The sequence below is a fragment of the Pseudorca crassidens genome, chromosome 6 (assembly GCF_039906515.1).
Source record: "Pseudorca crassidens isolate mPseCra1 chromosome 6, mPseCra1.hap1, whole genome shotgun sequence".
NCBI lineage: Eukaryota > Metazoa > Chordata > Mammalia > Artiodactyla > Delphinidae > Pseudorca > Pseudorca crassidens.
The window spans coordinates 53,266,002-53,803,308 of NC_090301.1; the positions used below are offsets into that span (position 1 = coordinate 53,266,002).

General features: G+C 37.7%; 1 protein-coding gene and 2 long non-coding RNA genes across 16 annotated transcripts; all 3 read left to right on the forward strand.

Moving 5' to 3' along the window:
* The first annotated feature begins 7,158 nt into the window (after nt 1–7,158).
* On the forward strand, nt 7,159–398,202 carry ZNF385B (zinc finger protein 385B). Of its 14 annotated transcripts, XM_067741341.1 has the most exons (12): nt 7,159–7,277; nt 86,358–86,509; nt 87,209–87,526; nt 314,217–314,362; nt 334,768–334,806; nt 338,574–338,684; nt 366,227–366,389; nt 393,375–393,620; nt 394,394–394,572; nt 395,150–395,251; nt 396,450–396,506; nt 396,679–398,202. In XM_067741341.1, the coding sequence occupies exons 3-12, from the start codon at nt 87,211–87,213 to the stop codon at nt 396,895–396,897; spliced, it is 1,578 nt and encodes a 525-aa protein (XP_067597442.1). In that variant the 5' UTR covers nt 7,159–7,277; nt 86,358–86,509; nt 87,209–87,210; the 3' UTR covers nt 396,898–398,202. The 14 variants fall into 14 exon arrangements, with proteins under 14 accessions (XP_067597442.1, XP_067597447.1, XP_067597448.1 ...); XM_067741347.1 differs by lacking the exon at nt 396,450–396,506 and having other exon boundaries at nt 7,162–7,277; nt 398,009–398,202; XM_067741342.1 differs by lacking the exon at nt 334,768–334,806 and having other exon boundaries at nt 7,162–7,277.
* Nucleotides 398,203–456,944: 58,742 nt separating this feature from the next.
* Nucleotides 456,945–463,797, forward strand: LOC137225823 (uncharacterized). The gene is made up of 3 exons (XR_010944042.1): nt 456,945–457,143; nt 458,015–458,155; nt 462,421–463,797. It is a non-coding gene; the product is annotated as an uncharacterized lncRNA (long non-coding RNA).
* A 778-nt stretch (nt 463,798–464,575) lies between these two features.
* LOC137225824 (uncharacterized) lies at nt 464,576–490,538 on the forward strand. The gene is made up of 3 exons (XR_010944043.1): nt 464,576–464,950; nt 478,378–478,484; nt 490,397–490,538. It is a non-coding gene; the product is annotated as an uncharacterized lncRNA (long non-coding RNA).
* The last annotated feature ends 46,769 nt before the right edge of the window (nt 490,539–537,307 follow it).

Genomic DNA, 537,307 nt, shown 5'->3' on the forward strand with positions numbered 1-537,307 from the left:
AAGAAATGATAAGGCTGCATATTTAAGTGAATCCGTGTCAGTAAGTTGCTGCCAGAGCGTACCGTCTATGTACAGAAAAATATTCTGTAATAGACATCCTAGTTTATTCTTATGAGAGTTTTAAAATATTACCACCTTTAGGGGTGTTAGGGTAGTTTCTGGATTGAGATAAACAGTTGGATCTGAGATAATCAATCTTGTGTGGTTTGCAGTAGTAAGCATTATGCTCTTGACATAATAAAAAAGGAATATCCCAGGTATATGAATATTGTACATGTCACCAAAACAAGGTTACGAAGAAAGACAATGGAATATATGTCTTCAACATGGTTCTTCAAGTTGAATAGTTTACAGATTTTGTCATTCATTAGAGAGTTGTAATTTTACCCAATGCTATTTGTATTTGGAGTACTCTTTGTTATCAAATTTTTATGTAAGTTCTGAGAGTGATAGGGCTTGGCATAAATAGTGTTACCTTTTTTTTAGACCACAATTAAACATCCTGTACATGTTTACATGCCTGGAAGGTCATATTGATTCTTTGTCCTTCATCCCCTCACTTCTTTGCACTAATATTAAGCCAAATGGTTTGATCTTCTTATTCAAATCATTCCTTTAGCTGAACAATTATGATGTTTTCACCTTGGTTTCCTTCCTTTTTTTAAAAAAAAAATCAATTTTATTTTCCTTCCTTTAAAAAAAAATTCACCTTATGTTCCATGTAGAAATAGCAATAGCAATAGCAACCATAGGCCATAGGCTGCTTTACTTTGTGTGGTAGTGTTTCAGCACTTTATGTACACTATATCACTTAACAACAAGGTGGGCACTATCATCATTCCCATTTTACAGATGATGAACCTCATACTTCAGAACTCCAGGAACTTTTCTAGGTCATAAGACTCGTGCCTGACAAAACATGATCTTGAACCCAGGCCTCACTGACTCTAGAATCCACCTACTTCCTGACAACCGTAATGCAAGAGCAGAAAGGAAATTTAAACATCATCTAGTTCCAATTATTCTTTTCACAGATGAAGAAATAGGTCAAGAGAGGTTACATGCCTCACCCTAGGTCACACAACTAGCAAATGGAAAGAGGCAATTTCAATTGGTGTCCATTTTCAAGGAGGTTATGCAAGCATATTCCATTCCATCTAATTGGTTTGGACCAGGCATCCTCTCTGGACCACTCCACTGTAACAGGGAGTATGGGCACACTGTACAGAATTGTTCACAATGGCTGCTCCCTCACGCCCCTCTTGCTGGGGGTTAAGAGGAATCTTTGTAACCGGGTAGACACTGCAAAAGCTCTTCACTGTATGGGGCTGTTATCTTCCAAGCTGAAAGGCCATTTCTAACCAGATTCTCTCAAAGCCAGGAAGCAAGTCCCTGCTAGGGAATTTTCCATGTTATTAGGACCCCTTCTCCCTTCAAAGTAGATCAAATCCAGGGTAAAACCAGTCCGCCTTCGCTGTTCTTCACTCAGTCCACTCTCCAGGCCCTGCCTCTATGTTGAAGATAGATTGAGTTTGACAGATGGAAAACCAGCAGCAGTCCCGAGACTGGCTGCCAAATGGGACAGAGGAGGAGATGATCTGATGGGCTGTGGCATTAAACTGAAAGGGTAGAACATGGATGCACAGATGAAGGCAATGAATGGTGACCCTCCTGAGGAAAGAGCAGTATTTTTCATCACTGAACAAACCATGTTGAAGGTTTGGAAAAGGGGGAAGGCAGCTACTGGGCAAGGTACTGCTTTCTATATCATGGTTTAACTTGTAGAAGGGTGCTTCAACATAGATGGGTGTCCCAATTGGACTTGTTTTTAATAGTATATTTTTCTGACCACAAAACTAATCTAAACTTATTCAAGAAAAGTATGAAGAAAGAAGCTGTGATTCACTGAGACACACATGCAGGTGGAATGGTGATTCACTGTGACGCAGTTGTGTTTTACTCTAGATGTGCATGTCTTCCCCCTTTCCAGAACTCTGTGCTCTCTTTGCCTCAGGGGAGAGTGGTATAGCCGAGATGAAAGCAGAAGTTGCCCATACTAGAAGAGAGACTGGCTCTGGTGTTCTAGAGTCTCTTGGAAGGGACTAGATCATATAAGGGGAGACCGGTAGGGACCTTTGGGAAAGATAAGCTGGAAAATATGAAAGAATAGACAAGGAGAGTTGATTTCCTAAGGTTGGTGGATCCAATGTTCTGTGTTCTGGAGCACCCCGGACTTTGTGGGGGAATGTGACTATAGGGATGCTAGGTATTTCCCCTACCAGCCTTGGTAAGGAATCCTACAGTACATGAAGCAGGCCCCTCAGCACCAGAGTACATGATATTTCTTTCAAAAATGCAAATTTGAGCATGTTTCCCAGGAAAAGGGCCCTTCATTGACTTCCTATCTGTAGGAGATACAGAAAAGCATTCCAAGCAGATGAAATAGCATGTACAAAACTATGAAGTTCGTGGCACATGTACTCTGTACGGGTGACTTTCTTCATCTGGATCACAAGGTTGTCGAGCAGCTGGAAGGATGGGTAAGGACTGCTCATGGGTGGCCTTGACTGCCACCTGGTGGAATCTCTGCAGACCAATGATTTTCAAACATCTTTTAGGAGTATACATAATTTCTTAAAAATTAATTAATTATTAATTTACTTTTGGCTGCGCTGGGTCTTCGTTGCTGAGTGCAGGCTTTCTCTAGTTGCGGCGAGCGGGGTCTACTCGTTGCGGTGCACGAGCTTCTCATTTCGGTGGCTTCTCTCGTTGCCGAGCATGGGCTCTAGGCACGCAGGCTCAGTAGTTGTGGCTCGTGGGCTCTAGAGCGCAGGCTCAGTAGCTGTGGCGTGTGGGCTTTGTTGCTCCGTGGCATGTGGGATCTTCCCGGACCAGGGCCCGAACCCATTTCCCCTGCACTGGCAGGCGGATTCTTAACCACTGCGCCACCAGGGAAGTCACCATAATTTTTAGAATAAAATCTTACACAGAAACCCAGTGGACCCTCATGCCATGCCCTTCCCCACATAGCCTTGAACTCTTGACGTTTCTCTGTGTGACCATGACTGTGGATAATAGGGAACCCATTATCTGATCAGATTTGAGATTTAAAAGGATGACCACAGTGGTGGTATGAAGATACATTGAGGGGTGGAGATGGAGAATGTCAGACTGGATACAAAGAGACCAATGTAGTGAGAAGAAATTGGTGAACACAAATTGGTAATGGAAAAATAAGTTCATTTTTATATGAATTTCAGTTTTTATTGTGAGCCTCATTTGATTTGATGGTAGAAATTTAGTTTTAATTCAGGGTCACTCTCCTCTGAATTAGATCAAATTTCAGGGGGGTGTTTTGTATACATGGTAAAAACCACTGCTTATTCAAAGCTTAATTATGGAGAGAGCAGGGCCTTTAAAAATTTAACACATTTAATTACTATAGTAATTATGTATGGCATGTACTATTATTACCCCCAGATTAGACCCAGAAAATGGAGTGACTTGCCATAGTCAAATAGCTCTTAATGCTTAGAGCTAGGATTTAAACCCAGATAGCCTGCCTCCTAGTATGTGCCAGTATCTTCATCCTTAACCAATGCAGTATGATGTGGAGGCATCTATGGGGAGTGTACCATTTTGTCCTTGGGCGTGATCAGTCCTCTCTGGCATTTTTCACCATTGCATTTGTTTTTCTTCATCCCATCTGGTTCTAGGACATTGTCCATGCAGGTGGCTCTGGATCCTCCAGAATGATTCATTCAGCTGTTCACAACCTATACTACACTTGTAAGAAACTCTTTGAGGCTGTCTGGGACTCCGTCTACCTAGGGCAGTTGTTCTCAACTGTGATTTTGCCCCCCGGGACATTTGGCAGTGCCTAGAAATGTTTTTGGTTGTCCCAAGAGGTGAGGGTGAAGATTACATTACTGGAATCTAGTGGGTAGAGGCCAGGGTCGCTGATAAACATCCTACACTGCACAGGACTGTCCCCACAACAAAGAATTATTGGGCCCAAAACGCTAATAGTGCCAAGGTTGAGAAACTCCAGCATAGACATGAAATTACGTTTCAGCCATTTTATTTACAAAGTCTTGCTTTATTCCCAGGGCTCCATCTTCCCAGGAAGGCAGAGATTCCCTTGGCTCTTAGCTCCACCAAACCTTCTGGGTTTTTTGTTACCTTTCCCTCCATCAGGGCTCAATGTAGGGCTGTTAAGTGGGATGGGAACTGGGCCCCCTTTTCAGGTACCCACTTAAGTCAAAACTCTCTGCTTACCTTTTGATTGCTTCCGTCTCCCTTCCTTCCATCTAGTCTGAATGTAAAAATTTTGCTCTTACTCATCATATTCCTCCAAATCTGTTGCCCATGAGTTCCCCTAACATTTGAAACAAACTGTAAGAATTGATTACCTTTTTCTCTGCTTTATGCTATGTAATCTCTGTCCTGGGGACAATAAATACAGAATAGTCAGCAGACTGAATGAAGTTTTACAGAAATGCAAAGAAAACCTTAGTTTATCCATGTCAGCATTTTGCAGTCTATATTCTGAGGTGTGACATTGTCCCTGGAGAGTCACAAGATTTTTTATGGAAAGGAAGAAGTGATGCATGTGGTCCCCTTCTCTAGGAATTCACAAGTGGTATAAAGAAACAATTTAAATTTGTTTATCCTAGGACTTCCACAAAGTATTTGACCAGAAAGCTTTTCTTTTTCATGGAATCCCTAAGGATGGCTTGTACGTATTTTGAGAAATGCTAGTCTATGTGATAAATGTGGCCTTTACCAAAACGTGGGCAGAGATAAGAGGATAGGTTCTAGGGATGTTAAAAGTTAGGCTCAACAGGACTTGATGAATGATTGGTCCCAGGAGGTAAAGAAGCAAGAGAAATCAGTGAGAGAATGTAGAAACTTCAAAATTAAAGGCACAAATTTTGTATCATTGTTTATATATCACAAAGTATTAGGCACCAGGGCTTTTAAAAAATATAAAACACAAACTGACAATACTGGATTTATCTCTCTCCTGGATTGTTGTAATGGCTTTCTAAATGGTCTCCTAGCTTTCATTCACTGCTTCTTCTAATCTTAACACCACAAAGTGACCAAAGAAATCTTTCTAAACAAAGGTATAATCATGGCATTGCTCTGATCAGAGAACTTCTGTGACTCAGTTTTGTACAGAGACACCCCAGACTCCTTTGCATAGCGTTCAGAGGCCCTTGGTAAAATCTTCCTGCATATGGATTTAACTTGAGATGGCAAGAAATGAGCAGCTCTTACTCAAGAGATCTTGCCTTGCACAGCCAGTGCTTATGTGCTGTGTGCTTTTAGGGACTCTGGGGGATAAGACAAGCTGTGCTGGGGGCCTTGCATCTGCTCCTGCCTCCGGCGGATGCCTTGACTCTGTATGTATTATAAATACATTGTAATTTAATCTAATCTTAGAATGGGAGAGTGTGTGGTCTGTCTCTGCCTATGTGGGGGTCTTCTGTTCCTCCAGATCCTGTCTCACCCTTGTCCACTTGGTTCTCTTCTCTGGGAGGCTGACCTGTATGGACTGAATCAGTGGAATCCCTTGACCTCTGTCTTGTAGTTGGGTTTGGTTAATGGAAAATGCTGACAGGAGGTAGGAGGGAGGGAGGAGAGTGACATCAGAGTACATATTCCCTGGATCCCTCCCTGCAAGGGTACCGCAGGCTGGCTGTGCCCTGTGCTGGTCACTGCTTCTCTCAAGGTGACCTCCCCCATGGTCTTTCCTCCTCTCCATGTTGGGGTAACTGCCATCTCTCTGGTGGTGGTAACACCACTTCTGCTTGAACTCCTGGCTCCTGCATCTCCTTGTGGTTCCTCTGTACCCTGATTATATGCTTGTAAATAGTCTCTTAAAAATAAACCCTCCTCAAATACTTTCCCAAACTGAATGTTGCATTTCTTTTCCATTGGGACCCTAGCTGCTATAGTTGGCCATCTGAAACGCTTAGATTTTTGAATGTCTGTGAATGGTAAATATTTACATGATAAAGAGTTGAATTAAACAGAGACACATCATAAAATGTCCATTTTTGAGATCTACCTCATATCATTTCAAATGGTACCATAAAATTATAAAATGGAATATTAAATTTAAAAGTAACTTTGAGTAAGGATAGTATTCATTTTCTAGTCAAGAAAGACCATTTCTCTTGTGATCCATTGTCTGGAAAAATTTCCATGTCATTGGTTAATGATTTTCCATGAAAATTAACAGACAAGAGCTCTGAGTTGGCTTGGGTGGTGGGAAAGACTCCATCTGCACACAGTTCTGTCTGGTGAAGTCCTTGGGGTTAGGTGTGTTGGAAGGTTAATGGGAGTGGCAGACATAGGAATCATTAGATGGCTCAGTGACTACAGCTTTTGCAACTGGTCTTTAATGAGCCCCCAAAGAATTTTCAAGTAAAAGAAGCTCTTAAATGACTATAGCTAAGCAGTTATCTTCTAGAATCAGGGGAGAATCTTCTTCAGGAGAGGAATTCTCCCTGAAGAATCCAGGTAGAAATGCCATTTTTAGATAGTCTTCCTCCTCCAGATGGTTTATATATAGTATCTTGTGTTCTTTAAATTAGGAGAGAATATATAGCACTGAAGCTGAAAGGACTTCAGTGTGAAATTTGCAAGGAACAGCAAAATGCCATTTTTTCTGTTTGCAATAATAACTGATATTTAGCTCTTAGTCTATTTCTTATTGGTTAATATTCTTTTTCTTTGAAGCAAAAACATATATACATAAATATGTATGTGTGTGTATATATATATATGTTTTATATATATATACACACACACACACACACACACACACACACACACATACACTTTAAAGGTAGGTTTATATAAGTTAATTTCACCTTCCATGATTCTGGCCATGAAAAAAATTTCAAATTACTGATTCTTTGTTAGGGAAGAGTGTATAGTGCTCAAATATGACAGACTAGGGATGTCATGAGGCTTCCAGTATTCTTGTTCACTATTTTTTGCTTGTAGATCTAGCCATACAGATATTTATACATCTATCTATATATAGCTTAACATCCCATAAAAGCATGTGCTTTCCTTTTCCTGAGGAATCTTCTTTTGGAAATGGCAATGCAATAAGCATTTCCTGTGGAATTGCAGAGGGGATGGAACCCTATGAATTATAACAGCGATGCTGGGGTGAGGTGTAGCAAAGGATAATTACCCCACTTTCCACGTGATCAGAAGTGAGGTACTCCATGTGCATGAAGACTTTGGTATGAGAGGTAAAAAAGATAAATCTATTGTCCAGGCAGGATTTGCTGTGAAGTTTTTCTTGTTTTGTACATACTGAAATACCAGTGTTGTTGTAGTCAGTGGTTCATGCGGGGACATAAGGTTAGAAAAGATCCAAGCAATCTTTTGAATATGTTGTCCAAGCTATGTTTTGTTTTGTTTTGTTTTTCTGTGCCTCCTATACTTGATCACAGAGAGAAATGTGTATCATGTTATTTAGAAAGAGGATTTAAAAACAGGCACAGCTTTGGAACCTTGATCTGTATAACTCACTAATTCCCACCTCGTGGGAAACATTCTTTTCTACCCTGGGACTTGAACAGGAAATATTGGAGATTTATATTTTTAAGCAATTAGTAAATAAACTGTGGGTATATTTAACATTTAATATTTTAGTTTCTTTAGCTGTAATTCTGAAGTAGACTTAAAGTTGATAAAATCCTAATCATAATGCAAGACTCTGAAAAAGCACCCTACTTTTTAGATTATTAAAGTACAGTAATGATAGAAAGTTAGCACCTTTCTTCTTTTAAAACTGTAACCTAGTATTTATACCTGACTGTGCTGTCTCAGTGTGTTAGATCTCAAGCCTTATTTTATAACCATAAAGATATTTAAAAGTAGGAAAATAGTTTTGATATTTATTATAGTGTCTAAGTAAGATAGTGAGTTTTTTTCTAATATGAAAGCTCTTTGTTGTGAGGAATGCAAATGTAAAATACATAAACTTGAATACCCTCAAAATACCTTTTAGATGAAACAGTGTATTTGGAGGAGGGAAAACCACTGTGAGTCATCTGTCTCTTCAGGTTCTGCTCTCAGAACAGTTACTGATTTGTTTAGTGACCTTGGCCATCGTGGTCTAACTCCATTTTCATTTTCCCTCTTGACAAATGGATTTTCTTTCTACTAACCTGCTTTCCTGGACATACTTTGGAGGAAAGATGTTGTGTAAATACCTATCTCAAGAGTGAACTTCAATCTGAAATGAGAACACTATTCACTGGTATTTTTTTAACCTTGTAATCCTTACCAAAAAAAAAAAAAATTAAAATCTAAGTATATTTTAAGGAAGTACTCTGGATAAATGACTGAAGTTCATTACCATATAAGAATTATATTCAATATAGATTCTTTTAAATATGAAAATGTGGCTTAGCAAGTTGGCGGGTTGAAAATCCTTGCTTTATTAGTTAGCAAATGATTCTGGGTTTTATCATATTTATTGTCAATCTCAGTTTTTGGATGCCTAGGAATTCAAAATTATATGCTCAGCTGACCCTTTAATAAATGCTCTCATTCTGTCTTACATGATTTATAGCCTGGCAGCTCACATGTAAAAATGATGTATGATTTAATGAAGTGGAAAGGCAGAATAGGTTCCCACCTTCGATTGTTTAATGCTTTCCTCCGGCTGGTGACTGGAATGCTAGGGGCAAACAAAGCAGAGTTGCATCCCCTGTTCATTTATCGCCACAAGGACAGGAAGATCCAGTTTGCTATGATATGTGATTGTTTGCAAATATACTTCTGTTTCATTAGAAAACACGAGAGCATTGATTCAGGTATCTTGGAATAGTCTAAAGAGAAACATGAGAGAGGCTATCGACTCAAACTCCCTTATTTTGCATTTTTATTTTATTGCTCTAAATGTAAATATTCAGGGAAAGCAATACAGCATTTAATCCACAGGGTTGTGCAGTGTTTTAGCACCATCAGTCCATAAGTGTTTATGGAGTACATTAGGTACCGATTGAGGCACTGGGTTGGCAGTGGCCAAGAGAGCCGAGGCCCCTTCATGGGAGGATGGATAACAAACTAATAAACAAATGCATAAATATGATGATTTCTGATTTGTGCCACGGAGTGAGTGCATGAAGAACAACTTTAAACAAGATGCTCTCAGAGAGTGTGCAGGGAGTGAGGGGTCACTCTAGAGCTGCTGGTGTCACGAAGGACACTCCAGCCACGACCTACATGATGTGAAGTTTGCAATGTACAAGCATCTGGAGGCAGAGCTTCCCGAGCAGAGCGCACAGAGAACACAAGTTCAAGGAGGAGGGAGCTTGAAGGTCATGAGGAATAAAAAAGGAAAGTAGGGATGAGAAATACGTATATGGGCAGGAGAGGTAGTAGTTGAGAACTGAAGGGGGCAAATAGTGCAGGGCCTTGCAGGCCACAGTAAGGAAGGATCTGTGTTCCAGCAAGTGCCACACTCCAAAGGCTTTTCCTGAGGTTCTCCCAGCCCCCTTACCCACCAGCACGGGCACTGTGGTGCACCTGTTTAATTTCTACATACCCCGTGAGGTCGTGGCCCTACCTGAATAACAGGGAGTATAGAGTTCTGGGGCCAAAACATGTATAAAAGTGTCCCATTAATTACCTCAAGGGTTCCCACCCTCCCCCAACAATTTTTCATTTAGAAAAATTACAAATATACAGAAAGTTGCAAAACTCCTCCTGTAGAGTCACCAATTGGCAATAATTTCCCACCTTTGCTTTATCTCCTTTCTCTCTATGTATACACCTGGTTTTGTTTTGTTTTGCTAAAGCATTTCAATGTTAGTTGCAGACGTTATGATTTTCACCGTGAACTTAAATACTTCCGCATCTATCTGATCATGGCCAGGAAATTTAACAGTATAATACTTTTATCTACTATGCAGCCTATATTGAAAATTTCCAGATTGCTCCAATCATGGCTTTTATGGCTGATTTTTTGGTAGTCATATTTCTTTTGTCTCCTCTAATTCAGAACAGTCCCTGTAGCCGCCTTTTTTTTTTTTCACGGTATTGATATTTTTGAAGAGTATGAGCCAGTTCTTCAGAATCTCTCTCAATTTGGATTTTTCTAATGTTTCCTCATAATTAGATTTAGGTTAAATATATTTGTCAAGAATGCTCCATAGGTGTGTATCAGGTGGCTCATTATGTTGGTTTGTCCTAATGTTGATGACCTTAAACTCGATCACTGGTAAAGGTGTATCTGCCAGATTTCCCCATTGTAAAGGTATCTTTTCCCCTTTGCAATCGATAAATAGTCTGTGGGGAGATACTTTGAGACTCGTGAATATCTTGTTTCCTAATAGCCTTTCATCTAATTATATTAGTAACTACAGATGCATCTTTCCAGAACCTGTTATTACTATGGTGGTTGTGAAGACGATGACTTTCTATTTCTCTTGTTACTTCTATAGTCATTAGTTGGCTTACTTCTGTAAGTAAGCCAACTAATGGCTTACTTTTCCTCCTCCTACCCCCTTTTAAAAAATCAGTATGGACTCAAGGATTTTTAAAAAAAATTTATTATGCTATAATCCATTCCTGTCATTGTACATCTTGATGCTGTAATTGTCCCAAATTTGACTAGTGAGAGCTCCTTCAAGCTGTAATTTTTGATCAGTTTTTGAGCACTTCCTTTTTCTCCAGCATAGTAAGAGGTTTCAGGCTTACTTTATACTTTTTCTTCCCTAGACCAAGAAAAAGTGATTTCTCCCAAATGTCCTGGTTTATTTTGGTGGAGAATGGTATTTAGAAACCAACATCTTGGAACTAGATGTTTATTGCTACCAGGGTAGCATTGCTTTCAGAGTGAGGGTGTCTTTGCTTCTAGAACCATTCAGTCGACAGGGCTAATAAATACACACACACACACACACACACACACACACACACACACACACAGAATCATAAGTTCTTACTAATACCTTTAATTCCAGTCCAACATGACAGCATTTCTTCTCCTTTTCCCATTCTGTATCTGTATCTCCTTTCTCCCACAGAGAAAACTCTGGTTCCCAACAACATCAATATGTCAATATTTACTAATACGTGGTTGCAGTACCCACTCCGCCAATTTTAGAATTGCTACACCAATCCCAGTACCAACAATAAACTCATTAGGTTCAAGACCACTCCACTCTTCTTTTGTCCTTAGAATATATTTCATTGAGGAAGTAAAGTCATGTACTACATTCAAAAGTTACCTCCTTTCTTCTGTATCATTATGTTGTCTGTTTGACATACAATTAGGTTTATTTGTTTCTGTTTGAATCAAATTTAGTTTACTCCATCCTTTCTTATTCAAATTTAACTTATTAATGTGTAAAACATTAACATGGTTTAAAAGTCAAAACTGTATAAAAAGATATATTCAGTACCTCCAAGCTTTAAAAACACCATTAGTCATCTTTAACTTTAAGCTTTAATGAGATAGCAGGGTAGGTACTAACCATTAGTAAATAAGGCAGCTTCATCAACATGGCATAATGGGTATCAGTACACTCGTAGAACTTTAAAGGACCATGAAAATAATAATTCTTCTTCTTGTTTTGATTCTAGCATTAATACTTTCCCCTCTAATTGCTAATCTTTTAACTTTATACCTGAGAATTTTATACTATTTTTTAGCAGGATACTGTGTGTGTGTGTGTGAGAGAGAGAAAATACTGTGTGTTTTCATTGTTTTTTTAGGTAGTCATCTTCTATAGATCAGTGCTTTTCATTTGAAACTGAAATAGTTTCAAAGAAAAAGAAAAAGATCATTCTATTTACATGATTTTCCTTTGTATTCTCCTGAGATAGTCAAAATATGGGCACATTTGGGGAAACAAAAGACTGAAAAAGTGAAAAGGGTAGACAAATGTTCAGTTGCATCTAAATATATGAAAATTGCACAAAGCATCTAACTGTTTAATATATATGTACATACATGTACATATACATATATGTTTCAATGTGTCCAGGGTGATATACTTAGCGAAATGTGAAATAATGAGTTGTATAGACTTCAGAGAAGCCATATAATAACTTAGAAAAACTTTTTATATAACATTGTTATTTTGGGCCCAAACCAGAGAAATTTCGGCTGAATAAAATGTGTCTTATTAACAGTAATGTCAGCAAAATCACTTCTGCTCTTGGCATGGTTCGTTTACTCATGCAGCAAAAATTAACTGCAGTTACGTCTTGAATATTTTTTCTAAGCACATCTGTAATTCGTAGACGCTTTGACTATTAGTGTAGAATATGGTGATTATCATAAAATGTATACTTGACAATTTAGGCTAGCAACTTAAATGTTAGTATACAGAACATGTAGACCCTGGCATCTTGCAGAGTGGTGTGGATTTGGATTAGCAATCTTTCAGAAGTAGAGTGGTGGGTTGCTTGGTGTCTGGCTTTGTTTTTCTGATTTGCTAGGCTAAGGTCGAATGGGTAATAAAGGCAGGATGCCCTAAAATAGTGTGATTTCCTTTCCTAAAAATTAATCAATTTTTTAAAGCCCACAAAACTTCCTCTTACTTATCCAAATTCCACTTTTGAAAGGTTTTTGTATATTAACATTTTAAAGATGCATATACTGACCCTGGAAGGGTTAAGCTCCTTTCAGCCATTTATACTGTAGTCTGATTCATTTTAATCTGTTTGCTTCCCTTCTAAATCCTAGAGGAGCTGCAGGGAGACTGCATTTTTAAAGGAAGAGGTGAATATTTTGTAGCACATAGGGAACTTCAAGGGACATCCTGGGAGGAATGCCCGGTGAGGTGTGGAAGGGAAGGGGGAGGGAGTAGGCAGTGGAGGGTGGAGGTCGTTGATTGGAGGAGGGAGATTCCTCTGTAAACATAGCACAGGCCAGATTTTTTGGTTTTTTTTTTTTTTTCAGTTTTGCACAGGGCCCTGGTTATCCAGAATCCCTTGAGACACCAACTGGAACTCATCTTCTTAATACTGACACAGTATAATTAATCTGACTATTCTGTTCCTCTGAGACTTGTCTGTGGCAAGAGTCTCTGCCGCAGGACCTCAGACCCACCACTGGATGCCTCAGACCTATAAGGCAGTCTTGCCTAAATGGAAATGAAACTCCACACTCTATCATAATTTCTTCATGCCTTATAACTGAGTTGTTTTCCTCCATCAGAAGAATTAATCATTTTCAAGGTCACACATGCACCAATCAGAGAACTAGAAGGCACCCAGAGATTTTATCAGTTTATTTAAGTCCAGTTCCCAAGAGACAGATGTGCTGGGCACAGGAGTGGCAGGGCTTGGACCACAACACGGGTCTCCTCCCTCCTGACCCAGGGCTTGCCCCCTTGGCCCGCACGCCTATTACTTGCTGTAACTGAACTGACCTCTCTTTTTCTCTTGGAAGGAACATTTGAGCAAATTTCTGGGCCATGAAAGCATTGCTCTCTGCTTGCAAGGAAGGCTACTTGGAGAAAAGTAGAGATTATAGTTTCATTTTATGCAAGTATAGTAAAGTATATGTAGGTCACAGATAGATTTTTTTTTTAAAAAAACATAATTTAGATAAGCCCATTTTTTACCCTGCTTTTTTTTTTTTTCCAAATGACCTAATCTGATAAATTTGCAATCCTAGGGACACGTTCATGTAATTTTATTGGATCTTCCCTTTGCAGTAAAATGTAAAGTAGCACCACTGTGGTTAAGAGTGCATAGTGGGGTGTATACCTGCTCACCATTTACTAGCTATGTGAATTGGGAAAGTTCCTATTTCCTCGTTTGAAAAGCAAGGGTAACAGTACATATCTCATAAGGTTATGAGAGAATTAAATTAGAAAATGCGTAAAATCTATAGCATAGTGCCTGGCACTCTGTAAATGCACAGTAACTGATCCACCACCACCACCATCATCATCATCATCATCATCATCATCATCATTATTGTTATTATTATTATTATTACTATTGATACTGCCTGGAAAAGAAAGTCTGTATAGACCAGGCATCTTAAGTTCAGGATTCAAGTGCAATTTCTTTTGTTTTCTATTTCATCATATTATAGTATATTTTCAGATATTTTAACTGCATTAAAGTTCCAATCAGTTCATTTAATTTTTTCTATTAACAGACTATTTTTTAGAGTAGTTTTAGGCTTACAGAAAAATTAAGGAGAAAGTACAGAGTTCCCTATACATCCTCTGTTTCACCCCTTAATTTCCCCATTCTTAACATCTTGCATTGGTGTGGTATACTGCTTAAAATTGACGAACCAATGTCGATACATTATTATTAACTGAAGTCCATAGTTTACTTTAAGGTTGACTCTTTATGCTGTACTATTCTATGGGTTTTGCCAAATGCATATTGTTATCCACCTTTACCATATCATACATAATAGTTTCACCGACCTAAAACTCTGCTCTACCACTTTATTTCTCTCTGCCTCCCCTTCCCAACCACTGAAAGCCAATGATCTTTTACTGTCTCCATAGTTTTGCCTTTTCTAGAATGTCATATAGTTGGAATCATAGAGTATGTGGCCTTTTCAGACTGCCTTTTTTCACTTAACAATATTCATTTAAAATTCTTCCATGTCTTTTTGTGGCTTAATATCTCATTTCTCTTTATTGCTGAATAATATTCCATTGTATGGCTATACCACAGCTTCTTTATCCATTCACCAATTGAAAGACATATTATTTGCTTCCAAGTTTTGGCAGTTATGAATAAAGCTGCTGTGATCATTTGTGTGCACGTTTTGGGGTGAACATAAGTTTTCAGCTTATGTGGGCAAACACCTAGGAGCACGGTTGCTGGATCATATGGTAAGCGTATGTTTAGCTTTGTAAGAAACTGCCTGTGTTTTAAAGCAGCTGCACCATTTTATATTCCTACCAGCAGTGAATGAGAGTTCCTGTTGCTCCACATCCTCAGCAGCGTTTGGTGTTGTCAGCGTTCCAGATTTTGGCCATTCTAATAGGTGTGTAGTGGTATCTTGTTGTTTTAATTTGCAATTCCCTGATGACATACTGTGGAGCATCATTTCATATGCTTATTTACCATCTGTATACCTTCTTGGTTGAGGTGTCTATTCAGATCTTTTCCCCTTTTTTAATTGGGTTGTTTCTTTTCTTATTGTTGAGTTTTGAGAGAGTTCTTTGCACATTTTAGATACAAGTTCTTTATCAGATATGTTTTGCAAATATTTTCTGCCAGTCTGTGACTTGCTTTTTATTCTCTTCACAGTGTTTTCACAGAACAGAAGTTTTTTTCATTTCAATGAAGTTCTACGTATCAATTTTTTTTTTCATGGATCATGCTTTTGGTGCTGCATCTAAAAACTAACTGCCAAATCCAAGATCACTGAGATTTTCTCCTATGTTATCTTCTAGAAGTCTCATAGTTTTGTGTTTTAGTTATGTCTATGATCCATTTTGAGTTAATTTTTGTGAAAGGGTGGTATCTAGATTTATTTTTTCCATGTGGATTTCCAGTTGTTAGTTCATTAAATTTTTCTCTGGTAAGTGAAGTAACATTATTCCTGAGAAAGATATTTTAATCACTGAAGACCTGAAAGAATATTTAATTCCTTTTCAGTGAATGAAGTCTCTTCACCTATCTGGAGAAATATTATCAGCAATATAGAATTGTTTATCAATGAAGCGTTTTGATATCTGGTCTCTTATATTTTAGGATGATTTGGAAGGACTGTGGAATGGTGCATATGGTTTAGAGCTGGTTGTATTTCTTAACTAAAACCTAGTTATTCAGTAGAATGTTTTGTATAGTTACTGTTCAAGTGCTTCCACTCTTTTACAACTTCTTTTTATAAAAAAAATCTATCCTTTGAGTTACTGGTTTGGGGGATTATTGAAATGCTTACCTCCCTCCCTTCCACCTTCCCTCCCTCCCTCCCTCCATCCCTCCCTCCCTGTCTCCCTTCCTTCCTTCCTTCCTCCCTCCCTGTCTCTCTGTCCTTCCCTTCCTCCCTCCATCCCCCTCCTTTCCTCTTTCTTTCTTTCCTTTTAAATCACTGTACTTGGCTAACAAGTCTTAACATCTGCTGACGTTATTGATCCTAGGAATAAAAACGTGAGATGATCGCTGGGAGAAATTCCAGGCACGGAGCCCAGACAATCCATAAACCCCATATATTTCAAATTATGCGAGTCTTGTGAAATATTTTCAGAAATACAGTTGCCAGTGATTTGGTTATGTAGGCCTGTTTAAAGGAAAGGTTTTAAAGTTCTTCTTGAAGCGACTTGTAGTTTTCAAACTCAAACTTCATGAAAACCAAGAGCCATTTCTTCTCCAAATGTTTCCTTTTAGGTTCTCTTGGTACATTCTTTTTAGCATTAATGTAGCCACTCACAGTATGATGGTTTGTTTAATGTTGAAGCAAATGATCTGAAATATAAAATTGAATAAAGGGTTTATTCTTTTTAAAATTTTGCTTAATCAAACTGCAAAGCAGAAATAGGTTCATGTTGTACTTTCAATAAAGAGTTTCCAGAAAGAAGGCCATTTTCCTAAATTATATGTGATCCGGTGGACTCATGGTGAAAGAATTAATAATCAATTTAATAAACAGTGTTTACATTTTGGTCCAGCTGTTCTTTATAGGATGTATTTTTACCCCTTTTGTTCTCTTGTGATTTCCTACATATTCCTATCTTAAATTTGCTCTGTTTGAAAGTATCAATGTTACAAACAATAAGTAAAGAAGGCAGACCTGGCAATTCCACAAGAATGTATACCTGTGTCCCCAATACACAGGGTGTTTATAGCAGCATAATTTGTAATAGAGGCAACTGGAGAGTACTCAAATGTCAATTTATAGTAGACTAGGTAAATAAACTGTGATGTATTTGTATAATAGAATACCATTGGTAAATGGAAATGAATGGTTTATAAATACACACAACAAAATGGACAAAACTCACAAAAGAAAAAATATTGCATAATTTCACTTTTAGGAAGTTTAAAAACAGGCCAATCTAACAGGCTGTTAGTAAATTGAAGGCAGCTTGAAGCATTTATCAGTCCCTTATAGTATACTGTATCATTTTATCACCTTAATTATATGTCTCTCTGTTAGGTTTTAATAGCAATAAAGGTAGGATGAGTTTCCAGTTTGTCTTGTCTACTGTAGTACACAGAGCATGGTGGGAACTTAAGTGTTGAATGGATGAAGGATTTGAATGTTTTGAATTGATGCATAAACCAGAAGTCAACTAAATTTGTCGTTGATATGTGCCTTCTGAATTTTTAGCTTCAAATTTACCTTTCTTATTACATTGTTTATAGATACAAGAGCAGTTAATATTTATTTATTTAAAGAAGATATTGGGGATAGGAGTTTATTAATTAATTAATTTATTTTTGCTGTGTTGGGTCTTCGTTTCTGTGCGAGGGCTTCCTCTAGGTGTGGCAAGCGGGGGACACTCTTCATCGCGGTGCGCGGGCCTCTCACTATCGCGGCCTCTCCTGTTGCGGAGCACGGGCTCCAGACGCGCAGGCTCAGCAGCTGTGGCTCACGGGCCCAGTTGCTCTGCGGCATGTGGGATCCTCCCAGACCAGGGCTCGAACCCGTGTCCCCTGCATTAGCAGGCAGATTCTCAACCGCTGCGCCACCGGGGAAGCCCAATATTTATTTTTAGCATATATTTTGTGGGTAGGTGCTAGGCAGTGAGAGGAATCTAGGCAGGGATTTTATTCTCGATAATTTATAAAGCGAACTAAAAAAACAAAACAAAACCACCAGCTTATTTTAGATACAGATCTGTTGTTTGCATTGTGGAGAAATATTTTGCATCTGACCCCCTGCTTTAAGGAAGAGTGCTGCATATTTTAAAGGTACCTCTCAGGAACATTTTTGCTTTTCAGCAGAGCTTTCAGTAGAACTCATTGCTTCATAGAGATGGATGGGGCTGGGGAAAGGATGTCTGAGCATTTTAGCAGGAGTGAAATCAGTCATCAAGTTAGAGTTGAAATGCCATCTTTTCGTTGTTGTTAACAAGCTTGTTTTCCACATCCATCCCTGAAGAAAATCCATATGCACATCAAAGTCCTTGCTTGTTTTGTTGTTTTATTTGTGGTTTCACAGAGTTGCATTAAGAAACAGTGTGCTATCCGTCTTTGTGGAAACACTCTTTCCCTTCCTAATGCCTTTGGAAAAATTTCTCCCGTATTCATTCAAACATTGAACTCTATTCCTGTAAGACAGTTCCAAACTCCAAACTGTCATATGTGAAGGTTGGTAGCTACCTTTTGGATAGCTGTTTTTTGTACTTCAATTACGTCTTTATCTACCTACCCTCTTCTAACTTTAGACTCTCATTTCCAGGTCATGTGACTCACAGAGACAATGTAAAATTTAGAAAGGAACATCCCCCAAATTTAGTCTCACTGAAGCCTGCACAGTTGAGGGAAGAGATGGCATCAGGATATTGACAGTGAATTCTAGGATCCTGGGAGGAAGGGGATGGCAGTGAAAGAGAAGAAAGTTGGGCTGGCAGATGGTGAAAGCCATTAGTTAAGGAGGGGAGGGAGTGTTGCCTTCAACCACACTTCCCCCCCCCCCCCCCCCCCCCCGCTTCCCTGCACTTCCTTGAAAATGGCACTGAATCTTAAAAGGCTCATGGGGAAGCAGGACTTGATTACAGTGTAATGAAATGGCAAAAGGCAGAAAGGCTCATTTCAGAATGGTTTGGTGAGTCATCTTGTAGGGACTTTTGCTTTAAAACATCATTGCTGATTAACTGGTAAAGTATAGCTAACTAATCTGAGCCTCAAGATAAACTCTCAAGTGATTTAGAAAAGAGGAGATGAGATGCTTTTTAAGCTTTCCTTATTGTTTTAGAATAGTGGGGGTAGTTTATTTTGTTAATCTGTGTTCTTTAGAAGGAAAAGAATTGTGCTTTTGTAATAACATATGTTAGACTATCAAAAAAGTGCTTTAACTACAGCTCAAAGCTTCCAAATACTTATATTTTGACTAATTTAGACTAGTGAATTTAAAATTTATTTTAATTTCTGTCACTTCAAAATTTTAAAAAAAAGAGGAAAAAAATGAATAGATAGCCATCAGAGACTGGATGGGCTTTGCTTTTGTAAATGGTGGATTAGGATTTGTCTGTCCTATAAAGGACACACAGCATTTAGATTAGACATAATCTGATTGTATTGCAATACAAAGGCCATTCAAGTCAGCTCAGTGTCCAGGGTCTGTAAACACCATATGACCACTGATTGGTCCAGGGAAGAGTATTAACAGAAAGTTAATGATGAGTTTTAATCCAGATCCCTACAGCACAACAGTTGTGGCTTCAAATGAGTTTCCTTTCAGACTTTAACCATGATGCTGGTGCTATATTTCTTACATGATAAATTGAACTCCTCTTTTTTTTTTTTAAACTCACACAAAGAGTATGCCTACTTAACTTTATTATTATTTGATTAGGTAGTTCTCTTGTCCCAAATTTCTTTTAGAATATAATATAGATGTTTGACATTTATTTAAAATTAACCTGACTATATAATTTATTGTCTAGAGCAGGACTCTCTGGAGGGTAAAAGTGGGTATTATTAATAGTTACCCAGGGAAAAGGCGTAAACCAGGAATCTTCTGGGTATAAACCAGCACGGATGACCACCCTACTTAAAAGTCATATTTTTAACTTTTATTTTTATCCTCCAATAAAATTATAAAATCACAATTAAAATAATAGAGAACTAAATGTCCTTTCCAAATGTGATTCAAAATGTATGGTTCGTTAGAAGTGAAAAAAACAAAAATAAAAGCAATAATGAAAAGCAAAATATAGGTCTGTGGTCACAGTCAGTTCTCTAAATGTCTTTTGCTTAAATTTGATCCATAAATTATATTTTCTTCTCACCTTGTGATTCCCAAATGTATTAAGTTAGTTTAGCAAGCAGGTATTCAGCATTTATTCTCTGTATGTTTGTGTTTCACTAATATCATTATTCCTATTGCACCTACTGCTTAGAGACGGCCATACTATTCTGTGTGGGATATTATAAGGAATAGAAAGTGCAAAAGAATAACAACTTGATAAATATTAAGGATTTAATTTTATAGTCAACATTTGTTGGTTGACTCCCAGGTATCCCATCTCTCTTCCAAATACAGTGCCCCAAATTTCCTAACCATGAAGTTTGGGTAACATAGACCTCTACTTCAGCTCCAGAAGGGCTCTGATTGGCACAAACAATCAGTGTTTCCCATCCCTTTAGCCTTATTATTATTATTAGTGGCAGTCACATAGTCCAGACATGTGCAATTGGACTGGATACTGGCATTTTAATTGAGCTACAGGGGAAACAGACTGACTTTCCTACTGGAAGTAATTGAAGCTGTAGCTTTATGAAGTACTGCAGATCATCTGAAGATCAGATCAAGCCTTAGGGTGAATACAACACCCTAAAGTGTTGATATAAACATAGTATTGGTGACATTGTTCAACTGCTGAATCAAGCCAAACTCTGTCACTGGAGTTCTTGGTTACATGAAACTAGAACTTTTCCTGCTTTTTACAAAGTAACTCTTGTTGCAGTAACTTTTATTAATAGCTTTTATTGCTTAAGATTTGAGTTGGAGTTTCACTTACTTGCAACCAAAGACTTCCTAACTAACACTAGATTTAAAAATAATTGCAAACCATTTAATTTGCAAATATTTCAGGACCATTATTTGAAAAGAGGAATGGCATGCTATTTCTATGATTGATATAGGAAGGTCTTCGCGTCTGGGTATTGGGTTAGGGAAGTAGAGACAGGATGAAGAATAAAAAATGCAAGGAAAACTGCCCAAGTCAGGATGCTTCTGTACAAAGAGAAACAATGGGACCAGAGAGAAAGGAGTGTAAGAAAAATGTTATAGACACACTTGATAGTGAACCAAATTTTGACAAAAAGCTAAGAAGTAGTTAAAAATGAACTCAGCGGGCTTCCCTGGTGGCGCAGTGGTTGAGAGTCCACCTGCCAATGCAGGGGACACGGGTTCGTGCCCCAGTCCAGGAAGATCCCACATGCCGCGGAGCGGCTGGGCCCGTGAGCCATGGCCGCTGAGCCTGCGCTTCCAGAGCCTGTGCTCCACAACGGGAGAGGCCACAACAGTGAGGCCCTAGTAACGCAAAAAAAAAAAAAAAAAAAAAATGAACGCAGCTTTGTGGCCTTGGGTAGCCTAGACAAGATAGCCAGATATAAAAGGAAATTTGTCTAGTCATAGCACGTACCCTCATCTTTTTATCTATAATTAAAATTCACCTATTTATGAGACTTGCACTGCAGCTGTGTAGTGGAGCATTGCAATTGTATCCAGTATTTTATGGTAACTGAAGAATTTGATTTGTGTGGGACAAGATCCAGGCAGAAGAATGGGTCTTACTCTTGTTACCTCAACTACTTTATCTCTCTTATGGAATCAAGGTTAGTAAATGGAATACTTCTTTGGCTAGGACTTTATGACCAGTGCAAAGTTATCTTTTGACTCGATGTGAATTTTGAGCTCTTGAACACTAGATTATTTTTATTGCTTTTTTTTTTTCCTTCCCAAATGGAGAGAATCCATCTGTAGAGGAAATTTTCCATATACAGGCTAGAACCTGCTTTTTTCGCTCGCAACTTCCAACGTTATGTAACCACTAGCAGAACTTTAGAAACTTCATGGTCCTTTTTTTCAGAATTTTTTTTACCAAAAACCCAAGACTGGTATCACACTTTATAGGTAATGGACGGCTTACTCCCATAAGCCTAGAATTCCTGTTTTGATGTGTTCATTTTTGTGTGCAAGAGAATAATTCTTGAGAATGGAAAAGGTATTCCAATGAACTGATTTTTAAAGACTTAATGATTTGGGGTCTTTGGCCTTTCACTTCAGAAGAAGGTGTCTAGCACTCCTTTCTATCTTTATAGCCATATGGTATTCACATGCCAGCTTCAGTTACAGATTAAAGTTCAAAAATCTAGGAGATTTGGGTTCAGTAGGTAGAAAGACATTCAGAACACAAATATCCTTCATGGCTTAAGAATGGCATCTTCCGTGAGTGCAGGACTCCACCAAGGTCCGTGTTACTGCTGCTGCTAATTAGAATTACACTGAATCAGACAGAATATTGAGATTTCCATCATTATTATCTTTATGCTATTTTTGAACTTTAACGTACTTTGACAAAAGAAATTGGTTTTACATGTTAGTCTGTTGCCTTTATTGAAAAGCTAGTTTTGAATAAAGTGATGTACTAAGCTTCATTAATTGAGTAACTGTAAACCATGGAATGGCCTCACACTTGGAAAATATATGGTTAATAGGAGTGGCAGGCAATCCTCTTTGAAGAGGGGACATAAGAAATGTGGAGGAGGACAAAAGCCTAATAACCTATCCTTCCCCACTGTCCTTCGTGAATCCCTGTGCTCAGTAGACTTTTATTAAACTCATTACCTCAGTATAATATGCATTTTAGAAATCCATTGTGTAGGAAATTTTCTTTCATGGAAACCCAGAATATTAATTACTTAATAAGAATCTTATAGGCTTCTTTGGAGGGGACCATTTTCCTCAAAAAGTGGAACTTAATATGTGTGATGCTGTTCCTTTTTTATAGGAAACCTTGTATTATTCAGCAGAACATAGTGAATTTTAAGCATATGTTTTCAGTGATGAATTATCTCAGCTTCATCTCTTTGGACATGATAGAGGCACTTTTTCTCCTTGCAGCCTATTTTGTCACTCCAGTCAGATTAATGAATTATGAACTATAGCATTTCATTAGGATAGTAAGAATTAAGAGAAGATGTTTTCCTTGGGGACTTCCGCTTGGAATATATCATTAATCATATTCTATGAGAACTATAGTCAACGCTGAACTGAGAAGGCTAGTTTATCTGACACGTACCAAGGGGGAAATCAAGTTGTCATTTAGCCTATCTCAAGTAAAGTACGTCTTAATAAAATTCCTAGATAAGGAATGACATCTTAAAATTGCTTCTTATTTTGATCTGTGTCAGAGGTCTGAAAAATCAATCGTATGTGAAACTGTGAAGTGTTCTCACAAAAAGTAGAAGTCCTTTAACAAGAGTATTGTTTTTAGTGTGGTTTTTAAGTCAAGGGGTATCGGATGTAAAAGTAACTGACCACTGAATTAGAGCCTTTACTTATTTTCTCAGCAACCCCTACCCTGTTCCCACCCTCCTGAATGCCTCATTCTTCCTTTGTTGGAGGAAACCCAAATGTCTAGCAGGATATTTTAAATGACTAACATGAACATTTCTAATATTAAGTGGCATTAAAGAATTTTAATCATGAGGATCTTATTAATTACCCCATATGGCTCAGTCTGTGGTCATTACTTAAAAAGTGGTGCAGATAGATGAAAAGAGAAGGAGTGAGTGCCTGAGGAAGAGAGAATGCTATGCTCTGACAATCTGGAGTTGGGTCCACTCACCAGTTACAGTGCCATGCAGGAACTTCCTGTAAAGATGAACAGTCTTTCATTCAATAAGTACTTTGAGTAAAAAAAGTAAAAAAAAAAAAAGAAAAAAAAAAAGTTAAATTTGTAGAGAACATTTGCTCAAATTTCCATTTGAAATCTTCTGTTTGTTTTGATAGATTGAACTGAAGTGCACAAATAGGAAATTTTGCAGTTATTTCTAGTATATGGAAAAGAGACATAGAGTAATAAATTGGGACTTATCTGTGGCTAACCATGTCATTAAGGTTTTAATATCTTAGATAAAGCACCCCCCTCAATTCACAAAACTCTTTTCCAGACTTACAATATTCATAGGAAAAAGCAAACATTCCCCCCAGATCCCCAGATCAAAGAGAAAATAAAAAACACGACTACAAACTTTAAGAAAGTAATCAAAAAAGAAAATTGCATATCAGAGTTATGCTTTGAGCCAAAAATGTATTTATAGATAATTGTATAACCCTAAGAGATTTTATTGTTTAAAAGAAAAATTTAAAAATAAATGAATGAAACATTCAACTCTAGATATCTGAGAGAGGGGAAAAAATCCTGAAACAGAAAAACAACAAACTGAAATTAAGCAGTAAGAATAAATTAATAATAAAGACAAAATGTAGGATTTAATATTAGAAAACAGAGACACAGTAGAATTGATGAATCTAAGACTGGTTTAAAATCAAACAATGAAATAAACATTTGGTCAATGGAATAAGAAAGGAGTTAGAAAAATGCAAATACATTTAAGAATAAGAAAGGGACAATGGCTACAGTCAGAAGAGATTAAAAATTATGCCAATACCCTGTGTAACTTGAAAATCTTGATAAAATTTTCTGTATGCTAATTCTCATTATAAAACCAAAGCTACATAGTAAGCTGGAAAATAGACTTTAAGTAACTTTTATAGAAAAATATCAAACTTTTATAAAATAGCTCTTATAGCTCAGGAAAATACATCAGTGGAAAATTTTCAGTGATGTATAAACATACCTACACACACACACACACACACACACATTCACATACATATTCATGTATACACACTCGCAGGGTGTTTGAAAAGTCTGGAAACATGAGATAAACTTATTTTCAATGATATGCTAGTTACATTTTCAAAAAATATTCTCAGTACATTTTTCTTTAACCTCTAGACACCTTTTCAGGATAGGTACCTGAAGCAATATGTCTAATTGTTAGTTTGAAAAAAGTACAATTAATATACCACAGAGTATCCAGATGTCTGTAAACACAGGCAAAAATAGTGTATTAATAGAATCTCAGAAATTCTGGCTGCTGTTGACAAAAGCATTCCTATTTTCCATTTCTCCCAGGAAGAAGAGGCCAAAATTATTTTTTGAGAAAAGTCTGAGCATCTTACATTCCCCCCTTCCAGGAGGAAAATTAAAGAACCTTTGGATTTTATCTTCTGAGGGAGCATTAAATTAGATTGCCTGGGAGAGAGTGAGGTTTCAAGATGTGAAAGAGGCCAAAGGGTCCCACCTAGAGTTATGGGTTACAAAGCAGAGAGTTGCAGGGGCCCACCCTTACTCCCATGGGGGATCCTAGGAGGTGATGGGACCTCTGGGTGATGGATGGATGATGTGATGGAGGGGAAGTGATATCACAAGGGAGACCACCATGTTCTAGGCACTTAGAGATTCCAGGGCCTACACTGGCATGGAGGGGGTGGAGCCACCTACCTTTGACCTGTCCTTGGGGTTTAGACAGCAGCATCTCAATGGTGACCACACAGACTGAAAGCCATAGCCTATCCTTAAGTTTGCTGAGTTTCTTGGTGCTTTTGTAAGACCAGGGCAGGAAGGAGTGTGAAATAACAAATACTGTTAGTAAACACATACTCAGAGCTAGGCTTTATTTGTTTGAGAAAAATAAAGCACGGTGACATTAGATGACAGTAGATAGTGGAGCAAATTGTGTGTGTGTGTGTGTGTGTGTGTGTGTGTGTTTATAAATGTGCATATATTTATGCACGCACATCTATGAGATGCTGGCAGAAAACACACTGAAATATTAACTGAGTTCTAAAAACAAAGCCTGCCTTTGTTACCTTCCATCTGATGAAGAAGCTTTTGGAACTGAAACCTTGAGAAAGAGCAGCTCCCCTAGATGAGTTTGATGTTCTTCCAGGTTTATCTTGGGATTTGTAAGATCTGATGAGCATTAGGGCCAGTGTTGAAGATGAAACATTTCCATCCTTTCCATTGACCGGTGTGTGGTATGTCCCCTTCCATTTAGCCCTGGAGAGCAAGGCAGAGTGAACTGACCTGAAGTGTGTTGTGGGAATCAAAATTCAGTTATAATCTAGCATACTCTGTCAGTGCTTCATGGTACCTAGTTTTAAACGTTGAAATGTTTCTGGCAAGGGTGTATTTTATGTTTATGTATAATGCTGACATACTAGCAAGGGATTTAATTGTGACCATTCAGAGATAATTTATCTGTTAAACCCTAACTGAAAATAAAATGATGTTTAATCAAGAGACAATCAATTGTAATACTAATTTAAAGAGCCATTAAGTAAAGGAAAAATTAATTCATTATATCAGGTTATTTTAAACTGAAAGAAAAATAACACTGTTAACTTATAAGTGGTAATGTTTAAATTGACTGAATTTTTCATGTCTTTCTGCTAAATTGTTTTAGGACATTTTTCACACCTAATTTCTATTGAGTTTAATTTAGACATTTGGAGGGAGGTACCTGCCCTTACGTAAGAAAGGAAAATTGTAATAAAACTATCTGTGCTTTCACGATTTTTTAGAAAACGTTTGTATTACACAGTATGTAGGGAAATGAAAAGATTCTAGTTCTTCCTACCTGTTACACCCACGTGCACACACACACACACTCACACACACACACACACACCCACACACACTCACCCTCATTCATTCTGCCACACCCTTATATAATCCTCTCTGTCCCTCCCATATGCATTTGCTTCCTCAAGCACAAACACGCAGTCATGCTCAGGCAAGTAAACATACAGACTTTTTCTTTCTCTTGCTCTTGTGGACACAAATACACACTCTTTTTCGCTCAAGCCAGAACACACACACACACACACACACACACACACACAGAGTAATGCCTGTACATGTACAGTTAAGCTCTCATTCTCTCTCTCTCTCTCCACTGTTTAATAGCTAATGTCTGACTTTTCTGTCTTCAGTTTATGTTATCTTGATCTTTGACTTAGAGGTGGGTGACTCAGACCAATTATTTCACATGATTAAATTTGGAGTGAGACTGATGATTTTGATATTGGCTCATTTTTATTATTTGCATGTAGTTTAAGAGAAGGCACTTCATGAACTTATTCTGCTTTCATATGCAAAAGTGAATGTCGAGGAGATCATGTAAGTAGATGAGAAAAGTGCCTTTCATACATATCTCTCGAGTCAACAGGGTCAGATGAGAAGTTGGCGAAGACTATATCATGAGATTCAAGAAACAACTTTTTATTTTGCTGTATAAATATTCTTTCTCTGTCACTTTGTGCAACTTTTCATTCCTTGCTTTCATTGATCATGGTAATTGACCAATTAAGAAATAATGTGCAACAAAATAGGAATAAAATTTAGTATTTTGATAGAAGACTGAATAAAAAGGTTGGCAGTTCACTTGCCATTATGAGATTGAGAACTTTCTGTTTGTGAATCTATAAGGACAGATATGTGTCATTCTTATCTTTCAACAGAGCTGGAAATGCCCACTGTTACTCACAGTGAAAGCCTCATTTTTGTATGTAAAAGATTGGAAAGCACCATCTGGGACACATCGTATGTTCATGTTTCTCCAAGAGAATCTGGAAATTATACTTCTGAGATTTTGTTGCTAATGAAAAAGAGGAAGGGAAAAAAAAATCTTACATAAATAACACCTGGTCCATTGGTGCATGTCTCATAAAAATTACAATGAAATAAGAGAATGGAAATTAGAGTATAATATCTTATATCTAGAAGGTATCATTAATATTTGTGAAATTTCGTATTTTAAAATTGTGAGCTTTTATTTAGATGTATATTTTGTTTGGTCACTTTCTTGGTATTGCTAGTTGGATAAGAAACATTTGGGAAAATGTGCCTAGGACAGACATTGAACTTATATTGGGGAAGCTCTTAACCTTAGTATAGCCTTTAGAGAATTTATTCATCTCCCATATGGAAACCTAAGCAGAAGGAAGAGCCTCTTACTCTCTGCTTCTTTCCTTCTCCAGTCAGACTAGAAAACTCTCCTTGACCACGCCCAAAACTCCCTTTTTAAAAAAGATACTCCAGATTGCTTTCTGTTATTTACAACTAAGAACCCTGAGTTACATAGAAATTTTCAGAGCGAAATACTTAATTTCCTATTCTAGCACCCAGTAAAGTAACCTGGTACATAGTTGGTATTGAAAAATATTTTATTCACTACTTCATCTAAATATTCAGGTATTTATGAGCAACTATTACATAACAGATCTTGGGACTATCGCAGTAAATAAAACAGAAACATATTTGGCTCTGACGCTTATATTTGGGTGTGAAAATGGACAAATACATGAAGAACATATATTTTAGGTGGTGATATGTGCTTTGGAAAAGGACATTGAAGTAAATAAAGCAGTATAAGGGGGTGGGTTGCTAGGTTTTAATTTTTTTAATTTATTTTTATCATCTGTATTGGAGTATAATTGCTTTACAATGGTGTGTTAGTTTCTGCTTTATAACAAAGTGAATCAGCTATACATATACATATATCCCCATATCTCCTCCCTCTTGGTCAACCTCCCAACCTCCCTATGCCACTGCTCTAGGTGGTCACAAAGCACCGAGCTGATCTCCCTGTGCTATGTGGCTGCTTCCCACTAGCTATCTACTTTACTTTTGGTAGTGTATATATATCCATACCACTCTCTTACTTCATCCCAGCTTACCCTTCCCCCTCCCTGTATCCTCAAGTCCATTCTCTACATCTGTGCCTTTGTTCCTGTCCTGCCCCTAGGTTCATCAGACCCATTTTTATGTTACATTCCATATATATGTGTTAGCATACAGTATTTGTTTTTCTCTTTTTGACTTACTTCACTCTGTATGACAGACTCTAACTCCAACCACCTCACTACAAATAACTCAATTTCATTTCTTTTTATGGCTGAGTAATATTCCATTGTATATATGTGCCACATCTATATCCATTCATCTGTTGATGGACACTTAGGTTGCTTCCATGTCCTGGCTATTGTAAATAGAACTGCAATGAACATTGTGGTACATGACTCCTTTTGAATCATGGTTTTCTCAGGGTATATGCCCAGTACTGGGATTGCTGGATCATATGGTAGTTCTATTGGTAGTTTTTTAGGAACCTCCATACTGTTCTCCATAGTGGCTGTATCAATTTACATTCCCACCAACAGTGCAAGAGGGCTCCCTTTTCTCCACACCCTCTCCAGCATTTATTGTTTCTAGATTTTTTGATGATGGCCATTCTGACCATGGTAAGGTGATACCTCATTGTGGTTTTGATTTACATTTCTCTAATGATTGGTGATGTTGAACATCTTTTCATGTGTTTGTTGGCAGTCTCTATATCTTCTTTGGAGAAATGTCTATTTAGGTCTTCGGCCCATTTTTGGATTGGGTTGTTTGGGTTTTTTTGATACTGAACTGCATGAACTGCTTGTATCTTTTGGAGATTAATCCTTTGTCATTTGCTTCATTTGCAAATATTTTCTCCCATTCTGAGGGTTGTCTTTTCATCTTGTTTATGGTTTCCTTTGTTGTGCAAAAGATTTTAAGTTTCAATACGTACCATTTATTTTTTTTAATTTCCATTTCTCTAGGAGGTGGGTCAAAAAAGATCTTGCTGTGATTTATGTCATAGAGTGTTCTGCCTATGTTTTCCTCTAAGAGTTTCATAGTGTCTGGCCTTACATTTAGGTCTTTAATCCATTTTGAGTTTATTTTTGTGTATGGTATTAGGGCGTGTTCTAATTTCATTCTTTTACATGTAGCTGTCCCGTTTTCCCAGCAACACTTATTGAAGAGGCTGTCTTTTCTCCATTGTATATTCTTGCCTCCTTTATAGAAAATAAGGTGACCATATGGGCGTGTGTTTAACTCTGGGCTTTCTATCCTGTTCCACTGATCTATATTTATGTTTTTATGCCAGTACCATACTGTCTTGATTACTGTAGCTTTGTAGTATAGCCTGAAGTCCAGGAACCTGATTCCTCCAGTTCCATTTTTCTTTCTCGAGATTGCTTTGGCTATACGGGGTCTTTTGTGTTTCCATACAAATTGTGAAATTTTTTGTTCTAGTTCTGTGAAAAATGCCATTGGTAATTTGATAGGGATTGCACTGAATCTGTAGATTGCTTTGGGTAGTATAGTCATTTTCACAGTGTTGATTCTTCCAATCCAAGAACGTGGTATATCTCTCCATCTCTTTGTATCATCTTTAATTTCTTTCATCAGTGTCTTATAGTTTTCTGCATAAAAGTCTTTTGTCTCCTTAGGTAGGTTTATTCCTAGGTATTTTATTCTTTTTGTTGCAGTGGGAAATGGGAGTTTTTCCCTGATTTGTCTTTCAGATTTTTCATCACTAGTGTGTAGGAATGCAAGAGATTTCTGTGCAATAGTTTTGTATCATACTACTTTACCATATTAATTGATTAGCTCTAGTAGTTTTCTGGTAGCATCTTTAGGATTCTCTATGTATAGGACCATGTCATCTGCAAACAGTGACAGCTTTACTTCTTCTTTTCGGATTTGGATTCCTTTTATTTCTTTTTCTTCTCTAATTGCTGTGACTAAAACTTCCAAAACTATGTTGAATAACTGTGGTGAGAGTGGACAACCTTGTCTTCTTCCTGGTCTTTGAGGAAATGGTTTCAGTTTTTCACCATTGAGAACGACGTTGGCTGTGGGTTTGTCATATATGGCCTCTATTATGTTGAGGTAGCTCCCTCTATGCCTACTTTCCAGAGGGTTTTTTATCATAAATGGATGTTGAATTTTGTCAAAAGCTTTTCCTGCATCTATTGAGATGATCATATGGTGTTTCTCCTTCAATTTGTTAATATAGTGTATCACATTGATTGATTTGCGCTTATTGAAGAATCCTTGCATTCCTGGGATAAACCCCACTTTATCATGGTGTATGATCCTTTTAGTGTGCTGTTGGATTCTGTTTGCTAGTATTTTGTTGAGGATTTTTGCATCTATGTTCATCACTGATACTGGCCTTTAGTTTTCTTTCTTTGTGACATCTTTGTCTGCTTTTGGTATCAGGGTGATGGTGGCCTCGTAGAATGAGTTTGTGAGCGTTCCTCCCTCTGCTATATTTTGGAAGAGTTTGAGAAGGGTAGGTGTTAGCTCTTCTCTAAATGTTTGATAAAATTTGCCTGTGAAGCCATCTGGTCCTGGGCTTTTGTTTTTTGGAAGATTTTTAATCACAGTCTCAATTTCAGTACTTGTGATTGGTCTGTTTATATTTTCTATTTCTTCCTGGTTCAGTCTCAGAATGTTGTGCATTTCTAAGAATTTGTCCATTTCTTCCAGGTTGTCCATTTTATTGGCATATAGTTGCTTGTAGTAACCTCTCTTGATCCTTTGTATTTCTGCAGTGTCCGTTGTTACTTCTCCTTTTTCATTTCTAATTCTATTGATTTGAGTCTTCTCCCTTATTTTCTTGATGAGTCTGGCTAATGGTTTATCAATTTTGTTTATCTTCCTAAAGAACCAGCTTTTAGTTTTGTTGATCTTTGCTATCATTTCCTCCATTTCTTTTTCATTTATTTCTGATCTGATCTTTATGATTTCTTTCCTTCTGCTAACTTTGGGGTTTTTTGTTCTTCTTTCTCTAATTGTTTTAGGTGTAAGGTTAGGTTGATTATTTGAGATGTTTCTTGAGGTAGGATTATATTCCTATATATACTTCACTCTGAGAATTGCTTTTGCTGCATCCCATAGGTTTTGGGTCGTCGTGTTTTCATTGTCATTTGTTTCTAGGTATTTTTGATTTCCTCTTTGATTTCTTCATTGATCTCTTGGTTATTTAATAGTGTATTGTTTAGCCTCCGTGTGTTTGTATTTTTTACATATTTTTTTCCCGTAATTGATATCTAGTCTCAGAGTGTTGTGGTCAGAAAAGATACTTGATACGATTTCAGTTTTCTTTAGTTTACCATTGCTTGGTATGTGACACAGGATATGATCTATCCTGGAAGATATTCCATGAGCACTTGAGAAGAAAGTGTATTCTGTTGTTTTTGGATGGAGTGTCCTATAAATATCAATTAAGTCCACCTTGTTTAATGTATCATTTAAAGCTTGTGTTTCCTTATTTATTTTCATTTTGGAAGATCTGTCAATTGGTGAAAGTGGGGTGTTAACGTCCCCTACTATGATTGTGTTACTGTTGATTTCCCCTTTTATGGCTGTTAGCATTTGCCTTATGTATTGAGGTTCTCCTATGTTGGGTGCATAAATATTTACAATTGTTATAGTTTCTTTTTGGATTGATCCCTTGTTCATTATGTAGTATCCTTCTTTGTCTCTTGTAATAGTCTTTATTTTAAAGTCTATTTTGTCTGATATGAGAATTGCTACTCCAGCTTTCTTTTGATTTCCATTTGCATGGAATATCTTTTTCCATGCCCTCACTTTCAGTTTTTATGTGTCCCTAGGTCTGAAGTGGGTCTCTTGTAGACAGCATGTATATGGGTTTTGTTTTTGTATCCATTCAGCCAGTCTGTGTCTTTTGGTTGGAGCATTTAATCCATTTACATTTATGGTCATTATCAATATGTATGATCCTATTTTCATTTTCTTAATTGTTTTGGGTTTGTTATTTTAGGTGTTTTCCTTCTGTTGTGTTTCCTGCCAAGAGAAGTTCCTTTAGCATTTGTTGTAAACCTGGTTTGGTGGTGCTGAATTCTCTTAGCTTTTGATTGTCTGTAAAGGTTTTGATTTCTCCATCAAATCTGAATGAGATCCTCTCTGGGTAGAGTAATCTTGGTTGTTGGTTTTTCCCTTTCATCACTTTAAATATGTCCTGCTACTCCCTTCTGGCTTGCAGAGTTTCTGCTGAAAGATCAGCTGTTAACCTTATGGGGACTCCCTTGTATGTTTTTCTCTGGCTGCTTTTAATATTTTTTCTTTGTATTTAATTTTTGATAGTTTGATTAGCGTGTTTCTCCTTGGATTTATCCTGTATGGGACTCTCTGTGCTTCCTGGACTTGATTAACTATTTCCTTTCCCATATTAGGGAAGTTTTCAACTATAATCTCTTCAAGTATTTTCTCAGTCCCTTTCTTCTCCTCTTCTTCTTCTGGGATCCCTATAATTTGAATGTTGGTGCGTTTAATGTTGTCCCAGAAGTCTTTGAGACTGTCCTCAATTCATTTCTTTCTTTTTTCTTTATTCTGCTCTGCAGTAGTTATTTCCACTATTTTACCTTCCAGGTCACTTATCCGTTCTTCTGCCTCAGTAATTCTGCTCTTGATTCCTTCTAGAGAATTTTTCATTTCATTCATTGTGTTGTTCATCATTGTTTGTTTACTCTTTGTTTCTTGTAGGTCCTTGTGAAACATTTCTTATATTTTCTCCATTCTGTTTCCAAGATTTTGCATCATTTTCAGTATCATTACTCTGAATTCTTTTTCTGGTATATTGCCTGTTTCCTCTTCAGTTGTTTGGTTTGGTGGGTTTTTACCTTGCTCCTTCATCTGCCGTGTATTTCTCTGTCTTCTCATTTTGCTTAACTTACTGTGTTTGTGGTCTCCTTTTCACAGACTGTAGGTTCATAGTTCACGTTGTTTTTGGTGTCTGCCCCCAGTGGCTAAGGTTGGTTCAGTGGGTTGTGTGGGCTTCCTGGTGGAGTGGACTGGTGCCTGTGTTCTGGTGGATGAGGCTGAATCTTGTTTTTCTGCTGGGCAGGACTGTATCTTGTGGTGTTTTGGGTTGTCTGTGAACTTATTATGATTTTAGGCAACCTCTCTGCTAATAGGTGGTGTTGTGTTCCTGTCTTGCTAGTTGTTTGGCATAGGGTGTCCAGCACTGTAGCTTGCTGGTCATTGAGTGGAGCTGGGTCTTAACGTTGAGGTGGAGATCTCTGGGAGAGCTTTCACCGTTTGATGTTATGTGGAGCCGGGAGGTCTCTGGTGGACCAGTGTCCTGAACTCGGCTCTCCCACCTCAGAGGCACAGGCCTGACACCTGGCCAGAGCACCAAGACCCTTTCAGCCATATGGCCAGGTATGTGGGCAGTTTCTTGCCTTTGGGGAAATTTGGGGTCTTCTGCCAGCGTTCAGAAGGTGTTCTGTAAGAGTTGTTCCACATGGAGGTGTATTTCTGATGTATTTGTGCAGAGGAAAGTGATCTGCATGTCTTACTCCTCTGCCATCTTGAAGTTCTGCCTAGGTTTTTATATAGGGCAATCATGGAAGACCTCTCTGAGGAGGTCTTCCTTCTCACAAGTTAATGTGGAAGGACTCCTGGGAAAATCTAGGGAAAAGTGCTTCAAATAGACAGCAGGTACAAATGCTCTGTGGCTGAAAAGTAGAAAGATACTTTGTATGTTGAGTGAGGGGGAGAAACCTGGAAGATTCAAGGTCTGTAGACATTACAGGGGGCTGGACCATTGGGCTTTACGTCCTTCATGAGGACTTTAGTTTTTACTGTAAATGAAATGGAAAGGCATTAGAGAATTTTAGGCAGAGGAGTGGTATGATCTGATTTGTTTTTTAAAGACTTACTCTGGTTACTGTGGGGAGAACAGACTGAGGAGGATACGAGATGAGAGAGAATGTTCCTTGGGGAACCACGGCATTCCAGGTGAGAGACTGTGACTTGAACTAGAAGGGAGGTGGTGAGAAGTGATCATATCCTGGGATGATTTGAAAAAGAAGTAAATAGGATTTATAGGTGTATGATAGAAGGGCAAAAAAAGAGATGGAGACCCATTAATGATGACTCCTAAGTTTTTAGCCTGAACAACCAGATGAATGGAATTTGCATTTAGTTAAATGGGCAGGTAATTTAGGGATGAGGAGTAATTTGGAATTTTCTTATGGACAATTTGATAGAGGTCTGTGTAGAGTAAGCAGTTCTCTATGAGTTTGAAGTTCAGGTGAAAGACTGAGACTGCTGGTGTGTGTGTGTGTGTGTGTGTGTGTGTGTGTGTGTGTGTGTGTGTGTGTGTGTGTGTGTGTGTGTGTGTGTGTGTGTGTGTGTAATTTAATATACAGGTGAGTTGTCAGTGTATGAAATGTGCCTAAAGCCAAGAGCCTGGATGAGATCACCCTGTGGATGACTGAATATAGGGAAGAGGCGCAAAGTCTGAGCCTTGTAGCACTTTAACATTTTCAAAGAAGTCTACGAAAGGTTAACCCATACAGTAGAAATTACAAGGTAGTGTGGTGTCCTACAAGCAAATGAGTTACAATTTTCAAGAATGAGGGATTCCTAAATGTGTCATAAACTGATAAAACATCAGATAGCCTGAGGACTGTGAACTGAACACTGCATTTGCAAATGTTCAGGGTATTAGTGACTTGGTTGATCGAGGGCCTGAGTAATATTAAATGTATAACAAATCAGAATCAATCAGTGAAGATGTGGCATAGATATGTAAATAGATTTGTTCTCTGATGAACAAGATATAACTAAATGATTTCAGGATCTCAACATGTATTTAGGTATTTACAGAAATGCCAGGACAGTTCTTTTCACTATTTTTAATTAGCTCCCACTCCCCTTCTGCTTTCATAACCTTTATCATTCTTCTCAAGTTCCCTAACTACCCTCCACCCATTTCAGTCTCAGCTTGTGAGCTTGCTTGACTTAGGTAGTCAAAGTGAACCTTGTGAGCTCCCTGAATGTTCTGTCCCCATTCCCTGCTTATAAATCTATCTATATTTGCCCCTATCTGGTACTTCCTCCTCATGAACATCAAAGCAAAGATGTTCCTCCTTGGCAGTTCTCGCCACCTGATCTCTTGATGCCCCTTCCCATCAGGATCCTTATAGCATCCATTCCCTTCTTTCTTTTTTAAAAATTTTTATTTATTTTTTATTTTTGGCTGCAGTGGGTGTTCATTGCTGTGCGCGGGCTTTCTCTAGTTGCGGCAAGCTGAGGCTACTCTTTGTTGCGGTGCGCGGGCTTCTCATTGCAGTGGCTTCCCTTGTTGTGGAGCACAGGCTCTAGGCACGCGGGCTTCAGTAGTTGCGGCACACAGGCTCAGTAGTTTTGGCTTGTGGGCTCTAGAGCGCAGGCTTAGTAATTTTGGTGCATGGGCTTAGTTGCTCCATGGCATGTGGGAATTTTCCGGACCCGGAACCTAGGCTCGAACCTGTGTCCCCTGCGTTGGCAGGTGGATGCTTAACCACTGCGCCACCAGGGAAGCCCCATTTCCTTCTTTTAAGCCTTCATTCTCTCCCTTTCTCTATTACTTCTTACAGCTCATAAATGTTTCTTCATACTTTTTCCATCTCAAAATCACAGGCCATTCTCAAGTTTATTTTTCCACCTAGCTTGATAAAAACAGTAGGGACATGTTGTAAAGTATTTTGGAAATAAGGAAATGAAGAGAATAATAATCACTGGTAATCCCACTTCTCAGAAATGATCATTATGTGAGTTTATATTCAGTATTTTTCTACATGTATTTTTGCTGATTAGGATCCAACTAAATATATACTTTTAAAATCTTCCTTTTTATTAGCCTAATGTTGTATTTTAAGATTTTCCACATGACATTAACCAGTTTGGGAGACAATTATTTTAAATAGCTAGAGTATTCAATATTATGGTTATGCTATGATTTATATATTCATTATTTTATTGGATTTTTACCTAGTCTCTATTTTTGATATAAATAAAATGAGGGTGACTATCTTTGTATATAAATCTTTTACTACATTTCAGATTATATTCTAGGCTAGAGAATAAAGAAACTGCAGCATCAAAGGATATACTCTGTTTTATGACTCTTGTTAGATATTGCCAAATTATTAAAAAAAATGATTCTGCACATTTATATGCCTACTGGGAAGTGTGAGTGCCTCTGTCCTGAGGACTTTTGAGGAACTATTACTTTATGAAACAATCTTTGCTAATGGGTAGTTTAATAAATGTTATCTCATTAAAAATTTTTTTTAATTAATTGATTTTTGGCTGTGTTGGGTCTTTGTTGCTGCATGCGGGCTTTCTCTAGTTGCAGCAAGCAGGGGTTTCTTTTCGTTGTAGTGCACAGGCTTCTCATTGCGGTGGCTTCTCTTGTTGAGGAGCAGGGGCTCTAGGCGCGTAGGCTTCAGTAGTTGTGGCACATGGGCTTCAATTATTGTGGCTCGTGGGCTCTGGAGCTCAGGCACAGTAGTTGTGGTGCATTGATTTAGTTGCTCTGTGGCATGTGGGATCTTCCCGGGCCAGGGATCAAACCCCTGTCTCCTGCATTAGCAGGCAGATTCCTAACCACTGTGCCACCAGGGAAGTCCCAATAAATGTTATCTCATTTCTGAAACTTTCACTTCTATAGAGGTGAAAATCACTTTTTAATGTTTACATTAGTGATTATTTTTCTTCTTTTATGAACTTTTCATTCATATTCTTTGCCCGTTTTCCATGCCCAACATAGGAGTTTGGGTAGTTTTTTTGTTGACTTGTATGGTTTATCGTATTAATGCAATCAACCATCTGTCTCTCATATTTGCTGCAGTATTTTTTTCTAGTTTGTTGCCTTTTACTTTTATGCTTTTATTGATTCAAAAATTTTAGGCAGGCAAATGGCCAATTTAAATAAATAACAGAAGGTAAGCGCCAAAACAGACCCAAGTAGATATAAAAATTTAACATATGTTCAAGGTATTTTTTGTAAGGGCAGTTTATTTATTTGGCTGTGTCAGGTCATTAGTTGCAGCATGCAGGGTCTTTGTTGAGGCGTGTGGGATCTTTCGTTGTGGTGTGGACTCTTCATTGTGGCGAGTAGGCTTATCTCTAGTTGTGGCATGCGGGTTTTCTCTCTCTAATTGAGGCGTACAGGCTCCAGGGTGTGTGGGCTCTGTAGTTGTGGCGTGCGGGCTCCAGAGCATGTGGGCTCTGTAGTTTGCGGCATGTGGTTTGCAGCACACAGGCTCTGTCATTGAGGTGTGCGGGCTCAGTAGTTGTGGCACACAGGCTTAGTTGCCCTGCGGCATGTGGGATCTTAGTTCCCCAACCAGTGATTGAACCCACATCTCCTGCATTGAAAGGTGGATTCTTAACCACTGGACCACGAGGGAAGTCCCTGTTTATGGTATTTAATTCACAGGGAACAAATGTCTAAATTCAGGGGCAAACATTATTAGAATTTTTTCTCATACTTCATACCAAAATAAATTTCATGTAGACTAAAGATTGAAATATGAAAAACACAAAGCAAAACATAAGATCATGTGAAAGTATGTAATTGGATATTTATATAATCATGAAGTAGTGATGATCTTTCGAAGCATGACAATTAAGGTAGAAACCATTAGGGTAAATATTTTAAAATGTGACTAATTTGAAACCTTTGACAGAGAGAAAAAAAGATAAAATACAAATGACAATCAGGTAAAATTATATATACATATATCATATATATATAATATTTATATATATCATATATGGAAACTATTAATTTTGTAGTTATTTTTGGAGAGCTCTGTTAACAAATCAATCAAAAAAAGAAATCCCAAGTAGGACGCTGATCAAAGAATATGAAGGGATAACTTTAAAAAGAAGAAATACTGATAAACAATGACTGATACATTTAAAAAATCCAACCTCACTAGTTTTCAAAGAAAGTAAAATAAATGTATAGAGATAATATTTGGCAATATATAAATTTGCTTTGCTTCCCAGCACTTTTAGAATATGAGTGATCCTCTGGGACAGAGTCACCCATTAAAGAGTTTTAAAATTATTAAAAATAGAAGAAAATGAGACTTCCAAAATTGACGTTCAAAGCCAGGTAGTTGAAAGAGGAAAGTTTTTGTCTTTAATTCCAAAAGATTCCTTGTAATGGAGTAGGATGTACTGAAATCATTGGAAATGATGATGGTGACAATAAACATCAATATTTATTGACATGGAAAGGTCTGTTTAGTACAAAAATGGAAAACTTTAAATTACAAAGCAGCTATGATCCCACGTATGTAGTAATAAAAAAGAAAATCTCGTATCAAGTATCTTTTCTGACCACAATGCTCTGATACTAGATATCAATTCCAGGAAAAAATCTGTAAAAAATACAAACACATGGAGGCTAAACAATACACTACTAAATAACCAGGAGATCACTAAGAAATCAAAGAGGAAATCAAAAATACCTAGAAACAAATGACAATGAAAACACGACGACCCAAAACCTATGGGATGCAGCAAAAGCAGTTCTCAGAGGGAAGTTTATAGCAACATAATCCTACCTCAAGAAACAAGAAACATCTCAAATAATCAACCTAACCTTACACCTAAAACAATTAGAGAAAGAAGAACAAAAAACCCCAAAGTTAGCAGAAGGAAAGAAATCATAAAGATCAGATCAGAGATAAATGAAAAAGAAATGAAGGAAATGATAGCAAAGATCAACAAAACTAAAAGCTGGTTCTTTAGGAAGATAAACAAAATTGATAAACCATTAGCCAGACTCATCAAGAAAATAAGGGAGAAGACTCAAATCAGTAGAATTAGAAATGAAAAAGGAGAAGTAACAACTGACACTGCAGAAATACAAAGGATCAAGAGAGGTTACTACAAGCAACTATATGCCAATAAAATGGACAACCTGGAAGAAATGGACAAATTCTTAGAAATGCACAAGCTTCCGACGCTGAACCAAGAAAGAATAGAAAATATAAACAGGCCAATCGCAGGCACTGAAATTGAGACTGTGATTAAAAATCTTCCAACAAACAAAAGCCCAGGACCAGATGGCTTCACAGGCAAATTCTATCAAACATTTAGAGAAGAGCTAACACCTACCCTTCTCAAACTCTTCCAAAATATAGCAGAGGGAGGAACGCTCACAAACTCATTCTACGAGGCCACCATCACCCTGATACCAAAAGCAGACAAAGATGTCACAAAGAAAGAAAACTAAAGGCCAGTATCAGTGATGAACATAGATGCAAAAATCCTCAACAAAATACTAGCAAACAGAATCCAACAGCACACTAAAAGGATCATACACCATGATAAAGTGGGGTTTATCCCAGGAATGCAAGGATTCTTCAATAAGCGCAAATCAATCAATGTGATACACTATATTAACAAATTGAAGGAGAAACACCATATGATCATCTCAATAGATGCAGAAAAAGCTTTTGACAAAGTTCAACACCCATTTATGATAAAAACCCTCCAGAAAGTAGGCATAGAGGGAGCTACCTCAACATAATAGAGGCCAAATATGACAAACCCACAGCCAGCATCGTTCTCAATGGTGAAAAACTGAAACCATTTCCTCTAAGATCAGGAACAAGACAAGGTTGTCCACTCTCACCACTGTTATTCAACATAGTTTTGGAAGTTTTAGTCACAGCAATCATAGAAGAAAAAGAAATAAAAGGAATCCAAATCCGAAAAGAAGAAGTAAAGCTGTCACTGTTTGCAGATGACATGATCCTATACATAGAGAATCCTAAAGATGATACCAGAAAACTACTAGAGCTAATCAGTGAATTTGGTAAAGTTGCAGGATACAAAATTAATGCACAGAAATCTCTTGCATTCCTATACACTAGTGATGAAAAATCTGAAAGAGAAATCAAGAAACACTCCCATTTCCCATTGCAAGAAAAAGAATAAAATACCTAGGAATAAACCTACCTAAGGAGACAAAAGACTTGTATGCAGAAAACTATAAGACACTGATGAAAGAAATTAAGGATGATACAAACAGATGGAGAGATATACCACATTCTTGGATTGGAAGAATCAACAGTGTGAAAATGACTATACTACCCAAAGCAATCTACAGATTCAATGCAATCCCTATCATACTACCAATGGCATTTTTCACAGAACTAGAACAAAAAATTTCGCAATATTTATGGAAACACAAAAGACCCTGAATAGCCAAAGCAATCTCGAGAAAGAAAAACGGAGCTAGAGGAATCAGGCTCCTGGACTTCAGGCTATACTACAAAGCTACAGTAATCAAGACAGTATGGTACTGGCACAAAAACAGAAATATAGATCAATGGAATAGGATAGAAAGCCCAGAGATAAACCCATGCCCATATGGTCACCGTATATTTGATAAAGGAGGCAAGAATATACAATAGAGAAAAGACAGCCTCTTCAATAAGTGGTGCTGGGAGAACTGGACAGCTACATGTAAAAGAATGAAATTAGAACACTCCCTAACACCATACACAAAAATAAACTCAAAATGGATTAAAGACCTAAATGTAAGGCCAGACACTATGAAACTCTTAGAGGAAAACATAGGCAGAACACTCTATGACATAAATCACAGCAAGATCTTTTTTGACCCACCTCCTAGAGAAATGGAAATAAAAATAAACAAATGGGACCTAATGAAACATAAAAGCTTTTGCTCAGCAAAGGAAAACATAAACAAGACGAAAAGACAACCCTCAGAATGGGAGAAAATATTTGCAAATGAATCAACAAAGGATTGATCTCCAGAATTTACAAGCAGCTCATGCAGCTTAATATCAAAAAAAATCAAACAACCCAATCCAAAAATGGGCCGCAGACCTAAGTAGACATTTCTCCAAAGAAGATATACAGATTGCCAACCAACACATGAAAGGATGCTCAACATCCCTAATCATTAGAGAAATGCAATCAAAACTACAGTGAGGTATCACCTCACACCAGTTAGAATGCCCATCATCAAAAAATCTACAAACAATAAATGCTGGAGAGGGTGTGGAGAAAAGGGAGCCCTCTTGCTCTGTTGGTGGGAATGTAAATTGATACAGCCACTCTGGAGAACAGTATGGAGGTTCCTTAAAAAACTACCAATAGAACTACCATATGACCCAGCAATCCCAGTACTGGGCATATACCCTGAGAAAACCATGATTCAAAAGGAGTCATGTACCAAAATATTCATTGCAGCTCTATTTACAATAGCCAGGACATGGAAGCAACCTAAGTGTCCATTGACAGATGAATGGATAAAGAAGATTTGGCACATATATACAATGGAATATTACTCAGCCATAAAAGGAACCGAAATTGAGTTATTTGTAGTGAGGTGGTTGGAGTTAGAGTCTGTCATACAGAGTGAAGTAAGTCAGAAAGGGAAAAATAAATACCGTATGCTAACACATATATATGGAATCTAAAAAAAAAAAAAAAGTTCTGAAGACCTAGGGGCAGGACACAGTAAAGACGCAGACATAGAGAATGGACTTGTGGACACGGGGCGGGTGAAGGGTAAGCTGGGACGAAGTGAGAGAGTGGCATAGACATATATACACTACCAAATGTAAAATAGATAGCTAGTGGGAAGCAGCCACATAGCACAGGGAGATCAGGACGGTGCTTTATGACCACCTAGAGAGGTGGGATAAGGAGGGAGGGAGGGAGACACAAGAGGGAGGGGATATGGGGATATATGTATATGTATAGCTGATTCACTTGTTATAAACTAACACACCATTGTTAAGTGATTATACTCCAATAAAGATGTTTTAAAAAATCTCATATTAAAGTATAAAATCTCACTAAAAAATATCCTCTAAAATGTAACAGAATTTTCCCTAGATGGTGAGGAAAACCAATGAACTTTCGTGTTCGTCTTTTTCATGCATTTTTGTTTCTGAGTTTCCCACATATTACTTTTACGATTATAAAATAAAGGTATTTACATTTTGAAAAAATCTGCTTTTCTTGTTTTTAGTCATTTTTCTCTATACTTAAAGTTTCTTCTTTAAATAGTGACCTTTTTTTGAAGTGTAGTTTTTTTTTTGTCTTCTTTTCTGGAATTTATTTAATATATGGGTTGAGGTGAGTATATAAATCCCCCTAAGTAGCTGTATCTGTCCTGTGGTATATTTTGCCAGGTGAGGATAAAGGCATTGCTGATATTTTCGTAAACATTTTGCCACTAATTCTATTTTCCTGTTAATTGTAATATATATCTTACTTTGTTGTTTTATGTAAAACTATAGTGTTATTGTTAGAGTAGAAGCAATTTATTTTGTTAAATTTCTAAAGGGTGGCAGGATCCATGATAGTTAAGGATGTAGAATCAGAGCAATAGTTGCTCCTGTAAAGCAATACACTTCTCAGAAAAGGACTTTGATGAAATACATGTAAATCACCTCTTTTGTTATTTATTTTTGGAATGGTCTCTGTTATGCCACATTTCATTCGTTTTTGTATTTTATTTTATTATTTATTTATTTATTTTTTTTTTGTGGTATGTGGGCCTCTCACTGTTGTGGCCTCTCCCGTTGTGGAGCACAGGCTCCGGACGCGCAGGCTCAGTGGCCATGGTTCACGGGCCCAGCCGCTCCGCGGCTTGTGGGATCTTCCAGGACCGGGGCACGAACCTGTGTCCCCTGCATCGGCAGGTGGACTCTCAACCACTGCGCCACCAGGGAAGCCCCCGTTCTTGTATTTTTATTATGAGGTACTTTAAATGTAGAAACAAGTATACAAACTAGCTTACCACCCTGCACCTGCCACCAGTTTTATTAAATCAACATATTTGCCTTAGTTTTTTCAAAGCCAGCACTACATTACAGGTGTAGTTGAAATTCCTGTGTGCCCTTGCCTCATCCCTTTCTCCCCAGATGTAACCATGCCTTGGAATTTAATGTGTATCAATCATCTCCATTCATGATTGTGTACTTTACTAAACACTCATGTATCATTCAACAATATATATAATATTTTTTCATGTTGTTTACCTTTATATAAATGGCAGTCCACTGCATTATTCTTCAGCTTACTTTTACATTTAATATTATTATTTTAGCACTTTCTATTATGAAGCTAGTAGCTCCAATTTGTTCATAGCAACTGCTGAATAGTATTCCATTTTATGGCTATCCCAAATTTTATGGATAGAGATATATCTATCTCTCTCTATATATATATTCACTATTACAAACATGATTGAAATGAACATTTCTCTACTTATTTCCTTGGCAAATATTTTCTCTACCATATGTATCTAGAAGTGAAACTGCTACATCATAGAGAATACATATCTTGCATTTTAGTAGATATTAGCAAATGCCCCTTACAGTGTTTGCACCGATTTGTAAGCCTTCTAGAAGATTATGTTGCTATTGCGCCATATCCTCATAGTGCTTATTGTTGCCAGACTTTTCAACGTTTGCCAATCTGCATATAGTGTGAAATGGTATGTTGCAAGTGTGTATTTCCCTGATGAGTAGTGAGATTGAGCATGTTTTCATATGTCATATATTTAGGGGCAATAATAACATTGTTAAAAGCTGGATGTTGGAGCCAGATATCTTGGATTTGGATCCTAACTCTTCTGGGAGATCTTGGGCTTCTTACTGTTTTGTGGCTCGTTGGCAAAATAGAGATAATGATCATACCTACCTTATGGGGATGCTCTGAGTTGATATGTGAGAATCTCTCACAGCTGTGTCCAGCCTAAATCAAGATGATGATCTTGTTGTTATACAGCATCAAGCAGACATGCTAAGTACAATTCAGAGAACTCGATTACATAAAATATCTGATTACATAATTGAAAGATTAATGGTTCTAATCAGCTTGATCTGGGAAGATTGGGATGGAAAAATGCTGGAGGTTGGGAAACCTAGCCTTTTCTTCTCCATCTCCCTGATTCACTCATGTTACCCTCTTCCTATTCAGAAGATAACTTTAGCTCAGGGTTCAGATGGAGATGAGGAACCAATTACCAAACATGTAATATCCTATTTTTTTAAATTGATGGGTATGTTATCTTGGAGTTTTATCGAATTACGTTGTTGACCATTTGTATTTCCCTTATGCAAGCTGGTTTATCCTCTTGCCCATTTTGTGTCGGGTTATTTGCTTCTTATGATTGATTAGTAGGAGTTCTTTATATATTTTGAACACTAATCCTGACAGATTTCTTTTCCCAGTCCCTGGTTTGTCCGTCAGCTTTAAGGTATTTTTTATTTGTTCATTTACAAGGAATTTTAGAGGTTTAGTGTGGTCAAATTGAACAGTTATTTCCTTAATGGTTTGTGCTTTTTTATATCTATTTTAAGGGTTTTTTTCCCCCATAAACAAAGCTGTTAAAGACATGCTCCTATATTTTCTTTTAAATGTTATCAAGTTTTTATGTTTTATAACAAAATTCTCTCTGAAATTAATTTTTATGCCTAGCGTAAATTGGAAAGCTAATTGTCAAGCACTGTTTACTGTCTATTTTCAGTGGTCTCTTTGTTTAGCCATGACCTAAAGTGATACTCTCTTGGTTACTATATATATATATATATATATATATATATATTTTTTTTTTTTTTTTGTGGTACGCGGGCCTCTCACTGTTGTGGCCTCTCGCGTTGTGGAGCACAGGCTCCGGACGCGCAGGCTCAGCGGCCATGGCTTACGGGCCCAGCCGCTCCGTGGCATGTGGGATCTTCCCGGACCGGGGCACGAACCCGTGTCCCCTGCATAGGCAGGCGGACTCTCAACCACTGCGCCACCAGGGAAGCCCTACTATATATTTATAACAGTAGTAATAGGAGGAGGAGGATCCGGAAGGAGAGCAGGAGGAACAGCAACATCAGCTCACCAGTATTACCATTCTGTTGCTTTCCATGTATTGTCTCATTGAATCCTTAACAGAGCCCCATGCTGTAGGTGGCTCTCATGATCTCCAGTTTATCAGTAAGGAAACTGAGGCATAGACAGGTTAAGTGACTTGACACAAAAATGTGTAGGTGGGATTCAAACCCAGATTGTGAAGCTGAAATTAAAACCCAGGCCACCAGCTTCAGAGTCCATATTTATAATCACTCTCTTGCTCAGACTCCAAAAAGTTGCACTGGCTCATAAAACAAGTTCCCTCTCCTTGTTCTTCTTAAAAAATAAACAAGCAACATGTTGGCTGACTTTAGCCTCTTTTTCTACTTCCTTTGTTTTTATTTTCTTTTTCTTTCAATTATCAGAAGAATGGGGTATATAAACAGGTTTCTAAGTAGAAATTATAATATTTAACCATCTGATCATTGTTTTGGGGTAACGTCTTAGCCTTTCTATAACTTACTTCAAATCTACAAAGGGTTAGAGATTCCCAAAATGACAGGCTAGGGGAAACTTCTGAATTTACACCTTTGTTCTAGCTACTGGAAATTCTGTTATTTTTTTGGAATTTATTCTGAAAAATATTGTTTTCCTTAAGTCCATAGTTACTAGTCTTAAGACTCTCAGTAGAGGAGACAGACATAAAAATAAATAATTACAATACAATTTGTTAAATTACTGAATAGAATTATGAGAGCTTAACCAAAGAAATATTTACTCTGTCCAGGAGTTTCATGAATGATATTTTGGTATTGCTGTAATAAACAACCTGTATTATTGCTGTAATAAAACAACCAAAACATAGTGGCTGAAAACCATTTTATCATCATTTCAAGACACTAAAATTTATTATTTTATTATTTCTTATGTTTCTCTGGGCTGACTAAGCTCAGCTGGGTACACGACGATGCCTAGGGCTGCAGTTTTCTGGGGCTCTAACCGGTACGCCTTTGTCCCCCCTCTGTAACATCTCCATTTGGCATAGGCTTCTCATAGCATGGTGGCAGCGTTCCAAGAGCAGGAGGTGAAGGCCTGGGTTTGAGAGCTCCAGAATGTACTTCCATCACATTCTGGATTCCAAGCCAGTCCTAAGGCCAGCGCAGATTCAAAAGTAGGGCATTGAATCGCCCACCCTTGATGTGAGAAGTTGCTTAAGCATACAAGGACAGAGGAATTGTTGGAGGCCCCCTCTGGAGACTATCAACCAGAGAGGGTCTTGCTCAGAAAATGAAATTTATGCTGAACTTTAAGTGATGAGGAAACTTTCACCAGAGAGAATTAGAGGAAGAAGATCCAGGTAGAGGCTAAGAATAGAGACATGAAAGAGTATAATATGTATGTATAACATTTTTGTGCTGTGGAGTTTATAAGGGATAAAATTGATAAGGTATGTTAGAAGTAATAAGAAAACAGTAACTAAAATTCATCAAGAGTTTACTGTGTGCCAGGCACATCTTGAGGCTCTTCGGGTGAATTATTTCATTTATCTTCTTGACATCCCTATGAAGTCAGGACCACTATTACCTCAATTTTCTAGACAAGGAAACTGAGGTACAGATAGGTTAAGTAGCTTGCACATGGTCACACACTCCGTAAACATCAGAGCTAAATTTGAACACAGGTAGTGTCTTTAGAGATAACCTTCTCAACCACCACACCATTCAGGCTCCTGTAGATTATAAAAACATGTGTGTGACAAATTATATGTTGCCTCCCTTAGATTGTGTATATCATATTAAAGGAACTAGACTCTAAGTAAGAAACTGGAGTGATCTCACTGGTATTCAAATTGCTGTATTTCTAACACTGCTCCAGATGTCTCAGGAGCAGCTGAGTCTAGGAGTCCCTCAGATGTTGATAGTGGCTTCATGGTTTCAGGAGGTCTAGGTCAAGCAGAGAGGTCTTCTTTCATCTTTCGGTAATGCCAAAGGTAGTCTTGGTGGGAAAGCTGAGCCCAGCAAAGACAGTGGTGACAAACTTGATGGTCATATCCTCCCTGTGAATTCTTTGAATGGAATACACATGGAGAAGGAAGAAGTTGGAAACAGAAAAAGACCCAATGACAGAGAGAAGTAGAAGTGGCAATAAGTAGAGTAGGGAAAAGCAGACTCATGATGGTTACCTCGTTTTCATTGCTCTTTTGAATCCCAAATGACCTTCCAGTCTTGAACTCATTTCTTTCTCTACAAGCTTGAGCTGAATGGTTCTTGGGTTTCTGTGCTGTTCAATTGTATGGTGGAAAACACCTGTCTTTTTAATTACTAAATACAGCCTATAGTCAATCCCTATTATGTGACATAACCTGAGTGAACCTCTATTCTTATAATCAAAAGAGCCCAACTGACATGGATATTTAGCTGTTATCAGATGCTCTGTTATGTTTTTTGAGGATACAAAAGCATAACAAGGTTGCATCAGGACTGTCCTCCTTTATACAGTAGGTAGCCCAAACCTTTGCACTCAGGAAATGCTAAAAAGTTGATACTTGTTGATCGATTTTTCTGTCCATTGGTATTTTGAATATGTTCATTGGTCATGGTGATCTACAAATTATCATGTACAGTTTATAAAACTCATAAGATTTATGCTTCCCCCTCTAAACTGTTCCATTCATTAGAACAAAGCATTTGTCTAAACACTATTTGAGTTTTAAAAGTAATTTAATGTAAACAGCTGATGTTTATACTAAGAAATTCTTTTTTTTATATTTAAGGGAGATCTTTGTTCAGGTATCAGGCAGACATATACATGTGCTGGTAGAAATGTTCTCAGCAGTTTATCACTTGCTGTAGGTGGAAAGACTAACCACCTTGAAAGTACATTGATAGCATGTTGAATATTTTTTTCTATTTTTTTGTTAAGTAAGATAAAACATTATTTCGAAAATGTTCATGTTTACTAAATATGTATCACCTTAGCAGACAAATGTCCTATGTCACAAAGATGAATCTTTTGAGCCGTTGACAACATAGATCCTGATTAACAACACAGACTCTGGAGCCAGATGCCCTGGATTTAAATCCTAGGCAAATCATGCATGGCTTTGGACAAGTTACTTAAACTCTTGGGACCTCAGTTTCTTCATCTGTAACATGAGAATGAGAAAAATGCCTCTCTCACAAGAGTATTCTAATAATTGAATAAGTTAATACATGCAAAGTATTTATAACAGTACCAGCACATAGTCACGGCTATATACTGCTTAGCTGTTGTGTTGATGTTGTTTTATTATTTACTGTTAGTTTCTAAGGCTAAAAAAGGCATTTCCGTTTTACCTCTCCTTTACCAGTAAGTTGATCTTTCAAACGTTTTGGGTAGCAGTAAATGAAAACAGAATCACAATCCTTCTAATAAGCAGTGTGGTATGGTAGAGAACACTCTTCCTGGCCTCTTTCCCTGGGACCAGTCGTTTCACCTACTAGAAACGTTTTTCAGATATGTAAGTTGTAAGCCGGGTTGTTTGAATGGATATCATTCAGCTTCAAAACGGCTCTATACCATTCTAAAGTATCAGAGGTGACATGATGGCAGAACACACTATAGTACACTTGTACAAATACTTGAGGACTGATTTTCTGAGCTTTAAACCGTGCTAACAATTCATCAACACATCTCCAGAAAGGTAAATCCTCCCAAGACATACGGGGACTGTTTTAAGATTGGTTTCATGATTCTGATTGGGACAGTTTTAATTTTCTCATTGGCCACTTCAAAACAAGGAAAGAAATGTAAGGTAAATTATTATCTAAAATAAGCCCTTCAGTTAAAATGTACAAAGCAGAATGCCAATTTGAAACGGGAAGGAATTAATGTAGTAAATTTAACTAGAGACATTAACAGAAGGGGCTTGGGGAGAGGTGAAGTTAAGGAATGTAGCAAAAAAATGGACGAGTTAAAATGACGAATTACATAAAGAAACATTCCCAACAGGATGCATAAGGAAGGGTGTGAAGAGAGCTGCATATTTTAGAGATTGGAATAAGCAGTGCACATTTGGAGGGTCTCAGAGTATATAAAGAGATCTGCTTAGCCTGGCAGCCAGCTGCTCACCTCTCATGAAAGAAAAGAAGAAATGTGCTTAAGCTGAAGTATAAGCGATTTTGGTTTGACTTTCTAAACAATAAAGATTGTTAAACATTGATCTAAATTGTGTTATCTCAACCCTGGTAGTACTGAAAAATGGCTTAACTGCTAATCAGCCAGAGACGTTCCTGTGCAAAGACAAAGTATGGATCCATGACCTCTTATTAACTGTGGTGTGGTTTGCTTTATGGTTTAGTATTTCAGAGAAATTTCTTGCTTGAAGTATGCAGTTTTCTCTTGGACTACTGCACTCTTTCCTTTTGTGTCTCTCACGCGCTCGATACTTTTGTGCATCACGGCTTGCATACGTTGGCTTCTCTACAGCGCTGTGACCTTGCTGTGGACGCGTTAGAAGGCTTCCTTTCGGATAAACAGCACACGTGCCTCTTAAGCACATTCTGAGAGTGGCACGGGTAATCAATTCGTTTCACTTTTTTATCCCACAGACTGCTGTATGCTAGGCTATTGTTATGTGCTAAGCCCTGGAGATTCACAGTTGAAGGAGGCATTATTTCTATCCTGTTGGGATCTACTGTGTAGTGGGTTGAAGGCAGACATGACTACAATTAAAATGCGAGAAGTGACATAAAAGAAACAAGACACAGCATCTTAGCACAGAGAAAGGAGTTCAGAGCTTAGTCTTGGGAAGATGGGTATATCAACAAATACGTCCGTCCATCACCTTGCAGGGAGCACCTTGAGGGGAAGTCACTAGGGGTATTTGTCACTGGGAAATGCGACGGACCAGCCTTGACCCACCGGGATCAGATGACCGCTCCTTGATGAGGGCTGTGCTGGCAGCTGTTTTCTAGCGGTTACTCCATAACCATGGGGGAGAACGTCCAAATTTGGGGAGAGAAGTACCTGTGTCTGTCATGTTACCTCCTGAGGATATTTTGAGATTAAATTGGATGGTAAATGCAAAAGCACCTAGCAAGAAATAGGCACTTAAGAAATGTGCATTTAAAAGAAAGGGAGGTTTTCTTCACCAAGAAAAGCCAACCCCTTGTCAGCAGTTTGGGGGGAAATAGAGGGGGCAGATTTCTGGACTAATACAGGCTTTGGAGAGGTAACAACCAAATGTATTGTGTAGACTTTATTTGATCCTAATTTGAACATAGCAGCTCTAAGATGAATATTTTGAAGCAATAGGAAAATGTTGATTATGAACTAGGTAACAGATAAAATCAGGAGCCACTGGCAATTTTGCTGTGGTGGAAATGACATTGCAGTTATGTGAGAAAATAGCCATCCTTTTTGGAGATGTATGCTGAAGTGTGCCTAAAGTCTGAGATTTGCTTTGAAAGGATTCCACAAAGAAATGAAGGGAAAATGATGTAAATGTGACAGGTTCTTGATATTGTTAAATCTGGGTGATGGATATGTGGCGGCTCATTGACCTATTATCGTTGCTTTTGTGTGTGTTCGGAAATTTCCATAACTAACTCCTCTGCCCTCCCTCCCCCAGCCAGCTGTTCCTGACTGGATTGGTGGCTTAGACATATAACGGTTGGCAGCATGCAGGATTTAAGTGAAAAGAGGAAAGTAATGTGTAACTGCAAAGTTGAGAGCTAAAAAAATATATATATGATATTGTTTTAAAAAATATTTTCACGTTAACTTAGGCATAACCCTTCAATGAGCACCCCCTAAGGCAGATTTCTGTTTGAACGCAGAGAGGCAGATTTCTCCAGCTTCAGTTATAAACAGGAACCATGTTCAGAGTTCATTGACAAGAATGAAAGATTTCAGTGGGTATGATTTGTAATGACCAAAAAAGGCAACTACGAACATAGTTGATTTTTTTTTTTTTTTTTTTTTTTTTTTTTTGCGGTTCGCGGGCCTCTCACTGCTGCGGCCTCTCCCGTTGCGGAGCACAGGCTCCGGATGCCCATGAGCGGCCATGGCTCATGGGCCTAGCCGCTCCGCGGCATGTGGGATCCTCCCGGACCGGGGCACGAACCCGTGTCCCCTGCATTGGGCAGGCGGACTCTCAACCACTGCGCCACCAGGGAAGCCCCATAGTTGATTTTTAATGCAGTGTCATAAATCTCCTATTTATTCCTGTTGCTTTATCATTTGCTAAATAACATTCAAAATGTTACATAGTATAATATTCTTTCTTTAATGAAAACAAGTTTTAAAGGTTTTAAGAGAAAAAGTTACTCATTTTAGTGTTTTATTTTCCCTTAACATAAAATATAGATATATTTCCTCTCCAACTTAGATTATGTAAAAGCTTTGAAGATGAATTTTCAGAAATGAATTTCTATCTGAACTTGTATTTCCTATCCTGAATAATCAGACTTGGAATTAACAATCACTTGAGATTAACAGATTTACTTTTAAAAAAATGTTTTCTCTACTTTCAGAGTTTTAGCTGTTGGGTATCAGATTAAAATTCTGAAGGATGTTCGATTCATCTCAGAATTGAATGTGAAATCCAAAGACAGATATTTATAACTGAGTTCTGTTCAGGCAAAAAGTCAGTTTTCAGACTGCAGCTTGGATGATTATAAAGCTCTCATTCACAGTTGGATGTTGCTGTCATTTTAAACAAACAAATTAGAGCTTTAAGATTGAATTTTAGTAAACCAGCCATTTAATTCCCTGTTTATTATGCTTTTACATTGGCAGAGTGCTGTGAGTTTTATATGTTGCATTCAAATAATTATTTCTTTCTCACAACAACATTCCAGCATTGGTAGTCCTATCTCTATTTGACTGATGAGAAAAGTGAAGTTCTAAGAGGTGAAGTGCCTAGTCATCCAGCTAGTTAGCAGCTTAGATAAGATTTCTATTCATTTTTTCCTGATTCCAAAATCTTCCATTATAAAACTCCTGTTGTAAATGTCTACAAACAAGAACCTGGTAAAAAGAAAAATAACTTACATGCATTCTAGAGCTCTTTATAAATATTTCAAGATTTTAATTAATGGGATATTTGCTCTGACAAATGCCTAAAGAGGGGAAGAGAATCCGTATACTAATTTTCAGCAGATTTTCCTATGAAGAAATACAATACTAACTGTAACAGAAACAGCCAACTTTTAAGAGAAATAGTTTTATAATTATTCCCTTTTAATATTGACACCTTAGTGAGGGTATAAGGTATGCTTTTAAGACTAATCATGCTTTTAAGACTAATCATGTTTTTAAACATGAAGCAGGATGCCTTTTTCATTAGACTACTTTGCTGAATCTCATGTGTGTGACAGTAATGTCTGATAATCATTACATTATTTTAGGCAGCATAAGCACTTATTTCAATCTCATAACTGAGGAAAATTATAAGATAAAATTCAGGAACTATTGAGTGAAATAAAGATGGATAAATGTATACACAGTATACTACCATCATCATTCTTCTAAGAAGGACATATATTTACTTATATTAAAAATAGAATGGAAAAACTATTAAATATAAAATAGTCTTAGAGGGGAAAAAGGGGACAAGTATATAATTTTAAATTCCCTGAATATACCTTTTATATACATATGATTTTGGAGCAATGTAAATACTTTAAATAATTATAAAACAAAATTAAATGTAAAAAACAATCCCTAGAAGTCAAAAGCAAAGCGAAACAAATACCCTGTGTAACAATTTTGTGGCATAACCACATAGAAAAGAACTTCTTAAAACTTTAAACTGCAGTGATTGCACTATATATACCTATGGGTATATACCCTAAGAACAAAATACAAGCAGAAATAATTTATTTACTGTGAATGTATTATTGAAGGTAGTAAACATATGGTGATCCTGAGGCTAGCACTGTGAGATAGAACAGATGAATAATTATATTGGTGTTGTTGAGAATTGGAATTTTGGACATTGGAGGAAAAATAAAGATGAAGATTAGTGAAAATGAATGGAGTTAATAGAAACCTTGTAGTCCTGAGTTTGAATTACTATATCAGTATGAACCTGTAATGTTTTGTTTTGTTTTTTTTAAAGTATTTTCTGTCTCTGTCCACTGAAAAGGTTTATAAACAGTGACTTATTTCACAGTCACTAATTGCAGTGATCTCCCTTAGCCACCAGATTGTGGTATCTAAATACTATTTTCCCTTGAAAGGAACTTGGGTCCTTGGAGAAATAGTTGATTCTCCAACCTAGAAAATAATAAAAGACTACTGGATTTGTGTCAAAAGGACTCAGGGGTCAACTTGAACAGGTTCTTGCAACCAAAGATAGAATAATTTCATCACCAATTAAAGTAATATCTGTTATGAATTGAAATACATCAGCTATATTAAAATGCACATATTAATGATACTTAAAAAGTAGAACTCTCAGTGGCCACCTATGCAGGATGTTAGTGAACCAACTCAGTATTCTGAAAAAAAGAATTAGAAAATCTGAATAGACTGGCTACTAGTAATGAAATTAAATTAATAATAAAAAAACTCCCAAAACCCAAAAGTCCAAGACCAGATGGCTTCACAGGTGAATTCTACCAAGCATTTAAAGAAGAGATAATGTGTCCTTCTCAAAGTACTCTAAAAAATTTAAAAGGAAGAAAAATTCCAAACTCATTCTATGAGGCCAGTGTTACCTTGATACCAAAACCAGACAAAGGCACTGCAAAAACAAAGAAAATTTCAGGACAATATTCTTGATGAACATAGATGCAAAAATCCTCAGTAACATATTAGCAAACTGAATTCAACAATACATTAAAAGGATCATACAGTATGATCAAGTAGAATTTATTCCAGGGATGCAAGATACTTCAATATTCACAAATCAGTCAGTGTGATATACCACATTAACAAAATGGAGGATAAAAATCAAATGACCATCTCAATAGATACAAAAAAAGCTTTTACAAAATTCAACACCCATTTATGATAAAAACTCTCAACAAAGTGGGTACAGAGAGAACGTACCTCAACATAATAAAGGCCATGTATGATGTACTCACAGCCAACATCATACTCAATGATGAAAAGCTGAAAACATTTCCTCTAAGATCAGGAATAAGGCAAGAATGCTCACTCTTGCCATTTTTATTCAACATGGTATAGGAAGTCCTAGCCATAGCAATTAGACAGGAAAAAGGAATAAAAGACATCCAACTTGGAAAAAAAAAAGAAAAACCTTCTATTTGCAGATACTATATATAGAAAACCCTAAAGTCTCCACCAAAAAACTGTTAGACTTAATAAATGAATTCAGTTTATTTGCAGGATACAAAATTAATATACAGAAAATTGTGTTTCTATACACTAATAACAAACTATCAGAAAGAGAAATTAAGAAAGCAATCCCATTTAAAGTTGCATCAAAAAGAATAAAATACCTAGGAATAAATTTAACCAAGGAGGTGAAAGACCTGTCCTCTGAAAACTATAAGGCATTGATGAAAGAAATTAAAAATGACACATATAAATGGAAAGATAGTCCATGCTCATGGATTGGAAAAATTAGTATTGTTAAAAATACCCATACTGGGCTTTTCTGGTGGCGCAGTGGTTGAGAGTCTGCCTGCCGATGTAGGGGACACGGGTTCGTGCCCCAGTCTGGGAAGATCCCACATGCCGTGGAGCAACTAGGCCCGTGAGCCATGGCCGCTGAGCCTGCGCGTTCGGAGCCTGTGCTCCGCAATGGGAGAGGCCACAACAGTGAGAGGCCCGCATACCACAAAAAAAAAAAACAAGAAAAAAACCCATACTACCCAAAGCAGTCTACAGATTCAATGTAATCACTAACAAAATACCAATAGCATTTTTCACAGAACTGTAACAAATAATCCTATCATGTGTATGGAAACAAAAAAGACCCAAATAGGCAAAGCAGTCTTGAGAAAGAAATAAAAAACTGTAGGCATAATGTTCCCTAACTTCAAACTATACTACAAAACTACAGTAATCAAAATAGTATGGTACTGGCACAAAAACAGACACATAGATCAGTGGAACAGGATAGAGAGCCCAGAAATAAACCGACACACATATGGTCAATTACTCTATGACAAAGGAGGCAAGAATACACAATGGGGAAATTACAGTCTCTTCAATAAATGATATTGGGAAAACTGGACAACTACGTGCAAAAGAATGAATCTGGACCACTGGAATACACCATATACAAAAATAAATTCAAAATGGATTAAGACTTGAACATAAGACCTGAAACCATGAAACTCCTAGAAGAAAGCATAGGCAATCAACTCTTTGACATTGGTCTTAGCAATATTTTTTAGATCTGTCTCTTCAGGCAAAGGAAAAAAAAGCAAAAATAAACAAATAGGATTAAATCAAACTAAAAAGCTTTTGCACAGTGTGGGAAACCAGCAACAAAATGAAGAAGCAACCTACTGAGTGGGAGAAGATATTTGCAAATCATAAATCCAATGAGGAGTTAATATCCATAATATATAAAGAACTCATACAGCTAATATATAAAAAAATCTAATTAAAGCTGGGCAGAGGACCTGAACAGACATTTCTCCAAAGAACACATACATAGCCAACAGCACATGAAAAGATGCTCAACATCACTAATCATCAGGGAAATGCAAATCAAAATCACAATGTGATATCACCTAATACCTGTCAGAATGGCTATTATCAAAAACACAAAAGATAACAAGTGTTGGGGCTTCCCTGGTGGCGCAGTGGTTAAGAGTCCACCTGTCAATGCAGGGGACACGGGTTCGAGCCCTGGTCCAGGAAGATCCCACATGCTGCAGAGCAACTAAGCCCATGCACCACAACTACTGAGCCTGCACTCTGGAGCCCGTGAGCCACAACTACTGAGCCCGCATGCCCTAGAGCCCATGCACTTCAACAAGAGAAGCCATCGCAGTGAGAAGCCCGCACACCACAGCGAAGAGTAGTCCCCACTCGACTAAGGGGACTAGAGAAAGCCCGCACACAGCAATGAAGACCCAACACACCAAAAACAAACAAATAAATAAATTTAAAAATAAAATAAAAGGAATAAATATTAAAAATAATAATAACAAGTGTTGGTGAAGATATGGAGAAAAAGAAACATGCATTCTCTTGGTGGGAATGTAAATTGGTGCAGCACTATGGAAAACAGTATGGAAGTTCCTCAAAAACTGAAAAATAGAACTACCATATGATTCAATTCTACTTCTGTATATTTACCTGAAGAAAATGAAAACATTAATTCAAAACAATATATGCACCCCTATGTTCATTGCAACATTATTTATAATAGCCAAGATATGGAAACAATCAAATGTCCATCAATAGATGAATGGATAAAGGGGATGTGGTATGTATGTATGTATATATGTATATGTGTATATGTGTGTTATATATACACACACATATACCATATACACATCCCCACAACGGAGTTAGCCATAAAAAACAGATGAAATCTTGCCACACAGTTGGACCTAGAGTATATTATGCTAAGTGAAATAAGTCAGAGAAAGACAAATAATGTGTGATTTCACTTACATGTGGAATCTAGAAACAAAACAAACAAAACAAAACAAAAAAGAAATAGATTTAAAGATACAGAGAACAAACTGGTGGTTGCCAAAGAGTGTGGGTGGGAGGTGGGGGATGGCTGAAATAGATGAAGAGGATTAAGAGGCACAGACTTCGGGTTATAAAGTAAATAAATCATGAGATATAATATACATAGTAGTGAATGCAGTTAATATTATCATAAATTTAAATGGTGACAGATGGGAACCAGATTTATCGTGGTGATCATCTCATAATGCATATACATGTTGGGTCACTGAGTTGCATACCTGAAACTAATATAACATTGTATGTCAATTATCCTTCAATGAAAACAAACAGAAAAAGTCACTATAGGAATGCAATTGGGAAAGTCTAGCCTGTGCAGAGGCCTAAAGTACCAACAACCTCAGTTCTTCAGCAAATAAGTTGCAAGAAAAAAAAAAGATGCAGAGGGGAATCACATACTAAAGTAGTCTTAAAAGACATATCAATCAATTGCAGCATATGGACCTTATTCAGATCCTGATTCAACAAACAAACTGTTAGCGGAAAAAAAAAACATGCATATGACAGTTGGGGAACTCTGAATGTTGGCTGGATATTTGATGATATTAAGGAATTATGATTAAAAGTGTGATAACATTATTGTGGTTATTTTTTTAATCCACATTTTTTAGAGACATACTGAAATATTTATGGATGAAATATTGTTTCAGGGAATTGCTTTAAAATAATCTGTGGGGAGAAGTGGCAGGGAGTATGGGTGAAATACAAGATAATTGTCAAAACTGAGGATGAACTATAACATTCTCTCTACTTTTGTGTATGCTTTAAGTTTTTTATAATAAGATAAAAAAAGGAATGTCACTTAAGAGCAATCTCAGGGATCATATTGTGGAAATAAGTAGTCATTCCTGTGAAATAATTATTATATTAAAAAGGGCCTCAGGTTAGGGATTTTTTCCACCCCATTCCCAAAAATGTACATGTATTCACATGATAAGATTTACTTAGTATTTATTAAATATCAAGTTATGTGACAGACAGTTGTTCTAGTCTCTTTACATATATATTTTTTCTTCATATTTACCAGAATCTTATGAGGAAGTTCTGCTGTCTTCATTTTTCAGATCATGCTGAGAGATCAAATATTTTGAACCAAGACAGCTAGTAGAGGATAGAGCCAGGCTTGCAATGCAGCTCTTTGGCTTTCAATATCGGCACGCTCCCCTGCTCTGTTCAGTCTGAGCAGATAACAGGAGTGGAGATATTGAATGACAGTGTCTGCTGTTATATACCTATTTTTCCATTTTCTTGATCAGCATTTTTTAGCCAATTTCAAATCTTTTGTATTTTGGCTAAATAAGAGACTCCAAAAGTAGTCAGCCTGCTCCAAGGCAACACTAGCCACTATTTGAATCTTTAATTAATAAATTAATCTTTGATTAATTAATCTGTAACTAATTTAATTAGTGAGGCAATCTGTTCCCCTTGTCCACAGGATGGGAACAAGCACAATTTTGTTTTAATATTCTTCTTAATCAGTATTTCCAAGGCAGTTTTCCCTGGTGTGGGATATTTGAACGGCATGCTGCTGGTATGAAGGGGAAGGATGGTGTGTCCTAAGGTGAGACCCCCTTATCATGCATGTGCACAAAGGAGCGGGGAAACCTATGGCAGAGAAGACATGGCATTTTCAGTGCTAAGAGATGAAAATAGACCTTGGATAAAACTCTGGTGTTCAGCCAGGGGGATGGCTCCCTCATCTAGGGTCCAGGGGAGCTTCTAAACTCTTAAAAGGTGAATGCTTAAGTCATCTGTGTACTGTCAGAAGGTTTTGCATAAGTAATCTCCAGGTGAGTAAATTAAAAACCTTAAGTGAATAAAATGCTTTGTAATGACCCTTTCCATTTCTTGGAGCAATTATAATTTGTGATAATTGAAGCTTTATTGGTAAAGTATCAGCCCAGCAGGATGACTAAAGTAAGTTTTTATGCATCAAGCAGGTTAATGACTAACTCCAAACATAAAACTATAGAGATTTGGGAATCCTTGATTGAGCTAGGCATCTTTTATCTCCCACTTCGTTGAAATGGAGGCAACTTAGACATTATTCCTGAAATTAATAATACATATAAAGTATATAATGAAGCAATCCTTTAAGGAAGGTTAAAAAAAATACTAGGAAGTTCAATTCCTAGTTGACCAATGATCATTTAGAAATTTGCAACAAATTTCCCCAAGATTGGTATAAGAGTACATGCCCTTCAAACTTAAAATTAGTTCTTTTTTCCCCTTTTCAATGGGTGGATTTACCTATACCCCCAGGAGGGATAACTAAGTTAAACCCTCCATAGTTTCTGTCTCATGGGGAAAAGAGGAAGATAAATCAGCATGGTCTATAGCAGTCTGTTCTTTGGTTTAAATCTAAAAATTACCTTTATGCCTGGAGATGCTTCTGACTTGTTCTATATAGTTGTTGAATAGCTTCCTGATATATGGAAGGTCATAGATATTTTCAGTTAAATTAGGAATTGCTGCATACATTAAATATGGTTATTTTTAACCAGAAGTTATTGTTAGCTCTTTTGATATTAATTACTTATAAAATTTGTGTGTCACTTACTAAGCTCTGTCAATCCAAGTCACTATCAACACTGCTCTAGCATTTCAAAACATTATGTAATAACAACCTAAATTAGGAAAAAAACTGACGTTGGTTGACTCATACAGTATAAAAAATTATAAAAGAATGAAAACTGGGATTTCCTTTTAGATCTTTAAATATATCTAAACTTTTTTGTTAGTTACACTTTATAATCTTGAGAGAGAAGCTGTAGTTTTATCTTTATACAAGATTTATATTCTCCCTTTGTAAGAATACTCTATATAAGATTTAGCACACACACCAGAGTGCAACCATAGATGATGAAGATACACCAACACCTTGTAAAACTCGCCACCACAGTTAACCACAACATTCTCATCTACCCCCACTCCTTTTCTCCCTGCAGGAGCTAATCTCACCTCCCACATAATAAAAATGATGGAAACCATCTGGGGTGAGGTCCCTCCTGTACCTCCAACTCTTTCTAGCAATTCTCTGTATCCATATCTTCCTTCCAAGGCCTTTTCTTCCCTCTATAGCTTTCTCATCCACTATATTCTACATCCCATCTCTACCTCCTTCTTCTGGGAACTCACTGCCATAGTTACCCCTGTCTTTTTTAATTATAGGTTTTTTGTATTCTATCTTCAAAGTCATTCAAGTCTCTTCTCTCTACAAAACAGATTTCAGTTGCTCCCCATGGCCTCTTCCTTTCTTAGACAGAATCCTTTGATGTGAGATCTATAACTATCCCCTCCTGTTCTTTATCCTCTCATTCATTTTCTTTTTTAAAACCCTTTCCACACGTAGTCTTTCCATTACAAGATTTCATGACTTCAGCTCTTGTCTAGGCTGATTAGAACCCGGCTCTATCTTTAGCCTTCCCTTCTCTCTGGGTTTTATGCCAAATTTCTTCTCCTTTACAATCAAATCACATCCTGCCTAGCAGTGTTCCCATCTCATCTAAGACAACTCTTGAGGTCGTATTGAGCCTTCTTTCCTCTATTCTGATTGCAGATTGAGAGTATCTTGGCCTAAAATTATGGACAAGGTGTGTTGGGTTTTTTTTTCCCTCCATATGATTCTAAGTTTCTTAAGACCATGTCTCATACTTCTCTCCTCCACCCTTACTCCCAACAGATCTAGAGAAATAGCAGGAGTCTAATGCTTATTAAATATTAGAAGTGTATTCTTTTGGAGAGAAAAACTCACTTCAATGGCAGGTGAATGCCAGCATTTCAGAGCTATTGACCTACGAATATGCAGCTATTTTATTAGCATTCTCTTCAATAAATGCTCATTGAACCTTTTCATGGTATATAACACTTTATTAGGTAATAGAGTTTCTGTAATAACGTTTTACAATATTCAAACACCTCCAGAAATTGAAAATCTGTTTACAAATCGAGCCATGGCCTAGATACATTTCTAGACCAAACAACACAGGTATGGGTGCATAAATAAGTATCCTCTGTATTAACTGTGTAAACACAAGTGAAGGTTGGGTGGGCATAATGGTGAGATGTCAATTAGGGGAATGTATTGAATTAACCAGAGTGATTTCCCTGGGGTAGAGGATTTCAAGTAGGTTCTGACTTACAATTATAAAAACTGAAGACTGGCCCAGTAAGAACAGCTTGAGTTCAGGATCAGAGACAGAAGGCACAGAAAGGCAGAATGGGGATAAATCCAGAGATGTAGGCTTAAACTAGAAAATAGGTTCAATCCAAGATTTTGTTCTTCCCTCATCAAACTAAGTTATTTTCATATCTATAAATATATTATGTGATTTGCTCATATAATAGCTAGCATTGACATAATGGTTATACTTCTCATTTTGAGTTTTAAAATGCAAAGTAAAACCATCGCATGTGCAAAACATTCCTTTTTTCTTACCTCCTGAATTGTTCTGCCTCCCCCCCGCCACTCAAACATTTCTGCCACCTTTTCTTTTCACCTGTGCACACCAGTAACATCCATCCCACTTGCCTGCCATCGCAGTTGTTGACCACCAACACTTGAGCTGTAGCTGGATTCCTTGATACAGTTCAGTGTCACCGGATTATTGGTTATTGGTGGAGGAGGAGGGGTGGGATTACGAGAAAATGTGTTCCAGATACAGTGCCCAGTTTCTGCTAAAATGGGAGTCCCCCATCAATGTTTCTCAACATGTGGTCCCTAGAACACCTGCATCAGAATCACTTAAAAATGCAGATTCTGGGAGATGGGCCTTATTTAATTCACGTCTATGGGAATCAGCCTGAGAATCTACATTTTAAGCAAATTTCCCAGATGAGCCTTATGCATACTGAAATTTGAAACTTCCTGGGATATGTTTTCATCTTCCTCTCTTCTTCCCTCTATTTCTCTTTTTTCTTTCTCTTTTATTTTTCTTAACCCCCACCCTCACCATCTCATTTAACAAGACAATGTGCATGAGGCATAAAAAATTTCAGATGCTGACTGCATTATGTCCCTTGTCAGGCTATTTTCACCTTTCAGGGTTTCATTTTTCTCTTATGTAAAAAGAAAATTGCCTACTTCTCCAGTCACTGCTTAGAATAAATTAGTAAAATGCCATTAACCACTTAGGAAAGGCATACACACAAATAATAACTGTAATAGAAATAATTCGAGTTGTTGTAGGGGTCCCTGTTTATTAAGAACAAGATGCAGTAATGTTGGTATATGGCTTATAACAGAAGGTAAGTTAGTCTAGGGCCAGGACTAAGGTAAAGTGAAGAAATCACTTGCCTTGGGTGCTGGCTTTAAGGGGATGCCAAAAATTCAGTAATCAAGATAAATATTTCATTTTAGAATTTCAAAAAAATCAGAGTCGATTTTAAAAATCAGCAACTAACAAAATACCAAAATTTTAAATAAAGACAAGATCAGTGTCATGATATTTCCTTTTGTGTCTGTGTCCAATATGGCTTTTTGTCATAGCACTGTTACCTAAAATGTTGCATTAAAATATTGTTTGTTTGTTTGTTTGTTTGATGTGGACCATTTTTAAAGTCTTTATTGAATTTGTTACAATATTGCTTCTATTTTGTGTTTTGGTTTTTTGGCCCCAAGGCATGTGGGATCTTAGCTCCCTGACCAGGGATCGAACCTGCACCCCCTGCATTGGAAGGTGAAGTCTTAAACACTGGACCGCCAGGGAAGTCCCTAAAATAATGTTTATGTTGATTACTCAGATTTTTTTATGCCCCCTTAAACTCCACATCTGATGCAGGTGCCTCACTCCACCTCACTGTAGTCCTGGCCCTGGCTTATTTCCAAGCTGAATCATTTCAGTGTTTGATTAATTAAAACAGAACAGTCCATTGTTATCCACTTTCTGCCAGAATCTCCACTTAAACTTTTAAGTTACATTTGTACAAATACTCTATTTTTGATATAAGTATTGGGAAATGTCCACATTTTGAAAACGTCCATATGGATGTCAGGGATTCAGATAAGTCTCAGAAACATCATTTTGAAAGTAACAGTGTCACCTAAAGATTCTATGAGGTAGAAGAAGAAGTAACAAGTTTGTAAATCTAGTGTTTGAGGCTCATTTCCCGTTGTTCTCCACATGAACTGGAAAACTAGGAGTCAACAAAAAAGGAAAAACGCTCAAATAGATCAGAATCAGCCTGGCAAAACAAGGGATCGTGGAGGGAGATTTTTGTATAATTAAATGTCAGTTTGCATGTTGAAATATTGCCTGCTGCCTCCCACTCAATCGCCAAGTGAGATGAGAAGGAATAGTCTCTCTGCAAACCCAGAACTGATAGGAGCACTTGTTGGCTTCTCCGTGAAGGATGAGCTGTAGACCGGAAGGATCAGAGCACATCATTTTCCCCAAGGCAATACAGTTTTGCCAATAAATTCAGCTGGACATTATACTTTCCCCTTTTAAGAAAAATAAATAACAATAGCCAAAATGAAGTTGTACAAACTTTTGAATTTAAAAGAGGAAGGAATTTTAGAGGTCATCTAGTTCATTCTCCTCCCTTTACAGAAGAGGAATTTGATGCCCAGGCAGATGAGTGGTTTCTCAAGGTCACTCAACTATCAAGTGACTGACAGAGCTGTCACTTTCTTCCACATGATGCTGAGAGCGATTGTTAGGTTGAGAAACGGGGGAATGGTGCAATAGGAAGTGGTGCTGGTCTCCTGTTCCTTGTAGGCAAATGGCTTAGAAGGCTTTAGATCTGATGTCATGGGACTGGGAAGTGGGGAGACATCCTTGTATAAATGCTCAGGACCAGGTGAACACATAAGTTTCTTAATATTCCAAGAAATTCTTTCTTTCTTTCTTCCCCATTCTACCAATTATACAAATGCCAAATTTACTGAATCAGAGTCTACAGGGGTAGAGCTTGGACATAGGGATTTTAAAACAAACTCCCTGGGTGTTTTTGACGTTTGATTAAACATAGCGGCATTAGAGATTCATTTCTTTTTGACAGATATATCTTTATCAGCCAATAGCAACTTAGGGAGAATTAATTCAAGGGTAGGCTTGAATGGATATGTAGAATGAAGCATAAGAGTCCTAGAAAAACAGTTTATGAAAAGGCAAAAGAGGGGAATTCTTCAAAAGCAAATACTGCCTCTTTTCAATTTTGTTCAGTCAGTGTAAGAATGGGAGGAGCTTAGATCCATAATTAGCAACCCTACAAGGAATTTTCTTTCTCTGCTCATAATCAGACTGAGCTTTTGAATGCCCCACTTGGAGCTACTTGAGAATCTTATTTATATGAGGCTGTTGTCATGGCACATAATACTACATTATTCATCATCACGGAGTGGTTTCAAGACAAAAATTGTTTTTTTCTTTTTTCTAACCTCAGATGCAGAGAGTTGAGTTAATCACACTCCTCAGGTCATAGCATGTTAACATTTATTACTGGTTCCTAAGAGGCTCCTTTCTGGTATTTATTTCCTTTTATTCCCATTTCCCCTCTTCCGATCACCAAATAGGCATACATTCTTGTGTGTTTGGCATGAGTCCTTCTAAAACTATTCCACCATACTGTGAATGTGTTTTCTGCCTTAGTATATCTTACATTCCTCAACTGGGTCATTGAGGTGAGAGGAGAGAGAAAGAAGAAAGAGCTTGATAGATGCTTCAGTGCATCTTTCAAAAGACAGACATTTGTGGGGATTATTGGATGGTGCCTTTCAAAATGCTTATGTTCCTTCCTTAATTTTACTTGTTTGTGTAATACCATATGAATTTCACTTGTTGATGTGAACATAGTGCTCCAAGAATTCAAACGAGCAAACCTCATCTAGCCCAGGTACTTGGTTCCTATTCTGCATTGCCCCACATTGCCAGCTACTTACAAATCAAAAATGCCTTGTACTCAGGTATGTATTTGAAAACATGAAATTGTTCTACAGCCCAATGTAGTCACCAGGAAATAAAAGTTTGAGTGGCTGAACAAATTGTATGCCGGCCATTCTTTTCCTAAGTCTTTTCTGAGTGTAAATCAGAGTGATTTTAACAACTTTATAACTTTGAAATTAAGAACCCATCTAAAAATAGTTGGGGGAATGTACTTCATTGACATTTTATAGAGTTAAAATTAGCAGTTACTCTTAGGGACAACAAATAAATTTGGCTTTCACTATTTTTCTAGTTTTATCTTAGACTAGAATTAAGTCAAAGCCACCATTTCTTTCAGGGGGAAAGTGAATATAAAGACTTTAAATGTCATCAAATGTAACATCAGAAGCAGTGGAGATATTTGGCAAAGAAACATTGTAAAAAATCAATTTTAAAAGGGCGAAAGACCATGTAAAAGAAAATCAATATGGAAAGAACAGGTAGTCAGAAGTGGCAATAAATGAAAAGTTCAAGTAAAATCAACTTTCTTGCCGTCAGACTCTTATTCTGCACATCCCTCTTCTGGGTCATCTTTACCTGCCTTCTTATTTCATATCAATTCCAACTAGCAGTGGGGTGATGATGTAATGAACCTGGAGGTTCCTATTCCATTTGAAACCTGGAGAGTTGGTCTTGCCCCCAAGAACATCAGGACACTGATTTTCAACAAGACATTTTCTCCTTTTCACTTCTGAGCAGTTTCTGGTTTTGACTCTCACAATCAAAATCTGACACCCTCAATTGCTCTGATATTTGAGTCTTTGTGGCCTGTTCTTCTCATCATCGTCTTTTACATACCTGACCTTCTTCTCAGTAATTGGGTCATCTTCTGCCTGTAGTACGTTTGGGCTTAATTTTTCCAGCAGGGCTTGCAGGGTCGTTTCCTGGCAACCATATCGCACCCACCAAAGCTGTCAGCTTTGAATCTTGACCTGGTGTTCTAAATTCTTAAGGGAGCCTTGGGATTGCTATTTTCTTCTCATGTTACTCTTAAGTCTGTTATGCTTTCTGTGTGTTTTGACCCAATACAACACAATCCCTTGTCTAAATCTATTTTTGTTCCCTATTAGTGGCAGTAGCTTGTAATAGAGTAACTACAAGGGCAAGATAAGAACCTGCCAAAGGACCAGATAAAATTACTCAGAGTAGGTACTGGCTTCAGTCTCACTGATGTCTCCCTAATAACTATTACGTGTGTGTTTGTGTGTGTGTGTGTGTGTGTGTGTGTGTGTGTGTGTGTACCCATACAGCATTGCATTTTCAATTATTCCAGGCGAAGTTTTAAAATATTATAACAGAAGAAAAGAATGAAAATCACATTATTGTCAAAAGTTATACCTTCTGATGTGATAAAACACTCATCAGGTCTGGAATCTTTATAGGAAAGCTTATATTCTCTGTATTTTTGAATACTCACAGTTGTTAAAACTTTGCATCTGCTACACAATTAATACAACTTCTTTGACTTTTGAAAGAACAAATGACAATACCTAAGCTTTGTTCCAGTGAATTAATTATAGCACCATTCCTTATCTGACAGTCATTCAAGGTTTCACAGCAGTTCATCTTTTAGCTTTCAAAACAGTCATTGGGACAAATGTCTAGTATCCAGATTTTGTAGTTGACAAGAGAGAAGTTGACTGGAAAAGTTGGATGGAGGTTTACTGGATGTGTATTCTGCTCCTCCAGAGTCAGAGAGCAGGAGGGAAGCTAGCTAGCTCTGTCCTTGTGCCTCTCGTAAGATTATACGGCAGTGGTCTCCAAAACAGTCAACGAGTTGAAGAGGAGGATGGTTTATCCCCAAGGTCTTTGGGAAGGAATGTTTTACTGGTGTCTAAAAAGAACCTTTCTTGCTTTACCTCCTTCTTTTCCTTGACGTTCAATGTAACCACCTAATAGTGGTCACAGCCATTGACACAACTGTCTCATATGCCCTTAACCACATTAAGAGAGATTGTACTGGTTTTTAGACTTCTATTCTTTCTTCTTTTTGTGTGTGTCATGTTTAAAACCATAACGGCAATTACAAAATTATTTTTAAAAATTAAGAACATCTATAACATAGTCCTGGGAAGGATTTTCCTAAGCTAAAGGCAGTGATCATAAATGAAAAAGTGGATAGATTTGATGACATGAAAAATAAAAACTTAAGTACATTTGAAAACTATCACAGACAAAATGAAAAGGTAAGTTAAGTGGAAAATATTTGCATTATATTAGAGAGAGTTAATATGTTTAATATATAAAAATATCCTTTTATATTTATATATAAAAATATAAAAAATATATATATATTTATTTTATATATTTATATATATATATAAATATAAATATATTTTATATTTTATAAATATATTTTATATATTTATATTTATATATATATATATATAAATATATAAAAATATCCTTTTATATTTATATATAAAAATATATAAAAATATAAAAATTTATATTAAATATTAAAATATTTAATATAAATAAGAGAGATAAACTTCAATTGAAAAAAGAAAAAAGCAAAGGTCATGAATAGGAGATTCATAAATAAAAGCTATAATACATGGTCAGTTTGCATATGAAAAACTGCCCAGTTATGCTAGTAATCACATAAGTGCATTTGAAAACGTGCTGTGCTTGTCAGATGGACTAAGAGTTCTTTAAACAGCTTTCTCAGTTGTTGAGGGTGCAGGGAAATAGACGTTCTCATACGCTGCTGAGGGAAGTCTGAATTGGTATAGCTTATTTAGAGGTCAAATTGTCAATACGTATCAAAAGTGGACCTGTGAACCCTACTTTCCAGAATTTATCGTAAGGGAATAATCATGGATATGCATAAAGACACATATGAAAAAAATCTTTTCCAGGAATGTTTAAAATAGTAAAAAAAAGTGAAAAAACACTGTCCTAGGGGAAATGAAATGGTTTTAGTGTTCCTTGATCGTCTGGAATCTGAAAGTGTTTGGAAGAAATGGCTACAAAGGCCTTAGAGGTACCTAAGATTCCCTGGTCTTTCTCTTTTCCTCATATCAAAGGAATGAGACTCCAGTTTGGCTAAATTACCTCTGTAGGGAGAATATTTTTATGTCATTAGGACTAATGTTAAAGATAAATATTTAATGCATAGAAAGATGTTCATGATACGATATAAATTGTGTATACAGTAATATGGTCACATTTTTAAAAATCTAGAAAAGTATACTCTACATTAAAATTAAAAGCTCTGGTGGTGGGTTTGAGGGTGGGACATTAATTCTCTTTCTTTTTATGTTATTTCTCAAATATTCTATATTGATCACATTACTTTTAAAAACATTCGTTGAAGTAAATATACATCTCAAAACATATTATAAACCGACAGATCAATGAATTTCTGCAAACTGACCACACCTGTGTAACTAGCACCCAGCTGAAGGCATAGAACATTATCAGTCCATTTTGTACTCACTTTAAGTCGTTACCCTCCCTCCTCACCACTACTACTACCTCCCAAGGTGATGACTACCCTGACTTCTAAAAACATGGGTTAGTTCTACATGGTTTTGTACTTCATATAGGTAGATGAAATCATACAAGTTACAATCTTTTGATCTGGCTTCTTTTGCTCACTCTTATATTGAGATACATCCATATTGTTCCATGTCGTTGTAAATCATTAATTCTTATTGCAGTGTATTATTCCTTTGTAGGAATTAATATATTACAATGTATTTACCCATTTTACTGTTCGTGAGCATTTGTATACTTTCTAAGTTTGGGTCTATTATGAATAGTGCTTCTATGGACATTCTAGTGAATATTGTACATTTGGTGAACATATCTGTGTATTTCTGTTGGATATATACTTACGAGTGGAATTGCTGGGTCTTAGGCTGTGCATATCCCCAGCTTTAGTTGATATTACCAGTTTTCCTAAGTAGTTGTACTAATTTTTTTTTTTTTTTTTTTTTTTTTGCGGTATGCGGTCCTCTCACTGTTGTGGCCTCTCCCGTTGCGGAGCACAGGCTCCGGACGCGCAGGCTCAGCGGCCATGGCTCATGGGCCCTGCCACTCCGCGGCATGTGGGATCTTCCTGGGGCATGAACCCGTGTCCCCTGCATCGGCAGGTGGACTCTCAACCACTGCGCCACCAGGGAAGCCCCAATTGCACTAATTTATACTTCACCAGCCATGAATAAGTTTTTGTTGCTCCACTTCCTCGTCAAGCACATTGTATTTTCTGTCCTTTTCATCTTAACCATTCTGTTAGAGGTAGTGGTACTACACTGTGGTTTTAATTTGCTTCTAACACTTCTAATGAATAATAAGGTTGAGTTCCTTTTTACATGTTCATTTGCCATTTGGATATTGTCTATTGTGACTTTAAGGTTTTTTGTTAATTTTTCTTTTGGATTCTGTCTGTCTTACTGATTTGAAGAAGTTTTCATATATATTCAGGATACGAGTCATTATTGCATATATGTATTGCAAATATATCTTCGCACTCTGTGAATTGCCTTCTAAATCTCTTAATGATGTCTTTTGATGAAAACATTTTAAATTTTAATATATTTCAACTTATAATATATTTCACGTTATGGTTAATACATTTTTTGGCTTTGCCAGCTCCAAAGTCATGACAATGTTCTTTTATCTTTTCTTTTGAAAGCTTTATTATTTTTTCTGTACCATTTAGATTTGCAATCCTTCTAGAATTGATAAATAGTGTGAGGTGTAGGTATAGAGATACTGTTTTTCCAATATGGATAAAAATCAACCCATTCCATTTATTAAAATGACTGTTCTCTCACTACTACCTTATTGTCTATCATCTTTGAAATGAATCAGGTGAATATACATATATATTCACCCTTCTGTTCCATTAGTTATTTTTTTTCTTGGGCCATAACCAGACTGTCTTAATTATTAGAACCTCGTAATAGGCTACAATATGTAGTGTTAAGTCCTCCAGCTTTATTGTTCTTCAGAATTGCCTTGGCCATTCTTGGCTCTTTGAACTTTCATATACATTTTAGAATCATGCTCTCAGTTTCCAAAACATAATCTTGCTGGTATTTTGTTAAAATTCCACTGAATCTACAGATTAGTTGGAGAGAATAAACACATTAGTTTTGTGATAAGAAAATGCAAAGTAATTTAAAAAATACGAAAACACTAATAGTTCAAGATTTTTTTATCAATTTTGTTTTCCAAAAAGAAGGCATATCTTTTAAAGTTTCAATTATAGATGTATTCAAGGCCTGTATACTTTAGATGTATTCTAGCAGATATAAAAGTAACAGTATAATCTAGTCTGCCCATATATAAGTGCTTCAGTGAAATACTAAAATTGCAAGGTCTGTTTCTTCATGTAAAAAATGTGGAGAAAGTACATTTGAACAGAAGTACATTTGAACAGAAGTACAGTTGAACAGAAGTACAGTTGAACAACCTAAGATGAATTTTTGCTTTCTTGGGTTTGGCTCATCTTTAAAGGCCTCATGTCATAAGCATAGGGTGACTATATGCTCCATTTTCCCCAGGGAAGTTTCATTTTACATCTATTGACTGGGCATCTTCCTGTCCAACTTAGTGTTTATACATCTATTGACTGGGCATCTTCCTGTCCAACTTAGCATTTATCCTGGGCAAAAATGTCCTGATTTGGCTGATTCATCATGTGGTCAGCCAATATAAGTTTGTTATTTTTCTACAAATGTCATGCCAATACATTGCCTGCCTAAGAAACAGTTTTCTTTGGGAATACGTTATCCTAAATTAAAATTTCTCAAGTATTTTTAAATGTTACTTTTAGGAAAATTATCCTTACATATACTTGATTTTCCAAATATGTATTATCCACAAAGTTCCCAGGAAAAGTTAGGAAGAATACCCTATTGTGATACTTAGAATAAAAAGCTTTCTCAGCTGGAAGAAAAGGGATTTAAGGAAGTTGCCTACCGCCAAGGATGAAGTCTAAATGAGGTCGTGGCACGTTCAGTTCAGTTCCAGTAGGTGTTGGGAACAAAGGGAAGACTGCTGCAAGGAAGCTGGATGAAGGTGTGTAAGCCAACATACAAGAGGAAGTAGAGGCAGCATGAGGTCATTTAGGGAAATACTTCAAAGTAAAGAATGAGAGCTAGGCTAGGTCTGGAAAATTGGATATAGGGCTGTAGCTTCCTGGATGTGATGGCAGTCAAAGAGCTCCATCCTGCCAGTCCTCTGGGACAACCATGCCTTGAAGATAAAAGGGAATCATCCATGACCTGAGTAGAAGGTTCTGGGGCAGGCAGCCTGGCCTTGCGTGTCTATTTTGGGGGTTGCAGACTAACGGGGCCCCAGAAATGCTGGTGCTTGCTCACAGGAATGGAGTAATCAAATGCTCTTTCCATACCTAGTGGTGTCAGGGTAACATGTGTTGATAGCTGTGCAGCAGACCTCCAGACTAGGTCAGAGACTACTTTCAAACAGCTCCAATCTTTAGAGCAGTGGTTCTCAACCCTGGTTGCTGGTTAGAATCACCAGTTCAATCTGAATCAGTAAGGATGGGACCCTGGCATCAATATTTTTAAAAACTGCACAGGTACATTTTTAAAATTTTGAGGTATAATTGACATACAACGTTATATTAGTTTTGGGTGTACAACATAATTATTTGATGTTTGTATATATTATGAAATGATTGCCACAATAAGTCTAATTAATATCCATTGCCATATGTAGTAACAAAATTTTTTTCTTATGATGAGAACTTTTAAGATTTACTCACTTAGCAACTTTAAAATATGCAATGTAGTATTATTAACTATAGTTGCCATGCTGTATATTTCATCCCCATGACTTATTTATTTTATAACTGGGAGTTTGTATCTTTTGACCCCCTTCACACATGGGCCCACCCTGCACCCCCTGCCTCTGGTAACAACCAATCTGTTCCTGTATCTATAAGCTTGGTGTTTTTTTAAAAAAACTTACATATAAGTGAGATCATACAGTATTTGTCTTTCTCTCTCTGACTTCTTTCAATTAGCCTTTAAGGTTCATCCATGTTGTTGCAAATTGCGAGAGTTCATTCTTTTTTATGGGTGAATAATATTCCAGTATGTATACATACCACACTTTTTTAATCCATTTATCTGTCGATGGACACTTAGGTTGTTTCCATATCTTGGCTATTATAAATAATACTGCAATGAATATGGGGTACATATATCTTTTCAAGTTAGTGTTTTTGTTTTCTTCAGATAAATAACTAGAAGTGGACTGGCTGGATCATATGGTAGTTCTATTTTTCCATAGTGCACCAATTTACATTCCCACCAACAGTCCACAAGGGTTCCCTTTTCTCCACATCCTTGTCAACACTTATTATTTTTTGTCCTTTTGGTAATAGCCATCCTAACAGGTGTGAGGTGATACCTCATTGTGTTTTTGACTTGCACTTCGCTGATGCTTAATGATGTTGAGCATCTTTCATGTACCTGTTGACTATCTGTATATGTTCTTCAGAAAAATCTCTATTCAGATGCTCTGCCTATTTTTTAATCGTATTGTTTGTTTGTTTGTTTGTTTTTTGCTGTTAAGTTGTATGAGTTCTTTATATATTTTGTATATTAGCATGTCGTCAGATAAATGATTTGTGAATATTTTCTCCCATTCAGTCAGTTGCCTTTTCATTTTTGTTCATGGTTTCTTTCACTGTGCAGAAGGTTTTTAGTTTGATGTAGTCCCACTTGTTTATTTTTGCTATTGTTGCCTTTGCTTTTGGTGTCAAACTTAAAAGATTATCACTAAGATTTATGTCAAGGAGCTTACTGACTGTTTTTTCTTCCAGGAGTTTTATGGTTTCAGATCTTACATTCAAGTTTTTATTTCATTTTGAGTTAATTTTTGTGCATGATGTAAGATAGTGGTCCAAGTTCATTCTTTTGCATGTGGCCACCCAGTCCTCTCAGCACCATTTATTGAAGAGACTGTGTTTTCTCGATTGTATATTCTTGCTTCCTTTCTCATAAATTAATGGACTATATATGCATGGGTTAATTTCTGGGCTGTCTGTTCTATTCCATTGATCTATGTGTATGTCTTTATGACAGTACAATTCTCTTTTGATTACTATAGCTCTGTAGTATAATTTGAAATCAGGCAGTGTGATGTTCCAGCTGTATTCTTCTTCTCAAGATTGCTTTGGCTCTTTGGGATCTTTTGTGGTTCCATACAAACTGTAGAATGGTTTGTTCTATTTCTGTGAAAAATATCATTGGCATTTTGATAGGGATTTCATTGAATCTATAGATTGCTTTGGGTAGTATGGACAATTTTAACAATATTAATTCTTTTAATCCATGAGCATGCAATATCTTTCTAATTATGTGTGCCTTCACTATATTGATGAAATTTCTTTCATCAATGTCATACAATTTTCAGAAGACAGGTCTTTCACCTTTTTGGTTAAATTTATCCTTAGGTATTTTATTCCTTTTGATACAATTGTAAATGAGATTGTTTTCTTAATTTCTTTCTGATAGTTTGCTACTAGGGTAGAGAAATGCACAGATTTCTGTATGTTGATTTTGTATCCTGCAACTTTACCAAATTTATTTATTCTAACAATTCTTTTTAGATTCTTTAGGATTTCCTATATATAGTATCATGTCATCTGCAAATAGATGGTTTTACTTTTTTGTTTCCAATTTGGACTCCTTTTTTATCTTTTTCTTTCCTAATTGCTCTGGCTAGCACTTCCAATACTGTGTTGACTAAAAGTGGTGAAAGTGGGCATCTTTCTTTTGTTCTGATCTTAGAGGAAAAGCTTTCAGCTTTTCACCATTGAATATGATGTGAGCTGTGAACTTGTCATATATGGCCTTTATTATGTTGTTGTATGTTCCCTCTATGCCTACTTTGTTGAGAGTTTTTATCATAAATGTATGTTCAGTTTTGTCAAATGCTTTTCCTGTGTCTACTGAAATAATTATTCAATATATTATTTTTATCATCCTTCATTTTGTTAATATGGTGTATCACGTTGATTTATTCGCAGATGTGGAACCATACTTACATCTCTGGAATAAATCCCAGTTTTATCATGGTGTATGATCCTTTGAATGTATTGTTGAATTCGGTTTGCTATTAGTTTGTTGAGGATTTCTGCATCTATCATAATCAGGGATATTGGCCTATAATTTTCATTTTTTATAGTGTCTTTGTCTGGTTTTGGTGTCAGGGTAATGCTGGCCTCATAAGATGAGTTTGGAAGTATTCCCTTCTCTTCTGTTTTCTATCAGAGTTTGAGAAGGATTGATTTTAATTCTTCTTTGAATGAGTGAATTCATTAGTTGAAGCCATATGGCCCTGGACTTTTGTTTGTAGAGAATTTTAAAATTACTGATTTAATCTTTTTAAGAGTAATCAGTCTGTTCAGATTTTCTATTTCTTCATGATTCAGTCTTGTAAGGTTGTATGTTTCTGGGAATTTATCCATTTATTCTAGGTTATCTAGTTTCTTGGCATATAATTGTTTATAGTAGTCTCTTATGATTCTTTATATTTCTGTGGTATTGGTTGTAACATCTCCTCTTCCTTTTTTGGTTTTGTCTGTGTTCCCTCTCTTTTTTTTCTTGGTGAGTATAGTTAAAGTTTTGTCAATTTTATTTACCTTTTCAAAGAACCAGCTCTGGTTTCATTGATCTTTTCTGTTGTCTTCTTAGTCTCTTATATTTATTTCTGCTCTTTCCCTGTAGTATTTTTGGGCTTCATTTTTTCTTCTTTTTCTGGTTCCTTGAGGCATGGAGTTAGGTTGTTTATTTGAGATTTTTTCTTGTTTCTTGAGGTAGGCATTTATCACTATGAACGTCCATCTTAGAACTACTTTTGCTGCATCCCATTAATTTTGGTCTGTTGTATTTCCATTTTTGTTTATCTCATGGTATTTTTTAAATTTTGCTTTTGATTTCTTCATTATCCTATTGGTTGTTCAGTAGCATGTTGTTTAATCTCCACATATTTGTGAATTTTCCACTTATCTTCATGTAGTTTATTTCTAGTTTTACAATCTTTTGGTTGGAAAAGATGCTTGATACAATTTCAGTCTTCTCAAATTTGTTAAGTCTTGTTTTGTGGCCTGACTTATCTATCCTGGTGATTCATGTGCAGTTGAGAAGAATGTGTATTCTGTTGCTTTTGGATAGAATTTTCTGTATATATCTGTTAAATCTATCTGATCTACCATGTCATTTAAAACCTATATTTTCTTACTGATTTTCTGTCTCGATGATATATCCATTGATGTAGGTGGGGTATTAAAGTCCCTTACTATTATTGTATTGCTGTCTATTTCTTTCTTTTGGTCTGTTAATATTTGCTTTATATATTTAGGTGCTTCTATCCTGGTGCATAAATATTTACAAATGTTATATCTTCTGTTGGATTGACCCTTTTATCAGTATAAATGACCTTCTTTGTCTCTTATTACAGTCTTTGTCTTAAAGTTTATTTTGTCTGATATAGGTATAGCTACCCCAGATTTCTTGATTTCTATTTGCATGGAATATCTTTCCTTTCATGCCTGCACTTCCAATCTGTGTATATCCTTACATCTGAAGTGAGTCTCTTGTAGGCAGCAGGTAGATGGATCATTTCTTTTTTTTTTTTTAATCCACTTAGCCACTCTGTCTCTTTGGGTTGGAGCATTTAGTCCACTTACCTTTAAAGTAACTATTGATAGGTATGCACTTACTGCCATTTTGTTAATTGTTTTCTGGCTGTTTTTTAGTCCTCTGTTCCATTTTTCTTCTCTTGCTCTCTCCTTTGAGGTTTGGTGACTTTCTTTCTTGGTATGCTAAGATTCCTTTCTCATTATCTTTTGTGTATCTACTGTAGGTTTTTGCTTGGTGGTTACCATGAGGCTTTCATATAACAACTTATATTTTTAACAGTCTATTTGAAGTTATTAACAAGTTAAGTTTGAATGCATTCTAAAGCCCTACAGTTTTACTCTCCCCACCACATTTTATGTTTTTGTTTTACATTTTACATTTTTTTTATTTTGTGTATCCCTTAACTAATTATTGTAGTTATAATTTTTTTTTACTACTTTTGTCTTTTAACCTTCATACTAGCTTTGTAAGTGATTAATTCACTACTTTTACTATATATTAACCATTACTAGTGAGATTTATACTTTCATATGTTTTCTTGCTACTTATTAGCACCCTTTTGTTTTTTCAGCTTAAAGAAGTCTTTTTGGCATTTCTTGTAAGGCCGGTTTGGTGGTGATAACTCCTTTTAGCTTTTGCTTGTCTGGAAAATTCTTTATCTCTCCTTTAATTCTGAAAGATAACTTTGCCAGGTAGAATATGCTTTGTTGGAAATTTTTTTCTTTTGACACTTTGAATATATCATGCCACTCCCCTCTGGCCTGTAAGTTTCTGCTGAAAAATCTGCTGGTAATCTTATGGGGGTTCTCTTGTACGTAACAAGTTGTTTTTCTCTTGCTGCTTTTAAGAATCTCTCCTTGTCTTTAACTTTTGACATTTTAATTATAATATATCTTGGTGTATGTTTCTTTGGCTTCATATTATTTGGAATCTCTGGGCTTCCTGAATCTGGATGTCTGTTTCTTCCCCCAGGTAGGGAAGTTTTCAGCCATTATTTCTTCAAATAAGTTTTCTGCCCCTTTCTCTCTCACTAGTCCACTTGATGTTGTCCCATAAGTCCCTTAAGCTGTCTTAACTTTTTTCATTCTCTTTTCTTTTTGCTGCTCTAATTGGGTGGGTGTCTCTGCCCTGTCTTCGAGTTCTCTGATCTTTTCTTCTGCTTTATCTGGTCTGCTGTTGAGCCCCTCTAGTGTGTTTTTCAGTTTAGTTATTGTGTTCTTTAGTTCTGTGACTTCCGTTTGGAACTCCCTTATATTTTCTGTTTCTTTGTTGAAGTTCTCAGTGTGTTCATTCAATGAGCCTTTTTATGATCATTACTTTGAATTCTTTTTTTTTTTAACATCTTTATTGGAGTATAATTGCTTTACAATGGTGTGTTAGTTTCTGCTTTATAACAAAGTGAATCAGCTATACATATACATATATCCCCGTATCTCCTCCTTCTTGTGTCTCCCTCCCACCCTCCCTTTCCCACCCCTCTAGGTGGTCACAAAGCACCGAGCTGATCTCCCTGTGCTATGTGGCTGCTTCCCACTAGCTATCTATTTTACATTTGATAGTGTATTACCTGGGATGAAGTGAGAGAGTGGCATATATACTTCGAATTCTTGATCAGAAAAATTACTTATCTCTCTTTCATTAGTTTTTTTTTTCCTGAGGTTTATCTTGTTCTTCCTTTGGAACATATTCCTCTGTTTCTTTATTTTACTTGACTGTCTGTGTTGGTTCCTATGCCTTGGATGAAACAGCCACTTCTCCCAATTTTAAGGGTTGAACTTTCTTGTTCAACCATGTCGTAGGTATTTGTTGTCTCTCAAATTTTGTGATTATCCAAGTGGCCTATTTTATTTTTAATTGCTCGTAGTAGTTGAGGATGTGCTAAGACCAGTCAGGGTCCCAAAGGGGAGGATCTCAGTCAGCACCTTGATTCAGGCTGATTGGAAGCCAGATCCTCAGGCAACAGCTTTTAAAGAATGCAAATACAGGCATACCTCATTTTATTGCACTCTGCTTTATTGTGTCTCATAGGTACTGAGTTTCATACAAGTTGAAGGTTTGCGGCAACCCTGCATCAAGCAAGACTATTGGCATCATTTTTCCAACAGCATTTGCTCGTTTTGTGTCTCTGTTTCACATTTTGGTAGTTCTCATAGTATTTCAAACTTTTTCATTAGTATTATATTTGTTATGGTGATCTGTGATCAGTGACATTTGATGTTACTATTGTAATATTCGCTTTATTATGGTGGTCTGGAATCAAACCTGCAATATCTCCAAGGTATGCCTGTATATACGGTCCTGTGGTACCACAAGTGTAAGCCCTGATGACCCCAGAGCCAGGTGATGTGGAAGTGTCCTCTGGGCAGCAGTTGCAAAAATCAGGTCTCCAGATGAGTGTATAAACTCCTTTCTGGGAGATACTGGTGAACTGTAGCAAGCCAGAGGGAGTGCACAAAGATGGTGTCTCCTGGCCTACATTCCCTGAGACCACCTCTGTAGCCTCTAGATGTGTGCCAAACCTGCTGCCTGTCTGTAAGGCTGAAGTTCCAGGACTAACAGGTAGGCCTCTTTTATAGAAAGGCTAGTCATGTGTTTCAGTCTGTTGTCAGTGTGGTGCCCTGGGAGCGGTACCCTGCCAAGAACTACCAATAGTCTCTCCAATTGTTATAGTCCAGTGCGACCCAGGGGCACAAGCTTCCCTGACCACCAGAATCAGGTGATCGAGGGATATCCCTTGAGTGGCATTTGTATAAACCAGGGCATCAGATGTAAAAACTGGGGTACCAGATGCATATAAGAGCTCCCTTGAGAGATGCTGGTGCTCTGGAGCACAGCAGAGGGAGAGTGCAAAGTTAGTCCCTGCGCTCCAGGGTCTCAGGAAGGGTTTACTTATAGTCAGCCCTTAGATGTATGTTTAATTAGAAGACTACCCCTCAGGATGCAGCTATGATGACAAGCTAATAGGCTTCTTTTCAGAGAGTATGAGCTCCTGGATCTATTGCCTCTTGCTGTGCCCTGGGGGTGGTAGCTGTTTAAGAACTCTTTCTCCATTCATTACAGTCCTGGGGGACCCACATGTATAAACCCTGCTGGCCATCAGGGCCAGGCAACGTAAACGAGATCCCTAACAGTAGCCACAATAACCAGGGCACCAGAGAAGGGTACAAACTCCTTTCTGTACAATACCAGTGAGCTGGGGCGAGGCTGAGGGAGATTACATGCACCAGTCTCTGTTCTCCGAGAGCCCCTTCTTAGGCTTCTATAAGTGTGCCAAACCAGAAGCCTGCCCCTCAGGCCAAAGCTCCTGCAAGTAAATAGGCCTGTTTCTCAGAAAGACTGGGGAGTGTGTTTCTGTCTGCCTTTTGTGCAGTACCCTGGAAGGGGTTGTCTGCCAAGAACTGTCTCTCTGATTGTTAGAGACCCATAGGACCTAGGAACGCAAGGCCTCCCTTGGCCACCAGAGCTAGGAGATCAAGGGGAGGCCCTTGGGTGGCAGCTGCAAAACTAGGTCACCAGACATAAAAACCTGGTCACCAGATGTGTGTAGAAGCTCTCCCCTGGGAGATACTGGTGCTTAGGAAGGAGAGCTCAAAGATGGTACCCACTGACTGGAACTAGGCCGAGGGGGACTGTGAAGATGGCACTGACTGAAAAAAGGGAAAAAAGAAGAGCAAGAAAAAGAAAAGAGAAAAAGAAAAAAAGAAGGAAAAGAGAAAAGGGAAATAAAAAGAAAAAAAAAAGATGGCATTTGCTGGCTTTAGCAAGGCAGAGGAAGCAGGAACATGGTGACCATCAGCCTCCATCCCCAGGGAATATCCCAGCAGGCTCATTTAATCCATCACCAAGTCCTGTTGATTTTTTTTTTTTTTTGTCAACGTTTTTGAATCTAGTCACTTTTTCGCTCTGGGGTCATCATCACCATCCGGGCCCATCAACCGTTTTCTCTTGCTTGGGTAACTATAATAGTTTCTGAATTTGTCCATATTCATGTGGCCACCTCCCTACTCTACACCACATCTTTCATCTACTCTGAAGGCCAAGTAATCTTTTCACAAGTCAAATCTGTTTGTACCAGTCTTCTAGTTTAAAATACTTCTGCACCTTCCCTAGACCAACACCTCAGCTTGGTGTGCAAGGACCTTCGTTACCTGGCCCCAGCTTAGCTCTCCAGCCTTATTTTATGTTTCATTCCACCTTGCTCTTTCTGCTCTAGATGCACTGGGCTGCTTTCAGTTTGTCCCACCTGCCATCTTTCCTCCTGCTTCTGGACCTTTGCACATGCAATCTCCTTTACCTGGAATGTTCTTCCATTTACTCCTATTCATCCTTTAGTTCTTAGTTCAAACATCACCTTCTCTCAGACTGCATGGACCAGGGCAGCCCCATATGAATGATGTTCATAGCACTGTTTCTCTTAGAACTCTTGCTACAGTTACACTTGATCCATACCAGAGGTGGAAAAATTGACTTCTCATTAATCAATTTGTAGGTAAATATAATCAGTCTAAGAGCTCAGCTTCTAATATACATTTGAACTCTTAGCAAATGTCTGTTGTCTAACCAAAGTTCTTTGAAAACAGTATGTGCATTTAAAAAGACTAGAAATAAACAACAAAACATGGTTACCTTGAATGATAGGAACGTGGAGGACTTTCCCCCATCTTTTTCTGCTCCTTGTATTTTCCAAAATTTCTAGAATGATATAAGTTACTTTTAAATGAATGAAAAATGCAATAAATGTAAAACTGTGTCCAGATGGTATATATAGAGATTATGACTAGAAATAAAGCTACAGTGTGTAACGTGGTCTCTTTAGTTTTACCCTATATTTTCTCACGTGGCAAAAGCCAGAAAATACCATTCGTGTTTGTAAGCTTTTTAAGATGACCTGAGAGTTCATTGAATTGAGGATGTTACTTCCTTGATCAACAGATGTGACTCGTGTGGAGCCATCTCTTGAATTGCTTGGGTTCCCTTCCATGCCTGGAAGGTGCGTTGGCAGTCATCTCAAGGAGCCAGGACAGCTCCTTCCAGCTTCACACACAGATTCAGCTGTTGAGCTTCTGGAGGGGCTCCAGGACCTGCTCAGGAATGTGTTCAAGCTTGCACACCTACCCTGGCAATGCCGTGGGAGGAATGGGACTGCAACATCTGCCTTTGCCCAAGTGTTCATGATTTGAAGTTCCCTCTCCTGTGTTCTGCTGCTGTCTCAGGCCAGGCAGAGGGTGAATGGAATCTAGGCTTCCTTGTTATAAAGACTGTATAGCCAAGTCAGTAAGCATTTCTCTCTCTAGGGCTCAAGGTGTACCATATATACCTTTCGCTGCATCACCAAAAACCAAGTGTTAAAATCTGTATTTGCCTTAGGCTAAGGCCCAGTACCATCATTCAGAATGACTTTTGAGATATGGAAACAGAAAATTGTATCATATTATGAGTTTAGGTATTATTTAATTATTATCTCCTTGAGGTAGTAATTTATTTATTTATTTTTTTGCTTTTCTGTTCACTTCTTTTTTTAAATCTATTTATTTATTAATATTTTATTTTTGGCTGTGTTGGGTCTTCGTTGCTGTGCATAGGTTTTCTCTAGTTGTGATGAGCGGTGGCTGTTCTTCGTCGTGGTGCGCAGGCTTCCCATTGCAGTGGCTTCTCTTGCTGCAGAGCACGGGATGTAGGCATGCAGGCTCAATAGTTGTGGCTTGCGAGCTCTAGAGTGCAGGCTCAGTAGTTGTGGTGCACGGACTTAATTGCTCCACAGCACGTGGGATCTTCTCCGACCAGGGCTCGAACCCATGTCTCCTGCATTGGCAGGCGGATTTTTAACCACTGTGCCACCAGGGAAGTCCGAGGTAGTAATTTTAAGGTAACAAAGCTGGCCTTTTGCTTTTGCTTCATCCTCAGAAGATGAGAAAAATTCCCAAGTAGAATTTTTCCCAAAATGGTTCATGCCTTAATGGAATTAAACAAATAAAAACTAAATATAGTGCTTAAAGGTTAATTAGTTTGATATCATGAAAGCAACTACACCACATAATTCTACAAAGATTAGAATTATGATATAATCTAATTTCTATCATTATTTGACTCATTATTTATCTGATTATAAACATTTGTACCTCAAAATAAGTATATATTCTCTCTATAGTTAACAGAGCTAGTGCTTGATTTAGTTGTCAATCAATTTCTTTATTTAAGTGACTGAAAAACATTTTAATAATTGTTCTTTATATAAAATTAACAGTTTCATAATTAACATTAATTATTGCAACATTTTATTCTTGCAATAAGAAACCTACATTTTTGCTTCTGATAGAATCTCAGTGTACTAGGCATAGAAGGATATTTTCAATTCTGGTTTCCTCTGAAATGTGAATATGTATATTTGGAATTGATATTCTGACACTAAGAATAAAATACATTCCTTGTTCTCATTATTGACATTGTCATGCTATTTGTATGTAATGCTAACTTGGACCACTCAGAAGATCAAGGGTGCCAGAAAAGACATTGATCTACATAGACATACAATTATTGGGTCTTCTGAAGGCCAAGACCAATTTAACTAGCAGTTTTTGGCTGCAGCCGTACTTCAGTTGAATTAATTATAACAACTATTTCATTTTACCAAAGGTTTATGGAGCATCTTCTAAGTGCTAGGCGTACAGTAATGAATGAGAATAAAATAACCTTGTTTTATTTACCTTTAGGTAGCTCAAATGCCCCAGCCTATTTACCCTTTACATTAGCTAATTCAAAATAGTTCAAATCTCTACTTGATATAAGAATTCCATTATTTTACCAGCTTGCCTTTCTTGTATGCTGTTTTGAATCCCTGAGATATCCCAAGCCAGTTGTTAATTAACATCTTAACCAGCTGCCTGGTTCTAGACCACTGCATCATTCTCTTGCCAGCCACTGACATCCTTAAGTCCCTTGCTGCTGCTCTCCCATGGATGGCTTTAACCCCAGGTGCCATTCCAGACTCTCACACTATTCCTCCAAACAGGAAGATCAACTGTGATGTTTGCATGATTTCACTGATGGCTTCAGGATTTAAAAAAAAAAACGAAAAGGAAATACAGATAGAGAACTTCACAGTTGTTCCTGGATATAGAGGTTCTTGGAGGTCACAGACCAAAGGCCTCCATAGGCATTCTCTATTGTTCAGCCTTCTTTGCCCAGACTCAGGCCTGTCTCTGTTCCAGGGATCAGTTTACCTCCCCACGAAGGGAATGCCTGGAACAAGTCTCTCATACCTGCATACAGGTCCCCTGTCCCCCAGGCCCAGAGGCAGTCACAGGTTCATGCCTCTTTGTCTACTTCCTGCCCCCATCAATCTTGTGGTAAGACTCACAGTGGAACAATATTTTCCTTTTGTGGTAATCCTACACCCATCCACAGAGGTGTGGTCTTTCCCTAAAATAATTCATGACAAGAACAGTACTTTTCCCAAAGATGAATTTATTAAACTGAAATGACCCCAAGTATGGGGCTGAAACAGTATAGTGCAGTTTGAGCTTCAGGGATCCCAGACCGTTCTTCTTTCTAAGGTAAGATGTGCTCACATTCTTCCTGTGGCTTCCAGTCTCTACCTCTGAATCAGCTGCCTTTTATTTAAATTATTATAAAAGACAATTGGATAACTGTGCAGTCAGGGCCAGTTTTAGAGAAAGTTGTTAAGTATAAAATTTCCTGACGTGTTGCATCCTGGTCATTTAAAAATCACTCCTTTAGGGACTTCCCTGGTGGTCCAGTGGGTAAGGCTCTGCGTTCCCAATGCAGGGGGCCTGGGTCCGATCTCTGGACAGGGAACTAGATCCCACATGCATGCTGCAAGCAAGAGTTCGCATGCTGCAACTAAAAGTCTGCATACTGCACCTAAGGAGTCCGCACGCTGCAACTAATAAGTCTGCGTGCTGCAACTAAAAGATCCCACATGCCACAACTAAAGATCCTGCATGCCACGGGGATGCCGCACGCCACAACTAAGACCTGGCACAGCCAAAATAAATAAATATTTTTTAAGAAAATCACTCCTTTAGATAGTCATTGACTATCCTATCATGTCTTTTCCCCCAAAGCAGCAACTCAAGGGACAACTTTCTTATTCCTTGACCTGTAGCAAAATATCTTATTTTCTCATGGATGTTAAATGCGTGGCCATCTAACCTGATAAAATAATACAAAAAGGACATAGGATACTTGGTCTGGTTGTCTGAACTTCTCTTACCTTCAGATAAGCCTGCATGGCTATCATGGAAGAGTGCTGCCCACTTCTCTGTTTAAAATTGGATACCTCTGAAGGTCCTTCTGCCCTATGTAAGTAAAACATGTAATTTGAGATAGTCTGATAAAAACACTTTAAAATAGAAAGTGAGATTTTTCTCTTCTTCCACTTAAACTCACTGTTACCTTCCCCTTAGCCAGAAAATTGACATTATAAATGTTATCATCACCACGCATATTATTAGCCTAGAAATTATATCATCTGAGGTCAAAATTGGATGCTGAGACTCTGATATCTTGCTTCTCTACCACCTCTAGGTCCTTTACCCAAGACCTCTGGGACTAAATATATTCTGGTTGCAAGTGGCTGCTAACAGGAGCTGAACTTACTTTTCTCCTAAGAGGGAGGAAGTGTGGTGAAACCAGCACTAGGACTAATAAATTGGGACTTGAGGGACAGAATGCACACCCCACTCCCAGGCATTGCATTCTCCCTAGAGTGGCCCATGAGCATGGTGTTGGATGTTTGGGGGATCATCTGTGAGAATAACTCTGGGAGAAAGTAAAATAGGGATAAAAGTTATGAAGGGTGCTGGTATTCTGCAGAGGTTACAGCAGAATTCTAGAACAGCCATTCATTTCATTTTAAAAGTTTCTTTCTTACTACTAAATATATATATATTTAAATAAATCTAAAGCACAATTTATTTCTAGGACAAATGGCAATCAGAAAGGCACAGGTAAGCTGGCTTTATCTTTTTTTTTTAGATGTTGGGGGTAGGAGTTTATTAATTAATTTATTTATTTTTGCTGTGTTGGGTCTTCGTTTCTGCGCGAGGGCTTTCTCTAGTTGTGGCAAGCGGGGACCACTCTTCATCACGGTGCGCGGGCCTCTCACTATCGCGGCCTCTCTTGTTGCGGAGCACAGGTTCCAGACACGCAGGCTCAGTAGTTGTGGCTCACGGGCCTAGTTGCTCCGTGGCATGTGGGATCCTCCCAGACCGGGGCTCGAACCTGTGTCCCCTGCATTAGCAGGCAGATTCTCAACCACTGCACCACCAGGGAAGCCCAATCTTTTATAAGATAATACAAAGAAGTCATTTTTTAGATTTCAAACTTAAAAGGAAGCATTATGATGTATGTCCTGTTTCTGTGAAATGCCATGTGTTAATTAGCAACACGGGCAAGTCCACCTAACTCCAAAGAAGCTAAATTTTCAGATGGAAGTGTCATCATTACTCAGTTAAGTCAAGGATTTTGGTTGCTTGAGTTGAAATATAACAGTTAGATTTCAATGATTCAGTGAGATGATGCAAGGTCAAAAATTAGTTACTGGTTTTCCTTATGTTTTACAATGGATTAGTTTTATAAACAAGGCTAATATATTAATGACGAGTTTATTTTCCAAATCCTTTATCTCTTTTTTATTATTTAGTTCAGTAATTCTTATGATAAATTTTAATATTTTAAGAGAGTACACAAAGTAATATGTTTGAACATAACTTTTATATGGCACTGATATTTTCTAAAGTTTTATGAGAAAAATGGCTTTGTGACACTGTAGTAATTTGGATTTAGGGACTACAGCAAAAATATTGATATATGTGCAGTTCAAATCACATTTCAATTATAACAGAATTATTTTCTGCAACTCGGCTCTAGGAATTGCTTAAACCTGATTTATGTGTAGTCTGAATAGATTTTAATGAAGAAAATGGCCTTTGTGGAGAGGTGAAAGGAATAAATTCATTCAGAAAATTTTGTGGAATTGAGTTCTTTAAATTGGTGGCATCAGGGTAAAGTATTTATGGAACAAATAGGTTTAACATATCAAAATTAGTACCATTTTAACAATGCTCTGAAGGTGATTCTTTAGCCTATGGTATAGTGCATAATGACACTTTGCAATAGAGTGTGTGGGTGTAAATGAGTTCTTGGCATACCATATACATAGAATCAATATCTTTATGATCATACTCTGTACTATAACTTATTTTCTGAATTTTAAACATTCAACTGGTGAACTCTCCAGATATGGATTAGTCTTCAGTTTCTCCTTCCCTTCCATAGAGCTCCAAGCCAACTTGGATCAACAGAACTGCTCAAAGCCAGTATCTTTGAGTTTTTCCCCCAGGCAGAATCCATCACAAGCAAGGATCCTTTCTTTATCTGAACTCTTCATCCCTCATGGCACAGTACTGTGCACCTCAGCCAGATCTTTTTCATGCATACCCCTTTTCTCTTAGCTTTTGCCCAATTGTTCTCTGAATATTGTTCTCCTTTTTCTTCTGTGAGAGTATCTTTTTCTTTATTCGAGTTGAGAACTGAAAACATTGTAATAATCACACTGATAAGTATAAAAATGCTAGTAACATTGGTATTAACTAAAATGAAAAAATTATAAATGTTAAAGTGGAACTGAGCAAAATAAAAAGCCAAGGCCATCTTCATTACCCAAGATTCTTCAGGTACTGAAAATGCTCCTTTAAAATCTTTACTTAGGCTATAATTTATCACTATACCCTTATCTAACTCAATGAAAATCAGCACTTAAAAGTAAACAAAATTTTATCTTAGTCTGTTTTACTCTTTTTCTATTTCAATTACTAGATTACCATATATTGTGTTTCTCTTATTTTGTGTTTCAGATGTTCTGCATTTCAACCTCATCAGAGATTAAATTGATGTTTATGGGCTAATCTGGACAGCTTAAAACAGTTTGTTTCACTACATCTGTAAGAAAATATGTTCAAATTCCCACTGGCTGACTTATAAAGAGGCTTTTGGAATACAACCCAATGTAAGTTGCAGACATAATGTGTTTTTGTCTTTGTTATTCACCTCCTCCCCAAGTTAGGGCATGTATCTGTTGGCAGGTGTGCAGATGTGTGTGTATTATGTATACTTTGATGTCTACACATACCCTTTTTCATAGTATGGATTCGTAGCATCCTTTATTCCTTCCTTCAATAGATATTTGAATGCCTATTATGTAAAATTTGCAGTTCTAGGCCCAAAGGATACCCAGAAATGAGGTTACTGCCCCCACAGAGCTCACAGTCTATTGGGGAAACAGACATAAATCAACTAATTGTACAAATACATATGACGTTCACATGGTGAGAGGTGTTCTGAAGAGAGGTCACATAGTATGATGTGAGCATGTAAACAGGGATCTGCCTTATCTCCAGGGTCAGATAGGTTTCCACGAGAGGGTAATGCTCCAGCTAAGATCTCAGGGGTGAGCAGGAGTTTAAAGGGCAAAAGAATTGAGAGGTGATGGGAGGAGGGGCAAGGGTAGAGTGGAAAATGCTCCAGACAGAGGAAACACATGTTCAAAGATCATATTTGCTCAGTTAAGTGCTTTTGATAATTTTTTCCAAGCGTGATCACTGAGTATGTAGGAGATTTTAACTTAAACCATACCATGAAATTAATCATAATCATACCAGAAAATAAGAAGGCCTATATTTCATAAGCATGTGTACTTTCTTTTTAGGTATGAAGTATTCCTTAAGCCCTGACAACTACCCTGAAGATGGAATTATGAATATGGCAACTTTTCTACGGGGCTTTGAAGATAAGGGAATAAAGAACGACAGACCTGAGGACCAGCTGAGTAAAGAGAAAAAGAAAATTCTGTTCTCCTTCTGTGAGGTGTGCAACATCCAGCTAAACTCTGCAGCCCAGGCCCAAGTCCATTACAATGGCAAATCTCACCGCAAACGAGTCAAGCAGCTGAGTGATGGACAGCCTCCGCCCCCAGCCCAGGGCTCCGGGCCACCACTGGCCAGCCCCAGCACTTACACCAGCACAGGTAGGTGGGAGGGCCTGGGGGCCCATTTCTTGCTGGGAGACGTGCTTCTGTTCTAGAAAATGAAGGATTTAGAGCAAGGCTTATCTTTCCCCTTAAAACTACTACCACAATGTATATTCTTTTCCCTACAGGTAAAATCCAAGAGCTGTCTGTTACTTCTTAGGATACATTTTTTTATTGTTTTAATATATATTATACTAGACACAAATATATATAAACATAAAATGTGTCTATCAGCCCATTGACATAGTTCTGTATCTCTATAGTTTGTGAACAGTCCTTATTATATTTTGAAACGTGTTTAAAATGGATCAGTGATATCAATTTTTTTCTCCTCTCTGCAGAATTAGGCTTTCTTTGGCTTTCTTGCTCTGCTTTCCGTTGAGTAGCGTACAATTAGGTGGTATATAAAAAGCTTCAGTTTTATTTATAACATCCATGATGCAGGAAAGGAGCATTAATCTTGTGCACTAGACGTGTTATATTCAGCGTGCCGGTGGTGTTCTAACAATAGGAACAGCCGTTGCCAAAACCAGCAAGGCTTACCTCTGAGCTCCAGCACCACCGCAAGCACTTTCCCTGCCTCATGCCTCTCACCCTTTCCTGTGGGCTGGATAGAGGCAGAAGCTTGGAGATTCATTCTTGCATCTGCCCTGAATTCTAAACAGTCTTGCAAACCCTGTATCTTATCCTTGGGCAATGCTGCCTCCTTCATATTGCTGGCCTTTGGTCTGTTAGTTGTGACACAACTAAAGAAAAATGTGAAATGTACTGTTTTCCATGGTGAAGATTTCTACAAAAAGTAGGCCTCCTCTGCAGGTTTACTTGGGAGGCCAGGAGAAGCCTCCTCCTAAATATGAGGAAAAGCTCCAAATTCCTCTCTAGCAAGTGTTTGCTTTGGTAATGAACCTTCAACTTGAAGTGAGATGACGCGGTGCAGCCCTTTGTTGGAATTTCGCTTGGTGCTGTTGCATAGTTTTTGATTTCGTTAAGTTATGCCATTATCCATATTAAGCTCCGGTAAAAATGGCTTGTATGTGTTTGCTGTAAATTAATAATTTTTCTCTTTCAAGCTAAACCTAATTACTTTTTACCCAGTATATAATTTAATTTTATTAAATTATTTTCCTCAGTCAGTACTTACCATGCTGTGAAAGAACTTAAAGGAACTTATAGGGTATAAGATACACACTTATTACAATAGAGAAAGATAACTTTTCTGTTTTGTATTTACTTGTTATGATGATAATTGTTATCATCATATATTCATTTGTTATTCACAAATGCATTAATGTATGTGTATTTACATATTAAAAATATAGTTGGTGTTAGAGTAAAAACTGATGACAATCTTATATCTAAATCAGAGAGCAAATAGCCCTGAGTAAAGGTTTGAATTACATTTGTTAGAATCCAAATATCTACGTTTAAATTGAGGTTAACCTGTGGTTTCTAAAAGAGGTAATGTTAGTAGCTAACATTAACTGAACATTTTCTATGGGACATATTTTGGTCCTAAGAGCTTTATAGGAATTTTCTCATTTAATCTTCTCATGAACCCTGAGGTAGGTACTAAGATTATTACTAATTTACAGATTAGGAACAGAGGCACAGAGATAAAATTTGTACAGCTTCATACAGCATGGAAATGGCAGATCAGCGTTCCAACCATGCAATAAACTCAGGTTAAATTCAAACCAATATGCTGTAATATATTTGTGGTCACAAATGGTTTTTATCATGGCAAACTACCTTTCTCTGATGGGTTTTGAAAACAGACATGTAAAGCTGCAATTCATGAATTTCTCCATTTTTCTCCCATACTAATGAAATTAGCTAGCTGATATAAAATACATTTAGCTAAGACATACACAGAATATTATGGATATATTCTATAAATAAAACATAGCTCATCAACTAGTATAACACAATATATTAATATGTAGGAAAATGGGTAAGAAAATGAGACAGCTTTTCAAGTTTTATATTAGGCACAAAGGACAGTCTTCATATGCTGATAATATAGTCAGTGATTCATTCTCAGAAGATTTGGGTTTAACATATGATGAAGGCAAGTCACTTAACTTCTGAAACTGGTTAGCATAATCCTCCCATCTGAAAGAAAAAGTAGGTATAACAATGTTCCCTCTTTGAAATAGAAATTGGACATAGATGTATGTACAAAGATGATTATGACATGATTTATAATTCCAAAATATTAGCTGTATCCTGAATGTCCAATAGGAGAAAAGTTAAATACGTTATAGTACATTTATAAGATGAATGATAGAAACCATAGTCATTAAAAATTGTATTTCTGAAGAATACCTAATGAAAGGTAAAACTGCCTGTGGGATCATGCTAAGCGAAACAGCAGGAACTAGAGTGGAATATACCTTAGTCCTGTTATGTGTGCATGTGCACATTATCTACTGTCTAGAGTCTCAACTCGATGAGGAGTCAGCCTGACATGATTTTATTTGTTTCCAGTCACTTTCCTCAGTTTTGATCAATCAAATATCTATTTCCTACTGGGTAGCAGCTCCCTTAAACACCTTCTCAGACCATAACTTTTCACATTTGTATATTCAGAGGGACTCTTTAATTTAGAAGATAGTTCTACTTATAAAAACATCCATTTCATAGCCAAATTAAGATTTGGCTAGTTGGACTGACATTTAGAGTGGAAGGTGGGGCACAGTCGGCTCTCCCGCCACCCCTCCCTCTGCCTGCCCTTCTGCCCGGGTGGTGGGAAACCATGGAGGGATGGAGGGGTGGAGGTGTCCTTACTTTACAGCCTTGACAAAGTTGTAATGCTATTCTTGGTAGGTAATTACTATTCTGGTTGTCTCTGTGGGTCACAGATGCTCTTATCAGACCTTATGGATGAAGAGCTCCCCTCAAATGGTCCCTTAGACATTGGGAGTCCCTGAGATTTAGCTGCATCTTCCTCTTCTCTCATCTGCGTACCAACTCTTGGGGCTTGAGATCATGTGCAGAATCCATCTGACAACTAACATTTCTCTTGAAAACCTAGAGCTGCTAGGGCCCAGGCAGGTAGAGGTACAGTAGGTGGAGGTAGGGGGCTTCTCTCCACATTTCTCTTGCCTGCTCAGGTAGCACAGAGGAGGCTGGCAAGTCAACTGACAAAGCAGGTACTTAATCAGGGAACAAAATGCCTATCCACTTTTTTGCCCATCACTTGGCTTTAGGGACTTATCCCCCCTTCCCCCAAAAAAGATATATTAGAGTCCTAATCCCCAGTACTTCAGAATGTGACCTTATTTGGAGATAGAGTCTTACAGAGGAAATTAAATTAAAATGAGGCCATTAGGGTTGACTCTAATCCAATATGACTGGTGTCCTTATAAAAAGGGGAAATCTAGACATAGAGACAGATGCACACATAGGGAAGATGATGTGAAAACACAGGGAGAAGATAATTGTCTTCAAGCTGAGGAGAGAGCCCTGGAACTGATCATTCCCTTAGAACCCTCAGAAAGAACCCACTGTACAGTACCTTGATTTTGGACTTCTAGCCTCCAGAACTGTGAGATGATAAATTTTTATTGTTAAGCCACCCAGTTTGTGGTACTTTGTTACAATAGCCCTAGCAGATTAATACAGGGAGAAAAATAGTAGCACATCTCCTCCCCAAAGGAGAAAAGATATGGTAGTAGACATAACCTTCCAAGAACTTCATTTCAGAGGGAACTTCCCCTCCTCTCTGTCAGTCTTATTGTGGTTTTGGGGTTGGCAGGGTAGGAGTGGTGTCCACAGGGTGGTGGTTGAGACTTGAGCCATTTTTCTGAATAAGAGGTGATTGACCCCCAAACATGGTAGTTCTTTCACTAAATTTAGAATTTAGTATGTTCCTTATGGAAGAACAGGAAGATTCTTAGAGTTTACCTAAAACTATTTTAGAACACTCTGGGCTACAGAAGGAAGAATCAGAGGGGAAGCAAAGAGAGCTTAAATAGCTTAAATAGGGATCCTTCACACGCAGATGAAGTTTTGTAAGATACAAAGGAATTTATCATTAGTAGTTTACTTTTAAAGATTGGCTAAAGGAAGCTTTTCAAATAGAGAGGAAATGCTAAAAGAATGAAGCATAGAACAAACTGTATCAGTAAGAGTTCTCCAGAGAAACAGAAGCAATATGTATATATATATATACACACACATACACACACACACACATACATACATATATATGTGTGTGTGTGGTGTATATATACATATATAATAAGAATATTTATTAAAGGAATTTGTTCATATGATCATGGAGACTGACAAGTCCTAAGATCTGCAGTCAGAAAGCTAGAGACCCAGGGGAGCTGATGGTGTAGTTTCAGTCTAAAGACTGGCAGGCTTGAGACCCAGGAAAAGCTGATGTTTCAGTTTAAGTTGGAAGGCAGGAAAAAATTGATAGCCCATGTCGAAGGCAGTTAGGCAGGAGGAATTCCCTCTTATTCAGGGGAAGGCCAGTCTTTTGTCCTATTCAGGCCTGCAACTGACTGGATGAGGCCCATCCATATTAGAGAGAGGAATTTGTTTTACTGAGTTTATAGATTCAGATGTGAAATTCAACATAAATCGCAGCAATATCGTTTTGAATCCGTCTTCTAGAGTAATGGAAATAAAAATAAACAAATGGGACCTAATGAAACTTAAATGCTTTTGCACAGCAAAGGAAATAGTAAACAAAATGAAGAGATAACCTACAGAATGGGTTGCAAACAATGGGCTTAATTTCCAAAATATATAAACAGCTCATACAGCTCAATATCAAAAAAACAAACAACCCAATCAAAAAATGGGCAGAAGACCTAAATAGACATTTCTCCAAAGAAGACATACAGACGGCCAACAGACACATGAAAAGATGCTTAACATCTCTAATTATTAGAGAAATGCAAATCAAAACTACAATGAAGGTATTATCTCACGCCAGTCAGAATGGCCATCATCAAAAAGTCTATAAATAATAAATGCTGGAGAGGGTGTGGAGAAAAAGGAACCCTCCTACACTGTTGGTGGGGATGTAAATTGGTGCAGCCACTATGGAAAACAGTATGGATGTTCCTTAAAAAAAATAAAAATAGGGCTACCATATGATCCTGCAATCCTCCTCATGGGCATATATCCGGAGAAAACCATAATTTGAAAAGATACATGCACCTCAATATTCATTGCAGCATTGTTTACAATAGCCAAGACATGGAAGCAACCTAAAAGTTTTACATATACAGCACATCGATATATATATATATATATATATATATATATATATATATATATATATATATATATATTCAGTTATATACATAACTGAATCACCATGCTGTATACCTGACACTTACATGATACTGTAAATCAACTATACTTCAATAAAAAATTTTTAAAAATTGTGTTCAGTACAGCCTTAATTTGAACGTAATTGATTCTTTAAAAATATTATATAGCCCCAATTTTCTTGTGTTTAAGTTCTCCAACATTTTGAAATACCTTTTCCTTTATTTTTTAGACAAAACAAAGTTTGGAGAACCACTTCCACATTTATTCGTAATTCTAGGTCTTTCTGTAAGTTCCCAAAGAGAATCCATTGGACAGATCTTACTTTAATTCCATGTTCTTTTTGAATTTGGGGAATTTTTTTTTTCTCAACTGCTCCCTATGTTCTCTTTTCTCTGCCTAATATTAAGGCAAATGTGGGCTTCTTAATGACCCCCAAAAGCTTATCAACTTTGTAGATTTGTGGGTAGTGTATTTTACTGAAGGTTTGAAATCGTGATGGAACTGTGTAGATATACCATTATTAAATCATTTTCATAAGAGTATGTAACAGATCAATAAGAATTTATATAGTTATATATGCATACATATATGTGTGTGTATGTTCATTCTAAGGACACTCTTGTAATGAAAATTTCTCATTTGTTAACTTTTCCCAGCACATCTCCTAGGCCCTCCTTATTACCATGACTGTGATTTTCCTGTCATCCTGGTAAACACTGACTGTGCAGTGCTGCAAGGAAGTACATTCTGTCATGTAAGATTGTTCATATAATTCTTGTTCAAAATGTTTCAGTGTTCCTCATTTCTTTCAGAATAAAATCTACACACACACAAATGTGAAATTTATCCAAAAACAAACTCAGAGAAACACCCAGAATAGTGTTTGACCAAATATCGGGGCATCCTATGACCCAGTCAAGTTGATACGTAAAATTAATCCACACACAATCCTTTTCCTCATAAGTTTTATAAAACATATTTGATGATTGAAATGAAATTTAACCATATGATACTCAAGATAATAATGATTAAAAGTGGAAGTTAAAGGGACCTAAATGGAAGTAAGTTTTCTGTACTTCATTTGAAGTAGCTAAATGATGATACCAGTAGATTACCATAAGTATATATATTGTAATACCCATATCAACCACTCTGAAAACTATAGAAAGCAATACAATCAAAGAGAATATAAATAAATCAAGATGGAGTCCTAAAAAATGTTCAGGTAACCCATGTGATGACAAGAAAAGAGAAACAGAGAAATGAGAACCAGAGGAAACAAATAGAAAATTGGCTCTTTGAAAAAGATAAATGAAATTTACAAGCCTCTAGTAAGACTGACGAAGATGAAAAAGAAAGAAGACACAGATGGAATAGATGATATTACTACAGAATTTGCAACAATTAAAAATATAATAGGGCTTCCCTGGTGGCGCAGTGGTTGAGAGTCTGCCTGCCGACGCAGGGGACACAGGTTCGTGCCCCGGTCCGGGAAGATCCCACATGCCATGGAGCGGCTGGGCCTGTGAGCCATGGCCGCTGAGCCTGCGCGTCCGGAGCCTGTGCTCTGCAACGGGAGAGGCCACAACAGTGAGAGGCCCGTGTACCGCAAAAAAAAAAAAAAAAAAAAAAAAAAAAAAAAATATATATATATATATATATATATATAAAATAAGTAAATACTATAAAAAACTTATGTTCAGAAATTTGATAACTTAGAAAAATGAACCAGTTCTTCAGAAACCATAAACTACCAAATGCAACCAAGATAAAGCAATCTATAATGATCATACAAGTTGAATTCATAATTACAAAGCACCCCAAAAGAAATTTCTAGATCTACATGGTTTTACTGGAAAACTGTACCAAGCATTTAAAGAACATCAATTTTACACAATTTCTTTCAGAAAATAGAAGAGGAGGAAACACTTCCCAATTTTTTTTATGAGGTCAGTGTTACCCTGATACCAAAAGCAGACAAATAAAAAAAAGAAAGCTACAGACTAATATCTCTCATGAACTTAGACTGAAAAATTCTCAACAAAATATCAACAAACTGAATCCACCAATGTGTAAAAATAATTATACACCATGATCAAGTGGGATTTATTCCAGATTTGCAAGACTGGTTCAACATTTGAAAACCAATAAATATAAAATACCATGTCAACAGCTAAAGAAGAAAATCATATGATCATATCAGTTGTTGCCATAAAAACATTTGAGAAAACCCAATACTCATTTTTGATAAAAACTCTCAGCAAGTTTGAAATGGAGGGGAATTGCCTCAATTTAATAAAGAACATCTACAAAACAGTCTATAGCTAACATCACTTTTAAAGACTGCTTTTCCCTGAGATCAAGAGCAAGGTAAGTTTGTCCATTCTCACCTCTTTTATTCTTTTACTACAGAATTTGCAGCAATTAAAAATATAATAGGGCTTCCCTGGTGGCTCAGTGGTTGAGAGTCCGCCATAATAAGGCAAGAATAAATAAATAAAAGACATACAGATTGTAAAAGAAGAAATAAAATCTTTCTTTGCAGATGACATGATGGTCCATATATAAATCCCAAAGAATCTATGAAACTTTACAGGATAGAGAACTCACAAAAACCAGTTGCATATCTTTATACATCACTAAAAGTGAACACATGGAAACTTAAACTTAAAAGCACAATATCATTTATAATCACCCCTCAAAAATGAAATACTTAGATACATACTGTAAAAAACATGTACAGAATCTGTGTGCTGAAAATCACAAAATGTTAAGAAAAGAAATCAAAGAAGACATAAATGAATAGAGAGATATACCATATTCATGAATTGGAAAACTCAACATAGTTAAAATGTCAGTTCTCCGTAAATTGATCTATAGGTTTCATGAGATTCCTTCAAAACCCTAGCAAGATTTATTATATACATAGACAAGCTTAATCTAAAATTATATAGAAAAACACAGGCCCTACAGCTAAAACAATCTTGACAAAGAAGAAATAAAGTAGGAAAAATCTCTACCCAATATCAAGGCTTACTATGTAGCTGAAGTAATCAAAGCTGTTGGGTTTTTTTTTGTTTTTTTTTAAATTTTTTTTTTTTTTTTGCGGTACGTGGGCCTCTCATTGCTGTGGCCTCTCCCCTTGCGGAGCGCAGGCTCTGGATGCGCAGGCTCAGCGGCCATGGCTCACGGGCCCAGCCGCTCCGTGGCATGTGGGATCCTCCCGGACCGGGGCACGAACCCGTGTCCCCTGCATCAGCAGGCGGACTCTCAACCACTGAGCCACCAGGGAAGCCCAGGGTTTTGTTTTTTGTTTGTTTTTTTGTGGCGGTATAGACACATAGATCAATGGAAAAAACTACAGAATCCAGAACTGTAGATTCACGCAAATATGCTCAATTGACTCTTGACAATTCAAAATCAATTCAGTGAAAGAAAAATAGTCTTTTCAACAAATGGTGCTGGAGCAATTGCACATCTATAAACAAAACAATAGCAAAAATAAAAACAACCCTCCCCCCCAAAAAAAAACTTTGACCTAAATTTTATACCATATACAAAAATTAACCAAACTGGATCATGTATTTAAATGTAAAACATAAAAATATAAAACTTTTAGGGAAAAAATGAAAGAAAATCTCTGGGACCTAGGGCTAGGCAAAGAGTTCTGACTTGACACCAAAAGCATGATCCATAAAAGGAAATCTGATAAATTAGACTTCATTCAAAATTAAGAACTTTTGCTTTGTAAAATACCATGGGAAAAGAATGAAAATATAAGCTACAGATGGTAGAAAATATTTACAAACCACATATCAAACAAAGGATCTAGAGTACATAAAGAACTATCAAAACTCAACAGTAAAAAAAAAAAAAAAAAACAATCAAACAATCCAATTAGAAAATGGGCAAAAGATAGGAAGAAAAATTTCACTGAAGAGAATGTACAGATGAGAAATAAGTGCCTGAAAATATGTTCAGCATCATTAGTCATCAGGGAAATGCAAAATAAAACCACAATGAGGTTTTACAATATACCTGTCAGAATGGCTAAAAGAAGAAATAGTGACAACACTAAACATGACAAGGCTGAAGAGTAAATGGATCACTCGTACATTACTAATGGAAATGTAACATGGTACAGCCCCTTCTAGAAAACAGTTTAGAGGTTTCTTGTAAGACAAAACATGAAATCACCATTCGACCCAGAAATTGTACTCTTGGGAATGTATTCCAGAGAAATGAAAATATACGTTCTCACAAAAACCTGTATATGAATTTCATAGCAGCATTATTTGTAATAGCCAAAAACAATGAACAACTCTATATTAGTTTTCTGAGGCTGCTATAACAAATTAACACAAACTTGGCAGCCTAAAACAATAGAAATTCATCCTCTTTAAGTTCTGGGGTCTATAAGTCTGAAATTTGCAGGGCCATACTCCCTCCATGGGCAATACATAGGGAGAATCCATTTCTTGTCTCTTGCATCTCTGCCTCTGTCTTCACATCACTTTCTCTTCTGTGTGTCTGTGTCTTCTTTTCTGTCTGTTTCAAACCTCCCTCTGCTTTTCTCTTATAAGGTTACTTGCAGTTAGATTTAGGAACCCCTGGATAATGCAAGATTATCTCTTCATCTCAAAATTCTTAACTCAATCACATCTGTAAAGATCCTTTTTCCAAATAAGGTAACATTCAAAGATTCCAGGATTTGACCTGCATATTTTTGGGGGGTGAATTGTTAACATGTGGTACATCCATACCATGGAATAGTACTCCATAATAAAAAGGAATGAACTATTGATACTCGCAACAACTTGGATGAATCTCTACGGAATTATGCTAAGTGAAAAAAATCAATCCCACAAAGTTACATACTGTGAATCCATTTGTACAACATTTTTGAAATGACAAAATTTTAGAAATGGAGGAGAGATTAGTTGTTCTTGGGGGTTAAGGCTGGGGACAGGTGTCAGGAGGGAAGTGGGTGTGATTATAAAAGGTCAACATGAGGGATCCTGTGGTGGTGGATTCACGACCCACACAGGTGACAAACATACACATACACACGCACATATACACATGAATACAAGTAAAACTGGGGAAATCTGCATAGGATTGGTAGATTGTATCCATGTCAACATCCTGGTTGTGATACTATCTTATAATTGTACAAAATGTTACCATCAGTGGAAGATGGACAGTGTTCAATGGAACTCCCTGTATTATTTCATACAACTGCAGGTGAATATCTAATTATCTCAATAAAAATTTCAGTTAAAAATTCATAATAAAGGTACCACCTAAAACACCTGTATTCTGGTAGCATTATCAGATGTGATAACACAAATTTGGGGGTTTTGCTTTTTAAAAATTATCAAGTGCCTACAGAGATTAGAAAAATACAATCTCTTAAGTGTCGAGAGAGGACAGATATATAAATAAATGAATGACAATGATATGCTAAGAACAATGATGATCTACATATAAAGTAAATGTGGCACAGAGAAAGGGATGGTCAACTTTATGAAGATCAGAGAAGGCTTCCTAGAGGAGGTGATATTTGCAGTGAATTTTAAAAAATGAGTTTCAAGTTATTCAAGGAAAAGCAACATTCCAGGTAGAGGGGACAGCAATGTAAATGCATGTTGGGATAAACTATAAATAGTTTATTCTTATTGGAATGAGTATGAGTGGGGGCAAAGGAGGAACATTTGGCAAACTATAAAGAAAGGAGCTGGAAGAGGGAGAAGAGTCATCCTTGTCCCATGGGATCAGAGGCATAGGAAAAACACAGCTGCTCAAACACACATGTAAAAAACAATCAGCGACAGCTGTGATTCAGAGCACTCCTGAGTTCTCTTTATATCCTACTCTGGTTTTCATCAACCAGGAGCCTCCCCAACAAGTCCAGACATCCTAGCTTAGGTACCGTTTGCCCAGGTTACCTCCCAATTGCACAGAGATTACTTTCCATAACCCACACACAGCTTCCCAATTCCGGACAAAATGGACCACATTCATTTTCTCTCTAGAGTGGCTAGTGACCCTCATCCTGCCCTCTGCTGTCAAAGGCTGAGACCTATTCTTTATCCTGAGTGCCCATCGCTATAATATTTCTCCACCATCCCTGTTCCAATCACCATTCTCATTCTCTGAGATGGATCTGAACTTAAGAAATTTAGAGAAATTGGATGCATTAATGACTGATAATTTAACCCAGTGGTTCTCAAAATTTGGCGTGCATCAGAATCACCTGGAGGGTGGGTTGAAATGCAAAGTGCTGGGCTCCATTTTCATAGTTTCTGATTCAGTAGTTTCTGATTCAGTAGGGGGTGAAGCCTGAGAAGTTGCATTTCTAACAAGTTCCCAGATGATGTGGAAGCTCCTGGTCCAAAAATCACACTTTGACAACACTAACCGAACGGAGGAGGATTTATACCCAGAAAAGGAGCTTCTTTATTTATTTTAGCATCAAGGTTTTTTTTTTTTAATTAATTAATTTTATTTATTTATTTTTGGCTGCTTTGGGTCTTCATTGCTGTGCGTGGGCTTTCTCTGGTTGCAGCGAGCGGGGGCTACTCTTCATTGCGGTGTGCGGGCTTCTCATCGCGGTGGCTTCTCTTGTTGTGGAGCACAGGCTCTAGACGCGTGGGCTTCAGTAATTGCAGCACACAGGCTCAGCAGTTGTGGCTCATGGGCTTAGTTGCTCCGCGGCATGTGGGATCTTCCCGGACCAGGGCTCGAACCCGTGTCCCCTGCATTGGCAGGTGGATTCTTAACCACTGCACCACCAGGGAAGTCCCAGGAGCTTCTTACTTTAAATAAATTTGTAATTGGGAAATGGTCAGGGAAGGGAAAGGTGACCTCATGCTCCTGTCTTCCTCTGGGGCATCCATTGACCCATGGAAAAAGAGGGATGATGTCATGGAAATAGAATGATATAGCCACCCAGCCCCATCAACCAATCCCCACCCCTCCTGAGAGCTTTCTAAGCAACTCTGCACCTCCTGCAGTATCATAAAAACAGTGAAGGTAGACTGAAAGGCTGTGGTTATGTGAGTGAATGTGGCCTTACCTTGTGCCAGGTATGGCGCTGTGGAGGTTATCTCATTTGAAGCCTCTCAACAGATTTGTGAGGAAGGTATTATTATTATAATGGACAATGTGAATGAGGAATAAAGAGGTTAGGTAGTAGCCGAAAGAGGCAAGGCTAGGATTTGGAACATGGCAGCCTAGTTCTGCAGCCTGATTCCTCACCATGGTGTTATTGCCTCCCATCTATAGACATCAGCTGGGAGGGACAGAATTTGCCTGGTGTGTGCTTATAGGTTACTTCTGCACAGAGAATGTACCTGATGTGCAAGTTGAATCAGAAAACCGGGGCCTTCAGTTCTCTCTGGCTGTAGCATGTTTATGTGGTAAGTCTGGCTTTTACTGTTCAGAGGACTTCCCCACATCTCATTCAGTGATACATGATTCTCCCCCTTCCAATCAGAAGCAGGTAAATCACCAGATAAAGTAATAAACGTTAACTTGACATTTTGTTCTCCTTGTGTCCTTAGGAAAGGTATGTATCTGTCATGGAGAATCAAACTGCCCCAAGGATTATAGGGGGGAGGATTGATTTTATTCTGGGGCTTTAAGGATCCATATTTTCTCAGAATGGTAAGGGGTTCTCTCTTAGGGGGTGACCTGTGATCCTGCCTTTGGCAATGGATGGTACATGTGAGATCAGGCCAAGAGCATGGAGGTTCTGTTGAATTGTGGCAAGAGAGACACATCTGCACTTGATCTGAGGTGCACTGGAGATGGAGGTTATCATGAAAAGATTGAAATAATGGCTTTAGGTCTCAAAACTCAACAGGATGTGTATGACTGTCCTCACATTATAGATAAAGACACCAAGAGTAAGAGAGATTTGGAGCCCTTTCCTAAGGCCATACAAAAAAATTCAAAGTCTAAGATCCATCTCTCTCTATATATTACCTCTCATAATTTTTTACAACAAATTCTTCACAAAGTAAAAATGAAAAGAATTCAGGATTTTCCCCTTATTTTCAGTGTTTGATTTTTTCCATTTGTATACTAAAATGCCCATTTTCTCTCCCACCTTCAATTTATTCCAAATTTCTAATCTCATTTAAAGTTAATCTTTTAAGATTAAACAGGAGTTAATCAAGCAAAGAGAATGGAGAAAAGTGATTCAAAGGGAGTAAAGGGAATGTTTAAAATCTTAAACTGAGAAAAAGCTTGACATGTCCAAAGAGCTGAGATGTGCCTGAAACTGAGTGAGAGGATTAGAAAGACCGGAGAATTTGCGAAGGTTGGCAGAAGCCTTTAGACTTTTTTTTTTTACATTTTTAAATTTGAATCATGATTCTGTGGGTCAGAGACTGGGGCTGGTGTCAGCTAGGTGGTTCTCGTCCGGGACTCACTGGAGGTCAGTCTCGCAGCTGCAGGCAGCTGGCACCTCATCTGGGTTGGATGGTCTCAGGCGGCCTCATGCACACAGCATCTAACAGTTGATGCTGGCTGAAGCCTGGGTCATTCTCGCCAGTAGACTCTCCTGCTGGACAAGGTTAGATAGGCTTCAATCACACAGGGGTCACAGAGCAGCATTGCTGGACAGCAAGAGCAGAAGCTGCAGCCACTGTGTTCTTTTGGTCAGAGCTGGTCACAAGACCACGACAAATTCAACTGGTAGAAAAATAGACTCTGCCTCTTGGTGTGAGACGTGGCATCTTTCATTTGGCCTTAGGGATTCTGAACTGAATTTGAGTAGATTTTAAGTTGAGGACACTGTGGGGACAGAGGGGAGAAAGTAAGGATGGGTTTTGCGACGGGAAGTGGACGTAATGGTTTGGACGTGGGAATGGAGGGCAGGATCTGAAAATGGGTTGTCAGCTGGAGCATTTTATACTGTGTAATTTTCTTTGCTGCCATATTCTGTGCTTCTCTTTGATGCCTCCAGGATCTTCAGCTGGTTTTTTCCCCTTCCTTTCTAATGTTCTCTAATTCTCATTCCAATTTTACATTCAAGAAACAGCTTCTAGGGTCAGGGCATTGTGATAGGTATTAAGACTATTAAAAAATGTATGTGGGTTATTAAAATACATAAGCCAGATTTCTTACACTGCGTCTCATATATATTTAAAATGTAAAATTTATCCTCAAAAGCATTTTCTCAGACATTTTTGAACTTTGGAAATTAAGCTTGAAACTGCAACACTATAGATCTACCACAAGATGGTGCCACAGGTATACTGAAAATAAGATACTCGCCTTATTCCTAATCCCACCACATTTGCTGGAATTTATTAATGAGTATGGAAAGCAAAGAAATACAAAGAGGTGAGAATATGTGTGGGCAGGAACATGTTCATTTGACAGACTTTTTTTGAGCATCTTCTATGCCTTAGATAGAATATATAGGGGAGGTATCAGGGTGTTTGTGTGTATGTGTGAGAGAGAGGGAGAGGGAGAGAGAGAGAGAGAGAGGAGAGAGGGAGAGGAGAGAGGGGGAGGAGAGAGGGAGAGGAGAGAGGGAGAGGAGAGAGGGAGAGGAGAGAGGGAGAGGGAGAGAGGGAGAGAGAGAGAGGGAGAGAGAGAGAGGAGAGAGGAAAGAGGGAGAGGAGAGAGGGAGGGAGGGAGAGAGAGAGAGAGAGGAGAGAGGAGAGAGGGAGAGAGAGAGAGAGAGAGAGAGGAGAGAGAGAGGGAGAGGGAGAGGGAGAAGGAGAGAGAAAGAGAGAGAGAGGAGAGAGGGAGAGGGAGAGAGAGAGAGGAAGGGGTAGGGGAGATTTTTCTCCAGTTTTCAGGAATTAAACATACAACTTAAATACCTTAATGTTTCCCCTTGTCTGGAAAAAATTATAGTCCATTTTAAGAGATATTAAATACAAACACAAAGGGTTAATGATGCAAACTTAAGTTTGTGTGATAGATGCAGAGATAGGGCTAGAATTCATCAATATAATATCTTTTACTTTTGCTGTAGAAACATATGGTTTAAAATACTTTCTTTTGCTTCATTTCTGTTGAGTCAGTGTGCCACTTATAACTTAACCAAGAAATCTTTTGCAAACTATAAGGACCATGGTGAAAGTATAACAAATCATCGATGTATCAGTGAGTATCAGTGAGTTTCTACCAGTAAGTGCACTAGGTAGATAAAGCATTTCAGTGTGGAGGCAGGTGGGTTAGGTTATTTACAATGCACTTATTTCCCTAGACCTCTTATAAGTCCATAAAAATCTTTTCATGGAAGAATTATTATGTAGCTCATTTATTAGATAGAGCCCATAGAACTGCCTATAGTTTTCCAAGAAGACTCAGAGGGGAAAAGGTCTTGTTCAAAATATACCAGATGAGATCATTGAAAATAGAGCATTTGATTTCCTTGGTATAATCCCAGATCCTTTTGAGAGAACACAGGAATTACCTCTTGGAATAATTCAGACCCAATGATGACACAGTAGGAGGAATATATATCTACTTTTCCAACTCTTTGTCTTATCCAGTATTGATCACTGTAAGTTTCTAAGCATTTTGCAAAATCCTAATTTTATTCTTCTAAACAAGAATAGAGTTAGTGCCCCTTATCTGTACTCCCCAGGTAAATTCAACTGAGATTTATATTGCAGGGCTTATTGAGGTTGAAATTCCTTATGAATGAGAAAGAATACAGCAATATGGAAATAGGATGAAGCCTCAAGTTATAACTCCAACCCTCCAAAATGCTTTGAGATAGAGCCTAGCCATTATGGATGGTGTCAGAAATCTAGAACTACCCCTAAGGTCACCTGAAAAAGTCCTTACAGAACAGCTCTGTATTCTGTACATGTGGTTTAAAAGCGTTAAAGAAGGGTGTTGATTATATAAGCCCAGAGCTCTAAGGAATTGATATATAAAGGAGTTTGAATGGAACTTTTTCAGAAACAAAGAATTAAAAGGAGTGCTTGGCCCTATTTTAGTGAAGAGCAGATAGTCTTTTGCTTTAAGAATACTTTGGACTATGAACTTTTACATGTATCGTATTTATTAACAGACAAATGTTATGTTACATCAAGTCTTGGTTTTTAGCTCTTAACCACTTAAGATTTTAAAATTTAAGATTTAAAAATTTAAAGACAATCATGTTAAGTGTTTGGGTGGCTGAGTGATTTGAATCATCAAAGGCACACTTAAAATATAGGTGTCTTAGAATAGAAGCGTTACCTATTTTAAGCTTATCTAAGGGAGAAAGGCTTTCAGTAGCTGGCTCAACAGAAACTTAACATTATTGAGTTCAGATTCTCACCGTGGGATGAGTGTGTTGTCACTGATTGACCACCTTTTTTCATACAGGAGTTCTACTTTCATACTCGGCAGCATCCCAGCCATGGAGGTTGCTGGGCATTGTTCCAAGTTAGGCATCCTCGTACAGTGTTACAACTGACCACGGGATGGGTGTTCATCCTTGGCACTTACGGTTTTTCTGGATCTGGTTCTTAGGCAAAGCTGCGAAACATGTTTGCTTTTCTCCTGATCACATGAGGAGTTTGGAGGAACTGGGTGGTCTGGTTATTGTATTTTTTTAGGGGCTGAGTATGATGGCATTTGCATCACGTTGGCCCACTTCATTTCAAGAGGCTGCCTCTGGTGAGCCTTCCTTGCAACTCAGAGATCTTGGCCTGCAGATTCTGGAAGTTTATCTTTTCTTACGTGGACATGATGTAAAAGGTATAAAGAGATGTTAATTTTATTCCCGGGGAGTTCCTGACTCTAGATAATCAGTTACTTTTAGAAGTTGCAAGAATTTCATCAAACCACCAGGGCACTATTTTGGTTGCTAAAGAAAAAGTTCACCAGATTATGTTGTACTGTCAAATGAATAAATGCACTTTCCTTCTTCACATGGAACGTGACTTTGTGATCATATGCTATGAACTAACATTAGAGCCACGTATTCCGTTCTTCTTTGTACAGCGAATAGGAAGACCATTGTTCTCACAAACACCCCTAGGACTCCTCCTCACTGCAAGTCTGGGTCCCAAAAGGCACTCAAGAAATGCTCTTATTTGGGGGGAGCGTACCTACAGTTTTTAAATTTCTTTAATGAAGGTTGTATATATTTAAGGTGTTCAACATGATGATTGGATATACATTTACATAGTGAAATGATTACCCCAGTCAAGCTAATTAATATATCCATCTCCTCATATAATCACTTCTTTTGTGTGTGGTGATTGAAATCTACTTTCTTAGCAAATTTCTGGTACATTTGACCCTCGAACAACATAGGTCTGAACTGCACGAGTCCACTTACACACAGGTTCTTTTCAATAGTAAATACTACAGTACTAGACAACCTGTTGTTGGTTGGGTCTGCGGATACAGAGGAACTGTGGATATGAGGAGCCTCGGATATAAATGAGCTGCAGATAAGGAGGACCGACTATAACTTATATTTGGATTTTCCACTGTGCGGAGGGTCAGCGCCCCAACCCTGGCATTGTTCAAGGGTCAGTTGTATTCAGTACAGTATTATTAACTCTAGTCATCATACTGTATGTTAGATCTCTAGATTTATCCTTCCTACGTAACTGCAACTTTTTTTTTTTTGAGAAGATCTCTTAGAAGATGTGAATATTCTGTAGGTCTGAAGTCTTAAGTCCAGTATCAGTACTTTTCTGTGTTAATGCTCTTCAATGTACTTCATATAAAAAAGTATTTATTTGGGAAATATAGGAAAACTCCAGGTAAATACAACATAATAGTCACGTGTCTTAAGAATATACTTTTAAAATGGGTTTTAATGTTATTCAGTTTGAATATTGATGGTAAATCGTATTACTTTCTTTTTCTATAAGTGATTTTAAAGAACTCATACACCAAATAGTATATAAAAATAAAATATGGACCTTTACTTCAAAAGATGAAGCTCATTTTTTTTTCTTTGTTTCTGACATTCTCACATGTGATGTTTAAAAACCATTGTGGATGTTTTGCTTTGGGATACAATGAGAAGAGGGTGAGATAACCCAATGTTTTATGCCTCATTCTGAAGACACATTTTTCTTTTAAAATATCCTTTTGAAAATTATAAAGTAGGTTGCTAAAAGAAATATTTATGTCAAGTGCCTTTCACATTCCTGGGTATAAAGTAGGTGATCAGTGAGTGGTTGATATTTTCATCATTATGTTTTGTTATGTCTTGACACAATAATTCTGGATGCCTTCTTCTTACCTTCCATTGCCACGCCCTAGTTTTGTCATCTTGCATTATAGCTGCATCTCTGCTGTACTTTATGTCTCAGTTTTAATAGCACCTTCTTGTGGTTTTTCTGCCTATCCTGTTAAAGCAATGCTCATCTCCAGATCTCTTGCCAAGCCAGAGAACACTTGCCAAGGTAAGGTATTATTTTCCAATCCATAACCTTACAACAGTTTAGGTAAACATTTCTGCAGGTCTATAGTCTCTTACCTGTAATTTCCAAAATCCAAGAAGCTCTGAAAATCAGAAGGTTTTGTAATTTATATTGATGGCAAAACCTGACCTGAACTGATGTGTGTGAGGTTAATAATAGTCTTTATCCCATCTAGTCTGAATATGCACGTATTTTGCTGCAGAACTGTTAATATGTCTGATTATAGGCTTTTGCCCTAGACTTTACTTGAGGCATTATATAATTCACAGTATACGCAGAGTATTATCTTTCTAAAATCTGAAAGCATGTGAATTCTGAAATGCATCTGGCACTAGGGGTTTTAGATAAGGGATTAAGGACCTATAATCAAATATTATAGTTTCATTTTAAAGTTTTATCTTATTACTAGGAAGCTGCATGTATAATAATAATAAGAGTTTTAGGCACACAATCTCTCACAGACTATTTTCTCAGACAAGGAAAGTACAGAAAAAGAGAGAGAGAAGACATGGAGCAATTTCTGAATGAGTGATACCAATGTCATTTCTCAAAATGCATTCAAATTGTTTCCTAGGAGCTTCCTGAGGCACTAAATGAATGGAATTCAGGCAGCAAAAGTAACCACAAAGGTTGCGTACATTCTCCTATGACGTGACACACACACACACACACACACACACACACGCTTGTGTGCATCTCCACTCATATATGTCTATAACTATCTTCAAGGAAGGGAATCCAACTAGTGTCCTGTAAGGAGTCGGTTCCACACTGAGGGGCATCAGGAGAATACCCACGGGAGTGCCATGTTTCCTGTTACTCCAAAATGCTGTGTTACGTACATGCGTTGTGGCATAGTTCTTATTTTTACACAGATGTTTTAGATTGTAGATACCACTAAATGTATCCACACCTAAGAGCTACTAGTATTACTAAAACTGTACACGGTCATTTATAGAAGATCCTCAAATCAGGAATTGCATTTATTGGATCCTGATTAGCTCTGCCTTTAGAGTCTCAGTGAGAACCTAAAACCTAAAAAAAAATACGAGTAGAACCTTAAATATGTGCTTTGTCAATGCTGCCTGCTGGGAATTTCTCCCAGTTATTTTTGTGATTTTTTGATAAATGTTTTATGTCCCCGTTGCTTTGCACTTTTCACGCACGTGTCGAAGCTCTATATTTTGTGATCTCAAATCATGGCTGCTACTTCCTGGGATTTAGCTACCTTGTGCCTTTTAAAGACATCTCAACTGGCTCATGAATCTTATATTTTGGTATAAAAGAGGAAGGATGGTGAAAGGTAAAGGTATAAATTTGGGGGTGGCTGGGGTGGGGGTGTATGGATTTATTGAGCTGTAGATTTTTTAAAAAATATTAAGCAGTGAAAGACTATGTGGTTAAAAATATCCTCTACCTTGTCCGTCTATTTTCTTGTTACACAAAATAAATACATTTAAATTTTTATTATTTAGGAATTCATCTTAGAGTAAAATTGATAGTATTCTGCCCTGGTGCTAGCATAGCCCTGCACATTTTTACTATCATTATTATTTTAATTTAGGGACAGGCGCTCACGGGTTAACAGATATTTAACTTGCTCTTTAATGGACATCTGTGTCAAATATATGGAATTTTTTTGTTACAATTGTAATAGCCTCTAGTGATTTCATTTGTCTATAGAAAAGTCCCAGGGACCTATAGCTATTTTGGTTTTTGTAGCTTTTTTGATAGGTCCTTATAACATAGACTACTGATTTCTTCTCTGTATTCTGCTCATTGTTGAAAAGCCAGAGCTATTTTTAACATTTACACAATTTCAATAGACGATTCTTCATTCCACAAGGTTTGGTGCTAAATCTGTGGAGCCTTTCATAATCATATCCTTCTTGTGGTTTGCTTGAATTTGATCACAGTGGCTGATTTCATGCATTGATAATGAAGGCTTAGGTTGCCTGTTTCTCGGCGTAAATCCACCTCAGACTTGTAGGTTGACAGTGCTTCTGGTTTCAGCACGCATGGAGATATAGAATTGAAATTGCTCTGCTTTCTTTACAAATGACTCAGAGTGTGCTTGTCCTTCCCTAAAATGTTGCCAGCGTGTAAAGGATTTTCAATGAGCAGTGCAACAAGCCAGCATCTGGGAAGGTTTGGAGCTGCACTGACATAGCGTGGTACTGTCACACAGATAATCAGGGCTGGAGCCAATTCTCCGTAGCCCCGTGCATTACACTGGTCACATCCTGGAAGTTTTGTTTATCCAACTTGGTTGCTTTTGAAGCCGGTGAAAGCCCTGCCAGGATGTGGAGTGGACTTCCTAGCAGAGGTGAGCATTTTTATTCTAAAACTTGGACGCCGGGATCTGGGGTGTCAGGAGCAGATTCTTTCGAATGCTGTGTTGAATCCTGTGGAGTTATCAATTGTGTTTATCATGTTGTACTGACAGATCTGAAGGGGCAACAGTGAAGAGCAAAATCTATGATTCTTTAATTTTGGGGGGAAGTAACTCCTTAAACTGATGTAATAACATTCTTTTCATTCTGTGCTAGCTGTTTGCCGAGGACATCTTACCAGTAGGTGACTTCCTTTGCATTTTAAACATTCAGAACAAGTCAGTGATATTATGTTATTTGCTATCATTACTAAAAGTAGGCAGTTAGCAGTGTTATTATGTGCTTCAGGTATATAAAAAAAGGCTATGAACTAAATGTACTTTGTAGAATCTCTGATGTGAAAAATATATAGCAGGAAACAACTGATGTTTATGAGATAAGAAAGTAAGTGAAATAGATTACATATTGGAGTTGATACCTTGTTAAGCTTGACATTATTAATAATTAAAAGTTATGACCTGTCATGCACTGGACAGCCTACAGTAATTGATTTCCAGAGATGGTATCCTAAACGAGAGGAGGATAAAATTAGAAGCATTTCTTCATATGGCATGTTTTAATTAGATGTGACGTTTAAATGTAGTAGATTTTATCCTTTAAATATAAATAAAATACTGACACTCATCTGGGGAGTTAAACGACTAGATCATCATGCCCAGACAGGTCTGATGTGGCTTTATAAGCATAGAGTATTTGAAAGCCAGCCTGATAAGGGCAGACTCAAAGTTAGCTTCCAAGTAGATGGAGTCCTCTTGCTTAGGCTCTTCTAAACTCTAATTCCTACGTGATGAGAAGCTGTTTCTAAAGAAGAAAGGACTGTGAGAGTTATGATGTATTCGATAACAGTATGCTTATTAAGTGCCTGTTTGGTATGTTAGGTCTGCAGAGAAGTCTATTTTTATTTGATTGGAAGCTAGCGTGGCACATGGGGTATGTATATATATGTGTGTGCAGTGTGTGTGTGCGTATATGTGTTTTCCTGCTAAATTTATTTGAGGCAGCTGTTTTATAGCTTTCAGCTCTAAAGTTATAGATAAGTGTGTATTTGTTTGACAGAAGATTCGAGAACCCCGCTTACTGCCAGTACATGTAAAGCTTGGCTAAGCAGACGCATCAGGAGCAAACCATTTGCGTTCGCCAATCTGTCTCAGCAAGTCCCAGGGCCACTATCTTGCTAGAAGCCACTGTGTGCTTTTGAAAGCATGAAATTAGTTTTATACTAAGCACATGGTTTCTCATTTAGCAGCTCTTTTTATGGTAATGGTCAATTTATGGTTCACTACCATGATTTCGGTGTTCTGTCAAAGCTGATAGCTTCTGCTAAGGTGTCTCTATGAGATAAATTTTTAAAAAGCAGAGGGAGGGGGAGGACCTAATTAGACCCTCAAGAAGAGACTCTTAGCTCCAACCCAGTCTACCTTCCTGAATGCACTGTCGTTTCTCTAAAGTTCCTTTATGCTGTTTGATCCAGGACCAACAGATTTAAAGTTGCTAACATTTACCACTTTGGATCTTACTTGACATCTGACATCAAAATAACTGTGTTCCAAAATGTAAAGTATTTGTTCATCTTTTTGCAATGCATTTGTAGAAAACCACTCTATTAGTGCTGACCATATTGTGTCATTCATCATTAGGCTTATCTGCTTGTTTGTTAATGCATCCTAGAGCACGGTGGGAGAGAGTGTAAGGCTTTTATATATTGTATAGTTGATATAAAGCACCCATACTTCATTATACATATATGTGCTATGAGGAAGTTTAGTTAAGGAATAAAATTAAATAGTCTGAAGATACATTAAAACATTTAAAAAATGTCTCCTTTCGTACAACTGCCTCATCTTGAAAAGTAAAAGTTCTCAAATGCTAAAATTATAGAAATATTAAAAATAGTTTTTGTTTCCACAGTGATAATAGATGAAATGTATATGCAAATGTGGTGAGAATGTTTTACTTAGCCTTTTCTTTCCATCAGAAAATAACCCTTGTTGAAAGTTTTGCCAGCCATAATGCATTTTGAAGTAGAGGTGATCAAAATTAACTCCCAAGACATTTAATGAAATATTTATTCTTATGTTTATTCTTTGCATGGCAGAAATAAATGTATACATGTAGATTAGGGAGCACGTTGAAATGGTACTATTATACTTTCTCTTTCATATGGCTTTGACGGGGGAACTGAAAACACTTGTGAAATCTTGAATTTCATGATTTTTTTTCTTGTTAATCCTTGGATCGTCGCCTAGGTTAAGCAATTTTGCATGATTAAGGATTCAAGATAAAATGTTGTTTATTGAAATGCAGGGATATATTATGTGCCATTATAATTAGAAGATTTTCTGTTTTTAGATGAAGCATAATTTTAAACAACTTATTTTTCTTCTGTCCCTTTGGGAATGTCATGTCACAAGTCATCATCAGTTGGTTAGGGGTATTTCATTTTAGATTTTGACTTACAAATAAGTATCTCATATTTCTTACTTCCCCAAAACCCATGAAACAAATTGGGTTTGTGAGTTGAGAATTAGAAGGTTAGAAGGGCATTGAGATGTTTTCTCTTTGAAATTCCTGATGATATAATGTGTTTAGTAAATGAAAACTTTAAAAAAGTTTTAGAATGTCAGAATTCTCTTAGAATAGTGAAACTTGTCATATTAAATAGATCATGGAAAATTCACTAGAGGAAATGAAGGATAATTTAGCATAGCTGCCTGAAGTCTTAGTAGCAATTTCTCTTTCACAAGAAGTAGGATTTAGAAAGTTTTCCTGAGGATGTGAGATTCTCATGAATCTCAGTGATGTACCTGCATCTGTTCACTTTTATATCAAGAGATAACAATCTATAGTTTCCTTCAGCAGATTTTAAAAATGATTAGTTATGAAATAGAGCAGATATAGTAAGCCTGCTTTAGTTGAGAAACATGATTACAAAAATCAAAGTACTCTTCAAGTTCATTGAGCTTTCCCATTGCATGCATTCAGTAATTAGTTTGGACTATCTATATACTCTGTTGTTTATTTTGAGGTATGTTGCTGTGGTGATGAATACTTTTTAATATAAGTATGTCCCATTAAATATTTGGGACATTCTTGCACTAAAAATTATTCGTTGTTTAGCTGAAATTCAAATTTGAGTTAGTGTCCTGTATTTAATATGTGAACCCTACCTAGTTTCTATATAAGAAATTGAGTCTCGAATTATTACCTAGAAAATCGGGTCTACCAAAGCTAAAATGGAGGCTTCACTTTTCTGTAAAAGCAGTCGATTTTTACTGTTCGAGTTTATGCCAGGAAACTCCTATGATAAGAATGTTTCCATTTGAGAAACTTAAAATGGTATAAGAAATAGGATTGATAGAGCAGAAATCATGAGTAAGGATATGAGAGCCTCCTCGTAATTACTGAGATAAAATAATAAAGGCAGCACATTAAATAATAGCTGTCAGTAACATTTTAAATAAATCATGAGAATTGTACAATTAATTTCCGATTGTTACCACCCCTTGCCAACTAGAACATTTTCAGGATTTTTCTCCCTCAGTAGGTTTGAGATGCTTATAAATTAATTTTGTTTTGTTGTAGTTAAGATGCATAATGAGAAGTCCCTCCCTCAATGCTGCCTCCCCGCTCCATCTGGATTTTATTCAATATTCATTACCCTTTTGATTTTAGGACTCATGTCTTTTGACTGCCATTTCCTAGGTTTCTCAGGGAGGCAGAGTAACTTGCAAACTTGACTTAGAAGGACGCTTGGATTATTCAGTGTAACACAGCTGAGTAAAGCAGAATGGAGATTACATTTATTGTGGACCTACTATATACCTCATAAAGTATCAAAATATTTATAGACAGGTCTTTATTGAATTCTTATTAAAACTTTATAATATATTAACATAATACCCATAATACCCATACAGATGCTAAGCTATTTATCAAAAACCCTGTTCCCAGCCCAGAGTTACTCTATCTTGTCTCTGAATGTCTCTCTTACACAGGAGAATAAAGGCTCATCTTCCTTCATCTCACCTAATGTTATCTTGTAAAATTCTCTTCGCTCACTTAGCGAAGCTCCATTACCTTTCTTCTCTCTTTTCACTTCTTAATACCTCCCTCCCCGCCACCACTGTTTTTGTAAATATCCCCAACAGGAGTGACTAGACATCAGTATATAATCTGATTCTCAAAATGAGAGAAAACATGTAGAACTGAGTCACATATACTGTAACAGAATTTTGTGTTAGGCTGCCTTGCAGATGATTAGTCAGCAGGGTAGAGGTAATGTTTGGAGTCATTTCTTCAAGATACCCTTTTTGTACCCAGTCTAAAATGCCACCTCAGTTCTCCCTGTGTCAGTCACGTGACATGTCAGACCAGGAAACCTATTTTGAGCCCAAACGGATCAGTTGAGTGTGAGAGCAGTTAACCCAAGTTTTGGAAATGGGTTAACTCTGCTAGCCCAATAAAGAACTGTTTAGTAAATCATATCTTCTTTCAGTTAAATGGTAACTCCCTTGCCCCCATGATCTAGTTAATTTCTCAATGTCTGTTGTCCTAGGACAAACGACAATTTACTTCCAGTTTTTTCATGTGTATTCATGGTATACCGCTACTTCAATCTGATTATTTTGGATCTCAGAAGATATACTTTTTTGCTTCCCATCATCAATCTGTTTTCTATTTTTGCCTAGTCATAAATGTTACTGTATTATGCATTACTTCTAATTGTTTCAAATAATATTGGTGGCCTATTTCTGGTATCTAAATTGTACTCTGGGAAAAGATTCTGATTCCTCCTTACCTTAAATATCACTCTAGTCTCCATATCAACTCCAATGTCCTCCTACTTATATCAGTCCTATCTGTCTGCGTGGTCTGTTTGTTATGGCAAAATACCAATGTGAATCCATAATCTAACTTTCTTCACTAAATATCTTCAAAAAACATTTTTTTCTTTGAAATTGTTCTCATTTTTAGAAGAGGCACTGGTGGGTGAGTAAAAGTTGCTAGTAGTTTGACAGACTCCAATTCTCTTAATTTCCTAAAGGGTGATATTATTCAATAGCTATATTTTCTTTGCAAATGGCAATTGAGTAATAAATAGATGCCTCCCGCAGGGAATGACTATTCTATCAGAGTGAGGAGACTTCTGTCTTATTCCATCCAGGGAGTCTGCAACGCCACTGGGGCATTTAGCTGAACATGTTTTTGCTGACATTTCAAAATTGGTGTGTGAATTTCACTTGGAGATCTATGGTAATTCTAGTTCTATTTTTTTTCTCTGATTCATTCTTTGGTAGTGTTGATTTTTTAGAATATGATAGAGGAAGTGGCTTTATATCCAGAAACCTTCTGTTTCTTCCAGGAAGTCAAGGTGGTATTTCTTTACTCAAGTTTTTTTTTGGGGGGGAGGGGTGCGGGTACTGGAAAGGGAAGCCTGAATTTTGAGCAATTTCAAAATATTCGGGAGGAAGCAAATTTAGAAATGAACCTACAGGGACTAATTTTTCTGGTATTTGTCTACATTTTATGTATTTTTATTATTGTATAATGGGTAATACTGCATTCATAATAAGTTAGTTAACTCTTGCTTAACTGGAACTTTTAGATTTTGTATACTTTAGGTACACAAAAATTTTTATGTAGATTAAGGGAAACAAGCAGTGGATGTCACTCTGTGTACACAGTAGTTAGAAATCCTATAATGGGTTATGAGTCATGCTTTAAGGAGAAAATACGGATGCCTTGGAAATGATTTCTAACACTCGTTTCTTGCTTCAGAACCTTTATATGTATATACTTATTTAATCCGTATAACAGCCCTATAAGTAAGTACTATTATACCTGTTTACAAGTAGGGAAACTGAAGTTTGGAGAGGTTAGGTAACCTGCCCAAAGTCATGCAGGTAACTCAGCTGAGATCTGAATCCAGGCAGTTGGGCTCCGGAATCCATGCTTTTAACCACTGCCCTAGATTAGCTTTCTGTAGGACATTTAACAAAATCTTTCTTGATATTATTTTGTGAACAAAAGAGAAAACTGTTGACTGAGTGATAGTGTACTTTAGTGGATTTGTAACTGGTTGAATGCCTATACCCAAGCGTACCTGACCAATATTAACCTAAAGTGAAGCTCCAGGACTCTGCAATGACTTGGTGAAAACATTGATGACCTGGTCTTTAAATTTATAGATGACATAAAGCTGAGATAATAAATACATAGGTAAATAATACAATTATAAATCTTGATACCGAGGCCACGTCCTATACCAAATAAATCAGAATCTCTAAATGCAACCCAGAAATCAATATTTTTAAAGCTCGCAAGGTGATTCTAATATGCCGCCCCAGTTAGAACCATTGTTTTAAAAAGATGGACAAACTCCAACATGGTCAGTTTCAACTACAGTACATGGAAGAGGGAGCGAGAAAAGATGTAGGAGATATAAACTCATGTATGGGTCAAAACCATGATATGATTTATCCCTCACAATCTTAAATGGTATCTTAGGTGGGATTAGAAGAACTAGAATATCTGTAACAATGAAGTTTGTTCAACCGTCAGAGCATGGCTGGAGCTGGAGAAATGCAGAGAGCTTAGGTGCTTTCATTTGAGAGTGACCACCATGGCCAAGGTGCACTGAATACTTTATCAAGGAGAAGAGATCATTAGAGGATTTATTATATTAGAACATTTGAATGATAGTTTTTTAATAAAGCTTTCAGGTAAAATTAAGATGAGTGAATGGCTTTCCAGGAAGGAGGATTTTCACTTGAACTTCCCAGTAGAGCTGTCTGAATATGAAGGGATTCCTTTTGGGGACGTAGTGTACATCCTTCATTGGTGGTATTGAAGCAAAAGGCAGAATGTGACTTAGGTGTGTGATAAATGAGGATAAGGATGGCATGGATGGTTAACGTAGATGATCTTCCAGCTTCCGACTGTATAATTCAATGAGCGTGTTAAATTAATAAGGTGATATAAGTGACCATTTGTTCATTACATTAGTTCTGCATCTAGGAGAAGCAGAAGAGCACAGTGATTATGGGAGGAGTTCCTGTGAGGTTCAAAGCCTAGCTCCATCACAACTTAGTTGCATGACCACAGGCAAATTGTTTCACTTTCCAAATCTCAGTTTCCTCATCTGTAAAACAAGAATAATAATAGACTCCACTGCATAGATTTGTTGTAAAGATTGAGAATAATGTATATAAAGTTCTTTGCATGGCAAGTTGAGGAAAAATGGAGGAATATGATATAATCGGAAGTTATCAAGGAAAAGCTTAAACGTTGCTAGTGATGACTTTATGGTTTGGCATGTGGTAACTACTCAATAAATGTAGCCCATTATTATTTACAAATTATTCTTTCTGCTATTATAGCTGTCTTCTAGTAAAAATTAGGGTCTGAGAGATAAAACCTAAAACAGGAAAGTATTGGTGGAAGACATGGGCTGGAGCAGAGGAGACCCAAATGGAATGACACAGCATGGAAGGCTTTGGGTAGGTGGAGGCCACATAAAGAATTGGGTCTGGGAGGGAAAGGAAGGGAGATTGTGAAAGGGGATGGGAGAACTTTACTGCTTATAACTCTTCATCCATTTCCACCTATTATTTCATTTGATCCTTACCATAACCCTGAGAGGTAGATAGCGAAAGTAGTATTTGCTCATTGTACTGATAATAAATCAGCATCAACAAAAGGGTAAGTGACTTGCTAAAGAGAACAGAACTGAAAGTCAAACTTAGACCTTTGAACTCTTCACTCCACAGCTTCTGTACATCACACCAGCTTCTTCTGCCTAGTTCTGTGCGCAGCCCAGCTTGGATGTTTACATTTTAGCGAGGACTCACCAGTTGACTACAACCAATGCAATGAAGTTTGGAAATTAAGGGAATGCGATCAGTGAGTTGAATTTAGTCCAAGGATAAAGTTTTAAAGCTTTCCTGTTGGTTGGAAGACAGCTTCTAAAGGTTAAAATGATAATTAAAAGCTCAAGTAGAGGCCTTACCAGTCAATGATGTTAACATTATTATCACATTTTATAGGATCTGAATACTTAAAGGGCTTTCTGTGTACTATAATTAACTATCCTTAACACACCTCATACTAAAGGGCAAGCTTCTTTAGCATGGTATAACAATCCAACAGTTAATAGGAATCACCGTATGTTAAACATTTAATGGTTCAGTGAGTTGGGGGAGGAGGAAGGGTAGGAAACTAAAGTTTGTGCTGTGATTTCAGAAGAGCTAAACAGTATCTGCAAAGTGGAGAGAGAAAAGATGTGCTGTGAATTATATTTTAGGCAAAGTTGTAAGTCCCCAAAACAAGTATCAAACAAAACAGAGAGTTTTATAAATTATTCTACATATTCTTTTTTCAATAGATTATAAGCATAGATGAGCCAGTTAAAATAATTTTTCAACTAATCAGAACCTTTAATTATTAGCTGTAATTGCCACAATTATGCTTCTTGCTGACCGAGGTATTCTGTTTACTTTTCTCATCACATTTGAATATGTTTATAAAATGTAAAAATAAATTAAATAAGGTATTGATACATTTCAGGAAAAAGCTCTTTACCTAGAGTTAAGCATTTCTACATCCAAACGGTATGCATATTCTATTATTGTACTTATCACAATGCATATTAATTATCATTTTAATAACTTTCTCCTCTACTAGATTGCCTTGAGGGTAGGAACTGTGTCCTAATTTGCTTAAGTATGTGACTGTCAATGCAACACTTGGCACATAGTAAATAATATACTTTAAACATTGACTAAAGGATAGGACACTTGAATACAGGATCTGTGAATTCTTGTGAAGAACTCTATAAATTACTTGATATTGCTGCTCATAAAAATATTCATTCTTTAATTAAAATTACAGTGAGATACTCTTTTTCTTACCTCTCAGATGGGTAAGGTCAAACTTTATAATATCACAATGAGTTAGCAGGTTATGTGGGCAGGGGAGCACTCTCACATGTTGGTGGATGAGGTGTAAATTGGTTCGTGTATTTGCAGGGCAATGGGGCAATAACTACCAAAACTTGAAATATGCATATCTTTTGACCTAGTCTTTCCACTACCCCAGATCTGGTCAACATATATGCTTGCGTATGCATACAAAGATACATAGAGCAATACGTTTTCTTGCATGTATCTATATACAAATGCATGCAGGATTTTATTGTAACATTATTTGTAATAAGAAAATATAAAAAAAAATACCCAGCAGTAGGTGATAATAATTATGGTTCATCCATGTTGTGTGATGTTGTCTTAGCCTGGGTACCATAGAGACTGGCTAGCTTATAAAGAACAGAGATCTGTTTCTCACCGTTTTAGAGTTGGGAAGTCTGAGAACAGGGTGCCAACAAGGTCGGGTGAGGGCCCTCTTCCAGATCCCAGACTTCTCGTTGTGTCCTCACATGGCGAAAGGGTGAGATCTCTACGGGGTCTCTTTTATAAGAACATGAATCCCATTCACGAGGGCTCTACCCTCATGACCTAAGCACCTCCCAAAGGCCCCACCTTCTAATACCATCACATTGGGCATTAGGATTTCAACATGTGAATTTTGGGAGCACGCAAACATTCAAACCTTAGCAGATATTATGCAGTGATTTAAAATAAAGTACATCTACCTACTATATAGCATAGGGAACTATATCTAATTCTCCTGGGATAAAACATAATGGAAAAGAATATAAAAAAAAGAATGTATTGGGACTTCCCTGGTGGTCCAGTGGTAAGGAATCCGCCTTGCAATGCAGGGGACACAGGTTCGATGCCTGGTCGGGGAACTAAAATCCCACATGCTGCAAGGCAACTAAGCTCGCGCACTTCGACTAGAGAGCCCACTCAACCTGGAGACTGCACACCACAACTATAGAGAGAAAACCCACATGCCACAACTAGAGAGAAGCCTGCGCACCACAATGAAGAGCCTGCGCGCCGCAGTGAAAGATCCTGCATGCCTCAACGAAGATCCCGAGTGCCGCAACTAAGACCCGACGCAGCCAAAAATAAATAAATAAATACTAAATAAATCTTAAAAAAAAATAATGTGTATAACTGAGTCACTTTGCTATACAGCAGAAATTAGCATAACATTGTAAATCAACTATACTTCAATTTAAAAAAATTAAAATACAGTACATCTATAAGAATTGATATGGAATAATGTACAAATATAAGTAAAACAATATGTTTGTGTAAAAGACATCTGTGTTGTGTGTTTATATGTGTGTGTACATATATATACATGCAGAGAGTGGGGGGAGAGAGAGGGAGGGGGAAGGAGGGAGGGAGGAACGAAAGGAGGAGTAGGAGAAGAAGAGGAAAAAGAGAAAAAGACGAGGTAAATGATTTCATAGGGGGACTGAGGACTGAATTCAAAGTAGAATTACTTTTGTATGGTTTGAAGTAGACTTTGATTTAACTATTATACCCTTTTGTACATTTGAATTTTTAAACATATACATAGTTTACTTTTGAGAATAAGAGATCTATTCATATAAAAGATGAAAGCAGTGGAGGCAAAATGGAAGGAATGTGATGCGATCAAAAGTTATCACAGGGACTTCCCTGGTGGTGCAGTGGTTGAGAGTCCGCCTGCCGACGCAGGGGACATGGGTTCGTGCCCCAGTCCGGGAAGATCCCACATGCCGCGGAGCGGCTGGGCCCGTGAGCCATAGCCGCTGGGCCTGCGCGTCCGCAGCCTGTGCTCCGCAACGAGAGAGGCCGCAGCAGTGAGAGGCCCGCGTACCGCAAAAAAAAAAAAAAAAAAAAAGTTATCACAGTAAAAGCTTTTAGGGTTGCCAGATGATGACTTCATGGTTTCCAGCCACAGTTAATGGATGGGAAAAGATGTAAAGCAGAAGCCATTTCACCAGGTAACTGGATGATGATCCAGTCTGTTGCCCTTTGTCCTCCTGAGTGTCTGCTCCCTACAAGTTCAAGGTGAAAAGCTGGTGTTTGGTCAAGTCCTGAGGAGGAGTTGCATTGACCCTCTATGACCATTCCCAGTGTCCTGCCTTTGGCTGACTGACGTTGTGTTTTTCCTTCCAGAACTTGCTAGAAATACGCTTCTCAAGTATTCAAGCTCGAACAAACCACCTGAGTGTCCTTCCCGTAAGATCCTTCCACTCATCTACCTCCTGAGTGTTCATATACAACACCAGGGCCTTAGGGGATTTCAGCTTTGTGAAATGAAAACTTCCAAAATACCCCAATGCAAGGCACACTACCGTATTAAAAGGAATGGAAGAGAGACCAAGAACACTTTTAAAATAATAGTAAGGCATGCCTGAAATCCACAAACATGACAGTATTCAATGCTGCACTGAGCTCACCCTGTTGTTTAATGGGTTGGTTTTTTAATGTCATACATTTGGTTCTCTGTTTGAGAAACTCATAACTCTGGGTGATCTTACCTTTGGGGTTGAATACAAAGTCATGATAAAATGATGGGCAGTTTATTATGAATTCCCTTGCTTCTAGGGGTTTAATGCTGTATTTGAATATTAATTTAACATTCCCACCTAGCTAATAAGAGTCAGGGTCAGGGTTTGAACGTGTGGCTGCCGGATGCCAAATCAGAAACCCTTAACAGTCCCTTCACAGTCAACTCATTTGTGGTAGCTGTTTAAAGACTCCCCATTACCTGCACAGTAGACCACAAACCCCATTAACGAGTGATTCTTAAAGCTTTAGAAAAACAAACTGAAGAGCTTTTAAAAACACCCCCATGCCAATGATTCTGATTTAATTGATCAGGACAGAGCCTGGGGATTAGTACTATTTAAAAGCTCCCCAACTGATTCAAAGGTGCAACTGGGAGCCTTGCACACCTGGCCCTCTACAGCTAGTTTGCCTGCTTTGCCAAAACGCTGCTTCCTGACAGCTCTTCACAGCCACCCTACCGTCCAGAGCAGACCACCATTAGGCACTAATATTTACACAAAGAGATAATGCCTACTGAGGAAAGAAACTTATTTGGATTACGATCTCTCTCTCTCTCTCTCTCTCTCTTATTTTCTCTCCTCGTGAAAATGTTCAGCCTTTTGTAGTTTCAGTATTATCATTCCTATGCTGATCCTTGGACACTTCTTTAAACTTATTAAAAACTGTCTAGTGTGGAAAGTTTGTAAGGCATCTTTCCATGCTCTGTTTCTGCTGTAATTTTTATGAGAAGGAGAAAGATGAATATTTATACAATATTAGCATAGGTCAACAGGGATTGTGTCCAGTTAGTTCAGCCAATTAGAGCACGGACCTAGTGAGACTAATACCATAGCTTTCCTGTTGTCTAGTTGGCTACCTCTTTTGTGCAAAACGGGAACAGTATTAGCCAGGTCTGAACATTACAGCTTGAAAGCCAACGTATGCATGTTTTCTTGAAGAAATGGATGTATTTTGGTTTCCTAAATGTGTATTTCTAAAAACTTAATTTATTTTAAATAATGATTTCCATGATGAAGTCTGAGTTACATTTTTACAGTAAAAAGAAAAAATGTTCGCGTAGACTGAGTTATAAATATTGGTGCCCTAGGACATGTTGGTCATTGTGGAAAACCATGGTGTGGCAGGGATTCTTTCAAACTTAATTACACATTTGAATTTATGTTGCTTTTCTTTTATCTTGTTACCATCCTGTTTCTTTCTCTTTGTAGCATAAGATTGTTTCTATTACTTCACACCAAACCTCCTGTCTATAAGTTACTTTCCTAACCATTCATTTATTCATTCAGATGTTTATTCAATAGTATTTATTAAGCATAAATTTTGTTCTAAATTCTCTTATCAGTATAGGAGCTGTACCCAATTGACAAGTGAACTGTGGATTTGTAAGTTAATTAGCAGCTTTGAAGCACTTCTGTATTAGATTCAATATTTTAAATTAGGTCTATGCTTGCAAGTCAGCTAAGCACTGAGGGGGTGGAGGAGGGGGGAGGAGAATGTCAGAAGAATAATGCACAATTTCCACAGGAGGAAGCAAAATTTAAACTAGTAATAGAAAGTAAAGAAAAGAGACAGGAAAGTAGGGCCGCAAAAGTCAAGGTGTATACTGAAATGTTTCTATTATGGTAAGATCAGTTTTTAACTCCTTTTCCAGCATTAAATTGCATGGAAGAAAGTCCTCTTGGGGACTAGGAGAGTAAAGGAAGAGGCTGTTTAAAGTTCTTTATAGGTGATGGTTATGTGATACATCATCAAAATGGAACCCTTTTAAGAGTTATTAATGATTAAGCCAGGACCCAGGCATAAACTTGGGTTGCCTCATACTGGGATGTGTGGTCACTCTCATTAAGGGTGTGGCCAAACTTAGAATTTTCCCAGTGCACCTGTTAAATAGATGGAACAAGAATCCAGATAGAGTTAGATTTAACAATTTAGAATTAACAATTGAAGCAGTCTTAGCCTTGGAACACTTCACTATTCAATCGCCTGCCTTCCTGATTGCCAATAGTTATGTGACCCTTGGAATATTTGGGAAGTTGGTGAAAACGAGTTTTCATATAAGCACAATGCAACTTGGAAAACAAGAATGAAGTTGGGTAAGGAGCTGTACTAGTTAATAAGATATTTCTTAACTTGAAAATGCAAGGCTTATCCTCTTGATTTTTATTCAGATTTTATCCCTATATTCTTGAAAAACGCTGAAAGGTTGACAACTGTTTACATATTTCATTTTTTAAGACCATTTTGCACTCTTAAGAATATTTTCCCATGGACTCTCCAACTAGATTGGGTCCACCTCTAGCTGTCTCAAACTGCCGTTAACCACCAGGAAAGTTCTGTCAATTGTCAGTGATGTCTGCTTGATTAATTCAGTTCTAACTGTGTTGTCTTTTTACCTGTGTCTTTCAGCATATCTTAGAAAATTAAATGTTTCCTTTTGGGATTTTCAGCAAACTTGAACTAAAAAGAAAGTTAATCCCCCCTCCTTTTTTTTTGTAGAGAATCTTCTCATTAGTTTTCTTGAATCCAGTTTTGACTCCAGTGTATATATATTATATGAACTAAAATTTTTTTTGAAGTCATGTTTTAACTCCACTATGTTTTTAGAATTTAGCTATTCTCTGATACTTTAAAGTATTAACTACTTGAATATTTTTAGAAGACGTTAAGTGTTAGATTTAAGAAAAATTTAAAAACTATTTGTGCTGCCCTTGTTTGAGTAATTTTCAATAGTTTTCGAACTTGATCTTTTATCAAGAATTCATAAGTGGGCTTTAAAATTATAAATACATAAAATGACATGCCGGTTTTTGAAGAGTGCATCTCAGCTGATTTCTATCACTCATGCATTGTTAGCGTTGATTTTTTTTCCATCTCAAAGTCTTCCCAACTGAGTTTACAGATGTCATCTTTTGCAGTTTGCTAACCAGTAATGAGAATGTCTGATGACATCATTTTGGGGGGAAGAAAGTGCAACATATTGAGACCAGATAATGGTAGACTTAAAACAAAAGTTATTTTTAAAAATATTTACACATATAATAATGCTATTTTGTGTTGGGCCAAAAAATGATTAACTCTAAGAAAGATAAATTTTTGGTCTTAAAAAAAATTCACAAAGGTGGCTCTTTCACACTGACTGCTCCCTTCCATATGAAAGAGGTCATCAGGTGGTGGAAAGAAAACCAGATGAGAGTTGAGTTTTCCAGATTCTCATCTTGATGCTGCCACCATTTGACTATGAGACCTTGAGTAAGTCACATAACCCTCTGCGCTCCAAAGTCCTCCTCTCCAAAATGAGAGATTCAGGCTACATTTTTAGAACCCTTTAACAACTTAAGCTGGAAAAGTCTAGGGATCTTTTTCATGTGACTTCATTTCATAGCTGCTTTTTTACCCTTCACATAGGTTTCTGAAGATTGACTACATTCGTAGTTTAAAAAAAAAGAGAAGAAAATGTGTAATGTGTTTTGAGTTTCTCCAGAATTAGCTGCTCTAAGAACATGAAGGATTAAATGAGAGATTATTAGCGAGGGAACTATGCTTCGAGAGTTTAATCAGGTGCATTTTGTTCAGGCAAATTTCTCACTGATTTTTGTCTGAAAGAGTTAAACATGACAAAAGAGCATTTGCTCTCTGAGAAAAGGGGATGAACTGCCTTTGTTTTAAGATCCACGGCATTTATTGTGATTGTGAAGCCTTTCAGAAATATCTTGAAGTGCCTATATTGTTTGTCATCATCAATATGCAGACATTTTACTACTAAATATCCTTTTATAGACTTCACAAAAAATGCCCCAGTGATGTGATCAGTCATCCAGTGAAAACCTGCTGCCTCTAAGCTAGACTAAGCATCTGCTCACAAGTAAGATTTCCTCAATGTTCAAAATAAATCTTTTCAGTCACTTTATGGTAGCTCTGATGTGCTCCATATGGCTTAAATACGTAAATTTAGGTGTGACATGATATCTTTCCATGGTGGTTATTCAAAACAATTTTTATTGGGACATGTTCACTGGTTACATTTTTAATCATATAATTCCCAATTTAACCTTGTTTTGCATATAATTCTAAATTTATAAAAATAAAAAGTGTGTGCAGAAAGACTATATGATGATAGTCTACTTAGGTGGATTATAAATATTTTTGGGTGGTGAGTATGGTTAATCCTTAAAAGGCCAGAAGTAATCATTTATAACTGTAGCAATCATATATTTTCAGATATTATTTTCCCAATTATAGAGGACCTTTCCCAAGGGTTTCATTATAAGATGGTTCACTCTGTAGGATCCTAATATTGCTTAGCTAATACAACTCTCCTTGAAAGTTCTGTGGACCAGAAAATAAATCACTTGTATTTCACATTGTTTGGAGTGTTACTTTTTGGAAGGATAAAAGTGATGAATATATTAAGTAGGATAATTCAAGTTAGGATCTATTTTAATAGATTTTGAATTTATAAAAATAAAGTTATAGAAATTAAAGGATTATGTGATAAATTATTTTTCTTTTGCACTCACCATCTTGCAAGGCCGCTGTGATCTATTTTTAATGTTGAGTATTTGTTCATTTCATTTGAACTGATCACTATACTCTGGGTGTTCCTTGAAACACAGACATGAAACTCTGTGGCCATCAGAGGATTAATATTTCAAGACAGAATGGCATGCTCATTTAAATCACACATTGTGGGTACTTGGGCTGAAGTGATGTGGGTTCTGGTCCTCATTTTGCATTAATTGGCTCAATGTCCAGTCAGTGTCCGGTTGACTTATTCAGTCTCTCTGTGGTCTTAATTTTTTCGTCTTAAAGTAATAAAAATGGTATCTGCTTTACAAAACTTACAGAGATACTATACATATTACGTAAGATGATGTCTATGAAAGATGTTTGTAAAGCACAAATTAGTATTATTATTAATATTATTTGTTCTTCCTTCTCATCATAATTGCAAGTCACTTACTAAGCGAACAGAAATAGCCCATAATTGTCTGGCTACTTTTGTGTTATTGATGTTGAACTTTGCCATCGTGAAATGATATAGCAAGTCTAGAATAGGAGCAGTAAAGTATGACATAATAAAAGTAACCCACTACCACCAAAATTTATTGCGGTCCTACCATGTGCCAACCTCTATGCTAAGTGCTTTATATATAAAATTACATCTAATGTTTGAAAAAGTGCTGCAATATAAGTACTAACACTCCTGTATTCTAGTGAGCCACAGAGCACCAAAGAGTAACTGCCCTTAAATCACACAGCTAGTAAGTGGAAGTGTTGGGAATGTGATTCCAGGCTTGTCTAACTGTATTGTTAAAACAGTGCCTTGAATGGGAAAGGTGGGGATAGAAGGAAACACAGAAAGGATATGGAGTAGTGTAAGGCGTGTTTTAAGAAGATGAAAAGAGGCATGAAGTAGTGTCCTACCTCTGAGAACCCAAATAATGGTAACTAACTTATTAGGGCAATGAATAGACAAAAGGGGCTTCCCTGGTGGCGCAGCGGTTGAGAGTCCGCCTGCCGATGCAGGGGACACGGGTTCGTGCCCCGGTCCGGGAAGATCCCATATGCCACGGAGCGGCTGGGCCCGTGGGCCATGGCCGCTGAGCCTGCGCATCTGGAGCCTGTGCTCCGCAACGGGAGAGGCCACAACAGTGAGAGGCCCGCGTACAGCAAAAAAAAAAAAAAAAAAAAAAATAGACAAAAGATTTCAATGGAGGAAAAGACATAGAATACCCTAAGGTGACCTTCAATACCATTTCTTTTTTTAACTGTTATTTCATATTTGTTGTAAAGGAAGCTGAAAAGGTTGCAGTGGAGAGAGGGTTTGAAATGACCACAACCTTATCCACAAGAATATAACAGTGGGAACTACAACTTAATTCAAGGGAGATGAGTAGACATTATGGCTATAAGATTTCATTTTAAGAACCCTGTACATCTTTTCCTGTAGGTAGTATGCTGTAGCCTAGATTAGCCTTTCATTTTTCAAACATTTGTACATAGATAATGGCTTATACATTTAGGAGAATCTAGGGTTCTTTGTCTGAAACATCTCATCGAATTGGAACATAGTCATTGCTATCAAAATTTTTTTTAGCCTTTTCAAACAATGTGCATAGTAATTTCTTGTGAAATTTCTGTGCTCCCAGTTGTCACTTTTGCACCATTTCTTGTCAATTTCACACTGTAGAGCAGTGTGAAACTGACAGAGGTAGAGAAATAGAGAACATTATGACTACATACCAAAAATACATTGTGTAAAAATCCAACACCTTAATTTATAGCATCCAGGAAAAAAAAAGGTCTAAAATCATCTTCTTACATAAGTATATCTCAAAGGAAAATGGAAAAACATATATACTTACATACATATACATATATATACATAGACACACACATTCACATATGTAGTGGGTAATTTTAAGGTAATTGAATCTTTTGTTATGGACTATATAAAGTATGCTCTAGGGAAATGTAGTTAAAACAGTCTTTCATTTATGACTAACCTTTTCACTGAAAATCGACAACTCTAATTTCACTTGACATTTCTAAATACTTAGGTGTTTAGAAATTAGATTATTTGATTGAACAGTAAGCCCTGAACCTTTAATCACAGAAGCCTTTTTTCTTACTATACCAAAGTTTTAAAATATGTCTGTGTAGTCGTGATCTGATAGGTAAAATTAAATATTCATTCTATAAATTTAATTAATGTTGCATAGTTTCCTATATACAGTAGTGATATTAATTCATTGTGATGCTCATTTGTTTACATGTATTGTGAAAATTTCCTCAAATTATATGTGTATATGCCTACCAATAATGACATAAATTTAGAATTCATTTTCAAAATATATATTGACCATTAAATAAGCTTATTTTATAGTAAATGTATGAATGGTTTAGATTATGAAAATCTTATGTTAAGAATTTTCTGTAAAAATTATTCATTTATATGCACAAGCACTGTTCTGTGTGTCAAGGATGATAGATACCTTCCCTTCCTCCCAAACTTCCCAGCTACAGTGTAAAGAGGAGTTATTTATTTACTAGAATTTGGTTTAAAGGGTCAAAATAATTATTGGTCTTTAAAAAAGAGCCTCCTCTTCAGTATTTCTGTTATGAAAAGCATTACATTAGCCTCATCTGCTAGTCTTAAACTGAAATATGTTTGAATAATGTTCACTAAATGTGATTTCTAACATTATAAACAGTATGCTGAATCAATTTATATGAATGACTTTCTAGTCTATAAACTCTTACAAATTATTTTCTTACATGTTTGTTAACTGTTTGCAAGGCTTATTTCTTAATGGGGCAAATTATAGAGTGATTCTCTGTGGTAGGTATGTCAATGAAATAATCTACATATATAAATATTTTTGAGTGCCAATTCATTCGAACCTTCAAAAAATTTATACAGTACTGTAGAATTTGCTCCTGATAACCACATTATTGTATATCCTTTATTCAGTTTTCTGATAACTTTAAATTGCATTTTTAATTTTCCCTGCGACAAGATTATACTAACGATATATTACTTTTTACGTGATGTATAAGAGGTGACATTTGTGAGTCCTTGATTTTACTACTTTATTGTTTTGGTCCAAATTGATAACCAAGCAAAGAAACTTAGCTTAATTAATAAATTAAGGTCATAGAGTATTTATAATTGTAAAATATAAAATATTTTCAAAATATATGTAAAAAAACATAGATGTAGTTTTTTTTTTAAAACATCTTTATTGGAGTATAATTGCTTTACAATGTTATGTTAGTTCCTGCTGTATAACAAGTGAATCAGCTATACATATACATATATCCCCATATCTCCTCCCTCTTGCGTCTCTCTCCCACCCTCCCTACCCACCCCTCTAGGTGGTCACAAAGCACCAAGCTGATCTCCCTGTGGTATGTTGGATGGACCTAGAGTCTGTCATAGAGAGTGAAGTAAGATAGATGTAGTTTTGAAAAAATAAACTCCTGTATACCTATCACCTACTTCAAAAACAAAACCCTATCTCAGATGCCCCCTACTTTTTTCTTACTGCCCAGAGGTAATTCTTTTCTGGAATTGTGTGTTAATTATTACCTTGCTTTTCTTTATAGTTTACCACTAAATATGTATATGTCTTCAGAAGATGCTTAGTTTTTATCTGTTGTTACATAATCTTCCACTAACATAGTTTTTGAAGTTCATATTGTTTTGATATGTAACTGTAGTTCATTCAGTTTCAGTGTTGTTTTATATTCTTTTATATTGCATACTTCAATTTGTTTATCCATTCAACTGATGGTACACATTTTGATTATCATCTTTCTCTCTCAGTTTGACTAGAAGCAGTACTGTTTTGAACATTCACGTATATACACATATACAGATTTCTCTAGGTTATATATTATCTTCTGTAGTGTGTGTCCTCTCCAGGACGTAGAATTTAGGTTATAAGAGATTTGCATGTTCAACTTAAAATGGTCATTTTTATCTTTGTTCATGCCGAAGCCCCACAATAGTACCAGATGCATAGTAAATAGTCAACTAATATATATTGAATAAATGAATGAATGCCAAAGTAATTCCCTAAATTGAGGTATCAATTTACACTCCAACCAAGAGCAGATGAGCATTCTATTGTGTCACATCCTTGACAGCACTTGAGACTGACTTTTTAAAATTGTTGACAATCTGGTGGTTATGAAATGCTATCTCATTGGGGATTTAATTTGCCTATCCCTGATAACTAATGAGGTTGAACATCTATTCATGTTTATTGGCCATTTCTGTTTCCTCTTCTGTGAAATACCTATTCATATTCAGTGACCATTTTTAAGTTATTAATTTAAATAATTATTTGTTGTAGTTATTCATGTGGTATGGATACTGATTCCTTTTCATTTTCTATGTTGCAGATATAGGTTCAGTTTATAGCTTGAGTTTTCACTGGTTTTGTCTCTTGAGAAAATTAATCCTTAACTTTAATATAATCAAATGTTTCTGTTGCCTTTATGATTTGTGCTTTTTATATTGTTTAAGTCTTTCCCTACCCCAAGGTCATATAGATCCTAAACATATTAATCTTCTACAAATGCAGGTTTGGCTTTAAATCTTTCATCTACCTGGAATTGTTTTTATACAGTCAATTTTATGCTGTTTTCCTTCTTCTATATAGCTGACCAATTGTTTCAGAGTCCTTAGTGAATATTTTCTTCTCCCCACTGGTTTTCAATATCCATTGTGTTAAAAATCAAGTTTCTATATATGTCCAAGTTAGTTTCTGGACTCTGTATTCTCTCTGTCCTTACCCCCATCCTATACTGTCTTCAAATCTACAGACTTCTAAAACGTCTTTATAGCTGGTTGTACCAGACATCCCTCCTTGTTTTCCTTCTTCAGGAATTATATCTATCTTGGCCATTTGCTCTTCTATACAAATGTTAAGCATAATCTTAATGGGATCTGGGAAGCAATGCCTGGACTGCTGTAAGAACTTCTACTGAAGATGTATTTGATGCTATCGTGTGGACATGCTGTATTTCCTCTGCCGTATCTTTCTAAGTAAACCTGGTGGTATTAAAACCTTTTATGTTCTGTAAGTGTGAACATCAGTCTGAACCCAAGCTGGTTATACAGAGTTGACACTGCAATCCACATATTTATCAATAGCTTAGCTCATCACTTCTTCTTAAAGCTCGGATGTCAGTAAGCTAGTATTTCCTTGTACTTCATCTACCATTATGACCTCTGGGGAAAAGGCAATACCACATGCTGCCTTAAGGAGAAGGATGTGATATATTTATAATGGGTATGTAATGAAAAAGAAAGAGGAAAGGCTGCCTCTTTTATTTGGGTACATTAAGGGCTGGAAGAGATAGGAAAAGTTAGAAGAGGTAAGAGGTTAATGAATATAATGGTTACCTCTCTCTCATCTTGATTGACTCATGGAATGGGAGTGGTAGTGTTAAAATATGTAAGTGGCAAAGCCAAAACAAGGGGCCTTTATCTTTGATTCCCTTTGAAACTTGGGGTCACATCATGGGTGGGGACAGGAAGAGGAGACCCACTGGACTAGGCTGTATATAGGCAATATGTAGAAACCCAAGAAAGTGGTAGTGGTGGCGTGGTGTGGTTAGAAGTGAGGGTCATGCAGCCAGGAGTTCCTGGGAGTTCGTGGTAAGCTGGTTAGTGCGGAGGATTCCTGAAGAATATTAGATCAGTTAAAAAAAAAAAAACACTGCATTTTTTTTTAACCACATTAAGTTGCAAAGTGTAAGTAAATTTGAACCTTCCTACATCATCTCCTAGTTGTGTTATTGTGTGATTCTATGATTGATTACCTTTAAAATGAAAACAGCAATTTGTAAAGAAACAGTATACCAAAACAGTATTTAAGAGCTAGACATCCATAATCCTCAGTGGTTATTTTGATGCTTTAGTGTGTAATGAAAGGTAAAAGTACACTTAAAAATAGCTCAAAGTACAGATGTTAGAATTGTTCTATAATGAAAGAAATATGTATTTATCTTTTCATCATAAAGTGAGGAAAACACTTTTAAGACCTACTATTCAAAACAGGTGAAGCTAAAATTCTCATTATTTTAGAGTTAACATGCTATGGATAAATAAAATTTTAGATAAATGCATTCCACATTAAATAACATTACCCTTTGTGTTATTAAAGATTGTTCTTTAGAAAAGCGTGGACTTCCTATCATATTCTACTTAAAATATTGCTATAATAATGAAGTCTCATTAATTCAGCCTTTACAAATTAAGACATGAATGTCACTGGCTCAGCATAGCATAAACATTAGGCTACCTATCAAGAAACCTATTTGCCAAGTAATTTAATAGCAAAAATAAGTCTTCAGATGACAGTATTAATCTGTGTAATGAAAAGTTGCTTTCAATGTTGCTTTGATACATTTATGCAAATGTATAATGTATCAAAGTTGCTTTGATACATTTATGCAAATAATAACAACTCATGATAAATTAGACATTTTAAAAATATATTCAGTGAAGTTCCTTTTGGGAACAGTATGTTAACTGGAAGTTCTGAATATTTGTGAAAGTTTATTATTTAATGTAATCAAAGATTTGGTAGTACTGGTTTCACTTGGACATTCCCTTAGTCTGAATTAGTCTTGACCATGGTTTTATATTAAGTATCTGAGAAAATTTTTTTCATAAACATCATATGTTTCCATACATTAAATGACTAAAATCTCACATTTTGCTTGTTTCTTTTTTGGGTATGTGAACCATTTGAAAATTAATGGGGAAATGTAAGTGACTTGAAGTAAATTAGTAAATGAGCTTTCGTGAAAATACTTAATCAAGTAAAGGACCGTACAGTAACTAATCAATTCTGATTTACCATCTCTTGCTGGATCAGATTTCACAATCAGAGAGGCCTAGTTCAGTTCCGTTGGACTAATAGCTATTGAGCAGCCCCATGATCGGCCACCAAGCTGGGGCCTGGGCCTATGGAGATGAAACAGGTCCTCTTGAGACACTGACCCACCATCAGAGGGGGAGACATTAGTCTGAACCTCATGTGGAGTGCTAAGATAATGGTCTATACTAGAGTCCATGACACCACAGATAAAGGACTTAGGTGCGTTTAATTTAACAGAATAGTTAGATTATAAAGGTTTTTATGTTTGATTAGTTTTGTTTCTAAAGCATAATATGAGCCAGAATCGAGTAACTATTGCCTTAGGTTTCATGGAAAGTGACAGCTTGGTTAGGATTGGGCCTCACCCTCTGGATTAAATTTTCCATAGATTATTTTTCCTCTAAGGTTTATCATAATGATTTTAGAGTACATAGCCATTGTTTGCTTTTTCTAATTACAGAAGGAACACATGCTCAGTCTTGAAAAACACAAAATAGTAAATAAAATTTCCTGTAATTCTATTCAGATCTAGCTGTTGTCAACATTCTGATGCATATCATGTGTCTTCTCCAGTATTAGAGGGGGTAGATCTCAGCCCCTTTATCTACATCTGTACTAGAGGACTTACTTTTCTTTTCCTTATTGATTTGCAAGAATTCTTTATATATTACCTTTATTCTGTCAGACGTATTTAAAATATAATCTTGCACCATGTCATCCGCATTGTGATTTTATATTTCTGTCATATATTTTTATTTTAATAAATGTTTTGATGTTTCAATTTCATATGAGATATAAGAAATGGAATTCCATTTTTTCATTTATGGAATTCTGTATCTGGTGTTACATTTTACCACTCCATGACCACATAAATATTTCCATATATTTTCTTCTAGTCGCTACTTTTTACATTTAAGTCACAGGGAATTTAATTTTACTTTAGCTATGAGTTTGGTTTCTCTTTTTCCCCTTACTTAATCACCTCAGCACCATTGTTCAAGTAATCTTTGGTTTTCTCACTGATCTTAAATGCCTCCTCTATCTTTATATGATCGATTCTATTTGGGGGCCTCCAAACATTTTTCTTTGATCTTTGGTCTGATACTGGTATTATGCATTTAAAAATGATGATATTTTCATGTCACTTTTTGTTGGATTAGATAATACAAATACCCTATAAAAGTGACTTGGAGTTAATAATGTTTGTATTTTAAGTCTACCAGACCTATTTTAGCATAAATTATCCTTTGTTTTGTCTTTTTTAAAACTTATTAGTTTAACACAATTACTAGTTTTTGTTTGTGTGTTTAACTTTTCTCCCTTTCCTGTGTACATGGTATTTTCATATTGATTATGTTGTCCGATCTGAGAAATTCTCAAAATGATGGAGATGTTTATGAATTTATTTGTTATTAAAATTTATATTTTGTATAGTTGCTACATAAAAATTGAAGCAAAACACTCTAATGTAGCAAAGGAAAGGATGTATCACTCAAGTCTGTTTGGGTTGTAAGTGCTAGGGATTCAACTCAGTTAAAATAAGAAGGGAATTTATTGTCTAACAACAGAGAGGAGTTAGGCAGGGTGCACAGCTGGCTCAGGAGGCTCAAATACTGTTGTTAGCCTCCATCTCCCAGTAATGCTTTTAAATGCTGGCTTTATTCTCAAACAGGATCTTTGGCCCACACCCCTTTTCTGTTTAGCATCCTCAGTAGAAAGAAGATTTCTCTCCCTAAACAACCATATATCAATCCTAGGAAATTCTTATTGGCCTTTCTTGGGTTACATGATATTTCCTGGGTTCCATTGGCCTTTCGTGGGTTACATAAAAATCTGAGTAGCCAACCTGGATTAGATCTCCCTCTCTGTGGGGATAGACAGGCATGAATGACATCCCCTGTGACTTGACCTGGAATGGGGAACTTCCCTAAGTGATCTTAAAACACTCCAGTGGGGATGGAAAAATATATAGAGTCATAGGTAAGGTAGATTTACTATGAACCCAGTGAAACCTCAGCTTCAGAGCCTTTTATGTGCATGGGCCCCTTCCAAAACTCTGGGACAGCCTTTCAATATGGTCACATGAGCATATATTTTGTGGATATTTTAACCACAGTCAGTTAAGAGCACTGTCTCCTTCATCTCCAACTTCCCCTCCATCACATTTTCCCTTATGACATGTGGCACTGGAGTGGCCACAGCATGTTTGGGATGTAGGGAAGGGGAAGTTGAGTTGGGAATACTTTAGTTTCAGTTTAGGGAGATATATTTATGTGGTTCTTAGTCACTTCCTTGCATTATTAATTTAAATAAATTCAATAAATTAGCTATCCTGGTGTAGCAATGACTTCTAGGAATATTCATATTGCATACTGGGCCAAATCACTTGGTGAAGCAATATTACACTATGAATATATCTTATAGCAACAAATTATATGTAAAATAGAAGAGAAAGTTTTAAATGTATAAAGCCAGAAGGTGGTTGGTAGAAAAGTCTTTTAGTCATCTGTAGTGCAGAATTTTAAATGGAGGATTTGGTTCTCACTATATATGTATATATTACACACATATGTATATATTCAATAATGCAGTCTATGTGATTTTAAACGTATTATGCAACTTATAAACTATTAATTATAAAAAACTCAATCGTGCTAGCGGAAAGACATATTTTCATCTATAGAAAATACTTTATAATCATTGTCATATGATGTAATCAGTGAATAAATACAGCCCAAAAATGTAGTTTAGAAGTATTACAAATGTGGGTCAGGTGGTTAATTAATATAAATACATTTCTCTTGGATATTGGTAAAATTTGTCATCTTTTCAAAATTTGGTTTTTTTGTTGTAATTTCTTTTCACAGTCTAAATACTTATTTCCATAGTTAATTTTGTATTTGTAATTTTATATTCCTTTTCTTAAAGAGAATCTCCAACTTTGTGCAAGTTTCTGTCTCCATAAAACTTGGATGCCAACCATAGCTATAATACTCCCCCACAGAGGGTGTGATTTGAAATTATGCAGCATTTAAAAAACACAACAGATATGATGTCCCATGCTCTTCCCTTTCCTAACTCTCATAATTATTTTTGTAAGATAATGAGAGTTAGGAAATGACTCAGTAAAAGTTGAAGCAGACAACCTTTTCATGTCACGGTAGATAACATAATTCCTTTCAAATTTATGTCCATTACGCCATTTCCCTATCCATTCTCCCTCTCTCTGTCTCTCTTTCTCTCTCTCAACACCCACCCCAACCCCATCCATCTAATCCATCTATTTCTTTATCTTGGCAGAACAAGATAGAAGTGTTGTTCTTAGGCAATGGATAATATGTAAAGAAATCTCAAGAAAATTGGTAATTATTCCGTCAAAGTTTTAAACTTTGTAAATATTTCTTTAACTCCATTCACTTTCATGGAAGACAAAAATGGAAACTTTCTTGCTTTGAGGAAATAGGTGAAAGGTCACTTGGAAATAATCTTTTCTTATTTTATATGAACATTCCTTCTTTTAGTCTATTTTTTTAATATTAATTTTGAGAGCCTAAAATTTTAAACAGTTTGGACCTATTACTATGGCTGCATAGCAACTTAGTAGCTTAATATACAGTAGTCATTTTAGTTCCTAGTCATTTTAGTTCTATCTCAGCGTTTTTCTGGGTCAGTAATTCGGGAAAAGCTCAGCTGGGCACTTTGGCCTCATGGAATCTCATGTGGTTGCAGTTAGGCAGTAGCTGGAGCTGGAGCAACTGGATACGGGCTGAGCATCTCTCTGTGTCTGTCAGTGTAGTCTCAGCGCTTCTCTACATGGTCTCTCCACGAGGGCTAGTTGGGCTGCCTCACTGCATGGCAGCCTTAGGGGAATCTCTCTGTTTAGTGGTTTAGGGTGCAAGTATAAGTGGTTTAGTTTCTATCTCAGCTGCATCACCTTTTGTGACCTAGCCTTGGAAAGAAATTCATTGTCACTTCAGCTACATTCTGTTCGTTAAAAGCAAGTCACAAACTCACCCAGAATCAAAAGGAAAGGAATTAGACTGTAGCTTTTGAGGAGGGAATGGGAAGTTCCTAGAAGAGCATGTGGAAGAGGAGGTAAAGGCATCTTTGGAATATATGGTTTGCTGTACATTTTTTATGTAAATCAGATACATAATTTGTAGGCAGTATTCTTTTAAAGGTTTTATTTATTTATTTATTTTATAAATTTATTTATGTTATTTATTTATTTTTGGCTGCATTGGGTCTTCGTTGTTTTGCACCGGCTATCTCTAGTTACAGCGAGCAGGGGCTACTCTTGTTGCCATGCGTGGGCTTCTCATTGCGGTGGCTTCTCTTGCTGCAGAGCACGGGCTCTAGGCACATGGGCTTCAGTAGTTGTGGTGCACGGGCTTAGTTGCTCCGCGGTATGTGGGATCTTCCCAGACCAGGGCTCGAACCCGTGTCCCCTGCATTGGCAGGCGGATTCTCAACCACTGCGCCACCAGGGAAGCCTGGCAATATTTTGAATATAATCTAACTCCAGGATTTTTAATGCTCCTATTTTCTCAACAAAATATTGAGACTGTCTAGATTACTTTGCAATAGAACTATATTATGACATAAAATGGAAAAAAGATCAAGGATTACATGTAGTTTTATAAGCATGTGAGATTTATTGAAGATATATTTCTTCATAACTGAGATTTTTCAAATGGGAAAATATGACTTACTCAATTATTAAGACCATTATTCAAGCCAAAATGATACTTTCAGAATGCCTATCCTCAAACCTAAACCTTCTCTGTCGGTATGTTGTCACTAGAACACTGACTGGTACAGTTCTTTAGATTAATTCTGTAGTGATAAAATAGTGACTGATCCCTCCAAATATAACCCCTGAAAAGCAAGAAGATAAGTGTGCATTCACTGAACTTTTAACAAAGTCATGTGTCTATTAGGATTGATGGAGTGGGGTGTTAGACAAAATTTCTGCATTGGTTCTTAGGCCTTGCATTTCATCATATAGCCTAGAGCACAAAATTCAACAATATTGAAAAGCAGATAAAAAATGGGCACAAATTACTTAAATGTGCATACCACTCCAACATTTTGAGTAAAGGCAAGACAAAAGCAAAACAATAATAATTAACTTATTATTTACCCATCATAAATTAAAAGGGAATTTTGTATATATCAACATCAATTTTGTATTTTATCATGCAGGACAAAGAGATCTTGTTTCTGTGTTCTAGCTTTTATGATGTGTAACTAATAGACTCTGAACTAAATTGTTTTAGAAATGTATTCCCTAGGTGCAGGGAGTACATTAGTGTGCATTCTTAACTCAAGGAACCAGCTATAAATGTGATTTTGGTCCTAATGTGTTCTTAGAAATTCCCTCTGTCTAAAGCCATCTACAGTCCTCACATGAACACTCTTCTAAATCTTATGATTGAGAAGAAATCTATAGGTTTGTGGTTGTTTACTCTGCATATGACATCTTAGAATTAAATAATTAGACTAAAGAAGAGTAAACCTGGAAAAGTAGAGCTGGACGTCAGAGGGGGAGTAGGGATTCTGGGATTATCAGTGGTTAGAAGTGACATATGAATTTGGAAATTTTCAACCACAGTGGTGGGACATGGCCAAGCTGATGGAGGGGATCTGTTGATTCACGAGAAGTGCAAGGAGTTGGCATGAGGTGTTATCACGTCAAAGTGATCCTTATTCTTCTGAGTGAGGTTATTTGTCTCAATGGTTTGCATATGTGTACGTGTTAATTACATCAGCGGTGATAACTGATAACTTGGGTGTGCATGGTTTGGGGCAGTAGGGTAAGTAGGAGCATTGTAACAGGTGATGGAGGTGAGAACTGCCAGCAATTGTTCTACATTCATAGCTCTGTTTTTTGTAAGTGCAAAAGGCTTTAAGGTTTGTGGGGACCATGAATGTTGTTCTACACTTCAATAGTCCTAGGGGTAATACTCCTGGCTGTTGCCCTAACCCTTTAATAGCCACAGATTTTGACCCTCACAGCCTTGCCTTGTTGCATACCACAATGCTTACCCTAAATCTTCTCTACCTAACTTCCTCCTTTGTTAAAGAGGCATTATCGTGCGGTTGAGAATAAAATAGACTGCTGGGTTCAAATCCCAGATCCACCATCTACTTATTGGATATCCTTAAGTCATATAAAGGCCCTTTACCTCAGTATCCTTATATATAAAATTGGAATACTTTTTATATGTAGCTAATATGCAAAATGTAAAATAGTGGTTACTTCATGAAGTTGTCAGGGAATTAACTGAGATAATGTTACCCAAGTAACACACATTTGCACATGTGCTTAATAAATGTTAATTATGATCACTGTTATTATTATTATTGTTACTCAGCCCCTCACTTTCTCCCTGGCCCCTCCACCCCCTCCTTCTTTGCCTTAGACTTTCTAAGTTGAATCTTCAGCAGGTTTGTTTGACTGCCATGGCTCCATGCAGGACAAAGTAAACTGACTTGCCATTTCACTTGACTTTCCATATTTATGTGTTTATCACTCTATTCCTGTTGCTTAAAACCTTTCCTGGCATGACAAATATTTATCAAGGTGTGTTATTTTATGATGCCTGTTTTGGAGGCTAGATTGTCAAGAAAATTAATATGTCCTAACCTTACCTAAGGCAGGTAGGAGGGACTAGAATTTTAAAGGATTCTTATACTGTGAGTGGGCCAAAGTAAAAAATTATGAATCAATTAAGAAACAGAGACACACAGCTCAGCCTTTTAGTAACCCTTAGAGGTCATCTAGTCCCATCTCTCACCCAAGTGGAGGCATTCCTTTTATAATATTAATTTATTCAGTCAGACAGTAATTCTGTGTCAAGCTCTGTGTGTTAGGCCCTGAATTACATGGTAAGTAAAACAAATTTGGACCGTGCCCTCATAGAGCTTACAGTGAAATGGGTAAAAATCAATATTAATTAAATAATCACATAAATATGTACATTTCACTGTGGAGGAAACAAGGAAATATGAGAATAAATAACAGGGAGAATAGTTCTAACTGGGGGTCGGAGTTGGGGGGCAGTTATGGTGATCAGAGAAGAAGTTAGTTGAATTTGAAGATTAAATAGGAGTTAACTGGTTGAAGAAGGAAATGAGCATTTCAAGCAAAGGCAGAGAGTGTGGTGATGCATTTGAAGAACTAAAAGGAGCCCATTGTGTCTGGAGCCAAGAGAAAAAGGGACAGGAATTAGAAATGATGTTGAAGAGGTAGATATAGTTAAGGAACTACTTCCGTTTCTTCCAACCCGGTCATTCTGTTTCCCACTTCTGAAAATGCAATGGATTAGAAGGAAGGCAAGAAGAGTTTATAGGGAGACCATTAGGAATATGATGTTTCTCAAATGTTAATGTTTATATAAAACACCTGGGGGGGTCTTATTAAAATGCAACCTCTGACTCATTATGTCTGGGATGGGGCCTGAGAGTACATTTCGAATAAACTCCCAGTGATGCTGGTGCTTCTTGTTCAGAAATCTCACTTCGAGTAGTGAGGGCCTAGATAAAAAAAAGAAAAAATATATATATGTCTAATCACTGTATATATATATATATATATATATATATATATATATATATATATATATATATATATGTATAGCTAATCACTATAAAGACATTGGAGGAGTATCAGGTTGGAGAAAAAGATTGTGACTTTTGTTTTGGCACTTTGAAGCTAAAGTGCTTTTGAAACTTCCAAGTGGAGAAGTCACTTAGCAGTGGGTCTAGAGCTCAGAGAAGAGATCTGGACTGGAGATATAAATGTGAGTCATTAGCACATAGATCATAAATTAAACTCTGGGTCAGGATCTCCTAGGGAGAGGATGTAGAGTAAAAAAATAAGGAGCCATGGGGGAGAGCCTTGAAAAACATGAACATTCACTAAGTCGTTTGATATGTGTATCTCCTAGCACCATTAGCATATTTTTCATGAAATATTTCAAATGTTTAAAATAATATAGAATAATATAACAAGCCCCCCATGTACCTACCACACAGCTTTTTTGTATATTAATATTCACCATGTTGCTTCATATATTCAAGAAATACATTACAGGTGACACCTTTTGTAAGACCTCTCCCTAGAGGCAAACACGATCTTGAATTTGTTGTTTATTATTTTTATGTATATTTTTATCCTTGAGATATGTATGTATCTCCATCTATTCACGCAACCATAAAAACATATAGTATTGTTTTGCATGTTGTCAAATTTTATAAATGGTATTCGTTATGGATTGAAGATTTTTGTCCCTTCCACCTCCCACCCCAAATTTATGCTGAAGCTCTAACCCATAATGTGATGGCAGTAGAAGGTGGGGCCTTTGGGAAGGTATTTATGTTTAGATGAGATCATGAGGGTGGAGCCCCTATGATGGAATTAGTATCCTTTTAAGAAGACTAAGAGAGATCAGAGTTCTCTCTCAATGCACATGCAAAGAAGAGGTCATGCACACAGCAAGATGACAGCCAATTGCAAGCCAGGAAGAGGACAGTCACCAAGAACTGAATCTGCCAGCACCTTGATCTTGGGCTTCCCAGCCTCCAGAATTGTCAGAAATAAATGTCTGTTGTCTAAGCCTCTCACTCTTTGGTATTATGTATAGTCAGCCTGATCTGTCTGAGACACCAGGAAGTGAGGTGCTGCTGTAACAAATACCAAAAAATGTGGAAACAGCTTTGAAACTGGGTAATGGATAGAGGCTGGAAGAGTTTGCAGGTGTATGCTAGGAAAAGCAGAGGTTGCTGTGAAGGGACTGCAAAAGGCGATTCTGGTAAGAGCTCAGAAAGAAAGGAGAGCTGGAGACATCTTCTTAGAAAATACATAAATAACCATGAACAGAATGTTGGTAGAAAAGTCGATGATAAAGTCTGACTTCAGTGAAGTCTCAGATGGAAACCAGGAATATGTTATTGGACAACAGAGAAAAGGTGATACTTGTTATACAGTGGCAAAGAACTTGTCTGAATTGTGTTAGTATTCTAGTATTTTGTGGACAGAGAACTTGAAAGTGATGCAATCGGAAATTTAGCTGAGGAGATTTCTAAGAAAAGTGTTGAAGGAGCGGGTTGATTCCCCCTGACTGCTGGGGGAAGAGAGAAATGTATTGAAGAAGAAACTGTTAAGCAAAAAGGAATCAGAACTTAAATATTTGGAAGATTCTCAACTTGTCCATATTGCAAAAAATGAGAAAGTGTGTTTGGAATAGAACACCAAGGATGTGGCTGAGTGACCCTTTAATAAGGAGATGAGTGTGGGTGTGAAACGTGGGCCTAATCAGTCTTTTCAACAGCAACTCCAGGAATAGAAAATCAATTATAACAGCAAAGACACTGCCAGTTTGAACTAAAAGGGGCAGAGAAAGCAGGATGAGTATAATGAAGGCTGTCAAACTTCTTAGCTCCTATGGGACCAAACCATAGAGCTCTTCGGCTGTGAACATGCACTGCTCTTCAAGACAAGGGAAAAATGACCCCAAAGGCAATTCAGAGATCATCAGGGCTCCCTCCTCAGTTTCAAAGGGGAAGCCATCACCAAGGTTACAGCAGGCCAGTCAGGGGCCACTCGGCAGAGCCTCCAGGGAGCACAGTCCCCACCAGCCAGAGCCATGGGGAGCCATGGGGGCAGTGTACCTCCCACCACAGTGGGTCCTGAAAGCAGAACTGCTGCCCCAGTAAGTCCGAAAGGCAGAGCATCAAACCAAAGAGGATTATTCTTGAGCCTTAAGATGTTATGGTATTTACCTTGCTAGGTTTTGGACTTACTTGGGACCCATCACCACTTCTTTCTCCCTCTTGGAATGGGAATGTCTATCGTATGCCTGTCCCATCACTGCATTTCGGAAGCACATTACTTGTCTGGTTCCACAGGTTCACAGCTGGAGTGGAAATTTGCCGTGGGGGTGGATCATCCCTCCAGTCTCACCCATACCTGATTTAGATGATATTTAGATGAGGCTTTAGACTTTAGTGTAGATGCTGGAACTAGTTAAGACTTCTGGTTCTATTGGAGTGGAATGACTGTATTCTGCATGCAAGAAGGACATGTATTTCAGGGGTCCAGGGTGGAATGTTATGGACTGAATGTGTCCCCTCAAAATTCGTATGTTGAAGCCCTTAATTCATGATGTGATAGTATTTGGTGGTGAGGCCTTTGGGAGGCATTAAGACAGTATTATATTTTACTTCTGCAAATTGTTTTTATCAATCAGTATTTTATCTCTGAGGTGTAACCACGTTTGATACCTGTAACAACAGTTATTATTTGCCGTGTAGTATTTCATATGAGGAGCATATGAACTTTGAAGAAAGAGTAGGAAGTAATAGTCTGAAAGTAGAATTGAGAAGCAAGGAGGATGGTGACCCATTCCCAACCCTGAGAGGATAAGCACCCCTGAGAGTGTTCTGGGGAACGATGTCTTCAGAAGAAAGCTAAATTTCATCTGGGGACAAAAGCTGGAAGAAGCCTTTAGGACAAAAATTGAGGGTTAGCAGGGAGATTCCCCCCCCCTTCCCTCCCTTCCTTCCTCCCTCCCTCCCTCCCTCCCTCCCTTCCTTCCTTCCTTCCTTCCTTCCTTCCTTCCTTCCTTCCTTCCTTCCTTCCTTTTTTAACCATAGAATGGGAATTCTGGAATGAAAAATACATTGATGGAACAGTTGTAGAGCGAGGTAAATAAACTCTATAGGTTTAGGTCAGAGAAGAGGGGAATACAGTAGTACGTGGATGAGAGTGAAGGAATGAATAGGTGGCAGGAGGTCTTACCTTTGGAGGGTGAACAAGGTTTAAGTGGCCATAAGGATTTTAAAGAATTGGCATCAGGTGTCATCTGGTAGGCAGAGAGGAATGGGAAGCTTCTCTGAAAATATTGTATTCAGTAATGCCTGGAGTGATGACGCCGTGTGGGTATCCCAGCCAGGTGAGCAAGCAGGCCATGGTATTAGTTAATGCCCAGTATTCCAACCAACTGTTACAAATCAACCACAGGCCTTGGTGGATAAGAAATTTCAGGCTTCCTCAGAGTACCTTTGGACCCTGGCATCTACTCATTAGTCAATGACTCTACCAAGCGCACGGCTGCTCAAGCCAGAACCTGGCGGTCACCTGCATTCTACCTTCTGCATTTCTCTCCATTCTAGCCTCACGTTCCCCCTGGATATGCTGCCATCCAGTCTAGTAGGCTCTCTCCTCCAGTCTGGTCCCCCAGAGTTGTTTCCTTTTTCACCCTCCAAAATTTTTTTAAAAAGCTATTTTTTTCTTATGAAAAAGCCATATATGCTCACTGTAACATTAGTTCAGATAACATAGAAGGCAAAATAAAGCATGTAAAATTATCTCAAATCCTACAGCCTAGATATTACTACTATTAACATTTTGCTATCTCTTCACAGACTTTCTCTACATACTTTTTTTTTTTTTAGTTTAGCGAGACCATATAATATGTGTTCTCTTAAAATATATTATTTTCTAACAATATATCATGGAACTCTTTCTATCAATAAATTCCTATCTAAATCATTTTTTAGTGCACACTTAGTATTCTGTTTTATGGATTTACATGATTTATTATCCAATTCCATATTGTTGGATAGGGTTTCCATTTATTTGTTACTATGTATAACAATATAAGGAACACCCTTACATGAATGGCTTTCATAAAACAAAAATCGGATCATGTCATAATTTTGTGCTCGAAATTCTTGTGTGGCCCTCCAGCCTGTGACCTTCAGGATTAAATCTAAATGCTTAGCATGACAAAAGAGGTCATTTGTAATCTGGTTTAGGCCTGCTTCCCCTCCATCCTGATTTCTCAATACAGCCCTGCCTGGGTGTCCCAAAATGCCTCCATTACAGTGTATTATCAATGTGTATTGACTTGTTCATCTTCCCAGCTGTTCCATAAACTCCTTGAGGCACTGTGTGCTTTATCTTCCGAGAAGAGTTAATGTAGGCACTCAATACTTGTCTGTTTGCCTGAAAGGCTGAATGACTAGCACACATGCTTGTGTATTTCCTTTCTTATTTCTCATTCCTTTTCATGGTAAGTATTTTCATGAGTATACTCTTTTCTTGGTCACAGTTTGTATTTTCTATTGATGTTGAATTCATTCATTCGTCCATTCATTCCATTTCACAAAAGCTGATTGAGCACCTACTATATGCCAGTTACCCTTATAGGTGCTGGGAAGTAGTGAACAAAACCTCCTGGACTTTACATTCTAATGAGGAGATAGACAATACATAAGGTAAATAAGTCACATATATGCTGTGTTAGAGAGTGATAAGTGCCAATAAGAAAAATAAAGTAGGGAAGGGGTTTTTGAAGTGTGTGTATATTGTGGAGGGTGGGGATGGGTGTTGATATCTTAGTTAGGTGGGAGGGAAAACCTTTCTTAAGAAGGGAGGGAGTTAGTCATGCTGTTTCTAGGGGAAGAGCATTCTATGCTGAGGAAAGATCAAGTGCAAAGGCCCTGAGGCAGAAACATACCAGACATGTTTGAGGAGGAGCAAGGAGGCCAGTGGCTCCTGTCAGGAAGAACTAGAGGGAGGACAGATGAGGTCAGAGTGGGGATAGCAAACCAGATGGCCATGGCATTGTCCGAACTTTGGAATTTTCCCTGAATGAAAAGAGAAGCCATGGGGTGGGGAGAAGGGGGGTGCTCTCATATGATTTGTCTTAACAGAATCTTCCTGGCTACTGTGTTGAAAACAGGCTGAGGGTGAACAGTTAGGTGGCTACTGCAATAATTCAGACAAGAAATTATTGTTTGGACAGGATGGTGGCAGTGAGAGTGACAGTAAATAATTGAATTGTGTATTTCTCCTGAACATGGTTTGCTCATGGCCAAGATATGGGATGTGAGAGAAGGAGCAAAATCACAATAACACCAAGGTTTTCAATCTTTTAAAACATAAAAACAATAAAAATTCTGTTTACCCAGCGAATACTTAATTTTGCCCCATTGGCCTAATTTCAGACTCACACTTAACTCAGCTATATTTAATTGAAATTGTCTCAGAGAGAGTTCTCTCTATGTGAACATTTTTGTGTTTGTTTACATGGTGTCACTATAAATTAGGGAGACTCATTTGTGTATGTGTGTCATAGAGGAACCAGTCTCATTATTTAATAAGCATATAACATACAACACCCAAATTCAGTTTTAATATTGGTCATAAAATTCCTTGGACCATGGTGCTCCAGTAATAAAATTTCCCTGAATTTTGCAAGTGCATTTGCTTAGCACCTGGATCACTCTTCAGTAAATGAGTCCAGATGACTCTAAATGAGTTAATAAATAAAGCAAGCCTGCCTTTTACCCACAGATTTTCTAAGTGCCATGTTAATAGCTATAAATGGAAATAAAGTACTTACAATAAACCAATTATTTTCCATTTTGATTAAATTATTCAAAAGTCACATAGTGTTATAAATCTTAAAATATAGAGTAATATCAATAGATTTGCACTAGCATAAATTTTTAAATAATGTGAATATGATATATTTAAGGATTAATGACAAAAATTATCTTAATACAGGGAGTGTCACTTTTTTTTAATGAAAATGTAAAAAGTCTCTTAAAACAGCAGACTGGTCTCTTTGAGACTGTTAGACACCCTGGAATTTGATCCTTTCTGCTCTCATTTATGAACAGAGAATTCATCTCTGGGAGGCTGATGATGAAAAACTCCATATTTATTTGGAGCCGTGTCTGTTCCTTTCCACGAGATACTTTTATAGTGATACGTGGAAGAGCAAAAAATGCACCCATTTTCTAGGTGATAGAATGCCTACCTTGTATGTTTCCAGGGTATTCTCCAATTTTGACTTTCAACCTTGAGAAGTCATTTAGGTAGGACCTTGACTACCAACTATACAAGTTAAGCGACCCTTTTATAAAATTCAGCAGTGAATTGCTTATAAAATGTACACTAAAAAATTAAGATGCCAGTTACTGAATTGAAATGTCCAAGGTGCCCAGCAAAGCCCAGTGCCCTGAGATGGCAGAAATCTCAGGCATGTCTAACAAATGCCAGAGCTTTGAGATAAACACTAATGTACTGCCATTTACCTCTCTAAAATCTTTTTATGAACAGGTAGAACTAGAAAATGAAAATGAGTTCCATGTGGAAAAATGATATTGACATCTAAAATTGATGGTTAAGAACATGATCTGGCATCTCTAGTGACCTTGCGTAAGGTCTGGGTGCTTTGGCTAAGTTTCTTAAGCTCTCTTTTACTTTCTTTGCAAAGTGTATCAAATGGGGATAATAATTGTTGCTACCTGATAAAGTTGCTGTGAGGATTAAATGAACAGTTTAATGTAAAACTCTTAGGACAGTTCCTAGCTTATTATAAACTCTTAAAAAATGTTGGCTGTTATTATTATCTAAGCATATAATGGAATTCTTGAGTTGACATATATTGGTAAATTGCATATTAAGAGACTACATTAGAACGAGGAAAGAAAATAATTCCAGGGGAATCTTTACCCTGGCTATTCTTGTGTACTGTTTTATTTTCATCAGTGAGTGAGTAAAATTCCTGCCAACAGCCAGGTGGGGAGGATTTCTAAACTGCATGTAAGATTTTTAGTGTTTGAGCCATAAGATCTTGTATCAATATTAATAACAATCAAAAGGGAAGAAGTTGGCCAATGCTGAAATCATTTTTAGTTGGTTCTGAAAAATGAGGTAAACATGATGCAGTATCAGATGATGCCAAGAGGAGCATTCACGATCACCATGAAAACTGGGCCACACTGTCTGCTTTCCCAGTCCCACCATCCTTCAAACTGAATTTATTCGGCATCCCACAAAAATTGATTGTCTTACTTTGCTATCATGCTCTGCTATCTACCGTTATCATCACTGAGGGTTTCTGGATTTTGTAGGCACAGATATATAATCTGAAATCAAGAGCTCACACTGGAAAAGAGCAGAATTTGCATGGGGGCAGGGGGTCCATGGCACATGGCATATTGATGTGGCAGTTTGCATCTGAGAGTAAAGATGAAAAAGCTAGGGTGAATGAATATAGTAACCTCACGGTTGTCATGTGGGTATACAAATGTAACATACTATTTGATATCCATGTTTCCCATATGTATTCTGAATCTTTTGTTAAAAGCAGGAATTACTAATTCATGTGAGAACTTATTATTCTGTAACGCTTGTAGTATTTCCATTGATATTTTTAAATAGTTGCATAGCCTAAATCCAGAATATATGAATCTTCTATTACATCAACAAATGTGTCTGCAATGGCATGTGTCACTAATGCCAGCAATATTCCAACAGAGGACAGTGTTCAGTCATTGTTTCTAAAGCGTGAAACAGAATCTAGAGCTTTTTAATTAAGGGTTTCTGCTTAAGAGTGTAATTCCAACTTACAAATGTGTGTTTTTGAAAAACATGTTATTTAAGATTGTCTCCTCCATGGAGGGGTGGGGGAAATAAGAGTTTACTGGATACTGAGTTTCAGTTTGGGAAGATAAAAAGTTCTGGAGATGGACGGTACTGATGGTTGTATAACAGTGTGAATGTACTCAATGCCACTGAACTATACATTTAAAAATGGCTAAAATGGTAACTTTTATGTATTTTTACCACAATTAAAAGTTTTTAGAATTATCTTTTCCAAAACGAAAGGGCTTTCCAGCATATCTATAATGTTATGATAACATTATTTTCCTTAAAGCAACTCTAATAAAACAAATACGAATATGCAAGTAAAAATACATTAAGAAAACATCAATTTCAATATGGTAAAACATTTAAATAAACTGGTTTTGAGGTGGAGAAGAAAAATATTAAAACATTAGCTGCAGAGATCATAAGGATGATCTCTTGATTTTATTCTTATCTTGATGACCTTGTAGTTTAGTGGAATGGTTTCTAGCTTCACTGAAAAGTTTAGAGATGACTTTTTATTGACTTCAGTCAAAGAAAGAGAAGATTATTCAATAAAGACCATAAACATTAAACTTCTGGTATTTGGAAGTTGTATTAGATTGAATTTCAGGTATTATGTGCAGAATAAAGTGCTTTTATTATGATCACTCCTCTTTTCAACTCTCTATATTTCCAGTTTAATGGCATAATAATGGTATGACTGGGATTTACCAGCCAGAGTTATAAATATGTAACATTCATTTCTAGGTAATATATTAATTACACTATTATTTTATGAAGAAGTAGTTGCCCTTGATCTAAAAATGGATATTTGATTTGAATAAATAATTCTGGAATTTATGTGTTACTCTAAGTTATCCTATCCTCCCAGATGGTGAATTGCTTTTGTGAGATGCCAAAGTTAGATAAATAATAATTACCTTCCAGAATCTTCAATATATACGATGGTTATTTTAAAACCCAGCTTAAAACCTTTGTGACCTAAATACTTTAATTTTTACCATACCTATTGCCTTAGCTGCGATTCATTAAAAAATAGCTGTATATCCTGATAACTATGTTTCTTTATTGAAATATTGACAGAAAACTCTTCATATATATAAATAGTCATCTAGTTAGCAAGTTCTTTTTAATGATTCCATTTCTTATAGAATTCAGCTGTACAATTCATACACTTACAAATATTGTTTCAACTTACTGAAAAAGGAAAAGAGCGCATAGATTCTTGTGATTAGCATCACCTTAAGACCATAGCACTGGTAGGGATCTTACATTGTAAACTCCAGCTGAACTGTAGAGAAGCCAATAGCTTAACTCACAACCATTGTTAGATGGACATAGGTAGTGAGGTGAACATGACTTTCACCCCACAAAACCAGTTGTGCAAAAAAATGGCATACACATTTGTTTTTGTAAGCAAAATTAAATCTCATTCCAAGATGGTAGCACGTTTAACCTCAGTTAATTGGGCACTCCCCTACCCCCAAGGTCATTTGACGGTACCAGGTTCTTACACTGACTGGAACAGTGGGGGATGGGAATGCTCCTTTGGTCTTTGGTTCCCACTGGTCCTTGCTGTGGCCTTCTTGTCTGTGTCTGTGCTAAGCTTGACTGTTGTTCTTTTTTTTTTTTAATTTTTATTTTATATTGGAGTATAGTTGATTAACAATGTTGTATTAGTTTCAGGTGTACAGCAAAGTGATTCAGTTATACATATACATGTATCTATTCTTTTTCAAATTCTTTCCCATTTAGGTTATTACAGAGTATTGATCAGAGTTCCCTGTGCTATACTGTAGGTCCATGTTGGTTATCTATTTTAAATATAGCAGTGTGTACGTGTGAATCCCAAACTCCCTGTCTATCCCTCCCTCCACATCTCCACCCCCCCCACCGCCAGTAACCATAAGTTCATTCTCTAAGTCTGTGAGTCTGTTTCTGTTTTGTAAATAAGTTCATTTGTATCATTTTTTTTTAGATTGTGCATATAAGCGATATCATATGATATTTGTCTTTCTCTGTCTGACTTACTTCACTTAGTATGATAATCTCCAGGTCCGTCCATGTTGCTGTAAATGGTATTATTTCATTCTTTTTAGTGGCTGAGTAATATTCCATTGTATATATGTCCATATCTTCTTTATCCATTCATCTGTTGATGGACATTTAGGTTACTTCCATGTGTTGGCTATTGTAAATAGTGCTGCAATGAAAATTGGGGAGCACGTATCCTTTCAAATCATGTTTTTCTCCAGACATATGTCCAGGAGTGGAATTGCTAGATCATACGGTAGCTTTATTCTTAGTTTTTTAAGGAACCTCCATACTGTTCTCCATAGTGGCTGTACCAGTTTACATTCCCACCAAGACTGTAGCATGGTTCCCTTTTCTCCACACCCTCTCCAGCATTTATTATTTGTAGACTTTTTGATGATGGCCATTCTGACTGTTGTGAGGTGATATCTCATTGTAGTTCTGATTTGCATTTCTCTAATAATTAGTAACGTTGAGCATCTTTTCATGTGCCTCTTGGGCATCTGTATGTAGATCAGTTGGAACTGGATGTTGTTCTTTGACTATTGCTGCCCACATTTCCTTCTTTGCAGGGCTGGATTAGGACCTGTAGATTGTCCCAGCACTGAGAAAATTATAATTCCTAATAAAAGTCATACTACACTTTCAAAGCCCAGTATGTGGATGTTGAGTTCGATTGGATTTCGGGAATTATATGCACAATTTGTATACTGAGATGAAAACAGCTTCTTTCTATAGTTTTTTAATGCAAAGGTCTTGAAAGTTTCATTGTAGGTGAACTTATTTGGAGGGAGGGCCCTGCCTTTGTGGGTGCCCTAAACACATGCTTAATCTGTTAGATGGTACAGTGCTGCCAATTCAGGCTTACTGAAAAGTAGTTCAGAGACAACTGTGCATAAGAATATCCCTAAATGAGTCAATTTTTTTCTTCCTATCTGAAAATTCTTCCTAACCACTTTATTAGGACATATTTTTTGACTTGTGTTTTCAAACAGTGTCAGTGTAAGTGTAAAACTGATCAAACTTTTTCACCAGTCCTTTCCTGGAAAGTGAGTTGGTTAGATGCTCTGGTGAGATTAGAGGTAGGTGACCAACTTCAAAATCATGAAGATTTACTCTTATGTTTTCTTTTAGTAGTTTCTTTTTAAGTTTTGCCCATGTATCTATTAATCATAGTTCCTTGCGCTCTCCAAATATCCCTAGTTGGATGATAAATTGTATTGTCACCCAAGTTAGAGGTGAAGTCAATGAAATAGAGTAAAGCTCCCTGACCTATAAGGATTTCATAACTCTGGTTGTGATCTCAGTAGCATCATTCTCTAACACAGTTAACCAACGCAGATTATCCACATACAAAAGCAAGAATCATATGGCCCTAAGGAAACAGAGCGAAAGCAGTTTTTTAAAAAAAGATAGAATGAGTCAAATGGTAAGAAGATAAACCAAAGCTCACAATTCTCTTCTTTCAGAAGTCTACAACTGCTGTACTTTAAAAACCCGGAAGTCCAATTTCTTTTCCATTCCTAACATGGTTTATTCAATTCCTGCTGTGGAAACAGTGTGGCTATATGCCATCATGCTCAGTAGGGTGTGTCTTAACTTTAAAATATCAATTCGTGGACAATTTTGTATTTTCTCTTAAAGAATTTAAATACATATTTTACAAGTGAATTTCATAACTTACTGGAATTGGTGACTAGTATTTGCACAGCCACTTCAGCGATATAAATCCAGGGTTTAAAAAAAAAAAGTGTTATTGCAGCTAAGCTGAGGGCTATTCCACTTTCTCTATGGCCCAGCAATGGCCTTGTCATCTTTTTACCCATTCTAACGATACCACTTTAATTATCCTGATAGTAATGAACTTTAGACTTGATAAGAGATCTGCATGGCTATGAGCTGCTTATGAGGTCAGCTTAGCTATGAGTTCACAATGGTTCATAGTAAACTCTTGTGTAGAATTTAATTATAATAATGCTGAATTTGGACCTTAAGAAATATTTTCTTGTTCATCTCTCTGAACAATTGGATATTCCTTTGAGTTTCAACCCTTGAGTGTAGTACTAAAACAGATAAACTTCTATATTTGAATGTAAACAAGTCTGTTAATCATTGTTTTGATATTTTTAGCCTTCAAATATCTTTGGGCCACTGATACTCCTTTTTTGATATTGCTCTTATAAGAAAAAATGTAATACATTTTAACTTTCAACTCCACAAACTTGAGTTATTTGAGGATTCAGCATATAGAAGGATTCTTTTTCTGCCTTTTGGTATCTTATTACCCAAAGACTAATATTACAGTCAGACAAACACCCGGTTTTTCTACATTTGTTTTGGCTTTGTCCCTTGAAGCTGAAGAAGGTATAACAACCAAATGCCTGTTTACCAAGACAAGCAGTTGCTTTGTTGGTTCTGTCAGTCTTTTTGTACCTTGTGATTATTTCAGAAAAAGTATTTGGAGTGGTGTTACATGTTTATCAGTCCCAAGAATAGCTCTGTGGAGCACAACACAAATGTAAAAAAAAAAAAAAAAAAATGCCAGTGGAACTCTGGATTGTTTTTATTAGTTATAGCTCTGAGGACTTTGAAGTTGTAAAGTGCTTTTAAATTATTCATTAAGCATCTCTGTATCAGAAATAATTCATTATTGCATTACTCTCTCCATTTTCAAAATGAGTCCATTTGTTTGGTCATTTCAGACAGCCAGTAAAGGATGGAAGTTCATAATTCATTTGCTCCTATTGCTCGTGTATTTAGGGAACGGTGTTATAGTTATCAAGACATGGAGGGGGTGTTTCTCCCCCCAGCCCTACTGCAGTCATTCAGCGTCCTAGCTGATGCTGAAGAGTGACTTGCAAAAGGAGTGTGGGGTGGGCGGGATGAGAATCACTGCAGAGGTGAGCCTCTCTTCTTTATGGCAGTTTGTGTCATCCTGTGGGTGTACCTTGGCAGAAACAAGGTTAGGAACCATTGCTCTTGGGTTAGTCTAATAAATATAGATCAAATTATCCTCTTCAGATCTCCTGGGAAAATACGGAAAACTAGCACCTGACTAGAAGTGTTCTAATCCAGTGCTTCTCGAACTTAAAAAGGCAAATTCTGGTTCAATACTCTCAGGCAGAGTCCAAGAGTGTATTTACTAACAAGTTCACAGGAAATGGGATGCTGCTGGTGCAGGGACAACACTGAGTGGCCAGGGCCTCAGTGGTCCAGGCTTGCAGTGGGCCCCTCAGGGGACTGGAGTTGGAAGGTGAAAGAACAGGGCCTATCATGGGACAAGGCAAGCAGTTGCTCCTGTGGACAGAAGGCGCAGGGAGGAAGCTGCAGCGAGCACCCAGGGACAGGCGCTGAAGATGCAGCACTGATACAGCAGCAACCCTGGGACAGGTGCTGAAGATGCAACACTGATACAGCAGCATCCGTGGGACAGGCGCTGAAGATGCAGCACTGATACAGCAGCATCCGTGGGACAGGCGCTGAAGATGCAGCACTGATACAGCAGCATCCGTGGGACAGGCGCTGAAGATGCAGCACTGATACAGCAGCATCCGTGGGACAGGCGCTGAAGATGCAGCACTGATACAGCAGCATCCGTGGGACAGGCGCTGAAGATGCAGCACTGATACAGCAGCATCCCTGGGACAGGCGCTGAAGGTGCAACACTGATACAGCAGCATCCCTGGGACAGGCGCTGAAGATGCAGCACTGATACAGCAGCATCCGTGGGACAGGCGCTGAAGATGCAGCACTGATACAGCAGCATCCGTGGGACAGGCGCTGAAGATGCAGCACTGATACAGCAGCATCCCTGGGACAGGCGCTGAAGATGCAGCACTGATACAGCAGCATCCCTGGGACAGGCGCTGAAGGTGCAACACTGATACAGCAGCATCCCTGGGACAGGCGCTGAAGATGCAACACTGATACAGCAGCATCCGTGGGACAGGCGCTGAAGATGCAACATTGATACAGCAGCATCCCTGGGACAGGCGCTGAAGATGCAACATTGATACAGTAGCATCCCTGGAAAACTCTTCAGAGATGAAAGCAGACTTATTTTAATTGAGAGAAGGTCTCTCAGAAGGTTGCTAATGCTTGCCCAGGTGGACAAGAAAGATTATTTACACAGTGGCATGAAAGACAACTTCAGCAAAACTTTTTGGATGGGATGTAGGAGAGAAATTGGTTCATCAAAATGCAGTAATGCATGTGAAAATACTTTGTGAAATGTACAATGGTACTCAGATGTAGGGCATTTGGCATTGATACTTAGTTAAGTCAACCAACATGGAGCTGGGGGTCCGATAAAGATTATTACCAAGGGGTAGTGAGGAAAGAAGAGATTGTTGCAGTCATGTCAGAGAATGGACAGCCAGTTTTAAAGTTAATGAACGGAGGAAAGGGAGTAGATGTATGTGATGACAAGATCGTTTGCTTAGGGAAGAATTGACATCTGGGAGTTGAAAGGGACCTTAAATGTCCCTTGGACCAGCTTCCTCATTTAATATAGGAGCAAACGTAGGTCCAAAAACAGAGGTGCACAAAAGTCACTCAGCAAGCAGAGTAGTGACCCCTTTGGGGCTGCAAGACTTAGCCTATAAAAAGACAGGATGCCCAGTTAAATTTGAATTTCAGATCAACAAAAATAATTTTTAGTATAAATATGTCCAAGGAGCACAATATTTGTGACATACTTATAATAAAAAAATTTGTTGTTGATCTGATATTCAAATTTAATTGGACATCCTGTATTTTATCTGGAAACACTAAATTTGTTGAAAATTCAGTACTTTTTGGTAAACAGAGATATAGGAAAGATGAGGAAAATATACTAGCCTTGTATTTAGAGCATAAGCTCCATCAGGGTGTGCGTTTCTGTGTATTTTATTTCCTGGAGATTCCCCAGAATCTAGGTCAGTTGAATGAGTGAATAAAGGTATGGGAATGTTCAAGGTATTGTGGCTTGTAGGATGCTTAACATACAAAAGAACAGAACTCAGATTAAGATATTCTCTGTGGCTGATATTTCACTTTTTCAGCAGGGTAGATCTTGGGCAAACTTCTCAAGAATGTTCACTATGGCAAATATGGTACAAAAGAAAGATAAGATTGTGAAAATGAATTTTTGAGTCATATTAGGGTTTGAAAGTTATTTATCACTAGTTTATTAGAATCTTCAAGAGTAATTCTGAGGACTTTGATTAATAACTTAAAGTGCAGCACATAGCACAAACTGATCTGATTTGGAAAATATTTCTGAAAAAATAAATACTTCAGAGCTCATTTTTCACCAAAGGGAAATATGACAGAGGTACTGATTGCTGGATCCTGGCCACAGTGTCTCTGCCATCAAGGTGGATGCAGGTGGAGCTGAGCAGAGTATCTTCATCTAGATCTAAATCAGGGCTGAGAGAACTGATTGGGTTCACCCAGATATAAGCATCTTTGAAAACAACCACAATCTTGTTAGATTTCTTAAATTGAGACTTGTGGTAGAAAAGGAATTGACGAAAGTATAAGAAAACAAGTACAAGAGTCATTGGTTAAGAATTTCCTCTGAGTGAGCATGCATCCAGCAGGATTCATTCCATCTCATAAGAATCCTGTGAAGAAGGTATTATTACCTCCATTTTTCAGATGAGAACATTGAGGCAGAGAAAAATGAAGTATTTAACTTAACACACAGAAAATGGTGAAAAGGGGTTTGAACCTAAGTCTCTCTCTATGGTGCAATAATGTATATCAACTCATTCTAAGAATAACAGAATTCTGCAAAATATAATATTTCCTTATTTTACAAAACAATCATCATTGAAAATAATTACAAATAGATCCTATTATCATGACTGTAGCTTTATTAACATGAAGTTAATTTTGCAGTTATTATCTTACCTGGGTCTGTCAGGTAGTGTCTGGGCAGGGAGCAGGTGGTACTCTTGTCAGGAAATTGAGGAGAGTTTAATGAAGGGAATATTTTCAAACGTACGGACAGGGTTAAGAGAACAAATGGGAGTCCGTGATGGGCCAGGAAGTAGCAACAGCTGGGATCAGTTATTGTCCCGGGACCCTGAGGCAGCATTGAAGGCAGCAGTTACCAGAAGTAGCTACAGGAAGGGGACAACCGACAGGTAAGGAGCTGCTGTCTTCCAGGAAGGATACAGCCAATTTGTTGCCACTAGAGAGGAGCAAAACCAAACACAGTCTAAGGTAAAAACAGACAAAGCAGCAAACCCCTGCCCTCCCTCTCTTCTCGCAGTCCAGTCTCTTGCTGGTGGCCAGCGCTAACTAAACTCCACCAGAAGCCCGAGGACAAGAGGGCCACTGATCTAGTCTACAGTCTTCCAGGACACAGAGCAGGGTGGAGAACGGAGCATGTTGGCTCTGGAAGGGCAGATGGAAAATATCCATTGCACAGCACTTTACTGCCATGGTTACATAGCTCAATAATCTTACTTCCCCTTCTCCTGCACTCTGGTTTTCCATATCCCTTCCTTTTCTCTCCCAGTTCTCTCTCCTGCAGTTGCCCCCTCCGTGCACTGCTCTGCACTGGGGCCACTAGTGCTACTTCCTGCACTTAGGTCATTTATCCTGGCGCTATAGGTCCAGTGTCTGTGAAGCACCTGTTTCTTCCCAGCACCATCTCCAGGTGCACTGAGGGACACGTATTCTGAGGCACATCTCACTAACAGCCCCCTCCCTGGTCACCTGATCCCTTGGTTTTCTGATTTTACTTGTGAGGCCTTTCTTCCTTGTCAACCACTGGCAAACGAGTTATCTGCCTCTGGTTGCTCCAGGATATTAAGAGTTCTAAAGGTATTTCCCTCAAATGGCCACCCTCCTAGGAAATCAAGTAGCCCCTGTCTCCACGCAGCGTCTGATTTCCTCTTGCGTTTCTACCCTTAGGAGCAGTGGAAATTTCTCAGTCCCTAGTATTTATTACCCAACAGAAGCCACAACTCACCAGGCACAGCCTCAGAGCACTGGCACTCAAAGGACATAGTCCAACAATGGGAGAGTTTTCTTTTTCTTTCTTTTTAATTAAGGCTTTTACTTCCTTTCCTTGAATATTCAGAAGAGGATACATAAAACAAAACAGTATTTCAGGAAATTCTTTTCCCCCTTCATCTCCTTCCCCACCATCTCTCAGCTCCTCGAGTATCTTTCTTCTAAATCTTCCCCAAGCCCCTCCACCAACTCTAACCCATGTATCTTCCCTCTTTCTTTCATTTCTAGACCACAAAAGTCCCAGAGAACTTGCCTGGCAACAGAACCCTGCTCTGAGGCAGAGAAGGGAAAGGAACTGAGCTGGTAGAGGCAGAGCCCTTGTTAGAAGACAGAGGATGAGAGAGGCATCAGGCATTCGTGCCTGAATAATTTCTCCTCCACAGCGCTAGGATCATGATGGAGTGAGAATAGCAGCCCTGAAGATGTGTCAAAAGGCTTTTAAACTTTTAACAACTTGATACTAACGGCATATGGATTACAGTCTCACAACCAAAGTCACTTTCCATGTGTAATTTTTGCAATGGCTGCCATCCATGGAGTGCTTGCTCTGTACCAGGCGTTTTACCAGGGATTTTAACATATTTTATCTCTAATGTTCACACCAAATCTGTAAGGGAGTTGATACCAGCCCCGTTTTACAAACGAAGAAGCTGAAATGCAGAGCCATGATTTGAGCTAACAATGACTCTAAAGTATGTGATTTTTCATTAATAATAGCACGAATATAGTAGCTTCCAGCAGTTGGACAAATGCTTTCGTCAGTCCTCATGCTATCGTGCATGCAGCATTTTTAATCTTCACATGCACCCAATGATGTACTAGTGTTAACACCACTCTATGGATGAGGACACTGAGGGTCAGAGAGACATAGGCACCTTATTGGCCACACAGCTAGTACCCATCAGTCATAACTTGAACACAGGTTCATCGGACTTCAGGTGTGTTCTCTACATCACTGGTCTATATTCTCATGATGCCTGCTTTATAATATTATATACCAGGAACATATACTATATTAATATCGTAGCTTCTTACTTAGCAAATTTCTGGATAATTAGGTGGAGAGAGGGGGTGGTATTTCTAAGAGGCAAGAAAGAATCCACTTGGCAGGACTTCCTGAGATAAGGCTTGAGAAGCATTACAGTGCAGTCAGCGAAGACTGGGATGGAGCAGTGCAGTCCATGCCAGTCATTTTGAAATAGAGAAATTCGGGGTTCATGAGGTGAATCAAGAGAACACAAATAGCGACTGATCCTATGAAACAGGAACCGAGGGACAAATTACAGTATTCACATGTCTTAAGTCAATGTTTACTAGTTAGCCCATTCCTTTAAAGGTAATCCAGTAATAGTCATCTTTCCCTGGGGGAGTCCCAATAGTTTGGATTCTTTCCTTTGTGATTGGTTCCCATTTAGTACAGGACTCAACTCAAGCACTCATGGATATTCTTGATAGCTCTTAATTATGCCAAATTATATTGGAGTGGGAAGTGAGGGAAGTGTACTGTATCTAGTTAAAAATATGACTGTGCTAGTTTTGTGTTTATTCATCTGCAATGAATAAAATATGGAGATGTTTTGATAAAACTATACAAATTTTGGCTTGACTAGTCAATTGTCTCATGAGAATTGGCAACAACAACAAAAATAGTTGTGAAGTAATTTTCAGAAGCCCACAGATGAACTGTTCCATAGACTTCAGGTAATTTTTTTAAGTTGTATATTTTCAAACAAAATTTCAGTTTTGTTAGAAGAAAACCATTCAGGTTTTGGCAGATTAAGATCATTTTTAATGTTAAAATATAAATATTTGTCTGGTGACTTCTGACATGATTTCATGGAGTGGTTTTTTTCTTTCCCGATTTTAGGGGAGGGTAAGTTGAGGGTACTATCCTTTTGGGATCAAGGAAAGTTGTCCTAAATCATACACTCAAAACATTGTCCTCTCTACCAGCCTATTGTTCACATACTTTACCTTCTACTTCTCCTACAGCCGAACTTTACAGGTGAAGAAGTTGAGACTCAGAGACACAAGTCTGTAAAAGGGCACTTAATAGGACCCAAATCTTGAGCCTTCCTTTCCCCAAGTCAGTTGCTAATGTAAATCCTGCTCTTTCCAGGGTAATGTTTCTTCAGTGTTATTTTTCTTGAATTTTTATCACATCTGAGGTGCTGTGCCAATACTCAATACAGAGGCCATGCAGTACCCCGGAAGTTCACAGAATGGGGCAATTTTTTTTTTTTGAAAATTGACCCTAAGACCACACCTTACTGGTGCTGTGGCTTCTGGTGAAAAATTCAGATCCCTGGGTCCCAGTGGGGGCCTATGGAATCTGAATCTCTGAGCCAGAGCCATTGAAGAGAATACCAACGTGAACAGAACTGATGGTAACACAATGAGATGAGGGAACAGTAGTGCCGAATGGGAGGAGAAGGGAATGTCAGGAAGAGGCACTCTCTGCCCCCTTTCTGATTATTAGAAGGCAGCTAGGCACTGCGTCCTGTTGGCCTTTGATGACAAATAAAGTAGCGCATACATACGATGATCCTGCGTGCAGTTCATCCTGGTTATCTACGTTTGGTTTGTAATCTACCAGATCTGTTTCTTGATACATATAGATTGCTATTCAAAAACGTGTGATGTTAACATCCAGAAGATGGATGAAGTTTAAGCTGTATAGGCTAATCCTAGCACTTTAAATTGACTCATTTGTAGGTAGTAAAAGATTGTGCTGTCCATACAGTCAGGATGATTGCAGTTTCTTCTCTCGAATTATATAGTCCATGAATGGGTATTGATTTCCATTTCTCCTTTTGCAAGATTATAATAAGGAGGGCAATGATGCTGATACCAAGAAATTCAATGCAATGAACTTTTTATTATTAGAGATAAAAATTAATCCTCAATTCCTTTGGCCTTTTAATTGCTAACTGTGGAGTCAGTCAAATGTGGAGGCTGAAGAAGCACCAAGGGATAATGTAATCACAACTCTTCAAACAATTGTATCTGTCTGGAGAATGAAGACTGATGATCTGGAAAATAGATCTCATTGTTTCAGTAGTAGAATTATGGGCCTTGCCAGTGGCTATTAAGAGAGATTCTCTGGGAAACTCTTTTCCAAAAGGAAAAAAAGAGATACTTGTTAGATGCAGAAAATTTAATTCAGCCACTTTTCATTAAGCAAGGCCCAAAACTCTTGTAATTCCCAAGTTCATAGTTGACAAGAGGCCCCAGAGCAGTAATTATCCATTTTTCAAGTTTCCTGATAGAAAGCTCTTCAATTAGACATAGACAAGGAGGAAATTATGGTAAAAAGAAGGGTATTTTGTCCTTTCTAAAGAGCACTAGGAAAAAAGAAACTATATAACAATGTTAAGAGATAATTATATTAAATGAGTTAAGCACTTTGAATTGCCTTAAAAGATGTTAAATTACTTTCAGTATTACCATTTCACTTACAGTGCTTAAATTTTTAATTCAGAAAATAAACTTGCATTCAGTATTCCTTTATGTTTTCTAAATTCTCAGGGAGGATAGGTTGCCTTGGGCATCCTTGGACATCCCTTGGAAAAATAGGTTATTCTGTGTTTTTTGTTCAAAGTGCCAATGAATGTCTGAAATGTGATTCAGTCTACTTGTCATGCTGTTAGGAAGATTGATTAGTTGTCTCACTTGTCGATTCTTATGTTATTCGACAAGCATTGTTTGCATGGCCGTAATTTTTTTCTACCTTCCTCATTCATATATGAGGCAGATGTAGCTATAAATGATTGACTTAGTATAAGGCTATAGGAAGTCATGGATTCATATAAGTAAGAGGAAATGCCTCCCTCTTTGTTCAGCCACATAATGGTAGCACATGAATATTTTATTTTACCATTTTAAAGTGGAAGAAGCTTAGAAGGTGAGTCCAAGTGACCTCATCCTCTCATTTGTTTATGACATAGTGTTTCTTGTGATTTTCTGCTAAGCAGAGAGTGAAGATGTAACTGTTTACCTCAACAGAGTAAATGGAAGCAGCTCTACAACCATGTTCCACAAACACACTGAACTCTGAGTATGTATCTGTCCAGGGCTTATTTCTAGTCTAAGCACAAAGGTGATACTACAGAGCATACAATTAGAATGGTTAGAAATGGTCACTGGCATTTTGCATAATTTTGATCTGCTAATGGAGACCCCTGCTAGCAGACGGTGAAAGTGAATGGCTTGAAAACCAGATTATATGTGCTTATTATTATTATTATTAGAAGGTTGTAAGGTCCCTCATGAAATGTGAAAAACTTTTCTTTCTAAATTCTATAACCTTTCTTATTTTAAAATTAAAAATGGGAAATGTCATATGAGAATGGCACTAAAAGATGAAGAAGTTGGGGAATCAGGGAAAATTGGAAACAGATAAAACACTTAGGCTCTAAACATGGTTTGTTCAGGATGTTCAAGATAAAGTGGCCACATTAAAAAAAAGAAATGAACATTAATATTCTTTAGTGGTAAAGTAATAAATGTGTGTATGTGGTTTTTTTGTAACCCATGTCAAAAACATAGAAATGAAAAGATAAGAAAAAGTAAGCTGGAACAACTGTCTCACCACACTTCTTCTACCCTTCACAGGGAGTCACCATTAGCCACTGAAGCTTCCCATCTTAATTCTGTGTGTGGTTGTGTGGGGCATTTTTTTAAAACAAAAATGGGATGCTTTTGTACTTACTATTTGGAAGGTACTTTTGGTCCCACTTAGTTATTTGTCATTATTTGTTTTACATTTTAAGTCGTTAAAAGACATTCAGAAAGAGAGAATGAGAGAGAAGGCAGCTGAGATTCTGCATTCAGGGCTGCTTCTCCACCAGCCAGTTGCTCTCTACCCCTGTAGGGATGACTTTCCTTCCTGATCAGGGGCCCGTAGACTCAAGTACATGAGCTCTGATCTCAGCTATGAACTTCAGAGACCCAAAGTATTGATTCAACCTCATGGGACAATGGAGTTAATAATATGGAAATAAAAATAGGTAATAGGATTGGGGACCTCTACCAAATGTTGTTATATTTTCTTCTTGGGTTGATGAGGAATAAAAACTCAGTGAAATCACCACAAACCTTAAGGGCTAAGAAGGAGATTATAGGCCTGTTCCATAATCCATCTAAATTCCAGTAGATAGGTTTGTTCAGACCCAGAGTTAAACCACAATGAGAAAGCAAAAAGGCTTCAGGATGTGCTAAATGAACAAGGAAACCATTGCTAGGATTTGGAATCAGAACATAAGGGATCGGAAGCAAGGGATAAAAGAGATCAGTTTCAAAAAAAATAAAAGGATATATTTTTTTGGAGTTACAACAAGAAAAGTAGGAAATAGAAAGAAACCAGGAGAAGGACACAAAGATCCAACAGGTTAAATCAGGTTAGCACCATACATGGAAATAGAGGGGGGAAAATCATCAAATAAAGTGGAGCAGACATTCAGAAATTCTGTTCTGAACCTGCTTAAATGGAGTGAAGTTACAAGAGAGGAGAGAGGTTAGGAAAGTGGAACTTATAATAACTAAAATCAGGTCCTGCTAATATAGAAAAATTATGTCAGAAATGTTTCTGCTGTCATTGAAGTATTAAAAGTTCCAGGAGCCTTACCATAATGTATTATTCCTTTCTTCGACCTTGTCACATGTGCATCTGTGTCCTGATAGTGTCACAGGTGAAAGGTGACTGGTTGAGGTTGGGGTTTGAATATTACTGATTTGCCCTGCCAAATAGCACTTCACAACAATTCCTCATTTACAATGTTATTTTTAATGGCTCCAAAGTGTCCCATTTTATTAATATGCCATGGGTAATTTAATATTCTTTTATTATTTGACATTTATACTACAGTACATTTTTCACCATTATGAATTATGCTGCAGCAAATATCCTCATAGGTAAATCTTTGTGTGTCATTAGTTGTTTTCTTTGAATAATTGCTGTAAATTGAGTTACAGGGCCTTAGGGAATGCCCATTTTAGGCTGTTGATACCATTTGCCAAACTTTCTTCCATAAAGTTTGTATCAATGTACACCACCAGAAAGAATGGACCAGCAACCATTTCCCACATTCAAGGGTGAGACTCCTAACACATCGTCAGTTTTATAAACCTCCCGATTGTGTTTTTTTCTAATAGTGTATATGATGTCAATTTAGTCATATGAACTCTTTTTCCTGGAACCCATTGTGATCAGCGGTATGCAATTTTAAAATACCGCTGGAAGTTAGAGCAGTATCCTGTAGTGATCAAAGAATATTTAAGCTATACAGATCATACTCATTGTTCTATTAGCAAAATATTCTAATCTATTTCTCTAACCACCGTCTAAAATATTTCTCTCTTTGTCTTTCATTCTTCTAGTTGTATAACCACTGGATAGGAAACTAATAGTTCTTCCTATCCTTTCGACTAGAAAAATCAAGTAGAGAACTTTAGAACATAAAGTCCCTGAACAGATCAGTAGTATTACTCTAGTTTAGATTTTTTTAAAATTAATTAATTAATTTTTGGCTGTGTTGGGTCTTTGTTGCTGCACACGGGCTTTCTCTAGTTGCGGCGAGCAGGGGCTACTCTTCGTTGCGGTGTGCAGTCTTCTCATCGCGGCGGCTTGTCTTTGTTGAGGAGCATGGGCTCTAGGCACGTGGGTTTCAGTAGCTGTGGCTCGCAGGCTCTAGAGTGAAGGCTCATTAGTTGTGGCGCACGGGCTTAGTTGCTCTGTGACATGTGGGATCTTCTGGGACCAGGGCTCAAACCCATGTCCCCTGCATTGGCAGGTGGATTCTTAACCATTCTGCCACCAGGGAAGTCCCTATAGTTTAGTTTTAAAAGAGTATCCAAAACAGAATCTTACCTGCATTTGAAATTTCTGTATTTAAGAAGGTATGACATATATTTCATATACATTAATTGATGTGGGAAAAATATAAATAAGTGGGAAATGTTATCCTTCTGTTATTGGCCTCATTAAATGCATTTATTTTTTTTAAAAAAGGGGTTTGGGAGAAAATAGCAATGGCAGTTTTGAAGACTTAAAATGAGTCTAGTGAGAATCAAATAAAAAATACAGTTATTTGAATCATAGATTATTTATTTTAGTTATATATTATTTTAAATGACTACATGTACAGTAGAAAGAACAACAATCTAGTGATCAAGAACTCTCATACTGAACTCTGCCATTTTCTAGACATATGAACTAGCAGAACAAAATCTAACCACTTCTGAGTCCCAGTTATCCATCAATTAAAAAAGAAACCTTCACTGCTTCTTAGCTCTCACAGGGTTGTGATGATTGTTGAGATGGTGGACGTGAAAATGTGTGCACTGCTATATGCTGGTAACATTTCTTAGTGCTTTTAATAATTATAGCGCTGTATCTTCTCTCAGGACCTCAAGACCTTAGGTTTTAATATTTAACACTCTAAAGTTAAAAACAGAATAAGTGAAGGGAGCAAAGAAAGAAAATTGACAGAAGATGAATATTTCAAATAAAAGTATATTGAAGTATAACATAGCTCAGAAGAGTTCACAAAGTATTTACCTTAATGAATTATAACAGTCAATACACTTAAGTAACTACTACCCAGGTCAGGAAATAGAACATTATCAGCACCCAGAAGGCCCCCTTGTGCCCAGTCTTGAACCAATAACCGCCACCCTCCTTCCCAAAGATAACTGCCATCTGACTTCTAATAATGTAATTCAGTGATGCCTGTATTTTAATTTTATAAATGGAATCATAAAATATGTATTTCTTTATATCAGGGTCCTTTTGAGTTGTATATGGTTGTAGTTGAGTCGTCTTTGTTACTGAATAGTATTCTACATTCCAAATATACAAAATTTATCTATTGAGAAACATTTGAGTTGTTTCCAGTTTGAAGCTATTACAAATAATACTACTATAAAGAAAAAAAGTCTCTATTAGATAGATATATTATCTCCACACATATGTACACATGCATATGTACATACATACATATATTCATACACATACACATAGCCTAGGAGTAGAATTACTTGATCAAAAGGTCTGCATATGTTCAGCAATACAAGGTTTCCTCAAAAGTTTTTCCAAATTGGAAAATTCGTAGTGTGTGAGAATGCTAGTTTTTCCACATCCTCACCAACATTTGGTACTGCTAGACTTTTATACGTGTGTACTGTGTTAGTCACCATGCTGTATATTAGATTCTGAGAACTTATTCATCTTATTACTGAAGGTTTGTATCCTTTGATACAATATCTTTTGAAATCTTTGACCAATATCTCCCCATATTTCCCACTCCCCAGCCCCTGGTAATCACTATTCTATTCTCTGGTTCTATGAGATTGACTTTTTTAGATTCCACATATAAGTGAGATCATGTATTAGTATTTGCATTCTCTGTCTGGCTTTTTTCACTTGGCATAATGTCCTCCAGGTTCTTCCATGTTGTCACAAATGGGAGGATTTCCTTCTTTTTGTTGATGAATGATTGTGTGTGTGTGTGTGTGTGTGTGTGTGTGTGTGTGTATACACCACATTTTCTTTATCCATCCATCCATTGATGGACACTTAAGTTGTTTCCATATCTTTGCTATTGTGAATAATGCTGAAATAAACATGGGAGTACAAATGTCTCTTTGATATACTGATTTTAGGGACTTCCCTTGTGGTCCAGTGGTTAAGGCTCCACACTTCCACTGCAGGGGGCGTGGGTTCGATCCCTTGTCAGGGAACTAAGATCCTGCATCCCGCAGGCCACACGGGGCAGCCAAAAAAAAAAAATACTGATTTTACTGATTTCATTTCCTTTGGTTATATACCCAGAAGTGGGATTGCTAAATCATATGGTAAGTTTTATTTTTAATTTTTTCAGAAACCACTATACCGTTTTCCATAATGATTGTACCCGTTTACCTTCCCACCAACAGTGTACAAGGGTTCCCGTTTCTCCACATCCTTACGAATACTTATCTCTTATCTTTTTGATAATAGCCATTCTAACAGGTGTTAGGTAATATCTCTTTGTGGTTTCGATTTGCATCTCCCTGATGATTAATGCTACTGAGCTTCTTTTCATGTACCTGTTGGCTATTTGTGTGTTTTCTTTGGAAAAATATCTATTCAGCTCCTTTGCCCATGTTTAAATTAGGTTATTTATTTCTTTGCTATTGAGTTGTATAAGTTCCTTATATATTTTGGATATTAACCTCTTATCAGTTATATTGTTTGCACATATTTTCTCCCATTCTGTAGGTTACCTTTTCATTTTGTTGATTGTTTCCTTTGCTGTGTAGTAGCTTTTCATTTTGATATAGTCCCACTTATCATTTTTGCTTTTGTTTTCTATGCTTTTGATGTCATCCAGAAAATCATTGTCAAGACCAGCATCAAGTAGCTTTTCCCCTATGTATTCTTCCTGGAGTTTTATGGTTTCAAGTCTTATGTTTAAATCTTTAATTCATTTTGAATTGATTTTCGTATATGGTGTAAACATCCAATTTCATTCTTTTGCATGTGTGTATATTTAGTTTTCCCAATACCATTTATTAAAGAGACTATTCTTTCTCCATTGTGTATTCATGATACCTCTGTCATAGATTATTTGACTATATATGTGTAGGTTTATTTCTGGGCTTTATATTCTGTTCCATTGGTCTATGTGTCTCTTTTTATGCTAGTACCATACTGTTTTGATTATAGATAAGTTTTTTTCAAGCTAAGGAACTTTCATCTATTTATAATTTACTAAGTTTTTTGTCAAGTACGGATGTTTTATTTTTTCAAATGCTTTTCAGCACTTACTGAGATGGTTGCATGATTTTTCTCCTTCTGTTTAAGTGGTAATAATTGGATTGATTTTGGAATGCTTAACCAACCTTGCATTCCTAAAATAAACACAACTTCATTATCAAAAGTAAATGGAATAGATCTGAAATTATTCCAAAGTAAAAATCTTATTTTTTAAAAAGGAAAAGAAATGAGAAAGAAAGTGGAGCCATTTCTTATCAGCCAGGGTTAATTGTAGTCAAAATTCACTTTAAAATCATAAGTTTTAACAACTTAGGACAAAATGGAGAGAAATCAGGAATCAGGTTTAGATTGACAGGGTGTCCAAAAGCATAAATAATATATATACATAGTTAAAACTGGCAAGACTCAGAAGTTCAAAATCAGTTCATAAGCCATAATTAAGAAAGCTAGATGCATAAGGGAGTGTAGGAACTAATTTTGTTTCAAGCAAGTACAAGAAGATACTCCTAATCTGGCAAATTGTGTAAGAAGATTAAGTTCCTTAATCTCTGATAGCACCTATGAGAAAGTCCCTCCTAACTTGAGCCTGGCTCACAGATGTAACTTTCAGTTGGCTTTTTGCTTTTCTTCAGACACAAGTTTCAGATGGTAATCATTTCAGATGGTAATCATTTCAGATGGTATCTGAAACACAAGTTTCAGATACCAACAGTTTCAGATGGTAATCATTATGAGCTTGTAGCAAAATTCTACGTCTTCTTCAATTTAATTTCTTATTAGCAGTTGTTGTCATTATTGTTATTAGTGGTGGTGGTAGTAGTAGTAGTAGCAGTAGTATTTTAGCAAAGAAGAACAGCAGAATGGCTTGAAGATATTCTTATCCTCTAGGCTAATGGAGAGTTATTGTGTCAAGTTGAGCCACTTCCAACCGCCAAGGATTTCCACCCCGTTTTGCTTTCCAAGGTGCTGTTCAGAAATGATTAACCAGTAGGAACTTAAATTGATTCTATATTGTGCCATTAATGCCCACAGGTGTGAAAATGCAAAAGTTTTTATTAAATATATTTTGAGGAAAAAAGTTATTAATATGTTGCTTTTAATCATTTGATGAATTGTCCTTTGTCTCTCTCTCTTTTATTGCAGTATAGTTGATTTACAATATTGTGTTAGTTTAAGGTATACAACAAAGGTATTCAACCATATATATATATATATTTTAGATTATTTTCTATTATAGGTTATTATAAGATATTGAATATAGTTCCCTGTGCTATTCAGTAAATCCTTGTTGCTTATCTATTTTGTGTATTGTAGTTTGTATCTGTTAATCCCATAGTCCTAATTTATGCATCTTCACCTCTCTTTCCCCTTTGGTAACCGTAATTTTGTTTTCTGTGTCTGTGAGTCTGTTTCTATTTTGTATATAGATTCATTTGTGTTATTTTTTAGATTCCACATATAAGTGATATCATATAATATTTGTCTTTCTCTGTCTGACTTACTTCACTGAATATAATATTCTCTAGGTCCACCCATTTGTTGCTGCAAGTGGCATTATTTCATTCTTTTTTATGGCTGAATAATATTCCATTGTGTGTGTGTGTATGTGTGTGTATGTGTGTGTGTGTGTGTGTGTGTGTGTGTGTGTATCACATCTTCTTAAGCCTGTCATCTGTTGGTGGGCACGTGGGTTGTTTCCACGTCTTGACTATTGCAAATAGAGCTGCTGTGAGCATTGAGGTATGTGTACCTTTTCAAATTAGAGTTTTCATATTTTCCATATGTATGCCCAGGAATGGAATTGCTGGATCATGTAGTACCTGGTTTTAGGTTTTTAAGGAACCTCCATACTGTTCTCCATAGTGGCTGTACCAGTTTACATTCCCACCAACAGTGTAGGAGAGTTCCTTTTTCTCCACACCCTCTCCAGCATTTACTATTTGTAGACCTTTTGATGATATCCATTCCGACCTGTGTGAGGCAGTACTTCACTGTGGTTTTGATTTGCATTCTCTAGTAATTAGCAATGTTGAGCATCTTTTCATGTGCCTGTTGGCCATCTGTATGTCTCCTTTGGAGAAATGTCTAGTTAGGTCTTCTGCCCATTTTTTGATTGGGTTGTTTGTTTTTTTGATACTGAGCTGTCTGAACTGTTTGTATATTTTGGAAATTAAGCCCTTGTTGGTCACATTGTTTGCAAAAATATTCTCCCAGTCTGTAGGTTGTCTTTTTGTTTTGTTGATGGTTTCCTTTGCTGTGCAAAAGCTTACGAGTTTGATTAGGTCCCATTTGTTTATTTTTGCTTTTATTTCTTTTGCTTTGAAAGACTGATCTAAGAAAATTTTACTATGATATATGTCAGAGCCTGTTTTGCCTATGTTCTCTTCTAGTTTTATGGTGTCATGTCTCATATTTAAGTCTTTAAAACATTTTGAGTTTATTTTTATATATGGCATGAGAGAGTGTTCTAATTTCATTGATTTACATGTAGCTTTCCAACTTTCCCAACACCACTTGTTAAAGAGACTGTCTTTATTATATATTCTTGCCTTCTTTGTCATAGATTAATTGACTGTAGGTGGGTGGGTTTATTTCTGGGCTCTCTATTCTATTCCATTGATCCATATGTCTGTTTTTTTCAGCCAATACCACACTATTTTGATTACTATAGCTTTGTATTATGGTCTGAAGTCTTGAAGGGTTATGCCTCCAGCTTTGTTCTTTTTTCTCAGGATTGCTTTGGCAATTCTGGGTCTTTTGTGGCTCTCTATAAATTATTTGTTCTAGTTCTGTGAAAAATGTCATGGGTATATGATAGGGATTGCATTAAATCTGTAGATTGCTTTGGGTAGTATGGTCATGTTAACAATATTAATTCTTTCAATCCAAGTGCATGGGATATCTTTCTATTTCTTTGAATCACCTTCAGTTTCCTTTATCAGTGTTTTATAGTTTTCAGCGTATAGGTCTTTCACCTCCTTGGTTAAGTTTACTCCTAGGTATTTTTTTAATGTGATTTTAAATGTTTTTTTTTTTTACTTTCTCTTTCTGATATTTCATTGTTAGTGTAAGAAATGCAACGGATTTCTATATATTAATCTTGTATCCTGCTAACTTGTTGAATTCATTTATTAGTTCTAATAGTTTTTGTGTGGAGTCTTTAGGGTTTTCTATATATAGTATCATGTCATCTGTAAGTAGTGACAGTTTTACCTCTTCCTTTCCAATTTGGATACCTTTTATTTCTTTTTCTTTTCTGATTGCTTTGGCTAGGACTTCCAATACTATGCTGAATAGAAGTTCAGAGTGGGTATCCTTGTCTTCTTCCTGAATTTAACAGAAAGTCTTTCAGCTTTTCACCATTGAGTATTATATTGGCTGTGGGTTTGTTGTAAGCGGCTTTTATTATGTTGAGGTATGTTCCCTCTATACACACTTTGGTGAGATGAATGGATGTTGAATTTTGTCAAATGACTTTTCTGCATCTCTTGAGATGATCATGTGGTTTTTGTCTTTCCTTTGTTAATGTGTGTTATCACAGTGATTGATTTGCATATGCTGAACCATACTTGTAACCCTCGAATGAATCTAACTTGATCATGGTGTATGATCCTTTTTATGTATTGCTGGATTCAGTGTGCTAAAATTTTGTTGAGAATCTTTGCATCTATATTCATCAAAGATATTGGCCTGTAATTTTCTTTTTTGGTAGTGTCTTTGTCTGATTTTGGTATCAGGGTGATGGTGGCTTCATAGAATGAATTTGGGAGTGTTCCCTCCTCTTCAGTTTTTTGGAACAGGTATAAGTTATTTGTATGTTTGATAGAATTCCCCAGTGAAGCTGTCGGTACTGAACTTTTGTTTGCAGGAAGGTTTTTTTGGCTTTTTTTTTTTTTTTTTTTTTACAAATTCTATTTCACTTTTAGTTATCAGTCTGTTCAAATCATCTGTTTCTTCTTGATTCAGTTTTGGCAGCCTGAATGTTTCTAGAAACTTGTCCATTTCTTCTAGGTTGTCCAATTTGTTGGCATGTAACTGTTCATAGTATTCTCTTATGATTTTTTGTATTTCTGCGGTATCAGTTGTTATTTCTTCTCTTTCATTTCTTATTTTGTTTATTTGGGTCCTCCTCTTTATTTCTTGGTGAGTCTTGGCTCAATTTTGTTTATCTTTTCAAAAAAACAGTTCTTGGTTTTATTGATCTTTTCTATTGTTTTTTATCTCTATTTTAATTATTTCCTCTCTGGTCTTTATTTCCTTCCTTCTTCTTTTTCTAATTCTTTTAGGTGGTAGGTTAGATTGTGTGAGATTTTCTTGTTTCTTGTGGAAGGTCTGTATCACTATGAACTTCCCTCTTAGAACTGATTTTGCTGCATCCCACAGATTTTGAAAGGTTGTGTTTTCATTTTCATTTGTCTCAATGTATTTTCTGATTTCTTATTTGATTTCATCGTTGACTTATTGGCTTTTTAGTGGCATGTTGTTTAGTCTCCATGTGTTTGTTCTTTTCCCATTTTTCTTTCTGTGGTTGAGTTCTAGTTTCATACCAGTGTGGTAAAAAAAAAAGTCCTCTCTCTTTTTGTTCCTCTCTCTCCCTTTCTCCTTTTCTGTCTCTCCCTCCTTTCCTGTTCTTCCTTTAATTCCATATCTTCCCTCTTCTTTATATTTAACTAGTAGCAGATAGATATGTGGGCATCTATTGAATCTTTCAAAGTATTGAGAATAGAAAGAGATAGAAAGCACAATTTCTAACCTTAAAGAATTTATCCTATAGTCATGGGGGCATAGGGTAAATTAAAATTAGTAACTTTTTATACACAATATTATTAAAGCTCAAGATCAGGTGGAAATGTGTAGACAAGTCCTAGTTTAATACAGAGAGAAATTTCTGTAAGAATGGGCAGTTGGAAGCATTCCTTAAAAACACATACCCTGAACTACATTAAGACAGAGAATACAGCTGGCCAGAAAAGAAAGGTTTTGAAAGCATTGTATTAGTTTGAATTAAAGCCATGTTTAGTGACAGAAAGACAAAATAGCAGTGGTTTAAGAAAAATAGAAATGTATTTCTTGTTCACTTAAACATAGCTTGTAGGTCATCCATGTCTGGTATAGTATTCCATGGTGTCAGGGAACCAGGCTCCTCCTTTCTTTTACTCTAACATCCTCAGCACACAGCTTGCACCTCGATGTCCTGTGTGGCTTCTTGGGCACCAGTCATTATACCTGTATCCCAGGCAGCAGGAAGAGAGAAGCACGGTGGCTTCCTCTCCCATTAATAAAATACCTGGAAATCTCACTTGGCCTGAATTTTGTCACATGGCCACACCTAGCTGCAAGAGAGGCTGGGGAAGGTAGATGTTTTTCCATGTAGCCATGTACCTAGCTAAGATTTGTTTATAGTCATAGGGATGGGAATGTAGCATGAAGAGGGTAGCACAAGTGTGAGGAGAGAGAGTGACTCAAGCAGATACTTTTTGTATCTCATGTGTCTAACACAGGAAAAGAACCTGGCCACGAGAGGAGGGCATTATATGTATTTCTGTTAAAAGAAAAATCTAACATTATTTAGTTTGACTTTAACTGTGAAGCAGCTGATTTCTTTTTTATTCTTGAGTCATGGCCCCTTGACAGAAAAAAAAAAATCATCATCCTTGTTGTAGGACATTAATTCTGAACCCTTTCCATGTTTGCTATTCTAGTAGTATGCATCCGCTTGGATGATAGTAGAATGCAACAATTGAGAGTACTTTACTAGAAGGAATATATCTTGAACTAAAATTTCAGAAAATGAAGGAATTTTTTAAAATCTCTAACTGCATTTTAGAAGATCCTCTGATATGGAGTGAAAAAGAAAAAGAAATACCTTGAGTAAGTCCATCTGGTTTTTGTTTGTTTGAGTAGAAGAGAGATTAAACAGATAAGTTAAGGTACCAAGGCACTATCTTAACCTTTCCCCATTTTCAGTAGTAGGCTTGTCTCAGCCTTTCTCCAGTTCAACTTTTATCCAAGTCACAGGATAGGCAATTAGTAGATCTTCTGTTCAAATAAAAATGTTTGTTTGCTTTTCTAATTTACCGTTGTGACACTAGAACTCTGAGAGAAAGCATTTTAACTTTCCTAGTAACGTAAAAAAGCCTCATAAAGCTTCTCACAAAACTTTGTAAGTAAAGATATATTCCTCATGAATGCCTACACAGTGATATTTGTGTTGCCAATAATTTTATCTAGAATCATTCCTTTAACTCCATTTCCTATTTTGGGGGAGAAGTTTGCAAAGGACATGTTTTTAATAGGCTGTAATCACACAGACAACAGGGATCTCGGCAAGTAGCTATTAACAGTATAGACAGAAACTTGGAGTGTGATGGTTTTAGACTTCCTGAGCTTCTTGATGCTATTTTAATGCACTAAGAGTATAACCTAAATTTAGATCCTGCTGACTGTTACCAGAGTGAAGGGCATGCCTCTTTTGTAGACAATGCTAGATTTAGGCGCTGTGTATTTCTGCCACGCTGGGAATGCAGTTTACAGCTCTCATCCCTTCTAAACATTTTAGTAACTATACATGTGTATTTAATGACTGCTTTGACTTGCACCTGTTTATTTAAATTTTGTTGTCCCTAAAGCAGTTACTGACATTTATTTTGTTTTTCTTGTGGTCATTGCATTTTATTTCGATAAATCTGGCATTGAACTTAAAGTTAATATCTGACATGAAGTCCATGTTGCCTCCTAAGTATTTCTTTAGTCCATGGTGTCTCAGCCTGGGCACTATTGGCATTTTGGGTCAGACAATTCTCTGTCATGGGGGCCTATCCTGTACATCCTAGGATGTTTAGCAGCATCCGTGACCTCTACACATTACATGCTGGTAGTACCTCCCTCCACCCCAGTTGTGACGTTACAAAACAGCCCCTGTGGAGCAAAATCATCCCCAGTTGAGGACCACTGCTGTTCATCTCCTTCACTGCTGGAAGAATGTCTACTCAGATCCTCTGCCCATTTTCTAACTGGGTTGTTTATTTTGTTGTTGTTGAGTTGTATGAGTTTTCTATATTTTGGATATTAACGCCTTATTGGATATATGATTTGCAAATATGTTCTCCCATTCAGTAGGTTGCCTTTTCCTTCTGATGGTGTTTTCCTTTGCTGTGTTAGTTTGATGTGGTCCCGTTTAATTTTGCTTTTGTTTCCCTTGCCTTTGGAGTCAGATCCACAAAAACATTGCTAAGACCAATGTCAATTATAATTCTATATTTAAAAAGATAAAGAGATGCTTCCTTTAAAAAAAGGAAAGAATTTCCCATTCCTCCCTCCCTTCCTTCTTTCCTCTTTTTCCTTTTCTCTTCTTCCCTCCCTCTGTTCCTCTCTTCCTTTATTTCTTCCTTCATCCTTCCATCTGTCTATATAAGATAATTGATCATTTAAATAAAATTGCACATCTACTCTTAGAAGGAAAAGGGACTTTATAGTCACATAGCTTCCTTCATTATACAAGCAATATTCAATTGACAGGAGACACCAAAGCTATTCTTTTCTTAAACCTTGGATTTTCTTAATGATTCTAACAACTAATTAAATGAAATTAAATACAACCAACATTTATTAATCGCCTAGTATGTACCTGAAACTGTGCTATGCAAACACAAATATGTTGAAACACAATGCCTTTAAGACTCTGCCATAAGGAAACAGAGGGAATAGATATCATAGACATATGGGTGGTCTTCAAAACTAATAATTTTAACTTTAATACAAACTTTACTTTCGTACATAACACTTAGGTGTTTCAGATCTTCCGGAAATAGGCCTTTTATGCACTGAACAGGTTTTTTATATATAGGTAGTCAAGGAGGATTTGTACTGTCATCTGAGGAAGCTACTTATGTATGTGCAAGTTCTGGTGAAGAGTGGTTGGCCCTTGAGGAAGGAGGATGCCAGAAAACAGAAACCCTCCCCCTACTTCATGACATACATGCCTGTATTTGGCCTTCAAATATTTGACTTAGAACATGTTTTCAGGAACTTATTAATAAATGCATATTAAAAATAAATTAAGTATGTGCTTATAAAGGGCTATTGAATTATCCATGATGCAGGCTAATCAGAGAAATTTAGGAGAAATAATACTTTAGAGCTGACCTTAAAAAGACATGGCGATAGTTTATCATATCGGGTGGAAGGAAGAGCATGAGAAAAGGCAAGGATGCTTAACAGCTCTTGGTGTGTTCAGGGAACTTTAAGTAGCTAACTTTAAGTAACTATCTCAAATACACATAGTTTACTTACTGGAAGGCCCTTTATAAGACAGTGGTAGCTAACCTTCACTGAGCATTTGCCATGTGCCAGACACTGTTGTAAGTGCTTTATGTAATAACTTAATTCTGTCAACAATCCTTTGAGGCGAGAACTATTATTATCCCCTTTTACAGAAGGTCAGACTTTTTAAGTAATTTTCCTAGGGTCATAGAGTTACAGATGGGTGAGCCAGGACTCAAATCCAGGCATTCCGACCCCAGAGCCCACACTCTTAACCCCTATGTTCTGTTGCTCAAAATGAAGGTTGGATTTACTCTGGAGGAGTAATCAAAAGTTCTCATTCCTGAGAAAGCTGAATAAATTAAGAAAGTTTGTTTTCTCCCCTCGTTCTTGTTCAATTTGTCAAATTAAATATTGCCCATCTCCAAGAAAAATGTGTGATTAAATGGACGTCTTTTCACTGGTGTGTTTGACCACCTTGCAATAGGTGATTATTAAGTTTTCAGGAATTTGGCAAGCCAGTTATTAAATATTGCATTGTTAAAAATTGATTATAGGGACTTACCTCGTGGCGCAGTGGTTAAGAATCCACCTGCCAATGCAGGGGACATGGGTTCTAGCCCTGGTCCTCAGTCTGGGAAGATCCCACATGCCGTGGAACAACTAAGCCCGTGCACTACAACTACTGAGCCTGAGGTCTAGAGCCCACGAGCCACAACTACTGAGCCCGCATGCCACAACTACTGAAACCCACGTGCCTAGAGCCCATATTCTGCAACAAAGAGAAGCCACTGCCATGAGAAGCCCGTGCACTGCAGCAAAGAGTAGCCCCCGCTTGCTGCAACTAGAGAAAGCCCACGTGCAGCAACGAAGACCCAACGCAGCCAAAAGTAAATAAATAAATAAATTTATTTTTAAAAAATTATAGAAATGTACATTAAGTGAACTATATTTAAAACAAAGGTAATAAATATTCAAAATTCACTACTTTCTAAGTTTTTAACTACATTTTACTATTATCTGTGCTCTTGAGGGTTTTTATGTCTATGTGCGTATATGAAGGCAAAGCTGTATAACGGTGTGCTACTATTTCTTCCCAGCTCCACATTCAGTAATGCCCATCACATTGATAGCTTGAAATTGGCAATGGTGGTGGTGTTCACACCATGATTTGGTAAACACTACAAATCAAGGCTTCTTCCCCAGAGAGCTGCTTGTTTAACATTTACCACACAAGCCCCTTTCTCCTTTCTTTAAAAACATTTTGCCTTAAGTTGATTCTGAGGAGGGTTCTGTATTACACAGAGAGTTTAAATTGTATAGCAAAGACCTCTGGTGTTGAAATTATATTAGTGTTGCAATACTTAATAAAGGGAGTTTGAAAATGTTCATCAGTTTCTCACTGGCACACTTTATTATTTCAGAAATTTGAGAGTACATCTTAGTTCTAATAACCACAGAAAGAAACACCATCCTTGTGTTTCATGATCTCCAGTGAACTAAGGATTTTTGGCTTAAGAAACTGAAATTTGTCACTCCAGAGTAAAAATTTATTTTCTCCCTCAATTTGCTGAAGGTTGGAGCTACTGTAATGTACAGGAAAAAGTCAAGACACCTGGATTCTGCTCCTGTCTCAACCACTACATAGCTAGGTGACTGGGGCTTAGCGGTCTTGCTTCTCTGAATTTGGAATCACCTAGGCACTTTTTAAAATACACTGATGACAGATCCCACCCAGACCTATTATATCAGAATCTCTAGTGTGGAGCCTAGGTGGTGGTATACTTGGAGATGCTCTTGAGATAGTTTTAATGTACAATTAATTTGAAAACTTGTCAAAATATTTACAGAGAGGGCAAACTGCCTATGATTAAGGGTTCCAGCTGCAGGGCCAGAACTACTTTAAATTCCCACTCTTCAACATCCTACCTGTGTAACCTCAGATATGTTACTTTCTGTCTCCATGCTTTAGTTTCATCATGTATAAAATTAGGCTAGTATTATATTAGTAAATACAGGTAAACATTTAGAAAAGGATCTGGTACTGCAGGGATGGTTGCTGATATTATTACTACTAAGGACACACTCTTAGTAGTTTTATATGTCATCTCTGTGATTGGTAACATATAACCATTAATGTACTTGAAAGCTGTATCTTGATGTTATTTCTCCTATACTTTTTGTCTTTTCTACTCTTCTCTAGCTTTTAATCATATCAATATTTCCCCTCCTTTTATTTTGTTCTCCTTTTTTTTTAACATCTTTATTAGAGTATAATTGCTTTACAATGGTGTGTTAGTTTCTGCTTTATAACAAAGTGAATCAGCTATACACATACATATATCCCCATATCTCCTCCCTCTTGCGTCTCCCTCCCACCCTCCCTATCCCACCCCACTAGGTGGTCACAAAGCACCGAGCTAATCTCCCTGTGCTATGTGGCTGCTTCCCACTAGCTATCTATTTTACATTTGGTAGTGTATATATGTCCAGGCAACTCTCTCACTACGTCCCAGCTTACCCTTCCCCCTCCCCATGTCCTCAAGTCCATTCTCTATGTCTGCATCTTTATTCTTGTCCTGCGCCTAGGTTCTTCAGAACCACTTTTTTTTTTAGATTCCATATATATGTGTTAGCATACGGTATTTGTTTTTCTCTTTCTGCCTTACTTCGCTCTGTATGACAGACTTGAGGTCCATCCACCTCACTACAAATAACTCAATTTCATTTCTTTTTATGGCTGAGTAATATTCTACTGTGTATATGTGCCACATCTTCTTTATCCATTCACCTGTTGATGGACACTTAGGTTGCTTCCATGTCCTGGCTATTGTAAATAGAGCTGCAGTGAACACTGGTACATGACTTTTTTTGAATTATGGTTTCCTCAGGGTATATGCCCAGTAGTGGGATTGCTGGGTCATATGGTAGTTCTATTTTTAGTTTTTTAAGGACCCTCCATACTGTTCTCCATAGTGGCTATATCAATTTGCATTCCCACCAGCAGTGCAAGAGGGTTCTCTTTTCTCCACACCCTCTCCAGCATTTATTGTTTGTAGATTTTTTGATGATGGCCATTCTGACCAGTGTGAGTTGATACTTCATTGTAGTTTTGATTTGTATTTCTCTAATGATTAGTGATGTTGAGCATCCTTTCATGTGTTTGTTGACAATCTGTGTATCTTCTTTGGAGAAACATCTATTTAGGTTTTCTGCCCATTTTTGGATTAGGTTGTTTGTTTTTTGATATTGAGCTGCATGAGCTGCTTGTAAATTTTGGAAATTAATCCTTTGTCAGTTGCTTCATTTGCAAATATTTTCTCCCATTCTGAGGGTTGTCTTTTCATCTTGTTTATGGTTTCCTTTGCTGTGCAAAAGCTTTTAAGTTTCATTAGGTCTCATTTGTTTATTTTTGTTTTTCTTTCCATTACTCTAGGAGGTGGGTCAAAAAGGACCTTGCTGTGATTTATGTCATAGAGTGTTCTGCCTATGTTTTCCTCTAAGATTTTGATAGTGTCTGGCCTTACATTTAGGTCTGGCCTTACATTTAGATCCATTTTGAGTTTATTTTTGTGCATGGTGTTAGGGAGTGTTCTAATTTCATTCTTTTACCTGTAGCTGTCCCGTTTTCCCAGCACCACTTATTGAGGAGGCTGTCTTTCTCCATTGTATATTCTTGCATCCTTTATCAAATATAAGGTGACCACATGTGCATGGGCTTATCTCTGGGCTTTCTATTCTGTTCCGTTGATCTGTATTTCTGTTTTTGTGCCAGTACCATACTGTCTTGATTATTGTAGCTTTGTAGTATAGTCTGAAGTCTTGGAGCCTGATTCCTCCAGCTCCGTTTTTCTTTCTCAAGATTGCTTTGGCTATTCAGGGTCTTTTGTGTTTCCATACAAATTGTGCAACTTTTTGTTCTAGTTCTGTGAAAAATGCCATTGGTAGTTTGATAGGGATTGCATTGAATGTGTCGATTGCTTTGGATAGGAGAATCATTTTCACAATATTGATTCTTCCAATCCAAGAACATGATATATCTCTCCATCTGTTTGTATCGTCCTTAATTTCTTTCATCAGTGTCTTATAGTTGTCTCCTTAGGTAGGTTTATTCCTAGGTATTTTATTCATTTTGTTGCAGTGGTAAATGGGAGTGTTTCCTTAATTTCTCTTTCAGATTTTTCATCATTAGTGTATAGGAATGCAGGAGATTTCTGTGCATTAATTTTGTACAATATTTCCCCTTTTAACTGTCCAAAAGTTTTCATTTTCCCTGAATTTGGCAAACCCCAAACAAAGTAAAATGCTTCAGATGGCTCAAAGCTATAGCTGAACAATAGCTACTTCATCATTTTAATAAATCTTTTGAATTAAAGCACTTGCATTGGCTGAGAATGATGTTTTCTTTACATTATGAAGAATAATTTTTTTTCTAGCTTATGAGTTGGGAACTGTAAGTTTTGTAGACCTTGTTCCCAACAGGAGCAAAACAAATACAGAAGAAGAAGAAAAGACCTGTGTTTGCTATTGGAACTGTGTGATAAAGATGAACAAGTAGTGAAAAATACTTGGATTAAATCTTTGAAAGTAAAACAAAGGAGAAAATATGTTTTCTCATCCATTTAGTTTGAGGAGAATCAATGACTAATTAGATGGGGAATAAAGGAAAAAGTCCTCCTGAATAGGCTACTTTAGGAGCAAAATTCACTTGGAAAAATATCCAGAAAGCAGCACTTTGGTAAAAGTATCAGAACCATGGCAAACCAGAAGACTACTCTTACTGTGGTTTTCTTGGGTGCCTGTTTTCCAGTGCCTTTGATAGAGAACAGGAAAGAGGTGAGGTAAGTATTTATTGATATTATGAGCATCATCAAAAACTATTTGGAAGTTGAAAATTGGAAAAGCTTAATTCAGTACTATGGTCTTTGGTAACCCTCATATAATTTTATATTTAGAAGGTTGTAGAAATTATTAAATACTACCATGTCATTAAAAATTAATGATATAGTAACCAGTGCCCCAAATTGACTTATGGTTAGGGTGATCCTTCAGAGATGTAAGAGGAATTGAGTCTGTCATATGTGACTGACTTTTGCTCTTTTCCTTTTGTGGTAAAAACTAAGTGTAGGTGCATGAAAGGCTATTTCTCTCGGCCAGGGTTTATTTGTTTGCAGGCGAGACTCAGGGTAACTTAAGAAAGAGGAGATTTGTTGTAGGCTACAACAGCCAATCTCAGGAAATGCAAAGCCAATGATTGGAGCAAGATGGGGCTCGTGGAAACTGGTGTCAACTGGAAACCACTAGGAACCGTCTTTTCTCTCAGAGGAATTCTCTACCTCTCACAGTCTTCTGCCTTTTCAGCCCCGTATGCTCTCTTCTCTCTTTAGTCACCTGTCCTTCTTCCTCATAAACTTAGGCTTGAAGATGACCCCCAGTGAACCTGGTCTTCCCACACTTATGTTACCAGTTTCTCATCTAATCAACTCCTGAAGGATTGATTGTCATGTTTTGAACCACACCACCTAGAATGTTTCTGATGAGTAGGTGTCCCTGAATCAGCTATCTATACCTGGTCCTGGCCCCATCAGCTGTGGCTGGAATAGGATAGAGTCATGTGATACAAAGGGGGTTCACGTTATGCAGAAGAGGCTGGGCCCTGGCAAGCCCTGGAAGCATGCTTTGTATTCTGCCTTAATTACAAAATGGGGTTATCTAAGGCTTTTCCTGCTAAAAGTTGCAATATATGTGCAGCACATGATTTCTGCAGAATCCTACTGAATAAAATCAGAAGTCAGAATTCTTCCTGAGTTACCCTGTAGTTGCAGGCGAATACAAGATCATTTGATATTATATAGATGTTTCTCTAAATCATTCACTTGAATCATAATATGATAACTGCTGACTGTTAATGGAGGTACCTAAGATTAAGTTGAGAAAGAAATAGCAAATCATTATCTCTGAATCTCAGAATTTTTCTCTTTTCGGGGGACTCAGAGATAAAAAATTGAAATATTACCAGTTATATTATGCCATTATATCCCAAATATGTTACATTGATATAATAAAAAACATAATACAAATCTTATTATGCACGTTGTCCATGGAAAGACACATAACATAAAGATCTGCTGGTTTTGTTTTTAATATGGATAAATCTTTAATACAGGTAAATCTTCAAGAAAACAACCATGATAGATGAAACCAGGTGGAAAAAAAACAAAACACAGGCATTTTTATCAGACATTGGAGCCTCCTCATAAATTGTATAGATTAGCCCTTTTGGCGAGAGAAGTACATGAGCAAATGAAAAGAGCTTTGTGATCAGAATCAGTAAACTTTAGTCTAATGTAAGTTCCCTGAGCAGGGCTCCTGTAGCCTCTGCACTCAGAGCAGTGCCTGGCGCAGAATGGTACTCAATAAAGATTTGGAGAATGAATAAATATTCTTATGATTTTTCCCTCCACCAGCTATATGACAGTAAGCAGGATAATTTGTCCTTCTGGATCTCAGTTTCTTCATTAATAAAATGAGATGGTTTTAGAGTCATTTTCAGTATTGAGAGTCTATGATTATATGACATGTATTCAAAAATTCAAAACATTTGTTAAATCTTTTCTTAAAAGTGCATTTTATTTTGTTTTTTTCCTGATGAAACTACTTTTATTTTTGGTACTTTTTTTTTTAATTGAAGTATAGTTGATTTACAGTGTTGTGTTGATTTCTATTGTACAGCAAAGTGACTCAGTTATACATATGTGTACATTCTTTTTAAAATTCTTTTCCATTATGGTTTATCCCAGGACACTGAATATTGTTTCCTGTGCCATACAGTAGGACCTTGTGGTCCATCCAGTCTATATGTAACAGTTTGCATCTACTAACCCCAAACTCCCAGTCTACCACCCCCAACTTCGTCTCCCTTGGCAACCAGAAGTCTGTTCCCTATGTCTTTGAGTCTGTTTCTGCTTCATAGATAGGTTCATTTGTGTCATATTTTGGATTCCACATATAAGTGATATGCTGTAGTATTTGTCTTTCTCTTTCTGACTTACTTCACTTAGTATGATAATTTCTAGTTTCATCCATGTTGCTGCAAATGGCATTATTTCATTCTTTTTTATGACTGAGTAGTATTTCATTGTATATATGTACTACATCTTCTTTATCCATTCATCTGTTGATGAACATTTAGGTTGTTCCCATGTGTTGGCTATTGTAAATAGTGCTGCTATGAACATAGGGGTGCATGTATCTTTTTGAATTATAGTTTTGTCCAATTATATGCCCAGGAGTGAGGTTGCTGGATCATATGGTAACTCCGTTTTTAGTTTTCTGAGGAACCTCCATACCGTTTTCATTTTAAAGCAAGTAGACTCAGCCCCTGGATAAAGCAAAATTTATCTTTTTCTCATTAGTATGGTTTACAGTTTATATATGTAAGTTATCTTGGAAAAGTATATTACTAATAAAAATTTAACAATGTAGGTCAGATGTGGGGAAGCTCTACCCATATGCCTCTAAAACTATATTTCAGCCGTTTTAGATGTCAATGAACTCACCTTTTATAGAATGTTTTAAATGTTTTTCAGTCTTGTTTTCAAACATCTACTGTAAGCAGCTCTTGAAAGAAAGCAAAACACATTGGTGATATTTATTTGTTTGTTTATTTATTTATTTATATTTTATGTTCATGGAGAGCAAACCTTTAAATCCCTTTGGGTTTCATCTCCTGAAGTTAGACGTACCTAAATATTTTTGCTTGCAGAACATCATCTCACTTCAGAATTTTCCAACTTGTCCAAAGTTTTATGGTCTTGTCTATCTCTTTCCAAATATATGCCGTAGACACACTAGTAAAAGCACATTCCTCCCAGCTGGCGATCACTCACATGGGATCAACAGTCACAGAACATTTTGCTGCCCTAGGCAAACTCTGCCTCTGAGAGGACAGGCTGCCTCTGCATAAAAATAAGCAAGGTAGAGTGGGTGCCTATTAGGCAGGTAGAGATTTCTTTTTTTAATGAAAAGAAAAAGTTATAACATTTCTGATTTAACCCTATTGAAAAACTTGGCACATCTCAGTATCCAGCTTAAGAAAATCTACATGGTATTATTTGAACGTCTGCTATCTAATGTGGGAGGGGAGCAGGTGCTCTGTCTGGTAGCATCATTGATGACATGGTAATTCTTTTGATGTGTCCAGTTGTGCAGAGATCTGATATGTCTGAACCATGTTAACTATATGTCACTATGTTGTCATGGACATCTTCTGATGACATTGATAGAGGATAAATAGTTTAATGAGGGCCATGTTATTTAAGGGCATATAAATTATTTCTTTCATATAAGTTAAATACTTGGGTAAAAATGGCAATGATACCATAGTGGTTAAAAAGATTTAATGCTTTGGAAGAAATCATGCATGTTAAGCCTATCCGTGGGCTGGATTCCCACCATCACCTCTCTGCAGGCTCTTGATACTCATCTATATGGATGCAGATACTACAGACGAAGAGATTGAATCACTGAGGAGCTCTGGGAATTGATGGCTGAAGCTCCTTATAAATATTGTATTACCATTATCCTCATTCCCTTTTATCCTGTTTATTTCACACCACTTACTATACATTTGCACTGTGACAGTGATCAAGGTAAGCCTCTGGCATGTGTTTATTAGTCCCACGCTTGCCCTTACTCCTGTCAAATCCGAGGATCATTAGGGCCCAAAAGAAACTTGAGAACTTAACTAGTTCTCAACATTTACCTACTATAAGTTTTTTTAAGTGAGATTGTCTAGGTTAGCTAGTTCTCCCTCCCTGTTTTTGGAAATCATATAAATTTTCTTTTAAATAGCCAAATACCCCCAATGCAGTTTTTAATATGAGGGATTTTTTTTCAGTTTAGTACAAAAAATGTAACAATACAGAAAAGAGTAGACAATAAAGTAAAATTTTCAATAAACCTGCAGTGTTTAACATATTTTCTGGTATTTTCTTCTAAACATGTTTCTGTAGCTATGCACATATACAAACATTCACGTACATCTAGAATATGCTTTTTTATTTACATATGTGACCTCTATCGTATATCCAGTTCTACAGTTTCTCCCACTTGTTATATAGTGACGTATGTCACTTAACATTTTTTGTAATATTTCATAATATGAACATTTTCCTATGTTACTGAATGTATTTTGTAATATTTCACACTATCAACACACCCATTCCTCTGCTATTGAGCATTTAGGATGTTTCTATGTGTTTGTGATTACATATAATGTCATGAACATCTTCACTAATACAACAGTTGTAATCATTTCTTCTTATTCTTTATTGCTCTTTTTTGAGTCCATTCTGGATCCTCACACTCAGAACTCATATAACTCCCTAAATGTTCACTCTATTCAAATAAGTACCAGCCTAGTTAGTAGTAATGGTCTTTAAAAGCTCTACAGAGAGCTGTACCTGTAGAAAATTGCAAAGCTGATTAGGCTACAGTTTTGACTCAGTTAAGCATAATCTCACCAGAAATAATAGTAGTTAATACCTTTAGGTGGTCTTAAGTAAAAACTGAGCACTAAATATTAAAAATGAACGCTACTAAAGAATTTTACATGTATTTTAGATACTAAATATAAGAACTCTTGAATTAATACATAAGATGTGCTAAAACTTAATATTCAGCATGATAGAAAATTCTGAAATAATGGTGTAGTTCAAAGTAAAATGATTGTTCTCAGATACTTTCATTCTCCCCTAAAGGAAAGTAAAAATCTCTTCTGAAGAAAAAAATATCAAAGAGAAACAAAAGGACTATTGCTTTTTTGAAACACTTTTACTTAAAAATGTTTTATAAAAGAAGAAATATTTTACATTCTCTGGACATCATTAGATTAAAAACTTTAGTTCAACCCTGCTGTCTGAATTCACTTGTCCTTGTAGGGAGGGAGCTTGGAGGGAGCACCGGATTGGAAGATTTATGACCTTGGGCAATTTACTTATTCTCTCTTAGTATCTTCATCTGTGCAACGGTTGTTATAAGAATTGAATGTAAAACACCTAAAAGAGTGCCTGACACATAACTGGCTTTAGGTAAATGCTAGTTCCATTTGTTCCCACTCTTAAATGGTAATGACTGATTATTTCAGGAGATGGATTTTTAAAACAGTTTCTCTCCTTGGAAGAAATTCATCGACTAAAACTGAACTAGCAGGTGAATTATTGCCATTTTTCCATAAAATTATAAACTTATAGACAATTTGAGATGATTAATAATACACCAAACAGAAATGAAAAGTTAAAACTCTGAAGTTAAGCAATTCTGATGTCCCCAAGGGTTACCCTAATTTCCTTATGTATAGTGAGTTGGTCAAAAATAATTAAAACAATCACTTAAATTTGTACAGCAATTTATTGTTTCAAATATTGTCATAGTTGGTTTGATCCTCACACAGCCAATTTCACAGAAGCTCATGGAAAGTAAGTGATTGGCCCAAGGCCAAACTAAATTAATTAATACTAAAGATAGAATAAAAGATAACATGTTATTTCTATCTCTCAGTCCTATTAACCATCAAGTAAGGAGAGAAGAGGAAAATCAAAACTTAAAATGATAGATTATCTAAAAGTTAATGGAAGGGAAAACGTCTTATCAAAAACTGTGCTCTTAAATGGTTTTTCATATTAAAAAACAAAAATTGAAAATAAATGAGGCATGTATGCATCTTAAAAACCAGAAAAAGTATATCAAAATTAATCAGAAGGGGGTTTCCCTGGTGGCGCAGTGGTTGAGAGTCCGCCTGCCGATGCAGGGGACACGGGTTCATGCCCCGGTCCGGGAAGATCCCACATGCTGCAGACCAGCTGGGCCTGTGAGACATGGCCGCTGAGCCTGCACGTCTGGAGCCTGTGCTCCGCAACGGGAGAGACCACAACAGTGAGAGGCCCGCGTACCGCAAAAAAAAAAAAATAATAATTAATCAGAAGAAGTTAGGAAGCAGATGTTAATAAAGACAAAAGCAAGTATTAGTGGAGTAGAAAACACAGAGAGTAAAGCAAGTATGAGAAAAAACAAAACAGCTACTTAAAACCTACTTAAATATACAAATGCAGGACCACCCTAATCAGGAACCTTAAAGAAAGAAACCTTAGAAACCTAAGAAACCTTAAAGAAAGAACAAATATAAAACATCTGAGTTGTAACTAACTTTCCAAAAATAGCTACTCCTACTGCTATTGCAACTTCTTAGAGAAAGAGAGTGAGTGGTGGTCAGTCTCCAATACCTTTTATGAAGTTAACGTAGACTTAACATCAAGGACCTGGTATCAATGCTGTGTTGTTTCCTAGGGCTGTTGGAATAAAGTACTACAAACTGGGTGGCTTTAACGACAAAAATTTATCATCTCACAGTCCTGGAGGCTAGAATTCTGAATCCAAGGTGTCAGAAGCGTTAGTTCCTTCTGAGAGCTCTGAGGAAAGGATCTGTTTCAGGTCTCTCTCCTTGGCTGGTGGATGGCCATCTTTTCCCTGTGTCTCTACACATTGTCTCCGTCTGTACCTATCCACATCCAAATTTCTATCTTTATAAAGACACCAGTCATAATGGATGAGGGCCCATCCTAATGACCTCATTTTAACTTGATTACCTCTGTAAAGACCTTATCTCCAAATAAGATCACGTTCCGAAATACTGGGCATTAGTATCTTCAATATATGAATGGGGAGGGGGAGGAGACACAATTCAAACCATCACAAGTGCCCTTTTTCTTGGATTAATCAGTCATTTGCTTTTATAAGTTTTTTCCTAATAAAACTTTGAAAGAGGCCACACCATTTTATGAAAGCTTTTAAACATTACATAATTTTAGAGCTAAGATGGACCATAGAAATCTAACAGTACCTTTATTCTGTTACTCAGGAAACAGACTCAGTGATGTTGGGCAGCTTTCCAGCTGGTCAATTACATCCTGGTTATCTTACCATTTCTTTCAAATCCTTCACACCACTGGAGGGTTATATGGGTACTCCACCATATAACCCCTGGGGTCAGGGGTTGGCGTCTCTGATGTAGAGATATAGTGCTTCTGTGTCCTTCCTAGTATCACGCCCTCCTGTCAAGCATTACTTGCTTTGGGTCTGGTCAGATGAGCATGCACCTTTGCCTCTGGCTTTTTCTCTTCTGCTTTCACTAAGGGCCACTGGAATATGTATGCATTTTGGTGTTTTAGTTTTTAAAACTTCCTATGGGGATAAACTGTCACAGAGGTGTCCCTGTATAGCTTTACTCATTTAGGCAGTATCAGTGGTTTATTGTAATTGATTTGGAGTCAAAGGTAGTTTTTTTTTCAGAAATATATTATTACCACTAACATTTGGGAGTCCTCCAGTGGTGTCATTCTTATTAAATTGCTATTTACTTGGAGGTGAAATGGTCAGTTGTTCTCAAACCAAAGCAGTTTGAGTCAATAGATCTCTGGTAGTCCCAAATATATGTATTTCTAGCAGGCATCCTTGTGATTCTTTGGGCTTTTCCATACCACACTTGGAACAACAACAGCAAAAACCTGCTTTAAATCAACTCATTGATCATTAATTTTTAAATAGCTGCTAACAGGGGTGATTGTTTTATTTCCCAATAATATGTTTTGTCAAACCTAAGATTTTCTTAATTTTGAGTCACATCATTACTTCATCACTAAGACAGAAACAAAATACTGTCAATAAACTATGACTCAGAGCCTTAAAGAGAGTCCCTCTGGACCTGTGAATTATTCACACCAACTCATCACTTTGAAATTCCTACTCAGAGGAATTTTGCAATTTCTTCTACCTTCAGTTGCATTACTGGGCCTGTGATAAGCAAAACTTTTACAGGTACCATAGTTACTTACACTTATGCTTACTTTTCTTCTATCCTCTAATGGAATAGAATGCTGCTTTCTAAGAAAGTCTGAAATTGCTGTCATTTCTCCAGTAATTAACATTTGCTTCACTAATAAATACATATGTCACACCTGTTTGTATTTCATCTTTGTATGCAATGACTTATTTTTAAAATCAAATCATAGTGGGGTTTTTTAAAGCATAGATTCAAACAAAAACATTTTTAAATAGCAAACTCAACATATGATATCATTCAAAAATGATATCACTCAACTGAAGAGACAATATGAACAGCTATGACCAAGTCCATGCAGACACTGACACTGACCATTACAGTTGTGAGTGCTGCATTTTGCATAGTTATTATAAGGTGTGATTAATTATAGATACATCCTGATTCAGAGCTGTGAAAATGTGGGGGAAAAGACCTTAGAATCTATGTAATATGGTAATAAACAATTTACAGTGGAAATGTTCTCATGCTAGATGCTAGGATAACATAATGAACTAGAGCAACGGTTTTCAAAGTGTGGTCCCAGGACAGAAGCATCAACATCACCTGGGAATTTGTTCTAATGTAAATTCTCAGGCTCTACCCTAGACAGACTGAATCAGAAACTCTAGGGGTCGGACCCAGCAGTCTGTTGTTGTTGTTTTTTTGCGGTACGCGGGCCTCTCACTGTTGTGGCCTCTCCCGTTGCGGAGCACAGGCTCCAGACGTGCAGGCTCAGCGGCCATGGCTCACGGGCCCAGCCGCTCCGCGGCATGTGGGACCTTCCCGGACCGGGGCACGAACCCGTGTCCCCTGCATCGGCAGGCGGACTCTCAACCACCGCGCCACCGGGGAAGCCCCAGCAGTCTGTTTTAACAAACCCTTGGGGGGATTCTGATGTCGCTCAGGTGTGACAACCATTAGGTTAAAGCGAATGGAGAGTCAAGGGCAGGGAGAGAGGCCTCCTTCCACATTTATAGAGAAGTGTTTATTAATATAAACATACACACACACATACCCCTGTACTTATTGAAACTTGGTTTACCCAATATGAAAATTTATGCATGTAATCCGTCAGATCACTACATCCAAATATATATATTTAATATACAAAAGGCCTACATTTTACAATGGCCAAAAACCCCCAGACTTTGGTATGTTTTATCATTATCATCCTTGGCCAACTGTCTCCCTTTGTTCTCTTCCTTCCTAGATTTATTTCTCAGGCTTTCTCTCACTTTTCTTATTTTTAACTTTTAACCTACTTTAACCAAAATAAGAGTAGCTAATCATGTAAAAGTTGAATCCCCAGATTATCTTTAATAGGAAAATACAGAAACATGAATGAATACCTGTAAAACTTCACTGCTCAAGTATCTGGACCCTGGGAAGGTATATATAGTTTAATTGGTGTCCACTGTCATTATATGTAAAAGGTAATATCCGCTGCAGGATGATTTAAAAACAGTTGCAAAAATATGTGATATTTGGATATGCATTTGATTTTCTACTTTAGAAAACATAGTCTCAGAAATCACATTCAACTTACTGGCTTTAGTGCTGGCTGGCATGTTGTGTGTTCTTCCTTTGAGCTCAGACAGATTTTTCTCTTTTTAAATTGTTAATTCATATCCAGTAGAAAAATAGAAATGAGATATTCCTTTGTTAAATGTTCACTGCAATATCCTTATTGCTTTAAAACTGTAAGGTTTGTTCTCTCAGGAGAAACCTATTTCAGAAATAATTATCTCTGTATTGGAGTCAAACAAACAATCCTTTGTGAAACCGAAATCTCATTGGAGCCTCAAGCTCATAACACCAAATAATAAACATATTTGCATTCTCTGATCCTTAATGATGAGTGATATAATTTTAACGTACAGTCTTCCCTAAAAACACATATATTATACAGAGTTTATTTTGCAGAAGAATTTCTTTTTAGTTTAGAGCTAAATGTTATTTTAAATTCTTAGAGGAAAAAGAAACATTGGGGGGAAAAGCAGGTAGTTAGATTTTTAAAATATGATTTTGTAAGCTTATTTGCATGCGTTTTTACTTTTTTTATTTGTGAATTTAGTAGAAAATGCTACTTGGAATTTTAAAGAAACAGCATGATAAATTCAGAATTCACATCTCCAACTCCAGTGAAGTAACCTACTTTTCCATAATTTTTTTTGGCTTTCTGGGCTGAGAAGGCAGCATCAACCGACAGTCACTGTATTGTTTGTTAGTTTCAACCAAGGTCCACAGTGAGTGAGTGGAGTCAGTCCAGTACTCCAGCAGACTTAGGATAGAAGGAAGAGTCTGTAAAGGCTCATACTCTCTCTGTAATAAAACGTGCAGCAGGTTAACATACTTCTCACCTCTTGATACCTTTGTTCATACAGAGATTACAGACTGGCTGAATTGACTATTGCTAACAAACATGCTTCTAGGTAAGTAACATAACTTCCAAATGGTGGATTTGTTCTAAAGTGATAGGGAATACATCTGGAGGTATACTTGGCTTTAGCTGTAATTTTCCAGATTTGTATAGATTTCATACAGTGCTGGGCAAATGCCATGATTACTTATTATTATTTGTCCTCCTAGGATTTGGGGTGATGAGGTTTAGCAATTTAGAATAATGTTGAAAATGTGTCTCTAAGTTAAGGAAGCTGTTATGACTAGCATACCTGAATGTTTTTCCTTCCATTAAGATGAGCGCAACATTTTGGGGTTTAATCAGTAGTTGTTATAGACAACAGAGTCTTCGTGAACCTAGTGCTAACATGACTTCTGTTTTTAAAATGTTGGACTTCCATATGTTGTTAAAATGCTATGATCAGTCTTCTAGAAAGGGCCGGTTCTACATGATTATTTTATTAATATTTAAAATATATGGAAATGCCTAGGTTGTCAGCTATAAAATTAGTTTTAAGTAGTAGAACATTGAAAAGGTAAAGTGTTTGTATGCTGCATCTCTTTAGTAATGTTCACTATTATATCTTATACAATATATTTTTAAATGTAGCATTTGCATGCATTAGTCTTGAGAGAAATCTGACAAAACCTGTCAAAGATCTGATATAGGAAGTTTTCTCAGAGGAGCATAATTAAATAAGAATTTGATTGGAGGCTACATAAACATTTAAAAAATGTTTCATTGATAAAATGCTTTATTGTCAAGTTAATATTGTGAAACACTGGCTGAACTTTATGGCTTGGGTTATTTACTTGGAAAACAAACATCTTCCTCATAGAATATGTCAGTAAGTATACAATGAGTAGAGGAATTTTCCAGTTAATAAAGGCTAAACAAACATCTGAAATCTCCAGAAAATTAAGTGAAGACGTCTTTTATTGCAGTGGTTATACTTTGACCAGTTGCACACATTACTTCACATGTGAGAACAACTTCAGCCTTTATTTTGGAGCTACTCACAATGTCCTATACAGGGATATTTGATAGTCCATTTGGGACACAGTAAGCATAATCATGTTAGTAGTTTAAAGATAAATTATATTTCTCCTTTGTTGTCAGTGTGTTTAAATTATTTAAATATTAGGTCAGTTTGCACAGAAAAAGCTTAAAATTGATGATGTATTTTTTAGGTCAACTTTTGTTGTACTTTCAAGCCTATTTATTACTCTACTTGGTAACAGTGTACTTTTATGAAAAAAAAATACTGGTCTAGGAATTAGGAGACCCAAGTCTGCGTTCTGGCTCCTCAGCGTTGCCCCTAATCATTGGGTATCCTCCTCCATAAACTGATTTCTTAGAGCTTTACTTTTTTTTGTTGTTTTTGCGATTCCACTTCTACCTTCTTAATTTTCACTATCCTGTCATGTTGGAGGCGCTATATACAAGTATAAAATACACTGGAAATTTTAAACAAGGGCCATCCCTTCACATGGGAGCTCCCTTCAGACCATAAGGTCCAATGCCATGAATAGGGAATGAGTGATGTAGACAATTTAGGACAGTAGTCCCAACCTCTGGAAAGTGCACCTATGCTTCTGTGAAGTAGCCGCCATTTTGTTTACCATTTACCAAGGTCTTCATACACAAGTATATGTTTTACAACCCTCAAAGTCAGAAAATTCTGACCAACACCACCTTGAAGACATTTATGTAAAAAAACCAAAGTGGTCCTTCATTTGAAATCATCTACACAGTAGCTTCTCACGTGCAAAATCTTAAAATATGTTATATACCATATTCATTACCTCTCCACTTGTCCAAGAGTCCCCCATTTGATTGGAAATAAAGTTTGCAGATGTGAGTCTTTCTGTCATTTCACTGAGATAATTTCACTGTGGCTAAAGTGGCAAAGCATGAGCTTCAGATGACAGGAGTTTGAATTCCTCTTTCTTCCTTTACTTGGTAAGTGGTTTCAGGGAAAACATCCATCCTTTCTGAATTCATTTCCTCTGTAAATGACAATATAATTTTTTATCTCACAGGATTGCTGTAAGAATTAAATAGGTAATATTTATAAAGTGTCAAGTATAGTACTTTAACCTTTAAGTTGGTGACCAATAAATGGTAGACAATTATTATTGTTGTCTTATTAAATTATCATCTATTGATTTCTATTTAGATTCACCATACTTTCTAGGATTGCTGAAACTGTATAGGTTTTATAAAGCTACTTATTCCAGTGTTCCAGCAAGATGAGTGAATTATTTTCCTGTGTGAATTTAGAGTCAACCAGAACTAACTCTAAATTATAGTTGTGAGCTATAATTACTTCAATGGTTAAGACTATTTTGGCCTCTGGGAGTGAAAAGTTATATTTGACAGTGCATGTGAAAGAAGTATTTGTGAATTCATTTCTGTCTTCTATTCATACCTGTGTTAAAATGAGCCATGGTGTCGAGCAGTTTCTTTGGAACATTACATAAACTTTCTTGTTCCTGGCCACATAGCAACTGGGAATATGCAAACAGGCCTGAAAGGAACCAAACAAAATTCTTCTCAGGCAGGAAACCTAATATTTACACATTAATCAGTAAGGTGATGGTCACTAAGGTGGCTTATGACTAAGATTTCTTGTTTATCTCGAATGGAAGTTAGCATCTCTTCTTTTTTTTTTTTTTTTTTTTTTTTTTTTTTTTTTTGCGGTACGTGGGCCTCTCACTGCTGCGGCCTCTTCCGTTGCGGAGCACAGGCTCTGGACGCGCAGGCTCAGCGGCCGTGGCTCACGGGCCCAGCCGCTCCGCGGCATGCGGGATCTTCCCGGACCGGGGCACGAACCCGTGTCCCCTGCATCGGCAGGCGGACTCCCAACCACTGTGCCACCAGGGAAGCCCAGCATCTCTTCTTAAAGCACTTCATGTTAGCATGTTCAGCAGGACTAGACTGAAGCTCAGTTGTGACACAGGCTTTCTGGCGCCAGAGGCTCTCTGTCCTCCCGTCCCCCGCTCCGGTAGGGAGGGCCCTCACATTTTCCTTTCCCCTATCAAACTGGCTTTCCACTCTTCTTTTCACACGAAGATACAAATGGCTCAACATATTCTATGAAATTTGCATTTTAACTCACTGTAAAACTTTAAGCTAAAAATTTAAAACCCTAACCCCATGCAATGTTAAATAATAGCTAGTGGGTTGGAAGGTTTGGGATAAACAAAGAGGTACATCCTCTAGATTAAGCATTCTCATTGCCCACCAAGGGGCAAAAATTCATTCTAGGGGCAAAAAAAAAAAAAAAATCGTACTCCTTTTATGCACAGATATAGTATATAAACAGACATGGTATATCTGTGGTATTAAAATTTCATGGGGCATCGCATTAAAGACACAATTGTAAAGAAGACCCACTAAGCAGGGCAATAATGAAAAAAAAAGTTGAGAAGCACTGCTCTAGATGAGGATCTCAAAAGACTCTATAAGCCTATAGAGTGTGAATTTTACTGAATTGTTTCTCTTTTTTTTTTCACATCTATTGGAGTATAATTTCTTTACAATGTTGTGTTAGTTTCTGCTGTACAACAAAGTGAATCAGCCATATGTATACCTGTGTCCCCATATCCCCTCCCTCTTGAGCCTCCCTCCCACCCTCCCTATCCCACCCCTCTAGGTTGTCACAAAGCACCGAGCTGATCTCCCTGTGCTATGCCGCAGCTTCCCACTAGCTATTTTACATTTGGTAGTGTATATATGTCCATGCTACTTTCTCACTTCGTCCCAGCTTCCCCTTCCCCCGCCCCATGTCCTCAAGTCTGTTTTCTACATCTGCGTCTTTATTCCTGCCCTGCCACTAGGTTCATCAGTACTGTTTTTTTTAGATTCCATATATATGTGTTAGCATATGGTATTTATTTTTCTCTTTCTGACTTACTTCACTCTGTATGACAGACTCTAGGTCCATCCATCTCACCACAAATAACTCAATTTCATTTCTTTTTATGGCTGAGTAACACTCCATTGTCTATGTGTGCCACGTCTTCTTTATGCATTCATCTGTCGATGGACATTTAGGTTGCTTCCATGTCCTGGCTATTGTAAATAGTGCTGCAATCAACATTGTGGTACATGACCTTTTGAATTATGGTTTTCTCGGGGTATATACCCAGTAGTGGGATTGCTGGTTCATATGGTAGTTCTATTTTTAGTTTTTTAAGCAACCTCCATACTGTTCTCCATCGTGGCTGTATCAATCTACATTCCCACCAACAGGGCAGGAGGGTTCCCTTTTCTCCACACCTTCTCCAGCATTTATTGTTTGTAGATTTTTTGATGATGGCCATTCTGACGGGTGTGAGATGATAACCTCATTGTGGTTTTGATTTGCATTTCTCTAATGATTAGTGATGTTTAGCTTAATTTATTTTAGTATGAAGTAGCTTACGTCTGGCATAGTACTTATATTTGAAACTAGTATTTATGTTCTAATAAGACAAATATGGTCATTTGTTGTACCTTTTACTCTTTTTAATTATAAAAGAAAATGAGGAAAAGACTTAAGAACAAAATGTGCTTGGATTTGAATTCCAGCTCCATCTCTTCTTTGTTCTGTGACCCTTGGCAAATCGCTTAACCTCTTTAAGCCTCGGTTTCTTTGTCTTTAGCTAACTTGGGGATCATAATTGTCCACCTTGTGGAATTCCAGTATCATGAGGATTAATCAGATTAATGTACATAAAACACTCTGCACATTGTCTAGTATATGATAAATGTATGCCAATTAGTAGCTATAATTTTATGTGTTGTGCCTTTTTATGTCAATCACTGTCTTTTAAAATTATTATAGAAAAAGAGATTTAAATTTGGGAGATAGGAGTATTACTGTCCATAAAATATAGCAGTCTCTCTGGGACAAATGTTAATACTATCCATAAAAAGAAAGATAAACTTCTGGTTTTCCTTTAAACCAGTGACCGCACCTATTGACATAAATCAAAAACAGAATAAAATCTAAATTAAACTTTTTTCTGTTTGACTCAGAGGCAGTCCTTTGCTAAATTAAACGTTAACATCTCTAGATGCTAATATAGTCTATTAAATGTAGAATGATTCACTGTTCTGGGTGTTCTGTTGAAATATGTTTTCTTTAAACACTACGTTGGACTTAGCTGTAAAGTCATTGTTTTATTTCCACTAGTTCCAGTAGAATTCAGTATCATTTGGAATTCATGTCTGTTTGTGATATCATTTTTACCCAGAATATTATCATTCCCTTTTTCTGTATGGTATTTGCTTTTAGGTGTTCATTAACATGTATGGAATTATAGGACAGAAAATTTAGTTGAAAGGAAATCAGCAAGTGAGAATCAAACTTGAGAATTCATGTGGAGTTGAGTGAATTTCAGTATTGATACAACTCAGTGGAAGATTTCTGTTTCCTTTAAAGGAAGATCTACGATCCATTCCCTCTCCTTTCTCTCTTCTCTCTCCTCTCCCTCTTCTCTCTCTCTGAAATGATTGTTCTGCTTTTGTGATCTGTTAAAACTCTAACCTGCTGGCCTTATTCCCAGGTTATCTTGCTTTCTTTTACTTTGCAAGATTAATACTCACCTCTACAGATGAACATCCGATGGGGAAGGAGGAGGGCTCTCATTGTGTGGATTGTGATGTGGTAAAATAGGCTATATGTGCAACTCGGAAATGCATCCTACAGCCCTCCTTGCCTTTTCAGATTAACTTCTTTTAAGGTAATTTATCTTGTCAATAATGTTTCCAATTTTCTGTAATAAAAGTCCTCTAATACAGAGCAATCATGTAGCAGTGTTCTCCATTCCAGGCTCCTGCTTTGTAATTCTTGGCTATGACAGCAGAAAACAGGAGTTTGAGGGCCAGAGAATGCTATAGGTAGGCATCATGTTTATCTGGCAGAAATAGTCCACTAGCAGTGGAATTCAGAAAGCACTGAGGATGCAATTATCTAAGACTCTTCCTAGCTTTCCAGGGAGCTAGAGAACAGAATTCCACAAGGTAGAAAGTATCACATTTCAAAAGCATATGAGAAATCAAAGAGCCTCATTTAAAATATATTGGCTCAGATTTTGTTTCTATATGCTTTAAAAATCATACTCCCAAGAGGATTTTGGAAGAAGTTTTGACTTTAAAAAGCCATTAGGCTTCAAAGTTGGATTAAGAATGCATATGTAACAGCCTGGAAGTTCTGGTGCATAATAGGTATTCTCTAATCCATATATAATAGAATTGTCTTAAGAGTACTTACTGGGCTTCTCTGGTGGCGCAGTGGTTGAGAATCTGCCTGCCAATGCAGGGGACATGGGTTCAAGCCCTGGTCTGGGAGGATCCCACATGCCGTGGAGCAACTAAGCCCCTGCACCACAACTACTGAGCATGCGCATCTGGAGCCTGTGCTCCGCAACAAGAGAGGCCGTGACAGTGAGAGGCCCGCGCACCGCAATGAGGAGTGACCCCCCGCTTGCCGCAACTAGAGAAAGCCCTTGCACAGAAATGAAGACCCAATACAGCCAAAAAATAAAATAAATAAATAAAATTTAAAAAGAGTACTTACTGCCACTCCAGTGGAAGAATCTGAGAGTTTTCAAGATAGGAAGAGGCAAATGTTTCAGCAGAAATGGTGAGATTTGTAATATAGCCCCTTTGAGGACTGAACAGTGAAATTCCCCAAATCTGGAATTCTAACAGTGTCATCCCCAAGAAGTTAGAATAATCTTCACATACTTGGAAGCACTGCATCATGAGGAATTAATATGGCTTTTTCATCATCTCTGTTTTAGGTAAGAGAGCCAAAGTGACTTAATCAAGATGTTTCATCCAGGAAAGTTGGAATTAGAACCCAATCCAAGTATTTTTCCCATTCATTTACTATGCTTCCCTATGCTTACTATCCATTTACTATGTTCTGGGTAGGGTGGGTAAGAGCCCTGCCCCAAGGCTTCAATCCACCCAGGGTGGGAGGTCGTGAAATGCCCCCTACTCCATCCCTTAAGTCACCAAATCCAAGGTGGTCCTCTGTAGTCTGCTTGAAATTTAGGTGAACCAGATCCATGACATCTCTCTGTTAAAACTGTCTTTGCCTCCTCTCATTCATGTTCATTTCTCTGTTTCTTTCTATGGAAATATTTCAGAATAACTCGGAGAAGCATCACCAATTATTTTCCATCCCTTCAGAAAGATTAAAGTGGCCTCAACCGATGTGGGGAAGTCACAGGCCAGTCTGGATTTGTTCACTAGCAGGGCTGTTGTTCAAACGAGAGAATGTGTGCCACTGCTGGTAACATGTTGTCTTTTGAGCCTTTTAGGGAACTTTTGTGTGGGGGGAGGAGATAGCGACAATTTGGTTTGATAATTGACTTGTGCCTAATGTATTTGATCTAAGTCTCACACAAAGGAAGAAGAAGGACCTGACTCTATTCCATAGTGTATCAGTCACGAAGTTCTGATTGAACACTGAAAGCATAATCAACTGGGATTTTCAAAGAGAATTTAACAAAGGACCTGTTTGCAGAGGGGTGGTAAGGTTCAGGGGAGTCCACAGTAGATGTCAAGTTTCCTGTTGACCAACTGTAAGTGTCTCCATTCCTGAAGGAGAAGGGGAGGTGATGGAGGTGTCTAAGTTTGGTGGGCTAAATCGGAGACTGCTCAGCGGGAGTGGTTAGCATAGAAAGATGCCACTGCCAGAAAGAAGGCAAGGAAGGAGACTGAAAGAAATACTCAGATGTCTCTCATTTTCCGACACAGAATGGGCAACAAGTAGAGAAAGGCTCTGGGAGCACAGAAGAACCGGCACACATGGTCTCCTGAACTCATTTCAAAACATCTTCCCCGTCTAGTATTTAATTTGAACAATAATTGATGTGAATGTTCCTTTAGTGCATCACATTCCTCTGTGCTTTCTTGAATGTTCTGGACATTGATTGGCTTTTAAATTTTTATTTTAACTTGGGATCCTTAATGCAAATGTTAATAGTTGTGCTGTGCACAGGGTCTAGTGAAGGACTGAGATCTGTTTGCCCCTAAAAGAAATGTTCCCAACTTGTCATGCTTTTGCATTTCTGATCATTCTGTTTTATGGCCTACTGGTATTCGATAGTGTCAGGTGGCATGTACCACAGCAGTCCATGTTCATAGCAGCTGTAGCTACTGTTTCTGAGTTCCATTATTTTCATTCTTCTGTGCATTTAGAAAAGAGATAACCATTACTGTAATCATTCACCCAACACATTTTTATTGAGCATCTATTATGCTCAGTAAAGGCCCTGAGGATATTGAGATAAGCAAAGCAGAAAAGATTCCTGCCCTTAAGGAGTTTATGCCTCAATTATTTTTCTAAACTAACTCTTGAGACCGTAGGGACTCTCTTAAGAATCTTTAATCTTCTGATGCTTTTGGGGGTGGGGGGTTGGAGACACACTTTCTGGTGCTTTGCTGAATTCTGAATTGTTAATTTTACCAAATAAATAAGTGAGGTATTTATGGTACCCTATTTAGTGGCGTTATTCATTCATCCCAAAAATAATTTCTGAGCATCTACTATATGCTAGTATATTATGTAGTGATTGAGAAATTAAGAAAATATCTTAGTGTTCAGAGTATTGCTCATCTAGTTGGGAAGCAAATATGCAAATAACTACAAATGGAAGGGTGTCAAGGGCTATGGGACTAGCAAATGATTCCACTGTTTTGGATGAGGGTGTCTCTGAGAGGTGCCTTAATAACCGTAATGCCCAGCTTCCCGGCTGCTCAGGCGAGCCGTTTAAAGCCTCACTGTTAGTAACGTGTGCTTTTATTTAATAGGAGTCCCTTAAGCACTCACTTGTAAAAGCAGCATTTCTCAGAATCCATGGGCACAAACTGTTCAACTCTGAAACACACATGAAACAGCTCCAAGCACAGTGTTAACATTGTTTTGGGATAAACCACATGACTCTGAATTAGGAGGCTCAGTAGAAAGTATGGTTTTAGAGACCATTGAACACATATTTATATGAATAGCTATACCTATACTCTGGAAAAATACTCACTGAAATAAAATGAAACCTCATAATTGTAAAAAGGTTGTCCTAATAATGGTTGGCTTTATTTTTATATTTTACCAGTTCTAACTATGGACTCTCCAGCTATGTAGGTCACAACCCTTGTCATGTTTCCAAATCTACACCTTAAAATGCTTGGTCTCGGCCAAGGTTAGCTGATCCTCTAGCATGTTGAAAAGGAATCTCAGAATCCTATTTTTAATCTAACTGAGCCTAAAACTTTTTTCTGGCAGTACAGTTTTGGCATGCCCAGTGAGGCTCTTCTATGTTTCTAAACGATTGAAAGAAGCACTCCTATGAAATGTATTTTTCATTACTTCCTGACTCTCTTTTCCCTGATTTTTTTAAAAGTATCCCTGATAAAGTGAAGGGACACTAATATTAACCACTTTCCATGAGGAGGACAATCTTCTTTAGGTTCCCCACAATATTCACAGGCGTGGGTCACACCTCATCTCCTACTCTAACACCAGCCCATCCACGTGGTACCTTGCTGATGCTCTAGCACGTAGAGACCTTGGATGCCTTCTACAGAGCACCATTCACATCCTCCTCTATCAACTTGTAGATTTAGAGATCTTATTTGGAGTTCTCATAAAAAATAGTCTCAGGGACTGTCTTACTGAAATTTTAGTTTTGTTTTTGTATTTATTTATTTGTGATGAAAGAGGTTGAGTGGTTTATGTGCTGTATAATGTAGTGTGTCCATGAGTTTGGGAAGGAGTATAAACTTATTTTTGTACTATATGTTAGCTTCATTTTAAAATATTACACTCAGTGTGCTTTTGTTTAGCCTCTGGACACATTTTTAGGCAAAGTATCTATAAAAGGAAAGCAATATGTCCAATTATTAATCTAAAAAAGTACAACAAATAGCTTATTTTCCCTGTGTTTCTAGGCTTTTCGGACTTTTGTTAGTGTATTTGTTGAGTAGCTTTTTTTTTTAAGATTAGCCATTGCATTGCCTTACATTTAGTTAGAAGCCCTTCACCTAAAAACACATTATTGAACATATTGTTTCAAAATATAACTTACATGGTATTTAAAAATAAGTTTATCCCCACAAATATTGAATCATGTTGTACACCTGAAACTAATATAATATTGTATGTCAATTATATCTCAATAAAATAATAATAAAAAATAACTTTATCCCATGTTAGTTACCTAACTTTGCAGACAACCTGTATAATTTGACTCTTTTGCCAAATTTTCCTCACATGGTAAAAAAAAATCTTGGGATAAAATGTGTATTCTGAAGATATTAAAGTCAGAATTATTTAAACAAGTCTGTGTCTTTCTCCTATATTATGCAGCTAAATCACCATGTGTACTCGTATTTTCATCCTTGAGTAATGTCAGTGGCAAAGGGGAATCAATAAGCATTGTTTCCAAATGTTGGCCATTTTGATGCTGAAGATAGCTATTATGCTGCTATTTTGCCTTAATCAATTCTCACTTGTATCAGGGTATGATTGTATGAATTGTCTAGTGGATTTAATGCCGCTTAACTCTCTAGTAAGACAGGGAAAGGTTTAGCCATCAGTCAGCCAAGTCTTGTGCTGTGACACATCAATTCAAAGAAAATTCATAATGTTATAGAGATAACCATAAAAGACTTTTGTGTCTTGGTTTCTCACCTCCCTACCTTATTGATTTATTTTTCTTCTACTTCTGATAAAGGCAATGAAATACCCACCATATGGAATAAATGTGAGTTACTGATAGAACCAAAAGACTGAAAAAGGCACAACGTCACTCTCAAAATGGCAGCTTGTTACAGGATTCCTCTTTCAACGATAAAATCCCATAGCCTGTGCACGAAGCTCAAGCATGAAGGATATCATGTTATCCTTTAATATCTGTTACTTGGGCTTTCATTTGTTGTCAAGCATCTCTTATCTTGAATAACGTATGTCACCTGTCATATATGCCTATTCTTTGTGAGTGCCCCTGAATATGCAGACCCAAGCAATGATTCTCTGTAGACCAGTGTCCTAAACGTGGGGTTTTGGATTAATGAAATGAAATGTGAATCAGAATTTATCTCCTTTTCTAATACTTCAAACACATTTCTTTCTTCCAAGACATATTATATACACATAATCTTTACAAGTAAGATCTCTCACTCTACTTCTTTAGTCTTCTAGAATCTTCATAGAGAGGAACTGTAACAGTAAACACAGGTCTCCTATACCTCAAAAAATGATGAAATCATATGTTAGTGAAATGGCTATGTATATGAGTTACTGCCTCATGCATTTGTTCAACAATATGCTAATTATTGCCTACTGTGTACCAGGCTCTGTGCTATGCACTGAGTCTCCAGTGGTGATATTTCTTTTCTCTTAGCCTAGCAAAGTGGAAAGAAAGGATACTGGTATTTGGAAATGCAAACAGATATTATGATTCGAATTATGTTTTAAAATTTATTTTGTACTGATTTTATTTTATTAAGCTAAACATTAAATTTTTTTAAATCAAAGTAAAACAAAACATGGCAAAACTTAAGAATATGGAAAAGTATGTAATAAAAGGTAAAATTTTTCTTTCCTCTCCCCCAAACCCCTAATCCTCATTGCTCCAAACAAACTTTGCTAATGGATTTTGTGCTTTGTTTCAGAGTAAAACAAAGCAAAAAACTAAAAACACACAAACATATATACATTTGTATATGCATATATGTTTGCATGCACACAAATAGTAACATCTGATATATTCTGTACCTTAATATTTTTTGCTTAGTACTATATCTAGAAAGTCTTGTGGTTTTTCCATAGAAGAACTTACATATTTACCTTTCTCTTTTTAAGGACATTTAAAACTTTTTTAAACAAAATCAAATTTACAGAAAATTTGCAATGTAGTACCAAGAACATTTTTTTTTTTCTGAATTACCCTATTGCCCTGGAGTATCTTATGATTTATTTTCTATAAACCAGTCAACCTTCTACACTACAATATAGTCTTCAGAACTGGGAAACTAAAATACATACATTCCTATGTCTCCTCCTCAGATACCATTCAGATTTTGGCAGCTGTCCTAATGATGTGCTTTATAGTTAAGGAATTCATTTCAACATCACTCACTTTATTTAGTTGCCATGTCTATTTAGTCTCCTTTAGTCTGGAATAGTTGCTCATCATTTTTTTGTTCTTTTAATTTTCATGATCTTGACTCTTTTGAAGATTACAGGCCAGTTTGGATTTTCTAATGTTTCTTTTTGATAAACTTCAGGTTATAGATCTTGCACAGGAGTATCATGAAATCAGTGCTATTTTCCTCTCATTGTGTCCTATCAGGTCTCAGATGATTTTAATTTCTCCCATTAGTGATGGTGTTCTTGATAAAGTTGGTGTTTGCCAGGCTTTCCTACCATAGGGTACTTTTACCCTTTCCAACTAATAAGCCTTTTGTGAGGAGGTGCTTTGAAACCATAAAAAGTCCATTTCTCATCAGATTCTCCATGTATTTTTATTTATCCATATGGGTCACGGTTTCCTATTTTATCCAGTGAGTTACAACCCCTTACAATCATTTATTTTGATGTACAAACTATCCCAGATCAGGCAAGAGGTGCTCTTTCAAGCTGACTCCTGTGTCCTTTTGACTCAGCAGACTTGTCATTTTTTTTAACACCTCCTTGCTCTCTGGCACAGTAGGACATTTTGGGCTTATCTTGTATTTTTCTTACTCTAGCCCTGATTTTAGTCCTTTCTCAAGGAATTCTGGTCCTTTTTAGTGGAGAATGGTATTTAGAAAGCAAGATCTGGGTGTGAGATGTGCTCATTGCCTTTGGGGATGTTGCTGCTATCCAGCCCTCTCCGTGGACAATGCTAAGGACCATATATATATATGTACATAAACACACACACACGTACATTTACGTTTATTTCCATATCTCCCTTTCCCTATTTATAACTCACTTCTCCAGTGAGAAATTGGCTCTCATTATTCTTAACATATTTACATATCTGATCAATTCCTCTGTGTGTAATCCCATTGCTGCTAACATACAGATGCCTTCCTCACCCCACCTGGGCTCTGACACACCACAAGGGGCTGCCAGCCAACCCACCCCTACTCTTCCTCCCCATGTGAAAGTTTTCCTCACCCCGCCCATTCCCCAAGACCCCATTGCAGGCTGGGGTTCATGCACCAGTGTAGACACCATCGTCACCCCACTCAGGGTGCAACACTTGGTGCTGGGCTGCTCCCACATGGGGACACCTTCATTACCTTACTGGGGCTGTGACTCCCCATGCTGGATAATCCTCTGCCACAGATGCCTTGCTCACCTGTTCTGTTCTGACACCCTATTCTGAGTTGCCAAAGTTCCCCCAATCCCACTCTGATGCAGACTCCTTGCTCTGCCCCTTCTAATAACATTAGAAAAAATTATTCAAGAAATAATAAAAGGCAGAGCAAATTTAAAAATATCATTATCTGCCAATATTTAAGCTCAACTAACTGTAGAGGAAGAATAAAAAAACGTGATTCCCTAAATGTTTTAGTTAATATTATAGACTATCTCACCACTCTTTTCTGAGTCTATCCTTGCCCCTTCCCACCATGTCTGTGATTACTAATGCTCTTATTCCATATTTTGGCTATATAATGTAAGTAGTCCTCACTCAGTGTACCTGGATATCCTCTTCTGGTTGCCTCAATCCCTGGATCTCCTCAGTCACATGTTTTTTTTTGTCTCTGATATAGCTGATATTGAAGGAAACCTCACTTCAGTACCACAGGCACTAAAGCAGATTTTAGCCCTCTTTGATCACCTCTTACTGATTTATTTATTTATTTACTTTTTGTTGTTCTTGTTGAGTTTTATGTGTTGTTTGTATATTTTGGAAGTTAAGCCCTTGTCAGTCGCATCATCTGCAAACATTTTCTCATATTCTATATTTTGTCTCTTCAGATTTTGGGGTTTTTTTTGAATTTTATTTTATTTATTTTTTTATACAGCAGGTTCTTATTAGTCTTCCATTTTATACACATCAGTGTATACATGTCAATCCCAATCGCCCAATTCATCACACCACCACCACCAACAACAACCCCCCGGCCACTTTCCCCCCTTGGTGTCCATACGTTTGTTCTCTACATCTGGTCTCAATTTCTGCTCTGCAAACCACTTCATCTGTACCATGTTTCTAGGTTCCACATATATGCATTAATATATGATATTTGTTTTTCTCTATCTGACTTTATGACAGTCTCTAGATCCATCCACGTCTCTACAAGTGACCATATTTTGTGCATTTTATGGCTTAGTAATATTCCATTGCATATATGTACCACATCTGCTTTATCCATTCATCTGTCGATGGGCATTTAGGTTGCTTCCAAGACCTGGCTATTGTCAATAGTGCTGCAGTGAATATTGGGATGTGTGTGTCTTTTTGAATTATGGTTTTCTCTGGGTATATGCCCAGTAGTGGGATTGCTACATCGTATGGTAGTTCTATTTTTGGTTTTTTAAGGAACCTCCATACAGTTCTCCATAGTGGCTGTATCAAATTACATTCCCACCAACAGTGCAAGAGGGTTCCCCTTTCTCCACACCCTCTCCAGCATTTGTTGTTTGTAGATATTCTGATGATACCCATTCTAACTGGCATGAGGTGATACCTCATTGTAGTTTTGATTTACATTTCTCTACTAATTAGTGATGTTGAACAACTTTTCATGTGCTTCTTGGCCATCTGTATGTCTTATTTGGAGAAATGCCTATTTAGGTCTTCTGCCCATTTTTGGATTGGGTTGTTTGTTTTTTTAATATTGAGCTGTTTATATATTTTGGAGATTAATCCTTTGTCCGTTGATTCATTTGCAAATATTTTCTCCCATTCTAAGGGTTGTCTTTTCATCTTGTTTATGGTTTCCTTTGCTGTGCAAAAGCCTTGGAGGTTCTTTAGGTCCCATTTGCTTATTTTTGTTTTTATTTCCATTACTCTAGGAGGTGGATCAAAAAAAATCTTGCTGTGATTTATGTCAAAGAGTGTTCTTCCTATGTTTTCCTCTAAGAGTTTTATAGTGTCCGGTCTTATATTTAGGTCTCTAATCCATTTTGAGTTTATTTTTGTGTATGGTGTTAGGGAGTGTTCTAATTTCATTCTTTTACATGTAGCTGTTTAGTTTTCACAGCACCACTTATTGAAGAGACTGTCTTTTCTCCATTATATATCCTTGCCTCCTTTATCATAGATTAGTTGACCATAGGTGCGTAGGTTTATCTCTGGGCTTTCTATCTTGTTCCATTGATCTATATTTCTGTTTTTGTGCCAGTACCATAGTCTCTTGATTACTGTAGTTTTGTAGTATAATCTGAAGTCAGGGAGTCTGTTTCCTCCAGCTCCGCTTTTTTCCCTCAAGACTGCTTTGGCTATTTGGGGACTTTTGTGTCTCCATACAAATTTTAAGATTTTTTTGTTCTAGTTCTGTTAAAAATGCCATTGGTAATTTGATAGGGATTGCACTGAATCTGTAGATTGCTTTGGGTAGTATAGTCATTTTCACAGTATTGATTCTTCCAATCCAAGAACATGGTATATCTTTCCATCTGTTGGTATCATCTTTAATTTCTTTCATCAGTGTCTTATAGTTTTCTGCATACAGGTCTTTGGTCTCCCTAGGTAGGTTTATTCCCAGGTATTTTATTCTTTTTCTTGCAATGGTAAATGGTAGTGTTTCCTTAATTTCTCTTTCAGATTTTTCATCATTAGTATATAAGAATGCAAGAGATTTCTGTGCATTAATTTTGTATCCTGCAACTTTACCAGATTCATTGATTAGCTCTAGTAGTTTTCTGGTAGCATCTTTAGGATTCTCTATGTATAGTATCGTGTTATCTGCAAACAGTGACAGTTCTACTTCTTCTTTTCCAATTTGTATTCCTTTTATTTCTTTTTCTTCTCTGATTGCCGTGGCTAAGACTTCCAAAACTATGTTGAATAATAGTGGTAAGGGTGGACATCCTTGTCTTGTTCCTGATCTTAGAGGAAATGCTTTCAGTTATTCACCATTGAGAATGATGTTTGCTGTGGGTTTGTCATATGTGGCCTTTATTATGTTGAAGTAGGTTCCCTCTATGCCCACTTTCTGAAGAGTTTTTACCATAAATCAGTGTTGAATTTTGTCAAAAGCTTTTTCTGGGGCTTCCCTGGTGGCGCAGTGGTTGAGTGTCCGCCTGCTGATGCAGGGGACACAGGTTCATGCCCCGGTCTGGGAGGATCCTGCATGCCGCGGAGCAGCTGGGCCCGTGAGCCATGGCCACTGAGCCTGCGCATCCGGAGCCTCTGCTCCACAGCGGGAGAGGCCGCAATGGTGAGAGGCCCGTTTACCGCAAAAAAAAAAAAAAAAAAAAAAGCTTTTTCTGCATCTATTGAGATGATCATATGGTTTTTCTTCTTCAATTTGTTAATATGGTGTATCACATTGATTGATATATTGAAGAATCCTTGCACCCCTGGAATAAATCCCACTTGATCATGGTGTATGATCCTTTCCATGTGTTGATGGATTCTGTTTGCTAGTATTTTGTTGAGGATTTTTGCATCTTTAGTCATCAGTGATATTGGTCTGTAATTTTCTTTTTTTGGACTATCTTTTTCTGGTTTTGATATCAGGGTGATGGTGGCCTCATAGAATGAGTTTGGGAGTGTTCCTTCCTCTGCAATTTTTTGGAAGAGTTTGAGAAGGATGGGAGTTAGCTCTTCTCTAAGTGTTAGATAGAATTCACCTGTGAAGCCATCTGGTTCTGGACTTTTGTTTGTTGGAAGATTTTTAATCACAGTTTCAATTTCATTACTTGTGATTGGTCTGTCTGTTCATATTTTCTATTTCTTCCTGGTTGAGTCTTGGAAGGTTATACCTTTCTAAGAATTTGTCCATTTCTTCCAGGTTGTCCATTTCATTGGCATAGAGTTGCTAGTAGTAGTCTTTTAGGGTGCTTTGTATTTCTGCAATGTCTGTTGTAACTTCTTTTTCATTTCTAATTTTATTGATTTGAGTCCTCTCCCTCTTTTTCTTGATGAGTCTGGCTAATGGTTTATCAATTTTGTTTATCTTCTCAAAGAACCAACTTTTAGTTTTATTGATCTTTGCTATTGTTTTCTTTGTTGCTATTTAATTTATTTCTGCTCTGATCTTTATGATATCTTTCCTTCTGCTAACTTTCGGTTTTGTTTGTTCTTCTTTCTCTAGCTTCTTTAGATGTAAGGTTAGATTGTTTATTTGAGATTTTTCTTGTTTCTTGAGGTAGGCTTGTATAGTTATAAACTTCCCTCTTAGAACTGCTTTTGCTGCATCCCATAGGTTTTGGATCATCATGTTTTCATTGTCATTTGTCTCTAGATATTTTTTTATTTCCTCTTTGATTTCTTCAGTGGTCTCTTGGTTATTTAGTAACGTATTGTTTAGCCTCCATGTGTCTGTGTTTTTTACATTTTTTTTCCCTGTAATTGATTTCTAATTTCACAGCATTGTGGTCAGAAAAGATGCTTGATATGATTTCAATTTTCTTAAACTTACTGAGGCTTGTTTTGTGACCCAGGATGTAATCTATCCTGGGGAATGTTCCGTTCGAACTTGAGGAGAAAGTGTAATCTGCTATTTTTGGATGGAATGTCCTATAAATATCAATTAAATCTATCTGGGCTATTGTGTCATTTAAAGCTTGTGTTTCCTTAGTAATTTTTTGTTTGGATGATTTGTCGATTGGTGTAAGTGAGGTGTTAAAGTCCCCCACTATTATTGTGTTACTCTTGATTTATAGCTGTTAGCAGTTGCCTTATTTATTGAGGTGCTCTTATGTCGGGTACATATATATTTATAATTGTTATATCTTCTTCTTGGATTGATCCCTTGATCATTATGTAGTGTCCGTCCTTATCTCTTGTAACATTCTTTATTTTTTATTTTTATTTGCAGTACGTGGGCCTCTCACTGTTGTGGCCCCTCCCGTTGCGCAGCACAGGCTCCGGACGTGCAGGCCCAGCGGCCATGGCTCACGGGCCTAGCTGCTCCGCGGCATGTGGGATCTTCCCGGACCGGGGCACGAACCCATGTCCCCTGCATCGGCAGGTGGACTCTCAACCACTGCGCCACCAGGGAAGCCCAACATTCTTTATTTTAAAGTCTATTTTATCTGTTATGAGGATTGCTACTCCAGCTTTCTTTTGATTTCCATTGGCATGGAATATCTTTTTCCATCCCCACACTTTCAGTCTGTATGTGTCCCTAGGTCTGAAGTGGGTCTCTTTTAGACAGCATATATATGGTTCTTGTTTTTGTATCCATTCAGCAAGCCTGTGTCTTTTGGTTGGAGCATTTAATCCATTCCCTTTTAAGTTAGTTATCGATATGTGTGTTCCTATGACCATTTTCTTACTTGTTTTGGGTTTGTTTTTGTTGGCCCTTTTCTTCTCTCGTGTCTCCCACTTAGAGAAGTTCCCTTAGCATTTGTTGTAGAGCTGGTTTGGTGGTGCTGAATTCTCTTAGCTTTTGCTCTCTGTAAAGCTTTTGATTTCTCCATCAAATCTGAATGAGATCCTTGCCGGGTAGAGTAATCTTGGTTGTAGTTTCTTCCCTTTCATCACTTTAAGTATATCATGCCACTCCTTTCTGGCTTGTAGAGTTTCTGCTGAGAAATCAGCTTTTAACCTTATGGGAGTTCCCTTGTATGTTATTTGTCATTTTTCCCTTGCTGATTTCAATAATTTTTCTTTGTCTTTAAATTTTGCCAATTTGATTGCTATGTGTCTCAGCTTGTTTCTCCTTGGGTTTATCCTGTATGGGACTCTCTGCACTTCCTGGACTTGGGTGGCTATTTCCTTTCCATGTTAGGGAAGTTTTTGACTATAATCTCTTCAGATATTTTCTCTGGTCCTTTCTCTCTTCTCCTTCTGGGAACCCTATAATGCAAATGTTGTTGCATTTAATGTTGTCCCAGAGGTCTCTTAGACTGTCTTCATTTCTTTTCATTCTTCTTTCTTTATTCTGTTCTGCAGCAGTGAATTCCACCATTCTGTCTTCCAGGTCACTTATCCATTCTTTTGCATCAGTCATTCTGCTATTGATTCCTTCTAGTGTATTTTTCATTTCTGTTACTGTATTGTTCATCTCTGTTTGTTTGTTCTTTAATTCTTCTAGGTCTTTGTTAAACATTTCTTGCATCTTCTTGATCTTTGCCTCCATTCTTTTTCCGAGGTCCTGGATCATCTTCACTATCATTATTCTGAATTCTTTTTCTGGAAGGTTGCCTATCTCCACTTTATTTAGTTGTTTTTCTGGAGTTTTATCTTGTTCCTTCATCTGGTACATAGCCCTCTGCCTTTTCATCTTGTCTTTCTTTCTGTGAATGCAGTATTTGTTCCACAGGCTGCAGGATTGTGGTTCTTCTCGACCTTTTGCTGATTTAGAGCTCTGTGATTTCCTGGGTCAAATTTAAGATTTAGCAACATGCTATGCAGGCCTGGGGCCAGGGGTTCCTTTAGACAGCTCTCAGAACCCCCGGCTAGGATCTTCAGGATTAATGGATCTTTAGGGCTCAGGGAACTTGAGGGGTCTAGGCTAGTATAGGAACAGATTCAGCCACATTAGGGTTTCTTAGGCTCTTTTGTTCTAATTAGGGAACCTAGTCACTTTTCTCTGGTGAATGTTCCAGACTGTAGTAGTTGACAGCTGTTTAGTGTTCTGTTCGCATGTAGAAGAAAGTGTGATATAGGAAGTTGGTAATTCTGGACCCTAAGGTGAGTTTGGGTCAGCCTGACATGGAGGGCAAGTAGTCTGTTATTGTCTAAAAGTCAAAGCTGTGACATCTGACACTGAAGAAGAAAAACAAAACAAAACAAAATAAAACACAAAAACAAAAAAACACCCAGTAACAGCAACAACAAATAAACAAAAACAAGCTTGTGTGAAATTTTAATCCCTAAAAGTTTTCTCCTAGATTACAGCTTTGCTTGTCTCTATGATTATATGTTAAAATAATATGTTAAATAGTATTTTTTTTTTTTTTTTTGCATTACGCGGGCCTCTCACTGTTGTGGCCTCTCCCGTTGCGGAGCACAGGCTCCAGACACGCAGGCTCAGCGGCCATGGCTCACGGGCCAAGCCGCTCCACGGCATGTGGGATCTTTCCAGACCGGGGCACGAACCCGTGTCCCCTGCTTCGGCAGGCGGACTCTCAACCACTGCGCCACCAGGGAAGCCCTGGTGTTTAAAGCTTAAATGTCCCCTGGGCCCCTAACCAGGGTCACTGTACCATCCGTTTTTATTGATAAGCTCCCAGCAGTGCTTGTCAATAGCTGATCTTCTGAGTGCTTATCAACAACAGCAGACGCTAATGACGATATTCTGACACAGCTTCCTCAAAGTAAATGACGTCACCCTTAGAACAAAACAACTTTATTCTTAGATTGAAAAAAACAAGTGGATTTGAAATCACAGCAAACCAGTACACAACAGATGGTGCCTGTGAAACCCTTAGCATTTTGCCTGATACATAGACCTCAGTCAATATCAGTTGTTACTATTATTAAGTACATCAAAATACATAAAAGACAGTGAGATGTGTTAATGTTTCCGCAGATTGTAAGAGGGTCATTTGGTAGTATGGCTTACTGGTATCACCAGTTCAAGAATTAGGACTAAAAACTGTTTAGGAGCCAGCCCTTAAAAGTTTAGAATTTCTCAGTTTTCCCATAGAAAGATTGGGTGTCACAATACATGTCTCCTGGAAGTAACAGAAGTTATTCCAGCTGCCATGCTGAGCCACATTAAAATTGGAGGGTTCTTCCATTTATCTTGTAGATTTAATAAAGTGGTAATCTGGAATGCAACCATAGCGTTGTTATGTTTTTCACAAACTTCTCAACCATTAAAATTATGACATCTCATTCTCTGACAGGAGTTATACAGAAAGATGACACTGTTTCAGATGAAACCACCCTCTTGCCAATAAGTAATGATGAGGAGTTAAAGTATATTTTTTACATTTTTAAAAGTTTATAACAAACTTTAAAAAATTCTGTGGTCTCTGCATGATGTAACAGCGTATACAGAAGTGGGACTTTAAGTCAGGAAGTTTAGATAGTGAGGTTCTAAATTACCATTTCAAACACACTATGGTAGGAAAGATGCCAAAAGGGATGAGTTTTAGGAAAATAAGACAGGAGATGTAGATGATGATGGAGTCCATGAGTAATGAGTGGATTTGCTTGATCAGATGATGGGCTTGGACTTTTTCATGGTTTATTTTAGTCTAATGTTCCAGTCCTATCACCCATAATACAGGAAATGATAGGAATACGAAGTCGCCAAAATTATCTTTGGATAATTTGGCATCTTGATTTGAATTTTCATTCTGAAAGTAAATCTTCCACCAGGAATTGTTTGGACTAGAAATCTCTCTTAAAATAAGTTTTAAAAGATTTGAGACTTATAGGAAATAGGATAAAAGTCAGCTTTCCTGGTAGATCCCTTTTTGGTAAATATGGGGCCTTGATAACTTAGATGCAGAGCTTCCTCCCCACAGAGGCTGCATGTATGCGTTTTGTGGTCTGACAATGAGCTATGTGATCTTGAAATGATACAACCTAACTGGTAGGATTATTCTGAGGTATAAAGGAGAGAACTGGGTATAAGTCTTGGCCCAAGGCCTGCAGATAGCAATCACTCAATAAAAGTTAACAGCTATCATTACCTTCATCAAGTGTTGGCAGCACTAACAAATAGAGCTTCACAATATCTCGGACAGTGGTGAAAGAATGGCTTATATCTGCTTTCCTACACAGATGGTCCCTGACTTAAAACGCTTCAATTTATAATTTTTCAACTTTATGATGGTGCAAAACCGATAGGCATTCAGTAGAAACTGTACACTGGATTTTGATCTTTTCCCAGGCTAGCGATATGTGGTACAATATTCTCTTGTGATGCTGGGCATCAGCAAGCCCCAGCTCCCAGTCAGTCACACAATCCTGAGGGTAAACCACCGATACACCTAAAACCATTCTGTACCCATTTGACCATTCTGTTTTTCACTTTCAGTACAATATTCAACAAATTACATGAGATATTCGATTCTTTTATAATATAGGCTTTTTGTTAGATGATTTTACCCAACTGTAAGCTAATGTAAATGTTCTGACCAGGTTTCAGGTAGGCTAGGCCAGGCTATGATATTTGGTAGGTGAGGTGTGTTGAATGCATTTTCAACATACGGTATTTTCAACTTAGGAAGGGTTTATTGGGACATAACCTGTTCGTAAGTCAAGGAAGATCTATAATTAGAAGGAGAACTGGAAGCAAACTCTAGGACTTTGGCTTCCATATTATTTTCACAGGACTAACATTTCCCAAATGTGACTGAGCGTGAGTATCCTCAGGGGAACTATGTGGGGGTTTGTTTTATTTACAAATGTAGAATCTTTTCAAAGAATCAAATTAAGTACACAAGTTGAGAGTGGTACTAAGGATTTTGAATTTTATATATATAAAGCTAACATTTATTGAGTGTCTTCTGTGAGCTAACATTGCTTGTGCTATGAGATTTTTTTCTTTTTCTTTTATCTCGTGAGTGTTGCACTTTTTATTTTTTAATTTTTTTAAATTTTATTTACAATTTAAAAAATTTAATTTGATTTACAATGTTGTGTTAAGTTCTGCCATATAGCAAAGTGACTCAGTTATACATATATATTCTTTTTCATACTCTTTTCCATTATGGTTTATCACAGGATACTGAATATAGTTCCCTGTGCTATATAGTAGGACCCTGTTGTTTATCCATCCTATGTACTATACTAGTTTGCATCTGCTAATCTCAAACTCCCAATCCTTCCTTCCCCACACACCCCCACTCCCGGCAACCACAGGTCTGTTCTCTATGTCTGTGAGTCTGTTTCTGTTTAGTAGATAGATTCATTTGTGTCGTATTTTAGATTCCACATATCAATGATATCATATGGTATTTGTCTTTCTCTTTCTGACTTACTTCGCTTACTATGATAATCTCTAGGTCCATCCATGTTGCTACAAATGGCATTATTTCATTCTCTTTTATGGCTGAGTAATATTCCTTTGTATATATACCACTTCTTCTTTAACCATTCATCTCTCAATGGACATTTAGGTGGCTTCCATGTCTGGGCTATTGTAAATAGTACTGCTATGAACATATGGGTGCATGTATCTTTTTGAATTATAGTTTTATCTGGGTATATTCCCAGGAGTGGGATTGCTGGATCATATGGCAACTCTATTTTTAGTTTTTTGGGGAACCTCTGTACTGTTTTCCATAATGGTTGCATCTATTTACATTCACACCAACAGTGTAAGAGGGTTCCCTTTTCTCCACACCCTCTCTAACACTTATTATTTGTAGACTTTTTAATTATGGCATTTTGACCAGTGTGAGGTGGTATCTCGTTGTAGTTTTGATTTTCGTTTCTCTAATAACTAGCAATGATGAGCATCTTTTCATGTGCCTGTTGGCCATCTGTATGTCTTCTTTGGAGAGGTGTCTATTTACGTCTTCTGCCCATTTTTCAAATGCATTGTTTGTTTTTTTGTTATTGAGTTGTATGAGCTGTTTGTGTATTTTTGAAATTAAGCCCTTGTCAATCACATCATTTGCAAATATTTCCTCCCAGTCTTTTCGTTTTGTTTATGATTTCCTTTGCTGTGTAGAAGCTTGTAAGTTTGATTAGGTCCCATTTATTTTTGCTTTTTTTTTTTCTATTGCCTTGGGAGACTGACCTAAGAAAACATTGGTATGATTTATGTCAGAGAATGTTTTCCCTATATTCTTTTCTAGGAGTTTTATGATGTTGTGTCTTTTATTTCTTAATTAACATACAATAAAATGGACCTTTATTGTTCTAGGAGTTTTAACACATATATAGATTCATGTAACTACCACCACAATCATGATTCAAACATTTCCATTACCCTAAAATTTTTTTTTCTACTGCACCCTTGTAGTCAAACCCTCTCTCTATCCCTAATCCCTGGCAACCAGTGAGCTGTTCTCCATCACTGTAATTTCCCCTTTTCTAGAGTGTTTTAAAGGGAATTATACAGTATCTAACCTTTTGAAACTGGCCTCTTTCACTCAGAATAAAGTCTTTGAAATTTATTCTTATAGTTGCATACATCAGTAGTTCAATCGTTCGTTCCTTTTTACTGCTGAGTAGAATTCCATTCCATTTAATACTATGCCAGAATTTGACAAGTGGTCGTTTTTTAAATGTTAGTAGCACCATGGTATGTGAAATCATATCAGTGAGGTTTTCATGCTATGTGATAAGAAATGTATTGATCTGTCTGTAATTTCAGTGGGTCTTTTAACTATGAAAGATTCGGTAACATCCTGCATTGGTCATTTGAAGAATATTTGTTTCCTGAGATGTGTAGATCCTCCAAATGTAGATACATTTCCTTGTACAATACAAAAAAATCACATTTGTTACTATCATTATCAATCTCATCAGAAAAGTCTTTAAATATTAGAAAGCTGTCAAGCTCATGTTAGTAAGTACTAGTTTTCCAAAAATCTTAATTTTTTTACTTGAAACCTTGAATTTTATAATTGGCAAAAAAGCATTCTGTCAATTTTCCTTGAAGGGATATATTCACTTCATTTGTTATTAAGAAAATGTCTGCCAAAGGGCCAAGTCTAAATAACCATAGTTTGTCTGCCAGTCACTCTTTCAAATAAAAATGGTGTTCCATGAAAACAGTGGCTAGTTCAGCTCGCAACTCAATCACCCAGGGGCTTCGTTATATGCAAGCATGCTTTATGTGTACTTCCCATTTTGTCACACAGACTCTTCAAAAGATATTTACTGAAGGGTTGAAATTTAAAGAAATTAACCAATTTTTACTGCTTTATCAAGGACATTCTTAAGACAATTTTTTTTCTTTTTCTTTCTTTTTTTTTTTAAACTGTGAGTGTATGGTGGTGAAGATAAGAACTAGTAGTAGGGTTTGGTGCCACTGCCTTTACTCATTAGCAAATTTACACACTATTCGTTTTGTACCATCTGTACAAATGTCAACAAAGTGAAAAAGGCAGGATAAAAAGAGAAGTCTTAGTGTTATTATGAAAATAGTTCTGACCTCACAGACCTCTCAAGTGTATCCTGGGACCCATACCACCTATAGACCACACTTGGAGAATTGCCAGTTAAATTATACTTCATATTGGTTCAAAGAAGAATAACGAAGGTCATTATGGAATACAGGTCCTATGAGGAAAAAAGAAGAGGGATAGGGTTGTGTAGGCACAAGAAGACATGGGTGAAGGGGAAGAACCTTATTAACTTTTAGAAGGGAGGATAGTGGGTCTCATACCCTAGAGATCTTCAAAAGAGAATCCTATTTACTGTCCTAAACCATTTCACATATCTGAAGGTAGAAGACCAGATCAAATGACTTTCTGCTGTTCCTCCAAGTTAAATATTATGATTTTGTGGTCCCAAAGAATGTGTAGCTTATAATATCGCTAAGTATACTTGTCTTTGTTTTAAACAATTTTTTTCAGACTGAAGTTTTTCATACCTCTGAAAACTCAATTTCATTCTAAATCAGTCTTCAGGTTATTATGGTTTCTTAGAGAGCCCCTTGCAAGAGGCTGTTCTTAATAACTTGCAGGTTAGAATTCAATCAGATTCTTTGGGACGGTCAGTGGTGCTCAGGGAGCTGGATGTTGCTCACACACATGCCCGAGGTGAGTGGGGGCAGATAGTCATTGACAGCTCTGCCTTCTTCTCACCGACGTTAAGAGCATCTCAGGCCAGGAGGGCCTCTGAGCACTGTCCATTCTACATGTGGCTCCTGGGATGAAAGGGCTTGGCGTTCATTTGGCTCACCAACTACAAGGGTTAGACAGGCTTTGCTCTGGTTGGCAAGATTTCTCTACAGGGACAAGCAGGCTGTAAATTGATTCTTTGACCCCTCTCCACCTTTGAATCTGGGGACTATATGATAAAGTTAAAAGTATCAGAAATAAATTCTGAATATTTAGAGACCATAGAAGTTCAATTTTGCTATGTGCATGTGTAACAGAGTGCATTTAGGGGAGAACATCTAAATTATATTTTATACTTAAAAAATAGTAGTTTCCAAGAGTCCATTTCTGCTTTGAGAGAAGCCCTATGATTTGTCCCTTGATGTGATAAGCCAAGGAGCAGTTGCAAACAAAAGTTACCTTTCATTAAGAGAATAAAAACTTCTGGACATCATTAAGGCCTCAGAAATTAAACTGTAAATGTGCCTTGGTACATATAAAGTGATGTAGAGAAGTGTGTACTCTTACAGTTGTCTTGTCTCTGGAAAAATATAACTAACTGCATAGAGAAGATTGAAAAAGAGGCAATTAAGGTGAGTGAGGTGACATGGAAGTGACAATAGCTAGACTGATTTAAAAGATTATTATCATTTCTTCAGGTTGGAAAATCAAAGGAATATGATTAAAGACTGTAAAATTTTATAGCGTGTGGATAGGACCTAACACACTTGTTGCTCAAATTCCTGAAAATTACCACAAAGGGAAACCTTTGGAGTTCTAAAAAGGCAAATAAAATATAAATTAAAAAGAATCACTTTTTTCATGCAGTAGTCACTTTATAGAAATCATTGCTACAGTAGGTGGCACAGACCTCTAAAAAAAAAAAAAGATTCAAAAAGGATTTAGGAAAATTTATGTTTAATAGAGTTATAATAAAAGTTAAGGGAAAATATATCTTCTGAGGGATAAAATGCATTCATAACTTTTGAACTAGAAATTAGAAAAAGTCAAACCCATGGATCAAATAATCCGTGGGTTTGACCTAAGGTGGCGGCTATTGTACCACTGTATTCACAAAGAAAAAACTAAAAATTTAAATTCTAATCAAGCTATTATTAAAATGTTATTTAAATTTTTTCTTCGTTTTATGTTTTCTCTGTTTACCAATTATAACACCAGACAGGACCTCCCGAGTTCACTTGGCCCATTCCACTGTTGACTGAAAGCTGTTTCAGAGAAACGTTGTCTACCTTTCCATCATCTCCCTAGCAATAGATTCTCACCACTTAGCAATTTGCTGGTCGTTCTTTTCAAATTGAACCTAAATCTCCCCCATTGTAATTACCCCCAACTTTTTATTCTGATCAATTTCAAACCATATCCAACTGCGAAAATAGCACAAGGGACACCCATATACCCCATCACCTAACTTTACTAAATACTAATTTTTCCACACTTGCGTTAACTGTCTTACACTCTAAAGTATATAGAATATTGACTTATGTTTCAAATATTTGTGTTCATAGATTTATACATTATTAATATGCATATAAATACATATATACTCCTGCTGAACCACTTGAGAATTATTACAGACATCAGGATACTTTACCCCTAAATGTTTCAGCATGGGTGTTCTGAGAACCAGAATATTCTCTGCAAAATTCCTGTGAGTGCTAATAGAGCAGTATTAATAGAGTACCATTATGTAACACTCAGTCTATTCACATTTCCCCAGTTGTCCCACTAATATCATTTATAGTCATTTTCTTTTTTTTTCAATCTAGGATCCAATCCAGGATTGTACATTGCACTAGTTGTCATATCTCCTTAGTCTCCTTTAACCTAAACACGTCTCCAGCTTTTTTTGATGGTGTTGCTGTTCTACATATTGTCAATGTTATGGAAAAGTCCAGTCTAGTTGTTCTACAGAATGTCCTTCATTTTGGATTTGTTTGATTTTTGCTTCATGATTAGATTCAGATTAAGAATTTTGTCAGGATATCTTCCTAGGTAATTCTGTGTCCTTCACAGTGTCCTCAGGAGAGCTAGGATCTCAGTGTGCTCTATTACTGGTCATGTTAAAGTAAAGGTAGTGGCTGCATGATTTTTCCATTGTAAAGCAATTTTTTCCCCTTTTTAATTCAAATACAGTCTGCACAGTGATACTTTGAGATTGCGTGCATAGTTCATTGCCTGTTTTTTAACCTAGTGGTTATAGTAACCATTGATGATTGTTACCTGAATTGTTTATTAATATGTGGTTGTAAAATTCTGCTTTTCTATTTCTATCATGACTTTTACATTTATAAGCTGATTTGCTTTGTTTTTTCTTCTCCTCCTTCTCCCCTTAAAAAAATTATAAGATCACTATGTACTTACAGCACACTTTTTCAATTCAATATTATCATAATCTATTCTTATTATTATTCCTTTGATACTCAAATTGTACCAAGTTTGACCAGTGGGAGCCCTTCAGAGTTGGCTTCTGTTTCTTTTTGATGTATCCTCATCAGTTTGAATCCGTTTTCCGTGGCACATCCAGACACTTCAGGCTTGTACTTTCCTGTTCCAAGAGTCTTAGCTCCTTTTAGAACTGACCTAGTTCTAAATCCTAGATCTGGACACTAGGTTTGCTCATCACTACGTGAGTGTCCTTGCTTCTAGGCCCTTTCAGTGGATGCTAGAATGTATACCCACACCCACACCCACGTGCACACACACACACACATCCCTATATGTATATGGTACTGCTGTAGCTGTATAGTATAATACTGCTATGCTGCTACCATCAATTTCATTCCAACGTCATAGGGTCCTTCCTCTCCTTCGCCCGTTGCATATTTCTATTTCTCTTCTCCCAAGTGAGAATCCTCACACGCCACAATATCAATGTATTTACTTATTTCTTCAGTTCTACAATGCACACAAAATAGTTTTAGATCTACTACATCAATACCTCTACCAACAACAAATTTACTGTGTCAGGTTCAAAATTTCCTACAGCTCTTTTTGTCCTCAGAATATATGTCTCTCAATATAGTCAGAATATTTTTTAAAATATTTTATGTGGATTAGTTCTATTTTTTCTTCTCTTATCAACTTGATAAAAGTTTAGGTTTACTTGTTTTTTTTTTAATACAATCGATTTAAGAATTTATTTTCCAATGTTGTTGAGTTAGTGTATTTTTGAGTATGCAAAAACTGCTGTTTTAAACACTAAACACAAATGTTACATTACTAACTATATGCAAAATCCAGTGTTGTCATCATATGTAAGAACAGTTTAGAAACTAAAAGAGGGGAGGCATTAATATTTTTCTTTCTTGTAATAATAAAGATTTAAATTTTTATTACTTCTACAAGTTTAGGATCAAGAGAAGTTTTTTTCAAGCATAGGAAACTGCAGGGTAGTATACAGCAAGAGTTAACAAATTGTCTCCATAATTAGATTGTCTGGGTACAAATCCTGGTCCCCACCACACACATACTGGTTACAACTAGGTAGAGTTTATTATTCTTTTACTGTCTTGTCCACCTCTTGTGTAAAATCGAGATACTGCAAAGTTCAATATAAGGCACTTGGCTCAGTGCCTGATAAATAGTGCAAAAATAAATATTACCTGTGATTTTGCAGGTGCTGGTGGTGATGCTGGTGTTAAATTTGAAACAGTGTATTCTGGATATCCAGAGTTCCTAATACTAAATTTAAAGGCTTATTTTCTTGGTAACTGGGTTTTTTGTGACTTTTGTTATTTTTGTTTTTGTATTTTATTTTTTTCTCTCAGTACTTTTGATACACAAGGAAAAGTTATGACTTAGCTAGAAGTTCTGGCATAGGGAATGACCTTGTCCTTCTTTTGAAGTATCTGAAAAATAAAAATAAAAATTCCTCCTGCAAAACCCCAGTTAGTTGCTGCTGCTGGTGCTGGGGCAGAATGTCTGTTGGGATGCCGAGCATTACTGCCACTATAATCATCAAGGCATCTGCCAGAGATCTCAGGGCTGAAAACTAGGTAGGAAAGTCTATTATGTCTAATAATAGCTCTGGAAATTTTTCTGAAATGCTTGCCGGCAACTCCCAGGCTTGAGAGGTGCAGCATACTGTAACTAAAGCAAGTGCATTGCTTCTACTCTTACTAGTACATGTGCTGTAGTACTAACCAAAGTAATAGCTAGAAATCATTTGCTATGACTTCTTTATGTTTTACTTGTAGTACTCTTGGGTTACTGTCAAGAGTAGCTAGATATATTTCAACAGATGTCCTGTATTTTTAATCCACATACAGCTTCTTATATACTATAGATTCATATAAACTATTGATTCCACCAGTGAAGAGTTTGGATAAGAGAAAAATTATAAATATTCATTTTCTCATCTAATTTTGTATTTGTAATTTCATATTCATTTTCTAAAAGAGAGACCCCCCCCCCGCAATTGTTTAGACTTCAGGTGTTACAAAATCTGCATCTGTCCAATCCTCTACTACTAATATATAGTGTACTCACATGTAATCTTATAATCACTCATTCATATGCTTAACTCATTAGTCAGTCAATAATGAGTTAAATTATGATAAAGATTGCATCATATACATTTAACCTAGTATTACAACTTTTGCTCTAAAAAATGAAATATTAGATTCTGGCTGCCAGTTTTTTTGTACTTCATCTGTATCCTATGAGTGTTCAGAGTATTCTGATTGAGAATCTCTCCTGAATGAGACAGAATCAGTTTATATGGTGGTCGGAACCATTTCCCACAACAAGAAATCAGGCTCCTCAACAAAATGTCTGTTTCTAGGACTGGGGAAGGAAATGTACAGGAGCCTGGAATATACCGGATAGCAAGGAAGCTATCAAAAAGTTACTGGGATCATATAAAAAAAAAGATTAAGGAACCAATCTGAATGAATTTCAAAAACGTGACTGAAATTTATTATAACACATAAAATAAATTAAAATCCATGAGTGCATAATGATAGGACAAAGTAAATTCCAACAACCTTCTTGGGGAAGTTTATAGCAATACAGTCCTACCTGAAGAAACAAGAAGAATCTCAAATAAACAACGTAACCTTACACCTAAAGCAATTAGAGAAAGAAGAACAAAAAACCCCCAAGTTAGCAGAAAGAAATCATAAAGATCAGATTAGAAATAAATGAAAAAGAAATGAAGGAAACAATAGCAAAGATCAATACAACAAAAAGCTGGTTCTTTGAGAAAATAAACAAAATTGATAAACCATTAGCCAGACTCATCAAGAAAAAAAGCGAGAAGACTCACATCAACAGAATTGGAAATGAAAAAGGAGAAGTAACAACTGACACTGCAGAAATACAAAGGATCATGAGAGATTACTACAAGCAACTCTATGCCAATAAAATGGACAACCTGGAAGAAATGGACAAATTCTTAGAAGAGCACAACCTTCCGAGACTGAACCAGGAAGAAATAGAAAATATAAACAGACCAATCACAAGCACTGAAATTGAAACTGTGACGAAAAATCTTCCAACAAACAAAAGTGCAGGACTAGATGGCTTCACAGGTGAATTGTATCATTTAGAGAAGAGCTAACACCTATCCTTCTCAAACTCTTCCAAAATATAGCAGAGGGAGGAACACTCTTAAACTCATTCTACAAGGCCACCATCACCCTGATACCAAAAGCAGACAAAGATGTCACAAAAAAAGAAAACTACAGGCCAATATCACTGATGAACGTAGATGCAAAAATCCTCCACAGAATACTAGCAAACAGCATCCAACAGCACATTAAAAAGATCATACACCATGATCAAGTGGGGTTTATCCCAGGAATACAAGGATTCTTCAATACACACCAATCAATGTGATACACCATATTAACAAACTAAAGGATAAAAACCACATGATCATCTCATTAGATTCAGAAAAAGCTTTCAACAAAATTCAACACCCATTTATGATAAAAACCCTGCAGAAAGTAGGAATAGAGGGAACTTACCTCAACATAATAAAGGCCATATATGACAAACCCACAGCCAACATCGTTCTCAGTGGTGAAAAACTGAAACCATTTCCTCTAAAATCAGGAACAAGACAAGGATGCCCACTCTCACCACTTTATTCAACATAATTTTGGAAGTTTTAGCCACAGCAATCAGAGAAGAAAAAGAAATAAAAGGAACCCAAATCAGAAAAGAAGAAGTAAGGCTGTCACTGTTGGCAGATGACATGATACTATACATAGAGAATCCTGAAGTCTCTACCAGGAAGCTACTAGAGCTAATCAATGAATTTGGTAAAGTAGCAGGATACAAAATTAATGCACAGGAATCTGTTGCATTCCTATACACTAATGATGAAAAATCTGAAAGAGAAATTAAGGACACACTCCACTAACTACTGCAACAAAAAGAATAAAACACCTAGGAATAACCCTACCTAAAGAGACAAAAGACCTTTATGCAGAAAACTATAAGACACTGATGAAAGAAATTAAAGATGATACCAACAGATGGAGAGATATACCATGTTCTTGGATTGGAAGAATCAACATTGTGAAAATGACTATACTACCCAAAGCAATCTACAGGTTCAGTGCAATACCTATCAAACTACCAATGGCATTTTTCCCAGAACTAGAACAAATAATTGCATAGTTTGTATGGAAACACAAAAGACCCCAAACAGCCAAAGCAATCTTGAGAAAGAAAAACAGAGCTGGAGGAATCAGACTCCCTGACTTCAGACTATACTACAAAGCTACAGTAATCAAAACAGTATGGTACTGACACAAAAACAGAAATATAGATCAATGGAACAGGATAGAAAGCCCAGAGATAAACCCATGAGCATATGGTCACCTTATTTTTGATAAAGGAGTCAAGAAACGACAGCCTCTTCAATAAGTGGTGCTGGGAAAACTGGACAGCTACATGTAAAAGAATGAAATTAGATCACTTCCTAATACCAGACACAAAAATAAACTCAAAATGGATTAAAGACCTAAATGTAAGGCCAGACACTATCAAAATCTTAGAGAAAAACATAGGCAGAACACTCTATGACATAAATCACAGCAAGATTCTTTTTGACCCACCTCCTAGAGTAATGGAAAGAAAAACAAAAATAAGCAAATGGGACCTAATGAAACTTAAAAGCTTTTGCACGGCAAAGGAAACCATAAACAAGATGAAAAAACAACCCTCAGAATGGGAAAAAATATTTGCAAATTAATCGACTGACAAAGGATTAATCTCCAATATTTCCATGCAACTTATGCAGCTCAATATCAAAATAACAAACACCCAATCCAGAAATGGGCAGAAGACCTAAATAGACATTTCTCCAAAGAAGATATACAGATTGAGAACAAACACATGAAAGGTTGCTCAACATCACTAATCATTAGAGAAATGCCAATCAAAACTACAATGAGATATCACCTCACACTGGTCAGAATGGCCATCATCAAAAAAATCTACAAACAATAAATGCTGGAGAGAGTGTTGATAAAAGGGAGCCCTCTTGCACTGTTGGTGGGAATGTAAATTGATACAGCCACTATGGAGAACAGTATGGAGGTTCCTTAAAAAACTACCAATAGAACTACCATATGACCCAGCAATCCCACTACTAGGCATATACCCTGAGAACCATAATTCTAAAAGAGTCGTATCACAACATTCATTGCAGCACTATTTACAATAGCCAGGACACGGAAGCAACCTAAATGTCCATTGATAGATGAATGGATAAAGAAGATGTGGCACATATATACAATGGAGTATTACTCAGCCATAAAAAGAAATGAAGTTGAGGTTTTTGTAGTGAGGTGGATGGACCTAGAGTCTGGCATACAGAGTGAATTAAGTCAGAAAGAGAAAAACAAATACCATATGCTAACATATATATATGGAATCTAAAAAAAAAAAAATGGTCCTGGTGAAACTAGGGACAGGACAGGAATAAAGATGCAGATGTAGAGAATGGACTTGAGGACACGGGGAGAGGGGAGGGTTAGGTGGGACGAAGTGAGAGAGTAGCATTGATATATATATATATATTACCAGATGTAAAAATAGATAGCTAGTGGGAAGCAGCTGCATCCCATGGGGAGATCAACTCGGTGCTTTGTGACCACCTAGGGGGTGGGATAGGGAGGGTGAGAGGGAGATGCAAGAGGGAGGGGATATGGGGATATATGTATACATATAGCTAATTCACTTTGTTATACAGCAGAAACTATCACAACATTGTAAAGCAATTATACGCCAATAAAGTTGTTTAAAAAAACCTGAAACCTTCTTGACCACTTTCTGAGGGTATGGAGGCATAAACTCATTCTTAAAATTGGTTGATAAAGGGGAAGAAACAAATATTTATCCTGTTTTTCCTGACAAACTGTAATTCAGACTAACCAAATAGTTGATAAGAAAAAAGTCTGCTTTATAGATGAATTTCAGCCAATAAATGCAGAACGAATGAAAGAACTAAGCCATCACTGTTTTGCAACCCCTAATGAAATAATGAATCTAGGGAATGATCATCAACGCTGCCCAAACCATTTGGTGAAGGGTTGATAGAAGGTCTTTATAAGAGATGGATTAGGCTGGGAACACCAAAACCCACTGATTACAAAAATAGACACAGTATATATTATGTACCTTCTAATGTGATGTAGTAGAAAGTACACAGTCCCAGCCATGAAATATACTTGCCAAAAAGTAGAAAATGAATCCATCCAAGCCTGTAAGTCTAACTATCAATTTTTAAGAAATACAGAAGAAAGAGGAACATGTTATATGAAACCATGGAATCAGTCATCAAAATCCAAAATGTAAGATATTCTACAGCACAGATGACTCAGTTTCTATTACAAATAGCAAAAAAAGAGTAAAACTATAAAAATTAAATTATTTAACATATTAAGATAAATTAATATTTAAGAGACATTTCATCCAAATGTAATATGTGAACTTTGGTTCTTCATTTGAACAAAACAACTTGGTAAAAGACAGCTTTGAGGCAGTTGGAGAAACTTGAATGTGCACAGAGTATTAGATGATATTAAGAAATTACTGACAGTTTAATGGTGTTATTAAAATGAGCTTATTTCTCAGAGATACAAACTGATGTATTTATAAATAAAATTATATAATATCTGAGATTTTTAAAAAAATAATCTAGCTAGGGAGAAAAAAGTGGGAAGTATAAATGATACAGGGTTGGTATATGTTGATTGTTGTTAAATGTGGATATGGATATTTGGGGTTTATTATATTTTTAAACTACTTTCTCTGAAGTTTTTTCTTAATGGTAGGTAAATGTACACAGGAAATAAATGTGGGAAGTACACTGGAGGATATTATACCTATACTCTTATTGTTTTGGAAAATGAAAAAAATGACCAGTAGAAGCATCACATTGTGACATTTGTGAAATATTAAATACAAATGTCAGAGGTAGTGGTATGCTAGTAAATGACTCTCTGAAGAAGAAAGCCCTGATTTGTAGTGCTTGCCAGTTTGCACAATGTAAATAGGCCCACAGTGGCTAATTTCAAGCTATTGGTATGACATCACTGAATGTGGACTTGGGAGGAGATGAGTTGTTTGTATGGCCAGCTGCATGCAGCCCACTACTCGGGGAGATGGACAGAAAAGCATTAGTTTCTGGAGTCAGACTCTTGGTCAGATCCTAACTCTAACACGCACTCTCCGTGATTATCTTACCTACTTTTTCTGAACCTTAGTTTCCCCTCTGTAAATGGAGATGATAATTTCTACCTCATTCAGATGTAATGATCTAATGAGACCACACATGTAATGGACCTGGTATGGTTCCAGTCACACAGTGAGTGATCTTTCATGCTAATATCCTTTCTTCTCTTCCAGTTAAAATAGAACAGAGGACTCTTGACTTGGGGTAGTTTCAGAGTTTCCAAAGAAAGGGATGAAGCTGGTCATCTTTTCAAAGGGCTTCCTGCCCAGAATTTCTATAATTAATTAAAATTGCAGATATCAGGCACAGTGTCACAAACCTGCCAGAAGTTCACCAAGCTCTAATTTGGTTGAATATTAATAGGTAGGCTGGCAAGTTAATGTGACATGATCATGACTAGAATCTGTTATAGGTAGAGGCTCTGTCCAGTGTGAGCTGGCACTGCAAATACACAGTAAGAATTAAGTATTATCTTAGAGTTGACATGGTAAAAATCCTATAAATTATTTAATCTTCTCCTAGGGAATGTTAACATACCCTGAGATGTTTTGGCATGAATAAGCATAGGGTTATGTTGGCAAACTGGAAATGTTTCCATTCAGAATTTTGATGATTGTTTGAGTTATTAATAACAGTAGCATTTTACTTTCCAAATTCTTTATTTAAGTTAGGTGATAACCATGGTCTCAGTTAAAGAGGAGTTTTTCCACTGTTTCCTGAAAATTTTATTCTTTCTGTGTAGAAACCTAAGATTAAGGTCAACACTGATTAGTCAGTAATGATGCAGTTTTCAGAATTAGTGAATTATGTGCATATATGAAAATCTTAAGTTCATTATAATCAAGGCTAGAGAGAAGCTGAATTATAAGTCAAGCCCATATTTAGAATGTGGAGACACTGATACTAAAGGCATTTGAAATGTGATTTATGTGTGTGGGGTGATGGGTTTCTAATGGGAATACAATTTGGGGCTGTATTTTCCCCTCTTTTCTCTCTTTGGAAGAGTTGCATGAATCATAACTTTACATATTTTGGATTTCTGAGCAAATACTTATGAGATAAGCAGTATACTGTATCGTCCATCTGAAGTTCACCCAATCTCCTTTGATCTTTAAAAGAACAGTTTTCCTTCAGTAAATTAAAACATTTGCCCCTTGGAAATTTGAACTTCCTTTTTCTTTAAAACAATGCTATTTATACTAAATTTAATTTAATGGGTAATAATAGGAATGCTTCAAGAATTAAAATGGAACAAAACAGAGAAGAAAATAAAGTGTGTCAAATATGGAAAGGATCAATAGTGTTTTGTGAAACTTAGGATTCTGTCGTGTGTGTATGTGTGTGTACATTCTAAGTCGTGAAGTAAAATTTATCTTTCAGTGAGTCACGGTAAAAAAGAAAAAACTTTTTAATGTTTTAAAATGTGCGATAAAAAACTTCCTGAAAATAAAATAACTCTTCCTTTTGTGGTACATATCAAAATATATCTAGATTAACAGAACCTCTTGAAATGTTGTTGTTGCTTTAAACAAAACCACCCTGGATTTAGGGGAGTCCTAGGGGAGTTGTGAGTTTCACAGTTTTGCCTGGGCCTCATTGGGACAGCAGAGATCAATAAAGACAGGGGAGTTGCACTCTTGGGGAGCTGCACCTTCTGTCTGCTTTCATTTCTTTCTGTCTTAAGCAGGAAGGATACTACTACTTGGCCTGTCCATGTATACACATGCATATATATATATATATGTGTAGCTATATAGTTTATTATAGTAGAGTACATTTATTATATTGTAGTCTTATGTACATTTATTACATTATAGTCTTATGTACGAGCCCTATTAGCTCAATTAGATTTCAAGCCTTTTGAGGTCAGGAGCTTTGCCTTAAGCTCTCTTATCTTCTTGCCCAGCATGTGCTTTGCACACACAGTAGTAAGCACTTACTAAGTAATTACTATTAATAGTGGTAATTGCTAAAGTTCACCCCAACATAGTATTTGGCTATATTTATTCATATGTTTCTATATTTATTCATATTATACCTTCCACAAAGAGTTTACTGTAGCTTATGGCATAAATAAGAAAATAATGGCTGAATTATACCTAAAAAAACCATAATATATATACAAACATACACATTTGTAAATATATATTCCTACACACATACACACACACTCTTATATATCATAAATAAAAGTAAAGTCAGAGGAAAAAGTATAAATAATCAGGCTGAATTCCTTCATATTTCTCTATTTGAGCCTCATTCTTGTGTCTGAACTTCCCAGTCAGCCAAGTAAAAAGGAATGTATGTCACTTACATAATTTTTATTATTAAAAAAAAAAAAGAGACACCTGCAGGGGAAGCAAAGGTTTCTTTGTATACACAAGAACATGACTAAAAGTCATTTCTCCTTTGTATACACAAGAACATGACTAAAAGTCATTTCTCACATGAAGTTTCATATAGGAGACAGTGTCTGGGCTAGAAAATATCCATACCACCACTCCTGAAGAAACTGTGGTAATAGATTTTATTTCTGTCACTGCTGCTCCACCAAAAAGACTAAAGTTTTGTGATAAAACCAAAAAAAATTTAAATATGTAAAAAGACAGAAAAGTGTAATCCAATAAGATAAACTTTTGTCTAATCTAATGTTCTAAAGATATCATTTAGAATATTTAGAAGAAATTGTTTAAACAGTCCTCCCCAAGTATCACCTATCTCAACCAGATTTTGAACTAAACCGGATGGTAGAGAGGGTACGATCACATTTCCTGGCAAGGACTGAGCCAATAGGCACTTAGGGCTGTTGGCTGAAAAAAATGCATCTGTTTTAGAGAAAGTTACGATTAGGGGATCAAATCAATATTCTTTGATAGAAATTGGCAACTTTACCAAGGTTCCTGTCTGATAAGCCAGCCACCCGACCTCTACACAAAGATGGGCTATTCTGTGACAATGTTTTGAAGGCTGGAAACCACAGCATCATTCCAGAGCAGTTTCAAAATATATGGGAATAATTTTCCTGTACTTTGTTTGTTTTTTCTCTGTGTCACTAATCACCAGCTTTCATTCAGTCTAGGAGTAATATTATTGTTTTGCTAGGCTTTGTGTATATCATGGAGTCCTATTAGTTTCCATACAAAAATGGATAAAAAATTTGGTAGTGAACTTGAAAGACAGAGGACCTGGTGTTTGAGGCACCAGATAGGATCATTAGAATGTTCAGGTATTTATGGATCATCTGCTTCAGGCGGGGGTGGAAGAATCACTTCTACAACTTGAAAGTTCATAGTAAACAGTATCCCAAGTAGAGATGGGCCACAAACATGGGGGTAACAAAGGAGGGTCCAGGCACCTCTGGGAGGAATCACAGGAAATCTGTGATTAAACACAGGCTATGGGATAGAGGGTGTTGGACTGAGGCTTCAAAGTAAGTTGGGCAGGAGAAGAATGGCAAATATGGATAAAGGAAGGTATATAGGAATGATCAGGTAAATTTTACTCCTAATTTACTTGGAGGGAAAGTAGGCTCTTAAAAGTGAGAGGTGGGGAGAGTAAGGAAGAAATGATGAAACAGAAGTTCTCTGGGCTGGTTCTAGTGAACCTAAGGAGAGGTCATTTTCAGGAAAGCATGGAAACAACTACCAGGTTGCCATTTTATTTTTTAAATATGGTTGCATATGAATCATTTAGAAGGAAAGAAAAGTTGTCTAATGTGGGGGGTGTTTAACAGACAACTGTTTTGAGGAATAAATTTTTTGACTGTAATTTGTTTTATAATAATCGGGGGGGTGGTAGTTGCTAGTCACAAAACTGGCTGTTTACAGCAGAAAAGAAACTTGTTGAAAAGACATTATGGAGCTCACAGACTTGCCACAAAGCCTGCAGAACCAGGTTCAGAACAATTGGGAGAAGCTAGAAACAGAGCCTAGTTTCATGCCATGGAATGCACATGGTCTTAGCCTCAAGGAAGGCTGAGAAAACAAAAATCTGGCCTTTGGGGCTGTTAGCCCATTTGGGCTGGGGTGACTTATAAACAACAGACATTTCTTTCTCATAATTCTGGAAGCTGGAAGTCTGAGATCAAGGTGCAAGCATGATAAGACTCTGGTGAGAGCCCTCTTTTGGGTTGCAGACTACCAATTTCTCCTTGTATCCTCACCTGGCAGAGAGCTGAGAGAGGAAGAAAGCTCTCCTGTGACCCTTATAAAAGCTCTAATCCCATTCAGGAGGACAGTACTGCCATGGTCTCATCTAATCCTAATTACTTCCCAAAGGCCTCACCTACTAATACCATTGCATTAAGCGGTAGGGTTTCAACATATGAGTTTTGAAGGGACATAAACATTCAATCCATACATAACAGGCGCTTATAGGGAGGACCAGACTTTGCCTCCAGCCAAGACTAGTGAGGTGTGAATTCCTCAAAGAGACATAAGGTTTAGATTCTGGGCACTCCTTTCCCTCCAGAAAAGACAATTGTACTATGTCTTTTAAACCTTCATATATTCTTGAGTCCTTGAATGGTTTTTAAAGCTGAATTCTTCAGATCACCCTAGAAAAGGCAATCCAGTGAGTCTTAATTTTCTGTTCCAATTTACATGATGAGATTCAGACCTGCCCAGAGCCACTGCCAGTTTGAAGATCTAGTTAAGCCTCATGCCTCACAATTTCTTAGCGTCGAGTGCCAACGTTTTAAGTTTTGACATCGAATTCATTCTGTTGTTGGTGCCTCTATTTTAAATGGAATAGTTGAAAATAAATCTAGATGTTTGGGGTTTTACCATGCATACGCCGTCTGCGGGCTCCCAGAAAAGCCTCGGTAGTGATGCTACTGCACAAACCGGCCCTTGCAGGCGCCAGCTATGTAGGCAGATTGCACTTCACTGAGCACTCTGCCAGCCACCCAGTCCTTTCTACAGCTGCTGCTCTTCCAGAGTGTGGACCAGTCTTCTTTCTGTCTCTTTTTATTTGACAATGCTGGTTACAGAGAATCATGCCAGGCCACACTGTGGCAGTTGTACAAGTGAGGACATGGAAAGATTATCTGACTAGTGATTAAAAATTCTTATTCTTATATATGTAGTTTAAAATGATACAAGGTTCTGAAAATGCAGAATAAGAACATAAATAACTCCTGTAAGTTCTAAAATGTGCGGTTGGGACCAAAATAACTTCTGTAATCCTTCCTGGGAGCATACCCTCCCAAGTCATGCTAGCCTAAATTTAGAAAATAAGGCTTATATTTGACTTTGGTACCTCTCTGAGTTATTCCAGGAAGGTTTTTTTAAGGGATGTTTCAGCATCATAAATGCCACAAAGTATGTGCTGCAAAAAGCTGGATTTCATTTGCATATCCTGAAGATAAATCCAGGAAACGCCATGGGCTTATTTTTTAAACCAGCCCGAGCTAGGCTGAAAGATGTCAGGGTGGTGATACATCCGATGGTGATAACCCTGAATAAGTTCCAGGATGGACTGTTTTATTACATTTTTATTAATAGTTGCATGTCTTGAGATCTGATTCATTCCTATTCATGGGTCTTTGAGCTTTTACTTATTTGCATAAGTGCTCAGAACCCTGCTAATTTTTTTCCATTTTATTTCAGCATATTTTGTGTTAAGAGAAAACAAGCATATAGATTTTTGATAAGCAAATGTTGGCTCAACTGATGAGCTGTAGCTTGTAGCTAGAAAGTTACAGCTTCATATAACCTGGAGAAGTGGATTCCCTGGCGGTCCAGTGGTTAGGGCTCCATGCTCTCACTGCAAGGGCCCGGGTTCAATCCCTGGTTGGGGAACTAAGATCCCACAGACACGCGGCGCAGCCAAAAAAAAAAAGTGAAGAAGCTAAAACTCCTGATAATTCAGTGGCTTCAGTCTTTTTTTATTTTATTTTATTTTTTATTTTTGGCTCTGTTGGGTCTTCATTGCTGCGTGTGGGCTTTCTCTACTTGCAGGGAGCGGGGGCTACTCTTCGTTGTGGTGCACGGGATTCTCATTGCGGTGGCTTCTCGTTGCGGAGCACGGGCTCTAGGTGAAAGTGCTTCAGTAGTTGTGACATGCGGGCTCTAGAGTGCAGTCTCAGTAGTTGTGGCGCACGGGCTTAGTTGCTCCACGGCACGTGGGATCTTCCTGGACCAGGGATTGAACTGTGACCCCTTCATTGGCAGGAGGATTCTTAACCACTGCACCACCAGGGAAGCCTGGCTTCAGTCTTTCTCATGCATAATTTTATAGTTGCTGTAAGATACAGAGAAACTAAACACACATCATTTTGTCAAATTGAGAGTAACATTTATCAAGAAACAAGTCTTTCTTACATTTTCATCTGTGGCCTAAAAGAAGACGGTAGGTTTTCATTTTGTTTCTGAAGTGATTCTTGGATTTTCAGGTTGCACTGCAAAGTGAGATGGAAGGTATGAATTGGAGGTGATCCAAAACACAACCCCAAAAGGGAAACCAAGAAGCAAAACTCCATGTGGAGCCCTGTTCCTTGGCTGCCCTTTCCTCTACACCAGCTGTAACTTCCTTTCCTCTTCATTGGAAGGAAGTAAAGGAAGGAAGGGAAAGAGAAAGGGAACTGGCGTAGTGTAATGGCACCAGCTGGCACTGGCTTGGGAGAGCCAGTTGTGTGCATCTCTTCCTAAACTTACATTAAGTAACATGCTGATAGCTTAAAATCAGCCATGGTGGGCACATTTACACCATAAAAATTGGCAGTGCTACAAATCAGGGCTCCCTCTCCCCCAGGAGTAGGTTGTTAACGTTTACTAGCATTCCACTGGTGACCTGCTGCTGAGGGGAACTTTGTTAATCACAACCTTATCATTATTATCACTTCCTGATTCTGACTTGTCAGTGTAGGTGACATTGCTAACAACCTTGACTATAGTCTGTCTTATCCAGACCTTTGTGTACTAGAGATATGTAGAATTGGAATAAAGTGTTCTATTTAAAAGTTATTCAGGATGCATTTGTTTCCTGTGTAATTTTACCTTGTTGAATTTCTCAATGCATTGTTAGTTATCTTTTCACACCCACTCCTCTTTTTTTTTACTCCATTTTCTATTATCCTGTCTTGATTATTTAGTCTTCTAAGCATAGACTGACATTTTATGAAATATTCAGATGTACACTGCCTAGTTAGTATGATACAAGCCATCAAAGAGTATTATAGACTCAATTCAGCAAACACTGATTGAATATCTTCTTCGCCTGAGACATCATGCCAAAGAAAATAAGGCACAGTACCTAGTCGCAAGCAATGTAAAATCTAGGGAGAAAAATCAGACATGTACACAGCTGAGACTAATGTAGAGCATAATGTGAAAGATGCTATTAGAAAAAGTAAAGAAAAATGCAAGCTAGACCACAAAGACTAGAGATTATTTCTGACTGCAGAAATTAGAGAAGGCTTCATAGAGACAGGGACATTTTTAACCAAGTCTTAAAGAACTGGTATGCATTTTAAAGCCCAACTCTATTTATAGTTTTTATGAATACATGACTATAATGTTCATGTTAAAATAATTTGTGGGTTAATTCATATTGTTTACTGATCTGCCAAAATTAGCTTATTGTCATGGGAGTCAGGAAAACTTAATAAAAATAAGATTTTAATGGCATAAATATATGGAATTTTTCCTAGATTTAGCAGATGACAATGCAGAAGATGCATTCTGGTCATCTGTGGTCCTGCATAGGTTATACTCAGAACACTGTTTATAGAACATCTTTAATAAAAGCTCCCAGTTACTGAGGAGTAATTATGTCCGGGACTTTCACATGTACAATAACATCAAAGACAAAAACCAGAAAAGTAAGGAAATTGATTTTATTCAGCCTATTGCAGTAGGGAGAGTACCCCAGATCAGAGTATGTCTCTGCAGAGTGGTTTTGCCTTAGTCTTTATAGGAAGGAATAGACAAATTAGAGATGGGGGGATTTACGATTGGGGTTTGCAACCAGGGAAAGTCTCAGTCAGATGAATGGAAAATGTTTTTCTCTGTGTCTAGCTAGATTCAAGGGGAAAGCAATTCTAATCTTGGCTAATCATTCATGAAACACAGAACAGGAAATTGACTAGTCAATATCGAAACCTCACAGTTACTCTGAAATACACTGTTATCAGCATTTTAAAAATTCTTTTTAAAAAATCAGAAACTGACATTCAGAGAGGTTGAATGTTGCCAAAGCCACATATCTGGTAAAGAACTAGAATTTCATTCCATATCTTTCTGTCTCTGACTCTCCTTTTATTATGCTGCAACACTCACGTTGTACTGAATGAATGCTTTAATAGTAATTTTTAAGGTTAATGGAACTCTCATTTGTTGTCTATATGTATGTTTTCATGCATACTACCTAGTTTGGAGAGAATAGCCTTCAAAGAACCAGGTGTAAATGTTTAGAATTGATAGAAATCTGTTCAAACTGGTTCATATTAAGAGTGTGCCTCCTTCCCCATAAATAAATCTATGTTTCAAGTGAATAGCAGAGAAAAATTTGGGATTGTATCCTGGTGGCTTCATATTTAGCGACTGTTCTTGCTGTAAATCAATGAGTTTTATCATTGTTGTTTTTTCACCTCTGCTCTGTGGGGCTATAACAGTTTTAAGGAGGTGCTTTGAGATCCTCACAGAGGTCCTTGGCTGGATTGAAGGTCAGAACAGAAATCAGGTAAAGATTGGTAACCCAGCTTCTTCCAGAGCTTTTGGGTTATATATGTTGAACATCAAAGTAAAGATCACTAAAAAGGTAGCTAAAATGTGAAATCTACTGACCTAATAGAATAAATTATTTCTATAAAACAAATGCTAAATATATTTTGCTCCTGGAAGCCTGTGAGTCCCTGAGTTTATTGGCCGTTGCCAGCTTCCTAGGACCCTTGCTGTGCTTGTGATATTCACATCAATGCAGTGTTAAGATGCACCTGAAACGTTCACAGCACAGCAGGGGAATCTAACCTGGCTGGCCTGAATCATTTGGCATTTATTTCACACTCAGATTATTGTAGTAATTATGAGTGTGATGTGATCATTTGTGGTTGAGTTTTGTCCTGGGGCCCAGCCATCCAGTTCTTTTTTTTTTCTTAATTATGTTTTACTTTTATAATATTGTGTTAGTAAACAGACCAGGTGCTGTTTCATAGTAGCTACATAATATATTCTCTGAACAATGAAGCAAAAATTAAGCACAAAACCAAAGCCACTACCTTTCTGGCTGTCCTGCCTTCCTGAGCATGGTAATTCTGACTGTTCTAAGTGGAAGGGAAGAATGAGCAGGTTACACTTAGGATCTGGGGGCCGATGAAGCCAAGATATTTAGGGGTACTTTGTCATTGCTGGCAGTGGGAGTGTGGACTTTGTGACTTAGAGGTAAGAAAGCCAAGTCTGGTGCTTTCCTGCTTCCCCCCGTCTCCCATCCAGCATAACCTGCCTGTCCCCTACCCCATGTATCATTTGTGGAAAAGCTAAGGCAATGCAAGGAGATACTGTCATTAGTTTTGATTCCCTGTAATCTCCTAGTTTTAGAAGAGTGCCCTGGTCAGAGGAAGATAGCAAAATAAAAAATAAAGAGACAAATTGGCCAGAAGTTACTAGAAAATAATATAAAATGAATATAGGAACTATGAACTGTATTTACCCACTGGAAAGCAAAACAAGTGAATTATTTGTGTGACTCAAAGTTTCTAAAGAAAGGTATTTTGGAGGCATTGAATCTTAGGAAACTGTTGTAAAAGAAGTTGTGGATGTGGATAGACAGGAAAATGGAGTGACATTCAGGTCAGGGGAAGCTGACAAAAGCTAAGGTAGGAATGAACCACAGATACTGACTATAGAAAGGTATGCTGAGATGATAAATAAGTCAGACAGAGAAAGACAAATATCATATGATATCGCTTATATGTGGAATCTAAAAAAATGATCAAATGAACTTATTTACAAAATAGAAACAGACTTAGAGAACGAACTTATGAACTTAAGGTTACTGAGGGGAAGGGTCGGGGGGGATAGATTGGGAGTTTGGGATTGACATGTACACACTGCTATATTTAAAATAGATAACCAACAAGGACCTACTGTAAAAATAAATAAATAAAAATAAAAATTTTAACAAAAAATAAAAAGAGATGATAAATAAGCAGGCAAAAGTAAAGAGGTTGGCATCAGTAGAGCTAAATTTTACGTTTTGCTGTTAAAATTATAATCATTGGTAAACTGGTATCAGTCTTTCTAAGGCAAAGATTAGAAATTTTTATGATTCTTCTTTATAAGGTTCTTTGGAATTTGGAGTGATCACCTTCTCAGGCTGGAATAGTCAAATCTGAGTAATATTCAGTAAGCAGGAGGAAGAAAAGAGAAAAACAGAGAAAAGTGTTACTGGAGGGCTCCTAGCATAACTAATACTAACTTTCCTCCCCTTTTAGGGGGAACAATTTCTCAAGATTCTTATGAATAGATTCTTTAGGGCTTCCCTGGTGGCGCAGTGGTTAAGAATCCACCTGCCAATGCAGGGGACATGGGTTCAAGCCCTGGTCCGGGAAGATCCCACATGCTGTGGAGCAACTAAGCCCATGCTCCACAACTACTGAGCCTGCACTCTAGAGCCTGTGAGCCACAACTACTGAGCCCACATGCCACAACTAGTGAAGCCCACGTGCCTAAAGCCTGTGCTCTGCAACAAGAGAAGCCATCACAGTGAGAAGCCCGTGCACCACAGCGAAGAGTAGTCCCCGCTCACTGCAACTAGAGAAAGCCCACACACAGCAACGAAGACCAAACGCAGCCAAAAAATAAATAAATAAAATAAATATTTTTAAAAAGTATTCTTTAAAAGAATAGTTCTAAAGTGAGGTTTTCTGAACTAGACCATCAGCATCGTCTGGGAAATTGTTATAAATGGCAATTTTCAGGCCCCAGACTAAGCCAACTGAATCAGAAACTGAGACAGAACCCAGCAGCCAGTGTTTTAATAAGTCCCTGTCTTAGTCCCTTCAGGCCACTATAACAAAAATACAATAAGCTGGGTGGCTTTCAAACAACAGAAATTTATTTCTCACAATTCTGGAGACTGAGAAGTCCAAGATCACTATAGATTCAGTGTCTGGTGAGGGCCCACTTCCTCACAGACTGTACCCGCACAAGGCAGAGGGGACTAGGGAGTTTGGGGGGGAGGGATCTCTCTTATAAGGGCACTGATCCCAAGCATCTCCCAAAGGCCCCACCTCCTAACACCATCACCTTAGGGGCTAGGATTTAAAAATAGGAATTTGGGGGCAGGGAGGACACAGCATATAACATATAGCAGCGCTACTGCCTTAAAGTATTTGTTTTCAACATGAAAAATCTCCAGAAAGTAGAAGGTTGGTAACTTTCTCTCCTAAACTCCTTTTCTCAATTATTTACAATTCTCTGATTAAACCTAGGAGAAAAAGTCCCAATTAGGTGCTAAGCCTTTTACACATACAAATCTCTGTCTGAAAAAGAGAGGTGTGGCTGGGCTGTGGCTCTACAAAACAGCAGCTGCAGGAGCACCCAGCTGGGCTGCATCAGGACCACATCAGTCCCTGCCCTGGATGTACAAACTCAGGGATAATTTAAAAAAAAAAAAAAAAATCAATTCTTAATCTGAGACTTAGAAGTGTTCTATTTGACAGAGCCTCAGAAACTCAAATCATTATGTCCAGAATGAAAAAAAAATAGCTAGTGATGCTGAACTTTAGATCTAATAGAATTTAGTAAACATTTATTAAATACACAGAGATAACTGGCAATTACAACCTTTACGGATCAAATAAGTATGGTAAAGGTAACAGACACCAAGCCGAAAGGGAAAAGTAGACATATGAAGGTGTGTGGCCCTGGATGGGAGAAAAGCTAAGATATGGCTTTTTGTCACGAGGAGGGAAAATGAGAGATGCGAGTCATGGCAATGAACAAGAGTCAGATGAGAGGAGTGGGAGTCCAGGGTGAGGCAGAAGAGTTACTACCCATGAAGAGGGACATCTTCCACCCAGAGTCATGGTCAGTTCTTTTTCATTTAAGCATTATAATAAAAATGGATTGATTCATTAACATATGACTCAGAGAAAATAGAGCTAAGAATAGCCATAAAACATACATATCCTTGCAGTACTAATAGCTAACAGTTTGAGTTTTCATTATGTGTCAAGCACTGTAGTAAGTACAGTAAGTAACCCTACATACGAACCTTCAAGTTGTGAACTTTCAAAAATGCAAATGTGAGTTCACACGTCGAATCACATAAGTTAGTTCACATGTCTGGCGGACATTGTCACATGCATGCATCCTCTACAAGTGGTTGTGCTTTTGTGTACTTTACTGTACAGTACTGTATAGAGTACAGTAGTAGAGTATCTTTATTTCAAGCCCAGGATGTCTGGAAGCAAGCGTAAAAGCAGTGGTGATGTAGCTGGTACTACTGTACTTTTCAAGGTACTGTACTATAAGATTAAAAATGTTTTCTTTATTTTTTCTGTTTGTTTTTTATGTATTATTTGTGTGAAAAGTATTATAAACCTATTACAGTACAGTACTACATAGCCAATTGTGTTAGTTGGGTACCTAGGCTAACTTTGTTGGACTTATGAACAAATTGTACTTACAAACGTGTTCTTGGAACAGAGCTCATTCGTATGTAGGGGACTTACTGTATTCTCATTGGATTTTCACAACAATCCCAGGAAAGAGATACTGTTATTACTATCTCAGCACAAGAGATGAGGAAACTGAGGCTTTTAGGAGGAAAGTTGCACAGCTAATAAGTAAGCCTCTAGGATTTGAACCCAGGCAGTCCTACTTCAGAAACTGAGCTCTTCACTACTCTGATATATGTAATATAAGGAAAATACATAAATCCCTCAAGTTCTCAGGTCTTCAAGATGACTCAATGCTATTCTGTGTTCTTCCATCCTTTTAAAATGCTTGCATTGTAATTTTCTGATTATAAAAGTAATAAGTAATTATTGCATCCAACTCAAAAAATTCAAAAATTATTTGGAAATAAAGATCATTTTTGGTCCCATCACCCAGAAATAACTAATGTTAGCACAAGCGACACTTTATTCTTACAGTTATCGTACTTGGTGCCTCAGAACTGTCTGGAGGGCCCTTTAAGAGGCAATGAGCCCCGACTCAGACACTCTGATTCAGTAGCTCGGCGTAGGGTCAAGCCTTATGTATTTTCAATAAATCCCTCTCCCATGGTACTGTATATAGTTTAAGCCCAGTTCTAAAAACACTATACTATACCTTTGATTTTCAAATATCCCTAAGTAGAACATCTTATATACAGTTTATCTCTGAATTCTTACATACTTTATTATTTCTCATCAAAGCTATCTTTTAGAGGCAGGAAGATAGCTAGTAGAGAAATGGTTCTCAAACTTTAGCATGCATCGTCATCACCTGAAGTACTTGTTAAAACACAGACTACACTGTCTGATTTAATGGGCCTGGGATGGGGCTTCTATTAAGTGAGGGCTCTCCAAAAAACAGAACCAATAGGATATATATAGATCTATATGAGGAGATTTATTATAGGAATTGGCTCACATGGTATTGGAGGCTGAGAAGTCCCATGATCTACTGTCTGCAAGCTGGAGACCCAGGAAAGCTCGTGGTATAATTCAGTCCTAGTCTGTAGACCTGAGAACCAGGAGCTCCAGTGTCCGAGGGCAGGAGAAGATGAATGTCCCAGCTCAGGAAGAGAGAGAGAATTCACCCTCCTCCCTCCATCTTTTGTTCTATGTGGGCTCTCAACAGATTGGACGATGCCTGCCCACATTTGAGACAGCAGATTTTCTTTACTCAGTCTGCTGATTCAAATGCTAATCTCTTCCAGAAACACCCTCACAGATACATCTCGAAATAATGTTTTGCCAGCTAACGGGGCTGGTAAAACATTACAGGGCCCCCAAATTTTCATTTCTAACAAGTTCAAGACTGATGTAGATGCCACTGGTACAGGACCCCAGTTTGAGAACCACTGTAAGAGAGAGTACTTCCAAACGAGAATTCCTGGTAAAAACTCTTGTGGTCTTTGGAAATTCCTTAAAAATCAAGGGCAAGTGTCTAACCTTGCCCATTTAGAAACAAATTCAGTGACATATAGTAGCATGGTTAATATCACCCCTTCATCAGGTCTTCCATATGTGAAAACTCTATTCAGCTGTGTCTGTGTCTCTATGACGACAGTAAAAGTGTAACAAGGAAAGAACAGCTTCTGAGTTTGTCAGCTAAAAATTCTTAAATGTCCAAATGATTGTTGGTAGCAACAGAAGGGACAGTCGGACAAGGTCAGTTGCATCCAATAATAGGCATAACACCTATCACAGAAGTCTAATGTGTGATATTTCTTGAGTAGGACAAATACCAGAGGAGGATGTTGATGCTACTGGCAGTTTTTATGAATTATACATGATGCACTATTTTAAAATTCAGTGGAAAACTGCCATTTACCCTCTATAATAAAAGGCATTATATGAAAAGTGAAGTGCTGGGTGAGAAAACATGAGAAGCTACCAATATAATGTATCTTAAGCATACTTCTCTTTGCACTCGAGCACCTGACAGAAGACAACTAGGCTTTTAAAAAAGGAAGGTTGGCCTCTGGGAACCTAATAGAAGCTTTCCTGAACTATATACCTCAGGACTGTCCACCCATGCTTCCAAATCACCAACCAGTTTCTGAAATGTAACTCTTAGGTTTAATTGACTTTTGGCTTTAACCCCTTGACGCTGGGGAAGTATAAATGTGCAGCTGTGTTTGGCATTCAACGTTGTCTTAGTCCATTTGAGCTGCTAAAACAATACCATAGACCGGGGGGATTGTAAGAACAGAACTTTATTTCTCACAGTTCTGGAAGCCAGGAAGTTCAGGATCAAGGTGCTGGCAGATTTGGTGTCTGGTACGAGCCCATCTCCTAAGTGGCTGTCTTTTTGCTGTAACCTCGCATGGTGGAAGGGGCAAGGGATCTCTCTGGGGTTCCTTTGATAAGGGTACTAAGGAGGGCTTCACCCTCATGACCTAATTACTTCCCAAAGGCTCCACCTCCTCATACCATTACCTTGGGGGTTAGGATATCAACATATGCATTCTGGGGGACATAAAAATTCAACCACTGCAACATTCATTTGTCAGTCACCAGAAATACAGAAAACCCACTGCCAGACAATGTAATCCACCTGAAAATTTTGCATGTTAAAATTAGAAATTTTTACCATGACTGGTAAAAATTACCAAAGTCACCTGGGAGAATTCATTCATTTATTACTCAGTCAGTAGATACCTATTGAACACTTCCTATATATTCCAGGCATTGTTTAGATTCAGGGGATAGAACAGTGAAAAAAAAAGAGAGCAAGAGAAAGAGAGAGAGAGAGAGAGACAGACAGACAAAGCCTTGACCCTGAAGGAGCATCCACTGTAGTGGTGGTGAGTTTTGTCTTACTCTTTGCCTTCTAGAACCTTGATATGTAAAGGACCAACAGTGTGGGTGTCACTTGGGAAGCAGTGAGAAATGCAGCATCACAGTCTACACCCCAGATCTCCTAACACAGAATCTGTATTTTATTTCACAAGATCCCCAAGTGATTTGTTTCCACATTAAAATTTGAGAATCACTGCTCTAGAAAACAGAGCCTGAGGCAAGGATTAAAATTCTGATTTTATTGAGAGTACAAGCCCAGGGAAGTACAAATAAGGGGAAAGGGAAGACAGGCAAGGGCAGCTGCAAAGTAATGAGATTCTGTGTTGGCTGCTACGTTAAAATTTGGAAGGGGCACAGCAGCCCAGTCAGCAGGTAGGTTGACTCAGCAAGTGGAATTTCTTCTCCAGAAAGATTCACACCAGGATCCCTCCTGACCTTTGCTTTGTGCTGATTGAGGTTCACTCCACTGAGAGGTGCCACCCCTGTACTCTGGGTTACAGTGTCCAAGCCTGAAAGTGGAGGGGTGGGTACAGACCAAGAAAGAGAAAAAGAAGGGAGCAGTTAAGGTTTAATAAGAAGATAGGAAGTTTGTGTCTCAATACAATGTATACAGAAAATTCCATCCAGATAAATTAGTAGAAGGGAATAGAAATGACATTTATTTGTCAGCCAGCAGAAACACAGAAATTTGAATATTAGAATTTTGAATGTTAAATTTTGTCATCATGGGTAGCAGTTACTGAAGTCTTTTTTAACGTTTACTAGTCACTCTCTGATACCCTGTTTTATGACCTCCTATTGCTTTGCCAGCACTCGGGATTTCTACATACCTATTATTTTACTAGTTCCTTCCCACCCCTAGATTTTTAGCCATCCCTAGATTTCTTCCCCATATTTATTGATACCTCTGGTGCATTTAGCAATACCTTCTGAGTCTCAAATATTCAGTTTCAACCCTACGCACCCCGCCTACTGGCCCACACTATACACATGTTTGCTTTGATGTCATCGTGCCCGTATCCTCATCTTTGTACAAGCCAGAAACCAGATCCAGATAGACCAAATAATCTGGGTCAGTAAATTTAGAGTAGGTATCAAAGGAGAAGACACATATCCCAGAGTGAGACAGACCCAAGACGCAGCAGATACCACTGCACATACTCTGCCAGGTGTGTGCCTTCCATGAGTGCTTCCATTATGAGAAACTCTCATTCAGGTCATCCAGATTCTACTCTGTCTAGAATCTACGAAAACTATGAAAACGAGACCAATACCTAAATGCCATAAATAGTTATCCCCAAGCAATGGAAATACAGATTTTCATTTTTATCAATTCCTGTACTTTTCAAAATTTCTCTGATAAAGCTGTATTGCTGTTATAATGAGAAATAAACTCTTCAATTATTTTTATAAAATAATCTATTTTGTCAAGGAAACTGTTTTAAGAACAGATTAAAGAAAAACCAGAAATGACATGGCAGCCATTAAATTTTAAATTATTTGCATATTTTATAGACAGTAAATCTCCTTAAACTCCAGTCTAGAGTTTGAAACACTCTAGATTCCACAGCTCTAAAAACCTTAAGGAGGAAGTCTTTTTCTCACAGCAAAAGAGAAGAAATAGATGAAGAATCAGAAAGCAGAAATTGTGCTGTCTGAAGGCAATCCTGTACAGCCAAATGTCTAATGAGGCATTTCTTCAATGTCTGTGACTCTCATGTACTGGTGAAACTACTACCCAGCCCTACAGTAAGGAGAAGAGCCATAAAAAATGTCAGTGGGTGATGGTGGTCAACACTAAAGTCCAGACACCTTTTAAGGAGGTGTCACAGTGTCACAGGATACTCTTAACCGTTTTTATTTTTCTCTGAACAAGGAGAGTCCTTTTCAAATTCTACTTCAGGTTCTAACCTCAACTTATAGGCTCTACAATTAGCAGAAATATGTTTTCCACTAGTTGAACATTTGATCAATTTTGACCAGCACACCAGAGGTAATTTTGTATAAATGTTAATAGACACGGTTAGTTTATTCCTGTGAATTTGTTGACTCCCAGCTACTACTTATACTTCTTATGCTGTTACAAAAAACCAATCATCTCTACTCAGATTTACAAAATAATGGATCCTTATTTTCCAAAGAGAGTTTACAAATCAGTTCAGAATTCATTGGTACTAAAAAGCCTCCTAACCCAGATATTAATGTTCTCTTCAGAAGATTTCATAGACCTTGGGATAAAATTCCTGTGGAGAAGAAGGAAGTGTTGGCTTTCTCACTGTGTTTGCTGCCCTTATTTACTGGAACACTGGAGGCTTCAGGGCTCTAATACCATTGATGTTTACTAGGTATAACCAGTTCATTCACTTGAGGATACTATTCTTCAGTACATGAATTTGTAATGGCCATTTGGACTCCCTGTAATAATTAAGCTTATTTAATAATGTGTGAAAATAAATTCAGCTTAAGGGATGAGGAGTAAGATTCCTGACTTTTCACATTGAACCAAATCACTCAGAAAGTATTCATATAGGTACCTGCCAGTGCACACATTTTATAAGCATTGGGACCAGTTGTCACCCTGTTGGTTAAACAGTGGAGTGTGATATTCACTTTGGTAATCCAACATGAATGACTGCTTTTAGGTCTCACCTTCATGACTGACTACCCATAAATACACTTTATATCTAAGACCATCTCTTGGTCTCTTCCATTCGGGAAAAAAAAAACTACTTGTTAACAATTGGTAATTCTAATGAAATTTTCAGTTGTTTCATGTCATGTTTAAAAAATAACTCTTCAGTTGGTAGATAACTTGGGTTGATTTATAAACCAAAGCATATGACAAATGAAATAGCACAAGAAGCAGTATGTCTTGATGTCCTATTTTAATGAGAAAGTAGACATCACAGAATAAAGAATTATAAAGTATTTCTAGTCAGCCTAAGAGTGATATGTGGTGGAATTAAAAGCTTTATATATTTTTAAAAACCTATTACTAACATGTCAAAATAGATTGCATTTAAAAAATTTTACCGTATGCTTTAAACATGCTTCTATCAGGCACTTGAAATGGGGAAAGGGGCTTTGTTATATTGAAGGTATAATGTTTCAACAGATATGGAGTTGGAAACAAAATGTGAGTACTTCTTAAAATAGGCAATGTAGAAAACAAATCACTTCATAATTATGTACCTTGTATGAGAAGAAAATACTATTCCCTTGTGCTACTGAATATAAACGGTTTGGATTCAGTTAAAAGGTGTGTGTAGGCTCAGTGACATTTTACAATTTTAAATGTAATAGTACTCTCTGGAAATACAATTTGAGACATTCCCTCCAGAAACCACAAGGGTATCTTGTGACAAGGATAGTATTTATAAGCAGGCAAGAAAAGTTTCCTCAAAAACAATCTTGCATAGCTAGTGGGAAGCAGCCGCATGGCACAGGGATATTGGCTCGGTGCTTTGTGACAGCCTGGAGGGGTGGGATGGGGAGGGTGGGAGGGAGGGAGACGCAACAGGGAAGACATATGGGAAGATATGTTTATGTATGACTGATTCACTTTGTTATAAAGCAGAAACTAACACACCATTGTAAAGCAATTATACCCCAATAAAGATGTTAAAAAAAAAAAAAAAAAACAATCTTGCTATTTTACTTTGCAACAAATTAAAATATGTATAGAATAAACCCTATAATATAGTTATGAATTTTTACAACATACAAAAATATTTACTTTGGAAAAACTTCTCCAAATACTAAGACCTGCTGGTTTATTATTTGCATTTGAATTTATATGATGAACAGAATTCAAAAACAATTACCAACATAAATACTTTTTAATTGTAGGAATAGTTGATGTAAGTTGTGGGTTCCAGCTAGTTATTTCTTGTCAATTAATTCAGAAGGTCTAGATAATAGGGCAGGTGTTTTACTGGGACAGAATTATTTTTATTATTTCTATTCAGTTCCACCCTTTCTTTAGATTGCTTCTTTTTTTTTTTTTTTTTTTTTTTTTGCGGTATGTGGGCCTCTCACTGTTGTGGCCTTTCGCGTTGTGGAGCATAGGTTCTGGACGCGCAGGCTCAGCGGCCATGGCTCACGGGCCCAGCCGCTCCGCGGCATGTGGGATCTTCCCAGACCGGGGCACGAACCCGCGTCCCCTGCATCGGCAGGCGGACTCTCAACCACTGCGCCACCAGGGAAGCCCTAGATTGCTTCTTTTTCCTAGTCATAATTAGCCCTTTCTTAGAAATCCATTTTTTTAAATTTACATTTTTTTAAATAATCTGCCCTAGACTTTTAGGATTTTTTTTTTTTTTTTTTTGGCCTTTTGGCAGTTTTTCTATTTGGCTTTTACACTTATTTGAGACCAGAGTCTCTGGGAGCTCACTTTGCCATCTCCCACAGTGCTAATCCTTAGGGAAGGCTTTCAATAAAAGAGTTCTGAGTGGACTCAGCTTTAAAACACATTACCACAGAGGCATTTTCTGAAGAAAGACTCTCATTTAACTTCTGATAAATATTGGTGTGTTTTGTAGAATTGTTTTACTCCCTCATAAATAGAGAGTTATGTAGTTCAGGTGGGAAGGGAGTAAGGCTGAAGTACCGGACTAAGAAGAGCTGAACTCCAGTGGCAGCTCAATCAGTGACTAGCCCTGTGAGCTTTTCCAAGTAAGCAGCCACTGTCATCCTGCCTTTACTTGGCCTGCCTCATAGAACTGTTGCTACAATTGCATGTGATAATGTATAAGATAGCATTTTGAGTACTCAAAAGTACCATAAAAATGGGCAGTATGATTATACTATGTCTTTGCCATGACAAGCTGAATGTTATAAAGTAATATTGTCAGTCTAAGGTCCTTGGCCATTGCATTGTTGTTGGGATGGAAAAAAATTTCTTTAGAAAAATTGAGACCCTAAAAAAAAATAAAAATTAATAAATAAATAAAAGATCCAAGTTTTACCAACGCTTATACTTTGACCTAGACCGCAACACACCCAAACTATTTTGGGGGGACTGCCTTGGAAGATTGTACTAACACCAGCTAATACATACTGAGTGTGTGCACTCTGTTAAGCCCTGGGTTGACAGCTGAAGGCACATTGTCTCATTTAATCCTCAATACTGTCCTGTAAAAGTGAACACTATTACTGAACTCAATTTGTTGGTGAGGAAATTGTGGCTTAGATAGACTAATGTGTCTAAGGCTATACAGATCAAAAGGGGCAGAGCCAGACCTGAACCCACATTTGTCTTACTCCAGAAACAATGCTCATTTGCTCTTTTCTGGCCTGGCAATTCTATTAGCGAAAGCCTAATCAATTTTCTAGCAATCCAAATCCATGAGGAAGAAAATTAAATAGTAAGAATCACATTATTTAATCTCAAATTGATTTGAAGAGACCTGTGGAATCACATGGATCTTTAGAGGTAGTTAAGGAAAATTTTAGCATCTTTGCAAATAAAGCGTTTTAAAAATAATAATCAATAATGAAATCTAAATATCAAAATACACTTCTTTAATGAGTTATGCCTTAAGACATGCCTGTTGGAAATGCATGAATTTTCCAAATATGTAATTTATGTTATAATGTCAGGATTTTGTTCTCTAATGCAACATTTGAATTATGATAACTTCCATTAAAAAATAATAATACTCCAGTTGAAAAATCATTCTGGTTTCCCAGACTCTCATTTATTGGCAATATGTATGATATTTTCTCTTGAAAAATTGCAGGGTAGTTACCATTATAGAGAAGGCAAAAATTTTAATTTACAACTAGGAAGGCTAAAAGAGAAACAGACTCTGAAAAGTGCAGTTCCAATTTGGTAGTCTTAGGTGATTTGCTAAGTAGGATGTTTATAATTACTGTAACATTTTAAAAGAAGAAAAGAAAGCTTGTATGTTTTATTTTGGTTAATGAGACTGTGAACCCATAATTGTTCAGTGTCTTAAAAACAAGCACATAAAAATGGTCTGATCCTAATTGCTCATTTTATTAGTGGACATTTTCAAGTATTGCATAAATATCTTCTCAGGGTGTTTCCTAATGAAGTCCTAGACAGTTTATAAAATAAAATAACTACTTCTAAAGTGAGTCTTAGCAATATGTCAGTGGTCAATAATCCTGTAGCTCCTGATATACAAAACTATTGTTATATCCCTTCTTTGTTTTAGAACCTACTATAAAGAGACATTTAGTTTTATTTGATGCTATAGACATTATGTACATCTCCTATCAATGTGATGAGATTGTAGGTTAGTCACTAAGTGGTAAAAATGGAATCATTTTGATCCTGGTCTGAATTCTCTCTCTTGCTGACTCTTTGGATCTTGTCATAGTAAAAGGTACAGCAGTTCATAGCTTTTAAAAAGCAAATTGTCCTAATGGCATATTTGGGAGAAAAGATGTTTAAAAACTTTTCCTTTTGATCATGACATTTTAGTATAACAGTATCACTGGCTCTGTTGGTTCTAAAGGACCTTGTAGCAATTGACCCCAAGAAATATTTGTAATAGATGTATTGCAATTAATACAAAATTTCAAGTAACTCAGAAATATGCACATCTGTCATAACTGTGTCCTAAATCCAAGTGGTAAATGTGAGTTTGAAAGCAGAGGATTCTTCAAATCACTTAGACACAAGGCAAAATGAGATTTTTATGTCAGGTTCTATTTTTTACATAATGCCAGAGCATTTAAAAAAACCAGAATCAGCAATATAAAATTGTTATCATACTTAGAAACTTTATGTACATGTTATGTCAGAAAATTATTTATTCCATACCTATTATTTACTTTCATAAAGGCATAAAAATGACAATCCTAGATTATAACCAAGAATTTTATACGTGAAATGTATATTTTATTATTGCTTTGGGATAGTTTCAGAATTTACTTATGAACTTCAAAATCTCTTATTCTTGCTTTACCCAGCCTAAAACCTAACTCTTCCTTCCTCAGCATAAAGCTATCAAATGAGCTGGCAGCATCCCCGAATCTAAACGCGGTTTCTAGATGTTGCCAAAGAATTATACCCAGAATCTCTAATGCTTTCACAGGATTGTAAGACTGCAGTTTCATCTTGTATATTCAAAGAAAATGGTGCTGACTGGGATACCCAAGTGGGTTATATGCCTTCATTCATCCAAGAATGAAATGGTCTATGTGTTTATGTTACTTTCACCTTGTTGGGTTTTTTCCCTTCTATCCACATATATTCATAAAACTTTCGAGAAACTTAGCTGCACCTCACCATTTCCTTCTCCAGTGGGAATTTATATGCTATTATTATGTAGGGAATGTGAAAGTTGGAAACATTTTCCCTAAATGGAATGTGGGTCTTTCTATGAGAGTGATGTAATTCTGGGAACTTTTGTTGGGCATTCTCCACATGCTGGTCTCAGTGATGGAGGAAGAAAAAATACAAGATTGGTTCTTGTCTTCAAGTATCTCACAGTGTAGTAGTCAAGATTGCTGTGCAAACAAGCTGCATCTTACAAAACAAGAAATGTAAGATAGTCACTTTAGTTTTGTTAAGCAATTTTAATGACTATGTCCCTCTGTAGAAGCAACATAAAGGATTACGTTGCTTATCCTTTCAATTTAAAGGAGTATACCTGTGCAAAGATTTGAGAGGTAAAATGTTTGATCTAAAAGATATAGAAATGGATACATAATAATTTCCCCAGACTTCCATATTCAGATAAATATTTTTCTCATTCGGAAAGTACCGAGGAAGCTATGCAATACTCCTTTGATTAGAATATTTTAAGATTTCCTCTGGTTGACTTGCCCTCAGAAGTAATTTACTATGTTGTTAAACCTGTCAGTATCAAATTTACATTTGTAGTTTTTCAGTCAAAATGTTAAACTCACGGGCTTCCCTGGTGGCGCAGTGGTTGAGAGTCCGCCTACCGATGCAGGGGACACGGGTTTGTGCCCCAGTCCGGGAAGATCCCACATGCCACGGAGCGGCTGGGCCCGTGAGCCATGGCCTCTGAGCCTGCGCTCCGCAACGGGAGAGGCCACAATGGTGAGAGGCCCGCGTACCGCAAAAAAAAAAAAAAAAAAAAAAAAAAGGTTAAACTCACTTCTTTAATTTCATATTATTCAAAGGTAATGCCACATTGTTTTCAAGGGGTGTCTTTGATTCCCAATATGTGGAGTTAGTTTCTTTCTTGAGACCATTATTAGAATTCAGATTGGATCTGTTATTCCATAACCCTTATGTTTGCTGGCATTCACTAGTGATGATGGTTGAGGCTTGCACTAAGGCAGACCACTAAACCTGGCCTAGGCTGGAAGGTTGGCACAAATGAAGACTCAGAGTCCATTTAGAGTTGTTTTCACTTACGGTTACTAATGAACGAACAAACAGTACAACAAATGTGAGATCGAGATACAGGTCAGTGGACACATTTTCTGATGCCTCCCTTCCTTGGGAGGCATATTCAAAGAGGTCAGTGCAGTCCACGCACCATGAGGAATCTGCCTACACAGAGCAGCCCAGAACTGGCGACCTTGTCTCACAGCCCATTAAGCTAGGAGAAGGGTGTCCATCTGTCACAAGAGAAGGAATTTCTATTCTAAGGAATCACCATTATTTACTCTATTTTTACTGAATCATCAAATGGCTACCATCATTCTTCAGAATGATATTTAAATTTCCAAAGAGACTGCTTTGCTCTCCCATGTCTATTTTACAGAATCCCTTGGTTGATCTAATCACTACTGGGATAGTTGTTTGTATTTTAATAAATGAGCTGATTTTGTCATCCAAAGTATTTATTGGGCACCCACTTTGGGAAAAACACTATACTGATAAGTAATGCCATAATATTTAAATAATGTAGAATCTCCTTTAACAGAGATATTTTAACAGAAAAAAAAGTTTAGGGAGAAAATAGTTCCATACAAAACTATGCAAAGTATTCCTATTCTTTAATTATTTGGGGAAAATATTAGGTAAAGAAGTTTCAAAAGAATCTGAGTTTTGCCCATGCTTTTAGCTGACTGAGCGTTTCTGGCAGTTAGTTGAAATCAAACATTTGCCTGTTGTATCTTTGATATGACAGCATGCAATATAAGCTTATCAGGAATTCTCACTTTGTTGCTATTAATTTTTTTTTTTTGCGTCTTCGGTTTTTTTAAATTTATTTATTTTATTTATTTTTATTTTTGGCAGCGTTGGGTCTTCGTTGCTGCATGCGGGCTTTCTCTACTTGTGGTGAGCGGGGCCTACTCTTCGTTGTGGTGCGCAGGCTTCTCACTGTAGTGGCTTCTCCTGTTGTGGAGCATGGGCTCTAGGCGTGTGGGCTTCAGTAGTTGTGGCACACCGGCTTAGTTGCTCCGCGGCATGTGGGATCATCCTGGGCCAGGGATCGAACCCGTGTCCCCTGCATTGGCAGGAGGATTCTTAACCACTGCGCCACCAGGGAAGCCTGATATTAATTTTTATTACTTTAAATACCTTGCATCCACATGAACTTGGCACTAAGATGTATAAAGGAGTGAATACCTTAAGTTTTTTCAAATCAGAAAATCTGAATTTAGTCTCAGCTTTGAAACTCAGACAGCATAGTGTTGAGCAAGTCCCTTAGCCTTCCTAGGACTCAGTTTCTAAATCCATAAAGTGGGTATTTTTTAACCACAAACAAGTTTACCGGTAATTAGATCACTCAAGAGATTCTATAGAAGATAGACATATAACAGCAAGACAGTTGGCTGGAAAAATCAAATACCATCTGTTACTCAAAATGTTTTAAATACTCATTCATTCCTATGGAGGTGTTCTATTACCTGTTAAAACACACACACACATGCGGTGCTTGCTAATACAATTATTAAAACATTCTTTTACTCATTTATTTTCTACCTTTTGTCAAATAATGTGCTTTCCCATAATCAGGATTAAACAGTGATTCCTCATATATTTCAGAATTCTTCACAACTGTATTCTCAGGAATCACTTCCTTCTTTACACTCTAAATATCAAAAGCATTTAACATAAAAATCTGTTGCTTATAGCAATATGTCCTACTAATTTATTAAAAGAATGAGTACCAAAACACATGTATTTTTTTTCAAAATAAAGGTTGTGAACCATAAGAATTAGTAAACTCTTTTTAGAAGAATAAGCACTAATTCTAAGACTAATTTTTCAAAGTACCAAACAAATAGATATTAGAAGATATCAGTTGTTATGCAGACAAAACCTTAATTATATCAAATTTATTATGGCATTTTTTACAATTTGATGATATTTTTAGAATCCAAATTCAAGACTATGGTAATGTGCAATATCATGTGCACATTCCCACACACCCCCGTTTTTTATTTTTAATAAACACATACTAGAATATTTCAGGTTGTATACATTGTAAATGAACTTTATCTTTGACATATTTAAATATATCAAAAGATTTTTTTCATCAAAGATCGGCTCTAACACGTTTTGGACACTTAAAACCAAAGTACATTAGAACCATGCCATGATGGGGAGAATATAGAACAAGGAAAATTCTTTGGTGAGCTCCAAATAATATAATTATATAATATAACAACTATAGTTATATAACAACTATTAGCATCTATAGCAACTATAGTTATATAACAACTATTAGTTATAGCAACTATAGTTATATAACAACTATTAGCATCTCTCATGAAAAACTCAGTCAATACTGCACCCAAGGTGGTATCACTCACCACAGTGGAGCAAGTGCAGACTACAGAACACATGAACTAGAGCCCCAGAATCTGCCATGGCAGAGGAGGCAGTTGAATAGTCTCAGGCATATCAAGAAAACAGGGTCACTTTAATGGATTTTAGGTTTGGCTGTACTCTTAAGATATCTTCTTGAAAGCATCTCAAGATTTACTAATATCATTTTGAGTTCTCAAAATTTTGAATTTATAGAATATCTTCTATCCTAAAGAATCTAATACAGAGGCACTTTACTAACCACATACTAGTTTGCAACAGGGTATACTGCAGTTACCATGGCCACTATATTATAAATCTTTCTTTTCACTAACTTGGAATTTTTTTTTTAAGATTCTGTCTTTGGACTGACATTTTCAATGCTTGAGCTCTCGTGAAGATGATTTTTACCTCTTCACACTGTGAAAAGTTGAATTAATCTTTCCAAAGAGTTTTGTACATGTTGAATTTTTGTATCAGGATACTTCAGTTTAGAATTTGCAGTTCAAATCAAGAAAAAAAAAAAGTCTTATGAAGCAATCATGTTATGTAGTTTTTCCCCTAACTATAAGACATGAACATAACATAGACTTCATATTTTTCTCATGAAAAATTTCAATGTTCCCAAGCCACATTAAAATGCAAACTAGGGGCTTCCCTGGTGGTGCAGTGGTTGAGAGTCTGCCTGCCGATGCAGGGGACACAGGTTCGTGTCCCGGTCCGGGAAGATCCCACATGCCGCAGAGCGGCTGGGCCTGGGAGCCATGGCCGCTGAGCCTGTGTGTCCGGAGCCTGTGCTCTGCAATGGGAGAGGCCACAACAGTGAGAGGCCGCATACTGCAAAAAAAAAAAAAAAAAAAAAGCAAAATAAAATGGTATTAGGATTTAGTTTTTATCAATAGTACCCGTGAATTATCAGCATAAAAATATCTAGACATTAGTTGTGTGATAAGCTGAGATGGAGTGACCACGGGAAAAGTAATGGAGGAAACATGAAAGGCTAATAGAAGCTTAATTTCAAGAGTGTAGTGCTGACTTTTGCGAGGTAACTGTGAAGGATACCAATCAACTTTGCATTTTCGGTCATCAACATATTAAGCCATGTCAATATCCAACATAGGTGCTAATGTAAACATTTTATCTATAAAATACAAACATAGCAATATATACTTTATAGATATTGGCTACTACTGAACTGTGTTAGTGATGCTGCATCTTTTTTTGTGGTACGCGGGCCTCTCACTGCTGTGGCCTCTCCCGTTGCGGAGCACAGTCTCCGGACACGCAGGCTCAGCGGCCATGGCTCACGGGCCCAGCCGCTCCGCGGCATGTGGGATCTTCCCAGACCGGGGCACGAACCCGTGTCCCCTGCATTGGCAGGCGGACTCTCAACCACTACGCCACCAGGGAAGCCCTGCATCTTTTAAGATGAGATGATGCACTAAACCCACCATAAAAATATAAATACCGCAATATAAATACTTGTATTGTATTATATATACAAGTAAATATAAATACTTGTATTGTATTATAAAAAATATAAATACAATACAAGAATAAAGAAAAAATCAAGAACAAGAAGCAAGGGAAATAGTATGTTTCTGAAGAGATAGATTAGATACCTGGAAGTGGGGTATTGCCATAATAAGTAATTGAAAATGTAGAAGTGGCTTTAGAATCAGGAAGTGGTTGGAGGCTGGAAGAATTTTTAGGAGCATGATAGAAAAGTCTTAGATTGCCTTGAACAGACCCTTAGTAGAAATATGGACATTAAAGATGCTGCTAATGGGGGTACAGTAGGAAGTGAGGAATATATTATTGAGAACTAGAAGAACTGAGATCTTTGTTACATAATGGTAAAGCTAAACGGAATTGTGTCCTTCAGTTATGTAAAAAACAGAACTTGTAAAAGATGTGCTGGGATATCTTACTAAGGAGAATTCCAAGCAAAATGTTGAAGATGTGGCCTGTTTCTTGCTGCTTAGAGTAAAATGCAAGAAGAGAGATGTAAATTGAAAGAACTGTTAAACAAAAAGGAACCAGGGCATGATAACTTGGGAAATTCTCTGCCTATTCAGATGAGAAGAGATGCTAAAATTAACAGATTGCCTTTGAAAGTGTGGCATATTAAAGAAAAAAAAAAAAGCCAAGGGTATGGCTGTACAAATCTTTGCCATCACTTTAAAAGACTGAAAGATCAGAGTGTTCGGTCGTAAGAGATTAAGGTTATGCCTCATAGATCTTCTCAACTAAATTAGAGGTCTTGTAGGAATCTGTGTGGCCCTCAGCCATCTCAACAAGAGCCAAAGGTAGAGAAGGGATTATCTCAAAAAAATTTGTGGATGTAGCTTCTTTCTAATGGGGAGCATTGCTGTGCCATCCACAAGAAACCCACAAAGTTCTAAGGACCCTAATATCAGCAGAGACACTAACAACTTGGATGGAAAGAAACAAGAGAGTACAAAATGAAAGGAGGCTATTGGACTCCAAAATTCTACTTACAGGAAGCAGGCTAATAAAACGACTCAGCTGCAGACATATGTTACTGTTCATGAAAAAGGGAGGATGACTCAGAGGGCAGAACCAATAATCCACAGGCCAGAGCTGAGAGCCTCTTGATAAGAGTCCACATCTTGATTTCGGCCTTGTCAGATCCTCAGCAGAGAATCCAGTCAAGCGCACTCAAGCTTCTTATGTATGGAACGATGAGATCACAAATGAGTGTTGTTCTAAGCGAATAAGTTTGTTGATAATTTGCTAGGTAGCAATAAAACCTAATACAGATTTTAATAACTAGATTCTCTAAAGAATTTAGTTCATGCAGTTCAAAAGAGAGAACAAAGTAGTTCCTAGAGATTTTTATATATGCTCCTAAACTGTTCGCAAAAGATTTGCTCTGAAAACATTTTTTTAAATGCTGTATTATCTATATGGTTTCTATGGAAATGTAGTTTTTAAGCTTTCCAGGAAGGAATAAAGAAGGCTGATGCAGCTGTTAAACAACCCACAGTGTCCCCCATAGGGGCCTAACTATTTAAATAAAAAGGCCTAGGAAAGCCATTTTACTTTAAAAAGCCAAATTCTTTGTTACGCAAGTAGTAAGAAAAGATCAGGTACTTACAGGATGATTTTTCCTTTGAATCGTCCCAATTACAGATTTCAAAAAATTTTTAAATAATAGTTTTCACTTTTTATGATATAAGTTCTCTGTTCAGTGATTAATGTTAAATTAAATGAAGGTGAAAGTCAGGTTATTATTTTTCATTGACATTTATCTTATGCTTACATAAAATTTGTTTTATCATATTATCATAGATCCGCAGCCCGCGAGTCATTTCTAACTTATAGTAAGAAGTCACCTGTATCACCTGAGACAGCGGCTTTGTATCACAGTTTGTATAAGATATTGCTGTCCTGAGATGAGAGTGCTACTTAACAAGCATTTTTTGGCATTGCATCTCCTCTTTAAATGAACTAGCTTCAAAAATACTAATGTCAAAAATAACATCAGCTTACAATGGGCTTGCAGCAATGATGGTAGTTTTAGTAACTGAATCAACCTTAGGCCGAGTGCCATTAGCTGGCTCAGGTCATATGTTAGGGTATTATTTTCTGTGACTTACACTTAGAACACTGGGGCTTAGATGTAGGCAGTCACAAAGAAGACTATGAACAATCTCTTCCCTGCTGTAACACATGCAAAAAGGTTGGTATTATAAAATGTATGTTGATGAGTTGACAATGACTAAATGAGCATAGCTGCCGTTTGAGAGCACTGGATCCTTTACATTAGCCTTGAGCATTGTTCATTAATGAAAACTGATGGAATTAACCACCTCTTATTCTAATACTTATTTAGATTTATTTGCGTTACTGCCAAATTAAGTTGAAATGAGAGCTGCTTAATAACAATAATAAATTAATCTAAACAAAATACTAACCTATACTAGTAGGCTAAGGGCTCAAAGGAAAATAAGAAGCAAGTAACTCAGGCAGCAAAGTGACTTTTTTTTTTTTTGACCTTTGCTCTCTTCTAGTAAACAGTCTTATTTTCTTTGGTCTTTTTGTCCTTTTTTGCCAGCTTTTCCTTTTCAAAGTTAAAAGAAGTATGCCTGGTTGTCTTACTTCCACCCCTCCCTTTCCCATCATCACTTATGTGACCTGGAAGTGGAAATTGTAATTTGGAGAAGGTGACTACTACATGTGTGCTCTTTAACTTAATGACAGCAGAAAGATTATGAAGGGATGGCTATAACTAAGGTGATCATTTATCCCAGTTTGCTTGGGACAGTTGCAGTCTCTGCCTGTTAATAGCCTCTCCTTTTCAAAACTCTCCATTCTCAAAACTCTCCTGGTTTGAATGGTAAATTACATAGTCACCCTAGTGTAACTAAGCTGGGCTAAAGAATGGTATAGAAAAATGTATGAACTTAAAAAGTGATGGTAGTTGAAATTTTGGGAGAACCAGGTTATGTTAGTGTCATATTAATAACAGCAAGGATGAATTGCCTTTCCTGACACTGGGGTCTCTGTGTACTCTACAGAACTTTATCGTTTAGAAGTGTTTTCAAATATTTAAGCAATTATTCTTGTTTATATGCAAGAAAATTGAACTACCCAGGTTCTTGTAGAATAAATGAGGGGATATTTTTCCATTCAATAATTTAAAAAATATTTCGAATAAAAATTCTTATTGAAATTATATTTTAGAAATATAAATGGAGTTTTAATAAAATGAATTCATGATGGATTTGTAAAAAAATTTTCAAGGACATTATTGTTGCTGATAATTTTAGGTAAAGAAAAAGTGTTTAAATGGAAAATATTTAAAATGCTCAGCAAACAGGATAAAATTAATAAAGTGGTGTCTTTTTCAGATAATTTAATATTCTTTTTCATATACAATTTCTGAAGGCTATTTTTTGTTATGCTTCAGTGTTTAATATAGTTTAAAGAAAATGTTTCTTGCCCCAGACCAGGTTTTCATTCCCATTGATAGCAAGTAATTCATTTTTATCATAATTTAAAGCAATATTAATATTTTGGAGAAATTTAATTGAATCCCAGACAAGTTATTTCCTTTGTCTCCCCTTCTAACGGTAACTATTTATGGTGGGTTGAATAAATAAAGCTCACTGCAAAAGCTTGGTTTTAGAATCCCCAAGTAGGTTGTAATAGACAGTACTCCCACTTGAAGATTCACAGTGTTTACTTATAATATACTTAATATAAGGTTTTAGGGAGTTTTCAGAAGGCATTAGAGCCTGCTACCAATAAAAAAGAAGACACGGAGGAGTAAAATATCTGGTGATTAGAGCTGCCAAAAAACCTTCCATAAGCAGTTTAGACAAACACCTTTCAATTAGAGCCAACATACTTTCAGATTAATATTTTGTTACCTTGTTAACATAATGCAACAACCCCATCTGGACCATGAAATGATAAGACATAATTCCAGAGTTTTATGGTATATTTTTATGTAAAAAAAATTATCCAGCAATCTTATAGGGTACTTTTGTTCAGTATTCATTTTCCCAGTTACTAAAGAGTAGCCCTTTGACAGGATGAAATTTGCTGTGGAATTCTGCTCTTGTAAGCATAACAGGGGGTTAATCACAATGTCATACTTTCATTCTCAGATTTTTAATGAGGTAGACTTACTGCCAACGTAAAGCATTCTATAAAAATGTGGAGCTCGTGTAATGGTCGTTTTGATTGAATTGTGTGTTTTAGCCATCCAGCTTACTGAGACTATTAAGTTACAGTGGCCAGTGCTATACTTATGAGTTAATAAAATGACAGTTATTTAAGGAAACAGTTCTTTTTTTTTTTCCCAAGGAGACATTATGTTTGCCTGTGTGAACAACTAGAGGAACAGGATGTAGAGATCTACATGTTTTCCAGGAGATAATGAAAAAGGGAGGAAGAGCAGAGAAAGAGAGAGAGAGAGATCTGCCAGTCTCAGATTTGTCTCATTTTTAAGGGCATTCATAACTGTTTATTCCTCATAAATGGGATATACACAGGTTTCAGTGATTTAATTTTTGAAAAGATATTGTCCCTGCCCAATTTGTCATCTCAAAACATCGCAGTACTGCTAACACCACTACATTTTCTTATTATGGGCCATGAGACAGGCTCTGGGCCTTGTTTTCCAATGAGGATAAAGAAAATAAGCTGAGATTTAGAGTCCCTGGAGCAGAAGGGACCTTGGGGTCCAACTGACCTTATGGAATGGACCTGGAGGGAAACCTCAGGTTCAGCCTAACAGCTCTGACACTTGGTAAATCACTGAACGGCTCTGCCTGTGCCTCAATTTATCTATAGAGGACAACCCATACATTCCATCATGTCCAATTTATGAGGACAAGAGAGAGAATCTGTGTGAACCCCAAGGGGAACATGTTCTTAGCGTTAAGTAGGCAGAGCGAGAGATAAGTCAAAGCAGAAGGAGAAGGGCCAGTTGCTTTACTCTCCACCCTAAAGCCCTAGCAGGTACTGAGATCACGGTTGGGTAGAACAGTCTTGAGGTGCTTCTAAGAAATTAGCCCTGCTTAGAAGGGATTAAGTTAAAGCTTCACTAGGGGAGCAACTTTCTAGGGATGATTAGTATACAGAGTCTTTTAGGAAGGTTTATAGGAAAAGTTTTAGCCAGGCCAATCCTCTGCATCCCACTCCGTTCTGACTGTCTCTTTGGGAGTCATATCCCCCAAAGCCCTTTAATTGCTGTCTATTTTCCCAGTCAACAAAGAATATGTTCTACTCAAAGTAAAACATCTAATAAAAATATTCACGTTTTGCCGTAATCCAAGAACCCTGGGGAAGCTGAAGACATTTCATTTCGGAACCACACTATACAGATAATATAGAAAGGACTGAATGAGGATTTTTAATTGTGTGGAACAAATAGGAAATATACAGTAGAAAGAATAAAAAATACTAGCATAAAAAATTTCATATAAAAAAAAATTTCATATGATTACAAAAATAGTTTCTAAGAACTTGAATGTATATGATATGTGTGTGTGTATATAGGTATATACATACACATAAGTAAATATATACTTTATATTAAAAAGTATATATACTTTATATAAAATATATAAATATATACTTTATATATAATATTTTAATATAAAGTATATATTTATATTTTGTTTCTTCTGGGGAATGAGCCGCTTTGGGACTGAGATATTTTATCTTTGTTTCTTGGGTTTTTTTAATTTTATTTTATTTATTTTTTTATACACAGGTCCTTATTAGTCATCAATTTTATACACATCAGTGTATACATGTCAACCCCAATCGCCCAATTCATCACACCACCACCAGCACCCCCCGCCGCCGCTTTACCCCCTTGGTGTCCATATATTTGTTCTCTACATCTGTGTCTCAATTTCTGCCCTGCAAACCGCTTCATCTGTACCATTTTTCTAGGTTCCACATATATGCATTAATATACGATATTTGTTTTTCTCTTCCTGACTTACTTCACTTTGAATGACAGTCTCTAGATCCATCCACGTCTCAACAAATGACCCAATTTCGTTCCTTTTTATGGTTGAGTAATATTCCATTGTATATATGTACCACATCTGCTTTATCCATTCGTCTGTCGATGGGCATTTAGGTTGCTTCCATGACCTGGCTATTGTAAACAGTGCTGCAATGAACATTGGTGTCAATGTGTCTTTTTGAATTATGGTTTTCTCTGGGTATATGCCCAGTAGAGGGATTGCTGGATCATATGGTAATTCTATGTTTAGTTTTTTAAGAAACCTCCATACTGTTCTCCATAGTGGCTGTATCAATTTACATTCCCACCAACGCTACAAGAGGGTTCCCCTTTCTCCACACCCTCTCCAGCATTTGTTGTTTGTAGATATTCTGATGATGCCCATTCTAACTGGTGTGAGGTGATACCTCATTGTAGTTTTGATTGGCATTTCTCTAATAATTAGTGATGTTGAGCAGCTTTTCATGTGCTTCTTGGCCATCTGTATGTCTTCTTTGGAAAAATGTCTATTTAGATCTTCTGTCCATTTTTGGATTGGGTTGTTTGTTTTCTAAATATTGAGCTGCATGAGCTGTTTATATATTTTGGAGATTAATCCTTTGTCTGTTGATTCATTTGCAAATATTTTCTCCCTCAATATTTCATTCTGAGGGTTGTCTTTTCGTCTTGTTCATGGTTTCCTTTGCTGTGCAAAAGCTTTCAAGTTTCATTAGGTCCCATTTGTTTAGTTTTGTTTTTATTTCCATTACTCTAGGAGGTGAATCAAAAAAGATCCTGCTGTGATTTATGTCAAAGAGTGTTCTTCCTATGTATTCCTCTAACAGTTTTATAGTGTCTGGTCTTACACTTAGGTCTCGAATCCATTTTGAGTTTATTTTTGTGTATGGTGTTAGGGAGTGTCCTAATTTCATTCTTTTACATGTAGCTGTCCAGTTTTCCCAGCACCACTTATTGAAAAGACTGTCTTTTCTCCATAGTATATCCTTGCCTCCTTTGTCATAGATTAGTTGACCATAGGTGCATGGGTTTATCTCTGGGCTTTCTATCTTGTTCCATTGATCTATGTTTCTATTTTTGTGCCAGTACCATAGTCTCTTGATTACTGTAGCTTTGTAGTATAGTCTGAAGTCAGAGAGTCTGATTCCTCCAGCTCCGTTCTTTTCCCTCAAGACCGCTTTGGCTATTCAGGGACTTTTGTGTCTCCATACAAATTTTAAGACTTTTAGTTCTAGTTCTATAAAAAATGCCATTGGTAATTTATAGGGATTGCATTGAATCTGTAGATTGCCTTGGGTAGTACAGTCATTTTCACAATGTTGATCCTTCCAATCCAAGAACATGGTATATCTTTCCATCTGTTGATATCATCTTTAATTTCTTTCATCAGTGTCTTATAGTTTTCTGCATATAGGTCTTTTGTCTCCTTAGGTAGGTTTTTTCCTAGGTATTTTATTCTTTTTGTTGCAATGGTAAATCGGAGTGTTTCCTTAATTTCTCTTTCAGATTTTTCATCATTAGTGTATAGGAATGAAAGAGATTTCTGTGCATTAATTTCATATCCTGCAACTTTACCAAATTCATTGATTAGCTCTAGTAGTTTTCTGGTAGCATCTTTAGGATTCTCAATGTATAGTATCATGTTTTCTGCAAACAGTGACAGTTTTACTTCTTCTTTTCCAATTTGTATTCCTGTTATTTGTTTTTCTTCTCTGATTGCCGTGGCTAGGACTTCCAAAACTATGTTGAATAATAGTGGTGAGAGTGGACATCCTTGTATTGTTCCTGATCTTAGAGGAAATGGTTTCAGTGTTTCACCATTGGGAATGATGTTTGCTGTGGGTTTGTTATATATGGCCTTTATTATTTTGAGGTAGGTTCCCTCAATGCCCACTTTCTGGAGCGTTTTTATCAAAAATCAGTGTTGAATTTTGTCAAAAGTTTTTTCTGCATCTGTTGAGATTATCAGATGGTTTTTATTCTTCAGTTTGATAATATGGTTTATCACATTGATATATTTGCATATATTGAAGAATCCTTGCATCCCTGGGATAAATCCCACTTGATCATGGTGTATGATCCTTTTCACGTGTTGTCGGATTCTGTTTGCTAGTATTTTGTTGAGTATTTTTGCATCTATATTCATCAGTGATATTGGTCTGTAATTTTCTTTTCTTGTAGTATCTTTGTCTGGTTTTGGTATCAGGGTGATGGTGGCCTCATAGAATGAGTTTGGGAGTGTTCCTTCCTCTGCAATATTTTGGAAAAGTTTGAGAAGGATGGGGGGTAGCTCTTCTCTAAATGTTTGATAGAATTCACCTGTGAAGCCATCTGGTCTTAGACTTTTGTTTGTTGGAAGATTTTTCATCACAGTTTCAATTTCATTACTTGTGATTGGTCTGTTCATATTTTCTGTTTCTTCCTGGTTCAGTCTTGGAAGGTTATACCTTTCTAAGAATTTGTCCATTTCTTCCAGGTTTTCCATTTTATTGGCATAGAATTGCTAGTAGTAGTCTCAGGATGCTTTGTATTTCTGTGGTGTCTGTTGTAACTTCTCCTTTTTCATATCTAATTTTATTGATTTGAGTCCTCTCCCTCTTCTTCTTGATGAGTCTGGCTAATGGTTTATCAATTTTGTTTATCTTCTCAAAGAACCAGCTTTTAGTTTTATTGATCTTTGCTTTTGTTTTCTTTGTTTCTATTTCATTTATTTCTGCTCTGATCTTTATGATTTCTTTCCTTCTGCTAAATTTGGGTTATGTTTGTTCTTCTTTCTCTAGTTTCTTTAGGTGTAAGGTTAGATTGTTTATTTGAGATTTTTCTTGTTTCTTGAGGTAGGCTTGTATAGCTATAAACTTCCCTCTTAGAACTGCTTTTGCTGCATCTCATAGGTTTTGGACTGTTGTGTTTTCATTGTCATTTGTCTGCAGGTATTTTCTGATTTCCTCTTTGATTTCTTCAGTGATCTGTTGGTTATTTTGTAACGTATTGTTTAGCCTCCATGTGTTTGTGTTTGTAATGTTTTTTTCCCTGTAATTCATTTCTAATCTCATAATGTTGTGGTCAGAAAAGATGCTTGATATGATTTCAATTTTCTTAAATTTACTGTGGCTTGATTTTTGACCCAAGATGTGATCTATCCTGGAGAATGTTCCGTGTGCACTTGAGAAGTGTAATCTGCTGTTTTTGGATGGAGTGTCCTATAAATATCAATTAGATCTATCTGGTCTATTGTGTCATTTAAAGCTTCTGTTTCCTTATTTATTTTCATTTTGGATGATCTGTCCATTGGTGTAAGTGAGATGTTAAAGTCCCCCACTATTATTGTGTTACTGTCGATTTCCTCTTTTCTAGCTGTTAGCAGTTGTCTTATGTATTGAGGTTCTCCTATGTTGGGTGCATCTATATTTATAATTGTTATATCTTCTTCTTTGATTGATCCCTTTATCATTATGTAGTGTCCTTCCTTTTCTCTTGTAACATTCTTTATTTTAAAGTCTATTTTATCTGATATGAGCATTGCTACTCCAGCTTTCTTTTGATTTCCATTGGCATGGAATATCTTTTTCCATCCCCTCACTTTCAGTCTGATGTTTCCCTAGGTCTGAAGTGGGTCTCTTGTAGACAGCATATAGATGGGTCTTGTTTCTGTATCCATTCAGCAAGCCTGTTTCTTTTGGTTGGAACATTTAATCCATTCACGTTTAAGGTAATTATCGATATGTATGTTCCTATTACCATTTTCTTAATTGTTTTGGGTTTGTTTTTGTAGGTCCTTTTCTTCTCTTGTGTTTCCCACTTAGAGAAGTTCCTTTAGCATTTGTTGTAGAGGTGGTTTGGTGGTGCTGAATTCTCTTAGCTTTTGCTTGTCTGTAAAACTTTTGATTTCTCCATCAAATCTGAATGAGATCTTTGCTGGGTAGAGTAATCTTGGTTGTAGGTGCTTCCCTTTCATCACTTTAAGTATATCATGCCACTGCCTTCTCACCTGTAGAGTTTCTGCTGAGAAATCAGCTGTTAAACTTATGGGAGTTCTCTTGTTTGTTATTTGTCATTTTTCCTTTGCTGCTTTCAATAATTTTTCTTTGTCTTTTAAGTTTTGCCAGTTTGATTACTATATGTCTCAGTGTGTTTCTCCTTAGTTTTATCCTGTATGAGATGCTCTGCACTTCCTGGACTTGGGTGGCTATTTCCTTTCCCATGTTAGGTAAGTTTTCAACTATAATCTCTTCAAATATTTTCTTGGGTCCTTTCTCTCTTTCTTCTCCTTCTGGGATTCCTATAATGCAAATATTGTTGAGTTTAATGTTGTCCCAGAGATCTCTTAGGCTGTCTTCATCTCTTTTCATTCTTGTTTCTTTATTCTGTTCTGAAGCAATGAATTCCACCATTCTGTCTTCCAGATCACTTATCTGTTCTTTTGCGTCAGTTATTCTGCTACTGATTCCTTCCAGTGTATTTTTCCTTTCAGTTATTGTGTTGTTCATCTCTGTTCTTTAATTCTAGATCTTTGTTAAACATTTCTTTCATCTTCTCGATCTTTGCCTCCATTGTTTTTCCAAGGTCCTGGGTCATCTTCACTATCATTATTCTGAATTCTTTCTCTGGAAGTTTGCCTATCTCCACTTCATTTAGTTATTTTTCTTTGGTTTTATCTTGTTCTTTCATCTGGTACATAGCCCTCTGCCTTTTCATCTTGTCTGTCTTTCTGTGAATGTGGTTTTTGTTCCACAGGCTGCAGGATTGTCTTATCTTTGTAATAAATGACTGTATAATTAGAAACTCTCCGAAGTCTCATTAAACCTTAACTTTCTAGGATTGTGGTTACCATCAGTCATCATAAGTAAGTGTGTCAGGTAGAACATTTATCTAAACGGAAAGCTGAAATCATCAAATAATATTTATGTAGTAGTAAACGTAAAATTCTTTGAAGGAGACAGAAAGAGAATTTTAAAAAGAGAAATAAGGCTACTATTTATTGAGCACTACCACATTCTGGATGGAAAAATATTGTAATAATAATAGCAACAGCAATAACAGTCACAGGTAAAATGGGTGCAGGTAAAAGTCTCAGATGTCAGGCTTTGGGCTTGACGCCCGTGTACACATTGTCTCATATCTTACCGTGAAACAAATCCTAACATGATCCCCATCTTACAAGTGAGAGATCTGTGACACAGAGAGATTCACTCACTTGCCAAGGTCTACTGAGGCTGTGAAGCATGAGTTCAAACCCAGCTGTCTGTCCCCAGGGTCTGTTCTCTCTCTCACTCAATTCTGACAACCCTGGAAGATGGGCATCATCCACTGATGTAGATACTAGTTTCCCCAGTACAGGGGGAGTTTAGGTGACTTCTCTAGCGTTACACACAGATTCTACAGCAAGGATGTTAACCCAGCCCTTTTTAAACACATGCTTGGGGCTTCCCTGGTGGCACAGTAGTTAAGAATCCTCCTGCCAATGCAGGGGACACAGGTTCAAGCCCTGGTCCAGGAAGATCCCACATGCTGTGGAGTAACTAAGCCCGTGTGCCACAACTAATGAGCCTGCACTCTAGAGCCCGTGTTGCTCGCCTAGAGCCTGTGCTCTGCAACAAGAGAAGCCATCACAATGAGAAGCCTGCACACTACAACCAAGAACAGCCCCTGCTCACCGCACCTAGAGGAAGCCCACGCACAGCAAAGAAGACCCAATGCAGCCAAAAAACAAATAAATAAAATCTAAAAACAATTAAATAAACACATGCTTTCCACTATACTGTGCTAAATTTACCTCCTTTAGAGTTTTTTTACTTGTGATGAGAGATTAATGAATGCTGAATTGGATATCTGACTATAATTAGATGTGCCTCACAAAAGAAAAATCAGCAGATCAACACTAGGTTTCACACTAGCTATAAATATTCACATCACAGTAACATCCTTTTTTTCAAATTGACCTGTTACATAGTTTTCCATAGGAATCAGTTCCTGTCACTGAAATCAGACAGTTTCACAATTCTAAATGTGCTTGCATTCCAGTGACTAAACTGATGGTGTCTCAGTGACATTTTTCTTTTTATTCACAGATTTAGTAAGGTAAAGTGAGCCTTGGTTAATTATTTCTAAATTCTGGGACCCTATAGAAAACACTCTCAATGTATCCATTCAGTTTCAGTGGAAATACACAAATAGGAAACAGACATGTAATCTGGGCTTTGACTAGGGTGGAAGAGAACTGCTATTTCTCTCCGGCTTTCTGGTGTGCAGGAAATTGCTATGGATTAAAGAAACGCCAATACAGCTTCCCAGTTAGCCCACTTTAGAAATATAGACATGCTCTCCCTTTCCTTAATCTTCTTTTGTTCTCTTCCTTACTCCTCTCTTTTCCCTGTGGAATGTGTGTATTTGGGCAGCTTTACTTGGTTTGGATTTGATGGGAGAATGGACCAGAAGCTGGATCTCTCAGTGCTGGGCCCTCTGCTGATACAAGCAGAAATTGAGCCAGTTAGACCAGAATTAAGCCCCCTCTTCACTTCAGGTATGCCATTTAGCAGCTAGAGAGTAATGATGGTTTTTATTCCTCCTGGCATTAAGTCTGAGAGGCAAACTAATAAGTAACAAGAAAATTCAAAATTAAAGCTGACATGTCTTCCTTAATTCTCCCTAAGGTGCTTGAGTATAATTATTATTTAATGCTTCTTTGTCCCTTAAATATAGGGGGTACCAGTCAACATATGAAATTGTTTCAGATAATAGAAATTTTCCTGAAAACTAAGACCATAATACGAAAAAGTACCAGAGTGGCTGAAAGTGTGGCGTTCTAAAAGCCTAAGGTGCAGACTAATGCAGAGGTTTCTGTGCAGTGCTGGGCAGGGTTTTTCAAGAGTTTCTGTCATTTTGTGACGTTTTCCTTCCTCGTATAGCCCTCAAGCTCAGCCCCATTGTATCATCACATTTTGCTTTTCAGATTCACCACCATCGATGGTGGGTCAGGAATATCGTCCATGTACACAAAGCACAGTGCACTATAATATTTGAAGATGGAAAAGAAAAGATTCTTCAGTCACTAGGCAAGCCGACCTCAGGGCTGTGAAGCAAATTATGCCAGCCCAGGATGTCTGCTTAGAGAATCACTGTGGTGTGGCAGGTGATGAATGAGTGGTTTTCATGGCCTCAGGCTTCCCAAGAGAGAGAGACTAAATTGGAAGATGATTTAAGCAGTCATGGTGGGTAAGTCTGACAGAACTCAAATACCACCCCTTATCTCTGCTTGCATGAGGAGTGATGACAGGACTGGGTCTTGACTTGTGGGATGTTCAATATAGGGATGAGAAAAATCATCTTCCTTATTCATTCTTCCTCTTTGAAATGAAAATCTGCTCAAGCAGAACAAGATTTCTTTATATCAGAAGTGTTGCTGATCCAGAGAAAAGGGCCTGCAAAGTGTTCACCTTTCCAGTGGCGGTTAGAAGCTGGCATTGGCAACATGGCACCCAGCTTTTGACTTCACCCGGGTATGTCAAGTCTTTTCATATTCAAGCCCCATCAACTACCGCAGAGATATGAAAGACCACTTTATCTTTTGAAAGAACCTAAACATAGGGCAAGTTTGTTTTACTCCATAGATTTTGAAATGGAATTTATTATTAGAAGAAACTAGAAGTTGAATATTCATTAGTACCCTTGATCCTCTTTTGAGCAGAAGACTTGAAAGAAGCCTGGGTTTGGAAGAATTTTTTTAATCTTCTCTTTTCCTGTGCTTTTGGGGCCAATGTTAAGTTCTGTCATCTTTAGGACATGTTCATTTTAACTGTCTTTTATTTATAAGCTTTAGCTCTTTCAGGAAATTGTTTTTTGATCATGTTACCTAAACGGCAGAAATTGGCTTCCATCTCACATCATCTCTGCATTATGAAAATGCAGCTTGTTGTGCAGAGTTTTAATGGACTCTTTAGGGCCATTACATATTAATGTTATATACTAAGAACTATTAAAGCATTCCAAATAAAATATATTAACCAGTTAAATGTTCTGTTTTATTTGTGATCATGAGTGAAAAGGACAAGCTAGTTATCTTTGTGGTCATTTAGAAAAAAATTGTTATAATCTAACACAAACTTAGTCTCCTCGTATAAGGCAATGTAATCATATAATTCCAAGGAAGCCTAGAATTTATTACTCGCTCTTTTTGATACTCATCTTTAAATGGTGAAAACAAACAAAAACAATTTCAACCTACTGTTGATTATTTAAGTATGAAGTACTTATAGTAAATTCTTAATCTAAGACTTTTTTTCTTCTGTCAGCAAGAAGAATGGGTTAACACTTAACTTGTTTTCAGCTGGTATGTACTTAGGGATTCTGAACACTTGGAAAATATAATGCTAACTGGTCAACCAGGTAGAAGGGGCAGAGAGTAGGAAAGAAGGTGAGACAAAAATACATCATTTTAAAATTATTTGTCCCACTTTTGTCTCTCAACCTGAAAGGAGTACTATTTTCTCGTCAAATATTCACTCAAATATTTCATATTAAAACTTTGTTCAACCAAGTTAACAACCTATAAATTTGGGCCCTGGGTGCTTTCTTTTCAAACAGATGAGGTGGAGTCCCAGTGTAATACTGAGAGCCCTAGTTTAAAGTCTGGCAACATCTAGAATGTCTGTTCCCCACTCAGCCAATCATTTAAGATCAGGGTAAGTCATATAACTTTTCTGGGCCTATCTCCTCATTGACAGTAATAGACCTTGGACTAGATTCATTTAACAGATATTTACTGAGCTTTGAATATGTGCCATGAATAATGCTTCACTTAAGCATTAAAAAAGTAAAAAGCAGCCTCATCTTCAAGGAACTGAGAGTTAATAGGAGAGACACCTGTAAAAACTAATGTGTGTAATAAAGTGGGGTTTTTTAAACTGAAGTATAGTTGATTTACAATGTTGTATTAGTTTCTGTTGTACAGCAAAGTGATTCAGTTATATATATATATTTTTTCATATTCTTTTCCATTATGGTTTATTATTGAATACAGTTCCCTGTGCTACACAGTAGGACCTTGTTGTTTATCTATTTTATACATAGATAAATACAGTTTTTATATAGTTTGTATATAAACATAGTTTATACATAGTTTGTGTCTGCTAATCCCAAACACCTGATTTATCCCTCCCCCACCCCCTTCCCCCTTTGGTAACCATAAGTTTTTTTTCTATGTCTATGAGTCTGTTACTGTTTTGTAAATAAGTTCATATTGTGCCATATTTTAGATTCCACATATAAGTGATATCATATGATATTTGTCTTTCTCTTAATGACTTACTTCACTTAGTATGGTAACCTCTAGGTTCATCCATGTTGCTGCAAATGTCCTTATTTCATTCTTTTTTATGACTGAGCAGTATTCCATTGTGTATATATACCACATCTTTATCCATTCATCTGCCGATGGTTATTTAGGTGGCTTCTATGTCTTGGCTCTTGTAAATAGTGTTGCTATGAACATTGGGGTGCATGTAACTTTTCAAGTTATGGTATTCTCTGAGTGGATGCCCAGGAGTGGGATTGCCAGACCCTATGGGAACTCTATTATTTTTCATTTTTTTAAGGAACCTCTATACTGTTTTCCATAGTGGATGCAGCAATTTACATTCCCACCAACAGGGTAGGAGGGTTCCCTTTTCTCCACACCCTCTCCAGCATTTGTTATTTGTAGACTTTTAATGATGGCCATTCTGACTGGTGTGAGGTGGTACGTCATTATAGTTTTGATTTGTATTTCTCTAATAATTAATGATGTTGAGCATCTTTTCATATGCCTATTGGCCATCTATATGTCTTCTTTGGAGAAATGTCTATTTAGATCATCTGCCCATCTTTTGACTGGGTTTTTTTTTGTTGTTGTTATTGAATTGTATGGGCTGTTTGTATATTTTGGAAATTAAGCCCTTGTCAGTCACATTATTTGCAAATTTTTCTCCCAGTCTGTAGATTGTCTTTTTGTTTTGTTGACGGTTTCCTTTGCTGTGCAAAAGCTTCTAAGTTTGATTAGGTCCCATTTTTAAAATTTTGCTTCTATTTCTCTTGCCTTGGGAGACTGACCTAAGAAAACGCTGGTACGATTTATGTCAGAGAATGTTTTGCCTATGTTCTCTTCTAGGAGTTTTATGGTGTCATGTCTTATATTTAAGTCTTTAAGCCATTTTGAGTTTATTTTTTTGTATGGTGTGAGGGAGTGTTCTAACTTCATGGGTTTACATGCAGCTGTCCAGCTTTCCCACCACAACTTGCTGAAGAGACTGTCTTTTCCCCATTATATATTCTTGCCTCCTTTGTCAAAGATTAATTGACCGTAGGTGGGTGGGTTTATTTCTGGGCTCTCTATTCTGTTCCATTGATCCATATGTCTGTTTTTGTGCCAATACCACACTGTTTTGATTACTGTAGCTTTGTAGTATGTCTGAAGTCTGGGAGGGTTATGCCTCCTGCTTTGTTCTTTTTCCTCAGGGTTGCTTTGGCAATTCTGGGTGTTTTATGGTTCCATATAAACATTAGGATTATTTGTTCTAGTTCTGTGAAAAATGTCAGGGCTAATTTTATAGGGAGCACATTAAATATGTAGATTGCTTTGGGAAGTACAGCCATTTTAACAATATTAATTCTTCCAATCCAAGAGCATGGGATATCTTTCCATTTCTTTGAATCATCTTAAATTTCCTTTATAAATGTTTTACAGTTCTCAGCATATAAGTATTTCACCTCCTTGGTCAGATTTATTTCTAATTGTTTTTTATGTGATTTTTAAAAGATTGTTTTTTTACTTGCCTTTTCTGATATTTCATTGTTATTGTAAAGAAATGCAACAGATTTCTGTATGTTAATCTTGTATCCCGCTTACTTGCTGAATTCATTTATCAGTTCTAGTAGTTTTTGTGTGGAGTCTTTAGGGTTTTCTATATATAGTATCATGTCATCAGTATATGATGACAATTTTACCTCTTCCCTTCCAATTTGGATACCTTTTATTTCTTTTTCTTTTCTGATTGCTGTGGCTAGGACTTCCAATACTATGTTGAATAGAAGCAGTGAGAGTGAGCATTCTTGTCTTGTCCCAGATTTTAGGGAGAAGGCTCTCAGCTTTTCATCATTGAGTAGTATTTTGGCTGTGGGTTTGTCATAAATAGCTTTTGTTATGTTGCAGTATGTTCCCTCTATACCCACTTTGGTAAGTTTTTATCATGAATGGATGTTGAATTTTATCAAATACTTATTCTGCATCTTGTAGTAAAGTGGTTTTGATACTATTACAGATATTTATATAAGGTATAAATTTTTTGTGTTGGGGCAGAGCACCAAAGAGGAGTAGTTAGTCCTATCTGGGTTTAGGTGAAGGAAGAGAGATTGACAGAGACTTTACAGAGAAGATGCTTGAACTGAATTTGAGTATTATTCTCTAGATGAACAAGGGATAGATGGTGTAAGAGCACAGGCCTGTAGGACTAAGTCAGCATAAAGCCTCAGGACCTAATAAAGGTCCTGTATGGCTGGAATATAAGTATGAAATGAAATATGCAAGTGATGGCTGGAACAGATGGAAAAGGCTTCCCATGACACACAATGCTGGATTTTTGTGAGAAGCCATGACACAGTTCCAAGTAGAGTTTGCCAATGGTTCATATATGTGTTCTAGGAAGACCACTCTGTAAAGTATGGCAAACACTTGGAGAGAGCAAAGATTAGAAGCAAGAAATCAAGTTAGGTGGTTATTACAGAGGCACAGGGGAGAGGTTAATGAAGGTGAGAGTAGTGGCTATGGAGTGGAAGGGAGATAACTGTAAGACATGAGGAAAGTGATTTGTCTAAAGTCACTGAATGGATGAGGGGTGAAGAAAGAAGAGGAAGGTCTCTATCATACCTTTCAGCTTCCGCCTCCCATGAGTCAATTATTCAAGACTCAATGGAAGATTTTCATAAACACACTTAAATAAATATATTTTTAGAGCTTGATAAAATGTCTTATTGTTTTGAAATTCTTGCTTTTAAACTATTAGAATCATTGTGTTTTGAAGGGAACTGAATAATGTTAGTGCCAAATGAGTCAGGTATAAAAACTTGATTCTTTATTCAGAAGACATACCATTGACAAGTAAATGGGTACTGTTAAGTCACCCTGAATCATGTGGCATATTGTGAGGAGCCAAAACAGTCCAGTTGTGCTTACATTCAGAAATTCTATGAGATAGCTTAATATAAATACCCAGGAGACTCAGAGAGCCAGAAGCAAGAACAGAGCCTGTAAGCGGCATCCACAGCTAACCTGAAGTCAGAACTCATGCTTAAAATTCCTATTACCCATCCCCACCCGCCTTCAAGTTGATTTTCTTTTTTTTGACTTTGGGTGTGTTTGTCACTTACCATACCATGCAAATTTCTTGAGAGTGTTTCTCGTTGATCCCATCCCATTCACTCCATCTCCCTATAAGAACACTCCAATAACTTGGCTCTCACAAAGGCCACCATGTCTTCCCGATTGCCAACTCCAGTGGAGTGTCTCACTCCTTATCCTACTTGATCTTTATGTCATGTTTATGAAATTCTCTCATTTGCCCTATGTGACATCACGATCACCCTTGTTTTCATTCACGTCTGTCCATTTTGCCACTGTCAGGTCTGTGGGCTCCTCCTTCCTGGAACTCTGCATTCTCCCTGGGTCATTTCATCTACACATATGGCTTCTCTATATAGATAGTGTCTATTCTTTGGCCTCAGTCATGTCCTTATGTTCCAGAAACAGAAATCTAACTTTCTTTTGAACATCTTCACTTGGTTTGTTGTCCCTCGGGCAGCTCAAATTTAACTCATCCAAAACTCAACTCCTTCTTCCCCAGTTGTTTGCCTTTTCTGATTACAATCTCTCATCCTGTCATGACTAGACCCCTGCATTCTTCTGCATGCATATGTACCTTTTCATACTTTCTTCTCATGCATACCTCCCCACTCTAAGCAAGCTAAACCACTTTTATTCTCCCAGATATACTGTACTCTTTATAAACTCTGAGTCTTTGCACATGCTTAGGAGGCCTTCTTGATACACATAAAAACAGATACACACATACAATCCTTTACTTTATCTGGCTGAATTTTAGTGAATGTTCAAGCCTCTGTGAAAAAGTTACTTCCTCCAGAAAACTTTTCTGACCCCAGGGCTCCATTGTTAAATACCCATCTCTTGTAGTTTTATGGTGGCTTATACTCTATTATAGCAGTTGTCATTTGGGATGGGAGGGAGTAAGAAGTAAGAGGGTAATTTTTGTCCCTTGGGGGCATTTGACAATGTCTAGAGATACTTGGTGGTAACAAAGTGTTGGAGTGCTACCAGCAGCCTGTGAGTAGAAGCCAGGATGCTGCTAAATATCCTGCGATGTACAGTTCCCACAGCAAAGAATCATTCAGTACAAAATGTCGTTAGTGCTGAGGCTGAGAAACCCTATTCTGTTGTAATTGTGTACTATTTATTTTTCTATTTCTGTCACTAAACTATAAGCTTTTGGAGAATAGAAACTGTGTCTTATTCGACATTGTATATACAGGAACTAATAGGTATATGCAGGAAGTAACAGGTTGCTTGGCATATAGTAGATGCTCAGTTAATATGAGTGCATAAGTGGGTGGACAGATTGATGGATGGTTTGAATGGGCTCCCATTCGAGCCCAGAGAGAAAACCTACATATGTGGACTGAAAAACTACATACATAATCGGTTCTGAGGTTATACTTCTAAAGTGGCCTTGATGCCACTTCTACTGTTTGAAGTCTGATCATGGAGAGCAGTAGGAGGGCTCAAACTATGGATTCATGTTTCCATTTCATTGCATATTTAAAAATACATGATTTTACTTATTTAAATGTTTTCCTGTATTATGTGTTCAGTGAGATATAATAATGAATATGTACCCATTGCTATAAGCAAGACATTTTAGCATGTTGTGCTGGGAAAATAGGGTTTGGTTTAAACTCCGGCTTAGTTTCAATATTGAGCTGTGTAAACCTAAGAATTATATTAATGACACTAATCTTTAATTTTCTCACCTATAAGCATAGTGTTGTTTTGATGATTACATGGACTAAAATAAAGTACTTGTTATAGAAAATACTTCTGCCTCTTCTCTAAACTACCTGTATTAGTTAGGAATTGCACTTGACTCAGAAACAGAGTTCTGAAAATAATTGTTTATGGAGATAGTTTATTATTCTCCCACACAATAGAAGTCTGGAGGTCTGCAATCCAGGATTTGTATTATGCCCCCAGAACTTCACTGAGGAAACCAGGCTCTTCTAGCTCAACACTTTGCCAGTCCTAAATATGGCCCTGCTACTCAAAACGCCTACTGGAGCTCCAATCACCACTTCTGTTCGCCAGGCAGCAGACTGGAGGGCAGGTTGAAGAAGGTCATGCCCTCTTTCTTTCTTTTTTTTTTTAATGCGGTACGAAGGCCTCTCACTGTTGTGGCCTCTCCCGTTGCGGAGCACAGGCTCCGGATGTGCAGGCTCAGCGGCCATGGCTCACGGGCCCAGCCGCTCCGCGGCATGTGGGATCTTCCCGGACCGGGGCACGAACCCTTGTCCCCTGCATCAGCAGGCGGACTCTCAACCACTGCACCACCAGGGAAGCCCCATGCCCTCTTTCTTTTAAGGAGCCTTCCAAAACACATTTCTGCTACAGTGTGTTCATGTGTAAATTCCTTAAGACCTAGCATCTTAGAATTTAAAGGACAGAAATGTAACATTTAAAGAATTCATTTTATCGTTTTATACCTAACATTATTTTACCACCTCCAAATGTGTGTGTGTGTATACGTATATGTATGTATTCCCAGATAAGTTTACTATTTTTTGATGCAGACTTATGGAAATGGAGCTCATCACTTCTGACATTCAAAAATTATTTAATTTTAAAAATCACATTACTTACTAAGAAGAAGGTGGAAACAATGGCATCCCAGTAGCATTGAGCACACCCAATATCCAGATCTGGATTTCTAAATACCATTATCTAATAAACAGACCTAGGCATCCTTGGAGATCAGGGTTAACATCACCAGTAATAAGTCATCACTATCATCTATTCCTTGGTATGAAGTGATGAAAAGGGCACTTTACCTCTGTGGTATTCTTTCAAAAAACTGGTAACTTCAGTCCAACCATGAGAAAAACATTTAAATAAACCCAAATTGAGGGATATTTACAAAATACCAGCACCCCTCAAACTTTTCAAGGTCAAGATAAAAAAAGAACAACTGAGAAACTGTCAGGGACTAGAAGAGACTAAGGAAGCTTGATGAGTAAGTATAATGTGGTATTCTGGGATTGTATCCTGGACAGGGAAAGGACATTAGTACAATATGAATAAAGTCTGGACTTTTGTTAATAGAAATGTACCAATATTGATTTCTCAATTTTGACAAATGTACCATGATAATATAAGATGTTCACATTAGAGGAAACTGGGTGAGGAGTATGTGAGAACTCTCTGTATTATCTTTGTAATTTTCTGTAAAGTCAAATGTATTCCAGAACAGAAAGTTTTTTTAAAAATGAAAATTACTGACACACATTGAAAGCCTGTTACATTTACTTGTGTAGGACATTATCTATAGTATATGCATTTGAGTATATTTTCCAAGCATGCAGGGACTTTGTCTAGTTTGTTCTTTTGCTGTCTCCCCAGTATCTAAAGAACTACCTGACATAGAGTAGGCACTCAATAAATATTTGTTAAGTGTTGAATGAATGCACATATGTTGCCTTCTGAGAACAAATTTATGTGATAACCTAAGGATCGCACTATGGAAGAAAGCCCACACCAAAAATCCCTCTGATTGGGCTTCCCTGGTGGTGCAGTGGTTGAGAGTCTGCCTGCCGATGCGGGGGACACGGGTTTGTGCCCCGGTCTGGGAAGATCCCACATGCTGCGGAGCGGCTGGGCCCATGAGCCATGGCCGCTGAGCCTGCGCGTCCAGAGCCTGTGCTCCGCAACGGGAGAGGCCACAACAGTGAGAGGCCCGCGTACAGCAAAAAAAAAAAAAAAATCCCTCTGATCTGTTTCTGAGTCATTGTGATTTTCCAGTGTATTATTTTGTAAATTATTAGGGCATTCTGATTAGCCATCCATTGCACAGTCCAGGAGAATCAGCATACTTTTTCTCCATAATTTTCCTAATGGAACATTTTGTATAAAGGGGGATAGGTCCTGGAGGAGTTGGTAACTGACTGTCAGGTACTTTATTAGAAAAATAGGGGTTTGTGGCACTGATTCTAATTCAAGGAAACTGAAGCAATTTTATAATCCTGTGAGATTAACAGATCAGGTATTAGAAAGTGGCACGGTAGTAATTTTCTATAAATTAGTAATTTTCTATTAGTATAAAAAAAGGTCTAATGGGAAAGGCACTTGATTAAAACCCTAGCCTCACCGCTTACTACCTATGTGATTATAAGGAAGTTTTTTAGTCTCTCTGAGCCTCAACCTCTAGTAACACTGGAATAGTGATGCCTCACAAGGTATATGTATAGTCTGTATATGTATAACAGACGCTCAAGAATAGAGTGACTCTCACAAGCTAGACAGTTGTTTCTATCTCACCTAACAACCCAGGAATAGTATAACAGCTTTTTGGAAGCTCAAGCTACTCCATCTTGTTGCTTAGCCACCTCTGGTCTGCATTTCTTTTTCTCCCCCCACATGTTCAACTCACGCTCACTTCCACATTCCAGGTCGCAGGAAAGAGAAAATCTAAAGGAAACACATCTTTCCTTCTAAGGGCATGACCCGGAAGTTATCACTTCCACTTATATCTTATTGGCCAGAACCTAGTCATGTGACCCCAGATAGCTGCAATGGAGGCTGGGCAATGTTTTCTTTAGCTGGGAAGCAATTTGGCCAAACTAATACCTCTGGTATTGTGGAGATTGGCATGAAAACTAGCAGAGCCTGCCATAAGCACCCGGAATAGTGCCTTACACCCTGAGGCAAATGCTCCCCAAATGATATTCTCTTCAAATCATCTCAGAGAGGATTAGTGTAAAAGGAGAAGGTAGGTGACAACATTTTATCAACTATGACTTTTGCATCAGTCAGAACTTAGCATAGACCTTCCTGGGAAGCTATGTTTGCATTTGAGAACTTGCTTATCTTCTTATAAATTAAGACACAACTCCCAAGAAATAAGATTTATATTCATCCTAAGGAAAATACGCTGCAGAATTAATATTTCAAAGTGTACTTGTCTTTATATGTAATGGCTTCAGCTAGCTCTCCTTCTAGCTCAGGAAACTCCGGTAGATTAATTTAAGAACTGTGCTCTGGTGGAGAAAGGAAGATACGAAGTGAATTATGTTACTTTTTTTTTTTTCAATTTGCATGGTGCTTTCTGCTTTTTCTTTTTTGCGGTACGCGGGCTTCTCACTGTTGTGGCCTCTCCCGTTGCGGAGCACAGGCTCCGGACGCGCAGGCTCAGCGGCCATGGTTCACGGGCCCAGCTGCTCAGCGGCATGTGGGATCTTCCCGGACCGGGGCACGAACCCGTGTCCGCCTCATCGGCAGGCGGACTCTCAACCACTGCGCCACCAGGGAAGCCCTATGTTACTTATTTTTAATGTAGAAATTCTTTTGTTTGCTCAGTTGTAATTTTGTTAATAAGAATTTTTCTACTATCTATTCTTTGCGTGGATTCAGTTTTAAACTTTCTGCCATAATTTATACTTACAGTTGTGGGACTGCATCTTTAGGACCTTTTTTCCTTTTTTCTGTTGGTTTGATTTGATTGCTTTCCTGAGGATATTTACTTTAACCTGCTGAACTTGGACAGTTTTGTTCAGTTTTGTTTATACAGAGCCCCATTCATGCTAAGCTTGCCTAGGACATTCTTACATTCATGGACCCCAACTGTAGGTTGTCAGCACCTCATGTGATCTATCAGACCACACTGCTATCCTGCTGGTAGCTGGACAGGACTCAGCTGGCCCTGATCTTTAGGTGACGTTGGCAGTATGAAGGATGAACATGATACTGATCATAGTAGTCACCTTGGGCTGCCATAACAAAATGCCATTGACCCGGCAAGTTAAACAACAGACCTTTATCTCTCACAGTTCTGGAGACTAGGAAGTCCAAGATCAAGGTTCCCACAGATGAAGTTTCTGGTGAGAACTCTTTTCCTGGCTTGTGAGTAGTTGCCTTCTCTCTGTGTCCTTAAAAAGAGATAGTGCTCTGGTGTTTACACCTTCTTATAAGGGCATCAGCCCTCCTGGATTATGGCCCCACCCTTATGACCTCATTTAACTATCACCTCCTCACAGGCCCTATCTCCAACTACAGTCACATCGGGGATTAAGGCTTAAACGTATGAATTTTGGGAGAATACGAGTATCAGTTCATAATACTACTCTCCCTTTTATTTATCATGGCACCCACAAAGGGTGAATTTTTTTCTAATACTTTCCCTGTGCCATCCTGGGTAATCTACCTAAAATTTCCTAGAGTAGAAGAAAAGATTGTTGTAGAAGCTTCCTAAAGTCTCTCTCTCTAACGAGATATCTGGTTTAATGTTTTTTGGCCTCACAAAATGCTTTTGGAGTTATCAAACATTAAGATATTGCAATGCAATAAAATGATATTTATAAAGCACTCTACAAAGAACAGTTTTCTTGCTTACATTAGTTCTTGAATCTTCATGGTAACTCCGTGAGAATTGTTGGAATGTTTTCTTGGCTCTATTTTATATATTAGAAAATTGAAGTTTGGAGAAGTTCGGTGATTTCCCTAAGGTCTCAGAGCTAATAATTGATTGACACTGAGACTTTATTCCAGGCCTTCTCATTTCTGGTCCACAGTAGACCAAATATGAGCTTGAGTTTGGCTCTAGAGTCACTAAGGTTTGGATTCAATCCAAGTTTTGTCACTTATTAACAGTAAGTTGGCAAGTTACTTAACTCACTAAAGTTCCTCAGTCTTCTCTGTGACATGGAAATAATAGAGTCCACTTCATAGGGTTCTAATGAAAATTAAATTATATAATGCATAGAAATCACTTAGCATAGCACCTGCTGCATAGAAAATTGTTCAGAATTGTTGGTTATTATTTTTAACAACATATTAAATCCTACTGCATTGAATTTAACTCTGAAATCAAATTTATACATTTTACTAGACTTTAGGATAAAATATTATGCAAACTATGTAGGCTATTGACTGATCTCAAAACACTCTACAAGTTTATAGGTGTTTAAATTCATAGCATGGATTTTATTGAGATGTGAGCATCTGAATTGTCACCTCAACATCTGTCTGTGTATGCTTATTCTTGACTGGTCAAGCAATAGATTAAAACAGTTAACAATTAGCAGGTATTTTAAACTCTACCAGTTATACTTTAAGCTAGCCAGTGGGATATTTTTAGTTATCTCGCTTTGGTTTGAGGTCATTTAGTGCTCATTAATAAAGGAAACTGAGTTTGGAATTCTCATTTTTCATTTCACACCAGTAACAGTTAACATATGCTAATAATTGTGATCAAAGAAACATTAAAGAAGAAAAGATTTAGCTGCTTGAAATTTGCTATACAGAAAAGTCAAATTATTTGTGACTTTTCTCCATGTTATCCAGGATTTAATCTATTGAAATATATATTTTTCCTATCAGTCTGATTCTATAAGCCCAAGATTAGAGGTCATTGTCACATAGATTTAGGTCAATGACTGAAAGGTACTCTCCTAATCTGCGCAGATTTTTCAAGTAATTTAATGTGTATGTCAGGGTAAATTAATAACACATACTTTAATTTGTTTTGCACATCAGTCCTGATTCTCATATGGAATAGGTAATTAGAGAATTTCATACATTTCTATATTTAATATGTGTGCATGTTTGTGGATGTACAAGTAAGGGAATGTTCTTATTCAGATAATTAGTTAAAGTTTCGTGCAGGAGGTCAAATAAGCTTTCCTCGGGTAAAAGAAACTACACCAAACCAGGAGTTAACACAGTTGGAGCAAAGTCTATTGCAATGTAAATGTCATTACCTCTGATCTGTGATCAGCTGAACAAACAGTGAAGGGCCAGTGTGACTTTCAGGCTTCAGGAACAGAATAAATGACTTTGAAATGTAAAAGAACTGCCTCCCATTAGTAGCATAGGTTAGTCAATTCTGAATCATCTTGACTGAGAATTAATGATACTGATGACTTGAGCTGATCCTAAACGGTTCTCAGTATCTGGTCAGGAACTATGAATACATGGATGAGTAAGGCGGATGATGGCATAAAATTATTTTCTTTCTATGCCTCATAGATGGTCTCAGAGTGACTGTACACACATGGTCAGACAGCCACACACTCTCTGATGGTTTTGATTTGAAAAGGCAAGATAAATAAACCTATGATATCAGTTTGTTTTTGTGTATAATTGTTTTAAGATACAGTTTAATCTGTGATATGTATTCAAAAAGGACAGTTACACATTACCTTGTATATAACACACTCATTGCCCTTGTAATATATGCTCATTGTGTTTTCCTTACTAACTTCTTGAGAGCAGAGACCATGTCTTACTCAGGATGAACACAGGGCCTGGTTCATAGTAGATGCTTAAGAAATATTTGAATGAATGTATAAATGGATTTGAGCTTGTGAATGGAAGTTTATGGTCCTTAAATGTGCAACATACATAAATAAAAACATGATATGAAGAATATATCAGTGTGTGTATGGATGTGCACACATGCACACACGTATATACCATATTCAGAGTATTGTCACTAGTTAAGTAATTAATGTCTAGGGTGTCTAGACACATAACAACATGTAATTAAATAATGAGTAATTGCCGAAGCAGCAAAAATATTTTAAACTTATTAGTTTCTTAATGTGAAAAAATGGACATATGTCAGTTTAAAAACATTATGAGAATTGAATATATCATCCCAAGAAAACTTACAGAAATTCAAGCCCACTGACATTTATTCATGGCCACCAGTTTTGGGGGACTTTTTGAACAAAGACAGACTTAGTTCAAACCACAAAGCAATTATTTAATTTATTTTTTCCCTTACTGTGGACAGAACTACTATTCATTTTAGTAATTTATGAAAAATACTGAAACCTAATTCTCCAAAATTTGTTAAAAATCAATTATAGTTGTTATATGAAGTTATACAACTTATAAGGTTTTAAGAAACCCTTAAATTAACCTGATTTCCCCCCCAAGATTAGTAATTATAAAAGAGTACAGGTCTAGTTGCCACATTTCCTACTAGAAATATACTGGCATAGCATGGACAGAGTTTCTATTTAAAGTAGATACCAGCTCTGTGTAATTCAAGAATTACAGTCATGGGTCTTACAGATGGAAAGGAGCTATAGTCACATCTACCTTTTGGCATGTTGTTAGAGAAACTGTATGTTCCACTGTGAACCTATGTATCTTATATATAATCAACTTTAGATTATCTGCTCGAATTAGAACTAGAAGCGGCTGAAAATGGAAAAAATTATTCTCATATCTCATCTGAGATAGCTTTGGCTTACTCCCCACTGATCTTGGCCTTAAAAAACAAGATCCCTTCAATCCAACTGGGCCTGGATAGCCTGCTAATTGCCTCATGGAGTGTTCTGAAGTCCTCAAAGAAAGTCTTCGTTTTTACTCTAGTAGCCCAGTGGTATAGGCCTTTTTCTCCGTGTCATATTTGCCCATTTACAGGTAATGATTAGTTTCTACTGCCTCGATATATTTTCACATCCAGCTTTCTTTCTTATGTCCTGTGTGAAGAATGCTTGAAGTAATCTACTAAGAGATTTTCCTCAATTCCTCTTTCTCTAGCAAAAGGACCAGTCTTTATTACCACACACTTAATTATTAATACCTTGATCAGGAAGGCAAACATACTAGGGTATCAGAGATTACTGGCACTAGTCCAGTGTAGATTACTGGATCCAATCAGTTGGGTTTAATCTATATTTGTTGAAATGCCTGAGTTTTTTAAGCCCATCGTGGATATGGGATTATAGCCGGGATCCAAACATCTCCTGCCTCCTGCCCTCTTTTCCAAATTATAACTGTAATATTAACATTTCTTTGACACCAGTTTTCTCTGAAATCATTATAAAATACATAAATCATTATGTTTGAGTTTGGCAGTTGTTAAATAAACATTTGTGTAGAACTAGTTGTACCTAAAATGATTGGGGATAGAGCTATTTACAACACAATGTGGTAGGTATGGTGATGTGGAATGTAGGTGTTACAGGAACACAGTGGAAGGATACTTCATCCAGCCTTTGTTGTCCGAAGAGAGATTCCCTCTCTTAAAAAATGGGTAGAAATAGGCAAATTAAAGGGGAGGAACAGAGCAAAGGGTCAGTAGGAGAAAATCACAGAGGTGAAAAATAGTATGATGTATACAGGGGATGAGACAAGGATAGTACAAACATGAATCTCAGATGATAGACGTCTCATTGTGGGGGACCATTTAAGCCATAATAGTGTAAATCACACGATGAAGGCAAAGGTCCATGGGCATGGAGACCCTGTTGGTATTGTTCATGCCACGGTCCCAAAACTGTGCATTGATCTGACACACAGGTCCTGGCCCTCAACAAATATTTGTTAAATAGATAAATGTAAAAAGGATTTTAAGCAGAAGAGTAATGTGTTTCAATTTGCTTTCTTTTTTTTTTTTTTAATATATTGATCCTTTTTTAATTTTTTTTTTTTTTTTTCGTACACGGGCCTCTTACTGTTGTGGCGTCTCTCGTTGCGGAGCACAGGCTCCGGACGCGCAGGCTCAGCAGCCATGGCTCACGGGCCCAGCCGCTCCGCGGCATGTGGGATAATCCCGGACTGGGGCACGAACCCGTGTTCCCTGCATCAGCAGGCGGACTGTCAACCACTGCGCCACCAGGGAAGCCCTCTCTTCCTCTTCTATACAGGTCTTTTATTATCTCAGGATATTCCTTTGGGATGAGTAACTTCATCCTCTCCCATTTCAGAGTAATATCTCTCAGCCCCAATAAGTTTGGTTCTAGAGATGGTTATGGGGCATCCAGCTGGCAATAGCCAGCAGGTATCTGGATATACAGAACTGAGACTTGGGGTGGAGGCCAGGCTCTGAGTAGCAGCTGTTGGCAGAGACAGTGTCCTGAGTGGCAGGGATGACCCAGGGAGGGGGTGTAGACCGCCACCAGCAAAAAACCAATGGTGGAGCCCAAACATCCACACCCACAGAACCAGAAGAGGAAGAGCAGGCCCCAGAGACAGAGCAACTTGATCAGAGAGGCCAGAGGAGGGCAGGAGAGACGTATCTCAGAAGGCAGGGCTGTAGAGAGGTTTAAGAAGGAAGGAAGGAGAGAGCAAGTGAAGCAAAGAGCTCCTTGGGCAAAACCCCTTTCTCTCCTATCAACCTGCTTCCTACTCAGTCCTCCATCCTTACCCAACTCTTTGGAACCCTAAGAGAAGACGATAGTTCATTGTATCTGTGCATATAAATGTTAATGATTTATGCCACGTGAAGATGTCATTTCTTCTGTGTGCAAGCATGGCTTTAGATTAGCTCCTTTTAGCATCGCTTCCATCTGGTTTGTTTATAGGTTTTGTGGCTTTTAATGGTCTTTTCCTATAAGTAGCAATAATTAATGTGACTATAATGCAAGTGTTTTGGTGGTTTGTATTTTCATGGTTACCCAGCAGATTTTACCGTTGTTTGCTCGGGGATATTTTTCAGTCCACTCTGCTCCTTGTGCAGGATGAAACAGATAAATACCTTGCTCAGAGCTAAACAGAAATAGTTTAGATTCTGCTTCCATGGACTTTCTGCTTTGTTGTTTGCACTAAGAGAACTGTAACAATTTTGAGAAGGATAAACAGAAAAGTTCCTTTTATTGTACCGTGTTCTGAACAAGGACAGTGCTGTGTGTCCAATTTGTATCAGTTTTAGTCTGTATTTTATCCACAAAAAGGTGCCGGTCTGTTTTTCCCTGAATAGATTGTGGTGTAGCTATGTTCCCCCCACTGTAAATTGAGGTTTATGTGTAGGATTCAAATCCCTTAATCTAGGCAGGAGTAGTACTGCTATTAAAGTACCCTCATTTTGTTCACTTGTATTTGCCCATTTATCCTGGGGAAAGACTTTGTTATCAATCTTTAAGATCATTACAGTAAAGAAGTGATTTAAAAAATCATTCCTTTTGGTTCATAAGGATACAGGTCTGTGTAAAAGGTAAGTAAGATGGATCTAATAATAATGCTATACTTTTTATCATATGAATGTCAAACTTCATTATAAACCTTATTTTCTGTGGCATTTTGGCGAGTTTGTTTTGATTCTATTTCTTTTATGTTCGAAGAAACTGAAACATAAAAAAATTAAAATTTTTATCCAAAGCCATATAGGCATTAGGTCTGAATAACCTTGGCATTGCTGACACAACAACTTGAGATTTTCCTCCAAGCTTGTTTAAAATATTGATGGAGCCCTTGAAAGCTTTCTCATTCGTTTTTCTTTTTTTCCTTACATAGTATTGATTTCTATTTTTTTAACTTCAAACATTCACGCAACACAATTGTTAAAAAGTTCAAAACTAACTTTCTTAAATTTGGCTTTTAACCTAAATTTTAGAATTTTAAAAAAGACCTAACTATACTGCATATGATATGGCTAATGAATAATGAAGACTAATATTCATCAATATTGAGCAAACTGATATAATTTACTTTTAGAAAGTTTGTTTTCAAGAACTGAACCCATCCTTTAGGGGCTTTTGTTTGTTTGTTTTTGTTCTTATTTTTTCCTGGTAGCCACTACCTTCACAAAGGATTGTTGGCATATCAGTTGATGTTTAGCCTTACAAAATAAAAAATAAAAATTGTATTTTTTTTTCTAAAACTTAGTGCTATTACTTAAAATTTTCCTTTTCGTATTGATAGCCCATGTAAAGATCTTCGAGATTGAGAAAAGACTATAACTTAGATATATTGATAAGGATTAATTTCTGATATAGATATGCTATAAATTGCATGTGTAAAGTCTGAGAAGGTATATTAGGGAAGTATATGAATTAGCCATTCTCTAACTTTTTTTGTCTTTGAAGGATAAACACTTACTAAGTTGACATCACTGCTTGAGAGCAAAACGTTGAAATATTGACTAAATCTGAATCGTTGCTGTAATAGTTAAGACAACCCAAATCAAATATAATTCTGGAAATTCAGACACATTGTCATTTACTGAATTGTTCTGGTAACTTTTATGATGGCCGTGTACTTTAAACAAATGATTATCTCAGATGAATTATAAATGAGAGCCTCATTCAAGAATTCCCTTCTTCATGGCTGTCGTTTGTCTACCCTTCCTCCTGGTGGTGGAGAAGAAGTGGGGCAGAGTGGGAGGCGGAGGCCACCACAGCCTAGCACTTAGACCCTGGGCACGCAGTCTCAGTGTGTGGTATTGAAAGATAAAAAACAAGAGCCCTGACTGAGGGATGCTGAGGTCAAAGCTCAGACAGCAAATTTCCCTTTGGGTTCACCCATCCCTCTGTGTTCCTTCCCTGTGATTGATCCCTCCGTCTACCCATTGCTTTAATCCTTTGGGTGTCAGCCCCATATCAAATCACTTACCATGTCCTATTGATTCTGCCTCTTTCATCTGTCCTTTCTCACTACAGCCTAACCCTCAGTTCATGCCAGAATCGTCTCTCCCCTGGATTACTATAAAGCCACCTACTTGGACGTCTTAGATCCACCCACCTCTGCCCCTCCTCCCCTTCCCCAGCGGCATCTCTTGAACATACACATAATCCATTCTCCAGCCACTGATGTTCCTTACACGTGAGTCTCCTCGTGCCATGCCCTTTTTAGAATCTGCTTTTGACTTTCCACCACCTTTAGGTCAGGTCTGAACGCATTAACATGATCCATGAGACCTGCATCGGTCTGGTCTCAGTTTACCTTTCCAGAAACATTTCTCATCCCAGAGACATATTTTAGTCAATACTGAAATACTTTCAGTTCAAGGTACTGTGCTTGCCCTGGCTCGAGGCCTGGTCTTATGTGCAGTTCTCTTTACTTAAAACAAATGTGGAACCAGCTCTTCCTCTTCTCCTTCCTCATTCCCTTTTGCCTAGGTAAATCTTATTCTTCAGATTGTCAGTTTAGACCTTCCTTTTTTCAGGAAGCCTTACTGGACACCTATGAAAAACTTATGTTCCCTCAGCATTCTCAGTATTACTCCCATGGTCACACTTATCACTCTGTGTTTTAAATGCCTGTGTATTCAAGTGGACCCTTCACACAGCAGTTAGCTCCCTGGGGGCAGGGACTGAGGGTTTCTTGTTTACGGTTATATCCATAGCACCTAGCACAGTGTGTGGCTTATAGTCAGCCATTATTAAATACCAGATGATGTTCAGATAGGTGGATTTCATCCCAGATCACCAGTAAAGATAGATCAGGGAAAATAGGAAGGAAAGCAGGTATGGAGTCATACCAAGGGGATAGAAGGACCAGGAAAGCTGAGAGAGCAGCACCGAAGAGGAGAAAAGCAGGCAAGCTTGCCCTGTCCTACCATTTGTGAGGCCTCAGACAATAATACAAATTGAGGCCCACATATATCTAACTGTTATAAAGTTAAAAATCAAGCCACTAAACTGCTAAATGAAGTATATTTTATCCTCTTACCTTTACAAATATATATTCATGAAAGCCTGAGAAGACCAGGTATTATTTTAGAATTCCCAGACATGTCAAAGTTCTGTGCCAGAAGAAAGATGCACACAGTGGCTCTGGAGGGTTGACACCACAGTCCCCGTGGCCAGGCTCCATCTACGTGTCCTGAAAACGGCCATCCAGAGGCCGCTCCTGGGGCCCACACAGGTGTGGTCTACATCGGAAGTGGCTCCAGGGCCGTTAGAGTGTGGACATATGGAATCCCAGGTGCCCAGAATGTGGCCTAGAAGGGGCAGTGGAAGAGCACAGACTCCATGTGGGCTGATCTCCTTGCCCTGCAGACTAGGGAGAAGCATGGCCAGAGAGGGTTGTGTCTGAGGCTGACATTGCAAGCAGGAGGTGACCTGGATTTATTCTAGTACACATACTCCTAGTGTCTTATCTATGAGGGTGTAGCATGGGCAAGGACTGTCTAATATTGTATTTTTAAAGCCCCATTCAAATATATAAACATACCTTAAAGGTTGTAGATACAAGACCATGTGACTCTCTGTTCTGTTTATACAAGACCATGTGACTCCCTGTTCTGTTGTATTCTGGGAAGCAGTTTAGTACCTAAGAGCATAGTCTTTCAAGCTGAAACAGGGTTCTGAGTTGTGAGTTGGTTTGAATCCTGAGTTGTCCATTTACTGGCTGTGGAGCCCTGGGCAGAATGCTTCATCTGCTGTGTAGAGGTAATAAAATCTTCCCCTAGGATTGTAGTGCAAGTACATGAGGTTAAAAGTCTTTAAAGGCTTAGATCAAGTAAATGCTCAATAGATCACAGTGCTGTCATCATCATCATAATCACTGTCATTTTTACAGCTGTTATTCCTTACTGTCTGTAACTATTGAGATGACCTTGGGCAAGTCATGTAACCTCTCAGAACCTCAATTTCTTCATTCATAAAATAAGGTCTTTGGAGCAGAGGATAACTAAATTTCTGTCCAGTTAAGATCAGGGACTTTTTGGAGTTCCTTCTTTTTCAGTTTACATTAAACTGGAAGTTGACCCCCAGGCTACATTGTAAATTGTTAACAGAAGTTATCTACTATGCATATAATATCACTATATATTCTATTTCAAGCAAATCTGATATTGAAAATGTGAATCTTTTGTAAAAACTGAAAAACTCTGGATTAAATGTACAGTTTACGAAGCAAGTACTTGTGATTCATTGTAGAGTTCCTTTATTCACTGACTCTTCTAGTACATTAAAAATTAAATTTGATTTACAAAAGACATTAATTTTGCCTGCAACTTTACAGGGACATATGCAGAGATTTTAAATCTCTTTGAATCACAGAATCCTTTGAGAATTGATTAAATCTGATTCCATTCTCCCAAAAAGGAGCATGGTTGCAAATATTTGCATATAATTTTTGGAGGGGGGGGCGGTTGGTCCATGGATCTTAAGTTAAGAATCCCTGGCATAAAGCCAAAACAAGAACAAAGCCAGTGAAAATGGAATATGCCAAGGACATTGGAGGCATTTTTGAAATTGGACCTCGAAACACCTGGCCCTTTCCAGGATGAGAGAAACAGAGAACTAACATTTATTGAAGGCATCCTCCATGGCAGACACTGTGCTAAGCATTTTATATGTGTTATGTTGTTCTTCCCTTTCCAAATCTAAACAAGACAGGTATTATTTCTGATGAGAAAACTGAGGTTCAGATAATAAGCAATTCTTCGAAGTCACATCGCTAAGTAAATAGCAGAAACAAAATTTGAACTGGGGTCTGACTCTAAAGCTACTACTAGGCCACTACGCCTTCCAAGCTCCCAAATCTTGTGAAAGAAAAGATCACAAAAATGCAGATTTCTCTTCCTTAGTGAACTTCTTACAAGGGAACTCCCTAAGCCAGCTTCATGTTGATAGCCAATTCTTCCCTCTCCTGTGCTCTGTGCTGGCTCATTGGAGCTGGGCTGACTTGCAGGGGTGCTGTTGAGAAGGGGTAGGGTCCGCGGAGAGCTGAGGGATGCGGCATTCTCTTGGTTGGCCCTGACTCAAAAGTTCTGATCCCCTACGTGCCCCAGTAAAGGTTTCAGCTGACATCTGTGTAAAAGAGTTGTCAGCTGAGGAGCAGAGAAGCGGCCTGTCAGACTCAGAATGTCCCACTTGCCAAGTCTCACATGAGAAAAGTGAAGACAGGCCCCATTTGGAAAAGAAGAGCTGCTCTCCAAGAGATTTATTACATAAGGGTCATGTTGCAAAACATATGCTGTGCTCAGTAGACTCAACTCCTCCTTGATTCATTCACATTTCACAAGATAGCTAATTAATCTCTTTAAAACAGAGGGAATGGGTGGCAGAATAAATGAAAGGCCTTATATGAAGGACAAAACAATCTGAGTCTTATCGGAATCCTGTCTTGGTCCTGTAAGCTAATATTGAACTTTCTTCATAAACAGCCTGATCCAGTACTATGCAGAAATCACTGAGGTTTGCACACTTACAGACTTTATATATCAAGGTGAGGTCTGTATCCTCATGTTCTAACCTGTCAAAGTAGAGCATTCTTGGTAAGTTGGAAATAACACTCACAAATCCATTTTTGGTTTCAAGTCATTTTAAGATATGCTATCTTATCACCTCAGACTTCACAATGTGTCCTAGAAAATCATGCTGTTTTCGCAGTGATATTAGAGGCACAGTGAGACGTGGTATTTGATTTAGATTTTTCTTATAATTTCCCACATGATATAGAACTGCTTCATGAAATCACTTGCTGCTAAGCATTTCAGACCTTTATTTGGCAGTAATGAGAAAAAACAACTACACTTGAAAATGTTCGGGAGTGAAGCATGCATATTTACAAGTAGCTGACATCTGATATGCAGTTTTTCTTATGTGCTATGTATGGTGCAAGAGATTTTCCTCTACTGTAAAGGAGGTACCTTCTTCTTATATCAGCGAGGCAGCATAGCATAGTGGTTTAAGTGTCAACTCTAGAGCCAGACTGTGTGGGTTTGAGTCCCAGCTGTGCTACTTACCTGCTTTGTGACCTTGAGCAACACACTTAAACTTTGTACGTCTTGTTTTCTCATCTAGAAAATACAGATAATAGTAAGTTCCTCCCATACTGAGTTAATTTGAAGATCGGGTGAATTAATATATGCATAATGTGCTTAAAACAGTGTTGCATATAATGTGTTATCTGTGTTAGCCATTGTTATACAAATGTGTAAATATGACCAATAAATTGTACTTTAAGTGTTAGAGGGTTCAAAAAATAAGTTAGCTTCTCCTTAGTTTAGGATAAGGCTTTACGCCAAGTTTATTCTTATCTCTGTCTTGAGAAAGCTCTAACTAGGACGCTACCATTCTTCTCTCTTATAGCAAGTGCGCATAGCAATCAGTGGGTCCCCTGGTATCTGTGGACTGAGGATCCTTGGGTACCAATAAATGGAAACATGCACCAAATATTTGGTAGATTGAATAAATGCCATGTCTCACACATACCCAATGTATTCTTGCCAAATGCATGTCAGCCCTACTGTAGAATGAAATACAGGCAGACCTCGTTTTATTACACTTGACTTTATTGTGCTTCACAGATACTGCGTTTTTCACAAATTGAAGGTTTGTGTCGATGCCGTTTTTCCAACAGCATTTGCTTACTTCGTGTCTCTGTGTCACATTTTGGTACTTCTCACAGTATTTCAAACTTTTTCCCTATTATTATATTTGTTATGATGATCTGTGATCAGTGATCTTTGATGTTACCACTGTGACTCATTGAAAGGCCCAGGTGATGGTTAACATTGTTTTGGAATAAAGTATTTTTAACTAAGGTATATATATTTTTTTAGACATAACTCTATTGCACACTTAATAGACTACAGTATAGTATAAACATAACTTTTATATGTGTTGGGAAACCAAAAAATTCACTTATTGATATATTTGCTTTATTGTGGTAGTCTGGAACTGAACCTGCAATATCTCTGACGTATGCCTGTCCCTTTATTTTAAATGTTACTGACTTCATAATAGTATTGCATATAATACTATGCATATACATGCAAAGTAATAATATGTGAGGAGTCCTTCAAACCATTTGGTGTTTAAAAAGTGTCTTCATATTGAATACTTGAAAAGGCTGGAGAAATGTAGTCATTCATTCATTTAAGATATGTATAGAATGCCTGCCACAGGCCTGACACTGTTCTAGAAGCTGGGAATAGAGCACCTAGAATATAGTTGTTCTCATGGAGATTATATTCTAGTGAGAGACAATGAACCAGTACACAAATAAGATGAGATAATTTTAGAGACATAAGTGGCTAGAGTGAGTAAAACAGAACAATGTAATAGAAGGAAGACCTTGCTGAAGTCCTCAATGGTGTCTCTACTGCGCTGAGACACAACTGAATTGGGGGAAGAGAGTTCCACACTGAGAGAACAGCAAAGGCAAAAGCCTTGAGATAAGTATGAATTTGACATGTTTGGGAAAGGGAACAGAAGCTTAGATCTTGGGGGGGCAGTAAGGAGAGGTGATATAAGTTGAGGTTTTGGAAGTAAGCAGGGGCTTAATTGTGTAGTAACTGTAGGCCATGGTAAGGTGTTTGAATTTATTAAGAGTGCAGCGGGAAACGACTATGTGCTAGAGTAACATGATAAGATTTGTATTTTTAAATATTTTGCTTTGCTGTCATGTGGAGAACCAAGTATGGGGTGCCTAAGTTGTCTCAGAAAGATCTGTTAAGAGCCATTTGCTGTAGGCTCGATAGATATTGATGGCCTGGAGTAGAGTGGGGCAGTGACATACAGAGAAGCAGAAAGATTTGCAATGTATGCTGAAGGTAGAAACCACAGGACTTGTTATTTGGATGTAGATGGTGATTGAAAGGAGGAACCATGGAATCACATGCAGTCAGCTCTCCATATCCCCGGGTTCCCCATCTGCGGACTCAACCAACCACTGCTCAAAAATATTCTAAAAACAAAATTCCTGAAAGTTCCCAAAAGCAAAACTTCAATTTGTTGTGGGCTGCCAACTATTTACATAGAATTTACATTGTATTAGGTATTATAGGTAATCTAGAGTTGATTTGAAGTTTACGGGAGGCGGTGCATAGGTTATATGAGAGTACTACACCATTTTATAAAGGGGATTTGAGCACCCACGGGTTTTGGTATCAACGCAGGGGTTCTGGAACCAATCTCTGACAGATGCCAAGGGACAACTGTATTTTCAGGTCTTACTAATGTCCTGTCTTCACAATGAAACTGTCTCCAGCCATTCTAGCCCCCGTTTGTCTCTCCTTTTGGTACCAGTTGTTTTTTGAGCTCATAATCAGCTCCAGGTGCTTAGGACACATTAGTGAACAAAACAAAGATCCCTGCCCTTGTGGAAGTTATATTCTCTTCTGTACTATTTCTCCATCAGTGCCTGTAATTCACACTAAATTTTATGTGTCTTTGCATTAGTCTCTAATTATTTCAGATACATTATTTTTGTTCTCCAAATAGATGGTCAGCTTCTTAAGGACCAGGGACCCCAGTAATGTCTAGCTTAGTGCTGGCGGTTGCAAAAAGGAATAGTGAAAATGTGTCTTTTTCATAGACAACTTCTTGTATATAGGCTTGCCCACTTTAAATAAGTAAATTTGTAAAAATCTAAAATTGCAATTCAGATAATTGGAAAGCCAATCACTTTTCCATTAGAAAGGGATTATTTACTCACTCAAGAGTTAATTTAAAATAAAGGATTCCCCTAATGAATGTAATTAAAAGTTTGTTAACAGGTCATTATGTATTTGTCAGGGGATACAGTAAAGGAACTGAAGCTAGAGTATCAGGAGCCACAATCAATTTTAAATTATGCAAAATGAAGACAAAGAAGCTGAAATTTAGAGTTCTAAGTAAAAAAGAAAATAAGTTCTGATTTCTAAAAATTCAAACATATAGACAGCTTTCCAGAGAACTTCCATTTTCTAAATTTACAGTTCATAATTGACAATTATAAATTATTTCTTTAACCAGATCACGTTCATGCTGGCAATGAAAGGTAATCATTTGAATACACAAGAAAATTGGCTTTTGGTTATAGCTTTCTAAGTGTGTCTTAAAATATAAAGAAGAAAACAAAATTCATGGTTTTCTGTTTTGCAAGGAAGACTGAGCATCTTCATAAACATTCACAGGATATTGACTCCTTTTCAAGACTCATAATAATGTTGGCATTGAAGTGCTATTGCTAGTGTAATGTTCTGTCTAACACATCTGTGGGTTAGTTAAGCTTCTGAGGACTATCCCAGGAATCCAGTGACCATTTATAACTTTGTTTCTAGGAAAAATGCTTCTGAATTCTAGAATACTAACTTTAAACCTAAGGTTAGGAACACACCCCAATTATTAGGAATCCTCTTAAGCTTGTTTCTGTAATTCTCATAATCCATTTACTCTTTGAAGACCATCATAATTATCAATGGCAAAGAAAACCTTTAATCAGGTGGTATACAGCAGCACAGTTCTTATAATGAGAATGCATTGATAGATGTTCCCTTTACCTCATTCATTCATTCAACACATTTATTGAGTGCTTCTCTGGACAAGGAACTAGGCAAACAGCAATAAATCAATTCTGGTCTCTAACCCAGAAGAGCTTACAGCTCCTTGGGGAAGAAGACACATATACAACAGAATGTCTTAAGTACCATTAGGGAGGTATAAATGAAATGTATTGCAGATTCAGAGGAGAGCAAGATGCTTTCTTCTGATGGAAGTGGGAAGACTTCCTGGAAGAGATAGCATTTAAAATGCCACTTGAAAATGGAGAGAATTTGAAAGGGGACAGTCAAAGAAGGGCATCCTGGGAAACATGACAGTGTAAACAAAGTGATAGAATTAAGAAAGTCTGTATGTACAAGAACAGGTCAGTGCTTCATGCAGTGAACATTTCTGGAGCAATTACTAGGTGTAAGGTACTGCCTAAGGAGCCAGGGACAGAGAAAAAACTAAGACTTGGTTTTTTCCCTTGAAGAATAATTCAGTTTAACATATCTTAGAAAGTGTGAGTAAGGAAATGGTTTTCAGTTAAGTTTGAGGATGGTGATGAATGCTGAACTGAGGTGTTGGAATTGTATTCCGTGAAAGGCTTTGGTGATGATAATAATAATGCTTATTATTCACTAAGTCCTTCTATGTTCTTTGCACTTTAAGAATTTACACGGATTAGTTCCTTCTGGTCTCCTCATGAGATATGAGTACTGTTTTATTCCTACTTGTCAGCTGAGAAAACTGGGGCTTAGCAAGTCAATTAATTCCTTTAATGTTGCCCAGCTGGTAAGTAGCAGAGTAGGGATTTGAACAGGTGTATTGGATTTCAGAACCCATAACTCACTGAGGGGAGCCATGGAAGACATTTAAATAGAAAAATGATTGATTTGAGCTATCCTTCTTAAGAATTCAGTTGACTATGGTGGGAATAAAATGGTTAAAGGATTATGCTAGCGAACAGCTAATGAGAACCTAAATGGAGGTAATGGGTAATGGGTATAAAAAGGGGAAGGAGGTGAGAGAGGTCATAAAGATAACTAGCTTGATTCAGGATCAGGGAAGAGGGAAAAGTCAAATACAGCTTCAGGTTTTAGAGTCTGTGGTGCCTGGAAGACTCATGGTGCCAGGCAGTGAAATAAAGACCACCAAAGGAGGAACATCTCTTGGGGAGGTAGCAGGGGGCTGGAATGACTAGTTTAACTTTGTACAAGTTGAAGTTGAGGTGCCAGTGGGATACAGGTGTGAAGGGTCCAGCAGGTGGTTGGAAATAACAAAAGTTGAGCTTAGAAAAGAGGTGTTTCAGATATGGGATCATATTTTACCTGGTACAGGGGTCAAGGAAGACTGATAAAGGACTTCAAAGTCATACTTTTATTAGGCTGGAAAAATCAGAAGCCAAATCATAGGATTTGTGAAGTGAAGGGATAGTAAAAAAGAAAAAAAAAGTGAAAAAGGAAGTGTAGGCTGCTCTAAAAGGAACTAAAAGTTAAGGGAAAAGAGAGTAATTGGTAGACTAAGAGGCTAATAGGACTGAGGAAAGTCTTCTTTGTTTTCCTTAAGAATGGAATGACTAAAGATGGTGACTGATGGACCTTGGAATTGGTGGGGCTGCATTAACTCAAGGGCACATGTGATAGGTTAGCCGGGTGAGGAATGCCTGGTGCCTCCTTCAGATTCATCCAGACTCTTCCAGTCCTTTAGATCACCACTCAAATGCCACCCCTCTGCTAATAAGCCTTTGTCTCTCCCATAGTTTTTCCCATAGAGGCTTAAATGCTCCTTATCCCTTTCTCCTATTGCTCTTAGTACATACATACATGGACCAGTGGTTCTCAAACATCAGAGTGCTTCAGATCACCTGGAGGGCTGGTTAACACACAGATTGCTGCTGGGCTTCCCTGGTGGCTCAGTGGTTGGGGGTCCGCCTGCTGATGCAGGGGACGCGGGTTCGTGCCCTGGTCCAGGAAGATCCCATGTGCCGCAGAGCGGCTGGGCCCGTGGGCCATGGCCGCTGAGCCTGCGCGTCCGGAGCTGCAACGGGAGAGGCCACGATGAGAGGCCCATGTACCGCAAAAAAAAACACAGATTGCTGGGTCCCACCCCCAGAGTTTGTGATTCTGTAGGTCTGGGATGGAGTCTGGGAATTTGCTTTGCTAACAAGTTCTTGGGTGACGCAGATGCTGCTGGTCTGGGGGCCACACTTTGTGTACTACTGAACTAAACTAAGGACCTATGAGAGGCACAGATCAAGGATTTGGGAGCTTTACGATGAACTAGTGTGCCAGACCTGGAAATGTTCTAGAAAAATACTCCAGGAATCAGGCATGATTTAAGTGCAAGCAGAAAAGAATGGAATATTTTGCCTAGCTCTGTGAAAGAAAAATACCTCAAAGGAAGCATCAACATAATCCCTACTGAGCAAAGAGTTTTCTTTGGAGAGGTCTATTGTAGGTATAGATTTTTAAAAATAAAATAAAAAATAAAGTGAAAACCACGGCAGTGTCTATAAGTTTATTTTAATCATGAAGAACTAAGTATTACATGAGCAAGAAGTGCACAATTATTATTTGGGGGAAAATAAGTATAGAGCTCCCATACTGTGTTCCATTTAGAGTCCTATGTTGTTATTATTCATAACAACTGAGGCCTAGAGATATGTGCCATTTCTAAGAGCTGGTTTTATAATTACCATTTTGATTGCCACATCTAATTATTCCCTTAGGTTTACCTATCCCTGATAGTTACTGCACAAATCTGACTTAAGTAGATATACCAAATCTCTGAATTTGGGTGGGTGTAATTTGTTCTGTACATCATCACTGAGGTGTTGGCCATGATTGACAAATATGCTAAAAGTTGCACAACCAAAGTGCAAAATCCTTCTCGACATTTGCAAACATCAGTCATTTTAAGTTTCATTCAGTCAAATGTCCACAAAGCTAATGCAACAGTATCAGTGACAATCAGCTTAGAAGAAGCAAAACAACCATTTGGTCATAGCCACACTGTGTAACCTGGATATATCAGAAGCCTTATTCTGATCATATGGTCAGAGGCCACTAGATGGAGAGTGAAATTAGTTAGGTATAGGAATAAGTGTATTATTTTAATTCCAATCCTACATAACTGCTAATTTCACCATGGTAATTCTCCCATATAACTGAAATTAGATTTTTGAGTTGAAATGCATAAACATCCCTATTAATGTTATCAACATCTAATTATCTGCTTCAGTCTTTTTGAATTACATGTTGTGAATCTTTATTTAAAACCTAAAACTCCCCAGAAAAGAAATTCTCTAGGTCTAATGGTATGCAAATAAATTACTTGGGACTAGCAGAATATAAATAAAGTTCACATTTTGAGAACATATTCCTTTTTTAAATAAAAACCAATTTCAAAATAAAGATTTAGTTGCCCACCTAGAAAAGAAAAAAACAATCCCCTTAAGTCTGAGTGATACTAAAAATTCCAAACTGTTATAATAAGTACATATTCTGCGAGAATTAAATTGCTTCATTGGAAAGTAGAGGTGGGTGTCAGATTATTTGATTCTACTTTTACCGTGGCAAAGTGGTAGTTACTGAGTAGCTGGGAAATACTCAGAAAAATTACATGAAAGAAAGTAACTTGTCAGTCTTTTAGGATATATTTGGTTCAGTGTCGTCAGAAGGTAGTCTGCCCTCTCCCTGGAATCAAGTTGCAAACGCTATCCTCGGTAGTAATTAGAGCTAAGCGGCAATTACAGAACGTATGATTTGTTCAGACGCACTGCCTGTCGGCTGTTTCCTAGCACCACATTTCACAGGAGCACCAGGTTGAAATGATGGAATTATTTATCTCTCAATGTACTGCCTCGTACAGTGTTCGAATGCAGAAGTGAACCGTGGATTGTAATCTTAAAAACCAAGGTAAGCATTGCTAGCCGATCAGCTTTTACACCTCAGGGGACTCTTTCATGAAGTATATGACAAAAATGTAAAACAGTTAAAGTCAATTTTAGAAAAGGGAAAAAGTACCTGAGTTAGAGCAAATAGAATTTTGCTAATTTCGTGACTCCCCTGCCCAAGGTCATCTTGGTTTTTCTAACTTGTTTTTATTTAAGTTGTAGTACTGGGTCACTTTGCTAAGTATAATAAAGATGTGACAGACTTCCCACATTTCCTTTGTCTTTATGAACTACAGTTCCTTTTTCTTTTGATATTTGTCTCACATTTTTACTAGGTAAAAATAAGATTTAGGTTTAATCCAAGTATGTTAGAACGCTCTCTCTTTTCTATTCTCTTCAGGAAGTATATTTAAGCAGATGATTGTACATGCTCAAGAATTCACATTCAGACTGACAGAACAGTGGCTGGTAGCCTGTAATAAAATTGAGTGACATGCGTGATTTATACTCTTGTCACATGATTTTTATGATAGGCACATTTCAAGCTTTTAATGTTCCATCTAGTTCAAATCAAAACTCAATGGCTTCATGTTTCTTTAGACCTTTGGGCATAGAAATCTCTCTGGAAACCAGGTAAGTTTAGCTCCTCAAGAGGGAGTATTGTCTGTCATGAGGATAGATGTATTTTGTATGTATACAATAGATATTTGTGAAATTATTTTTATTTTAATATTGTTACTTCAGTTCTCCCCACCTAAAAAAATCCTTTTTCTTTCAATTTTGCCATTTTTAAACGTGAATAAATATTACTGTTAGAAACTTAGAAACTCTTGGCAGTAGGAAGATGTTTTTATCTCATTGTCCCCAGTGAGATTTCAGGTGGTTTGGAAAATACTGAAAAAGTATCAGCTTCTTTTATTCTACCTCATTTGTGGATTAGGGGTGTAAACACTCAGGGTTCAGTAGACTCTTGCAGAAAATGAGTAAATTAAGGCCAGTGTGCATTAATTTTTCCAAGGTCCTAGAGACCCTGTATTGTGGGACCTCTTAGCAGACGCTGTTGCTCAGTATCGTTATCCTTATTAGGCTAGTACCTGATTTTGGAAGAAATTTTTTTCTAGCCCTGGGTCCATAATTGGCTTCATTTTTGTCTATATGCTTTGTCATGGAATTATTTATCCCTGAGCATCGTTTTTTCATCAGCAAAACGTGGGATGATCGTAAGCCATGTAACAGTTTTGAAGTCTACTTAATATACGTAAAATCACCCTGTGCTCCTCGATGAAAAGTTATAGAATTTGTATAACCCAGGACACTGATGATGAATTTCTGTAAAAAGATACCATTAAATTCTATGGTGGATTTAAGTTCTTAACTTGCCCCATTCTGTCATGCGGGTGGCAGGCACTATCATGTAAGCACATGTGAAACAGTGCTCAGTTGTTGCAACTGACCTGACGGCTTGAGACATAACTGGAGATACGGCCTTAATTTAATTGTTTTATCTTGTTATGGGGACAAACTCACCCTGATATTAGCAAAGTCTTGCTATTAATCTTCTGATTTATAGAAGCAAATATTGAAAATGAAATTAATACAATATAGCTGCAAAAAAGGCAAATGACAAATTTTAAGAGTGCTTTCTAGTTCCCCAGCAGTATTTAGTGGTGAGAGACAGAGACGAAGAGATGAGAGAGACAGACAGGCACATACACATACAGAGACAGAGACAGAAAATGCCAGAGACATCAGAGAGCTAAGAGAGATGAGAGAGGCAGAAAAGAGAAACAGGTGGGATGCGGGAGACTAGGGACACAGAGCGGGATAAGAGAGAGAGAGAGGAAGTGGGTGTTAGAGAAAAGAGACACAAGTCAATCAGAGTTTGAAAATAGAGATTGTGCAATTTGAGAACTTTGGATTCTTTTTGCATTTTCCTTAACTGAAATTTCAACACACTTTGTCATATTAAATGTGTTGAGCACCAAGTCCACTTTTATGAATGTTTGCTTTCCATTTGTTTCCTTTAAAACAAAGAGAGCGTAAAAGGCTGTTTGAAGTTCAGAAGAGGCCAAGAGTGAAAACAAATGTTCTTCTAAAAGAAAATTTTTCCATTCCTTTGTTGCCTTAGAAAGCAACTCATTGAAAAGGAAAATGATGAGTGCTGTGATTAAATTCTCTGCTTTCCATGCGGCTCCTTATTAAAAAATCATTATGTCTTTGACTTTTGGTGTTCACAGGGGGAATGAGAAGGAGTCATTTGGGAAGCCAAAAAGAAATTCCAAAGAATAAAAACATTATAAAGGTGCAAGAATAAACATGATACACAGGGACAGGCACAATCATTTATGATGAATCACTTCCAATGCAGAAAATCCTTGGGCATTCACCAGAGGGCCTTATCTGATGCTGTTTTGCATATCACTAGTGCCCCAGAAGCTGCCTGCATGACTGAAGCAAGTAGCATCCATTTCTAGGATGTCAGGACAGTGGCAGAGTTCCAAGAAACCAGACCAGGGATTGGCCATTCTGTTTAATACCCACTAAAGACCCTTTGTAGTGCAAGCATCCCTGGGTCACAAGACTCTCCGTGTGTCTCAAGATAAGTGTGTCTCCCAGTTGCCCAGCTCCTTTGTTTGAAGGACTTAGATGCCCTGCTTAATTAGGTTGTTCCTACTGATACAGTTTTTGCTCTGGTCTACTTCATTCCATACAGATTTCTGCCAAACAATTGAAGATGAAAAAGAAGAAAATCATTTTAGGAGTGAGATGTTAGGAAATTCCAAATAAGGCATTGGTGCCAATTCTAGTCCACTTGGCAAAATTCAGCCAAACTTACACCACTCTTCCTTTCCTCTCCAAATCCGCCTCATCCTTTTCCCCATTCTAACCCCACTGTCTCCCCATTACCCACAATTTCTGCTCACCCTATCCCTCGCATGGCCAGATTTGTCACCCCATACCAGGTTTCCACAGGAATGGAATGGTGGCTTTCATGCTGCTTGCACAGCAGCCCTGGCTGCCAGGTGGGAGCCATCTCTACTGCTCCTGGATAAAAATGGCTTCTTGGCTGATAGAGGACCAAGAGTGGTCTCGTCTATGGCAGTCACTATGTAATCATTATAATACTCCACTAGGATTTTTTCTGAATTCTCTATGGTGCACTATAATTATGGTGGTCATGAGATATGCATGCAAAAAGGGTAGAGGATTTTAACACAGTTTTTACTCTTCTCTTTATTCCCATTTTGTGTTTTCTAGGAGCCTATTGCTTTTTTTTTTTTTTTTAATTTTTTTTTAACATGGGCAACAGCTTTTGAATAGCTTTGAAATGTCTGGTTAATATTTAAGCTAAGGAAACCTCTTTTCTCTACCAAGGTGGGAGTAGAGAACACTGGCAGAGCAAATATTAACTTTGTTTCTTTAAATTGGGGGAGTTTCTGGGAGAAAAATATCTTTTTAAAAGGACCGTTAAGTAAACCAGTATTCTTCTTTTCTTTCCCCATCTTTAGTTCTTAAATGTAAACAGCCTAGACACTGAACGCAAAACTGAAATTCTCTGAAACTAGGGGGCAAAACATTTGGTGTCCCGGAGCTAGAATTTATAGCAGCAGCTGGGTGTGCTGACCTCCCGAGTTGTTGCATGCAGCCCCTTCCTGTGAGCTGTCCCCGTAAGGCCCTGCTTCTTTCATCTGTTCCAGTAGAAGGTCAATTGCCATTGCTTGGAAAAATGTGTCTTTTCAGATAGCATTTTTGTTACACTTCTGATAGAACTTTAGTATAAAAGCCACCAACAGAAATGTGTGTACCTCCTCCTGTGAAGCTATTTGAATTAGTTATATTGATCCAAACAGTATGGTTAAAAGCATAGTTTGAATGAATTTTGCTTCTCTCTTTTTTTCCCCATTGGGAATACTAAAATAATTATTTAAAATTAGGTGTTGTAATCAATCTGCTGCTGCTTTTTAAAAGGGAAAGAATGTTGGCTCTTGGCCACATTAGATTTTCTCTTTCATTTAATTTCTTCCAGTATTCATATTAATAAAACCATTAAAATTAAAATCTCATTTAAAAATGAGTACTTCTAAATTTCAGTCTATATACAAAAAGAAAACAGACTAAATACTAATCTACTTAAATTTTTAAAGAAGATAAAGACTTCAATATATGATTCTTGTACATCTTTGATTGTACAGACAAGTATTTGAAATAGTGTCTCTAGGCAATGAGCTCTAAATTTGATTCCTACCATCAGTCAGGTACCATGCTAGATTAAGTTCTAATCCCATTTTTCTCATATAAGATGAAGGGTGGATTCCTAAATTATGTTTACTGCTAAAATTTTATGAACTATAGTTCCTCTAGAAATATTCAGCAGTTTGAGAAACATAGTTCTCTTTCCTAGGAAAGTCTGTAGTTTTAGGAAGGTTTCTAAAATAAGTCATACTGCCATTATGTCCCTAGCATGCTGTAAAGGGAGAGCAAAGAGTTCCTCTGAAACCAAAAGAGGCGTCAGATTTCAAGAAAGCATCTTGACGCCATAGACAGAAGTCACTGGGCAAATGTAGCTCAAGACCATCTCCCTACGTCTTTTTGCCAGAAAATTCCGTCAGGCTCCTGACCTCCCAATCCAGTCTCGACCTCAGACAATTTTAGTAAAGCCCTGTCTGGAGATAATTTTGGCTTCTCTAAAGACTTAGTAATTTAGGAACTTAAGCACATGACATTCCCTTTTGATAAGTTAGGTGTATTAAAAACTATTTCAAAAAACTTGACAAAGCATTTGTCAGAACTCTATTTTCTCTTCTTTGACTTTCCTTCTTTTCACGAGCATGCTTAATAATATTGGGTTACAAGTGAAGAAAACTGTAACAGAGAGAAACTTATTTAAATTCAGCTTAAAGAAGACAGTTGGTTCTTAAGACATTTTCGTGAACCAATTATCTGCTTTACTTAAATTCTGAAATTCTCAGATTTTTCAATGCTGCTTTAAAAAAGGATTGCAGCTAAGGAAGTATGTCACATGTTTAATCAAACTGTATTTTGTACTCTATAGTAAATAAATCTTACCCATTTTTTCAAAAGTTAAATATAAGAAACAGTGCATGGACAAAATATTCAGATATAAATATTCAGATATAAATATTCAGATATAAATGAACCACCACTGGGTTCTATGTATTCTATTGCTATACATCCAAAAAGTCATTCATTGCATCTTAGTGAAAGATTCATCAATTTGTGTAAAAGCTGGCATATTACCACTAACCCAAAGGACATTGTGGCTTAAATCATGATGTGGCTTCACTGCTGTTTTTGATGCAGCACTTCATTATTGCTTATAAACTTCAGGGTGGTACTCAGAAGTTATTTTTAAAGTCAACATTCTGCCAGAATGCTGCTGCTGTTGGAGCATTTTGGAGGGAACCCTGAACTGCCCCAAGGGAGATTCAGGCACAAAGCTGCCAATTGTTAAGACTTTACAGACTCAGAGTTCTAGATATACTTTTTTCTCTTTGGCATCCCTGGATTCTCTGTCAGTCTCCTCTAGCCACTTATGAAGTGCAGCAAGGAAATATCAGCATTAAAGGGAATTTTATTTTCTCACAAATCATTTTGAGCAAAATCAAGCTGGCAGTAGAAAGAAGAACTTAAGAAAACATACTTATCTTAAAATTACGCAAACTTGAGAGTATTTCAAGATGTTCTTCTTGTTGAGGAATTTTGCCTCTATGTGTCAAAGTAGTTTACTAAAGTTAATAACATTGACTATATCACTTTTTTAAATTTTCTATTGAAATGTAACATACAGAAAAGTGCACATAAATGTACAGTTGAATGAATGTATACACACATACACACCTGTGAAACTAGCACTAAGATCTAATAAAAGAACATTTCCAATATCCTAGAAGTCCCTTTCATGCTCCCTTCCAGTCACTGCACCCTAACCTCATCCTACCCTTCCTACAAAAATCGCCATAATCCTAACTAACGGCATAGATTAGTTTTGCCTGATTGTGTGCTTTAAATAAATGGTATCATACAGCATGTTGATGTATATTCCTTTATTTTAGTTATTTTTCTCGACATTACAAGGTTTATTCGTTGTTTCACGTCACCATATACCATTTTATCTTATTGCTGTATTCCATATTGTGTGAATGTCAGGTTGTGTGAAGATACCAGAATTGTTCTTTCTTTGTTGATTAGTTAATTGGCCAGTTTTCAATTTAGGGCTATTATATATAGTATTGCTATGAACTTTCTTATACAGATCATTTCTGTTAGCTATATACTTGGAAGTAGAATTGCTGAGTCATAGAGTAAGTGTATATTCAGTTTTAGTAGACATTGCTAAATCGTTTTTCAACATAGTTATAACAATTTACCTTCAGATAAGAACTCTGGTTGCTCCATATCCTTGTCAGCACTTGGTAATCTCTGTCTTTCTTCATTGTAACCATCCTTGTGGGTATGTAGCAATATCTCATAGGTTAATGCATATCCCTAATGACTAATGAAGTTAGGTGCTTTTTCATATGTTTACAGGCCATTTTAATATCTACTTTTGTGAAGTGTCCATTCAAGTCTTTTGCCCAATTTTCCTACTGCGTTGTCTTTGTCTTACTGATCTGTAGGAGTTCTTTATTCTAGATTCAAGTCCTTTGTCAAAATACATATATTGTGAATATCATCTCATACTCTCTGGATGGCCTTTTCATTCCCTTGATCATGTCTTATCCTTACATTCGTATTCTTAATAGAGTATATTTGTCATTTGTTTCATTTATGATTAGCACTTTTTGTTTCCTATTTAAGAAACCTTTGCTTACTCCAAGGTCACAAAGATGTTCTGCTTTTCTCTTTACTGTTTACCTTCTGATCCAGAAACGCTAAGAACTCCTGAGTGCCTGAACAAGTTTTAAATTTTAATACATTCCATATTTCTATGCTTTTTGCTTATGCAGTTCCCTTCACCATTCTCCCATACCCACCTCTCAAAATACTAACCATTCCTCAGGCTTGTCTTAAGAGATAGTTCACCTATGGAAATATTTATGAACCCAGCTCCTAACCAGATCTAATTTCTTTCTGTCTTGAACTTCCTTAAAATTTTGTTGATAATATATGACGACTGACATATCCTGCCTTTTATAAGTATTAATGGATTTAACTATTTATGCTCTCCAGGGATATGGCATAGTGTCACAGGGGTAGGAATAGTTCATAACTACAGTAACGGAAACTTAATGAACACTTGCTAGGTGCCAGGCACAGGGCTAAGTACTTTGTATAGAAAAATCTCAGTTAGTTCTCCTACCAGTCCTATAATGCAGGTCCTCGTATTTCCCCAATTTATAGAAAAGAAAATAGAGGTATATAGAAGTAAAATCACTTGTCTAAGGTCATACAACAAGAAAGTGGTGGACCTGAAAGTCATCTGCTTTCTCCTGAATTGGTGCTTTTAATGTGTATAAGACAGCAGCCTGAAGGACATGCCATAGTATCATGGTTATCCCAGACCTCTATGAAAATAAAAAGGATTGATTCATTCTCAAATTGAGGGTAGAAATTATATCTGACTAGACATTCACAGTACCCATTACTAAATTAAAAGCTCCAAGAGGTTTTGCAGAAAAAAACCATCAAACTTCCGTGAAACCAACATTTTCTATGTGTATTTGATGATAGAATCTTTTTCACGTAACAACTTTATAAATAGCTTACTTTTTGGAATGATTGCATGGGCTTTAGAGTCAAACAAACAGGAGTTTGGACCCAGACCCTACCATATATTGTGATCTTAATCTCTCCAAGCCTTACCTTTCTCAACTGTAAAATGGGAATAATAATACAAACCTCATAGAATTGTGTTATAATTTAATAAAATAAGGGACACACATCACTTAGCACAGTACCTGGCATAGAGTAGAATCTCACTAAATGGTAGTTTTTATTTTCTTATCTTCTCTTAGTAAGTAAAATAAATTCTGTCTGACTCAGTATATACTCCCTGTAACTGTGCCTTGTCAGCACTGTGCCTTGAACAGTTGGTCCCCCATAAGTGTTTACTGAATTAAATAATACTATTATTTAGGGAAGGTTATTTTTAGATAAATATATTCTTATAGAGCATTAAAAAAATCTTATACATTTTAGTTATCTCAGCATCAATACTACATTAAGCTCAAATGAAAGTTTTAACGAATTCCCAGTTGCAAAGGAGATCCAACAGTTTAAATCTCTTAGTTTGATGGTAAAATGTTTCTATCTACAGCTAGAGAATGTGTGTATGTAACTGAGGTATTTTCAGATATTCAATTTGGTTACCATGGCATAGTAGTAAAAAGAAGAATTAAGTAGTCAGGTTGCCTGGGTTTGAATCCTGACTCCTCCTCGTACAAACTGTATGAAATTGGGCTTAATCTCTTGGTGCCTCAGTTTGTCATCTATCAAATGGGGCTAGTAATAGTACCTTGTTCATTGGGTTATTATAAGTATATTTGTATATGTACTTGTACATATACTCATTCAATATACAGAAATGATTATATACTTAATATATAATATTAACATATAAATGATATATGATAAAAATGATATAAATATATAATTTTATATATATAAATGAGTATATATGGAAATGTTATATACTTATATGTGTGTATGCATATGTAATGTGCTTAGGGTAGTGCCTGGTACATGCACTATAAAAATGTTATCTCTGTTATTATGTTGTGTGGCCTTTTCAGAAGCACAACCCTTTATCAGTCACATAAACTATTCACCTTTCTCCCACACTTCGCTTCTTGTTTTTCTCACACGGCAGACGGATAAAAATGGAAATAGTGAGGGAAGGGGTGGAGGAGATGCTGGTTGGTGACTGTCTGGTAAGAGGGAAAGTTACTCCGTATAAGGCGCAACAAAGCTGGAAAAGCAATAAAAAGAGAGATCTGAGTTTAGTGGAAAATCTGAAATGCCACTCATTTTAATTTCTTTAAAGAGATCTTTGGGAGTTCTATAATCGACATTGTCTCTGCCTAATAGATTTTTATAGTATGTGAAGTTTTTTATTTCAGTGCTCACTAAAGCAAACATACATAATAACGGCATTGGAAGAAACTCCTGCCGCAGGATATATTGTAGACTGTCTGCACATTTGATCTCATTCTGAAAATGCTTCTCCGTGCAGATTTTCTGTGACTTTGGCATACTCTCCTTTCTAAGAATGAGATGTTTTGTTTGTTTGTGTTTTGGTGCCTAAAGAAAGCCTCAAAGTTATAACCTAAGTAGACCTTCAAAGGTCTATTCCTTAGGGTCAAGACTACGGCAATCATTTCAAGTGTCACCTGGTCCTCAATGGAGGTTTTATTGTGCTGGATTGTGACATAATCCACTGACATAGTAAGGCACCTATTATGTTACAGAGGCAGTTGGCTGAAATAATAGTTTTCTTTATGACCATAGTGGTGAGTTGCCCTTCACATATTGTTGGTTTCATAGCTGTAGATGAATACAACTTGGATTTTACCATCAAAATGAAATTTATGGGAGAAGGTTAATTGCATGCTTATGGGAGAATATACGGATGTGTGGAATTTCCATAATGAGAGTGGTGACTGTTAGATCTTTGGGGTATGCATGTTTGTACATGTGTGTTTAATTTTAGTACAGGCAGTTTCATAAATATATATACATTAACTGATGTAAAAAGCCTTATTTTCAAATAAGGTGGAGAACTATTATGACTCAATTTATTATGACACATACAAGAGGATATCCTATGCTTTGAAAAAGAAATACATATAGGAAGTATTTTACATAATATTGCCAAATCCTTGGTACAAACGACAGAGGGTTGGCTCTTTTCCACGAGAACAGCAATGTCATGGGAACATTTTACCACCCTTTGTGTTGAAATACCTACTCATTATATTTTCAATCTTCTTTTCCTCAGTGAGTCCTTGAGTTTTAGAGAGATTAAGCATTTTCTTTCAGGGTGCAACGCATTTTGGCCCAATTTCTGCTTGTATCTCCCACTGAATTTTGGGCATCCCGAGGTGAGGAGAAATATTCCCCAGCAGCAACAGCAGCAACAAAATCTGGAAAAGGTGACAGAGGGATCAAAGCCCAAACTAACCTGTGGAAAAAGTGCAGTTTATTCCCACTCATTTTCCACTTGCAAAAACGTCCTTTGAAGCAATCAGTTTTGGTGAAGTGGTATTAAAAAGCAGGTATTAAAAGTGAAAACAGCAAGGTTGAGGTGAGGGAATTGATGAAAGCATAGTTTATATATATATATATTTTAACATCTTTACTGGAGTATAATTGCTTTACAATGGTGTGTTAGTTTCTGCTGTATAACAAAGTGAATCAGCTATATGTATACATAGATCCCCATATCTCCTCCCTTTTGCGTCTCCCTCCCACCCTCCCTATCCCACCCCTCTAGGTGGTCACAAAGCACCTAGCTGATCTCCCTGTGCTTTGCAGCTGCTTCCCACTACCTGTCTGTTTTACATTTGGTAGTATATATAAGTCCATGCCACTCTCTCACTTCATCCCAGCTTACCCTTCCCACTCCCCATGTCCTCAAGTCCATTCTCGACGTCTGTGTCTTTATTCTTGTCCTGCTCTTAGGTTCTTCATAACCTTTTTTTCGCCATATATATGTGTTAGTGTACGGTATTTGTTTTTCTCTTTCTGACTTACTTCATCTGTATGACAGACTCTAGGTCCATCCACCTCATTACAAAAAACTCAATTTCATTTCTTTTGATGGCTGAGTAATATTCCATTGTATAGATGTGCCACATCTTCCTTATCCATTCATCAGTCAGTGGACACTTAGGTTGTTTCCATGTCATGGCTATTGTAAATAGAGCTGCAATGAACATTTTGGTACATGACTCTTTTTGAATTATGGTTTTCTCAGGGTATATGCCCAGTAGTGGGATTGCTGGGTCGTATGGTAGTTCTATTTTTAGTCTTTTAAGGAACCTCCATAGGTTTTGGGTCGTCGTGTTTTCATTGTCATTTGTTTCTACATATTTTTGATTTCCTCTTTGATTTCTCCAGTGATCTCTTGGTTATTAAATAGTGTATTGTTTAGCTTCCATGTGTTTGTATTTTTCACAGTTTTTTTTCCTGTAATTGATATCTAGTGTCATAGCATTGTGGTCAGAAAAGGTACTTGATAAGATTTCAATTTTCTTAAATTGACCAAGGCTTGATTTGTGACCCAAGATATGATCTATCCTGCAGAATGTTCCATGAGCACTTGAGAAGAAAGTGTATTCTGTTGTTTTTGGATGGAATATCCTATAAATATCAATTGAGTCCATCTTGTTTAATGTATCATTTAAAGCTTGTGTTTCCTTATTTTCCTTTTGGATGATCTGTCCATTGGTGAAAGTGGGGTGTTAAAGTCCCCTACTATGATTGTGTTACTGTCGATTTCCCCTTTTATGGCTGTTAGCATTTGCCTTATGTTTTGAGGTGCTCCTATGTTGGGTGCATAAATATTTACAATTGTTATATCTTCTTCTTGGATTGATCCCTTGATCATTATGTAGTGTCCTTCTTTGTCTCTTCTAATAGTCTTTATTTTAAAGTCTATTTTGTCTGGTATGAGAATTGCTACTCCAGCTTTCTTTTGATTTCCATTTGCATGGAATATCTTTTTCCATCCCCTCACTTTCAGTCTGTATGTGTCCCTAGGTCTGAAGTGGGTCTCTTGTAGACAACATATATATGGGTTTTGTTTTTGTATCCATTCACCCAGTCTATGTCTTTCGGTTGGAGCATTTAATCCATTTACATTTAAGGCAATTATCAATATGTATGTTTGTATGACCATTTTCTTAATTGTTTTGTGTTTGTTATTGTAGGTCTTTTCCTTCTCTTGTGTTTCCTGCCTGCTAAAGAGAAGGAAGAGAAGTTCCTTTAGCATTTGTTGTAGAGCTGGTTTGGTGGTGCTGAATTCTCTTAGCTTTTGCTTGTCTGTAAGGGTTTTAATTTCTCTGTCGAATCTGAATGAGATCCTTGCTGGGTGGAGTAATCTTGGTTGTAGGTTTTTCTCTTTCATCACTCTCAGTATGTCCTGCCACTCCCTTCTGGCTTGCAGAGTTTCTGCTGAAAGATCAGCTGTTAACCTTATGGGGATTCCCTTCTATGTTCTTTGTTGTTTTTCCCTTGCTGCTTTTAATATTTTTTCTTTGTATTTAATTTTTGATAGTTTGGTTAATATGTGTCTTGGCATGTTTCTCCTTGGATTTATCCTGTGTGGGACTCTCTGTGCTTCCTAGACTTGATTAACTATTTCCTTTCCCATATTAAGGAAGTTTTCAACTATAACTCTTCAAACATTTTCTCAGTCCCTTTCTTTTTCTTTTCTTCTTCTGGGACCCCTCATAATTTGAATGTTGGTGCGTTTAATATTGTCCCAGAGGTCTCTGAGACTGTCCCCAATTCTTTTCATTCTTTTTTCTTTATTCTGCTCTGCAGTAGTTATTTCCACTATTTTATCTTCCAGGTCACTTATCTGTCCTTCTGCCTCAGTTATTCTGCTATTGATTCCTTCTAGAGAGTTTTTAATTTCATTTATTGTGTTGTTCATCATTGTTTGTTTGCTCTTCCATTCTCTAGGTCCTTGTTAAACGTTTCTTGTATTTTCTCCATTCTATTTCCAAGATTTTAGATCATCTTGACTATCATTACTCTGAATTCTTTTTCAGGTAGACTGCCTATTTCCTCTTCATTTGTTTTGTATGGTGGGTTTTTACCTTGCTCCTTCATCTACTGTGTGTTTCTGTCTTCTCATTTTGCTTAACTTACTGTGTTTGGGGTCTCCTCTTCACAGGCTGCAGGTTCGTAGTTTCCATTGTTTTTGGTGTCTGCCCCCAGTGGGTGAGGTTGGTTCAGTGGGTTGTGTAGGCTTCCTGGTGGAGGGGACTGGTGCCTGTGTTCTGGTGGGTGAGGCTGGATCTTGTCTTTCTGGTGGGCAGGTCCACGTCTGGTGGTGTGTTTTGGGGTGTCTGTGACCTTATTATGATTTTAGGCAGCCTCTCTGCTAATGGGTGGGGTTGCGTTCCTATCTTGCTAGTTGTTTGGCATAGGGTGTCCAGCACTGTGGCTTGCTGGTCGTTGAGTGGAGCTGGGTCTTAGCGTTGAGATGGAGATCTCTGGGAGACCTTTTGCTGTTTGATATTACATGGAGCTGGGAGGTCTCTGGTGAACCAATGTCCTGAACTTGGCTCTCCCACCTCAGAGGCACAGGCCTGACACCTGGCGGGAGCACCAAGACCCTGTCAGCCACACGGCTCAGAAGAAAAGGGAGAAAAAAAGCAAGTAGGCAAGAAAAACTAAATAAATAAATAAAATAAAGTTATTAAAATAAAAAATAATTATTAAAAATTAAAAAGTAATTAAAAAGATGAAAAAAGTAGAAAGAAGAGAGCAACCAAACCAAAAAACAAATCCACCAATGATAACAAGCACTAAAAACTATTTAAAAAAAAAAAAAAGGACAGACAGAACCCTAGGACAAATGGTAAAAGCAAAGCTATACAGACAAAATCACACACAGAAGCATACACATACACACTGACAAAAAGAGAAAAAGGGAAAAAAGAAATATTTTGCTGCTCCCAAATTCCACCTCCTCAATTTGGGATGATTCGTTGTCTGTTTAGGCATTCCACAGATGCAGGGTACATCAAGTTGATTGTGGAGATTTAATCCGCTGCTCCTGAGGCTGCTGGGAGAACTTTCCCTTTCTCTTCTTTGTTCACACAGCTCCTGGGGTTCAGCTTTGGATTTGGACCCATCTCTGCGTGTAGGTCACCTGAGGGCGTCTGTTCCTGCCCAGACAGGACTGGGTTAAAGGAGCTGCTGCTTCAGGGGCTCCGTCTCACTCAGGCCGGGGGAAGGGAGGGGTACGGATGCGGGGCGAGCCTGCGGCGGCAGAGGCCAGCATGACGTTGCACCAGCCTGAGGTGCGCCGTGCGTTCTCCCGGGGAAATTGTCCCTGAATCCCGGGACCCTGACAGTGGCAGGCTGCACAGGCTTCCAGGAGGGGAGGTGTGGAGAGTGGCCTGTGCTCGCACACAGGCTTCTTGGTGGCGGCAGCAGCAGCCTTAGCGTCCCACGCCCGTCTTTGGGGTCTGCGCTGATAGCTGCAGCTCATGCCCGCCTCTGGAGCTCGTTTAGGCGGTGCTCTGAATCCCCTCTCCTTACGCACCCTGAAACAATGATCTCTTGCCTCTTCAGCAGTTCAGACTTTTCCCCAAACTCCCTCCCGGCTAGCTGTGGCGCAATAGCCCCCTTCAGGCTGTGTTCACACAGCCAACGCCTGTCCTCTTCCTGGGATCTGACCTCCGAAGCCCAAGCCTCAGCTCCCAGCCCCAACCCGCCCCGGCGGGCGAGCAGACACGCTTCTCAGGCTGGTGAGTGCTGGTCGGCTCCGATCCTCTGTGCGGGAATCTCTCCGCTTTGCCCTCTGCACCCCTGTTGCTGCGCTCTCCTCCGCGGCTCCAAAGCTTCCCACCCCCACCCCCCCATCTGCACCAGTGAAGGGGCTTCCTAGTGTGTGGAAACCTTTCCTCCTTCACGGCTCCCTCCCACTGGTGCAGGTTCCGTCCTTATTCTTTTGTCTCTGTTTTTTCTTTTTTCTTTTGCCCTGCCCAGGTACGTTTGGAGTTTCTTGCCTTTTGGGAGGTCTGAAGTCTTCTGCCAGTGTTCAGTAGGTGTTCTGTAGGAGTTGTTCCACATGTAGATGTATTTCTGTTGTATTTGTGGGAAGGAAGGTGATCTCCAGGTCTTACTCTTCCGCCATCTTGAAGGTCTCCCCCCATAATTTATATTTATTCAGAGGATCTACCAGTACTTTAAAACAATCTGTGTTTTACATGGCAAATTGTCTGTCATTAAAATGCTAATGAGATGGTAAACAGCTGCTAATGAAGGGTGGCAGCTAAGTAGTTTTCGAGCCCTGTCTTTATTAGCCTAGAGATTTGATTGGGTAAGGGGGATCATTGTACATTCTGACCTTTGTCGATGGAGCAATCTGTTTGACAAGCTCCATGTTGCATTCTGTTTGATTTGAGTTTGTTAGTACAAAGTGACTCTTGCAGGCTCTCCAGGGCCATGTGTTACAATGTTATCAGAGCCACCATTGTGGGCTTAGAGAAAGAATTTTGCTTCCCTTTGGGAGACCTACAATGGCAAAATAATTATATATTTGTTCATCAGAAATGTTAAAAGACAAAATTCAACTGAGTAAAATTTAAAGATCTGATCGGTTTTATTCAACGATTCATGAATCAAGCAGCATCCCCTCCAGTGAGCAGGGCTACAGAAAGGGAAGATTCTTAAAGGCAAGACAAGAAAGTCATAAACAAAAAGGATTATTTCAGGCTTAGGTAACCTATCTATGCGGGACAGAAGGAGTCTGTGTGGCAGATTACTTCCTCTTCCTTTGGGGGATGGATGACCAGTTGCCTCATTGGTGCTGACCAGAAGATTCCACATTAACTGGTTAGGATAACATTCCTGAGTAGGATTACATTCCTAGGTTCTAACTGTAATTAGGTTAGGTACTAGCACAAGTGACCCCGTTTTAGGCCTTTTGTTTCTTTTTTAACAGGCAGCTTTAAGTATACTGTATGCTTTTAGACTTTAGACTTTTGACAATTATAATAATTGTAAATAGTAAAAGGCCATTGGTCTAATATAAGAAATACCTGTTTTTCAATTTAGCTAAGATTTTTTTTTTCTTTTTTTGGCTGCATTGGGTGTTCGTTGCTGCACACAGACTTTCTCTAGTTGCAGTGAGTGGGGGCTACTCTCTGTTGTGGTGAGCAGGCTTCTCATTGCGGTGGCTTCTCTTGTTGCAGAGCACGGCCTCTAGGTACACGGGCTTTAGGAGCTGTGGCACGCAGGCTCAGTAGTTGTGGCTCATGGGCTCTAGAGTGCAGGCTCAGTAGTTGTGGCGCACGGGCTTAGCTGCTGCACAGCATGTGGGATCTTCCCGGACCAGGGATAAAACCCGTGTCCCCTGCAGTGGCAGGCAGGTTCTTAACCACTGCGCCACCAGGGAAGTCCCTTAGCTAAGATTTTGAAGCAAAGCTTTTAAGATAAATATTTTAGTAAATGCCTCTGTAACATTTGACATATTGATAAAATATATCATCTTGGACCTGCAAGCTCTGAAGTTAGCAATGTTAGAAGGAGAATGTGTAATTAAATGCAGGGTGGTTATGTGAATGCCAGGCTGAGATCAGAGTATTTACTTTGGCATCAGAAAAAGACACAAAAAAATTCTGTTTGACCTATACTTTTGGCTGATTCTCTTTGGCTGAGTCCTACTCTATATTCCCTAATGGACAGGCTGACCTAAAGACTTGCCATTACAGGTAAATGCTTCAGATGCCCTTCTCTTTTTTCAGTTTTTAGGATCAAAGTAAATGAGGTATGACCGTCCATTAAACACTACTGCGAGTAATGTTCTGGAATGATTTGAAATATTATGCAGAGTTTATTAAGGAAATTCATTACCAAAAAATATACCATTGAAATAGAAATTTTAACTATTCTGGGACACCGTGAAAGAAGACTGGTGGAAATTTTAATAGTCAGAGCATTTTCCCTTACTGTTCATTTCTCCTTGAAGCCAGCAGGGGATTTTAGGCATATAATTATTTGTGGTCCTAGGTAGGCATGTCAGGAGAAATTGGAACCTTCATACCCTGCTGGTGGTAATGTAAAATGGTTTAGCCATTTTGGAAAACAGTTTGGAAGTTCTCAAAAGGTTAAACCATATGACTACCATATGACCCAACAATCCCCAATTCCACTCTTAGGTATATATGCAAGAGAACTAAAAACCTGTTGCCACACAAAAACTTAGAAACGAATGTTCATAGCAGCATTATTCATAATGGCCAAAAAGTGGAAACAACCCAAATGCCAATCAACTGATGAATAAATAAGCCAAAAATTGTACATCTACAATGGAATATTATTCAGCTTTAAAAAGAAATGAAATTCTGATACATGCTACAACACGGAGGCGCCTTAAAAACATGCCAAGTAAAAGAAAACAGTCACAAAAAAACTCGTATTGTATGATTTCATTTAAATGAAATGTCCAGAATAGACGTATCTGTAGAGACAGAAAGACTAGTGGTTACCAAGAGCTGGAGGTGTTGGGAAGAATTGGGGGTGTCTGCCAGTGGGTATGGAGTTTCTTTTATTGCCTGTGGTCCTGGTTGCACAACTCTGAACATGCTGAAAATCATTGAATTGTACACTTCAAGTAAGTGAATTTTATCTCAATATGCCTGTTGTATTTTGTTTAGAAAGGGCATATCAGAGCCTGTCTCCTGGAGAGCCACCTGCAGCAGCGATTACTTATCTGCAGTATGTAGAGCTTATAGGCTAGAGAAAAATGCATGTTACCCTGGAGAGGAGTGTTTTAAATCTCCTACAGACAGGTTACACCAGATATGTAAAGACAGCTAATAAATTATTAAAAGGATAGTTGCTAAAATAATACAAGCCTCATTAGAAATAAAAGTTGAAGTCAAGAATTTGGTTCCAAATCCTCCCTGTCCCCCAAAACCCTGCCTCTACCCTGATTAAAATCACCCCTTTTAGATTCTCTTACTCTCCAGTGTCCAGACTAAGGGCAACTTTCTGTTTGTTTGGGGTTTTTGGGGGTTTTTTTTTGTTATTTTTGGGGGGTGTAGGAGTTTATTAACTTATTTATTTTTGCTGTGTCAGGTCTTCGCTTCTGTGCGAGGGCTTTCTCTAGTTGTGGTAAGCGGGGGCCACTCTTCATCGCAGGGCGCAGGCCTCTCACTATCGTGGCCTCTCTTGTTGCGGAGCACAGGCTCCAGACGTGCAGGCTCAGTAGTTGTGGCTCACGGGCCTAGTTGTTCTGCGGCATGTGGGATCCTCCCAGACCAGGGCTCGAACCCGTGTCCCCTGCACTAGCTGGCAGATTCTCAACCACTGCGCCACCAGGGAAGCCCCCTGTTTGTTTTTTTAAGAGAACAAATTGTTTGAGTGATAAGTTTCCTGGGATTGGACAGTAACTATAAGAGTCCAAGGTTTCTTCCCCTGGTAAAAACCCTCAATTATCTCTGATTTGCATAAAATGCGCCGACCAGCCATTCAATAATTGTGGATAGTAAATTGCATCCGGCTTCAAGAGGCTCCTCCCCTCCTCTCTCCTACATTTTTGGTGAACAAGAGGACAATATTCTGCCTCACCTGCCAGCAGGATCTGTGTAACTGTGTATCTCAGCAGAGTCTGAGCAGCCTTTGACCTTTGCCATAGGGACACATTCTGTTTCACTGTCTTAGACATTGAGCAAGAAGACCCTTTTAAGTGTATTTTCTCCTCCTGTGCCATTTGCTGACTCCCAGCATAACTCTCTCGCTTGCAGGTTACAGCTCAGCAGTCTTGTTTTTGCACTGTAAGTTGGGGAGGGAGATGGATGTGAGCAAGAGATTGAATTCATTTTTGTTTTGTTCTTGGCAGGCAGTACATGCCACTCTACTACCCTTCCTGCTCTTGTGCGCACACCTACCCTGATGATGCAGCCTTCACTGGATATCAAACCATTTATGTCTTTTCCAGTAGACAGTAATTCTGCTGCTGTTGGGCTGTTTCCAAATTTTAACACAGTGAGTAAATGCATTTTTATTTTATTTGTCTCCTCCTCAATCTCTTTCTTTCATTACAATTGTGAATAGGCAATAGATATAGCTTGTTTCCAAAGTGTGTAGTTTTAGACCATATATTGGTTATACATTATGAAAGATAATGCTTCACCCATGAGAGTTAGTCCAAACAATAACCAGAATATTTATTTTATAAATATTTCCACAGGCGACTTTTCACCCGTTACTTTGTGCAATTTTGATAGACTTTTCAATGGCTTGAGAACCCGTATCTTTTCTGGGATGCTGTTCACATGCTCAAGAACACAATTTAGAGGTATCAAGCCACACTGATTTTTTCCCTACTAGTAGAAAGAAAAAGAAAGTGTATGTTTCATCTTCCTGGGTACATTTTTATTTGGGAGATTTTTTAGATAAAGACTCTTACACAAACAGAATTCTTATTTGGAGGCTATTATAGATTATGTGAATCCGATTCTATTAGTAAAAGGAAAAAATTCATTTTAGGTCGACATGTTACTTGTCTGCATGATACTTTGACATTCCCTTTAAACTACATGATAAATATTAGTGAATTACCTATAATTACCAGTGTTCTTCATTCAGGTCAGCTGACCTTCTTCTGTTTGAATGAAAGACAACTTTGTAGGTATGCCAAGTGGAACATGACATCTTTCAACAATAGAACTCAGCCTAAAATCAGTCCATAGCTAGATTCTAAGCTTAGAGTAAAAGAAAAGTTTAACCAGTTCAGATGATTGCATAAATTATGTCTGTTCAGTCAATAAATACAGTCAGTTGGGGTATGATGGTCTACATGAATGATACAGCATTATAGAAGCTACCATAATCAAGAAAAAGAATTGCATTACCAGACAGTGAACATCTGAAGTACTGCCAAATATTTCCTTCTGCAAATGTATCTTCTGTATGAAGTGAAAACATCAAGAGGATTTTTCCTCAAGGGATGTAAATAAAATGTGCTGACATGCCTTCTGTTGTGGCTTAGGCATTGTAAGGTAATTAGAGGGTAGGGGAAGAGCCAACTTTTTAAAGAGCACTGGCCTCGACTTAGCAAGTAAACGGTTGAATATTTTCGTCCTCTTGGGCTTTTTCAGACACAAGTCACACAGGTTTTTTTTAAAAGGCCTGAAAAGATGAGCAGCATTTCTAGTGCAGTGGAGCAACTCAGTAAGATAAGTCATGCCTGTTCTGGTCACATTAATCCATCAGTAGTGACCATGCCAGAGCAACACATCGTGCCATTTTAGAGAACTTGAAATCAAGCATGCTTATCCTGTCCTCTATCTAAACATGGGTGATACATTCCAGACATAATTGAATTAAGCTATACTTCTGAAAACATTTACTAGGTCTTTGTATTTTGATTAATGTACATTTGGAAGACAGCATTTATAGCCACTGCAGAAGTCCAGTCACTGTCAGGAAGCAGTACTGATGACGTGGGTAAGCATAAATGTCTCCTACTGTGGTTCACCTCTCTGTATTTTGTTTTTAACATGAGTAATACTTATTTCAAAAATTCAAATAAAACATTAGCATTCAAAGCAAAATGTCAAAGTCACCATTCCCGGCCCCTGCAGACACACTTATCCCTTCTCTAAAGGAAAGCGCCCTCAGCAGCTGGTATGCATCCTTCCAGCCCCTTCTAGATGTATGTTATGTACATATCTAATAGGAAACCAATCACTGTTGTCTTTTTACAACTGTGATCATCTGATTAGCGCTATTCTCTAAGTCACTTTTAGAGAATTTCTAAATGTCTTATATACACTTCTTTGTTCTTAAGGGCTGTAAAACAGAAATGAAAAGAATATTTTTATAAGTTCTTTTTAAAAAGATAGTCTCATAATGGCTTTTTAATGTTGTGTAGGACTTACAGATATATTAACTTGCTTTTTTGTTTGTTTATTCTGTATAGCAATTAACCTTATGATGTATTTGAGAAAATCCAAGGAATAATTCTAAGAGATGTTCGTTGTTTTTTCTTCTTAGAGGCAAATAAACTTGTAATTTTCAAATGAAAAAAACTTTTTCGTGAAAGTGAAGAATATAGCAATGAACTGCATGATATAGTCATTTTATTCTCTCTATATTATATCCAAGGCATTTATTGGATACAGAGTCCTTCTGGTAATGTATTAAAAATTAAGTCATTACAAATGGGACCCTCTATCCATCTTGCAAAAAAATGAATTTATGGGATCATGGGATTACCCATGATTTTTCACTGATTTGCAGTTTCAATTACTCTAATCCTTTTCCTATGGACTTTTCCATTCCAGTGTCTAACTCACCCCACAGATTTCCTAGGGCAATTTCATAAAAGTCACTGTCTACATTTTCCTAGGAAAATAGTTTTGCATTACTACTAATTAATTACTACTAGATTATTGTATTCTGTGATGTTTTACATTCTTCAAAGGACTCAGACCTTAGAACATTTTAATCGACCATGGTTATTATTCCTATTGTCTACATGAGGAAAAAGTGTTAGTAAAGGAAGAACTGAGTCTCGTATTAGAATCTTCTAACTTCAAAACTGATGTTCCAGCTCTTCTGTGTCCTTGGCTTTTTTGGTCCGTGTCACCTCCCACCTCATTCAGTGTGAATAAAGCTCAATCAGAAATCTTTTGTGCTCTTTTCTGGCAGCATGGTAGATAATTTTCAGCAGAATCATTAAGTAGAAAGAGGAAAGGATTTTTTGAATGTAGAATGTATTTTAAAAACAGTTATAGTTTCTTGTTAGCAAATTTTAAAAGTACATTCTACTCAGTAGTCTGTGTGCTCTTTGAAAACCAACATGAATGCTACCATAATCACTTCATTTTTAATCAAGGGTAATATTAGTAAATATAAGAAATATATTTTAACTCATAACCATTATCAGAAGAATGAACACTGTACTCTTGAGACCATAGCTGAAAGCTTTGGAAGTTCCAAGTTTTGCTATTTTCTTTGGATTTAAAATATATATATAAAGTAATGGTTTCTTCCTATTTTTATAGCAGAGTATGATAATGTTACATGAGAAACATAGCAAGAAGGAAATGGGATTCTGTCATATTCCAAAGCAAATAGGTGCCTGTTCTATACTAAATTGTATGCAGTGAAGAGATATGCTTCACAGTGTTCTTTTAGTGGCTATCTTGCCTTTTACTCCATAAGACGAAATCTCTCTCAGTGTTTATAGGTGAGAATAAGCAAAAAATTCGAGACACTGTTCAAGCAGAGTTCTGAGGAGACACTAGGGAAAATGGGGTTTGGATCACTGATATTTTATGATGGGCTGTGTGTCAAGGATGCATGGCTGGAGAATGAGGATGTTAACCCTGCAAATTTAAAGATCTTGACCTTTATATCTAAAGTTTAATAGGCTTCTCTGCCTGGCAACTCACTGATGCTTACTTCTACACACCACTCCACCTTCATTTATTTGTCCTTCAGGGCCCAACCTACAGATCACCTCCTTCACAGGAAACTTTCTGTGACTCTTGCAATCTGACTTAAGTGCCCATCCTCTGTATTTCCAGAGTACCTCCCGATTACATCATATTCTCCCTGATTATCCATCTGTCTTCACTGGAATGTCAGATCCTTGAGAACAAGGGCTCTATCTTGTTTATCTTTGTATGCTTGGTGTCTGGCATAGGTGCTCAATAAAACCCTTTTGAAGGAAGGAAGGGAGAAAAGAACAGAGAAAGGGCTCTAGTTCCTTGGTTTTCAATGTTCATGGTCCCCCATCCAGCAAAGGGAATTCCGGCATTTTTTTTTTTTTTTTTTTTTGGTGGTACGCGGGCCTCCCACCGCTGCGGCCTCTCCCGCCGTGGAGCACAGGCTCCGGACACGCAGGCCCAGCGACCATGGCCAATGGGCCCAGCCACTCCGCGGCATGTGGGATCTTCCCAGACCGGGGCACAAACCCACGTCCCCTGCATCGGCAGGCAGACTCCCAACCACTGCGCCACCAGGGAAGCCCGAATTCTGGCATTTCTGAGCCTTATGTGCAAGGTGATAAGAGCAGGTGTTTACTTTTAATTTCCTGAGAATTGTCATCCTTTTTTAGTCTAAAGGCAATAATTAGTTATAAACTTTTCTCCAGCTATAGTTCTGGCTTTCCCTGTGTGGATGGTACGGACACTCTGCAAGTATCAACTGCATTCCTTATCCTAGGCCCTAATCTTAGGAGCATTTAGTTTAAAATCAAAGTTATTAATTACTGAATGTTATTGAAAACATAAATGGACTAAACAGTACTGGGTTTGGGGAAGGAGATAAACAAAATAAATAAAACAAAAATACCCCAGTGCCCAAGAAACTTGTAAGAAATAGAATAAATAGGCTAGAAAAGGCAAGATAATAAAAACCAAGAAATATAGGCAAAGTGAAAATAGTTAACTGAACTTTATACTGTTCAAGAAAGGCCAGAAAGAATGAATTTTTTGTATCTCAATAGAGCTGTTTTCATTATTTTGTTATTCACGTTACTTCAGTTTGCCAACTGCTTCATGGTCATCCTTTAATTTTTGTACATGATGTTTGGTAGCTGCCAAAATGTATATAATTGTTTCTCCCTATTAGAATTAGAATCTTCCATTTCCTTTACTGTGGATTCCATTTTTATCTTCATTTTACCTGGATAATACTTGGTGTTTAATACTTGGTGTTTAATACCTGTCTAATACTTGGTTCTCCTTAATAAGAGACTTCTTCAAAATTCAAATGAATTGCATACTTAACACGATGGATTGTGTCAACTTAATATGATAAAATAGGTCCATTTAGAAGGCATACTCACACACATGGTGTTATGGACTGAATGTTCCTTCCTCCCCAAATTCATATGTTGAAGCCCTAACACGTGAGTGATAATATTTAGAAATGGGGCCTTTGAGAGGTAATTAGGGTTAGATGAGGTCTTGCAGGTGGTGCCCTTGTAATGTGATTAGTGCCCTTATAAGGAGAGACCCCAGAGAGCTTTTCCTTTATCTACCATGTGAGGACATAGTGAGAAGAAAGTCATCCGCAAGCCAGAAAGAGAGCTCTCACCATAACCTGACTATGCTGGCACCCCTGATCTTGGACTTCCAGCCTCCACAACTGTGATATATTTATTTCTGTTGTTTAAGCCACCAAGTCCCTGGTATTTTGTTATGGCAGGTCAAGCAGACTAAGACACGTATGCAACCTATATTTTGTATGTGATGATTAGAAGATCAAGTTTCTTTTTAACAGCCACATATTAGATACCTGGACAGATATATTTGTGTGACTCTCCAGAGCTGTAGCTATAATCAAGAGCCACTCAAGACCACAGTCTCCTGTCAGTTTCTCTGCTGCTTGGCAGTAGTTTCCATGCCTATTTATTTCAAATGTCTTTGTGAGTCCTGCCATGTTTTTGCAACTGCTCCAGGGAAGCACAAGCACAGTGGAGGTCTCTGACGCTTTATTGCAAGAGGCTCAGTGATCTTTTATTGTGAAAAATAATCTGATTTTTATTACCTACCTTAAAATTATTTTTTTCCTGACACATGAACAAATATGTGGAGCAGAATAAAGATCATTTCTAAAGTATAAAGTCCCAAGTTGCTATATGATTCTTTGAATCATCCATGACAAGCTGTGGAATGAGACATGTGTTTACCATTTATTTTATCATTCTAGACTCTTTGAGATTCTGGGTTATTCATAGTTTGGTGATATCAATGACTATATAAAAATTTTCTTTCTTGTAGTAGAAATAATAATATATTTATCAAGGAGGTCCAAAATAAAGAAATAGGGCATCAAAATCACATTCACTTTGCTGTTAATTCATGCCATGTTTCTCATGAGATGTTACTATAAGGAAACTTGAAGTAAGCTAGAACATTCAATGTTTCACCTGCTTTTAATATATTTATTAATTTAATGAAGTCCTTATTTAAACATTTAAATACCTATTTTTCTTTTGTTTAAATTTTTCTTTAATTTTATTTAAATAAAATACCTTACCTCTGCTAATACAATCCGAAGTGAATTTTTGCCATTCGAGTCTTATTTTTTACTCTAGTAATGCTTTCCTGTCATAAAATGTTATATGTCCCATATTTCCTAGGACAGTAGTATGTCCAGTACGTGAAATGACACATTTGTCCCAATCGAATAAAAAAGAGAATATGGTCGACTTTTATTTTCATGATATGCTTAAAATATATCAATGGGTCATATTCTTTCATATGTTCTAAAGAAATATGCCAAGTTGAAACTTTCCACAGTTACTCAAATTTACTGAAAGAGGGGAGGATGACAGCCTATTATTGGATTTAGATAAGTCAACAGCAACACTCTCCAGATCATTAGAAAAAACAGTAGTTATAGGAACTCTTTGAAATGTGCTACAAAACTGTGGAAGACTTTTGTACAGATATTTAAGCAGAGATTACTGTCTGGAAATTTTTACGTCACTATTGAACATGGCAGAGAGAAAAAGTATGTAAACATGAACACTGGAAGGAAAACAAACTATGTAGTGATCTTCAGTATTGTCTTCCTCTACTCTTCAAACCACAAATATGTCCTTTTTAAGCTTAATTCACGTCCCCTGCCTTATTCAAAAAACCTCAAGATTTATCTACTAAAGACTGTGTTCAAATATCCCTTTACTCACTCTTGAAACCCCTTTAGAATATGTAGATATTATTGATATGGTATTTATATATACACAAGTATGCTTATATAATATGTGGTCATATGTGTTCTCTGTCCTTAATGAAATTATTTGTTCAGGTTATCTAGGAAAAGGAATGCATTCACAACCACTTACTGAAGGTCTGCATGTGCCGATCATTGTGCTAAGGAGGAGTTATAGTGAATAAAGGCAGAAGCTGCTCACTGTCTGACAGAAATTACTTCTTCCTCTTGTATAATTCACCATAAGATAACAGAGGATTCTGCTTATAATAAATAGTCAATTCAGTTGATAAAAGCTGCCAAGAAGCATCAGATTAAGACTTTGATGGACCTTTAAGGGGTAAGGGAACACAAGGTTTCAGGAGCCTGTGAAAAGAGGCACCCGTAGTCCCACCATGCTGTGTCCTCTTGGTGTCCCTTTCATCGTCCTAGTCTTAACCTCACATGGCTCTGGGACCTCACCTTCAGTGCTAGAGTTTCAAGGATTATGTGTACTTGGAGGCCACATCAGATATTCTGGCAAGGCAGGTCTTCAGTCTTGGCGCTGTCCCAGGTCAGCATTTTTTAAGAGTAGCATCAGCTTGGAAAAAGTGTGTGTCAGCCCTCCTCTTTAAAAATGTATCTTATTCTTAACAAATCTCCAGTTAATTAAAGGAAGAAGAAACCAAAAACAACCTTGTTCTTAGCTTCTCTCAGTGACCAAGGCTCTTTATGCCTGTGGTAAAGTAGGAGAGCTTAATAAATATAAAATGGGACAAAATATTATTGTACAAAACATTCCCTCCAGCCCAGAAAAGGTATTTCTAAATTGGTTGCTCTATAAACATTAATTGATGGTAGTGTTCCCTGAGAAACCTTTACCAAAGCTTGGGAACCCATCCAATAGCACAGACCATTTTTTTTTTACTCCCTCTGGATTCTTGTATTCAGAATTAGGTCTCAAATGTCTTTTAGGGAGAGAAAAACACGTTTTGGAATATTCCAGTTCCTTTATTTTTATAATTGCCATTGAGGGTGCTAGAGATGAATTGGAGTGCTATTTAGCAATCTGTGAAGTTTCAACATCTTTGTGGAGCTCAGTAGGGTTCTTGGAAAAATACTTTTTTTCACAGATTTAGCTGTCAATTTCGGTTTTCTTACCTTCCTTTTTATGTTCTGATGCTTGAAATAATATGAAAGAACATAATTTATATGAATAGTACCTTATTTTCATGGAATTCTAGTATCAGAGGGCTTTAGCATATTTTAAAGACATTCTACAATTCTTTCAACCCATCCACATATGAAATAGGCTACGTGTGTCATTGTTGTACCCTTTTTGCAGATCAGAAGGTTGTAGAATGTAATCCAGTCTTCTCATCTCTTCCAATAGACAGCTCTGCCACTGAAAAGGAAAAACAAGCTACGTATCAGATAAGCAAGAGCTGGTCTCCACCCTACTGTATCCTGAATGTAAATGTGTGTATTTCTCACAGGTTATTCGTGTGGGGCATATTTTCTTAAGTACCCAATAAGAAATAAGTTGTGGCTCCTAATATCAGGCTTTGCACTATATTCTATTTAGAAGATAGATTTGTCAGTCTCATACTTGTTTTCTCTTATTATGAACAGTTTCTAGAGCCAAGTGAAGATCTGAGAGGTGTAGTAAGAAATATATGTGATCCCTTTCACAGGCTTATGGTTTACAAATAATTAGAAATGCACAGAAAGTCTCCAACAATTAAAACAACAATTAGTCTGGGTCTCTGTGTAAAATGGTTCATTGTCATGATAATCAAAGCCACAAAATTTCCATTTCCCAAAATAACCTGAAGCTGTTGGATGCTAAAATGATTACCGATAGCCACTATCACATGGTATATACTTAAGTTTCAACTTTTGAAGTACTTACCTTCTAAAGGGTGTGGTGGCATTCACTCATTCAGTCAGTCACTCATTCTTCGGTTATACACAACTTCCTCCCAAAAAGCCACTTGGAGCGTTCCCTCTGATCTGAGAAATAAGGCTGCTTGACTTGTTCCAAAGTAAGCCTCTAACAGTCCTATCTGGCCTGCACTCTGCTTCATGCCACCCTCAGAAGCAGGAACCTGAGTGGAAGGGAGAAGAGGGAAGAGCCATCTACTTCATTACATGGGGAAGAGCACTTGACAAGAGTCAGAAGACTACAGCTGGACTCGTTTTCTTTGGTCTTGAGAAAAATCACTTAGCTCCACTTTCCTCATTTGAAAACTAGGGTGATACCTTCCTAGTCTATATTACTACGTCATGAAAACTTGAGTTTATTATGTTTATGGAGAATTAAGGATATGACTGAATATTTAGAAAATTTCTAGAATTTATAATCTGTGAAAAAAAACAATATAACATATCACCATCCTATTTTTAATAATTTAAAATACCCATGAATTTCAAATGAGATAATGTTTATGTTATGTTATGTTTATGAAATGATTCCTAAACAGAAAAGCTCTATTCTTATAAATAATATTAATATTTTTATTAATATTTCTATCTCTTTGATCTCATCTTCCTAACCAATTACCTTAAGTACAAGTTATGTTTATCACTGGGGCTGGCGTTATGCATTAGAGCAATCCTAATCAAGGTAGATGCCAGGGTTATGGCTAAGACCTCGTTCTTGAGTTTAAGAAATTTACAGTCAGTTTAAAGAAGTCATGTCTGGTGCTGAGCAGGTGCTCAATTTGCGTTACCTTGAATGAGATAATAGTAGTGCATACCTAAAGATCAGAATCACCTGGCTGCCTGAAAACAAGGCAGAGGGATAATGAATCTTGAGCAGGGTTGGGGAGAGGGTATATTGAGTGGAGGTTGGGAATAATCACAACTGGTTTGCTTGGATTCCTTTTTTCTCCGTTTACTTTCAATAATATTTAGACTTTGAAGGCTATGTATAAAGGTATTTTGAACCCGAAATCTGTGTACCAATGACACATTGTCATTGACACCTAAGACGCAAAGATGCGTTCTGCTATATTTTCAAAACACCGTTGACTTCCAAACATAGAACCTTTATTCTCATGTTATTTGTTAATCAAACTGACATTAGTTAAAATGGCAATTTAAAAAAATATTTTAAACTCAAAGTAGTCAACATATTCATTTATCCTTCATGTACTGATAGGGAAATCTATTCTAAAAATTCTTTGGACTTTTGACAGTTACAGATCTCTCTTCACCCTACCTCCTTTTTTTCTGAACTTAAATTGCCAGTCATACAAGAAAAAAACCACTTAACCTGTGCAGTAACACCTAACTGTAAATTTGGTGTGACATCTAACTGTAGATTCAGTGCTTCCTGAAAAAAGATTAGTAGTTTTATAGTCTATCCCTAAATATTATATAGACCTTAACGATATGTACATATGTATGAAAACTATTTTTTATTAGAATACAAACATCAGCCTAAGTAAAACTTTAAAAATATACAAGCCAAGATATTCATAGTTCCATAGCTATTAGGAACAGCAGAGAAATAATCAATCTTTAGACTTCTGTGGGGGGAAAAAAGGTTTAAAACAGATACATTTTAAATTAGTTCCTTCATAAAAGAACTTTCTAAGAAAGAGCCTGTGGCACATAGCTCATCAATCCTTGTGCAATCAGACCTTCCATTGTCTTCTGAGGGAGAGCTGCCACCTCACAGGCCTGGCCCCTTTAATGGGTGAGTAGCTTCTGAAGAAGCATTATGACACCCAGGTGTGGAGTTCTTTGAAGCTGCACTTCTGGGGAACCATCATTTTTGTTACAGAGCAAGAGTAATATCAGAATTTCCTGGGAATCGGTCATCAAAGGAAATTATCAGCAATTCATAGACTATCCTTTTTGCATTTGCTTCAGCCTCGAGGGTAATCACAAAAGATTATAGTCTCCATTTCAGCTTTCATATCACTGAAATATTCTTCTCTGCCGAGAACACGATTGATTTCCAAAGGTCAGCTTTTAACCCCAGCTTCAGGAGGCCACTCGGACTTCAGTGGTTTGATAACTGCCAACGATTGTTATTGTCATATTGTTCTGTTGTGAGGCAGAAATTTGGTGATTTCTGACTAATTATCCTTTAAATAAAGTGACATATCAACTTCTCATGCTGTTAGATATAAGTATTTGTCCCATTTTAGTAAGCGTTAGACGTTGGGGGAGAGAGAAGGGTGAATAAAAATTTTCAAATGAGTGTTGGGAAGACTTTGAAACCAGCATCCTGAGATTGAATTTTAGAATGGAAAACAGAATAATTCAGAAATGTTTTTGAAAGTCTTCAAAGGGAGTCGGTAGATTATAAATACAAATGATTTTTGCTTCATGAGACTTCATGAACATTACTAGGGATTTTGTGTTTTGTGACAACTTGCTACGTGATTCATGTAGGTTTTTCTCCATTGTTTGATTAGGAAATATTAAGGCCATATCCATAGCCAAAATATAAGCAAACTGGGCACATTTTTAACTTGATGATTTCATTTGCTATATTCACTTTTCTCATACATATATATTGCTTTACTCAGAACATACAGGGACAGAAAGGGCTTTGTGTATATTTGAAATGAGTTTGGTAGATAAAACAGTTTTACCCAGAAGTGACTAGATTTCCTTACAAATTCAAAAGAGAGGAAAGCAGTTCAGTTTAAACTATTTTTGGTTTGAACCATAGCCTCCTTGCAATAACGTAAAAATAATTATAAATCAAATGAATAAATGTTAAATGTCAAGCTGTACCATTAACAGAGCCTTATTCAATAAAGTAGTTATCACCCCAGAGAGCAGAGGAAGGCACTTTATTAAGGCTCTTTATTTTATTTTACAAGTATGGTATATTTTGTATAATAAAAATGCAGAGTTGAACCAAAAATGTTTTTTTTTGTTGGGGGGCGGTATGCGGGCCTCTCACTGTTGTGGCCTCTCCCATTGCGGAGCACAGGCTCCGGACGCACAGGCTCAGCGGCCATGGCTCACGGGCCTAGCCGCTCCGCGGCATGTGAGATCCTCCCGGACCGGGGCACGAACCTGCGTCCCCTGCATCGGCAGGTGGACTCTCAACCACTGCGCCACCAGGGAAGCCCCAAAAATGTTTTTTTGCTGAGAAGAGTTGATATGTATACACATATACATCCATACAAAAAGGCAATAGTAAGGTGAATATATAACATAAAATAGTTTTGATATCACCTGTCTGCAAAACCACTCAGGGACCACTTTCCTAATTAAAGTCCTAAAATGTTAAGTGTGACAGGTAAGCCTGCAAGAAAAAGGAGGACCAGTAGAATCAACGTTGGGAGAGCAGTGACATCCTTGAATGGGGATGGGGGAAGGGCACAGATGAAATGCAAGATGCCCAGTTAAAGTTGAATTTCAAATAAACAACAAATCAGTTTTATTACAAGAATATCCTATGTAATATCTGATACATTTATGTTGAAAAAAAAGATTTTTATTTGCCAATCTGGCAACCATAACAGGAGATCTGGGTTCTGGTCTTAGCTGAAGAGGCTCAAGCAGGTTACTAAAATTCTCCATATCTTTTCTCACTTTCACGTGAGGAAGTTGGACTAAAATCAGGCTGGTGAGACTGGGACCTGACCTACGTGCTTTAACCAGACCTGTTTTCAGCATTTTATTATATTGAATTTCCAGTTAGGATTCTGTTTGGGGGTAGAATGGTGGGGGGAAGGTTCTAAAACTCAAAACAAATAAAAAACAGTTTGAAAATGTAGACGATCTCTGACATTGTACCGCTGTGTCATGAGAGTGTGGCATGGGAGAGCCCACAATGCTTAGTATTGGAGCATTCCAGATTTGCCGCCTTGCATTTGAGCCTTTTAGTCCTCACCTGTCAGGTTTCTTCTGAGTGCAAGACTAAGGAATGTGTTGTCCTCTGGGGAAAAAACACTTCATTTCTACTTTGCTTTACAGCATGAAGAATATATCCAAACAGGTCCAGATTTCCAATTTTGCAATTCTTCCTGCCTAGTGGGGTTTTCTTTTCATCTTAAGCCTTTTTAATTTGTGTCACGGACCTGTTTTGCCTCAGCATCAGGATATATCTGATTAGTTACTGAACAGCCTTTCAAACTTAGCTTTGACAGAATGGTTTTGAAAGGATGTCAGTTAATGCATTTGGCTGTTCAGCAGGTGTATTGATTTTTAAATCAAGAAAGCTCATTACTTCTCTAGTCTCTTAGAAAGCCCTTGTGACATTTTTTTTTAGCCCATTTCCCAGAAAATAGGAAAATTTATCACTACTTAGATTTGGAGACTTAGCACTAATAATTTTTAAGAACTACATTCATAAGCATCAGCAAGTAGTCTTTGGTTATTTGTATGCCTTTTTTTCCTCCTAAAGAACAAAAAGTTCTAGTTTTATTTTATTTATTTATTTTTTTGCGGTACGCGAGCCTCTCACTGCTGTGGTCTCTCCCGTTGCGCAGCACAGGCTCCGGATGCGCAGGCTCAGCAGCCATGGCCCATGGGCCCAGCCGCTCCGCGGCATATGGGATCTTCCCGGACCAGGGCACGAACCCGCGTCCCCTGCATTGGCAGGTGGACTCTCAGCCACTGCGCCACCAGGGAAGCCCAAGTTCTAGTTTTTTAAAAAGATATTTCTCAAACTTATCTCTGGCTCTGAATTTTGTTATGGAAATTCAATCCTGGAACCAAGTTTGGGGGTTGTTTTCAAGCCACTGTTTTAAAAAGAAAAACAGGAAAGGCCAAGAAGTAGGTGACTGTGTTCTATATAAGACACTAGCCTATCCTTCCAAACCTCAGGATGTGTTTCTTCTTTCAATGTCCTGTAGAAGAATCAGTTCTCATAAGCTATCCTCAAATGAATCTCTATCTTGTTTAGTATTTTGCACATCTATTGAAAACCTATACTTCAGTCCATATTCCTGAAATGGTTTATTTCTTGTTTTATTTCACCCTGAGGAAACAAAATACTAAATAAAACATAGGTAACACCTGACTCATTTATTTCAGATTCTCTTGGTGAATCCAGTTCCTGTTCTCATCACTCTAAATAGTGTTTTTCTTTGGATGAGAGAGTTTATTGTCACCTATGTACGCCTTGGGCTCTTTGTATTTTTGAAATATGAATATGCCTCTTTGAGAAATATAAAGTATAAATACTTTGAAGGTAGTAACTTTTCCACAGAAAAAAAAATTAATGGTATTTGTCATCATTTCATTTCTTCTTCTATGCTATTAAAATTCAGAATAGAGCTAAATTCTTATTAATTCTCTTCCAGGTAGTTTTTCATCTTTCTTAAAAATTTTGTAACTTTTCTCATATTCTCTCAAAAGTGCATCTAATAATTTTATAGAAACTTTTTGTTACCTTGCGTTTGACAGTTGTTACTGATTTTTCAAATCTGTATGCATGCATTGGCCAAAAATTAGTTATAGGAACATCGAATAGTAAACATAAAATGAAAATCCTTTCAAGAACTTTCTTTGTGTCCTGATGGAAAAACACCTCTCTTTCCTCATGGTTCCCAGTCATATCTAAGCATTTCTTGTTCAAGAATGAAAACAAAGAAAGAAAAGGACTGGATTTCCTTAGGAGATATAGTTTAGCTCATACCTTAATGCCTTTTCCCTACATTGAAATGAGCACCTGAATTGGAATTGAGCATAGGCTGGGCTCCCTTAATACATCATATTAACCAATTAGACCTTCCAAAATACATTTTTAACCTGAATATGGTTACATATGCTACTGAATTTCAATTCTTAAGTTTACTCATCTAATGTTTCAATAGGAATATCAACACCCAAAATGTTGCTGGGTATGTGTGTGTCCGTGTAGTACGGTATGAGCAAACCTTCAGTTAAGTCTCATACCCATGGCAGATGTAAGCTGAAAGTCTTATTTGTTAAACTGAACTTTTTGAAATGCTCTTTGATGTGGCTTCTTAAATTACCCAGCGGCATAACTACAGCTTTGCTACATCACTCTTGATCCCTGGCAGCATGGAAAATCACCAGGCATGTAGAGCCAGCCAGGAAAATGGAACATTTTACATTTGCACTGACCATATGATTACACACAAGGATCGACTGTCAGAGTTAGACATTCGGCTTCAGTAAGGTGTGCGGGTCTAATCTTAGGGCATCTCCCGTTAACAAAATAACTACTGTCTGAAAAAGAACTTAAAATTTATTCCTTCTACTTAGAACAATTTAAAAATTATCCATCAAAGTGTTAAGCTGGTTTTCCACTAAAGCGGGGGGTGGGGGGGGGATGGTGAAACCACCCCCTACTTTCCTTTCAGCTTTTTTGCTTGTACCATTTGGTAACCCTTTAAAGTTCTAAAAGTGTTAAAAGTGAAAAACATTATTTTCATATGATATCTTCACAAAAAACTGCTAGATCTTAGCCAAAATATGTACTTACTTAAAAAACAGAGAAGTAACTCATGGGTATTTTGGTTATTCACTAAAAACTACCAGGCCAACCACATTGTACCAGAAACCCACCAGGAAGGTCTCCAGGTGAGATGCATCTAGCGCTAAGCACTCATCCTTAGAGAACTTCCAAAACCAGATCACTTTAGTTTCCCTTTCTCTTTAAGGACATGATGATAGTGGTGGCTGTGAGTGGTGTCCCAGTTGTTGTCTTGGGACGTGGTAGTTGAAGAAAATCCTCTGTGGAGATCTCATAGATGGCTTTGAAAGCCGAAGAGCATGCCCTTTAGAGTTTTTACCAGTGATATGATTCCGAATTCTGTATCAACTATCTAAATCATGGGATAATGTCCTTATCTTTATATACTTAGTATGGTTTTACATGTGAAAGTATCAGAATCAAAGTTGTATCAAGACAACGAAAATGTTTTTAGGAATTGTCCATGGTAAAATTGTGTTTCTTTCCCATTCTCCTGTTTTATTTTTTTCATAGTACTTAAAACACTCTGAAAATACCTTATTTATAACTTTAGATGTACAGGTTTCCCCCACTATCCCAAAATGGAGAATTCCTATGACATTTTTCCTAAGTAGAAATGTTGTGAAGTGAAGAAGCAATTAGTTTAGGATACATCTTGCTAATGGATGCACAAAATAAATCCAGATAAAGAATAGATGCTCACACACACAGTTCAAAGCTATGGCGGCTTGATCCTGAGATGCTCAGTGTAGTTTCCGGGGAAGGAGCTTGGTGGTGCCACTGTCACTGCTTGAGATGCGCACTGCCTCTATAAAGGTTTGCACAAAAGAAATGCTGAACGCTATTTTCATTTTACAACTTTTTTCATAAAAGCAAAAATTCTCTTGGGATTTCTTTCAGTTAGTGAAAAGAGGTACTGATGTAGGTCTTTCATAAAACCAAGTGGCGTAAAGCAGACTTTCAAAAAGCAGGGGATACTTATATAGGTCTCCCCAACTAGAATGTTGTATTTTTGAAGGCTTGTTCTCTACTGTATGTCCAGCTCCTAAAACAGCGCATGATAGCCATTTAATAAACTATTGTTAAATGAATCAATTTTCAATAAAATACAGTGTGCAAATTGAAAATTATACATTTATAAAAGTGTGACGTGTTGGAAAGGAGCAAAAATTCCCAAGGACAGAACTGTCTAAGTTGATATGAAATAATCTCTAAAAAGGTTGCACTTTTTATTATCAGAGTGCTCTAGAAAGAAGACATTACTTTATGGCAGAAACACACATCTCTAACATTCTGTATATGTTTCTTTTTTATTCTTCTAGAAATGAAACCAAGGTGGAATTTCTCCCAAAAAACTACTGGAAAATGCAGTTTAGTTTCCTTTCAAAATAGATCTTCAAAATAGATCCCAGGGTGTTTTTTCCTTATTCTAGTCATTCTTTTTGTCAGTGGAATATATAACGCTTATTTGATGAATCCCAGAGCTTTTCAAAGAAGGCCTGGCAATATGGAATTTGAGTGAAAGGTATCAAACTTTCTAAATTCATTTTAAAGGAAAAAAAGAAAGGAAAGAAAAGAAGAAAATGAAATTCTAATCTATGCTCTACTCTGTTTGGTTGCTTCAAATCTCTGGGCAGACTGCACTTATATTTTCTACAGGGATTTTTTGTTTGTTTTGCGGTACGTGGGCCTCTCCCTGCTGTGGCCTCTCCTGTTGTGGAGCACAGGCTCCGGACGCGCAGGCTCAGCGGCCATGGCTCACGGGCCCAGCCGGACCGGGGCATGAACCCGTGTCCCCTGCATCGGCAGGTGGACTCTCAACCACTGCGCCACCAGGGAAGCCCTCTACAGGGATTTTTGACCAGTACGAGGGAGGCTCTGGAAAGGGATCCCGGGATCCCACTTAGTTTGTGCAGCAATCAGATCCTTCTAATTGTGAACCAGCCTCAAAATATGTAAAGGTCTACAACATTTTGATAAAACAGTAGTAGTAATAATATAATAATAGCTTTATTGGATCTGAGACTTAGATCAATGTGACCTATTATTTTCTTAAGTGCATGTTATTTTAGCCTTTATGCCATTTCTGGTTAACTTTCTGGTGGCGTAATGGTATCCCTGCGGTACAGGGGCACAGCTGATTTTGTTTCCAAGTCACAGCCAATGTGTGGTTTTAGCAAAGAGCTAAATATGGCACTTGATTGAATCAACAGTCTGTGGAGAACGTGGCATGTCATTTGTCTTCCTTTCAGTGACAGTTATAGCATTCTGGTGGACCCCTGTCAGGATGCTCTGGGTAGGAAAAGCAGTGGCAGGATGGCAAATCTCAACTTTTACATATTCCAGATGCAAAAAGGCAGGTCTCACAGTAGCATGCAGCTCCAGTGTAACGTTTCATGTGGTTTATTTTTATTGAGACTTCTGATTTGAAATCCAAAACAGTACAGAGTTGTGTGGTTGAACTAACATTGCCAACAATATGCAGTTGTTTGTATTTCCTGTTCTTTGAGAAAAGGAATTTGTCTTGCAACCGTTGTGTCTGCTTTGTTTCTATTTAAGTTTTCAAGGATTTGAAACAAGTAAAACAGTAATAATAAAGGTATGTGGTCAGAGCATTTAAATATAAAAGGCAAAACCTTTTTTGAAGTAACTTCAGAGAAATATTGCTCTTCAGTGACATAAGCTATCACTTTTAAAAGTGTCACTTCATGAATATTTGAAGTTCTAATGAGACCCTATTGTCTCACTCTTTTCCATAAGTCCAACAATGAAAAAGGAAGGGATGAAGAAATAGTCATTCTTTTTGTACTACTGTAATTTTACAATATTGCAGTTTAAAAAACTGATGCTTTGCCAAACTTCCAGAAAGCCCTAAGTCACAAGGATTTAGTAGCTGAGATCTGCTTTGCAGAAATCAAGGACAGGTGCAAGTGATGACCATCACCTGCTACGTGTAATCTCTAAGTATTCGGGGAACTTTCTTTTTTTTCTGTGTGATAGCCCAACAGTTACAACAGGGAAAGAGGACAGGGCAGCCCCAATTTTTATTTATGGCTTTCCTGAAGTAACCCAAGAAGAAATGGGCTTATCTTAAGAAGGGCATAAATCGGTCAGAAAGAGAAAAACTGAGACTCACTTCTCCAGGAAACTTTTACTTAAACACAAAGTAGGGGCTTCCCTGGTGGCGCAGTGGTTGAGAATCCGCCTGCCAATGCAGGGGCACGGGTTCAATCCCTGGCCCAGGAAGATCCCACATGCTGCGGAGCAACTAAGCCCGTGCACCACAACTACTGAGCCTGCGCTCTAGAGCCCGTGTGCCACAACTACTGAGCCCACGTGCCACAACTACTGAAGCCCATGTGCCTAGAGCCTGTGCTTCGCAACAAGAGAAGCCACCGCAATGAGAAGCCTGCGCACTGCAATGAAGAGTAGCCCCCGCTCGCTGCAACTAGAGAAAGCCCAGGTGCAGCAACGAAGACCCAACGCAGCCAAAAATAAATAAATTAAAAAAAAAATAGAAATAGAAAAAAAATACATAAAAAAAAAAGCCACCAGTAGGCCTTATGTGTAGCTTGACTAGACAGCTGCCCTCCAGGCTGCAGAAATTCTAGGAACACTCCTCCTTTCTTCCCATTTCTCACACTCTACAGCAGTGCCACACATGATACCCAGCATCCCTGCTTGGTGGTCAGTTAGCAGGGAAGAGTTGGGGGAGAGACTCTCACCTGAGTTTGACTCCTGGCTTCAGACCTACGAACTTGAGGGTGAGAAGTTATTAAACCTCTCAAAGCCTCGGATTCCTCATTTGTAAAAGGAGGATAAAAATGGTATCTGCCTCATGTGATGGTGGAGAGTACACTAGATAATCCCTTAGTATAGTTCCTGGCACGTGGTGAGAGCTCTAAGTCTAAGCTGCTCTTATTAAGATGTTTATTATTATTATTACACAGCTAGAGAAAGGAATTAAAAGGCAAATACCCCAGGAGGATAACACATTGATGTCACTGTTAAAGGGAGGATCCTGGATGCTTGAATTGTGAGAAAATCAGAAAAGGGGGGGAAAGTCTAAAGGAGGGGTGGGGCAAGAGGGGACAGACCTTTATGTGCTTTCTCGTGCCTCAGTGTTTTGCTTAATCGCCATCTGTTTTCACTTTTTAACTTTTACAATAATGTCCTTTCTTGTGTTTGACTCATCCTACCCCATCTAATCTGGGACAATGTCTGAAACATATTAGGCCTCCAGAAATGTTTGTTGCATGATTGATCTTTAACTTTTTAAAGTCAAAAACCTGGTTTCTACTTCTGTTTAGTAGAAAAGCTAGTATTGCCTACTATATTGTATAAGTGGTGACCAAATGCTTTTTAGAATGTTGGTTAAAGCAGATAGCTAAGCTTAAGATGAAATGTCCTCATCTTTAAGAATATTATGGATACCCAGCCACATATAAGAAAGACTTGTATCATTCTTGAGCATCTTTTTTGCTTTTTAATTGAGTGGTGCTTGCTTTACTCCCACACCCAGCCCCACTGGATGGGTAGTGAAGTCATTGTAAGACTCTTACAAGAATACAATTCGAACTTCATCCCCTTGAAAATTATTGCGAAAGGTTTGTAATTTTATTTTCTTTGCCTAAAATTCCATCTAGGAAAGTTATCTCAAATATAAATGTCATCTAGTACTATCATTTGATCATGTAGTCCCTACCTTAGATTCCCTGCCCGCCCATAGTCGTCATCCTGACTTTAGTGAAGTGCTGCACTGTTTCTTTTCCCTGTGGCTAGGTTTTATTTGCAACTGCATGTGTTTTTATATGATTGCTTACTCTGTGTGGATATAAATTACTTTTTGGAATACTCAGTGAAAGTAGATCTTTTAAAAAAAACTCACACAGATTTGTAGTTCCATAAACTTGGTGAATACATCAAGATATCTGTTCTTATTTTGATATTGAAAATATAATAGATGGTGTGATAAGGCCACCTTCATTAATTCCTTTTATAAGTACTGTAATAGAATAGTTAATTTGTCCATACGTAGCCTGCAATCATCTCCTCAATTCCTGGTAAAAGCCACAACCCCATCTTTCATTTTTATTACCTACCAGTTAATTGCACTAATAGGTTTTGTTTTTTCATTTCTACATGACTTTCATTAGCAAAAGTGGAAAGTGTTAACTCTTGCTGCTTTTTAGTTAGTAAGCATTTCAGGCTTTTTAATCAGAGATGAGCAAAGAAAATGGATTTTTAAAAATTTTGTGTGAATGTGCTTGCTAGCCTCAAAATTCCAGATGACTACTTCTGACTTTTACTTTTTTAGAAAAGAAGAGGCTTATTTGGGACCAATAAATTCTGCCAGGTAAGGAATATTGGTAGCTAGAGCTATGTGGTAGGGTTTTTTTTCCTTAAAGAAAAGCTGTTTTTAGCATTGTTTACCAGTGAAACAATCTTCTCAATCCACAGACAGCTTTCTTGTGCAGTGTGAACTAGTATGACCTAATCTGAGTATTTAACAAGGCAATTGCTTATTTAAAAGTGATATAAACATTTTAATAAAGATGTTTAAAAACACTTCAAATATCTTTATTAAAATCTTTAAAACTTCAAGGGTTTGTTGTATAATTGTAGTACCTCCAATAATTTTGCTGAGTACTCTACATATGAAATCATTATGGTATAGATATATAGTTTTGACTATACTAAATTGAATCACATGTATTTATCACATTTTAGGGTTTATGAGAATGTTTTTATTCATCTTGATTGTTTTATTCATCCTGAAAATTGGTGATTGAATAAAAGACTTGCCATTGATTTAGTTATACATATCTCATTATGATTAGAGAAAACTGATTTTGCATTAGTGGAGGAAAAAATTTAAGTTAATATAAATTAACATCATATTTATTATTTTTATCTAATTTTTAGAGTATTGTAGGAATGCTACAAGAAAAAAAATCAGGATTTTACTACTTTATACTTTTAAAAAAGAGAAAGATCTGAAAGCCTTTTCTATGTTATTGCTAATTATGGACTCCACTGAAATGACCCAGGTATTTGTAGTTACTGCATCAGATGGCATATACTCAAAACATCAGCTGGGCAGTGTCTGTTTCAAGATATCAGATGAATTGGCCAATGGAACGTTCTTTCTTATACCATTTAAAGTCTTCTTTCAACTAAATCATGTACTCCCAAGTGACATTTGAATAAGAAGTATAATTATATAACTCTATGATAAACAGAGAAAGATAAACAAGATTTAGAAAAAAGTAGACCTTTTCTTGAAATACCTATAACAAAATAGAGAATCAAGTGGAAAATAGAAAAATTTGTTCCAAGTGAGAAACATGGAAGATAAAATTTTCATATGATTAGTGGTAAGTCATTCAAAGGATGTAAAGGCAGCAGGAGTTAATGACAGGTGACAAGGAAGGGGGTAAAAGGACTGTGTTTTATGAGGACAGGTAGGATTATATGTGTAAAGTAGAGAAGTCGATTCTAGTTAAGAGTTTCTTGAAGGAACCTCCTTAGTTTGCTTTGATGGCTGGGAACTTGCCTGCCTTAGTATTGGGGGTGCTCAGCCACAACTCACCTTTCAGGAAGAGAATGCTCAGCCTTGGGGAACATAAACGGTACTTTCAGGCTGGTAGGGTACAAATGTGAGATTTGAGTAGACAAATTTGTATCAGGGGTTACTTGAAAAATTATGTAGGCAGCTAACAATTTCAAAAATGTAAAGAGAATGTTTATATCCAAGGGTTGTGTTGGAGCTCTCAACAGATATCTTTGTTTACTAAAAATTTGGAGCTAAATTTTTGTAGATGTATTTTTGTCTATGTTTTCATATTGCAGTATGGGAATTACTAGGATAGTGCATTTATTTTAGATGATGGAAGTTTTAATTTTTAATGGTAACTTTCAATATACTTTTGAAATGAGTAATAGGAAAGGATATACATTAAAACTATGTTTTCATGCATATTGCTGCTGTTTTTTAAAAGTCTATTTTAATTTGCTTTAAAGAAAAAATGTTAAGTGAATAATAACATATACAATAGTATATAGATACAGCAAAAATAATAAAAGTGGCATGCAGAAAATATGATTAGGAAATATTCATATACTTTTATCTTATATAGCTCACACATCACTAGATGTATTTTTTTAGAACATGAGAACAGAAAATATCTCAATAAAATGCTCTTATTTTTTTAACTTTGCATAACAGTGTAGTTTTTCCATCCTGCCAATATAGTTAGGCTATTTTATTTTTAAGCCTGTCCAAACTGATTTGCCATCTCTAGTAGATCAGAAAGTACAGGTTCACGTTTTGCAAATGGATGAGACTTTAAGTGTATGCACTTGTTAGTAAGAAAGTGAACTAAGGTTTTATTTTCTGATCTTTTGAGATTTTCTTTGCCCATAGAGGGTTTTTTTTTAATTCTCATTTAATACAATCAATTACAACCTTGAGCAAAACAAATCCCCAGATTTTCTAGTAATAATATTTTACATTTAGTGGTTAAATTTAAAAAAAAATTTTCTTAGAGTATAGTTGCTTTACAATGTTGGGTTAGTTTCTGCTGTACAGCAAAGTGAATCAGCCATATGTATACATATATCCCCTCTTTTTTGGATTTCCTTCCTATGTAAGTCACCACAGAACACTGAATAGAGTTCCCTGTGCTATACAGTAGGTTCTCATTAGTTATGTATTTTATACATAGTAGTGTATATATGTCAATCCCAAAGTAGTTAAACATAATACTCTTAACAGTTTTTTCTTTTTCACTTCTTAAGTTATCATACATAAAATTGACTTTTTGGGAATGCGCATAGTTCTTTGAATTTCAACACATGTATAAGTTTGTGTAACCACCACTACAGTCAAGATATAAAATAGTTCTATCACTCCAGAAAACTCCCCTCTTTGACTTTTTTAAGCATTCCAAACCACATAACTTTTCTTTATAGTGGGAATACACTGTCCTGTCATCTCACTTAAACTTGTAGCAAAAAAAAAAAGGCTACTTTACTGTTCAATAATTCTGTAATCCACCCTCTTTTCTAATGTATTTAAGTTCTTCTAACTGCTGATTTTGCACTTTGTTGATTCATACGCCTCATCAGGGATAGTATTCATTTCCCCTCTCTACCAAATATCATCAACTAATCCAGTCCTAAATTCTAACCTCTGGAGATTTCCTAGACAATGGTGTCAATGGATCTGTCCTTGTTCATGTTACATCTGTTTATAAGTTATGCTTTGTTCGTCATTGTTTTTTGAACTGCCAGTTGTCTGACATTAATGCTGGAGATTATTATCTGGAGTACACAAGAGAATCACTGCTGTGTCTCTCTTTTTATAGGCTCTGCAGATAGTGTTCTTTCATTTTCCAAATACTTTCATGGCTTTGTGGCATACTTTTTCTATGGTATCACTGTATATTTCTCTGACTGTTTATGGTAAATGCAAACCAAAGAGAGAAAGTCACAGATTGTAAGTCAAAACTTTACTTGATCAATATTTAAGCAGGGGTTGCATATTAACCAATCTGTTATAGGCATTTGAGTGACATGCATTTCCAGTAGAATGAATATCTAGAGTACATGAACAATAATAAATTATTTTAAAATAAAGGTCAACATTTTCTGTGCTGTGATAAAGCCTGTCATTTATGACTTTGCCGCAAATAAAAAACTAAGAAACTTAAATACATCTGTAACAGTCGTCATTGAAATCATTTCAGACCATCTTAAGTATTATTACCTCACATAGGGAAAACATTAACAGGTTAATTTTAACCCTGATCTTTAGATCTTAAGTTTTCTTGTTCTATGATTCTTTTAAGGTTTTTCAAGGTTTCTTATATAGATATAAGATTTCTTGAAATGTTGTGATTCTCCTGTGATTTTTTTTGTGTTACGATTTCAAACCAATTTTTTTATTTCTATTTTTAATTCCTGGAAATAAGTACATTACTATCGAATGAGAGTCTTTATTATCCTTGTTTGGGAACTAAAAGTTAAAACGTTAAGGAATAATACAGTTACTTTTACTTGCGCACACTATTATCTATCCTTTGAAGTTATAAATTGACTATTTTATCATTTGCTCTTTAGATGGATCCTGTGCAAAAAGCAGTCATTAACCACACATTTGGAGTGTCCATTCCCCCAAAGAAGAAACAAGTTATTTCTTGTAATGTCTGTCAGCTTCGCTTTAACTCGGATGTGAGTATCACCTTTTCATTGCGCTCTGTAGTCTGTCAAGCTCTAAGTCTGATTGTTCTGAATATGTACATCTCTTCATATTTACATACTCTCTAGCAGCCCCTCCAATTGATGGCCCACTTATTTCAGTGTGCTAGATTTTCAAGGGATTTGGATTCAACATTAGAAACTTGAACAACAGAGTGGCTAATGTCAAAAATCAAGGATTTCTCTATGTAATCAGTCTCACCTATACCATTTACACTTAATCCCACCAGTTATATTTACTTTTCAAAAATACTTGAATAGCAGAAAATATTTTTAAAAGTTTAAAATGCAATGAAAATATGAAAAAAATGCAATGAACGTTGAAGAAAACCATTGTTATTACTCTTGATAACAAGTGTCACGTTATATGTGTGTGTGCCAAATCATATTAAATACCTGAGAGAATAATTTATTATACAATTTATATTTTCCCAGACTATGGAAATACAGGGAAAGCTTTGTAAATTATTTTATCTGGCAAGCATAACCATCCTGTTAAGAAAAATGATAACAAGAAAAGGGTACAAATCAATATTTTACGAAAGTCGATTTTAAAATGTAGAATAAAATAACATAAAACCAAAATAAATAATATTAGAATATTTATAATACCCAATGACCAAGTAAAGCCAATGAGCAATGCAAATCTGAATCTGGCGGCTGCATATTGTATGTGATATTTCCCAAGTTACTTCACAGTAGAAATCATTTTGCCAAGAGTATATTATACGATTCATGAGTTTTGGAAATACTAAAATAATAAATATCTTTGTTTGAATATCCATTAAATGATATTTTGATAATTCTACACAGGAAGCATAATGAAAATTATAGTCATTGGAAAAGAGGAGATATGCTTTTCATGATTTATAAAAATATATTTAATGCAATTTCAACCAAAAATCCAATGACTTTTTTTGGCACCTGATAAAATCTTTCTCAAATTCCTTATTCAAGAATTAAAATGTTCCTAAATAAATTGAGAAATATGTAGTACCAATTCATTCAAAGTCTCATTATTGTTAAGATGTCATTTCTCCCCAGATTGATCTATAGACCCAGCACAACCCAGATAAAAATCCTAGAAGGCTTTTTTGTGGAAAATGCCAAGCTATTTCTTAAATATACATAGAAAAGAAAAGCCCTATAATAGCCAAAATGTTTTTTAGGAAAGAACAAAGTTTGAGAACTTATGCTTCTTGATTTTAATACTTACTGTAAAACCTATAGTAATCAAGACTGCAATACTGGTGAAAGAACAGTAGACATATTAATCAATAGAATAGAATAGACCTGCACCTATACGGTCAGTTGATCTTCAATAAACTTGCAAAGACGGTTCAATGGAGAAAGGCTAATCTTTGCAACAAATAGTGCAATTGGATATCCACTTGTAAATTTAAAAAAAGAACCTTGACTGCTACTTCACACAAAATATAAAAATTATTTCAAATAGATCATATATATATATATATATATATAAAACTATAAACTTAAAACTATAAAACTTCTAGAAGAAAACATAGGAGAAAATTTATGTGACCTTGAGTTAGGCAAAGGTTTTTTAAGAAACAAAAATATGATTATAAAAATGCTTATATATTAGACTTCATCAAAAGTAAAAACTACTCTTCAAATGACACTATCATACTGTTAAGAAATTGAAAAGAAAAGCTACAGACTGGGAGAAAATATTTGTAAAACACATGCCTTGTATGCAGAATATTTAAATAACTTACAACTCAATAATAAATAATAAATGGGCAAAAGATTTGAGTAAGCACTTTACCAGAGAAGAAATATGAATGACAGATAAATATGTAAAACAATGCTCAACATCATTAGCCATTAAGGAAATGCAAACCACAATCAGACACTACTATACCTATTAAAATGATGAAAATTAAATAAATTGATATTACCAAGTGGCAAGGATGAGGAGCAACTGGAATTCTCATTCATTGTTGTTGGAAATACAAAATGGTGCAGGTCCTTTAGAAAACAGTTTGGTAGCTATTTATAAGAAATTTTATAATGTTATAGATACGTTTCCCATACAACCCAGCAATCCAACTTCTAGGTATTTATCCAAGAGAAATGAAAACATATGTTCATATGCATGTGTCTTGTATAGTAGCTTTATTCATAATTGCCCCAAACTGAAATTGATCCTAATGTCTATCAACTGATGAATGGATAAACAAACTGTGGTATAGCCATACAATGGAATACTACTCAGCAATAAAAGAAATGATGTACCAATACACCCCACAACATGGATGAATCTCAAAGGCAGTATGCTAAATGAAATAAGTTGGACACAAAGACTATACACTGTATGGTTACACTTATAAAACTTTTGCCAAACACAATACTGTGGGGACAGAAATCAGACCCATAATTAGCAGGGTCTGAGGGTGGGGTTGGGTCATCATCAAGGGACATGAGGGAACTTTTTTGGGTGATGTAAATATTTGAAATCTTCATTGTTGTGGTAGTTACACAACTGTTTTTGTTTTTCAAAACTCATAGAACTCAATACCTAAAAAGGAATTTTACTGTATGTAAAGTATACCTCAGTAAACCTGACTAGAAAAAAATGCAATGTGATAGGAATCGTGAAATATTTTGTAAATTGAAGACTAATTAATCATAGAGACATACCTACTAGATATATTAAACTATAATATTACTACTAGATTTAAGGTATAATAATTAAAGGAATTTTTTAAGAAAAAACAGAATAATAAATACTGAAATAGATCCAAGTATATTTAAAAATTTTGCCCACTTATTATCCAAATTTATACAGTCACATAGGGAAATTAACGTCTCTGTAACTTTACAAATATAAAATGAAAATGCTCGCTGCTTAACTCGCCACTTACAAAATGAATACCCACCAGAAGACATGCTCCATAGTTGGTTCTAGCATTCCCACTGCAGCAATACCTGATGCTGAAAACATCTCATAATACAATGCAAAGAGATCGCAAAGTAAAATGGCAAAAATCTTGCAAAAGATGCAGACTTTCATGAAGTCTATGAATGTCATGTTAGAGAACAGCTTAATACAAAGCCACTGACAAATAAGGATCTGCTTGTTAGAGTTAAAGAAGAGAAAAGAAACGAGGTTTATGATAGACAGGCTCTGCAAAGCAAAATGTTTTGACCATCAAGTGAATAATAAGGACTTTGAGGCAATTATGAATCCCTTGAATTAAAAAAACATATATCGGGGCTTCCCTGGTGACGCAGTGGTCGAGAGTCCACCTGCCGATGCAGGGGACACGGGTTCGTGCCCCCGTCCAGGAGGATCCCACATGCCGTGGAGCAGCTGGGCCCGTGAGCCATGGCCGCTGAGCCTGCGCGTCCGGAGCCTGTGCTCCGCAACAGGAGAGGCCGCAGCAGTGAGAGGCCCGCGTACCGAAAAAAAATAAAAAAACATATATTTACGTGGTCCAAAAAGCAAATTAATTTTAAAAGGTACATTGAAAAATCTTGTTCCATCCTATTCCCCATCCTCCCACCCTCCATGCCTTTCCCTGTCTATCTTGTAACCACTTTAATATTTCTTGCCTATCTTTCCTGGGTTTGTTTATGCAGATTGAGATTGAATATGTACTCAATCTCCTCCCTTTTCTACATACAAGGTAGCATACTATTCACACTTTTTTTTGCCCTGCACTGTTTTTACATAACAATATATCCTAGAGAATTTTCCCTATCAGAACATAGCAAGCTCCCTCACTGTTTTTTTATAGATGTGGTAGGCAAAGATGTTCACATCCTAATCTCTGGACTCTTTTACTATATTACCTTGTATGGCAAAGGGGAATTAAGGTAGTAAATGGAATTAAGGGCACTAATCAGCTGACCTTAAAATAGATTATCTGGGATTTTCCTGCAGGCCCAAAGGCCCTTAAAAATAGAAGAGGGAGGCAAAAGAGGAAGTTAAGAGTGATATGATATAAGAACAACTAGACTGGTCATTGTTGGTTTGAAGGTGTAAGAAGGGGCCACATGGCAAGGAATGTGGAAAGCTTCTAGAAGTTGAAAAGTCAAGGAAATTGATTTTCCCCTAGAGCCTCCAAAATAGAATGCAGTCCTGCTGACACCTTGGTTTCAGCCCAATGAAACCCATGTTGGACTTCCGAATTCCAGAACTGTAAGATAATAAATGTGTGTTGTTTTTAAGCCACTGAGTTTATGGTAATTTGCTAGTACAGCAATAGAAAACTAATACAGTAGTCTATGTGTAGATGTCCCATAGTTTACTTAACTAGTCCCTTATTGGTGGACACTTAGGTTGTTTCTTATCTTTGGAGTTAACATAGATTCTCATAGCCAATAGATACAGATATAGGACATAAATTTGAGCCTCTTGACTCTAAATCCACAACTCTCCAATGATACTATGTTGCCTTACAACTTTACTCATTTTCTTAGCATTTATTGTGCTCCTATTTTATGCCAAGCCCTATACATACTAGACTCCAGAGTCTAGCAGCAACTTTTACTAGTAAACAGTGTGAATGAAAGCACGCAAGGATTAACCTTATTAGATCCTCTCAGAACGTATTCCAGGTCTTCTGCTCTGTATTTCATTACTCCATACATAGAAAGGCTGCACAGTGTAAAACACTGGATTAAGAGTCCTTGAATGTGATTTGAATCCTAATTTTGAACTTTGATAAACCACTTCACTACTGTGGGCCTCAGTTTCCTCTTCTGTAATGTAACCTAAAATGGACTACATGATCTTTGGGAGGACCATACCAGCTCTATGACTGAAAATCATTTCCATGGTATTTCTTTAGAAGGACAGGATATAAACACTTCCATCTTACAGGTGGAATAAGTAAGACTCAGAAAGAATGACTACGAGTTTTATTTTTTATTTTTGTCAGTCTTCTGGGGAGAGGTGTGCCAGTCTTCTTTCTACACCCCAGAATTGCTCTAGGAGCAGATTCACCTTTGAATTGAGCTTTATTCGATGTCACTAATTTTCTTTGTGTTTACTAACAGGGGCATGGACAGATGTACACACATGAGCACGTGACCACTGGCTTCCTTGTCACCACTCAAAAGCTATGTTGATAATGGAGAAAGAAATTAAATTTCTGAGTCATGCTTAGACTCTGGGCAGTAAAGCCACAAAGTCTGGATGGCAGATCCACAAGTGTGACATGTACATGTTCTCAGTGTTTAGTAATGGTGCTGTAATCTGCATAACTGAGCTCTGAAACTGAGCATTCTTTATTTGGGGGAGAGTTTATTATTTTATAATTACCCTATTTTACGTTTTAATGTAAGAATTAAGAAGATGCTCATCCTTATTTTCTTTAATAACATTTCTAAATCAGCCTGAGACTGAATTGGCTTCACTCTTCAGTGTAGAAAATATGTTTATTGAAAAATCTGGGAGGCAGATTTGCTCAGTAAACAGACTACATTCTGACATTCTCCATTACCCATATAAACTGTACCAGGGCAGACTTCATGCATTAAAATTCAATGTGACCTAGTTTAAGTGTCCAGTAGCCCCCTTTGTCCAGCTTTTATCATCTCAGTAGAACTCCACTGTGGGAAAGCAAAAGGCTACAGCTTTATTTACACGATACAGCGTTATGCAAATGAGCAAGCATTAATCACAAACATTTCCCAAGTGAATCTTTGCAAATTGACGCCATTAACTTTGCCAGGGGCCAAGCATTGCAGTCCAGGAATAATGTGTCTTTCCAACTGAGCCCCAGACATTTGCACAAATGTGTGCAGCACCCGTGTCCCTAGTTTCTTCTTGGCAACCTTTTTTTTTCTAACATGGTTTAAGCTGAGCACTGAATGAAATTACCCTGGGCCTGAATGCTCCCTTCTTCTCCAGTGAACGAGTGCACTGCAACTCTAGTATGGCTATAAATTGTTAAGCTTAAATCCGAATCTTTCCCTTTAGCTGGGAAATAATATGTTTCTAGAGTTAAGCCTTGCCAGAGAAATAGGTCTTCTATACTGTTTCATAGTTAGTTTTAAAGAAGACTCTCAAGATTATTGGACTTCCGGTTTTCATACGAAAAGACTAGAAACTAGAACTTTTAACACAAGCTTTTAAAATATTTTTGAGGCTGATGTTTCTCTTTTTGGCTAGGTTGAAAGTTGGCAGATCCCAAATAATTTCTAATTTTTGTATTAATCTCAATTTCTTAGAGAACAGTGGCAGAAGGATAAAGGAAACTGATCCTTAAACAGATTTTTACACAAAATCAGGGCAAGTTAGTACTCTTAAATGTTTAAAAATAGAGATGATCTTCTTTTATTGTTGCTATCTCAGAACAGAGTTAATCATAAATACCTTTCACATATGACTGGATCCTTTATGCGTCATGGGCAAATTGAAATGAGAGCATAATGATCTTTTTAATGAAGTTTTATATACTCTAATTCAGGAACTGACCCTGAAATTTTGATACTCAGCATTAATAACACAATTGATTCAGCATGAGATGCAGGGTCCCTAATCGCTGACCCCTAATTTGGAGCTAACTCATTTGATTTTTTGAATTTACACTATTACTTTTTGAATAGCATTATAAATCAAATCATTTATAGTTCAATTTTTTTTAAATTTTACTTTGTGGTTCCTCTAAGTTTTTAATTTTGTTATGTTGTTTTTGTGTTTCTTTTGGGTTTTGGTCATCCAATATCTCTATCTCTCATTTTAGACCACTGTTCTTTTTGCTGTGTTCTATTGCCTCATGTCTCAAGACATAAGGAGATGACCTCATGCCATTTCATTGATTTACGTAAGACTTATTAAGTACAAATGGACAGGAAATTAAGGATTTGCTTATAAGTTAAAATGACAGGGCGACCAGTTATTTGTGTGAACATTGCTGTAGGTGACCTGACTCTCCTATTCTTTCCTGTAAATCTCTCTGAGATTTCAGAAAGTGTAGTCACGCAACAATCACCCTCAATTCCCATATGACTGCAATTAGTGTGTAATTGATACATCCACAATGCCACTTCCTTCTGCATTTGGCATCTTTGGCATCTTAGCAGTTTTCATTTGGAGAAGGTTATTTCATATGCTCTCCTGGACCTTTCTGCCCATATCTCTTTTTGTGTAGTTTTAATCTTATGCCCACTTCCTGATTTCCTTAGCAGTTTACATAATACAGTACAAATTCTCTGTCTTGCATAAACAAACTGTCTCCATCCGCCATCTGCCACTCAAGAGGCGTTAGTGTTGTTTCTGCTGGAGCCCTGGCATTCTCTGTCATCCAGCAGGGATCTCAGCAGTCATGAGGTTAGGGAGAAAGCCACAAGTTTGGGTCCCACATAAATGCCCTTTCCGTGGGCTCTGGGCTGACCCTCTGTATCCTTTGGCCCCCAGGCCTAACTGCACCTCTCTTCCAGCTGCCATGAGGCAGCAAGTCCCTACCGCAGCTGCGGTTCCTTCCCTGGAAGGTCAAAGCGGCGGGGAAGTAGGAACCCCTTAGACGCCTTCTTGGAAGATCTGTCTTGCAGCAAAAGCGGAAGAGGCACTCAGCTGCAAGTTACCTGCTTGCGTTTTCTGAAGGATCAAGCTTTTTGTTTATCACCCCATCACACTCTTCTAGGGGACTCTGCATTTTGCTATTGGCTGCCTAGCGCTGGTTTTAACTCTAGAAATTCTGTTCACCAGTTATCAGTGTTTTTCTTTCCCTATCAAAACGTGTTCTCTTCTACTAAGCCATCATGTTCTTCCTTCCTGTGTTCTCTATCTTCTCTTCCCTTCTCCCTCTCCTCTAGCTCTTCTGTTTTCCCCTTCTTCCTCTTTCTCAGGCACAAAAGTACAACAAATACACTATTTTTCCTTTCTCTCATGGACATAGTGTCTTTATTAAGCTTTTTTAGGTTAATAACTGGATTCATTGCTTTGAATTCTGAGGCACTTTTCCCTTGAAAAGCCCCTAGAAGGTAATTTTTAAAAAAAAAGTATATTGAACATAGTATTTGAAACTCTAACCAACATAATGTTTACAAAAATTTATACTTTATTTCCTGAATTTTCAGACATCACCTTTGATAACTGACATGTCAAGAAAAACCTTGAACAGTCATCTTCTAATATTTGTCCCTCCTTACATCACCACTCTCAGATGTGTCCAACAAATATCTACACATGTGAGGTCTACAGATCAACTTAATTCTTCCCTCCTCTCACATATACATATACAATCACTGCCTGCTACCCATGCACACCTACTGTATTTCTCTTGAAACCCTTGAGGTAGATAGCAGCTCCTTTAGTCTATTAATTTATACTATATTTATATTTATATAGTTGTATATAAATTGTGTACACAAAGTTACATATAAGTATATATGTGTAATTTGTTGGGTTTTTTTTTTTAAGAATTGATACTGATAAAATGTGAGACGCAGAGTTTTAAGAATACTGGTACCTAGCCTGCTAAGTTTCACCTATGCTAATATTGGCCTCTCATTTAGAAATGAACTAAGCCATGGAAATTGGTCCTCACTAAAAAGTGAGTTTATGATGAAGGGATTTGGAGAAAGTTATACTCAAACTGAATTCTGCAGCTGATCATTAAATAAAGAAATACCACTGCGATAATACTCTCATTGCTGGGTTGGGAAGTGAAAGCTAGCTGTAAAGTTTACATCTGCTGCTAAGCAGTACAAATTATTAGATAAATGAATAATTTTGTGAGTTTGAAAAACCAACTGATTCTGTTAAGAAAAAAGGTACTGATGATACAAAGAATCGATAGCATTAAATGGAAATCTAGAAAATGATAGTCTGCTTTTGTCAAACATTTTACATTTTTCCCATAAATAAGACTATTTCTATTGATTATTAGGTATGGAGGGTAGTGAAGCAGATAGCAGGTAATTAAAAGCATAAATCTCAGGAGCTTGGGAAGGTAATTCTCTGCTTTGCAGGCAGAGCTGACAAAATGATGAACATTTTCTGCTTCAACATGACAGAAATATAGTGTGGTTACAGGGAAAAGGAACATACCGAGCTAAAAGTTGGCTTCAATAGCTGCTGTTTAAGAAAGCTCTTTAAAAAATTTAGTCTGCCTTTTTGAAGCATATAGTAGTTCCTTATTAAATTTTTAAAAAATTGCCTTAAATTAGCACTATAACATTACCAGAATGTCACAGTCTTTCTCAGAACTACCTTATTTTAAGTGGGTATTTGATAATTTAGGACTAATTTTAAATTCATCACTGAAAGAAAGTGAAGATTAGGATAAAAGTGAAGTTTTTAAAAAGTGAGCATTATTACTTATAAAGACTCTTCAGATCCTATATTTAACTAATGGGGAAGTTATGCAACACATAATTCAATCATTCGGGGCTTTTCTTAAAACACATAGATGCCTCACATGACATATTACTTTAGCTATTTATATGTGTTTAATAATATTCAAAGTTAGGATGACCCGCCTAATGTGATGTGAAGAACAGTAAATGTGAATGCAAAACCCACCCTCCCGTATCAGAATATGTTCTCAACAGAAAACCATTAAGCATCTATTGATCAGTACTGCAAGCTTTGGTACATTTCCATTAAATATTGGTTTGCTGATCAAATATTAGTAACACCTTTTTAAAAATATTATGGGTGGTCTTTTTTTCCTGTGTAAAATTCCTGTGTTAGTAACTCTTTTAGATAAAATTAAAAGATTCCTGAAAGGATTTTCAGGTCATTTTGTTGTGATTTTTGTCATCTTCCCACTTTGGGGTTGGGGAGGACTGTTGAAGTCTTGTGTATTTTTCCTTTTTGTTTGGTATGGATTTCTCTAGTTAAGACTGGGTGTGGAATCCTTAACAATAAGATCATGTTTCACTCAATTCTTGTGGTTTGGATTCTTCAGCTAAAAATTTATGCAACATACAATTAGAAATCAGGTAAAATTTCTAGGCTGGACACCTGTAGGTTTCCTGAATGATTAGTTCCTGGTTTAAAGTTTGTATTCAGGCTTTATTTAGTACATGTTTGGTTTCCCATAACTTATCTTTTATTTTGTATGCTTGAGTGGGCAATTGGCTATAATTTCACAACTTTTACAACAAGAAAAAAAGTATTACTTATGTAAGACAAAAACAAAACAAAAAAGCGGGATGCAACAAGAAGTAATCGTGCCTACTCCATCGCTTTCAAGCAAGAGGCTGATTTAATACAGTTAGAACATCTTGCAAAAGAGATAACTTTTAACTACTTTCATCTCTCAAGCAGCTTTTTGAATAAAGTGACAGCATTTGCCCCGGAGGAAAGAGAACTTTAGATACGGTCGGTCAGCATAAAGATCAATTTTGGGGTTTTTGGGGGGGGGGGGCGGGAGGGCCTGACTGGCCAAAAGGCACTTTATGAGGCGTGGCTTGTCCTGGGGGAGAGGACAGCATATGAAGAAGTACTGCTTTAGCCAATTTCTAAGATTTCAAGCTGGGAAACTTTATTGGAAAAATAGTGTTGCTGATCAATGTGAATTCTTCAAGGGGCGTAAAGAAGCTGTCAACTTAGCCAGGGACAGGAAAAGAGTGTCAAAATAGTTCCTGCCTAGAAAGGAAGATTCAGGAAATATAAGACAGGTTCCTTACCCTCACAGACCTGATTATCTAGCTAGGGGGAAAAAACTAATACACTTAGAAACATTGCTCAACTGTGTGATGTGAAGAACAGTATTACTGTTATTACTTATATTAAACTGCCCTGCTGTAGGGTAATATAAATTTAGGAAAGCAGACAGCACATGGGCTAGGATTATCATCAGCAGAAAGCTAGCATTTGACAGATGCCTGTTCTTCTGCCAGGCTCTATATTAGATACTCTCCACATATATTATCTCTGTATTTGTACAGAGGTTCAAGAAAGAAGTAAAACTGTGAAAGGCTTGAGAGATGGTCACCATTTGATGGCTAGAGAATTAAAGAATTATTAAGTGCTAGAGCTGAAACAAACAGAGCTTCTTGAGGATGTGGTCTATGGATAGGCTGCAGGGGGTCCATGAACTGCGTAAAATTATGCAAAATTTTGTCTGTCTGCATACCTGAAACCAGGATCACTTAGGAGGATGGTTGAGATGACTGAAACTTCCATTCCCTCAGAGTGAAATGTTCCACAGCTTCCTTTGGTAACATGTTCCAGGATTTAATCATTTTTAGTATTTCATCTTACCTAAATCTTTATTTAAAAAAAAAAAAAAGAAAGAAAAAAGAAACCTTGTTCTTTTTCCCCCCTCACTTTAATTCTGTCTTCTAGGGCACATGGAAAACAAACGTTGTATTCACTACTCAGGAAACAGATCTGGTGAACAGGAGCTACCAAGAATTCTTCACTCTGTTTAGTTTCTGACTTTTGGGGGCTGAGAATATGATTCAACTTTTATTAATTTGTATTTCCTTCCGATAGAAGTGTATTTCAGCTCTTATCAGTGGCATACCTACCATTTCTGACACCAAGAGCAGATCAGTTTTAACATCCCCTCTATAGGACAAAGTCATTTTCAGAAATAATTATGAAATTACATGAATAGTAAGAAAAGCCAAGAAAGAAATTCAGAGACTTTATTAAAGTTTTAATATATTACTATACCCCTAATATTACAGTACAAAAAAGGAAAGGATTGATCCTTTTTAATTACATTAATGTATTTGTAAATGAGAAAAAATGTAAACCTACATATTATTCTATCACAGTAATGAATAATAACATTACAGTAACAAATAAGTAAATTTTAATAAAATCAAAATTATATAAAAGATACAATTTATATACTTACTAAATTGTACCACTGATATTTTCTTCTTCACTCCTTAGTTTTAAAGCACAGAATAACGTAAAAAGAAGCATAAATTTCAATTTCAAAGCTATTAACCAAAGTCAGTAAAATCCATCATGTATAAGCTAAAATTTATATTTATCAAACAAGAATAATACACCTCACAGTTGGCACTGTCTCACTCTTAAAGTTTAAACACAAATAAAAATTCTAATCAGTCATCTAAAATGAGAGAATTGAAGTATTTCAAGTTCTGTTTTGTCTTTACAGTCGCTGTGCTATCATTCTTTATTTCAAATCAACTATTGAAATGCTAGAATATGAGGGGCACAGAGTTTGCAAACTGATTGCATCTGAAATGAACTTAAACGATTCTTAACCATTAGGAACTTACTTTCAAAATGAGTAGTTGTAGCAGAGTCATTGTGAATTGGGAGTTTGATGATATAGCAAGTTCTCTATATTAACTTCCATGTAGTCAATTAAAAGATAAGTAAAAAGATATGCTAATTTCAAGTTTACATATATATTATTAAAATTCACTGTAATCACAACAATTGTTTAAAACTTAGACCAACAAATTTTTTTTCATGGAGGAGTATTTTATTTCTAACCTTAGAATTGCCAACCTGTAATGATAATAAAAAGCAGCCCTATTTTTAGTCAGTTTTATTACCGTTTTTAAATTATCTACACATAGTGCAGCCCCTTGTTTCCTGTACTGAAGTGGACATCTCCTCCCTCCCCTTCAGTATACCACAGACGTTTGTTACTCCATTAATAGGAATTCCAGTGCTACTTTAAATACATGTTACATTTAGTATGGAGATACGTTATGCTGACTTAAACTTGTAGTCACCAAATAGTTTCCTTTTTATCTTTAATAATGCCCACTGAATGTTCTCTGAAATGTAGCTTTCATTATCTCTGACCTGTGAGCTTGAGGTGACCTAGTTTTTGCTCTGGAAAGAAATAACATTCTATATCATTTGAGAGACACCTATGGAGTCCTTTTATGTGATGATTTATTTGTTCATGTCATGAATTTTGGGCTTTTTCTTATATCATTTGAGAGGAATGGGAAAGAAAAGACTCATTAAAGGGGTACTTAGGTTATTATAGTTTTGTAATTTAAATTGTGTAAGCCAACAAAATGCCCTATATGCACTTTTAAACTAAAAATACCAACAATCTCTTTTTAAGAGTTAATTTGTACATTTACACAGATGGTTATAAAAGGGGATATTCATTAACATCTGTAAATGTTGAGGAAATGATGGATGCCTATATTTGTAAAATGCCAGAATAGAATTACTAAATGTGCAGATGTAGATTAAAAAATACAAAATTTGAATATCTGAAAGGCATTCTCTTCAGGCTAGTTTTCTAAAGATTTAGACATTGAATAATTGTCTTTTGCATAAGTTTCCATTTTTATAAATGCAGTAAATTCTTATTAATTTGGATGACATTAATTAGGGATTTGTGATAATTCAGGTATGGGCTGAATTGTACTTTTGTTTGGTCCAAATTCTTTCTTCAAAGATAATGCAAATGAGTGTTGCAAAGGAGGTTGAAGCATAGAGATTTAGAATACCAACAGAACCAATTTTTTCAAGCTTACGTAAGCACTTTAAGAGCAATGATTAAAATACAAGTGATAATATAATTTAAAATAATTCTTATATATTTTAACACATCACCTAAGAATCTCTGGTAACTAACAGCATTTCTTCAAAAATGTTCAACTTTTTCAACTTTTTTTTACCATTTCATTATGCCCTGTACCCAAATTAGTCCACACTGTTGAGGTTTTTCTGAAATTATAATCATTTAGTAATATCTAATACCATTCTCTTTTTTTAAAGCAAATGATTTTCTGTGACTTGGTTAGCATTTTCCCAGTAAATCTTTTGAGTCAAGTGTTTTAACTTACATGGTATCTAGGTTTTATATTTCAGGCCAAAGAAGCATTGTTTTGAGGGATGACTTATCCAATTTAGTTATCTGCACTGATCAAATTGACTGAATGATCCATAAATCACTGATTTTGTGTTCTGACCTGGGGCTATCTTGATAGACAGGTGAGTGACCCACTGTATATAAGAATTGTTTTTCCAACAGCTGAGCAATTGGTCTGTTAGGAATCTGCTCATTCCACAGAGATGGATCAAGCAGCCAGACCCCCCAGATCATACCAACTGGTGACCCCTGCTTTAGTCCACTGCTTCTCATCATAGGCAGAAGTCAGTCAGGAATTTGCAGGAAGTAGGAGGTACTTATTTGATTATGGTCACTCTTGATACCAAAATCTTCACTCTCTTGGTCTCTTACCATCCTCAAAATACAGGTTTCTAACCAGTATGCACATCTCTAGTCCAGTTCTTGTTACTCGCTCCATTGTTAGCTAGCCTTCAGCCACAATGGCTTTCTTTTATTTTGATAAAGCTGCCAAGCTACTTCTCCCCCCTCCCTTTCGGTCTAGTCTCTACTCCTCCTGCAGGTCTCACATTTTATGTCTCTTCCTCACAGGAGCTTGTCCAGACTCCCTAGTGTAAACTAGCCCCACTCCCAAGAATAAATTTTATAACACCCAATAATTTTCCTCCATGAAATGTATCACAGTTTGTAAAGATAACTTATTTATATAACTATTTACTATATGTTTCTAATGCACACACACACACACACATGCACAATTGTTGGCTCAAGGACTGAATATGCTTTGTGCATTACTGTCCCCCCAGTGCCTAGCACACTTATTTATTGATTGAATACATGGTCCTAAAGAGGATTTTTTTTTAACTTTAATTTATGCAACCCAAGGATTGGTTGCGAATCACTGAATCCATTCTCGACAATGAAAACTATAACTTATATGACTTCACAGGTCACCTCCCCAGACCTTTTTTCACTTCCAGATCATCCTGTCTAAGGAAATGAAGACTATCTTTTACCAGAGGGGATAAGGGAGAGAGTCTATTCTGTTTTGGATCTTCCATGGTGAAGGCTGTTTGGACCCTGGGCTTGGGACTTGCTTCGATGGTGCAGTAATTAAGAGCCTAATCTTTTAATCTTGGGTTGGAATCCAGGGTCTTCCATTTCTGGCAGTGTGGTATTAGACAGTTACTTAACTTTTCAGAGTCTCTGTAGACTTGGACTAATAATAATACCTGCCTCATATGCTTTTATGAGGATTAGATGCGATACTGTCTGTAATGTACTTAGTGCAGTGCCTGGTACACAGCAAACAATAAATGGTAACTATTTGTCACCATTTTTGTTATTGAATTCAGAGTAGTTTTTGTAACCTGACGTTGTGTTTGCAGTCTTTCTGGTTGCTGTGTTCTCGCTATTTTTCTGCATTGCTCATAATTTTCCTTGGAGTAGTAGCTATACATAGGCCCCTTATTTCCACAGACATGGCTACCATTATGCTTTCTCTGCAACATTATCAAATATTCTTCCAGGACACAAAGACCTCATATTATTTTCCAGTTATTTTATGAAGTTGTTTTGATATTACAAAAAAAAAGTATTTTAGCATTTAAGATGTTGGTATACTTCAGTAAGAAGTATAGTTGTGTGTATGTATTTTTAATTATTTTTCCTTTGGAGTTTTCACTTCCCTTGACCTCTGTTTTATTACTCTGTATATCCAGCTTTTCTGATGGCCTCTTTTCTGTATCCTCTGCTGATTTCTCTTCCTCATCTTACCTGTTGAATATAGCTGTTTCTCAAGATTCTTTCCTCAAAATGAGTTTTCTCCTCTCTATTCTTAATTCATCAAGAATCTCCTCCATCCCCAGGCTTTCATCTATCATCTCATAATGTGGTTACAAAATAGATGTCTCCAGCCCCAGCCTCTTTTCTCAACCATCACTTGTGTTTTCAATTGTTTGTTGAACCTCTCCATTGTGTATCTCATGAGCAGCCTAAATAGATAACCAAACTGAATTCTCATTTTCCTCTGCAAAATTTCCTCACCCCACCACAACTGCGTTTTGGTTAATCATTTTACCATTTTCCCTGTTATTTGGGCCTGAAACTTCTAGAGGGAACTCCAATTATTTTTTTCTTCCTCTACCCTTATTTTAATTCTATTATCAAGTAATAAAAAATCTTTTTCCATTCATTTATTCATCCATGTAATCAGTGTTTATCAAATGTCAAGATGTTTCAGGCAGTGTACTAAGGTACTAAGTACCTTACAGGTACAAGCCTTAACGAATATTATTGTCTAGTCGGGGGAAGACAAACATTAATCATGTTATTATAAAATTTAATAATTTTTAAATTGTGAGAAGTGCTATAAAGAAAAGAATCCAAAAAGTTAGGAGGTGGCCTAGTCTGGGGGATCATGGAAGGCTTCTTAAGGAAGTAATGTTTGAGCTGTGTTCTGAAGGATGAATAGGAGTTAACTAGGAAAAGAGAAAAGAGATAGTATTATATTTTAGGCATGTGCAAAAGGCTAGCACTGTACTTATACTCCAGCCACACTTTCTTTCAGTTCCTCCAAGAAAAAACAAAGAGCCTGCTACCAAATGAAACTAGGGATAGGTAGGGAGTAGGACATATAGGTCTTGAATATGATGATTTTAGATTTTAAACCAAGAGCAGTGAAAAGATGTCAAGGATTTTAAGCAGAGGAATGATATGTTCAGGTTTGCATTTTTTAAATATCACTTTGGCCGCCACGTGGAGAACAGATTGTAACTGAGCAGGAGGGGCCTTTGGGTGATCGCTAAAGAGCCTGTTGCAGCAGTCCAGGTGAAAGATGATGGCAGTCTGGACCAAGATGGTTGTGGTTGAGATATAAAGAATTGTCTTGATTAGAGAAATATCTAGGAGGTAAAATCTGTAGGACTTAGCGATTGAATGTGAGGGTGGAGGTAGCATGTGACAATGAGAATGGTCCCTAGATGTAGCTCTTACAATAGAGGCAGAGTGGTGCTATTAGCAGAAAGGGAATGCTAGAAGGAAGACTAGGTAATTTTGGCAGCAAGGCAGAGACAAATGATACAAGGAGTTTGGTTTTGAACTTATGTTTAAGGTTCTTTGAGATATCCAAGTGGATATTATGAGTCTGGAGCTCAGGGGAGAGATCTGGACGAGAGAGGTAGAAACCAGGAAATTATCAGTATAGAGGTGGCTGGGAAAGTTGTGTGGGTGAAACTGAACAGAGAGTAGACAGGAAAGTTTGGAGTGAGAAGACAAGAAGGCTTAAAACTGCGCCTTGGAATATGTCAACAATTCAGTGACAGGGCAGGGAAAGATGAGGCTGCACGTGGCTCGGAAATGTAGGTGGGGGAACATCAACCTTGGAAAGAGCCTCTGGAAAAGTGCCTTCCGGAAGAAGCGAGAGATCAGCAGGGTCACGTACCCCTGATTGGTCAAGCAAGATGAGAAATAAAAGATGTTCTTGGTTTTAGGACTTAAGGCATTGGTGTCTTAGTGATGTCTGTTTCAGTGGATTGAGATGGACCATATTAGAGAAGAGGAATTGGAGATGTGCATACAATTAATTGACCATATTAGTCTGTGAAAGGAAGGTGAAAGGGTGAAAAGCTAGGGTTGAATGTAGCTTGAGGGATGGTTTCTTTTGGGTTGGGGAGATCAGGGCTTGTTTAAACATCAATGATAAGGATTTGATTTGGAAAGGGGGAGTTGAGTACAAATGTTAAAAAAGAGAAAGAGTAATAGACCCTGGGAAAGGCAAAAAGGAACAGAATATCTAGAGACTTGATTAATAGGAGGAATAGCTCCTTTTCTATGAAAGCTCTGGCTTTTGGTTTATAGAGCCCCCTGAAATTTGAAATCTGTGTGTTTAAGAACCCCATTACTCTTTGACTTGCTATGGTAAGAACCTTCTAGTTACTCTACTGTCTTTTTTTTTTTTCCTTTTTGTAGGTCTTAGCTGGATCAGAGTGTGCTAGAACAAAAGCCCTCAATGGCTTCTCATTACCTACCTAATTAAGTATGGTATTGTTAACTGTCTTCCCACTATCTAGTATTTAAGGCCTAAATAATAAGACACTTGTCTTTCTAATCTTTTCTTCCATTCCTACTCCACACACACCCACATTTCACTCAAACTGGATTATTCACATTTCCCTAAACAAAAACTGGTTTTGCCAAATACTTCTTTCTTATAGTCCTCTCCTTATTGAGAGTGTATATCTCGTCTTTGAAATCCTTTCCATTATTGAAGGCCCATCTCAAGGCCCTTTCTTTTCTCAAATTTTCATACAATTTTATTAAGCCCAAGGCAGGGGTGTGTGCACATTTTGTTGCCTGATTCCCAGAAATATGTTTAGGAAAACATATAACTATAATATATCCATAATCAAATCAAATCAAATCAAATCAAATCAAATCAGGGCATGGAAACTAATTAGGATATTTTTAAATGTCTGCTTTAATTCAATTAAAGCACTTTAAAAATCATTTTTCGTTGTAAAAAAGAAGAAAAATAATCATTTGAATCATCTAAGGTCTATTTTTGCATCAAGGGTGACAGCACAACTTTGAAAAACAACCTATATATCCATCAATAACATACGGTTGAAATAAATTACGGTTCATTCATATAATGGAATATACACACCCATTTTAAAATTAGAAAACTTTCTAATTACTCGTTTTAAAAAATCTCTAAGATCTGTTGCTGAATAGAAAAAGCAAAATACAAAAACAACATATGTGGTATGTAGGCATTTGTCTAAAAATGGAAGAAGGGGGAAATACACACATACATATATATTTGCTTGACAGGTATGTAAATCATCTCTGGCAGGATACACAAAAAGTGACGAGAACTAGTTGCGAAGTCTGAGATGTAGACTTTTCACTATGTACGCTCTTTTGTTTTATACTTTTCAACTGTGTGATTATATTACCTGGATAAAAAATAAATATAATTTAAAAGAAACAAAAGTAATAGCTAATTGGACAGAAATGAAATTCTGTAGAAATCATTGTTGGTTCAAGTTCAAAAATTGCAGATATTCCAAATATTATAACTATTGGTTATACTAGAGTAGAAAATCGCCTTTTAAAGCCTTTCTGGTCCTTCAGTGGGATTTTATTTTGAACTCTTTTCAGCTCTTGCCTGGATGACTGTAACAGCCTCCTTTCCCACTTTGCCTCATTGGCAACTGTCCCACCATACACACACAGCTTGTTCTCCACACAGTAACCAGAGCCATCATTTTATAAACAAAAGTCAAACAAGGTTACTTCTCTGTTCAGAACACTGCTGGGATTTCCCATCTTCTCAGAATAAAAGTCAAAATCCTTAGAATAGCCATTTGCAGTTCCCTGGACCTTAAAGGCTCTTCTCCCAGGTATTTACCTGGTTAACTCCCTCACTTAATTCAGGTCTCAGTGCAAATGCCTCCTCAACAGAAACTTTCCTTAATACCTAACATGACACCCACCCCATCATTGTCTATCCTCCTTACTTTTCCTTATTTTTTTATAGCACCACCTAACATATTCATAAATGTATCGCTTAACACTTAACTACCGTAAAATATATATAAATTTGTATTTTATTGTTTGTGTCCCCATACTAGAATGTATGACCTGCATCCCACAACACTTGGAATGATGCCTGGATCGTAATAGGTATTCAATAAATATTTGTTGAATGGAAGAATGAATGGACTCCCAGCATTAAATTCCTATTTTTAGAAGATTTTACTTACTCTATCCTGTATATATAATTCAAAAGCTTTTTATTGAGTCTATACCGTATAATAGGTGCTTCAGAAGACTCAAAGATGAGTAAGACAGAGTTCACATTGATCTTTTCATATATGAACAACCTTTGTTGTGACTCTAATTGGTGAGTAGAACTTTTAGAACAATACTACTTGGAATCAGAAACTGAAAGGCCACTTAGCATTCACTGATAATATTGAAATATTTTGGTATTTATGGGTGAATCAAAATTATGGGCATTTTCATATTAGTTTTTCCTCCAGACCAATTTTTTATATGTGAGGAAGGTTGACCAGACTAATCTGCAATGGAAACTTCTAGTTTAATCTGGTACTTTAATGTAAAGATAGCCTTAACATGACTCAGGTTAGCTAAGTGACTACTGAAGAGGTACAGTTTTATTATTTTCTCTTACTTATGTTTGTATGTTTTGAAAGGGTATGGTATTAATCTTCACATTTACATATTTCACTTAATTTTGAATTATAAAATATCTGCTGGGTTTTAAAAAATTGGTTTAGTGCTTTAGGGTAGGAGTTTTACAAAAATCTATTTTGTAAAAGAGATTTTCAAATGAGTAATGCTAAATAAATAATATATTAAACATATATAAAACATTACTAAAGCCATTCTTCAACTCTTTCAAAGTTACTTTGCCACTCTTGTCTACAGTAAGGATATTATATATCAAATATAAGGAGACACAATGCAAATTCTAATTTTAGATTTATTTTGTATCATTTATGTAAATTTCTTTAATATGGAAATGGAAGTAAATGTAATACCTTCTAGACTGATTAAAAATTAATGTGTAGAAGCCTGGGAGCCTAATTTAAAAGACCATCAGAAGACTTGAATTAGTTAGCTGTAGAGTCACAGCGTTAATGCAGAGACTTGAATTATATTGCATTACTTATCACTGAGTAACAAAAAATCGCTCTTAGTAAGCACACTATGCCAATCCACTTCCCCACTGAAAGATAGCAGCACTCTCAAACACTTTAGGAACTTGGTATGTAACTGTGAAATCACTATAAACTCTTCTTTATATTTCAAGGTAGTGGAGAATTATTAACTAAAATGTCCCAGTTTAACTTGAAATTAATTTGAGAGAGGTGGATAATTTTGAATACTTTGGGGAAAATCATAAAATAAGTGACTCAAGAATATTAAGTAATTATTAACAAAGCCTTAATGTTTTATAATGTATTATAAAAATAAAAGATGATATCCATGTGTTTCATAAAAGTTCTTAAGATTTAGAAGTTCTAACACATTAGGTCCCATATGCATAATTCTTTGAGAAAATTAGATATTTTCATAACTTATAAATGTTCCCATTATTACATATTCAAGATTATGTTAGTGTACAGAACACTAATGTTCCCATTTGAGGGTAATAACTTAGAGAATATGGTTTATCAGTACATTCTGGGTGAAGTTCATGATTTGCTCCCCTTACAGTTTGGAAGAGAGGGCATATTTTGCCAGGGTTCATTTAATTCATCTTGCCTCAGTTAAACTCTAGTGCACCTACTAGGAGTTTGCACACACCTTATCATTAAATTGACTCAGATATTGACCCCCAGCCCAGAAGACAAAGTAAATATACCTTTCAAAAGCTGTAATGTGGGCTTTCCTGGTGGCGCAGTGGTTGAGAGTCCGCTTGCCGATGCAGCTGACACGGGTTTGTGCCCCGGTCCGGGAAAATCCCACATGCCGCGGAGCGGCTGCGCCTGTGAGCCATGGCCGCTGAGCCTGCGCATTCGGAGCCTGTGCTCCGCAATGGGAGAGGCCACAAGAGTAAGGGGCCCGTGTACGGCAAAAAAAAAAAAAAAAAGCCATAATGTAAATGCAATAGAGAAGTAAGCAGTCTTATTTTCTTAGGGTAAGCATCTCAAGATACTTTTTTGCTGAATTCTTAACTAAATTGTGATGATGTTAAAGAAATTATGACATTAAATAAGACTCGTTTTATTATCCATTATCTACATTGAAAAAAATTCACATAAACCTACTTCCATTAGGTTGATGGGGGAAAAATCTTTTTCAAAATACAGTCTCTATAATTTACAGTATTCATGAATAGAATTAAAAAATTAATTTTCTGGGATGAACTTTACCTTGACACATATATATGACACATATATATGATTATTTTAAAAGGGGATAATTTTTAATTATGGCCTAATTTGAAAAAAAAAAGGAGGTAACAGGAGGAGAGAATTCAACATATGAAAGGATTTGGGGTTCAGATGACAGTTGATATAGTCAAGCTCAAATAACTGTCTCTTTTATTTCCCATTCTACTCAGCCATAAACTGGGAATATAGGGTTTTTCCAGAGGCAGAACCTTAGATTGCTGGGAATAATCTAAAATTTAATAATCCACACTCAAATAATTGAAATATAAAACTCACTGAGAAAATGAGGCAAAATTTTATTCACTTGGAACTTTACAAGAAACAATTTTATTTAAAATATTAAAACTTTTTTTTAACATCTTTATTGGAGTATAATTGCTTTACAATGGTGTGTTAGTTTCTCCTTTATAACAAGGTGAATCAATTATGCGTATACGTATATCCCCATATCTCTTCCCTCTTGCGTCTCCCTCCCTCCCACCCTCCCTATCCCACCCCTCTAGGTGGTCACAAAGCTAAAGCATTTTTTTTTAAAGCCAACTTTTGCTCTCTTCCAGGTGACTTTTAAACTCAAACTGCCATATTTTTTTTATTCATCATGTAAATTCTGTTATAGCTGTTAGGTCCATTTATAGCTTCGCCATGTTTCAACGTGTAAAGTAATTCCAATCAATCATGCACCAGAAGCATGAGCATCAAGACTCTTAGCTGACTAATAAGCTGCATTTGAAAAACTACCTTGAGGCCCATCAAAAATAGTAGCATTTTAAGAAATGACTTAATTTGCCTACATGGAAAATGTTTGATATCATGAACACATATATGTGTTAACGCTCATGTATTCACATAGGGGCATTTTAAAGCAGCAACAACCCAAGCACTCTACTTCTGTTTCATGATATTTGATAGAATCTGAATTGGGCCCAAAGAGAATCAGAGTCTAGAGTATACTTATTTTCTTCCTGGAGTCACCACTTTTCTCTTTAGTAATAGAGAAAGATTTGGAGTTGATGGGTTTTATACATACATATTCCAAAGCCAGTAAATATGAAATGCCATGGCCAGAACTGTGGCCTTGAAGGAATCCAGAAGACACCATTCACATTAGACCATATATGAGTGGTGCTCCCCACGCACACAGTTGTACAGTTTGGCAAACCTGGACAGGCCATAGCAACCTGGAGTGTTTCACTTAGCTGTAAATTATAAATTAGCAAAGACATTGTGTCTTTTTGAACTGAAAATCTCCTAACGGTTATAATTTTGTCTGGACTTTGTTTTCAACAGATCCCAGTAGATGAGGATTGAACGAAGTGATATCAAAGCCAGTAGTATGTCATTACTGATATTGCAGGCCTTAACATTGCAAATATCAGCAGAAAGACTTATCTTTGGATTAAGTAAGCCTTTCTCTTGGGTGCATCTTATGTTTATGTTGTAGCTTTGTCTCTGAGAGTGTGTGATCTTATCACTGCGACAAACATATGCAAAAAGCATTTTAAGAGTTGAATGTAGCCTTATGTTAAAGCAAAGATTCAAGTAATTATTTAGCTATTACTCAGTCATCTCTAGTTTGTTTCTAGTATGTTTGACTATGGTATTTTAAGTGCCATGCTTTTATCTCAAATGATTAAATCTTCCATATAAATAATTTAGTTGTCCTTTGACCGTAGGATTATAGTTTGGAGCAGAGGATAAAATCTGTGATGTAAAAGCAACATCTTTCTTATAACTATCTATAGAAAAGATGCCTACAAGTAGAACATTTGTAGAACACTATGATATGTTTTCTGTTTTACACGGGACAATAATGTTTGAGGTAGCATGATGCAGCAGGCTTTCCCTATTGTTCCTTTTATATGTCTGTGTTCTAGTGATACTGAAAAGCAGATGTGCCCAGGAAACACTGCATAATTCATAGGATTTCACTACCTTGGCACATGCGGGTCCCTCCACCTGAAATGCCTCCCCCTGCATACTGACCCTTCAGCACCCTGCCCCCGAAGCAGGGCTCAGCTCTGATGTTCCTTTCCCATGAAGCTTCCAGGGTCCCCCTGCAATCTGCAGAAATTTACCTCTCCCCTGACTCCCATACTTCTTTGTACCAGTTTACCTTCCATTTTATAGTTTTACTCTCTGCTATGGGTTATAGTTATTTGCATGTCCGTCTTTTCTTCCAACTACCATTCTTCTGAATAGGGGTCTTTGTTTTTAATCTTTCACAATGTCTAGCACATGGCAAGTGCTAAATAATTCTTTGTGAAATAAATAATCAGGTTTCCCCCTTGTTAGTTTAGCCTGTTTTATGGTAGTTCATTTGACATCTGTTTTATTTGGCATTTTAGCATATAGAGTATATACTTTTTATCTGAAAAGTAACTGACCTCTGCTCTTTCCTATCTAACACTGCTTAACACGTTGAAATCTAACGTCTCAAAAAACCAGATGCCAATAGTTTTAATGATACACTCTCTGTAATTAAGGGAACAGTTCCAATTACTTTTTAAGATGCAAAAAGATTGGGTCCATTGGTAAATAAATACTGAGAACTTTCTCCAGTGACATTACTCTATCCCAGCCACTTGCCAGTTTGGGTTTGGACTGTTCTTTCTATACAAAGTAAACACAGTTTAACATCTTGTTTCAAGATCCTATCCACCTCTCTGAAGTCCAAAATAGAAATAAGGTAAAAAACAGAAATGGGAGCTCAGTGAATTATAGAATTGCTCATTATTGCATTTTTATTTGTAAAGCAATACACTATCTCATTATTTATCTTTTTTATTTGGACCAGTAGGGTCCTGAAAGATGTAGAGGATTTTGGAAAGTGAGGGGCTTTAGTAACAAAGATGGAGATGAATGGAAGAGAAAATTCCAAAATGTCATTTCCTGTCAAAGCTATTCCTCTATGAGTGGGTGGTCAGGTAGCTACTGGAGTGACCTCTGAAAGGAAAACTTAGATACCAGTGAATTCCCGTGTGGAAGTCAGTATGGTGGTTTGGGCAGCTCTCTAATTCTGGCAATTCTTGGCAAGGGGTTTCTTTGATCACTGCCAGTTTGGGGTGTATAGCAGCGCTTTGGGGAGGAAATCAGAAAGCAGACCATTAGTGCTAGACAAATAGGTGTCTGCTGACTAGTCACGGAGGTGTAAAATTATAAGTCTGTGTGGTTAACCAAGTCTCTCAGAAGTGATACGAGAACCATCGTCGATTGGGCTTGATCGTGTTGCCTCGTTCCCTGGTTTTCTGGCTCTTGTCCTTGTTTCTTTCATTCCTCAATTAAGGAGATTCCCAGATAAGGAAGGCAGGTTAATCATGTTACTATTTTAACAGTGTCTCTGTTTCACTTGAAGATCTGCCCAGGATTTAGAAGCTGTTGACACCTCAGATACAGTACTGAGGACAGCATAGTGCCACTACCAAGAATACCACAGGGTAACTGGAAAGATGCCAAGCGTGAATGAGTGGTGTCTGCCACTGTCTTAATTCCAGATCTTTCCCAAACAGTAGTCAGTAGAGGCTAAGAAGCCTTGTTTTGCTTTTCTCCATGCCTCAGAACTCAAAAGGAAAGTGAATCATGGCTCTGGAGAGCTCTTTCCAGCTTGGCATCCAGTGAGTGTCACTCAGCTGGCTCTTTATCCCAAGTGCTAATTGATACTGTTAACTTTCTGCAGTGATGCCAAGAAATAGTAATGAGGAAGTGACACTCTGCTCATCTTGTGCCAGGAGGTTTTATTTAGAGAACTATACGTTTATTTAGCCAAAGCGCACTAAAGTAACATCTCACTGTTTAGTATACTTGGAAAGATGAATTATTAGGTCAACTGATATCTTGTAGAAATTGTTACATACCTAAGAAGTGGGCCTTTCTTAGCTTCTCAACAGAAGGATCAAGCCTAATGTACTCTACCGGTATATTTCCTATGAATTAAGAAGGTATTCCCTACTCATATAAACTTCTGTTAAAATAGAATCCTTCACTGAGTCATGAAAAGCAGTGTGCTTTCTTTGTGTGTAATTTTTGTGTAATGGTTTACTTCTAATAAAATTATATTGTTTACTTAGGGTGAGTATGTGTATGTCTAACGTGCGGGTACATAGTTAAATAGGAGTATACACGTAAGCGTTTCAGATCCCCATAATGGCTTCTCCACCTACATGTGTGGCCTTGGATGAGCTGTTTAGCTTCTCGTGCCCAGTTTTCTATCTGTACCTGCCTCACAGGGCACTGTGAAGCTTACATGAGAGAAACATGTATTACATTTCGAGCTGTTCTTGTCAGAGGCTCAGTAATATCAGCCATTATTATTATTTCTTCATGTTATCAATTTTTAAATTTTTATTTGTATATTTTCTTAATTTATATCTACCCAACTATATTTGCTGGATTTAACCATTCTCAGAGGGTGATAAGACTCAAAATAATGTTACACTTTTCTCCTCTCTTGGGATTGGGTTTGTGTTTCAACTTGACAGAGAACAGCATGAGAAGTCCTTGAGCAAACGAACCAAGAGCCATGATAAGTCAACGGTGGTCTAAAACAATATTACGAAAAGATATTCAGGAAGTTAGGGACTGTGTACAGTCAATAAAAGTCTGTTGACCTTGGGTGATTGGGGTTATGTGCTAGGAAAATCACATGTCTTTAATTTTGTCCATTGCCACTCCTACCTACCTACCTACCTACATGCACACACACTTACATACCACCTGTATTCTACTTGTTGAGGAAAATGGATGAAAATATCAGTATAATCATCTTCAAACAAATACAAGTGTATATATGGAAAACTGATGTAAGAAGAAAAGTTATTATTATTTTAGAAATCCTCTAACAGAAACTCATTTTATATGACAGGTTTATCATCCTCTTCACCTTTATAACTACGCTAATATACCATATAATATATGTTTTAGTTTGTTTATATTTTCAGGGTCTATTAAAAATGAAATTGAAGCAAGTATACTTAGATTCTTTTGTTAATATGTTCATTATGCTAGTTGCCAAAAAGATAAAATCCTTATTCTTTAGGCAGAGAGGAATTTTCCAAATGTCAGCTTATTGACTAAATGTTTTCTTGTTTTGCTGTAATTTGTTTTTGTCTTTTGAAAATTTTTAATATTCACTTGCCTTGATTGCTTTTCTTTCTTTTGATCTAGTAATGAAGTCACAGTTTCACCTATGCTTTTTGTATAAGTGAATGTAATACTAACTGCTTTGACTTCAGAATCACATCAGAGATCAGAAACAAGCATTGTCCCTACCTCCTTTGTGCCTAATATCGTGTATTCTTAGAATTGGAATCATCAAAATGACACATGAAGCGTGTGTAGATGACTCCAAAATGTAGTGCCATTTCCACTCACTAGCAGGTTGCTTTGTCACATCACTTGCTCTCAGAGCAGAGCCAAGAGGAACGTAGGTGCAGGGAAGACAGATTTGTAGCTGAAGGGAAACTAAACGGAGTGGCTGTGGAAGGACACGCCCGGGTAGGACACTCAAAGCGGCTTGCTGCCAGCCAAACGTTTGACAAGTAACCCCAATGGGCAGTGGTGGGAGGGCACTAATGACAAAGTTCACCTTCGCCCCAATTTTGTCCTGACCCTGTTGTCCACTCGTATAATGTCTGGTTTTGAAAGACACAGATCCTCTATGTTGTATAGAAGGTTTCAATATGCAAAAAACTCTTAGATACCGGTCTACTATTCATTAAATGCCGAAGACATAGTTGAGTGCTGAGCTGTAAATGTCTGTGGTGCCTATGATTGAATGTATATTTTTCCTGCATGATCATCCATTGTGCTGTTTGTAAGTAGCAAAAAAATGAGCCTGATTTGTTCTCCTTTGTAGAGCCAGGCCGAGGCCCACTACAAAGGAAGTAAACATGCCAAGAAGGTCAAAGCACTAGAGGCAACGAAAAATAAACCCAAAATGGTTTCTTCCAAGGACAGCGCAAAGGCTAATCCCAGCTGCTCCATCACTCCAATCACAGGCAACAACTCTGACAAATCAGGTCAATGACACTTTTTGTTCTTTACATTCTTTGTGTTCCTCCTGGTCCTCTGGCCTCACCCTATCCTCCTCCCCTCCGCTGTTGCATGTTACTCTCCATGATTTGTTTTTATAATATTAATACGTTCCCTTCACAGGAAGGGTTATGTGTTTGCATGGAATCTAAGCATTTGATAGGTTACCATTCCATGTTGTTAAATATATACATTTAAGTGTATATGTGTGTGTGTAAATATATATATAAGTATATATGCACGAAAATAAGTGGAGGCTTCTTGGTCACATTGTGTTTAGACAAAAATCAAGAAATGGATCTAAAATACTGAGTTTATTATTCATTTTACATTTGGTTTTTGCTATGGACTTTTTCAGTGAAGGAATCCTTAAATTTGTTTATTAACAGACATTTTCATATTTTCTTACCCCAGTAACAGGGAGTAGAAGGGCAAAAAGGTAAAGTTTTCTGAGAGAGCGGCATTATTAAGTGAATCTGGAAATGTGTTCAATAGTAAGAGATTTTGATTCTTCAAGATATTCATAGAGTTCTCCTCAGAGTTACAAATGAACTCAAAGATTTTAAAGGAACTTTTCACGGTTATGAACTGACTAACAGAAGAACTTTATAAATTGGAAATGGGCTACTAGTGGAAGTGCCTCTTAAGCAGAGTATTTCATAGTTCCAGTGAATCAGCAGGTTTTCTGAGTAGGTTCAAACTGAATGATTCAGGGAGAAGAGAAAAAATTTATTTTTCCAGCAGGTATGCCATGAAATTGGGTGTTTAATAGGCTTTCACACATTCACATCCGCCCATCAGGACCCAAGATGGGTAAGTCACCTTGTTGCAGTGACTAACTGAGGAACAGTGCCTTGTAAGGGAAACTAAGAGAATAGATCCCTTTTTCTTATGTTTGATTCTCTCCTTAGGGACCTTTCTGTTGTTGGAAACACAAAGACACACACTTCTTGTCTTATTCTCTTCTGCTTTCCAAGTCATTGTAGACTTAAGAGACTTAAGAACGCTTTCCTGTGGTTGCCCAGGGCCTTCGGAGAAGCACAAATCCATTTGTAAGAGGAAGATTCAGAAAAGCCTGGTTAGACAAAGAGAGACTATGTAAGAAGTGACCACTATTGATGAGGTCCCACAGATGCTGGTTCCCAAGGCTCTGCAGCCTAGAGTGAGTGAGCTGACCCAAATTTGGTGATAAAGGCTTTTGTTCTTTGTGCGATAGAATCACTAAATCATGTTATCTGATGAACAGATAATAAATACTGAATTATTACATTGCACTTTTCCCCTTCTAAAGAACAAAGCCTTTTTATGTATATTAGCAAATTAATCTTTAACCCAGATCTATCAGATATTAGGGTCAAATGTTATCTCCAGTTTGTAAAGTAGCAAACCAAAGCGAGGTCCACATTGCAGCCGTTATTTGCTCAAGGTTACCCAGTGTTTGGAAGAACAGGAGCCATCACCTCCTGACTTCCTGCCTAGTTTCATTTTCTGCAGGATATTGTTGCCTCTATGAAATAATACTCTGTCAGGTTTTATTACCTGAATTATGCTCTTTACCGACAGAAGTACTTATAAGCAAAATGATAGAACAGTGGAGGTTAGTGTCACTCCATTCTTTCAGCTTATTTTGTGTCTCGAGCTAATAGCACAGTGGGAAGGTACTGTAAGCATTCCTGCCTTGCTATTGCATGTGCTCAATGCTCCCATTAAGTTATATTATAATATATATGACTATTATTTGCAGATTGGGTTTGCTCTAGGCATAGTAGATGAAATTAAAATTAATGAGGGAAAAAACTGTTAAAAATGGAAATAGAAAAGGCTCAATGAGAGAAAAATCAATGAACGAACAGAAGATAATTAAAGGGAGAAGGAAAGGTGTAGAAGAAGAGGAAAGGAAGAGAAAAAAGTCAACAATTAGCTAGTAGACCCAAGAAAAGAGCAGTATAGAGATAGAAAATCCAAATAAAGGGGCTGGATCAGAATCACAGCATATCTTAAATCTACAAGACGCCCAATGAGCATGTTAAAATAAAGTTCAATGACTCAAGACTTTTATTCTGACTCTCAAATGCTAGTGAATGCTCAAGTGAAAGAGACTTTACAAACAATTGTGTTTGGCTAGCGGGCAATAGAAACACACCAGGGTCAAGTACAGCAGTGGTATAAACAAAGAAAGAGAACTGAGATCTAGAAGAACCCCAGGAGATGAGAGTGGGGAGAGAGGAAAACAAATCTCAACCGCAGAGTCTCTTTCCCAGTAGCTATGTGATGGTCTTTAATCCAGCATCCTCTGCTTCCTCTGACACTTCCCTATCCACCCCACAAAGTACCTATGGTCTAACAGTATTGACCTCAGTCACCATGTCCCTGTCCATACTTGGACTAGAAGTAATGCAAACTACCTGTAGTGTGGTTACCTCATTTTTCCATATTTCCTTACTCAAATCTGTATAAATTATTTGGCAATACATTGGTTAGGTCATTCAAATTACTTTTTTGTTTCTCCATATTTTAAATATTAATACTAATGAAATATTTAGTTCGTCCTATTATATCTATAAAAGCAATACCAAAGCTGTTGAAAGATGGCACTATTTAAGAACAAAGTGGGTCGTATTTGCTAAATAGATACATGTTTTTTTGTCACTTTCAACTGAACGTCAGCTTTTAAGCAAGAATTCACATGTGTTTTTTTCTTTCTTCTTTTTTTTTTCACACGTGTTTTGTAGAATTTTCAAGTTAGAAAATTAGAAGTTTTGCCCAGATGGGAAATTTGGTCTAAACAATGTAATACATAACCAGTTGTTAACCACCTATTCTAAATCCTTAAAAAGCTCCCACAGCTTTGTCAGAGTCATAAAATTTTTTGGTAACTTGTTTTGATTTCCTTTAAAACCCCATTTTAGAAGTTAGGAGACACGAAGACCAGTCCTTCATAAACAGTCTAGGTGGGATGTAGAGGGAAGCGGGAGGGAAGAGGAAGAACTGTGGTACTTAATTAACTGAAGTGTTTTATTTCAGACAACACTGCCTCTAAGGAGTCAGCCAAAAATTAGAGTAATAGTCACAGTGAAAAGTCATGGTTGATTGACAGTTCTTAAGAGACTGAAATTCCCTAGCACTGGTCTTTTTCTTCTGAATGAAGTATTCTATCAAGTGGGCTTAAGCAATATCTATGTGATTCTGAGATAGTTGAGTGAAAAGTAAATGTTAGTAACTTGATGTCTCAGCTACCAGATTTCAAAATCCAGGCATTCACAACATCCACAGGATTGACTAATTCCATTTCCATTCTCATTCTTTAGCATCAGTAACTTAGCAAGAGTATTGTTCAATGAGGGCAAATCCTGAGGAACAGGAAATAGCCAGATGTTAAGGGAGGGGGCTTCTGGGAGTGCAGCATCCTGGGATGCACTGAACATCAGTCAAGGAAGAGTGTGATTTCAGAGTGTCTGACAAGGAGCGTGCGAGCCACAGATGACCTCGCTTTGCTCCTTGAGAGCACAGATTATTTATTCTAAGAAGTGACCTAGCAATCTTCCAAGAGCTATTGATAGAAAAGCCTTTTTACCTCCTATTTTAGCAACTGGGACAACCACTTTTTTATGATGCATTTGGAGACATAATTTAGATCATGTTGTAACTGGATCTGTGCAATACAAAGAAATTTGCTGTAATGGAGCTATCAGATATAAAAAGTTAAGGGTATAATGGAAAGCTTTCCTTTTTTTTCCTCTCAAGTCAGTAAACAAAATGAGTTTAAACTACAGTAACAGGAATTTCATTTATTATAAGAAGCTCTGACCACATGATTGAAAAAAAATTAAATATGTTTTATTTCAGGCAGGATAGCTGTCCTATTCACTTTTTAGAAGTTGGAGTAGAATTAAACGTAAAATCCAAAGAAACAGCTTTCTGGTCTCCTAGGATCTATCCCAGCTTTTAATGATGCATCAGTGGGAGTTCAAAACTTGGTAGAAAGGAGGAAAAAGGTGCTTTGGGAGAAATGGGATCAAGACACAGCAAGCATTAGGCAGCTTCAGGAAGATGGCTAGAACATATTGGTCAGACACTGTACCCAAATTTCTCCCTAGAGTTCAAGTGTCATAATGCCATATGACACAACACTTCCCTGTGATAATATGCCCCATACATCAAGTTGAATGCTCTTTGTGACAGCACTTAACCACTCATAAGAAGCTCAAAACAAAACAAACAAACAAAAAAAAACAAAGCCTTTGGAAGACCTTATTTCTTGAAAATAATAAAATATTTTGATAATCAACCTAACGGTAAAAAATATTGTGATAGTCGACCTAATCATCCATATGTCTAGTCTTTAGCCCAAGATTTTTTTTAATTAATTAGATATCAAGATGGGGAAAATACATTTGTAGCTCAAAGTATATAAAGCCATTTAGAGCTAAACAGCTTTTAATCAGTTGCTGTCTAAAAAGACGAAAGCAGATGGAATGATTCAAAATGCTATAGATATATTTATAAATGCAATTAAGAGCAAAGATGATGGAACCAGCATGTTCTGCTTAAAATATAACAATAGGAACACCTTGAATTTGTTCAGTTGATAAAATCCAGTCACATAAATGGTTTCGTATGACCCCCTCAACAACCCTGTGACTGGTAAGGCTGATATTAGTATCCCTCTTTCACATACGCACACAACAAACTCTATATCCATTTATTCATTTAACAAATATGTATTATCTATACTAAGTAGTATAGTACATCTGTAACATTTGCCATTTCAAGTGTGCAACAATGAACAGAAAGACACGTTCTTGCCTTCAAGAGGTTCCAAAAGAAAAATAATATATAATCGCCACCTTCAAGCTGCTCCCAAAAATGTGGTAACAGTGAAGAACCTGGGTCTTAGAAAGATTAAATGGCTTGTGTGAGGCTTTAAATGGCTTGCACACTCATATCCCAGTAGAGTCAGAGCAGGAACTCAGGGCTTCTTGTTCCATGAATATTCCACTGTTCCCCTTACTTCTAAGCTTCTCTGACTCAGAAGAGTAAATTCAAGTACAGTATCCCAATGGGAAAAGTCAGAAACCACTAACCCACTTTTTTAAAGAATTAATGAGTAGGACTATGTATTACTTTTAAATTGTTTTCTGACTGTTGATATTTTTCAGTAGGAGCTATAGCAGTGACAGGGTCATTGAGGCTTTGTTTTATTGATAATCCTTAGTTTCTGTGCAGTGTGTTGTCTGCATCATTTAACTGTAAGAGAACAAAGCTTTAGACAGATCGTTTCAAGGCCAAGTTTGAATGAAAACACTCATTTCAGGTAAATGACACATGTTCTTAAAGCTCCAGCTTGACAGCTGTAGACTTTATGTGACTAGAGCCAAACACACTCACTGAGCTGGAGGTCAGCAGTGAGCAAGGGCATCACCAGTATAGCAGAGCCTTGAACTGCCTCCTAAAGGGTCCAGTAGACTAGCCTGAATGCTGTCCGCATTTTCGGTAGCATTTTGAATCATCCCATCTCAAAGATTTTCACTGGGCACAGGGACATTGTTTTGTTTATCCCACACCCATGACTATACCATGGAGCCAGAGATGACAGTATCAGAAAAGACTTAAGAAGGAAGGAAAGAAGTGAGGATACCTCAAAACTCATTTTAGTTTTCAGCATAATGTGCTTTTGCATGGCGGCAGTTCCTCAGGTTGAACCCAGAGCAGTATCAACTAGTACATCAGTATGATTTGCCTGGAAAGGCTGCAGTTCAACTTTTTATGGTCATCTTGTTACGTTATGAAAGTACATTTTTCAATTTTGTCAAAGAGGCTTTCTGCCAAAGATACAAATGGAGACCCTCGCCTTGTCATGTTTATGGGTTTCCCTGTGTGTTTCACAGTTTTTATGTGTTGTTACAAATGGGGCCAAGTTTCCCAAATGACAACTTCTCATTTCCACCGACTGCTGCAGGACTCCTTTGATTAGCCAGCAAGGTCTTTGTAAATGCCTCTTTCCCCCATTTCTGTCTCTAGCAACAGGACCTTGTGCTGTTGAGTAGAAGAAAATGATAGTTTTCTGCTTTGGCAGCATCTGTCATTTATAGACCAGCGCCACCATAAATTTGGCATACATCTATCCAAATACAGGAGGCCAAGACTTCGTATCCCTCATAAAAATAATAGATTAACTATATTATGACAAACATCTTAGGTCTGAAATTCCGGCATACAATCATGTAGAACGTAAATCGAGCTCCATCTGTCTAAAGAGAACAGACCATTATACTAAGGCTCATATTTCCATGAAATATACATATATCATTAAGACTTTCAAAGTCAATTTAAAAAATGAAACTGCCTCCAGCTTTGTCCATGCACCTTGAATCTGACAGCACCATCCTGCCAGGCAAGGCTGAAGATTCTTAGGTAGTTAAGTGTTTGTCATCCTCTGGAAAGTAACTTCTGAAACTTTTGAGCATTTTATAGTGCTTTGAAGTAATACTGAGCATTCATTGTCAGGTTCTTCACTTCTGAAAGCTATTTCCTAGTGTTGCTCGAAGAAAGTGAACCATAAGTTGAGACTGATTTGTGATTGTCTCCTCAGTAAATCTATTAACTTATGATTTACAAGGGATATGTTATAAACCATTCTAAAAAGCAAAACCTTGGATATCTCCTTTAAAGGCTTATATCGCTGTTGAAAACTTTTCTCATCTTCAAACATATTTCACTGGTATTCATCTCTTTTGATTACATTTATTTACAGCCTTTCTGCATCAGATAGATATTGGAATATAAAAGGACTTCGTATGTACACTGAATAATTTTATAAATGTACAACCATAACTGCCCTTGAGATTTTAACAAAGGTTATTGCTTACATTTTTATGATGTTCAACTTATTTGCTTCAGGAAGAATTCTCTTACATTGATGTAATTTTTATGAAATGAGTAGATGAAGAAATAGAACTACTCAGTAGATATTTGTAGGTTCTTTGTGCAGAGCATTGGCACTCGGCACTTTTGGGGATTCTGGGCCCAATTTTGATGATGCTTGTAGCCTAATGCCACACAAATTTAACTCTATAATATAAAGCTTAAAGTGTTTTTCATAGAAACATTTCTAAAGTATTTTCCTCTTCCCTGACAGCTTTCTCTGAGAATCAGGTTCACTGTCATGGACACCGGGCACATCATTATGCAGTAACGGTTTGGTGCTCTCATTTCTATAGACCAGCATAACCCAATAAAACATTCTGTGGTGAAGGAAATGGTCTATAATCTCGGTTGTCCAATGTGAGTGCCCTGAGCCACACGTAGCTATTCAGCACTTGAATTGTGGTTTATGCTCCTAAGGAACTGAATATTTAATTTTATTTAATTTAAGTAGCTCGCATGGCTACCATATTGGACAGCAGATCTATAGACAGTAGTACTCTTTGCTCTTTTGACTAGCTATGATTCTAGAGAAGGCATTAAATTCTCTGAGCCTATCTTTTCCTATTTGTAAAGTGGGAATGCCCTCCCTACAAAACAGCAGTGTTGCATGAATCAAATGAAATGATTGTGAAAGAGCTTTGCAAAGTGTAAAGCATAATTAAAGCAACTATTATTGATATTCTTACAGTTTGCCTGTTTGTTTTTTGTCCTCCTGTGGGGTTTTATTTCAGCCGTCCCTTCTTGCTGATTTCAGTGAGAGGTGACAACTGCCCCTTGTGGTAGTCAGCTATCATCATCTTTCATTATGCCGTACCTAATATAGTATATTCTAGAAAACCAGATCCAAGCTTATTAGACTTACATGCAAGAAATAACTTTAACAGCAGTACTACTAATAATTAACGTGTATCATTATGTGCTTGATACCACTGTGCTAAACATTTTATATAGACTATCTTATTTAATTATAACAATCCTTTGATGGATACTAGAAAGTGAGACCTAGAGAGGGGAAATAATGGCTCAGAGTCCTTCAGATGAAAAGTAGTTTCAAGTTCTCTCCCAGGCGGTCCCTCGAATTCACTACCATGATATGCTGCCTTTAGATGAAGGTTCATGGGCTTTACTGCACATGCTTTTTGAAAACTGTTTGAGATTCTTTTTCACTAGATGACACTTCCAGAAGTCTGACATCTCAGAAAGGTGTGTTATTTCTTTCCCCATCCTATTTTACAACTTTTATTTTTTTTAAAAATCAAGTTTTGAGTGGCTTTGGATAAAGATGTATTAACTAAGGTAGGAGTTTTGAGAGCACTTACCTACTTTGCATGTATAGCATAGTAGAAAGAGCATGAGCTTGATTCACTCCACCTCTCACTGACCATATAACCTTGACCAAGTAACGTTCGCTGACCTTCTATTTCCCCATCTATAAAATGGGAGAGCTGATATCTACCTCCCAGGGTTGTTGTCAGGAATGATGAACTAATAAATGTTCCTGGCTCACTGCCTATCACATAATAGACACTCAATAAGTAGTAGCCATAAAAAGCCACCATTTATTCAAAGAAATTTCCAGACTCTTTCCTTTTGAATCTACGATCATTTCATGCCGTGCAACAGTTACATGCCATTTTATTTATGGCATTTTAAATGAGAACCCTTTTGGAAAACAACATCATAGAATAAATCAAGAACCATAAAAATGTTCATTCCATTAGACCAATTAATTCCTCTTCCTGTAGTTTACATCAAGGAAATAATCCTCAATACAAAGCAAGAAAAATAAAATGATATGAAAATAAAATGATATACATGAAAAATAAAATGATATACAACATTATTTGTGTTAGTGAAAACTGAAAACAAGATGATCAATACTAGGGAAATTATTTAACTAAAGTACTTATACCCAATAGAATACTGTGCAGCTTTAAAGTAAATAAAAGTAACAACATGAAAAAAGAGTGTAATACATTAAATCAAAAGGTTACAAAATATATTAAATCAAAAGTTACAAAATGGTTTGTTGGTACATGTATTTGTACATATTTATTGAGCCCTCTCTGGATAGGGGCTTGATAGCCCCCTCATGCTAGGCACTGGGTATATGATAGTGAACCAGGCAGACTTGGGCTTTGCCCTCATGAGAGCATATTGTCTGGAAGGGTAATACTGAACAAATGATGACAAGGTTGATGAAAAGAAGGGCACGCTGACCTAGTCTGGGAATGAAGGGAAGGCTTAAGCAGGGGATTTAAGCTCTCTCTACCTAGAGGGAAAGAAGATGTTAGCCAGGCAAACAAAGGCTCTGGTTTAGGGATGGAGGGGAAGAGGATTCTCATCAGAAGGACCAGTACCCCATAACTTGAGATGTGAAAGACTGCCCTGTTTAAACACCTGAACCAATGAAAGGACACTTGGGGACAAGTAAAGGAATTTAGGATGTTGGTAAGGATGTGGTTGAAATGATGGCTAGGGACAGAAATGAAGGCAGAATGAAGTGATGGGTATAAACACAGAGATTCTTAACATCTTTTCGTGCCACGTATTCCTGTGGCTGACTAGTGAAGCCTATTCTCTGAATGGTGTTTTTACATCTGTAAAATGAAATTTATAGTTTTACAAAGATTCCAACCAGTTCTCAATCTTTGTTATGATATGGTAATATAGCAATAATGCATTTAATAAGATCTAACAGGTCTAATATCTGCCATAACTTTGAAGTGTTGACAAACATAAACAGTATTTTAACCTTTCTATAACAACTGTAATATCTGACGAAAATATCTGACTTCTGTGGGTGACAAAGTTAAATGTACTACCAAGACTGCTGTAGTTTGTTGCCTTCATTTATAATTGAAGGAATATAATGCATTTCGATAAGAGATAAATGAAAATATTTATATTTTTTATCATCCAAGTTCATGGATCCTGTGAACTCATGGACCCCTTGGAAGTCCACAGACCCCAGGTTAAAAACTCCTGTTTAGTATGAGAGGATAATGGGTTTTTTTTTTTCTCTGTTCTCCATAGACTATGTTACTTGCATAATAGCTTCTTCTAATGACTTGATGAGGTTTATATACCTTGGGGCACAGGACGGATGGGAAAGAAACTCGTAGCCATTTGTTTTGTATTATGGTTGGGAGGCTCACAGTCTGCAATACAATGTCATATCTCGTTCTTGTTCAGTTTTCTCATGGTCACAGTCATAAGTCCCCACGTTGCAGTATCCCTAAGGGACCTCGTATGATGAGACAACCCAGGCAAACCCCTTTGGAGGCCCAGGCCTCTTGAATTAATCTCACTTTTTAAAGGAGACTTTCTGTGGTCAACAGACTTTCTCCTGCAACCTATAGGTCTTAAATATAAAGCTGGCTTTGACAACTTTGCAGTAAAGCAGCATGTTGAATTTACGTACAAATGCTAGATTCAAAATGTAAAAGTATGATTGCCTTTTAGCAATATATTTTTAAAGGGTTAGTAGTTTTCTTACACCTGAGCAGTCCAGCGGCTGAATGTCTGCATAGTGTCATTAGGGCAGGCAGTACCCAGTTAGGTCCATAAAGAGTAAAAGCCCATCTCCCTATCTCCCTGGAAGCAGCCTGAGGCAATAAACTTGTTGGCTGACAGTAATTTTTAAATATTTTCTCCATTAGATAAAGATATATTTTTTTAGATGAGAGACTCAGTTTCCTCAATACCTCTCAGGCTGACCTTTCCATTGACAGTGTGAGCGTCACCCTGCCTGGAGCATCAAAGCTAAACCCTTAAGTCTGCATCTAGAGAGGAAGAAGGTGGGAGGAGCAGAATTCACATGTTTCCCTTGTACCTTGTGAATGTTTCCTCTGTGAAGGGCCATTAGTTTAGAAGAAAAAGAACCTGCTCCTCATTCCACCTAGAAAATTAGTTTTTAATCTTATTCCTGGCTTTTGAATCGCTACTGGACCTACTCCCTGAGGGATTTGATTTGAGTGACATGAGTTACTTACTCTATTTTCCATAATAAAGTTGCCTCAGAAATAACGGTTTCTCATCTCTTGGTGACAAATCAGAAAAGGGGCAATTTTTCAACCTGAAGAAGTTGAAATATGATTTCTCTATTGTACAAGTCAAATGGCTGGAAAACTATACAAAATAGGAGAAAGCTGTTCGTTAGATTCAAGCTCTAGCAAACAAGCCCTCTTTTGTGCTTGCTTAGAAGTGACAAGTTCACTAATGTCAGTGCCAGCTCACTGATACAGAGTGTAGGCTGCCAGTTTCCAACATGGAGATATTTGGAGATGCCACTGTTTTATCTGAGTGTGAGACTGGCAGCTTCTGCTCTCCAACAAAGTGGCACAAGGGACAGTGGGGCAGTTGTCATGTGGTACTCAGACAGGGAGGGCAATGACTGTCATTTCACTGGGCTACAAAAATTACTGCAGGGTGTAGCCCAATGGCGAGAATCTGATTGACTTAGGCTTTCATATGGAAAGGGCAGGGATACCCTAGGTCAGGATTGAGACTGGCAGAAAATTATAGAACAGGACCTGTTTTGAACTTACGAAATTAGTCACCTGACTTTCGTGGGTCCTAAGTTACTTAAAATAAATAAGCTTTTTTGTTTTTTTCACGTAAGGGCATACAGATTCTGATTCAGTAGAGTCACTTTCATTTAGAGATAATTTCCCCTGCTTCCAGGAGTAGTCTGAAGGCCAAGAAATGAAAATTAGACATCAAAATAGTTAATTAGGAATTAGCAAGCTTCATGGTGATAAACCATGCTTGCAGAGACAGGGTTTCTGGAATCTGGCTAGAGGCATGGTAACATGGCATTGGATGGGAAGGGCCCACCAGCATCAAACTGGCCCAATGTATAATATTTTAGTGCTCTGAGAATTTCAAAAAGTAGCTTTAATTTCCATGTTGCTCCTTGACTTCTTGATGTTTCTGGGATTGTCATGCAAGTCCTTTGCTTTGTTTTCCACACCTGCAAAATGGCATAAGCCATATAGAGAATTTTTTCCATTTCCAAAGTGGTCCAGCAATTCACCCTCAAGTGGGGCATTGAGATCAAACATTTTCCAACAAGAAGTCCTGTGACTATCAAAGCAAGTGAGCTAAATAGCAGGTGTTGTGAGATAAGTCAGACAATATTATACTATGTGGGTAACTCTTGGGGACACTTGGAATTACATCAAGTCTAAATGAGGCATCTAGTTGGAGGAAGCCTAAATGGGTGACTAAAGGACTTCCAGTATACTGGGTCAGTCTCAGGCCACCTGCTAAAGGTTATGTGCCTTGGGGATTTGGGTTGGTCATGAGTGGTATCATCACTAAGGTCCAAAGCCTGCATAATGACACCTTCAGTGATGGACATCTGTTATCTAAAGGGTGGGGAAAATTAAATAATACCACAAGACATAGTACTTGGAATTTCTTGAAGAACATTATTGCATAACTATATCGATTGTGTAATTGTTGATAACTCAGATGAATATAGTACATGTAATTTGTTACTGACTGCTTACAACATTGGTCAGGTGGGTTGTTGGGCTACAAACCTCTGATGAGTTTCCAAACATAAAACCCATGAGAAACATTGCCAGAGACCAGGACATCAGTTAAGTTGCAAAGAGGACTGGCTATACTTTTGTGATATTTGTGTTTTCACATATACTTTAGATTTTCTGGGAAAGGTACATGCTTAATATTTATATGTAAGTTTGTATAGGATTCTTAGTAAAGGAGATAATGAAATCCATAGATTTGTTCATTTTATCAAACCTCAAAATAGTGGACCTGGCAAAAAGGAATGTGTTTGTTGTTATGCCTCTGTCCTAGTATACTTCAAGGAGATGTCATTCTTAAGAGAATTGTTTCAACCTCAAAAGACATTAAATATTGATTGCTTGCATATATATATATATATATATATATATATATATATATATATATAATCTTTGGAAACAATAATACAAGTATTTTACATAATCAACAGATGAAATGTATTTATCTATCTGTTCTACCTATATTCATTTTACTAGTTATGATTCAGCTATTAACAGTGAATTTTTCTAGTATTTTTACTTGTGAGGCTAGAAAGCACGGCAATGAATTGAACATTCCTTATTTCAACAAATTTATTGCCCACCTATGGTTTTCTGTATACTGGGCCCCAAATTGAATTAAGATATTTTTCTAGGATGCAAGAATATCTCTATCCTGGTAATAAATTACCAGTATAAAATGTGTGAAAGTGTGAAAAAATTATAGTTAATGTAAGATCAAAATATAATTATATGAAAAGGATTATTGAGAACATAGAGCAGGGAAGGAGGGGGAAAGAGTTGGAGAGTAGACTAGAAGTAACAAGACCTATAAAGAAGTTTTATGATAATCCAGGGAGAATAAATGAGGGCCCGAAGTGAGGCAGTGGGCACATGGTAGATGCTGAATAAATGTCTGCTGGATGAAGATGTGAATAAGACTGGTAGAAGAGGTATTTAGAAGATAGTATCAATTTAGAAGATAGTATCAATAAACTTTGGTCATTCATTAATGACCAAAGGAGGGAAGAATAAAAGAGGGAAGAATTCAAGAGTCTTTGCTGACAATTCTAATACACAACTGTAATGTCATCAATTGATATGGGGACTGCTTGGACGGGTGCTGCTGGAGCAGCTCATCCATTCAGTATCAGGCATGTTGAGTTTGAAATACCCAGGAAATATCTAGAAACAGATGTCCCACAGACTGTTAGGGAAAAGGGGGTCTTGAGTCTGTGAGTAGGGTAGAGATTTCACCTGTCGATTTCGGAATCTATGTCAAGGTAGTAGAGGAAGTCATTGGAGTGAATTAGATCACATAATGCTCAAGAAGAGGACAAGAAGTGACCTTGAGGAATGCCAACACTTAGGGGCAGACAGAAGAATAGGAGCTGTTGAACAGATCCTGGAATGAGCTGTTCTTGAGGCTGAAGGAGAACCAGGGAAGGGCAGAGTTGTGGACATCAAGTGGGGAGAGCATTTCAGGAAGGAACTTGTGCCCAGTGCAAGAGAAGACTGAAGGGAGACCCCTGGCTTTTGCCGGAGGGTAAGGATGGACAGGAAGAGAGGAAGTGGAAAGGGCCACCTCACAGGACCACTTCAAATTCAGCGCCAATGAGAAGGCAAATGGAAAGTTCCAGGAGTGAACCAAGTTAGGGAATGACTTTGGAACATGGAAGTTTTAGCATTTTGTAAACAGAAAGGACCCTGTAGAAACAAAGTAGTTAGAGCTATAGGAAAGATAGACAAGATTTAAAAGATAGAGAGTCCAGGTGGAAGTAGATACCTTTTCCTCAGAGATGCAAACAAAATAGGTACAGAGGGAAGACACTGTAACATCAGTGGTAAACTCATCGAGCTTCCCCATTTCTCTCAGAAATAGGAGACCAGACATTTGCTCATGAGAGATTTGCAGTATTAATAGTGGACTTAAGAAAAAGGGTAAAACTTCCATGGGGAAGCTGCCTTTGTATATTTCCCTTGTACTATCACTGTTTTCCCACTTGTCTGATTTATTGACCTGTTCTCCAGGTATATAACTTTTTCACTGTATATGTTTCTAATTAAGCAAATCTAATCTGTAAGTTTACAGAATTTAAAAATAAGTGTGTGTGGTTATTGCATTACCAAAAGAGCTCTGCTTTCAAAAACATCTTTTAAATGGTGCATTCAAATTATTACTAAATTTTCCAAGATCTTTTTGCACATCACCTTCCAAGAAAACATCTAATAAATAAAGGGAGGCAAAATAATCTGAACATTATCTGCAATATAGTTCTTTTCTTCCTACTCACTTAACAGGTGCAGTCCTGTTAGGCTACAAATGAATCCTCCTTTCTTTGTGCATCCACTGATATAGCGATGATGCTCTAGCGTCTGTACATCTCTAATTACATTTTGCTTTGAAAAGAACTCCAAGGTACGAAACTGGCTTATTCATCTTGCAGCTCACGTGCTGCTGCTTTATTTTCCCCCTGCAAATTCATTGCCTATCTTAGTAGAATTCTACCTTAAACGTTAAAATATCTGTCATCAGTTAGTGGTTTCTATCACTTGTACTGTGTCAAAGTGTAGATAAGGAGGAGACAAGTGAGGCAAAGGCTTAAGAAGTCTTCTGCAGCACACGAGTTGACATACACACAGGTTTGCAGTATTTCTTTGTCTGGTGCAGAGCCCCATGGGCTTTTCAGCTTCATTCCTTGCAAGACCACACTAAGAAAGTAGGTCCTCTGGGGACTTCCCTGGTGTTCCAGTGGTTAAGAAGCTGCCTTCCAATGCAGGGGACGTGGGTTCGATCCCTGGTCAGGGAACTAAGATCCCACGTGCTGCTGGGCAACTAAGCCTGTGCGCTCTAGAGCCCACGTGCCACAACTACAGAGCCCACATGCCACAACTAGAGGGAAGCCCACACACCTCAACGGAAAGATCCCGGGTGCAGCAACCGAAGACTCTAAAAAAATAATAATAATGGTAGATTTTTTAAAAAAAGGTAGGTAGGTCCTCTGACTGACACCCATTAATTTCTCATTACTGAGAAAGTAGGAAGATAAAGCAGAAGAGAATGATTTCAGAATTCCATATCAAAGTAAACTAACTTGCTTTAATGAGCGTTGAGCAGTAATCTGGGCATTGCTTTGTTTTTTGAAATAATAATGAGATGCTAGATAAGGTGCTTGCAAAAAAAGGAAAGAATATGACCAGCAGTCCTTTCACAGCATGTCTCTGTTGCCTAATCCTTTTAGTACAATACTAAGTATAAAAACGAAAATTATTGTAAAAACTGACAAGCAGTATCCTTCAGTGACCTCAGAAAGCACAAAATATGATTCTCTTGAAATTGTAGCCTTGGTTTCCTGAGCACTTTTCTCACGTTTTGGAACTCCTTTGATATTCTGGAACGCTTATCTTGGAAAGATGTTGGTAGGTGTCAGTGAACAAGGCTCATAGTTTTTCGAAAACTCTCTGACAAATGGTAGATGACTACACAATAAACGGAAAACCTGCTGCATTTTCACTGAAAGCAAAATACACATATTAAAACTCTATTCAAAATTTATGTCTTTTAAAACCATAATGATAAAAATAATATACAAATGAATGAATAATATTGCTCCTAAAAAATTAAAAATTATAATCATTGCTTTAGGGCCTGGTGTGTGAGCTCAGATTGTCCAGTTGTGGTGATTTACTTGTAAAGACTGGTACACATTTTTTTTCAGTCAAAAGACATGGATTTAGATATCCACAGCCCCTGAGTATGGAACAGAACCCATGACCTTGATCTCATTAGCATTAACTGTGAGTCACTTGAGCTTAGGCCCCCAAACTATTACCTTTCGTTGTGTCATCCACCTGAAGCCCTTGCCTCACCTTTACCATCTTCTTGGTTCTTAGAGCCCGAGGAGAAAATGGTAGTATTCTGCACATTTTCAGATGAAGGCACCAATCACTTAAGTCACTTGCTTGAGGTTTATTAGTCAGGAATGGAATTACGCATAGCCAAGTTTTCCTGGCTGAGAGACCAGGAAGTTTGGTTACCATCCTAAATACCATTATCTCTAATCTCAGTGAATGATACCACCACCATTCACCAAGTGTCCATGGCAAAACTTTGGTAGTAATCCTTGATTCCTCTCTTTCTCTGACACCCCACATCTAATCAGTCAGTAAGTCTGGTTGTTTCTACCCACAGATATATCCTGAGTGTACTGCTCAGTTTTCTACTACCACCCTGGTCCAAGCCACCATCGGCTCCCTGTGGACAGCTACATTAGGCTCCAAACTCATCTCCATGTGCTTATTCTTGCACAAGCTCTTCTCCACATAGCAGTCAAAATGATCTTATGAAAACATGACTCAGATCACCTCTCTCTTCTGCTCAGAAATCACAGATCATATCCAAATTTCTCTCATGCTTCACCAGACCTTATGTGATCTCGGCCCTGGTCAGCTTCTTCACCGCACAGCCTGCATTCACCCTCTTCCCACTCACCTTGATCTTGCTTGTTTCATTTCAAGGTTTTTGTACTTGCTATGCTTTCTTCCTGGAATGCTCTTCTTCCCAGAATTCCTGTTATTTCATTCAAGTGTCTGTCAAATATTACCTCTTTAGACAGGCTTGAACTGACTCTATTACCATGCCATGCTTTATTTTTCTTCTTAGCACACTTAATACTATGAGACTCTCTCTCTCTCTCTCTCTCTCTCTCTCTATATATATATATATATACACACACATATATACACACACACATATATATGTATGTATTACACACATATATCATATATATGTATATATGATATATACATATATGTATATATTATACACATATATAATTTTATATGATTATATATAATATGTAAAATATAAACATGTTTTATACATGCTTATATATTTTTAACATATATTTTATAAATGTATATATAACAAAAGCATATGTGTATATGTGTAAATATACATATATACTTTTCTGCCTTTCCCACTAGATAATTAATTTCATTGAGTCAAAGATTTGGTATATATTATACACATATATTTTCACCTCTAACTTCAGAGCCTAGAATAGTGTATACCACATCACAGGTATGCAATAATTATTAAATTTGTTGCAGAGATAGATGGCTATTTCCTTATGATATATTCTTAGATGGGACTTACTTGGTGAAATGGTATGAACTTCACATATGTCTCAGAATGGTTATGCTGCTTTACACTCCCGTCAAGCAGGTGCTATATCTTATCTTCCCCTCGCTTATAATTTTTAAATCTTTGCCATTTCTCAGTGGCAGAAGATGATACCTATTAGTAGTTGTAATTTGTACAGCTTGATAAGTCAAGACATGTGTTATCAAAAGCAAAAATGCAAGGAAATTTTTACTTCACATAGAGAATCAGAGACCTTCTTTGTTGGGACATTAACCAAGAAGTGAGAACTCAAAGAAGAAAAAACACCTAAGCCAATTTTTGCTTGAAATGCCTTCTTTAAAAGCTATTGTCTTTTGCTTTCCTAGGTTACATGCAAAGTTGCAACCTTAAAGAAACTGTATTAAAACATTTATTTGTCGGGTTCTCAGCAAGTTTTGCCTATAATGTGCTATGCTTTGTATGGCATCATTTAACAAAGATATACAAAGGTAATACCATCCACTCAGCTTTATTCCACAGTGTCAGGCCTTCAAGAAAGTATCACTGAGATTGAGCATTCTTAGTCTCTACTCCCTCAAAACAGAAGAGCAATAAGAAGCACTGGCTCAGGATTCAGAAGACTGTATTTGAATCCATGCTCTACCATTTAGTAATTCAATGACCTGTGGGAAGTAACTTAATCTGTCCAAGCCTTGGTTGTTTTTCTTTTTGAACAATTGTAGTTACAATACATTTTGAGAGAGAAAAGCATACCACTATCTGGGAGATGATTTGTAATACATGTATCTGACAAAGGACTCTTGTTTGGACTATATAAAGAATTCCTATAAATCAATAAGAAAAAAGCTGAGAATCTGCTTTTTAAAAAATGGGCGAAAAATTTGACCAAGCACTTCAAAAAGACGATATACAATTAACCTATAAAAATATGCAAAGGTGTTCCATATCATTAGTCATTAGGGAAATACAAAATAAAACCAAAATAAGGTACCACCACAACTCCACCAGAACTGCTAAAATCAAAAGGACTGAAAACACTGATACTACTTGTTAGAGCAAATGTGGAACAATTGGTATTCTCACACATTGCTGGTAGAAATATAAATCAGTACTACCATTTTGGAAAACTCTTCAGAATCTACTAAAGATATATTTATCTATATAGACATAGATATAGATAACATAAATGAGTATCTATGTCTACCAAAAACATGTATAAGAATATTTATAGTAGCATTACTCAAAATAGCCAAAAACTGAAACCTTTCAAATGCTCATCAATAGTAAAGTAGATAAATAAATTGTGGCATAGTCATACAATGTATACTATCCAGCCATTAGGAAAAAATACAAACTTCTATGTGCAACAATATGGATGAATCTCATAGACATAATGTTGTGTGAAAGAAGCCAGGCATAAAATAATATATACTGGGTGATTCCATTTATATGAAGTTCAAAAATAGGCAAAACTGATCTAAACTGATAGCAATAAGAATGGTGGTTATCTTTGAGAAGAGGGGGAGTATCAACTGATTGGGGGTTCAATGGAGTCTTCTCGGGTGGTAGAAACATTCTATATCTTTAAATCTTATATATCAGTATCTTATATCTTCTTTATATCTATGTTTACACAAATGTATACATATGTATGAATTCATTAAAATGTATGTACCTTACAGTATATAAGTTATACCTCAATAAAAAAGAAACAGGGCTTCCCTGGTGGCGCAGTCGTTGAGAGTCCGCCTGCCGATGCAGGGGACACGGGTTCGTGCCCCGATCTGGGAAGATCCCACATGCCGCGGAGCGGCTGGGCCTGTGAGCCATGGCCGCTGGGCCTGCGTGTCTGGAGCCTGTGCTCCACAACGGGCGAGGCCGCAACAGTGAGAGCCCCGCGTACCGCAAAAATAAATAAATAAATAAATAAAAAGGTACAGATAGTAAAATGTCTACCTCATTACAGTGTATGAAAAATAAGTGAGATAATGAATATAAGTTCTTACCATACTGCTTGGTCTATAGTGAGTATTCAATTAGTGTTAGCTATTAATTTGTGATTATTATTGCTGCTTTTACTATCACTCGAAGATATAACTGCCTGGAGTAGCTATTTGGCCTTTTTTTTGTTGTTCTACATAAAAGCAAACTTTTTTTTTTTTTTTTTTTTTTTGCGGTTTGCGCGCCTCTCACTGTTGTGGCCTCTCCCGTTGCGGAGCACATGCTCCGGACGCGTAGGCCCAGCGGCCATGGCTCACGGTTCCAGCCGCTCCGCGGCATGTGGGATCCTCCCAGACCGGAGCACGAACCCGTGTCCCCTGTTTCGGCAGGCGGACTCTCAACCACTGCACCACCAGGGAAGCCCGAAAGCAAACTTCTTGAAATAAGGATCGAGCCCCTGAATTCAGCTTCTAAGAACCATGCTCCAACCAACTTAACAGTATTAGTTGTGTATACAGACGTAGAAAACAAACTAATGGTTCCCAAAGGGGAAAAGGGGGGATAAACTAGGAGTTTGAGATTAACATATACACACTACTATATGTAAAATAGATAACCAATGAGGACCTACTGTCCAGCACAAGGAACTATACTCAATATTTTGTAATAACCTATAAGGGAAAAGAATCTGAAAAGGAATAGATATATATGTATGTATAACTGAATCACTTTGCTGGACACCTGAAACTAACACAGCATTGTAAATCAACTATACTTGAACAGAATACACACACACACACACGTATATATATTAGTTGTGTATAAAAGGAAGCTTGTTATTATGGTAAAGTTTACTTATCTAGTGTAAAAATTTTAACTTCCAAAAATGCATTTAGTTCAAGGGTTTTGTTCCCTTTTAGAATTAAGAATTTTTTAAAAAATTACTTTGAAACACAAATCATCATTAATCTTATGAAAAGGTATTCAAATCTGTTTAGTATAAAAATAAATGTAAATCAAACTGGCAGTGAGATATTGTATTACATCTGTCAGATTGGCAAAAACAATGGACGTTTAGGCTGGTAAAGGTACAGGGAAGCCAGCAATCTCTTACAAAGCTCTAAGAGTATTAACTTGTATAACCATCTGGAGGGCAATTTGGCAGTGTGCATCACAAGCTCAAAAATGTACATGCTTTCTGATCCAGCAATTTCTCCTCAAAGTTTAGGTCCTGAGGAAACTATCAGACAAGTATACAGAGATGTCTGTACACAATGTTGTTTATATAAATGGTTTATTGAATATATGTGAATTCAGCAGAGTACAAACATGATTGCCTATATACTCTGTTGAATCTTCCCTTCTCATTCCTCAAAGACACTGTCAGATATCAGAAAGTCCAGTCTTATTTGAAACTTTAGGCTCTTATCTAGTTGCACACTCCCTTCCTCCTGGCTCAGGTTGGACCACGGGAAGAGGCATAACCTGCCCTTTCTTTCTTCCCCATCATATCATTTCTGATTCTTGCCCTTTCCAATTTTTAGGGATAGGAGAAGTAATTGGGAGGGGGGAGGGCAAATGTTGTTGTACGTAAGAACAATCATTGATGGCTTCTGCATGATAGGTGTCCAGATGCTTCTCAAGGACCATGTGTAAGGTCTTCATGTGGTTCTTCCAATCCTTCCTCAGTCCCCACCACTCCTCAGGCTCTTGCTGCCAGGGTCCTGGTCATCAGCCTTCTTGTGTCTGTACCAATAACATGGTTCAAGCCTGGCCACCTTTCAAGATGTCCTGTTGACCCAAAGAAAACCCATTCGGCCATGCCAAACTGAGGTTGCAGGTTCTTTGAGTTCTAACCATTCCTAGCCCCATCTCTCTCCAACCTTCCTTTCCTCTACCTCACCTAGTATGAGGGGCAGATCACCAAGGCCTGAAGTTGTCTGACGGGGGAATGAAATGGAGGCAATAGAAGTCCCACCCAGTATCTTTTTAACATTAGTAAAAGTGCAAACCAGAAATAACCCAAACATCAAAAGATTTGTTGAATAAATTATAGTACATCCATATAAGTAACTATCATTTGGTTTTATAAATCATGATCCAATTCTATCTACATTTATTGACATGGAAAGATATTCTTGATTTATTGCTAAGCAACAAATATTAGTTACAGAATATTATGTTTCTGTCTATTCATATATACTGTTGTTTAAAAAATAGTGTGGAGTAATAGATATCAAAACATAATCATTCCAGGTCAAGGATTGGCTAACTACTACCTGCAGGCTAAATCTAGCCTGCTGCCTATTTTTTGTAAAAAGAGTTTATTGAATCACATGTGCAAGTGGCTGCTTTCCTGCTGTAATACCAAAGTTCAGTACAAAGTTGAAACAGAGACAGTATGGCATACAAAGCCCACTATATTTACCATCTGGTGCTTTGCAGAAAAAGTTTGTTGACTTTTATTTTAGATGATAGAATCATGGGTGATTTTAATTTTTTTAAATGTTTGTCTGACTTTATTTTCTATATCAAGCATAAATTTATTGTATAAAATATGTATCTGTTAGTAAACTGTTGAAACCTGATTAGAAAAGACTTCTTATATTGATAACATTAAGTGAAGAGTAAACTTCATAAGTGAAATCAAAATTTGATTATAGCTTCCAAAGTTCTACTTCAAAATAAGATCTCTGATGTGGTTAGAATATTATTTTAATTGTTTTTAAAGTTAAGACCTATCAATGGACATGACTCTTCTATTTACCAACAGGATTAGTTTCTGAAAACTGCTTTCAGACTCCTGGCATGTTCTTTTCATCTTCTGTGATAGAGTATTAGTGCTCTGAGGCTGTATTTGAGTGAAATAGAGCTAATAAGCTGGGTTTATTTGAGTAAAATTTTTGGAGTAAAAAATAAGAGTGACACATAAATATTGAAAATGGACTTCCTTCACCTGGTTTATCAACTAGATATGAAAACAGTTCCAAAAAGAGAGCTTTTCAAAATGTTTAGCGCTTTGGAAAATAAGTGAGTCAGAGTGGGACCTCCCAAGAAGGCTACTTTGAAGAACTAAATTCACTTGGATGAATAAATTATGGATATTTGTTACAAAGGGCAATTCTGATGTAGCTTAGCAAATTTTGCTTCAAAATCCTGTCGGATGAAACCTTAGAAAAGGTGTTTGAGTAATCAGGAAATAATTAAGACTCTCAGAAGACCTGCTGATTTTCATTAGGTGAGGGAATACTTGAAAATGGAATTCATATTAACCAGAAGTTCCAGGTGACATGCATCTTTATTAAAAGAAACAGAAGTAAACAGTACATTAATTAAATTTTCAAATACACACAATAAGAAGGCTTTAAAAATGCCAGTAAGGGAAGAGAAATAATATAATGGACTTTGATAAAAATATCAAACAATTAAAATGAGAAATAATAAAATTAGGCTTTGATGCTTGTAAGTTTACAGATCCAGAAAGAATGCCACAATTTAAATAAATTATTGCATCAGAGACTTTCCTGATTTTAGGATCAGTCTTATTGACTATCTAGTATCAATCCAGTAGCAGAATTACCTGCATATGATGGAGCCATTTACACATTTCCAAAGTCAAAATGCATTCCCAATATTCTCAAAGATTAAGACTCTGACCTATCCAGGGCATAAAAACCAAAACATAATTTATCTACATGTTAAATCATGTAAATCTTAATCACTCCACACCTCTTAATATTTTTTAAAAGGAAACCGGCTACCCTTAGTATCTACTTTAACAGTTTTAAAATATTCTCTGCCTTCTGACTCAGTCCATCTTTATAATAGTATCTCCCATTAAACCTGTTGCCATCTTCTATCCTCACCTACCAGGTATTCACCAGCAAACCCCAAGCTTTCTAACACCTAAGCCTTTCCTCACGTGTCCACTTCTAGCTATTCACTTCCTACTCCTTTTCACCCTATTCTATACTTATCTAAATCTGATCTTCAAAACCCATCTTCATAACCTAGACAGAATGCTACGTCCTTTATGAAAAATGTCTTTCTTCCTAACCAAAAGTAATTACTTCCAATTCTATGCCCTCGTGCCTCTTGCCAGTTTCTGTAATAAATCAGAGATCTCTGAATGACTATCCATTTCCTCTGCTAAACTATTACTTTCTTAAAGTCTACACATACTTTATTTATTATCCTCTTCGGTGTCTAGCACATTGTCATCAATTAGCATATTATTAATATGCATTTGTTAATGAGTGAATGACCTCTTTTGAAAAGGAGATGTAAAAAGGAAATCTGTGTATTTTTTCTTAAAGAAATAGGGATATAGAGAAAAAGATACAATTCTGTCCATCTCAATGTAACCTGAATCAGATGATTGTTGAATAGTGTAGGTATTTTCATTTAAGGCAAATATGCTTTAAAACTAAACTATAATAGTAAAACAAAGCAACAACTTTTTCACATCTCCAGGTGACTAATGTATGCCTTTTATAATGTTAATGCCATATGAAGTCCTCTCTTTGTGCAGGGAGATTAATACATTACATGGTGAATATCTAGAGAAAATATCATGCTCACTTATGCTACTTACTAATCTGTGGGACATTATTTAATATTGATGAGCCTCAGTTTCCACATTTTTAAGGTAAGAATAATCGTTGTCAGCCTTATCTTTTTCACAAGTTTTTTGAAACTTTTTCACAAGTCATAAGTTGTAAGAGATAAAAAGATAATGTAAGTGATAGCACTTTGTAAATTATAAAATTCTATATAAGAGTATAAGAGAGAGATCAACATAAGGATATTAAAATAGTGATATGAGTAAAAGACTGAGTGAGTAAATATCTAAAACATGTCAGATTCTTCAGATCGAATTTATATAAAATATGAAATGCTTGAAGCCAGGAAGGATTTTGCTGTGCAATAACTTAAGATTCCATCACAAAAAACTGAGCAATTCCATAGGGGCAAATCTTAAGATTACTGAATTATTTTGCTGCTTTGTGATTTCTATAAAATTGCAGATTCAGTCTGAGGGATCCTTATAGATAAGAGAGTACCAGGCCTGAAATAATCTTCAATCTAATTTACTTACTACTACCATTTAGGAAGAATGATTTTACTTCTTTCTCTCATACTATTGAGGTCAGTTTAGTAAAAGTCTGAGATCTTTTCCATCATACTTTGTGGCATCCTGAAGTTTTAAAAAACTTGCTGAAAAGGAATATAGATTGTGAAAACCAAGGATTAAAAGGGATCTGAATATTCCTTTATTCCAAACACCACCCAGACCTGGAATTCATCTATAGTATCCCTGCTATGTTCAGTCTTGACATGGATGGATCCAGCTTGGAAAAAGGGATGGAAATCAACTGCTGATCCCTGAAATTAAGTAAAAATATGATCTCCCCTCACTTTTGATGTGTGTGAAAGCGTTGGTTTGCCCCACATAGAGAAGAGACACACAGAACCTCACTGCTGTTTCCCTCGTCATTCCTTCCCTCTTGGTCATCCAGGTCCATGGTACATGGTTCCAAATTAGCTAGGGCAATTAACAAACAAATTTTCAGTTTTAATTCCCTTTCTCTCTTTTTTTTTCTTCTTTTAATTAATTAATTTATTATTTTTGGCTGCATTGGGTCTTCATTACTGCACGTGGGCTTTCTCTAGTTGTGGTGAGCAGGGGCTACTCTTCGGTGCGGTGCGCGGGCTTCTCATTGCGGTGGCTTCTCTTGTCGCAGAGCATGGGCTCTAGGCGCGCCGGCTTCAGTAGTTGTGGCATGTGGGCTCGGTAGTTGTGGCTCATGGGCTCTAGAACTCAGGCTCAGTAGCTGTGGCACACGGGCTTAGTTGCTCTGCGGCATGTGGGATCTTCCCAGACCAGTGAGTGAACCTGTGTACCCTGCACTGGCAGGCAGATTCTTCACCACTTTGCCACCAGGGAAGTACCCCTTTCTGTCTTTTTTTTTTTTTTTTTTTTTTTTTTTGCGGTACGCGGGCCTCTCACTGTTGTGGCCTCTCCTGTTGCAGAGCACAGGCTCCGGACGCGCAGGCTCAGCGGCCATGGCTCACGGGCCCAGCCGCTCCGCGGCATGTGGGATCTTCCCGGACCGGGGCACGAACCCGTGTCCCCTGCATCGGCAGGCGGACTCTCAACCACTGTGCCACCAGGGAAGCTCCCCCTTTCTGTCTTAATGAGAGTTTATCAGCATACCTACAGACATTTTCTAAGAGCAAGGCTCTACTAGGATTAAACTTGTGATGGATTTTGCAGTTGCCCTAGAAGTTCCAGCTTCTTTCCCAAAGGAGCCACTGAACAGAGCCTGTCTTGAATAGCAGGTGAACCGTGAAGTGTTAGATTCTGTTAAAGTCACCGTGACCCCTCTTAGAGCCTGCACATGGGCCTCAAGGATTATAAACATTTAGTAGCTACATGATCAAAATGCCAAGATGTCTGTAAATGATTTGGCTAATCCTCATATTGTGCTTGTGGTTAATGTCATTATTTAAAACTTATGATTCAGACTGGCAGTAATTAATAAGTATAATGAATGGAATCTTTAAATCTTGTATTTTGGATAAATCGTATTGCCATTCAAAGAGCAGCAAAAACTTAACTAATCATAACCAAAATTAACCATGTTTCTTCCCTCGCCTCTGCCCTACACCTGAAGGTTAAAATTTAACCTGGTGTAAAATTGAATTTTAACTTTATGTTCATGTCATAATTAAAATATGAGTAGTCAAATGAAACCTACCATTACATGTCTTATTTCATGTTACCATCATATCATTTAATCAGATTGGAAGGTAGCTGGTTTCCCTATCTATTAAAGGCACATAATTTACAACTCAGGGATATCAGACAGAAAGTTACCTGCTGCAAGTGGGAGAACAAAGTCATTTTTCGTGAGTCATCATGATCTTGGGGTGACCTGATACAGAAACCGATGCCATGGAGTTCTTTTTCAATCAAGCTCAATGAACTAAAATCTGCGCTGGAAAAAAATGCTACACATAGAAAACAAACTCATGGTTACCAAAGGGGAAAGGGGGGTCAGGGAGAGATATATTAGGAGGTTGGGATTAACATATACACACTACTACATATAAAATAGATAACCAACAAGGACCTACTGTAGAGCACAGGGAACTCTACTCAATATTCAGTAATAACCTATATGGGAAAAGAATCTGAAAAAGAATGGATACATGTATATGTATAACTGAATCACTTTGCTATACACCTGAAACTAACACAACACTGTATTGATAAATCAACTATACTCCAATATAAAATAAAAATTAAAAAAAACACTACACCTAGAAATCAGATTTCTATTTTTAATTCCTTTACATCGATTTGTCTGTGTCTGTATGGTATATGAGGCCTTAACATTCTCTCTCTGTGTCTCTCTTAGAAGATAAAGGGAAGTTGAAAGTCAGCAGTTCCAGTCAGGCATCAAGCTCTGAAGGTGGCTCATTTCTCCTCAAACCTGGTACAACACCCCTGCCACCCGGAGCAGCCACTTCTCCCTCCAAGAGCACAAATGGAGCTCCTGGTACTGTTTCTGAATCAGAAGAAGAAAAAGCCAAAAAATTACTTTATTGTTCACTATGCAAAGTGGCTGTGAACTCCCTGTCACAGCTAGAGGCACACAACACAGGTTAGCATCTATCGTTTAAATTTAAATAATGTTTATAACAAGATTCACCTTTTCTCATCAGAATACCTTATCTTTTGTTGTTCAAACATTAGGTTTCTTCAGTCTTCTCTACTTTTTTGATTCAAAGGAGTGATTTTAAGAAATGTATGATATAACAACTTTAGAAACAGCAAGGCAAAAGTAGGTTGGGGATAAAACTTGTTCTGTTCTTTATTTTCTCAAAAGCATCTAGTACTTCCCAAAACTCATTATGATGAAGTGACAGAAATGAAGACAAATATCTATGCACAATGTTCACTGCAACACACTTCTAAGAGAAAAAAATGGAAACAACCTCATATTTCCTCAGTAGGGAAATGTTGAGCAAATTATAGTCTCAATATGATAGAATATATTACTCAGCCATTAAAGTGTAATTATAAGAAAATATGTATATGATTTGATATGTGAAATTTTTGGGATATTTAATTAGCGTGATCCCAATTTTGAAAATACACTTTTCAGTATACCAAAAAAAGAAGCTAAAAGGATAACAGTGGTTATCTCTGGGTGGTGAAAACAGAGGTAATGTTTGTTTTCTTATGCTTCTCTATATTTTCTTTATTATATACTCATGGATTCCCATTTTTTTACAGTGAAAATGTGTTAAATCTATAATCAGCATTAAAACCATCATTAAAAAAGTCTTGGGAAGTTCAGCCTGAAGATAAACTTTTCAAGAGCTTCATATAGTTCGTAAATAGCTATTTAATATGTGTTTCTTTCTGTCTTAGGATCTAAACACAAGACCATGGTTGAAGCTCGTAATGGGGCTGGTCCAATTAAGTCCTATCCTAGACCTGGATCAAGATTAAAGATGCAGAATGGCAGTAAGGGGTCAGGACTACAGAACAAGACATTTCATTGTGAAATCTGTGATGTTCACGTGAATTCAGAAATTCAGCTCAAACAGGTAATGTATCCTGAACTAGTAGTCAGTGTCGCTTGGGGTCACCCTTTGACTGTGTATCTCCTAATCTATATAATGGTTCTCACTTTGCTCACAGTTAAATTTCCTAACTTTATAGGATGCCTGTGGTATACAACATACAGGTGCTATGTGGAAGAAAAAGTACCAAATATCTGTGCACCTACTATTACTATATGTCAGACTCTAGGCTTGGTGTTAGAGACCAATGAGCACAGCAGTCACCTGGAGCTTACAGTCGAGCAGGAACTTCTAAGATAGTAAATGTTCAGCCTGTCTTCCAAGGACCCAAAATCTGCTTAGGGAGACAGATTCATCAGTCACGGTGATAATACCAGGCAAAGTCAGAGGAGTTCTATAGAGAAAGGAAAGGGAGAGAGGTGTTACAATAGAGTGGGGAGCAAGTCTTAACTTAGAGGGTGTGGTGCTCTTACCCACACCACCATGGAACCATGGACCTAGAACTGGGAATGGAGGAACCAACTACCTCTGTCTAGGAAATGTATTTTACATGGCATAAAACTCACATGTGGATTCAGCTAATGCATCAAACTTCTTTCAGCACATTTCTAGCAGAAGGCATAAGGATCGAGTTGCAGGGAAACCACTGAAGCCGAAGTACAGCCCTTACAATAAACTCCAGCGGAGCCCAAGCATTTTAGCAGTAAGTTCACTTCGCCTACTTGTCTATTTTGTGGGGCAGCCTTGCTGGCTGGGGCAGGCACTGTGGGTAAGGAGGGCCTAGGGTCTAACTGGTCCTGAAAGGGTTTTGAACTTAGATAGCCCTCATAGAGAGAAGCTTTAGAATGAACTTAGTCCCTGCGGGAGGACACCTTGAAGAAAGTTTCCTTAGAAAAAAAGAAACTGAACCTCTTTAAGGGCTAATACCTTACTCTTCACCAGGACCTTTTCAAGAGATTCCCTTCTTCAGCATATACAGAAAAGTAAAGGCTCAGGAACAAGGGCAATGATGCCTGAGGAATCTTGGAACATGTTAAACCTGGGGAAAGGGATTGCTTTCCAAACACAAAATCCATCTATTTAATATCCTCCTCCTTTCTGGGGTGTTCCCCGCACCTCTTTCTCTCTCTTTCTCCAATAAGTACAGTGGCTGTGTGTATTCCTCTCTCTTTCCCTGTCTAGTAGGCATGTTGATAGTCAGCCTGTCTTACCTGCTCTCAAAATGTGCTATTTTCAGTTTCTTGGTAAAAACATTAAGGGCCTCCACCAATAGATGTCATATAAATACCCAGATGGATGGATTTCCTAGTCTCCCTGGGACTCAGCCCAGCGTGGTGTTCTGCTGAGGTTGAAAGCTGGGATTGGCCAGCTGAAGGCGATACTGACATTACCTCCAGTTTTTCCAAAGCTCAGTCGATGCTGCATGCAGGCATTTTACGCATTAAGCAAATCCAGCTTGCAAAACTCCTGATTGCAAAAGAGAGGGATTAAGGATTGATTTCTTACTTCACAGGAAGATTCCACCTTGGGATTCCTTTTAAATAGAGAAAGTTTCTAGCCCATTTACAATCATTGCCAATGACAAATTTGAGTCAGCTGCAGTTTTTCAAGTAATACTTTTTAAGTGGCCAGAGAGGTGTAAACTGACTTTGTTTTCATGACTGTTCATGGGTCCCCAAGGTCCCAAACTCCAGTTACCTAACCCAGTGCGGCTTTTTAAGAGGTGAAGTAAAGGGTAATGCATATTCTCCAAAAAGCCTCTTTGTGTTTTAAAACAAGTCATTAGTTTGAATTGAGCTCCATAATCTAAGCAGGAAACCTGGGTGTGTTTGTTTTTTCCTTGTGAGCAGCAGCATAAAATACTTTCAGTATCTATTCAGAGAGGCTTTCCTCTGTCCTAGTGCCCAGGGGCAAGGACCACCAGAAAAGAGTTGAAATGGAAACAAATCAAAGAAAAGGTATGCCAAGAACCTTTGAAACCAGCGTGAAAATAATCATGTCTTGACTTCTGAGAGTTAAGATTTTTACATTTTGACTTCTGAATGTCGCTCTTTTACTTATGAAAATATCTGTGCTGCTGTTATTCAAAACAATCTCCCCACCCCACTCCTGGTTTTCTCCCTCTATTAGGCAAAACTTGCATTCCAGAAGGATATGATGAAGCCTTTGGCCCCGGCCTTCCTGTCCTCGCCCCTGGCAGCGGCGGCGGCAGTGTCCTCCGCGCTGTCACTGCCACCCCGGCCGTCGGCCTCGCTCTTCCAGGCTCCAGCCATCCCTCCTGCTCTGCTGAGGCCCGGCCACGGCCCCATCCGCGCCACTCCCGCCTCCATCCTCTTCGCCCCGTACTAATGTCTGCAAGCCCCCAGACGGTTGAGGCCAGTAGGAAAGTAGAGCAGGAAAGCCAAAAGGATTCAGCAGTTTGAGCATTTGGTGTTGCAGTGACCCTCCCAACTGCAAAATGCAGGGTACCACCTGAGCCCCAACTCCAAAGAGTAAGTCGCTAGATTCAAGAGTGTTTTTTGGGGCCGCTCCTATAATTTCAGAATCTGAGCAAGCAGAAGCTTTATCTCCCTAGTCCCTCCCCCTGCCCTACCCCATACAATTTGTGTATCTGAGATATTTAGTTTCTTGCAAATGTATTGGTCAGAAATATATATATATATATACATATATATATATACATATATATATATACACATATATATCATTTTCTGACTATTTTTCTGTGGGTGTGATCTGGCTTAGAAACAATATGGAATATCTTCCTGACAGACTTGAAAACTAGGGTCTTCCTCACACGTCTGTAAATAATCCTGGAATCCAACTGAGCACATTCTAGTGTGGAACAAAAATAGATGAACACAAGTGCTTACTTGTGGATACCATCTTACCAACGGATCACAGCGTTTTCTTTTTGGTGTACTATTGTTGACAGGGATTGTGTACTGTTTTAGACCCAAGTACTGTTGTATCCTGTGTAGTACTAGATCTGTATCTCTTGTCTGAATTAAACATTTTTAGTTGCTGTGTAAATGTTAGGAAGCAAAGTAGCTTTGAATTTTCTCTTTAAGAGAGCAAAAGATAACGTATTTTCTTTATTTTACATTTTATTTGGTGATATTTAAACGAAATAGAAAGCCATATAACATAGCTCTAATTACTACCTGTCTGCTATTTTTGTTTAACTTATTTTGTAGCTTCCTCACCAGTTTGAGTTGCTAAGCAAATGTATAAAACAGAAAAAGAGCTTCCTAAATTGCACATTTTTGCACCTCTTGTGCGTTCAGCAAGAAGACAATGAATCCATGTATTTCTACATCATTATCTTCTTCATTTTTAACGTGTTTTCATTTGTAATGATGCTACATAATTTTGTGGCTCCCTAATGCAATAATGTACAGAAGATAAAAAAAATTTATAATTGAACAATCTGTCTTTCTGTTCACTGAATCTGTTGCAGGTCATGCTCCCATGCCCCCGTTTCTAAGCTGATATCAACAGGACTGGAATGTTTGTCATATCAGGGGCAAGAGGTATAAGACAGCAAAATAGAGTGAACTCTTTTAGAGCATCTATATCTGCAGTCTGTAAATGGTAAAATGTCTGTGTATTTTTTTAAATGTACCTTTTCAATAAAAGTACAAAAAATAAAAATCTGTTTGTATTTTCAAAGTTATTTTCTCTTGAGACACCTCCAATTTGAAATCATCTGAAGGCTTTTCAGTAGGTGCAAAGATTGCTTCTTACATATTTAGCATTTTCAGTTCTTATTTGCAGCATATTTATTTGTCATGTTTATTCATTACTGTTCACAGCATCTGCATGAAGCAAGACTTTACTGCTGTTTTCTCTGAATCTCTAAGAAGTTGAACCAAAGTTGTGAGTGTGGCCCAAAATCACAGTAGCGGTCTACCAAAACTTGTGACACAATTTTTAAACACTCTGTGAGTCTTCTAAATTCCTAACTCATCTTTTATTTGTGTCCAATGCAATAATGATCTCCTTTTAGAGGATTTGATTCCACTGCTCCTCTCTGACCTTCTCTAATCAGCCAACCCTTCTTTTCTTCCACTTCATTCTGTTTTTAAGTGTAAAGAGCAATATGTCACTGTTTTTTCTGGTTTTCTGCTTCATGGACTACTCTAATACATAGTGGCTTAAAATAAAACCATTTTATTATGTGACAATTTCAGGGGTCAGGAATTCCAGCAAGGCTTGGCTGGGCTGTTCTGTTCCCCAAGTCCTCGTTAGGAGATCCCTGGATCATATTCATCTGGTGGGTGGGCTGGTGTGGAAGCCAAAATAGCTTTGCTCATATGTCTGCCTGGATGGAGGGGCTGGGAGGCTGGATCCTACTGGAACAGTCTATCAGAGGGCCTTTGGGTGGTCTCCCTAGCTAAGTGGTCTCAGGTAGTTACATAGAAACTCAGGGTGCCCAGCGAGAGCATTTGAAGAGGTTCTGGGTGGAAGTGAAAAGGCTTCCTATAAAACTGTCTCGAAACTCCCAGCATGTCACGTATGCTGCATTCTATTGATAAAGCAAGTCACCAAGACCAGTCCAGATTCAAACGGAAGTTGATTAATCACTTTTCAATGTGAACAAGAGCAAAGAATGTATGGCCATCTTTAATGTACTGCTCTGTTATAGAATTTTAAGGGGAGTGTTAATAGCTTTGTAGCCATTATAGATTCCCCTTCTTTTTTAGGTTAAGAAGAATTGGGGTGGGAGTAGGACCTAAATTCTCATTTCTAAAAAATTAAGGCCAGTGGATGGCTGCACAGCTGTGATACATGGGAACAGACTTCCTCTATCAAAGAGTTAATCCGACTGTTTGAAAACTGTTGACCTCAATATTCTAAGCTTATAATTAGTTTTAGAGTCTATTAAGCTTCCAGTTTGACATTCAGAATTTGAGGGGTTTTTTAAATATGACTCTTTTGAACTCTGACCACTTGTTACATTAAACCTTGGTTGGACCTTCAGACATACTCTGAAGGAACTGTGTTTTAGTTTAACTCTTTGGAGAAGCTTTTTTTTTATAGACACCATTGACAATTATATTTTATTTCTCTTGTATCATTTTATATCTCATTAAATCTTTCTACAATCCTCAAAAAATTTAAAATATCAACATATAAATAGACCTAGGAATTTACTGATTATTATAGAGTTTAAGTTTTTAAAAATCACCTCAGGGAGGAAGTACAAAAGAATAACAATTAATTAAAATGCATGCCTCCAAAAGAAGCCATCAATAGCTTCAAGCAATGATTTATAAAACACTCTCAAACAGCTATATCTTATCCACCCTGATTCTGAGGTGGCAGAGTGGGTCTGAGGGGATGTATATATATTTGAACTAATACCCCTTCCTATGCCATTTGTAGTAGGAAATGACTAACATTCTACCCCTGCCGCCCCCCGCCCCAACTTATTCAGAAAGTTAAAACATGTGCTGCTTACTCTGAAATAGTCCAGCTCTGGTCTCTGTAGAATCTGAAAACTGGTCTCACGTAGGATTGCCAGATAAAATATAAAACACCTAGTTAAATTTTGATTTCAGATAAATAATAATTTTTAGTACAATATTTTCATAATTTTTATTATGATATTGCATATAGATTAATATGTTCCATAAATAAGTATGCTATATCTAGGACATATGGATACCAAAACAATATTTGTTGTCTATCTGAAATTCAAATTTAAGTGGACAGCTTGTATTTTTCTCTGCTAAATCTGGCAACCTTGTCCCAGGAGCATTCCTGTTCTTCTCAAGTACCATAATTCTTCAGGAGAGAAGTGACCTCCTGGGTATTAAAAGCTAAATAATGAGTTTTTTAAAGGCACACGTGAAATGCACTCACAAATAGGCAGAGGAAGGAAATTTCAAAAGTAAATGTCAATGATATATTGACATTGGATAGGACCAGGACCCGGGAATATGCAGCTGCAGATGCCTCTAACTTTTACCTGTTTAACAAGATTAAAGGATTGTGAAAGCAAAAAAAACCACCAAATTTTTCATTTGTATTATGCACCAAATATATCACCCTTGATTTGTTTCTTATCTGCCCTAAGGGAATTCTTATTTTCTGGAGCAGGAATCGTTGTGGTTGTGTAGAATTTTTCTCCCAGAAAATGCTTTAAGGAAAATTACACTACAGTTAATGTAGCTAAGAAAGAGAACCAAAGGATTCTCATTGGAAAAAAAAAAAAAAAGGAGAAAGAGCTGAAAGAATATCAGGTGAAAATCCTACTGTGCTAAGTCTCCCTTTGGAAGTCTAAAGAGATTCACTGAGGAGAATGAATTTGGGGATGTTTTGAGGAATGGGTGCGCCCACTGCCTGGGGTGTCATCGGAGAGAGGGATCATAGCAAGACGGGGGAGACGACCAGGAACTCTTTTCTTTTCTTTTTTCTTTTTGTGGTACGCGGGCCTCTCACTGCTGTGGCCTCTCCCGCCGCGGAGCACAGGCTCCAAACGCGCAGGCTCAGCGGCCATGGCTCACGGGCCCAGCCGTTCCGCGGCATGTGGGAACTTCCCGGAACCGGGGCACGAACCCGCGTCCCCTGCATTGGAAGGCGGACTCTCAACCACTGCGCCACCAGGAAAGCCCCCAGGAACTCTTTTTTTGTTTGTTTGTTTGTTTTTGCGGTACGCGGGCCTCTCACAGTTGTGTCCTCTCCCGTTGCGGAGCACAGGCTCCGGATGCGCAGGCTCAGCGGCCATGGCTCACGGGCCCAGCCGCTCCGCGGCATGTGGGATCCTCCCGGACCGGGACATGAACCCGTGTCCCCTGCATCGGTAGGCGGACTCTCAACCACTGCGCCACCAGGGAAGCCCCCGGGAAGCCCGGGAAGACCCCAGGAACTCTTCAATAGATAAAGATTAAGTCAGCATCAAGACATACACCCTCGGTAAGCACAAGCATCTACAGTTAACAGGCGGAAGGATTTCATTTCACTGCTCTAGGTCTGCTGTGTGGATTCTGGTCTCTCTTTGTAGTTTTCCTTCCATCAGGTCTTTGTTTTGTTAATATGATGGCCCTCAATTAATATCAGAGGTGGCATGGCCTCTCCGAGAAAATACCAGTTTCTGGTACCTTGGTAGGTTGAGGAGAAGCTGTGTATTGAAAGAAAAAAGTCCACAGGGGATGCTCAGCTTTCCCTCCTTCCTTCCTCCAAGTAATTAGTTCCACGGGAGAATTCAAAAGGGACATGGTGCAGGTTCTCAGCAGCAATGGAGAGTGACTGTCAGGAACTGCCCTGATTTCTTTGGCTAAAATTTCTAAAGCCAGAATGACAATAGAATGTGTCCTTCTAGTCCTCACTAAGTGCTCAAACTGTATCAAACCTCAGGTTGTCAGATCAATCCCTTCTGTGGATGCAATGAAAATAACTTTATGTCACATTATTCATTTTAAAGAAGTCACTTATCTACAGAGGCTTGGACAGGCTTGTCATTAAGCACCTGTTTTTCATTTTTTATTACAGGGGAAATGTAAAGTTAGGATAGAGGTGAATTAAAAAGAATAATACATGCTGTGCACTCAAAAGACCTGAATTGAAACCCTGGTCATTTCATACGCTCATTAGTTCTGTGATTTTATGTCAGAAAATGATGTTACGTAATTTTCCCAGCACCTCAGTATTTCACATATATAAAACAGATATAATGGTACCCAACTCACAGGGTGGTTCTGAGAAGCAAATAAAACTAAACACATAAAAATGTTTCTGTAAATTACAGTTTGCTACACAAATTTTCGTAGTAAGTGGATAAGTGAAATTAATTTTTCTCATTTTAAATTTCTAAATTTTAGGTAAGATTTCTCAAATTAGCCAACTTTGAGTCTTTAGTGTTAACCTAGCCTCAGAGAAAAATACATCTGTAACGGAGAAGAAATTGCAAATTCATTCATTGTAAGCTGATGTTTCTATTCAAAAGGGTATAATGCAAATAGAAATACTACTATGATAATAGAAGTAAATGCAAAATGTTTGCATATCACAGAGTTGTTTGAATTTTATAAATCTTGTATTCCATATAACAAAAACAGAATTTCAAGTTGTATAAAATGAAAAACTTCTTTATGTTGTAAAAAAATTACTACCATTATAAAAAATAAACTTCTTTCTGATTTTAAAAAATTAAAAGATAATATAAAGAGGATTTAAACATACAAGACAAACTAAGAAAAATACTTACAATCCATGTGACATACAGTTTCATCATATCTTTATTATACAGAGAAATCATAAAATGGGGTGAAGGAACTCTTTCAGAGAAGAAAAACAATCTAATAGCAAACAGGCAAAAAGGCAATCCAGAAAAGACAAAATATACACCAGTGCTTGATAAATGTGAAAAGATGTTTGTCATCACTAAAGTAATACAAATGAAATCAACATTTTCTGATCTAGCATAAAAATTCTCTAAACTTTATATCTGTGAGAGTGGGGAAATAGACACATTCATACACTGTTGGTAGTAATAAAAATTGCTTTGACTTTTCTGGAATTATATATATCATTATATCAATTATCCATAACCTTTGGCCCAGGAATTTTACATCCAAGACTTTATCCAAAGACGTTAACCATGTAAATTTAAAAAGATTTGTTTTTTAGTGTCCACAGTATTTGTTAATTGTTTATTTATCAAGAGAAACTATTCCTTAGTCCAGATATTCATAGTTCATAGTTTCATAGTTCAGGAACACAGGTAAGTGACAAAGTTCAATGGAACTCAACCCAAAGAAATTCTTTACGTTCCAAAATCACTTTGCACTCTGAAAGATACCAGCCTTCCTCATCTCCTCAAAATATCTGCCTCAATAATTTCACTCAGATAAAAAAAACAATGGGATAATGACAGTTTAAAGCTGGTTCAGTCACAATTTTACAAGCTTATTTATCAAAGGTGAAAAGAGAAGACTATTAAAAACAGCTAAAAAGAAAGCGTGTCATAGTGCTTAATGTTTTTGTAACTTTTGGTTAAGGCTTACATCTAGATCTGATGCAGAAATTTTTTTTTGACATCTTTATTGGAGTATAATTGCTTTACAATGTTGTGTTAGTTTCTGATGTATAACAAAGTGAATCAGCTATACATATATCCCCATATCCCCTCCCTCCCACCTTCCCTATCCCATCCCTCTAGATGATCGCAAAGCACAGAGCTGATCTCCCTGTGCTATGCAGCTGCTTCCCACTAGCTATCTATTTTACATTTGGTAGTGCATATATGTGAATGTTACTCTCTCACTTCGTCCCAGCTTCCCCTTCCCCCTCCCCATGTCCTCAACTCCATTCTCTACGTCTGTGTCTTTATTCCTGTCCTGGCCCTAGGTTCATCAGAACCATTTTTTTTTTTAGATTCCATATATATGTGTTAGCATATGGTATTTGTTTTTCTCTTTCTGACTTACTTCGCTCTGTATGACAGACACTAGGTCCATAAACCTCACTGCAAATAACTCAGTTTTGTTTCTTTTTATGGCTGAGTAATATTCCATTGTATATATTTGCCACATCTTCTTTATCTATTCATCTGTCAGTGGACACTTAGGTTGCTTCCATGACCTGGCTATTGTAAATAGTGCTGCAATGAACATTGTGGTACATGACTCTTTTTGATTTATGGTTTTCTCAGGGAATATGCCCAGTAGTGGGATTGCTGGGTTGTATGGTAGTTCTACTTTTAGTTTTTTAAGGACCCTCCATACTGTTCTCCATAGTGGCTGTATCAATTTACATTCCCTCCAACAGTGCAAGAGGGTTCCCTTTTCTCCACACCCTCTCCAGCATTTATTGTTTGTAGACTTTTTGATGATGGTCATTCTGACCGGTGGGAGGTGATACCTCATTGTGGTTTTGATGTGATGCAGAATTCTTAATGGCACTGAAATTCTTTTCTCAGCCACATGGTATGTATACAGTGGTGCTGTGAGTCTGGAAGTATGTTTCAAAATAGTGAAAAAAATGTTCATTCATAGGGATGAGTAAATTATGGAATTTGCACAGTAGGAAACAGCAAAACCATTAAAAACTGATGATGTAATTCTGTAATTGTGTAATTATGAAAAAATGTCCATGATATGTGTCCTAGTGGGGGAAATAAAAGGTTACAGAACATACATGTTGAGTATGATCACATTTGTATTAAAGTTTAAAACTGTATCTGTATGTTTGTAAATATACATGGAGAAATGTCTGATAAAAGTGGTAATCCAGACTGATAGGAGTTACCCCAGAGTTGTACATTTTCATATGGCTTTACATTTTATTCTTAATTTTTGGTATAGTTTGAATTTTTTACAAGGAACACATGTTGCTGTTTCAGAATCATGTTAATATAATCAGTTGTCCTGTTATAACCAAAACAGATGACTTCCACCACTATATAATGACAGAGATGCAATTTTAAAAGACTCCAAGAAATTATAATTGGAAAATAAATGCATAATAAATGTCAATTAAAAGTAATTAATTATAGAAATAAAAAGCAAGGAGAGAGTTTTACTGTTACTTCAGATTTTTTTCTGCCTTGAGAAAAACTATTTTCCTGACATGTTGAGAAATTGTAATAAGATTACTTTGAAAAAGGAAACACCCAATTATTTAAAGAATGTAAATACCATCTTGAGATCTATGATTCTCCATGCCTCTCACATGGATTCTTCCCACCTATCTCCTATGTTCTGGGTTCTTCTATTGTTCAACCAATTGTGTGTCTTTTATTACTAAACACCAATTCTATGGCAATTGCATAACCAGTGCCTAGATTCATATGACTCCATTGTTTTTAGTAGAAATTTTGCCTATTTATTCTAGTAATGACATTATTATAAGATCAAAACAGGGACTTCTCTGGTGGTTCAGTGGTTAAAACTCTGTGCTCCCAATGCAGGGAGCCCCAGTTTGATCCCTGGTCAGGGAACTAGATCCCACATGCATGCCACAACTAAGGAGCCCACCTGCCGCAACTAAGACCTAGCGCAACCAAATAAATAGATAAATTTTTTTTTTAAAAAAAAGATCAAAATGCATCTGCCTTTCACTGTTGACTGGAAGTGCATTTTTATTATAAAATACATAATTTGGTCAATAGGCCACCAACTGAAAGAAAAGACAGCCTCCTTTTTCCTTCTCTGAGATGGCGACCATCTTAGGCATATCGTCTGATGTTTCATTCCCTGCACTTTAGGCAGTGGGGAAGAATCAAATGCATAAAGAGCATAGACTATGTAAGAACTAAGAATGAAGAGCTAGTAATTTCCTTGAAGAGCAGCTGACAGCATTTAACCTACAAAGCCCAGAAGTTTCAAATGATAAAATGATAATACAAAACACAAACTCTCCTTCCCATCAAGGACTGAAATCCCATGCAGACACTTCCCCTAAGAGAATTCATTATTTGGATGCCAAAACCTTTTCACTTTCCACTACATATAAACTCATGACATGTATGGGACTAAATATTAAAATCGAAGCTTGCATGATAAATAGGAAAACCGTGAAGTGAAGAAACACTTTGCACTTTGATTTCTGGCTTTCTAAGATAAAGATCAGTAGATTCTTCCTTGTAGCTCCTGGTGATAGGAGGCTCTCTTGAGATGCATTGTCATTACAGATAACTGGTGGTCAAGTTCACACCTTCTTTAAAACAAAAGGCTGGCTTTAATTCTCACTCACAACTCACAACATGGCTGAGTGCATTTTAAATCAATATACTGAGCAGTTACGCACTGAAATTGGCTTGGAAACAGAACACCAAGCAAGAGTGGAAAAGCAGCACTGTCTCAAGCCAGAAAGCAGGGCTTTTGAAATAGGGTGGTTGCTTTGCTTTGTCTCTAGGCAAAAAACTTGAACTGACTGCTGTCTTCACTGAGGTGCAAAGTACAATCTGGATCACGGATTCTCAAAGGCTCATATGTAGAAGAATCACCTGGAAAGTTTGTTAAAATGCAGATTCCTGGGTGCCACACCCCCTCCCACTAGAGGTTATTATTCAGGAGGGTAGGAGAGGAGCCCAGAAATCCGCATCCTAACAGGTTCCCCCACCCCACTCCCACCCTGCCCTGGTGTAAAACAGAGAAGATCAACAGACCAGTTCATAACACTGACAAAAGCATTATTGGCCTCAGGATACCTGTTAGACTCCTGGGTCTAGGCAGTGCTACATATCAAGTCCAGATTAAAGCAATAAACATTTCCAAAGATTATACTGGGTAGACTACATTTGAGATTAAGACTCCAAGGAGGTTCATCTTCAAACAATCATATTTCTAGGAAACAAAGATTTTAAATGCCCTAGGAAACAATTCACTTGTTTTTTTCCTTGCAAACAAAATCCTACCTGTAACCTTTACTTCAAAGCAAAACAAAACAGAAATCATTGGTAATATGGAAGAGGACCTAGTGATTCAAGACAAATAAAGGGGGTGGGATGAACTGGGAGACTGGCGTTGACATATATACACTAATATGTATATAATAGATAACTAATAAGAACCTGCTGTATAGCGCAGGGAACCCTACTTAGTGTTCTGTGGTGACTTAAATGGGAAGGAAATCCAAAAAAGAGGGGATATATGTATACATATAGCTGATTCACTTCACTGTACAGTAGAAACTAACACAACATTGTAAAACAACTATACCCTAATAAAAATTTTTTTAAAAAAAGGTAAATAGAGGAACAAAGTTACTTCTGATTTAAGAGAAATAAGAGAAAATAGGTTTTAGGTGTTTATGGAAGATTGCTCCTAGTTCTTAGGTAGCAATTCTAGAAAAGTAAGAGGATATTTGAAGGTGGCTTTCAAAGCAAGATCTCTAAAATTTATCCATTATTGCTGTGGACTAGGAAAAGCATGGCTATAAGCAAATGTAGGAGAATACTCTAGAATACATCTCAAGGAAGCTCTCTATCCCTTGATTCTAATTTCTAATAAATCTACTATATTACTAAAATTTGGCTACAATAATACTTGATTTATAAATCAGGGAATAAGTTGTCCAAATAAGTTTATTTTTCACATACACAAATCTTAGTCCCTTCAGAACCACATTTTCTTGGTTTTATTTAAACTTGTGGATGGAACCTTTTCTAAAAGTTGTTATCTATTGTCCTGCCTTCTTAAGCATTATATACTGTCTGTAATATTTTCTTGATGATTCAAGTTCATCATTAAAACCATCATTTGTGACACATGTAGATGATGTCATATAGTTATGCAAAGAAAAATGGACAAAAATCAGAATTCCCAAATTCCAATCCCCAGAGCCTACCCTTACTGACACATTATCTTAAGCAAGTTTGAGACTCAGTATCCTCATCTATAAAATGGGAATGATACTACTTGTCCTGCATATATCAAAATGTTTTGTGAAGATCCAATAAAAACAATAATAATAAATGCTCAGTAAATTTTTAGCTATCATATTATTGGCATGACAAGCACTGCACACACCTGAGAAACAGATGAGGAACTGAAGTTCCAGAGATGAAGTAACTCACATGTTTATCCCAGACAGCCTCCTGCCAGCTCCCATGTTCTCCATGACTGCTCACTAATGTCAGAGCATTAGACTCCTCATCTAAATCCTAGGAACAATTTGTAGAAACCCAGGGCTCGTGAACTACTTCCAGAAGTTCCTGCTGAGATATGACACCTGAGTAATAAAAATGGGAAAGAGCTTTCAGTTTAGTCCCCTTTAGCAGCCACTTATTGTTGATGTCAGACTCTGGAAAGACAATGATAAGAATTGTTAAGAATGGATAAGAATGGTTCCTGCCTTCACTTCAATGTTCCTTAAAATGCTGGGAAGTAAGGGAGTAGTAGAGGGAAGAAGCAGCTGTGAAGACAACACATGTGAACACTATTCTAGTACATAATAAGAGCAAGTGGAAGACAACGAACCCAATGGGTTAGGTGGCACATGTGCAGAGTGAGTAGACGTCAAGGAAAACTTCCTGGAGGACAGGATAGCTAAAATGGCAAGAAGAGAAAGCATTCCAAAGAGAAGGAATGGCGTGAGCAAAGGCAAAGAATTATGAAATACAGTGTGAAGGGAATAGTGAGGGGGTTATGTGACCTGAAAATGAGATACAGGAGGGATAAGAGTAGGCTGGGAGATAGTCGCGGATCAGTCATGAAGAACCTCATGTAGAAGTCCAAGTGAAATCTTGTAGCTTGTGGGATCATTAGAGGATTTTAACTGGGAGTAATATCAGATTTGCATTTAGGGAGATCTTTGTGGCAGAAATATAAAGTAGGGGTTGGAGAAGTTTATGTGGACAGAGAGACAGTTATGCGGCCACAAGAATGACCTGAACTAGGGCCTCAGTAATAAAAAACTATAAAATACTCTGGACAGCAAAAAATGCTATGTGAAAACTAAGCAGCAGCTGCATGATGCTACTGTATTTAAGCAACTCAAGAGCGAAAATAATGGGGCTGGGACCAAGGTAGAGACTCACTCGTACTCAATGAAAGTGTTCACCTTTGTAATCCCTATGCATCCAGCATGGTACCTTGCACTAGTGAATCCCGATAAATGAATGAATGATGGGCACCAAGTCAGGGATGCTCGATATGTAAAACTATTTGCCCTCATCCTAAATAGTCCCAAACTATCATATTCTCTCTGAATTCCATTGGTTACTTTTTTGATGTGTCATTTTCCTTAGTCACTCCTCTAAGTTTCCGTAAATGAAGAACCAGAGAAGCAAGACTGTTAGAACTGTGTGTAAAATAAGAAGAGAGCTCCCAGAGCAGCCTGAGGGATGGTCCCAGGAGGAAAGTGTGTTAGAATCATTTTTAGTTTTTTGACATAATTTTAGCTGCTCAATTGCAGCATTTTTTTTCCTTTTTTCCCTTTCAGGTGTTCCATAGTTTATAAGTTGAGATTGTCAAAAAATGACTTCTGGACATATATTATGAATCACTATTGCATGATAAGAATAAATAATCATCTTCATTCTACAAACCACAATGTGCCAGACACTGGTGCTGAGACTCCCACCTGGCCCTAAAGGAGCTTATTAAGACCTTCAAAGAAAGTAAAGTCTCAGGTAGTAGGTTCCTTTTCACATGTGTCTGTCTGTTTAACCTGGATTGATTTACTCTGTTTCTGGTAATACTGAGATGAGTTTATTCCAGAGGCCTTCAGTCTGGCTGAGGATCACCCGAGGAGCTTTCAAAAAAATAGCACAGCCATGGCCTCAACATCACATCAACTGAAGCAGAATCTTTTGTGGTAAGCCCCGGGCATTGTTAGGAAAACAAACAAACTCTCTAAAGTGATCTGAATGAGAAGCCAGGTTTGAGATACATTAATTATTTAGAGCTGAAAAGGGACCACACCTAGGAAGGTGAGAGGAGTTTGGTGCCCCTTGTCACTATTGAGGGCAAATATATCTCCCAAGCCTGAGGAATAACAAACAAAAAACCCCCGCTTTCTAGGTATGTGAGTGGTGGGGGAGGGAAGAATATTTGGTTAAATGATGTATTTTTCTTTCTCAATCAAATCATTGTCTAACCCACTTAGGTGTAGACCCTATATAGAGCATTTGAGCTGTCGTTTGGCACGACATTCATGGAGATCTGGGGAGAAGAATGTTATCATTTATTACTAAACTTCTGATGGAAAAGAATAAACTCTGGAAGTAAATCTCTTAAAATTACTTATCTAAATTGGAAATTCCTGAAGTGACACAGTAATCTGTTAGACCACTGATGCTAGAGCAAATAGTATTAATTTTTTAATTGCCCACGAGGTACACAAATTCCCGTATGGTTGGCTCCAAAAAAATCACTGTAGGAAATTGTCATGTATTAAACTCAGGTCAGGATGGTTTTCAGATCAAATAGCTATATTTGGATGCGATAGACACATTGGCTATACCTTGATGATGATGAGGGTGGGGAAAGATGATCCCACCTACTTAATAAATAATAAGAATAAACGATAGCTAGCGACATGAGTGCTCTAAGAAGTCATGGATGCTTCTGAACCATGGCATATGTTGAACAGTCTCAGGAAGGTGATAAATGATCTTTAACTGCTTTGAACGTGAATTTTGCTGGCCTCTGTGTGCTAATGTCATCTAATTGCCACTCTGAGATCTCATGTCATCATGATCAGAATCTATAAAGTGAGCCAGAGGGGGATCCTCACACAGAGTCAGATGCTCTTTGTCGCAGCTGGAGACAACAGCAGAACCGGAATCGTATTTCATGTGACAGACAGAAAAGAAGGGGGAGCTCCCTAATTTCTATTTCCTCCTTTTGAATTTTGCCCCATTTTGCTAGCCAAGTGCAAATGCTGTGGCAAAGGCTTTCTTATTTAGGGCTGCCACTGATGAATACTAGCTCATCCTCCAACCATGAATATCTCAGAGAAAAATAGGGTGACTCCCTTTTCTGCATCTGTTACAACACTTACTAGAGCCAAGCTGGAAAACATGCATTACAGGCAGAAAAGCAATCACGTTCACCAAGGACTCCGAGCCTTGACTCTCCCATTACGTAGCTCTTCCTATATTAGTCATTGAAGAGAGAAACCAACAGGTGATGGAAGGCCTCCTGCCCATGTTTTCACTCCCTCACACCTGGAAGCTAAGCCCTGCCATCTGTGAGTGTGGAGGATATGAGCTGGGTTTGCACAATAAAGCTGGTGGATGTGACTAGCTGGGGTGTCCCAGGGCAGGTGGAGCTGCACCTGTGGGATTGACTTCCTGAGGCCTGAAGCAATGGCCCACAGGCCTCCCCACTCAGCGTTTGATTCTCACGGCCTGCTCGCCCACTCTCAGCATCTCAGAAAGTAAGTAAAATACTGCTTGTTACAAGCAAACAGAGTAGAGCCAAGCTCTTAGGCAATGCTGGAACTAGACAGAAGGGCGAGTCAGAACCCTTGGAGGCAGGAGCAATCTGGCATTTAGGAAGACCAGAAGTCAAATTTGAGGAGCAAGCGCTGCTTCAGCTGCCAGGGCTCTGAGGCCAGGAAGCCTGCCTTGTCCACACAGCCTCCTCTTCTGGACAGTTCTCTCAAGAAAGGGAACAGTTTGGAGTGATTGCAAACGTGCTTGGCTCCATTCACAACAGCAGTGGGAAAACTTGATCCACCATGTGCCCAATGCAGTGCATTTTTAAAAAATTAATTATTATTTTTTTGTCTGTGTGGGGACTTCGCTGCTGCGCACGGGCTTTCTCTAGTTGCAGCGAGCGGGGGCTACTCTTCGTTGTGGTGCGCAGGCTTCTCACTGCGGTGGCTTCTCTTGTTGCGGAGCATGGTCTCTAGGCGGGCGGGCTTCAGTAGTTGGGGCTCACAGGCTCTGGAGAGCAGGCTCAGCAGTTGTGGCGCACGGGCTTAGTTGCTCCGCGGCATGTGGGATCTTCCCGGACCAGAGCTCGAAGCTGTGTCCCCTGCATTGGCAGACAGATTCTTAACCACTGTGCCACCAGGGAAGCCCTGCAGTGCAGTTTTTAATTTCCTTCTCTGGGGAGCAGATGGGAACCATTACAACAAAAGGATCCAAAAGAAGAAAAAAGCTCACAGGTTTGCTGCTCCTATAAGGAAAAGGGGAGCAGTTTCCTACTATCCCCAAAGACACTTAGAAGGAAATGGAATATTCTAGGAAAAGATATACAGGCTATTTGTTAATTAACTGAACCACTTTGGAGCAAAAAGAAAAAAAATACAAAAAGGATGGAATTAAGTATTAATCAACACAAATTAAAGAAGTATGAGGCTCCCTTGGAGATAAAGCCTCCTCCCAAATGTCCTGCTGGCCCCTGGCCCCCTCCCACCCCACGACCATGCTTAACCTGGGGGTACCCTCTCCCAGGTGAGGACCATTCCGTAGCTTTAAACCAGTGCCCACAATCCCACTGGAGCTCAGTTTCAGGAGGCTCATGGTAGGTGTGCCTCTGAATGCCAGGACCTCCACGTCTCACTAGTAGTCTTTGAACTGTGTCTCGCTCAGCAGCTTACTCAATTTAGTAAATTCCCCCTGACTTGATTGCAGGAATCATGAAGATGAAATGTTGCCATTTTATTTGGTTATTTTACCTGTTCCCAGGCAATGCAGATAGGCAGTAAAATTAATTAAATCAATACTCTCAGTTACCACTCCTACAATTTCCCCAGAATAAGTTGTCACTTTCTCTAAGAGGATTTTTTTCCCCAAGGCTGTTTTAAAATGGCAATACAACCTCTACTACAAATGCAGGAGGACTGGCAATAAAATGTGCAAACTTACCTTTTCTATATTTAATTAAACTCATGTACCAAGGAGGTCTTTTGGAGCCATAGTCTTCAACTGAGTTTAGGCATGTTTGGAGAGTTTTGCAGGGGGTGAGGGTGAGAAAAGTCTATTTGCAGAGCAGAGCAAACAGACTTCTCTCACTGCCGCCTGCCCCAAGTGGAGGGGCCTAAAGAGTCCCCTGGGAAAGAGGACAGAGCAATGGGGTGAGGAGTTTAACGTCATAACAAAGCTTGGAGGGGGGAGATTTTTTTTTTTTTGCGGTACGCAGGCCTCTCACTGTTGTGGCCTCTCCTGTTGCGGAGCACAGGCTCCGGACGCGCAGGCTCAGCGGCCATGGCTCACAGGCTCAGCCGCTCCACGGTATGTGGGATCATCCCGGGCCGGGGCACGAACCCGCGTCTCCTGCATCGGCAGGCGGACTCTCAACCAGTGCGCCACCAGGGAAGCCCCGGGAGATAGTTCTTAATCTTTCAGCTTGGGGACCCCTTTAAGTATCTGCTGAAAGAACATGACCCTCTCCATAGAAAAATTTACATTCTCACCTACAACACTCAATTTCTTACACAATCACAGAGGCCTTCTCAGACTCCTGGAAACCTATCTATGATTTTGTGGACTCAGGGAAGCATTTTCCTTGAAGTTCCTGATTCTTGAGAATTGACTGAGAACAGCACAGCACCCGCTACCTGATGCCCTGGATGCAGGCCTACTCCTGGGCAGAGAGGAGGCTACGGTCCTCAATGCTGTAACACGCTGTAACAGAGTGACCCTGCTTTGACATCCTGTTTCTGTATTTCATTTCAGGGGTAAAGAGTTTTTCACCCACTCCACCCCAGGCACTTGAGGGACAGCCACCAGCACTGGACTCTGTGCCCAGCAGAACACAGATGCCATGGAAGTGCCACACATGTGGAAACCCCATAGGAGAGCTCCCCAAAGTGTTATCAGCCCCCCTCAAGCCCAGCCCCAACAGGGGTCCTCCTGCCAGTGTCACTTGCGCCAATAGAACGAAGAGACCCAGTTTGGTTCAGAAGCAAAGGAAAGCTTTATTCTTTAAGCAAAGAATGGAAAGGTGTGAGCTGACAGGCTGTGGGCGGGGCTGCTTTATAGGGATCTGGGCAGCAGGCCAGGGAGGGGGCGGAATTCTCGCTGGGCGGGCGCAGCTGCGCAATTCACGGCTCCAGATCGTAGTGCGTGGTGCGTGCGTAGTGCGTGCTGCGTGCGTGCGTGCTGTGTGCGTCTCTGCAAGAGGCCCGCCGCCACCATCTTGAATTGAGGTGTCTTGGGCGTCCGTTTCGCCCTGGGAACTTCTTTCTGAAGTGCAAGGGGCAAGCCCTCTGCACGCAGCACCCCGTGAGCAAGTGAAACTGGACTAAGCGCAGAGGAAGAAAAAGGTTAGACTATTTTGTTACCCAGATTCTGTATTTCCCGAGAATTGTTAATGGGCCTTGCTGGTGACACATCCCTTTTCCGTCTTGTCCTGCTCCGTATTCTTGAGAGGCACTGAGGGGCACAGGTCCCTCTTCTGTAACTACTCCCTGCTGATTTGGGGCATCATCATAACCCAGGGTAGAGGAGGAGAACGTCTCCCCAGCTGCCTTTAGATGTGTTTGTCACCAGCTCTCAGCCTTAACTGTTCGCATCCCTGAGCAACCACCATTTGGAGCTTTATAGATTCTAACCTTTTGGAGACAGTTTGGCATGCATGGCCCAAGTATTAGCAAGAGAATAATGGTCATTAAGGGGCCGAGGAAGAGTAGAAACCAAGAGACGCTAGGGAGGTCCTGCTTTGCCCCACTCCAAATTTGTTCGGCCAGATTAGGCTGCCTGGTTTCTGCTGGACAAGTTGCGGTTTTTCAGTAGTCTGTCTGCACTTCCTTCAATTAAGCCGCTTGCATTAACATAAAAATAGGACTTCGTATTGGCCAGTGTATAGGTCCCTACCTGGTCAGCTAATCTAGAGCAATTTTGTTTTCTAGGACAATCCTGACCAGTGAGTCAATAGACTTTTGTAATAGCTTGAAGTCAAGGCCCGTCCCATTGGCCAGTGTCTCCACGGTGGCTGTTATCTTCTTTATGGTGACAGTGTTATATACGGTTTCCCTGGCCAAGGTCACTAGCACCCCTGTGAGTACAGTGATTCCTGAAATTAGTAGTCCTGCCGCTCTCTTGAAACATCATGGCTTCTCCTTTTTGTTCATGGTCTGATTGTAAACTTTTTTTTTTTTTTTTTTTGCGGTATGCCGGCCTCTCACTGCCGTGGCCTCTCCTGTTGCGGAGCACAGGCTCCGGACGCGCAGGCTCAGCGGCCATGGCTCACGGGCCCAGCCGTTCCGCGGCATGTGGGATCTTCCCGGACTGGGGCACGAACCCGTGTCCCCTGCATGGGCAGGTGGACTCTCAACCACTGCGCCACCAGGGAAGCCCCTGATTGTAAACTTTAATCAGCCTCGCATCTGGCCCTACTGTTCCAATGGTGATATAGCCTCTTACCTTGGTGTTTTCCAAGCACTGGGATGCCCAGCCTCTTGTTGAGTTTGGGCGCTTACCTAAGAACATGAACCCTTCTTATAAACACACCAGTCCTGTGCCATTACCTTGAGTTCTTTTTTAAAAATTAATTAATTAATTGTTTGTTTGTTTGTTTTTGGCTGCGTTGGGTCTTCGTTGCTGTGCACGGGCTTTCTCTAGTTGTGGCGAGCAGGGGCTACTCTTTGTTGCGTTGCGCAGGCTTCTCCATGCTGTGGCTTCTCGTTGCAGAGCACGGGCTCTAGGCATGGGGGCTTCAGTAGTAGCGCATGGGCTCTAGAGCACAGGCTCAGTAGTTGTGGCTCACGGGCTTAGTTGCTCCGCGGCATGTGGGGTCTTACCAGACCAGGGCTCGGACTCGTGTCACCCGCGTTGGCAGGCGGATTCTTATCCACTGTGCCACCAGGGAAGTCCTTACCTTGAGTTCTTGAACGGCTGGTACTGTGGTGCTCTATCCACACTGGTATATCTAAGGTCTTACTGGGGCGTCCAAGTATCCTTCTCAGCTGTGTTTTTCTCTTTCGGACTGCGTAATTTACATATTTTGGGGGCTGTTTGTATTCTCTATCATTAAGTGTCACAACTGGCACCATCAGCCTGTCTACAGTTTGGAACTCGGATATGGTTCCCATTGCAGGTTGCAAGTTGTACTGTCCAGTTTGTAAGGGTGATATTGCCCACCAGGTAGGATTGACACCAGTATATGCGAATTGTTCCTAAAAATGAAGGTGTCTAGGTCTTTTGCTTATAGGCAAAAGTGTGCCCTGATGTTGAGGCTCACTGCTGTGGTTGGGTTTATATTGGGATTGTCCACTGGGAGGAGGGTGTTATTTAGTACTTCCTTCTCAGTTTTCAGGGTTCCTCTTAAATACGTCTGATGGTCCTTTCCTCTTTCAGGTTGGGAGTGATAGATCCAACAATCAGTGAAGTTCCATACTTCCTAAATATCCCTGGTCACGCTTTTGTTGTTTTTCCACTTGGGGAATGGGTCTACCATACGTAAGTTCATACACACTTAGCTTTAACTTATCTCTTGGAGCTAACTGCATGCAGAGCAGGGCAACTGGGAGTAACTCAATCCAGTTTTCTTGAGTCTCCTAGCATAGCTTGGCTAAGGTTCATTTTAAGGTCTGATCAGATCTCTCTACTTTCCCTGATGATTGGGGTCTCCAGGCTGAGTGCGAGGTCCATTTTATGCCCAGGGCACTTGTTATCGTTTTTGTCACTTATGACACAATGCCGGGCCATTATCACTTTGTAGGGATCCTGGGAGCCCAAACCTGGATATTATCTCTTTTAAGAATGCATTAGCCACTTTGGCTGCGGTTTCAGTTCTAGTGGGGAGCACTTCTACTCACCTTGAAAACACGTTCACTAGCAACAGCTTTCTACCTGAAGCTGCCTGATGCTCTCGGCATGAGAGCTATATATCTCTCTGGTTTGAGTGGGCCTTATCTGGGGGCCTCAGGGGGCCTGGTTTTGGGGTTACTCACTGTGTAGATGGGGACTGTCTCAACTATCTGACTGATTTTTCTTTTCATGCCAGGAGTTACCATGACCTCAACTAACCAATTATACAGGGCTTCACTCCATTAGTGAATTCCTTGTTGAACTTTCCTGATGTCTTGACAAGCTGCAGTTTGGGGAAAGAAGCATGGCCCTTGTTCACTAACTAGCCACACATGGCCTCCTAGATCTCTACTGAAGCCCCACTTTGGGACTTTGTCTGATTCTTCCTTTGTGTAGATTGAGGAGTAATTGGATGGATCTGGCCTTCGAGGTATGAGGGTAGTTGACAAGTTACTGACTGGTTCTAGGGCTGCCCTTTTGGCAGCTGTATCTGCCTTGTTGTTTCCCCTTATTAACTCTGTATCCCCCTTTTGTTGATCCCTACAATTAGTCCCTGCCACCTTTTTTGGAAGCTGCGCTGCTTCTAAGAACTTAAGTATGCTCAAGCCACGTTTCACCTGTTTATTCTCACAGGTGAGAGCATATCTCTTTCTATTCAAATAGCCCTGTATAATGTAGAATGGCATACCAGGAGTCTGTGTAAACATTTAAGATCTTCCCAGTCCCAAGCTCTAAGGCTTGGGTGAGGACCATCAGCTTGGCCTTTTGAGCAGAAGTCCCTGGCATTAGGCTTCATGCCTCTATGACCTGGATCTGGGAGGTGGCTGCGTATGCTGCCAGCCTTTCTCCCTCTCGTAAACCTGCTCCCATCTGTGAACCATTCCTCTTCAGCGTTCAGGAGAGGCTCACTTCCTGGTTGGGGCAACTGGAATAGATCATGTCTGTTGTTTCTATACAGTCATGCTCCTGGGGTCCCGTTTCTATGCGTAGCAGGGTGACAGGATTTATCGTGTGACAGGTTTCTATGGTAACCACTGGCTTGTCTAAAATCATAGCCCAAACTTGAATCGACCTTATGGGGAATAGCCATTCTGCTATATTAGAACTTACTAAAGCCTGAACCTGGTGTGAGGTCCATATAGTGACCGGCTGACCAAACATTAACTTTTCAGCCTCCTTTAGCAGGGTTGTAGTAGCTGCTACTTACCATAGGCAAGGAGGCCATCCCTTAGCAGTTTGTTTTTTTAATAAGTTTATTTATTTATTTATTTTTGGCTGTGTTGGGTCTTTGTCGCTTTGCACAGGCTTTTCTCTGGTTGCGGTGTGCGGGCTACTCATTGTGGTGGCTTCTCTTGTGTGGAGCACGGGCTCTAGGTGTGCGGGCTCAGTAGTTGTGGCTCACAGGCTCTAGAGCCCAGGCTCAGTAGTTATGGCGCATGGGCTTAGTTGCTCTGCGGCATGTGGGAGCTTCCTGGACCAGAGATCAAACCTGTGTCCCCTGCATTGGCAGGCAGGTTTTTAACCACCAGGTTTTAACTCCCTGCACCACCAGGGAAGTCCCGTGGTCCCAGTTTTTGAGCTCATATTCCAAGGGTGATTTCCCTGTCTCTCATGAATGTAAAGGTCAAAGGGTTTGGCTAAATCTTGCGGGGGGTGGGGAGGGGTGGGGTGGGGCAGTGCGCAAAACAGGGGCCTGAAGTAATTGCTTTTTTAATTCTTAAAAGGCTCTTTTGCATTCTGAATTCCATTCAAAAGGATAATCATCCTTCCAACTTTTCATATAGAGGCCTAGCTATTAGACCCTAGCCAGGGATCCAGATGTGGCAAAACCTGGCCATCACCAGGAAACCCCTAAACTGTCTTCTGGTTTTAGGAGGAGTGAGGCTGCAAATGGCTTCTTCCCTTTTCTGGGGTAGGCTTCTCTGACCTTCTATGAGAATGAAGCCTAGGTAGGTCACTCTAGCTTGTGGTATTTGAGCCTTTTCCTTCGACACCTTATATCCTTTATGGGCTAGATGGTTCAGAGGGGTTACGGTATTTTTGTCAGAGGCCTCCTCAGTAGGGCTGGCAATCAGAATGTCTTCTACATGCTAGAGGGGGGGGTTCCCTCTTCTAGATGTAGATCTTTTAGGTCTTTAGCTAAATTTTCCCCAAAGGTGGTGGGGAATCTTTGAACCCTGTCCAGCAGCATTGTTTTTGTTGTGTGTTTGGGTCTTGCCACTCGAAAGCAAAGTTTCTTGCAACTCTGGGACTATTGGAATACAGAAGAAGGCATCTTTTAAATCTAATACAGAATACCAGGTCCTGGTGGATGGTAGAGTGGCCAGCAGGGTATAGGGATTAGGAACTACTAGATGTATATCTTAAGTGGCCTCACTGACTGCCCTGAGGTCCTGTACCATCCAGTATTCCCCAGTGGGTTTCTTTACAGAGAGGAAGGGGGTATTACAGGCTGATTGGCATGATCTAAGACGACTCTGGTCAGTTAGGCCTTGTGTAATAGGGGCAGTGCCCAACAAGGCCTCTTGGTGGAGAGGGTATTGTTTTCTGTTGGGTCATGTATGTGCAGGTTTTAGGTGGACTGTCACGGGACTGGCTCCTACAGCTTATCCCACCTGTCCCTGGGATTTACTCTGGGAAGTTCAGCTTGCTCTGTCCGGGGAGGTTTGTCCTCAGCCATTAACATTATCATTTTGTGCCCCCTGTTAGGAGAATGCCAGTCTTCAGTTTGTCTCCCATTAGGTAGCTAGTACCTCAGAATTGCCTTCTCTTCCAATGACTCAGGGTCGCTAGTAGTAGAGTTGGAAGCATTCCGTGAGGCGCTCTAGGAATCCCAAGGGTTCTCTTTTGGCTTCTGATTGATCTTCTTTATCTTCAGGATGCACCCTAATGGGCGCTCCTTCAGTGTGGTGGATGTTTGGTTCCCCATGCTTTAGATGTTCTGTTTTGAATTTATCTCCAACTACCAAGGAGGTGGTTAGGGTGATTTTTTGGCATGCAAATGCCACAGGATTTGAGTGGGCTAAGAATGCAAGGATTCCCACAGGGTACTAACCAGCTCACTGGGGCAGTTGATGCTTTGTGCTAACAGTGGGAGGAGAGCCTCTGGGACCTTGGCCAATAAAGAATACCCAAGGTTCACCTCATAAACACAAGAGGGAAGGAGCTTGAAGGATTGCCAGAGTGGAAGAATCTGAAGAGAGATCAGAGGAAAAGTCGAGCAGTAGGGTGTTTCCTGTTCTTGCCAGTAGTCCACAGGGCTTCCCGATAGCAGGGTTTCCTGGTCTTGCAAGTGGCTCACGGGGCTTCCCAGCTCACTTCAGAGAAAATAGTGCTAACTGGAAAAGAGATTAAGCCACTGGTTGCATACCTACCTTGGGACCCTTTCCCACCAGGCATCCCCATTGTCCTTTCCTGAACTTGGATTGAGTGTCCTTGTTCCATTTTGTCAGTCGGTCCTCATTACCTGGGCCCTTTCCTGATCTCACCCATAGGCTCACGCAGCTGGCTGCTTTCCTTTTCTAAGCCAAAAATGCCTGTGGAGAATGCTACCATTGACCCGTGGAGGTTGGCAAGGAAGGCAAAATCTGCTATTGCCTTGTACGGGGGTCAAGCGTACAGCACTACTGGTGAGACAGTGGACAAGACTGCCATGGTTTCTTCCCACCCACAAGTCCACACCTCCCCAGGTCACCCACTGTGGGATGGCCAGCCAGAGGCAACGGGCTAGCACGCATGAGTCTCAGTCTCTGACCCTCAGTGATGCCACAGTATGATCCCCTCAAGGGGGCACAGTCCATATTACTCTGGAGGTTATGCTGTGTGCTCACTACACTCAGATATTGGGTTGTTGAGCAGAGTTACTGCTGTTACACACTGTCAGAGTGTACTCAAAATCAGAGGCAATCATTCCCAAGCAAACCTACCAAACCTTCTGCTGTCCTCCCATTGGAGCCATAGTGAGTCTGGAGCCTGGGGGGTGGGTGCAGGCAGAAGGGCCACGGTCAATCCCTTCATGGTTGCCAGAAATGTGTTACTGACTCTCCCGAGTCTGTCCCCAACAAGGGTCCTTCTGCCTGGTGTTACTCACATCAATAAAATGAGACTGAGTTTGGTTCACAAACAAAGGAAAGTTGTATTCTTTGATCTAAGAATGGAGAGGTGTGAACTTGTACTCTAGAGTACACGCTCTCCCTGACAGGCCATTGCCAGGCCTGCTTTATAGGGTTCTTGTCAGTGGGGAGTGGGAGAAGTTCTGGCAGATCAGGTGCAGCATTTTTGTACCCAGTATGCCACTGCCATCTTGACGTGTCATATGCAGCACTTCTGCGTACGGTCCACCAAGCTGAAGTGTCAGGCACAGCCATTCCCACTAAGAACTCTGGTCTGGCCTCTGCACATGGAACCCCGTGAGCAAGTGAAACTAGACTAAACATAAAGGAAAAAAAAAGTTAGACTTTATTTTATTACCCAGATTCTATTTTTATTCCCTGAAAATAGTTAATGGGATTTACTGGTGACAAAAGCCTTGGGAGCTGGGACTCAAGCAAACAAGGGCACTGGCACCACACCAGTAAAAAGTGGGTATAAACACTTCAGTGGTCTCATTTGTTCCCACAGGCTGGTGAGGCCTGGGGACATTCAAGTTATACCTAATAATTACCTTTTTTAAAGTATTATTTGGGATTTGTTACTGGAAAATGTGAGCCTAAGATACAGGGGCATTTCTGGAATAAAGAAGGGAGGCTTTCAAAACCCCAGTTTATTGAACTAATTTATTTTTAGCACTTCTCTATTTAATATTGTCACAATGATTAAAATAAATACTGAAGGCAGTCTTTGAACTAGACAGCTTTGAACACAACCCTCAGGAAGGTGTGTGGTGGGGTAGATGGATGTTTCCAACTTGAGAGTTCTATGAGGGGCTGGACATGTCGGTGAGTAAGTCGGGGTGGAGGCTGGGGGGGACGCAGTGATTTAACATGCAGGTGTTCATTCAAGCCCACAGTGTCAGGAAGCCATAGGCACTTGCTGAATTTTAAGACTAAGACTAAGATTAGGCCTGCTCCCCAAAGAACCTCAGTAATTGAGAGATTATTGTATTTTGGCTACTCTTTTCATTTCTCTAACTCCCTACTCCAGTTTACCAGCATTTTTTTCTTTCAGTGCACTGAACCGTCTTACGATGGCATTGGCAAAAAAGAGAATTGCAACACAATTGTTATTAGAATCTATGCTCTCAATGTAATGGGGGGAGGGTGGTGCACGGTGCCTAAAATAGAGCAAATTTAGATTCTGCTTGAGTTCACCTGTGAACTTGAGCAGGTCAGTTAACCAGTCCTGTTTCCTTAGATGAAAGATGAGGGGTTCTAATAGATTATCTCAAGTGTACCTTCTAACCATAATCATGACTATAATACCTTGATTTTGTATGAATCTTTGATAGTCCCAAATCACTTTCTCTCATTTAATCTAGCCTACTCCTTAAGAACACAGGTTCCGGAGTCAGACTGCTTGCCTGGGTTCAACTTCTGGTTGTACCTCCTATCAACTGTGTGACCTAGGGCAAATACTAACCTCTCTGTGCCTCGGTTTCCTCATTTGTAAAATGGAAATAATAATTCCTCATATGATTGCTATGAGGATTAAATTAGTTGTCACATATAATAAGCTTAGAACCATATTTGTTTGGTATAGCATAACTGCTCAGTGAATATAAATGTTAATTGTTTATATTTATTTTTTAATTTAATCCATATCTAGGTCAGTGCCTCCTTTTAATTTTTCATTTGATTTCTTTCCTTTAATATTTTATTATCCATCTTTTGGGGGCTCTATTTTATCACTCATGGAATTATTTAATAGGGTTAATAAATTTGAGTTTGTAATGGCTAGCTTAATTGCATCCTTTAGCTGATGGCTGGGAGATAGTTTGAAGTTTGAAGTTGATACTCGTGATATCATTTGTAACTGTTCTTTTGTCCCATTTGTACCACTCAAATGCCTATAATATCTTAAGTAGTTTATTTTCCTCATAAATAGAATCCAGCGAGTAGGTCAGCCTATACATGGAACAGAGCCACTCCTGCATGGAGGTGAAATGGCTGAGCACCTATAAAGTGACATTTAAGAGGCACTAAGAGTCCTACCTGCAAATAACTCTAACCACGTATAACTTCTAACCATCTCATCCTCCTGCCAGTGTCAGTGTTTGCTTCTCCATAGTCTGAAATATCTACTGTGACTGTTTTGGTGACCAAAGTATAAGTCACTGCTTTGGAGCCATAGGGAAGAAACTGCTTCTAGAAGGTACAGATATCACACACACACTGTAAGTTTACTTTTCAAGGCATTTTAATGTGAATGTTCTCACGTGTACCTCCCAATACACTTGAAGAACCCGGTAATATTATCACGATGTTACAAATGAGGAAACAGAGAGAAAAGCTAAAAGAATTGGCCATCACTTTGCTGAGCAGCCAATAAATGCTCAGCATGGTCTCCAGAGGGGCTTAAAATAGAAAAACTAAATTTAAAAGAGTTAACAATTTAGCTTTGCTTCCTTTGCTCCGTTGGAAGTTAGGAATTGCGTTTAGAATTTCAAGATATCTTGGATTAGTCACCTTAAAAAGTGGAGAGAACCAACTATGGAGGACAGGAAACCAAAGCCAGGTGAGTTTCAGAGGGGAGGTCAAATGGAGGAGGGTATCAATACATGATTCTGATGACCAATATAGTCCACAGTGAAGGTCCTTAGTAAACCCAGAGCTATGCCAAAAGATGGGTGAGGGAAGATGGACCCTGACTGCAGGGTCAGATCCCCAACAGTGGACAGTGTGTCCTGAGACCTGTAAGGAACGGCACCAAGCAATGGAGGAGAGCTTAAACCAGCTTTATTAGGGAGCGCTCCCGGGTGAGGTTCACTGGTCCGAGAGAAACGGGCCAGAGAAGTCGCGCCCGGGCGAGGGTTTGGGCAGAATTTATAGGGGAAGAAGGAAAAGGGGTGTGGTGAATCCGGGAGGGCGCAGGTTATTCCTTATTTGGTGGTCTTTTCGGGTATCGTGGGGGACCGTTAGTCCTGCCCCTCGAAAGGCGGGAAGACTGGGACGGGTGGAAAGTCCCCAGCTCAGTTCTTGGAACTGGGTGGTCCGGAAAGTCTCCAGGTCAGTTTCAACCTGTGAGTCTGATTGCGTTCCCCTGCCTCGGGCCAGTTGGCCTTACAAGACCTGCCCATGAGGTTATAAAGGCAAGGTTCTAGGTGCTGATTTACACAGAAACTGGAACTTCTGCCCCATTCTGACTACAGGATCAGATGACGGCTTGGCTTATTGATCATCGGAAAAACTTCCCTGATATTGCCTGATTGTGCTGATTGATTTTATGTGTCAACTTGGCCGGGCCATAGTGCCCAGATATTTGGTCAAACATTCTGCATGTTTCTGTGAATGTGTTTTTTGGATGACACTAACATTTAAATCAGTGGACTTTGTTAAAGTAGATTACTCTCCATAATGTAGGTCGACCTCATCCAATCAGTCGAAGGCCTTAGTAGAACAGAGTCTGACCTCCCTCAGCAAGAAGGAATTCTGCCAAAAGATTGCCTTTAGACTAGGACTGCAACTCTCCCCTGGGTCTCCAGCCTGCCAGCCTACCTTAAGGATTTTGGACTTACCGAAGACTGAAAGCCTCCACAGTCATGTAAGCCCATTTCCTTAAAACCAATCTCTCTATATATTTTCTAAAATTTTTATTTATGTATATTTATGTTCACACACATCCTGTTGGTTCTGTTTCTCTGTAGAACACTAATACACAGCTTTATATGTTTCAGAGCAAAATGACCACTTTCTCTGGAACCACTAAGCTTTAATATGTTTAAAGACACAAGACCTTCTACTATGTTGAGAGGCAATGCCATACAATGAGTAAGCACTTGAGCTCTGTCTGGTTTGAATCCTGGCTGCATCATTTCCTGTAAATTGACAGCAATAACTTAACCTCTCTGGTCCTCAGTTGTTCTATCTGATAATAATAGCTTCTATCTCATAGAGTTCTTAAGGGTGTAAATGAGCTAATATGCATAAAACATTTAATACAGAGTCGAGAACTTAATAAACTCCCAATAATGTTAGCTATTATGTTTCTTTCTCTCCATATCTGGGGAATTCATATTAAGTCAGGAATGAACAGGCCGAAGATTCAGAATCTGAAGAATTCCCTATTAAGCTGCTGTACCAACATATTGTGTGATTTCCATGAGGCCTCCATTTCTCTGCTATAAAATGAAGTAAAACAGATGGGTTGTGAGTTAATGAGTATATAAAACACTGTGAAGTCCTTACATAAAAGGTGCCCCTGAGCATTATTATCACATGGCAGGCAATTGAGTGTTGTTATAGGGCAGGTTTTATATTTTTAATACATTTTTAAATGTTTTTTTGGTCACCGTGGGGTGAGGTAAACAACGTGGTGTTAGAACAGAAACTCATAAACAGTGGTATAGTCACCTCTTGGCTTGCACTGCCTTGTTACATGCAATCAACTGCCCAAAGAGTTTGAAAGACAAAAGTCCTAATTTTTCTGGGGTTTATATTTTTTCAGAATCTGGCTCTTATAAACAAGGCCATGTCAAGTCTACTTCTGTGACTTGGATAAGCTCAAGCATTACTGAGTAAATCATAGAATATCCAGCTATTCACTTTTTAATAAGCATCAAGCCAGAATCAGCATCTTTTCTCAACTGAGCTCTTTAGAGTATTTCAAAATTCCATAATACTTGCAAGGATGCCAAATCTAGTCTGTGAATTGCAAAGATGCAGTTTCCTTTCAGTCATTAAAGGAAATATAATAAAAATAACCATAATTATGCCCAATATATAATAGACACTTCCAGAGGTATCATAGTTTAGAACTGGACCTGGATTTTATTATAGTTCTGTTTCTGGCACTTATTAGGTATGTGACCTTGGCAAATTACTAACCTGTTTTTTTTGTTTTTTAAAATAAGTAATTATACATAACTTGTAAGCTACTATGTGAAAAGAATCTAACCTAATGCCCAGCACGTATTAAATATTTCCTCTCCTCTGGTCCTGTGGTGAAAGATCCTGTAACCTTGGTGTGACCTAAGAGCCCTCAGTTTTTCAGGTCATTCTCTTGAGGGTTAAACTGAGTTCACATTATATAAGAGAGTTATAATTTTGATTACTGCCCCCACGCCTTCTAGCAGAATTAACAGGAATCCCTGAAACTGTTTTTTAACTCAAATTCCCCAGCTAGGAATTTTATGCAGTTATGAGAATCAATGGGACCAAAAACAGGACTCAGATAGTCTACTATTCCTAAACCTGCTACCAAGGACTGCAGGCCAGACCTGAGCCAAGCAAATTCACAGCTTCTGGCGCCCCCTGGAGGCTGCCAGCAGCATACCTCTTCATGCAAGGAACTCCAGTCTCTAAAGGGCTATAAGGGAAATTCAGAGACTCACTCTTCCATGTGTTAGAGATATATATATCTCAAGTTTTCATCATGAGACATCAACATCTAATTTGATTTTCTCATACAGAGGCATTATCTTTCTTTCTATGCTCATTAACTTTCTATGTCTTGAGATGTCTGACTCCTTTAGAAGAGTGATGATAAATATTAGAAAGAAGGTCATAAAAACCACTACCAGGGAAATGCAAATCAAAATCACAAGATACCACTTCATATTTTTTAGGATGGCTATTATAAAAAAAACAGAGAATAACACGTGTTGGTAAGGATGTGGAGAAGTTGGAACCCTAAGGCTTTGGTAAGGATATGGAGAAATTGGAACCCTACGGAATGTAAAATGGTGCAGCCACTATGGAAAATAGTTTAGTTGTTCTTCAAAAAATTTAAAATAGCATTGTCATGTGTTTCATCGATTACACTTCTGGGTATATACCCAAAAGAACTGAAAGCAGGGACTTAAATATTTTTATACCTGTGTTTATATAGCAGCATTATTCACAATATCCAAAAGGTGGAAACAACTTAAGTGCCCATCAGTGAGTAAATGAATAAGCAAAATGTGGTATATAAATACAATGGAATATTATTCAGCCTTAAAAATAAAGGAAATTCTGACATATGCTACAACATGGATGAACCTTGAAGACATTATGCTAAGTGAAATAAACCAGTCACAAAAGGACAAATACTGTATGATTCCACCCCTATAAAGTACTTAGAGTAGTAAAATTCAGAGACAGAAATTGGAATGGTGGTTGGGAGGGTCTAGGAGAGGGAAAATTGGGAATTATTGTATAAAGGGTGCAGAGTTTCAGTTCTGCAAGATGAAAAAAGTTCTGGACATGGATGGTGTTGATGTTTGCACAATATTGTGAATGTGCTTAATGCCACCAAACTGTACACTTAAAATGGTAAATTTTCTGTTATATATGTCTTTAAAAAATTAATTTGTTTAAAATAATTTCTTTAAAAATTAACCTATCAAGAAGAATTATATGTCTTTAATGAAAAAGTATACAGAGTACTTTTTAACAAAGTAGTAGACTTTAACCTCTAGGAGAAATGAATATTCTGTCCTTTGTTTGGGCGAGTGTGTGCGCATATACAGAGTATGACAATATAGATTGTCTTTCTATTTTTCTCTGTTTCATTTTTAACAAAAGGACCAGACCTGTCCTTTAGCCTAACTGTAAGTGGGCAATGGTCATCTTTAGCAGCTCCCTTCACACCCTAAAATTTTCTCTGCCTCTTTTTTTCCATTCAAACAACCTCTCTGGAAAGACATAAAACCCACTCATACTAGGGTAAAATAACTCATCACAGCTTAAAGTAAGTGTCACTCTCACTGGTAATGGAGGAGTAGATTTCAGCTAGCCTAAAAGCCCTTAGCTAAAGGAATAGCATACTTACATTGAAATTTGAGATTCCAGCCAGAGGATGAGAAAGAGTACTAGGGGTTTAATTTCATAAGGCACTTGACATCACACCATGTCACTATTCAGTTATGGCTGGTCAAGCTCTGAGTCATGGAAAATGTATTTTAATGTTATACCAATTGTATACCCCTAGTAATTTGAGATTAGGAACAATGTGATTTACATGATTTTCCAAATTAGACCACATTAGTTCACTCACCAATTATATGCCAACTATGTGCCCAAAACCGTACTAGGCTGTGGGCATTCAAAAATGGTGAGACATACAACTTGTCCAAAAAGAAGAGGAGAGTTAGTCAAACAGAAGATTGTGAATAACTCTATATATGAAGGACCCCTTTTTCCCCTCTGCCCGGGGTGGCTTGGGTGAGCCTCACAGCGTTTTTGTGCATGCTTTTATTATAATATTTATTGACTCATATTTAAACTTCATGTGCTCATGTCTGTCTTTTCCACTATACTGTGGATATGAAATTCATCAAAATATAATGTGTTAGATTTGCACGTTAGAATGATCCGTCATGTTTTCTGGAAAGTATCATTGTCTCATCTGTTTTTGTGGAACAAATGACCTTAAAATTTAATGGCTTAAAGCAAGAATTTGTTATTTTTCACGATCCTGTGAGTCAAGAATTTGGCATGGCTCAGCTGGTTTGTTCTGCTTCACATGATGTCAGTTTAGGGTTACTAATGTACCTGCATTTAGCTGGGAGTTGGGCTGGGGTTGGAATGTCCAAAGAGGCCCTCTCATCTGCCAGGGCTTCTCTCACTGTGGTCACTAGTCATTCATTAGTCTAGCCTAGATTTCCTTGTTACATGGTGGCTGGGCTCCAAGAAAAAAAGAAAGCAAAAGTTGCCAGAACTCTTAAGACCTTGGCTCAGAAGTACCATAATATTATTCCTACCACATCCTACTGGTAAGACTCAAGGGGAGGGAAAATAGACTCAGCTTCTTGAGGTAAGGAGCAGCATGAGCATACAAGAATGGGAGGAATTGTTGTCTGCTATATTTGGAGGTTATGTACCACAATAACATTTTTTTAAACCCTCTTAATTACCATAAACACCTAGAAATACAGAGTAAGATATAATAAACATCTGTTTAAATCAAGATCTGCGCTCTCAACAAAGCATTGAAAACCCTAGAGGCCAAAAATAACGAAGGAACTGAAAACTAGCGTTAATGATTCTGTGGCTGCCATAGGGGAAGGGGAATAATCAGTCCCAGCAACATGGAGCTTGCATCTAATGACAACATGAACATAGGAGATGATGTTTGGGTTCTGTCAAGGTAGGGAGTTGCAAGTGAGATCCCACATAAAGCTGTGATTCTTGAAGGGCTTCACCCTCAGGATAAACTGGAAAACACCAATCCAGGAAGATGACAACACAGGTTTATTGTCTCTTCCCAGGCTCTCCAAGGAATGAAATCTCTCCCAAGGGAATTTTTAACTTTAGGCCAGCCCTAATATAAGTTTGGGTTTAACTACATATTCTCTGTAATGTTCAGGTACCCAGGACAAGGAACTTAAAAAAAAAAAAGTGATCTCTACTCAATAACATCCTGGGGAATCTAGCATTAAAAATTACAAAACCTCTGTAAAAGGGAAAGCAATGAACCAAGTTACATAGAATTCCTACAGTTAAGGTTTTGTGATCAAGATCCAAATTTGTAAACAGGGGAACAACTGACTCTGAGTGAGACTCAGCAGACAAAACAAATGTAAGGATAGGTTGGGACTGAAAAATAAACACACTTTAAAATGGTAGATTTTAGAATAGAAAAAGTCAGGGGAAAAGGAGCCAAAACAAGAGAAAACTCAATGGATTAGTTAAATAACAAATTAGACACAGTTGAATAAAAAACTAGTTAACTAGAAGATAGACTTCAGGACATTTTCTGGAATGCAATATAGAAGTATAAGGAGTTGGAAAATGTGAAAGAACATTTATACTTGTGGAATAGAATGAAAAATTTCAACATACAGCAGGAGTTCCAAAGGAAAGCTATGGAGAATGGGAAAGAAGCAATATTTGAAGAGCTAAGGACAGAATTTGCAAAACTGATCAAAGGCTTGTCTTCAGATTGAAAAAGCCCAGCAAGTTCTAAATAAGATAAAATATATATAAAACCCCAATTGAGGGCTTCCCTGGTGGCGCAGTGGTTGAGAGTCCGCCTGCCGATGCAGGGGACGCGGGTTTGTGCCCCAGTCCGGGAAGGTCCCACATACCGCGGAGCGGCTAGGCCTGTGAGCGATGGCCGCTGGGCCTGCGCGTCCGGAGCCTGTGCTCCGCAACGGGAGAGGCCACAACAGTGAGAGGCCCGCGTACCGCAAACAAAACAAAACAAAACAAAAACACAGAAAACCCAATTGATTATAATTCTCAGAATGGCTAAAATTGGAAAGTCTGACAATATCAAATATTGACAAGGATGTGGAGTAACTCAAAATCTCAAACAAAATGAAAAGACAAAGACAGAAAATATTTGCCATGCATATACCCAACAAAAGAAAATTTACAAATTTCTACAAATCAATATGTAAAAACAAACAATGCAACCAAAAAAATGGGTAAATAATATGAACTGGCAGTTCAGAGAAAATGACACTTGAGTGATCAAGAAGCATAAAAGGGACTTCCCTGGTGGCGCAGTGGTTAAGAATCCGCCTGCCAATGCAGGGGACACGGGTTCGAGCCGTGGTCCAGGAAGATCTCACATGCTGCAGAGCAACTAAGCCCGTGCGCCACTACTGAGCCTGCGCTCTAGAGCCCACGAGCCACAACTACTGAGCCCTCGTGCCACAACTACTGAAGCCCGCGCACCTAGAGCCTGTGCTCTGCAACAAGAGAAACCAGCGCAATGAGAAGCCTGCACACCACCACGAAGAGTAACCCTGGCTCACAGCAACTGGAGAAAGCCCGCATACAGCAATGAAGACCCAACACAGCCAAAAATAAATAAATAAATAGAATTTTCAAAAAAAAAAACAAAAGAAAAGATGGTATATATTTCTTAATAATCAGGGAAAATTATTAAAATGACAAAAATATAAACTTTGACAGAAAGAAATGTAAATACTGACAGTTCTGTGTATAAGCAGAGCTGTTGAACGAAGGAGTGAAAACTGCTAGAGAAAAATGTGTATCAGTGCAATCACTTTGGAGAGCAATTTGGCAACATGTAAAGTGAAACATTTAATTCCATTTTTAGGACTATACTTTAGAAAAAGTCTTAAATTTACACAAGAAAATATGGGTCATGTTATATCATTAGTAATAGTGAACAATGAAAATAACCTCAATATGACCATGAAGTCTGGATAACCAAATTTTGTACATTCAAATAATGAAATACTAACTGACAAAAATTGAAATAAATTACTGAAAGGGAAGGTTTGACATGATTAAATTCCAAAAATACAATGTTCAGTGAAATATGAACGTTGCAGAATAATATGTACAGTATGATACCATTTATGTGAAATTTAAAAAATTCATAATACTATATATGTGTTAAAGATAAAATCCATTTATAGTAGACATATGAAAACCAAAACAGGAAGGATAAGTACTAAATGTAGTGATCATTGGGGGGGAAAGCGAGGGGAATGGGACAGAAGAAAGTATACAAGTGATTACCACAATATTTGTAATATTTTATTTCTTTTTAAAAAATAGCGAGCAAATTTGGCAAATTAAGATTTAGCAAAGCTTGATGGATATGAGGTTTTACTATAAACTGCTTTAGAATTCTTCAGTGCTTGAAATATAGCATAAATCTTGTATTTTTCAAGATAAAAAAATTCTTCTGGCAATCTGGGGGATATTTGGGAAGGGATGGGTCTGCAGGCAGGGAGAGAGCTAAGGAAGAACTGAATTATGCTAGGGCATTGAGGATGGAGAGCACGTCCTGGATGCCAGATATGGTTAAAAGCTGGTTTCAGTATACTTAATGACCAAGTGAATGTGAGTGATGTAAAGACAGAGGGGAGACTGGGATTGTGTAGCTGTTACCAAAATGGGAATTTCTGAAGAAGGAGCAGGAGAACATTTGGGGAATAATGCAGTAAATTCAGAGTTGGATATTTTGAGCTTGAGGTTTCAATGAAGCATTCCAACAGAGAGTCACATACGTGGTTAGAATTATGGGTTTAAAATTCAAAGGAAAAGACCCTGGGCTTGAGATATAGAATTAGGAGTCATCATAAAAGTGATAGTTGAGGCCATGGAAGTTCCAAGTCTTTGGTGAGACTTTTATGATATTCCTGTAAAGTTCAGTGTTTTCTCATTGACAGGCAGTTCCTGATATGTGGAGGACCATTAGTTGTGCACAGGTATGTGTCAAAACATGATATTTTGGGTCATGTACAAGACCTCTTCTTTGTCTCAGACCTTTTTCTGATCTAGGAGAAGCAAGACATCCCTAAGGAAGCATCCCCCAAATTCCAGACAGAATCTGCTCTGTTGGCTCTCTACATCTGTGCTCACCCTAAGTAGACCAATGCCAAGAGACAGGTCTGAAAGCAGCTTAACTTTTAGTAGCCAATATACATAGTAACAGCCAGGCTGGAATCTGGGACAACATCAAGGCCTGGATCTGTAGCTTCCAGGGCCAAATGCATAGGCATGCAATAAGTGTAGTTACACAAAGCCCCACTCTCAGAAGTGCCCTGCACTTGGTAAAAAGATCTGCTGTTGCCACCTTGAATTCTTAATAATTTTATCTTTGAACTTTTGCTTTGCAAGTGAAGTTCAAAGAGACAGTGGAGCAGAGGAGATAAACACGAGCATGTACACAGTACCTTGCCAACCATTTCCATATAGTATTAGTAATTGTTATGCAGCTTCCACAACAGATTAAACATGTACTGGCTTTGGGTCTCACTAAACTCCCATGCATCGTGAGTCCACAAGAATTCTGTGCTTATTTTATGCTCACACATTTAAGACTGAGTAAGTGGGGACCCTGACAGCCCCAAGAGGTCATGCTTTTCGTTTGAACCAGAACTTACATCAAAGAAAGAAAGAAAATAATGGTATTCTAGGAAACACAAATATCCAAAAAACCCTATTACATTCTTTCTTATTCATGCTACTTAGCTAAAAGTTATGACATAAAAGAAAAAGGAAGGCTAAGACAACCCAGAGTCCTTTTTCCTTTTAGTTCTTCCTTACTAGTTAGTGAGCCAGATAGTGAGTGTTGGTAGAATGTGTGGGTAACAAGAAATGAATAAAAGTTTGTAATTTCAGTTGTTTGAGAAAGAATGAAATACATGTGTAAGTATGAACTGTAAAATACTGATGATTCCACATGAGTTAAATACTTATTAAAATTGGCACTGCACAATATAACAATGAATGGTAAAATTCATGCTAAAAAATCAAAATTTTAAGTTTTCTTGGAATGATGATTATCCCTATTATGTCATATAAGTAATAAAATGGTTTTAAAAAGGAAAGCTTTTATGTTAGTACTTTTTTTTTTATAAATTTATTTTTATTTTTGGCTGCGTTGGGTCTTCGTTGCTGTGCGCAGGCTTCTCTCTAGTTGTGGTGAGCGGGGGCTACTCTTCGTTGTGGTGTGCAGGCTTCTCATTGCGGTGGCTTCTCTTGTTGTGGAGCACGGGCTCCAGGCGTGCGGACTTCAGTAGTTGTGGCACGTGGGCTCTAGAGTGCAGGCTCAGTAGTTGTGGTGCACGGGCTTAGTTACTCCGTGGCATGTAGGATCTTCCTGGACCAGGGCTCGAACCCATGTCCCCTGCATTGGCAGGCGGATTCTCAACCGCTGCACCACCAGGGAAACCCATGTTAGTACTTTTTAACAGCACTTTTTTCCCCCTTTTTGAACAAGGGGCCTACATTTTCATGTTGCACTAAGCCTTTTTTCCTTGTTTATTTACCAGCCCAGAGCTTTTTATCCTTCCGCAAGCACCAAGTTTCAACTTGTTACTGAGGAACTGAAAAAGGTAGAGGAAAAAACAACCAAGAGAGATGAGTAAGCATTAGAACACAAAATTAATGTTGAAATGCTAAAGTAATTGACATGTTTTAAAGAATGAGTATGTTAAATGCCTTCAAATTTACATTTTAGGATTCTAGCAAGGATATGAACAGACCCTTTGATCTCATACCCACAACACAGTTGAAAAAGAAACAAAATACTTGTGGTGCTTCTGTTTCTGTACTTTGGGGTGCTACATCCCACCCCATCTACCAGTGTGTCCTGCATCACACCTAGTATAGGGATTAACAGAGAACCAGCCTAAGATCTGGTGAGTTAAATACTCTGTGTCCCAGTTAAGTTGTGGTTCTTTTCAGAAAGGGAAGTTCAGTGTACCTGATTGTGCTCCTCTCCTTTTTCTTTAAGTTTCTTGAATTCTTTCAGGATTCTTCTCAGGTATACCCACCCTACTCACAAACTTTGGAGGTGGGAGGAAGGGAACTTCCCAGGAAGCAGTCATGAGGCTACAATCCTGGGGCCCTACAAGCCCTGTCTAGAAAGTGATTTGGTTGTTTCCTTACAGTTGTAGGTCATGTTTCTTTTCACAACTGAGACAAACTTGGGACTGTTTCCCACCTCCAAAGTTCTGGGCAGCCTAAGAGTGATTAATGAATCTGTTCCAACCATACAAGGGTTTGAAAGATGCCTAGTAATGAGTGGTAAGGAAATTTATGATCCCACTGTGACCCATCTTGACCCACTGTCAGCCTGATGAAGGCTGAAGCTGTTTTCTGGGAGCCCCATGTCAAGCGGAGGAGAGGAAAATCAGTCTTACTTGTGCTCCAAAGTGCCACTGTTGCTTGGATCCCAATGCCACTTTTCCTTGCAGGCATTCAGAAACTTCAGGGCTCCAAGCATCACACTATTGCCCCCTGGTGGATGATATGATGTAATAGTTTCTCCTTTCTGAACACCTAGGTGGAATATTTCTCCAAGTTTGGGTACTCATTTGATATATGAATCCCAGTAAATGACCACCCTAACATATGCTCTCTCTAGAGCAGTGAAGTATTTTGCCATAGACTGGGCAGTTTAGACTCTCATTTAGCTGTATTTATCAATCATCAGCATTTTCCACCATTATATTATTTATTGATATTTCTATTACCCATAGAAAGTCCAATTCTCTAGTCCCTGGCATGCTACTTGCAAAAAATTCTGAGCAGCAATTACTCAGTAAAACAGCAGCCACTAAGCATCTAGGGGATCCAGTCCCCAGTAGTGAGGCTGGCCAGAAACTTCAAATTACAAGAGAAGTTCAGTCACTGACCTCCTTTTCCCTGATAGGAATGACTCCCATTTCTTAAGAACTAGGTGAGTGTGGTGTTTGGGTAATAAAAAATGAATGTCCAAGCATTATGACTAAAGCCCACCCCCTACCCCACTAGAATACAACCAGATACTAGAAAATTCATGTAAAAAAATTGTACTCCCTTATCTGATAAAGGTGATCTACCAAAAACTACTGCAATGTCGTTCTTAATGGAGAAATTTTAGAAATTTTCCATTGAAAAATCAGTATTGAGAAAAAGATAACTACTATAACCACTTGTATTCAACATGGTTCTTGCACATTGGGATACCCCATCCTAACCCACCTATATATTTTTTAATCCCAGTCAGCAAGTAAAGGGAAAAATGTAAATTAAAAGATAAGGACTGGAAAAGAAGAAACCAAATTCTGTTTATTCACAGATGATATTAAAATACAAAGAGTTCTTAAATTATTCAGATTAATAAGAATATAGCAAAATGACTGGATATAAAATCAATCGTATTTCTTTTTTAAAAAATAAATTTATTTATTATTTATTTTTGGCTGCGTTGGGTCTTCGTTGTGCACAGGCTTTCTCTAGTTGTGGCAAGCGGGGGCTACTCTTTGTTGCAGTGCGCGGGCTTCTCATTTCGGTGGCTTCTCTTGTTGTGGAGCACGGGCTCTAGGTGCGCGGGCTTCAGTAGTTGTGGTTCGCAGGCTCTAGAGCGCAGGCTCAGTAGCTGTGGTGCACGGGCTTAGTTGCTCCACGGCATGTGGGATTTTCCCAGACCAGGGCTCGAACCCGTGTCCTGTGCACTGGCAGGTGGATTCTTACTACTGTGCCACCAGGGAAGTCCAGTTGTATTTCTGTATGCCACCAAAATCCAAAATTTTAGAAAGCATGCGTTATGAGAAGAGATTAATTTTTGTAGCAATTAGTCTTTTTTTTAAAATATCTTTATTGGAGTATAATTGCTTTACAATGGTGTGTTAGTTTCTGCTTTATAACAAAGTGAATCAGCTATACATATATCCCATATCTCCTCCCTCTTGCGTCTCCCTCCCACCCTCCCTATCCCCCCTCTTTAGGTGGTCACGAAGCACCGAGCTGATCTCCCTGTGCTATGTGGCTGCTTCCCACTAGCTATCTGTTTTACATTTGGTAGTGTATATATGTCCAGGCCACTCTCTCACTTCATCCCAGCTTACCCTTCCCCCTCCCCGTGTCCTCAAGTTCATTCTCTACTTCTGCATCTTTATTCCTGTCCTGCCCCTAGGTTTTTCAGAACCTTCTTGGTTTTTTTTTTTGGGATTCCTTATGTATGTGTTAGCATACGGTAATTGTTTTTCTCTTTCTGACTTACTTCACTCTGTATGACAGACTTAGTCTTTTTAAACATATTAGACCTTTAAGCAATTAGTACTTAAAACATAAAGTACCTAGGAATTAATCTAATAAAATATGTTTAAAACTTTTATGGAGAAAATTATAAAACCTTATTGCAAATCATTAAAGAACATCTAAATAAATAAAGAGGATACTTTAGTGGATAGGAAAGCTCAGATCCTAAAGTCCCAACTGTATCTAATTAATGTATAGATTCCATGCATTACAATCAAATTTCCCTAAGGATTTTTCTAGAAAGTTTTCAAGTGTAAAAATTCCTATGGAAAGGCCAAAGCCAAAACTTACCCAGGTGTTCCAAGGAAGGTAGATGAGGAGAGAGGGAGCCGGTAGAAGACTTGTCTTTTCAAGATTTATTATAAAGCCAAAGAATGATTGGCAAATTGGCAATGTAACAGAGAAGAGCCCAGAAACAGACTTCTAACATATATTTGGAAATGATGTGACAAAGTTAGTATTGCAGATGACTAGGGAAAGAATTAACCATTCTATAAATGGTACCAGAATGACTGGATATGGACTTTAAAATAAAAGAAATTTTATCTCTACCTCAGAGTACACACAAAAAATCCATTAAAATAAATTAAAGACTTGAATGTGAAAGGTAATTAAAATAGACATGGTAAAATTTTATTTTTGGTTTGGGATTTGGTACTGATTTTAATCCAAAGGGAAGCCTAAGTCCAAAATCTTAGATAAGAGCTTTTAAAATGTAGTACAAATAAATCAAGGAGCCCAAGGAAAAGCAACCAAGATGCAATGTTTCCTTCAAATAAATAGTCAGGAAATAAAAAGTAATTCAACATACTAAATCTTCATTAAATCTGTGAAAATTATACCAAAGTGGACTGGCATTCCTAGATACATACAGTCTTAGGCATCTTATAACTTGAGAAAATGTTCCTTTTATCATTAAAGAGTAAACTTCTTTTGTTGATCTTAAGTATTCTCACCACACACACACACACACACAAAATGGAAACTATATGAGGTGATAAATCTGTTAATTAACTTGTTTGTGGTAATCATTTCACAATGTATATGTATATTAAATCATCACGTTGTAAACCTTTATTGTACAACCAAATAGATAAAATTATTTTAAAAAAACTAATAACCCTCTTTCCCCCCCCCCAAATTTTTATCTTAAAGTCTGCTTAGTGTGTTAATTGATATTTATTTGATGTATCTTTTTCCATCTGCTTACTTTTAACTTACATGTTTTATTTTGCCTTAGACATATCTCTTATAAGAGCATACACTTTAAAACTAAATAAGGAACTCTAGCTTCTTAAACATATGTTATACAGTTACTACATTAACAGATACATTTGAACTTATTTCTACTATCTTATTTTTTCTGTTAATCATGTTTTCTTTGCTGCTGCTTCTTTCTTTCAAAATCTCTGTCTTTCTTCCAAACAGTACAAGGACTTTGGAATACTGTCTCACTGACAACTGCCCCTCCATTTTGTTGTTATTTTAGTCTGAATTATTCTTTTTATTATTGATTTCCAGTTGAAGATCCTTTAGACTTACCACTGTATTTGCTAACCATTGCTTCTTTATTCCACTCCTTCTTTTGGAGTTTAATTTCTTTCTTCTTGAAATATATTTTCTATCTATGTATTTATTTCTCTTGAATGATAGTTTAGCTGAGTATAGAATTCTAGGCTGACAGAAAGTTCTCCTCAGAACTTTGAAAATATTGTTTCATCTTCTACCATCTTTGCTGATCAGAACCTGCTGTCTGTCAAATTTCCATCTCTTTATAATCTGTGTTTTCTCTCAGCTTAATTTTCTGTTTACATTCTATAGTTTTACAATGTGTTTGAGTGACTTTGTTCTGTTTAACTCACAATGTGGGTATCTTTAATCTTGAGAATTCATGTTTTTTATCACTTCAGGAAAATTTTTAATATTCAATATATGTTGTACTTTTAAAATTCTCTTCTCTATTTACCTTACTTTCCATTTAATATTTTTCTCCCTCTGTGCTGTATTTGAACAATTTCCTTGTTCTTCATCTCCAAATTGCTATTATCTTTTCACTTGTGTCTAATCTGCTATTTTATTCTGTGTTTTGAGTTTTCCATTTGTATAGCTACGCTTTTAATTTCTAGAGGTCCTAATTAGTTCTTTTTAAAAATTTTGATCTCTTTTCTTTTTCATGGTATCCTTGTTCATGATAGTTCCAATTCCTTTTCTTTTAATCTCTTTACACAATTTGAATAATCCTATTTTAATTTTTTTAGATTGTTCTATTATCTGCAGTTCTCAGGATACTAGTTATCTTGTCTGTTGCATTTGTTGATGTTCACTCATTTTTTTGTGATGTGTATTTCTTATTGTGAGCTAATTTCCAGAGGAATTATTGTTATTATTATTATTTTGGAGTTTCTTTTGTCATGAAAGTGTCTTACAGAATAGTTTTGTACTTGTTCCTCCTGAAATCCAACAGGTTTCAAAGATCCTAAATATTATTTTATGGTATTTCTCAGCTTGTGAGTTCCTGAACCATGAAGTATTACAAATTTATATCCCATGTCTGGGTGTGGTGCAAGCTTAGAATTATAATTTCTCATGTATGCCTTTTCTTTTCTACTTGAGGTCCTAGAAAAATAGAAACATCTTCACTATTTCCCCTCAGTCAGTGGGCAGAGTTTGATCCCCTTTTAACAAATGGGGCAGTTCATCCAAGGTCCAAGCTTTATCCAGTAGTCTCAGTTACATTTTCTCTATGTTCTCAGGACTGAAGCCACTTCTATTCCAACAGAGTATTAGAATCCCAGCTGACAGCTCCAGTTTGACTTCAGCCTTTGCTCACTGCTGCAACTTTGATTTTTTTATCTTCATGCCTGGCACTTAAAGATTTCCTTTTCTTTACTTTGAGCTTGATTATATATTCACAAAATTTTAAAAATACCTTTTATCTAACATTTTTATGAATTATGTTATAGGGACCTATGTTAATTTACTCCACAAAGCTGGTAAAAGTTTCATCAAGGAATTCTTTTTTTTTTTTTTTTTTTTTACATTTTAATTCTCATTCAGTCTTATAGGTGCTGCTTACCTTTAATTTTCCTTACAAAATAAGTAATGCATACATAAAGGAACAAAGACTAATACGACAAACACAACTGTACCCACTACCCATCTTAGGAAAAAAGTACTAATAGAATTGAAGCTACCTGTGTACTCATCACTGATGGAATACCCTTCCCTCCCTCCCAGAAGTAACCCCTTTCATGAATTTGGTGTTGATTGTTCCCATGAATCTCTTTGTTCTTTTACTACATACTTAAATATCCCTAATGACATGGTTGTGCATATTTTAAACTTAATATGTGTGTTTGTATGTATAATATTAAGTGGCTTTCTTTTGCTCAGTACTGTGTTTTCAGATTTTGTCATGTTAATATATATAGCTCTGTTTTACTAATTTTAACTGGTGTGTAGTGTTCCGTTTTGTGACCATTTCACAACTTATTTATCCACTCTTATATTGATGGACATTTATATTTTCACTTTTTTGCTGCTATTGACAATGTTGCTCTAAACATTTCTCTGCGTATGTGTACAAGAGTTTCTGTAGGAGTAGCTATGCTAAGCTGTAGAGCATTTGCATTTTTAGCATTATTAAACATTGACAAATTTATTTGAAGTTGTTATATAAAATTTACAGGTAGTGCCTTCTTTATGCACACAGTAAACAGATTCTCTCTCCCCTTTGCTTCCCTCTCAGTAGCTTCCACATGGATTACAGACTTTCACCAAATAATCTCTCCTACTCTCAAGTCCCAACCCCAAAATCTCCACACAGTCTTGTCACCATCCTCCAAGTCTTCTACTCCCACAAGCTGAAAACCTCTAAGATAAGAGGGGTACTTGGTTGGTTCTACCACTTCGCATTTTCCCTTGACTCAATGGACGAAAATGTCCCAACCACCTAATAAATGTAGGTTTTTTTTTTCTCCTTTTAAGCTCTTTTTATTAAAGGGAATTCTCTTGTGAATAAAATTCTTCAAATTTTTAGATAAGTGACTTCCCAAGTTAAATTGATACATTATGTGTCCTCTTTGGTCTTGTTTTACCTGTTCATTTCAGCATGTATTCTAGAGGAAATATCCATTCCTTGGTTTTGTACATGAAAAAACTTAGTCTGATCCAAAGATTCTGGGCTTCAGAGCTGACCTTCAGAAAATATATACACTATGTGTGTATGTGCATTATAGTAGGTGGAAAGTCTGTTATGTCTATCAGAGTCTCAAAGGAGTCCATGACTCTATAATAATGTATAACCAACTTTTTACTTATTGAATGAATGTCAGGTGCATATAGATTAAGTCAGCCCCAGAGGAGCCTGATGGGCAGGAGTGTTTCCTTACTACCTCTCCTTCACAGTAGACAGCCCCCTTGCACAGTCTGGGTCTATTTCTTCAAGGAAACAACTATAGAACATAAACAAAAAATTATCTTTCTAATCTATAATTTTTAAATGTAAATTATAAATCAATAACCAGTTCTGACTTCGTATTTCCTAGTTAAAGCCACAGATACATAAAATATCTAATAAATAGACTGTTCTGTATATTTCTTCTAGTCAACTGAAATGATAGTAAATGGTGAAACATTAACTCCTTTAAATGTAATATCCTAGAGATTCTTTTTAAAATAATTTAATATATATCTCTGTGGAACTTCAAGAAATTATTCAATATTAAAAAAACAGAATTTTTAAAATTTCAGCTGATTGCTGATTGAAGTATATGCCTTCTTAATTTACTATAGAGAATGCATTTATGAAGGTCCAGCTAATATATTCATGGAACATGAGGCATGTAGCCACCCAAATTCATGGCTAAATCTCTCAATTGATAGAGTAAATTGCTGACACAGAAACATTGTATTGGCCAAGCACTGTGGCTTGATTAAGTTCGTTCATTTATTTTATAAATCCGTTGTAAAGCCATTAGAAGAGTTTTATTACTCAAATTATGAGGCTGAGTCAGAGCGGCCTTTTAACTCTATAAATTAATTAGAACTCTTTCCAGAGCACTGAAAATATTCACCCCTTTCTTTCAAAGAATATATTTCCCTTCTCTATTACAAATAAATTGTGATTTAGTTCACAGTTCCCCAGTTGGCCATCATTCATATGTATGCCCCTTGGATAGACCAGCAAATATAATTATAAATTTCCTTACTGTCCATTTCTGGGTAGATGACAGAAGCATTTTATAAAAGAAATTAACCTTAATCAAACCTGTCTGTATTCAAAATATGGCCTAAACACATATCCAGGAAATGATGACCTATCTTTATTCTCTACCCAAAATTCGTTTTGCTTCCTTTATAACTTCAGCATGAGAGTTGCATCAACCCAGCATTTCTGCTTTCTCCTTTTTTTTTCCTTTGCTTTGTTCTTTCTACTACTTTATCATCACTTTCTTTTTTGTTGTTGTTGTTGAATTTTTATTTTATATTGGAATATAGTTGATTTACAATGTTGTATTATTTTCAAGTGTACAGCAAGGTGCTTAAGTTATACATATACATCCATCCATTCTTTTTCAGATTCTTTTCCATATAGGTTATTACAGAGTATTAAATAGAGTTCTCTGTGCTATACAGTAGGTCTTCATTGATTATCTGTTTTATATATAGTAGTGTGTCTATGTTAATCCCAAACTCCCAATTTATCCCTCTCCCCCACCTTTCCCTTTTGGTAACCATAAGTTTGTATTTGAAGTCTGTGAGTCTGTTTCTGTTTCGTAAATAAGTACATTTGTATCATTTTTTTAGATTCCACATATAAGTGATATCATATGATATTTATCTTTCTCTGTCTGACTTCACTTAGTATGACAATCTGTAGGTCCATCCATGTTGCTGCAAACAGCATTATGTCAATTTTTCATGGCTGAGTAATATTCCATTGTATATATGTACCACATCTTCTTTATCCATTCCTCTGTCAGTGGACATTTAGGTTGCTTCAATGTCTTGGCTATTGTAAATAGTGCTGCAATGAACATTGGGGTGCATGTATCTTTTAGAATTATGCTTTTCTCCAGATATATTCCCAGGAGTGGGATTGCTGGGTCATATGGTAGTTCTATTTTTAGTTTTTTAAGGAACCTCCATAATGTTCTCCATCGTGGTTGTACCAATTTATTATACATTCCCACCACCAGTGTAGGAGGATTCCTTTTTCTCCACACTCTCACCAGCATTTATTGTTTGTTGACTTTTTTGTTTGTTTGTTGACTTTTTGATGATGGTCATTCTGGCCAGTGTGAGGCAATATATCACTGTAGTTTTGATTTGCATTTTTCTAATAATTAGTGATGTTGAGCATCTTTTCATGTGCTTTCTGGTCATTTGTATGTCTTCTTTGGAGAAATGTCTATGTAGATCTTCTGCCCATTTTTTGATTGGGTTGTTTGATAAAACCTGCCAGAAGATAATGCCCACATTTTTAGAATCTTTTAATCCGATTTTGTAATGCTTCACTCTTAAATAGGAATATACATTAATGGATTACCAGACAGTTAAGACATCTCTAAAGTAAAAAAAAAAAAATTAAAATAAAACATTTTTTAAAATTGTATAAAGAAAACAGTATGCAGAAAACAAAAAGAAAAAAGAAAAGAAAACCTGTAATTAGAATCCTCAAAAAATAAGAAAACAATGTATGCAGAAAACAAGAAAGAATCAGGGCTTCCCTGGTGGCGCAGTGGTTGAGAGTCCGCCTGCCGATGCAGGGGACGCGGGTTTGTGCCCCGGTCTGGGAGGATCCCGCGTGCCGTGGAGCGGCTGGGCCTGTGAGCCATGGCTGCTGGGCCTGTGCTTCCGGAGCCTGTGCTCCGCAACGGGAGAGGCCACAGCGGTAGGAGGCCCGTGTACTGTAAAAATAAATAAATAAATAAATAAAAAAGAATAGAAGAAACAGCTAAAAAAGTCAAAAGATTGTATTTGAGTAGCAAGAAATGAATGTTGGTCAGGGTCTTATTTTTCATTTTAAGCTTAATGATACTTTTTGATATTTCAACCAACTGCATGTATTATTGATCTTTGACTTCCTAAGTAAATATATATACATATATATATGTATATATATGTATATATATATATATTTTTTTCCTGCGGTACGCGGGCCTCTCACTCTTGTGGCCTCTCCCGTTGCAGAGCACAGGCTCCAAATGCGCAGGCTCAGCGGCCATGGCTCACAGGCCCAGCCACCCCGCGGCATGTGGGATCTTCCCGGACCGGGGCACGAACCCGTGTCCACTGTATCGGCAGGCGGACTCTCAACCACTGTGCCACCAGGGAAGCCCTAAGTAAATATTTTTAAAGTAACAAGATTTTAAAACGAAATGATAGGAACTTCCCTGGTGGTCCAGTGGTTAAGACTCCATACTCCCAATGCAGGGGGCCCGGGTTCCATTCCTGGTCAGGGAAATAGATCCTGCATGCTGCAACTAAGAGCCAGCATGCCGCAACCATAAGATCCCGCATGCCTCAACTAAAAGATCCCACATGCCACAACTAAAGATCTCAAATGCTGCAACTAAGACCCGGCACAGCCCAATAAATAAATAAATATATATATTAAAAAAAAATAACGAAATGATACCCAAGTCTTTTGATACCTATCTCACTCACCTGAGCTTCATTTGTTTACTAGAGCTCTGAAGACAAGCCACGTTGACAGACTCTTTTGGTTTATGCCTACACAGGCAAAATTCTAAACATTTAAAGACAAAATGCTTTTGTTGATTCCATCGGTGTAATCTATTTAAGTATATATAGCTGATGTCTCACTTAATTTCACCTGGTCCTTTACTGCGTTTCTATGACAGGATTGTAATGTGTTTCTATGACAGGATTTTAATGTAAGATTTGTACATCTGCTGGCTCTGTTAGCAAAGCACTTGGCACCCCACAGTTAAGAGGCCCCTGAGAATTTGTTAGCGCCTTGAAGTCTTGTGGATTTTTAGACACACAAATCCTAAGTTTAATAAATTGTCAAAGTAATCTCCTATAGACCAGGAATTTAGGTCAGAAAATACTCCAAATCCCTCAGACAGAAAAAGCTGTAAATCCTAGGTTTCTTTGGAGGGTCTGAAGAGAGGTGATGTGTTTAAATCTGAGAATTACATGGCAAAATTAGATTAGCTTGGTAAATTCCTGCCATGAGGCTACCCTCCTGGAGAGAGCAAGTCCATACATGTTACATTATATCTCTAGGAAAACACAAAATTTCTGTTTCCTTTTCCACTTCCCTGGCCCCTTTCACCACCCGATCCACAGAAGCCTCTGCAGAAATACCCAGTTGCCTTGGGTAGAATAACCAGACCAAAAAGGATTTGTCCAAAAATGTTATGAGAGCAAAACTTTTTATTATTTTACCTTCAACTCTTCGGCTAACTATGCCAACCCAACTGCTCTCAGGAGGGGTCCATAGTTTAGAAGTATAAACCCCTGCTTAACTAGGGTTAGGTATGGGGGTATTACTTTCCTCATTGATAAAACATTCCACCCTTCCCTGTACCCAGCCCCTCTGCCCAAGGTCAGAAACAGGGACCTTCTTACAAAAACAGAGAAGAAAAAGACACACTTTATCTAGTAAGTAGGTTACTCCCATTAAATCTTCAGCACAACCCAGTTATTAAACAGATAAGCCAGAATATTTCTAGGGAGTAATCTGGCATTACTTAGGGAGTCTGCCAGATTCTGCCTGCCTATGCCCCAGCCTAGACATTCTCAGGGCAGTAAACTGGGTAGTCATAGGCTGGACCTCCTTTGTTTTCTGTCTCAGGGATCACTGACTTTCAATGCCTGATGTTCAACATCTTGAAAACTGAAAATTGTTTTTTATATATTGTTTTTCTTTCATTTCTTCTTTTTTTTTTTTTGGTTTTTTCAAACAGGATAAATCTGGCTGGAAGCAGAATTCCTTCTTTTTGTTTAGGCTTAAGTATCTTGTAGGAAATCTCATCAAAGTGAGATTAAAGAGCATGCAAAAGTGAATCTGTAGACTGCTTTGGGTAGTATAGTCATTTTCATTTTCAAAATATTGATTCTTCCAATTCAAGAACTTGGTATATCTCTCCATCTGTTTATGTCATCTTTTATTTCTTTCATCAGTATCTTATAGCTTTCTGAGTACAGGTCTTTTGCCTCCTTAGGTAGGTTTATTCCTAGGTATTTTATTCTTTTTGATGCGTTGGTAAATGGGATTGTTTCATTGATTTCTCTTTCTGATATTTCATTGTTAGTGTAAAGGAATGCAAAAGATTTCTGTGTATTAATTTTGAAAAAAAAAGTGCATGGCACTAAGACTGGTAGAATTCTGGTGTAACCTACCTGTTCCATGTGAAAAAAAAATATGCATGCACCCTGTGTTTATTTAAAAAAAATCACACTGAGGCTATTTTATCAAGTTATATAATACATAATGTAATCTGGGTCTGCATAACAGACAAGGCCTGTGTGACTTTAAGCTAGTTACTCATTTATTCATTCAACAACCAATAATTGATTCAATAAGCATTTATTGATCACCTACCGTATGCTGGGCACTACTCAGTTCACTGGGAATAAGGCAAAAAACCAGGCAGTCAGAGTCTGTGTGTTCATGTAGTTGACATAATAATGAGGAGACACGTAGAAAATAAGCATATAGGGAAACAAATAAATAAGATCACTTCAAATAGTTTTAAGTGCAATGAAGAAAATTAAACAGCACAATGACTTAGAAAACGACTGGTTGTGGGGAAGAGAGGAAGTTCTACTTTCCCCAGCTCCTCAGGGAAGTCCTCTCTAAATAGTTGGCATTTGAGGGCTTCCCTGGTGGAGCAGTGGTTGAGAGTCTGCCTGCCGATGCAGGGGATACGGGTTCGTGCCCCGGTCCGGGAAGATCCCACATGCCGCGGAGCGGCTGGGCCCGTGAGCCATGGCCGCTGAGCCTGCGTGTCCGGAGCCTGTGCTCTGCTACGGGAGAGGCCACAACAGTGAGAGGCCCGCGTATCGCAAAAAAAAAAAAAAAAGTTGGCATTTGAGTTTAGACTTGAAAAAGCAAAGAAGAAACCATTTGACAGTGTTGAATGGGATGGAGAGTGGGGAGACATTCCAAACAAAGAGAAGAGCAAATGCAGAAACCCCAAGAAGGAATAGAGTCTTGTGCATTTATGGGGTATAGAAAAGGCCATGGTGGTTGGAGACTGAGGGAAAGAGGAAGAGTGGTGTGAGATTAGGTCTAAGAGCTAGCAGGGAGGCCTTTTTGGCCATGGCTAGGCACTTGAAATTTACTGTCATTCCAGTGGGAAGCCAGTAGAGGTTTGGTATAATCAGATTTATCCTTTAAAAAGTTAACTCTGGCTGCTGTGTGGGGCAGGCAGGATCCAAGTGAGATATGATGGAAGATTAGACCACAATTATTTCACTGGAATTGATGAGAAGTGATCCTGTTTGGAATGTATTTTGCAGATAGAGCTTACAATACTTGATAAAGGATAGGTTGTGAGATGTGAAAGAAAACAATGAATCAGAGACGTTTGTGGCCTGAGATGCTGGCAGTGTGGATGTAGCATTTTCTGAGGGGAAAATCTGGTGGATGAGTGGCCTTTTAGAGGTTGTCCAATGCCTGAGGGAATATGTCAGTTTAGCAGTTGGATACACAAGTTTGGAGCTGATGAGAGAGGCCCCAGTTAGAGACAAAGATTTAGGATAACCAGCAAATTTTGAGATCACCTAGTGAAAAACTATAGAAAAAGAAGAGAACTGAGGACAAGGCCTAAGTCATTCAACTTTTTGAAATCAAGTGGAGAAGAAGCCAGGCCAGCAAAAGACATTCAGAAATAGCAACAATTGAGATGGAAGAAAAACTCTTAAGAACAGAGTCTTTCCAGAAAGAAGTGGTGTTCATCTGTGGTAAGAGCTGCCGAGAGGTCCAATACTATGAAATCAGAGAACCAACCATTGAACTTGGCAAGATGGAAATTGTTTGTGATCTTGATATGAGCTACTTAATGGAGTGATAAAAAATCAAATCCAAGAAGATAGAATGGAATGGTAAGAAAGCAGAAACAGTAAGTGTAGGAATCCTATGCTTGCTATGGCTTCTATATCCCTATACTTGAGGATACAGACATATGTACATTTTGCGTTTTAAATAAATCGTGTCCACAAGAGAGTCAGAGTCAGCTTATGTGAACCATTCCCATGACACCTTGTACAACCTCTTTAGTATGTATTAAACTTGAAAAGGGTCTTATTTAGAATTCAGATATATAGGGTTGAGAAACTGAATGGAATCCTGTTGCTCTTCTGAATGCCCTTTATTCAAAGTGTTGGAGTGTTTTTTCCAAAGTAATTTATTTCATTATTATTTTGTGTTTTATTCAGTACTTGATACATTTAAAAGGTATGTGTAATTGTATTACTTACATAAGTTATGAAGGGTAATAAATTATGAAGGAAATAAACACTCAAGCCCTCCACCCAATTTAAGAACTATTTAATTATTAATAGTTTTGCATCTAACTGTGAGGCCCTCCCCTCTGTCATTATCCTCACTCCCCCCTCCCTAAAGATGATTACTATCACAAAGTTAATTTTCCCCTTGATTAAAAAAATAGTTTTGTATCATAATATATGTGTATATCCCTAAACAACATATTATTTAATCATTAGTCAATCTCTGTGGGATATGTGTTATAAGCCTTTTTCCTTTGTAGAAATAGAAACTTAGGTGACTGTATGATTTACCCAAGGCCAAGAAAACCGGTTGAAACCAGGCCAGATGTAGTTACTCCTTCTTGATTCAGAACATAAGTCATGTTAATACTCACAAGAGCTAATACTGGAACACAGGTTCACAGTGGAAGAGTTACTCTTTCCAGCTTAGTCCAAACACAGCCTCAGAATCCTCTTACTAACAAATACATCAAGCAGTCACTACAAATTTCTTGGAGTTTTTAAAGAAACAAACTATATTTGATCAGAAAGTTCTGTTGGTTGAATAACAAGGAATACAATTATTAAGCCCATTCCTAAGAGTAAGATTTCTATCTCATTTTAATGTTGAAAATTATTTTTAATAATCTAAACAATTTGATGTTAGTAAACTTGTATGGCAAGATACTCAGGAGTGATGTCTTTCTCTAATTTGCACATCAGTAACAACATTTCACCTATGAGAGTTTATTTGCCAGGAATGTTTTGCTAATGAAAGCACTACTTCTGTATTTTGTTGTAACAGAATTATAGACTTTCAGTATTAAAGGTACCAATGTGTTATCCCTGCTGTGATAGTATCTTCTTTTCATAGATGAGGTTACCTGACCTCAATTAGTAGACTTCACCAAACACAAGATTCTTTGACCAATCTGTTCTTAGTTCAAGGGATTTAGGCATTAATTCAGTAGCTCAGCTGACATATTCACCTTGAAATAAATCTTCTCTATTTTGTGTATTAGATACGGCATTGGGTTTCTGCATCATTCCTGAAATGAAGCTCCTGTTTTATACCCCAGCTCTAATATGTGCATCCTTATCTTGCAGAGGGACTCATCCCTTTCTTCTGATAATAGAACCCCACTTTCCTATGGATAACCCATTTCATATGGTTCAGGAGAGCACATGACTAGTCCTGGCCAATGAAAAAAACTCTTGCCCCAGGACAGAGTGATTGGATCAGAAATGACCATGTGGCCCAAACCTGGCTAATCCATCCCAACGTGAAGGCTTTTCCATAAGTGCTATCAGAAAAGACATCTTTCTTTGAGGGGTTTTAAACTCACAAAATATATGTTGTGAAGTAGTTAACAACCACAATGTAAGTCTTCTAGTGCTGACAGCAATCCTGCCTGCCTTTGAGAGTCATTTGAGAGAAAATTTCCAAGAACTAGAAATACAGAACATTCATAATATCATTGAAATGCCCTATCTTATCATGCCTAAAATTACTTCTGTTCTGTGGACTTTTCGCTAAATAAGCTAAAAGGATTTTTTTCCTTAACTAGTTTGAGTAGAATTTCTTTTACTTTCAACTGAAAAAGCCATGGCTAATACATAAATTTGTACGTGAAAATGGGATATGGCAGGCAATAGGCCTTAAATTGAGGAGTTGACTGAGCCCAGGTAGAATGATATGTGGTCATGAAACAGTTGATTAAACTTATGTGTGTTTTGTTTAGGGACACAAATCATGTGCTTACCCAGCCTGTAGCTTCTGGGAACTTTGTAAAAAAGATGCTTGGGGACTTCTGCTTCTGGCCAAGATGAAATACCATAGATTAGAATTGTCCTCTTGCCTCCAACAACTAAGAAATAGGAATAACTACAAAAAAAGAAACAATAGTTTTCATACATTGGACAGCAGGCACCACAGGACCGTGATTCCAAAAGAGAAAAAAAAAAAAAAAAAACGGAGTAAATTCTAAGATTGTTGTGGCTTACTGCCTAGAGAAGGTTTCCAGGATACAGTGTAGAGAGGAAGAAGCCAGGCAGAACCCAGCATTCTCCTGAGTTGGAAACACAAAACTGGGGGCTCACAGAGGCCAAGGAAGCTAGAGTTTTGGCAGAGCATCAGAGATAGAGAGAACTGCAGTTAAAGAGAGCTCCCCACTGAAACCAAATCTTCACCTGAGTCCTGATCATTGTATATCTATGAGGAAGCTACCTAATGCCCTGGGAAGAACCACCTGAAGGGAGCAAGTAGACTCAGTCATTGGACCTTGCACCAGGCATATTGGTGTCTCCTCCAGGCAGAGGAGACAAATGGCATAATGCACGGGGCATCAGGTGAAGTACTCAGCAGGGCACTGATCCACTAGTGGGCAAAATTAGCCCTAGACGAAAGGCTAATCTGTTTCCACATAACAAAGGTTAAAAACAAGTCTCAAGATTAAACTGTTACAAAGTTTATCTATTAAAAATTGATCTATGTCCCAGAATAAAGTTCAAGAATATTTTTAAGTACATGAATATTCAGCAGCCAACAAAGTAAAATTTTCAGTGTCTGTCATACAATCAAAAATCACCTGCATTCAGAGAAGCAGAAATAGGATCCTTAATAAATAGAAAATCATTAAATCAATCACAATGGAACGAGAAATGATACAAATAATAGAATTACTAAGCATAAACATAAAAATAACTATCACAACTATATTCCATTTGTTCACTAGTGTGGAGAAAACATAAGTATGTTAAGGAAAGACACAAAAGTTATTAAAATGATCCAAATTGATCTTTTAGACATAAACAATACAGTGTCAGAGATTAAAAATACCTGAAAGAAACTGCAACCTGAAGAGAAGTGACAAATAATACCTTTGTATGGAATCAAGTTCCACCATTATCCACGTTAGCTCCATTTCCTCATAAGAGTGCCCATTAATAGTATCCACTATATTGGGTGTTTTAAGGATTAAATGAGCTAACAAGTGCAACTCAGAACAACCCTTGGGACATAAAAATAACTCATTAATATTAGCTACTAATAATAGTGTAGGGGAGCAAAATTTGCCACATTGAAATGTATCTCTCTGGCATGAGGATTAATTTAGACTGATTATTTTTAAAAAATGGAAGACGCAGGACGTTTTTCTTGTTACCTCCCCCTTAACTGACTAAAAGAATTTAGATAAAGAGCCTCTTCCAGGCATAGAGCTATCATCAGAGAGAGCTACGAAAGATACAGACTAGATGTGGTTGGGAGAAAAACTTGACAAGGCTCATTCTGTGTCCCATTGTCTCTGTATGGCATAGACAACATTTGTTTACCAAACATTTACTTTTCCATCTCCATGTGAATTACCTTCCTCACTGCTGAAGTCTCAAACCACTATCCCAACATTTTTTGTCTTTAGCTGAAGATGGTCTTTAAGGTGAGGGCTTTGGTCATGTTGGCAATTTTCTCAGTTTTCCTGGGTCTCTCCCATATATACTTGTTATTAAACTTTTGTTTGTTTTTTTCCTGTTAATCTGTCTCATGTCAGTTTAATTCTTCATCCATCTGGAAGAACCTAGAAAGGTAGAGGAAAATTTCTTCCTCCCTGACAACAGTAATATATCTTATTTATATATTTCACCCAGTTGCTCTGCTGTGTTCCAACTCTTTCTTGAATTCTCAGCTACTGTCTGCCTGCTTAGACCAACCAATTACCTGTCATCATTCTCACCAACACTTCCAGTTTAACTGAACTTCCTTTTGTCATCTGCAGCTTGATATGATAACAATGCTTATCCTTCCCAAGGACCAGTCTAGTTTCTGCTTTTTTTCCTACTTGGTTTAGTCTGTCCTGCTGTTTATCACATCCGCTGTTCTCTTTCTGACAACAGGGAACCTTGAAAGTCATCCAGTCCAATCACTAAACTTCCCACTGTGATCGGTATTATGAAGAGTTTATTTTTCTACATTTAGGAGTTTATTTCAGGCAAGCTATAATATACACAAATCAGTTTTGCAAAGTTTTTTTTTACTGATATAACAAGTTTGAGCAAATCCTGAAACATAAACTGTTATATTTTAGTTTATGTTCTTTAATATTCATAATATATATCAATAATATATAAAATAATAGTGTATTATATAATAAATATTGTATGGCATAGAGTATCCAACTTCTACCTTGGATTTATAAATGCAATTTCTGCTAATGAAAAATAATGAGCTAATTACATTAATAACAGCTATAATTTTTGAGCTGAAGATTTATGTGCCAGGGAAGGTTTTTATATGCTATCTCATTTCATTTTCACCACAACTCTACAGGTTATTTACTATTAATATCCCTATTTTATAGATGAGAAAATTAAGATTGAGAAAGGTTAAGTGACATGAAAATCACATATTCAGGAAGTTGGTGATCCTGGATTCCAATCCATATCTTTCTGATGCAGAAACCTGAGTTTTTAACCACTCTGCTATATGGGACAAAAATGAGGTAAGTGCCTCAAATAGAACTAGCACTTTTTATTCCACTTGGAAAAATATGTTACTAAAGCACAAAATAGGAAGATCCGTAAGATTAAGGTTGAGAGGGCTCTGGAAATCTACAGATAGAAAGAAATCCTAGAAAGAGAGGACAACTATACTATACCTTGAATCATCTTTGAAGTCAAAACAGGTATGAGAGCTAACTGTAGTTAGAAATCAATTTTCTTTCTAGTTTTTCATAGCTTCTCTTTCCCCACACTTTAAAGTGTCCTAATCTGCTTTCCTACTGTGACTTCTTTCCAGTAATGTATGGTTGGGATAACAGCATCCTCACACCTAGTGGGCTATGTAGCTGTGCATGCTGGGAATGGTAAGGATCGTGAGGGACTGTGGAAGTAGAATACAAGCCATCGTCACTTCAAAACAAAGACATAAGCTCTGCTGATGGTGGGAACTGACCAAAGGCAATAACATCAAAACCACAGGAGCACCTTCACATGTAAAAGCAAGCTCAGTCAGTAGCAGACTGGCAGAGTACTTTGATGAGAAATAATATGTTCTGTTAAAGCAGCTTCTTCTATTAAAATGTGTGCCTTCAATCATAAAATACACATTCATTCATTTATCCTATAAACATGTACTCAGTATCTAGACAGGCACTATACTTTGTACAGGGGATGCCTAGATAGATAGATAGATAGATAGATAGATAAAAGTCCCAGATCTCTAAGCTCTTCATAGTCTAGTAGAAAGATCAAATATGTAAATGCTTTGCTGCCCAACAGCAAAACACTACCAGGAATATACCTGCATTTAAACAAAATTGGGTGTATTATTTACTGCAGCAAGGGACACCTCAATCTCACATCATATGTAGCAAAGGGGAGCCTCAGAGGGTGTTGGGGAGACTTGTTATAGGATATTGGCCATGTTAATAATTTGGGGGAAGGTTCAAGGAAGCAGAGGTTTGCTCTGGATTAGGTGCCACCAGAAAGTGGAAGCAGTTCTATGGGTGGATATCTTAATGCTCTTTAGGAGGGAGAGAGTAATGGAATGCGGTTAAACGTATAACTGGTTAAGAAGCAGCAGCAACTCACATTAGCTGGGAAAGAGGGAGATGTGGCCATTTTTGTGGTTAGCACAGTATTGTTTTTGTCTGTGCTCAGATGTGTTTATGGAAGATTCTTGTTTTTGTTTCAACACATTCAGTGGATTAGCCACAAAATAACCTCAAATTATTTAGGTATTCTCTGAAAAGGTTATGTTCAGCAGGAAAACACCATGGCCTAGCTGGGAGACAGGGCTGCTTTTTTCTTTCTCATTACTGAGTTACACTATGCCTTGATAAGTGCTAAATTATAAGAATATACAGATGTTGTGGTAGTTTGAGAAACTGTAGATTTCTGCTTACAAATAGATGTTCTTGAGAAAGGAGTTTCGTGTGAACAGTGTCTTGAAGGATGCACTGGAATTTACTGGGTGAAGGAGAGGTCAGAAGTCATTTCCAAGCAGAAGCAAAGTGTGCAAGCAGATGTGGGCACACACAGCATGATGGGGAGCTTTGAGTAGTACAGTATGCTAGAATGAATTCAAGAACTGAGTTGGTGAAATTGAGGCTGTAAGTTGGTAGCAGTCAAGTAATGAAGGAACTTAGATTTCATGCAGCTGGTACTACGCATCCATCAAAAATTATTTGAATCAGAGAATAACGTAATCAGAACTGAGTTTCAGAAGGGAGATTTTGGCAGCCATATGGAGGACAAACTAGTCTGAGGAGAGAAAAATGACAGAGACCAATTAGAAAATCAGTTTAGGCAAGAGATGATGAGTATGTAAACTGAATCAGTAGCAGTGGGAATACAGGACATAAAGGACACAAGAGGCATTTCCAGTATAGAATTGACCAGACTCAGACTGTATCCTCCACTAAAATATGGAAGATGCATAAGGGGAGGAATCAGGTACAATTGCCCACCACTATACCTAACAGTAGTACAAAGTCTGGCATGTGGTAGTTGCTCAATGAATGTTTGTTGAATTAATAAACAGATTGTGAGAAATGGGTTAGGGAAGAAGATTTCAATGAAGGAGAAGCAGTAGATATTTCTAGGTCATGGTACTGGGTAAATGGTGATTTAATAAACTGAGCTAAAGAAGCATATTTGTGGAGGAAGAAATTAGTTTGATTTTGGACAAACACACAAAGCAAAATAGATACTGTTGGCTTTATAAAAATTCTTCAAGGAGTAGTTTTGAAATGAAAGTAACTTGAAATGTGTTGATTTACCAAATAAGAACACAGAATCTTAAAAGTATTACCTTATGTTAAAAAAGGTTAATAAGTTCCTACCATGCTGAAAACTATCTTGCAATGGATAAGAGTTCCAGACTTATTTATTATATTCGTCACTAAAGAGACAGAGCTAAAAAGTAAAGTTATGGAAAATATAATTGGCATATGAATGAAAATTTTTCTTTACTATACATTTTTTTCGCTTTATTAAGGTATAATTGACATACAATAAATTGCACGCATTTAAAACCTACAATTTAATGTGTTTTGACATATTTACACATCTCTAAAATTGTTACCATAAACAAGATGAGTATATCTATCATCTCATAAAGTTTCTTTGCACTCCTTTGAAATGCCTCCCTCCCTCCTTTCACCACTCCATCTCCCCAAACCCAGTCCCCAGGCAACCGCTGATCTACTTTCTCTATATATAGCTTAGTATGCAGTTTTTAGAATTTTATGTAAATGAAATCCTACGGTATGTCATCTTTTGTGCCTGACTTCTTTCACTTAGCATAATTATTTTGACATTCACCCATGTTGTTGCATGTATCAAAACTTCATTTATTTTTATTGCTGAGCAGTGTTTCGTTGTATGATATACATACAAGTTCTTTATGGATTCTCCTGTTGATGGACACTTAGGTTGTGTGATGATTTTAAAATACATCCACAAATTCTTTGATACTGCTCCCTTCAAGAGGTGGAGCCTAATTTCACTCTTTGCCATGTGGACTGGACTTAGTGACTCATTTCTAATGAATAGAATAAAGCAGAAGTGAAGGCCTGCAACTTTCGAAACTAGGTTATATAAGGATTTTGGACTTTCTCCTTACTCTTTCTTGGATCACCTACTCTGGGGGAAGCCAGCTGCCATGCTGTGAGGAAACTCGAGCAGCCCTATGGACCCATGTAATGAGAAACTGCAGTCTCCTCTCAACAGCAATAAGTGAGCCATGTTGGAAGCAAATCCAGTTTCAGGCCAGACTTCAGATGACTGTAACCCCTTGACAGCTTGACTGCAACCTCATGGGTGACCCAGAAACAGAACCACCCAGTTAAGCTGCTCCCAAATTCCTGATCCACAGAAACTGTGAGACAATAAATGTTTGTTGTTTGAAGTAACTAAATTTTAGGGTACTGTGTTACACAGCAATAGGAAACTAATATAGGTTATCTCAGGCTTGGGGTTATGCAAGTAAAGCTGCTATGAACATTTGTATAGAAGTATTTGTGTGTGTGTGTGTGTGTGTGTGTGTGTGTGTGTGTGTATGTTTTCATTTCTTTTGGTTTACTATATATTTTGGCACAGTTTTTATTTTGCCTTATATTGTTTTCCATTCAAGTGTCAAGTTGACACACCAAGGTTATAAACTCCAGGTATTTATTTAATATTCCACATATTGCTCAGCCCATGCTAATTGCCTAGTAAATGATCAATATTTTGAACTGAGATAGATTGAGAACAATAATAACTACTCAAATGACTTTCAGGAAGCACCTGAGAAGGGAAGGGAGAAGGTGATTCAGTGTTGTTGATGGACATACTGACTGACCTCCCTTATTTCCACCTTTTGAAAAATGAATTGATTTGCTTTAGATCCAGGAAAAGGATGCAGTGTGGAGTCCATAAAGAAATTTTCAGTCTCAGGTGATAAGAGTTATAGTTTGAATACTACACATAAATGGGGAGAATTAATCCAACTTCATCCTGGTGAAAATCTGAAGTGACACCTTCCTCAAAATAGAAATAAAATGTACTTTATCACATTGCTAGAAAGTGTCCTTTCTCTTTCAGCTGCTTTTCAACCAATCTAAGCTGTGCTTAAGGAAACTGACCATGCCATTGAGAATTTAGGTAAGATTTATATTCCAGCTCTCAGATATGGCTGTAGAGAGCATGTATGTAGAAATATATGCAGGAATGCCTTTGTAATGCTCAATAAGTTTCTGTAAGTTCAGTTCCTTTATCTGGCATGGAAGACACTGAGGTTTTTAATAGGGTAGAAATGTGGGATTTGAAATAGCCGACTGCCAAAAAAAAAAAAAAAGTGCTGAGCAAAGGGAGTGCTACCAACCTTAACCACGATATACTGAATGATTCTGTTACTGGGAGATGGGACTCCTTCCATTGTAATTCTTGAGAGCTAGTAATAATGGGGACTTTTAAAAAATATTCATGAGATTTTTCTATTATGCATTTTCTTATCCTAGTCTTGCTTCCATTCTGCCAAAAATTTGCCTAGGGGAGATTTAGAATTGATAAAATAGGAATGGAAAGAGGGAAAAATTGTGTTACTATTCAGCTTTTGACAACAAAATTCAAGTTTTTTTGGAGAAAAATAGAGCAAACGGTCTCTAAACTGCTTTATCTCCTCCTTTTGTAAGGTGAGACTGGTAATCCTAGTCATGGTGTTTTGCATAAGGAAGATGCCATCAACACAAGGAGAGGAAGACTGAGAAAGAAACACCCATTCTAGGTCTGGCTGATTAGGAGGTGCTACAGACAGTAGAAGGAAGCAGAGTGAGCAGGAGAAGCTTCAAGCCCGCTGCTCTCACTGCCTCTACCCAACCTCAAAGCACAGACTCCTGGGTAAGAAACAGAGGACTCTATTAATCATAGCAATAGCATTAGCCAGAGTGTCAGCGTTTGCATCAACTCCTCAAGCCTGAATGCCCACAGTGTGACAGGAAATGGCCACCTCACTCCTGCAATGCAGTTGACTGCACTTCCAAGCTTAGGAAACCTGAATCCTTTATAATGGACAGTGAGCCTGTCTGACCTTTGCCCAGGAAATAAACATTGTCTTATTATCCCAGTCAAGAAAGAAATCTGCCTTCTGTCCCAGAGGGAGCTGCTGTCCCCCAAATCTGTTCGCTATTGAAAAGATAGTCTGGAGCAAAGGCAGTAAGTGCCTCTAAGATGTACAAAAACATGGAACCCATAGAGGACTGTGAGCCAGTAATCAATACTTGATAAAAACCTTCAAGATAGGCATAGTTCACTCACTTCTCAGAGAAGGGAAATGATGAGGGTCGGAGAAGTTAAGGAACTCACCCTAGGCCTCACAGTGGTGCAGCTGGAATTTATACCTAGACCCCTCTCCTTCCATACCTTCTCCCCACCAAACCACTCTCAAAAGCCATGCCTGTTTACGGTCTATGTTTATGACAAGACAAAACTCATGACTGAATTCTTCTAGGAGGAAAATTTCTATCAGCTTACTGTGCACCTCCCTCTACCCCAGGATGACAAATGTTATTTCTGGAAAGATATCTCAGAAGAATTAGAACAAAACTATATAAATGAATTTAGCATGCCTCCCCCAAAGTGGGATGTCTTTATAGTAGGACCCCAAATTTTAATTGTCAAAAAAAGAGGGAAAAGAAAGAGCTGTTGTCCAAAGTGAAGGAATATCTTAGGAATCTGAATGGAGCATTTGTCTTCTGTTACCCATTTCCAGAAATCGAGCTGACACAAACCTGTGAGGAGTGGAAATACCTATCCTGGAAGGATGGAAAAGAAGAGAGAGCATTTTGTCCAAACCTGGGTGGATTTGGTAGCTTGTTTCCAAGATGGCCACCATCAGTTTCTTCCCCTCCCTGTGAATATATTTCATTCTCCTCAAGAGAAGTAGTGTCTATTCCTCTCTTTCTCTACCCGCCCCCTTGAACTGGCTGGACTTAGTGAATTCTTTTATAGAAAATGCAACAAAAATGGCATTCCAGTACTTCTAAGGCTAGGTCCTAAGAAATCTTGCAGCTTCTGTCCAGGTCTCTTGAAACACCTGCTCATGGGAAATTGTAAAAAGTCTGGCTACCCTGAGACTCTCATGCTGTAAGGAAGCACAAGCTGGCCTCCTGGAGAGAGAGAGATGTCCAGCCAACCACACCCTTCCAGCCATACCGGCTCATACACCAGTCATATAAGCTAAGGAGCCATTGTTTACATTGTGAGCTAATTGGAAGTTTAAAAGGGCAATTACAACTTAAAAGTGAATATTTTGCAGAGTTAATAGGATTATATTTCTAATAATATTTTAAATCTATGAAGTTGGTAAACTTAACATTCTGGGGTGGTATATCTCACCAAGAGTTATTTTGCCCTCCAGAGGACATTTGGCCACGTCTAGAGACATGTTTAGTTGTCACAACTGGGGTTAGGGGTGCTACTGGCTTCTAGTGGGTAGAGGCCAGAGATGCTACTAAACATGATGCACAGGACAGTCGCCCATAACAGAGAATTATCCAGCCCAAGTTGTCAGTAGTGCCATAGTTGAGGAACTGTGTTCTACGATACCACAGGCAATTGTATTTGAATAAGTGGTTTGGCAACACATTTCTCAGGTAAATTTATGACTTCTTACATTTGAAGAGAGGTGTTTCTTGTCCAAAATAAAAGTTTAAATGTTTATGTGGATTAGAACATATGGGTTTGAGTCTAATTCATAAAGATACATTTTTTCATATATTTATTTGGCATTTTATCTGCAGTAGGCAATGCACTAGGCACTGTGGATTTCAAAGTAAGTTCCCTGCCTTCTATGAGCTACTATCTAATGTGGAGATAGGTCAACAATCACATTACCATAGGATAATTGTAGGACTAGAGATTGGAAAATAGGACACAGAACACCAAAGTTGACAAACGATTCACAGGAAAGACTTCAAGAGGAAAGAGCTCTGGGCTGAAACTGTGTGGCTAAGTAGAAATATTTCAGACTGGAGGCTGGAGAAGAACAGACTTCAGAGCCGGGACACCATGAAAAGCATACTTGGCGTACAAACCTAATTAGTTTTAGAAAATAAATTGTGATTTCCTTTAATAGTATATGGAAAATTAGGAGTTAAATCTAAAATCATTACAGACTTCTGAAATTTTGATTCGAAAATGTATGGCTGATAACATAAATCTCCAAGGAGAAAATCAAGAAAAATAAAGAAGTTCAGAATCTAACTTTCTTCACGGTCTAGAGAAATAAAAAGCACAAAGACAAGTTTGGCCATGGCTAAGAAGAGAAGATTTAAAGCAGAAAAAAGCTTTTTAAGGACCCCAAATGAGCATTATATGTAAAGGTAGAGAATAAAGGAGAATTATAACCAGCATGCAGGAAGCATTAGATGTAAAAAGCACAGGTTTAACTTTGGAAAATAAGTTTGCCTTTGTTGTTGTCTAAATTCTTTTTCAGGTTGGAACAATCATTTTAAAAATTCCATTTAAAACTCAGGAGATCTTTATGATAAACAACCCAAAGTGTCTTATGCTATCACATACCTTCAGTTTTCCCACATTTTCCCATAGAGACACGAAAAACCCCTGTGGACTTCAGAATATCTTAAGGACTTCAGTCATACAATATTATGGTATCACTAGGAAGTTTTTATGATTCAAAAATCATATGGTATGACATTTTAAAATAGCCCCAAAGACTATCATAGCATTTTTATAATCATTTGCTACAATGATGTATTCTAACACCCAAGAAAATGTACCTGATTTCAAAAGACACGTTTCCCTTGGCAAAACACCTGTTTCAAAATGGAACAAAGCTGCTTTCTTCACAGCATACTCTGAAAGCATGGCACATCACTGAAGTGAATATGTTAAAGGGTTGTGGACTAACACAAAACCAACACCAGAATACCAGTGCACCAGCTTGACCTGGTTATACTTAACTAGATAGGATCCAGGCTCTCTCCCTAGGCACTAAGAAACCCTGTTTTTGAAAAATCAGTTGTTATATAATAATTTCAAAGTAGGTAAGTGGGACTTAAGTAAGTACAGCTAGTGCATGAGTGTCCCAAATACAAAGTACATGGTGTGATGATCTCTTTGCAGAAAGCAGAAATCAGATCATGCCCAAAGGAACTCGTTTAGATTCTTCTCGTTCATGCACGTTTCCTCGAAAATGTTTCTCAAAGTGTGGTTCTCAGACCACTTGCACCCATAAAATCTGGGTGCAAAACTTTATTAAAAGTTTTCTTGGTGCTCTCTCAGACCTTGTGGATAGGAATCTTTAAGTTGATTCTTAGGCATGCTAGAGTTTGAGACCCATATCTTCATGTCAAGAGTCTAGCAAAATTTTGCATGAGGAAGTTACTTATTTTGCATTGAATTCACTCAGTATATATAAAATAATACTGAAAATATGAACATTCACTTCTTTAACTGATGGTATTAGAACTGAGCAGAACCCTGCATGTGCCCTGCCTCTTGTTTGTAGAAAAGCCAAAGTCTTCCAGGCCTCCCTGAGTCACAAAACGAAGACTCAAGCAGTTAATAATTAGGACAATAGAGTCACAGACTCAGTGTCTGATGCACATTCCTGAGTTGTTTTACATACTATAACTGCCACCAAAGGGAAAAAGCTGCATGATGACCAGACTGCATCCATGACATAATCTCTTCCATCTTAAGCAGTACTGAATCTACGGCTAGCACAATTCCAAGAACTGGCCTTGCGAGAATGGGATTAATACTATTGCTCATAATAGTGTATCTTTGTGGGCATCAAAATAATTTTAACTTGTTCTGCCCATATATGTAAATGGGCAACTAAAACTGTCAAAAAGAGATGCTACAGACCCATATCGATATATTCTGACTCTTAAGAATACGGTATCCTATGTCGGCAAGAAGAAATTACAGAAGATGGACCTTCACCCATAATGCCATAGAAATGGAATGATATTCTGACAAGTGGGTATTTGTAAGCAGCTTTTGGCAGGAAAGAGCTCTTTGTGGGAAAGAGCTCTCTGCAGGAGGCCCCTTTGTCTTGTCACTTTAGCAAATCTATATTGAAACTAACCTTAAACCAGCACCCCCATGCTCTACTCATCTCCTGCCCAAGCTCACCTTTCAAATTTTTTGATCACACAATACCTTGCCTAACCTGTTGGTTCTTTCCATAGATCAAAGAAGTAGCAGTGAAGAATAAGTAATTAACAGATGACCATATCTCTTCCCTAGCTTCCCCTTCAGCAATCTCCAAACAAACTGTGTGAACAAGATAGCAACTAAAGAAAGATCACAAAAGGTTGACAAGCCTGTATGCAGTAGGGGATGGCGACAGCTCTGACCCCTTATCTCGATGATTGAGATTACTGCCCTTTTCCCTTCAAAAACCTTCATGGCCGAGCAGAATCTCTGGAGTTAGTTTTTGGGGACACTGAGTCCACCTTCTCCCCAGATTGCTGGCTTTCTGATTAAAAGCAGTGGTTTCCATTTCTACCAACACTTGCCTCTTGGGTATTGATTTTTGAGCAGTGAGCAGCCGGACCTGAGTTCAGTAACAGTATTGAGTGTTATTAGCCTCTATCTGCATGATGGGATATCAACATTTCGTGGCGGGGGTGGGGAGAGAAGAACAACTACTGATTCATTGCTTAAGAAATAAAATATTTCATTATAACATTTGTCAAAGCCAGGGAGCCATCATAGTATGTATTCATACTATTTACTTAGTTCCCACTTTAGAAAAGTCTTGTGGGGGTGTGTTTCTCCAGATAGAGGAGTCTGATTCACAAATACGATTTCTCTGAAAAACATTTTTTTCTTTTAAATTTTAACGTATGAATGTGACTTGGCCCAGGAAAGGATTATTGATTTAACTTGAGAGCCAAAACAATCTGGGGTAACATCCTTAAAAAGAGTAAAGTATGATGTACTGACAGGATATTTTTCAGACATGTGATGTATCATATAAAAACACCAATCTTAAAATCATGCTCCCCTCTAGGTCTTTTCGGTATGCCCATGACCAACCCCTAGCAAAATGTTGTTAATACCTTGGGTGGGAGGGTTGGGTAGTGGAAGGAATTTATATATTCCTGAGTGAATAAATGAAATACATTTCTCCTCCCCTCACAGCTCATTGTTCCTGAAGTGGATTTTCAGAAGAGCTGATCCATTGGTTAGCCAAAGACCTCTGGCTTCATGGAAATATATAAGCTTGACCAGATAGATTCCTCTTACTGCCAATTTGGAGTCATGAGAAAGATGAGTGAGCAGAGGAAATGGCAATGAGAAAAAGAAACCCAAAGGAGCAGACATGAGACAGAGAAGAGACCACAAAGCCTCTGAAAGACTGAAGTTGGTTTTCCAGTTCTAGGTGACATGAGACCTAGCTGAATGCCTTTAGGTGTCCTTGTATTCCATGAGACCTCTGAATACCTAGAATAGCCCCATTCCCCATTGATGTGAGTTTTTTAGTGGGCCTCTGTTCTTGCAACCTTGAAAAGAAAAGTACGGTTGCTCACAGAATGTGATGAATAATTGTGTTACAAAGCATTTACAATGGGGATCTGCCTCCTCACCTGGTTTTATTAATAGCCTGGCCTCTCTGAAGTAGCTCCTGGGTCTTTTATCAGTATTTTGTTGCTTATCTTGTGGATAAGAATTACACAGAGAAGAAGGTATTTGGACTCATATCACACTATCTTAACTTGGGTAAACATTGTCTTTAATCAGTTGAATTCCCTTAAAGGGATGGAAACTAACATTTAAGTACATTGCATGTGCAAAGATCTCTATGTCATTAGTTCTTCAATCCTCACAGCTTTATAAGGTTCAGACTCAGGGAGGTCCATTGACTTGCTCAGTGATCAAAGTTAGAAAATGGTAATGTTTATGCACAATCCAGGCCTCTATTCAAGAGTTGAAAACTCTTTCAACTAGACCAGTGACTCACAAAATGTGGTACACTGATCAAATATGCTATCCAAGATTATTTTAAATACATTATGAAAAAACATTTTTAAAGTTTAAAATTACACATTTATTTTAGTATACATTAGAAAAATAATGAGAATCGAGTTTTATGAACATATGTATATACATGTATACAGTAAATAATAGTACAGATGGCATGTAGATATGGTAAAAATCTTAGAGATGATCAAAGTTTTAAACCCTCATCATATCAAGTTCATGTGAAATTACAAACAACATCTTGAAAATCTCTTAAAAGTGATCCAGTGGCCACGTTAAGTTCAAGATTTGGATGTAAACCAAATATTTTAAGAAAGAGTAGGTCTGTAGCAGTCTATCTACATATTATGATAGAAGACATAGAAGACGTTGCATTTTTTTCCTAGATCTCACTAGTGTCATTGCTGTTCAAGATATTAAAATATAAAAATATGATATTTTTCTACCTCTTATACGTGTGCATTAAAATTTTTGAGTAATCATATAAGCAAACACTGTAAACTATTCTAATGTTTTAACAAATGCTATAAAGACAAGCATACACTCAACAACTTTGTACATTTTGAGAATGGTTTCCAGGTAATCAGTAAAACAAGGACAGGTTAACACAGGGTAATAATGAAGGTCAAGGGACTTCAGCCTCTGAAGAAATAATCCTTCAGTGATACACTGCCTGGGGTGTCATACCCAAATGATGAAATGGATCTGGGAAACTAATATGACCAAGAAATCAAAACGATTAGTTACTGGACACTCTGAGCACAAACACAGGAACATTCTCAGCCAAATAGAATATCCTTCACATATTAAGTCTGAATTTCCTTCAAAGAAATGTAAATGTGCAATTAAAGGGATTTCTGACACTGAATCCTTACAGATGCATGGGGGCCAGAGTACAGTGACAATAGGACTGGATTAAGGAGTCCAGATTCTATTCTCCCAGCTCCATCCTCTGCTGAGAGACTTTGGGTAAGGCTTTCACCACCCCAAGTCTCCATTTCATCACTCAGAAGCTGTGAATAAAAATACGTACCTGCCTAGATCAAAAGATTATTGTAAAGGTACATTATGCATTATAAAGTGCTATATACCTGTTAAGCAATGTTACGCTTAGAAAAAATAGTTGAAAAGTTCAAATTTTCCTCCTTATAATGAGCTTTGCTTGTCTTATTTTCTCCTATTTTGCAAAGATTGGTGTGTTTCTCTTAAGAAGCACAATTATTCTGGAACACAGAATAGCATTCACAATTTGAAGACTGGAAGCACGTTTATAATGGGAAATAGGGGAAATCCTGTATTAAAGAAAGGATTTTTTTCCCCAAGAACAATCACAGCAGATTAGGTGGTTTATTGGATGAGATGGTTCAACTTAAACAAACAAAAAACTGCTGTTCTTGGAATTCTAATGAGGAATGCGTTTATTTTTCACAACATGGGCTCCACCAGCCTGGTGAAATATTTGAACTGAGGAATTCATGTTCCCTGCATCTGGTCATGCCAATCATCGCTAGCTGGTTTGAAAATGTTCTCCTTTCTTTTATTGCCAACGTGGATCTTGCCGAGGTTCTGAAAGTCTGTGTAATCATTTTGTTTTCTAAGTCCTCATGGAGTTTATCTTTCCAGAGTAAAATCACTCTAGAAGAAGCTTTAATCAACAGCCTTGCCGAGTGAGATGGATGCACAGTTACATGTAAGTATAAAAAGGCTTTTTTTTTTCCTGTTAAATTACTTTAGAAACAGTTCTGTATGCCTTGATAAACTGACTTTACTTTTGCCTAAGATAAACACTGCCCTTGAAAATTACTTGGTACCTTCTGCCCTTGGTTAGATGTCAAATCTGATGAACATTTCTAAATGCCCTGTCTCTTCCAGATGACCTGTGGAGGTGGCTTTAAGTACTGTGATTCTAAATTGCCTTTTATTTCTCAGTAATATTCTTCTGCTCCACTATGTGGAAGTGGAAGAAAGGTTGCTTATTGTACCCTCTAGTGGTGATTGTGACATTCTTAAAAATACTTTTATTTCATTCTTTGGCCTTTTCCTTTATATATAGTATAAATACTATATATTTACTTTAAAATATATGTATTTAATTCTTTCGATTTATACTGTAAATTGTACAGTATAAAAGAAATTTATCAACCTTTAAGGAGATACAAATAATGTAAATCATTTGCATTACACTGTCTTGGTGTTTATGAATGCATCAAAAATAGGTTCATAGGATATTGACTCATTTTCCTCACATTTCATTTACCCAAATTTTATTCCACTTTTAAAAAGTGTTCTAATTTCCTGTCTTCCATTTGGAATATTGTCAGTAGGCAGTTATTCACACCACTGGAGGAAGTTATATATATAGAATTCTACATGTCCCAAAATGTCATTATATTTTGGTTTAGAGTTCCTTTTTACTCATGCTTAGTCATGAGTACATCTCATTTTCTAAGAATTCACAACATTTGAAATAAAATAAAGAAGCCACCCATGGAACTTCTGATTCTATAGGAACTAAGAATTTGTCCACTATTCCTGCCTTTTTCACTCTGCTTTCTCTACCTCAAGAAGGACCAGGGAACATTTTTAAATTGAGGAAAAACACATTTTGAAAGAAAGGGAAGTCCTCAGGTAGAAGTTTAATTAGATATTTTCTTCCAAACTTCTTGCTTCCAAATTCCTAATCGGTTACACTTTGTATATAGATGATGACAATAAAGGCAGTTAAGGGGCTTCCCTGGTGGCGCAGTGGTTGAGAGTCCGCCTGCCGGTGCAGGGGACGCGGGTTCGTGCCCCGGTCTGGGAAGATCCCACATGGCGCGGAGCGGATAGGCCCGTGAGCCATGGCCACTAGGCCTGCGCGTCCAGAGCCTGTGCTCTGCAACGGAGAGGCCACATCAGGGAGAGGCCCGCGTACCGCAAAAAAATAAATAAATAAAGGCAGTTAAGGAAAACAAAGGAGCTAATCAAGCAGAACAGGTGATTCTCAACAAAAACTTGAAATTAAGGGTTGTCTGCAACTGAGGGTAATCAAGAGATAACCATAAATTAAAATGACTAATAAATAGATAAAAATGTCTTGTTTCTGCATAAAAAGACTCAGTATTTTGAGATGTCAGTTTCCCTAGATTAATCCATAAATTCAATGACAACCCAGCAGAATTTTTTTTTAACATTTTTATTGGAATAGAATTCCCAGTAGAATTTTAATATACTTGACCAAATGTTTCTAAAGTTTATCTGAAAGAATGTGCAAGTGAAAATAACCAAGAACAACAACAAAATTAAAGTAAGGGTACTAGAGGGAAGGACTAGATTTAACATGTGTTTAAAAGTGATAGGAAGCCATAATAAAACAGTATGTTAACAGCCTAGTAAGAGAGAGGCATATCAGTGGAATAGGAAAACAAACAGTAATATGTGGTATTTTAGTAAATGCTAATATTGACATTTTGCATTAGTGAGCAAAAAGGGATTAGAACATTTTGCATTAGTGAGCAAAAAGGGACTAGCTCTCTTTAGTCACTAAGAGAAAGACAACCCAATAGAAAAATTGGCAAAGGATGTAAATAGGGAAACCACAGATGAACAAATACAAATGGGCAGAAAACAATGAAAAATCTTGTTCAATCTCATTAATAAATACAGAAACATAAATCTAAACAGGCTTAAAAATTTCATCTGATCATCTTGGCAAAGATGAAAAGAGTTGATAATGAAAAATTTGTAAAGTAGAAATTTCGGCACTGTAGGTAGGAATGTAAATTAATATAATCTTTTGGGAGGTAAATTTGGCAATACTTATTAAAATATTTCTGACTCAGTAATTTCACTTCTACACTTTTAGGACTTTATTCTACAGAAATACTTTGCATGAATATTCAGAGATATATGTATAAAGCTGGTTTTGTTTTGTTTTTGCTGCACCGCGTGGCATGCAGGATCTTAGTTCCATGACCAGGGATTGAACCCATGCCCCCTGCAGTGGAAGCACGGATTCTTAACCACTGGACAGCCAGGGAAGTCCCCTAAAGCTGTTTTTATATTATTAAAAATGACCCAAATGCACTGTGGAAAAAAGTATGGTAGCTCCTCAAAAAAAAAAAAAAAATTAAACATAGTAACTTAATAGAACATGGTAATTTCACATGATCCAGCAATTCTACTTCTGGGTATATACCCCAAAGATATGAAAGCAGGGACTCACACAGATATCTGTACACCTATGTTCATATCAGCATTATTCATAATAGCCTAAGGTAAAAGCAACCCAAATGTCCATCTGTGAATGGATAAACAAAATATTTTACAGTTTGACCCTTGAGCAACATAGGTTTGAACTGCCTGGGTCCATTTATACATGGATTTTTTTTCAGTACTAAATACTGTTGTACTGCATGATCTGTAGTTGGTTAAATCTGTGGATGTGAAATGGCAGATATAGAGGAACCTTGGACATGGAGTGCCAACTATAAGTTATATGCAGATTTTTGACTGCACAGAGGGTTGGTGTCCCTAACCGCTGAGTTGTTCAAGGGCCAACTGTACATACATACAATGAAATTTTATTCAGCCTTAAAAAGGAAGAAAATTTTAACACATGCTACAACATGGGTGAACCCTGAAAACATTATACTAAGAAATAAGCCAGTCACAAAAGGACAAGTATGGTATGATTCCACTTAGATTAGGTACCTGGAATAGTCAAATTCATAGAGGCAGAAAGTAGATTAGTGGTTGCCAGGATCTGGAGGGAAGAGAGAATGGAGTTACTGTTTAAAGGACATAGAGTTTCAGTTGGGGAAGATGAAAAGTTCTGAAGATGTATGGAGGTGATGGTTGTATGACACTGTGAATGTACTAAATGCCACAGAGCTATATACTTAAAAAATGGTTAAAATGGTAAATTTTATGTATGTTTAACCACAATGAAAAAGTATTGGATGGTATATGGTGGAGTACATATTAAATTTACATTATCTATTAAGGTATTTTTGAAATAAATACTTGTTGCAATATCAAAAAAATTACCAAAATGTTCATCAGAAAACTATAGTATAGGGCTTCCCTGGGGGTGCAGTGGTTGGGAGTCTGCCTGCCAATGCAGGGGACACAGGTTCGTGCCCCGGTCCGGGAGGATCCCACATACTGCGGAGCAGCTGGGCCCGTGAGCCATGGCCGCTAAGCCTGCGTGTCCGGAGCCGGTGCTCCACATCAGGAGGGGCCGCAACAGTGAGAGGCCTGCGTACCGCAAAAAAAACAAAGCAAAACAAAAAAACTGTAGTATAACCATTTAATGGAATAGCATGCAGCTATTGAAAAGAATGATGTGAATATGTACGTATTTGGAATGATGTACAAAATACATTGTCTAATGAAATGAGGAAATGGAAGTGGAAAATTGTACTGTAGTTATTTTATATACTTCTTTTATAAAAATAATATTACATCAAGTTAGCCAAGGGTAAGTCTATCTAACGCATATGATGGAAAAAGCATCATCTTTGTGATTGTCTTCTTGGTGATACAGAGTTAGATCTCATTCTTATATATAGGAGTTGGGTTTCCCTGCAAGCAATGGATGTTCTCCATACTAGGAAGAGATTCATCCTGAGACGGAAAATGGGGACTTAGTGAGCAAGAATTAGACTGAGATAAGGAGAAAATTTTCCTCTTTTCTGGGTTTGAAAATGGGAGATTATGAGAGGCCAGGAGCCCTGACCTGTGCCCTATCACATGGAGACAAGCTGGTAAGTCAGGAAATTGGCTCAGCCCACAGGGGACCCAGAGCAGGCTGGACACGAGCTGCAGCAGCAATTTATTTTTCATATTGGACTTCCCTTCCATTAGTCCCTGTCCTTCTGTAAGGTCAGCAGATCGAGGAGAAATTACTGGAGAGCTTATGTCCATGCTAGTCGCCAGTTGTCACTGCCAGAGGGTTCCTATGTCCTGTGAAATGAAGGTGGTGAGTTTCATCCCCGGAGCAAGGAGGGGCACTTTGACAGGAAGAGAGGACCAGAAGGGAAGAGCCCCAGGGACATGTTCCTTAGCAGATGTTAGGTACCAAAAAACTGTTAGAAATATCTGAGGGACAGTCTTTGTAGGGGATTCCATCTTAATAAAGAAGACTGGGGAGAGGCCTCACCATCATGGTTTGGATTAGAATAATTATAACCCAGATGTTATCTGGGGTCTTTCTGACCTTTAAAGATAAAGTGGTTCAACACCCATCTCCAATTTCAAGCCCTATAGATTCTAAAACTTCCCAGAATGTTCTGTGAGTTCAAGGGAATCAGGCAGCGAAGAAGGAAGGGACTTACGTCTCATGGCCCCCTCTGGTGTGGACTCCCTCCATAGCTTCAATATGGTTTTGACACTCAGCCCCAGGACCTGTTTTCACAAGGAAAGCTTACTCATAGGAAGCATTCTGTGGCTATAACAATCTTTACTAAACTACTGGGGGCCGTGGAAGAGGTGGCACCAGCACTGCACACAAATGGCATGAAACACCCCATAAGAGACCCTGGTCTCTGTGCTTCTTGTTACCTCAGCACCATGAAATCTCTTCACTCCTCCGTACAGTCTCACAACCTCCTTTCTACCCCCCCTCATTTATTTCCCCCTGATTATTTCTTCTCAACTCTGCCCTCTACCCATTTTTAAATGAAAAAGGAAGAACTCCTCTCCTTGTCTCACAAAGAGCAATTCTGCCCTATTCTCTGAAGTTTGGGTATCAACCTACACCTTGGCCAATACGTTTAAGGGTTTACCTTTCAACTCAATCATTTATTAAGGTGTTTCTCCAGCTTTAATCTGTGACAAATTTTCAGGTCAGCAGTTAAGATAAAAATATTCCCACCTTATTGTCTAATAGATAAATAAATGATAGATGTGGATAGCGCCTCGAAAGGCTAGGAGACAATTGACTGAACTATCAACAGTAAACTATCTCTAAGGGAGTAGATCATGGATTACTTTCATTTTCTGCATCAGGTATTTTCAGTGACTTTTGAATTTCTTCTTAATTTTCATATTCGAATATAGTTGATTTACAATATTGTGTCAGATGTACAGCAGAGTGATTCAGTTACACATATACATGTATCTAATTTTTTCAGATTCTTTTCCAACATAGGTTATTACAGAGTACTGAGTAGAGTTCCCTATGTTATACAGTAGGTCCTTGTTGATTATCTGTTTTATATATAGTAGTGTGTGTATGTTAATCCCAAACTCCTAATTTATCCCTCCCCCCCGCAACCTTCCCCCTTTGGTAAACATAAGTTCGTTTTTGAAGTCTGTTAGTCTTTCTGTTTTGTAAATAAGTTCATTTGTATCATTTTTTTAAACTCACATAAAAGTGATACCATATATTTGTCTTCGTCTGACTTACTTCACTCAGTATGACAATCTCTAGGTCCATCTGTGTTGCTGCAAACGGCATTATTATTTCATTCTTTTTATTATGGCTGAGTAATGTTCCATTGTATATATGTACCACATCTTTATCCTTTCCTCTGTCAGTGGACATTTAGGTTGCTTCAGTGTCTTGGCTACTGTAAATAGTGCTGCAGTGCACATTGGGGTGCATGTTTCTTTTAGAGTTATGGTTTTCTCCAGATATATGCCCAGGAGTGGGATTGCCGGGTCATATGGTAGTTCTATTGTTAGTTTTTTAAGGAACCTCCATCATACTGTTCTTCATAGTGGCTGCACCAATTTACATTCCCACCAACAGTGTAGGAGGGTTCCCTTTTCTCCATACCCTCTCTAGCATCTATGTTCGTAGATTTTTTTTTTTTTTTTACACTGGTAGGCGGGCCTCTCACTGCTGTGGCTTCTCCCGTTGCGGAGCACAGGCTGCGGACGCGCAGACTCAGCAGCCATGGCTCACGGGCCCAGCCACTCCGCTGCATGTGAGATCTTCCCGGACCGGGGCACGAACCCACGTCCCCTGCATCGGCAGGTGGACTCTCAACCACTGCGCCACCAGGGAAGCCCTATGTTTGTAGATTTTTGATGATGGCCATTCTGACTGGTGTGAGGTGATACCTCATGGTAGTTTTGATTTGCATTTCTCTAATAATTAGCGATGTTGAGTATCTTTTCATGTTCTTTTTGGCCATCTGTATGTCTTCTTTGGAGAAATGTCTATTTAGATTTTCTGCTCATTTTTTGGGTTGGGCTTTTTTTTTTTTGATATTGAGCTGCATGAGCTGTTTATATATTTTGGAGATTAATCCCTTGTCAGCTGCATCATTTGCAAATATTTTCTCCCATTCTGTGAGTTGTCTTTTTGTTTTGTTTATGGTTTCCTTTGCTGTGCAAAAGCTTGTAAGTTTCATTAGGCCCCATTTGTTTATTTTTATTTTCATTACTCTAGGAGGTGGATCCAAAAAGATATTACTGTGATTCATGTCAAAAAGTGTTCTATATTTTCCTCTAAGAGTTTATAGTATCTAGTCTTACACTTAGGTCTTTATCCATTTTGAGTTTATTTTTGTGTATGGTGTTAGGCAGTGTTCTAATTTCTTCTTTTACATGTAGCTGTCCAGTTTTCCCAGCACCACTTATTGAAGAGACTGTCTTTTCTCCATTGTATGTTCTTGCCTCCTTTGTTGTAGATTAATTGACCATAAGTGTGTGAGTTTATTTCTGGGCTTTCTGTCCTGTTCTTGAATTTTCACAATAAGCATTTATCTCTTCCCTCTGGAACTTCAAAGATGTACCCCTTGTCCTTGGGGAGCTCACAGTGCACAGAGCCCAGGTATCAAACCCAGTGTGATACAGCTGATCAGTACAGCTTGTCCCTGGCCATCCAAAGAACTAAGATGTCTAATTGTATTATCTGTACTTGTTGAATTAATTTTATACAGCTGTGAAATATTTTCTGAGTGACAATAGACCCACTTTCTGTCTCCCTAGAACTGTTAAGTTGCCACAAGTTCCTAGTTTTGATGGGTCTCCCTAATGGGATCCTTCTAATAAAATTGGTATTTGATTTTCTCTGTCATTCATGCTGCAATTTATCTTTTTTTGGTTTTAATTGGAAACATCCAAATATTTCCTCTGGAACTATGATGCCCAGGAGCCAGTTATAGTGTTAGTCATACTTTCCTGCTCATCCTGTTAAGAAAGCCAGGGAATTTTAATTCTACTGGGCTTTTTTTACCCAAGGTTTAGAATTTAAATTCTTTCAATATATTTATGAAATGAGACAAGCAGATAGCAAGACCAGTACTGAGTAATTGGAAAGTCAGTTACCTTTTATCTCTTGGTTAAGAAGAGGAAGTAGGTCAGTTCTTTGTTAATATTATTAGCAATAACTATTTATAGCATGATATAAATTACGAGGGGAAAGACAACCTAATTTTGATTTTCAAGCAGGAAGCAATAGCTAACTCATTCTTAAATATATTAAGAATGCAGTGGACCAATTTTTCAGCAAAGTCCTTGATACCTTACAAAAAAATAATAACAAAAACTAAACGAACTCACCAAGCTATTTTCACTACTCATATCAAGTATCTGCTAGAAGGGTTTGTTACAGATGCATATTTGAGCCATATATCACAAGTGTATGTGATGGAGAGAGAAATATAAACTTGAAAATAAAATATTTATGACATGGAATTACTCATACCCCTTTATTTACATATCCTTCTGAGTGTGTTTCTATCACAAGTGTGAAACTAAAATTCGAGTTGATCCCTCTGCATTTGAGTCTTCTGGTGAGGAGATTTAAATTGCCCATCCACTAAATTTGTTGCATTTGAAATAAATCGTGAGGTATTTATAAATATCATCATTTCAAAGGCTAGGAAGTGATGTCCATGCATTTGGCTTATTACTAAACTGAGAAGAAGTTTGTCTTAGAAACAAGAAGATTCCTCAACAGCCTCAATGTTTGCATATATCAGAATTAATGGCAATTTGGAAGCAAAATCCAAAAGCAAACATTTCTCAGGAAGAACTATAACTTGCTCCTGTCCAATTCTGTCTAACTCTGGGTGAAACATTACCAAAAACCTACTTTTCTGTCTTGATCCTAAATGACTTAGAAGGCTGGTGACCTCATCCTTTGATGTTTAGAAAAGGAGGAAACTATATTTCAAGTAGAGAGTCTAGAAAATACTAAAACTTCTCAAACTGGAAATTTCCATAACATCTGACAACACACCAAAAGCCACTGGGACAAATGTACTCTCAAGTGCTGTCCTACTTCCAGTTTCCTGTCCTTTCTAAAGGTTCTTCATTTTTCAACTCTGCTTCTGGAGGAATGCTGGCCAGTGTTCCAGGGGAAATGCCTCCCTGAGTAATGCTGCATGCCAAACTTCTCCACAGACCAGGGAGATCCTAGACACTAGCCTGTGAACAATTGCTCCAAGGGAAGAGGAAGTCTGATCTGCTGGAGAAGCATTTGGATCTGTCATGTTCCTGGACTCCATGGGATTCTTTTTGAGCCTTTAGATTGGGAATTAAATCAAGAACACTAAAGCTTGAGTCCCTGTCTAGTATCAGGTCCAAAATTTAGAACAGTCTTCAAATATGTGAGGACTCAACTCTGAGTTAAGATTTTACCAGTAGTTCTTTGTTTGCCACCTCTACATTTAACGAATGCCTCTTCAGTTTCTGCAGTTCTGTAAATCCATGGATGATTTAACTTGAATAATGATTCTATTACCTGGTAGTTAAGAAGAACGACCTCGGATGGGATAGACTCAGTAAGGTTGAGTCTCCATCTCCCCTCCCAAGGATGTTTGTTGTCAGTTATTGCTGATCCATTGGGCTTCCATTGCCCTCAACCCCAGGTCCTTTATATTCCTGAAATATTTGAGTCCTTTATGTGATCTATTTCCGTGATGCTTATTTCCTTCAACCAATTAAATTTACAGTTACGTTTGTTTATTGTTTTAGTATAGTAAAGGAAATATTTTCTTCATGATTTTCTGGTTTTCTCTGATCTCTTTAAGCCATTGTTTGGTCCCATTAGGAGTTCAATTTCATTCTCTGATTTTTATCATGGCAGCGAGGTCCCTTTAGACTTGAAACAGGATTGAGTTTCACCCTACAGTATTTTGCATGTCTTGTAAAATGTCCATGTAGCTAACACAAGAATATAATGAACACGTGAGGACTCATGAAAGAATTGCTTGATGAACAGACAATTTGAATGGTAGAATTTGAGAAAGTGGCTCTGCAGCCCTCTCTATTATCTAAACTAGGTCTTTTCCTCACATCCACTCCTTCACCAGCTACTGTGGCTCTCACAGAGAGCTTACATTGTGCATATGTGCTTTTAATGCTACTGTAGGCTATTTTAAAAGTTAGAACAGATGTGGTCTTTTCTTTCTTGATGAAGGGATTTTCTTCCAAAAAGTAAAGTAAGATGAAGCTCACTTTGGAACTTCTTTTAAATAAATTTATTTATTTTATTTTTGGCTGTGTTGGGTCTTCCTTGATGCATGCAGGTTTTCTCTAGTTGCAGTAAGCGGGGGCTACTCTTCATTGCGGTTCACGGGCTTCTTGTTGTGGTGTCTTCTCGTTGCGGTGTCTTCTCGTTGCGGAGCACGGGCTCTAGGCGCATGGGCTTCAGTAGTTGTGACATGCGGGCTCAGTAGCTGCGGCTTGCGGGCTCTAGAGCACAGGCTCAGTAGTTGTGGCGCATGGGCTTAGTTGCTCCATGGCATGTGGGATCTTCCCACACCAGGGCTCGAACCCATGTCCTCTGTGTTGGCAGGCGGATGCTTAAACACTGAGCCACCAGGGAAGCCCTGGAACTTTTTATAAGTTTAATTGTGTCCCTTCCATAAGTCATATGAACTCAGAATGTGACCTTATTAGGAGATAGGGTCTTTTCAGAGGTAATCAAGTTAAAATGAGGTCCTTAGGGTGGGCCCTTATCAAATGTGACTGGTTTTCTTATGAAAAGGGAAATTTGGACACAACACACATAGAGGGAAGTTGATGTGAAGAGACACAGGGAAAAGATGATCATCTGCAAGCCATGGAGAGAGACCTGCAACAGAGCCTTTCTCACAGCCTTCAGAAGGAACCCATCCTGCCAACACCTTGATTTTGGACTTTCAGCCTCTAGGACCATGAGACAGTAAAGTTCTGTTGTTTAAGCCACCCAATTTGTAGTACTTTGTTATGGCACCCCTAGCAAACTAATACAGAGTCCAAATGTATTTAATTGCTTTCCTCTTTGTCTTTCATCCAGTACCTTTATTTTATTTTATTTTATTTATTTATTTATTTTGCGGTATGCGGGCCTCTCACTGTTGTGGCCTCTCCTGTTGCGGAGCACAGGCTCCGGACGCGCAGGCTCAGCGGCCATGGCTCATGGGCCCAGCCGCTCCGCGGCATGTGGGATCCTCCCGGACCGGGGCACAAACCCGTGTCCCCTGCATCGGCAGGCGGACTCTCAACCACTGCGCCACCAGGGAAGCCCTCATCCAGTACCTTTATTTTAAACACTGAAATGTTCATTGTGTTGGCCTCCTTCTTCTCTTCTTGAAGCTTCAGTTGTGAGATGCTAATTCTCTTGAAGCAGGCTGCAGTGCTTGGGGTCTGGCATCTACAACCTGAACTTAGATTTTTGATGTCGCAGCTCTGGATAGATTCCTCTGGAAGGTAATCATAATAATAGCTAGCACTAAATGAGCCCTTCCTATGTGGTAGCTCTTTTACAGACATCATCTGTCACAAAATTTCTAGGAGACAGGCACCAATATTAGCCTTACTATACAGATGAAGAAACAGAATCAGAGAGGTTAAGTAACTATCCCAAGGTCACACAGTGGTTGAACTGAGACTTGAACCCAATCAGTGTGACTGCAGAAACTGTATCTTTGCAGAAGTCAAGTAAGGTGTGATCCCTGACCAGAATGTCTTCCAAAAAAATTAAATGCCTCAAATAGTGGAATGACTAAATAAGTTATGATGGTTTACCCATGCAGTGAATATCAAGCAATAATAAAACATAATAATGAATTTATGAATATTTAATGGTATGGGAAAATGCTCACAATGTAATATTAAATTAAAAAGTACTGCACAGTAAAATCCCAATTTTGTACTATAAAAAAAATAGATAATAGAATGTCATTGCTGATTGTCTCTAGCAATTGGATGAAAGGTAATTTTAAGTTTTTCTTTATGCTTCTCTGTGTTTTTTTTAATAAATTTATTTTATGTATTTATTTTTGGCTGTGTTGGGTCTCCGTTGCTGCACGCAGGCTTTCTCTAGTTGCGGTGAGCAGGGGCTACTCTTCGTTGCAGTGCGTGGGCTTCTCATTGAGGTGGCTTCTCGTTGCTGAGCACGGGCTCTAGGTGTGCGGGCTTCAGTAGTTGTGGCACGCGGGCTCTAGAGCGCAGGCTCAGTAGTTGTGGCGCACGGGCTTAGTTGCTCCGCGGCATGTGGGATCTTTCCAGACCAGGGCTCGAACCCATGTCCCCTGCATTGGCAGGCGGATTCTTTTTATAAATTTATTTATTTATTTTTGGCTGCGTTGGGTCCTTGTTGCTGCCTGTGAGCTTTCTCTAGTTGTGGAGAGCGGGGCCTACTCTTCGTTGTGGTGTGCAGGCTTGTCATTGCGGTGGCTTCTCTTGTTGTGGAGCACAGGCTCTAGGCGCACGGGCTCAGTAGTTGTGGCTCGCAGGCTCTAGAGTGCAGGCTCAATAGTTGTGGCGCATGAGCTTAGTTGCTCCGCAGCATGTGGGATCTTCCCAGACCAGGGCTCGAACCCGTGACCCCTGCATTGGCAGGCGGATTCTTAACCACTGCGCCACCAGGGAAGCCCTGCTTCTCTGTATTTTCTAAATTTTTTGAAGTGGCCATATGTTAAATTCCAAAATTACTGTATAATGAAGCATAAAAATTTCTAAATTTAATTTCTCCTAATTTCTAGCATTGAAGAAAAAGGAGTCTGTTTTTGTTTTGCCTGAGACAGTGATGCTCACCTCTACACAGAGGTAGGTGGCCTCTTATCCAGCCCTTTGTCTGGGTTAGACTCCTTAGTTTTCATAAGAAAACATCAATTCTACCACCAGCTCAACTGACACTGATAGATGTGTCCTTCATCATCCTTATAGATTATCTATACTCCAGTATCTCTCCACAGAGCATAACCTTGAACTCTGCTAAAACAAAGAGCTTGACTATTTTATTATATATATTTACATATTACATTTATATGTATTACATATTATTATTCTACCTGAATATATATATATTCAGGTAAAACTACCAGATGGCCATATAGTCTGTTTCTCTGGGATGACATTTTACCACTGAATCTTACATCTGTATTCTACAGTCACATTGCTGAGCTCCTTACAAAATTACATTTACTGAGCTGAATTTAGCCATGAAACCATCAGCTTGCAATGAGGGATCTTGTAAGTAACAACCTTATGAAAACCATAATTGCATTAAATGTAGAAGTGCTGTTGAAACAGTTGTTCACCATATCTTACACTATAGAAGGGAATTTTTTCCAAGTCAAAAATCACCATGATATTTATAAGCAATGGGTTTGCTTTAATTTTATGGACACTGTAATTTGTATTATCAATTTAAAAATTACAGGCTACACACAACACACCTCTGTCTTAGCTGCCATAAAGCCCTGGGCCAAATATGTGGTGTTCCTCTAACAAAAGTCCAGATGTGTGTTTGTTGAACTGCTCTCTGATTTTCTTCTGGCACTGATTTCCTCCCTTTTTTTTTCCCCCAATTTTTTATGCTCCTTCAAAACGTATAAAGAGGGGGAGGGAAGAAATAAATAAACCATAAAAAGATAAATAGGGCTTCCCTGGTGGCGCAGTGGTTGAGAGTCCACCTGCTGATGCAGGGGACACGGATTCACGCCCCGGTCCTGGAAGATCCCACGTGCCGCGGAGCGGCTGGGCCCGTGAGCCATGGCCACTGAGCCTGCGCGTCCAGAGCCTGTGCTCCGCAATGGAAGAGGCCACAACAGTGAGAGGCCCGCATACCGCAAAAAAAAAAAAAAAAAAAAGATAAATGAGTAAAAACAAATTTGTGATGGGAACTTATGGCTATGATTTCAAATCAGCACAATGATCAGAGTTTTATTGCTTCATCTGTTTTTCTAGAACAATCTGCAGTGATTCAAGAGTTGCTGACATGATGAAAATATGACAAATGGAAGATTTTTCCCCATTATTTGTTTTAAAGAAGAATGACAGAGTCCAAGTCCCAGGTACGTGTACAGCTCTGACAAGATCCATTGTGACAAGGGAAACAACCTAAAATGAACTGTTTTCTCAGGAAACAGGCCAGCAGCTTTGGTCTCAAGTGGACAAATCAGAAAGGCAGGGAAGAGTGACTTTTTTCTTTGTTTCTTTGCAATTTTCCAAGGTCAAATTCTCCATTGCATCCACTTGTTTCACAAACTCCTTTACAAACTTTCAGCTTCAGAAATGTGAAGACAAAGTCCAAAATTAGAACAAAGGAGTGCAAGCTCTGCCTTTCCCACAGCAGTGTTACTTGCCCAGAGCCCACCTGCTTCTGGTACCAATAAATTTACCTGTTCATACCTAAGAGAGCTTCTGCAGTTGCTTTCCCCATTATCTTGTTCTCACAGGATTTCCATCATCTGTTGTTTTTTCCATTCAATATTTAAGTACGGTGTTTCAACTTTCCTTGGAGATAGCACTTGATCTCTCTCTTTCCTGTAAAAAGCAGTGCGGCCTGTCTTAACATTGTTTCCAGAACAATTTTTCTCTCTAAGGTGCTGAGTCACTGAAGGGAGCAAGAGACATTCTCTGGGCAGCAGTAGTGAACTGGGCAGCAGTAGCCAACTGAGAAAACAGAATCATTTCCCAGGACTTAAAAGGTCGCTTTCAAGAGTGAGCAAATTCAGAAGGATTAGGAAAGTGGGCAAGACGTTTGTGCAGGGTAAAAGGCACAAAGTCCTTTTCACACAGTTTGTGGAAGATCATATTTCATAAATGAAAAGCGTGCGAGTGGAAAATTCCCTTATTTAGCAGCAGGGAGATAGTGCATCAGCCCTGGGCTGGGACTGTAGAGAGTTTCTTGAGTTCTTATCCTTTCTTACTGGCCTCCGCCTTTCAGTTTTTCACCAGTTCAATGGGAAGATGACCTCTCCTCCTCCCATTAAGAGAAGGGTACCAACAGGATGAGTGTGTGAGAGTTCTGAGCTTTTGGACACCTGGATTTAGCTGTTGATCTTCACATATCCCATGCTTCAAAATCAGTCTAGGTACATTTGAACTTTCTATTTTATATTTCCCAGAGGCTACTGAATTAAAATAAACTTTTTAAGAAAAAGAATGAAGTAGGAAGGATATACAGGAAAAAGTTTGACGCTATAAGCTTTTAAAAATGGATATTGGTGGCAACTTCTTGTGAATCAGCAACATTGCAAAATAAAAACAGTTTTAAAATGAGTATTGGTCCTACCGAAACACAGGGTGGCTTCCCATAAAGTAATGTGTCTGATACTTCAACAGCGTCCTCTACAAACCCTTCCCGTATCCAAATCATCATGCCAGCTACCATTTGAGTAGCATGGTCTCATTATAAATATATTATTATCTTACCCATCCTGGTTAGAACCATTTGAGGTAGATATAATTATCCCATATTTCCAATAAGAAAACTGAGGCTCAAAAAAGGTAAGTTAGCTAAGATTATAAGACAGTACAAAACAGACGTCTGGTGTACCAGAACTCAAAGCCACTCTGCTTCCACTGTTTGGCTGACCAGTCTGCTACACTGACCTCTATCTAACTTCCTATTCTCAGTAACTCTATGGAGAAGGTGTAAAGTTTGGAGTTGTATTCTTTAATCATTCACTGTGTAATTTTGGTCATGGTACACAGTTGTCCAGGCCTTAATTTCCTCAGCTCTAAAATTTGTATAACAATGCCTACCTACTGTATTAAAGCCATTAAATGAGATAATGTATGTAAAACATGGGGCACAATGTGGCTCATACTAGGTGTTCAAGTATCAAAACATGACCATATCATTCTTTACTTATACTGAAATACACTGATACTGAACTTTTTTATATGTGCTATAGTTCCCCCACAGAAAAATATCTATGGCTTATACACCTTTTGTATCCTCCTTGTGTGAGTTAGAATGTTATTGATTACATGTTCTGGAAACTAAATTTATATTAAACAGGAAGGAAATCAATTACCTCACACAGGATGGTTGGGGCAGGCTTGAAGGGTGGTTGATTGAACAATCGACAATGTCATAAAGAGCTAGAATCTTTTTCTCTGCTCCACCATGGACAGGATCTGCTTCACCCTAAGGCTTGTTACCCTCACTGGTGAAGAGGGCTGTGGTCGCCTACAATACCCAGCAGTAATCACACTTCATTTATATGATCTGAGAGGAGAGGAAGGCTAACTCCCTGTGGTTCAACTATGGTCAATCAGCTAATCTCTCCTTGCATCTCCTTGCATCTTGACCCATGTTGTCTTCAGCTTGCCCACCCTGAACCATTCACTGGTAAAGAGAGAGAAATTTTCAGGATTGATTTGATTAATCATCTGAAGGGAAGTAGAATTTGTCCACTACCCTCCTCAAAGCTTTATATTGTAAGGCTCAGTTACCACTTCTTAAATGGATAAATGAAAGAGCAAGCTAATCTGTGACTACAGGTGGAAATCCTAGTGATATCCAGAAAAGAGATTGTGAATTGTCACAGAAATCAACTAAGTCTGTTTGACTTCAGAGCCCACAATGCCTCCATGCCATTGGCTGTGCAGAAAGGAGTGGTAAGAGTAAATTCTCTCACACATACTTTTGCCTTAGACAAATTCTGTAGTGACACCGATTCACTTAGATCTGTAAATACACTTCTCAAGGACAGGTGACATGAACATGCAGAAGAAAAGCAAGACCCTAAACACATTATCTACAGCTGGTTCCCCAAGAGATGATTTAGGTGGTGCACATCCACTGCATTAAATAACTTTGAATTACTGAGGACTTAATCTTTATTCTGCTCCTTTTCAAACCTCCTGATAGTATCAGAGCAAGAGCCAGTTTAGTGCTGAGTCTTTAACACTCTCTAACATATGTAAATCTCCCTTTTTTAAAAAAATAGATCTTTATTGGAGTATAATTGCTTCACAGTACTGTGTTAGTTTCTGTTGTACACCAAAGTGAATCAGCCATATGCATACATATATCCCCACATCCCCTCCCTCTTGAGCCTCCCTCCCACCCTCCCTATCCCACCCCTCCAGGTCATTGCAAAGCACCGAGCTGATCTCTCTGTGCTATGCGGCTGCTTCCCACTAGCTATCTATTTTACATTTGGTAGTGTATATATGTCGATGCTACTCTCACTTTACCCCAGCTTCCCCCTCCCACCCCGTGTCCTCAGGTCCATTCTCTGTGTCTACATCTTTATTCCTGCCCTGCAACTAGATTCATCAGTACCATTTTGTTTTTGTTTTAGATTCCATATATATGCGTTAGCATACGGTATTTGTTTTTGTCTTTCTGACTTACTTCACTCTGTATGACAAACTCTAGGTCCATCCTGTAAATCTCCCTTTAACAAAGACTTAGGCTTGGAGATTTGAAGGACATCTACCTGGACTTTTAAACATTGTTTTGTTTTCCTTTCAATTAGTTTTACAGTTACCTTGTATTTGTGATAAACAATATTGGTCCTTCCATTTGAGGTAATGCTTTTGAGGTAATGATATAAAATTTCCTTTGAAAATATCTATTTAAGGAAAAGAAAGTCAAGTAAAATAGTAATAAGTTTGGAGAAGGGGTTATACGTAGATGTTAAAAATTATGAGGTAACATGTAATGGTATGTGAATACGGAAAAAAATGTGAAACTGTTATGAGAAGACTAAAGTTTGAAAAGCGTTTACCTGGAGTAACTACAGAATGATTGCAAGAATAATTTAAATTCAAGAATAAAGAAAATGCTAGCGCAGAGGGTAATTACTTCAGGTGCCACAAGAGGGCAGCGGATCAGTGACTGTGAAGCCAATTTGGTTGGTACAGGTCTTCCTTACCCAAGCCCTTGTTCCTCAATGCGTGGTCCACAGCCCAGCAGCATTAATCTCACCTGAGAGCTTGTTAGAAAGGTAGAGTCTCTGGCCTCATCCCTGACCTTCTGAATCAGAATCTGTATTCTAACGAGATTCCCTAAATAATTCTTATGCACGTTAGCGTTTGAGAAGCACTGACTTAGGCTCAGAGCTTTGGGGTCTCCTTTGGCTACTCTTCCCTCTCTGAGAACAGGGCCAACATAGTTATAGTTTTGAAGAAGTATATTTGCCATAGATTCTACTACTACTTAGTCATACTACTTAGGTTTGAATCCCAGTTCCTCCTCTAACAGTAGGACTTGGGTAAAAAACTGCATTTCCAACACTTAAAGCATTGCTTTAATAAGCAGATGCTCGACAAATGTATAGTTAAATGAATAAACCATTCAGACAGAGAAATCATATTTCCTAACAGTGTTTCTGTGTTCTTGCCATCCTTTATTTTGTCAGTTTGATGGAAGATGAGGGTTTATTTGTGCCTTTTAGTACCAACTGCTTTAAATCTTTTTGTAACAAGACAGGAAATAAATGTTCCCACATGTACACATACCTGTTCAAATGTTTCTGACACATTCAGGTGAACTTTTCCAGGGCCTTCCTCCATATTCTAGTGTCTGCTTCTACTAATATAAGACTCTGGGTGTGCAAGCCATGTACAGGTTGAGACAGAGTTTGAGCAAGAAAGTGTTCACATTCTGATCATTTCATTGGTTTCAGAACATCTAGGACTAAGGGAAATCAAGGTAAAAGAATAAAACCCACTTGTGTTTCCTTGCCTAAAAATCAATAGGTTATTCCAGACAAATATTAAAAATGACTTGTATACTTCAGGAAGTAGAGCCAACACCAAAAAGAATACTCCAGTGTTTTCCCTTTTAATAGGTACAAGTGCAGGATATTGAGAAAGCAATAGAATGCTCCAAAAAGTCTAAAATATAAGGCCTCCTGCCTCTGTAGGCTTTGTGTGCTTTCCAATCATTCACCCGCTGCAAATCAATTTACAGTTGAATGGTTTCTCCATTAGTTCTGGTGCCAGAATATATTGAGAGGAAAGAAGAGTCTAATTGATGGGGTTACTCCTGGACTGAGGTGAATCTCCCAGGCTCAATCCTTGAAATCTTACAGGGTAGCTGGCCAGCAACTCAAGAAGGAGGTTTTCATAACTGCAGCTATAAAACCAGTGCATAAAACTCTCCCTGCCATTAAAGCCTAAGTAGTGGGATACCCCTTCCTCCTTTCTAAAGATGCAACCTTGTGATTTTTCTTTCATTTCATTTTTACATCCATTTATTCTTTCATTCATGCATTCAACAAATATTTTAGACTACCTTCTAAATGCTAGGGATCTAGAAGAAAAATGACAAACAAGGTCTCTGCTCTGGGGAAACTGACTTTTAGAATGTTAAAGTGGAGAGAGACAGCAGCCAAAGAAATAAAGATTACTTCTATTATAGAAGAAGGAAGAACAGGATAATGTGATTATGCATGTGGAACATGTGCACACTTAGAATGAACCATCAGGCAAAGGCTCTCTGAGAATATGACATTTGCTCCAAGACCCAAGTGGGCGTTAGCCGAGCAAGCCTTGCTGGAAGAGACTTCCAGTAGAGGACAGCTACAAAAAATCCCCAAGGCAAGAAGATCAAGTTTGGCATGTTTAAGGAACAAAAAGAATATCAGTGTGTCTGTATCAAATTGATCAAGGTTGAGAGTGGTATGTATAAAAATATACTGGCAAAAGTTCAGTGAATAGATATATTTCTGTGTGGTGGAGGGCACGGGGAAGGTGGAGAGGACATGAGAGCACAGTGTAATGAGCCCAGAAGCCCCAAGCTCTGCTGTGATTCCACTGGTTCGTACTGTCTACGGTTAATCAGTGATTGTAGGGAAAGAAAGATGCTTTGCATTATTGGGGCTGGGTTGACTTGAGTTTTGTTGATGGTCAGAAGTGGACCTATTGGAATGGTCTTCACCATGAGCAGAGATGGTATCTGATCATATCAATTTATGTTGTTAGGTTGCACACTGAGTTATTTTGGAAGCTACCCAATCAGCTTGAAGAGAAAATTACAGTGTAAAAATCCAACCCACTCATGAAAAGTTTTAGATATTAAAAATTTTAGAGCTATCAGTAACTGTTATAATTAGCTCCTGCTGAAAATCTGTATTTTTTTCAGAGCGTCATTACTCTTCATAATTATTTCTATAATTTCCCCATAGAATATGATCCATTTTATCTGAACTGCTAAAATCAAACACCACTAGCTGATCACTGTCTGTCTGTAATTTGCATTTCTCTTTATCCAAGAAAATATTAGCTCTTATTAGCCAGATAGAGATCTATTATGAATGTCAATGTAACTCAATTAAAGCATAATATTAATTATAATACTATCTTCCAGACTCAAATACTTCCGAAGTGATGTTTACTTGCCTAGAATTTCACTGATGAAATGCAAAAATAAGTCAGATAAAGGCATTTTTGGTGAGTAGAGAGATTTAACCAAAGCCTTTCTTAATGAGAAAATAATGTAATAGAAAGAGTAGAAAGAATTGTATCTGCTAAATTGTATCCAAAAGAGTATCACAATAAAATAAGTTGTTTTACTGACTTTATACCTAAACATTAAGTAATATTTATTAAACTTCTGCATTTTATTGCACTGTGTCGTAAGCGTTAGTCAACAAGACATAGCTCATATCCTCTGCTAGATTTCACATATTTTATTCATTTTTATTTAAAATGCCCACACAATTTTAGGCATTAGAAAAAGCTCAGCCATAATCACCATTTTTGCCTAATTTTAATATATGTAAGTAATAGCATTAAAAAACTGAAGTATATTCTGTATTAATGAGGGTGAGTGCAACTTCTTTGAGGAAAATTGTCCTTTTCTGTGCAGAAATATTTTACTGGATCTCTAGTTAGGCAAGGTAAGGGCCAAACCTTGGTGCTGAAGTGGTGTTTTTGAGATTGGGGGAATATTAGGGCAGTGAGATGTTATGGAGAGATAATAATTCTCTCCGTGAGTAACTGTCTTCCACAAATGTAGAGATTGTTATAATAACTAATTTGGAACTTCCTGGTTGGGGTTTTAGTTGTCCTAGAAACAGAGTTGTCATCCTGAAACTAAAGAGGGAAAGGGAGTACTTAGATTATGAGAGCGGCCCCAGCCACGAGAGAAAAGGTGACAAGACAACAGCAGGAAAAAGAATCATTTCCTGGCCATCCTCAGAGCAGTTGGAAAGCACATGGCATTTCTAGCAGTCTCCCAGGATGAGGGCCAGAATTACGGAGAAGTTTGTGTATACTCAGTTTGTACCTTAAATTAGGTCAGCTGAAATGCTTTTGGATGCAGGTAGCAAAAAACTGAACCCAAACTGAATTAAAGAGTAAATGAGAATTTGGGACTCAAAGGGCTAAATCTTTGTCGAGTGACTGTGTGTGGGTTGAAGCGAGATTCAAGGTGCAGGAACCTGTGAGAAATGGCTCTTCGAGTCTCCCTTCCCTCATCCATCAGCTTTGCCCTCAGGTTGGCTTTGCCCTCAGGTTGGCTTCGCCAGATGGCTGCCAGCCTCAGCTGCTGTTCCTCATTCACATCCGAGGTAAGAGGAGAGGCAGGCTTCCCCAACCACTTAACAAGGGAAAGTTCACGTGCTGATTGCCTAGGCCTGAGTTACCTGAACTAATAAAGGTGTCAAGGGTACAGGATTACTCCGATTAGTTTAGCTATACCAGGTCTAAACCCCGGACCTGGAAATGGCGTCATACCTACTCCGACAGGATAGCATGAGGGAGCCAGGGAGGATGTTTGGGAGATGACTTTGATATCCTTTATAAAATCTAACAAACTTTCTGAGCTTTGACATCTAGAAGAGTTTGGGGAATGAGTTTTAGATCCACTAAAATTTCAGTGAATACTCAAGAAAATTTCATTTTGATTCTCTTTCCATAGCTGGTACATAATAAAATCATCTTAAATTTAACAATTCCATTTTCTCGGAGTTAAACAATACCCATTTAAGCTATAGTATTTTTTAGTGAAGCCTGCCATATTTAGAACTGAGCATTAATGAGCAATTTGAAAGCATTTAAGAACCAACCAACTCAAGAATTCTCATGAAGACAGAAGGTGGGTACTGGAAGAGCTTGATAGTCTTGAGGCAGCACAGGGGGCTGGTTTCTCATCCCCACAGACAGAAGCTAAGGCACGCTGCCCACATATAATACCAGCTGTGCAGCCTGAAAAGGGAGCCCAGCTGTGAAGCTCCAAAGGATTTTCCAGGACTCCCTTAGGGCATCCTGCGCCAGTATGTGGGGCTCTCCCAATAAATACCAAAAGTCTGAGCAGCAAGAATTCCTGCCAGCAGCGCACAGCTGGAGTGATGCTTCAAGCAGCAAGCAATATTTTCCAGATGTAGAGATTCAGTGTGCTGAGAGATTTGCATGGGGACTACAGGGTAGCTGTTGGTCGCTGCTGACTGAAGAGAGTACGTTTGTGGCTGGTGCCCTTCTAGACATGAATTAGAGAATTTAGTTTGTGCTTGCTTTAGCACAGTGAAGAAAGAACTAGAGAATAATGAAGGTGAAGGTTTTAAAACTCAGGAGACCCTGGACTCGACCACAGGCTGAAATCGAGAGTACTTTACTTTCTTCTTGAATGATTTCCTTTTGACTTACACTAAAATCTGTCTGGCAAATGCTTCCCTTCTAAAGGCTTTCATGAACTACACTTGGTAGAACTTCATTTATTGTCTATTTAACAAGGTCTTCAAGATTTAATACATGAATATTTGCATTTTAAAGAATGTTAACTCCCTTGATTATGAACTCAGCCAGGAAAACAGAACAAAGTTGGGTGGCAAATGCATTATGTATGTGAGTTTGTTTTTAATTGATTGATTTGAATAATTTTCGTCGCGCTGGCTTGGATTGACAGCATATGCTGTTCTGTAGCTGCTGCTGCAGACTGTATTAGCCTTTTCTGAAGGAGGGCAGTTTTTCACCTGGCACACTGACCTTGAACAGGAGAAGAGCAGACTGTGGGCTGTAAACTCATCTCAGCTGTTGCAAAGATTCTGCCTCGCAGGTGCTACAATCCCTACCCCTATACCTCACAGCTTAGAAGAATTCATTTCAGGAGTTGCCTCCTAAAATGTAAATATTACTGGGAAAATCCTTATATTTAGCCAACTCACATCTGGTTTCTCCTTGAGTTTAATTTTTTGTCGTACATTCCAGCTGGGGTGGTACCTAAGATTTTTTCCCCTTTGTTATCTGAATTCTTTGTATTTGGGCTATTCCTCCTTCCTATAGACGTTGCTATAAAATTGTAACACACACACACACACACACACACACACACACACCTGTTTATGCAACCAGTCCCCTAAAGCATGTGCCACAAATCACCATTTTATATTGATGTAATTATAAACTCACTGGTAATATTCATGCATTTTAGCCCTCCTGAGCTCAGTGTCACATCCTATTCTTGGTATTCTATTTTGCCATTTTCTAACAACAACAGCAACGAAATGTTAACCTGTTGCTAGGTAACCTGGGCAATTTTGTATGTAGCCCTCTACTTTCTTCATTCTTCTGGCCTCCTTCTTGTGGTCTAAATATTGCTTTTCTTCTGAAGAGTTTTTCCCCATTCATGGCAGCCATTGTCATCGGATAACTGTCATCCTATTATTGTCGCTATTGAATTCAGTGATGAGAAGCCACCATTTGCTCATCCTTCCACAGAATAGAAAATTGACATGTTCTTACGATGCATCTGTGTGCTTTCAGTGAAAGAGTTCCTCTCTTAGAGGTCACATTATGAAAGAAGGCTTTCAACGCTTGACAACCCTCCCTCTCTAATTTGTCTCCTCTTTCTAACCCCTATCATAATCCCTTTCTTTCAAGAAGTAGGTTTGTGGCTGTAGTATTGTCATGTTTTGTGTATGATGATTAAATTCCGACAGAAAGTAACGTTACTTTGTAGATGCTTCACCGTGAATGATGCTCAGTCTGTGAACTGGTAAACATCAGCAACAATAAAAACGACAATAATTACGACTTTAGCTACGGGCCTATTGTGTGCCAGGCACTGCTAAGTGATTTATATACATTATGTCATTAAATCTTCATAAACTCTATGGGACACTGCCACTTCCGTTTTATAGAATCATACGCTTAGTGTGTAGCCAAACCAAGGTTTCTTCATCTATGATGTCGTTAATTATAAGAAGTAACATCAATTTAACAACAGCTTAAATGTAAATGTTAATCAGAAGATGAATCTTGAATTCAGAAATATTAAACTATGGAAAAACATGCACATTAGAACCAAGAAAATACTATATATATATATATATATATATATATATATATATAAAAATGTATATAACCTACTACCATTCTCTTGCTTACAAATTGGAATTTTTTCCTTAATTATTGTTCCAAGTAAATAATGTAACAGTGTCATCTAATTTCATTGTTTCCCTCCTCCACACCCCAGCCCCCATTTCCCTACTACTGTTTGATGGGGCTCTTTTTTTAACTATTATTTAATTTGTGAAGAGGTGCCTTTGCAATTAGTAAACCTGGAGTCAAAACCTGCCTCCATCACTTGCCCGATAAATCATTTTAAGCAAGACCATTCTCTGACCTCACTTCTCTGGATATATTTTGTTTACCCTTATCAAATTTTTGATAGATTTATATAACTGTGTAAGTCCCCCGTCAGCCGTGACTTCTTTAATAACAAAGTCTGTCTTTTGTTTATCCAGGTATTTCTCTATAGTACCTTGGTACCTTGCACATACTGAAGTAGGTGTTCAATAAATATTTATTTAATCACATTTATTAATACACTTTTTTTCCCCATATGGTTAGCCACAGTGTGCTGGTATTATGAGAACCAATCAAGTAATTTGGGAAGAACTTTCCATCTCTTCCCGAAGAAACATCACCTCAGAGCTGTGTTTTCACTTGTTCCTTGAGGATTTGCTTCAAGAAGCCAAGACCCTGCCCTTTCTGAAACAAAGCTCTACCCTCTCAAAAGTTGGATTTGTGCCTTCTTCCTTGAAGAAGAGAGAAGGCACAAATCAATGACGTAGGGAAAGGTTGAGCACAAAGTTAATGTTACTAGGCTTGAAGACTTTGTAATCTTTAGTAAACTGACTCTTTAAAAAGTTTCATGAAGTGAATAGAACAAATTTTCTGAGTTCTAGAGATGAATTGAAACTTTATTCATCAAACATGGCATAATAACACATGCACTTTTATAATCTCCCTGTTTTAAGAAAATAGCCAGTTTAAGTGCATAAGTTAAGCCATAAAATTGTGGTAGGGGACATCTATTTCCTAAATGATTTTACTTAGCTAACAGTGAAATAAACAGGTTAGCTTAATTGTGGCATTATTGTTTTGCAAAGTATGCTGAACTCTTCATAAATGCATAGGTGTCAATGAGCTAGAAGAAGGGAAGAGATAGGAGATAAGCCTCTAATTTAATTAGGTGATTACTCATTTAATTTCCTCTGTCTTTTCTTTGTTTTCTATTACATTTCATCTCAGAGCCGTTTTACATAAAATAAACCAAATTAAACTGAAAGGGAAAGGTAGAGAGATATCCTGATTGACAAGCTGGGGGAAAAGCTTTACATGGAATCAGCATTAAAATAAAGACAAACTAGAAAAAGACCCTGAACATCAAATATTTGTTTAAATTTTGGGCTTACATTGGATTTCATTCAAGATTTTGAATCTTGGGTTTAGTGGAACAAATCAGTGATGTTTAGGTTGTACATTGCTGGATAATAGGAATGTGCATTTTCCCTGTTTTGATTTATAGGTTTCCCCTTACTTATTTGATAATTAACCTCTCGTATCATGCTATTTCAACCATATCAAAGTTCACAAATTCCAAACATTACTAGGATGTAGAATTTCCTCCAAGGGCTATTACTTATCTATTCCCATAGCAGACATTTTCTTTTATCTAACCAATGTTTTACATATTTTGGGGGTTGTAAAATCAGTTTTTTCCTTCCATTTTCAGGAATCATGTTTACATCGTAAACTACAGACTCCATTTCAGCGTGCTGGTAACACCATTAGACTCAGGTTGGTAAATACATATGTGGGTGCAATCATTCCCCAACTCCACACCCAAGGCAAGCATCACTCATCGATTCTTCCTGTTTAGCCTGTATTTAAACTTGGAATTCAATGCCACATACCAGACATCGCTACTAAAGCAATCTCAGCATAAAACCTTTTTGCCAATCTACACTAGACATTAATCTATCCCCTTCCTTTTCTTTAATTATTGTAAGTATTGTGCTCTTAACTAAATTGTTCCAGGATTCCTTCTCTACCTGATCAAATGTTCTCCTGCCTTAATATATTTTTCTCTTGAATTACAAAGTAATATTCTTTCACTAGGACAAAGAGGATTCCTTCATGGAGGAAAAAGCCCTTCCAACAGGAATTCCAATCTTGAGGTTTGCTTTGCACTTTGATAGGAATGGGCGAAATACTAATCTAGGAACTTTGTAAGTGAAGACATGGAATCAGAATTACAAGGTAAACATGCAGTCTTAGATCTTTGTATCTTTTGTGTGTGCCTGCTTCATGCATTCTTAGGACATTTTAAAATCAATCGAATCATTGTCCCTCTGATGTTTTTATAATGTGCTCATTTGCTTCAAGTCACAAAGTGGAAACTTCTTCAGAGTTTTTTCAGAAACAATGCAGAGCGCATCAATTTTCACTCACAATAATTGTGGTGGGAAAAGGACAGATATTCTAGCACTTAATTAGGAGTTAATATCTCTATGTGTTCTTTTCCTCTAGATCAATTTTATCAAAGTTCTAACTAATTTTATTAGTGTAGGCAAAGTTGAGCAGATCCTGCTGGCGTTGTTAGAAGATAAAGGGCCTAGCACACCTTCACTGTAGTAGATTATTTATTTCTTTTTTTATTTTTATTAGGTACAGTTGATTTACAATATTATATAAGTTTCAGGTGTACAACATGGTGATTCACAATTTTTAAATGTTATAGTCCATTTATAGTTATTATAAAATGTTGGCTATATTCCCTGTGCTGTACAATATACCCTTGTAGCTTATTTACTTTATACATAGTAGTTTGTACCCCTTAATCCCCTACTCATCTTGCCCCTCCCCCCTTCCCTCTACCCACTGGTAACCACTAGTTTGTTCTCTGTATTAGTGAGTCTGTTTCCTTTTTGTTATATTCACTAGTTTGTTGTATTGTTTAGATTCCACATATAAGTGATATCATACAGTATTTGTCTTCCTCTGACTTACTTCACTCAACCTAATACCCACTAAGTCCATTCATGTTGCTGCAAATGTCAAAATTTCATTCTTTTTTCATGGCTAAGTCATAATCCACTATGTATACATACTACATCTTCTTGATCCATTCATCTGTTGATGGACACTTAGGTTACTTCCATGTCTTGCTATTGTAAATAATGCTGCTATGAACAGTGAGGTGCATATACCTTTTCAAATTAGTGTTTTCATTTTCTTTGGATATATACCCAGTAGTGGAATTGCTATATCATATGGTAGTTCTATTTTTAGTTTTCTGAGGAACCTTCATACTGTTTTCCATAGTGGCTGCACCAATTTACATTCCCATCAGTAGTGTACAAGGGTTCCCTTTTCTCCGCATCCTTGCCAACATTTATTATTTGTGGTCTTTTTTTTTTTTTTTTCCGGTACACGGGCCTCTCACCGCTTGGCCTCTCCCGTTGCGGAGCACAGGCTCCGGACGCGCAGGCTCAGCGGCCATGGCTCATGGGCCCAGCCGCTCCGGGGCATGTGGGATCTTCCCGGACCAGGGCACGAACCCATGTCCCCTGCTTCGTCAGGCGGACTCTTCAACCACTGCGCCACCAGGGAAGCCCCAATTTGTGGTCTTTTTGATGATAGCCATTCTGACAGGTGTGAGGTGCTATCCCAATGTGTTTTTTTTTTTAAATTAATTTTACATCTTTATTGGAGTATAATTGCTTTACAATGGTGTATTAGTTTCTGCTTTATAACAAAGTGAATCAGTTATACATATACATATGTTCCCATATCTCTTCCCTCTTGCGTCCCACCCTCCCTGTCCCACCCCTCTAGGTGGTCACAAAGCACCAAGCTGATCTCCCTGTGCCATGCAGCTCCCAATGTGTTTCGATTTGCATTTCTCTGATGATGAGTGATGTTGAGCCTCTTTTCATGTGCCTGTTAGTCATTTGTATGTCTTCTTTGGAAAAATGTCTATTCAGGAGAGCTTCTGGGTTGGTGAACACATGGAAATTAGTGGAGAGTGGTGACCTGGGGAGAGACCATCAAAGATCTGTGCCCTTTCCTCATGCTTTGCCCTATGCATCTCTTCCATCTGGCTGTTTCTGAGTTATCCTACCTCTTCCCTTACCTCTTTTTAACAGTTCCTCAGAGCTATCTGAGAGGCTGATTCCTGGCTATAGTCCTCAGTAAGGTTCCCTAATAAAACAGAACTCTAAAAAAAAAAAAAAGAAAGAAAGAACAAAAGAAAAGAAAAGAAAAGAAAAATGCCTATTCAGATCTTCTGCCCATATTTTAACTGGGTTTTTTTTTTTGATGTTTAATTGTATGAGCTGTTTATATATTTTGGATATTAACCCCTTGTTGGTCATATCATTTGCAAGTATTTTCTCCCATTCAGTAGGTTGTCTTTTCATTTTGTCAGTGGTTTCCTTTGCTGTGCAAAAGCTTTTAACTTGGTATCATTTGTTTACTTTTGCTTTTGTTTTCTTTGTCTTAGGAGACCAATCCAAAAAAATAATTGCTACAATTTATGTCAAAGAGTGTTCCGCCTATGTTTTCTTCTGGGAGTTTTATGGTTTCCTGTCTTATATTTAGGTCTTTAATCCAATTTGAGTTTATTTTGTATATGGTGTTAAAGAATGTTCTAATTTCATTCTTTTACACATAGCTGTCCAGTTGTCCCAGCACCATTTATTGAAGAGATTGTCTTTTCTCCATTCTGTATTTTTACCTCCTTTATTGTAGATTAATTGACCATAAGTGTGTGAGTTTATTTCTGAGCTCTCTATTCTGTGTGGTAGATTTTTAATAAGCATTTGCTGATTGGTTTTATGGTAGTGATAGAAAACTGATATCTCCAGACATACCTCAGTAATATGTGGTGCAAAAATAGTGCTTTGAGCTCCCTGTCACCACCCACATGGTAAGAAGATCTCTCCTATAACTCTGTCTGGTTAGAAATATAAATATGAAGTTCAGATAAAATATGAGAGCTGAAAATATAGCTTGATCACCTTCACATCCCTACTGGAACTATGGATCATATCTACAGGTGTTATGCAAAGATATAGAATGGATAAGATTTCCTAGAGAGAGAGAGTTAAACATTAGAAAAAGGCAACGATGTCATCCCAGAGTGAAACACTTTTTAAGGGGTAGGTCAGCTCAGAGAAGGAGTCTGAGAAGTGGTCTGAGAGGTAGGAAGAAAAGCAGGAGGTAACAGGGGACTCAAGGGAAAACAGAGTTCCAAGAAGGAGGAAGGGTGCTTACCTTATCAAAGGATTTTTTGTATAGAAAATTTAATGTATAGTAGGTTCAAATTGAGACTACAAAGAAAGGAAGTACCAAAGAAAATAACGGGAAGCTTATAGTTAGGGTTGTGGGAAGTTGATAAATTATTTACCGTGTCACTTCCTTTTTCATGAGAAATTGAAGGTAAAATCGTTTAATAAATATACTTGGGGTAAATTTGAAAGTCTGGGACAGCTGCTGTGCAGATGGAAAAAAGAGACAAGTATGAATAAACAGAAATATTTTAGAGAGCTTTGAGAACCCAGGTGAGACTAGAAGATACAAATTGTAGTGGCACCAAATTATGTCACTGTACAAGTTCCTCTAGCAGCTCAGGGGCACCATAGCAGCAGGGAAAGATTAGAATGAACTCATCCTTACTTACAACACGATGACTTCAAAAAATGAATAGGAAACCAATAATAGCCAAAGTTGGACTTGAAATCCTGTTCAAAAATATCAAAGAAGTATGGAGTATTTTTTTTCCTTATTTTTTTGGCTGCATTGGGTCTTAGTTGCGTCACACGGGATCTTCATTGAGGCATGTGGGATCTTTCGTTACAGTGCACGGTCTCTTTGTTGCAGCACTCAGGCTTTTCTCTAGTTGTGGCATGAGGGTTTTCTCTTCTCTAGTTGTGGCACGTGAGCTTCAGGGAGCATGGGCTCTGTAGTTGCGGTGCGCGGGCTCCAGAGCATGGGCTCTGTAGTTTGCAGCACGCGGGCTCTCTAGTTGAGACACGCGCGCTCAGTATTTGTGGCACGCAGGCTTAGTTGCCCCGCGGCATGTGGGATCATAGTTCCCAGACCAGGGATTGAACCCGCGTCCCCTGCATTGGAAGGCGGATTCTTTACCACTGGACCACCAGAGAAGTCCCTAGAGTATATTTTAAAGCTTGAACTGGAAGTCAGATAATCTGGATTCTATCACTAGCTCAGCCACTAACTAGCTTTGTGACTAGGTTAAGTGACCAGTTTACCTGTCCTTCACCTTTCTGGAACTTAAAACATCTATGAAATAAAAAAGTAGAAATGGTTAATTTTAAAGTCTCTTAGCGCTCTAAAATCTGAGGTCTATGAGTCTATCTTTGTGATATTCACTTATTTATTTAACAACTCTTTATTGATTATCAGTATGTGCCAACCACTGTTTAAGACATGAATTATAATAATGAACTCCTGAGTTCCTTTTTTACATTCTACAGAGAGAAATCAACAATAAACAAGTTAAATGTATATAAAATTTAAAATAGTAACAGATGAGATGAAAGGACAAAAACCCTAAAATACAGTTGACCCTTAAACAACCAGGGGATTAGGGATGCTGACCTCCACACAGTTGAAAATCTGCATATAACTTATAGTCGGCCCTCTGGATCCATGGTTCCTTTGTATCCTGGGTTCCTCTGCATCCACAGATTCAGCCAACCAGGGATCGTGTGGTACTGTAGTATTTGTTATTGAAAAAAAACCTGTGTATAAGTGGACCCACACAATTCCAACCCATGTTTTCAGGGTCAACTGTAATGTTATAGGAAAGGACTAAAGAGAAGGTACTCTTAGAGAAATAAGGGAAGAACTCTTTTAGGCAATGACATCTGAGCTGTTATATCAATGAAAATGAAAACCAAGAGCCAGCCATGCAAATATTTAAGGGAATAAACACTCCAGGCTGAAGAAACAGCTAGTACACAAGCCCTGGGAGAACCGAGTTTAGTATGTTTGGAGAACAAGAAGGCCAAGAGTGTTTCACCTCTGTGATATCCTTCCCCTGAATTCATATAACTCCAGTATAATCATGAGCAAACATGAAACAAATCCAAACTGAGAGGCATGGGTCATTCCACCAAACACCTGACCAGCATTATTCAAAAGTGTCAAAGTCATAAAAAGTAAGACAAGACTGAGAAAATACGATAGATTTGAGGAGACTGAGGTTCTGTGATGACTAAATACAAAATGGTATTCTGGACTGGAACCTGGAACAGAAAAAAAGACACTTGTGGGAAAACCGGTGAAATCTAAATAAAGTCTGCAGTTTAGTTAATAGCCTTGTACCAGTGTTAATTTCTTAGTCTTGATAAATGTATTAGGGTTATGGATAAGATGCTAATGTTACAGAAAGCTGAGTGAAGGGTGTAGAGGAACTCCCTGTACTCTTTCTGCAACTCATCTGTAAATAAAAAATTATTTCAAAATAAGTTTTAAAAAGTTGACTTGCAACTTATTTCTTGATAATAAGGCATAGAGGAATTAAAATATGTCAAGTATGATCCACAGTGCAAAAAACTAATAAAAATTTGAACTTTTCAATGAAAAAACAATTGGCTTGGATTGATAGGTATGGAAGCAGGAAGACCAGTTAGATTATTCCATATCCCATGTAGAAAATGAGATGGCTTGAATAGTATGGTCACAGTGAAAATGAAGTGATGTCAGTGAATTTGGGATATATTTTGGAGGTAGAGCTGACAGGACTAGATGAATGATTAGGTGGCCAGGGGCAGGGGTGAGGATGGTAGGAATGAGAGAAAGAAAAATATCAAGAATTATGCCCAGATTTTTTAACTTAGCAATCAGAGTTTGCAGGTGTCCTTTTCTAAGATAGGGACGTCTACATGAGGAACAGCTTTCCTGGAAGTTGTGATGGAGGATTGTTTCCAGAATTCTTTTTAGGCATGTTGAGTTTAGTGTACTTATTGACACCCCAGGGGAGATAGCAGGTGTGCAGTGAACTCTACAAATCTGGAACCTGAGCGAGGTCAAGTCTGGAGATAAATATTTGGAGGTCATCAAACATAACTGCATTTTAAAGCCACGGGGCAAATGAGATCGTCTAGGGGCAGAAAGTAGTGTTGGTAGAGAAGAGAAGCCTGAATTGCATCACACTCCAATATTTAGAGAACAGGCAGAGGGGAAGGAACTAGAGATGGGAACTGCAGAGTTACAGTGAGGTCGGCAGAAATCAGGAGAGTTGGGCTCAAGAGGACAAGAAGAGGAAGAAGAGAATTGTGGAGTGTGTCAGTCCTGCTGAAAGGAGAAGAGGAGGACAAAGAAGTAATCCCTAGATTTGGCAATGTGGGAAGCACTGGTGACTTAAAAAGAGGCATTTTAGTGGAATGAAAGGTCAGAAACGCAATGGCAATGGGATTATGGAGCTAGCAAATAATGACTGCTCTTTTCAGTGCATTTGCTGTGAATGGGAAGCAAAGAAATAGGGTTGAGGCAGGAAAGGGATATGTCGTCAAGAATTTTGTTTGGTTTGGTTAAGATGTATGTCCTACAAACTGAACTCAAGCATTGTCCAGAAAAGTTGCTATGGATTGCTATTAATGTCTTCCATCTGTCTCCTAATCCTTGGAAACAAACACTCTTCCTTTCTATGTTGTTTCCTTTCTTTCTGATTATCATAGTTTCTTGGTCATTTTTAACCGTAGAACTTGCAATTGTTCAATTCATATCAGTCAGATGAATAAACCAACTTCTTTCCATTTAAAAATTCTTGAAATATATTGAATTAACTTCTAGAGAGAGATTTTAAAGATTTAATCCAAGTATCTTATTTATAGATGAGAAATTGAAGCACCAAGAGCCTAAGTAGAATGCCTCAGTGATGAATGCAGAAATATAACCAATATTTTTACTGTCTGGGAAGACACACATTTCTCTTCCTTGAATTTACCTCAATATATCTGAACACTTTTCTAATCCCAGGTGCAGTAACCTGCACGTCTGAATGCAATAAAGCATCTTATCCGTAATCACTGAGACTGGAAAGTTGTCATTTTATACCACACCCAAAGCAACTTCTATGAACAATTGATATACCTTTGTTAATACAGTTAATAAATCCTGTGGAATTTTGAATTGGGCAATGAGAAGTATTTCATTACAAATGGTAGGAGATGCTTTGTTCTTACAGGTTATGAGCTCTCTTGTTCAATCATGAGTTCATAGAGAGCAACATGTGACTCTGAATTTTCAATGCCTTGCTCATGGTGGATGTCCAAGAAATCCTTATTTATTGATGGAAAGAATGAATAGAGTAGTTGCTGTTCAGTTTACTTCTTAGAAAACTACATTGTAATTAGGACTCGCAATTCTGGTTCTTGCCTGACTTTCGTTGGTTAGTCTTCTGATTAACATTAATATTCGAGGTTATGTTGTTCATTTCCATGTTTCTTTGATCAGTTCTACATAACAACAGTTTCCTTTCTTCCCTAAGGATTTGTAAAGTTAGGTATCTGTGTATCATCTTCTCTTGTCCTTGATCAAGTAAGAGGCTCAATATCTAATCATTTTTTTAATCTTGAGATATATTTGGGTATTAATACTAGTGCTAACTTACGAATTAAAAATTGAGAACTTAGTGCTTCTTATAGGCATTATAGAAACATACAAAAATATCTACTTAAAGGAAATATTACTATGTACATCATTTTCTATATGCCTTATAGGATTGTATGGTTCAGTGGCCTAAGCTTTGAGTATAAGAACTGACTTTTAAGTCTGTTTCTGAAGTTCACTGTGTAGAATTGACTTCATCTGGAAAATGAAAAGTGAGTCCTGTCAAATAGTTGTTGTAATGGTGAACCTTTCCAAAACCATCTGAAATATCATTTTAAATAGAAGATAAGAGAAAAACAGTGAAATTCCAGTTGAGGAAACGATACTTAAGAGGATATTCTTTAAATATATTTAATTATAAATTTAGTATAAAAATTTCAAGAGGAAAAAAATTTGTTCTATTTCTAACAGTGTTTTTGAAATATTTTGTAATGTTTGAAGAGATTTGACTCAACCCTTAAGGAAAATCTAAGTTAACAACAATTTAAAGTGATTTTTTAAATTTAAGATGGGGAACAGCTCAAAAGGATAAGCAAAATATTCAAATTCAAGGAATCTAGGATTCCCTGACAACTTTTAGGAAAGTTACTTTATTTTCCTGTGATACACTGCACATCTGTAAAATTACTTGTCAGTAAGGACTTTTTAATAAAGGTAAGCTTTAATGTCAGATAAAGTGCTCTGTGGAAAACTATGGAAATCTGGAATTTTACAATCTAATTTTCCTTTAGAAAGTAAATTAATATCCCATTGGAGACTAGGTCAGTTTTTTATTGGCATGATCCTAGTCATAGCTAAGCCAGATATGAAGAGAATTGAAATGATTAGACTCAGTAGAGCAAATACAAAATATCTAATTGGAAGCATGCAAGGAAATTTATGATGTTTGAGATTTTTCCACTAGAATTAAACCCTTAAGATATGTGGCAGGGTGTGACTCCAAAACTACCAATTCACCACTAATGGCTCCTTTACCACATAAGAACAAGTGGAACCCAGCCCATATTCAGACTAGTGGCTTTATACTCACACTTGATATGTGTAGCAGTTTCCACTTTACAACTCATGGTAAAATCATAAAAGAGGAGCAGAGATTTTGCCACCACTGAGAAAGTGTCTCATTCTTAGCAAGCACCCACATACGGTGTCTAGAGGCTGTTGCAGACCTTATGTTTCCAGAGGTAAAGGGAACAAATCATCCATGGTTTGAAGTTCAGTCCCTGGTTTGTAGTTCAAACCATGCTCAAAAGGTTTTTGAGTTAAACAATGGCTGAAGCCAAGTACAGAAGAGAGGAAAGCCTGGTCAAGAAGACAGACTCTAAACCCACACACATATGGTCACCATATCTTTGATAAAGGAGGCAGGAATGTACAGTGGAGAAAGGACAGCCTCTTCAATAAGTGGTGCTGGGAAAACTGGGCAGGTACATGTAGAAGTATGAGATTAGATCACTCCCTAACACCATACACAAAAATAAGCTCAAAATGGATTAAAGACCTAAATGTAAGGCCAGAAACTATCAAACTCATAGAGGAAAACATAGGCAGAACACTCTATGACATAAATCACAGCAAGATCATTTTTGACCCACCTCCTAGAGAAATGGAAATAAAAACAAAAATAAACAAATGGGACCTAATGAAACTTCAAAGCTTTTGCACAACAAAGGAAACCATAAACAAGACCAAAAGACAGCCCTCAGAATGGGAGAAAATATTTGCAAATGAAGCAACTGACAAAGGATTAATCTCCAAAATTTACAAGCAGCTCATGCAGCTCAATATCAAAAAAACAAACAACCCAATCGAAAAATGGGCAGAAGACCTAAATAGACATCTCTCCAAAGAAGATATACAGACTGCCAACAAACACATGAAAGAATGCTCAACATCATTAATCATTAGAGAAATGCAAATCAAAACTACAATGAGATATCATCTCACACCAGTCAGAATGGCCATCATCAAAAAATCTAGAAACAATAAATGCTGGAGAGGGTGTGGAGATGGGAACCCCATTTTTTTTTTTTTTCCTTGCACTGCTGGTGGGAATGTGAATTGGTACAGCCACTATGGAGAACAGTATGGAGGTTCCTTAAAAAACTACAAATAGAACTACCATATGACCCAGCAATCCCACTACTGGGCATATACCCTGAGAAAACCATAATTCAAAAAGAGTCATGTACCAAAATGTTCATTGCAGCTCTATTTACAATAGCCCGGAGATGGAAACAACCTAAGTGTCCATCATCGGATGAATGGTTAAAGAAGATGTGGCACATATATACAATGGAATATTACTCAGCCATAAAACGAAACGAAATTGAGCTATTTGTAATGAGGTGGATGGACTTAGAGTCTGTCATACAGAGTGAGGTAAGTCAGAAAGAGAAAGACAAATACCGTATGCTAACACATGTATATGGAATTTAGGAAAAAAAAAATGTCATGAAGAACCTAGGGGTAAGACAGGAATAAAGACACAGACCTACTAGAGAATGGACTTGAGGATATGGGGAGAGGGAAGGGTAAGCTGTGACAAAGCGAGAGAGTGGCATGGACATATATACACTACCAAACGTAAAATAGCTAGTGGGAAGCAGCCGCATAGCACAGGGAGATTAGCTCAGTGCTTTGTGACCACCTAGAGGGGTGGGATAGGGAGGGTGGGACGGAGGGAGACGCAAGAGGGAAGAGATATGGGAACATATGTATATGTATAGCTGATTCACTTTGTTATAAAGCAGAAACTAACACACCATTGTAAAGCAATTATACTCCAATAAAGATGTAAAAAAAAAAAAAGATTCAAGAGCAGTGAGACTAAAAAGATTGTTTTCTAGCGTTTTGGAATTTTCTAAATACGAAGATTCAATATACAGTTGAGCGTTGAACAATATGGGTTTGCACTGTGTGTATCCACTTATATTGGGATTTTTTTCATTAGTAGTGCTACAGTGTCACACGATTCACAGTTGATTGAATCCATGGATAAGGAGGGCAGACTGTAAATTGTACTTGGATTTTCAACTGGGCAGAGAGTCTGAGCCCCTAACCCCTACATTGTTCAAGAGTCAACTCTGCATCATGTATACCAAATGGCTTCTCTGATGCTTGGAGAAGCATCTTTGTAAGGTGACAGCTAGAGGCCTTCTAGGGTTCCACTGATGGTTTTGAGGTAAAAACCAGATGATAACATTCTTTTAGGCTTCAACTTGTGCTTTTCAGTGTGCATGGTTGAGAGTGGGTGGGTGAAAATTTTATAGATGTTTTTGTATCATTTTACAGTTCTTCATTTTATATTTTTAATTGTGGGAAAGCTGTGTGCAAACCAAATTATATTTTAAATGTACTCATTGAGCATGTTGAACAAAGAGATACAAGCGTGTATTCTCTGGTAAACTCAGCAATCACCCTGCAGTCTCCTTTGTGTGAATCTACACGTTCATAATTGGGTGTGATTAAAACCATGTCCACATGCCTTATTAAATTCAGTATTTGTATAACAATTTTACCTCTTTGATGGCAAATCACTAATTACTTCTTCCAATTCTCCTTTGAGGTTGAGAGGGAAGCATTATTAATCCAATGTTGTCTCTATATATGATTAGCTAAACCACTTTGACTCAAATGAAAGCTAGTTATTGTCTCCCTATCATACTAATACAAAGTGTTGGAATACATAAATAGGTGAATTCAAATTGTCAGAGGTTTACCTTTAAAACTGGATTTCTGGGCTTCCCTGGTGGCGCAGTGGTTGAGAGTCCGCCTACCGATGCAGGGGACATGGGTTCGTGCCCTGGTCCGGGAGGATCCCACATGCCGCGGAGCGGCTGGGCCCGTGAGCCATGGCCGCTGAGCCTGTGCGTCTGGAGCCTGTTCTCCGCAACGGGAGAGGCCACAACAGTGAGAGGCCCGCATACCACAAAAAAAACAAAAAACAAAAACTGGATTTCTGTACTACTAACACTGTAATGTTCATTCTTTACCAATAGAAGTGAATAGAAACATCATACTGAAAATATTTATACTATGTACAAATCTAGTATATAGTACATGGGCTGTCAAACTGTGGCGTGCAGGGCAAATCCAGCCCACCATTTGTTTCTGTATGACCCACAAAGGTGTCCTTTACATTTTTTAATGCTTGAAAAAATTCAACAGAAAAATAATATTTTGTCACACATAAAAATTATATGAAATTTCAATTTAATTGTCCATAAAAACGTTTTATTGGTATACAGCCACAGTCCTCATTTATATACTGTCTGTGGCTGCTTTCACGCTGCAAAGGTAGAGGTGAGTAATTTTGACAGACTGTCTGACATGCGAAAGCTAAAATATTTACTAGCTGACCCTTTACAAAAAAAGTTCACTGAAACCTTACATATAATGTATGAAGTGATTTGCATCCCAATAGTAAATAGCCCAACAATGAAGAACAGTATTCGTGTTTGATTAAAATGAAATACAAAAGAAAATAAAGTTGTCTGAGATTGAAATATGTTTAAAGTATGTGGACATGTAAGATCTAATATTCCAAAGAGAAAAGGTTGATGTTGAGAGAGTAGATACACAGGTGATTTTAAAATGAAGTTAATTCCCCTTTTGACAAAATAAAAATATTTAATTATAAATAGATGTGGAAATGAATCTGTACATCATTTTCATTTTGGGGCACTTTGACTTATGATACAAATTTCTTTTGGCTGTAACTCAAAAAAGCAAAGGACAGAAAAGGGTAAAGAGGTAACTCCAGAATATGGAGAGATAAATGATAACACAATTAGTTACACAACTGAGTGAGTTACAATAGAAGACACATGTTTAGTGAAGTTGTTAAATGCCTCCTGAATTCCATACATCTGCACAGTTTTTCAGCGTTTGGTTCTATTTTGGAAGTGTTGGCTTTCTTTCTGATAATGACTATAGACTTCAGAAATAATTTTGTATTCTACTAAGTGTAGTAGACATTTTACAGTACTATCTGGATAATCAGCATGATTCCTCAACCTGTTTAACAAGACTGACATTAAGCTGAGGCCACACCTGGACTTCTGAGGTAGAGCAGTGTTCTCAGATAGCAGAGTTTAGAATTATACGTATTTTCATGCAAAGAACGCTAGTCAATCAGGAGGGGAAATAAGATCACTTCTTGTGCATTGACTATACTTACTTGAAAGTAATATTTCTAATATTTCTTCAGTCACACCCTGATTGATCCTATAATTCTAAATGTCCTTGCATGTTGTGGTCTTTCGACACACTCAGATTACCTCCAGTAATTTACGGTAAGGTAATATGTGGCAACAAAGAGAACAGGAATTCTCACTGAGAGAATAATAGTGGCATTACAGGAGGGCCCCAAGGAGACAGGAGAGAGTCTTGGCTAACCAGAGCACCTACAGCAGCTCCCGGAATAAGGCAAGGGTGACTGCGTCAGCACCGCAGGCACTGCACACCCTTCCTTGATGGTGGCTCACTTCCTTCTGCTGTTGTTTCTGTGGCTCTTGCCACAAATTGCTCAATTCCCAACAGGTGTTAACCTTCAGGATTCAGAAGCAAGAATCAGAGTTCCTGGAAAGTCTCAGGAATTCCTAAAATCATAGGTTACCTACGTTTTCCATTCCACTTTACTTATGTGCTGTTAGGTAATAATAAATGATCATAATAATAGACAATGAATCATTTTTCTGTGCTAGAATTATACAAGAATTCTCAGAAGTTTTTCCATAAAAAGTAATTAAAAATTGGGATTCCCAGAGCTTCCCTAGTGGCACAGTGGTTGAAAGTCCGCCTGCCAATGCAGGGGACACGGGTTCGTGCCCCGGTCCGGGAGGATCCCACATGCCGCGGAGCGGCTGGGCCCGTGAGCCATGGCTGCTGAACCTGTGCGTCCGGAGCGTGTTCTCCGCAACGGGAGAGGCCACAACAGTGAGAGGCCCGCATACCGCAAAAAAAAAAAAAAAATTGGGGTTCCCATTATTACGGGCCTAATATACTAATATGTAAATATATATAACATGTAAATATATAATAACATGAAAATATATAAAAGTATATAAAATATAAATATACATAAAGTATAAATATGTAAATATATATAGCAAAAATATAAAATATTTAAAAATATTCTCTACCTGATTATAAAAAAGACACTAAAAGAAGGCAAGATAACACAAAGTAAATGTCAAATAAAAGCAATTAAAAAAATAGAATGACAAATATTTAATATTTAAAATTATTATTCTTAAAGTAAAACTTCAAAATCCGCCTAGAATTAATTGCCTGTTCAACGTAGAAATTTTTCATTTATTTTGCATTGATATTGGTCAACTTGCTAAAAGTGTGTCCCAAAGTATCCTCAAGTTGGGTATTAGGGTACTTTTGTTTCATAAAATTCATGTCTTTGTTTAAGTATGAAAATATTTTGTCTGCTTGCCCTGATTTTGGTTTAGCTGTTGAAATCAATATTGCTTTTGATAATTCAGATCTTGGATCTTTTTCTGATTTCATATAACAGTATTCCACAACATAACACATCTTTTTCTCTCAGTATTTTTCTGTTATAGTATTTACAAAGATCTGTAGCTTATGGTAAATATTTGAACACTGAAAACACCAGCAAACATTATTAGGTCATATTCAAGTCATCTAACATTCAGATCTCCTAGCAAGGTTCATAACACTTCATAGGATTATGCATGAAAATTGCCAATTTAAGGACTCATTTTGCTTCCAAAACTTATTTCTTGGAACACTTCTCACAGAATTTGTATTAAATGTATATGCATATAAACTTCTTAATTTCTTTTAATTTACAAGAATAACTCATTAACAAGAGATGGAGCCACAGAAATACACTTATAACTTAGCCACAGCTACAAGCAGGAGTGACTGGTTGGATTGTAACCACTGTACTTCTACATGTTCCTGTCCTGTTCCCGGAAATGATAACCGTAACTTTTGACTCCACATGTCAGCATTTCCTGTTCCTTCCTGTTCAACTTTACATCAGTGGCTTCCATGTATCCAGTGATATCTCCAGGTTGATTTTTCAGCTTTAATTCTTCACAGGAGAATTGTAATACTTGTCCCTGTGTTCTCAGTTTCTCAACTGATTTTTGCTAGGGATTCAGCATTAAAAAAACACACAGATTTCCTAAGAAATGCTGGGAAAGAATGTCCACAAGGAAATACTATGACCAACCAATTCCCCTCTCTCTATTGATGCATCTTTATTGGGCCTCATAGCACTTACTTACTCAGAGCTTTCTACTTGCCTTTAGAATGTGTTCTCTAACTGGCCCAGTTCATATCTATTATCACCTTTTTAGACTGTACTATTCTTTCCAGGCTGTTCTTAGATCAGATGCTTATCTCTGGTCCAACTAGCTGTGACTTGGAGGAAATGAGGTCAAAGACCTGTAAACTGCTGCCTCAGCTCCAGGTTAGGAGTAGGGCAGCTTTTCCTCAAACAGAATTTATAGGTAAGCTGGGCACAGTGATTAATTGGTGTAATACTATCCCTGTGACTTGCTACAGCTTCCTTTTAGGGAAAATACTGCCTGTAAACTGAAATAACAAAATACCATTGCCTTGTGAAGAGTGGATGCCCTTACCCTGTAGCTTGTTTTGTTCTTCAACTCCTATATACATACTGAAGACTAAAATTGAGGCAGAGCTTAACTGCTCTGCCAAATAAAAGAGAGGAGAAGGCATATAGGATTTGAGTATTCGGGGAGGGAAACCCAGAAGACAGGACCTAGGGAAGGTAAGGACAATGTGAAGAGAAGAATCCAGGAAAAAGGAATTCCTCTTGGTGGCACGACCAGGGAAGGGACTTTAAAATCAACAAACAAAAAAAAACAAAAGTAGGAATTGGGTGTCTTTTTTTCCAGCGACATATTCTCTCCCATTGGTTTATTTCCTTTCATTCTTTTCCCTCTTTGCTTTTTTATATTGTTATAAGATGGTATTAAAACGGAGACTTTTGGTTGACCTCAAAAATCTCTTCTCCCTTCTTCTGTGGTGATAGAGCCCCTGACTTTTTGGGTACACACATGGCCATCCAGATTGAAGACTACATTTCCCAGCTATCCTTGCAGTGAGGAAGGGCCACTTGGCTGAGATCAGGCCAGAGGGATCTAAGCAGGTGGAAGAGTCATGTAGCAACTTCTGGGAATCATAAACATGCCTCAGAAACAGCATGAGTGCCCTTTACCTTTTTTCCTTTTATCTCTTTCTTCATCCTACTGCCTGATATTTCCATCTTCAGCTTTGAGGTTGAGTCCATGCATAGCGGAACAACAAAAGTAGTATCTGCGTGTTATTATATATTATATACTATACTATTATATATTATACTATACCAGCCTTGGACAGCCAAATGGACTTTCATTTAACAGAGAAATAAACTTCTATCTACTTTAACCCACTGTTATTTAGGAGTTTCTTCACACACATTGTATTTAAGTAATATAGTTGCATGGATTTTGCTGTAATCCACCCTTTTCATTTAACACTATATGATACATTTTTTTGTTGCCAAATATTGTTTGTAACTGCTATAGACTGAGTGGTTGTGTCCCTACAATTCATATGCTAAAATCCTAACCCCAATGTGATGGTATTAAAAGGAGGGGCCTTTGACAGGTGATTACGTCATGAGGAACTCTCATGAATGGGATTAGTGTCGTTATAAAAGGGACCCCAGAGAGCTCCCTCACCTCCTTCATCACTGATCTTGACAGCATCTGGAATTGTGAGAAATAAATATCTGTTGTTTATAAACCATCCGATCCATGGTATTCTGTTATAGCAGCCTGAACAGATTAAGACAGTAATCATAATTTTTAATGGCTGTTTACAATTTCATCTCATAAATGTGTCACAATTTATATAAGCAATTCCCCATTATTGAATGTTTATGTTGGCATTAATTAATTAATTTATTTAGCTCTAAAAACTCCCTAGTTTTAATATACTCATCCTTACTAGAAACACTAGTATATAGTACAAGATGGCTATCTGGTTAGCATGATACTATTTATTCAATTTCTTTCTCATCCCATTTTGTGCTGCTGCTGGTATCTGATATTAAATTCTTATACCATTAATTTCTGTTTTATTTATTCTATTCCATTTATCTATTCTTAGGCTAATACTCTATTTTAATTATCATACCTATAAAATGACCTAACTACAAATAATATGTTAAAATACTTATGACTTTCCTTTTTTACTTAGGTCAGTCTATTTTACCCATATGTCTTATAACCATGGTATCATTTTTAGAGCTGAGTCTGTTATTCAAAATCAATACTACTAATAAAGATACGTTGCTTCCTCTCTAAACAGTATTTATTTCACAGCTCCTTCAAATGTATTGTTTCATTTGAGTTCTAAATGGAGCTATTATGACATTATTCATGTTAGCCGTATTCAACGACTCTGTCTCCCAAAATTTGAAACTGGAGGATTTTAAAAAGAGGTTACAATCAAGCTCTCTGAAATTGTTCTGAAATGCTCCTAAGGAGACAGCTGTCAGCTCCTTTGGCCAGAGCCCCCAGCGTTTGCTGCAGGTTATTGATGGTGTTCAGCAGTCAGGTCAGAGCCCGTTAGACTCTCGCTAACTTTGGTTGCAGCTGTTTGCAGTCATGCTGAGCATGTGAGGTCCAGCAGCACAGACCATCAAAAAACTCTTCCCCGCCTGCTTTAAAAATAAATCCGTATAAAGTAGAACAAATAATTGAAGCTTTGTAACTTTTCAGCTTGGGGACTCAACTCTGATCTTAAGTTGATGAAGCATTAGTAGATCTGCTTAGAAAAGAAGTGAAAGGCTGTTGTTTGAATAATAAAACATGAGAGAGACATTTTAAAAGATTTTCAGTTTGTACTGCTGACAGCAGGATGACATACCATACTCAGAGTTCATTGGACTTCTCAGAATAGCATCTATTATGTGCAAAGAGATATGGAAAGAATATATTCTGTACTTTAAGTGCTTTAAGTACCAATAAGATATGGTTCAAGTATGATAAGACAAGAAATTCAAGCAATTTCTAAGATCATGTATTTTTTAGAAAAGCTTAAGTGCCAACTGGATTAGCTTGGAAATGTATAACTATTTATCCATAAAATACTTAGCTTGTGGGAAGCAGCAGCATAGCACAGGGAGATCAGCTCGGTGCTTTGCGATGACCTAGAGGGGTGGGATAGGGAGGATGGGAGGGAGGCTCAAGAGGGAGAGGATATGGGGATGTAGGTATGCATATGGCTGATTCACTTTGTTGTGCAACAGAAACTAACACAGTACTGTGAAGCAGTTATACTCCAATAAAGAACTATTTAAAAAAATCAAATGTGTTTTAAAATGTTATAAAGAAAAACTTATAGCCACTCTGATCAGTAGCAAGAAAGTAAAATGGAAGTCTTATAAAGTGCTGTGTAGCTACCTTTAAGAAATTCCATAGAAATTAACTTTTACATTGTGGCAGCCCAAAACAGAAAAATGGATTATGTGGGGATAACGATCAGATTGGAAAGGAATCGTCAAGGGCACTTATCGAGCCACGAAATAGTTATAGCTTAAGTCAAGCTGCTTAAGTCAGTATGTTTATGCACACCGTATATGCTTAGTCCTATGCTTATAAAGTCATAGGGGCTTTATGAACAAAAACACAAAAATAAGCAGTAGAAAGGTGGCTCTAAGTCAGTTTCCCAGGTTGGTTCCATCAGAACAAATTGCCACAGGATACGAGCACATGTGCCATGAACAAAGTGTTCCATGCTTATGTCGTTTAAGGAAATGCTAAGCACATTTCTACATTGCAGGACTTCTCTGAGCCTTCAATAGACCAAGATAGATTGTGCACCTCAAAAAGGTCTTTAGGAGGCAGCAATTTCCCAAACTTACTTGACCTCTACTGAGATGACCTATTTCAATCTCCTAGAACACTGGTTTGGACAATGCAGCTAAAAAGAAACATGTAGTTATTCAGACTTTCCCCCCCCCAGAAGTCAGACATGCCAAGAGAGCAAATGAACACTTTCTTTGATATCTTGCAGACAGAAAATTTGGGACTCTGGTTCTGGGGAATTGTGGGATAGCTTTTTAACATCCAAAGAGTATATAAAAATTGCCTTAAAACAGAAGACGGGAACTCAGGGTTCCATTATAAAATACTTCATTTGTTCCATTTGTAAAATCGAATTTTAGATCTCGGAAAGATATTCTTAAAATAACACCTCATTTAGCCAATCCTCTGATTTTACAGATGGAGAAGTAGAGGCCCAAATCAGTTAAGTGGTTTATCCGGGATTATTCAATTAGTTAGGACTCTAGTGTGGGATGAGAGCCCAGTTCTGATAGCACTTGTGACATTCTCTCTTCATCTCATAACTCCCCTACAACAGGTCAGTTATTTTTTTTCAATTAAACACATAAAGAAAAAAATTGAAATTCTTCCTTTACTCAACCCTTCATCCCACAGCTCTCTCCAGAGTTAATAGTTTTGTTGCCTTGTTATTTTGTGCCCAGATATCTGTACTTCCCTAATTTATTCAAAACTGTATTGTCCATCTGTAAATTTATTCAGTGACCATTCAGTGAGCACTGACTCTGTGCCAGCCATACACAATTTGAGTCTCTGCTCTCAAATTGCTCAGTCTAGTATGAGAGAGAGAACATTCTCTGATAAGTGCCATGGCAGAAGTTAGGGAACTTAAGGGTCACATTTCTTGAATTGTGAGACATCAAGGGAAATTTTCTAGAAGGGACAAAATCTTAACTGAGTCTCTTTGGGGGCAAGTAGGTGTAAGGCAGATAAATAATGGATGACTGTTTTGAGAGCAGCACAGAAAAAGCATAGAAGCAGGGAAAGTATGTAGTATGTCTGACTGCTGATAGGGAATGTGGCAGGGAAATAAGTTTGGAGACACAGAGAAACACCAGATCATGAAAGGCCTTGTATACAATGCTAATGATCTGTATCTCACATGTTAAAAAAGATCTAACTGGAAGCAATGTAGAGAAAGGATTAGAGTGAAAGGAGGCAAGAGGCTATGGCAGTGGTCCAAGGAAAAAGTGACGAGGGCCTGAAATATGACACAGGAACGAGAATAGAAGCATAAAGCCTTTCCTCCCAAGAGAATGAATGCGGCCTGGAACTAGGAGATGAAAGTGAGAATGGAGAGTGGATTGTGTGGGATTTATTTTAGAGATAATATCCCAGGCTTGCTACTAGGCGAGATGGTATGGGTGTAGACAGAGAGAGGGAGGAATTGAAGATAACTTCCAGTTTTCTGCTTAAACATCTAGGTAGATGACATTACCCTGCTCTGAGCTACAGAAATAGGAGACAAGCAGGATTAGGAGAAAATATGTTTTGGACATGTTAAGTGAGACATTCAAGAGAATGACAAGTTGACAATTGGATGTGTGCATGTTGAGTGCAGAGGAGAGGTTTTGGGCTAGAGATATTAATCTGGAAATCCTAAGCATATAGTATAGGTACCGTGTTTAAAGTTATTAAATGAATGAGCTTCTTTCTGAGGAACATGCACAGAAAGAAGAGTAGGTTTAAAACACAGAATATTGAAGGCAGGAAAAGAAGAAGACACCAACCAAGGAGACCTAAGAATGATCCAAGAGATGGGAGTGATGTAAGATGAGAACTGATATGTCTATGGACTTATAAACTAGGAGCTCAGGGGGTGAGGGATAAACAGGCGAAGAAAACAGAGATTTAAGAAATACAGGAGAAAGAGGTGCAAGTCTGGAGTTGGCTGGGAAATAGGCAATGATTGAAAGTGGGTAGGGTCACAGATAAACTTGACTTGGGAGGGCAGGAAATTGGGGATTTTTCACCCCTGAAAATCCTATCTTTTCTCTGTAAAATAGAAGCAATTTTATTTTCTGAAACAAGGAGAGGGTATTGTACTTCAGAGGATTTAACTAGACTAGGAAAGATTTACAAGTAAATGTTGCAGGGAATGAATGAGGGAGCCCATCCACAGTGGACTCAGAATGATGTGCACCACTGATGGTCCAGCTATAGCGGAACTCCAAGATGCTGAGGGGTCACTGGTCCATTCTTTTTAAATGTATAGGAGGCAAAGATTGGCTTTTAAGCAAAGAGCTAATTTTTATAGAGAACTGATGAGCTTCTGGGCTAGTCTAATTTTTGGTTAATTACCCACACCTCAGGTAAGCCTGCACAGTAAAGTTCAGCAATCGTAACTCAGAATGTCACTATTCACTTGATACTGCTGATACCTGAAGTACAGTCTGTGTGCAGAAGAGGAAGTAAGTAGCCTTAATCCTGTGAACTTGAAGATCAAAGTTAGCCAAGGGTCATAGTCTCAAGATAATATATATCATTGCATTGTGACTTTATCTGATTAGATGATTGATATTTTTACCTACCTTGTTGAATACTGTCAACCTAAAATTTAGTCATATGAAAATTCTTTTCTAATAGTTAGGAAGGTTTGTTTGTTTTTTTAGCTACAACTGGACCCCACAGTATAAAATGGAAACATTAAAGAGTGTGATAATGCTTTTAGGCATGACTGTGTTTGTGGGGGTAGAAAAGTAATAAAGAGTGAAAAAGTCCACTTAAGGGGGAAATTTAAGACTAAATCAAAGAAATTTTGAAATGAGACATTAATTATTCTCCCATTATTTATTTGTATAAACAATATATGAATATATATGTAGATATACTTCCTACTGTAACTTTGGGAATCTTAAAAAAGTTGAGATTAGAGGGCAGTAGTGTATGGGGCTGTAACACATTGAATTGGAAATCAATATTCCTCTAAAAGGCAGTGCAAGATAGCAGTTATGAGCACAGGCTTTGGGGTCAGACTGCCTGGGTTCACATTCTATTACATCATTCCTAGCACAAGAACCTTGAACAAGTTATTTAATCTCTTTATCATTCTGTTTTCTAATCTGTAAAATGGGGGTCATTTAAATAGCATCTATCTCATGGGGTTTTTATGAAAATTAAATGAGATAATCCATGTGTAGTGATACTTTGTAAATACTCAATAAATGCTAGCATAGACCTTTGAATTTTTTTCCAATTTCTGGATTAAACAATACAGACATTCTTATATGATAGGAGATATATTTTGAAATACATTAAATTAATTTGAGAACATACATTATCAAAGAAAATATACTGTCAGCTATGAGCGAAAGTCAAACATCCTGTTTCATTTACTCATTCAATATTCAACAAATATTTATTGAGCAGCTACTAGGAGCCAAACACTATTCCAAGTGTTTGGCACAGGGGATAAATCAGGGAATGACCACAAAAAGCAAAGATCACTGTTGTTGTGGAGCTTAAATTTTAGCAGGGGAGATAGTCAATAAAAAATAAACACAGTAAATGAATAATTTTAGAGTGTGCTGGAAGGTGATTAGTGCTATTAAAGCAAACAACAAAAAAATGGTAGAGAGGAGTAAAGGGGATCGTGAGTGGAGTTGGGAGGTTGAGAATGGAGGGGGGACAAAGCGAGGTTGTGATCACGATTAAAAAAGGGGCAGAGGGCTTCCCTGGTGGCGCAGTGGTTGAGAGTCCGCCTGCCGATGCAGGGGACACGGGTTCGTGCCCCGGTCCGGGAAGATCCCACATGCCGCGGAGCGGCTAGGCCCGTGAGCCATGGCCGCTGAGCCTGCGCGTCCGGAGCCTGTGCTCCGCAACGGGAGAGGCCACAACAGTGAGAGGCCCGCGTACCGCAAAAAAAAAAAAGACAGGAAATAAGTGTTGGCAAGGATGTGGAGAAAAGGGTGCCCTCGTGCACTGTTGGTGGGATAGTAAGTTGGTGCATCCACTATGCAAAACAGTATGGAGGTTCCCCAAAAGATTAAAAATAAAACTGCCATATGATCCAGCAATTTTACTTCTGGATATTTACCCCCCAAAACCCCAAAATACTAATTCAAAAAGATATATGCACATCTGTGCATATATGCAGCATTATTTACAATAGCCAAGGTAGGGAAGCAACCTAAGTGTCCATCCATAGATGAATGGATAAAGAAGATGTGATACACACACACACACACACACACACACACACACACACACACACACACACGCACACGCAGGAATATTAGCCATAAAAAATGAAATTTGCTATTTGTGACAATTCAGATGGATCTAGAGGATATTATGCTAAGGGAAATAAGGGAGACAGAGAAAGACAAATACTGTATGATCCCACTTATAGTGGAATCTATACAAACAAACAAACAAAACAAAAGGAAAACAGACTCATAGATGCAGAGAAAAATGGGTGGTTGCCAGAAGGTGGGGGAGTAGGAGGGTGGGCGAAGTAGGTGAAGGGGATTAAGGTATACAAACCTCCAGTTACATAATAAGTCATGGGGATGTAATACACAACATAAGAAATGTGTATGGTCAGTAATATTGTGATAACTTAGTATGGGGACGGTTGGTTACTAGACTTACTACAGTGATCATTTCATAACGTATGCAAATGTCAAATCATTATGTAGTATATCTGAAACTAAATACTGAATATCAACTATATTTCAATTTTTAAGATACTAAAAATAAAACTGCTATACTGCTTTTAAAAAATTAAGTAATCAGGGTAGGGTTTATTGAAAATGTAACATTACAAAAAAACAAAACAAAACACTTGAAGAAAGTAAGAAAGGGAGTTTCAGGGATTGTATAGTTTGCTCGCGGTGCCGTAATGAAGTACCACAGAATGGGTCACTTAACAGAAATTTATTATTTTCTCACAATTCAGGAGGTTAGAAGTCCAAGATCAAAGTGTCAGCAGGGTTGTTTTTTTCTGAGCCTCTCACCTCAGCTTATAGATGGCCATCTTCTCCCCGTGTTTTCACACAGCCTTCCCACTCTGCATGTCTGTGTTCAAATTTCCTCTTATAAGGTGGATTAGGGTCCACCTTATTTGCCTCATTTTTAACTTAATCACCTCTTTAAAGGTCCTATCTCCAAACAGTCACATGCTGAGGTATTAGGGGTTAGGATTTCAACAAATGAATTTGGGGGAGACACAATTCAGCCCATAGTAGGGATATTTCACAAAGAGAAAACAGCTAGTACAAAGGCCCTAAAATGGGAATTTACTAGAGTTATTTGAGGAACAGCAGGGGCTAGTGTGGAGTGGAGTAGGTGAGGATAGAGGGGAAGGGGGATTAGGTAGGGCCTTGCAGGCCATTTTAAGATCTTGATGTGTTGCTCTGAGTGAAATGGAAAATCGTGACCGGGCTTTCAGTGGGGTAGTGACACATTTACTTTATATTCTAAGTCACTGGCTGCTGTGTTGAGAATAGGCCACCAGGAATAAGAGGAGCAGGGAGACCAGCTAAGAGCCTCCACCATGAGCCAGGAGACAGAGGATGAGGCTCAGAGCAGGGACACAGCAGTGCAGATGGTGGAGAATGTCAGTGTGCATTCTGATACTTATATATTAATTTATCAAGCATTTATTGTCTGCTAGTTGTCATGGTTGCTAATGGGGGGAAATGGTCAGAAATGTGTCTAGAAAGATTCATAGTAAAAATGAGGTGTGAAAAAAACTGATTTTTTTTCTTCAAAGAGAAGAAAATAAGAGACGGAAATGCTTATGAAGATAGTGAAATGTAAAATCATTAAGTGGTTATAAAAAAGGTAATTTAATTAGAAATCTATGCAAATATCAAGAAGTTTGTTTATAAGATGATGAAGAATGCCATCCCAATTCTTTTCAAGAGCTCTGGTACCATCTATTTCCCCTAGCCTTTCGGCCTCTCTCTGCGTTCCATTTAAAATAAAACTCGACATTTCCTCCTTTCATAATGCAGACATCTGGTTGCAGCATGTAGGGCATTTCTAAAGCACTGGAAGGAGAAGCACTGGTGTGAAACAAAGGGCAAGACAAAAAAGGAGGGAAGAATGGATGAGAGGAAGGAAACAGGGATGCTCGGTGAGGGTGATGGGCAAACAAAATTCATGCAGCCCCCACGCCAGGATCCACAAAACAAACAAACAAAAAGTTTACATGTAATCAGGGACTAACGGAAAGGGACTTAGCTGTTACAATCAGGGTTAACAACTACCATGCTTTAAAAGTACACTGAATTAATTTGCTAGGGCTGCCATTACAAAGTACTGCAGACTAGGTGGCTTATACAACAGAAATGTATTTTCTCACAGTTCTGGAGGCTGGAAGTCTAAGGTCAAGATGTTGGCAGAGTTGACTTCTGGAGCTTCTCTCCCTGGCTTGTAAATGGCCGTCTTTACTGTGTCCTCACATGGTGTTTCCTCTGACTCACGTACCCCTGGTGTCTTTCTGTATGTCCAGATTTCCTCTTCTCATAAGGACACAATTCAATCCATGACAGTACTTAACCAATTTCATTTAATATTTTAACAAATCTTTATATATTCCTTGAGTCTGTGTTAGAGTTGAACTTATAACTTTACAAATGCAAACTTATTAGTGAAACAAAGTAAAATGCTTCATCTTTAGTAGAATTTTAACAAAGGTACAGTAAACATTGTATGAACTCACTACCTTTTCATCATTAGGAGACAAAACTTTGATTAGCAAAATGAGCTTTCAGGCCATGTATGTTTTTTTGTGCATCTTGCGGGATCCCAGGTTCCCTAACCAGGGATCGAACCCATGCCCCCTGCATTGGAAACGTGGAGTCTCAACCGCTGGACCGCCAGGGAAGTCCCAACAATAGTTTTTTTTAGGTAAATTACTTAGGTTAATTAGCTCCTTCTATTGTTCTATAAACAGACAAAGATACAGGATCTATTTTAGTTCTACAGTATTATGTATGAATCCATGTATAAATCATGGGAAGCTAAATGCATAATTCCTATCATGATACAATATGTTCAGTTAGGTTTCATTTATTACATCGTCTCAGGATAAAATATTAAAAAAATAAAATTAAAGGAGAATTTTCCACATTTTTGGTTTTAAAAATTCTTCACAGCTTGAGAATAATAATTATGTCTGTATTAAAGATCAGCTGGTAAACTAGTTTGGAAGGATCTTAATTCTCTACTAAAACCAAAAGCAAAAAAGTTCATTTAGGACTTCCCTGGTGGCGCAGTGGTTGGGAGTCCGCCTGCCAATGCAGGGGACACAGGTTCTATCCCTGGTCTGGGAAGATCCCACATGCTGGGGAGCAACTACAACTACTGAGCCTGCCCTCTAGAGCCCGCAAACCACAACTGCCGAAGCCTGCGCCCTGGAGCCCGTGCTCCAAAGCAAGAGAAGTCACCGCAATGAGAAGCCCGCACACCGCAACGAAGAGTAGCCCCCGCTCACCGCAACTAGAGAAAGCCCGGGCGCAGCAACGAAGACCCAACGCAGCCCAAAATAAATAAATTTAAAAAATTAAAAATGTTCATTTAAAATACTGTGTGAAACCACTTAATATTTCTCATCATATTTCTTTGTGGTGCAGAAGGAACTATAGTTTGGGCCAAGTTCTTTGGAATAGGAGTCAAAGTATTTATTACATTTCATGGAAATGGAAATGTGTGTTTGAGTATATCTTAATGTCTTACATTTTCTAAAAATTTTTCTTTCAAGTGCAAATCATTATTTATCTCTCCAAAAGATACCTGTTCTTTTTTTCCTCTGCCCTTCTTATTGAAGAAAATGTGGATCACTGAAGATAAAGCAAAATCTAATGTTTTGTCTTTACGGCTGTTGGAATTTCAGTCTCATAGCTGTCCTGTGCTCTGGTTTAAACATTTGCCTATAAAGATGTGTTTAGGAAATGGCTGCTACCATGTGTTAATTTCACAGTGGGCAATGCTGCCAGTCAGTTAGATTGCCCCATTTTTTCCAGTCTGTTTTTTCAAGTTGCAAATTCTAAATAAGTAGTCTGTTAAATTACTTCACATAATTTAAAAATAACATGTCATTACCATCAGCCACTAAGTAGAATGATTTAATTTTAAATCCCTTCTCCTTTTGCTTACCGAAGAAATGATTCTGTGATCAGTTTGACCTTTCAGCAGCATAATTGCCAAATAATTAACAATGTTAAATGATTACCATCTGAAATTTTTAACTAATCGTTAAAGGACAGCATACATTTTATACAACCAGGAACTATTGATTTTCTATAAAATATTAGAAATATTTATTTCATCCATTCAACGCATACTTTTCAAGAGACTATTATATGCCAGAAACTGTCCTCAAGGAGTTTATATTCCTAAACTAAATAAAACAAGTGATATAGTATATTAGAAGGTATTAAGTGATACAGAAAAAAATAAAAGTAGGGAAAGGGAATTAGGAATATGTATGTGAGGTTTAGAGGGTACAATTATAAGTAGGATGTTCAGAAAAGATGAGGGAAGCATGTGGGTACCTGGAGGAGGTATAGGTGACCAACCATCCTGACTTGTCTGAGACTAACATTTTCCCAGGATGCATCCTCGTGCTGAAACCAGGGCAGTCCCAGCCTAGGTGAACCAGACAGTTGATCGCCTGAGGCATGTTCCAGATAGAGGAAAAAGAAGAGCAAAGGCCCTGAGAGGAGAGCATGTCTGGCAGTTTCAGCAACTAGTAAGGAGGCCAGTGTGGCTAAAGAGGAGATGAGTTCTGTCATATGAAGGATCACATCATGTAGGGCCTTGTAATGGATGCAGTAGCCCTTCACCAGAACCCACTCCTCAGGCTTGATGCACTCATCCCTAGCTGCTGACAATAGGCTCACCCATGTTCCTTCCAGGGATCTTGCCCTCAGCTTTGGAGACCTCAGCCTGCCCCAAGGTTGTGTCTCTTTGAGGGAGCAGCCCATGACTAATGACTGGCTAATGTGGGAAAACAATGGCCTGGCCCCCTCCCCTCAACCTGGTCCACCCCAGCTTAGACCTCCTGCTAAAACTGGCTGAGGTCTCGTTTGCAACCATCTGCAATTCATCTTTTCCCTCTGCTTCACTTCCTTACAGGTATGTTTCCTAAGAGCACTACCCAGTAAACTTTCCAGATGCAACTCTCCATTTTAGTAACTGTGTCTAACGAACCCAAGCTAAGACAGGCCTTGAAAGTGATTTTGAGAGACAGATAAAATCTTTGAAATGTTTTGAAAGAAACTGAACCTGGAAATAGTTTCTCTCTCTCTTTAGTCATCTAAAAATACAGAACTTTCTTAGTTGCCTATTTCAGATTATTCCTTTGAACTTTGTTGCAATTATTGCATAGGATGGGAGAACTGGGTTATAACCCAACCAGAAATTTTAGGTTTGCTGAATAGCTGGCATTTCCCTCTTTGTCTCAAAATGTGGGCAGTGGGTGGACCAACTCTTCAGCTGATGCAGAGAAGTTCGTATATTCCTAGATGGATTACATCATACATTGAATTCCATTGTGTTATTGGGACTCCAGTTGCTATTTTAAATAAAGTAGGTACAAAAAAGTGCAACAAGAAAAGGGGAAATATTTGCCCTCAAGGATTTTATTCTACTCTCTCTGATCCACTTTATTGAAAATGTTCAATAATAAATGGCTTACTCCAGCATACCTCAGGACCTTAATTTCCTGTGGAGCCAGTGTTGTAGGTAGTGGTAGGGGGGATGAGGAAACACCAAATGGGAAAACAACAATCTCCTTCTTTGTAGTCACACACAGCCACTTAAATGTCCAGCTACCCAGAACAAGTATTAGCTGCATTTATTATGTCCAGCATTTTCATATTTCAGGCTTCACTGAAGAGTTTCTAGGTAAACAGTAGGCTCCACATTCATATTACTTAGGAAAACAATGAATAGGAAAATATAAAGTAGGTGGTAGCTCCACTCTTTATTATGTGCACACAGAGGCCCTTTGTCCCTCAGTGCAAATGTTGTTTTTACCAAACTCTTTCAGTGTAAAAGTCTCCCTGACATGAATTTTTTCTGGGTACCTGTGAATTTTCTATATGATTAAAATTTTTTAGAGCTGATTTATGGTTAATTGTGTTTATGGTCTGTGTATACAGTCTTAGCTGTTCAGACTCAGAAATAAAAATAAAGGATTTTTTCCTTGATAAAATATTTATAAAAGCTGTGGAAAGTACAGTGTTTGAGAGTAAGTAGATCTGCATTTATTCCTGACTCTAAAACTGATTCAGGTGTGACAGACCTTAGAGGGAGAGGTCCTGTAAGATGATGAGGTTCTAAAAAACAAGCAGATTTTGAATATTTCTTCCACATGAATTTAATTTAAAAAGTGGACAATGGTGGCCACCCAACTGTGGATTCTGGGTCTCACTAAACAGTTCCACAGCCTCTAGTAAATCCCCTAATCCTTCAGAGCCTTGGCTACCTTATCAATTTTTTAAATTAATTAATTTGTTTGTTTTTATTTTTGGCTGTGTGGGGTCGTCATTGCTGTGCGCGGGCTTTCTCTAGTTGCGGTGAGCGGGGGCTACTCTTTGTTGTGGTGCGCAGGCTTCTCATTGCGGTGGCTTCTCTTGTTGCGGAGCACGGGCTCTAGGTACGTGGGCTTCAGTAGTTGTGGCTCGTGGGCTCTTGAGCGCAGGCTCAGTAGTTGTGGCGCATGGGCTTAGCTGCTCCGCGGCATGTGGAATCTTCCCTGGCCAGGGCTCGGACCCGTGTCCCTTGCGTTGGCAGGCAAATTCTTAACCGCTGCGCCACCAGGGAAGCCCCTACCTTATCAGTTTGACAGGGTTGATACCTACACTGTCTATCTCAGAACTGGGTACATGTATTCATAGCTGTGAGCATGATTTGACAACCAGAAGGAACAAGGTGTTATTTTTCATTTTTGAAATTTTAAAATGGAAGTAAAAGCCATGTATTCTCTCCCCACAGTAGAGCATAGTTTTGAAATTAACTGATGTAATACAGATATAAAGTACTCTTAGCTTTTTAGAAAACATTTTATATTCACATAAATTCACATGCACACAGAAATATATCAGCCTAACAGAATCCTCTAATGTATAGAGTGTAGCACATTTTAGGTGTTCTATATGTTTTTGTTGAATGAATGAATGAGGCTAAAAAGCAACAGTGGATTGATATTTCCTTCTGTTGTACTAAATCATGTGGAATTTTTTTAAAGCCAGTAATGCCCACAAATAATTAATTGATTTAAATTTCTATATTTATACTTAAATTTCATAGATGTAGCTTTACACGCAGAAACCTGGGCTCATCCAGTGATTTCAAACAAGTATCAGATACTATTTAAATTACCAAATGATAATTCTTAGAAAAAAAATTACTTAAAATTAGACTTGCACTTCACCATAGCAATACGAATAAATATTCAATTATGGAATTTGTTGTTTTCCTTCTGCTTCAGAGTTTAAGTAACACTTCATGGTTGTTCTTTTACCTATCCAAAACCAGGCAGATCTCAGGCTATGGCCTTCAAAATATATCACAATTTCTCCTTACACCTGGGCCATTATCAGTCAGGTTCCACTTTTTTTGATTATTAGCATACTAATTCAATATTATATTTCTCTATTTTATTGTCTTAAATGCTTTAGGAAATACAAAATTATGTCAGAATTGCTTAACATATAATGATAGTTGTTAATGAACTCTATTATGTACCAGATTCTAGTCCAAGAGGTTTATATGCATTAGCTTAATCCTCACACCAGTCCTGAGGTAAGTATAATTATTATCTTTATTATCATTATATTATTATTGTATTAGATCATCATCATTATTCTTATTATTATTATACAAAGAACATAATGCACAGAGAAGTTAAAGATCTTTCCTAAGGTCACACCCTTAACATGTGATAGAGATTTGAACTCAGGCAGGCCAGCTCCAGAGCCAGTGGTAGGCAACAGATTTTATTACTTCTCATCTAAAGAGCTTTATCTTAATTGGGCACATCATTCTTCACTTGCTTGGAGCCCTTCTTTATAAGCCTGGGGGAAAAAAAATCACATCTTACTGAACACACATTTGTAGACACAATTTACCAGGGGTCCACAGACTTTTTCTTAAAGGACCAGGTTGTAGATATTTTAGGTTTTGTGGGACATTCAGTCTCTATCAAAACAACTCAGATGTGGTGTTACAGGGAAAGCATCCATAGACAATGTAAACAAATGAACAGGCTTTATTCCAATAAAGCTTTATTTACAAAAGTAGGTTGCAGGCTGGACTTGCCCATGAGCCATAGTTTGCCGACTCCTGTTCTATACCTTTATTTTTTTTAATTCACCAAAGGATTCACAACTGCTCATGAGCGCAGCTTCAGTTTAGCAGGAAATGGCTACTATTCTTGAACTCATGTGCAGACAGCTCTTAGAAGAAAAAGACTCCTTGGTATGGCTTTTAATCTACAGCCTTTTCTTTGCCTATCTAACCAATTCTCAGTCCTGGGTTTAAAACCCTGGGTGCCAGTTTCCCAATTTTTTTCAGAAAAGACAATGCATTTTTGTTATTAGAGTTTCTAAAAGAAGCGTTTAGATTTTGTCAGACATTTTTGTTCTCCAACAATAGAAGAATATCATTTTGCTATCTCAAATGTAATAATGAATCAGGAAATGATTGTTAATTAGATATTAAAATCATCAGATTAATAGTTGTTAAGGAAGAGGATACTCACTGGATTTCGAAATATGACCTGCAAATGAATCCACTTATTAACTACAAAGGAAAAATAAAGCTTTCAATAGAGAGACCAAATGCAGAGTCATCAGGAATGGAATAAACTGGAATTATGTGCCTCCATTTATAATGCAATGAGAAGGACAAAACATTACCTACATAATGTTTTTGCCCAAAATGTTTAAACTGAATCTAATCATGAGAAAATAATCTGACAAATGACAACCATGGGGCATTCTGTATAATTGGACCTGGACTCTAGACAAAATAAAGAAAGTGAAGAGTATTCTGGATTAAAGGAGAAAAAGATCTGACAACCGAATGGATAGATCTTGAGTGGATCTTGGATTTCAAACAGCTATAAAACATTTTTGAGTCTTGGAATGTATATTAGGTGATATTACTGAATCCATATTAAATTGGGGGACTGCAAAAAAGGCAATTGAATATTTCTACCCTCAAAGAATTCACCCTCTATTGGCAGAGGCAGGCTAATAAGCAAGTAGTTACACTAGAACATCCTTTGGATTTCTCTATGGCTAGATAATCATTATCTAAAATAATATATGAAAAATAGAGATTCCACAACAGTCACATAGTTATCAGAAGGTTAAGTTTGGACCCAGCTACTATCCATAAGAAAATACTGTCTAATAAGGAAGATTTAAAAAATGCCTAAATCATCCTTGAATTTTATTTAAATGCCACATGGATTGAAAATAAAATACCAAGGGGATTCATCCCCCCACCAAAAATAAAGAGAAATAACATACAATTAGGTAAGTTAAAGCTTCAAGGAAGAAGCAACATTAAGAAATGGACCTTGAATAAAAGGAAGGATTTCAACAGGCAGAGATGGGAGGGGAAGGGTTCCAAAAGCACTGAGGCAGGAAAGCAGGGGCCTATTTCTGAAAGCTTAAGTGGTCCAGTTTTCTTGGGGCACAAAAGATGGAAAAGTAGGTAGAAGGTACTGTGTGGAGTCTTTGAATGCCAGACTGAGAAGCAAACATTCAACTCAATCATCAGTGGTTTTAAATGGAGTAGCACTTTGATCTGAGTTATAATTTTAGGATGATAATTCTTTAAAAGTGCACTGACAAAGGCAGATAAAAACTGAAAATAGGGAGAAAGAGTTAGGTGATGTATTAGTCTGCTCCTGCTGCCACAACAAAAACACCATAGTGGGTGGCTTAAACAACAAGAATTTATTTTCTCACAGTCCTGGAGACCAGAAGTCCAGGATCAGGGTGTCAGTATGATTGAGTTCTGGTTGGAACTCTCTTCCTGGTGTACAGAGGGCCATTCTTTCGCTATGTCCTCCTCACATAGCAGAGAAAGAACTCTGGTGTCTCCTTCTTACAAAGACATCAGTCAGATTGGATTAGGGTTCCACCTCTTTTAACCTTAATCACTTCCTGAAAGCCCTCTTCTCCAATACAATCACATGGGATTTTAGGGCTTCAATGTATGAATTTAGGGAGGACACAATTTAGTGCACAGCATGTGGTTACTGTTACTAAAATTCTATTGAAGAATACAATTATCTAAATTTGGATGATAAAGTAGGAATAACAAGGAAAGGCAGATGCTAGAGATGAACTTAAGTCACAGGATTTCAGAAGTAGAAGTGAAAGATGAGGGTGAGGCAGCACAGGAGGGAGGAAAAAGCCAAAACTAACTTCAAAATTCTCAGTTGGCCTGACTGTTTGCCACTACTAGAAAGTGAGAATAAAATAGTAAAAAAGAGAAGCTTGGTGTATACAGAGCTGGCTTCTTGGGCGTAGGACCTGTGTAGCCCAACAGGACACCACTCTCAGAAGGGAGCCATGCATAGTTTAATGCTCTGCTGTCTTGAAATTCTTAACAATTTCATCTTTGGACTTTTGTAAGTAGAGTTCAATGGGGCAATGGAGTATGCCTATGAGCAGAGGAGATACACGCAAATGCCTGCCTGTAGCTCCTTACCATCCCATTTGCCTTTAAGCGCCGCATGGGCACAGAATTCTGGTGGACCTGCAATGTACGGAGTTCAACGAGACTTGAAGCAAGTAAAAGGTAAGCATGTAACGCCTACACCTGAGTAAGTCGCGGTGCTGATAGCTGCCAAGAGACCACACCTTCCCTGTAAACCAGAACTTGCTTCAAATGCAGAAGTAAGACAGTGGCATTCTTAGAAACTCAAATGAGCAAGGAAAACTACATATACTTTCTTATTCATCTTACTTCCTTTACTAACCCACCACTTAAGCTGAGAATGATGGTGTAGAAGGAAAGGAAAAGATAGTTCATTTCCTTTCACTCCTTTCTTACTTAGCAGTAAGGCAAAAGCACACAGTGTGGGTAGGATGCATGAGTATCAAGAAGTGAAATAACAGTTGAGTTAGTTTTGTGCAGTACTTCCACTGTTCTGTTAAGAACAAAATGCATGTGCACGTACACAAATTGTGTCATTTCTGTGATTCTGCATACTTTAAATGTTCTATTTCTGTTTGAAATTGGCATTGCACAACATAAAGATGAATGGTAAAATTCATGCTAATTATTACAAATTTTGATTTTTTTATGTAGGATGACATTAAATATCAAACAAAAATACCACAAGTTAAAAGAGAGAGCATGGGAAAAAAGGAAAAACTTTCTATTTTAGTACCTTTAGTAGTACTTTTTTTCCTGCTTTTCCAACAAAGGGTCCTTCATTTTTATTTTACACGAGGCCCCACAAATTATGTAGCTGCCTTTCAGTATGTGTGTGTCTATGTGACAGAGAGAAGTAGAAAGGGATAAAGAGAGAAGGCACACATCCAAGTGCTTCCACACAGAAGATGTATATAAACCTACTATGTGCCAAGCACCTGGCCCTATATTAGGCACTAATGCAAAACCGAAGAAGACAGACTGCATTTTGTTGGTGGAAAGTGATGAGTCATATTTGGAACTTGTTGAGTTTAAAATAACAGCAGAACTTTCAAGTGGAAACAATCTAAAAAACAGCTGGACATGTATGTGTGGTGCTCTTAAAAGACGTGAAGGTAGAGATAGCTGTTTGAAAGTCATTTGCATAGAAGTAATAGATGTTATAATAGCAACAAAAAGATGAAATACATAAGATTAAACTTTAAAATAAATGTGTATCATTTACACGAAAAAAAAAAGCACTACTGAAAGACACAAAAGAAGACTTGGACAAATCAAAAACATTTTATGTTCTTGGATTGAAATAACCAGCATCATAAAAATGTCAGTTCTTCCTAAATTAATCTGTAAATTTAACCTGATCCCAATCAGTGTAACAATAAAAATACTTAAATTTTAGAAATAGACAATCTGAATCTAAAGTTTATATGTAAAAATACATAAGCATAGCCGGGAAAATTTTGTTTTATGTAATACCAGCATGAGAAGGGCTTTACAAGTATAACACAAAATGTAGAAGCCATAAAGAAATGATTGGTGAATTTGTTTATATAATAATCAGAAATTTTATAGGAAACAAAACTATCTTACATAAACTAAAATTTGAAAAATAATATGTACAACATATATTAGAAGCCAATTCCTATAAATTTATAAGAAAAACCAACTATTTGATACAAAATAGGAGTACATGGGGCAAAGGATATGAAAAAAGAGTTTACTAAAAAGGAAATACAGATTGCTCTTACATGTATAAAAAAGACACCAATCCTCACCCAATTATATACTACATTAGATGCTATATTTCACTTATCAGACTGGCAAAACCCCAAAATTTTTATGACAGTTATCAAGCATTGCTGGAGGGGCTGTAAATTGGTATAACCTCAATAACAGGCAATTTCACAGTAATCAGTCAAAACAACAAATGCACATATTCGTAGCAATTCTAGTCCTAAGCACTTATCCTATAAGTACAAAATGATGTTTCTAATAGATTGTAGTAGACTTGAAGCAGACTAAATGTTTAGCATTAGAAGACTGGTTTATAAAAATTATATTTAAATAATGAAATACAATGCTGTCTCGTGTACTGGTCTCCAAAATCTATTGTTAAGTGCAAAAAGTAATGTGTAGAACAGGGTACATGGCATGCTAATATGTATGTGGGGAAAATTATATATGTACACATAATTATATATATTATAAATATACATATACATGTACATACACAAACTCCTATATTTGTAAATGCATAGACTATTCTTAGAAGGCTCTGAAGAGACTGTAATCGTGATTGCCTCCTAGGAGAGAAATTGGATGGGTGGGGGTCAGGGAGAAAAAGAGACTTATTTTTCACTGTATATTATTTCATACTTTTGAATTTGATACTGTGTACATATATTACTCAGAAAAAATATTTTTAGATTAAGAGGGTCAATATTTAAAACCAGTGAAACATTTGAAATAGGTTAGATCTCTGAGTGTAAGGACATTGACATAAAAAGGCCAAAGACCATGACAAATATCTCTATTTGAAGCCTCCTTCCCTCAAGAAGTATCAGCTAGACACTACAGCAAAATGGACTAAGAAATAGGAAACAGGATAAAATAGTGTCACAGACATTGAAAGAAAAGTATTTGAGAAGGAAATCAAGTTTTCCAAAGGAAAAGATCAATATATTTAGCTATAAAATAGTTGTAAAATTTTGCATATCAATATTTGCAAAAAAAGTGACATTAGAAAAGATCAATATACTTAACATAAATCCTGAAAAAACAACATTCTAATAGAAAAATGATCAAAGAACTTGAAGGGACAATTCCCAAAACAAGAAAATACAAATTTCCAGTAAATGTATTAACTTGTAATTCAGGAAGTGCAAATTAAATGAAGAAGAAATCTCTGCCTATACACTTAGAAAATTTTTTTAAAATTAACATAATTCTCAGTGCTAATGGGAACATAAATTGAGACTGTATTTGGAAAGCAGTTTGTCAATATATATCAAGAGATTTTATAATTGTTAATAAATTTGATACTGTAATTTCTACTTCCAGGAATTTCTACCAAGGAAATAATCAGAGTGATATAATGCTAATGTATTACAACATTTATATCTGATGGCAAAACAGAAATCAATCTTAATGTTCATCAGTGTGTGAATGTTGTCAATGTCTCCTTCCTCCAGTTTTAGAGCATTCCAATTAAGCCTCTTTCTTCCTTCAAGGTTGTTATTTCTAAATTATAAACATAGTAAAGAGAAGAAAAAAGGAGGAGAATCCCTTCACCACTTTATAGAGTACGGATAAGATACAGTCCAAACTCCTTTGTTGTTGTTCTTTTTTTGCAGTACGCCGGCTTCTCACTGTTGTGGCCTCTCCCGTTGCGGAGCACAGGCTCCAGACACGCAGGCTCAGCGGCCATGGCTCACGGGCCCAGCCGCTCCGCGGCATGTGGGATCTTCCCGGACCGGGGCATGAACCCGTGTCCCCTTCATCGGCAGGCGGACTCTCAACCACTGCGCCACCAGGGAATCCCTAAACGCCTTTGAATGAGTAAAAAGTCTTCCGTGATTTTGCATTGCCTTTCATTCTGCCCTTAATGCTCATCTTGGGTCTTCTGTCCCACACTTAATGAGCTGTTTACAGTACTCTCAACACACCTGGATGCTTTATGCCTCTGTATCTTTGCTCACGTTTCCTCTGCCTCTAGTGATGCCTGAGTCTGCACCCATTCACATGATCAACACACATTATCTTTCAAAAACTCAACTGAGGAGGAAAGTAAAATCCTGGACCACACCCTCTACCACCCCGGGTAGAAGTGATCACCGCTTCATTGTGGTTCCACTTTTTCTTTTAGTGCCTTATTTCATTTTGTAGTGCATATGTCTTCTTTGATAAGTAAACTGTAAACCACTTGATGTTGGAGGACTCTCTTATATTTTTATTTCCAGGGCCTAATTTAGAGACTATCAAAACTTAATAAATGTTTGTAGATTAAAAAAAGAAGGGAGCTTCCCTGATGGCGCAGTGGTTGGGAGTCCGCCTGCCGATGCAGGGGACACGGGTTCGTGCCCTGGTCCGGGAACATCCCACGTGCCGCGGAGCGGCTGGGCCCGTGGGCCATGGTCGCTGGGCCTGCGCGTCTGGATCCTGTGCTCCGCAGCGGGAGAGGCCACGGCAGTGAGAGGCCCGCGTACAGCAAAAAAAAAAAAAAGGGAATGAGTGGTTAACAGTATCAAGTACTACAAAGAGGGAAAGAAGAAGAAAATTCTTTGAATATGATAAGTAGTCATTGTTAACTTTGAAAGAACTGTTTCAGTTGATTAACTGGGAGGCAGCAAGTAGTGAATGAATAGTGAACAAATAATCGTTTCAAGTCTAGATGATTTTTTTTCCCCAAGAAATTTATTACTAAATGGAAGGGGAAAGAAAAGATAACAGTTTAAAAGAATTCTTTGAATTTTGGTTTTTATAAATAAATCGAAATTTAAGTATGTTTGTAGGCAAAGAAGAAGAAACCACACCCAAAAGAAAATTCTAATGTCACGTGGCAATATTAGTCTAATTTTAAAATATGAATATTGTTAAGTGGTTCCACTGTTTATGCATCACATTTATTATTGGTAACTGGGATAAGGAGCTTCTGTTGGTTCTGCCATTTTCCCAACCCCTTTCCCAGCCTCCCCCAAAGGAGGAAATACTAATCAGATCAATGTAAAATTTGATGGCACCAGCCGGGCTCAGGGTCAGTGTATGTGAATCCTGTGGGTTTTATTTATCTTCTGCTTGCCTGCTTGGTGCTAGGCATGTGAAACAAACAGGCTTTCTCTTTCTCTTTTCCTAGTAATCTCATATGATTATTTCCATATCTGTTAACCTTATTATTTTTTGGCCACACTGAAGGGCTTGTGGGATCTTAGTTCACTGACCAGGGATCAAACCCAGACAGTGAAAGCACAGAGTCCTAGCCACTGGGCCTCTAGGGGATTCCCATGTTAACCTTTCATTTTTTCCATCTGCTTATCTTCTGTATAATTTCTTCAGATCTGTCCTTTAATTTACCAATAGTTTTATTCTACTGTGCCTAATACGTATTTTAACTAACCAATTGAGATTTTTATTTTAACAGTTCTATTTTTTATTTTTAAAATTTTTATTGGAGAAGAGTTGATTTACAATGTTGTGTTAGTTTCTGCTGTATGGAAAAGTGAATCAGTTATACCTATATATGTATCCACTCTTTTTTAGATTCTTTTCCTATATAGGTCATTCAGAGTATTGAGTAGCATTCTATTTTTTATTTTTAAAAGCATTGTTTGGTTTGTTTTCAAATTTGCCTGGTTTGATAGGCAAGCCTCTTACTGCGTACTCATCTTTTATATAATTTTTAAATTTTTTCAACATTTCATAGTAGTTTTTTAAATATATTTTGTTTGGTAACTTGAATGTTTGAATATTTTGCCTATTGATTATGAACTCTCATTTAGTTGATACAGTATTAATCTGTGGGATACTCAAAGACTTAAACTAAAGATGTGTTTCTCCCCAAATCCTCTTCTGTGTGGAGCTGCGTGCCACACTAGTGACCTGGGACCACTGTAGCCCCTTCTCAGGTCTCCAGCTTCAGGAGAGAGCTTGATCTCCCTTAGTTCCCTCTCTTGTGCCTAGGCTGCTTCTCCGGGTGCTGGCAACCAACATCAGGTCAGTTTGCCCTGGTGGTTTAACACTGCTGTGTTTTCTTTCCCCCATGTCCTGTGAACCCAGAAGCGCATGACATTCCTCCTCCTGTTTTCTTGTAAACCCCTTCGGATCAAGCTTTCTCCCGTCGTTCTATCAAACCTGTTCTTCCTAAGGTTGCCAATAGCCTGTATGTTGCTAAATACAACTGCCTTTTCTCAGCCTCATCTTTGTTGCCGCGACAGTTAATTTTAGGGGTCAACTTGGCTGGGCCATAGTACCCAGATATTTGGTCAAACGTTTTTCTGGATGTTTTGGTGAAAGTGTTTTGGGAGGAGATTTACATTTAAATCGGTGGACTTTGAGTAAAGCAGATTGCCCTCCATAATATGAGTGGGCCTCATCCATTCAGCTGAAGTCCTGAATAGAACAAAAGACTGACGTTTCCCCCCACAAGAGGAATTCCACAGCAGAAGGCCCTGGGACTTGAACTGCACAGTCAATCCTGCTTGGGTCTCCAAGCTACCAGCTCACTCTGTAAATTTCGGACTTGCCAGCCTCTGTAATTGTATAAGCCAATTCCTTAAAACACATACAGACATCCTACCTATTGGTTCTGTTTCTCTGGGAACCCTGACTAATACACCCACCCTGTTAGTAGTATTAGACCGAGGTGATTATTCCCCTATTTTTGAAATATTTCTTTACTTGATTTCTGATAATTCATGCTCCTGTTTTTTTTCCAACCTCATTGGTTTTTCCCTTTAAGTCTCTTTTGTGGATTTCCTCCTCGTCTTCCCAGTCTCTAAATATTAGGTCTCCAGAACTGACAGTTGAGTCTTTAGACCTCTTCTCTATACTTGCTCTCTTGTTAATCTCACCAAGTCTCATAGCTGTGACATTATCTTTTTGCTGATATACCAAAAAGTTCCAAATGTATATTCCTAGCCCAGAACTCTCCCTTTAACTCCAGACTCATATTTCCAGCTGCTTTATTCTAAATTTATGCTTATTATCTGATACATATCTCAAAGTTAACATTTCCAAAACCATATTATTAAGCCCTCCTCCCTTTCCATCCCCCTCAAGCCCAACTGCTTTTCCCCACGATTTCCCCCTAGTAAATAGAATATTGTTCTAATTGCTCAGGCCCCAAACCCATGAGTTATCCCTGGATTCATTTTTTTCCTGACCCCCCACATCTAATCAGTCACGGAATCCTGGGGCGCTATTTTTAACTTATAATCAGAATCTAGCCACTGCCTACCACCTGCTTCCCCCGCACTGGGACAGGCCACGATCACATCTGCCTGGAGTAGCAACTCTCACCTCTCAGCTGGTCTCTGGGCTTATACCCTTCCCCACAAGGCATTCAGTTCTACACTCAGCAGCCAGAATGAGTCTTTAAAAGTACAAGCCCTGGCTATCATCCCTCTGCTCAAAACCATTCAAAGCTTTTTCAAGTGGCTCAGAGGAAAAGCCTCAATCAATTCTCTAAAAGACCCAACACAATCTCTTTCCCTCTCACTCTCTTCCCTTCCACTTCCCTGCCCTGGCAGGTACGGCTTCCCCTCAGGGGCTTTGATTTGTTGTTTCCTCTGCTTGAAATGCTTTTCCCACAGACTTCTGCAGAGTTTCCTCTTATACCTTCTGTAGTCTTTGTTCAATGGCTACCTTCTTTGTGATGCCTTCCTGGTTACTTTATCTAAAATCCAACCTATCTCCCATTCTCTCTCTGTCGTCCTTCCTTTACTTTTCTCCACAGCATTTATCTAAAAACTACATATTCTACTTCTTTATTTTGTCTGTCTGCCCCTCACTAGAGTATAAGTTCCATGAGGATAAGAATTTTATTTTATTCACTGCTGTATCCTCAATTCCTAAATACCATCCCTCACAATAGAAGGCACTCGATAAATATTGCTGTAAATACCCATTCTTGGCAAGGGTATGGGGAAAGATGCAGTCTCTCACATTTGGGGAGGTAAGTATAATTTGGCGCAATATTTTTAGAGGTTTTTGGTTCTCTGGTGAGCCATTCACTCACAGTGAATGCATTTGCACCTAGACCTGCTCAGCTTTGATCATTTTCGTTACCTGCCTGGCCTCTGCAGTCTGTTGAATTTTCTACCCGTGGCCCACAGGTACTTCTCATTTTGATCTTCCCTGAAATGACCCTCTTTCTGCTCATGTAGCCACAGCAAGAATATTCAAAATTCCCCTTCAAGTAGCATGTTCTTTAGTGCCTCTTAGCCACTGTGTATATTGTTTCTTCTGCTTTTTCTCCCTTTTTCCAGCCTAGACACTACCCACTCTTTCTTCTAGACTCAGTTCAAGCATCAAAGACTCCATGAAGCCTTCACTAGACACCTTGGCAGTGACTCTTCTCTGCGTCTCCACAGCATTTTTGTGTAGAATTTAATGATTAGTATGTATCACCTTGCACTGAGTGTTTGTTTGGGTTCCTGTCTCCCAGTGAGACTGAGAGCAAACTCATAACGTCCTCAACCTTGTCTCTAGCTCTCTGGCAAGAGAGCAAGGCTGGCACTACATTTTTGGTTGCATGAAAAAATAAATCATTGAATGTCTTTTCCCATGTTTCTGTTCACTTCCACCTTTTTTCCAACTAAAATGCTTAAAAGTTGTTTGTATGACATTAAAATGACCATGGAAGCATCTAAGCATAATTTCTGTGCAGACAGAACATGCAGGATCGTTTCTCAGGAGGGTAAGCTGAGCGCCAGCAACAGCTCTTGTCCCAAATTTGCTGCCATGCTTTACGATGAAAAAGTCTAAACTGTAAGTGTTTTCATCTTAGGAATAGTGATAAGATACATTTATTGGCTTATTTGCATACTTTTTAATGCAAAAATTAAGGTTTCGGAATAAAATGGTCAACTAGGACCCTGTGGCTCCCTTTCTTCAAGTCCCCAAAGGGAAACACGCTTTTTATTCCTTTCTTCCCCTAAATCTAAGATAATATTACTGAGGCATGAACCTAGCTTGTATGACATGTTTTGAGCACTGATCCACAGTGCCAGAATCAAGTAGCTCCACACCCTAAGAAGTGGCTCTAACCCAGGATGACACAATCTGTGTTTTTCAAATTGCCAATTAAAAAAAATTGTTTAAAGGCCCTTTGTTACATAATAATGTTTTATTCAGAAGGAGAGGAAAAGTTGGACTGATACAAAAGGCAGTTCTTTCCATTTTCCACTTTATACCATAAGCAAATCAATCCTTTGCTTTTTGTGTTGCTAGAGCCTACTCCAACTTCATGCAATGGGACTTCTCCCAAGCTGCCGTTCAGCTGCTAAAGTCACAGCCGAGTTTTACCACCTCTCCAGAGCAGCTGGAGAGAGTGACGGAGTGAAAGGAGCCTGGACAATGGCTGGAGGTTATTTTCAAATGTGGTTTGTCCCTATTTTGTTCAAGAACACAGGATTTTAAAAAAAACAAACAAAAAGCAAAAAAACAAACACCCAGACAAGAGAGCCATTTCTGAGCATGGAAGAACTGAAGCTAGAACGGAACACTTTAGTCTCTGGCCTCAGATTTTGAGAGTCTAGAGCAAAACACATTGCTTGATCACTGAGGTAAATGTTGACTTTTGTAATCAGGCTGATGACTGGAACATATTGGAAAAACAAAAGTAAACCTTATGACTTGGACCAAGCTTGTTTTTAACATTCTTTTCTGTCTTACTAATAACTGGGACCTAGCCCCATATTGAAATACCATGTAACAGAAACTAAAGAACTTTCTCCATAACTTAACTAATAATACCTTTTAAATGAGACCTGATTCTTTCACTATGCAGATTAAACTTGACAATCAAGTGCTTTTACCTCTTCAGCTTTGAATAAACTATTTTTAGATCTAAAATTTTTTAGACTTATAATGTACATAATAAGTAAAAATATTCTGATTAAGCAAAATTGTATTTTTCTATCCTAATCATGAATAAATTGAAGAATTTTTCTAGGCTAGGGTTTTAAAGGCACATCAACAAACCAGAAAATAGGATACTTGAATGTATATTTTTAATATCCAATTATGAGACTAGAAGAAATTAACATAATTTAAATTTTTATATTTGGACGGGTAATAAAATATTTCAGCAAAAAATATTTCACAAAAATTGTCTCTCCAGTGCAAGGTTAAGAGATGTACACATCCTGCAGGGACTATCTACTGTTTTTGTCAGTCTGGTTCTCCTCTCTCCCCTTTTGCTGGTAATGCCCCTGTGTCCTTTGGAGGAGACTTCCTCCCGTGATGGGAGCTGCCTGTGATGATTCATCACATTCATGTGACCCAAAGTATTAGCCACCCCTGATATTTTTCTACATGAACTGTCCATCAGAGGCAGGATGCACACCCAGTGCAACCTGTGGCTCTTCTCCTTGTAGCCTAAAACACTAGTTTGCTATGGTACAGACTGAAGACAAGTCAAAAGGAAGCAGGTTTGGGAGAAGGGGCTGAGAAAGATGCTGACTTTACTTTGGTCTCTGGTTCTGGTCCCTGAGGTTCTCAGAAATGCTGTTCTTCCATCAGTGCTCTTGAGCTACCTCAGTGTTGTTCCAGAAAATCCATCACACCTCCACCCCAATCCAGTTCAGATTGGCTTTGGTACTTGCAACCAAAGAGTTCTGACTCAGGAACACTTACTGGAGCACATATTGTATTGACATTTAGTGGTACTTATTGGAAGAAAATTTATTGGACAGAACTATAAAAACTGGCATAGACAGTTTACTGTATTATGTAATGTACTGTATATTGCCAGAAGCATGTAAAACAATTTGTCCAAACAATTTGCCTTTAACTTGACCTCCTTTGTTAATCTCTATTACAAAGCTTACATTAAGAGTGACAGTAAGTTGGTTGCTCAAATTAGGGACGTTTCCTTAGTCTGAAATTTTATTTCATTTTCTATTATTCAGAATACTTTTAAAGCACTATTGATGTTCAAGAGAAAAACTTGTATTATGCCTAAATTATGCACCACATCTATTTACACACATACAGATGATACTGCAAGTATTCATAAACTTTCAGCATATAGCAACTAGTAGTCAGGAGGCCTGGACACTAGATATTTTGTTAACTAAGTGTAGTGTTGGGTATGTTGCTTAATTTTTCCAGGTCACAGGAAAATGAGGATGTTGGAATAGGTGGGTGTCTTCCAGCTTTAAAACCCTAAGATTCCACTAGTAGAAAAAACAGTCAGTTCTGTTAGAAAAAGATTTTGCTGATTTTATAAAAAAAATCAAACACTGCTTTTTCCTATTTCCTTTGGCCTGTTTACTAAAAACATTGTGTGAAAGTGTCATTGGGGGAAAAAAACCCCACCTGATACGAATGAATGCAAACTATGTTGGCCTTGGAAAAAGTTCTGTTGTCTAAAGGGCTCCAAATACATTGGCCTAGATGCTGAACTAATAGGTGGCAAAACAAAACAAAGCAAAGCAAACAAAACGAAACCAAACCGTACCCTTAAAAGAGTTATTTATATAATTTCAGAACCATAAAAGTACATTTTAAAAAAATACCAGATCTTTTTTTTCTTTTTTTTTTTTTTACATCTTTATTGGAGTATAATTGCTTTACAATGGTGTGTTGGTTTCTGCTTTATAACAAAGTGAATCAGTTATACATATGTTCCCATATCTCTTCCCTCTTGCGTCTCCCTCCCTCCCACGCTCCCTATCCCACCCCTCCAGGCGGTCACAAAGCACCGAGCTGATCTCCCTGTGCTATGCGCCTGCTTCCCACTAGCTACCTACCTTACGTTTGGTAGTGTATATATGTCCATGCCTCTCCCTTGCTTTGTCACAGCTTACCCTTCCCCCTCCCCATATCCTCAAGTCCATTCTCTAGTAGGTCTGTGTCTTTATTCCTGTCTTACCCCAAGGTTCTTCATGACATTTTTTTTCCCTTAAATTCCATATAACCAGATCTTTTAAACTTCCTCAGTGAAAGAAGTTTTGAGCTTGGAATTAAAATGTCAAAAATTAATAAAATAAGTACTCAAAGTAATTTTTAAATAAAATTATTAAAGATTTTTCTTAAAAATTCACTAATGTATTAAGTGTACATTATTAAAATAAATGCTATATATCTTTAGATTGAAAAATACAGTACCTTGACAATTTTTCAAATATTGATTTTGAAGTGCTAAATATTCCCAAAGGCAAGAGTTGCAGGATGAATACTAGCTCAGTGCTGCAGGTTTGGCACCATCTCACAGCTTTGTGACTGTGGTTTGTTAGGCAATTTTGGTTGCAAAATATAGAAACCCAAACATGTGACCTCAGGGAAGAGGTGTTGGGGTTTGTTCTTGTTTGTTTGGTTTGTAAAGAATACATATGTAAATCAGAAAAACTGAAATCTCAGCCATGATATCCGGCTTCCTTCCTAGGAATAACAGGAAAGTTGAACAACAAAGCTTCTTAGGAGGAGAGGAATGCCAATTGAATTGGGCATTTTGGAACACAGAATTTGAAGGATATTCAGAACCCAGCGTATCAGTAGGACTTCTCATCCTGCTGGAGCATCCCAATCACCTGAGGAGTGTTTTAAAAATACAGATTTTGAGGTCCCATCTGCAAAGGCTCAGGTCTAGTACACCTGGGGAAGTGCTGGGAATGCTTTGTTTTTAAAAAGATCCCAGCTAGATTTTGAATGCCCTGCTCTCTGGGTTGCCTGGGTTGCCTCTTCTCTTGGTGTCTGCTTCCTGATCGGCACACTACCAGTTGATTCCCTCAAGATTCTTTACTATAGGCTCAGTGCCTCACCTCCTTCAAGCCTTAGCTCAAATGTCACCTTCTCAGTGTGGCTTTCCCTATTCCTGTGATTGAAAGCCGTACCCCAGCCCCTGGCACTTTCTAGTTCCCTGCCCTGCATAATGTTTATCCAACACTTACCACCTTCTAATACAATATTTGATTTACTTATTTATTGTTTATTGCCTGTCCCATTTACCAGAATGCAAGGTCCATGCAGAATTTTTGTGTATTTTGTCCATACTGCATTCCCAGAACCTAAAACAGGAAATTCTTAATAAATATTTGGTGAGCAGATGAGTGAATGGATGTTTTCTGCTTAGTCATTGGCTGACATTATCTTCTGCTCCCTGGTGAAGTGTCAGAGCCCTTCTCATCCATGGCTACCATCTGTGCCTCCCTTTGGGTCCAGCTTCCCCAGTTGATTGTCTGATTGGACCAACCCTTTTTTCTTCTTCTTTTTTATTTGGGTGGGGGCCCACCACGTGGCATGTGAGATCTTAGTTCCAGACCAGGGATCGAACCCTCGCCCCCTGCATTGGAAGCACGGAGTCTCGACCACTGGATCACTAGAGAAGTCCTTGGACCAGCTCTTTTGGATTGAGTCTTTTTCCCAGGTCATTTTTGAATGGGTGTGAATTGGCTGTTTAACAGGTCAGGTGCCCTCCCAGGAGTAGTCCACAGAGGCACAAAAGAGTACTGCCTGGGGCCCCGCCTTCAGCAGGGCGTGTGGGTGGGGCATTTTCTCCAAGAAGCCTATTTGGGTGCCGAGTGAGTGTTCAGCAAGTTACTTGACCCTGCTGAGCTTCAGTAAGACTGCATTAACAGTGCAGGTCTACCTTATCTCAGTGAGTTCTTCAGAAGTTCCAGAGAATGATGTTTGGGAAACATAGGCATATAAAATATTAACTTATTATAAAAATAAAATGAATGTGAGACGTTACATAAATTCAGATGACATTTAAATATGGCATTTAATAAAAAGCCTAAGGGAAG

Excerpts from the sequence above, each read along its gene's own strand:
- ZNF385B (XM_067741341.1), top strand. The coding sequence starts at position 87,211 with ATGAAGTATTCCTTAAGCCCTGACAACTACCCTGAAGATGGAATTATG. Across the intron at positions 87,527-314,216 it reads CAGCACTTACACCAGCACAG|GCAGTACATGCCACTCTACT; the intron begins GTAGGTGGGAGG and ends TGTTCTTGGCAG. Across the intron at positions 394,573-395,149 it reads CAGAAATTCAGCTCAAACAG|CACATTTCTAGCAGAAGGCA; the intron begins GTAATGTATCCT and ends AACTTCTTTCAG.